Below are 576716 nucleotides of genomic sequence, written 5' to 3'. Positions count from 1 at the left end.
GCGGTGCATGCACTTCTCAGTAAATATTGCAGGTAAGGAGTATCGACCCCATCATGTGTGCAGCGTGTACAGCCAGCAGGTGATCGAGCCCCGGGCCTCCCTGTCTCACCTGTTCTCCTCCTTCTGCTTTGGGTAAAAGACCCACTCTTACCATTTTTCCCACATACTCAGGTGCTCTGTCTCTGTGTGTGTGTGTCTGTGTTTGGGAGCCGGATGATGATGCTCCCTTTCCTAGCTGATGGAGAGCGCAGAGCAGTTCCATCTACTGACCTTCACGCATTTATTTGCTCTGTTCTCGCGCATCATCCATCTGCCCCTTAATATCTCAAACCGCAGCATCCAAAACTAGGAGGGAAGCGAAAAAGTATCCGCAGTAACTTTTTATTAACAAATATACTGCGGACACTTCTTGACCTGCCCTCTTAAGGTACCCGCTTCTTCACTACAGTTCGGAGGGGCGGCGGATGTAATAAAACAGTAATAACTGGAGTTGATGATGTTGCTGCTATATTAGGTGTAAAATGCCACTAATAGCAGAAACATCATATTAAAATAAAGTAATGGCAAAATAAAGTGTAAAACAAAGGCAGTTTTTAAAGATATTGTTTTGGACTAAGGATAAAACATTTAGGAATCTCATTCGACTAAAATGCAAATAATTGAAAAGAAAAGAGAAAATCCTTCTTTCCGTCCACATAACGCACAAAATTGTGTGCACTTGTGTTTACGCTGTTTTGTGGTAAATCATACACCTTTAACTACTACTAGTCGTGTATTATGAAAAATATAAATCAGTTTTATTATATTTTCTACGTGCCCATCGGTGTTCGCGCTTCAAAACTGCACGCAAAAAGTCGGGAATTTTTCATTAAATCGATAACTTGATAATAAAATTGTCGTGGAATGGGAAAAAACTGCATTGTCGGAACACGAGTTTTATTTGCAACAACGCAAATACCAGATGAATAAATATTTAAAAAAAACTGGGTGAAAGGGTTGTATGGTAATAAACTATAGTAATATGCTGAGGCTGATCATTTCGAGTCGAGTGTTTTGCATTTAGTTTAAAAAACATAAAATCAACAACAAAAAAGAAACTTGTGCAAGTACTGCAATGATTGCGATTTTAAAAATAATAGAATAAGAAGGGCTAATCTTATTTCAGAGGTATGTGGGGAAATTGGACAGACCCGCTCATTCAGCCAAGCGCTTGTCAATTAACAATAAAAATTCATCTCAGAGCAGTAAGCATAAAAAAAATATTTCCTGCCTGTGGAAATGTTCCGATGGACCTGTCCTGACGTGTTTATTCAAGAGTAGCTTGTTGAAATTGTACCTGTAGATGAGGAAAGGCCAAAACGCGGATCTATCTCCCTCTACTCCCGAATCGATCTGAACACCACGTGGACACCTGGCTGTGCGTAAAAACGGAGCGAAAGCAACGCTGTTGAGCTACTTAGAAACATCGCTGCCTTCTCAGAAGGCTTCTGCGGTCGTTGCCCTAACAGAGATCCTGGATGGAAGGAGAAAGAGAGAAAGAGACGCGCTTGTTTGAGAGTTTAAAAAGGAAACCTTTTAAGGTGTAGCGCTGTTCCTCTCACCGTCCCCCCCGAGGACCTGTTCCGTTTGACAGCGGCGCGGAGGTTTTCCATGATTCAGATAAATAACCATAATAATAACTCTAACAACCTCCCTCAAGTGACAGAGTGAACTAGGTCTCGAGGTTACAGTATTTCATCCATCCATCCATCCATCTTCCTCCGCTTTATCCGGGGCCGGGTCGCGGTACAGTATTTCATTTTAGTATTTATCGTCATCATTAGCGAGGTAGGACGTTCTAAGCAGTTACTGTTGTAGAAGGAATTAGAGCCCCGCTGTGCGAGAGCACTGTACGCAGTAGGACAAAGTGGACAAGGGACAGTTAGCACACAAGAACTGGGGTGTCACTGGTGTGTCTACCAAGGGGACATGATGAGTGTACATATACACCATACACATCAAGAGGACATGATAAGTGTAGATATACACCATACACACCAAGTGGACATTATGAGTGTACATGTACAGTAAACTTTGAGTGGACAGGATGAGTGTACGTGAACAGTAAACATCAAGAGGACATGAAATGCGTTCGTATACGGGACAAAACTAATCCACACGAATTTTAGTTAGTCACTTCGCCCTCGTACACTAAGGACTGTGGAGCAAAGACGAAGGAAAGCACATATTTAAAGCTAAGGGTGTGCAGGAAAAGGAGAGAGGGAGAGGGAGGAAGTAAAGAAAGTGTGTGAGGCCCACCCTCTGCATACCTATGCCACAGTTGATTAAGCGCTGCAGCCCACAGACGCTTACAGACATGAGATAATGAGGTCCTCCTCCAGGTCCGGGTCCGATCCGTCTGTCGCCAGCGCACAAAACCACACTGTACACGGGCACCACGCTACTCACATCCAATCTGTCCCCCACAAAAGGTGACAGAATCCAAAGACCGACTAATAAACCGAGAGAGAACCCAGGGAGAAGTCCAACAACGTCCAGTTTCATTCATCCCTCGACTAATTAACTGGAACCCCCCCTTCCCCTCAACACAATGACCCATTAATAGTCAATGTGTGTCACAGGTCACAGGGCGCAGTGGGCTCGGGGGCACTGCTGAAGGTCCATGGGTCGCTGTGGCTTCTTTAATTAGGAGATCATCCTGAAGCTGAGAGTCACTAAGGCTGCAAACCCCAGATCTCCTAGGTGATTTCTGATTGGTGGGTTTCATTCACTTTCGTGGGTTCGAGTATGCGTCAGAATGGGTGGCAATGGGTCTCATGTTATTCCACGCTAGGAAGGTTAACTCCAAGTGGGAAGTCACTGCTACGGTGGGGGCAACAGAGCCAGGTGCAGTGCACATGAAAGGTGGAATCAGGTTTCAAACTGAAGATAATAATGACAATAAAAATTATCCATCCATTGTCAACAACCGTCTATTCTGAGTGGGGTTGTGGCGAGCCTAAGCCTACCTGACAACATTATTATTATTATTATTATTATTATTATTATTATTATTATTATACACCTGGTACATAGCTCATAAAATATCAGTAATCTTTACATATCAGTTTCTTTTTCATCCAGCAAGACCAGCCTATATGTTATAAGGACTATTTCAATAACTTGATATATATTTAACAACCTCTCGTCTGTTAAAAAATCATTATCATCTCTTGAAATGCATAATTTCTATATTGGTATATTTAAAGCAAACTGTAAGCTTCAAAGTAAATTATCCATTATGCGGTTTTATAGTTTCACTTGTTACAAGTTATGAAAATCAAATGCTTTTTTTATATACATGTTTTGCATGTTTTGGTCCTTCATCTGTCTATTAAATAATCCTATAGAACTGGAAATGTTTTTTTTTTTTTTTTTAACCTTACAGCTTAAAATGTGTACTAATGTATATATTGTCAGTAGAGCAGCTGCTTACTGAGTCATGGTTATAAAGGTGAAATATTATATTAAAGGCTATTTTAGTTTTGGCAAAAAGAGTAAGGAAAGAGAAATGAATACATCTCCTACATCATATGACACATTTTACACACAAAATTTCCTGTCTCTGAACCGGCCACTGTAGATCTGCAGATACTGAAATACGAACACTTTTTCTATATGTTTTCCTTCTAATATTTAATTAAAATGACAAGCACCATACTGCAGGAGAAAACACAGGATTCTTTCCATGACATTCACAATTTCCTCAGTCACAATACTGTAAACGTCGCAGTTCTCGTGGATTTCACATTAACCGCGCTGTCCAGATTATTTTGGAAAATCTTTTTCAGAAAAAGTTTTTAAATGTGTCCATTCTTGGAAAGCCAAGTAATACGAATAACCACAATGAATGATGAACAGTAATGAACAAAAATGAAATATCTTTCTGTGAAGCTGTGTTAAAGTGAGTAAGAGTCAAGAAAATTGTTTCACTTTCACTGCGATCGCTCTAAGTAAAAAAAGTACATTATTGTTGCTATTTAATGTACTGCATTATAAATGTGTTATATTTTAACAGTTCCACGCATGACACTCATATGTTAATATTGTGTTTACACGTGGCTGGCATTTGTCTACTTACTGTATATGATAAATATCCTTATCATTTGACTGGACATTTTAATGCTGTTGCTAAAACCTTGCAGAATCACAGCGAAAAAGTACAGTATACTTAGGTTAATTAGTCGATTACTTGGTTTATGGTTAAACTGCATAAAACTGCATAAAATCCTTCTGCCCGTTTGTAATAACTGACTGTCCTATGCGGTTCTGTGGTGGTCCGGAACCTATTCCAGAAGCATAGTTATGTGAGGCAGAGTACACTCTGGACAGTGTAATCACACACTCATTTACTCACACATACACACACTGCAGGTAATTCGGAGTGAACGCCACATCACCTGAAACACGTCTTTGTCCTTGCAGGAGGAAATCGAAGCACTTAGAGAAAACCCACACAAATACAAGTAGAACTGCACGACTCCACAGCCCAGAAGATGAGGCACCAGTGCTACCCGCTGTGCCACCGTCCCACCGCCCTTCAAACTGTACAGGCCTCTTCAACGGGAAAACTTTTCCGACCAATCAGCACCATTAGTGTTATTATACAGGTTAGTTAATTAGTTAGTTAGAAAGGTAATTAGGATGCCTGATAACAAGAGACACGACTGGAATGGGACATGATGGAATCGCTCTTATCGCACTTTCCGCATGCCATTCCCCAAACCAAGTCCGTCTAACGTCCAAACACCCCGACACTCATCGTCACGAATGCAAAAAATGGCTTTATGTAAAACACGATGTGTAAGGAAGCCTAAATAAAGGACAACACTCCCTCTTCACCCTTCCCCCTCCCACCACCCCTGTTACTTCCATGCGGCTTCGCTGAGTCCTGTTTCCCTGTCAGATCTGATGGCCTTGTGTGGCTATGGGCTCCGACATGCGCATGTGTGCGCGTGTGTGTGCATGTTTGAGAGCGTGCATGCGTGTACGTGTGTTGGGCACATACACCGAGTGTCCCGCAATCCCCCAATAGCCACCGTTGTCCTAAGTTAAGAGAGCAACGCAAATTATATATATATATATATATATATATATACTGTATGTTTTTTTAACAGCTGGCCTACTTACCACATAATATACTATGGAATCATTCACTGCCTTAGAATAAAGCCAGTCTCTGCCTTCATTTTAATAAACAACATGCGTTATAATTTTTGATGGGTCTGTCATTCATCCAAGTGATTTGAACAAACTAGTCTGTGTCCATCGCGTCTAGGTCTTTGTCCTCTTCCTCGTCACGGGAGGTCTCGCTTCCCGTGAAATGTCCCCGCGAGCGACCGAGCGCGTGCACTACATGGGGTCACGGGCACGCCTCGAGACGGGGCCGCTCGGCGCGCGCCACCGGACACTCGCGCACAGCAGCGCTGAGAGAGCAAATTGCGGCCAAAGTAACACGAGATTTTATTTCTCTCGATTTCTTATTGGTTTATTGTGCGTGCAGAATGTTTGCGGAACTCAGAACAGAATCCTTTAGCCTAGGCGACAACATTACACTCAGAAAGCCACGCCGCTGTCCTTTTAAAAAAAGGCTTTTTAGCGGAATTAAAATGACACTAAAATTATGTAATGATAACAAAGAACACAAATAGTTAAGTACTAACAGAGAGAAATGTAAAAGAGAGCTCAGGAGCCATGATTTAATTCGGTGCTCCGTATTCAGCTATAACTACAGACGGATATTGTTCTTTAGCTGATACTAGTGTTAATAAAATAAATAGTGTTACGTTCGCTTTAAAAAACAACCTAGAACAAGTATAAACACATCGTGGCTAATCCGAAAAACACCAAAGGTTAAAAAAAGATCATTTATCGTGTGGGGGACAAGAACTGAAAATGCGCAAACCCAGTCAGTCTTTCTATGAGTAAAATTAGTCTTTCGCAGACAAAACTTAAAAAAAAAAAGCAAAATGTATGTTTAAGACAGCACCGGCGGATACTTCGCTGTCTCCTTCAGACGGGAAGGGGAATATTGACTTTATATAATGCACAAAAGGGGGATTAAGGATGAGTGACAACGGAATTAGCAGGATCACCTCCCACTCAGCTTCTGAACAAACAGAGGCACCATAATTTCAGCTCAGCATTAAACCTTAAAATCACCATATTGTTAATAATTGCATTCTTGATTGCAGTTTGTCTTTTATTCAGGTGAGTTGTATTTGATAATTATCTCATTAGTGTGAAAAAAAAAAAAAAACAGTTTGTTCCCTATGACAATACAAGCACTGATACTAATTTGAAGCGGAAAAAGTAGGCTGAGAGGCAAGAGCGAAGCCCCTGGTGAATGATAACCTGCTAACCAACAAAGTGTTTGTTGCTGTCGTTAGGACTCGACTGCAGAACAGCTTTTGCTTCATCCAGTTAATATGGCTCTGGTTTGTTCATTTTTAATTTTTTTTTTTTTTTTTACTTTTAAATATTTGCCTCTGCTGTTATTGTAAAAAAAAAAACTATTTGGATTCTGGATTATTCTAGATTAATAAAGCGAACAACAACTGTAAAGAAGCATTTGGGTATGTGTAAACTGGGTAATGGTTTTTCACAGGTTGATATGGATGAATTGGAAGCAACTAAACTATGGGGTTATGCAAGTTTAAATTGATGCCTTTTGGGTTTTGCATTGCCCCCGTAAGTATTCGACAACTCGCTACAAAGGTTTTGTGACGATTATGTAACCATACCAGGATTACATGCAATGTATTTGTTGCCTTAAAGAGTCAATTCACTTATGTGTTTCATGGTCAGTAATGCATTAACTGTACTTAAGCAATACCAATTTCTGAAAATTTAATGTATGCTTCTAAAATGTATTTGTGACATACATATAAATGATTATAATGCAGTCAGGTCAAGACATTAACAAGTGAAATTCATTTATCAATCAAAACCATTTATATGTGAGAACAGAGCTGCAATTCCTTTTGTCTCATTTCTTCTCGTCTGCAAATAGGCCTACTCCTATAATTCTCCATAGGCTCTCATAAAGAGGGGCTTCTAAAATCAGTTATATTCTGGGATCCAGCAATACCTAGATATAATTCATGCAAAGCATATGGAAAAGCATACAATTTCTGCTGTATGATTTTCCTATAGGGGTGCGGTGGCGCAGTGGGTTGGACCACAGTCCTGCTCTCTGGTGGGTCTGAGGTTCAAGTCCCGCTTGGGGTGCCTTGCGACGGACTGGCGTCCCGTCCTGGGTGTGTCCCCTCCCCCTCTGGCCTTACGCCCTGTGTTGCCGGGTTAGGCTCCGGTTCCCCGCGACCCCGTATGGGACAAGCGGTTCTGAAAATGTGTGTGTGTGTGTGATTTTCCTATTTTATATCTCTGTTCCCTATAAACCAAAACTTGACCCTACAGGTGAAAAACACCGCCATTTCAGCCATCATTAGATATTTTTCACAGAGCTTGTTATCTGAATGGTAAACATGAATTTAAATCTGGGTATGATTACTACAACAATCTTTGAAACGTGTTTTTTTATATATATAAATAAAAATACAATATTGCATAAATATTAAATGTATTATTATCAAAACATAACCATGAAACAGGCAGAATGAATTCCATCTTAGGAAATCTGTGCATACAGTATCATGTATGCCAAATACTCCTTTTCCAACACCCCATACAGCCAAGAACAGAAAAAAATGACTCACCAATCAATATAGGGAAACCACATCTGTTACATATTTACTTGCATCCAAGTGCTTGAGTCAGGGAAGATGGGATCAGATGTTTTCTTTGTGTTTTGGTGGAAGTAAGAACACTGAAATGCAACACTGTTTGAAAGGATATCATTACGTTTTCTTCCCACTGCTGCGCAACCACTTGATTTACACCCCAGTGCACACATTTGCCAGACATCTTCATGGCATCTTGCCTGTTTTCACAAGATTGGAAAGTTACTTTGCTTAAAAAAGGAATATGGATACAAAATTACAATTTCGTATGAACCCAGTGTAGGAAACTGATATTGATATAGAAAATCCTAATTAATCTTAAGTAACCCTAAGAACAGCAAAAAAGTTTTCTATACACAATAAGTCAAATAATTCTCAGTCAAAGAAAAGAAAATACTCACCTAATCAATTATTCAGACTAATTTGTGAAATGAGAACTGAATGTATGTTACAGATAGGGGGGTGCGGTGGTGCAGTGGGTTGGGCCACACTCCTGCTCTCCGGTGGGTCTGGGACTCGAGTCCCACTTGGGGTGCCTTGTGATGGACTGGCGTCCCGTCCTGGGTGTGTCCCCTCCCCCTCCGGCCTTACGCCCTGTGTTACCGGGTAGGCTCCGGTTCCCCGCGACCCCCTATGGGACAAGCGGTTCTGAAAATGTGTGTGTGTGTGTGTGTGTGTGTGTGTGTGTGTGTGTGTGTGTGTGTGTGTATGTATGTTACAGAAAGGTCTCTGCAATTTTGCATTTCTAATGTTGCAGTCTGAAGCATAACAGGACTGTTAAGTGGACTTTTAAAAATGCAAAAATGCAATATGTATGAGACGTATCACTTTGTACTGTTTTCCAGCTTATATGAAGAAACCAGCGTGGCGCACAAACGTTTTACTTTGCAAATGGTTATTTATTGATATTTTACCATTTCCTAAATTGAAAAAAATAAAAATAAGGCTCATTTGTAAATCTGACTCTTCCAAAAATAGTGCAAAGTAAAAAGTAATAAAATTTCTAATTTATTTTTTATATGAAAAGAATTCCAAACATTCATAGTGGATACAAAGAGGCTGCAAAAAACATGTGGCCACAAAATTTATTTTGGTGACTTTAACCTCCAAAGGATCTTCCAAACAGGAGTAGATCACTGCGATGGTTACAGTAATGTGCATTAAACCAGCAGCAGTCCCACAATCAAACTTGCACTTTTCATCTTTAAGCCTGGTGAGACAAATCAGGTGTAGGATTGCAATCTGCCTTTAAACTACTTTAAACTACCACTTCTGCACTGGGCCTGAGTCAGATTAAGAGTAAAACTAAAATCTGGAATGCATGCAACCAAGCTCGTATAGCAGAACCTTGGGGCTGAGCTACACATTGCATTTCCGCCATGGCCCAGAATGCAGTATTTTAAGATGTGGCCAAAGAAAAGTACCAACGACGTCTGTTAGTTTACCTACGCCAGACCAAATTGTGACACAATGGATGCAAAGAACTTAAAGATCGCATATCGGCTTTGATGTGTCACGCAAAGGAGCAACACCTACTGGAAAGAATCTGGAATCAGCCAATGAGACTGAAATGGTGCAGCATAAGCTACAGTTGTGGAAAACAAAAGTGTATTTTCCACAGAAGTAACTCAAAGCTCAGGAAAAGCAGACAGCATTACCTGCTTTATGCAGCATGCATCTTATGCAACAAGAAGTTGCGCAAACTACTGACGAGCCAACAAGGCAACACTTCAGTCCAAATCCTTCTGCTTCCTTCATTTGTTAAAACTGCATACCAATATTTTTATTTGTCAGCGACTTTCACATTTTCAGCAATTTACTGCAGTACTAAAATGCAGGCTCAGAGACTGAAAAATAATTTTAAAAACCCATTTATGGCTATATATTTAGCAGATTTCTTGTAAGAGCAACAGTCATACTTCGGGATCTTATCATTACAGAGCAGGTTGCTATATAGGTAAAAGCAATATTAACTGAAATCTAATTTAGTTTTTAAGTGATGAAGTCTTGTGAGTTAGAATGTTTTTGAAAGTAATTACCTTCAACCGAGCGTTCAGACAAAACTATTTTGGAGTGCTCTTAGCAATCTAAACATTGTTTAGGCTTCCATTTTTACCCGACAATATAAAAAAAAATGTTTAAACTAGTTCAAAAACCATTGACCTAAAGCACAAAATAATTTGATCCCCATTAGCACGGCTTTAATTCTAAAAACATATACTTGAAGTGTTTTTCGCCAGATGTCTGAAAAGCTCCCTTGCATTTGTCTCAATGGCTAGCCACCAGCTTTTCGTCAATATCACTTAAGTGAACACAATGCTGATCGTGTTCACATGGTCATGACATTCCTTACCGCTGCCAATGATGTTGAAACTCTATCAGGTAGCTGACGAAAGGGAGTCACAATTGAGACGGGAATCGCTCGTACATCACTATAGATTACCACTGATACGTCACTGCCTTATTGAAAAAAGTGCCAAATCACAGCCCATCTGTCACGCTCAATCTGTTCGTATTCATACAGAATGCCAGAGGGGTCATAAACAAGAGGGTGAGCTTTCATGGCCTAAAAGACTCCCACCTGATCCATGGCATGCCCAGCAAAACAATCACATGCCGCCCGCTAAACTAAAGCCCCTTGGACTGCAGTTCATCTTCTCTCTAGCATACACAATAATCACTTCCATAAACTCAAGTGCGTGCAGCTCTGCAAGTATGTGGGCTCTCAGGAAGCCCTGCACAACCATCCTCATAAGATGGTGCTGATATGCTGCATAAAGTCCTTGAGGGGGGTCTGAATATAGGAAACAAAACAGGGCTACTCTATTATTTGTGCGCAATCTTGGCCCCCAGACAGCGCTGCTTCTAATAATGTCCATCTGAACTCATTAATTTCATAAACTACTGCAGATGAATGGAGCCTGTAAGCAAAAAAAAAAAAAAAAAAACTCTACACAAAGAATAATACGGAACTTTCCAAAAAGCAAGGTAGCCGTGTAAAAATATTTTGCGTGTTTTGAAGTAGTCCTTTAATAAAGCACGTGTACTCATTCCCCTTATTCAATTCCCTCTCCTGAGATCTGATTTTTTTGTTTGTTTGTTTTTTTCCACGTGTTCAGTACGAGATTAGTAATCGTGCTTATTGTGAAACGGTGCACATTTCACTCATCCCGCGTGCAACGCTCAGTGAGGGGCCGCGAACTTTTTTATTTGAAAGCTGCGCCAAGCGCGCGTGCGACGGAGACGCGACTGTGCGCGTCTGCGCGCCGCGCTTGTGGTCTGGCTGCAGTAGCTGCTCGCGTGTTTGGCTGCGCGTCCACTGTTTTGCACCCCTGCTCTTTAATTTCCTAATTATTCACTTGATTAAACGACAAATCGCCTTCATCTTACTCCAGTCGCCCTATCACAGCAAGTTTGCTTTCTGAAGTCATTATTTTCTTTTTACTTTATTTTAGACACTACACTCACTAAGAGCATCAGGAATGGAACGTGTGTAAATTATAGCTCGTCGTTATTCTTAGACCCAGCAAATCTTAAAAGGAGCAAGTGTAACAAATCGTTCATTTCTACGTTTAAAATGAAAGGGAAAAAGTTATAGGGAGCATATAATGAAATAAAAAGAAAAAAATAATTGCTCTTTGTAACCTTCGGACACAGAATGGATAGGAAGTTTTCCATATAATACAGGCCCGTGTTTGCTACCACAACCATGCGACTGATTGAGAAAAAGGCATATAATTTAAAAACGCTTGGCGTTGGTGATGGAATAAAAAATAATTTGATTTCTTTTTAGGGGAAAAGGGAAGGAGGAAGCAACACTGCTAAAAACCTGAACGTTTCACACTACTTCTTATTATGTCAGGCATCCTTTAGGGTGAATTTGGGATGAAATTGCAATGGTCTTGGAATGAATTGGAATTTTTCACCATTAAAATAAAAGATAAGAAATTTAATTACCTGTTTTTTTTCGAAATTTGATCCGTTTTCGGGAAGTAGGACCGAATAAGTGTGACTCACCTGTGAATTCGAATCTTTTTGTATATCAAAAAATTAATATTTACAATGCCAAATTTTCAGAAAATTAAAAAAAAAAAGATTTTTGTCAGTTGGAACAGTGCAAAAGTTCGCAAGAATCAAATTTAAAAGATACTCAAGTTAAACATTTAAATGAAAATTTTACTATCTTGTTAAGCACATTCTCTCGAATGATTGGTGATTTTTTTTTAAAAAAAGCTGTCTTTATTTAAGTTATATTTGTGCTTTCGGGCTCCATTCAGACTTCTTTATATTTAATGAAAATACCTGAGCGAAGCCAGTTATTCCGATTAAAAAAAACAAATCATCGGACAAAAAAAAGAAACGACTTAATTAGATAGTCGAAAAAACGGAAAGTCTTACTGTAAGCTATGCATAATACACACTCTATTTTCAATATATTTAATAAAGTGCCTAGAAATAAATCAGTGCGGTTTGTTTCATGGTCGGTCAGATCTGTCTCTAAAACACAGAATTGACGCATTTGCTGAAGAAGACGTTGCAGACACTGCCGTTCATCAGCCCCCCAGTCGCGTGTTTTATTGCCACTTTATGTACCTGAGAGTAGCAGCTTCGTAAGGAATAGAAATACTGACAGTTTTATTAGCTGCTTCCTTAATTAAGGCCAGTGTAACTATCCGGTGAAAACGTGTCTCTGTGTGCACAGATTGTTCTTCTGTTTGATCGCACCTTCTGTCAAATTGAATCACGCTCCCGACAGGGCCCGAGCTTGAAGGTGCGCGCCCAGCTCCCAGCGCCGCGGTGTGTGCGCCATTGAACTCACTGCGTGCCGAGCCCCTGCTCGCGAGCGCGCGCGCTCGCGACGTCACTGCTCCGCACGCGAGACACCGGCGATGAGGGGGCTCAGCAGCAGAGCCTACAGAGGGAGCCGACTCTCTCTCTCTCTCTCTCTCTCTCTCTCACACACACACACACACACACACACAGAGCGAAGGAAAACAGAGAGGAAAAAACCCATAAACACTGACACGCGAAAACACAGAAAACGCACACCCAGAACACATAGATTAAACATACCCAAACGCAAAAATTAACAAAAAAAAAAAAGTATATAATTACCGTTTTTACAAAATCCCATTTTTTGGTGCAATAATAATGCACTAATGATGATACATGGTACAAATTGAAACAGAAGACATCATTTTCATTTACACTGAAATAAAAAACAAGGTAAAGGATTTCAAATGGCACACGCGCACAGTGTTTGGAAACGCGCTGAAACTGCAACAAAAAATGCTTGTTTTAACCCACTTGGAAAATGTCTTTTGGCATTTTAAACCAAAGCATGTGGGGATCACATTTTAAAAATCAATTAAAATAATTTAAAACTAGGTCCTTCATTCAGATCTTGTCACTAATAAATAGTTAAATTCTGAAGATTAATTTTGACAATACGTAGAATGACTATTGAGCCCATTTTTATGCACATGGAATGAATCTAACGGAAAGCCACAGAGAAAAGCACATTTTTTTCGAAATATTACAGAGATATCCTTTCAAGGCCTCGGAAAGGTTCGACAGGTTGGTGTGTGAGTGGCTCTTTGGTAAATATTTAACTTGGAGCACCAATGATTCACTGTTGTGTACCTGCAAATTAACTGTCCACGGAGTGTCCGACGCCAGTGTGTGTGTGTGTGTGTGTGCGTGCGTGCGTGTCACCGCCGTGGGAGAGCTGCGCATCCTCAATTCATCATCACTACTGAGCTTTTCTCATCTCCACAGAACACCACGCTTCTAACAGGACATCAAACAGAAATCACATATTCACAGCTGCCCCCAGCAACTACATCTCCAAAAGCTTAAATGATCAGCAATGCCATACATCATGTCTAACTCTGCGACTGAAATAAAAACGAAATGCATCGCCCTTCTTTGAACGCAGTAAAAGGAATGCAGTAAAGCAAAAGTTTTAATGAGGTTTCGCAGATCGAAGACCAATTGTGGGAGGGAAAAAAAAAAAGAAGGCAGCAGATCTAGTTAATATGTGAGCATCAGTTTTATGATGGTTGCGCATCCTAGTGAGACATGAGTCGTTGATATGGGGTGGAAAACAAACTTCCACACAAGAACGATCCCCCACACGACATGAACCACCCAGAGAGCATGCACAGACAGAGATGGACACACAGGGTCCTGGTCACTCACCGTGGCGCATGATCTGTCCGAACAGGAAACACATTTAAGTACCCTTAAAATAGTGCAGGACCACGCAGAACCCTGCGATGTCGTCCAGCTTGACGGACCTGACCTCTGCTCCCCCCGCCTTGATTCGAAAGTGAGTAAAAGGCAACTGCCATACATCACCAAACGGTTAATATAACAAGTGTGGGAGACTGTTGTTTAAGAAAAAAGGCCCTGAACTGCTCGGCCGGAGCCAAGGCGAAATTTCTCCAGTACCACTCAGGTGCGCACCACATGCCCCCCTGTCAAAACCAGGGACAGCACTTGACTGTAGTTTGCATTCCACTCTGCGCAAATTTGGATTTCACCCGCTCGTGTCGCAGTCAAGAGGATCTTTTAATTGACCATGCGTTTCATTTTTTTCCGTGACAGTTTCCGTGTTATTGTTCGACTGTTTGATTTTGACATGCCACACACTAACTGAAGGTTGGTGGACCGGCCATATGTCCCGCCAATAAAACCTGTAGATATAAACTCTGTTAAACCCTGAACATGAATTAGGCGATGAACGGGGGAAACCTGCATAAGTTTCCATACTGAGAACCTATTGTCTGTTAAAGCCCGCAAGTTGTATGTGGCACCACCGCCGCGTAATGAATCACATCGTTGGTATGGATGGACTTGTGAGCAATTTAGGAAGGCGACTCTCTAAAATTCACGTTCAGTTGGGGGTGATCGTGCACACTCAGAGCTCTCCATGACAGACTGTACCATGGTACGGATGAATCGGTTCGCACAGCAAAAGCATGCAGAGAAAACCATCACCGTCAAACAGTGCTTAGGTTGAAAGGCTTAAATCGACCAAAAATGACAGAAATGGGTCAAGCTTTCTTAAAGTATCCCTACCTTAAGATAAAACATGAACTGCATATTTACACATAAATGACAGTAATACGTGAACGTCCGCTGAAACAGCAGCTTATTTAAATTAAGTACAGCTATACATAAGGAAAATACATTGGCAACAGAGCTATAAAAAGATTAAAAAGGGCCATCCGCAGCCTTATGCAATTTTTACACAGATTGCAAAAACTGATTCACCCTAGCTGAGAGCAATAGCAGTGAAAATGAAATGTTTTTCGTATCTTTGTCGTACCGCACACCCCCGCATTCTTCAAAGACCGGAGTAACAGCAAAAGTGCAAAGAATGAGGGTGTCTCTGCCACGGGGCGGAGGGGTGGACCCTCGTATCTGTCCACGTGAGACAGTCGTTTCCAGTGGACCAGGTCACGGAAGCTCTGGTGAGCTCCCTTGGGCCGCTCCCACTTCTCTCTTTTTATGATTCTTTATGATATTGACACAGTGTCGCCGGACGGTCCGACTCACGCAGTGCTGGCGTCCGACACTCCGCTCTATCGCCCCCCCTCCCCTTCGCCGGCGGACCTGTCAAAACCACGCCCACAACGCCACACAATTGGTCCGAAAAAGCGTCAAAGAGCCAATCAAGTGGGTCCCGCGTCGCGCGGCACGCAGCACATCCGCGCGGCGCCGAAGCGCACGGGGCGCAGAGGGCGCGAGGAGTCTCGTAGGTGCGGAGATCAGAGACCGCGCTGGGTTCGTCTCTGAGACGCGTGTGCGCGCTTCTGTGTGGAAAAGAGAGAGAGAGAAAAGAGCAAAGTGCGTGTGTGTGCGTGAGGGAGAAGGTGCAGAAGAGAAATGTTTTCAAAACTTCATTTTTACGGATAGAACGGAGCAAGAATATACATACACTTTTGTTTCAAAAAGATGAACTGAGAGAATAACGCGAGAAACAAACGTGACAACAGTTTTTTTTCTTTTTTCTTTTTTTTTTTCCCACGGAGCTCGATCAGCCGGACTGGATCGTATTGATCAGTCAAGACTCACCCGTGCCGTGGAGAAGCTCCCGTCTTGACACCCATCGGCTTTGGATCCTGCTTTCACTGATCTCTGCGAAGGCGTGGAATTACACAAGTTACTTCTCGTCGTGCCAGACCGAACACTTTCGCTGTTGCGTGAATGTTCTTTCGAATAAAGGACTGAGGAAAATGCTCCTTTGAAGCGAAGAAACCTGCGCGTCCAGCCTCAGTCTCCGCACATCTCTGGGATCCTTTTCTGCGAGGTGGATGAGCTTCCTGATGAGAGATCCAGTCGTCCCCAGAGCAAGCATGGCATACCACCCGTTCTTACCTCACCGGAGCCCAGATTTGGCCATGAGCGCGATGCTGGGCCACCAGCCCCCGTTCTTCCCGGCCCTGGCGCTGCCGCCGGCCGCCTCCCTGTCCCTCCCCGGCGCGCTCGGAAAGCCTATCATGGACCAGCTGATGGGCGCTGCTGAAACCGGCCTCCACTTCTCCTCTCTGGGACACCACGGCGCCGCCTCTCATCTCAGGCCCCTCAAAACGTTGGAGCCCGAGGAGGAGGTCGAGGACGACCCCAAAGTCCACCTGGAGGCCAAGGAGCTCTGGGAACAGTTCCACAAGTGCGGGACAGAGATGGTGATCACCAAATCAGGAAGGTAAACACTACTTGTGAAAGACGAAACTAGTCGCTCTTTTTTTTTTTTCCACCCTGAGCGAGTGCACGCATTTGTGGGATTGTCTAAAGTAATATTTTCGTTACATACACGAACCGATCTCATCTTTGCACATGATCATTTCCCTTTACTTTCTCTCTGAGCTCACAAGACGAAACTCCTACTCGGAAACTTGAATTATATGGCCTACACGCACGCGAGTAATCTTTACAGCAGATTAAATCTATCCCACCTCAAACTATAAATCCATATAACAACACTTTCCAGAGTGACTATTTAACTCACTTTATGACACAATTGGTGATTACAAGAACATAAACGAGGGGTGCCGGGAGGGCGGGGGGGCAACAAGGAGAAAAACATCCTGTATTTTCTCCGCACTGTTCTTTGGCCTGACATTTTTTCAGTCTAAACGCCTTTTTGAACGTACCCTGTTTACGCTGTTCCACACTAAAATTGATATTCAGCACGCATTATCACGTACGATTATTTTAAATCGCATTTAATCAAGTCTATTCGCACTGCTGGAGATGTTAGAAATGTCTCCTCGTGTGTGTGTGCCGCGTGTGTGAGATCCCAACACCACAATTTGCGGTGCAGAGAGCAGGCCAGAAAACACTGGTTCACTTGTAGGAACAACAGAACACTGAATAATATACTCTATAATAAATATAATCCTAGGCAACATATATCGCATATTATTACAGACTGCATGTTCATATTTATATATTTAATATATATTATACACACACGTACATATTTTCGTGGTCTGTTGTTTTGCATTACCCTGCGATTCCACCTCACTCCTGTTGCATGACCCCCCCAGGAGGATGTTTCCCCCGTTCAAAGTGAGGTGTACGGGCTTGGACAAGAAGGCCAAGTACATCCTGCTCATGGACATCGTGGCCGCGGACGACTGCAGGTACAAGTTCCACAACTCGCGCTGGATGGTGGCGGGGAAGGCCGACCCCGAGATGCCCAAGAGGATGTACATCCACCCGGACAGCCCGGCCACGGGCGAGCAGTGGATGTCCAAGGTGGTCAACTTCCACAAACTCAAGCTGACCAACAACATCTCCGACAAGCACGGATTTGTAAGTAGCCCGATCGTGCCGCGCGTATTTCGTGTAATTCATATATAATACTGTGTACGGTTTTATTCTCATCAGCAGTGTTGTTATGTGTTTGCTGGTGTGTAAAACCCCTCCAAATGACTACACGGTTCAGAAATGCTCGGTCATGTTCAGTCATGTTCGGGTTCGTTATTTTGTTTGCCTAACTGGGTCACTAATTCTGTTAAGTCGCTTAGTTACTTCGCTCTCTGCTGGTACCTTCTTGGTTTTAGTCATGCAACAATGTGAGTTAGGAACACGCGGCGCACACAGTACTGACAGATCACAGATATGATGAATATGAAGGCCAAAGTGCTACGACATTAAACATGGTCTGAGAAAAAAATCTCAGAGACCTTCGACGCGCTGGACATTCATTGCCGTCGAAAAGTGTCATTTGCGGAATTAAATGCCAGAACTTAGCGCTGGTGCGGTGATGCGGGACTGTTTCTTATGTTTGCAGACGATTCTGAACTCCATGCACAAATACCAGCCGAGGTTCCACATCGTGAGGGCCAACGACATCCTCAAACTGCCGTACAGCACGTTTAGGACCTACGTGTTCCCGGAGACCGACTTCATCGCGGTCACTGCTTACCAGAACGACAAGGTGCGCCCGGCATTCTCTACTCATTCATTCATTCATTCATTCACTCACTCACTCACTCATTCATTCATTCGCAGTCTAGTAGAATCTGTTCCTCACATTTCGGATACAACTCACCTAATTATTACTGATTTTTTTATACCCGGTTTTTCCCATCATAACAGCCGGATCCGTGTTTTCCGTGACTACGCTGCTCTCTCACCAGAAATTCATTAGGGGCAAAAATATTCGAGGAGCAGTTTTATTGCAGATTTGTGTTCGCTCTTTGTTAGTCCCGTGTTTCCTGGGAAGCGTTCGCTTCGTCACTTTTTTTTTTTCTTTTTTGTATTTACGGAGGCCTCAGAACCGAAATAAATAAGTGAATAACTCGAAGTGAAAGACGGTTAAATACAGAATCTGCCGGCAGCACACACAACCCTAATAATCTCCATGTGATCGCTGCAGGAGTGTGTGTCTGAGCAACGGTAATGATTACATGTAGTATTATAAGGGATCGGGCTTTTCATTAATCACGTCAGTGTTTGTACAGTGACCCGACTCGTCTCGTGCACTCACTTTCTCGCGCGCGCACCCACACACACACACACACACACACACACACACACACGCAGCGAGAGACTTTGATACAAGTTTTAACTCCTCGCCAAATAACAGTAATAGCAATAATAATAATAGGAATAATAATAATAATAAAAATAATAATAATAATATCTAATTAAGGTGTTGTATTAGTAAAAGAAGTGGATGTATAATATTCGCTTATCGTTTTACGAAAGTGCCGCGTTTCATTTTTAAATTTGGAATACACGTATATTTAATGTTATTTTGGATACACATGCTATCTTTTAAATTTTTATACAATTATTTATATCCACACAGCAATGAAATCGTGCACCAAATGCTAGGTTACACGTAAAATAACACGACAAACGATTCATATTTGATTCATGTCGCATGTTCTCTGTTCGCGTAAAAGCAGTTTAAAAGAGACAACAGCATTTCGAAAAACCGAAGCACGAAAATAAAAATCGCTTTAAATGCATGAAATGACAAATGTTTGCCCTTCTGGAAATGGACACATAGTAACAGTCTCATTCGTTACATACTTCGTTAGTGAAAACTTGGACTGAGCCGCACCGTTTCGTTCCGCTGTATCAACCTGTATAAAATAAGTATCTAAGAAAATAAAACGCAGGAAAAATGATTTTCTCAGCAATTACAAAAAATACCATTAATCACAGTTTAAGGTTATATAATTATGTATAGATAAAAGAACTTTTTCAGGTTTTTCCGGAGCGCTTATAAATAATTATAAATACTTTTTAATTCCTTGTGACATAAGGAACTTGGGTATTATTTAGCATATTAGTAATACATTAACAATGTGCTGTAATGCCCAGTAACGTGTGAAAGGAGGAATTTGTTTTAAATAGTGAAGTTCGGGCCTCGTGGTGGTTGGACAGACCAGACTGTTGTCCACCTTGCGCACATAATAATAATAATAATAATAATAATGTGCAGTCTTTAACAACGTCTCCCCTTCCTGTTGCAGATCACACAGCTCAAGATCGACAACAACCCCTTCGCCAAGGGATTCCGGGACACGGGCAACGGGAGGAGGGAGAAGAGGTAACTTCAGCTAATTATGAATTTAAATATACTCTGGATCGTTATTGTTCGTGTCAGCGGTGGGGTGATCGGCCTGTGTCCTTGTGTAAAGAAGAGGAATTGTTTATTCCCATGAGCCCCGTGCGAAGTACCTGAGCTGTGCTACAGCGCAGGCCCGTCCTGGGTTTGGGTGCGAAAAGCCCCCCCCGCCGAGGTTTCTCAGCGTGTTCCCTTGAAGCAGTCAAAGGTCCAAATGTGGACAGTAGGACCAGGTGGAGACGTTTTGAAAAAAAAAAAAATAAGTGAACCAGCGCACTGAGGTCAATTTTAATTATTATTGTTTTTAATTATTTTTCCGTATTGAAATACAATAAGGAAAAATGAAATGTGTCCGTACGCTCACGGATGAAGTGCTAGCGGCTCAGTCAGTAACTGAGTAAGGGCTTTTTTAGATGAACGGTACCGGCTGTATTTTTTGTGCTTTTTAAATTTAACGTTGAAACTTTTTTGTTCAATCAAAAAAATCGTGCAGCCCGTGCTGGGTTACTTCGGTCGGTACCCAGATCGCCCCACACACACACAGCCCGAGTATAAACGCGCTCTCGTTAACCCTTCAGCCGCCGTGTGTTGCGCGCTGTACGCGGTGACGTCAAAACCGAGCACGAGGACGCGAGCGCGGGCATCGGTAACGCAAAGCGTCGCTGTCATTATCGTGTCATCTCCACGCTTGCTTCACGTGCTCTCCCGCGCTCGGACTCGCACGTTTGTCGGTCGAGGTGTGAGGTGGGAAGTTACGGACGTGCGCCGTCAGTAGAATCATGCGGTCGAGCCTGCAGGAGAAGACCAAGCAAACAGGGCTACTTGTAAGATCATATCTGACCAAGATGTTCCGTGGAGAATTATTTCTGCTGTCACAGCTAATATTTGCAATACTGATATTACTGTATCTAAATTTAACTTCTTAATGATGGCTTCCCGTGGCTGTATAAGCAGTAGGAGCTGATGTATGGTAATCCTGGCCATTCTTGGGTATAAATGCATAATCATTATCATATGTGAGATGATGGTATTGCAAATGAATGCTTTTGTTCCCTCTAAAATGTCTCGAGTATTCTGTGTGGAGAAGCAATAGGCAACTTTCCGTCACAGTGTACTTGGAGTTCCTTCGGGAGGAAACGGTCCAAAGATGCCTGAAGATGCCTGAAAGTGACAGGAATGGTGTGTCATTCTGTGTCCAGGAAACAGTTGGCGCTGCAGTCCATCCGATCCTACGAGGAACATCAGAAGAAAGACCTCGGGACCTCGGACGAGTCCTTGGGCGAACAGGTCCCTGCGGTTTCTACTATAGGACCACCTAACCATAAAGGTAATTTCACAAATTGTACAAATATTATTGCGTCAATCAGAAGGATAGTTGTGGGAATTATGAAATATTTTTAAAGACAAACACAATGTGCGGCTATAAGAAATATATTTGCAAGTTTGGTTGAGACCGTGAAGATATTTTTAACATCTCACAAGGCCAATTTTTTTATATTAATTTAAAATCTATGTTACATTTTATTATGACACTACTGAATTTAGGTCACTGTACCATTTTCAGATAACTCTTACTTTTATTATGTGCAATGTTAAAGAAAAGTGTTGAAATTGTGTGTTGAAATTCATTGATATCTTACAACTTCGAGATAAGATTCAACTGCTTTCAAAACCAATACAGAAAACTCCCAGTATATCTGTTGCTATTATTATTTTTATTATTACTCTAAATAATGGAGTCACACTTTGGACATTTTCTCGCTGTTAATTTTTCAACACAGTCACGACTGTGTAATTTAAAAAGAAAACCCTCCAGTAATCAATTGCCTTTACACCTTTTCCCTTCAGACTTCTGCGAAAGTGACGAAGACAGCGATGATGGAAGTAAGGACGGAAACGTCCAGGACGGACATGACTCCGGCAAAATTTCGACGACCACCGAGCACTCGAAGGAGCACACGTCGAGCTCGAGCGCCACCAAAGACCGCCTGTGTGCAAGCGGCAACTCCACGAACGCGGGACGAGGGGAGGCCACGGGCATCGTGAAAAGCCCGGCGGATTCGAGACAGAGCCCTGTCACCATCATCTCGAGCACGACGCGGGCTGGGGATGACACGAAGGGCTCGGCGCGTGACCCGCCCAAAACGGACGAGTGCAGGCCCCTGAGTAAGGAAAAGTACACTCCGCTGACCGTTCAGACGGACTGCAGCCCTCACTTCAACCAGGGACACCTGCACAACTTTGGATTTCCACCGAGCTTGGCAGGCCAGCAGTTTTTTAACCATCTGAGTAGTAGCCATCCTTTCCTCCTACACCCCAGTCAGTTCAACATGGGAAGCGCATTTTCCAATATGGCTGCGGCGGGCATGGTCCCCTTGCTAGCGGCGGTGTCCTCTGGCGGGGTTAGCACCATGGACACAACCAGTATCTCGTCCTCCCCCCAAGGCCTGACGGGATCTCCAGGACTGCCTTTTCATCTACAGCAACAAGTCTTGGCATCACAGGTAAAGCCTGTTTGATTCAAGTGTTTACAGCGCTCAGGATATTCCATGCTTTCTTTTTTTTTTTTTTTTTTGGTGTTTTATCGAATTTGGATGCTACACCTCAACAGTAATGCAAAGTGTATGTGTACGGCACATTTAGCAGTGCAATAATACTACATCATGAAGCACGGGTCTTGTTGATATTATACTAAATTGAGCACAGCTTAAAATTAAATTAAATAAGAAATGTAAAAGTTTTTTTAAATAACACATTCAATTATTTTATGTATAAGCTATCACTAACTGCATTCGCAGAGCAACAAAACCTCTTAAAAATATGTGTCTAACAGGTACTTGCTGAATACCCCAAATACACAATGTTACCGTATAAACGGTACAGCAATGCGAAAATGACACATTTCAGCTGGCTGATGCAGAACAGTATTTCCTGCAGCATATTTCATTAATGTTAATAGTTTTTACTCACGCTTATCTGTCACCCTATTATGTGTGTATTGCTTTTATGACTCTATCTAAGAGGTTTGAATTCAGCTTAGTGTCTCGCCTTGGCTATTAAGATATGTTTGTGTTGTGCATACATGACATGCTTATCACTGATTAATGTGAACAAGGAAGAACCTTGTGTAATTTAGGAACTGAAATCAGTCTTTTTCAATTCTTCCCATTCAACTAATATGTCCAAACGTGGTTACTATACTTGTTTCTTACAACTGCAGTGTAAACATTTACGATGTTAATGCTGCGCAGCAGGTAAGGGCACACAATTGTAACCTGAAGGCTACTGGTTTACGTCCCACTCTCTGTTACCGCTGTGGTATTCTTGACTAAGGTACTTACTCTGAATTGCTTTAGTTACAATACCCACCTGTACAAATGGGTGAAATACTGTAAGTTACTTTGCATAAAAGCGTCACCTCACCATTGCTAGTGTTTTAGTGATGTGTTGTCTCAAATTATGAGTTCACCATACATTTGTAATTGAGTTTTTCATCAATGTATGTTCAGTTGTCCCCTGCACATGTAATATACACCTTACAGGCAGAGAACAAGTAGGGTCAATATGTGTCCCTTGCCAAAAAGCTCTGGATGCCCCACAGATATTTCACAGATTTTCTATTAAATCCAATAATGTCTCTCTTCTGCTTGTCAAATCACGAGAGTCCAGGACGTGTAGTGATTTTAGCCAAGGCTGGACATTATTGCTGGTTTAATCATGTTTGTGCTGGATTATGTGTGGACAGTGCTGCGGTTGTAGCTCATTGGCCCACTCTGCTTGCAGGGCTTTGCCATGTCTCCGTTCGGAAGCCTCTTCCCGTACCCCTACACCTACATGGCGGCAGCGGCAGCCGCATCATCTGCGGCATCGTCCTCTGTGCACCGGCACCCGTTTCTGAGCACCGCACGCCCCCGTCTCAGGTACAGCCCCTACCCCCTCCCGCTCGGCGTGCCGGACAGCACCTTGCACGCTGCAGGCCAACCGTCGGCCGATGGCGGCGGCCTGGCGACCAGTCCGGCGCTGGCCACGCTGGACTCCACGTCGGACCTCAACGGCAGGTCCTCGGCCCTGTCCTCGGGTTCGGTCTCCCTTTCTCCAAAGGCTTGTTCCACAAAGGACTCTGCCACTGAGCTCCAAAGCATCCAGCGCCTGGTGAGTGATCTAGACACGAAACAGACCAGGCCCCGGAGTCTGTCTCCTTAGGCCACGGAGCAAGGGGGTGAAACCAAACTGCCAACCAACAATAACTCTTCAGATAAGAGTTTTTGCCCAGGACGACGCCGACAACGCGGCCATGATAATTATGACGATGATTACCATATCTTTCTTGCAAATGCGGGTGTGGATAACAGACCTATGGACCTGTTTAGATTTTTAAAATGCACTTTGTTTATAAAGAGACTGATAACTATAATTCTCTTGTGTTAAACGGAAGAACTTTGAACTTTTCTTTTATTTGACTACCACACGAGTATTGAAACTGAAAGGTTACTACGGATAACAACCATAAACCTATTAAATTGCTGCTATGTCCTATCTATATTTTATATGTCAAGTTGCTGGGCTTTTGGAACAGGAATTAATTTCATGTTTACCCTGAAGTGGTTAGAACTGTTTGTAAGCATAATACCCATATAATATAAAGTCTGCTGTGTTTGATTTCTTAAAAGACTATAGCTCTCCTTTGCCTGTGGTGGGAAGAGATTTTTGCATGCTCCACATTCATTTACAACAGCCGGTTTAATGACGGTTTAGTTCTTTTCAATAACCAAAAAAAAGTGTGCATTTGACAATGTTACAAAACAAATCAACAAAAATATTTTGTTTTTTCCCATATCCTGTGCTTACAGTTTAAGTCATTTTGCTTAGACTAAAGCAAAAGGGAACCTGAAAAAAGAACATGGAAACGTGGACTATAAATGTAAATATATATAACAAAATATTTATGTAATTATTTGGTATTAAGTGTAAATATGACGGGTTAGTCTGAGGTTCTTAATTCCCTTAATTTATTGTTGATATACTTGTTTAAAGTTATGTGAGCTGTTTGGAATTGTAGTCTTCATTTCACCTGTTTCTCCACACGATTCCCGTGTCTCATGCTCATCCCGAAGTTCTCAGCAGACATCAGCTTGTGCCATCGTCCTTCGTTGTGTCTGTGTACAAGTGCTACTGTCAAACACGTTGACAACACAGTGCACCAATTACTTGAAAAAAAAAATTTCTTTCTTTAAACATTTCGTGTGTGTCAAAAATGAACAGACTTTCTTAAAACATACTACAGCTGGAAAGTCAAATTGCTGAATATTTTTAAACTATAAAAGGTTTAATTTGTGTTAAAGTTGTCTTTGGGTTTTGTAGTACTCTATTTTGGTTTGTTTAGTTGACAACATTGAAAATGTTTCTTGAAGGTTTCAATAAAATATTGATTATTGCGCTCTGCTTCTCTGCCGTCCGGTAGTATACAGTGTCGGCATACATCGTCAAGTGTCTACGGTCACCTATAGTCTTTCAACGCATCAAGAAACCGAAGCTAATGGTCCAGTTATTGTCAGCCTCTATTTTTTTGACAATACTGTGATTGGAGGAATGGCCAGTTAGCGTCGTTCCACCTCACGTCATTTGATTTCTGCAAACGATGTACTGGAGGTCACAATTTAGGTCTAGAGCAACAAGGATGCGCTCCTAAGGTGGACTATTAATGGAACATGCAGCCTGGGATACGTGTGACACGTGGACTCCGAAAAGAGTGCGTCGCTTTGGGGGCTGATTGTAGCTCCAAGGCGAGCGCTGCACTCAACTGGTGACGGAAAGTAAAAAGAAAACCGGCGAACACCGGAGCCGCGACTGAGCGTGAGGCCCGGAGTCACGTGTTTATCACCCACGGATCTTTATTTGTGTGTCCCGTGTTAATGAGTAACGAGTGTGGCGCTGTCTGCGGTGTGCTGTAAACAGGACGCACGTCCACGGGCTGCTCTGCGCCTCACCTGGCGCCTCCGCCGTATCACCTCCGACACACCGCCCCGCATTTTATTACACGGAAGGAGACTGCGGGTCTGCGGCCCCGTGCGCGGCTCACGAAACGCGCACTGCAAACATAGCAACACCTAGAAACACCGCATCGCGTACAAACAGAACAACGCACGCTCATGTGACATTTACGACAAATGAAGTCATACACGCCGGAAAGACTCTCCCTCATATTACACTCTTTGAGTAGGACACGGGCCTCAGGTCATTCTCAGCAGTTGATGCGGTTCTGAAGTTCAACATGTCAGTCGGTACATACGTAGCATTCCGATCAGCCGGTCAGTTACGATTTACCGCGCAGCTTCAAGTCACATGCTGTACGTAAATATGTATATCGTTATTCTTTATAATTACACACACAACGGCCCAAACAGACTAAACCCATGTGAATGGTTTGTGGAGATGTTTGGAAAAATGCAGCATGTCTTTTACGTATTCCCCAAACACATCATTAGGAATGTTCTGCCTTTAAAACATTTCAAAACGACCCTTTTCACGGCTAACTTTATATTTCTACTTCAGCTCTGTTTTATTGCTTTGATACATCTGTAAGCAAATGGTGACACGGTAAAAAAAAAAAATGTGTTTTTTATTATATCCGAATTTCATGGGACCGATCATTTGAACGCGTGAATATATATGAGTATTAATCAAAAAATAGAAAGAAAAAAATACAGGAAATGTCTTCTGTTAATGCTGAATGGAGGGTTTGCAATATTGCTGCGTAAGAAATCTTACAAGGATCAAACAATGGCTAAATCGCCACTGAAAAGCACTAAACTGCAAACACGACGACGACACAAACCACACTTTTAAAATTACTACTACAAATTTAGACTTTTAGACCCTGACTTCATTGGTTTTTCATAAAAAGGACAGTGTGCGCACACATGCCAGTCATCTCTGGACAGTGTAGAAAAAAAACTCAAGAACTACAGCCAGGTTAAACCCCCGCTCAAAAAAGAGCAATGTGCCCTAATAAAGGACACCCCACCAAACACCAGAAATGACTTTACACCTTTACTCAACGCACAGCATATACTTAGACCTATACGCAATTTATAGAGAAACGTGTTCAAAATAAAAACCTTGCAGAGACCCCATTATAAACATGGAAAAAAAAAGCTCAGAAAATGTTGGAACTCTGTTTCTGAAAAGGGAAAACATTTTACACGTATAAAAAAAAAAAAAAACAAGTAACAGCTGAGTGATGTTGAATTCAGTTGCGCGACACGAAACGGAGCTGCGAGCCTAATGAACACATGGACGTCTCTGCATGGAAACCATCGCCAGGAGTGTGTTTTAGAACATGAGCCGTGCGCCGGACGCGAACACAACCTCGGATGACCGGGGGACCACGGCTGCTGGCATAGTGCTCCGGCCTAAACGGCGTCTCCCTTCAGCTGTGGCCCGAGGACAACCGCAAGGTCAGCTCGGTGTCCGAAGCACACCGATGTACGTGATGACAGCGTGTCAGATGAGCTTCCTCACCCTCATAGTGACCTTATTAATGACTGCTTGAAATGACCAAATGGCATAATTGTCCCTTTGGAAAACCTGCTCACGTTATTATTATTATTATTACTATTATTATAAAGAATAATTTTAGACTGGACTACATCACTGTAAAAACTCTCTCATCCAATTTTCTCACCGCACCAACAAAATAAGCATTAAATTTAAATAGAAAATGCCATTATCAGTAAATAACACACACATTTTCAGAACCGCCTGTCCCATACGGGGTCGCGGGGAGTCAGAGCCTAGCCCGGTAACACAGGGCGTAAGGCCGGAGGGGGAGGGGACACACCCAGGAGGGGACGCCAGTCCGCTGCAAGGCACCCCAAGCGGGACTCGAACCCCAGACCCACTGGAAAGCAGGACCTGGTCCAACCCACTGCGCCACCGCATCCCCTTCAGTAAATAACACTCTTTACCTTTCCGAATGACAGCTGTTGCGCCATGCCAAAGAGCAGCTAAAGCAGGATTATAGCGCCACCTCGTGGATCCAATGAAGAACATTTCAATTCCACTAACGAAGCGAATCACTCCAGCGGACAATCGTAGGGTTTGAAAGGTACAGACGAATCTGTGACGACTGCAGTGACAGTTAACACAGTTTGGGATAAGGGGCAGCAGAAGACAAAATAAATAAAATTTCTATTTCATAGGGAGAGAGTACATTCTTTTTTACCCATTGCTGCATCTCTCCAGTGAGCAAATAAACACAAGAATTGCAGTTTGCAGTACAGATGTATTCGGCAATAACACTGCTAATGATTATACATACCCAGCACCCAGCACCCATTTTCCAAAGCCATCACAGTGTTGTCAACACTTTAAAATCAAGGACTTTCACTTACACCGCATTCACGGTAAAACTTCACTGCTCTGGGGAAAGAGAGCCCTGGTCCAGGACAGCCTTCAGGTTCATTCTCTTTGCGGTATAACCAAGACCGACTTAAGCTAATGTAAAGTACCACTGGCGCAGACCGCTCCAACGGCGATATTTTTCTAAAGCCTTCGTCCTGCTCCCATTTTCCTTACGGACTTCCAACAAAAGCCACATGTTTCGCCGCTGGGCCCATACGGCAACTTCAGGAAACACTATCTGTTGCCAGAGGATCAACTGTAACAATGCAGATATTTTGTTTCCACTCAAAGAAAGCAGGAAGGGTTTACGGGACCATTGTTGGGCTACATGATTATAATAAATATACCACTGCGGGTTAATACGTAAATCACAGAAAAGGCTGTAGAAATAGTCAGGACACATAGGGTGATGTATTGGGAAATGAAACATGCCTGGCATCCAAGTGCCTACTAGGGATTATCAGATGTGCTGGGGGGGGGCTGGGAATGACACTTCTACCTCCAGAGATTCCACTGAACACACCAGGTCCTGGGCAAAGTTGATTTAAGGGGCTACATTCCATCAAAATGGATAACAGCTCTTCAAGTCATAAATGCATCCATGGTTCAAGCCCATTATCAGTACTGAAATGTAACTTCCCTCTAAGCGTCTTATCACTTCTCTAAAAGGGACGAAGGAGGTCAACTATGGACATGAAAAATCAGTGTTAGAAACACAGCAAACGCAGAGGGTACGAGTTTGAGGTGACACAGCTTATAACATCTCCTTCATGCAACTAGGAGACGCAAAGGTACACATATCACAAGCAGAATTAAGGTACTGGACACTAAAGGACGGTTCTTCAGACACAGATCAAGTGTGTTCTTAGGGCAAAAAACCTGCGCGGTCAATAAGGATACAAATTTACTTTTGTTCAGGACCAAACGAAATGTGCCTGAAAAAATGAGCAGTACTTGATTCGTACACCAGGGGGCACCCTATGCAAAGACACAAAAATGTGCAGGTAAAAACGAATCAGACTTGCAGTCATCACTATCTCGACATGTCACTATTTAACATAGTCTGGTTTACCGAAAATAATAAGAGAATAAAAAGTTTTCTCCGAATTTTCCTCACTAATGAACAAAAGTTAATTTTACTTTAAGATCTGGTTACCTAGGGCCTAGGCTACCCCCACTCTCTCACGTGTGCAGGAGCTAAGAGGTAAACGCACCTCCTCACATCAAACTGTGGATGACTTTTCCTTAATGCTTTATTCCCACAGAGCAGAGAAAGACTGCACATAAGCCACTCATCCTTCGACGAGTCAAGCTCTCAGATACACAGAGGGTTCCTGCCGTTCTGCGTGATGACATCGGCGTCCCGCAGTCGCGCGCGTACGTTCTGGTGACAACGAGCGAACCCCGAGTGCAGCGCAGTCTACACACGTGACATCTCCGAGTGACATTCCTGCTGGAAGCACGCGGTGTCGCTGTAGAACAGCGCGACAACGCGACGGCGCTCCCGCGTGTCGGCTGGGATCTTTCATGAAACCATGAAAAACGCATTTGTGGGCAACGCGTCTGAGCGCACTGTACGCCGCATGAGTTAGTGCCTCAGTGCTCTACTCTGACTGTTACGTACAAGCTGTACGTGTTACTCATGTACTTTGATTTGTGGGTAATGACAACGCGGTAGGCTTGGCCGGGTCCCGCTCTCTGGCGGGTCTGGGGTTCGAGTCCTGCTTGGGTTGCCTTGCGATGGACTGGCGTCCCGTCCTGGGTGTGTCCCCTCCCCCTCCGGCCTTGCCCCCTGTGTTGCTGGGTTAGGCTCCGGTTCGCCTCAACCCCGCTTTGGACAAGCGGTTTTAGACTCTGTGTGTGTGTGACAATTTACATGCGCCATTCCTTCTGTTTAAGCGCACATTTAAAGGATGGGATCCCATGAGGATAACATGGTTACCGGCTTCTACTGTGTGGCTGTCTGGGCCTTGATGTTCTTTTCAGTGCATTGCTGGAGACCAGCAGAGCCCTGGTCAGGAGCACAGCTTTTCAGTCCATCTACTATATGAGCATTTTGAAAGACTACAGTACATCTGAACCTGTTACAGCTTTAATCATAACACAAACCAATGATACTGTTCTAAAGTTACCATCATCACAGCTAGAATTGTTTTCAACACAACATTTTTACTATTATAATTTTCAGTTATATCTGCTTTTACAGCTGCTTCATTTAGAACCTTGTGGTTCTTTGTTGTATTCCAGTCAAATTTCAGCAAATGTATTCTTTCTCTTAGGGGAAATAAATGACAGTGTATTAAATGTGTAGTTTAATTCCTCTGATGTTTGGAGTCGGGAAAAGATGCTCTCGCGTCTGTGATGTTGCTGTCTGGTTGTCATTGATACGGAACGTCGGTATCAAAGATGTTAGTTGGATGGATTCTTAGACCTGGACACTGTGTATGTGTGTGTGTGTGTGTGTGGGCATGTGCGTAACATAAGAGTGTACAATTGTGAGTACCGAAGAGCACAGGGTAAGAGGAAAGCAATACAGGTGCAGAGCAGCTCCCAGCCCAGGCCAGGAAACAGTGCAGAGGTGCAGACTGAAAGGCACCCTGTAAACCTGTCCGGGACCCATGCTCTCATACCTCATCGGCTATCCACCTTCCTTTCTTCTTTTATCTGAACCTTCACTTGCTCCGGCTTCAAAATGTGGCTGAGGTGTCCGCAGTCAAAGAAGAGCCGTCAGAGCCTCAGAAACGATCTGTGGAGACCTAGACCCCATCACCTGGAATGCGTCATTTACCCTCAGTCTGCCAGAAGGTCATTATGGGAATAACTTCCAGGCCACTGTATTCATGAGCTCCAGGAAATAAATAAATACAGAGAAATCTTCATCCATCAGAAAGGCTAATGAGGTCTATCATTACCATAACCTCATAAGGACCAGCTGTGAGAGTTTTACAAAATATATGCTGCTACTTAGGGGATACACTAAATACATGGAATGCAAAAGGACTAAAATACAATAAGATTTAGAGTGTACTGAGCAGAGATAAACTGACATGGATTGGGCCCGATACTTGCAGTGAGGGGTCTCGGATGCCCGAAAATATCTGTGCTGTATATCAGTGCCTCCCTTAGTTTTGCCTTTAATATCCTACCCTGCTTAGCGAATAAACATTTTTTATGGTTTCTGTGGTGTTTTTCATTAACTATTTCAGGATGTTGACAAAACTTCCAAATTATTTTGATTTCCTACATTCATTTAATTGCAGACCGCCTACAGCAGGCTTTGCTTGCATCTGTGCTATTTTTGCATTGAGAATAAGATCCATCTTCCGCAGTGATTTTAAAAGCAGTGGTTCAATTTGAAGGTTTCAACATTAGCAAGTTTACAAGGTGCAATTAAAAGCATAATCACACAGCAAACCCAAAAACCTGACAAGTCTTTGGATGGGATCCTAACCCACCCTACAATTAACCGATGCATGGAGAAACAATGTATTTGGATGTCAGCAGAGCAAAAGGACTGATGGTTTTTGACAGCTTGGTCATTTTGATACCTGTAAAGGGGGTCTTCATTTTCTCCATGTAAAGGAGGAGGTATTGTGACGGCACGTTTGTTGTGATGCTGTGACATCTTCCGGTCAACCTTCTGTTTAAGATTGCAAAAACTGTTCTTGAATCGACGAGAATAAGACAAGATTTGTGTAAATGGTAGTGAGGAATGGTAGTTTTCATCGTTATCAAAAATGTCCTGTGGATTGTGCAGCACAGCTGGCAAAGGTCCACCGAAGCAGTTGCTTTTAATGATAACGAAAGGAATCATTCCACATTTTAGAATCCCAGGTGGATTGCTCAGGCTTCTCTAATAAAAAGGCAGAAACCAACAGTCACCTTATAAACAAAATGCAATAATTAAAGGCAATTATTTTTCCCTTGCCTCAGTCTGAACGCTCCACTCCAAATAATGACTACCCTGAAGACTCCTAGTTTAGAACAGCTCTCCTTTGATTCTATAGTGTTAACTCTACACATATGCCTTGAACGAGTCCCTTAATGTATGACCTTGAATTAGGATATAAAAGGCCGCCAGCACATGGAAAATATGGTGCTGACTCATATTAACAGGAAAAATAAATCACTGTCATAATCTGAGAACATGGCATTTTCAGGGAACTGCATCTAATTGAATGGGCTTGTATTCTGCCAAAGTTGTAATGGGCCAATAGAGGGCAGCCATCTCATCAGAAAGACCTAATATGCACACAGTTTGAAAGTCAGAAGTACTTTGTTTTTAAGAACAGAAAAAATAAATCACTGACTGAATTTCAACTTGAATAACAGCAGAAAAATGCAATGAATATATTTGTCATGTGCTCACCTATAATTATTGTTGTTAGAATAACTGAGATGAAAAACATCAAGTGAGAAAGAAAAGCTTTGGTTCCACATATCAGGCTCATTACTGGTAGTTCTACTATCAACAATGTTTTTTTTTTTTTAAACTGTTTTACTGTTTGCTCTGACATGGCTCGCTCTATTCACACAAAAGACCGGAAAGGGGGAAGGCAGGGACTCACCACAATGTCCAGGCAAATGGAGTGAGCGGGTGGGGGCGGTGATACTGGAATGCAAGGTCCACGTGTGATGTGATTGTTGGCAGAAACACGTCAACCCCTCCTGCCTCACCCTTGCCACATCTGTGGGCCTCAGTCGGGCTGCAGAACTGTGGCTAAGGGGTGTGGGGACAGAGCTGGGCCACATGGGGTATCAGTTCAGTCTGCATTGGGACAAGCCAACTACAGTGGTTACAGGTCAGGGCTGAGCACCCCATGCAACTACGGAAACCATCCCACCCCCCCGTTCCTCAAAATGCAGGCTTTAAGATCACAAATGCAATTACTGAAGGAAGACACAAGAATTAAAGCTTTAATGTGGATGTCATGACATTTTACAAAAACAATAAGATGTTTCACCTTGCAGCACACGCAGCCGGCACAGAGCGTCACTGTCAGATAATTCTGCTCAGAGGTCCTCCCGCCTGGTCAACCCAAAGACATTTCTAAGGTCACGCATCGATTTGCAATCATTACAAGAAGTACATTGAATATGTGCTCTTATACACTTGTATACGCTGATTTTGAAATGCATAAAAATATATGGGCCATTTACTTTTTAGTCATTTTAAAAGTCCTCCACAACATGAACTAGAGAGCACTGTAATGGATATCCCTATGCACATAATATAAACTGTGAAACTGCATTGCTACAGAATGAGTAAGGTTTTCCAGCCCATTTTAAGTGACTAATCTTTTGTACTTGAAACTGCAAATTTGGTTTATAAACAAAAAGGATGACCTTCCCCTCCATAGCTTAGGGTCTGCCTTAACAGATAATAAATTGTGATTTGATCTGGTTTAAAAAAAGACAATTGGTAGGTTTGTGGTCACTGAACGTATCCTGAAAAGTTTAAGCATCTTATTAAACATTTCAGATACTCAAACAGTATTCATATAATATTCATATAATATAATACATCGTTGTGGTTTAATTTTACTTTTCTTAATGTGATGGAACTCCTTTCCACAACTGAACCTAGAAGTACTACATCTTCAGGTTCTGGTCAGCTGACTACATCCAAGTTTCACCGTGACAGTAACTTCACGGTAAACATCTTTAAATCACACCAGAAGAACCCAGACCTAAGTGGTTTATTCACACCATGTCAGAGATTAACATTATTGCTCCATCTGGCATTAGAACAACACAATTAAGTATTTCTTCACAAAACCAAAGCTATTCAAATAATTAGATATCAGGCCTTATTAAATCTTTAGTTTGTTTATTTTTCTTATTTTTATTTGTTTATTACTGCCTTAAAATCTAAATAATTATGGCATGAAAAACACATTTATTATAGGATTGCACAGACAGAACCTACCTGACCACCTTTGGGAGAACTCACCATATTATTATTTTTTATTAGTATTAAAAAAATAAATTAATTAATAATAATAATAATAATAATACAATTATATCGTGAAAAACCTAAAATGCTCATATAATCTAACTACAGTCACTAAAAATATTATACTATCTTATTCAAAAGCCATCGTGTGCAACACTTCACATGATTTAATTAAATAAATGCTCATTTACATCATATTCCACCAAAAGTTTGTATTAAAAAATATTCTTCAGGACACAGAAAACTCAAACTCGCAATAAAATCCGCGTGACATGGGCAAGATACAATGATAATTAGTATACTAAAATAAAATAAAAAATAGTAAAGAATTACAGAAACAAAGTATTTATAAAACAGGATTTAACAGTGTTCTTTTTTTGCCTAATTTACATTTTTACAGCTTTCACCGTCTAATGTAATATCCGAGAGAAATATACATAGTATTATACTTGATCAATTATTACGCGGTTCTTAAGAAATAATCTCATATTTGAAACTGGGATCAGACTGCAAAAAAATGTTTGTATTTAGTTCTTTTCTGGGTCCTGATCCAGAAGATCCAGTATATTTACAAGGGTTTAAATCGGATGATAATGTTTTGTCAATACTGACAACAAATGAATTTCAATGTTTATTTTTGACTATGAAAATATAAGAAAATGAAAGAAACTATGTGTAGCACAATACAACAAAAGCGGGTTAATGCAAAGAATGCATCATACTTTTTGGCTCATTATTTTGTGCACTGAACTGATGAAATAGATGCAACGCAACAGGTAAATGGTCTAGTCCATCAATACCTGTATGAAAATGCCAAACCTTTGTCCACACATTATTTTGTAAGTGTCAAAGTGAGAAATGCTTTCAGTTTAGTAACTGAATCGACACGACGGGAAATTATTTGTCATAAACGTGCTGCGCAAAGTAAGAGAAACAGTATCTGTGAGAACAAACTCACTTCATTGCAACTGACTGCTGTTACTCAGAAAGCCTTCAAACCTTGGCAATTTTCTCACTTTTCCGTCACGTACGCAGAATATTCCCGCATCTAAGAAATTAAAGATACTAACAAAAGCAGCTAAAGTAATTTGGGAAACCTGTCAAAATCTTGTCAACGCAACGGAGTGGTAAAGCAAACTGTTCCGCGTTGACGTTTTCGAAAATGTTACCGTTATACAATAAATAGTTGAGTGTTTCTGACACTCATGTCTGATGTACGTCGTTGTCATTGTCCGATCCGGTCACATCTCACAGCATCGTGCCGATCATCGCGCTCATCATAACGGGACTTCCTCACTTTCCAGGCATTCCTGCATTTACCATAAGCCAAGACAGACCCATTGATTGAACGTACTTTAGCCCCTTGTCCAATAAACAGTCAGAAAGGGGTTAAAAATTAAGAGTCAGTCAGTCAGCGAGTCTCCTTAAGCGCTTTTGTCCCGATCAGGGTCGCGGCAGAATAACTAAGCGCTGGGACGATGTGGGACAGATCATCATGTGTAGAGTCTTTCCAGACTGTCTTCGCACAAATATCACAGCTGAGTTACACACAAAACTACAGTATTTTTCTGACCCACCCCCGCCCCTATATTTTTGTCTCCCTCTTGTTTTCTGTGATGTTTTTCATTCCTTCAGTTTTTGGCATCACCTGTATGTCAGGAATTAAAAGAAATTTGGTTGGGTTACAATGATTGACTGCGCAAAGGCGGTAACACTAGTAAAATAAATGTATCTACTTATCCTAAAGGCAATTTACCACGAAAAGTAATACCATATCAGTAGTACCGAGAAACATCTACATCGCAGCTTTTTTACACATTATACTGTATGAATCTGTCTTCATTTTGTGGAAAGGCTAAAAGTGTCTACCTTGGTGCTTTAAGACATCTGAAGCAGCACGTCTCTTTTAATTTTAAAAGCATAATCAACAATCATCCTTTCGGGGATTTATGAGGCAAAAAACGATTTTCAGTTAATTATCGAAAGAGTTCAAACACAATAACAACACTTACGCAACGGACATCAAATACAATTTGACTTACAGTGAATAAGCTTAATTTACAAAACAAAGCTATAAAATTGGGGGGCGCGGTGGCGCAGCGGGTTTGACCGGGTCCTGCTCTCTGGCGGGTCTGGGGTTCGAGTCCTGCTTGGGGTGCCTTGCGATGGACTGGCGTCCCGTCCTGGGTGTGACCCCTGTACCCTGCGTTGCCAGGTAGGCTCGGTTCCCCGCGACCCCGTATGGGACAAGCGGCTCAGAAAATGTGTGTGTGTGTGTGTGTGTGTGTGTGTGAGAGAGAGAGAGAGTTTAAAACATGGTTGATAGACAACAGTTACTGTGTAAATTTTTTGTACAAAAATATATTTAAAGCAGAGGTTGTATTTGGTGAGAACAGTTCTAACTTTTGTAGATAGCAGCGTAAAATCAGTAAGACTTGTCAGAAACGTTATTTTTTTCAGACTAGCTGAACTCTGGATGGTCCCTTGTTTCTCAAGCGGCTCCCGCACCACTAGTTGCTGCTCGTGCTCATGTGGTGCAGTACCACGCTCTCGTCTCCATTTACCTGCGCCGTACCGCTACTCCGCACCGCGCTCTGGCAGACAGCAGGGAGCTGAAGGCCGAGGGCCGAGGAGCACTGGCTCATGGGAGATATAGGGGGTTGGATGATGATGGGCCGGGGGTGTGGTCCGAGTGCGCTCAGTCTCGGCGCTTTCCTTACGACTGTCACGCGCGCACTTTCGCCCTCCCTTTAGCGCGCGACCAGCACGTTCCGGGCCAGCTGACGGAAATCGAACGTGGAACGGAGCGGGTGAGCTAACTCGCGTGGACTGAGGCGGGCCACGTGGGTGGGGCGGGAAAGAAGGGGGCGAGAAGGCGAGCTGGACGCGCGCTCGTTCTTCTCAGGAGATGCGAGGACCAATTGTGATGGGGAAACGCAAGATCTGCCTTGTATCAGGGAGATAACGAAGATCATCAGCAGGAATCCGTCGTCCACGTCCACAGCTCGGGTGCGGATTAAGTGCCTCCTCCTTGCCTTGGTTTAAGGGAAAGACCGGCCGACGGACAGATGGAATGATGGACATGGTGGACATGCTGGAGATGCTGGGCAGATCTGTGGTGCCGTGTCTTTGGAATATGCGGTTTAAGAGAAAATCGACTAAACATTATTTTGGATAAAAAGAAAGCCGCACATCTGTTCTGCTGTCAGGGCCTCGAAGTGCAGAACTGCTCTCACATTCAGAGGTAAAAACACACAGAGAAACATCACTTCGCACTTTACTGCAATTCCATGATCACGGATCCGCAGGAAATGATGAGCTAAAGCAAAGTAAAGCGGGACAGTGTGAGGAGAGCAAGAGAACGCGCGGTGTGTGTGTGTGTGTGTGTGTGTGTGTGTGTCTGTCCTGTGTTGTTCTGCGTCTTCACATCCGAACAGGCCTCTGCAGCCGTCACACACCAGGCTCCCTCTCACGGGCAATCATATCTGACTCCATTAAAATGTACACATAATCGAATCTCTTACTTAGCGTTTTACCACAAGTTTCTTAATTAGATTTTCTTAAAAAATGTTCACATTCAGAACAACTTGCGCATCGAAAAACATTCGGAAAAACTGAATCAAAGAATTATACACTCACACACACTATTGCGCAGAAGCCTGGAAAATAGTGGTTAAGAGTCGGTTTATCCAGCAGGACACTATTAAACAAAAATCACGTTCCTAACAAAAGAGTAGCAGAAGCTGTTTAGGTGCCGCGTTATTTCACCATGATTCTGTGGTAAGACAGTTCTCATTCTGCGGTGTGTTCTTTAAATCGTGTTGTAAATATCGTAATGATCAATAATGATGAGCAGCTCAGTAATCAAGAAAGGAAATAATTCTGACGAACAGTAGCATCTGATTTTTTTTTAATTAAAAAAAATGACTACAAGTCGAGAAAACTCGCTGAGATTTATGATGATGACAAATTAAAAATTTGAATAAAATAGTTTAATTTTGACTTCTTGCAAATTTAGAATATTAAAAAAAATGTAAATTCAGAGGAATAAGATAGTAAAGCTTTTGGTGTTACAGGCTGTCGTATAGCTAGGTTTTTATCTCAGTTTGGTTAAAATATAACACTAGTGTAAGAAGGTACTACAAATATTAATTCAAGCATATAGGATCTCAACTTTACTCATCACTGACTTTCATAAAGGTAATACTTCAAAAGCCCATGCAGTTGAGTGTGCTCAGTGGACAAACTTAAGCCACTTGTATTTGTTTTTAATCCTTTTTTGCACTTATATCCCTCAGCGGGACCCTTGGCTGTGTATATACATATATTGCTGACATGGCGGACACACAACATGCTTTTGGTCTCCTAAACACCCCCACAGATTTGGATTCAAAGAAATTAAATGATGAAAGGAGACAGGAGAGTCAGAGACAAACTTTATACAAATCTCCTTCTGAGCAGGCCTCCTGCATCCAACAGGTGGGAACTCTGTTTGTGCTTATTATTGTAAAAAAGTGTGTGTTTACGTGTGTGTGCGCTCACACGTCTCTTCACATGTTGATAGACATACAGGTTGAGCAAAGAAAAATTAACTCCGAAGTGTCTAGTCCCAGACTAATTCTGCATCTGTTTGTTCAAATATTTAAATGTTTGCATCAATTTAAAATACAGCATAACACTGAAACGGTCTGTGGTCAAATAATGTAACTGTGTTTTGTATCACTGAAGCAGGCCGAAGCATGAATATAGAGTCGGTATGACATTAAGGAAATAAGCATAAATAAATAGTTTGTTTTATGTCTTATCACACATACTAAACAATATAATGAAGTAAATTTTAGAGACTAAGTGTGTGGTGATGGTAAGAACGAGTTCAAGAGACTCAGTCTTAGAGAGTGTAGAGTGAAGGATTGTGACAATGTGAAAGAGTGTGAAACTGCTCTTTGCATCCGCCTCACAAGTCATCCATGAGCTGTCAATGCAAAGTACAATTATTTCCCAATAAAGAATATTAAGCTAACCTCTAAAAATCGCATATGAAACACAAATAAAACTAGAGCAAATCTGTCATTTAATATGCACATGGGGCACTCTGACACTTCAGTACATCACATGGACCGCAGAGTTTAATTGCCAATTTTTTGTCTTGCATGATAGCGACTATGTTTTTTTTACATTTACACTTAACGGTCATCCATTTAGCAGACGCTTTCCTCCAAAGCGACGTACATCTCCGAGAAAAACACAAGGCGTGCATCGCATCTACAGAAGCAGAGATTTGGGTGCAGACACGGGACAGGCAGAGTTATTTAATACGAGGGTCTGCGTCACAGGAACGAGCAGAAAGAGTGCCTGCTTCTGGATGACATTCTTTCTGCGCAATCAGTGTTAATAACTCTTGATTTTAGCAGGGGATGGAGGGTATAAAGATCGTTTTACACGAAAGAGACCTATGGATGAAGTTTCACGAAGTTGGGACTGAAATGATCATCACCAAAGCTGGCAGGTAACGTGATTTTTCATTGAGGCGCATAAATCGGTCTCACTGTCACTGAGTCGGATTTGAAGAGAAGAAAAAGTGTTTTGCCGAACACAGTGATGCACGACAGTTTTATTTGAAGGCCTTTACACTACAGCGCTCTGCGCGAACCCTGCGCGGGACACGGCCGTCCGAGCGATCGAGCGAGTGCCGAGCGCGCGATCTTAGCGACGGGGCCCTTAGATGTGTGTTTCCTGTGATAACAGCAGTTTGGCACGAGAGGACATGATTTTTGCGATTATGAAAACACTCTGATTCAGAACCCAAGATATCATTTGAAAAAGGCGAGTGTTACATGGTGGTGAAGTCACCATTTAGAGTGTGACATACGTTGTATTCATTTTATTTATGTTTCACTAACCTTTAGACCGACAATTGAAACAAAGTTAAATGATGGGTCAAGCTTCCCAATTTCTCATGTTAGCTTTCCATAATGGGAAATTCCATGCATAAACAAAACTAAAACTTATTGTGAGAGTATAGATTCATTAATGGCAGCACGAAAATATTATTATTAACGCTGTTAATAATAACAACAACAATAATAATAATAATAATAATAATAATAATAATAATAATAATATCATGTTATTTTGTCCTGCGTCCTGGCACGGATTCCTCCGTTTTGACTGTTTTCAGAGACATCTTTTATCATAAACACCGTGGATTTACCTTTTCACTTCCAGTCTCCAGAGAAATACTGTATTTTTACTACCTATTATGGAATAAAATGTGTTGGCGTGTGATGGTGAAGTGTGATGATGAGGGTGAGCTTCCCCATGTCAGTCAGTGTGCGTTCTGTGTCCACAGGAGGATGTTTCCGAGCTACAAGGTGAAGGTTTCTGGACTGAACCCCAAAACACGGTACATTCTTCTGATGGACGCCGTACCCGCGGACGACCACCGCTACAAGTTCGCTGACAATAAATGGTGGGTTACGAACCTACAGCCATTATTATGTACATATACCTGAGCGGAGTATAACTGCAACTAACTTTATAATTTAAATCCCAGCACTGACAGCGCATGGCACCCTAAAAGGAACAGGAAAGCATTTAACAACTCCAGCATCGCTCCGCGTATCGCCTGCCCGGGAAAAAAATCAGAATTCAAAATTTTAAGTACGGTTTCTACTGAATGTCTATTGCCAGCTCACCATCGTAAAGTGGAAGAAATCGCAAGTCGAACCATCGTAAATCGGGGACCACCTCCATATGTATGTGTGTGTTTGTGTATTGCCAGGTAAGGCTCGGGACAAGCGGTCTGGTTGTTGACAATGGATATACACAAGAAATAGGATTAACCGAAGTACGTTTTCCATTTGATACCTGATTTTATAATTAAATGAAAAAATTCAAGTATTGAACGTCGTACAACAGAGGTCTTATTTTTCCTGCCTGTAATATTACATATGCAGGGGACGATTTTTTTCTTTTCAGTAAAACAACATTCATTATTTGTTTTCAGCAAAACGTCAAACGATATTCCTCATTTTTTATTTCTCGACTAAACGAAGACAATTTTCATAAATAATCATGTTTTTAAACAAAGAAAGACTACTATTTATTAAAATTTATTAAGAAAAAAACAGGATTCTGGGTCGTGACCCACAAAGACCACGATCTTCAGTCCACTGGACTGGAATGGAAACTTAAGCCTCCTCAGAAGTTCCGTGATTTTGGGAGAAAAAATGCTTTATGCATAACAATATTTCTTTCTGCATATCTGGAAAGCCTACAATCCCTTCATAGCATTTAGTAGGAGTTCAGTATTATTTGGAATCTGACGTTGTACAGTTGTGCACATAACCGCTTTATGAAATTCCTCAGCTGTAAGGACATATATTTGTGTACTATGCTGAAAAGCTTTTCCCCTAAAGGAGCTTTAAATGTAATAAATCTATAAACATTTTTATTTGTTCTGCATTTTCTAAAAAATAAAGTGATCACAATTATTACCAGGCATTTTGACCAGCAGTGAACATCTGCAAAGAATGAAAATGAGAAAGTAGGCCTCTTATCTCATTTACCTTTCCGAGAAGATACATGAAAACAGCAAATGTAACATAATAGCACATCTACAATAATAAGCATCCTAATAATACTAAAAATAAAGTACTACAGAATTTTCTTTAGAAACCTTCGTGTCAGGTATTAGATAATGGCCCATATTAAAAGAAGGCAATGCGAGACACGAGCAGAACAGGCGAGTCATAGCTCTCATTCTTGAACTGATTGTATTGTAAGACTGAACCACAAGACACTTCACAGACTGACTCGATTACCAGTTCTTTAAATAGAAATCTGAAGGATCACTGAAATTTTTGCTTAAAAGATAAAAATAATATGAATTGTCCTAATAGGCACATTCACGACATTCAAACTTGTGGACTGTGCTGTCCTGATGGGGCCCATTTCATTACAAGTCAGCAGGAACATGGTGAAGTGGAAGGCAGCAGAACAAACTGGCCATGTGGCTGGGGAGCGTGTGACCACGTCACACCTGTTCAGTCCGGTGTGCTCAGAGAGTCTTCCCATGTGCTTTGCTCAGGTCTGTGACGGGAAAAGCAGAGCCTGCCATGCCTGGCAGACTGTATGTCCACCCAGACTCACCGGCAACTGGAACCCATTGGATGAGGCAGCTTGTCTCCTTCCAGAAGCTCAAACTGACCAACAACCACCTGGATCCTTTTGGACACGTAAGTTTGAAATGACATCCCTTACACCTTTCATCTTTGTTTCCTGTGTTCAGCATTCCCTGGTTGCTTCGAGGTGATGTTCGTACAGACACATTCCTATACAGCTTTTTGGTTCAGAGTAGAGCAGAGAACTAAGCAATGACCACGGTCATTTTAATGTACCTACAAACTTCTATCTACATTTCAGCTACATCTCAGTTGGTCTTCCTATCCAGTGGTATGTACACTTCTCTTGAGGGATAATATTAACCTGTATCCATCCATTAGTAGAGTTCTTGAAATTATCAACAAAGTTATGTGAACAATTGGTCTTACTTTTAGTCTGGAAGCACCACTTGGCTTCATTTGGGGCCTATCAACACCCTGTACTGGCTAAAGCCAACATATCACAGTGGTTGGTCAAGGTACTTTAAGTGACAGGTCCTGACTCATTCAGTACCACTTCTTGGCTCAACCAACTGCTACATGTGAAGGCAAGTAATCTTTGCCGTATTGCCTAGCCTCAGCTGGCAGGAGGACACTGGCACATAGAGGGAATGAGACTTACGTTTTAGATTTAGTTTTTCATTCAAGAATGTAGCATTAACAGGGTGAAATAATCTGTAGCATGTCCATGTTTAATGAAGTGAAAAAGCTTTTTTAACTTACAACTTGACCTTGTTTCTAAGCAAGGTGATAACAGAAAGGATACAGCATATATGAATGTACAGAAATATGAAAAATGAAGGAAAACACAGCTAATTACTTTCAGAATTAAGCCTTAAGTTTTGCTCAAGTAATGGGATCCAATTCAGTAGTTTTGCCTCTTTCAGTAATAACCAGGTACAGGTGTTTTAGTCACACGGAACACAAGACCTGCATTAAATTGCAGACAAGATTAACAGGTTAATAGCTAAGCAAGAGGAGAAATACTTAAAATTAATTTTAAACTGTTTAAAACTCTAGACACTAGAGTCAGAAATTTAAATTGATAGATACAGAAGAAAGTCACGTGTGATCGATTGGTGGTTTTTTCACTATAACTTACAGACTACAGTTAGATTAGTCCTACAACACAGAAAAAAATATTTAATATAAAAGGGAGCAGCACCCTCAAGCTTTTCGGAGCAACAAATGTAATTTGCAGAGAACAAGGATGCATTGCCTGGCATGCCACAGCAACTTTTCCAAGACCTCTGCAGAAAGATGGCCTGGCCCTCTAGTCATCAAAACACTCAGCAGATGGCAAAAACAGGCTAATGTGGAACAAGGAAGAAATGTACAGAAGGCAGGTTGAAATGATGTTTTTTACTGTGTAAAGGAAGAAATGGATGAGATTAAAAATGAAAAAAAAAACTCCCCCTTTAAGTTTTTTCATTAAGTTTTTTTTTTTTTTTTTGCTAGAACATAATCCTTTTTTGATAGCATACAACAGAATTAAACAGACCCTGTAGTGCAAGTCCCTATAGCAAAGTCACATGTCCTTTTTATATATACATGGTTTGAGAAATACAAAGGGTCATATTAATGCTGAAATATTATTTCTGGATGATGAAACATTTTCACTGCTGCCTGTAGTAACTGTAGCAGCAGAACATGTAGGCTAAGTACTGTGAGGACTACATGAAGGAATACTGCTCTGACCCACCCTTTTACCTTAGCTGAATTTTCCATCTGTTTGATAGCTGGTGTTTGATATGTCACGTATTATACCGCTAAATCCTGTGTCTTCTCAGAATCCACCTCTAGACACCTCTAAGAATGGTACCTACTTCTCTTTCAGATTATATTGAACTCCATGCACAAGTACCAACCGAGAATCCACATCGTGAAAGCAGATGAAAACAATGGATTTGGGTCCAAAAACACAGCCTTCTGTACGCATGTGTTTCCAGAAACAGCTTTCATTGCCGTCACATCATATCAAAACCACAAGGTAAGACCAAGTATATGACTTTCTTGCCATTTTAAAGTCATGAGGTTTTAATAATAACAAAATAGAAGATTAAATAAGATCATCTTTATCTTAGTTCCTAAAGTCAAACTGCTCTGTCACTGAAAACAAATGTGTTATCCTTGAGGTAACAGCTACTGTCATTAAAATCACAACATTAATTAATTAATGCTCCAGTTTTATTAATGTTGCTTTTAAACCAAAGTATTATTCTGGGATATCATTAGCTTTAAAAAATGTGACAGCACGAAACTTGGTCCCTCTGAGTTTATCAGGTTAAAAATCATCAATGACAGAGGCTAAAATGCTGGGCTTCAAACGGGCACGTGTAAGATACTAGTGTATATTCCACTGCTTGTATACTCCATATCTACCCATTAATGAGATGATGCTCAGAAAGCTTTCAAACACTTCAGCTTTATCTCTGTAAGTAATTTTACTACTGTTTGCAACAGCTGACAGACACGCAGTGAACAAAGTTTCACCCATCACTCAAACTTGCACTCATCCATTGATGCTGTGAGTGGCCAGCACAGCCAGTTGGAGGAATGGTTCGCGCTGATACGAACTCACACTAACCCATCTATTGCCGTGAGTGTCAGTGGAGAGCTGAAGGATGCTGACTGAAACTGCATCCCCAAAGAGCTGATATCACATGAAATGCACAGGCTGAGAGCAGCCCGCAAAACTTTGAAACAGCATCTTTCAGACTTTAGAAGGTTGCTTGACCTGATTTGTCAACGTGTGACATGAACTGATAACAACCAATAACAAAAATCATTTCACTACCAAGTAAAACTAGTGAGTAAAATAAAAAGACAAAATGTTTGCAACCTAATTAAATTTTATTACATCTACCTGTAATTATTTTCCAGGCGCTAAGCGACTTCTAATATTAAGCTGCTTACAATACACACTTATTTTACAGGGCTTATAAGTTTAACTAGTGAGGTCACAGTTTGTAAATAAATCGTAATAAGATGAGTTCACCTACTTTTCTTACATTAAAACATTACATTATTACAGCTTCGCCATGGAAAACCCCGTGTGGTGCACTGTAAACATCCTGTAATACCTTTTAAATGTCAAAAAGATTTCAACCAAGTAAAGTAGCTTTGAACAGGTGAAACTCCGGCGTTACAGTGTAAAAAACATTATTAACAATATTGACGCATGAGGAACCCCGATATGTAGTCTTCTTTACATTAATTCATTATCTACAAATCCATGTCATTAAACATTTGCAACAACAGAAATTAATATTCTTTGCGGTTTCCTCTACGTTTTTATTAAGACATTTTAATTACAGAAGCCTGCGTTAAATTAAATTAAAAAAAAATCAATTTGATATTTTTAAACGGGACTACATCCTTCATATAAATTATTTTTCAGTGCCACATACAGTCAATCCGTTTAGACTGCTTTTTTTAATCATTAATGTTAAAAAAAAGGAAGATTTTGTGTTTGAAATCCTTTGAGTTTTTCTCGGGATTTTACAGCAGTACTGGTGGAATAAACCTCGAAGATTTCGTGAAAAACCTAAAAATGGAAAGAACCAACGGCTCTTTGGCGAATCATGTCGTTTTACTTTACAGAAATGCAAGCACTCTACGATTAATATTCCTAATAATATCAGTCACCCTCGGTAATAACGATAAAACTGTAACTGTTGCCCAAGTCCATAGTAAATTAGTACAAAATAGCCTTTTTCAGTAAGTCTCTGCCTGCAGGTTACAGTACTTGACATTCAATCATTTCGCATAGATTCAGACGGTAGTCCTGCTGAATGTGTTTAAATTATTACTGAGGAAAATTGTTTTCAGTTAATTACTGTGTTGTGTATTCAAGTCGTGTCTGTAATGGAGCTGATATGTTTCTCTGCCCGTGTACGGGTGGCTTTCCTCAAAGTCCAAAGATGTGTGTTCCACGTGAATTATTCACTCTAAATTGGCCGCGCGTGTAACTCGGGAATGAGGGATTGATTGTGACACAATTTCTGTGTATTCGCCTCACACTCATTATATGCTTCCCGCTGTAGGTTTCGGACAGTACACTTTCGGAAGAGCTTGTGGATAATCATGGCTATATATAGGTTTATATAACCCTTATTTATTGAGTGGGTATGAAATACCCATTTTATGCTGCTGACTAATTTTTACTGAAGGAATTCAGGGCAAATACCGTTCTTATCCAGTAAAAGCCGGGATTCGAACCTCAGCCCTTCGAGCGCAAAGGGGAAGTTGTAACAAATGTGCTAGAGGCGCCCCCGTTATTCCTCCTAATCGGAATGGTTAGAAAATGTATAATAACCCTACTGAATTACTCAGTAAAAAGTAATGTAACAGGGACAACACCAGTTCCGACCTCAAGAAAACAGATGTCAGATCATGCGCTGCAGTTTCCAGAAAAATTCGTGGTGCTCCATATTTATATTGTTTCGTTTTATTTTATTAAATTTAGCAGCACCCGACCCGTACCGTACGTTATGATTCTTATTAATAATATTCTTCCACTGTATGGTGAGATACAAAACCAGGGTGGAAAGGACCGACCGGTCCCCGATATTAAATATAACGTAACAGTGGAGAGAGCTTCGGCTGAGGTGACACTTCTCTTCTCATCGGGGGAGAGAAATTAAAGATCGAGAAAGGTTCTGTACGTCTGACAGCGGACAGTGAAGCTCTAATAAAATCTCAGCACCGCTTTCTTCTCGCCGTGGAACAGAGCGCATAGCCGCCGTGCTGCGAGTGAACCTACATCGCCTACGGAGCCATATATACTGCAGCTCTTTCACTCATTGGTTCTTATTTATTTTCATGAGAAGGTACAAAGCATAATACTTGCATATACGCACACAAGCTATTTTCATATGTATTATTATTTTTTATTCACGCATCAGAGAAGCGGTTTTACAGGATTTGACACTTACGCCCTCTTCCGCTCCACTGGACTTGAGCCGTTTAAAACCCAGAACAGAAGAGTCTGTCTTCAAAATAACTGAACTCTTTGTTTGCTTTGAAATTATGGCATTTCCATAAGGATCTACACATAATATATTTTATGACAAATTGACAACTAATACATATTGAGAAAAAAAAATTACATAGAGTTCTTTAAATACAACAGCACTGTACACTTAATAATAGTTGCAAATTTATTTTACAGCAGAGGCCAGTATTATAAAGACGTGAGATATTCAGTCTTCACCATCATTGTGACTGCTGCATTCAGCAAAATGAGAATTCCTTTTTAAAGACTTAATTCTAATGCTTTCTGAGATTACATTACAGGGCCACCTGAAAGGTGAGGAAATATATGGGGAATGGCTCTAATTTGGAAGTGTTTAACAATCAGTGGCAGAAACCAGAGTAAATGTGCAAGTATTACAGGAACACATGTGTGCATGGACACAGGCCACATTTTGAGCTGCGCTCATCTGTGCTTGTGTAACACCTCCAAGAGCCCACCTACTTAGCCTTTTGAAAGAGGGTGATGTTTACACTGGCCTTTGGTGAGGAATCACCGCTACGTGGGACAAGGGCAGGAGGCACCAGTTCAATGCAGTAACTGAGGGGTTCAATGTGTGAGGCACATCTCCCATCACAGAGACCTGCCAGTGCTCTCGTTCAGCATTAATCATTCTCACGGCTGCATTCTTTCAAGCATCAACACAAAGACACACTGGTACTGTGAGGAATCATGGGATATGAAGCCTTAAAAAGTTTTCCCATTTGCCTTTGCCAGAGCCACAAGTAGTGTTTCTAAAATACGGACACAGCAAATTTAGGTATTATAAAATTCTAGTTAAGTACAAAAATGCATAGCCCCCCGCCCCCTGTGCGAGCTGCTTTCCAATTATCCCAAAACCACAAAATTCCCATTTAGAACAGAAAGTGGTTAATTGACTACAACAAGAAGGTACAAGCAGTTTTGGGGATGTGAAAATAAATGTGATTTTTTTTGTGTGTGTTTTCATAGATCACCCAGCTGAAGATTGAAAACAATCCCTTTGCCAAAGGCTTTCGAGGAAGCGATGACATGGAGCTGCACCGGATATCCAAAATGCAAAGGTGGAAATGTTCCAAACAAGTCCCTACTGTTTTCCCAAAAGACCAGCAACCAACACTGTCAGGCCAATGTAAAATTTAATAAAACAAAAAAAAATCTGTTTCAATAACACCATTCTTGCATAATGGGCCTAAAGACATCATGAACACATGAATAATGTAACATCTTTAAATGTGGCTCATATTTACAGTCTTAATGTTAAAATTAACCTTGGGAGGATCATCCAATGGAAGGCTAAACATACTTCGATGTATGCTCAGCTGATCAACAAACTACTACCCAACTTGCACTAAAAGTACAATTTCCAACTTAACTGCTATCTCACCTCAACTTGCCGAAAGCATGTACAGCTGATTTGAGTGTACTAAAAGTAACTATTTTGGAACAATTTGTGTGATTACAGCACAGCTAGAATGGAAAGTGAGGAGAAATCATCCAGCAGAGGTTAAGTCACATAGCTGAAAATGAATCAAGACTCAGGATTCTACCTCTCGTGCACTATGCTCTCTAATGTTTATGAATGAATTCATTTTTTTTTCTATTTTGACAATTTGCGCCTTAGTCTGGCTCAAGTTCTTTCTTGGAAGCCAAGGTTTATAGATTATGTGGTGATAATGACTCACAGCTCCAGCTGAATTTAGCAATGGAGAGAGAGGCTGTGGAACAAGAGAAGTTGAAGTCTATTTTTAGACCCCTGCTCCATCTCACTAGCTACACACACACACAGTTTCAGAACTGCTTGTCCCATACGGGGTCACCGGAGCCTACCCGGCAACACAGGGCATAAGGCCAGAGGGGGAGGGGACACACCCAGGACGGGACGCCAGTCCGTCACAAGGCACCCCAAGTGGGACTCGAACCCCAGACCCACCGGAGAGCAGGACAGTGGTCCAACCCACTGCGCCACTGCGCCACCGCGCCACCCTCTCACTAGCCATTGTTTAATAATTGTTTACCTCAAGAGGACAGAGCAGAGTGTGGTTTTATACCAAAAATACAGCAATGCTTTGTTTATTTAATACACAACACCTATTACTTTGCATTCACACATTCAAAGCGGCAGGTGATTTTTCCTCCATTTAAGATTCAGCTTTCTATGAAAATAGAAATAATTTCATAAAATAGATTTGTAAGTAATCCTACCACTGTCTAGGAGCAATACTGGACACCTGTGAAGCTAGTAAATTTGACTGAAGGCCTGAACCCCCCCCAACCCCCAACATGTGTCACAGCAGTAAGGAGTACCCACTGGTGCCACGCAGCACTCTGAGCCAGAGGCCACTTCCTGGTCCGAACCCCTTCAGGGTGGCGGTGCGGGGTGCAGTCTCTGTCAGCAGCCTTGATTCACAGTACCCATGCCAGAACAGGGTTAAGAACACACCGCCAAGGCTACTGACCCATTCGTACCCTGTCACCCATGAGCGCCAGCATGAGTTCCTCCAAGACTACCAATGTACAAGGAGAAAAGGTTAGTGGCCTTTCTGATAAGTTTAAGCTATGATCATTTTTTAAGGTAAATGAAATTAAATTTTTACACTTTTTTTTACAAAAGGTCTTAGAAAGAGCCAAGTGTTTTACCAGCCAGTTGTGGAAAAATGGTCTAAAATATTAATGAAATCACATTTTCTGCTTTCATAGTGTAGTGTAGAATTTTTGAGTCAAATGGCGACTAGTGAGGAATTCCAGTTAGTGGTTCTACGCTATTCTACACAAAAACATGTGAAAGAGACGGGCATACAGTTTACAGAGTGGCTATAAAGAGATAGTTTGAAACTAATTTGTCCAATAAGACATTATCGAAATGACTCACTGTAGATCTGACAAAATGCTTCATTTTATGCCTTTTGAAAATCATTGCAGTAATTGTTTCCTCAACTTTATACTACAGAGATCAGCTCAATAAACAATCTTTAATGTTAAAGCTTTCTATGAGATGTACGTCACTTTGGAGAAACGCATCTGCTAGATGAATAAATGTATGTAACGTCTTCTATCTCTCCAAAGCGGATGCAAACTGTCACGCAGGAGACCACCTGTACAAGAAGTCCTACATGGAGGCTTCCCCAACAGATGATGACCAGTACTTTCGGCCAGCTGGATACTCCCTTGGCTTCAGTGGGATCCCTTACCAGACAGAGACAACCCAACAGCAGGCGTGCAGGTACGCCGGCACCCCCCAGGTGGTTGAACATACTCACATGCAGGAGGACATCAACTGTGGAACCTGGGGGGGAGTATCACCTTATGCCAGCTGCCCACCACCACTGGGGGGTCTACCTTGCCAGCATCTTTCCACTCACTTTGGCCCAGGCTCCCCTCTGAGCACACACATCCCGCCCCATTTTTCTGGAGACACTCACACCTCATTCCCGAGCCCAACACCCCAACAGCCCCTAATTCAGCACTGTGGCCCCAGTGAATACACCCGATCACCCATAGCCAGTCACCAGGGCTCTGAGTACATGTATTCCCAGGGCATGGCCCATACCCCCTCTCCCCACCAATACCGCCACACGGTGTCCAGTGTGGGCATCACATTCGACTGGAGCGAGAATAGCTAGTAAATCGAGGGAGAGTGGAGTAAAAATATTATACATTTTTCTAATACATAATTATTGTATTATATACATTACAATACAATAATTATAATACACCGATGACAAAATCTTCCACAGTGCTGAATGATGGCATCTAAGTGATATGTCTTTTCTAGCAGCACTTCAACAGATGCGCAGTTGGAGTTATTTGAGTTTGCAACACTATCTGTTTTTCGATGACCCACTTAATTTATTGAAAGGCCATTTTCATCTTTTTTCAACAATTATTCCACTGTCATTTGGAAATGTGGACAACCATCCTTCAGCATGAAAGCAGCAGACATGTTCTTCAAAAAAGGTCACTAAACAGTCCCATTATTTGTACAAGTGAAAAGGGGCGTCATGGGGACCTTATATAGACCCTTGGGGAAATGGAGGACAAATAATTTTCCTGTATTGTCATTATATCATATACAGTACAGATTAGACTGTGAGATTGCGCTCCCATTTATGGATTTGCAGTTTCAGTTCATGTTCTTAAATTTGAAAGTCTATTGAAATGTGTATTGTAGTGCATTCTCATGATCTTATGTTGCTGTCCTGATAAATCATGCAAAACATATATTAATCAAAAGGATTTAAAGAATCTTAACAAGAGAAAAGGAATCTAGAGTTACAATCCATGCTGGTTACCTAAATGTGGCCATTGATGTCGATTATATCTCAGTATAACTCATTATGTCATATCTTATTGCATTTCAACACACAAACCTGTTTGCAATCTTCCTGTTAGTGGTACTATTGCAGCTCAAATAAATTAAAAGGTACATACTGTGTAGATGTTTTATACCAGCACAATACAATTTTTCTAAATGTAAAATTAACTGGTGTAAGTTTCCCTTAGAACTATTACAAGAAAATAAGGCGCCATGATACAGGAATTGACCATAGTAAAACTTTTGGGCCAAAAAACAGTAAATGATGTGTTTAACTTCCAATCTAATTTTTTATACTTCTGGTCTAAAACATTTTGGCAGCAACATAATATTACATGTCTTCCCTAATACTATGTTTCTTTATAAACATATTTTACAACTAAGGAATGCAGCATGAACAAGAGAGCTACAGGTTTAATTGATGAAAATGCTAATTTGAACAATGTAAATACCACTGTGACCTCTGCATTCATATTTATTTTTACAGTGTAAATCAATATACAACTACTATATATTGTACATACTATATGCTTATACATGAGATAAACCAATATTTCGTGGTTTATCAAAATTTTTTAAATGTATTTGTTTTACTTTTTTAAAGAAGTGGTACAAAGCTGAAAAATTGTGTACCTTATAAAAAAAAATTTGTAGGAAGGTTATCAGGATTCATCTATCCTGTGTTTTATGCACCTACTCGAGCGATGAACATCAGTGCATCATGTGGAAAGTGACAAACTAGGTTTACTTAAGAATCACATGTCTGCACCTATGTTTCCTTTTCTTAATATAATGCACAAATTGTATTTTCGCTGAGATGTACATCGCTTTGGAGAAAAGCATCTGCTAAATCAATAAATGTAAATGTATTTGTAAGTCCAACTAAAAGAAAAAAGATTACTTTTGATTGTACAAACACATGTACATAATAAATGAAAATAAATGTGAAGAAACATTAGGTCATTTTTGAATGTGGATTATTAATAAATATTGGATTAATAATGATTAAAGTACCCATTAAGTGGGGATGGGGACATCATATTTTCTGGGTTTAAAATGAAAATTTTATGAGAAATGGCTGATCCTGTAGGAAGTCAGAATGACTGATGATTCATACTTTTATAGTTTCATAAAAATGCAACCACTTACTCACTGTAGTTGCAGCATATAACCAGAAACACTCTGGTCAAATATCTAGACATATAGACCAGTAAGAGCATCTGTTCCACATCTAAATGATAGTAATGATAAATGCTGCACACAAAGTGGCCCTTTAATCTAATCTTGCTGCTCCAAGATAAGCGCCCCACTGACCTTCGTCGAGTGTCCAGTGCCTTCTGCTAGAGCATCCTGTCAGACTGCAGGCAGATGGATATGAGAAGTAGCCATGGCATCACACGATGCACTCAGACAAGGGGAGCTGAGTAGACACCTAGTGAGGACCACATCAGATGTAGAGGACCTCAAGTTCAACTGTGTGAAGCCACAGCCAAACAGCCAAAACACATCTATTTACAGCTACTAACAACAAAAGCCTCTGCAGACTTTTCAAGGCTACTAATTAGCTTGTCAATATTCCATAATGTTCCATTTTTATCAAGCAAAGCACCTCTGGTTTTAGACAGCTATGCAGCTTCACATATTTTCTGAAGAAGCTTCCCTTAAGGGTACAACTTCTCCATCTAGGATTCAGTTCTGCAACACTTTATGTGAGAAATAAACATTTTCCTCAACATTCTACATTACCATCATTATCATGTTCCAAAGGCTAAGAAAATGTATTAAAATACAGGCAGTCCCCGGGTCACAAATGTCCAACTTAGGTAAAAGCCATAGTTACGATCCACCCCCCCGTGAAGCCTACGATATAAAAAATTTGAGTCACACACAATGACTCATAATAACAAACGGGTGCTACTTTGCGACGCGCATCAAAACGTTGTGCGTCTACAGTGGTCCATCGGCTCGTGGGCACGTGAGTCCAAGGTAGGGCAAAGACTTGGTTCTTTTCAGTCACACCACGTTACTGTGAACAGTGTCTCGTGTGTTACTGTATTTGGCTTTAACTTCTTTTTAATTTGTTTTTACCCTCCTAACCATGGAACCAAAGTGTAAATGTGATGCAAGTAATGGTGATGCATCCAAGAAAAGGAAAACGATCACGACTGAAACTAAAGTGGAAATAATAAAGGGAAAGGTGAAACGCCAATTAACATTGGAAAAGCAAAGGTTTTTTTTAATGTTTTGCACAAGCACTCATACACACTCTCTCTCACTCTCTATTACAAATACTATAGTTGTCACAACCACGCACGCACCTCAACCAGAAGCTTCAGTTGGAGCACTCGGCTATAAAACACATTTTTTCCCAGTTGCAGAATCTCACCCGACACAACCATCCCCTCTGCATTCTCAAACCTACCTAGCTTTGCTCTTCCAAGTCCTGTCCCTGATCATTCCTCAGTCCTGTTCCACATCTCTTTGATAACGTCAGCCTCCCTTGTCCCTCGACCACAATTTCGGATCCTCGCCTTTGTTCAGTTCGCCGATTGACCGACTGACCATTTGCCCGTCCCTGACCACAAGAACACGTCTAATCTTTTGATTCCGAATAAACTATCTCGCACTTGGGTCCAGCCTCCTCCGTGTCCTCCGTTCATCATGACAGTAGTAATATTCATTATTATCTCTTTCCATGTCTCTCTTTCTTAAAAATACTGAGTTACATTTATTATTATTATTATTATTATTATTATTATTATTGTTAATATTATCATTATTATCATTACATCATTCATCATCATTGCCTTCCACCCCTCCTGGGGCATAGGCCACCAACAAGGGTTCTCCAGGCATCTCTACATCATAAAATTGTATTATTAGTAGTATTATTATTATTGTTGTTGTATTGTTATATTAAGGATGTTTTAGTGTATCTGGAAGTGTTTCTTTAATGTTTTTTATGCATAGAAAGGTACATGATACACTATATACTAAGACAAACATCTGACAAACTGACAATTGATACCCACCATACCTATCCGTTCCGACTTACGTCAACATCCGACTCAAAGACGGACTGAGGAACAGAATTCATTCATAATCCGGGGACTGCCTGTAAAGCAAAATCTCACAGTATTCAAAATATGACCTGCTTAAATTATAAAAGTTATTCCAGCAGTGCCTAGAAGTCTAAAACATAATACAGAGTTCAGAAGACACGAAGCTTCTGCACTCTCTTGTTCTCCATCCAGACACAGGGACATGGCAAATGGGCCTTTCATTTGTTTGACTGGAGGCCAACCGCCCTATACAAAACCCATCTTATCACCCACAAACCCTTCCCAGCATCTTTCAGAAAGAGAAAGTCATTAACCCCTCAGACCCCATGGGGCCGGTTCTGCCGTTTAACAAATGATTCAGTGGAAAGTCATCCCCCACTATTGCTGCTCAGACAAGCGCACACTGCATGGACGGGGATTGATGAGACAATGTACTGTTTAAACTCATCCTCCATCTCATGTTGGAGGGACAAAAAAATTATCTTGACCTTTGCCAGTCATCAGATTGAAACCTTCAGAGGCAGACGAAAGTATGGTAACAGATAACACACGGTTATGGTCTTTCTCCAACTGGCTTAGGGTCAGTGGTCAGGAACTTTGTACACATAAACGTACCCTCTGAAAAAGTTTCAGCTGAGATCCAAGGAGTGTAATGATAAACGTGCAGCATAAAACAGCTGTGTAATTCTCTTTATATGTATTTTAATTAAAATACTCAACCCACTGAGTTAATCAGCTATGGTGCCACTTCCAAAGACTGAGGGACACTGCCCAAATTAAAGGCAAAAGCCTGCAAAACCCACTGTGAGGTGTTCTTGATGTCATAATGCTAGCCAAAGGTTGTGCCACCGAGCGGCTTTGATGTGACTGGCTGAGAAAAGCAGTTAATGTTACCACGACTGAAAACTGACAGAATTCCATTGGGGTTCCAAGAGTTGACAAAGTTGAAGGCACCTAAAAAAAAAAAACATTAGCCCATCATAACGTGTTTAATTTCTGTGTATTTTAACAGAGAAATTCCCTACTAATGTAAACAATGGAAAGAGAAAAATGGAGAAGAGCCTGAGCTGGAATTTATGGTGCAGAACTAATCACCATGTGTTCATCTGAAGATATTCCGTAGCATAAAGACACCTTTTTGCTGAGGGCAGCACAGGACCACCAACAGATTCCAAATGTGCCTCCTCTCCCTGGTTCTCTGTTCTCAATCTGGGTGTGAGCTCTGGGATTAAAGACTCTGCCCCCCCCCCCCCAAAGTGAGAGGTCTAAGATGTTTCAAGAGGAAAACAGGCTGTCAGAGATAAGACAAGAGTTTTGCATCAATGCTTGTAAGGTATAACCCTATCTTGTTGTTTTTTTTTCCAGATTGTACAGACAATTTGTGACATTTGGCTTTCCTAAGGACACAAAGGATTTCATGCTTTTTTACCACTTTGTGGTAAAGTATGGCTTTTGACTATAACTCTTGGTTGTAGCAAGACAAAAGCTCTGAAGGGGATTGGAGCTTTACTCACCTAATGTTGTAGTACCCTTGAGCAAGGTACTTACCCTAAATTGCTCCAGTAAAAATTACCCAGCTATAACAGTTGCCAGTAACTTAAAATTGTCATTGTAACAAGTTGCTTTGGAAAATAATGTTAGTTAAATGAATAAATGGAAATGTAAGGCACTTAACCCATTCCCACTTGTATCTCAACTTGCAAATGCAATTGGGACCAGCACTCAGCTCATAACACAAAATTGTACACAAGTCCACCCATTATGTCATGAACAACAAAAGCTTAATATAACATTTTATCTTGGTTTATTCATGAGTTAGGATGTGTTAAAAACAAAGATTTAATGAGTTGAAAATTCACTGTAAGACTTTAATTTTCATTAACAGTTCATGCAATGCACCATCTCCATGTTCTTCTATACTGAGAAATAGGCAAACAACATGGATCAGACTCAAGTTTATGTTTACCTTTTTTAATATGAAGTAACATTAAAAATAAGAAGTTGAAAATGACTGAAAATAATAAGTACTTTGTCATCAAAACAACTTAAAGTGCTGTGTTCTGGTTTATACATGCATGCAAGACAGTGCTTTGTAATAGAAATGTACTACTACTTCTTTAGTGTGTAGTTTCTGTAGAACTCTAGGATATCACTATAAAAAATGAAAAAATAAAAAATGAGCTGAAATCAGTCTTCCCATTCGCCCAGCCCTTCTAGTGCTGAGTGTTAAGTTTCTACTCTGAGTGCATTTTCCAACCATCCAGTAGTGGCAAGACATTTTTCACTCTGCAACAGAGAAATTTCAGAAAATCAACCACTACAGAAAATTGCATTAAAATTAAATAAATAAACTGGGAAATGTCCATATCTCGAAAATTTCATAATTGGTATGTTTGTAACACAAGGTAGAAGTGTACTTATGTTGTGCAGACATTCAAAGCAATGCCTTTCACTGATATGTCCTCCCAGTGCGCGTAAGGATGGGTTTTCCAGCGTGTTCCATTTGGTAGAGGTGATGCAGGTGGAAGGTCCCAGTAGATTTCCCATGGACAGAGAGACAAGCAGATTTCATTGTCTGCCACAGCGAGGCACCTGGAAGTGATTTACTTTGAACTGCATCTCCTTGGTCTTCTCTGATTAGATGGAGCCACTCTGATGTCAACTTTTTTAAAAGTGTCCCTCCACTGATATTATTTCTCCTTTGCTGTTATCTCATCTTGGGGAGGGAAAAAACCATCACACTGCTTTCTTTTATCTGGGATTTTGCACACAGTCATTTGTCACATGAAAGTCTTTTTTATTGTTTGATTAATGTTTTTAATTTTGAACCGTGGCTTTAGACTTCTGGTAACTTCGAAGAGAACAATTATTTCATACAATTAATAATTCTGGATTTGGTACCTGATTTACAATCAGTAATTTTAAGTAGGTTTACAGCTGAAAATATTTTTGCTAAAATCACATTTCAGGTACACAAGAGTGTATTTTTGTCAGGTAGCTGTTTTTAGGCCCTCATCGGCTCTTACATTCATTGTTGCCGAATTAAAAAAGCAGTTACTGAGTCAGCAGCTACAGAATATCCAGTTCTCGTTATACTCTGTTGCCATTATAAACTTATCCTCCACTGGCTTGTTTTGTAAATTATTTTTTGTTGTGTTGGACTCTGCTCTTTACTGCACTTTCCAATGGCTCCTGCGGTATGAAGGGTCTACATTTTTGCCATGAAAGATCTGTTTGACTACAGTGTCCAAAGAAATTGCAAAGAAATTACACCCTTCCTAAGAAGGCATCACCCTCCTTGGCATGTAGTCCAGGGATGCCTTACTGCTGTTATTGAATTGTGCTGTGATGGTGAGACTAGCTAGGCAAAGAGCCCACTGTGATACAGTATCATTATGGTTACAGCTGGTTACAGCTCTTGTTTCGCATAAGCCAGAATCCAATGATGCAGTGCCCCCTACTAGTCCATCTGTGGCATGCCTCAGTGTTGAGAGCAGCCATTCTGCCCCTTGTTATATACAGCAACCTTAGTTGCAGACCGTGCAAAATTTCTACTTGCCCTCAGGTTTGGACCTCAGCAATATGCACAACGTCCACCCTGTTCTCCATGAAGACAGACCTTGGATGGCTTTTTTTGCATCTCCAGTCTGACTGCTGCTGTAGATAAGTTTGGTCCAGACCACTTCATCCTGTTATTCATCACTGGAAAATCTTGATTTGATAAATCTTAACAAAGTAGATCTTGTCATTTTTCTTCATACAGGAATACTTTTGTTTCTTCCCCCCCAGTCCTTTCACTCATAATACGGGCTGCTTTGTACTCAGTTTGCTGTAATTTACATTTATTCATTCAGCAGATGCTTTTCTCAGAAGTAACATACATCTCATAGAAATGGTGGTCCTGTGCTGCCTTTAGCAAAAAGGTGTCTCTATGCTGCGGAATATCTTCAGATGAACACATGGTGATTAGTTTTGCACCATAAATTCCAGCTCAGGCTCTTCTCCATTTTTCTCTTTCCATTGTTTACATTAGTAGGGAATTTCTCTGTTACACAGAGAAATACACAAATACACAGAAATTAAACACGTTATCATGGCCTAATGTTGTTTTTAAGTGCCTTCAAGTTTATGTCAACTCTTGGAACCCCGATACAATTCTTAAAGTATGTTCTGTCCTCCACTTGTATCTTTAATTCAAATCCATACTTCCATAATTACAACATGTATTAAGAAGTACTTTGGAACCCTACACTTTTGTAATGTAAATTCTCAAAGACAAAATCACATTAATTTCAATGGCAAAAGTGACACCAATTTATGTTGAAATATTTCCAAATTCCATTAAAATGGACAAAACTAAAACAGTTAGCATTAGTTATCATAACACAACATAAGGCAGTTTCCCTATCTGAATTACTCTACAATACTGTATGGCTGTCTTCCTGCACTCGTCCGGCTCTTTCATAACTGTTACGCACCACACACTAAAAGGCTCAAAACTTTTCTCGAAAGCAACTTCCAATGAACTCCATGTAGTGTTATCAGCCCACACACCTTATTGACCAAGGTGACTTACACTGCTAAATACACTACTTACAATGGGTCACTCATCCATACATGAGTGGAACACACTCTCTCTGTCACTCACACACCATGGGGGAACCTGCACAGCATGTCTTTGGACTGTGGGAGGAAACCGGAGCACCCGGAAGAAACCCACGCAGACACAGGGAGAACATGCAAACTCCACACAGACTGAGCGGGGATCGACCCACGTCCTACCGCACCACCCAAGTGCTCTGACACAGCAGTGCTACTCGCTGTGCCACCCACACATATATTAATTATACATACAATACACACATATAATAGCCTCTTTATGTGAAATTAATGAAAACAATGCAAATGAATTCGGACTCACAAAAAAGGCTGACATGGAACTGGACAAGTTTACAGCACCTGGGCTTTGAAATTCAAAGTCTTTTCAATCCCGGAAATCTCTGAAGAAACACTTCATAAGCAGAAGTAGGGGTATTAAATGACATTTCTCATGAAGTGGAATTCCAGTAACTCCCATGGGCATATCTCCGAGTATGACTGTATGTAATCTTTACATGTCCTTGTCAATTAAAATAATATGAAAACTGTACAGAAGCCTGTATTATTCACCCTCACACTAGGCTGTAATCAATGTGATCACAAAAGGACAAGCTGCGATGAGATCGAAATAGACCTGTAGGACAGGTTTATTGCAGGTGACTCTGTATACATTAAATTACTTGTGTTTAAAATTGTACTGACATAGAAAGGTCTCCCAGTTTATAGCGCTCAGAGTTCAAATTAATTCATAGGTGCTGATCGACAGGCTCATGCCCCAGTGTAAGCAGACACCAGCTTTGGGTGCGAGTTGTCTGCTAATACACAAACACCAAGACATTGACAGGGGCTTGTTTCGGAGGTGATGTAAACAACTCATGACACAGAGACACACAGGCAGAGTGGGGTGAGAAAGAAAAAAGAGAAAGGGGTTACAACGCCGTGGGCCATCAACCATGGCAGCTCTGAGCTGCCGGTATAAATGAAGCTTACCCCTCCATAGGACAAGAGAGAAGGGTCCAGTCACATTTCCTAAGCAGCATTCTTGAAGACGGACATCTCCAGACAACAAGTGCGAGAATTGCACATTCACCCGTTCACAACAAAAATAGGGCTAAATCCATTCTCCACCGGTGTCGCAACATCGATAACAGTTACAGTACTGGTGCGACAATGTCTGGTAAATATTTTTCATCATGTCAGATTTATTTGCTGATCATTAGGGATACCATCTCAAATATGTCGCACTGCTTAGTTCTATGACATTATATTGTGCTGTAGTTAATCTTTAGTTTATTAGCTTAAAATCATCAAATGACATTCCACATAAGTATTCTGTACCTTATTTTATCTCTTAGCGTTAGATTTCTGGACTCGTGGCAATTTTAACTGAAAAAGATAATTTTTTTTTAGTAGCTTTTATACAAGACAAGAGAGGCTTTATTGTCTTCCATATACAGCTGGTACAGTACACGGCGAAACAAAAGGACGTTCCTCTAGGACCATAGCGCTACAAAAACAAAATAAAAATAGCACCATTTTGGGTCCGGAGCGGCCGCTGCGTGCAAGTGTCATGCCACCATCTTGGAAGCTACAGGAGCTACAGAGTTTGTGAAGTGACTATGGCAGAAGCATGCTGGCTTTTGGCAGGTGGAACCAGAAACATAAGAGCGAGAACTTCCCTTCCCAGAGTTTCCTGCAAATGCACTGGCAGATCGCTGTGCACACAGAGTGGGAAAGCTGAGGTAAGGAGAAGATAAAGACACACTCCAGAATATAAACACTGAACAAAAGGATCCAGCTGCCCTTTCTCTCTCTCTCTCTCACACACACACACACACACACACACACACACACACACACACACACACACACACACACACACACACAATGTGGGAAGCTCCATCCTGCATCAAGGGTGTGTTACACCCTTAACAGTCACTTTCACTCATAAACACTCCGCATGAGTGACTCAGTTAGGATAGACAACACTAGCTTGAGAACCACCAGTTTTTTCTCGGGATATAAAATGCACAATGAAAGTGACACCTTTTAAATGCAGAAAAATAAAACATGTAGGACTCAGCATTAAAGATTTACATTCATTAATTTAGCTGATGCTTTTCTCCAAAGCGACTTACAGTGTTAAAGTATTACAGTTATTTACCCATTTATACAGCTGGGTAATTTTACTTGAGCAATTTAGAGTACTTTGCTCAAGGGTACTACAGCCAAAAGTAAGAATCAAACCTGTGACCTTTGGGTCCAAAGGCAGTATCTCTTACCGCTAGCCAGGTTGTCCGACTAGCTGGGACACGTAATTTGCGTTTCATATTTTGACAGGTAGAATTATTCACATACCTGTTCGACAGACAGATGAACAATAAATTAAGGAAAAGCATTAAGAAATCTGATGTAAAACACAGTCCGCATTTTCATCTCAAAATTGTCTTCTCACTACAGAGTGCCTAAATTTGCCCAAAAAAGCAAAATCTTGCAATTTTCAGTTATCTCTTTATGTTGGAGTTTTTTTATATGCTTCCTTTCATGTGATAGACTGATTGCTTTGCTTTCAATTTCAAAAATATTTGTTCTCCCAAAAAACTAACCAAATTTGCCAAAAAAATGAACATTCAAGATATGCAGGACATCATGTTACACTCCATGAATATATTATGACTCCACACAAGAACAGAGTCCAACCAACATCAACATGAAGCGACAGACAACAACATTCAGCCTTGCCAACAAATATATCTCCATAACTCAAGACCAAGAAGCTTAACTTCATTCCCTACCCAACACAACCACAGGCTACCAACATGGGTACTTCAATGAGGCTGTCAAGTGGGCACCTTCCTTTGTCAGCGTTTTGTTGAATTAGGCCCACGACACCTCTGGAAGGCTCAAGAGTGCAGCCTGGCATCCCAGAACCCCCCCTCCCCACACACATTAGATGCCCTTCACCCTCACCAAATACCGCAACTTCACAAACTCAATTACCCAAGCAAAACAGCAAAATAGCACAAATCTTGTTTTTTCAACAATTTCTTTTAGGGAAACACGATGCGTAGTCTATTTTAGTGCTTCAATTAAATTTATATTAAGTCAATTAAATTTTTTCTCAGTGAAATTTATTTTTGAATTAAAACTGTATTGCAAGCAAAAATGTAACTAGTTAACTTATGAACAAGAAATGTCTGTGTTGAGAATTTAAAACCTTGACATTTACTTGTCTTTCCAATATGTTCCAAAACTGGACAGGTGCTAAATTTGATGGGACAGGTTACTCATAAAATGTACACATCCTGTCGGCAGCCAAACGCAAAAAAATTAATGTTGAGCTTTGTTATGATAAAAGTGAATGACAAAGTGAAATATTACACTCAACACACTTCCTGGGAATAAATCTGTTGCTTTATCCCTCAATGCTCCGTTATAAATTATAATTTCTCTCTTATTGTTTACCCCCTTATCACATTACAAAAAATTGCAACACCAATAAATGACCCATCAGAGGTACGTGCTTACATAAGGCCATGTACTTCAGATCCACAGCCTGTCCAAATCCACTTTTCAGATCAAAGCCCCCACAGATCCACAAAGAGCGAAGGGGCTTAAGTCCCAGCAAGCAGCAGATAAACAGAAATCACCATTAGTCACAGCTCGTTAGCACAACCTGATCTTCATCTCAGTAAGCAGTTGGCTGACTTCTGTTGCTCCCCTCACCCCCCACCGTACCCCACCTCACCCTTCACCGTATTTCAGCCTAAGCCGGAAGCTCATTCGGCAGGTCGGGAGGTGACAAACAGAAGAGAGAGCCTGCGGTCAGAGGTCAAACTAGCATGGAAACAGGCCACCATGCTGTATGCGAGCAGCTGGTCCAGCCATTCAATCCATTTCAAGCAGTCACTACACGTAATGCACAGATCACCGAAGGCTCAGACTGCATAGTGATGATGAAAACACCAGGGACTCATGGGGAAGATTATATACTGTAACAACCTGCGTCACTGGGGAGTGCCATGTTCGAGGAGAAACAGATGTTTATTGTAAATAGTTGGGAATTGTGGGAAAGATAATTAAAATAGGTGTTCAACTGCTGTGGGGGGTGAAAGATTATAAATGGGTGAGTGTCTGTTGGACAGTGTGGGAAAGCAAAGAAAAGCTGAAAAAGGTTAAGGAGGTTGGGAAGGCTGGCTTCAGGTGCAGGTCCTTGAGCGAAAAGGGGTCCTCGGACCGAGAGCATTATTTCCATTAGTTCGCGCCGAAACCTCTCGCTATGTGCCAGTGTTCCAATAAACATTCATAATGAACGCTGCCCATGTGTCCTTCTTTTCCCCATCTGAACCCAGACTGCCTACAATACAGCATCTGACTGCCAGAGAACTGTGATGGATTATGGGCAAACTCACTATTTGCTGTCATTTGGGAGTATACTCTCGTAGCAAAATGCTGAAATGATCATCGAACTGCAATACCAAACAGCATAGTAAAATGCAAAATACAAACTCCAGTCTGATACTAAGGCTAGAAATTACTGTAGTGGATACCACACACACACACACACACACACACACACACACACACACACACACACACACACATTTTCTGAACCGCTTGTCCCATACGGGGTCACGGGGAACCGGAGCCAACCCGGCAACACAGGGCGCAAGGCCGGAGGGGGGAGGGGACACACCCAGGACGGGACGCCAGTCCGCCACAAGGCACCCCAAGCGGGACCCGAACCCCAGACCCACCAGAGAGCAGGACCCGGCCCTAGTGGATACCAGTTAATGTCAATTAATACCACTTACAGAACTTAATATTATATTTAACAAAACAGAAGTAGGACCATATGACCAGAGTCCACATTTACATTTATTAATTTAACAGACACTTTTCTCCAAAGTGACGTACAACTCAGAGAAATACAATTTGTACACTACATTAGGAGAAAGAGAGACACAGTTGCAGACGTGTGATTCTTAAGTAAACCTAATTTGTTTCTTTCCACTTTATGCACCAATGTTCATTGCATGAGTAGGTGCACAAAACTCAGGACAGACTAATCCTGATCACCTTCCTACAATTTCTTTTTTTAATTTTTTTTTTTTTTTAAAAATACAGAAACATTTGCATATAATACAGGGGTCATTCCACCACAACGAAGTCAGAACTGAGAACCTCCGCGCTTTACCTTTCGTGTGCAGGACCACCAATTGAATAGAAGTGGACAAGAAAAGCAGTCTGGTTGGGATGTAGCGGTTGATAAAGTCTTGTAAATAGCTAGGAGCAATTCTATTGATGCATTTGTAGGAAATAGCCAGGGTCTTAAATATGATCCGGGCAGCTATAGGAAGCCAGTGCAGAGAAAGGAGAAGAGGAGATACGTGAGAATGCTTTGGCAAATCAAGCACAACTCGTGCAGCAGCGTTCTGTATCAGCTGCAGAGGCCTGGTGGCAGTAGAAGGAAGACCACACAGGAGAGAGCTGCAGTAGTCCAGATGGGATGTCAGCATGGCCTGGACAAGTAGTGGGGCAGAGACAGTAGTGAAGGAAGGATGGATACTGCAGATATTATGCAGGATGTATCTGCAGGAGCGGGTTGTGGCTTCGATGTGCGATGTGAGAGAAAGACAGACTTGAGTCAATCATCACTCCTAGACTCTTAGCCGAGGAGGTAGGCAAAATGAGTGAGTTATCCAGTTTGATTGATAGATCATGACAAGAGGACAAGCCAGCTGGGAGGTGAAGAATCTCTGTTTTTGAGAGGTTGTTCTGAAGGTGATCAGACATCCAAGAAGAGATGTCTGACAGGCAGGCAGCAATGCGTGCAGAGATGTCTGACGCACCAGGTGGAAAGGAGAGAAAGAGCTGGGTATCATCAGCATAGCAGTGGTATTTGAATCCATGGAAGGCTATGACCAGGCCGAGGGAGGAGGTGCACACAGACATAATGTAAGCAATCAGGCATTCCCTACAAACACAAACAAGAGATACACTGGGGGTTCCTGTTAGACAAAATACATTATACAAGTTCATTACTTCACAAGAGAAGACTTGCCAGTTAGTCTGTGCAGCACCATTCTGCAAGAGTAACAAGCAGAAGCACAGTACTCAGCAGGACAGAGAAAAAAATCCTACACTAATGGAGACATGAAATGTTCACTGAAGTGAAAACTCAGATAAACGATGACTCAACCCCAGACCCTTCAACACGGTTGATCTTGATGCCAACTCTGATCCATCTGTTCCGAATGGAGCTTACTGGCAATGTCGAAACACAAGCAGAAACAAAAACGCATCTCCTCTCCCCAAAAGACAAGTCATTATCATAACGATCAGGGAACACAGCATCAACTGGCAAGTCGCAGGGGAATAAGGGAATTGCAGTATTACAGTTAAATGAGCTGGGAAACATATGTATAAGAGACAGGGAAAAGCAGTTGTGCGGAAATGAAGTTCAACATGGAAACTAATGCTGAGTAAATTAGCAAAATTGACAGAGAATCATGATTTAGGTTTTCGAAAGCTCGGCACTTGAAAGTGACATTGCAGAAGCTGTCCTTGTATGCAATAACGTGTTCTTGTTTAGAAAATTGAGACACTGGGACAGTATCATCTGAGTCAAGTACTACACTGGACATGGCCAACATTAACATTTTTTCAGCATTTTGTTGATTATAAGCAGGAATTACTGAATCCTTGTCCCTTCTGTGCAAAACCTCAAGACCTCTGACATGAACAAGATAGCTCTAAACTTTATGTTCATTCATCGACACACTCAAAGTACACATTGTGAATGGTAGCCATCATCTTTATACATTTTGAGCACCAGGTTGAGGACCTTTGATCTAATGCAACGACTGGAAAAGCAGAAGGAGGTGGATGCTGGAGGGGGTACCGGTTTGTGGCTGGCCGACATGGAGCCAGTGTCGCATCTTGTTACAGCTGCAGTCTCTGTGGCTCCTAATCCCCCTAGTAGAGCCCCAGGCCCTGGGCCCCTGCTGACATGTTGGAGGACATCATGTTATCAAACCAACAGTGGCGTGCTGGGAAGAAATCCCTAAGCGGACTGCAAAAGTGTGCTGCAGACCATCACATACCCAAGATATACTAATTTTTACACAAATCTTCAAGGAAACACTTCATAAATTTAGCAGGAAAGTCAACCATATACCATCTGAAGTGATCATTTGTGCTAAATCAGTTTGAATGTCTGAAAGTGCATTTCATGAATTTTCAGATAAATTTTGTGAACTTCATATCTGCAGGTGCAACTGAAGGATTACACAGGAATGGTGTGCTTTAAAAGAAATTTTTAAGTACCACACATTGAATATTCATTTGAATATTCATCTGTACATCCATAGCCAGATGCAAAACTGTTACAGAAGCACCACACTTTTCCTTACAAGTGCATTTGAAAGAAAAACATCTACTTCACAGATGCATGGTTTTCGATTCTGGCTCCGATGCACTGGAATGACCTCCCACTCTCACTCAGAACTGCTGAATTTCTCCCTAGATTTAACAAAAGTTTTAAAACTCACCTCTTCCAGACTTACTCCTCCCATGATCTCTTAAGTTGATGGAATGTGTAAATATTCATTCTCCATGGCTTTGAGGTCATAACTGTTGAATGATGGATAAACTTCCACACAGCTACTCATGTAATGTAAATATTTAATTTAAAAAAAAAAAAAATTAATTAGGAATGTGATTAGGTATTGTCAATTATTTGGATAAACTTTTATGCAGCTACTTGTGTGATGTACATTGGTTCATAAGGTGGAAAGTAACTAACTGTGCTTTAGAATCACATGTCTGCATCTAAGTCTCCTTCGGCTATGTAATACATACACAGTATTTTCTGTGAGATGTACGCCGCTTTGGAGAAAAGCATCTGCTAAATGAATAAATGTAAATGTAATGTAATGTAAATGTACTGATCCCCAGAAGGAATTTGTACCAGGTTGGAGCAGCATACAAAATACAACATAGATACTGTGACAAAATTATTAAAAAGAATATAAAGTAAAAATGAAAAACATATTTAGGTAGGAGTGGGTGGGGGGTGAAATAGGGTAGGACAGAGCAAGTGCAGAACCACTCAGTCATTAAGAGATCTTTACTTCGACAGTTGAAGGACTCTGAGATGATTACCATCAGCAGCCCTGGTTTAGACCACAGCAAACAGACTAGCCTATTTCTAGTTTAGCTTGGGTGCAGAGGGAGAGAGTAACTGTCCAGTACAAACAAGAGCTTTTTTGGGTCTGTTTCTATGGGATGTCCTCCAGATAGTCCAACCTCACTCCCAGAACTAAGCCAGGCTCCCTTATGAACTTATCCAGTCAGTTTGGCTCGCCTGCAGAAATGCAATTGTACAGACTGCACCAGCAACAGCAGACTGGTAGAACATCTGCAATAGTCTCCTACATACTCCAAAGGAGCTGAACCTCATCAGAAAGTTAGGGCATATGTCCTTTCTTTTCGAGTGTCAGTATAGCACATCCCCTCCTGTCTGTTGTCCAACTGCATCCCGATATACTTTAGGATTTACATACATCCCCACCAACTGTTATTCCACAATGAATCCTAGGTCCTCCACAAGTCCACCACCACCTCCTTAATCTGTGCAATGTTGAGCTGCAGATGACTCACCACTGAACACAGACCTTCACCAGGTTCCTGTACTCATTGTCCTGCCCTTCCCTGACACACCTAACAATATATTTGTCATGAGGCTTTCTGTAGGCGGCATGACTTGGTGTTGTACCTGAAGTGTGCATTATATTTTGTGTTGGTGGTCCGTCGCTGCCCTTCGTTGTGTTTCAGTTAAGTGTAGTTGTTTTGCTACCGCTTTTTCCCGATGTGCATTCGTGTTGTGTAGCTGTGCGGATTGACAGACACGATCGGTTGTGTATCTGTGTAGTGGTGCATGGCACTGTAATTAACTTGTTTGTTAAAAAGTCTTTAGTGGTTTGTTAGGGAGCACGTTCTCCAGATCATTTCCATGTCCCGTAGCGGGGAGTGGGCGTGACTCCGTGGTTTGATTAATAGCGTCTGTTTGGTTGTTTGTTTTGGTCGGCACCGGTGGGTCTGGGGTTCGAGTCCCTCTTGGGGTGCCTTGCGACGGACTGGTGTCCCGCCCTGGGTGTGTCCCCTCCCCCCCGGCCTTACGCCCTGTGTTGCCGGGTAGGCTCCGGTTCCCCGCGACCCGTATGGGACAAGCGGTTCAGAAAGTGTGTGTGTGTGTGTGTGTGTGTGTTGGAGTAGTTTCGATTGGGAATCTCAGCTGATAGGCATTAGCCTAGTTTAAAATGCGGCTGGTGATCCGTAGCAGCAGCAATTGCGGCAGCCTCCTGGTGCGAAGACTCGGGGTGCAAAGACAAGGGAGTCTACCTGTGGGAGTCCCCTGAGGAAGGCCACCGGTACAGCTGTCCGCAAGGGATCATGCGTCCAACATGTCGACCATTAAAGTCCTCTACGGTAAGCGAGCCGTGCGACTTTGCCACCGCCGGAGACCTGGGCGCTCTCGCTGATACAGTAACCTGGTCTATCCTCACCTGTCAAACCCTCCATCTTGCTTTACTTTCTCCATGGGACTCTGGAACTGAGTCTGCTGTGAGAAAGGCCGACTTCATACCAGGCTACGCCTCCCATCTCTCACTGGACCTCCTTGCCCTAACTGAAACCTGGATCACCCCAGACAACTCAGCCACTCCTGCAGCACTCTCCAGTAACTACTCCTTTTCTCACACCTCTCGTTCCTCCGGCAGAGGTGGAGGCACAGGCCTGATCATCTCTCCCCGGTGGGAATATTCTATTCTTCCTCTTCACCTGCATGATCTGTCCTCCTTTGAACGGCATGCTGTCTCTAGCACTGTCCCAATAACTCTTGTTGTGGTTGTTCTTTAATCGCTCTACTGGCCCTCTCGGCTGCTTCTTGGATGACCTTGACACCTTGCTGAGCTCTCTGCCAGGTGACAACACTTCATTGAGTCTCCTGGGTGACTTCAACCTGCATGTCGATGACATTCATACAAGCAGCCTTCTGTTGCTCCTACAGTCCTTCGATCTCTCCCTGTCCCAATCCTCACAAAGCGGGCAATTGTCTTGACCTTGTATTTTCCCGCAACTGTGGCTGTCCTGTCCTCTCTGTCACTCCGTTGCATGTTTCTGACCACTTCTTCATTTCCTTTAAACCCTGCCACACCACTAACTCCTCGCCTCCTTCTGCGCCCGTTGTCACCTTTCGCCGCAACTTAAAATCTCTCTCATCTTCCTGCTTTGCCTCTGCTACTCTGTCCGCTCTTCTTTCTGCTGCACAATTCTCGGATCTACCTACAGATGATGCCACTAACACTTTCCTCTCTGCCGTATCTTCCTCCCTTGACTTTCTCTGTCCTCTGTCTTCTAGACCAGCACGCCCCATTGCTACCACATGGCTGTCTGATACATTACGTGCTAACAGGACCAAACTGCGGGCTGCAGAGTGAAGATGGCATAAATCCAAAACTCCATCGGACCTGGATGCCTACCAGTCACTCTTAGCTGCTTTTCAATCTGCTGTCTCTTCAGCTAAAACCTCCTTCTTCCACAACAAAATACAGTCTGCATCTAAAAAACCACACAGACTCTTTGCCACCTTCTCATCCTGTCTGTGTCCCCTGCCACCTCCTCCTCTCTCTGCTTTGTTTTTCAGAGACAAAGTCAAAGCAATCATTGACAAGTTCTCAGCATCAACCTGCTCGGTTTGCGCTGGACCTCGCTGCGAATCTATCCTCTCCAAATTCAAGCTGCTTTCCAAATCTGAAATATCTGACCTCCTGATATTACACAGAGCCACCACCTGCTCGCTTGATCCGATCCCATTGTCACTCCTACAGAGCATTTCCCCGCAACTCTCCACCTTCTTCTCTAAGATCAACAACTCCTCGCTCTCCTCTGGCTGTTTCCTAACTGCCTTCAAAACCGCTCTAATTTCATCTCTGTTAAAAAAAAAAACCTCCCTGGATCCCAATCTGGTTGAAAATTACAGACCGGTCTCTCTCTTCTCCTTCCTGTCTAAAACTCTAGAGCGTTCGGCCTGTGATCAATTGTCTGATTTCCTCACCCGGAACTATCTCCTCGATGATTATCAGTCTGGTTTCAAAGTTGGTCACTCCACTGAGACAGCCCTTCTGGCGGTGTCTGATGCTCTCCAAGCCGCTAGAGCTGCCTCCCTCTTCTTGATCCTCATCCTCCTCGATCTGTCTGCAGCATTCGACACAGTCAACCACCGGATTCTACTCTCCTCTCTTAATCAGCGTGGGATCAAAGGTGCGACACTAAGATGGTTTGAATCCTACCTATCTGTCAGATCCTATCAAGTGGTCTGGAAGAGCTCTCGTTCTTTTCCTCTGCCTCTCTCAACCGGTGTCCCGCAGGGCTCGGTTTTGGGTCCTCTTCTCTTTCAATCTACACCTCCTCTCTCGGTCCAGTCATAGCCTCCCATAGATTCAAATACCACTGCTATGCTGATGATACCCAGCTCTTTCTCTCCTTTCCACCTGGTGCGTCAGACATCTCCACACGCATTGCTGCCTGCCTGTTGGACATCTCTTCATGGATGTCTGATCACCACCTCCAACTCAACCTCTCCAAAACAGAGATTCTTTACCTCCCAGCTGGCTTGTCCTCCTGTCACGATCTATCGATCAAACTGGACAACTCACTCATTTCGCCTACCTCCTTGGCTAAGAGTCTGGGAGTAACGACTGACACGAATCTGTCTTTCTCTCGGTACATTGAAGCCACAACCTGGTCCTGCAGATACATCCTGCATAATATTCGTAGGATCCATCCCTACCTCACAATTGACTCTGTCCATCTGCTTGTGAAGGCCATGGTGATCTCCCGTCTGGACTACTGCAACTCTCTCCTTTGTGGCCTTCCTGCTACTGCCATCAAACCTCTGCAGCTGATACAGAATGCTGCTGCACAAGTTGTGTTTGATTTGTCAAAGCGTTCCCACGTAACTTCTCATTTCTCTACACTGGCTTCCTATAGCTGCCCAAATCAAATTCAAGACCCTGGTTATTGTCTACAAATGCATCAATATAACTGCTCCCAGCTATTTACGGGACTTGATCGAGCGCTACACCCCAGGCAGACCCCTTCACTTGTCTACTTCTGCTCGCTTGGTGGTCCCACGCACGAAAGGTAAACACGGAGGTTCTCGGTTCTGGCTCCGGTGTGGTGGAATGACCTTCCCCTGTCACTCAGAACTGTGGAAACTCTGTCTACATTCAAGAAGGGTCTGAAAACTCACCTTTTCCCGACCCATTTCACCCAAGATCTCTCCAGCTCATGTACGGTGTAAATGTTCATGCACTGTAACTTTGTGTATCTTATAATATATAAAAAGAAAAATTGGTAGGAGGTTATCAGGATTTGTCTGTCCTGTGTTTTATGCACCTACCTGAATGATGAACCTCGGTGCAGCAAGTGGTAGGTAACAATTTAGGTTTACTTGAGACTCACATGTCTGTAGCTATGTCTCTTTCTCTTACTGTAATGCATAAATTGTACTTTTGCTGAGATCTACGTCGCTTTGGACACAAGTGTTTGCTAAATGAATAAATGTAAGTATAAGGTGTACAGGGTGAACAGGAAGGGAGTCAGGACTGTCCTTTGAGAATGGCCACTTCTTACAAACAGCCCTTTGGCTGCACCAACTGTGGCCTACCAGTCCAAAACACAATGTATGAATCCACCCACACTGAATGTAGCTTCTTCTCCAACGGCCCAGGCTGTATGGCGTTGACCACACTGGAAAAATCAACAAAGATGATCTTCAGAAATGCCTGCCTTGCTCAAGTGGTAGTACGCTTTGTTCAGCAAGTAGATGACAGCATCTTCCACTCCAGTGTGGTCCTGGAGAGGACCTAGTGCCATTCTCTCCAGGGATTTAAAGTGACTGACCGCATATATACGACGGTTGTCCCATAAGATATAATGGAGCCGAAAAATTCTTATCCACTAGCGACGTTGTAGCCATTGTAACGTCATAGCTAGGGCTGTGCTCAGAGTATCAATAGAGCGATACATCGTCATGAACTCCTGACGATGCGCGTATCGATACAGCTGCTGCCATATAGATTCTGTCGTGCTTTCTGAATTATCATGTGACATCGAGTGGCTGCCATTCTAGCAACGTGAGCATTAATGCGCTTCATATGTCAGGATTTACGGCCATACAGCGTTGTCGAGAGTAACGGCTTCAGACAACTGCTTCAACGAGTGTGAACCGCGCTACACAATACCGACATGTCAGATTTTACCAGAATCGGCAATTCCCCGGTTGTATGATGAAGTTAAACGAGACGTCCTGCTGTCACTCTCTTCTGCAGAGAGAGTTTCCATTTCCTGTGATACTTGGACTTCGAGAGCAACCCAGTCGTATGTTACAATAACCTGCCACTATGTTAAATAGGTGTTTAAAAATGTGAAGTGTTTGAGAAAACTAAGTTAAGTGTGTTACAGTTTTTGCTTTTATGGAATATGTTTTAAGTTTTGTTTAGTCCTTGAGCCTTGTTGACATGCTTCAGCATTTGACACTATACTTGTCATTTAAGTTATTGAGGCAGAGAATTTAAAAGCAGAAGGAAGAGCTATTCTAAGTTTTTTTTTTTTGTAACAATTTTTTATTTCATTTAACTCATCTTATTGTTTTTTAATGACAAAAAATTGTTTTTCAGTTATCAAAGCTGTTATTACACTGGTTATTCAATGTACAATAAACAGATATGTTACTAAATTCTGCTCAAAAAGAATTTAAATTCCAAATTGACTCATATCATGATACGTATCGTATCGTGGCTTTAGTATCATGATGCGTATCGTATCGTGACATTGTTGGTGATACACAGCCCTAGTCATAGCGCAACGTGTCACTCACGTGTTCATGGTGGTGCTGATGTAAACAAATCTACTGCGCTGCCAGTTGTATAAAAGTATAGCACATACAGTTATGTACAGTACATAATACTTGATAATGATAACAAACACCTATGTTACTGGTTTATGTATTTACTGTACTCACATCATCTGAAACCGCTTGTCCCATGCGGGGTCGCAGGGAGCCGGAGCCTACCCGGCAGCACAGGGCGTAAGGCTGGAGGGGGAGGGGACACATCCAGGACGGGACACCAGTCCGTCACAAGGCACCCCAAACAGGACTCGAACCCCAGACCCACCAGAGAGCAGGATCCAGTCAAACCCACTGCGCCACCCCCCTTTACTGTTTTTATCGTTATTTTAGAGTGTACTCTTTCTACTTATAAAAAAAATTTTTACTGTAAAACAGTATGCTGTGTTACACTGGCAGCAGTGTCATAAATCTTGTGTTTACCGCATCTCTTGACTGCATCCAGGCTATACCATCTAGTTTTGTATAAGTACAACTGTTCGCAGAACGACAAAATCGCCTAACGACGCATTTCTCAGAACGTATCCCCATTGTTAAGTGACGCTTGTCTGTACAATCTAGAGTGGCTAGAGGTTAGGGGAAGTGGTGGTGGGAACTTGATCAAACTGACCTCCACTTGGCCTCCTGGCATGTCACCCGAAAGAGACAGCTGCTCAAGCCACATTGTGCCCTAAAATATTAATTAAACTAGAAAAAAAAAAAAGATTTTTCTGCTGACCTCTCAGCTGTCTGCTTCCTGGAGTTCAGTTTCTCCACCCCGCACAACCCATTCATCAACTGTTCCTCGTTAATTTTGGAAACAGAACCACGCACACCCCAAGTCCTTTCCTGCTGTGAGAGGCTTCATTTTACCACTCCACCACTATTACCATTTTTGCAAATGCAAACCTTACAGTGCCCTGCTTTAAATGAGCTGAGAAAATTAAAGGAATGCTCACAAAATATAAAAAGGACGTTCCACAAAGTCCAAGAAAGCATCAGGAGAAAAAAAAAAATCTTTTTAAACTCGAAATTGAGACTATAAAAAGGATTTTACACTGACCATGTGTGAGGTCCTATTGATTTGACCTTGTTTCTTTCCCCAGAATGCAACCTCAATAATCAAAACCTCAACCTTAATAAAAACTATGAATGACTCAAAAAACCAAGCAGTTGACTGTGCACGTCTGCAAATGTGTGCGTGCACATGCACACATGCGCACTCACACACACTGTGACATGTTCAGAACCTCAGAAGGAGCCTTCCTGGCCAGTGACAGTGGACCGAGCCATGCTGGTCATTGGCAATTAGACCAGTACAGGTCACAATACAGGTTCAACTACCTCAAGAGGCCAGACCATTACCCACGTGAGGGGAGAGTTGGATATGTCTGTTCTGGCTAATCAGTTACTTTTGCCAGCCTCTGTGAAACAAAGATAATTAGTCACATGCTCACAAAACCCTTTTTATGACTTCAAACACATAATAAATCCTCAACAGGTAAGCCAGTGATTAGAGTGCCATCCTATGGTAGCAGGCAGTATTGCTCTTTCCACTTATTTCAAAAATGGCAGTGACAAGAGCCACTGGAAAAGTCAGAAATATTACAAAAAAATATCAGTAATGTTACAATTTTTGACAAAAATATGACAGATTACAGCAGTGGCAAATTAGTCCATTATGAAATTGCACACATTCCACTGTAATTCAAGACTGCAAAATGATCTTAACCAGTGTGCTGAAAGATAGTTATAGGGATGAAAGTACATTAGTACTTAACATTAATGAGAGGTGCTGATATGAGCCAATACCCCATTCACCATCTAGCACAGGTCCATGTGGAGCAAGGCCAAAAAAAGAGCTTCACAAAAGCAATTAAATCTATATTTAAAAATCAATTCTTTTCACAGTGTGTGTCACCGACATTGTGGGAAGGCCAAAGAGTATGGTTCATTTAATAAATGAAACAAATCTAATTCCATTTAGCATAACCTTACAAATACACAATCACAAACACTTTACTGTGAATTTCCAGTGGGAAGTGACATTCGAAAGTAGTCCAAATCAGAAAATTTACATTTAAAATAAGTGATCAACAATTTCCTGGAAAAAAAAATGTCTCGCCCCACATGAGGCTGAATCTCTTAGTTTCACAGATCGGCTCTGACTGGACTGAACCCAGATCTATTAGACTCATTCTCAGAAAAATTTATCTGATGCTTTTTTACTAGAGCAATTCAGGGTAAGTACCTTGCTTGGGTATACTACAGCGGGGATGAAATTTGAATATGGGCCCTTTCAGTGCAACGCAGAACCTCTCATCACTACACCACCTGCTGTTGACCATTAGAAAAACAAAATGACAGTAATGATTTGGCAATGTTTTCACCAAACACAAACATAAGAATCACAGCTACAAAGCCTCTGACTGACTCTGAAGGTCACTCATCAACTCTGGGACACAACACAAAGTCCAGGCTACAGTGCAGCTACAAGGGTCACAGGTCAAAGGTCACCATTTAAGGTGGGGCCTGTTTATGGAGGTCTGTCAGAGTATAATTGCCAAAAAACCCTATACGGTTTCCAGCTAAACAAAGCGGTGCATTGAGATATTTTGACCCTGACAGAGTACCAATACAAATTAAACAGAAACAACCTACAGCAACTTTTGTCATTGTCCTTTGGACTAGCTACAAACAATTCAAAATAAGGATTACTCTCAGCAGGATTTAAATAAAGCCTACATTTACCAAACTTTTAAACAGACATCTTCACACGAGTAGTGGGAGTAAGGTTTTTTTGGCGCAGTAAGGGTTTTTTTCACAATGATGAAAACAAAGTGCAAGCTATCATATTTCCAGTATATTCCACCTATTTCCAACAGTTCTGAGGTACTTATTTATATTTTGCTTTCTCCTTTTTGCATCCCAAAGTACTGAAATATCCACCACTGCAGCATTTCCAAACAGTTCTCTTAAATGTAAACAATGAGCTTGCAAACAACTAACTTGTGTTAAACTACTTCATCGTCAGCAAGACACACAGAATGCATTGCACTGATTCTCAAATGCTTTCTTGAAATGACACAGCCACAAAACACTTCAGGGTTTGAATAAGTAAATGTACAAAAATCTCTACAGGTAAAAGCTCCCGGGTAAAATCTTGAAAACACCGAATGATGTCATTACAGAAACACTCTATGGTGAGCATACACATGAATTCTTGAATTGTTTCCTCCGCACAATCCAACCCCAAATCAGCACGTTTTCAGATTCTCATACCTGGTCCATCACTGGAGTTCAGGTCTGGATCATCTTCAGAAACCTTTAGTGTCCAAAGCCCCCTGCTGGTGGACTAAATCAGTCTTTCTGTGGTGAGAGGGTAAACACTGTATTGACCTGTTTGACAAATAATTATTTCAGTGGAATTCTGCTCTCTTAAAATGAATAAGGTCAGATCAGTGCATCTGATATGTAGTCCAACTCCCACACTTGCTAATATTGAAATGTCATTTATTCTTTTTATTCATTTAACTGATGCCTTCTTCCAATTACAGCATTAAGTTTATACACTACACTGTACACTTAAAATGATTCACCCATTTAAACAGAAGGGTATTTCCTTATTCTATCAGTTTAGGGTGGGTGCTTTTGAAGGCTACTACAGTAAGAGCAGGATTTTCATTCAGGCGGCTGACTGGGCAAACCACCATGCCACCTGCTGTCAACTTTAATATGAAAAGACACGAGGGAATTCTAAACTGTTAGTTTAGGAATGAGTAAATTGTTCTACATTTAAAAGTAATGCAGTGATGACCACAAGATGAGACCAGTTTGATCCTTTTCCACTTTTTTCCAGTCAGGGTCTAGAAACATACATTCATTAGGCACCAGCAGATGGCACAGTGGTTAAGAGGTCACCATCCAAATGTAAGTCACCTTGGACAAAGGCATTAGCAAATTGACTGAGTATTATAATAATAATAATAATAATAATAATAATAAGAAGAAGAAGAAGAAAACCACCAACAACAACTTGTACACGAAAGATTATTAATTACTGCGTTGGGTTACAATACTCGATGGAAATTAAACATTAAATACTTTCTTTTATTAAGTGTAAGCAGTTAAAACACAAAAAGTTACATATGCTGATGTACAGTGTGCATTTTATTTTATTAAACCACGATTTCATTCCAGATACAGTAAGTATATTCTCTTACCCAGTTACTCCAGTGAGTGACTGAATCAGAAGTGATCATCTGGCCGGTTTTCGAGGTTCAACTCGAAACAGCGGGTGCTTTGAAATACAGTGAGTGATGCCTGATGGTGACTGACATTGAGTCGTGAAAATAAAACTGCAGCTGTATCTTGTATTCAACCAAAAAATGTCTCATTTCAGTTCCATCCCCACGAGTTACCCAGGCAGTAATTTAGCAGTTAAATATAATTAATTTTCTTTAACACATTTAAATATTAATGAACCGGCAATTCGTATCTTCACCACCTTCCTTGCTTTCCAAATGGCAGTTTTTGTAAAATCTCAGGTAAGTACCAATACCTGTTGGTTGAACTTCCACTTCACGTTCAGATTTTTACCTCTAAAAGTGTTCTTTCTTATTCTTTTTAATTTTTTACCTCAGACTACACCTAGTTAAACGAGACGTCATGTATGTTTGAAATAAAAATGAAAAGAATGTGTAAGTTTTCGGCTGAGGCAACTTTTCTCCGTCTTTTTTTTGCCGACTAAGAAAATAACCTCCGACAGATCGAAAAATTCACAATATTTGGAAAGATATACGTTATAAAAGTATATGCTGAGAGACCATTATCAAAATTCAAAGTGGAAACTTCTATCACATCAGGCGCGAAAGAAACGAACGCAAACCGGAAATGACATCGGTTGCATGATCGCATAGTGATTGGCTGTGATGGATCACCGAACGAAAATCCCTCACTCACGCTACCAGCTTGTTCCCATTTCTGCTACTAGAGTGTCCTCCACTAATATTGGCACCCTTGGTAAATATGAGCAAACAATGCTGTGAAAAATTGTCTTTATTGTTTAACTTTTTGACCTTTTGTTAAAAAAATTCACAAAAATACTCTGCTCATGGATATCAAACAATTGCAAACACAACACAGGGTTATCCAACAAAAAAAAATCTTTGTTAAATATATGTGTGGCACAATTATTGGCACCCTTTTAGTCAATACTTTGTGCCACCTCCCTTTGCCAAGATAACAGCTCTGAGTCTTCTCCTGTAATGTCTGATGAGGTTGGAGAATACATGGCCATTCCTCCATACAGCATCTTTCCAGATCCTTCAAATTTTGAGGTTGACGCTGGTGGACTCTCCTCTTCAGTTCAGCCCATGGGTTTTCTATGGGGTTCAGGTCAGGAGACTGGGATGGCTATGGCAGGACCTTGATTATGTGGTCAGTAAACCATTTTTTGTTGATTTTGGTGTACGTTTTGGATCATTGCCCTGCTGGAAGATTCAACCACAGCCCATTTTAAGCTTTCTGGCAGAGGCTGTCAGGTTTTCATTTATCTGTTGATATTTGATAGACTCCATGATGCCATGTATCCTAACAAAATGTCCAGGTCCTCTGGCAGAAAAACAGCTCCAAAACATTCAAGAGCCACCACCATATTTAACCGTGGGCATGAGGTACTTTTCCATATGGCTACCTCTCTGTGTGCTCCAAATATTTATTGCCAAAAAGCTCTATTTTGGTTTCATCTGACCATAGAACCTGATCCCATTTGAAGTTCCAGTAGTCTGGCAAACTGAAGATGCTCGAGTTTGTTTTTAGATGAGAGTAGAGGCTTTTTTCTTGAAACCTTCCAAACAACTTGTGGTGACACAACTAACTTCTGCAATTCTCAAGCTGTGATCCTTGGAGATTTTTTGGCCACTCGAACAATCCTCTTCAGAGTGCGTTTAGACAACATAGACACACATCCTCTTCCAGATTGATTCATAACATTTCCAGTTGACTGGAACTTCTTAATTATTGCTCTGATGGTGGAAGGGGGCATTTTCAATGCTTTTGCATTTTCTTATAGCCTCTTCCCATTTTCTGAAGCTCAACAGCCTTTTACCGCACATCACAGCTATATTCCTTGGTCTTAACCATTGTGATGAATGACTAAGGGAATATACTTCAAATATATTTTTCTTATATGAATTCACAGTGGTGCCCATAGTTGTGCAACCCATGTATTTAAAGATTTTTTTGGTTGGATAAACCCGTGTTGTGTTTGCAATTGTTTGATATCCATGAGAGCAGAGTATTTTTGTGAATTTTTTTTAACAAAAGATCAAAGTGTTAAAGACAATTTTTCATAGCCTTCTTTGCTCATATTTACCAAGGGTGCCAATATTAGTAGAGGGCACTGTACTGAGATACAATAATGAATGTTACATATTAATACAGTGAAACAAATTGTGTGGCAGGTAAGTGACCTACAGCATCATACAAACAGGAAGATAGTAAGACACATGAGGGTGTGTGGTCAGGGTTTTCTAAGGTTGCATTTCTGAAGCAAGGTGGCACCGTGGTACAGCAAGTAGCGCCTCCATCTCTAGCGCCTGGGTGGTGTGAGAGGATGCGGGTTCGATCCCTGTGGCTGTGTGGAGTTTGCATGTTGCTGTGTGGGTTTCCTTCGGGTGCTCTGGTTTCCTCCCATAGTGCAAAGACATGCTGTTCAGGTTCACCCATAGTGTGTGAGTGACAGAGAGTGTGTGTTTCACTGATGTGTGGATGAGTGACCCATTGTAAGTAAGTAGTGTATCTACCAGTCTAAGTTACCTTGGTGAATAAGGTGTGGGCTGAAAACACTAGTGTTAACTGGAAGTGGCTTTGGAGAAAAGCATCCATCCATCCATCCATCTTCCTCCGCTTTTATCCGGGGCCGGGTCGCGGGGGCAGCAGTCCGAGCAGAGTACTCCAGACCTCCCTCTCCCCGCACACCTCCTCCAGTTCCTCTGGGGGAACCCCAAGGCGTTCCCAGGCCAGCCGGGAGACATAGTCTCTCCAACGTGTCCTGGGTCTGCCCCGAGGCCTCCTCCCAGTGGGACAAGCCCGGAGCACCTCCCCAGGGAGGCGTCCAGGAGGCATCCGGAACAGATGCCCGAGCCACCTCAACTGGCTCCTCTCGATGCGGAGGAGCAGCGGCTCTACTCCGAGCTCCTCCCGGGTGACTGAGCTCCTCACCCTATCCCTAAGGGTGCGCCCAGCCACTCTGCGGAGGAAACTCATTTCTGCCGCTTGTATCCGCGATCTCATTCTTTCGGTCATGATCCAGAGTTCATGACCATAGGTGAGGGTAGGAACGTAGATCGACCGGTAAATTGAGAGCTTCGCCTTACGACTCAGCTCCCTCTTCACCACAACAGACCGGTACAATGACCGCATTACTGCAGACGCCGCACCGATCCGTCTGTCGACCTGCCGCTCCATTTTTCCCTCACTCGTGAACAAGACCCCAAGATACTTAAACTCCTCCACTTGAGGGAGCAACTCCCCCCTAACCCGGAGGGAGCAATCCACCTTTTTCCGACTGAGAACCATGGCCTCGGATTTGGAGGTGCTGATTCTCATCCCCGCCGCTTCGCACACGGCTGCAAACCTCCCCAGTGCACGCTGCAAGTCTTGACTTGATGAAGCCAACAGGACCACATCGTCCGCAAAAAGCAGAGACGAGATCTCGCGGCCACCAAAACAGACACCCTCCGTTCCCTGACTGCGCCTAGAAATTCTGTCCATAAAAATAATGAACAGAATCGGTGACAAAGGGCAGCCCTGGCGGAGTCCAACATGCACCGGGAACAGGTCTGACTTACTGCCGGCAATGCGAACCAAGCTCCTGCTCCGGTCATACAGGGAACGAACAGCCCGTAGCAACGAGCCCCGAACCCCATAATCCCGAAGCACCCCCCACAGGATGCCACAAGGGACATGGTCGAATGCCTTCTCCAGGTCCACAAAACACATATGGACTGGTTGGGCAAACTCCCACGAACCCTCCAACACCCTAGTGAGGGTATAGAGCTGGTCCAGTGTTCCACGGCCAGGGCGAAAACCGCATTGCTCCTCCTGAATCCGAGGTTCGACTATCGGTCGGATTCTCCTTTCCAGTACCCTGGCATAGACTTTCCCAGGGAGGCTAAGGAGTGTGATCCCCCTGTAGTTGGAACACAATCTCCGGTCCCCCTTCTTAAAAAGAGGGACCACCACCCCGGTCTGCCAGTCCAGAGGCACCGTTCCCGAACTCCACGCGATGCTGCAGAGGCGTGTCAGCCAAGACAGCCCCACAACATCCAGAGACTTGAGAAACTCGGGGCGGATCTCATCCACCCCCGGAGCCTTGCCACCGAGGAGTTTTTTGACTACCTCAGCAACTTCAGCCAGGGTAATGGACGAGTCCCCCTCCAAGTCCCCAGCCTCAGCTTCCTCTACGGAAGGCGTGTCGGAGGGATTGAGGAGATCCTCAAAGTACTCCTTCCACCGCCCGAGAACATCCTCAGCTGAGGTCAGCAGCGCACCACTTCCACTGTAAACAGTGTTCGTGGAACACCGCTTCCCCCCTCTGAGTCGCCGGACGGTTTGCCAGAATCTCTTTGAGGCCGACCGAAAGTCTTCCTCCATGGCCTCACCGAACTCCTCCCAAGCCCGAGTTTTTGCCGCGGCGACTGCCAGAGCCGCGCTCCGTTTGGCCCGTCGGTACCTGTCAGCTGCTTCAGGAGTCCCATGAGCCAGCCAGGCCCGATAGAACTCCTTCTTCAGCTTGACGGCATCCCTTACTTCCGGTGTCCACCACCGTGTTCGGGGATTGCCGCCGCGACAGGCACCGGAGACCTTATGGCCGCAGCTCCGAACCGCCGCACCGACAATGGAGGAGCGGAACATAGTCCATTCGGACTCAATGTCCCCCACCTCCCTCGGGACCTGGTTGAAACTCTGTCGGAGGTGGGAGTTGAAGACCTCTCTGACAGGGGCCTCCGCCAAACGTTCCCAACAGACCCTCACTATGCGTTTGGGCCTGCCAGGTCTGTCCAGCTTTTTTCCCCCGCCATCGAATCCAACTCACCACCAGGTGGTGATCAGTTGACAGCTCAGCCCCTCTCTTCACCCGAGTGTCCAAAACATATGGCCGAAGGTCAGAAGAAACGACTACAAAGTCGATCATCGACCTCCGACCTAGGGTGTCCTGGTGCCAAGTGCACTGGTGGACACCCTTATGCATGAACATGGTGTTCGTTATGGATAAACCGCGACTAGCACAGAAATCCAATAACAACTCACCGCTCGGGTTCAGATCAGGGAGGCCGTTCCTCCCAATCACGCCCCTCCAGGTATCACCGTCGCTGCCCACGTGGGCATTAAAGTCCCCCAGTAGAACGACAGAGTCCCCAGTGGGAGCGCTTTCCAGCACGCCCCCCAGGGACTCTAAAAAGGCCGGGTACTCTACACTGCCGCTAGGCGCATAAGCACAAACGACAGTGAGAGACCGTTCCCTGACCCGAAGGCGTAGGGAGATGACCCTCTCATTCACCGGGGTAGACTCCAACACATGGCGGCTGAACTGGGGGGCTATTAATAAGCCCACACCAGCCCGCCGCCTCTCACCTTGGGCAACGCCAGAATAGTGGAGAGTCCACCCTCGATCGAGTAGAGTGGTTCCAGAACCCAAGCTGTGAGTGGAAGTGAGCCCGACTATATCTAGACGGTATCTCTCAACTTCCCGCACCAGCTCAGGCTCCTTCCCCGCCAGTGAGGTGACATTCCAAGTCCCAAAAACCAGAGTTGGCGCCCGAGGTTTGGGTCGGCCGGGCACTCGGCCCCGACCACCGCCCAAATCACAATGCACCGGCGGAGAAAAGCATCTGCTAAGTAAATATGGGGGGGGGGATTCAGTAAGTGCAGCAGTCAAGATGTTGATCGTTACAGATATTACAGCACACATTCCAATTTCACGCACAATTTATACACACTAGTTCCATACATGTCCACCTGGATAGTAAGGTAACAACAAGAAACCCAAACCGGTGTTTGTGGTTCTGGAGCTGAGCTCCAGAACAAAATGAGTTCTGTGGTCTCTGCTCAACACACCCACATGAAGGACAGCCAGAGGCACAGTTCTTCCACACGTACAGCTCACTTGAAAGAGTATTAACCTGTGGAAACTGTTCTGGCATGCAGCATTTGGAGCAAAGCAACTCTTTTGAAAAACTTAAAAGCCCAACCATCTCCAAGAACCAGCTAATGAGAAAATCATGCAGGTCAAATAATCATACAGCATTTAACACTTGTCAATGACTGTACTCTTTGGCTGATCCAGGGATAAGCATGATACACAACTGTCTTTTGTCCCTGAAGACTGCAGGCTTCAAAAGCACCGTCAAAGTCAACAATGTCTCCAGGTCTCACAGCTTCTTCCTCAGCTTGCCCTTCTTGGTGGTGCCCCGACCAAATCCTGACCTCTTGATCTCGTTGAGGCGATTCTTATTCTTGGCTCGGAACCTCTTGAAGCCACCACTCTGCAGAAACTGCTGCTTTGACTTTATCTTGCGTCCCTTCATAATCTGCTCCCGACTCTTTAGCTCCGAGCGAACCCGTAGGCCACCCTTGGTCTGCTGGGCCACTCTCCTGCCCCGGTGACCTGTAGACAAAGACATGGGTGATGACATGGTGTTACCAATGAGGGCACACACAAAATAGTCATGACCCCACAAAGCTACGATGCCTTGCTCCATCCATTATCAATAACCTCTTGTACAGTGCAGGGTTGCAGCGGTGCATAGCCTATCGCATAAGTATGGATCATCATCAGTAGGGTATACCATGAGTGGGACAACAGTCCACTGCATGGAAATTAAACATATTCACTACACATACACCCTAAGGGTAATCTAGACACCAATTCACCTGAAGCACATGCCTTTGGATGGACAGCTGTGTCTTTTGACCCTGTTAAACTAAATTTCCTGCACCAAAACTTTAAATACACACAGCACACCAAATAAACTATGCCATGACAGTAGATGAATAAAATTAAAACCGAAGTCAAAAGCTGTAAACTTGTTCCATGACCACAAACCCCAGGTGTCCCTAGAGAATCATACACAGACACATTTCATAAAGCATCCTTACCTCCCACACCAGATTTCCGTCCCCTGGGGCCTCCAGTTTCTCCATCAGAATCAGAAGCACCGTCGTCAATTTTGTACTTTTTCTTCCATTCCTCATAACTTTTGGATTCACGGTAAAGGAAACAAATCCTCCAGCAATCAGTGCTCTACCTTCACATAAACTCTGATGACCATTTACAAAGAACCTCAGGAAATATTTCCATAGAATCTCTTATTACAACCACAGTTAACAATAAACACCCTAATTAACACCACAAAACTACCAACTAGACCACAAAGATACAAGTTTTTCTTCTTCTTGGAGGGGTTGACCACCTGTCCACTTTCTGTTTTCACTTTCTTCTTGTTCTCCTTCCCTGTCTCATGCACAAATCTCTTCCGCTTCCGATCCCTGTAGTGATAGAGATCCAGTAAAAGTCTGCGCTGTACCAAAAAAAGAATAAGTTTACCAGCATTACGATCAGTTTTCTTACCACTTCATCATGTTTTTATGATGGTTCAGATGGTCGCCTTCATCCCCCATCAGATCGAGGACTGCAGAAGATGCCTGTTTCTCAAATGTGCTCCCTTCTCCTCCAAGGCTGAGCCTTTCAAGAACAAGAGGGTGTCCAACAGTAGGTATATAAAGACACAGGTAGAACCAAACAAGAGCGCAATGAAAATCAGAGTCCTGGCCTACCCTCTCTCTGAGTCAAAGTCTTTTGGTCTGTATGGAATGTAAAACTCTGGGTCACAGGAAGACTGTCGGTTTTTCTTGCTCTTTGGCCTTGTGACATCATCATCTTCTGGCTGTTTCTTCCTCTTTCCACCAACAACTTCAGAGAAGACTCCCTAGGGATAAACCAGTTTTTTAGCAGAGAAATTTCCCAAGGCATTGTTCAGCATTTACACCTTTTCACATCCTATTAAAACAGTACTATGGTCATGGGTTCAACTTCAGAGCATCCCCTAGAACCTGAACCAACAGCACATGTCAGAATTTTTAATCACAGCTCTGCCTGCAGAGCAGGACAAAGACAATAATACTGTCTTCATCCCATGCTATCATGTGCCTGGCAATGTACTGCCAATGAGCTTTGCTCACAGACCATCAGTAATCATTGTCCTACACTGTATTTGAATACCACAAGTTGAGCTTGGATTAAGAGGCCAGGATAGAGACCTGCATGTCTTCCTCTTCACTGTGCTCCTGGTCAGCAGGCAGGACACTGGGAATGGCAGACTGGCTGAGCCGCATCTCAGCTGCCCGTTCCTCCCGGGCCTGTGCAAACTTGTCCACCAGGCTGTTGTCCCGGCTTCTCTTAGCACGCATCACCCCACTGGCTGTTGTCTTGTTGCTGGAGTTGATCTCAAAAATAGTCTAAGCAAGAAACAGCAATATATCAAATAAAGTGGGACACATTGGACAAATTTACTCTATTACAGATCCTGCAGACAGTGAAAAATTAAAAGACAACAAAAACAATATTAGGAAATGATCCAACTTTTAAAAAGTGGTCTAATAGTACTGTACCATTTATTCTGTAATTTTTTCTTTTTTTCCCCGAATTGTTTAGCAGCACTATATACAGAAGATCATTTATTTGTATTGTCAATTTTGTTATACTTGTAAAAGAACAATGAAGGTGAATCAGCTGAATTGAACTCAAGATTAGGACACAACAGTGGCCTGGACGGCATTACAGGTATCTGAACTTACAGTTTTTGACTTGTAGTTCTTGATACTGTCGACCATTTGCAGCCGACTCAGCTCCATCTTCTCCAGCCCTGAGCCTGAATTACACACAAAGGTTGTTACACCCCGTACACGCAGACAGGATGCTCTCAGGGAAGAACAGAGTCAACCAGCAAATTTACCCAGAAGCGGGTGGACAGCCATTCCAGAGAAGTCTGTGTTCTTGACCCGCTTGATGGACTCGGCGGATGGATTGGGCCTCGACTTGATGTACTGCTTGTAGGAATTTTCAGCCACTCGCCGCAGGTTTTGGAGGTCCAGTGAGTTCTCGTGGGCTGTGATCAGCAAGGACTCCTCATCATCCAGGATGCTCTGAGGGACGCGACCGAACAACCCATCCGCATCTGGAAGCGGACCAGAAACATGAGAACAGATGGCGATGGAGAATGTAAGGGAAGCAGGAACAGGGTGGTGACAGTTTATTAATAATTCAAACTTATTTAAGCACTGCAAAGTCATATCTGATGAAAACTAAACCAAATAAGTAATATTATATAGCACTAATCTGTCACTTTTACCCAAAGAAAAACAATTAAAATTAACACCCCCCCCCCCCCCCTTTTTTTTGAAAGCCGGAATGTTTTTTTTTTTTTAGTGTAGCAATTAATGTACATATCCCTCACAGGAGTATAAGAATGGGACTATGTAGAAATCTTTCATGAAAAGTTCAGCTGTGCAACCACTGGTAAGCATTGTTCCCTGATCTAGATCATGCTGATACAGTTTAAGCCCAAACCTTTGGGGTGGTCAGCAAGAGCAAACTGGACCGGGCGCCCCAGAAAGAGGTGAAGATCGTAAACAAAGGGCAGTTCATCTGGACACACGAGGCTGTACGCCGTCCCGCTCCTACCAGCCCGGGCAACTCGACCTGTCATATGGAGACAGAAGATGCAGAGAGGCACTCATGGTGGCCCCAGCCCATCCCTCGCCTGCCCGCTCTGGCATACTGAGCTACCCACCAACTCTGTGCAAGAACAGCTTTGGTTTGGATGGGAAGTTGTAGTTGATGACGTTGTCCAGAAGGGGGATGTCAATACCGCGTGCTGCCACATCGGTGACCAGGAGCACCATGACCTTGCGGTGCACAAAGCGTCCAATGTTGATCTTTCTGGCAGTCTGGTCCAAGGAGCTGTAGATGTAGGCACACTCCACACCTTCTGAGGTCAAGAGCTAATAGAAAAACAAGGCAAAGTTTGCAAACACTTCTATCTTGGTCCATCATTTACATTTATCCCTTTGGCAGATGCTTTCCTCCAGAGCAATTTATAATGGTTATTACCTAGTACTTAGCTGACACCTTTATCTAATGCAGCATACATTTACATTACATTTATCAGACACTTTTCTCCAAAGCGACTTCCAATGAACTCTATGTAGTGTTGCCAGCCCCCCACCTTATTCACCAAGATGACTTACACTGCAGTAATGTACACTACTTACAATGGGTCACTCATTCATACATCAGTGGAACACACTCACTTTGTCACTTGCACACAATGGGTGAACCTGAACAGCATGCCTTTAGACTGTGGGAGGAAACCAGAGCACCCAGAGGAAACCCACGCAGACATGAAGGCAACATGCAAACTCCATACAGACTAAGCAGGCCACCAGGCGCTGAAAGACAGCAGTACTACTTGCTATGCCACCGTGCCTCCCCTACAATGGGCATACAATGCTATGTACGCTGCAGTAAACTCCCTACAATCATTCATCTACTTATATTCCTCAACAATCTAACACACACATACATAGGGCAATTTAGAGTTACCAATTTACTTGAAACATGTCTTTGATCTGCTGGAGGAAACCAGAGCACCTGGCAGAAAACTAATACAAACATGAGAACATGTGAACTCCAAGCATACTGAGCTGGGATCGAACCAACGTCCATTTGCACTGTCCAGGCACTAGGAGACAGAAGCGCACACGGCTTCTTTTGTTCATCACAGTTGTATCTCTGCTCTGTGCCCACCGACAAGTTTCTTCCTCTCTGCTTACCATGAATTGATACAGTAAACATGACCAAACTGTTTAAATGGGTACATCATTGGAAGTCCTTTCAGAGAGAAATGTCAGCTAAACAAACAAATGTAAATGAGCCATACTTATCTGTTTAAAACTGAAGTAATTTTAAAGTCAGATATTGTTTATTCATCTAAAAAGATACATTACAGACAGATGAGCAGAAAGAGCTTAAAAGCATTATGACTGATTACAGTAATCACATATCTGAATTACTGTGTTAGTGTTCCTGATATTCTATTGACTGCCTTTGTTTTCAATCAGATTTTTCTCATTATTTACAAGATTTTGCACATTTGACCAAAAAAAAATTAGCAAACTGTGGCCCAGGAGCAAATTATTTTTCTCTACTGAAATTAATTCTCATTAAGAGTTTTACAAGAATTCACCTTGTGAAACAAATTACACATACACAGAATACACGAAAGATTTTCAGAAATGAAATGTACCACTTGTGTAAAAGTAAGTCTGTGGTAGAAATCAGGATAAAAAGCAACAATTACACTATTACTATATGGCAGACAGCATACTATAGGTGTCAAAGAAAATATAAAGTTAGAGGCCTGAAATGCTTTCATGCACTTCTCAACATATAAAAGCAGGCCACAAAGACTCAAATGCAATCCAGTGTTTCCTTCAAGGAAACAGTCTGTCCACAAGACAGGAAGAGAGTCCACGGAGACTAGAAACGACACTACTGACCTCCTTTAGGTATTCCACGTGATGCTTGGTGGCTGCAAAGACCACGGTCTGCTCCTGGGGCTTCACCACGTTCCGGAGAAGGTGCAGCAGTAAGGCAGGCTTGTCATCCACGCGCAGATGGAAGAAGGAAAGCTGTGGACGGGATGGCAGCAGGTCAAAGGTTGTACAGACAGGGTTTAAGGCATCTCTGCATCTCCTCAAGCAATGACAGAGAGGAAACGCACCTTGAGCTGGTCGCTCAGCTTGGTTTCCACATCCAGCCGAATGAGCACTGGCTCAGTCAACCCTGGAGCATATAAAAATAGCAACAGGCCAATCCTCTCTCAGAGTGCACAACATCAAGAATCTCGTGACATCAAAAGCTTCCTTAGCAAATCCAAACAAGAATCAGGCTGAAGATGTAGCTCAACATGCAACCAATGGTCCTTAAAAAAATAGGTGGGAAAAAAATTAGTAACCGATCAAGAGATAATAAAATGTGAACTGAAGATGCTTTATTCTATTTACTTTACTCTGACCACATTCTTGCAGTTGTTCTAGACTGTTCTAAGGGATTCACCAGCTCTGGCGAATTCCACCAATAGTTTTGGCAGAGTAGCGGAGAAGAGCAGGGTCTGCCGCATGTCCGGGAGCCGTCTGATGATCTCCTGGAGTTGCTCTGCAAAACCCATCTCAAAGAGCCTGCAATGGAAGACAAGAAAACACACTTTTACAAGATTATCTTGATATTTTACGCAGGAACTGTAGGAAGGAAGGTGGGGAGCATGTGCTCACCTGTCAGCCTCATCAAAAACCACATACTCCACGTTCTGCAGCTTCAAGTTCATCTCCATAACGACGTGCATGAGACGACCAGGGGTGCCAATAATTCTTCAGGTGCAGAGAGCATGGTCACGTTACTTATGCATACAAAATTCTTAAAAAAAAATTACACAATTATTGAAAGAAAGGATGGCAATTATCCCTGTTAACTTGTATTAACTTGATAATACGGTATAGGGCAGCATTAAGAAACATCAAAAAAAAAAAAAAAAAAAAGGCATGCATGGAAAATACGGAACCTGAATTTTGGTTCTTACATGTCTGGGTTTTCGTGCAGAGCTGCAAACTGATCGTCCATCCTGAAAAGAACAAGATGGATGGATGGATCATGTGTCAGACCTCTCCACCCATCCCAGTGAACACTAAATAATTGTACAATAAAGCTGTCAACACTTAAAGCTTACCTGTCTCCACCAAGAATCAGTGCAGTCTTGAGACCGGTGAACTTGCCAAGCTAGAAAACATTGAAACACAAAGGGTTGTGTCCCTTTCAGACATACATACTGTCAAAGGAACGCTGTCACTCAAACATCTGCATCAAAAAAGTTGACGCTTTTCTCCAAAACAACTCACAGCATTAATCGGTAACTAACTGTAAAGGTGGGTCATTTCTACTGTATCGATCCAAAGTAAATACCTCGATCAAGAGTACTGCAGCGAGAGGTAGGGATTCAAACCTGGGTCTGTACAGTGCAAGACTGCAGCCTAATCACTAGGCCACCTGCTGCCCCATGTTACAAAGTGCCAGCCGTTGACATTAAAATATCCAGCTACCTCAAGGTCCCCATGTGCAAATTTCTCCCAGGTGTAAAATATCCAGACCGTAGTTAATGTAGTGACAAAAAGCTTGGACTTAAGAGAACTCAAGATCTTAAAGATTCATACAACTCGATATCTACTGACAAACTGTGGTCAAGTAGATAGGCAAGTAAAACACATTAAGTGGTCCCTGGGGGGGGGGGGGGGGGAGGATAATGTCTGTTTAATAGCACTGAGTGTAGCAGACAGTATATGGGTCAAAGCTGCCACCTTGCGTTAAAAGGACTCGGGTTCAAATCCCACCTCCTGCTGTAGTCCCCTTGAACAAGGTACTTAGCTTTAACCGATACGGTAAAAATTACACTGCTGTATTTAGAATTATATAAGATGCCTAGTGTTCAAACCTAAAATTGTAAGTTGCCCTGGAGAAAAGATTCAGCTGAATGAATTAAACAAAGAAAGAAAGAGTGGCAGCTGTATGACTTCTATAAGCCCCAACGTTTGTGAACCTTGTCGTGGATCATTCTATCAACCAAGGGTGACGTCTACAGGCATCGGCAAAGACTTGACAAAGAGATTTTGGTTACAGTGGCAAACATGCTGAGCTTGCTCTCACCTCCTTGGTGAACTTCATGGTCTGCAAAGCAAGCTCGCGGGTTGGTGTGAGGATGAGGGCCCGAGCACCCGTCTGGGCTTGAGGAGCCTTCAGCCGTTCGAACATGGGAACCAAGAATGCGGCCGTTTTCCCGCTCCCTGTCCTCGCCATGGCCACCACATCTTTGCCATCCAGGATCACAGGGATTGTCTGAAGGTTGTAAGTAAGTGTATTCAAATGAGCCGGTTCTCCTCACTCAACATCTACCTAGGGCGGTACTTCACCAGCGCCAGATAACCTGCTTAGCATAACTACCATAAACACATTGACCCAAGACTAACATACAGCACTAGGCAGCAGTTTGAGTCCACTTGCTGGAAACTATATTTTTACCACAGGATTCCTGGTTAACAAGTTCCATGAGCCAATGAGACGCCACGTATCCCCAGCTCTTCTGCAGGAGCTCCCAGAGGTGTCGGACGTTTGTGGGTTACATTGCTTTTACTCTTCTGCCCAGCTTCCCCCAATACGAGTGTTATCCAAGTTGACTGAAAATTTCATTGGTACTGTATGTTTACTGGACTACAGGATAAGTCAGCTGGGCTGACCAACTGACCTGCCAGCTGGCCAATGAACATATCTGGTTTGGTGAAATACCCCCCTACCTCGACTGCAACATAAAGAAACCGATACCTTGATTCATCCTAGGCAAAAGAGCACAGGACTGCAACAACACACATGCAACATATAAGATTACCTTTCTCTGAATCGGAGTGGGAACCTTGTAGCCCTTCTTCATGACTCCTTTATAGACAGGGTAACTGAGCCCTGAAATAAACACAACACATCGGTATATTCCATGAGGGACTCAGTGTGGCCAGTTCAGCAGCAGCTATCTGCAGAGTCACATTCAATAATATCCCAGAAGGCTGGTTCCCACCCATAGACTGAAAGCCTCCGGACTTCTTCTTCTTCTTGTTCTGGGCTCGGACCAGCTCCTTGGTGTCAGGCTCCACATCCGAAAGGCATTCTGAAGCAGCGGGGAAGCGCGGCAGCTTTCTGTTAGGCTGCGGAGACAACGTGATGAATACTACCAACTGATGCAAGAGGAAGAACAGGTAAAAAAAGGAACCATAAATGAAAAAACATACTTTAATTATTTAAAAAAGTGTGATAAGCAAGTCCCTTCAGCTAAGCTGAGTGGGGAAAATTACCAGTTGTGTCACACTGTTACCCTGCAGGACATTTACATGTACTCATTTAGCTGATACTTTTCTCCCAGGTGACTTGCAATAGAGTACATACAATTATTTACCCATTTAGACAGCTGGGTAATTTTAGGACAGGTACCTTCCTCAAGGGTACTACAGCCAGGGGTGGGAATCAAACCTGCGACCTTTTGGTCCAAAGCAAAGGCAGTAGCTCTAACCACTATGCTACCAGCTGCCCTTGACATAACCACTTCTGCTCTTTCACAGACGCAAGTGTCAGGACAGCAGGTGCTGTAGGAGTCGAGGACACATGTAAGCTGAAGGTTGCTGGTTCGAGGCCCATTCCTGCAGCAGTAGCCATGAGAGAAGTACTTACAGTTAAGTGTCCCAGGGAAGATACACTGGCTGGGGCAATACTCCTAGTCTCTCTGGATAGAAGGGTGAGTGAAACAGTACACCAACTGATAATACTTATTAATGAATACACTGAGGTGGCCTGAAGGGTCGAAGCCCACAGTGTTACTAAAGTAAACTCTACTAGGATCATCATCATGACATTATGTATTAGCATACAAGTAATATATATAATACGGCACAGCGTGGAAACAGCAGGAATAATAAACATAATATTACTACTATAATTTAATAATTATTCCAGTAAGAGCAGAGCTGTTAACTTATTGGGCAGTGTCTTAGCTGCTCGCGCGGCACTCACGCCATCCTCCGCGTCCACGTGAGCCGTGAGCTCGAGCTGCACTCCGTCCAGCTCCCCGGCGTCGAGCTCCGCGCTCCCCGAGCGCCTCTTCTTCCTCATTGGCCTCCTCTTTCTTTGCGCCATGACACCGCGGACCGCAAACGGAAACCCTCTTTTTCCACACAGAGCGTCGTACAAAAATAATACAATTACGGTCAGTTAAAAAGGTATGTCTCCCTTACCGAAGCCACCTCATGGCAGCCATCTTGGAGCACGTGTGTCCGCCCGGCACGGGCCGGCCCATCAGCGGATGACGCACTTCGTTCCCTGTGACGCAATACGTTACGCCTTGGCTCCGCCCCCGCCCCAGGTACACACGGTTACATACAGTGAACTGTTCACGTTATTGTACTTTATTCTTAAGTGTAAAGGGTTAATCACAAGAGAAAATGTCATTATACATCCAGAATTTACTTAACAGAGCAACAGCACCAGTAATACTATTGGTATAGTCTGCACACAAATTCTTTGTATTTGCAATGTTATTTACTCAGACATTCAGTTCAATAAAGACGAGGCATATAGTTAAAGGAAGACCTGCAGAACAGCACAAAACAATTATTGAAAAAAAAGACGAAAGCTATCGACAGGTTGCTGTGTGTCTTACAGTAAATTTGCAATTCCCTGAGATTTTTACAAATGCGACATTTAGAACATCCAAACAAAGCAATATTTATAAATGGCCTCTCCCTGTTTACTAGTCACCACTTTTGCACTTAAGTGAGTCTCCTGCAGGTTTAACTGACTGTGCTTAAGAAACAGTCACTGCAGTCCATCCATCCTGTTTCAGGAACTGCGTCTTTGACAGGGGCTGCAGCAATAAGCAGTCCAACAACAGTGATCCTGTAACAGGCACCAAAAGGCGATGCGTATCCAGGTGAGGTTTGGAAACATATTTGCCTACCTTTTGTCAAACGAACACATTTTTATTTTAGTAAAACTGTTCTTTCACAAGAAAAACTTGTATGGTTTTCAAAACAAGTGTTTTGTTACCACATCTTAACCTGAGGAGTAAAAACATGTATTACACTGTGTTTAATAATTCTTATATATATTAACAAGCAACCACATTACACACATAAGTTAAAAAAAGGCCCTTTGCCTTTGTACAGGTACAACGAAACAGTTAATGGGATCGCAGTTATTGTGATGCTCCGATTAACTCTGGTCAAAGAGAGACAGCTTTAAGGAAACAAAGAGCTGAAAGCATACAAGGCAGTTCCATTCCATTTGTGAAAGGCCAGAACAATCGCTGACCTGTGTGTTGCTTCTTGGCGTTGACATGACATCAAAATCAGAAGTAGCAGCAAACAGACTACACTGGAATCATAAGACTCCTAGTCATCCATTCCTGTGGGCTTAAAGACAGACCTTATCTTCAGTTCAGAAACTACTGCTGTTTCAGGGGTGTGGTGGGGGTTTATTATTTTTCCCCCGTGTGGTGAGCCCACATAATGACTGCTGCCATAATACATCCAAGAGGAAGTACAGTAGGAAGGACAAACAGAACGGTTCCATTACCCATAAAGGCAATTCTGTACTAACGTATGCTGGTAGGGTAAGTATTCCAAGCAATATAATGGCTATATTGAGAAATGAGTTCTGTAACATTACAAAGATTTAAAGAATAACTTATGCAACTATTAATACACATTTATTTACAATAGTAATGCCAAATACTTTCAGGTTTGAAAATATCCTGGGGCTAAGAACACAGAAGTACTGCAATTTTGCACCTGCTCAGAAGATAAGTCTTTTCTTCAATGGTTACATGAGGGGGCTGGTAAACACGCACCGAAATAGCCTTTGTAATTGGTGGACTTCAGGGCTGCATCCCTCTTTCCATCGCTCCAGGATGGCAGCATTAGGGACAGAACAGCTACTCTCTAGTCTAAAAACTTGATTCCAATAGGATTTAAAGCAGCTTTCCAAGTGCAGCCATAGAATCTAAGAATTTTACTCAATCTGTTTAATCACATATTCCTGGGGCAGAGGCACTTAATGACATCTGTACATCCAGTTCATGATGGGAACATGGCAGCAGTTGAGAAGGTGGAATCATTTTATCATACACACTAGCTTCAAGAACTGAATGCCCCGAAGGACAGTAGGACCAAGAGAACCAGCCACCGCTCAGTGAGAAGATCTGTACAGAATGGATCAGCATCCATAATGCTGCTGCAGCCTGTGAAGATGACCCAGACATCCATCCACTCTCTGTGCCTTTGGTGAGTTTGGAGTAGGACCCTGGGAGTGAGTAGACTGAGGAATGGAGAAAGTGGGAGTGTGTGGATAGCAGCTGACACACCCTGCTGGGGTTCACGGTCGCTAGTTAATGGGCTGGAGGGGCTGGGAAGTGTTGTGGCCAGGAGGCTGGGGCACAGGACCTTCCAAGCTGTCAAGCTGCTGGTGTGGGTGCAGGGGACTCGTGCGAGAGTACTCCTCGTACCACTCCTAAAACAAAGCCAAGGGATCACATGACCTTAGACACTGGAATAGGGCGCAACAGGGACATAAGTTCTGCTCTGAGGGAACATAACCCTCCTCCCAGCCAATCTCACCTGGATCTCTTCCTCATACATCTTCATGCTGAGGTCACTCTTTGTACGGGAGCGTCGGCCAAGGAAGACAAGCGATGGATGCTGAGACAAAGAGTGCAGTAAAGGTGTATAGAAGTACCAACACATTTCCTGTTTACTGATTTAACTCCATTTCAGCAGGTCATATCAACTGATAACTAGTTCTTGTTACCCACGGTTGCTCAGACAGCGGAGTAACACCCTAAGCATGTTTTGGGAGCATGAGAATAAATAATAGAACCCAGAGGAAACGTATGTAATCGAGGCATTCAAACCCATTACCCAGAGCTGTGAGATAGCAGTACTTCTGTAATCATTGTGCAGCTTGAAAGTAAAAGCAAAGAAAGCTCTCCAAATGAGTGTCCCTACGAGCGAGTGCATGGCCTGGGACAATAACCCACCCCGCTGCGATCCATGCTCATGAGCACCCCCTGAAGGGAACTGAGGTTGGAGCCTCCAATGTAGGTCTGCCTGTATAGCTCCAGTGTGGACAGCGCCTCCTCTCGGGACACCTCCGCTTCAAACACAATGCCGTTCTCATCTGCACCAAAGGAGGGAGAGGTGAGGGGTCAAAGGTCAGAGATCCTGAACAAGGAGCAACCGTGCACCAAGAACTTTTAATCTGCAAGTATAAATGAAGTACACTTCAATACAATGTCCATTTGCATATTAAGCACACACACACTTACATTTATTCATTTAGCTGACACCTTTTCTCCAAAGTGACTTACAATGTACAATTATTTACCCATTTATATAGCTGGGTAATTGTTACTGGAGAAATTCAGGGTAAGTACCTTGCTCAAGGGTACTACAGCTGGATGTGAGGTTCGAACCCGCAACCTTTGGGTCCAAAGGCAGTCGCTCTAACCACTACGCTACCAGCTGTCCCAGATAAAGCTGTCACTAACCTTCTGGGTCTCCCACTAAGTCTCTGTTCTTCCGGCTGTAATTCATTCTGAAGACAAAGGCATCCAGGATGAAAGCCACTATGATGGTCATGACAACCTGTGCAGTACACAAAAAAATTGCAAACACATATCCATATGTTAAACTCCAAGTTCAACGATAAACGATTCCTTCTGTAAAAAAAACAATTAAAACACTGCGACTGTAGCAATTTCTGTGATACATCTTTTCGGATATCTTAACATCACAATACGTTTTTCAGCTAGCACCTGATTAAGGTCAACTAATGGGAGAAATCAGTGTCAAAAAAAGGCAGCTTCAGTCTAAAACTCTGAGTCTAACTGCACACACAAGAAGACTAGCACTGAATTGGTCATACCCAATCAGGAGTACAACTGGAAGCATAAAAATAATAAGGTCTTTAAAACCATGCCTCACCATGGTAACAATGTAAAAGGTCATGAAATAAAGGCGACTCCAGTGGGTGGTCTCTGACGTGACTCCTTCCTAACAAGGAGGAAATGGAAGAGTCATTAATTCGGCACTATCAATAGCATTGGTGGGTCCTCCCACTGCAATCTTAATCAATGTGTTACACGTTAGTGGGGGGATCTAGAACAGGAATAAGAGTAGCTGGACCAATTACTTAAATATACCTCAAACTGACAGAGTAAACAAAATGTATAATCTATAAGTAACCTCACCAGGGACACATGTATACATGTTTATCAGCAAAAAGTCAGTTTCTTCTCACCATTGTGATGTACCAGTTGTTGACTACAGTGAGCTCAAACAGCGTCACTGAAACAAGGACAGAAATTCTTCAGAACCATTTTCTTGTATTCATTTAGAAGACATAATGCAAGTTACATCTCAGAATAAACAATGGTGCATTTTGCAGCAGATAAGGAGCTTTAGATGCAGATGCAAAGAACAGAGGAGTTGGTCTGATGCCACCATTTTTCCAAGCACATATTACAGAAGCAGCTGCCTGTAGAACTCGGAGTCTGATAATAGATGAAAAGATGATCCTAACAGATGATATCATGCATATTCATGTAGCTGTTAGGGGATCAGGAGAGAAGGAGAGAACTGGGTCTGAAAGAGATGTTTTGGGACCCTTCTTGAACACTGGAAGGAATTCAGCAGTTCTGACGGACAGAGGAAGCTCATTCCATCACATCAGACAGAAAAGTGATAAGTAGAACCACCAAGCAGTGCGATATACTTTTCAATCCATTCATGTGAAAAATCACAACAAATAAAAGTATAAATTGACTTTCATGCTATAATTTTTAATGGTATTACCGAAGCTGCTGAGGATGTTATTGAAGTTGTTTAGATAGTAGTAGCCCTCAAAGAGGACAGTCTGTTCCCCTTTGGTGACATTTTCCTTCCTGTACGAGTCGGCTACCGTACTGTTCCTGGAGGAGAAAGAATCCACTGAAGTCAGTGAGGTCAACAAACTGGACAATGTAAGTCCAAGCTTGAAAGGAGTCTATAGCTGTCACATTACACTCATTCAAATACAATTTTCAAGTCATCAGAGCCTGAAAAAGCTGTTAAGATTTTCACAGCATGAAACTCATACTTTTTCATATTTTCCCTTTGACACAGTTTACTGATGTGAATGTTAAAGGGAAAACAATGAATTTAGCTTTCAAGGAATCCCCGTTTAAGAAAACTGCTTGAACTACATCAACAGTACAGTACACATTACCTATTTTATTATTAGTAGTAGTATTACAGGAGAGCTCATTCCAGTATGTTAACCACAAACCCTCAGAATCGAAGTCCATAAACATACTGATACCTACTACCTGATAATACAATATGCTTCTGTTTTGAATCTTTAATACAAGATGGAGATAAATGACATGACTATTTAATATTTTTTCGTATAACTTTATTTCAGCACGAATAGTACAAAAGGCAGCTTACTTGCAGCAGTTGGGATACACAACATCAGCAAAGAACTCCATCCCCACAATGGCGAAGGAATAGTAGAAGATGATGAGTGTGAGTCCTAGGCTGCAGGGAAGGACAGACTGTGACTGGCAACCAGCACTGGCACACTTTGATCTTTACGTTTGTTCATTTAGCTGAACTGTTTTCCAAAGCATAAGGGGGGTATGGTGGTGCAGTGGGCTTGACCTGTGCCTGCTCTCTGGCAGGTCTGGGGTTCGAGTCCCATTTGGAGTGCCCTGCGACGGACTGGCGTCCCGTCCTGCGTGTGTCCCCTCCCCCTCCGGCCTTGCACCCTGTGTTGCCGGGTTAAGCTCCAGCTCGGCACGACCCCACTCGGGACAAGCAGCTTAAATCAACGTGTGTGTGTTTTCCAAAGCGAGCTACAATGTTATCTACAATTATTTACCATTTATACAACAGGCTATTTTTTTTTACTGGAGCAATTTAGGATAAGTACTTTGCTCAACTGTACCACAGCAGCAGGCAGGATTCGAACCTGCAACCTTCTAAGCCAAAGGCAGCAGCTCCATCCACTACACTATCAACTGCCCTAATGACAAAGTACAAAGTACACAAGAATTGAATAAACCCCTATTCAAAGAGACTCGGGCACAAACCACAGCTCAAAAAGATAAAGTGATACATCAGCTCTTCACAGTGACTTCCATCATAAACGAAACAAAAAGTAAATAAAGCACATAAGTAGTCTAGGCACACACACCAAGAAACCACAACGGTTCTAGCATACAAATTGACACAACATTGTGCAGAGAGAAGCAATTCAACCTGAACCAACGCTAACAGACAAGTCCCGTGGGCAACCAAGGTGACGAGGTGATGTACCTGGCCATTCTAGGGAAGAGCTCAAACATGGTGTCCAGCACATTGCGGTACCTCTGCTTTATCTTGAAGAGCCTGTGAGAGATGGGCATAGAGACACTCACGCAGCCAGTGACACTTATCTCGCTCACTCTGATTTAATCCGATGCAGATTCAGAATCCTGGTGACAGTCTTATGGTGATTGATTACACCTGATGTACCCTTTAGAACTTTTCTTTTATTTTTAAATTTAAAAAAAAAAAAAAAAACAAACATTCTCAAGATGGAACCATCACTTGGGGTTGGTGGGGTAACTCACCGTAGCAGCTGGAGGGGTCGCAGCACAACAATGAAATAAAAGGGCTCCATGTTGAAGGCCTGCGCCATGAGGCCCAGGAAGGCGAAGAGTGTCACAGAGAAGTCAAACCTATAGGGCACAGGGTAGGCAGGAGTTGTAATGTCAGCAGCATTCCACAAATCACGGAAGTGCAGAGTATAGGTTGTCTTTGGAGTCAGTCCCCTCACCCCAGAAGGCAAAGAGCTGTCGCCAAAGACTTTCCAGCTCCAGAGCTTTGTATCTAACGTAAATAAGTCAGCAATGTGTTCTATGGCTGCTGCATGAAACAAACTTGTTGGTAAAGAATTGCTTACAATGAATCTGCTCGTCTGTCCCTAAATCAAAAAGATTTCAGTAAAAATATCCAGCTTTAAAGACAAGTAAAATTGCTTTGAATAAGGGTTAAGGTTAAACAACATCAGCGGCAGCTTATTCTTAGACATTCATTTAGCCAGGGGCGTACCCAGAATTTTTTAAGGGTGGCCAGGTAAAACCCAGTTATTTCATTGGGGTGGCAAAAAAAAAAAAAAAAAAAAAAAAAAGTCTGTGACATGCTGTACCAAAAGCAAATTCTACAGAATTTATTACAAATGTACACAAGAAATTTAAAGTATATAGCTTTTGTAACAAGGAAAAGAAGCAATTAGCTTCTGGGATGGCTTTTACTGTGTCAGCAAGCACAAGGTTGAGGCAGTGAGCATTACAGTGCACATAAAAGGCCTGCTTTGCCACCTGCTTTACACGTGTCTGTACACCATGATGCTTGCCACTCATGACTGCAGCCCCATCATAAGACTGACCTACCAGATTACTTTTGTATTCCAGACCATATTTTTCCAGAGTGTCAGTCCTTCTGCATCTAAGCGTTCAGCCTGTTCAAATTGTAAAAAAATGTTCATTTATTGCATCACTGTAATAGTGCCTTACTACAAAAGAAATCTGCTCTTTTTTGCCAAGGTCTTTAGTTTCATCTGCTAGTATGCTGAACACCTCACTTCTCTCGACCTCTTAATATTGAGGTGCGCATCATCTCTGGCAAGCAAGACAGAATCTCATTCTGGATATCGGCACTTGTATATTTTGCATTGCCAACTGCATTCATTTTCTTTATAATGTTAGGATTATGTTTTGCAGTCAGCTCTAATATACCTAAAAAGTTCCCTTTCCTGTCTGATTCTGTTGTTTCATTGTGCCCTCTTTGGCCAATGTTTTGTGTTGCAGTATAAGGCAAAACCTCAGCTAACGTTTTAATATAATCCCAGTTCTCTTTAACCTTTTTATTGTACTCTCTGTTTAAAATTTCCAGTTAAGAGATTCTTGCTTTTTTCCAGATATCTCAGATTCATTCCATGCCATCATGGCATCCCTATGATGTTCAGTTCTACTGCGTGCAGCTAATCCTCCATCTTTGAATGTCACCTTCTTCCAGTTTTTAAATCCTTAGCTGGATCCACCTCTGGACTTAGAAATGTCTGTAAAAACATTATATCATCATTTAATACGATCCTTATTATACATTATTTGTATAATTAGATACTAATGATGCAAACTTGGTATTAATTTTTTTTTAATGTTTGCAGATACAACTGATGTAACCTACATAGCTGGTGGGCAATGACTGACTACATGAGTGTTTTTGCTAGTCTCTGATTCTGGTCTGATGTGTGATGTATCTGTAGAGCTTCTCCACAAGCTCCCTCTCGGACTGTATCTCTGCTTCCTCCTTGTCTCTCTTAGCACCACACATTTCCCCTGCTTATTCCCTCTGTAACATTAATTTCCCCCACCTCTTTGTCATTTTCAGTTTTACTGCTACTAGTCCTCGGTTTGTAAAAAAGGAAAGCATCTTCCTATCTTCTCCTGCTTTTCTTTTCATGCTCTCTAAAGTTTACACAAACACACCTATCAAGAAACACTTTTACTATTATTAAATTGAATAGCTACTTGCAAAAAACAGTGACAGACTCATAATGTAAGCATATGATGTGGTAACGTTTATGTGGTAACATTATTTTAAAAAATGAGCTAACTAACAGTTGCATTCACTTTGCTAACATTAGCTAAGTTATGCGATATTAAGCTAACATTTGTTTCTCATGATGAAACATCGCAGTACCTCAACCTTAACAAACTTTCACAAAATGGTAGTGAAATGTAGGTGAACAACACTGATTTTACTTTCCTGATCACCGAATCCTCTTGTGTTGCTCACTTGAGCTGGACTTGGCTAGAGTAATGGTACCAAAATTAAATTTTATCGCTCCTACTTCTCTTTCCTACACACAGAGGTTTGTGCCATGCGGGCAGTTCGCAGCTCTTCAGCCTAATAGCACCGCACACCATATGCATCATACAAGTTTGAGCGGCGAAAAAAGTCACCTGTCAGTGTGGTCGGAGCGCTTTGTACAACAGGGGTAGCCAGAGAGGTGGCCAAGCTTCAGTCAGGGATGGCACTGGCCACCCACAGCCACCACGTAGCTACTCCCCTGCATTTAGCTAACACTTTTCTACAAAGCAATTTAAAATATCACAAGCTGCTTACAATGATTTACCCATTAGGTTTTACTGTACCAGTTCAAGGTAAGTACCTTCATCCAAAGTACTAGAGCAGGAGGTGGGATTCGAACCTGGGTCCTACCCATTGCGCCAGCACCTCCACTGTGAAACACTAATGGGAAACTCACAGGTTCCATCCAGAGCTGAAGTACTCCACAGGACCCAGGCCGGTGATTTTCAGCAGCATTTCAACCCCGTAAACTGTATTCAAGAAAAAACAAAACAATACATGTAAATGTCAAACAAAACATGCCGGGTAAGTTTTTAACCTATAAGCCTACACGTATTAATATTGACATGCATATTTGGCATATTAGAATTAACACAGTTAAATCAGTATCCATTTACACAAATTCCAGACCAATATACTCAAAAACCCTGAACATCAGAGCAGCATCATGTTCCCACACTTCTAGCAAAGAACACTGGTCTTTTTAGAGGATGACAAACTATGGCAAAAAAAAAAGAAACAACAGTGCTGCGTGGTGAGTTCAGCCGGTGCCCGCTCTGTGGCGGGGCTGGGGTTCGAGCCCTATTTGGGGTGCCTTGCAACAGACTGGCTTCCCATCCTGGGTGTGTCCCCTCCCTCTCCAGCCTTGCGCCCTGTGTTGCCAGGTAAGGCTCTGGCTCACCGTGACCCTGCTTGGGACAAGCAGTTATTGACAATGGATGGATGGATGGACGGACGGACGGATGGACGGACAACAGTGCTGCAACTAAAGGTCAACTTACTTGTAAGGAAGACAATATAACTCCAGGGTACAGTCTGAGACCAGGAGAAGACACCTGAACAGAGAGAACACAACCATAGCAAAAAATTTACCAGTGAGGACATGCACAACTAAGGAGTTAAAATTAGAGAGGAACAGACTCCCCATCTTACCGTCGGACATGTATGTCTCCACCAGGATCCACACGCCGTTCACAGCAACGACAACATCTGTGGAAGAGAAATCTTATGGTGGTAAATGTTGCACTGAGATCGAAAATTAAGTACCTGAACAAGCACGCACATTTTTAACACTGCACTCGTTTCTGCCTTTGAGAAAGATTTCCAGCTTTTTTTCCAGTGAGAATAAGAAGGTATCTGGCCTCTTACTCACCCCTCACCCTTTATCACAACAAAGCAGCAATGCAAGCATGAAACTGACGTTTCTGCCGAATTTTGAACAGGTGTCAGTGAAAAGACATGGTTTTTAATGCAAATCAGAAGCCCTATCCCATAAACAACTTTATTCATAAAACAAGTTAATATTAATACTAAAAATACTCACACATTGCATACTGGAAAGGTTTGGACTTCACAAGAATATTAATGCCTGCAAAAGAATTTCAGTGTTGAGAAGGGGACGTGTGCCGTGTTTCTGCAAACTGCAAATGCCTTTACTAAGAATGTATATTCATTCCACAGAAACACAAGTTGAGCATATAAGAATATACATTATTTACAATTATTTTATTAATATTTTAAAAAATTAAGGGCAGCAGGTGGAATGGCAGTTACAGCTATTGCCTTGCAATCCAACAACCTCTGTATGAATCTGTGTTCTAATGCTTCAGTACCCTTAATTGGGGTGCTTACCCTGAACTGATACAGTAAAAATTACCCAGCTGTATAAACAAGTAAATAATTGTAGGTAGCTATAGCTTACAAACCTGAAATTGTAGGTCACCTTGGGGAAAGAAGTTAGATAAATAAGAGTGGCTGATTCGACTCCAAATCAGAAAAATAACACTGCAGCTAATGTTTGTTTTGAGTTCCAGAAGTGGTTGGTGAGGATAAGCATATTCCTCACAGGATATACATTTGCAGCAGAGAAACCCTTACCTTTGAAGATGAGGAAGGTAGTGTGTGGGAGGTCGTCAAACCAGTGCTCCCCACTCCGCCGCGCCTGTGAGCAACAAAAACAGACAGAAACAAGCTTGTTGGCATCCCTGGAATTCAAGAAACATTGACCCTCTTTAACATGCTCTTTTAAAATATAACTAAAAAATCTCCCTACCTTCCACTTCAACCCATTTACTTCATAGAAGTTATAAAAGTCCTCTAGGCTATAATAAAAGACAAGTGGACAGTTATGACGGTAGATGATTTCTTTAAAGATGGAAGGCAAGTAGATGTCCATTACAAGCATCTGTGGCTTCAAGAGGAGATAAGTCTGAGAACAACAGGAGCAACTTTGGACCAATATTAAAGCAAGAGTACCTCAGCATGGGCGAGTTGGAGTGGTTGAGGGCTTTGAATGTGAGAAAACGGTCGCGGGCACTCATCCTTGGTCGGTAGAAGCGCATCAGCCCATCAAACTGCTTGAGGGACACCCCATTGGGCCTCTGAAACAGGGCCATTTCAGTCCAAACTGCATTACCTCTGGAAGCATTTGCTTAATCGTTTGCTTTCTTATACAAGACCAATTTAGTCTGTGAATTAATGATATCATTTGTCACTTTACATGGCAGCAAATTATTATTAAAAGTGCTACTGCCTAGCAGATGTATTGCCTTAAATGTAGGCACACACCATAGACCCAATACAATGTGGCTCGATACGACACAGGATCGCGTATAATGCGGTCAGAGCTTGGACCCCAAATTTTTTCCAATCAATTTCTTTCCACGTGTTTGAAATCTGAGTGGTTTTCAAACATATTTCGAAAAGTTGAAAGGTACATTTATGCAATGTAGCAATCAGTATATAGACTTACAGTGGAAAAAAATAAAAATGTTGACATTTTGTGAAAAACCTGTTTAATGATTACCTATGCTGTTTTTGTCACATGTTGCAAAACCTTTTATTTTTGCAATCTTTTGGTATAACTTTGCTTCCTTGCTCCAAAGTAGTATGGCTTTAAACTGCTCAGATGGTGGGATACTAGTTTGCAAAGACCGTATAGACGCTGAAGAATGGATTCATATTGATGACGAGTGTCCGACATATGAACGTTAGAGGATGAGACCACTACAGCAAACGCATTAAGTCTTCAAGTCCCAGCTGAACTTCATGACAGCAGTGATGCTCTACTTCCTCCACTACCAAAAGTGACTGAGGCTCAAGTAGCCATTTATACTGTGATATCTTAAGTCCATCATTGAAATCGCCAATACATAAAAAATGCGAGAAAACAGTCCACCCTAGACTTTTTTTTTTTTTCTCTAAAACTACAACGAAATCTGTAAGTTTATCTACTCATATAAAACACAAACAACCTTGTAAAATCCTATTTAGTTATTTCAATGGTCTCAACGTCAGTCTGTTTTTGAAGTAAATTTCTATAATTAAGTAATTTGTGAGGAAGTAGATTTAATGTTACAGAATTTATCACATGTGGAAACTGGTTCATTACATTGTGGTTCATCAATAAAAACAAGAATTGCACTTTATTCAGTGTTATTAGGAATTACAAAGTATTTACGTTGCGACGTATCGCTTATTTTCGCCCTCAAACGTGTGCAGACAGTTGCTTTTACTTACGTTAACCTCCTCTTTGGAGTAAACTGGAGCTAAACTTTCTTCAACATTTGTCAAAACTGGAAACTTATTATAACGCAGACTCCCTTGGAACGCAACATGAAAGTTTGGACCCCACCATCCGCATTATATCAGGTCTACAGTGCATTAGATAAGCTCAAATTTTAATCCAATGTGAAATACAACAAGGAAAGACAACTATATTTAAGTGCTAAACTGAAGTGACCCCAAAATTGGAAAGAATATCTTGCAGGTGAAACCTGACGATAGCATCTTCCAGCAAGGCGGTAGTCAGGTCCAGCGGATAGGTCCCCCTCACCTGTCTACTAACCAGAAGCTGGAAGGCATGGTCTATTGCTGACCTCTTGTGCAGCAGCAACGACTTGAACTTCATCTTTTCCACATCATTAAAGGTGTCGAACACTACGGCCAAGAGCTGGAAGAGACATATATTAGGGGAGGCAGCAGAGGAGGCCTTTAGAAAACGAACTGTCAGCTTACAGGTTACAAGTTCCAGGACGAGTCCAACTGAATGAATCCTTTAGCACATTACTTAAAATGAACTGCTTCACATAAAATATAAAGATGTACATATGGGTAAGAAAATGAAACTGTATAAAAGCACTGGCTAAACTAAATGATAATCACAAATTCTACAATGTTACTAATAGACACAGATTCCAAACACATACTGTGAAGCAATTCAAATTCATTTACGACATAAAAGGACTTCTTCCTCGTTTCAGACACTGACCAGGTTCATGATGAAGTAAAGCTCGATGGACAGGTAAACAATGAAGAACACGCAGGACCATCGGTTTTTGGAGTATGCTGGCATCATCACATCTGGAAAACTAAAGAGACACTGGAAGAAATTAGCCAAATGGCACAGCCAAGAGCAACACAACACAGGGCACAGAGTACAGCAACCTAGACAGTGCGATATACCAGGTAGACAGAGGAAAGGGATTGCTCACAGAAACACCAATAGAGCATGCCTTATGTTTCTTAAGAATACTGTGCTGCTAATGGATATTGTCTGCAAAAAAAAAAAATCATGTTAATAAACAAAAGCATTTTAGAAGGCAGTACACACTTACTTGGCTGTTGTCAGGAGTACGAACAGGTTGACAATACTGTTCTCCAGCGTATTGAAATACTAAGAATAGAATTGGAAATATTAAGGATTCCAGTGACATCTTCAACAGAAAGTCCTGAGTAAGAGAAACTACGTTACTTACGGGATCTGCTTTGTTTGGGGAAAATAAATAAAAGCCTGTTAGGAACAAAACAAACAAAAAAAGACTAAGTACAAGTTGCTTGGATCCAAAAAAAAAAAAAAAAAAAAAAATCACATAGACATTTTAATGAGTGTAAGAATAAGGTAAGCTATGCTAAAAGCTCACCCAGGATGGAGAAGATGACCATGAAGAAGAGCAGCAGCAGCAGGATGTCAATGAATGGCGGCAGAGATTGGAATATCTGCCGCAAGTTCCTGCATGGGAATAGAGCAGTTTTGTGTTCTGGGGCCGAGTGGCACGAACAGACCCTGGCAGCAAGCCATACCTGCGCACGGCTCCACAGTAGCGGCAGTCCACCAGGAAGATGGGACGGAGGGCCCTTGTGACTCGCAGGTGGGAGGTCTGTCGGACCAGAACCACAATGGCCTCCACAAACTGGAGAAAGAGTACACAGGTCTGGAAAAGGCAAATGGGGAAAGTCAGCCGGGTGTGCCTTGCCAGTTGTCTACATGCTCACTGTAAGGTCATGATATAGCTGATATTTCAGCATAAAATCATTAAAATTTCCTTCAAGAACAAACTGCATATCCAAAACAACAATTGTGTGGTTTGGAGCCACACACCTAATTCCGAATTCACACTGCTTTCCACAGCAGCACTACCAAGCTAAGAGAAATTCAACATGGAGTATCTCAGCTCTGAACACAAAGAGGAGGGCATATTCCGAGCACACTGTGAGGCAGTGAGGAGTGAGATGCATTATGTGAGCCATGACTACCTTGACCATGGTCCTCTTGTGGCGGATGAAGGTATGGAAGCCAAGCCAGCGAAGCTTCATGCAAAGCTCGAAGGCAACCATCGCCAAGGCCAGAAGCTCAAGAGTGGCATGGACCTGTGGGTGAAAGGTGTCAGATACCCCTCAGGAAACCCTTGGATTACACTTGCTGGTGGTGTGTGCAGTGATCTGTTGCAGCACAGTCCTGCTGTGCTCAGTCACATTTCTCAGAACTCTCCATTATCATGATTCTTACTATTAGGAAGGTGAAGAAACAGCAAGGAAAAACCTTGAGTCACTCTAGAGAGGGTACGCACATAGACATCCAGCCGCAAGGAGGGCACTGCAGGGGCCTCGCACAGCGACAGCACCATGAGGAGCAGTGCTGTGAGCAGCTCCATCATGTAGAACAGGTGGTTGTGGGCAAAGAGGTAAGCAGTCAGTGCCTTGGGGTTCCGGGGGTGCGTGAAGAACTTGTCATTGTTCTCTCCCTCCTGCCAAGGGGGGAGGATTATAGAAACAAGTTAATAAGAGGAGCCAGATAAACAATCGTCAGCACCCTTCATCGCATTATCAGGCAGGCCAAGGGGTTCTTCCTCACCTGTAGGTAGATGGCAGCCTCCTGGTAGTTCATTTCCCAGCTCTGCCTCAGGGAGCCAAACTGGGACCTATGGTCCTGAGGCCCTGGGGTGGTGATCACCGAATTGTTAACAATGTCATAACTGCCACCGCCGCCATCTGGAGAAAAGCAGGTTTCAAGCAGGGTTCTCGTTAGCAGCCAGCAGAACTCTGAATTAAAACATCCGCATTTACTTAATATTTCTTCGTAAGAATAAGTCCCCCCCCCCATCGTTCTAACAGAAGTCAGCAAAGATGGCAGTGAAACACCCCATGCTAAGTTTTCACCCTGGAACAAAAAGAATATACTACTACTTTTCAAAGTAGTAAGTCTGCAAAAGCAGATATTTAAAACACAAAGAGAAAATAATGCTTCAAAAACACTTAAAGGACAAAAACAGAGCAGGTTTTTGAGATCATTCATTAGCAATAACTGCTGGTACACAGAGGTCTGAGAAAGTGTGTGAGGCAAGGGACACCTGTCTACTAAAGGCCAGCCATACCAACACGCCCACTCAGACACACACTGTGGGCTATTTATATTCACCAGTTCCACTGAAATACATGCCTTAGGACTGTAGAGGGAACCCATGCGAACACTCAGAAAACATGCAAACTCCAACTAGTCTGAGTTTGTATCCAAGTCACACCGGAACACACAGCCCAGGAGCTATGAGGCACCAGTGCTATCTGCTGAGCCATCACGCCACCGCAGTTTTTGAGATACTGAAAAACTCATAACCCAACACAACTTACAACCCCCAACCCTGGCTGGCTATTTATAATTTCCTGTAAAGTTATTGATTAAGCGCAGAACAGTCGCCAGCATTCAGTTCAAACAGGCAGGAATCCCCAGACAGCATTTGAGAAGCTTCACTGCAAAAAGGAGGAACTAAAACAAGAGGGTTGAATACCGGGGGATTCAAGTGGCATGCAGTAGGAGGATGTCTGCGAGGGGGTCTCCTGTTCTGCCTGGCTCACGCACACAATGCCAGCATGACCCGCCTGCATGGTGAATGAGCTTGCGGTCACCATCAAGCAGCTTTTATGATGATGGGAACATGAGGCAGTGTGAACAAGTAGTCTGACAATGGTCCTGCGCTCCTCCAAGCACGCGTGACAGGTCCACAAAACAATACCCAAAAAACTGGAGATTTAAAAGCAAAACATTCCTTAACAAAAGAAAAACTATACAAAAATCTTCCCGTCTTACTCCTTCTCTGTGGATAAACCAACAAAAATCTTACATTTCCAGTGATCGAGGTGGAATCATTCAGACTTGCATTACACCTTTTTCCCGAAACAAATTCAGAAAAAGGAAAACAACACTACTTCTATAACTACAGCACCATGCATGTCTTCTCATGCCATGATAACAAAGATGCTGAATAATTCCTCAATAAGAAAAGTGATCTTCAACTTTGGAGATTATTGTCTCTTCATCCTCCTTCAGGGTCCGCCTTTATACTCCATATCATATCCGAAGTACCTGTAACACAGATGCAGCACTTGATCTCCAGCTCAAAAACTCACGTCAGTCCGAGAATGGAAGGGCAAGTCCATCTCCTCAACAGGTTTGGTCTGATATACAAAAATTTAAATAGCATCTGTTTCAGGACCTTCACAAAACTTACAGCACTACATGCCAGGGCAACTTATGTTCTTCCTCGCAGCACCAGGTGCTCCACTTGACTGCGGGAGAAGCCATCCCTCTGAGATGGTTAACATTTAACCAAAGGCCTGCTGTAGCTGCAGTCTACCACGTTCACATAAGACCAAAGTTTGTTGCAGGTGGCAATCACACAATGAAATACTTTCCCCTCAAAGTAAATGTACAGAAAATGAAACCTGGAGGAAACATAAAAATATCCAGCCATGTGGGTTTCTGTTCCCTTCACTACAGGACACAAAACTTGAGATTGTCAAAACAAAGCGTCTTCAGCGTACTCTTGTAATGTCATCCTTTTGTTGTTTCGAATTTAAATTTGTCTGATTTCAGCTAAACAAAAAAAAGTCTGCAGAACACACTGAAGTCAGAAGTTCAAATACATCAATAATAAAATCAAAAACTTTCCCAGGCAAATGCTCAGCAATGTATGTCTCAAGTCCATTATTTTTGAAGAGCAAAAAACAAAAAAAAAAAAAAACACATCAAAAATATAAATTACAAAGTTTGTTCTGAATAGTAGAGTCTGATTTTTCAAGACACCCACAGACAAATGTGAAATGTCCATAAATAAAACAGAGACCAAAATGCCCAGAGCAGCTGCTTCTTTCCCTTTCTGTCCCACCTCAAACTTCCTCCTGCAATATCAGGCACATCTGTGCTGCCAAATGAAAGAAAATACCCCTTCTGGAATCATTATGCATTTAAAAAAAACCCACCCGGCAGGGACAGAGGAAGACCCCAAAAGCCCTTGAGGACACGCTTCTCTCTTCTGTGGTGTAAGCAGAAAACCATGTGACGTGATGGGGCCCAATGCTCTTTCACAGAACAGCACAGCAATGAGAAAAGCCCCATGCTACTCAAAGCACAGGACTATCTGACGGTGCAACCCAACTGTAGAGGTTCACGGTCCACCACTCTACTCCTTCTATGAGAGAACCTGTACTTGGACCAAAAAAGTCAAATAGGTGACAGAGTTTGCTGTCCAGAGAATAACAATGTTTTTCAGTCCCTCCAGTCAATAGTACAGAGTAGCAGCCGTCCATTCGTATACCGTGGGTAAACTATCAAATCCACCAACGGATACCCCCAGAGCAGTTCCTCGAGCAGCGTCTTCCTTGTCAGCTGTGACCAGCTCAGTCCAGCGTCCCATAAAGTCCTCTCCCTTCTGCCACACACCTTATCTTCCTCAGTGTATGGCCTTCTGGGGGCCAGAAAGAGTGCCAGTCAGCTGAAACTTCCATTTCCTGCCCCTCCCATTTGAGACTGGGAACACTCAGGGAAAGGGGTAAGTCCCACAACAGCAGAGACAGGAGGCCACAGCAGACACTCCCACTGCCCCAGAGCCAGATGGACCACACACAAGCCTGGGAGGGACTGGAAGGGGGCAGCTGAGGTATTACATCAGTGGCACTGCTGAGAGGGCAGTTTCTACAGAGTGGGGAGGGTACAAAAGCATTGGGATTAATGGAGTGGATACACAAATGTGACCTTTAGTTTGGATTGCTTTTTCTGTCCCCCTTTTAAAACCACAGCCTTGTGCTGTGGACATCCCAGTAGGCTTTGCCATGTCACACAACAAGACAACACCACATTATTCGGGGGGCGGGGTCATACACAACAGTGAAAAACAACAAAACTTCTCCATTCTTTTTTTTTTTTTTTAATGTTATTACTGCTTTACCTAATGTATGTTTTTAAAATAAGTACATTTAAAACAAGTGCATCTCTAAGTATCCAAACAACTTTTCAACCACCTCAAAAAGTCAACCTCCTTTAAATTGTTTCAACGAAACTGTAACGAAAACCAAACAAATTTCAATTATAAATGATATGCCAACAAATGGCTGATTCCAGTAGATGTGACGATAACAGGAGCAGATAATCAAACAGAATTGAAATAGTAAGTAAATAAGCTAATTTCATTCATTGGATGACTTCAAAATCAAGTACAGGGAACACTTTTGTGAGCTGGGTGTATAAAATCCCAACATGCAAAAATAATGAAAGTATGTTCTTTAACAAAAACGTGTTGCCATAAGCAATCTCTATTAAATGCTGACAGGATGAAATCAAAACAAAACAGACTGCATCCTTTACTTCCCTTTTTATGATCCTTTTGAAATTTGTCTGGTTCTGCAGAATTATTTCAGCCACGAAAGCGATCAGTCACCCACGATATTTAATCAGCTATATTAGCAGGATATTTACTGTGTCAAAACTAAATCTAGTCTGAACACACATTAGCTGGACTTAAAGTGGTTTATATTTCAAGAGGGAGGCAGCAGTAGATCACCCATCCCCAAGAACTATACAAAGCACACTTTTAGGAGGTTTACTGGGTATGGGGTACAAAACAGCATAAAGCCACTAAAGACTTCAAAGTACATCTGGAAGTACAGCTAAGAAAAGATTCATATATTAGTGAATCAGCTCTGGCCCTCTGCTCACCTCCCTCATGAGGGGCCCAAAAGTGAAATCCTGCTGGACCTCAGCATTGTCCCCAAAGTGTTGGAACAAATTCCATCTGCATGTCTTTGGTCTGTCGGGCGAAACCAGAGTACCCAGAAGAAAACACACACAGACACGGGGAAAGCATGCAACTCCACACAGACTGAGTGGTGACCGAACCCACATCTGTGTCACACCAGCCAGGCACCGTGAGACAGCAGCAATACTCACTGCGCCACCCTGCCGTCCATTTCAGTTGCCAGCTAAAGGAAAATAATCAGCTGGCAATCTGTATGCCAGCTACTGGGAAAATCCGAGAGGATTGTGCCAGAGTCAATCTGATTTAACATGCAAAGATCCATATTAATCTGCCAGCCCCCCGGAGTTCCACATATTCTTGCTGTGCCCTTTTTTGGCACAAGTCATGCAGCGGAACTTGAGTCAGCCATACGGTATGTAAACAAGTATCCATATTCCTATACAGTCAGCATGCAGTGCCAAATTCGGGTAAGATACACCAACTACTACAGGAGCATGTCCACCCTACACTATGCTGTCGATAAAAGAACTAAGTAACATGAATACATTTATTCTAATAAAAAGGCCTAAGGTAGTGGATCTCAAGTTTTACTGACAGTAATCTTTTTATAAATTACTTGAGAGAAGAAAAAAAAAATCAGTCTACAATGTAGGAGAAGAAGCAAGCTGTGACTAATACATGTGTGCAAAATATGGAGCCAGATATTAGAGCAGCAACAATTTGTGGACCTACTTCAGACCCTGGAGACCAAATCCCAACAAAAAGTTCCATGTTATGTTAGAGTGTACTCAGTTTCAGGAAAAAAAGGTATAAGGAGAGCTATTACACCTGGCATCTGCCACTGACCCCCTCTGATAAGGGGTACAAGAATGATTACAATCTAAGGACAAGATACAGTCTCACCTCCCTAGCAAGGCTCAGTGGAAGCTTTTAAATCTTGGGTTGTCCAATCTTCACCTGCTGTACGGAGCCTACCTGCCCCCCCCCCAGGTAACAGCCAGTGTGTTATAACCGTGTGTTCATCAGGTTGCAGTGCATTCAGAATTAATTCTACCCGATTCCACCTGCTAGTGTTGGAACAAAAATTGATTTCAGCATGGAGGTGTTTATGCTAATGTAAATCAGTAACTTAGTCAGGCTGATTAAAAAAGTAACGAGCAATGAAAATGCAAAACATTAGCAAGGCAAAAAAACCTGCTGCAACCAAAAATTAACTGTAGGTTTCACAGAGGAAGAACATTCCACTGAAAAGACCAAGAACCCATTTCTGCAAGTTCAACATCACAACACGGTCATTTATTTCCTTACCTACTTACGTGACACCTTTGTCCAGCATGACTTAACATGATGGGTTTTTATACAGAGCTACTTAAAGTTACTACCCACTTACACTGGCAGGCAATTTTAGTTAATGTAATTCAGAACGCTGATCCCGAAGGTAAGCTCGAAATACCCTGCTTAAACAGATAATCGCTGTGAAGTTTTTCCACCTACATTTATTTATTTAGCCAACACTTTTCTCCAAAGCAACTTACAATGTCAAGGTACAATTATTACAAGCTTACAATTATTTACCCATTTACATAGCTGGGTAATTTTACTGGAGCAATTTAGCGTGAGTACCTCGCTCAAGGATACTAGAGGCAGAGGTAGGGATCGAACCTTCGGATGCAAAGTAGCTCTAACCACTATGCTACCATAAAGGATAAAAATAATAACTAAGTGGAGGGAGAATGCTGCCTAGCTATTGATTAAACGCAGTGTGTGTAGTGTACACTGCAGTGCAGTGATTGGTCACACAGCTGAATGATGAACTCTAACCCCTAACAAGGAGCATCGTGCGTGTGTGTGTTGTTTCATGCACGACAGAGTGTGTGCAACTCACTCTCAGTGGCGGCGGTGGCCCCCCTGTCGGGCTCGTCCCCTGGCAGCAGGTCGCTGTTGGCCTCGTCCCACGTGAGGATCAGCGGCACGTCGTCGTCCGCGCGCCCGTCCTCCGCCATCCTCGCGCCGTCGCCCGCGCACTCCTGTCTCTCTGGCGGGAGAGAGAGCGGAGCGATTGAGGGGCATCGCAGCGTCACACTCAGTCCCCGAAACGAAAGTCGGCCCCAAACCTTCATAACTATTAAGTTTCTCCAATAAGAGCTTATTAAAGATTAATTTGTGTACTGACAGGTCGAAAAATAACGAAACACACCAGCTCAGGGGGTGAGGGAGCTTTTCGCTGTGTCTGTGTCTCGTCTCAAACGTCAAAAATTACTGAATAAACTTTATCCACGCTAAATGAACACAATAATGACATGTAAAGCCGTGATTATTTTCAAATCTACCGTTTTTTTTAAATCACTTTCCTCGTCAACTGAAACAAAATTTCAAAACAGTGAGTCAGAGTCAGACTTACTTAGCAGCTACCAACCCAGTTATCGTAACTTGACAACCTACGCTTATTATTTCACCAACTGTTTAGAAGCATAAGACATTTTCGCGTGAGCATTAACGTTTTAAATTAGATAAATGTTTTTCTCTAGTTATGAAAGCTGACGACGATACTAGCCAGTCCTGTCACACACACTAAGTAGTGGTGTTAGCCAGACTACATACACATAACATTAAAAAAGGCCAATTAAGTCAACAGGGAAACTGCGGGGATAAATGCAAGTCGCAGTTACGACAAACTCAGTAACTTATTTGCACGAAGAAATAATTTGAAATAGTTTAATTTTGAGGATGCACTTGCGCAAACGTAGCCGGGAAGCTACATCTTAGCTTAGCATCCGTAGTGTAACGGCAAAAAAAACAGCAAGCCGCAAAAAAAAAAAAAAAAAAAAAAAACGTGTGCAGAGGGCGAACTAACCACAGATTGTCCTAGTTTCTTTCTTTTTTTAAACTGCCAGCTCAATGCATGACAAACCCGTAAGTATTTTGTCAATAATTCACATTCCACTATAGCAGCCAAGTTTTAAGGCTCCTCTCTTCTTCTACACTATGTCTCGGGCGACTTTGGCGGTAGATTTATCCCAGTCAAGCGCAGCAGCGCCCCCTGCAGCACTGGAGCGCATGCGCGCAAATCACGGTCCCGCAGTACAAGAGGTCCCCGCGGAGGTGGACGGTGGCTGAAAACCGCGACGAAACCACTTTCGGTATCAGTAATACCCGAACTGGGAAGCACTCATGTTGTTTCATAACGGCGCAGACCGGCAAAATGTTTAAGGAACCGAAAGTGGCTTTGACAAGTAGGCTTCTTAAACCTCTTTACTAGTAGGCATCGCAGTCCTACGTGTGAAAAGTGAAAGGGTGCTGCATCTGTCCTCAAAGCTGAATATAGAATTAATTAAATATTCTTTACACACAATATTTCACAGGCATAACAAATGGGAGGACGCCCCCCCCTCCCGCAATATTTATACAAATTTAAGGTGCCGCCCAACATTTGTGCATAATTACTGAACACTCTACTAGGTAAAACCTTCAGGTTCCCAGTAAGTGACAAATTGTCACACCACTGCCTCACTGCATAACAAACACTACATAATGAAATAATTCTACTAATATTAATAAATAATACCACAATTTTGTACCTGCTCTAAAGTCATTGACTGGGACCTAAGACAGTGTTTGTGGTAAGATGAGAAAAATATCCATGCTTGTATATCAAATTAAATGGCTTGTATATCCAAGCTGCTGCTTCCCAATGGTGAATCTTATCCCTTATTTTGTTTCTTCTATAAGGTTTTACAAAGGATCTGATTCAAAACAAATCACCACCTTAGAATTATGGAATTAATTGTTACCCCACAAAGGGAAGACAATGTGCAATATGAAAAGATATTACCCTAACTTGGCAAATACTTTCCCTAAAAACAAAAAGTCAGGTTTTTCTCTGAGATAAATAACTGAAATAAACACTCACCTTACATTTACTGATTTAGCTGATATTTTTCCTTGCATCAGCATACAATGATTTACCCATTTACACAGCTGTAGAATTTTTACCAGAGCAATTCAGGGTAAGTACCTTGATTAAGAATACCAGGGTAGGAGGTGGGGTTTAAACTTGGACTGTTCAGCTCTAAAGGCAGTAGATCTAACTCTAATTTTGAGCTAAAAATGAATATTTAATACTAAATACTTGAAGCTATACAGTCCTAAAGCTATAACTTTGTTTTAACTAGCTACCACTGGTTCAGCAAAAAAAGGATGTAACTTTAGTCAGCCAATGGCCTGTATTTACATAAAATGAGTTTTTAAACATATAAATATACCCTTCTGTTTATTTTTTTTTTTTCAGTTTTCTAACAAATGCATGTCTCGTGTCAAACAGCTCTTTCATGTGCCTTCCAGATTGCATTCATCTTTCATTTCAGGACATTTGAATTTGGATTTCATTGAAAATGCTCATATCAAGGGGTATCGTGTGATATGCAGTTAAAGACACAGACTTATAAGCTTAAGATTGCTGGTTTGAGTCCCCCTCCTGTTGACTAAGGTTTGTACTATGAGCCTCGAAAGAGAAGAGAACAAATTTTATAAAGGTGCCAAACGGTGTAAATTGCTTTGGATAAAAACGGCAGATAAGTAGGCCGTTAATAATATACTGTAGTGTCATTAGAATGATGAATGTTAATGTTGAGTGTGACTTGTTACCGTTAATGTTGAGTGTGACTTGTTACCCTTCAACAGGGATCTCCTGGAAGACGCTCTAACAGATGAATTAGATACATATTTAATATACACAAATAAAATTTTAATTACATTATTAAAACTGGGCTAATCTCAAGTCAAACATAGTGCCAGAGCAAGTTATTATAGGGCATGTTCTCATGTTTGTGACTCTTTCTGATATTAATGCTATTTCTACCATGATATGGAGCTACAGTGCAATGCAATGCCTACAACCACTTGTTTTGAGCGGGGTTGCGGCGAACTGGAGCCTAACCCGGCAACACAGGGCGCAAGGCTGATAGGGGAGGAGACACACCCAGGACGGGATGCCAGTCTGTCGCAAGGCACCCCAAGCAGGGCTCAAACCCCAGGCCTGCCACACAGTACACACAGGCCAAATCCACCACACCACCACAACCCCTTACAGGTAGCTACTATTTTTTTAAATATACGTTTCAGAGGTTATGACATGTAAAATATGATGATGGAGTTATGCACTATTTGAAAAAAAAAAAACACATGTGTTTTTGATGATTGTGAAGATTCCAGATGTCATCTTGTTCTGAGTTGTATTTTTAGGAATATCTGCTTAGAGGTATAATACAGATTTTATTTTTAAGCTTGGCAGAGAGTAGGGAAAGATTTAAATTAAAAGATTATTTGGCTGATGTTAATGCTAAGCTGGACAAATGTGAGTCCGTGTAAAACATCTTTCTGTCATTTTCATGTTGTCTCAAAGCCTGCCTCTGAGATCACTGCACTTGAGGATCACCCATCCGGGTGAATCATACATGTAGGTGGCAGCTTCTGGCTCGGCCTTGTTTCAGGCCTGTAAAAGGGGATTGATTTATGATTCTGCCCTTGATTTCAGTGTGGCCTTAAATTTATGTTATATACCTGAGTTTTTCTGTGGCTGATGAATTCACCAGTGAAAGTGAACGGTTTATACACATGGATGTTGTTCACCTGTTTTGCGTAGCTGCATAGCTGAGGTGTATTATAACAGGGCCCCTCCTGGGACTTGAACCAACAACCTGCCAATTACATGCTCTTGACTATTGTAATGGCTACGAAGCCAACTAACACTGTACCATCTTCATTGCACTGGTGGAGTTTGGGCTTATATGTATATTGCTAAGATAAATCTCTTAGAGAGCACCGGAAAATTGTAGCCTAAAATAAAATCATACCCCGTGATGGACTGGTGTGTCAACCAGGGTGCACCCTGCCTCACTCTCTATGCTCCAAGATAGGCTCTGGGCCACCACATCCCTGAGACTCACATATGTTTAAAAGATCAACAGTTTCTTCTGCTGGGAAACTGGACTCCAGCTCTAGCTTCAGTTCCTTGTAAGAGGATCATAGCAGAACCTGCCTTGGATAGGACCCAGCAACATACTGGTTACACTAGTGCCTTTAGCCATAGCGCTACCTCTGTCCATACTGCTGATTGGGCTATTATACCTATATTTGATTAATAAACAGATCTGAGACTTGAAAATATTTCCAAAAATACTGCTGCACCAAGTAATTTCCTAATCCCCGCGAGTCAATTGGATGTGTTTTGCCACTGCAGTTTTGTTCATTACTTACACCCAGAAGTTCCAGCGACTTCCTCGGATTGCCACGTTGCGTCGGACCGAAATCGGCTTAGTCTCCCCAGGCCCTAATGTACAGATTTCAGTCACAGCGATTTTTATGGTTCAGCTCAGAGGGATGGTATGAAGGCAGCTGCCTGAATTTATCAGAGACAGGAGAGGCGGCTGAGGAGCAGAGCGCTTTGCTTTCTCTTCCCAGGCATTCGCTCACATCTGCATCACACCTGCATTGCCTGTCTTATTGCACCAACACAAGCACTTATCTGTAACAAGAGGGAAACTGCTGCTACAAGAAGTTATAATTAGCTAAGGTTATATAGGATTTTCCAATGTTTACAATCACTTTTTATTTATTTGCTTTTGTTCCTATTACTTTAGTTATAACTATTATTTTAAGATGTGACATCCTACAAAGATTTCTTGACTGTATGCTGCACGTGATGACTTGACTTTTGCTTTATGTGTAACACCGTGAACACACTTTGAGGCTGTAACTGCAAGAAATCAATGTGACAGAAGCTGTCAGTAGCTGAATAATAGCAATAATAATTTAATCATTTAATTAATTAATTTAAAAAAATATATTATTATCATCATAATCATCATCATCATAAGCGTCACAGTGTGTGGTTAATTAACAACAGATTTGCTTTATATGTTCTAAGAAAGGTCAAACCCTTTATGCTGAAAGTGACTGGGCTGAGACATATGATGTGACAGTGCTGTACAGGTCTGCATTGTGCAGGCATTGTGGGGGTCCTATGACTCACTTGGAGGTCTTCAAAAGAAGCAAAGCATTCCTTTCATGGCTAGTCTCAGTTTTCATTGAGACTGAATCGCAAATCCAAATGGCACCAAACACATTGGTGCTGTGCAGAAACATAACTTTAGTGTAAATGTGCACGAACATAATTTCCCCATTTCTGGAGCTCACACGTGTGGCATAGAAAGAAGAATCGGAGCGTGACGTCTCTGCGCTAAAGTAGCGCTCAGGTCAGGCTTTCAATTACGTTAGGCACATGAGCGGCAAAAAGGCAGCCTCTCATCTCAGTCAGCTGCTAATCTCGCGCCAAGTGCCAGTATTAATGCGATAATCTCTGGGCATGTCACAAAAGTGCAAAATCTATCTGCGGAGGACGCCCGAGAGGCCGGATGGGATTTCATCCGCAAGTAAAACAGGAGGGTGCTGCAGGGAAAAGCACATTTAAATCCACTTGTGAGTTTACTTGCATGTTGACATTCACTTCATATACTCACAGATGCTTTTCACCAAATCAGTTTACTGTTTTACCCATGTGTACAGCTGGATATTTTACTATAACAATATTATATTATCTTCAACTGCAATTTTTCTCACATATACAGCTGCACTGGAGACCCCCCATCCTTGTGCCCACCGATTCCAGAATAGGCTCCTGACCTCGCGTGACCCTGATCAGGAGAAGCGGTTAGTACAAATGGATGGATGGATATACAGCTGGATATTTTACTATAATATTGAAACATCCTTGACAGTCATTTCTACCCATGTATACATCTAGATTATTATTTTACAATAATAACGTTATAATATTTTTCACAGCAGTTCAGGTTAATGACCTTACTCAAGGGTACTACAGCATGCCTCTTGAGACTTAAACTAGCAATGTTCTGGTTACAAGTCTGTCTTCAACTGCTTGAACTCCTGATGCTTTATGGGCAGCAGATGAATGGAGACATTCAGTACCGCACTGAATTCCACACACAATTAATAAACATTTAAAATGAAACTTATGCAACCTTTTCAGTGACATAAGTGATGCCGGAGCGCCTGATTAACTTTTCATGCATCCTCTCGTCCCTTCTGTTGTTTCTGGGAAGGTTCCAGGATTTTGGCCTTCCTTGTGTCTTCGCGCCCATAAATCAGAACCTTGCTCTGCGTCATCCTTCCCATACAGCACCCTTACCGATACAAAATCCAGAACTTCCCAGAAATGCACAACACAAACTATCTAAACATGCGCTGCACACATTAATATGGCCATGAATACAATATTTAGTATCTGTGTATATGTAGAAATCAATGTACAAAGCCCTGGCATTAGATCACAGCCTAGATCAATATCTAATGGTCTAATAGCATGTCAGGGTTTGTTGGGGAGGGAAAGCAACTGAATTTGTGGCGGAGCAAAGCTTTAAAGGAAATATTTCCATCGCTGCCACTTACTGAAGATGTTGTGTTGATAGGTACATTATAAGTAGTGTAATACATTTAGCTGTAGACAATGGTATCAGTTACATAGAAATTAATAATTAAAAGAGTAATAATAATAATAACAATGAATGACAATGTCCAGGTAAATGCAGATGTCGAAATCACCATCGATGTCCGGGTGATCGTCAGCAACAGCTCAGGAAGCATGCAGAGACGTCGCCAAAGACTGTGGCAACCAAAAAAAGAGAAATAAACCTTTTCTTTATCATTTCATAACATCTAATGAGTTTCACTGAAACAAAACTTTTCATCTGTGAAAGTGTGCAATAAATATATCCATACTGTAAATACATGTAGATGTGGGTGACAAAATCACCAGGAGGGTTCTAGCAAGAGAGACCATATGCTGCCCAGAGCGGGGAGGGAATGGCTGGGGGCTTACTGCCAAGCCGGCCTTATCCCCAGCATTACAGACTCAAAGAAAGGATTTACTCCTTAAATCTTGATTAGATTGAATTCCCTTCCAGAACCAAAGCAGAGAGCCATTACCAAAGGGGTAGGAAAGCCGCCAGTAGGGGCACGAGGTGAAGAAATAAGCCCAGTGTTCTCTGTGTTCTACACCATTAGCGTGAGCACAGCAGCTGGGCACCAATACAATGTGATGCTGGTGTTCCGGGAAGCCATGGATTATCAGTCGGGCTGCGATCCGCTTTTTCGACACCTGCCGTACCCGCTACGAAACCAAACCTCACAGTAGGCCACAGAACAACAGCAGGATTTCTTTTTTTCTTTTGCTTCTCACCTTTAGGGAGGCGAGAGAGGCAGGAGGAGGCAGAGCAGATCCTCCTCTGCCCCCACCCCCACCCCACCCCACCCCATCATCTCCCACCTCCATTGATCCTCTCCGGTGGAAGCGCGCGTTGGAGCGCTCTACAACAGGCTGCTTGGCGTGCCTCTCTTCGCGCAGCCGGCCGGCTGGAGGAGGTGATCGGGTACAGAAGCCGTCTCTACAGAGCCTGACGCTCAGCCCCTAGTGCTGCATCAATGACTTTACGGACCTGGCTGGTGTATTGGTTTGGATTTGCGCTGACATCGGAACTGCTCCTCTGCCAGGGTGAGTGCAAGACCCCCTGCGGTGAGCCGGCGTTCGGGACCGCTTTGCAAGCCTTCGTGTGTGCATGTGTGATTTTTGCATGGCGGGGTACTCCGGCACGCATGTGTCCCTCCAAGTGCTGTAGCTCTGAGCGCTGACATTAAACGCCTGTCAATCAGAGAAAGCAGTAAACTATAAGAGTCAGCAGTTTCAAATTGGTACAAGAGCTCGGGTCCAGAACTGCCACAAAATAAAATCGTGCAGCTTAACAAGAGCTCTTTGACTGCACACACTTCCAGGCTGTCTTTGAGAAAGAGCATAACAAATGACCTTCGAGCTCCTCTTTTCACGGCGCATGGCTAAGAAAAACGTACAATGGCAGAAAGGAAGACAGCTTTTTGTCTCCTTTGTGTCTCTTCAATTCAACATTCATGTCACCTTTTTCTTCTTATTGCAGCTTAATGAAAGCTATTTAGACTTAATGGACTGGAGCTGAGAGAGGCGAATAAATAGATTTTCTTTCAACGACTGAATGTCTATTGAATCCCTTGACAGATCCAGGCTGGGCTGTGCTTCTGCAGTTCTGTATTACATTCCTTCGACCCTTGGGGTCATTTATCTGGTTTTTTCTTAATATGTCCAATTTTTAATGTTTTAGTAATAAGCAGCGCACGAGTTGTAGTACTCAAGGGAGCCATTACCATTCAGATGGGTTTAGCCTCAATACACATACAAGCCATACTCCACATAAAAGTTAGGTTCCTCGCTTCTTCAAAGTCTTAATTACATCTAAATCCAAATACTCTTGTGGAATAAATTTCAAATAAATTCACAGATTCACACTGTGAACTGAAATGGCGGTTGAGAACCTGTCTTGGAAGTGAGTAGATATCACAACTGGGACCAAAACTGTGGGTTTCACAAATCAGTAATCCCTGGAGAGCATCAGATAGCCTGGATTATTGCAGCGGAACCCATGCTCAATACCTCGCAGGCAACGCTATAGAAAAAGCATGTTATCCCAGTGAAAAAGAAGGCAAACGGTGCGCCGGAGCTTCTCTGTACTGCAGAGTTAATGGAACCAATGCTGTCGGAAGTTTTAGTGAAGCACTTAATCTCCCATTCACCTCTCACTCAAAACAGGGAATGGGTTTTCAAATCAAGATCAGCCAAGACATTGTCCTCTGCATCTACCCTCGGTTCTGAGCGCAAGATCCATCAACTGCCCATTAGCCCTTGCTTTTGAGGATAGCTCTAAATGGAAAAAGCCAATCCCTGGCGTAGCTGTAGAGTCAGAGAACTACACAGGCAGGAAAAGTATCTTCTCAAAACCTGCACATTGGTTATAAAATGGAGAAAGCTGAAGACGTGAGAAATATGATTCATTGAACGGCATTGCGTTTCCTGAAAACTCAAGGTGCTTTAAGCATTCCACCAGTAAAAGCTTCATCACACTGTGATACACAAATAGTAGTCACGACAACCTGTACGTGCAGAGGACATGGATCTTGAAGAAATGAAAATGTCAGTCATCAGTTGCACAGCGACAGTTGTTCTCCTTGGAACCCGACTTTATTAACCTAATAAAGTGGGAGAATGTGGGGTCTGGGATGAAATCTCAGTCTGTGTGGAGTTGGCATGTTCTCCAGGCTCTCATGGGTCTCCTCCCATGTGTGTGGGAAGGAGGGAAAAGTAAACCACTTCCATACAATCACATTTACATTTATTCATTTAGCAGACGCTTTTGTCCAAAGTGACGTAAAACTCAGTAAAAGTACAACTTATGCATTACATTAAGAGAATACCCCTCCCTACCCTAGAAACCATGCAAGTGGTTGCTAAGAGTCAAATTCAACCGTAACCCTAACCTTAAGATGGGAAAGCAGGTAGTGTAGTGCTGTGAGACACAGGCGAGTAGCATAGATTCTTGTGGCTCAAGTTGGAGAAGGAGTACGACCGGAGTACCTCTGCACAAAGCACTTACCTGAAAGCTCTTTGATACAATAATACTGTCACTTTGAATGAATGGCACAAAGGAGGACAGAAATGCAGTTTGCACTCTAAACCATCAATCCCTTGTTATGACCGAAAGCACCAAATGGCAAATTACTGCTGAAGACGTCATTGGCATATTTTTGTGACCTGCTGGCACCAAACTCTGAGATGTAAAAGTGGATATCAAAAGAATATGTCGTAGTGAGTGTTGCGAGCTTTAAATAAACTCATCACTCCGTATTGTGTATTATCACAGCACAATTTATTCGAGAGCTCTTTTCATCTCCTCACATTTTGAGTACTTTCTTCTCAACTGTGTCTCCAGAGCTTAATGTCTTAGACTTTACATTGATTTCAGCAGATTTTTAAGTGATTTTTTGAGAGCATTTTCAGGGATTAATTTGCCTCTGCTTCTGGAACGGAGCTCGTAGCTGTTTAAGTGGATGACAGGCTGGCACTTTGTCCTCCTTCTCCTCGAGAGAGACAGCAGGAGCGGGAAGCTCTGGGAATATCAGCCACCTGGGGTCTATGTAGGTGCGCCGCAGCATTTTTCGCACCGCCGCCGTCACCGGTAATCCCAGTGTGTCGGGCACAGGTGTGTGGCTAAAAGGCTTGACTCATATACAATCCCTGCAGCCGTAATGGGATTATGTCATTAATCTGAAGGACACTGGAGTCACCCTGGATGGATCAGTTTACTGCTCAGCGGCAGGTGGAAACAGCCCACCCAAGAGCCTCCACCATGGCACTTCTTAAAATGTAAATTACTGCAGTTTCTCAGGTGGCTGACATATAAAGCAAGGGAGACAACCTCTGCAAACATTAAATTAATATTTTTCTTACTTTTATTTTACTCTTCATCTTACTTTTCAACCCAAAACTATTTTTTAAAAATCTATGTAGTATTATGTAATATCATCACAACTTTATACTGTACTTTTCCATGAATATATTTACATTTAAAAATTGCATGGGGGCTGGAGCACAATGTAAAGCTGTAATGATGTAACTGTAACAGTATAACACTGTAACAATGTAATCCCATTCCCCTCCCCTACCTGTTCCCCTCCCTCAGCCCACGGACTGCAGTGCTATGCCTGTAATATTGGCCCAGGGCGGAAGACCATAGACGTGGGCTGCTTCAGCCCCGAGGTGGTCACCTGCACACACTCCCACAAGGGCTTCAAGCATCGCTTCTGCATCAAGACGGAGAGCAGTAAGTCACTAGCCAGTCTTGACCCGTCCAAGTCTTATCCAGCCAATTCTAGCCTGCGCCAGGTGTTCTGGATCGCTGGGGTTGAATCAAAATCATTGCAATTTGGCATGTGATAGGTTTTGAAAAAATTCAAAAATGGAATTTTAGTTTTTTTAACTTTCTCTTGTTTTTTTAAGATGTGCATATATTTATATAAATATATACGCATGTAGGGGGTGCGGTGGCAGAGCGGATTTGGCCTGGGCGTGCTCCCTGGTAGGTCTGGGGTTCGAGTCCCACTTGAGGTGCCTCGTGATGGACTGGCATCCCCTCCTGGGTGTGTCCCCTCCCCATCCGGCCCTGCGCCCTGTGTTGCCGGGTTAGGCTCCGGCTCGCCGCGACACTGCTTGGGATAAGCGGTTTCAGACTGTGTGTGTATAAGCATGTATATAAATCTAGAAAGGTAGATCAAAAAGTATCCCCAATGATGTTTCTGAAAAAGCACTCTTGCGGGCTCTCAGAAATATTCGAGATAACCCTAAAATCTTTGTTTCCATTTTACGCTAGCGTTTTATTCATCTTTTTGAGTCACTCAGAAATGCAAAGATGCTTCAGTAACTAACCTTAAAAATATTTGAAGTATATCGTGTGGAAGCAGAATTCTCTCGCATGTTATTTGAAAATGCAGCTGGTAAATGGAACGCGAGCGGCCTACACAAAGCTGATTTTGAAAACGCCTTCACGTCCGAATGCAAACCCGGCACCCGTTGACATGTTCCGGATTCAAAGCCGTGATCTGGGGAGTGCACCGCGCTAATCGCTCCTTTCACCCCTTTCATGCAAGGCTAAGATGGAGAGGCCCAGCTGTTTCCCGGGTGACGGCGGACCAATCACATCCCTCGCTCCTTTCAATAATTAAACTCTCTCATTTAATCTCGGCATCTTTCGTTTATGTCTGTTTTTGCGGGGAGAAAGGAGTAAAACTGACTCAGGCTCAGCAACGTGACAGCTATTTGGAATCCGAGCGCCATCGGCATTGTGAAAAATTTCTGTTCCTCTTTCTGTTGATAATTTCAGTTGCCCAGACACGTTCGTGCACCGGTGACTGACAAAGATCAAGGGTGGAGGGGAAAGACTGAATTCTGTATGTCATCAGTCGCATTCAAGTGCATATTCGTTTTTACCACAGGTTTATACTCGTCTGCCGAAAATCAGCGGTCAACTGATCAAAAACGAAACCTGCCTTCGTAACATAAAAGTCCTGTTCTGACTGGATAAAAATCCTTGTTTTATCTAGTGAGTTAGTTGATTAATTGATTATTAATAACCGATTGTCCAGCGGAGGGTCACGGTGGTCTAATGGCGTTAAATTATTGTTAACCAGTCCCAATTCAGCCCCACAGTCACAATAATAGCATGTCGCAAGTTGTGTGTGGAATGTGAACTAGATCAGAGCCCTGCAGTAATCCCCCCTGAGTCTATGTAAGCAGCTGCTGTTTTATCATTTGTTTAGCCCTCAGATTGTCTTATCTTCTACCTTTAGATTAGCCTGTGTTCCCAATACCAACCTCTGCGTACTTCTGCTCAGCTTTCTTTAACCTGTCACTCATCCTCCTGACCCCGCCCCCTGTTGCTTCAGCATCCTCGGACGTCGTGCTGACCAGCGGCTGTGCCACATCAAGACACTGCCAACAGCAGGAGCTCCCCGGCGTGCGCATCCACTGCTGCGACTCAGACCTCTGCAACGGCGCCCCCTACAGCCGTGCGAGCGCATGGAGCTGCCTGTGCGCGCTGGCTGGCCTGTTATCGCGGTGGCTGTATGCATGAGAAAACATCGCCCACTGGTCAAGGAAAGGACACCTTTGGAGTTCGGGGAGGAGGCGCGTGAGCTGATTTTCAGAAAACAAATTGCTGTGACACCCACCTGTAGAGTTGTGACACTGCCACTGTGCTGCTGCAAACCATTTTTTTTTTAAAAACAAATCCTCTCTGAAATTGTACTGCAGTGGACAATTCACATGCATTTTTGTTTGTTCCGTGTCTGTTTTCCGCAACTGTATTATCTCTGGATCTCAGGCTTAGAAACAATGAACATATGGAGAAATATGTAAATCAGTTCATGTACAGGTTTTTCAACGTTAAGTCCCCCGATTTTCGATTCAAGCCATATGCCTAATGTTGAGGACATGCAGTTTTAAAGTTTGTATTTCATTCATTACAAGGAACAAAAGATGCAGCCTCTAATTAAAAACAATGCTTCTTTTGTTTACAGAAAACATGATGAATAATGAAATCCACTTTCGCTCCTGCATGCTCTGTCGCTGCTCTGGACCTATTAAAGTCTCAAAAGCATCAGCGAAGGCTGTGAAAGAGCTTTTCTTGCCTTCAGATTTTCTTTCTCGTCATGTTTTGCTAGCAGGCAGCGCTCTAAAAAACATTATGTATACACTTCATGTACTGCGTTTCTGGGAACAGGAGTCTGTATTATCTTGAGTTTTATTTTCAATGTGTCGACTTGGTTTTTTTGTACATCTGTCAGCGATGTTGTATAACAGCATGCTGTTTCGGGAGGGAGGGTATTAAAAACAACGAATGGCTTTGCGGTACAGCCTGGTTCTCAATGTACCGTTTCAGTGAGAAAGTTTCAATACAAGCAGTCCTCAGGCTACGAATGTCCGACTTACGTACAACCTGTAGTTATTAACCAACCCCGTTAGAAAAAAAAATTATTACTAGGAAGGTGATCATGAATTGTGGATATTCTGATAAAGTTTTATGCGGCTACTCGTGTAATGAACATTGTTCACACGGGGGAAAGTCACAAACTACTTTAGAACCACACGTCTGTGTACTTGTGTACTAACAATAAAGATCTTGCGATTGGGTCCACACACACACACCTCAGTCTCCTGCCCACTCAGTATGACACAGACCACGTCCACGTGAGAGTGGTTAACAGTGTCTCGTGTGTTACTGTATTTGTAACAAATACAGTACAACACCCGAAAACGATCATGATTGAAACTAAGGTGGAAATAAAGCAATCGAAAAAAGGTGAAACACCAGCAAACACTGGAAAAATGAGCATTAAAGTTCCTTTAATGTTTTTTTATACCCACAAACACACACACACTCCTCTCTCTCTATTATAAATTCTGTACTTACATTTATTATTATTATTATTATTATTATTATTATTATTATCATCATTACACTGTATTATTATGTTAAAGATATTTTGGTGTATCCGGAAGTGTTTCTTTAATGTTTTTTATACATAGAAAGGTACACAATATACTATATACTAAGACAAACATTTGACAAACTGATGTTAGATACCCATCAGACCCAGCTGTTCCAGTTTACGTAGAAATCCAACTTAGACAGACTGAGGAATGGAACTCGTTTGTAATCCAGGGACTGCCTGTAACAATTAACACATATAGCAGAGCATCCAAAGTAACCCTGACTAATGCTTAAAGGTTATTGATTTACAGAGCAGAAAAAGTAGGGAAGTCATTATCATGGGATGTGGAGGGAAAACAGTTATTTAGGGTATTATGCATTGAATAGAGCATTTTGTTAGTGGCCAGAATTTCTGATCAGTAGCACTGCTCTTCTGGACAGACATGGGTGTATGGTATCAAGGCACACCAGGATCTTCATTTCCCACACATGAGCTCATATATACAAGACATAATTCTGTATACAATTTAAAAGAATTATTAATTCTGCAAGGCCTCATAATAGCTGTGGCAGGAAGGATTGACTGAACTCCAAGTGCTGTCCTGGTTTTCCAGATCAGAGAGAGGTAATGCAAAAGAGATCAGCTTACACTTCTGCTACGATTCCCTGGTTACTGGATAAATGAGCAGGTATTAAGACAGATTTGGCAACAGCTTGCTTACAAGTCTACTTCAATAGATCAGATTGAAATAAAAAACCTGGCATGGGAAAGAAAGTGCGGTCTCCATCAAAATTAACATATCCACACGTGTATGTTACTTGATCAAAATGTGACTTGAGTAAATGCCAAACAGCCCTTTTGGAATTGGTAACGTAAGTATGTAGAGATAGTGTACTGTTTACAAGTGCACTGGTTAAGGATAAAGATTTATAAAGGCTGTCAGTACAAGTCCTAGGAAGTCACCCTTGAGCAAGGTACCTACTCTATTTTCTCCAGTAAAACATTTACTGCTAGGGCGGCACTAATCTCTTTGGATGAAATCATCTAGACATCACAGTAACTGTCCATGCTATATGATGCCCCACTATATGTTGTTCTGCAGATGTGCATCTTCTTGTAAATGTGATTCAGTATAAGACACTTTCATCTTGCAAAAAGGTTGCTAGACCTGAACATGGATGCATTTTAGCTAGCATTTGAAAGTTACAAAAGAACCTAGTTTTGTCATTTTAATTTTAAAGTTGTCTATTTTTTTAAAAGGTGTAGATAATGAAAATACTTCAACAACATATAAACTTAACACTTTATTAGGCACACCTTGCTAATATTTGACAGACCCTTCTGTGCCCTCAAAAACAGCCATGGATTCAACAAGGAGCTAGAAACATTCCTGAAGGATTTTGGTCCCTACTAACTCAATTATTTCATGTAGTTTCTGCAAAAGTACTGGGCTGAGTTGAGATCTGGGACTGTGCAGGCTTTTGGAGTAAACTTGAACTCACATTTATGTTTCTGGAACCATCTTGAAAGATGCGAGGCGAGGATCAGAAATCAAGGTGAGTGGTCGTTATCAAAGAGACGTGGAGAGGGACAGGGGAATGATAAGCAAGGCGAGGTAAGTTGGAGAACTCAGACGAGACAGTTGTCTCAAATTTCTGCATTGAGATTCCGAAACTGGGAAGAAGCTGCAGAGTCTCTTATAGCTGAGTGATCTGATTGAACCCAAGTGCTGCTGGTTGAGGTGCGGGCGTGGTCATGACAGTACTCCCCCCGGCACATCACCACAAGCAGGGAGAGAGTCCGTTGACTCCCAGGGTGGCCGGTTGCTGGGGCATTGTGTACCCAGTGGAGCAGCTGTGATCTCATCCTCGCTGGGATGTGCTGTGACACAAAACACCAGAGACTTCAGGTTTGTGTTCTTGTGTCTGTTTATTGGTCCTCTGAGACAGACCGACAGGATCCTGGATCACAGGAAAGAAGGGGGGGGGGGACTGGGAACTGGTATGACAGAAAATCTTCGAGTTTGTTCGGGGCTGGGCAAGGTGGTTGCTGTCTCGTGCTCTGTGCGCATGCTGTACATCTCCTTCTCGTCTCGCTCCCTCACTGTCGAGCACAGGAGTAGAAATAGGGTTTGTTATTAGCCCCAGGTGTGGCGACTCCTCCCCTCTCTTCTCTCCCCTCCCCGTCCGCCTCGGTGTGCTACATACTCCTTAACCTCGGGGGTGTCCACTGGACCCGAACCTCCGCTTGGGCCCTCTGGAGATCCTGCATGAACTGCCACCACACAGGTGCCATAAACCACGAGCTCTGCAAGATGGTTTCCAGCAAGGCAGGGGGGCCGGTCATTGTTGTAAAGCCTGGAAAGGGCATAGGCCTTGGAGTTCTTCGAGCCTGGGCGATACAAGATGTTGAACTGGAACCTGGTTTTAAAAAAAAGCTCAACAAGCTTCTCAGGGGTTTAGTTGAGAAGCTGTTCTGAGGTTTTCCAGGTGCGAGTGGTCTGTAAGGACAAAGAACGGTAAGTGGCCCCCTCCAACCAGTGCCATTTTAATGGCCAGTAACTCCCCATTCCCGATATTATAATTGCACTCTGTGGGTGACAGCTTATGGGAGAAGTTGGCACATGGATGGAGCTTTGCAGGAGTCCCCTGTCTCTGTGACAGAACTGTCCCTACACCCACAGTCGAAGCATCCACCTTACAACGAAAGGCATCAAAAGATCAGGGTGCCTAAATACTGGGGCAGTTGTGAACCGCTGCGTCAGTTCCTGGAATGCCTCCAGTGCCTCTGGCTGCCCAGTGAGCCAGGACCCCTTTCCCTTGAGGAGAGAGGTGAGGGGAGCACTGATGCTACTGAAGCCGTAAATGAATTGGTAGTAGAAGTTTGCAAACACTAAGAACCTCTAGAGCCTTTACGGAGGTTGGACAAGGCCAATCAAGCACAGCCTGAACCTTACCCAAGTTCATTGTTACCTTGTCCAGGCTAAGAATGAAGACCAGGAAGGCCACACGCTCCTGGTGACAGAGGTATTTTTTACCCTTTACAAAGAGCTGATTCTTTAATAGTTGGCCAAGAACCTGTTATATATGTTCCACATGTTTGGCTATGGAGCGTGAGAACACTAGTATATTGTCTAGGTACACAAGGACACATTTGTTCACTAAATCCTCCAACACTTGGTTCACAAAGGCCTGAAAAAAGGAGGGAGCATTAGCTAGACCAAATGGTATCACCACATATTCATTGTGACCTAGGGTGGTGTTAAATGCCATATTCCACTCATCTTCCTCCTGGATACGGATCAGGTTATACGCACTACATAGGTCCAATTTGGTGAAAACCCACGCCCCATGGACCTGTTCCAGCACTGCCATGATCAAAGGCAAGGGATTGGGGGTATTTTAGTGTTATGTTGTTAAGACTGCAGTAATCTATACAAGGACGCAGCCCACCATCCTTCTTTCTCACAAAAAAGAAGCTTTCAGAGGGTGACGAGGTAAAAGTTCAAATAACGATAGATATTGATTGAAACGATTGATAGAGGTGGCTCTACAGGGTAGGGACAAACAAGAAAAGGTACACTGCTCTCCCCAAGAAACCAGTTCTCCTGTACTCCAAGAGAAGACAGAATCATGTAGGACCAGCCAGGTGTATCTCAGGAAAACCAGGTTGTCAGGGGGCGTAATGAGGAAAAAGGAGGAAGTCTCCCTGTGGCAAGCCCCTACCCAAAGACCTAGTGCTTCGGTGTGGGATTTCACTTCATCCTTCCCCAGCGCTTGTCTATCGAGTGCACTTATTTGTAACGTTATGTCACAGTCCCGCGTGGAGCTCCTGTGAAGAGCTGCTCAGGGCAGGTCACATGGAAGTGGCCAGATCAGCAGCGTTAGAGGCACAGACCCTCTCAGAGGCACCACTGTCTCTCAGTGGGGGTGGGTCAGGAGCCTTTTACCAACCCACATGGATTCCGGGGTGTCAGAGAGAAGATCAGGGTTCTTTGTGGCCGGCCAGGGGTGTCGCAGGTGCGCATGGGCCAGGTTATCCAGGGGGATTGTGTTCTTAATGTACTGGTCCAGGATCCAGCCTTCACCCCGGTAAACAAGCTCAGGTTGGACCTGGGGATTCAGACACTGCTAGAAGCACGCTAGCTGCGCTGCCGTGTTCCACTGCATTGCTGCGGCAAGGGTGCGGAACTACAGGGCCCAATCCGACATGGACCAGTCACCCTGTTGCAGTTTCAACAGACGTCTTACCAGAAGTGGGGTGGTTGAAGATGGTCTCAAATTGTTCCCTAAATAGGTCATACGAGGTGAGTGCACAATGCCTCCAAATTGCTGTAGCCTAATCAGTCAAGGGTGGCACCTGTCAGCAAGGACACTATGTAGGTCTTCTGGGCTGGAATCGGTGTGGTAGACATGCGGCCAACTCGAGGAAACCAGCTTGCATTGCAATAGGAAACCTTTGCATTTCTCCAGATTGCCATTGTAGGGCTTAGGTATGGCAAGCCAGGGTTCGGTTACTGGGACGATGCCTGACAATGATGCAGGTTTCGGCACACAAGCAGGCATCGTCTAGGTCTCCGTATCCTTCCTCTGTTGGAGCAGATGCAAAATGCACTCCTGCAGGGAGTCTGACAGTTGTTGCAGCCTCTGCTCGTGGGACTCAAGGACTGCTCCGTGAGTAACAACCTGCCGCAGTGGTTTTATCATCTGCTGGATCCATGTTGGAGGCAGAACTCCTGTCATGGAGAACAGAGAACACAGAGGAGACTGGACCCAAGAGCAAGACCATTTATTCAGAACCAAGGGATCAGACTTGTTCTTGTGATCAGGGAGGGGCAAAAGGTCAGTTCGTCAGCAAACTTGCTAGAGGCAAGCATCAAAAGTCGTGGTCCAGGGACAGGGTGGGTGGTCGTTACCAAAGAGACGTGGAGCAGGACATGGGAAACACAAGGCGAGGTAGGTTGGAGTGTGCAGACAAGACAGTTATCTCAAATGAGAGGCCACAAGTAGGAAGAGGCTGAGAAGTGTCTTTTATAGCTGAGTGCTCCGAATGAACCCAGGTGCTTAATTGGAGCCAGGTGCTGCTGGTTGAGGCGTGGGCATGGTTGTAACAGTCTCTCACCATTTTCAGCAGTTAGTGACAGACATTGTGAATTGAAGACCTCTTTTGAATTTCTCCAAAAATAAAACCCATCCAGATAATTTTGTAATGTTTGTGTAACTTTTTTCCTTTTTGCAACTTTGCAGCTGCGATTATTACTGTGATTTAGTTACTTCAAAATTAAACTTTTCACGGGGTTTTGTTATTTTGACCACCCCATGTAGTCTTTGTTTTGCAAACTCGGTGACGCATATAGTTAATTTTAAAAATTATTACTGCTGAGAATTAGGAACCCTCAATTTAATATAAGTAATCAGTAGTTTAGTGGACTTCATGTTTTAGGTTTTGAATTGGTGGCTCATACTCAAGACCTTGATCTTACATCCAAAACCTGCATTTGGAGCCACTGAGGTCAGTTCAGTGACAAAGATATCCTTACATAAACTCTAGGCACAGAGGAAAAAAGATATACACATACACACAGGCACTCACACATTCAGAAGTTTGGAATCACACAGAAACTTTCATGTTTTTGATAGAAACTGATACTTTTTGTCACACCCGCCACCACACCTGCAAGCACTCAAAGCATGCGAGTATAAAGGCGAAACCAGACCAGGGCCGATTGTGGAACCTCATTCGAGCCACTGCTCCTACTGCCTTACACTTGGTACTTACTTTGCTGTGCTCCCCCCCCCCAACTTCCTTATCCTGGTTCCCCGTTGATGTCTCCCTTGGCTCCCTGACTGTGTTTCTGTCCTCAACCTCCCTTCTTGAACGCTCCTCCTGTACGATGATTGCGGATCGAACGAACCCCGACTGTCCCCGACTATTCTTGTGGCTCTCCCTACAAATAAAGCACCTGCAACTGAGTCCACTACGTCCATCTTCTGTGTCTGCCATGGCACTTTTATTCATCAAGGTAGCATTAAATTTATTAGAAATAATAATTAATGCATTGACAATATAACACTACTTTTATTTCATGTAACTATTCTATGAATGAGTCTTTACATTCATCAAAGAATCCTCCATCCTTCCAGCCAGTCCATCAAACGCAGTACTCCAGCTTCCTGTTTCTTCACCAGATAGGTTTTGCATAGCTTGGAAGTATGCTTTGGATCCTTTATCCTGCTGCATGATGAAATTTGCACAAGTCAAGCACTGATCATAGGGCATGGAAAGACATTATATATCATGGTAACCTTTCTGGTTCATTATTCGTTGCACTCTGTGCAAATCTCCCACCAGTTATGCAGAACAGAGGATGCAGGGGAGACTGGATGCAAGTGCAGGATTGTTCATTTAGAACTGAGGGATCAGATGTGTTCTTGTTGTTGGGGACGGGCAAAGAGTCGGTCGATCGGCGGTCAGGATAAGAGTGAAGATCCCTAGTCGAAGCAGGAAGGCGAGGCGAAAGGTCAGAAGCCAGGCAATGAAGGACAGGATATGAGGATGAAGGGGAACAGGACACAGAATGCAGTGAGTATTGTTGGCGCAGAAGGGCTGGTTGTCTCAATGAGATTCCACAACTGAGAAGAGGCTGAGAGGCATCTTCATAGCCGAGCGCTCCAATCCACGCCGGGTGCTTAATCAGAACTGGGTGCTGCTGGTTCAGGTGCGGGCGTGGACGTGAAACTACCTTACCAGCACCAACAAAACCCCATATCATTACTTTTCCTCCACCGTGCTTGACAGAGCACATCAAGCCCTGCTCCAGTATCCTTTCATTTGCTCTACATCTCACATATGTTCTCCTCCTTGATCCTTGATCCTGAACACCTCTAACTTAGACTCATTCATCCATAACACTCTTTTCCAGTTATCCGCCATCAAAAGTCTGTGTTCTTTTGCCCATTTTAACATTTTCTTTTTATTTTCCAGTTCATATATGGCTTTTTCTACGAAACTCTGACTCTAAGGCCAACATCCCGGAGTTGTCTTTTCACTGGTGCAGATGACACCGGTATTTGGCATGTACTATTTAAAGAAGGGAGGGGCGCGGTGGCGCAGTGGGTTGGGCCGCAGTCCTGCTCTCCGGTGAGTCTGGGGTTCGAGTCCCGCTTGGGGTGCCTTGCGACGGACTGGCGTCCCGTCCTGGGTGTGTCCCCTCCCTCTCTCCAGCCTTACGCCCTGTGTTGCCGGGTAGGCTCCAGTTCCCCGTGACCCCGTATGGGACAAGCGGTTCTGAAAATGTGTGTGTGTGTGTGTGTGTGTGTGTGTGTGTATTTAAAGAAGGGAGGGGCGCGGTGGCGCAGTGGGTTGGGCCGCAGTCCTGCTCTCCGGTGAGTCTGGGGTTCGAGTCCCGCTTGGGGTGCCTTGCGACGGACTGGCGTCCCGTCCTGGGTGTGTCCCCTCCCCCTCCGGCCTTACGCTCTGTGTTGCCGGGTAGGCTCCGGTTCCCCGTGACCCCGTATGGGACAAGCGGTTCTGAAAATGTGTGTGTGTGTGTGTATTTAAAGAAGCAGCCATCTGAAGACTTGTAAGGTACCCGTTTCTGAAACTAGTCTCTGATGTAGTTTTATCCTCTTGTGCAGCATCCAGGCCTTTCGCTTCTTTTTCTGTTCTGCTGAGATCCAGTTTGCCCTCTTCTCTCAAGACAGCAGCTCAGTTGCTCAGACTGGTTATTAAAAATCAGCGTCAGCTGATTTGAATACAAAACAATACCGTCAGCGTTAAGTGTTCTGGGAGAAATAAGGATATGCCTTTTTGACTGCGCTACTTTTGACAGTCACGGCTGACTTCCGATGGAGTGTCCTTTTTTATTTATCATTTTTCAAAATGAAAATTAGGACGCAAGAATGTTTAAAGTCTTACTCTTCTAAAAGATATTAATGGTTCTAGAAACAAAGGCCAAAGAGCAGGCAGTCTGGAAAAAAATACGTGTAAGATGGATTTCAAACTGAATCAGTGAATCTGGGATAAATCTTAGGGAACAGACTAATTTACCCTTTCCAGGAGAACTCTGTTCAGCATTTCTTTAGACTAGACTTGTGACACACTGATGCTGTCCCTGTTCTGCTCTGCCCTCTGGTGCAGCAGGTCCAACAGCTCTTTTCAAAGTGCACTTTCAGGAGGTGTGCAGCAGGGGGCGACATTCACCACCAGGTGGAGATACCCACTGGATGTGCTCTAAAACAAGGAATCAGGGACACTACTGAAAGAAAAATTGAAGCCTATGACCTTTGACCTCTGACTCACATCCTATCTCATGAATGGCTTTTCATCATTTCACCTCAAGGAGGGAGGAGTGGAGGGGGTCACTGGATGGCTAAATGGCATTTAGCAGTGATGCGGAAGGCTGAATCAGCCATGGAGGTGGTTGATTCGGGAGACAATGGGGTCAAGAGAGGTAAGACAGCTTGTGTACCTCAGCAGAGCAGCAAACGCGTGGAGGGAGCGTTTCTTCATCCTGTAGCCGCGGGGGCTCCCGGCCAGCACACACTATACGTAACGTTTCCGAAAAGTCTGTTTCTCCTTCTTGTGCTCTTCAGAGAGGAGAAAGAGAAAATCAATACATAGGCATTAGATTGAGTGCCAACGTGTATGACTAGCGTCCAAGGATGTTTCTGTCATTTATTAGCTGTGTTTTTCATATCCACTGTCAGATCCAAAGCAATTTGTGCTTTTTATATGACTGAACTGAAAATAGGGTCCGTTCCCCTCTACAGGGTACAGAAAGGGCAGGGACCTTGTTCCATTTGCATCCCTGGGGCAGCAGGTGATGCAGTGGTTACAATGTACTCAAAGCACCAAGTTTGCATCCTCCTCCTCCAAGTACCTTTATTTAAGCTACTTATCCTCAATTGACAGTTAAAATTATTCAGCTGTATAAATGGGTAAATAATTGTGACTATAAGATGCTTTGGAGAATCCAGTCGCATCAGATAAATGAGTAAATAGTAATTATCTGCTCTGTCTCCTTCGCAGAGCCTCCGGTTGAGAGATTCTGCTTTCCAAGCTGAAACATCTTTCATTACTTTGTATTTAGGGTTATTCATTGAGCGGCTGCTTTTCTCCAAAGCAGCTCACAGTATTCAACTATTTACAATAATTTATTTTTTGTAATTAAAATGCCCATGATAGATTTATACAGCTGGGTCATTTTACTGGAGCAATTTAGGGTAAGTGCCTTGCTCAAGGGTACTACAGCTGGAGGTGAGATTCAAACCAGCAACCTTTCTATTGAAAGGCAGCAGCTGTAAGCACTCCATTGCCACTCTAACCGCTACACTGTCAGCTGCCCCTTTAATGTCAGCACCCCTTTGTTATAGCCATGTTTCAGCAAAAACTGTCATTGTTGCTCATGAATGTGAGAAAATGACCCCCCACCCCACCAGTCACATCACTCAGCTGAAATCCTCAGAAAAACCCCCATTTCACCTTTTCTGTCCTTCATTCTGCGTGCACAAGCAAAATTCAAAAACAATCGTCATCATTATCATCATCACTGTTCACATGGGTTTCCTCCAGGTTGCTGCTGAATGTCTGTGTGTGTGATTGTACTGTGTTGGTCTAGCGTCCTGTTACCTTACCTCACGCGCCTGTGCTTCCAGGATCTGCTCTGGACCCCCGTAGCTCTGCACCGAACAAATGGTTGATGAAAATAAAAAAGCAAAATCATCATCATGATCATGGTATATGATGAGGTGCTGGGCGAGGAGAAAATAGAAAACGCACAGGGAACTAATAAAGGACACAAGAATTTCTATAACTGGGATTTGGGACTGGTGGAGTAACAGCGGAAAATGAGATCAAGTTTCAAGCAATAAGGAGTATAGTCAGATTATGCTGTCTCGGTGGGATTAAGATGGTTTTGCGCTGGGCGCAGCTGCTGGGCAAGGCACGGTCGCTTCCGGGAGAGGCTTCGGAGTCAGGGTAAACCGGGGTGACTGCTGGGAGGAGAGGAGAGGTGAGGAGAGCTCTCAGGGGTAGAAAATAAACTCTCAGAACATACAGTGGAAAAAGGCGCCCTGGGAGGACTGGAAATGTGGGGGAAGGTGCAGGAGCGGGTGATGGCTTCAAGGGACTCGATCCCATCGTTTTGACAAGCGTCATTTTGGGGTCACGCCGTGGGTAGCGACATCCCTGGAGCAAGAGGGAAAAAGGGGTGGTGCTACAAGAGCATCAGTATGAGATGCGCCAAAGCACAGTGTTACGTGCTGTTCTACAGCAACCCTCGAGTCTTAGAACATCTTGTGGAAGCACAGTGGAGATCAACAGAGGTCAGATCCCTTGCCAAACTGTGGCCATTATGAACAGCAGAGGCAGCAGGCGGCATAACAGTTCAACCCATTGCCTTGCGATCGGAGGACCTTAGTTTGGGTCCGACCTTTCTTCAAAGTACCTCATTTACATTAAGTTTTCATTTTTATTTATCTCACACTTTCCTCCAAAGCAACTTGCACTGCTAAGTTACTTACAATGATTTACCCATTTACACAGCTGGGTAATTTTTACTGAAGAAATTCAGCATAAGTACCTTGATCAAGGGTACTACAGCAGGAGATGGGATTCCAACCTTAGTAGGAGGTGGAGAAACTGAAATCACGGTGCCACTTGGATTCAGAGCTTGCTCCTGAACTGATACGGCAAAAATTACCCAGCTGTATAAAAGAGTAAATCGCAGTAAGTAGCGTAGTCTACACACCTGACATAGAAAGTCTTTTGGGGGTGGCTGCTGCTCCTCACGAAGCTCAGGAGGAGGCGTGAGAGAAAACACGGGACTGAGGGACAGGGAATGGAGTGGGACATGGAAGGAGAAAGAGGGGATGGGGGGGAGAGAGAAAGAGAGCTCTATTAATGTTTTATTTATTTACGCAAGAGCCACAGAAGAGTCTGCGTGGAGCAGTGACTCCCCAGCTCCTAGCGAGCGAGGGTCCTCGGAGACCAACATAAGTCACGTCGCCATGTGGGGAACGCATCGGCAGAGACGGCCATAAAAATTATGAGCGCGCACTATGGTAAACTCTTCAAGTGCCCCTTCTCTAGGACACTTAATACACTGTATGCTATAGCTGTGCCTCGGCCGTTTCGCTCTCTAATTCCTTTAATGCACACACCATAATTGTTTTTTCCTCCCCCTCCATTCTTTTTGGAGCCGCACTTTTAATCCGGTGGTGCCTTTCACATCGCTTAATACAGTATCAAGTTTTTGGTTTATGTGGGTCAGGCATGAAAAGGGGATTGAAAGTGAAAGCATTCATCCAAGGCCAAGAAACTGCAGCCTTACGCTGGTGTCGCCCACGTCAACCGGGCAATTAATTTGTCCCGAATCCATTAGTAGTATGGAAAGGGTATCATTTGGAGTAATGTGGCGACTCATGAAACAGCCAATTTCTTGCAGTTCTGGAAGGAAGATTCTGTGTGCTTCTCATTTTCCCAGAGCTTCCAAAGAGGCCATTAAAATAATTGATGTGTTCTATAATAAAGGCACGCTGATGTAGTTTAGAAACGAGTAACCATCTCTTTCTAAATGTGGAAAATCTGTCATGGTGTGCCCTCTTTCTAAGTGCTGTGTGACACTTCCAGCTTTCGAAATTCAAATTTCGCAACGTGATTGGCTAATATGGTCAATTGGCTAACGCATTTTTTTCCTTCTTTTTTTTTTTTTTGCAATGGTGTTTACAGTTACTTTGGTTCTGGGTACTTATCTGTATTTTAACCAAATTCAGCACAAATGCATACAGTTTTATATTTTTGTATGGATCTGGGTTCAAATCAACGATCCCCTTGTAGTACCAATGATCAAGGGACTTCTCTTGAATCACATTTATTTTTTTTAAAAAACAAACTCATTCACTTATTTATCCATTCTTGCAGCAGAGTCTTTTTTTTTTACCTAGACCAACTGAGGGTAAGTACCTTGCTCAAGGGTATTCAAGCAGTAGGCAGCATCTTGAACTGCAACATTTAGAAGCAAAAAGAAAGCAGCTCCAAGCGCCATGCCCTCGGATGCTCCAACACAGTGAAAACTCCCCACATTATAAATACGTAAATCACTGTAAATAGCTTGGTGTATAGACCTCACATCACAAGTTGTCTTAGACAAAGGTGTCAGTTACAAGTCAGATAATTATTTATATGTATTTGAGGTTTATCCAGGTGCTCCAAGTGGAATGCAAAGATGCAAAGCAGTATTCCTGAAAGGGACTCTGTTGACAGTGCCGTGCTTACGTGCAGTACTGGGTAATCAGAGTAAATCTCTGCCATTTCCTTTAAAGGAAAGCATGAAGTAGCTGTCAGGGATAATCTATTGACCCCTGTGAACTGATTCTTGGCACTGACAGCCCTGATGGATGTCTGCAATTCATTTAGGCAGAAAAAGTGACCAGAAACACTGACTCATCAACACCAAAAGTATGGGGGGGGGTTGGCAAATCATGCAACATGTGACAGCCAATAGCACTGGAGGACATTTTGAACACGGGAGCTTCCGCTTTTCGTCTTGCGTGGTGGGTGACATGGTGGCACAGCGAGTAGCATTGCTGTCTCACAGCATCTGGGTTGTGCGAGAGGACGTGGATTCGATTCCCGCTCAGTCTGTGTGGAGTTTGCATGTTCTCCTCATGTCTGCGTGGGTTTCCTTGGGGTGCTCTGGTTTCCTCCTACAGTCCAAAGACATGCTGTTCAGGTTCCCCTGTGGTGTGTGAGTGCCACAGAGAGAGTGTGTTTCACTGATGTATGGATGAGTGAGCCAGTGTAAGTAGTGTATCTTAGCAGTGTAAGTCACCACGGTGAATAAGGTGTGTAGGCTGATAACATTACATAGAGTTCATTGGAATTTGCTTTGGAGAAAAGCATCTGATAAATAAATAAATGTAATGTGTGGGTCCACTAGGTCTGAGAGAGTGGGTTGAGGGACTCCCTACCCAACACTTTGTCACACATGCAGATCTGCTGCTTCCTCCTTGTCCGGTTGCACATGCTGGATCACAGTTAAAGGATCTTAATTACACCTTGTCACACATTAAAATGTTCATGGTCAAGTGAATAAAATACCTGCAAAGGGTAAAATTCAAACGACCAATCTGTCAGCTGCTGTACAAGAGCATCTTCCGTCCGTCCGTTATGAATAACCACTTGTCCAGTGTAGGGTTGCATGGGTCCAGAGCCTATCCTGGAAACACAGAGCACAAGGACCAGTTGCTACACCCTGGATGGGATGCTAGTCCATCATCTCAAGGCAATCTCACACACGCAACGGGCTATTTACAATCACCAGTTCACTTGAATCATATCTTCGGACTGTGGGATGAGAGCCATGTGAACGCAGAGAGAACATGCAAACGTCACAGACTGATGTGAACCCATTTATTCAAACCCACATCTAAACCCACGGCCATTAATAGAACATCAGGCCTGGAGTTGAATTCAAAAAGTAACTCTGAATAATTTCTGCCTCCATAGGTGAACTCCCCTGACCTCTCTTTCTATTTTGGACTGAAACTCCTATCTGACATATTTTGACAAATATGAGGAAACCTACAGTCTGTGAAGCTCCAGGCTGAAGAAATTGTTGTCTGAAAACACAAAGCAATAAGGAAGGTTTCTGAAAATATTCATTTGTTTTGGTGCGGAATAATTCCTGCTCTATAAATTCCTGTTCAGTAACTCCGGCTCAGTGCCCGAGAAGGCAACGCTTCCGTGTTTCCTTGCTTTGGTAATCTTTTTTTGTATTTGATAAAATAACAATCATTTCAACACGTGTACATTGCGCAAGGAAGTCAAGCAATGATTTGAAAGCACACGGGATGTGGATCCCTCAGATGAGTCTTGAAGGATTATATATGTCGGAGCGCTCCGGGCATTCGGCTTGACCTAATATAGCAGAAGCCTTCGTTGTGAGCAGCTACGACATTAGCGAGGCAGACGAGGATCAGCGAAAGGAGGAATCTTCTGAGCCGGCTGTATTATCTCAACAAAACTAGGACAGAGAAAAACACGGAGCGCTGGGATTGTTTCAAAGTGAAATGTAAGAAAAGAAGGTGAAGCTTGTTAGTGGGCAGTGTCCACAGCGGAAACTTGTCGAGGTGAGATAAGTCAGCACTGCTTCCAGTGAATGGCTCCGTCATGTCTAATAATCAATAAGTAATAATCACAGGTAGAACCACTTTTAATCATGTGTATTGCTGATCCTGATGCTCCAACTGTACGCGTTTCAACAGTCACTGTATGTGAAAACGAAGACATGCAGGTTTGATATGTCCTGCCCTATAAAATTATAAATAATCCGTATATTATAGGATTGTTTGGATGGCGTTGGTAGGCATCTACAGGGTATGAGAAAGAGAAGTGAGGTGGAAGGCAGGTGGGTTTTCCTTTAAAGCTACTGTTCTCGGGCAAGAAAAATATTTAGTTTTCTGCAGATGTAGGGGGAGACATCCCCAACACACACAGTCTGTAACCGTTTGTCCCGAGCAGGGTTGCGGCGAGCCGGAGCCAAGCCTGGCAACGCAGGGCACAAGGGTGAGGGGGAGGAGACACACCCTGGACAGGACGCCAGTCCAACGCAAGGCACTCCAAGCAGGACTCGAACCCCAGACTTGCCCCACAGCAGGATCTGGCCAAACCTACTGAGACACCACACCCCCTGGAAAAGACACCATGAGACAAAACTTCACTCTCATTTTCCATTTATAGATTGCATCACAGTGAATTAAGGCACTTCAGCAACTAATCAGATGGTGCGCTTAAAATTTGCTCATTGCAACCTTATTTAAAACTGAATAGATTCTGCCTTTGTCATGTTCACACAGTGCAAAGTTTGTATTAGGTAATGCAGAGCCTTGGCCTTATACTCAGCAGACCCATTGGAAGTCCCAGGTTCGAATCTTGCCACCTACTCTAGTACACTTGATCAAGAACTTACTCTGAACTGACACTCTGTATAAATGTTTGAATAATTGCAAGAAGCTCAGTGTACAAACCAAACAATGTGAGCTGCTTTGGAGAAACGTGTGCAAACTGTATAAATGTAAAGAACACTTCTTCAAGTGTGTGGTTGACTTTAAAGAACGCTGGACAGCTGGCCAAGTGCACAATTTACTAAGAACACAATAGGGACACTTGGAGTTTACCGACTGTACAAATCATACCCTGCGCTTTCTGCCAAGTTTACACTTGACTAAGATCACAACTAGGGCTCTTTTCTTTGCCAACAGTGTCTCAGACCAAGATCACTGATAGCGCACTTCTCCAAGCGTGTTATTGGTTGAAAACAAGGCTGGCGCACTTGTCTTCACTAACAAACAGTGTACTTTTGCTTTTGCCAAATTTGCCGCTGGCTAATAACCCAGTTGGAACAGCTCGCATTTCCCAGGTGTTCAATGGTACTCTTCACGTTTGCCAAGTGTGCAATTGTCTAAGGTACATTTAGGACTCTTGTACTTTATCAAGGGCGCAATTAGCACACAACACAAGTGGGGCTCTCTAGCTCCTCGCTTGCAGTTAACGTCAAGTTTAAAATTGGTGCTGCTGTAATTATGGAGAAGGACACCCAAGGGAAGCCAGTCTCATCATCAGCTCAGTGCACATTTCTAGCTCTCTCTGTTAAGGATGGGGAAAACAAAGGCGAAATGGAATGGGTGTTTCCATTCGACATCTGAGAAATCCCATGCGGCAGGTATTGGAGCCGTCACCACCATTCGAGGAATCGGCACCAATTCCGGTTACATTCATCAGATCTCAAAGAGCACCAAGTCTAGCATCTTCGACATGTCACACTCTTGGAGAATCACTCACGGAAATCATTCAGTGTGGCAGCGCTGTGCTCAGCTGTAACTTCCCTCTATTTCACATCAGGGAAAGAATCGAGTTGACTGGAACTCTGGAAATCCTCTTTGTTGAAGTAAACTCGTTTCAAGTCGGTTTTTAAAAGCTTCTACAGAACAACATGGATTTGACCTCAAGTAAAGTGAAGATCATCTTCTCTTTGAGGTCAAATGAAAATATTTGTTTCTCTTTTCGGGCATGCACAACATTGATCCTAAGATTATTATTGCAGTACTACCTTTTCCTTTGGGGGTGTGGTGGCGTGGCCGGCTTGGCCAGTGCCCGTGGTGTGGCAGGCCTGAGGTTCGAGCTGTGCTCGGGGTGCCCAGCACCAGCCTGGTGTCCCATCCTGGGTGTGTCCCCTGTGCCCTCCGCTGCCGGGCAACCCCCCTTAGAATAAGCGGTTGTTGAAGCTGGCCAGCCTTTTCTTTTGCAGATAGTTATTTCACAGCAGTTGACCAGTATCACCTATTTATCTAGCTCCGTGAGTAATTTTTGGACAGATACAAGGTAGAGGAGGCAGGATGTAGCGTAGCGGTTTGAGCCGTTTCGCTTCGTTGGTTCAAATCCCTGTTCCGACTGTAGAACCCTTGAGGAAGGGGGCAAAAACTATCCACTGTATTAGTGGGTAATTAATAATACCTGTAACTAGCTTACTGTGCAAAAAACATTGTAAGTCACCATAGGGAAAGACATGTATAATAAAAATATGGAACTCGCTCCAGGGCTCTGCAAAAGGGAGAGTTTTGTGAGCTGGCAACTGTCAACCAACACGTTTGAATCAAGCACAGTCTGCTAAAACTATTAATGACGTGAAGACCCTAGTGCGGATCCGTGCTGCTTTAGCGGGCTAAACGTTGTCCACATTCCAGTATGAAGTCATGCAGCCAGAGTAACCCCGAAATGTCCCGTATCTCCCGTAGAAGCTCTTGCTTTTCAGTCTCATTACTTTATTATTTATATTATTTCTTATTATACAGTTTTATGTAAAAGTTTGGGCACCCCTGGCCAAATTACATATTTAGTTAATTTTGTCAGTGAAAAGCAGTAAACAACTGCTGCAGGAAACAGTGTGTTAAAAAACAAGAAATTGGCAAATGTTATTGCACAGTTACTTTTTATTTCATGAATTTTAAAACATAGGAGCGAAGAAAACAGCAACTGCGACATGTGCATAAGTTTGGACTCCCTAGTAAGTCAACATTTAATAAGACCCCCTTCGGCAGATATCGCAGCTACTTTTCATTTACAAAATTAACTAAATATGTAATTTGGCCAGGGGTCCCCAAAATTTTGCATAAAATTGAATATTATTTCATTGTAAAAATTTTTTATGTTTTTATCGTTTACGCGGTAAATCTACAGACACTGGCGTGGACTTTGGTTTGCTGTTGTCGTTTGTGCTGAGCTTCTCAGAGCCATACCGACTCCCTAAGTGCCCACAGATATGAATACCAGTCAAGTGAATAAATGGAAATATACAGACCGAAATAACAATAATTCACACAAGAAGACAGCGAAGTGGAGCTGGCGAAGACATAACTTTGCAGAGCATCTTAATGGAACTGCAAGCCTGTATGTTTACCTCTTTTTAATATTGTCTTCTTTAAGCTGCACAAATATTTATCTCAAATGCCAGCGTACAGTACTGTGCAAAAGTATCAGACACTTGGGGAAAAAAGCTGTAAAGTGAGAATGCTTCCAAAAAGAATGCTCTTAATAAATTTCCTACAAAGCTCAGTAACCATCCATCATCAACAACTGCTTGTCCCGGGGATGACAACTTTGTGTCTTGCTGCTATACTCACCCTTGCCATGGTGTAAGATCTGAGAGTTAAACTGCCACATGTGAAAAAACCTCACATTTTCAGTGTGGTTGTCCCTCACCCAGTTTTATTGTGACTATATAGCCGTTTCTGCTTAACTTAATCGGTATGCCGCACAACGACCTCAAGTTCTCTATTTGGAAAGTGGTTTATTACTATTTTACTGTCTTTAACAGGGGGGTGCGGTGGCGCAGTGGCGCAGTGGGTTGGACCACAGTCCTGCTCTCCGGTGGGTCTGGGGTTCAAGTCCTGCTTGGGGTGCCTTGCGATGGACTGGCGTCCCGTCCTGGTTGGGTCCCCTCCCCTTCCGGCCTTATGCCCTGTGTTACCGGGTAGGCTCTGGTTCCCCGCGACCCCGTATGGGACGAGCGGTTCAGACAATGTGTGTGTGTCTTTAACGACATAGAAAACCCTTACTGTAATATTGCAACTTTTTGCAAAAGAAATGCTCCGACATCTAAAATATGCTCTTTCCCATTGACACTAACGCAGAAGACATTAAATAACCATCTGCAACAAATATTTTTCTGAAACATCTAAGCGCCTAAGACTTCTGCACAGTGCTGTATATTTGAGTAATCAGACACATTCTTTCATACACTTGGTTTATCCTCCACACATTCTGTCTTTTGCCCTTTAAAGAAATAAGTGTGGAGCATTAAAAGCAGTGGGGGGGCACAGTGGGTTGGTCCAGGTCTTGCTCTCTGGTGGGTCTGGGGTTCAAGTCCTGCTTGGGGTGCCTTGCAACAGACTGGTGTCCCATCCTGGGTGTGTGGCTGCTTCAAGTCCCAGAAAGCTGAATGCGATACCCTTCGGGAAGTTTTTAAAACAGAAATTTCCCTGCAGCTGTCCGGCTATAGAAATGAGGAAACACGCAGGAAATCGAGCTCTTCAGTTATTTGTTTACTTAGCGGATCCTTTAAGGAAAACCAACATAAATACCCTACATTTTTTTTTTTTACAGTTTTCAACCATATGTGTAGCTGCATTTTGAAATAAATAAAGAAACGAATTTAAATAAACATTGCGGCTGCGGTACGCGCCCCTCCGTGTGCTTGTCGCGCAAACACGTAGGACACGTCCGCTGAGTGACATCTTTTATTCGCACATGCGGTGTGTCAGTGAAGGGAAACGGTGCAGGGGGAGGGTGTTCTCTTCCACGGTCTGTGCCCGGGTTCTGGGGTTGGCGCCGGGCGCCGGGCGTCGAGACTTCCACCTTCGCGCCTCTACCTTCTTCTCTCTTGCCGGCCCGTCTTCCCTCTTGGACTCCACGGTCTGTTGGGGCCTTGCTGTCTAGGGAGATGGGGTAACGGGGTAAAATAGGGGCAATTATTAGGGGCAATTACAGTCCCTCCTCCTCCTCCTCCTCCTCCTTCTCCACACCCCCCCATCCTACAACCTGGGCGCGCCACAGCGCCGGATACAGTCGTCTCAATTTAATTGCCTTCTGGTACCGTTTCGGTGGAAGGTCCCTGTCGTCGCTTTTTCATTGTTGCTGTCTGAGGAATGAGCCGCGGCAGGTTTTTAAACGCTCCCATTCGCCAGCTTCTGTTAGCCAGCCTTGTGTTAACAAGCTCCCGTTGAACACGCAACAAAGAGAAACAGCTCGAAGCGCTGACGAAGATGTGCTCTTTATTATTTTGAAGCGTGCCGAAACCTTCGGAAAAAAAACGCAAGCGAGAGTTCCGGAAGACGGCGCGGTCGCGCGATCCGTAACGTTGTCGCTTTTTTAAGTGACTGTTGGAAATGTAAAAACGGGTGTTCTTCGACCGATTTTTACTTCATCGGGCAGATCCACACCGAGGTTGTAACGCGATGAACTGCTAGGCACCTTTGCTTTAACTCGTTGAGTCCTGAGAACCTCCTTCAAGCAAGGTCCCCTCAGGAAATGCGGTTTCTGAGCATTCCAGGGCAGGGTTCTCACCGTAGCAATGCTCTGTTGATTAATGTTCTGCTGACTGCCCGTCGAGTGACTCGGATTCCTCTTATCTCCCTGGACAGATCAGTCAGTCGTTCATCATCGCCATTCCAGAATTCCGCTCGCTGCCAAAGCCCTCAAGTGCGCAGGAAGCTCAGCACCACATCACAGTGAAGTCAAACCTGCTGGCGCCAAACAGAAGACGATGTTTTACACCGAAAGATGTCTCGATATCATTGCGGTGCGTTCCCTTGACGGACGTGTGGTTAGGCATAGTGGCGTGTTGTGGGGCTTACGCCAGAGGTTGGCATCTCCTGCCCTCGAGGGCTTGTGGCGCGCTGGTATTCACCGTACGTCGGCTCTCGGTTGCGCTATTGAAGCTGTTATATGGACAATAAGTTAGTTCTTTGGTCAGGTGAGACATGAGATGAACAGCAGGTAGCACAGCTGCCTCGCTATGCCTGGGTTGTTTGGGTATTGGTTCGAATCCAGCTCGGTCTGCGTGGAGCTCGTATGCTCTTCCTGTGCTCATGTGGGCTTCTTCCAGCTCCTCTGGTTTCCTCCCAAAGCCCAAGGACACATTTTTCAGGTGAACCAGTCACTCTAAATTACCCCTGATGAATGTGCACGTGTGTGTTTTACATTGATTTGTAGAGTGCACTGGCATATAACTGTAGTTAAATATATCTAACAGTGTAAGTTGCCTTGGAGAAAGGTGTCAGTTAAATACCAATTAATAATATCAAAAACAATGTACGTAAACAAAATCTTGTTAGCAGACTGCCGTCATGTTTAGGAGGATTTCTTTGTGCCTTGAAGTATCAAATCACATGTGTCTTATGAATTTTTTTTTTCCCTTTGCTGTTGAGTGAGGCGAGGGGGGGTGTGGTGGCACAGTGGCGCAGTGGGTTTGTCCGGGTCCTGCTTTTCAGTGGGTCTGGGGTTCGAGTCCCCGCTTGGGGTGCCTTGCGATGGACTGGCGTCCCATCCTGGGTGTGTCCCCTCCCCCTCCAGCCTTGCGCCCTGTGTTGCCGGGTTAGGCTCCGGTTCGCCGTGACCCCGCTTGGAACAAACAGCTTCAGACAACGTGTGCGAGTATCGATTTCCAAACTTTACTGTCAAAATCGGACTTTTTCCTTAGGAAAGAGAATGTTGCAGTGCAGGAAGATGAGTAATAATTTTCATGTTTATGTTCCCAAAGCATTGTCTTGACAGGCCAGTACACAGCGATGTGGCAGTCGATGTAGCTCCGAAGGAGGATTTCGGAATATGGCCCGTATCTGCTCGGGGCCGGGGCAGCCCGAGTTCAGCCCGAGCGACGACGGAAACCAGGCCCCAAAGAGCTGAAGTAAATTACATTACGTGGGGGTGGGGGTGCACCACAGAAACGTCTTTTTGTGTTCGCTGGCGGAGTCTCGGAGTCCTCGATCCTGTCTGAGTGTTTCAAAGACAATGAGGTCCTTTGAAACCTGTCCTCTGCGATCCTCGCAGCGCGGTCCATCGATTTTCGGCAGCTCGGACACACCGCCGCCAAGCAAAACCAGCAGCGCGCGGTTCCTCCTCCCTCGGCCTTCCTGCAGCCAGCTGGGGGGTGTCGGTATGTTTCTGTTTGGCGAGCGTTTCCCCGTGCGTTCAGCGTGTGCCACATGCAGACACTTCATAACTCAGTCCCCGAAGCGCCGGTATTAGGTTCTAAAACATATGATCATTAAGCAATGCGGGACCGTTTCCCCAACGTAGATGTACTTAGTGTTTATCTGACTCCCAATATTGCCCAGTTGTTGCTCAATCCGGCAACAAATTTGATTAATGAAGGGATATTTTCTTTTCTTGGATCCAACTGGAGCTGCCAGATGTTCTCATTTCACAATGTTTCATTTATGAAAATTCAATTTATGGTTTCATAAATCAGAGCAACTCTGGCTGCATGACTTCATCTTGCAACATAAAGGAAGGCTTATGTAAAGCAAAAAAAAAAAATCACCAGGGGCAAAACACTCCTGCGAACAAAGATTGTTCCTGTCGCTAAGTGAGATTTCGGTAAAAGGCTCGGGTAGCTCTTCTTGTTTCGTGGCGGTCGGATTTCCGCCAATGTCTTTTCTCCCCCTCTGGTGGTACTCAGCGCAATGGTCAAAAATATTTTTGTGTTTGTATAATTCTTTATTTCCAGTTGCTGTTGCTTCTTCTGGAACGTTACCATGGCATCAGTGGAAAAATAATTATTCTCCCCGACAACCAGTGCCTTAAATTGCCACTGTATTATGGTTTCCGCTGGATTCCAAAGCGGCTACGGATGTATTAACGGGTTCGGAACAATATGCAACAAACTCTCGCATGGGGTTAAGGTCTCTCTCAGGTGACACGATGGAGGCAGCGAGCGGTGGGCTGGAGAGAGAGAGAGAGAGAGAGAGAGGTTTTAGCCCCCCGATCACAATGGAGAGGTGTGTATTTGAAAAAGTAAAGCGTCAGGAAAGTTTCTTTCTCAAGGATATGCCTTCGCGGGCGCTGGAGAGACCAGCAGCGTTAAAGGAGTTACAGAAACACTTTCATTGGCGTCTCACCAGGCCCAGATCGCTTCCCTGCAGCTCTGTGGCTGACTTGCCAAGTGCTAATGACAGGTACTGTCACACCCTCTACTTGCTAAAGATGGGAAAAAAAAAAAAACGTGTATTTCCTGCTCTCAGAGGGAATGCAGAAGCCTCCTTGCTTAAGCCAGAAAATAAATGAAGATAAGACCCTTCTCCCAGAGGGGAGCAGCAGGTGGCGTAGTGGTTAGAGCCACTGTCTTTGAACCCCTTGGACCCACCTGCTGCTGTAGTACCCTTGAAAAAGGGACTTTCTCATAATTGCTCCAGTAGAAATCACCCAGCTGAATAAGTTGTTGTACATTTGCATTTACATGTAGTCATTTAGGGGGTGCGGTGGCGCAGCGGGTGGGACCGGGTCCTGCTCTCCGGTGGGTCTGGGGTTCGAGTCCCGCTTGGGGTGCCTTGCAATGGACTGGCGTCCCGTCCTGGGTGTGTCCCCTTCTCCTCTGGCCTTACGCCCTGTGTTGCCGGGTAGGCTCCGGCTCCCCGCGACCCCGTATGGGACAAGTGGTTCAGAAATGTAGTCATTTAAGCAGGGGGCACAGTGGCACAATGGTGCAGTGGGCTTGGTCGGGTCCTGTTCTCTGGTGGGTCTGGGGTTCTAGACCCGCTTGGGGTGCCTTGCAATGGACTGGCATCCCGTCCTGGGTGTGTCCCCTCCCCCTCCGGCCTTGTGCCCTGTGTTGCCGGGTTAGGCTCCGGTTTTTTTTGGAGATGCAGATAAAAATTTGCATTGCATTACAGGAGCAGCTTTGTAAAGCATTGATCCGGGAATGACCTTAAAGTCATAGCGCATGAGCGTTTACACCTTACATGAACGTAAGAGATCATGGGCAAAGTGAGTCTGGAAAAGGTGAGTTGTCAATAGCTTAATGCTGTAAGTCGCTAAGAAGAGAACCGTAAAGTAAACGAACATGTACGTGTAAGAGGGTACCGCTGTGACTCTCTCCTGAAACAGAAGCGCAAGAGTTACCCTCGACTTCACGGGGACACCAGGTCTGAGCGCTCTCTCCTTCACGGTCCCCCATCGTTGGACAGCTGCAACTGGTTTGGCTTCGCTGTGCCACGAGGTTCTTAGGAGCGACGTGGGGTTAAACTGGGGTGGCAGCCAGCCAGACATTCGGGGGGTCGTCACCAGGGTCAGCGGTAGGAGGAAGGGGCGGAAGGAATCGGGGGCGGGGCTTCGGGTTCAGGCTCTGTAGCCTGAAAAATGCTAAAGAGGAGGAAAGGGGGTCAGGCAGAAGTCAGGAAGACATTGTTTGCAGAAATTCTGATTATTTGGTTATTTAAGCCGACGCAGGGGCCCCACCAGGCCCTGATTTCGGTAAGAGAAGGCCAGCGCGCAAGCACCCGATTTTATGAGCGCACTTCGGGCAGCCGGAGACAAGACGGCACAGCAAACACAGCTGATTTGCGCTCACGCGGAAACCAGGAGGGGCGATCGAAGGGACGGGAGCTGGGAGGACGGGAGAGGACGGCAGAGGACTGCAGTTTCCGACACGAAGCGTAAGGTGCTTTGTCCGGCAAAAGCCATTAACTCAATGAGCCAAAGTGCGAATTGGTAAAAGAAGAAAAGAACTGATCGAGGTTCTCGCACTTGCCGTTAGGTGCCCGACGGTATGGATCTGGATGTCTTCAAAGACTCTCCTTCTTCCCTTGAGCTAAAGCAAGTTCACGCTACGTGGGCCTCAGTACGCAGCTCCGCATTCCTCATTAACCTCTCTGCTTCAGGACTTTCCTCCGGGAGGCCTGCACCAAAAGTCACTCCAGGACCATATTGGTGTAACGCCGAGTCCTCGAGGGCTGTTGCATTTGGAGGACGCCGCAGCGCTCCGGAGTTCCTCACATATTTGACAGTTCGGCTCACGAGTTTGTTCCTGTAATCGCTGCAGTGCAGCCACCAGTCCGCCCACCCGGTAGCGCCGACCCGTGCCGTCGTTCCACCTGTAGATCCGCTGCTGTATTGCTGAGCTCTGAACTACAAAGATACTTCACCAACATGAAGCCTCAATAAACCAAATACCGCAGTTAGTCAAAAAGGATGTGCAATAATTTCAATTCCAAATAACAGAAGTTACTGCAGATACCTTTTGATTTCTCCTTGAAAAATCAAACGTTAAGCTCCGTTTCGGCGACAGGCGAGACGTTTAAGTTTTCGCATGTACGTCACACGGAAAATCAAAACATCTCACTTGCAGGGAAAAGCAACTTGATGGAGCTTTTAAATTGTGCAAATTACAGAGGTTACAAGGAAATGAGCACAGAAGAGGGGAAAACAGAAAGTACGTGAATATTTTGTGAAGATACATATTGAGGACAATAGAATGTCCTTCCGTCAGTGGACTGACAGATAATTCAGCCCTGAAGCATTGTGGCGAAACAACACGCTGACAGGAAGGAGTTACACAGGAAAACTGTATGAATAAATCTCAAGTAATTGAGGCACAAACGTACGTTTGCTTGAAGAACCAAAATATGTGTGTATGTGTGTTGGGGGGGTAGGGCACGTGGGGGGTTATTTTTTACACTCTGGAAAAAGTTAGCAAAGCAGCATCAGCTTTCTTGACGTGGTGGACCAAAACACGATGGCATTAAAGACAACAACGGAATTTGTCGTCCTGGGGGAATTTATTAAACTTTCCTGTTTATATTTTGATGCCAGAGACAAGGGAAGGATTATGTACAGCACTATATACAGTATATCCACTTTTACTCTACTCTCGCAGGAGGAATCTGGCCTCAAGCACGAGAGCTGGAAAATCAGGGAAAACAGTACATAAGAAGAACCACGCTCTACTGCATAACCTTTACAAACGCTCCACGAATGTCGAAAATTTTATTGATTCATGACAAAAAATGATCCGAACTGGGAATAAACGGAATAGCGAAAACAATTAAAATAAGACCCAATCCCAGAGATGTCTTGAAAATTTTTCTGGTTTCTGTACCCTCTTTTCCTCCAACCAGCAAACATCACTGTCACTGCAGCATCTCTGACATCTTCATTTGAACTCTTACCAGATACCTGCAGTATTAGATTAGTCACTACAAATCATCAAGGGGCCTCTGCGCCTCCTCCTCCACGTATGTGATACTCTCACTCACTAGGGGATCCAAATTCAAAAGTCCATTGGTTCTCAGTCTTGGCCCTAATGTATTGGAACGAGCTCCCTCTGTCCCTCAGAGCTGCTGAATCCCTCCGAGCAGTCAGGAGGAATCTAAGGAAGGGTCTGCTTCCGACCCATTTCACTCCTCATCTACTGATGTCTCCGCAATTAGACCAATATCATTTGCTGTGATTGCCTATTCATTTACTATTTCAATATCGATTTCATCATCGCTTTGGAGTGTCTGCCAGCTGTACAAATATCAGGAGGTCCTTCATGTACACAGTTAGAGTTGCTGTCTAGGCTGTCAGGCCTCTTTAGCTACTGACTTCTGGCACTGTCCTTCATCTCACCCAGGAAGAAGATTATGGGGAATCAGGCAGCTTCTGAAGTTCCAAAGTATTTTGATGATAATGTGACCTGACCTGAGATCAGGAGAAACCCAAGACTATGTAGTTGCTGTCGTGTAAGACCCTGCGTCTTCCAGATCCATTCCTAGCAAACTTTTTCTTTTTCAATTTTTCCAGTGAAGTTGTCTTTAGGGTTCTTCCAGAATGTCCGAGGAGGATGGCGTAGGCTGTAGCCGGGTCGGAGTGAGCCTGGATGAAGCAGGTCACCACAGGATGCTGTTATAACCACAGGTATGTTTCAGAGCACCTCCAGTGTCAGGAAACCTGTGCTGAAGATGAGGGAAGAAGAGTATCTTCCTTCGGTGCGAGAGCAGTCAACTCTGCAGTCAGGACCAACAAACCTCTCTTATGACACGAAACACTGCAGTTCTTGTTCTTTTTTTTTTTCAACAACAAAAACGAAAAAAAAAAAAAAAAAACAAGCCTTTCATCAAATATTTGTTTTTTTTTTTTATGCCTAGCAGTACAATGGATAACTGTTCCTGCACTATTATTTGAAATTTTAGACACGCATCTGCATTCCGAGGAGTCACCGTACACAATCGAAACAGCACTATTTAAAAAGTGTAGTTTGTGCAACGGAATTAATTTTGTTTCACAAATGCAAATTCTTAATTCAATACAAACCCTGGATGTGGAGCTTGTATACTAAGTGGCAGCAGCCCATAAATCACTGTAACTGACAATAAATACATATAACTCAGAAGTGACTGGAAAGAATGAATAACACTTCCTAGAGCAATTTCTGGAAAACCCACAAAAGACTGTTTGATGCTGCTTTTTATGCACTGAAAACACATAATCTATATTGCTTTCAGGGTTTTTTAGCTACAATAATGCAAACTTTTTTTTCTGTTAAGCAATAATGTCATTCGTGGTGTAATTTATGTTTGAAATGATTTACTTCGTCTTCTGTCCCAGAGTGTCAATGTGATCTATTATGTGCCCCGTAATCCAATATTTAGTCAAGATTAATGCGCAAATAATCCAGGATCATACATCACTTTAATTTGAATCGATACTCGGTACGAAATTGTGAGGTTTCTCAGCCTTTCACTGCAGCCTGACCGAGAAGGTGACGTGCTGTAGTTCTGCTGCTGGAGCCAAGTCCAAAAAGAGACATGGAATTAAAAGGAGTCAGGGACAAAGGCAGTCTTCCAGAGCGTGTGAAACGTCTGCGCTCACCTTAGAACGTCTTCTCTTTTCAGGCTTTTGGAGACTTTGCTGTAGTGCGGCTGGAAGGTGATGATGTCTTCATTCTCTGCAATTTAACAGTGTGGCGATTTTGTTTTCCTCTCTTCTGTCACCAGCTGGCCACACCGCTCTCTCTTCATCATCACGGTGTACGTTGTCAATGATTCCGTTGTATCTCAAAATATTTATTAACTTGCTTGCTTTAGTTAGTATCCTTTTTAGTTGCAGTTATATCTTATGATGTCTTCCATACATACTCGCTATGCATGATGTTTGCTATTTACTATATCTTTAATCTTGCGAATTTGCTCTGCTTTCAGGAATAAGGATGAATATTATTGTATTTTGCTGTGGACTGGCGTCCCATGCAGGGTTTACCCCAACTAGACTAATGCCATGTGCTTTCAGGATAGGCTCCGGACCACCATCACCGTAACTTGGACAAGCAGTTAATGATAGCGAGCAGGTGAGTAAGTGATCGTACTCCCCTGCGCTGTGTGTCCACTGTAAAATAACGACTTTCTATGTATAGTCACTGGCCTCCCTGCATACTCAGTGCTCTGGGTGTTCTCCTCGGTGACGATCGCTCCGTAATTCATCTTTTTGTAACAAGAATGTCGGAATATTCTATTAAATGTATCAGGCTGGTTAGCGAGGTGTTGGTGGTAAGGCCACGCTGTCCTGCAAGAGTGTGAAGGAAGCTTTCCTTCAACAAAGCAGAGGATAGCAGGACCTGTCAGAAGCTGCTGAATCTGCACAATGTCTGAAAATAGTTGCTGATGCATTGGAAACTAGTGCTTTTCACTCTGCAAATTATGGCAGGGTTATGCTGCATATCTGCTTCTGAGAGGGTAAGTGCAGATTTTTTTTAAACTTGGCAATAACTGACAGCTGATTTGTATTTTTCCAACCCATGGCACCTTCCCCACAATTAATGAATCCTTTAATTCATGCATTGCGAGCCTTAAGCCCCACCATCAAGAGCGTACGTCTTGAGAAATGGTACTATTTAGTCTGTTGCACTGACGTTTGCATCCGGGCTTCACTTTCATAAGAAAGTTATTTGACTTCTTAAAAATGGAATATCACCACCTTTTTTTAATGTTAGAGCCATTCTCGTGTTTCATTTTTGTGCTTTTCGTTATGCTCTACGAGACTGCATGTCAGTGCACATAAGGGTAAACGCTGTAACTTGCCCTTGGACAAAGACGTCAACTAAAGAAAATTATTGTTGTGCATTTATATTTAAGAGGTGACACCTTCATGATATTGAGATATGTGTCAAAAAGAGCGTGGCAGCTTCAGGAAATACAGATTTGTGAGCTTCATGAAAAGGGCACTTTGTATTTTTTTTACCATTACTGGCCTCCAAAGGTCAGCATGCAGGTCCAAGAAGAAGTTAGCAGCGGAAGTGAAGAGCCACTGAGTATCTCCCGTCCTGGAAAGAGAAACCAAAAGCAGTGGACAGGACAGGACTATATGAATCAGCAAGGGGTTCCTCTAAAACATCACGACTGAAGAAGAAAGAGCAGGGATAGCTAGTAGAGTGGTGGTTAGAGCTGCTGCCTTTGGACCCACAGGTTGAAATCCAACTTTCAACTGTAGTACCCTTGAGCAAGGTACTTACCCTACAATTGCTCCAGTAAAATTACCCAGCTGTGTAAATAACCCTAGGCATCTTAACGCTGCAAGCTGCTAAATGATTAAATGTGAAGCGGCAAAGTCCTTCAACACAAGGCTACAGATCCATCTCAACGTAGGGGCTGCAGCAGAACTTTTGACGCAGGCCTGCAGGGTGTTTTATCATACTAATTGAGCCCTATTAATGTCAAAAGAACATCTCACTGAGGAGGTGCCCCCCTCCTGAGCTCTTTGGATTTCCTTTTGTGTCCAATTCTTTATAAGTTAATAAGCGCGTGATGAGCAGAATTTAGAGTTCAAAGAAGAAAGGGAAAAGCTCCTCAACGGCTCGTCTCCTTATCGCCACAGACACTGCGGCGAGTACAACTGTAAAATTCACTGTTCCTTTTCTAATTACAGCAAGTCCTTTGGACGCACCGCACCCTCTGCCTGGAATGTGTTTGAAAGTTGAATCGCTCGAGTTGAGTAACGGACAGCCACTTTCACAATTTTCCGTTTCAGAGCCTCTCATCCTCCTCGCCCTCCGGCGTTGAGGTACATTTACATTTATTCGTTCTGAGGACATTTTTCTCACTGCTGAAAAAAGTATATTCAACAACCGATGCAGAAGTTTAGAAAACAAGGCACGTGGTGACCAAAGCGTCATTTATTTATTTTATTGAGTGACACTTTTCTCCGAAGCTTCTTATAACCTGGATATACCGCTCCGTAATTGTATGTATTCATTACTATGATTTTAGTGGAGTGAATCAGTGAAAGTACCTTGCTCAAAGATATAAAGTGGAGGTGGAATTCGAACCTGGCTCCTTCAAGTGCGAAGTGGCAGCTGTAACCACTACGCGACCCGGCGCGTCCCAGCGTGTCAGTCATCACGAGTTCCCGGCCGGGTGGTGTAGAACGACACTCGTCACATTAGCAAAGTTTAAAAGAGTGAAAACATATTTACTCTGCTCTGCCAAACGTTTTCTGCTTCTTGCCCCATTTTACAGTTACACTCTGTAAATCTGTCACTGGATGTAAATCTGCAAAAAAAAAAGGAAAAATCATCATCCTCAAAAAAAAAAAAAAAAAATCTCCGTCCATATTTATTTTTCCTTTTTCTATATTACGCACAGAAAAATGTAAATATTTAGACTCCAAGGAAGGATACCTTCAAATTACATGTCAATGTGGTTGCACACAATTTCTGGGCTGTTATTTATCATGGCAGAAACAAGAGACTCCACTGCCAGGGAATGTCAGAGCATCATGGTTTAAGAAGATTAGGACCGCCCCTGTGGACTCCGGCTGAATTGTAATTTTCTGGTTTTATACGAATCCAGGCTCACACCCTGCGTTGAGCTTCTCCCTCCCAGAAAAACACAAAAAAAAATAAAAAATAAAAAAAAAACACAAAAAGGGCAAATGCTCTTTGAGTTCAACGCTAAAACTGGCACAGAAAGAGTTTGCTATCCGTGTCAGGAAAAAGCAACGGCGCGTTAATTGCGATACATCTTCATCGAGGCCTTTTTGGGCGTCGGGCTGAAGGGTGGAGGATGTTTCGAGTGGAACGCCACGGAGCTCGGGGGAAGCTTCCCGTCTCCCGTTTTTGCTGACATCTCTCTTCCACCGTCAACGGGTGTTTGAAGCGTGGCGCGGGTACGTGGCTCCTCGCGCCAGCCGTCTCGTGCTTTCGGACAGGAAAAAAAAAAATCCCTGCGCGCGCAAGAATTACACAATAAAGGCAGGAGATCCAAGAATCCTCACGAAGAAAGGTTCCTCTGTACTTTATGAAATAGTTATTAATCTATTTCGAGGGCAAGGGGGATGCAGACTGCACCGAAGGACAATATGAAGGAGAATAGACCTGGTTTGTTAGTGGCTGTTCCCCATAAGTGGAAAGAGATGACAGATGCTTCACTGATTTGTTTCAGATTATGTTATTAAGAAAGAGAAAAGCGCTCCCTCCCTCTTTCTGTTATGATTGTGCACACTTGCTTAATTGTGGTGATTGTCCTTAAAACACAGGACGACGTTCGTCGCTTGCACCGAACTTACGTGCCAGACGTTTTTAATTGCATCCTAGCCGATTTTTTTTTCTTCCTCTTTCGTTTCTGCCGTCATGCGTTTCAGTCATGTCCCACATCATCAAAGCAACTGAATCAAAGCAAGCCGACTGAAAGGGAACCCGGAAAAAATCTGAGTATGGCACTTCATTGTTGTTAGAATGTTCATATTCAGTTCTCAGGAACAATGAAAGACGGGGAAACCATTTGATTCGATGCTGGATATTTCTGTACCAAATATTTCATCAGGTGTTTTTTTTTATTTATTAAAATTTGGTCTTAAATCATGGCTCACTCCTTTGGGACTTAGCATTAGGATTAGGGTTAGGATTACGGTTGAGTTTAGGGTTAGGGTTTTAGACTTTGTACCTGGGGAAAAAAACTGCTGCGCCCAGGCCGTAGAGTACACAGTGCTTTTGGGTGGCCGTGTCTACTGTACAGGAGTAGTGCCTGATCATTCGCCCGAGTGTTTCGCAGAGGCCGGTCAGCGTGCGTTTTCTTGTGAAACGCTGCTTGGTGGGCGGCAGCGCTGGCGCCTTCCCGATTGGCTTCGTCTTGCGGTGTCCTAGCAGGCAGCCAATCGGACTCGGAGCCGGGACGGTTTTTCTTGGCAGGCCTCGCATTTTCTTCAGCAAAACAGCTGCAGCCCAGCAAGAGCCGCCTGGCGCCTATTCGACATCAGAACGCTGTGGGGTCGGTCGTGTGGGGGGGGGCTGTTGCAGAAATCTACGGTGGGTCGAATGATGAGGATCGATGCCGCAACGTACACGGTGCAAACGCCGTCGAGTAAAATTCAACCCAGAAAACACACCGACTCCACACGGACTGAGCCGGACTCCAACCCACTTCCGAATCCACAGTCCGGGGGGGGCTGTGAAACACCAGTGTTACCGGCTGCACCGTTTGTGGTACGATTAATAATTGCAAACCTGTTCATTTAGCAGAGACTTTTCTCCAGAGTAACTTGCAATATTACGCTACGTACAGTTATTTACCTGTGTGTAACGCAGGCTAATTTTCCTAGGGAACGTACCTCGACCTTGGCACCGCCGACCGGCGCGCCGGCCCTTGCCCCTAAACTTCTTAGCACTGCTCTCTCCACCCAAGTGCACTCGGGCTCAGAGCTGCTCCGCAGCCCCGGTAACAGCCTTTCGGCTCTAAGCGACGGAGGATCCCCTTTCCTGGCCGCTCAGCCAAAGCTCTGACATCATCGTTAACCCGGCCTGAGCTCCGAGAGCCACGAGGACCGGTTGCAGACCCTTGTTGGGAATGACTGGGCTCTGAACCATATTTTTAGCCTTTTTGGTTTTGGAGCTCATTTAATGGCACTGTTTACATTGTGACCTTAGACATAATTACTCTCTCAAATATTTACGTTCTAATTATATGCAGCTATTCGGGGGGGAGACGGAGAGGCAAACAGCGCGGGGCCAAAATGTACCTGTCCTAAAGGGTAATATGTGCAAAGACAATCCGAGATATTCTGACACAATGAAGAGTCTGCTGTGCGCTCCCCCAGTTGCGTACGCTATGTGTAGGAACGTAGCAATAGCGGAAGAGATATAATAATAGCACAAGAGCGGCATGTGACGCTCGCGTCCCATACGTGATGTGACTCTGATGTCCTTGAGCAGTGCCCTTCACCCACGCTTCTCCTGTCCTCGCCCTGCTGTTCTCTGAAAACAGCCATTAAAGGGGTGTTTATTCATTCCAAATCAAATAAACAAAAGCAAATGTAAATATAAACTGTAAACTCTTGAACATGCATTTGAAACTGAATATTTCACGTTAAACTGACAAACCCAGACACTATAGTCACCCTGCTCTCGTGCAGATGTAAAATCCAGATTCACTCAGGCACTTTATATTTTTCCCAGATTTCCACTTCATATCGGTCCGACGATTTTAGCTGAAGTGGACGCGGAGTCGATCGAACCAAACCGGTATTTCGCAGCTGTCTTCAGTTATTGTTTCATTTCCTCCTTACATTAACATGACGAATATTTTTTTCTGCAATTATTTGAGGAGCTTAATGAAAGCGGAAGTTAGATTAGAACTCTTCACTTATGGATTAGCAACTGTCCAATTTATGATGTACCAATATTCATCCCATAGGTCTGATTTTAGTAACAAATGGGGACCAGCAGGTGGCGTGGTGGTTGAAAGACCCACCTTGCGCCGAGAGGAGCCGTGTTCCCTTTGTAAGAAACAGATCAGAGTGAAAAATTCTGATCTGTATGATAGCCGATGAAAATTCTCGGTGCCTTTTTGGAACAACCGACTTCTCGGACAGTATTGCCCGGTCATAATGTTGAAATATTGCAACGTTTTGTCCTTGCTTTATACACGTGGATGTATTGATAATCTCCCCGTGTTGGTGTTTTTGCTTCTGTGTTGCTGTGGCCCAGTTTTATGGCTCTTTGCAATAAAAGAAGAAATCGAAGAAGGGTCCAAATCCCACCTCCTGCCGTAGTACCCTTGATTGAGGTACGTACCCTGATCTGGTACAGTAAAAACGACCCGGATGAATAAATGGGTAAGTAACTGATAGTAGCTCAGTGCTGTAAGCTGTTTGGAGAGAAGTGTAAATGAAGTAGGGACAGGCGGTTCAGCCAATGTGTGTGTGTGTGTGTGTGTGTGTGTGTGTGTGTAAATGAAGTAGTGTGTGCACCGTGTACCTCTCTGGGTCTTCGTGACATTCGGGCATCTGTATGAGTGATACTGGGAATGTCTGAAAGCTCTGGCTATTTGCATTGTTTTGTTTGTCAGACACTGACGGGAAGATTTACACTGATTTGTGGCAGCGACCATGGTGAATTACATTATCGTTAACAGTTTCGTCCAGTGCAACATCTACAGCTAACCGTACACACTGCTCCGTGTTGCATATATAACGAAGCTCTTTAAGTGCTTCTCTGCTAAAAAAGAATAGGGCTCCTGCTGGGTCTTGATCTAGCAGCGGGTGGTTATAGGTCTGAATCCCAAAAAGACACGCTACTGAGTCACTGATCTGTATTCTCTGGAGCGAGAGGCTGAGGACAGCTGTCTGTCATCCTCCTTCAAGTGATGAATGTTCTGTGCGGTGTAATGAACTTCAAAACACGCAATAAGACTGGAGGAGGAGGAGAGGTTCCCCGTTGCGTCTTTGTAAAGGACTCAGGGGCCATTATTGCCTACCCACCTTCCGTCCTTTAGAAAGAGATGCTCATTTCTTGGTGAATGAGAGCAGGGACAATTGAAGGACACGCAAGGTAAAGCAGCACCGGGGGGACGGTGTGTGTGTGTGTGTGTGTGTGTGTGTGTGTGTGTGTGTGTGTGTGTGGGGGGCGTTAATGATGAGAGGAGGTAAGTGTGTCTGCCTCTGCTGATGTCCCTTGCTGTGGCATCATTCCCACCACCCATGTTACCCACAAATCCTTTTGCTCCCCCAGGGTCCGTAGGTCACAACCGCACAGCACAGCCACTCACTGGTGTTGGTCACTTATTACACTTATAACTCGGACTCCACTAGATTAATATTGGGGCGCGTAGCACTCCGGGTTCAGATGGGGCGAAGAAGGGTGAACAGGCAGCGTTCGTTATGAATATTTATTGGAACACCGGTGCACAGGGAAATAATGCTCTCGGTCCAAGGACCCCTTTTTCTCAAGGACCTTCACCTCAAGAAGGCCTTCCCAACCCGCTTAGCGCCCCCAGGTTTTTCCTTGTTTTTCCACTCCCACCCCATTATATTCTCCATAAGTCCTCCATAAGCTGAACACTTACTTCTGATTTACCCATAATTCAATGGGTAAATGTGCAATGAACACATTTTCCCGCTCAAACTCACGGTAACGCGGGTCGTTGCAGCATAATTAATGATGTTGTCTTTTGTACATGTGCTGGAATGATAAAAACTGAAAAGTAATTAAAAAGAAAAATATGCAGAAAATAATAAGCAGTTTGTTATTTATTGAACAATATACTAGGGACACTGGGACAGCTGGTAGCCTAGTGGTTAGAGCTACTGCCTTTGGACAGCCTCACCGCCGGCTGTAATACCCTTGAACAAGGTACTTACCCTAAATTGCTCCAGTACAATTACCCAGCTGTATAAGTGGGTAAATAACTGTAACCTCAACACTGTAAGTTGCTTTGGAGAAAAATGTCAGCTAAATGAATAAATGTAATGGACAACTCATTCAGTCCTGGTCACAAGCATGGCAGACTCCTTTGGAGTCAAAAAGATATTGAATGAACTGTGATGTTGTGGCTTTGACGCTTTCACGTCGATCTAGGGACGAAGGTAAACGACTCCTGTTTTACTAGGCTGCTTCGAAGGCACTGCTCTCAGTTTCTCTTTTCAGCCACTTGTTTTCACTCTCTTACCCTCTTTGGCAGAGCGGCCCTGGCCAAGGTAAACCGGTGGTGAGACGAGGCGACGCGAGAACCGCTCTGGATCCGTCATCGCTCCGTTCGGCCGATCCGGGCGCAGGGAGACGACTGCGGGGACTCGGGGATGGAGGCAGAGCGATTCTTTTTTCCACCAAGTGAAAAAGCATCTTTATTTTGTTCTTGTGATGCCGCAGGAACAAGATCCCGGTGGACTCTCTTCCTTCTGAATTGACATGGACGTGGAAGAGGGACATTATAGGGGGTCACATTAGTTTTGATAGCTTGACTACCTTAGAATGGCCTCCCATCATCTCCACAACATCAAATTTCATGGGCCCGATCCAGTTTCACCACTTGTGTGTACGCACAGTTGAACCGCACCTGTTTTCCCACCCGCTTTCACACAGATTCCTTAAATTATTGCCAGTTCCACCTATATATTTAACTGCTTCTTTTTTTATTGTTGTTATAAAAAATGTTACATTCACAAACTTTATGACTTCTGTGCTTCTGGATTTTTCTGGCAAATATGGGTTGGGATGTGAGGTTACAGCTTCGTAAAAAAACATACCTGGAACAAGCGCTTTGCCGGTATGAAAAGGAACATTTTCACAGCAGTATATTCTCCTGCTGTATTCTGAAGGTTGCGATGCTCAGCAGACAAAGAAGTGATGTATTTACTAGGAAGTGACAAGCTGATCTTTTCAGCAGCTGCTGAAAGGAAGAGCGGCGATGGCATGCCACCGAATTCACCGCATCACTATTCTACAGCACAGGCCATACCTGAAGAGCGGTGTCAAAGGGCCGCCGACCGCTATATAAAATATCCACCAGTAAATTTTCCGTGCAGGTCGGAATTGCAGATTCCTCGAATAATGCAAAGTAGACCCAATTTGTTTGCTGCCGAAGCAGTGAACTCACCCTTGTTTGAAGTTCTTTGACTGCAATTCTAAGTAGCGGCAACTCTGCGGTCGCTTTGCGGTACAGTCGATAGCACGCAGCTCCTGGATTGTTTGGGCGTGGGTTCGACTCTGGATGAGCCCGTGTGGCGTTGGCTTCTCTCTCCGTGTGCGTGTGGATTCCCTGTAAGTGCCCTGGTGTCCTCCCTCAGTCCAAAGGTGCGGACTCTAAATTGCCTTGTGTGTGTGTGACAGCTCTGCAAGGGACTGGTGCCCTGTCCAGGGAGCAGCCTCCCTCATGCCATATGCTTCTAGGATAGGGTCAGAACCACTGTGACCCTGCACTGGACAAGTGGTTATTGACTATGGATGAGTGTGTAATAACCTTATTATATAAAGTGTGCGTAGGATTGTTCTTTACATGTGGAAATCACCTGTACCGGTGCAAAGCATGTTCTTGACTCGTTACCTGCGTTAAGCGGAGCGACCAGGGACGAGCTGACTTTATCGTTTTAAAGTGAGAACTATCGTGCGAACAGCAAAGGGATAAAGGCCCTGCGAGGAACATTTGCGATTCTGTTTTCTCTGCTGAGAGCTCCTTGAAGCCTGGATCCCCCTCTGAGTATTTTATGCAGTGCTTATGAACTTGAGACGATTCAAGTACGCTTACCCAGGAATTCAAAGGGAACCGTGAAAACCTCGAATCGGAGACGGAGCCAACGTCCGCAACTTCTAACTGGCGCACCCAAAGTCTGCTTAGTTCATTATTTGCACAAAGTGTTTCTCTGATATCGCTCTCCGCAATATCAGTAAAAAAAAAACAATGCTGCTTTATTTGTTGCTGTGGTTTACTCTGTTTTCTGCTGGGCCCTTTGGCTCTTCGCTAAATGGCAGCATCTGAAAATGAGTGCTGAGCATCTGTCTGATGGGTGCGTGCAGCGCCGTCGTGTCAGGACAACGAGGGCGCTGTTCTGGGGAGAATCAGCCCGACGGGTGATTTAATTGGCGGTGGCAGAGTAGAGATGGGAGGTACCTCATCGGCAGCGGCCACGGGCCGACTTGCTCTCCTAATGGATCGCCGGAAAAGGCCTGGATCCTCATCAAACCAAGTGAATTATTCAGCTTTGCAGAGATGCTGGACACTTTTTACTCAGATTATTTAAAAAGACTGAAGGCAGCCGCCGGAATCATGGCTCTCTGAGTAAACTATGGTTGTATCATCCAAGTCCAGATCACTGAAGTCTCTCTGAAGAAGGCAAATGCAGGCAGTCCCCGTATTGTGAACGAGTGCCGTTCCAAAGTCTGTCTTGAAGTCGGATTTCTACGTACGTCAGAACAGTTGGGTCTGGTGGGTATCTAACGTCAGTTAGTCAAATGTTTGTCTTAGTATATGGTATATCATGTGGCTTCTATAAATAAAAAACATTAAAGAAACACTTCTGGATACACTAAAACATCTTTAATATAACAATACAATAATAAAAATAATAAAACAATGTAACTATGTAATAATAATAATAATAATAATAATAATAAAAATAATAGGAAGAAGAAATGTTAATACAGTATTTAAAATAGAGAGAAAGAGGAAGAGAGAGAATGTGTGTGTGTGTGTGTGGGAGGGAGGGGGCATAAAAAACATTAAAGAAACTTCGCTTTTCCAATGTTCGTTGGCATTTCGCCTTTTTCCGATCGCTTTATTATTTCCACTTTAGTTTCGGTCATGATCGTTCTCCTTTTCTTGGATGCATCACCATCACTTGCATCACATTTACGCTTTGGTTCCATGGTTAGGAGGGTAAAAACAAAGAAATTAAAGCCAAATACAGTAACACACGAGGCACTGTTCACGGTAACGTGGTCTGACTGAAAAGAACCAAGTCTTTGCCCTACCTTGGACTCACGTGCCCACGAGCCGACGGACAGCTGTAGACGCACAGTGTTTGGATGCACCCGTTTGTTATTACGAATCATTGTGTGTAACTCAAATTATTTATATTGTAGGCTTCACCGGGGGGTGGTTTGTAACTACGGGTTGTACGTAAGTCGGACATTCGTAACCCAGGGACTGCCTGTCGTACAGATCTGCAGATCCAATGAAAAGTCTGAGTCCACATTTTTTAAACCAGCTTTTGTTCAGAAGGCATTTGGATGCCAGATTCGATCAGGTAATGAGACTTTCTGCCCTCCGAGCTCTTCTGTAGCCGCGCCCAGAGATGTAAGACACACACTTGTGTGTCTTCCTTTACTTTCACTCTTCAGTCACACATAAGCGTTGGCCAGATGTACTCAAACTTTTGACTGGTACTCCAGCTCTGTCTTTTTCAATATGCCCTGTCACATTCATAGAAATGACATATTTTCAGATTTTTATTTTCATTTTTTTTCAGATTTTCATCTCTTGTAAAAAAAAAAGAGAGGTTCATAAAGAGCAAACCTTTAAATTTAGAGAAGTTTCCTACGTATGCAGCGTAACTATGAAAAGGAACATCCTGTGAAGCACACTAAAGTTTAAATAAGAAGCACAGATGATACCCCTGGTTTACTTTTAGCACCCAATTTTTCTGTGCAGTCTAATGATGTGAGTAAAAGGCCGCATTGATAACATCGTTCCTGGAAATTGTTTATCACACAGTTGTGCACAGGACCAATTTAACCGTTTTTAGATTCAGCAATTTGGTCAAGATGACTCATTAAAATTCCTCGCCTGTATACATCTTACTGAATATGCGAGCACTCAGCAAAGAATGTATAAATCTCCCCCGTTTCGGCCATTCCGCTGCCACGCAGAACCTTTAACAACTGCCTGTAGCGGCCTGTAAAGCTCGGACTGATGTGCGTGATTGAAAACAGATGTGGTTTCCTCACAGCGCCGAGCCTGCTCGCTCGGCTTTCTGACACAACACTTTGGGCCTGAAGATCGTCTTACTCAAACATCCGGCCCAGCGCCGGGACCGCTGCTGACCTGCGTCCTCCTGCAGAATTGGGAAACGAAGAGATAAAACTGCCCCCCAGGAACGCCGGGGTAGTTTATGAGCAGAAGCCCGAGTGCCACAGATCCACTTGGAAGCCTTCGCCGGTGGAATTTAAACCCATCAGTTTAGGCAGGGCGTTGGACATCCCGTGCGGATCCCCGTGCAGGTACTGCCGTTGGGACGCTTGAAGGTAAAAGAAGAGGACGACCAGCAACCGGACGAACGGACTCAAGCGCACAATTTTCTGGGAGCACCCTTCGTGTAAAGCTGACGTCGACCCGATGGCGCATGACAGCAATAACCCTTTGCCCGTGTTTGTCTAAAAGAAGCGCTCTTGAAAGAGTCGCAGCACGTCGAGGCGGAGTTCGAGCGAACGCCCTACGTTGGCTGTCAAATTAGCGTTGGACGGGTCTAGCGTCGGGAGGGATTTTCTCGGGGTTGTGTTTGAACAGTCTCACGTAACTGCTAGACAAACATGGTCCCTGTCTTACAGGAGCCCTAAGCAACGATTGGGCTCCCCGATGATTCGGGGTCTTTTCCTTCTCAAAGCAAACCCCCGCTTGCGCCCCGCTGTGGACCATGCGCTGATTGACAGGTGGCACGGAATTCGCCCCTGCTTTTGTTCCCCTCGTCGCTGCTCCTCTCCTTCACGTTTTCTGACTTTCTGACTCACTCTGGGTGCAACGAATGCTGCGGCGCTCCCCCCCACGAGTCACTGGGGAGGGTCAGACAGGACACGTTTGTGATTTTCTGCTGTGGAAACTGTACAAAAATCATTTCTGATTCTGAGAGCCACAGTCAACCCAGGTCACTAAATAGCGGCTTTTGAACATTCATGCGATGGCAGCAGTGCTAATCTAATGGTAGATATGAATATGTGATTGCATTATGTGACACAAAAATAGATAGGCATCCATAATCACTGGTTGTTCAGACTAATAATTTCCGCCATGCTTCTCCAGTTCGCCACCAGAAGCACCAGTTCTGCAGTACAGGGCAGGTACCACGGTACTGCAGTTCTTAGAAAAACCTCATGCAAATTCCATGAATTTAGTTAATCCTGCTGTTAATGGTCAAGGCCAGAGAATTGCTCATGATCCATAACTTTCCATTTTAAGGAACATGAACATGGAGCTTATATTTTTTTAACTAATGAAACCTGGAACTGCTGGAGGACTCAGGAGCTACTAATGCATTAGGCAGCATTTGTATCTTCAAATAAATGAGCAAAACTCTGAATAAAAATTCAAAGAACCCTTGTATGTCACGTTAATAGACTTCTTGGAAATATAAGACTAACAGGAACCAAAGACTAATTTTTACGTTGGCTTATGCTGTTGGGTTATGTTGTCCTCAAACGTAGTTTTTGCAGTAGTACCTGCGCGCAGAGGGGGATAGAAGACAGCAAGAAAAGCAAAAGATGTTCGAGAAACTCAAGGCATGCTGATGTTTTCAGTTGTGTGAGTCTACACCTTAACACTAAAAGCCATAAATGTTACTGCAGTGTGTGTGTGTGTGTGTGTGTGTGTGTGTGTGTGTGTGTGTGTCATGGTTGTCCACCTGCTGTCTGAGTGTGAGGATCACTAAAGCTGACAGACATATCCAGAGTCACCTTGAACTCAAAGCGACATTCCAGGCCGGTAATGAATGACCTTCCACTTTGAATAAATGTGCAATCCAACAATAAGCTCCTTTTTTCACACCTGCCTCGGATGTTTTGAAGGCATCATCAGCAGCTCTGTTGCAAACTATAGACAGAATATTGCATATAATTCCTGGGCTTTGTGTGCGTGTTAATTTTTCATCATGCTAATTTAATCGTTTGTTTAGCTAAAACTTTATTCTGTAAAATCTGAAAAATTTTGCCATTTCAAGGCATCTCCGCCGTCCATGAACGGAGTCTCAACGTGTCATTATAGTTTTGGTCATCAGCTGACTCTTTATGGGTTTTTGATAACATTTATTGGTGCTGTTGTACATTAAGTGTGCCATTCATCCTTCCTGAAGGGCTCATTTGCACAGCCTGGTCATATGTCGAACTGCTGTTAGGGGCTCTGAATGCTCTGAATTGAAGGAGGCCTCTGTCAGGGTCAGAGCCACAGCACTGGTGAAAGCATGGTTGACTTCCCATTCATCACTTTACACCACGAGGACAAAGTGATTTAGTAAATGGATTCATTTATGGATTGAAATACTAAAAAGCATATATAGTATGTAATGACCATTTTAGAGCGCTGTTCCTGAAAAATGACATTATACTGGATTGCATTGATTTTTCATCTCACCCTCATACCTTGCTGTTATGAATTGAGGATAACTGCAGAAATCATATGAGACAATATATGCAAAGAGAGGAGGGGCCCAATCACTGTGCTTTGGTGCACACCTGTGGAACCGCTCAGGTTTGTTCACGTTTCGAAATACAGGGTAAAATTAACACAAATGGATAAACACGCACATTGTCTGAAACCGCTTGTCCTGAGCAGGGTCGCGGCGAGCCAGAACCTATGCCGGCAACGCGGGGCGCAAGGCTGGAGGGGGATGGGACACACCCCGGACTGGACGCCGATCTGGGACTCAAACCCCAGATTCACTGAACCCGGCCAAAGCAGCTGTGCCACCGCACCTCCCTTTAATGGATAAAAAATTAAGAAAAACTAAATTAAACAATGGATAAACCTTCACACAGCTACTCCCGCGATGTAAAAATATTGCTAGGAAGGTGTGTAGGAATTGTCGATATTCGGATAAACCTTTATGCAGTTACTTGTGTGATGAGCATTGGTTCATATGGTGGTAAGAAACTAACTGCACTTAAGTATCACACGTCTGCATCTAAGTCTCTCTTTCTCCTAATGTAATGCACAAATATTTTCTATGAGATGTGCGTCGCTTTGGAGAAAAGCATCTGCTAAATGAACACATGTAAATGTAAAATTATGTAATTTTTTGGTTAATATTGCAAAAAATTTTCAATATCTTTTCCTTGCTGTGAAAATTATACTCAACATACAGGCAAAAACCTCTATCCACCCTCACTTTTCCATAAAATGGGGTGAATAATGAAAAGGCGGATAGTGGGAGCACATTTCCCATTATTCCTTACGTGGAAAATTATTGTTGGTTCCCAGCCCATCCCAAAAACCCCAACCAACTTTGACAAATGTTGCTGGATATGATATAAAAAACTTCAGATGGTAATATATTTAATTAATCATAATAATAAAGTACTACAGCACACTATAGAATATTTATTGAAGTTGTCCAGAAATATTGCAATAACCTGCTTGGACCGAGCTGTCGGCGGCGTTACAGAAAGACGTCTCGAGAGACCGAAGTGTCAGAACACACCTCTGCATCGTTAGGCAGCGGCACTCACAGAGCACACACACACGCACACGCATCTGGCCGAAAGCTCTGGAACAACAGGACAAAAGCGGAGTCATCAATCCCTCACAAGTCCCCACAAAGGTTTCCCAACAACTATTTACATCCACAGTGGCAATGATGGATTACGAGTGAGCTATCGCTCCCGTCACCACCGCTAAAATATGTTTTGTAGCTTTTTTCTCAGTTTCAGTAAGAGAATAAAAGAAAACATGTTCTCAGGCGCTCATTTTTATGTTTTTTTTTTTTCCAGAGAAGAAAAAGGTGTTACAATGGGAGGGATCGGAGCAGACGGCAAAGAAGGGTATTCATTTTTTGAGGGGGGTTATAGTGAAAGCATGGATACCAGCGGGGTGGTACACCTGTACATAAAAATATACGCTCACGTTGTACAAGAATGTCAATGATATGACTGTTACGTGAAAAAACTGTGCACTTCATTAACGTAATGCTTTTGGTGCTGGGTTGGTCATATGGGGTCTGCATGTATACATGTCTTTTTTTTTCTCAAATCATCAAGGATGACATTTCTTATGGATTTTTCACTTTAATTGAGGCCCCGGGTTAACACGTAAGACATCGAAACAGCTGCCTGCCATCGAATCCTCAAGCTACTCGTTTAGGAGGGAAATCCTAATTGACTGTGAAGAACAGTTAGCAAGCTGTGTAAAAAAAAGGAATATAAACCCCACAGTGAAGTCATTGTCCTTTGAGGAGCCAGAGGCTTGAGTAACTCCTTCATTTCGTCTTGCAATGCTCTCCTTATAACTTTCCAGTAGGCGAGAGCCAACATTTCTTAATACATGGAATCGGGAGTTCCTAACAGATTGATCTGCAGCAGGGGACGGCCTTTTGTTTAAAAACCCAGTGTGTGAAAGTGGTGCGGTGTGAAACCGTGCTCGGAAGCCCAGGGAAACTCTTCCTTCGTCCAGTAGCTGCGCCCGAGCAGAAGAAGTGAGCTGCTCGCCTTCCATTTTTCATGAGCCTCGAGCAGCGTGACCGTTGAATTTGGATGCCCAGGCCCCAGTATGGATCCCTTCTATCTGGATATCCACATGGGTGAGTGATCCCACTTTGCCATCTGTGAGCTTGGCATCACATGTCATGTCTCATCCGTAGCAAAGTTCTGTGCAGACTCACGTTGTTCTTAAATGATCAAGAAATTAATAATCATGTGTTTGTTGACCGTCATTTCTTCACCTTCATTGTTTATTGAACATTCATCGATGCAACATAAGCAGGCAAAGACACAGCACTGTTTATCATAATTTTAAGACGGTAGATGAACTTCACTGCGGAACTGCCAGATTGGTAATGAAGATTTCAAACATGCAGGCAAATATAAGTTTCAAAAAACATGCCTGTAAATAAAGGCTTGACGGGGGCTTGGCAGGAAGACGAGGCTTCGCTCTGTCGGGAAATGCTCTCGTGTTTGTCAAGCAGGGGTCTGGAGTATTGATTTTGCAACGAGGCTGGCAGGATCTCCTGGAATGCAGTCCTCCACTGTTGCAACAGCTGAAAAGTTTCTGGCGGTTGGAGTTGACGACCCCGCTCTCGGTCCCCGCTCATCCGACTGCACGATGGAAGCTGTGGTGTGTTCGTTTGATGCAAAGAGAGTGTACCGGTGGGACCGTTTCGGCTGAAGACATCCTGTATGGCAGCAGGTGTGCCGAAGCGTTTAAGAGAAACATTGTAAAGACCAAAGTAAAAGCAAGTGAAAGTAAAGAGAGTTAAACAGTTTTCAGTGTAAGTTGGGATCAAACCCTGTTCTTGCAGAAGTGGCCCATCAACCCTCCATCTCATCAGAATACAGCTACAAAATCCCTTATCCTAAACCTTTTGGAGCAGCTATGTTGAATTCTGAGTTTTTTATGATTTTAGAAAGGCGATAGAGGACATATGCCATATACTACATAATACCCCCAGCAAGGTCTAGGCCAGCACCCATAAGCAAACACATTAACATTTCGGCCGCAAACATACTGTATGAATATTCATACTAAATGGGATAATTAAAGACTTCGAACAGCATTATCCTTTATTTACAGCTCATTTAGATAATAAGAAAGTAGTGAATTAAGTAGTGGGACAAATATAGACCTTAAATATTATAGTACTTGTTATTTCTAAGGAAAATGTTCAGTAAAACATTAAACATATACAGGTTCAAGCTGAGCTAAATACCTGTACATGTCCATTCAGTAAAGGTTCATTTCATCTGGTTGGAGAAAAGAGTGCTTCAGTGCTCACATTGTTTGGGCGCCAAATTTCCGGTGTTCAGAGCTGTTCAGATTCTGGAATTGCGGGAAAGGGACTGCGGACCTGTAGGTGCAAAAGACCAAAGCACGTAGCTCCCTGTCTTCTGTCCAACCGAAAAAGTTTCCCTTCATCTTGTTTGTCCTCATAATCAGAACGTTGCTTGGATTTCTGCGTGGGGCACGTCAGCAGGGTGTGGTACTGACCAAAGAGCTTCCGCGGAGTCAAAGCGTGGGGTAACAGGCTCTAGCTTTAGCAGATGCCCAAAGCCCCTTTTCAAAACTCCACTCCTATTTATTGCGAGGCATGATCCCATCTCCCGTCCAGGGAAAAGGGCAGAGCAAAATTGACGGATTACGCTTCCCTTTCCTCTTTCTTCCCTCCCTCTCGTCCTCCTCACCTTGTGCTGAAGCTCCGTGCGTGGGACGGGGGCCCCGGCGCTATCGATCTGCCAAGCGCTAAGCAGTAATGAGGTTTGACAGGCTGCCGCACTGGGGATGAAGGCCGTCTTGCGTCCGCTGCGTGATGGGAGGATCAGGCGGTGCATCCGGCACTGTACCGCATGCATGAGCGCTTCGGTGCCACAGGCTGCGGAAAACGCAAGACCGCTGGCTGATTCCGCTCTCTTTCCTCCAGGGCAGGAACGCGTGAACAGGTGCAGGTATATATGCGTGTGTGTTTTTCTCTATTATTTCATTATAGCGGTATAGTGTGGGGTGTTGTCGAACCTTCCGTTTGGGGTCTCCCGTCTTCTCCCCGCCACACTGAAGCAGCAGGACTGGTATTTCCTTCTGATTGTTTTTGTTACTCGGGCAAACAATACAACAGGTAAAAGTGACCCGATTGGCTCCGTTCCTTGAATCCAAACTGATGAGCGCTTTCGGCGAGAAGCGTTTTCCAAGGACCCAGAAATCCCGAGGTGCCGTTCGATAGTCCGATTCATGACTTCCAAACGCTACCTCTCTGATTGGACTTTGAGCTTCTTTTTCAAAGGGAGTCGCCATGACTCTTCTGTTAGCCGGAAAAGCATCTGCATTCTCACTTAATCTGAATTTACTCGCTTTTTCAAGCTCGGAGAGCCTCTTAGCTTCTATGGCAGCACGTATGAAAGAGAGGAAATGTAAACAATACAAGGTTCCCGTGTCACTTCCATACTGCCCTTCCTCAGACTCTCCGAACCCCTGACCAGACCCTTGGGAAAATGAGCCCTTTCCGTCTCAAGGCCACTCGCTGCAAGTGAATGCCAGTCCGTTCATCACGTCCGAAGCGTCCAGCCGGGCGATCTTAAGGGCGCCGTCCACCCGTCCTCTTCTGGACCGTCCTGACCGGTGCCGTTTCGCACCCGGATCCGCCGCAGCTCAAAGTGGGACGAAACAGGTCTGAAAGCGTTGGATGTGGACACTTGACGCCAAAGAAGGGTTTCTGGGTTCCAGAAGAGCAGAAAATGTGGGGAGGAGCTGACAGCGCCAGTAGAATGGCCTTTTTTAAAAAATTTTTTACTCTCTAAGCAGCTGCCGTCATTATTGACAAAATACGGCAGCATTTTTCTCAAACCAAGAATAATGCTTCCCCGCTGAGCCGTCCGACATAATTTGTCTACGGCTGAAACGTTCTCCTGACCAGCCCGGCACGTTAAATCACCGGAGTTCCCCGAAGGCTGTTTTCCTTATGAATATTTATTACAGCAGACAACGCACAAGTGAGTCGGGTTCGGCCCTACGTTTCGGCTGCGAGTGAGACAAAAACCCAGGTTTCCAGAACACCGAATGCTTCTGGAGAAAAAGTATCATTTTGAGGAATAAGAAGTGAAAATTGCATCTTCTGGCTTTCTCATCTTGGCTGCCTGTGGCCCAGGGGGCAGACGACATCAGTTTTTAAAGTTTTCCCCTGGTTGTAGGGGGAAACCTCCCTGTACTGGATCATTACACCATTGTGCAGCAGAGCACTGCAACACACGCACTAAGGTCAGTTTGGAGTCACCGCTTCACCTTAAACGTGTGTCTTTGGACTGTTGGAGGAGACCCGTACAAGCACTGGGAGAACGTGCAAACTCTGTACAGGCTGAGCCGGGTTTGAACCCACGTCCAAACGCGCAGCCCAGCTACCTGCTCACCCACTGTGCTGCTCCTCTTCTTCACCATCACCTGTACTGTTGTACATCTCACCGGTTCCAAAACAAAGAACAGGTTCCACTCTTAACATATAGAGTCCAGTACATGTAGAATTTGCAGTATTAGGAATCAGTATTTACAGTTTTTGCAGCATGGGTTTCCTCCGGGTGCTCTGGTTTCCTCCCACAGTCCAACAACATGCTGTTCAGGTTCCCCCATAGCGTGTGAGTGACAGAGAGAGTGTGTTCCACTGATGTACGGATGAGTGACACATTGTAAGTAGTGTATCTAGCAGTGTAAGTCACCGCGGTGAAAAAGGTGTGTGGGCTGGTAACACTACATAGAGTTCATTGGAAGTCACTTTGGATAAAAGAATCTCTAAATAAATTAATGTAAATGTATTTCCGCCGTGTGTACAGGTATGTCACTGGTTTCCATCTGACTTTTCTTGTTTTTAATGTTGGAACCTGAAATTTAAAAGAATGGCTTTAGTGGTTAAAGTTCTGTTTTGAAAGTGGTCATTTTTATGACGTGTTTTGTTAAGGAAATTGCTTTAACACCTCAGTCCAGCTTTTGCAAGCGTGAGGCCTGCATTTTTCCATTTGCCTTTTTATAGCCCTTCTTTACTCCCGTGCTCTGTGCCAGCGTGCCCTGCAAATAGAATGGCAGTTGGACGCGCGCTGTGCATTTACTCGGAAAGGAAAGCTTATTGGAGTTTGAATTTGGGGGAAATGTCTCGGAGAGACATATAGAGCTGACATTTAGGCTGTGCTGCTACTCCACTTTACAGGAACGCTGGCATCGAGTGGCGACCGAGTGCGGAAGTAAGCGGGAAACCAAAAATCCATGATCTCCCATCGCATGGCTCCGTCTGCCTGTTGGTGGGTTCAGGGTTTTAATTTCGCATCTGCGGATATATTGCCGGCTGAGGTCTCCCCGCTGTTATTGCACCAAGATTGCCCTTTCCGCAAGCTGGCCGAGAAACCAATATGCTGTCCAGCCGATGTAGAAAGCGAAGTCCCCGCGGAGAAATTATGCAGCGCAGAAAGTGGATTCTGAAAGGGTGAAAGATCTCCTGACATGTGGGTTCTGTGTCCTATTGCTTGAGCACCTGCGCCTCCCTGAAGCTCACCTTCCGCTGCGCTGGAGAAAAGAGCAGGAATAACGTTCCTCCCATATGAACCTGCTGGCAAAGAATCGTGCGGCGCTTTTATTAAGTTTCGCTCAAAGAGTGCTCTACTTGCGCTCGTGAGTTTTTCGTTCCTTTCCGGGTCCTGGAGCCTCTGACAGGTGAAAAGTCTGAATTGGCAGGCAGAGAGTGAGTGTGTGTGTGTGTGTGTGTGTGTGTTTGCATGTTAGTGCTCCGTTTAGATGTTTTTTAAGAAATAAAACTGCTTATTCAGTATCAACTCTTGAACTTGCAAAAAAAGCTTCTATGTCTTGGCAGCCGGTCGCATAGTGGTTGGAACTTCTGCCTTTGGACCCAAAGGTTGCAGGTTAGAGGCTCATTTCTGGCTGTAGTACCCTTGAGCAAGGTGCTTACCCTAAATTGCTGCTGTAAAAAAAAAAAAAAAAAAAAACCCAGCTGTGTGAATGGGGAAATAGCTGTATGTACCTTTACCCTGTAAGTTGCTTTGGAGGAAACTGTAAGCTAAATGAGTAAGTTACCGAGGTATCATCATACCACCTGCCTAAGAATGTAAAAAAAAAAAAAAAAAAAAAAAAAAACAGGTTTAATTCAGACTTGAAACAATGCTTTATCTACTATCCCCCATTTGTGGGCGACCAGGTGGCGTAGTATTTAGAGATGTCATGTTTCAATTCATGGAGGGTGGAACCACCTGGAAGGACAGCTGGTAGCATAGTGGTTTGCGCTCCTGCCTTTGGACCCACAGGTTCAGTTTCCACCTCTGGTTGTAGAACCCTTAAATAAGGTATTTACCCAAAATTGCTCCACTAAAAAATTACCCTGCTGTATATATGGGTGAATAATTATAAGCACCTGAACACTGTAAGTCGCTTTAGAGGAACGTGTCAGCTAAATGAATTAACGTGATTGGACGCTGGGTTCGAATCCCTGCTCCTGCCGAGGGACCCCTGAGAAAGGTTTTTACCCTGAATTGCTCCGTCAAAAATGACCCTGATGCACAAGCGGCGAATCGCTGTCAGTGGCTTAGTGTACAAACGTAACGTTAGATGCTGCCTCGGACAAAGGCGTCAACTAAATAAACATATATTAAATGATTTGCTCGGTTCCTTGGTAAATCCGGTTTCTTACTGTTTAATGGGACTCTCGGAAGCAATCCGTCTGGCTGGAGTAAATCGGCACGGAGCGGAACCCCCGAGCCATGCAGATCCGAGCGTTGAAACTCACGCTCAAATTAGGAAGAGCGTCCACACGATAGCGCGCATCCGTCGGAGGGTGTTAACTGACTGACTGCGTAGATAATTTGTATAATGAAGTAGCGAGAGGAGGTAAGACAGCGAGGCGATCCGCAGCGTCTGACCCTCGGGCGAGGCGAGTGATTAGTCGCCGCTTGTTAATTAATCTCAGGACTTCCCTTGCGGCTGTCCCAGGCGCTGGTTCGGATTAAATTGTTACGTGATTTAATAGAATGTGAGCGTAATCCAATCTCCCCGGCGAGAAGCAGGTGAACGCGAGATAAGCGGAAGCGGGGAGGGGAGATTATGTAAGTGAGACCAAGTGAGCGGCGCCATCCGCGCGTGACCGCCTATATCTGCCCGGACGAAACCGAACAAAACGTTAACAGGCCATTAAGTGTAGTTAATCTTGAGCCGACGTGCCACAAGGAGGATAGGGCGCAGCATCGATATCGGTGTCTTCTTGCAATCTGCTACGCGTTTTCATTGCCGCCCCGAGGCGCCGAGTTTAATGACCCACGAAAAAACAGAAGCCTCCCTTCCGCTGGAGTCCAGAACGCCTTGTCTGCTTGCGTTTTTTTTTTTTTTTTTTTTTCCCCCCCACCCCGATGTTCCTTGAGACAAACAGCCCCCCTCACATCTTCTGAGTGATTTCGCTGAATGGCACTTTACTGCTTAGACCAGAACCTGTTATAGGCATTGCAATGCCGGAGACCCCCCGGTGAAGGGGGCCTATTGTTGCATGTGGCTGCCGGCTGGTGTGCGTAGCGGGTCATCCGGCTTCTGCGCCACATTACTATGATTGGGCCCCCGGGCCGTCGGTACGGAAAGTAATTAACGAGGAATGCGCGATAGTTCCGCGCGCTGCCATTTGACTGCAGCCGCGCCACCGTCGCTCCCAGTTCGGAGCTCCCTGGCAGACGGGCTGAGCAGACAAAGAGCTGCCATTTCCCTCCAACCGTTCCAGGAGCGCGAGTGCGACTCGGTCTCCTGGGCCAAAAATAATCATCCCCTTGAACTAACATGTCATGTCAGTAATTATGTTGTTTATCATGCTTTGTTCTTGTTTTGTTACTATTTTCCATCTTGTTTTTTTTGAACACGATGACGGGGGGGCGACACAAAGCACAAACGCACGGAAAATAAGGTCAACGTGTGGAGCGCGGAAGAAAATTCCGGCACGGGCTTATTTCCTGCCTCCTTGCTGTCGATGGAAGATGTCTTTAGCGGGGCTGCTGTTCACCGAACAGTTTACAGTCGCCTCCGGGTTGTAGGTGGGTGCGAGCGTTTGACGGCAGGCTGGGTTTCACCTCCTCCGCGCCTCGTCGCCCTCGCTGTCAGGTGCGCGCGCCGGATCTCTTCTTGCCGCAGGGTCCGCTGCGCGTCACAGATGTTTGATTGCTGCGCGGGCACGTTTTTTGTCCCTTGCCAGAGAAATTAAGGATGTTATAAACGAAGGCACTGATATTTGAATGCTCTTCGTTATTATTGATTGACGCAGTTGTGGTTGAGAGCAACAGGTTGACCTCTGGTAGGACACCGTGCTGACAAAGACGGAAAAGGATTCCAAACCTTTCTATTCACGTTAAGCAATGTTTGCAGGTCTATAGCAATAATAAAGTGCAATGTGCATATATGTTCCTACATCTCCTAGTAGCTGAACGTTCACGCCTACGTTGAGCCTCCTTGTCTCCCTCCGCTGGCTTCCTGTAGCTGTCCATGTAAAGATCAAGACTCTGGTTCTGGCCTGCAAGGCAATGAAAGGATCTGCACCCTGATATCTTCGAAGCCTGATCACTTCATACCCGGGTACAATCACGGTTCTGCTCCAACTGCGGTCACTTGGTGGTACCACTGACGAGGGGCAAAACTGAAAGTGCATAGGTTCTTGTTTTTTGTTTCAGTGTCTTGAGTTGAAGTCTCGAGCTTCCTCTTTCCCTGAGAACTGCTGAATCCCAGGATTAAAGAAGGGCCTCAAAACTCTTTGCTTTCAGACCCGTTGCTTGCTTGATCTCCCGAGAGCTACATAAAGTCGCTTCATCCGTCATGATCTCCTCTGTGTTTCCGATCAGATTCTCGGTTGTAGAGGCAGCACCAGCAAAAACAGACAAACAAACTGTTCATCAACACTTTTACCTAAAGCCCTTTGCCTGTTGTGAAATGTCGTTTCGTGAACCCTGCACGTTACTTTAGAGAAAAGCTCCAGCTAAATAAATACATTTGAATGTAAACGTTACCGTGTGTGATTGTCTTTGTCATCATTTTGATGGTTGATAAGGGTCATAATGGCTAAGACCTCTTGTGTTATACTCCTGCCGCCCAAGGGAGTCAAGGGGGCCCATCTAATGCTGCTCCCTCGTGTACCTGCATGGGACCGGACTTATGAGAATGCCGATGGGGTTCTACTCCACAGCGTTCTCAGGTGTTTACCCCCCTCCCCTCCACTCCCCCGGATCTGTTTGTCATGCGGCAGCTGGGAGAAGTGATCCACCTCTTTAAAAGTTCAGGTTGGCCTCTGGGTACGGTTACCCGGCCGGGTCTGTCCAGGGCAACCCGATGCTGCGGCAGGTTCACGGAGAGGCCCCACAGCTGTGTCCCAACAGGGACCTCAGTAGTGACTCAGCAAAGCCGGTCAATTTATCTCAGTCACCACTAAATTTTCTCGCACTCTCAGCTCACATCATGCGTCACTGATTTTCACCTGTTGTTTGTACGGAGCTGTACATTTACTCTATGCACACCGAGAAACGATAAAATTTCCTTGAAATGGTTCATCGGCCCCATTGTTGTGCCCACGCTGCTGAACCAGAAGTATATTGTACCGGGCTGCCGCGTTGTTCGAGATTTCAGAATCAATAGTATTCAGCACGTTCTTCCATTTGTTTCAGTCGTACAGCGACACAGTATCTGATGCTTGCTGGAAGCGACTTCACGGGCTGTTAAACTGTAAACAATTCCATTTGTCAGCTGCGGTCTTCTTTGCTTCGGTTCACCATAAAATTCTGTGATGGAAATTCCAGCCGGGAAACTGGATCTCACCTAGGAATTTGCAGAAGTTAGAAGAAGTGCCAGTCACTCGTTGGCAACTGATAGAGAGCCTTGAGACTGTACTTTTTCCACTCTACTGAATGGGAGCGGATGGGTCACTCTGTCCTAGGGGTATAAGCTTTAGGGTAAATAGAGAGATGTCAAAAACAGTGAACCGTTCTACGCGTTCCTGTGTTCTGCTTCAGTTAGATTGATCTCTGGGTTCCATCAATGACAGCAGTTCTTCAATGTCAAGAATGGAGGATGGAGATGAGGAGGGAGGGACATTCAAAAATGAATAAATAAGACAAGAAAACAGCAGACAACTGATACATTTTTTTAAAGAAAAGGGTTCATGGTACTTGGCTCTCCTTGCGCACGGAATGTCTCCGCATGGGCAGCTGAAAAATAATTTTTCCGTTGTTTCTTTGATGATTTGCTCCAAAGCAACACATTCACCCGCTAATAGAATTGGGTAATTTTTCCTGTATCGGTTCTACGTCAAATATCGCCCGGGTTGCGCAGTCCAGTGCTGTCATGGTGATACCGTCACAAAATCCCAGTCCTCTCGAAGTAACCGAATACAGGCGCGTGCAGCCATTATTAATGCTCTAGTAAACGTTACAGTTACAAACCAATTACTCTGTGATTAAACTTTAATGGAGTGCAGTGCAAATACAAAGATGCGTACAGCCCTTCACCCTTGTCCTTCATTTTCACGTGCACATTTGTTTGTTTAGTTGGTTGTTTGTTTCTTCATTCATTCATTCATTCATTCATTCATTCATTCACTCATTCATTCATTCCACTTTTGGTGCAATAACTGGCCATCTACCAGCCTTTCAGGTTGTAATTTCTCAGTTCAAGAGGTAAAGAAGTCAAAAGGTGAGCGTGGCAGCCCCTCGGTGACTCCGAGAAATCTGGAGACCCGGTAAAGTGATATCACACAACTGATAGGGAAAAAGAAGAAATAAATAAAGGCTGCCACCCATACCTGAGGATTAGCCGCACAAGGGAAAATGTGTCACGGGCTCAGCCGATGCTCGTAAACACAACAAAGGGTGTCACCGTGAGCCTCTTCTCTGTGGGATTTAATGTTTTTTCTCTCTGCCTGTAAGCACATCCACTCCAGACCACAGGTGACCCATGGTTTTGTTTGCATTAAATTCAGATAAAACGTGAAGATTTCTTTGTATTGTGTTCTGGGTTGCATCATATTACTTGCTGTTTGAAAGAAGTAATATGTCATGTTATTACTCAGCGTGAAAAGTGAGAACAGATACAAGGTTGAATTCTGACGCATACTCATAAGAGGGGGATGTGCTCCCCCAGCGTTCGTCATATACAGTATGTATGCTCATCTAGCCCAACACGTTTCCGCAATTATTTGTGCGTTATTCCACCGAGTACCGTTGTTAATTTTTTAACTCGCGAGCGTGACACATCGCTGTGCCCCTGTTCCTGTATCAGGATTAATTGATATGCTTTACTGGTGTGGTTAAAAAAAAAAAAGGTAAACAATAACTCTCTGTGTCAGCTTGATGTACAAACAGTCAGTGGATGAAGTTAAATCATTTACAAATTAGACTTCTTTCATTTGCAAACAAAATAAATCATCACTCTATTACTCCAAGAGAAATTAATTTGCCATCTCCCTACAAAATGAATGTTAAATGTCTCCAATCAGCTGTTCAGGAGTTTCTCTGTCCTCTCTGTGTCCACTAGCTCTACTTATTTGCCATGTACCGTTAGAGTACTGTACGATGACATACACGTGGCATTACCTGGACATGGGCGGCACAGAACAACCAAGGACCGCTGGGAGTTCAGTGGTTAGTGCTACTGCCTTTGGGTTGAAGGTTGCAGGTTTGAGTCTCACCTCTGGAAGTGGTACTCTTGAGCAAGGTGCTTACCCTAAATTGCTGCAGTAGTAATTACCCAGCTGTATGAAGATAAGTAGATTGACATTAAATCACTTTGGAGAAAAACGGTGTATGAATGTAATTTAAATAGTGATACTGTGGGTAGACCTTATACCTTGCAGCTCCTGAGTTGTGGGTTTGGACATGTGTTGTAACCCAGATCAGTCTACGTGGAGGGTACATGCTACCCCCTGTCCATGTGGGCTTCTTCCCACAATTGAAAGATGTGTTGCAGGTGAATTTGTGGCTCTAAATTGTCATCTGCATGTCTGTGTATGGTGGAGTGGTGTACTGTCCGGGATGGACCTTACCTTGTTGTCAGTGCTTCCAGGACAAGATCTGGATGAGTGCAGCCCTACAGTGGACAAGTGGTTATGGAAAATTAATGAAGGAATTGTGTGGATGCATTACTTTATGGTATAGCAGTATGTGACAGGGCTGTCCTAGGAAATACCATGTCATGTTTTAAATGGGTGAGGGGGTCCGGTGGCACAATGAGTTTGGCCAGGTTCTGCTCTTTGGTGGGTCTGGGGTTCAAGTCCTGCTTGGGGTGCATTCCAATGCTCTGGTGTCCCATCCTTGGTGTGTCCCCTCCCCCTCCAGCCTTGCGCCCTGTGTTGCTGGGTTAGGGGGACACACCCAGGACAGGGTACCAGTCCATCACGAGGCACCCCAAGCGGGACTAGAACCCCAGAGCCACCAGAGAGCAGGACCCAGCCAAACTCACTGCACCACCGCACCCCCCTGTGCTGGGGGACGCAATGTATTACTTAATTCCTTAAGAAAGTAACATATTGTTACGTGCTTTCCAACAGCTGGACTGCTGTATTGATTTGTGTTAGGACGGGATTTATGTGTCACTTTTAGTGAATAGGTCTCCAGCTGATTCCAGCCGAGACCAGGCAATCTTGTACTTTGAAAATGGACTTTTCTCCTGATTTTAAGTGGACTCTCCCTTGGGGACAGCTGCTTTTAAAACTCTTTCTGAAAGTTGAATTTCTGAGGGAACTTGATTCTGCAGTGATTTGCTCTATGTCTGAGCCAGCGTCCTTAATGTGTGTGGTGCTTAGTCAGCAGCTCAGCATCAATGTTCACGTCCTTAAGTATATGATTAAAAAAAGGAAACAGGCACTTCCTAGCAAGGAAGGATATGCCTCACATACATCCTCCCTGGTTCGTAGGAGAGAAAACGCCCCGATTCTGATGCAATAGCGCACTTACAGTTTCTCCTATGAACTGTGTAACACCACAAATTGACCTTTGCAGGGTGATGTCTCAGCGAAGGTAAACCTGCTCTCTTTTAAAAACAGCTCAAACAACATGTCTTGGAAAAGTGGAAAATGAAAAAACTGCAGAAATAACTGTGGTATGGAGTCCAAGTACTGATATTAAACGTATTCGTTTTATTCTCCTGGCCAGAGACAGAAACATTTACCGGTGCAACATTTCTTATCCTCGCGGAGGTGACCTTCGACAGTCTCTAAATCTATTGCATTGTCTCAATTCAAGACCGCATTCAAACCACCATGTGTTTAGAAATTTCACACTGTCAGATGCTCCTCCTTTCGTTTTCGTGACGCACTACCAGTTGCTAAATAACCGGAGGCAAGGGGCCATCATGCCTAGCAATATAGTTACCATGCTAGATCTTCTCTTGTCACCCTTTAAATACAGTGTGGACCAGATTTAAAACCATGTTTTGGTAACTGAAGTCAGTAGATGTTTCCTTGTTTCATTTTTCCCATCACTTTAATTTTGCATTATTTCAAATGTACAGTAATACTCAGCGCAAATGATTTAAGAGCCACATTTCTCACTTGATGTCCAGATTTGAAGCGAGATTTTTTATGGCGACACTTACTTCATGTGGGGCTCCACCAGTAATATTTTGACTTTTATTTTGACAATTTCCCAAAACCCGCCCCAAAAGTCTCCCTCTGCCATCCTTTCACTTTTGTTTTCTATTGCCCACCGTGGCCACTTTCTGCCATTCTGTGTTCCCCACATAAGCCTGTCAGTGGATGAGGAGAAGATCTCTTTGGGGCTCCCTTCCTCAAGACATGCGTGATGCAAAGCAGCAGATGAAACAGATAATTGTAGCGATGCGGGATAGTAAGTGTGGTGTCTTACAGAGATTTATGGACCTCTGTCAGGCCTAATCGGCTCCTGTAGTGCGTAGCCCCCCCACCAAGCTCTCCCTAGTAGGAAGCATAGTGGGGTTCTGGTGATAATGTTTCAAGCAAGTATCTTGTGCACTGTGGGCTTTGACATATTATGAAGACAAATGCCGCAACCACTCTTGTCATCCTGGAGAAGGGGATCAGGATACAAGGCCAAGAAGAGGATCTTCCCTACTGGGAAAGGAATGGGGATATCTAATCATGACCTACAGGAGCAGAGAACCAACACCATAGTAAAAACCTAAACGTTACAACTTGATCAAGTGTAAATTAGAACTTGCTGTGTTTTTGGAGACTGAGAACCTCATGAAACTTCATACGTTTGGTAATTCAAACTGATATAATTCTAAATTAACTGCTCTCTCTTTTTCTATTTTTTAGAAAAATTTACAAATTCCCCAGACTAGCCAGCCCATGATTAAGCTTCAGCTCCCAGGCTGATCCTTGTTCTGACTTTGGGATTACTGTAGCGTGACTCACAACGAGAATCTGAAAATATGCTGTGGAGGGGCAGGAGGGCTGTTTTTCTCATCAGTCAAAGGGCCCGACTCTAGTGTTTGTGGACACTTGGGTGTTTCATAGCACACAGTAGAAGCCGGTGGAGAGATCATTGTACTTTAAATGTTTTTTCACCAACAGATCCTCCTTACAATAAGGAGTGGAATACCCTGGAGTGGAAGTTTTACACTCGTTTCATTCCTGCGCCTCTGCTCTTTTTGGCTCCCTCTGGTCTGTCAGTGTCCGTCCGTACAAGCACCAGGACATGCGTTTTCTCAACAAATTTGACGGCTGTGCCCATAAGGCTCACCTTGCACATCTGTGTGCGCTACTTTTGTCTGGGTTAATTTGTGCAGACACATCTAACCGCGGTGGCACGCTATGGTCCAGAGATTTCCGTCTTCATTCCGGCCTGGTCATCTATCCAGAAGGTCAAATTGAAATATTAAAAGGGAAGGTCTAAAGCAGAAGGGAGGTTGGTAGCCAGGAGGTTGTGACTTCATCTTTTTTGCAGGGAACTCACCATTTCCCCCGCCAGTTGTACGGCACTCTCCGCCCTTTCTGATGAGCTGCTGCTGTCAGAGGGATGGTAAGTGCACTAATGACTAGGGGCAGCCTCCTCACTTTGGGCATGAATATTGGATATGTATATGCATGTGTTTTTCATCTTTTAACAGCCCCAGGAAGTAGGACAGGGAGCTCTTTGACCTCAGGGAGCCAGAGGAAAAGAGAGGAACACAGTAGTGGGGAAGGGTGCACAGCCTGTGAAGATATACTTTGGGCCTTGTTTTGTATTTCAGTACTGAATGTTTTTTACAACATAAAACATTTCATTATATCAGATGATGCAATGGAAACCATGAACAGACGTTGTCCTCCACTTCCAGATCTTGAGCCTAAAACCTTCTGGATGATAAAATCAAGCCTTCAGACATTAGATGGTTTGTGAGGACGGTTACTGCACAAACTGCTTTCCTTCGTTCCCCGTGATCGGCTTGAAGTGATCTCTATGTGGTCCGAGAGCTCATCCTTCATCCATTCACTAGGAGAAAAAAATCCACTTATAGCATGACTTCAGCAGCACTCAACTAAAGAACAATCTCTGCAGGTAATTGGAGTTAAGTAGGAATTTAGTTATCAGGGTGCAGAAGTAACAACAGCAGATTTAGCATTTCTGCCCTGTCTGTTATTTATGACTCTGGTGTTACTGTAAATAAAAACAAAAATGGTTTTGATTTCACAATTTCAGAATTCAGTCATGAAGCAATAGTCACATATGAGGCAAAAAAATATTTATCATCAAGTCATTATTAAGAAACAGGAACTATGAGGCAAACTGCTGGTAAATATCCCTTCCATTTTGGCTCTCAGTTTGTCTGTGTAAATAAAACAGGATTTCTTTTATATATGTATACTGTATATATATATAAATATACATATATGTATATATATGTAGAAGGCATATATAGGGAAAAAGAGAGATGTGACAAAAAGTTTGTGAACCCTTTTGGATTATCTAGATTTCTGCATAAATGGGTCATAAAATGTGATTTGAACTTCGTCTAAGTCATAATAATAAATAAAGACAGTCTTACTGTCACATGGAACCGAGAACGCCGGGGCGGCTGGACCCAAGTGCAGGATCGTTCATCAGGAACCAAGGGGTCAAGTGAGTTCTTGTCGGCAAGGATGGGCGAAGAGTCGGTCGATCAGCGGTCAGAGTGAGAGCGAGGATCCGTGGACGTGGTCAGGGAACAATGCGAAGGGTCGAACGCCGGAGAACAGATACAGGAAGCAAGCGACCAGGAAGAACAGGACATAGCACAGAAGGACGGTTGTTTCAGAGAGATTCCGCAAGTGAACGGGAGCGGGAGAAGGTCTTTGAAGGGTGCATGTACTGAGTGGTATGAGGTGCTGTCGATAGTGATGCGGGCGTGGACGTGACATTTACTTAAAAAACACATACAACATTTTACATTTCCATATCTTTAGGGAACAAATAGTGTAAATAATCAAGGTCATTGATTGGAAAAGTATGTGACTCCCAAGAACAGTAACATCTTCTGAAAAGGGTAATTCCAGTGAGGTATACCAATAAGAGAATTCAGCGTCCCAGTTACCTCAGATGTTGGTTTAAAAAACTGCCGTATGAAGAAACACACAATTTTGACAATCTGTTCTTCACAACAGAATTCCGTGATATGCAATGCAGTACAATCAAAAGAGATTTAAGAGGACCTCATAAAAAGGGTTTCTAAAACTCATGAAAGTAAAAAGGGTTACAAAGGGACTATGAATGATTTTGGCCTCCTTCAGTCTACAGTCAGTCAGCTAACTAAAACATGGAAAGAAGAAATTCAGCACCACTCCTCCTCTCCCAAGGAACGGACATCATACAAAGATCAATGGAAGAGCATCCCATACAATCCTCAAACAAGTGACAAAAACCCAAGGGTGACAGCTAAGGATCTGCAGTGAAGGGTCTACAATTTTTGGAGGTTACTTAAGACGAAACTACTGCTCTCCAAAAAGCACTGCTGCCGTCTTGAAGTTGGTAAAGACCACCTGAATGTTTCACATCACTACTCAAACAATGTGGAACTTTTTGGCCAATATACATTGGGTTTTTACTTATATGGAGAGAAAACAAAACATTGCACACCAGATCAAAAACCCTATCTCAGCTGTGAAGCTTGGTGTCAATGATGAAGGTGTGAGACCGAGGAATCGGTGTGGACCCAATTGTGGGTTCCTTTTACTGAGAAAACAACAAGGAGCAAGCAAGAGCCATTGTCAAAGATGGGCATGGGTTGATCAAGAAGCAAACATTGTTTGAGAAATGAGACTGGAGACAAAGTCAATTTAATAAAGCCGGGATCTGGAGCCGTGCATGTGGTGAACAGGGAATGAGGGATGAAAAACGAAAAGGGTCGGGAAGGCCGAGGAGGTAGATGTAGGTTCTTTCTGAAGCGCAGGAGAAGAGATGTTTCCCGATGAGGTTCCACAACCAGGTGTGCAGGAACGGCTTCTTTATACCCCGCAGATTTGATCTGGGGTGGTGTAGGCATTTGGCACAAGGAAGTGGGCGTGACACCTGGTGAAGGTAGCATAATGTTTTACTGGATGATTTGTAGTAACTAAGGACCAATAAATTACAAGTTGTATCAGTAAATTCTACAGCAGAATGTCAGGGTATGTGTTTGTAGTCTAAAACTCAAAATACTTTTGGTCATACAACATGACAATTATCCAAAACACAGGAATCAATCAATAACAGAGTGGATCGGACAAAAGAACTTCTGTATTTTGGAATGGCCAAGTCAGAGTCCTAACCTCAATCCCACTGAAATGGTGCAGCATGATCTGAAACATGCCGTTCAACCAAGACATTGCAAAAACATAGAGTAGAGGAATGGGAAAAAAATACATTCTGTTCCACAGGTTTCATCAGCAGCTATAGAAAGTGTTTGGTTAAGTTTATTGCCAGGAAAGGAGGTTCCACTTGTTTCTAAATATGAGAATTCACCTATTTTTCCCATCACTGATCTCAATCGTTTAAATAATTTTTTTCAATAAAAATATAGCACCGTTGTTTGATGAGCAATACTATATTTATTATAATAACTTAGACGACTCAGATCACATTTTAGGAGCCATTTGTGTTGAAATGCAGATAATTCCAAAGGCTTCACGGATGTTTTCTATGAACTTTATATCTAAATATAATATATACTGTATGCACGTACCATGTTTCATTACCATTTGTACTGAAGAACTTTTGACGTACTTGAAGTAAAACATATTCTTTGGCCTAAATTCCTAATCCAGTGAAGTGTAAAAACTGAAGTTTCATTCACGAGAGCAAAGCCCAGAAGTGACACATGTAAACTTAGTATGTAGCAAGTTTTGCTGATATCCCCATAACATTTCGTCTGCTGCCTTCAAACTCTCTAGACAGAAACCAGCTGCTGTAGATTGCTACTGTGGTTCCAGGATGGAGACATTCGATCTACTATGGGTTAAGTCTCCCAGATGAAAAGTGGTAAGGAGAAAGGGAGAGTGAGAGAGAAAGGAAATGAATAACGCAGAGGGGGACAGAGGATATACTGTCCCCATACTGGGATCAACTCAATCTAATCAATTAGAGTGTCTGAAACAGGCAGGCAAGCCACTCTTCAGCGCCATTTCTGCATCTCAAGTGACACTGTGGGCCTGTCGTAGCATCCAGCCAATGGAAAGGCCTGTTACTGTGACTCAGGTAACAATGTAAGGTTACTCCGTTATCCATAAATGGAAAAGACGATTACTGTGACTCTGTAGGAGACAGACCAAGGTTGAGCCAGCGTCCTGCCAATTGAAATGCCGATAACCGTGACTCTAGTGACAAAATGTGATAACCTCGGGTCCAGTTTCAGAGCATTTTTAAAACTCAGAGAGAATGGGTACATGAGTTGTGCTTGGGTGGCTCCTGCTGTCCAGCACAGAGGGAGCAGTGTCATGGTCTGGGGTTTCTTTCCTGTGCACACATCTAGTGAACTTTACCAAGTCCCTGGAGTTCTCATCCAGTACGGCTGGCATAGCATACTTCAGAGGCAAGGCATTCCATCAGGATTGTGGCTGGTTGGGTGGTCTGTCATTCTTTATCGAAAAAAATCCCAAAATATGTGAATAAGGAAAGTGAAGGACAACTTAAACTAATGAGCTGGAAATGAAGTGTTGTCGATAGTGAAAAAAACTAGCTTTCAAGTGTGTTCAAACTTTTGACACTTTGATACTTGAGATACTTTTTGTTGCTTTTGCCAAGGAAGATTTACAACATCATTCATACATAGCAATAGTATAGTATGGTGCCCCCAAGCTTTCATTTATTTAGCAAAAGCAAAAGCTGGTTTGTACAATAAGCTACAAATGATTTACTACTTTACACACACACTGGCTGAAGCCGCTTGTCCCAAGCAGGGTCACGGCAAGCTGGGCCCAACCCAGCAATGCAGGGCATGGAGCTGAAGGGAGAGGGGACACACTCAGGAAGGGTACAGCAGTCCATCACAAGGCACCCCAGGCAGAGCTCGAACCCCAGACCCGCCAGAGAGCAGGACCCGGTCAAGCCTGCTGCGCCACCGCGCACCACCCTCCGCTTTATACAGTTGGGTAATTTTTATGTACCACTTCAGCATAAGCATCTTACTCATGGATACCACAACAGAAGTAGAAGTTTCAACTCAGGACATTCCAGTTGTCACATGATGGCTCTAAACATTCTGCCACCTACTCCCCCATATGTGTCTATAGGCTGATCTCCCATTCCAAAGTCAGCTGTGTTGTTAAGTAAGGTGTTGTAGAATAGGAGTTGCGAACCAATGTTTTCTCTCAAAATTCCAAGTAAAGGTTCTGTTGTTGCACCTTTGACAAAGGTAGTTTAAATTCCAATTGCTTTTGTGAGAATTTGCCTCAGATATGTGTGAAAAGCAAGGTGACAAAAGATAGAAAACCAAACTCATAGACCTGGTAGAGAAGAAAAAAACATCATGAGGCTGAAATCCAACAGCCTGTCCACTCCTGCAGGGCATATGAATACTACATAAAATTACTCAACCAGAATTGTCTCGGTGACCTGAACAGCTGCATAAATGGATAAAAACTGGACAAAGATGTTCAATAGGCAATGAACTGACAATTATAGTAAAAAAAAACGGAGAATTATCTCGTTCGGAGTCTACGACACAAGGCAAACGCATCGCATTTAAATGAGAGACACGACGCCGTGGCGTAACCATTAAGTTAATGACTCCTTTTTTCCGCCTGAAACCATAGACCTGTTTTTGAAGGCAGTGCGGCTGGCGGGACAAATTGAATATTGTAAGAGGTTCGCCCTGAAGCACCATCTGTCCCGGCTGCGATCTACTGTGGGATTTGAGCTGGATAAACCGGAGACAGAAGGCTCTGATGTCAGGTTGGAACACAAGGGTCCCAATGAATACACATATTTCCAGACAGCAAACGCAACGCTGTGGTTGTATTTTATGGGTTGACGGTCTGTGAAGTACTTTGAGGTGAAGCATCAGTGGATCAGCCCAATTTAAGCGCGCAATGTAATATTACGTTCCATACACTCTAAGGCCCAGTTTAACGTAATGAGCAGAAAACAGTGTTGAAATCCACTCGAAAAGAATCAGTGGTCTTTCTTTTAAGATTTTCAATTGCCATCATTGTATATATTACATCGCAAATATATACTTTATTGTAGATAGCCCTGAACGGGGGGCGCGGTGGCACAGTGGGTTGGATCGGGTCCTGCTCTCTGGTAGGTCTGGGGTTCAAGTCCCGCTTGGGGTGCCTTGCAATGAACTGGCGTCCTGTCCTGGGTGTGTCCCCTCCCTCTCTGGCCTTACGCCCTGAGTTGCTGGGTAGGCTCCGGTTTCCCGCGACCCTGTATGGGAGAAGCGGTTCAGAAAATGTGTGTGTGTAGTTAGACCCCTTCAGCAATATCTTAGAACATTTTGCGTTCTTCATAGTGTTTAAGCAAATTCAATAGTTAGAAGCGTGAGGACTGTGTCATGCCTATTACCGAGCCAGGCTCTGAGCCCCAACTGGTACACAAAAGACGGAGGAGAGAGGGTGCCAGTGGGCTCCAGAAAACGGTGCATCCAAGAGTGTGAAGATAGTGGATGTTTATACACCTTTTTTTGTGATTAACAGCTGGAGTATGCAGGGGTTTGGTCTAATACTTCAACTCTCAAAAATACATTTTTACCATGTTTGCGCACATGGTGTTAATTTAATGTAGGGCCTCGACATTGAACATGGCAAATCTTCATGTGTGAGATGGTGGTTTTCATCCACTCTTGCAGGCCAAAGTCTTTCAAAGATTCAATATAACTGAATATTATTCATTTGAAATACATAACTTTCTGAATATGATCCATCATGTTGCAGTTCAGCACAGGGTCTCAGAATTGAATACGGCAGATGATGAGGTTGATGGGCTCTTCGTGAGGTTGTCTGCAGGATCACCGTGTGTGAGACAAAGCTTGCAGCGTAGCTTGTATTTGACCTCCAACGGATTACAGCAATGCCCGCAACCAAACTCTGAACTTTCCACTTTATCCAAAAGATTGGTGAAAACTGTTTATTGCCTCTTCCTTTTCATTCACTGTAACAGTGTTTGGAAAACTGCTGCTGCTCTGGCAGCAATCTCAGAAGCTGCGCTGTAAAAAGACATTGAGAAAGATTTTGGGACCATTGGCCTTGTCATATCGTGTGTTTCCAAACGCGACTTCGGAATCAGCTTCCCTGATCGTGCTGCGGTGCCTTTGGCTTAATGACTGCAGCATAAGAAGCTGATGTGGAACAGCTCTTGTTGAAAAAAGGAAACTGAGTGATATGGTAAAGACTGTAGCCAATTGCTTCTATGCAGCCCCATGACTTCAGATTCTTTTTTTCTCCCAGAGGTACGTAAATCTGTCCTTTTCCATGACCAAGAAGCAAGAGAAATCCACATTATGGCTTTCATCCCGACAATAATCAACAAACATTTATGAACCAACTGCATTTTTCCACTGACGCCAGAGAATGTCAGTGTATCACTGGAAGGGCGCAGCTTGGATTTATGGGCTTTTTCTGGTCCGTTCTGCATTGTAACTCATAGAGAGTAACCAAGCTGAATATTTTCCTTCATCCCTCAACATTTCAAGCTTTTAAAACCTTATGTAAACGAAGGCACTCATATGAGCCTGTATGCTTGAGTTGTTCTTCCTCAGCTAAATATTTGCTCAGTTGCTAAGTTCAAGCATTTGAAGCTTGAAAATTAAATGTGCTGGAGAAGAAACAGAAGAAGAATCCTGTGCTTTATAGTGGATTTTCACAGCTCACCAGTGCCGCTTGGGCAAATTTCAGATTAGGTCAAACGCTTATTGTGTAGATAGATCGCCTTTATGTTGTCAGAAATGCACGAAAGAGCGCTTATTGTCCATCTGTGAATGTTTGCATGTGTGCGTAGATGGGGGTGAGTGACACAGATTAGAGTGATAATTTAATGTATTTAGATAATTGACAGGGCCCATTAATTTCAGCAGCGGTATAGAGAGGGAGAGGGCTGTCATAACTGGGACACTTTCTGTGTGGGGTAAATTTGTTCATTTGCTTTCCACTGTGCTCTCCATGCTATCATATAAGGACACATATTGACTTTTTGTGATGAATTTTTTAATGCACGTTAAATTATTCAGGAGGACGAACGTTTTCAAGTATGGCTGGATATATTTGTTTGGAAAACTATGGCTGGGCAGTAATTTTGCTTCTGTCTTTGAACAGCAAACGAAATGCTTTAGGGCCAACTCGCCCTACTGTGTTTGCTGCAAGTCCAGAAATTTCTCTAATTAGCTTTTTTTTTTTTCGTTCCCATACATTTGTCCAGTTAGCACATTTTTACCCCGATTAGCAAAATTATTATTTGCATATTGTTCCTTCTTTTGCATTGCCTCACTTACAAAAAAAAGTGAGTCTCAGTGTGGGTGCACAGCATTAACATTTCCACATTTCCTCTCAGCGTAATGAGTGTGCGTGGGAGACTTAGCTTCCTGTCCATCCTCCCACCTCAAGGTACAGACATGACACATTTCCCTTTTGAAAGGAACTACATCAGAACCCAGATCCTTTGCGGTCCCTTGGTGCCGGAGGAGGGCGTCAGGGACTTCCTGCACGGCAGGATATGCCTACCAGGATCCTAGCTGGAGCGCAAAAGACAAAGTCTACAGAGACATGAAAAACTGTTCATGTGCATTTACATACAAAATATGTATTAGAGGTGTGAAATGTGTGTTACATGTTGCAAGTGGAGGTAATACTGCCTAAATATTGCTTTTATGCGAACTGTGCAACAGTGGAAGATTCATTACTAGGACTATTCCTTCAAAGGGATGAAGTAAAGGGATTCCATGAAGGCGGGATGTATAACTGTGTCAGAAGCGTAGGCAGGTGTTTTAAAAATAGACAGAAATACAGACAAACGTCTTTAAAAATAGAAAGAGAAGAACAAAGGAAACCTATACTTCTAGCTGACCTTTATTTAATTGATATTCAGTATATATTACAAGATATATGCAGTGTATACTGGTTACAGAATTCTTGATTCCAATAACTTTCATGTCTTTAAAATTCACTTCTTTTGTAATCTGTGCAGAAGAAATGGGGAAAACTGCAGATAAATGGCAAGATAGGAGAGAAAAAGTAATGTATTATTTTAAAAGTTTTCTTGAATAATTTTGCATACAGTGTTAACTTTAAATGCATCCATGTTATAGATTATTCTGTGATCCACCTATGATATATTAATGTTTGAACGTAATTAAAGTCGTCGCTTTAGAGAAAAGCATCCGCTGTAAGAAATACATGCAAATGTAAATCAGATCTGCTGCTCTACTTTTCACGCTGCTATAAATAGTAAACTTGACCACACCTAACGGAAAGTTGGCCAGCTGGGTGCTTTGTAAATACGATGTAAATAGTTGTGTCAAAGGCCAGGATCAAGGTGCAGCCAAACTGCATTCAAAGATTGAAACTGCAGAACTGATACATTCATATACATGCTTATGTAATCATACTCATACGTATTCGTGATTAATATTTAAATAATAAGCAAATAATACATGGACATTAATAAAATAGGCTGTTAACATTATTTTCTATGATTCCACAATGCATTCATGCAAACTATTCATTTAAGTAGCTGGCAGTCCCTCTTGACCTAAAGGGCTTTTGTGCAATAAAACAAAATTTGTTGCCCCGTCTGCTCTGCCCAGCAGTCCTTTCCCTGCTGCGTGACATCAACTTCTGGGCTGCTGATGATCGTCGCCTCGAGTCGGGTTCCTTAACTACACGGGCACATGATGCCATACAGCAAGGTCACGAGTCTCCTGTGTCATGTGACGTGGTTGGATGTCACGGACAAAGGCTCGAGCACATGCTTAAGGTAAATTTGTCTGCTGGGAGTCCAGCTGCCTACTTGGCGAGTGTGAAGATTGACTTTCCTCTGCTGGTCTGGAGTTGTGCAAGATGTGCAACACGTCATGATACGATTCACCCACACACACAGGGAGCTTACTCTACTGACAGGCTCGCACGGCTTTTATTTTAGGAAGGCTTTGCTCAGAGAGGAATAAATAGAGGAAGCAAAATTGTACAGCGCACAGGAAAAATAGAATGTTCTGCTGCCCCAAGCAGTACTTAATATGGGAATCGAGTTGACAAATCTGTTATGAAATGTTTAGACTCAACTTCTTATTCAGTCAAAGTGGAAGGAGAAGAGCGAACTGCAAACAGTAGGATAAGCCAGAAAGACTGTCGTTTAAAGGAAAGGAAAAGGTCAGTCGTCAGTGAAGGTTGCCCACATGAACCATTAACACACACAGAATTCAATATTCCGCTCATTGATTTCACTGTAGCTAAACGCACTGGCAGAACAAGTTCGTTTTGACGTTGACGGATATTTTTGTCTGCAAATAATAATCTTTCGGAATGTTATTGTTCGTATTCAATTCCATCCATTCATTTCAATTACTGATAATACATGCCTTGCTTCGCTTTGAAGCCTATGTCCTCATGAGAGTTTGCCCTGATTTTTTCCCTCCCTCAACCTCTGTGATTTTTCCACACTTTTCCAAATGGATGTGATTGCTGTCCAATGGCATCAGAGAGGGCGGAGCATAGTATTTTTTCGTTTAAGAACGAGCCCATAAGAGCCACTGCGATAAGCATTAGCAAAGCAGAACGTTTTCTGTTTATGACTTCCCTGGCTCTGGTTCCTCCTGCGGAGGGAACCTTGGGAGGTGACTGGGAGGTCAGAGGTCAGGCAGAAGTCAGGTACGAGCAGTCTCTGCCAAAAGACTCTCCAGTTTAGTGTTACGAACGGCTAAGCATCGGAATGTGATCCCCTGTGCCGGTGCTCTGACTGGGTTCCTAGACCATATGCTGGAATGCACTTTTCCCTGTTCTCTCATTGGCTGGCTGTGGTCCCGCCCTCTCTGGCCTGGCTTCACATGCACCAAGTGGCAAGATGTTTGCGGTGAGAGCTCCTTTACAACAGCGAAGGAGCGTATGTGTGTGTGTGTGTGTGTGTGTGTGTGTGTGCATGTGTGCGTGTGCGCGTATGCGTGTGTGCGCGCTCTGGGATTTCTGCAGACCCCCCAACCCCCACCTGAGTGTTGCAGCACAGATCGCATCTGTTTAAACCATCTCTCTTGTGCAGAAAGATGAGCTACAGAACAAAGCATTTTTCTCGCCACATGTCAGCTTAATTGTTGGAGACGGCGACTGGAATCCGCTCCGCTACCAAACTGTATACATTACATAAACCCCGTTAAGAAGGCAAAATAATCTATGAAATCCTGAAAATATATTGCTAAGGAGGTCTGGCTCAAAAACAGGGTCAAGGAGTTTGCCTTGAAAAAAGAAAGCTTGGAATGCGATGAGGAAAGGGAAGCGACCCGGCTTGTGTTCCCAAGCAGACTGTCGTTAAGCCGTTAAACTTTTTTCGGCCGTGGATCAAAACAATGAATGATAATAGCGTGGAGAATGCGTGCGGTTAAAGAGAGGAGAGCGAGCGAGCGAGCGAGAGCACTGTGTCGGGGATGTCACTTGGCCTGCCTCCATCACTGAAGTCACTATCCGTTGTTCTTGGTTCGCTGCTGGGGGGTCAGAGAAGGGTCGCAATAGCTTGGGCTTCCTCTCCCGCAAAAGCGTTTAAAAACACCAGCGTTTGCTCAACACTCTCCAAATTCACACTTTCCCCATTTATACTGGTGCAAAGAAGCAACCCAAGGGGAGGAATTGTTGATTTATGTTTCTTTGCTATGATTCTACCGATAGCACCTTATAAGAGAGAGCTTTACCCAACTCAGTTATTATTACTGGTGTATTTAAAGTACTTTTCTCACAGGTACAACAGCAAATTCCAAATCTGTTGTGTGACCTGCTGATAGTGACATTGGTGCTGTCGTGTATTATTCTTGTCTTCATAATTCGTATTGTATTGCCATGATAATTTACAAAGAAACATTTGAAAATTCCAGTATTTATTCAGCTGACACTTTCTCCAAAGCAACATATAACAATTTACCCATTTACACAGCTGAGCAATTTTTACCGCATCAGGTACCTTGATCAAGGGTACTATACCAGGAGCTGGAACCTGAACCTGGACCTTTTGCAAGCAAAACAGCAGCTATATCCACTACACCACCTGCTGAGGGACATGTGTTGGTTTTAGTAATATGTTCTTGGCTTCTTCTGTTGTCGGTGAGTTGGTCAACAAAAAAGTTTTTTTTTGTGTCTTAATCAAAAAAATCCTCATTTTCAGTTTAAGTCCAGCGCACTCCTTTCGGCAGAAATCAAGACAAGGATTGATTGACCAAGAGGGTGAAACCTTGACATGGGATTTTTATTATTTCCATCTTCCTTCTAATTTTGAAGGATTGATTAAAGTGAAAATTGGCAAACATTAACCTAGAAGCAGAACGAGTACTGAAGAGTACTGTAGTACTGTCATAAGCACTGTGTTGATTTAAAAGGACAAAGCGGCTCTTACAGAGCTGAAGTCATACGTCGGAGTCCGGATGTCTCCTTAGTGCTAGAAAGTGAACAAAACTATGAACTTACAAGTAATAATTAATACGACGCACAGCAAAGTCTCTTGGCTTGGGGACGGCCCCAGCAGAGTATCCACTCCATTTCGTGCTTGTCTCCCATGTCCTCTGGGAAGCTCTGTACATCACGATACTCACTCTGAGACTCGAGCTCTGAGAAAGCCATTACGAAGGAGTGCAGCGTCTCCGCCACGTTCTGCTGCTCCGCTTTTTCCTGGGTGGTACGCACCAGTCGGATGTGGAACCCCTGGCAGATGATTCAAAAACTGATTTATGGACACTTTCTTTCCCTACAGTAAGGACTTACAGGTCCCCGAAGTTTTATGCTGCAGCAGCCTAGATACTGCTCAATCTAACAGACAATAGCAGAGACTAATCCTTCTTTCCTCATATCATTCAAACAAGCTGTTAAGAAATTAGTCTGAATAATTAGATCTTTTCATAATGAATAATAATCCTAGTAGTGCTGTTTAACAGAAAATATCTTCAAAGGCAGCAAATATTTAATTACAACTTTTCAAAGCATGACATAATCTTCCCTTGTTTTTTTTCCCCCCCTTTTTTTAGTGATTTTTATAGCTGTGTTTTGATTCTGTGTGGCCGTACAAAATTTACCGATAAAAGTTTGACCTGGTATGATAGTTTTGTAAGCCTGCACGTTATGAATAAAATGCTAGCAGCCCGATCGTCCGCCGCAGTGCAAATTCTCTGAACTCCGCACGACGGAAAGGGTCAAGATTACTCCTCCCATAAGATAAGGTCAAACCGAGAGTGAGTTTATCTGCTAAGGAGCAGCAATCAGCCGAATAAGGTTAAATGTACTCCGAGCAGAGTGCAGCGGTGCCTCTTGGCTAGACCGACTGTGCACCAATAATAATCATCGTAACAGTGGCTTCTGACGCAGCCAGGGTGGCCGAGCCTTTCTCCTTCCTTATGCCTCCCAGTGGTACACTGTGCACTGTCAGCTTCACCTGTAGTCAACACTTCTATCTTAATGCACTTGTACTGACACCTCTGTCCAAGGAGACTTGCGATCCCTTAATATACTAGATAAAATCTGTTAAAGTCCACTATAGAGCGCAGGATTCTCTTTCCAATCATCTACCCATCCACCTCAAAGACATTTAACACGCATTCAGTCACACATACAGCGCACACACTAAGGACGCTTCGGAATCATCAGTCCACCTGAAACACGTGTTGTGCTGTACAAGGAAACACACGCGAACACAAAAATTCAACGTGGCGTGAAAGTCGACCCATGGTCGAACGAACCCACGGTCCAGGAGCTCTGAAGCCCCAATGCCGCCAGTGCGCCACCATGCCATGCGTCCCTGAACCAGCATTTGCCACTTTTGCTTCCATTTCTACCCTTGTCATTGTAAAAGTTAGACCTTTGGTCGGTTTGGCAGCAGTCACCCACCTAGGGTTTACAAGTTGGGATCACCAACTTGAAACTATGTGGGAGCACCTGGTAGCATAGTGGATAGACCTGCTGCCCTTGGACCCAAGAGTTGCAGGTTTGAATCCTAACTCCAGCTGCAAATCCCTCTTGTAGAACCCTTAAGCAAGGTGCTTACCCTGAATTACTTCAGTAAAATTGCCCAGCTGTATAAAATGTGTGAAAACCATAAATTGGTTAACACTGTAAGTTGTCTTGGTGCATAGTGTCAGCTAAATGAATATGTGTTGTAAACCACCAGTTGCTGGTCATAGGAAAGGGCTGGATCTTGCTTAATCTGAAGCTCTAAAACAGATATCCTGCCCTATGTATTTGCTCTGGCCCAGCTGCAGGAGATCTGCTTTAAACTCATGCTGCTCAGCTCTGCTCCAGTCCTTTATGTAATGACAGACTAACTTTTTGGAGGAATCCCATTGCCAGGAGTCCTAAACTGCTCACTGTGCCTAGTCTCTAACAGTCCAATGGCATTTACGGGCTCTCCCGCTTGAGCCGGACACAGAGAGAGTCTCCGTTCGAAATGGCGGATTCGGTGGGAGATGGCGAATTCACAAGGTTTGTCACACGTGGACAAAATACGCCACACACATGTCGTGTGACTTTGTGCCATGTAAGGACCACGCTGATGTTAGCTTAATAAATGCTGAGCGTCTGTCTTTCGATATTTTGAAACCGTTCTTTAAAATTCTTTTGAGAAAAGTCACACTTCTCCATGCACTAAAAGTGATACTACAGGTCGCCAGGCCATACAGTAGTGGTCAAAACGGAGGGACATGGAGGTACACTTCGGTGGGATGAGGTCCAGGGCAAACAGGCAGCCCTGGATGCTTACTGGAGCTCGATCCCACTCCATGCGTAGCGTGCCAGATGTCTCTCAACGAAGTCCAGCCTGTAGAATAAAAAGAAGCAGATGGCTCACAGCATGAACCCATGTTCAGCTGGTGTGTGTTTCTTGCTCCGATGGAGGGAACATAAGAACTGGATTACTGGTCAAGACTAAGCACTTTTTAAAAAAGACACAGAAGAACACCCAAACTGAAGAATTTAAATTGGCCAGTTTTATATGTTCTGTCCTCCAGTAACCTCCAAATTTACTAAGGTTTCGAAAATGGATGGGTGGGGTTGGACAGCAGAGCTGCTTAAAACTTCTTTGTTGTGTTTCTCATCTCGCTGCGGAAAATGTGATTACTTTTGTCCTAAAATCCTTCTGCATCCATTATTGTTCCCAGAACATAACTTAAGCCTTTCGCATTAGCGGCCTTTATTTTCCCGAGATATCAGAGCAGAAGCAAATAGGCTGTATGGAGTGAAGCTATTAATTTACTACATTATATTCCATTCACTCGCTGGCAGAGGGAGGTGTTCTTTAGAAACACGAGACTTATTCCCATTTTGGAGGCTGTTTCGCCTCCGACTTTAAAGTACGTGATAAAAGGACAGACACAGCTTGTCTTTGCCGGGGTTACAAGGAAAACTAATATTCAAACAGATCCACTCTCGTGTGGACAAGGAGTTTAAAGTCATATTGAGACGGGCTTATACCTGTCATTAATATTTATTTAAATGGTGAAAGAACGTCTCAGATGGGTTTTTTTAAAGTCAAATGAAGCTCTGAGAAGCTTGAGGGCTTTTAGAGAAACACAGTGGCAAAGTTGCAAGCTCGGTTTACCTACAAATTCGTGTCCTTCCCTTTTTTGAAATGGGCGAGATTTCAATTATGTAAAAAAAAAATGCCAGCCAGCAAAATATTCATCGCTTTGCGACTCATCAGTCCTAAAAGGCACGTGCATAACAGCACAAGATGCAGCATTTGAGGAACTGAAAAATGAACGATTTTGTGGATGGAGCGAAAGCGGAGGGTATATCGATGGGAGTAGCAGGCCCGGCGTTGGACTTTGTGGTCATCTTTTAGACCTTGGCACTCGAGGAACGGGAAGCTACGTGCTGCACCCTCTCAGCAGGTGCGCGGCAGACGAGAGAATTGCGTACACCGAGCGGTACGCGGCAAGGACGCCGGGGTTTAGCAGAGCATGAGCACATGAGACTGGAACATCCCGGGCACATGGGATTGGCACATGATGGACAGAGGAGGCCTGGCACAGCACGGGGAAAGGGAGCCAGACTTGGCAGAATGACAGGGCTGTTTCCAAAGAGTTTCAGAAGTTGAGGGTCAGGTTAGCGTAAATATTTCAAGGTAAATAATTCAGGATATTTTTAGAAAGCGACGTAGCGCTCTTGAATTCTGATTCCCCTCCCCGGTATCATAAATCACCCCGAGTGCAAGAACAGCACCGAAAGGTATCGGGCACACAGAAGGGAGGAGAGCTGAGCCGAACATGTTGAAGTGTTTAACGCGGAGCACCTTTCCAGATGGTTCATTTCTGTCTGACTCTCGGTGCACTTTGAAGCACAACGAATAGTTGGCTGTGTGTGTATTATCCTCCAATGGCCGCAATAAAAAACCATAATGGCTGTATAATACTGTCTTTTCTGTTCACTGTTCTTAGCATTAAATCATCAGTGACACAGCAAGACAGGGGACACAAAGTATACAAATATATAACAATTCACTGGAAACAAGGTCAAGCTCGTATTTATATGGACTTGCTGTCGTGAAACCTTTAAGACTTCTTACGTTCTCTCGTCGAATATTCATTTTCAATAATGCCAAAAATGTAATGATTTTCTTTTTTACTATGTATACCGTGATTTTATGGCAAGCTTTACAATTAAATGATGGGTTCTGTTTGTCTGTGCCGTTTGCGGGGAGAGATAGCCGAGATAAATTTGTGTTATCGTCCCCACCACATATGGAATCATTAAGAAATGGAAACGGTAGCCTAGATCTACTAACAATGTGGGCCAGAAGGGGCTTTCAAATTGAAATAATTGCGTCTTTTTGGTGGCAAAAGGCATACTTCTGGAAGTGCACCGATGTTACAGCATAAAGAGCGAAGAGATCATTTTGCTTTAAAGTGCAGTTGTTACTCCGCTTCTGAGAAACAGAGGGGAATGCGTGATCCGTATATTTGGCAGCTGACCGTCTCCATTCTGCACCATTCCAAAGTGACAGTTTTTTGGTCACATCTCCTTTGCATTAAGTTGGAATCTCATTGGTCGCTGTTGACTCGCAATGCTGCAGTACGACACCAAAAAATGTGAACCGCAGGTCTTTTGGATGGCAATACCCATGTAGCATCACTGCAGGTGAAGTTGGACATCACTGAAGTCACCGAGCTGGCGTCCATAGGCGCGCACCCCCAGGACGAGAGCATGAGACCTCCTCTCCTGTAGGTCCTTCTGGCCACAGCCTTCTATTCATTTCGGTGGAGTCACGTACCCTTCAAAACCCTCGTTTTTCGGTCTGATTCTTTTTCAGAACGTTTGTGCCGGTAGTAATTAAATAATAAATGTTTCAGCTCCAGCTGGCGACATTGCAGGGTGAAAATGGTTACCAGTTGGGCTGTGCCCATCCTGTCCCTTGATTATCTCCAACGGCAATAAGCTCGCTTAACAGGCTTGGACTAGAAAAATAAATCTATTTTTAAGAAAAACAAAAAAAAAGCAAGGTTTTGAATGCAAAGGTGCTACATGAAACAATGGCTACAGCTACCGCTTTTAGACCTTGGGGTGATTCCCAGCTCCTACAGTAGTACCATAGATCAAGGTGCTAACCCTCAATATTTCTCTGTTATAAACTCCCAAGCTCTATAAATGGGCTGATCGTTGGAAGTAGCTTAACACTGCAAGTCACTTCGGAGAATAGCATCACCTAAATAAATAAATCCAAATGGAGTAAGTGAAGTAACTGAGTGTTAAATGGCGACAAACCTGCTGTCGGTGTAAGATGCGTAAATATCGAAACTGTGCCGTCTCCACACGAGGGGTACCTGTCTAGCTTACCGAGAAGTCATCGGTATGAAGGGTACCTTCTTAATGTTTCATTATGTGGGTTTTTGCCTTCAAGTGCTTGTCCCCGGCTGTGGTAAAGCCCCAGGAATCCTTAGAGGTGAACAAAGCGGGATGCACAGAAAGAAGTCACAAACCGTTCCAGCACGAGTCCCTGCCTCGGAGTACAGATAAGAGGGAGACTGATCGCGATGCCGGGGGTCCTGACACTCTGATCCGCTCATGAAATGACAGTGCAGAGCCAAGGGGGGCCCGCGGGTGGGTGGAGAGCTTGAGAGTAGTAGCGTTATTAAATCTGGTGGCCTGTGTATTGGATCCCTGCCTCACGGCAGCTCATCTGTACTTGTCAATGAAGTTCGCCTATTAGTCACCGAGCAGTTGACAAGGCCCCTTGTAAGGGATAGCAGACCCCCCGCAGAGTGCCAAGTGTCTCAACCCCCCCGCATCCCTCCCATCAACCCCCAGCAGATAAATGACCCAATGACTTCCTCCAGGTCTTCATGTGGGAGGGGGGCAACGGGCAAAGGACAAGGGGCTACTGCTCCCGCGACAGCGGGGTTCTTGGGGGGTGACCTGCTACTGACCCTCCGTGCTATAAAGTTAGCTTCACAGTCATTTCTCTACGGTCTTACTTTTAAGGGGCCGATCAACGGAAATTCGAATTGGACTCAGCCGTCCGATGATCTCTCACCAAGATGGAATATATTTACTTGTATTCGCTTCACTGACAATGTTAAGCTACCTACGGTTATTTACCCCATTGAAAGAGCGGGAAAATTTTTACTGTCTCAATTCAGGGTAAGTACCTTGCTCAAGGGTACAACCGAAGGACGTGGGATTTGCGCCCGCAACCTCCGGCGGAACATTCAGCTTCGCTCAATTTCAGCGTAGCACATCCACAACCTAACTGGTTCCACACAGTTGGTTGTTTTACCGTTAACTACGTGACCTCGCGCATTTTTTCGGCCGTCTCTTCTTTGTCATCGAGAGGATTACATCACCTGGCAACGTACTCCGTGCACCTGCGTCCCCCAACTCCGCCGCAATCCGTCCTTGACCGAAAACAACCGTTCCATCCACAGTACATTTTCTGAATAAAACATAACCAAACATGCTGTAGTTACACGTGAAAGAGTACTTTTGAGAAATGCTCTCAAATATGTTTTCTCTCCGGAGATTAAGAGCGTGTTGATTCATATTTCAATGCCTGCACGTATCTCAGCATGGGGGAAAACTGTAGCGGTTCACATTGGCGCTGACTGAAACAGCAGCGCCGGAACTTTTCCGCACCGATTTCCCCGTAAACTGGGCGTCGTGTTTATATGACTGCGGCGCGGATGCAGATGAGACGCTTTCCTCGCTGACGGCTTTCTGGGAAAATTCATACATTTTGGGAAACGCGACCCTTTCGCTTCGTAAACCCTCAGGCATTTTTCAGTTTTTTTCCCCCCTCACGGATGTCAGGAGACTGTTCTGCCTCTCAAGGGCTCCGTGACAGGTGAGTAAAGCTGTCCTGAGCAAGAACAGATGTGGAATGTGAAGATGATGGGGGTGACATTTGTAAAGGATTGTCGTTGGGGGGGGGGGAGTTGATGATTGAGTGTTTTTTGGCAATTTGAACAAGAAATTTTTTATTACAATGCATCACATTGCGTTGCTTTATTATACTGTAACTGATTGCCATGCATAGTTGGTGTTTTCCATACCTTTGCTCATGTACGTAGGCTGAAGCAATTCAGGTTGGATGCCTTCTCCTGGGCACAACGGACTATAGTATTTTCCCTTGCGGGTTTAAGAAAAAAACCTCTTGGGTTATGTTATAGACTGGTGTCCCATCCACAGTGTACCCTGCTACAGGCACAACGCCTCCAGGATAGGCTCTGGACCACCTTGACCCTGCATTGATTAAGCAGTTACTGAAAAAAGATGGACAGTTGGATGAATCACCATCGAACAGACTCAAGCAGACCTCCGAGCATAGCTGTACGGTACACTTACATCACTGGAGACCTTGTCAGGAATAACTTTCCTAAACGCATTGTCACACATGGTGTCACACTAGACTAGCTCATTCACCCGGGCCCCGATTGCGCTTCATTCAAATGACGTCGCGCGTCTTCTTCTGTTTTCATCGCTGAGGGAATTAGTCGAATTAAGCGAGGGCGGAGTCGTTCAAAGCTTGTCTCTTTCCTGCCGAGTCGGTGCGTCGCGCCACAAAAATATGCGTTCAAGCAGATTCGCATCAGGACCGATAATTTCTCCTTTCGTTGTTGCCATTCTTCCTTTTCGATCCGTCTCGCGGTACGTTTCTCCGCTCCAGCACGGCCTTCCAAAGCGCTCGTTTCCACCCGCTGCTACCGACTCGCAGCTATTGTGACATTAATGACAGTTTGATTTCAAAGTAATGTATCTAACCTGAAGTAAGAGGGACGGGGGAGCACTTACTGAAGCAGTCTGCTTGTGCCCCTCCTATATATCTTTCGGGCTGGACGTCGGCACTGTTTTCTTCCCTGGTGAGAAATTTCGGCGAGAGGCGCTTGCCACTAGCGATTTGCCCATCGCACGAGCAAACACCTGCCGCGGCTGTTTTCGGAGAAACTGTACACATTCAAATGATTAACAGGTCTCTGCAAGCGTGCGTGTGTGCGTGTGTGTGTGTGTGTGTGTGTGTGTGTGTGTGTGTGTGTGTGCCCCACAGTATCTGTTACCTTTTAAAATTACACTGCCACCAGGCAAGCCTCGCACCATTGCCCTTGATGGATTGTGCCCCGGTGGTTGACTTTTGCTTTTAACGCCTGTCATTTCCACTGCCGGGCACTGCCGGCTGGCTGCATAGACATGGTTTTGAGATGATGCTCTTTATAGCATTAAGATGTCTTTCTCAATTCTCTTCAGTTCAATCCGGTCTATCTCGGCCTCTCTGTCTCCCTCTCCTGCTCCGTCCTTCTTACGGTAGAAGAGATTTCACTGGGTGAGTCACGGTTTCTCTGCCAGTTATATTTGGATGTAGGAATCCTCTCTACTGAGTCTGTCTGGGAGGGCCGGACTGGAGCGGCGGTGGAATTAGGGGGTGTGAAAGGTGGGCGCCGCTGTGCGAGTTATACGTGCAAATCCTCAGCATCTTCTCTTGGCTCTCAAGCTCGCGCTTGTCACGTGTTGCTCTTTTTACCTCCGGTCTTGCAGGTGCACGTAGACGTTTTGTTGAAGATCCGTCTTCAGTCCTTCCCCATAAAGGGAGGGGACGTATAAATTCCCCTTTGCTGGAAATGAACGCTGTGGGATGTGGTTTCTCCTCTCATCCTGGGAGAGGGACAGCTTATGGGACAGCTGGTAATATAGCGGTTAGAGCTATTGAGTGTGGATCTAAAGGTCGCAGGTTTGATCCCCACCTCTGGCTGTAGTACCCTTGAGCAAGGTACTTACCCTAAATTTCTCCAGTTAAATTACCCAGCTGTATAACTGGGAGAATTACTATAAGCTTATAACTGTAACCTTAACATTCTAAGATGCTTTGGAGAAAAGCATCAGCTAAATGCATAAATGTAAATGTCATCCGGGCAGTTTCTTCAAAGTTTGAAGAGCTCTTTGAGAAAACAATTTCTCAAAACTGCAAAAAAAAAAAGGACTCCTTTCAGAGTAACTTTGATAAACTCTCATTAACTTCAGGGACTGTTTTGGTCTTGTTTATTAAACTGCATCTTATGAAATGTGTCCTTCAAACAGATTCGGATTTAATTAGAATGCCTTTGGGATAAACTATTCAAGGGCTTCTATGCACCGGTTGTAATTATTTATGTACCAGTCCTTTCTTATGCAAAATTAATTTTATGTCTGAATTATTTGCTGGTGTGTTGGAATTTAATGCGAGAAATAAACTGGGTCTGTTCTGTCTCTCTGCATCTGGGTTGGGGGAATAGGGGCCTAGTGAGGGGGAGTTACCCTACTGAGCGTCTGCGCTCTAATTTGGGAGGGAGCAGGGCTTTCGGGGAGGTCGGGAAAGGCAACAGGGTCAATGATGTTTGCAACAGAGGAGATTTCCCTAGAAGTGGAAGACAGTGGAAGGAAGTGTCCAGATTTATGGCTGAGAAACATGGCGAGGCTGTGGCCAATGCAGACTGAGAGAGAGCAAGCGCTAGACACACACACACACACACACACACACACACACACACACACACACACACACACACACACGCACAGACAGAGTGCAAGTGGTATCGTAAATCACCTTAAAAGCGTGGCTGCAGCCACACGCAGCCGGCGCTTGGCGTTCGCAGGGAGATCATCGGGGCGGAAAGGCTTGTTCTGCTGCTGGCCGAACGAGTGACTGCGGCCTTCTACGGGAAGCGAGAGCTTTTCGACCCCAGATCCGGCGGACCCCTGCGTGCGGCTCTGCTCCAGCTGAGCTCTTCATTTATGTCCCCTGATTGAGCTGTTGATTGAACAAGCCATGCAGCCCAAGCCACGCTGAGTCAAATATGTTTCCTGTTGTGAAACTGCACTTTTGCAAGCAAAATATGTTTAATTAATGTGATCATTCTTGGAACTTAATAATTTAGTATTGAACTACATTTGGATTATTCAGTCCCTTTATTGCAAAGTGCTGAAAAACACGCAAGCGCGATATTGTCCTCACGTCAATTTAATATAAATTATGACTTTTCATTTTTAAAGGCAGCAGAAAGTTTGGTAGATTTTTTTCACTATTGGAACCGGTCCCTGAACAGCACAAATTTAATTTCACATACTGACGCGTAACAGCTGGCACATTTGTTTTAATGTTCCTTAAATCTTAAGATTAGTCAGTAACAGCCGAGCTGAAACAAATATTCGGCATGCGTTGGGGTCCACGAGCACCAGTATTCATTCCGTTTCGATAAAAACCTTATTGATTTATGTTGGTTTGGTAATTGCAGTTATTTACCCATGCTATTCTCGGTATTCATCTATAATTAAAACAATGATACAGGCAAAAAAAGTATAATCGGAATCTGACCATTCGTTTACACTGAGCTTGTGCACATGAGCCTGGACTGCCTTATTTTCAAATGAATGGTGCCTTTTAAAATCTGTATAAACGTGACTGTGTCGGTGTCAGTGTTGAAAAAGCGCAGTATTTATTAAGGCCAAATAAGCATGTACCGTACATTTCCATTTACATATTTAGCAGACACTTTTGTCCAAAGTAACTTCCAATGAACCCTATGTAGTGTTATCAGCCCACACACCTTATTGACCAAGGTGACTTACACTGCTAGATACACTTCTTACAAAGGGTCACTCATCCATAAATCAGTGCAACACACTCTCTCTGTCACTCACACACTATGGGGCAACCTGAACAGCATGTCTTTGGACTGTATATTAGCTTATTGTACATTAACCAGTCCGTATCTTTGAGCGGAATGTGCTCTTTGTGTGTCTTTCCACGCTGTTGTCGTGACTCACATCCTGACATTCGGGAGAGCGTGAGGAATTTGTGCACTGTGGACAGACGCAAGTCCTCACTGGTACAAACCGAGACCTTGATTTACAGCATCACCTGATGTGCTCTTAGACCTTCTGCCGCTTTCCGCCAGCTCCATTGGGACGACTTCCTCACATGAAGGCGAAGTGGAATGGTATCATGCGGTACGCAATGTTTTTCTGGGCATCCCTTGCAAGAAGAAAAGCGAGGGGAGCTCATCTATTATTACTGCGCCTGCTGCACGGGATTAATAAACCGCCGAGGACGACTACGCAGCACAACGCGCTAGACGGGGTTAAAAATTGTTCGGCGGCATTGACTCCGAGACAGACCAAATTATGCTAATTTACAGAATGTTTTCCGCTCGATTCTCGCACACTCGTCGACCTGCAGGACATTTCTCCGCTTTATCTAACAAGAGCAGACGGAGCTGCTTGTGTGTGTATTTTGCTAATAAGCAAGAATAAGAAGGGCACTCGGTACTGGCAGAGCTAACATGTTTCGTGTCGATTTAAGATTTTGAACAAAGTCGCGAAACGCAGTCGCTCCCTTATGTCTCTGTTAACCAGAGAGTCGCGTCCCCTTTCTCTTAACCAGCGAGGACACGCTCCCCGAACTGGCTAAACAACTCCACTGTCCTTCTTTCAACCTACAAAAGCACCCCAGTTCCTCGGGTCCCATTCTGTCACCCATCGCGGTCTTTTCCAATCTCTTTCGTAAAGCCCTGCGCATTGGATTCCATCTATCACCCTGCAATAACACTCCGCACACCACAGGCAACCAGATTACACCTGACAGAGAGGAAGACTTCTAACGCTTTTATCTGAGCAATAAAAAAAATCACATCCCAGACAGTAGAGATTTATCTTTGCGCCTGTATGTTGCCAATTTCCGTCAAATACAGTATTAAAGAATGATGTATCTCCTGATGTTCAAATAGGGCCCGGACTCTGCGCTCTCCAGCTTCGGCTACTGCAGCCTCCTGTATCAGAATTTAAATGCTATATGTGTCCCAGTAGAGTGTAATGTTTAATATTGATAACGGCCATGAACGCAACGGGCTCTAATCGTTTATGAGAATGCTTTGCAGCAGGGCATTGTGGGAGCAGCGCCTCGCTGCGTCGCCTCCGGTTTTCTCCCCTCGCCTTGGTTTCATGCCTCTTCCAATCCATCACCTCGTCTAAACGGCGCGAGCCGTGGATAAATCCTCTCGGAAACGGACGAAAAATGGCGCGGCGTGGAAAAGCTGTCAGCGAGCGACGTTCCCTCGTTACACGCGTGAGCGACGCTCCCTTGAATTTCCGCAGGGGGTCCTTGGAAGGAGTCGTTTAATGCCAGTCTCTCCGAGTGAAGGTGCCCCGCTGCTGTCCCCCCCGCACCTCCCTCGGGGTATTTGTCTCTGTCTCACCAGACCTCGGAGTTAGCGCGTCTCAGCCACCGCTGCCCTGCGTATCACATCGCCCAGATTGATACACTCTCCGTGCTTTCTCCTACTGTCATAGCCTGCTCGAAACCCGCTTGACACACACTTCCATTCACTTACTTCTGTCAAATATATATGGACGGCAGGTGCATAAATGGTTAGATCTGGGATGCTAGTCCACTGCTGGGTAGCCAGACACACACACGGGCGCTCGCCCATCCACACGACACTGCTACTGCGGAGTCACCGATGGACTGTGAGAGAAAACCCACAGAGACGGAGGGAGATCGTGCAAACTCCACTCAGACTGAGTGGGGATCGAACCCATGTCCTGTATATGCACACACACACACTTGCTGAAGCCGCTTGTCCCAAGCAGGGTTGCGGCGAGCTGGAGCAAGGCCGGAGGGGAAGGGGACACACCCAGGATGGGACGCCAGTCCATCACAAGGCACCCCAAGCCGGACTCAAACCCCAGACCCACCGGAGAGCAGGACCTGGCCAAGCCCGCTGCGCCACCGTGCCCCCCCCCCCCGTTCTGTTTATATATATATATATATATATACTTTTTTTGACATATTCTGGGTCACGGTGGTCCAGAGCCTACCCCAGAAGCGTAGGTAGGCAGACCAGTCAATATTAAAATATTAAAATATCCTATTTAATAAATTGTCCTTTTTAATAACCGAGGAACAACAGGTTAAGACTTCAGGAAAATCTACAACTCTAAATCTGTCAAAGATTTATATGCAATAACTCAAACCAGGGCAGTAACAGTTGGTCTTATTGCAAGATGACCGTGTGGCTGAAAATGGAAGAGACAGAGATCAATAAAGTATATTATAATAAATATATACGTGTTTAAGCTGGAGTGCCGGGACAGAGAGGGACAGGTCGCATGCATTCAAAGGGCATATGAGATTTATGCAGAAAAAGGCAAAAGGTCAGGCAGGAACAGGATCAAATTGCTTGGTCTAGAGGTGGACGAGGGACTTGGTGACGAAGGTGTTTAAGGAACGTGTTGTGTCTGTCTCAGATTACAGTGTCCAAGCCTAGGGAAGCTTCCGAGCGCACGCGGAGCAGAGCACAAAGTGTTTTTGTTTGCCTCCCCCCCACCTCTTTTAACTGATAGCTCTCCGAGATTTTTGTTTGGGTTCCTTTTCATCGCGCACCTACGGGATCCCTGCCGCTCAGCTCCGCGCCTTGTGTCTTTCGCTGCCGGAGACAAATGGAACAATAACAGTTTTCTGGGAGCGCAGACACTTCCTGACAGAAGGCTCTATGTCAGCAACGGGCCTCGGATCGCAGCGCCCCCCGCCCGCCCACCCTTCCGTGCGTGTTGTCTTAACCTGCCGCTCTCCTGCGTTTCTGCTGATTGGCCAGAGCTGCCCAGGAAGTATGGCATAACGGGAAAGGGTTCAGAAATGTGCCGAAGTCCGCGGGTCTTTTCCTGAGCCTCAAAATGCACCCCCTCCCAGTCAGGTTCAAACATGGGTGAACCCCACCCTCCTCTCCCCATCTACGTATTTACACGGTGGGCTCTGAGATATTACATTTCAAGATGTAAAAACACACACGCACCAAAAATTATTTCCCCTAAATCTGCCGTGTGGAACTTGGACCTAGTGCTCCATATGCGCGGGACTTTTCTCCCTCCCTAAGTGCACATAAATACTACACCGACCGGCCTTCTGAGGGCTGGGCAGACTGCATGTACCGTGAAACAAATCACTGGCACCTCCAACAGAGAGCCAGCGTCGTAGCCCAACGTGGTGACAAATGCCACGCGAGTCAGTTCGGATGATGCGACGCGTGCGACCTCCATTCTGACTGACACTCCATACATGACACGCACTCGTGTCCGCTCCGCCCGTCCACGGGGTGGATGAGGGGACATGATCGGCCGGAGATCGGGATTGTCCCACTGTCAAAAAAATCTCCAGTGTCACGCTCATGTGAGCTCCAAAAAGCAGGCTGCTTTTCTCAATCTGACCAGAAGTAACCATTTATAAGGTGCATTTACCCACAACTTGTGCTTATGGTGGATATTAGAACCAGCCGTCACCCTTCCTGTGTTTTATGCCCCTTTGGACATGAACTGAGGTTGTGAGAACTACAGACCACAAAGTATGGTCTGTCTATCTATCTATCTGTCTATCTATCTATCTATCTATCTATCTATCTGTACTAGTCTGTCTGTCCGTCTATTGCTGCTGCTTACACTTAGCTGACTCAGCCGTTTTGTGGATTCAATCTGATCAAGCTCTGGTTAGTCATTACATTTGCACTGTTTCAAGGGTAAATCATTAGCCTGTTACCCTACAAGACAACGGTCATAAAACACGAGGACTAGAAATTCTACAGAAAGTACCACAAATTTCTCCCGCTCATGAATTTCATGGGGAAATCCGGTCCATATATAGGTAGTAAAGTAAATACTCTTACACTCTCAGGCTGCCAACCCCTGGACCAGACACACCATGCGCATCCCTCACAGGGCTCCTCTATCTAATTTTGCAGCCCCACCCCCAAATAAAACCACAGTCACGCTGCTTTAGAGTTTATTTCATGGTTTGCATGGTGACGATGCGGAGTGTTGATCTGTCCTTCGACTGTGAGCTCTCCCTCGGCGGTCTCAGCAAACATCTTCAGACCCTCAATGAGACGAACAGACGGTCTTTTACAGGCCTCTGGAGTGACTTCATCACTACATGTAGGCCAGGATGTATTTTAGAGAAGACTTACGAATATAGAGCTGTTACTCTGAGTTCCCGAAATACTCGCTGACATCCCAGCCGCATAATGTCCACTGACAGCCACATGTGTGTATTTACTTAGTGTCTTCGTAAAAATCAGCGCTCAGCAGTGGCAGAGCAAGTCGGGGTTCTGGGATGAACTGTAGCACAATGACAAGGGGATGATAATAAAAGATGACCTAGTTCTTCATATCATGCAAATGTAAATTATATACAGTAAATTAAGCCGTCCAGTCCAGAGTACACAGTACATGCTTAGCTCTGTTAAACAGTATCTCTACGTGGAATACATAGATATAAAATGGATCATTATTAATACTGCTTGGAACAGTGCGGAGAACATCTAAAAACACATTCTCTGACTGACAGCAGTAATCAGTCCCGTGTTGTTGAGCAATTTTATTTTTTTTTAAATTCAGTAGGATCCTTTAGTAACTAAAACTTATGGTAATAATAATATATTATTCTTATTATTATTGTTATTGTTATTATTATATTGCTATTGTTATTATTGTTATATTATTATTGTCATATGTGCACATATAAATATATAATAACAATAACAACAACAAGAATTATTATTATATACTGTATGTGGATAAGAGGGGGTGTGGTGGTGCAGTGGTGCAGTGGGTGGGACCAGGTCCTGCTCTCCGGTGGATCTGGGGTTCGAGTCCCGCTTGGGGTGCCTTGCGACGGACTGGCGTCCCGTCCTGGGTGTGTCCCTTCCCCCTCTGGCCTTACGCCCTGTGTTGCTGGGTGAGGCTCTGGCTTCCTGCGACCCTGTATGGGATAAGTGGTACAGACTGTATGTGGATATATAATATAAATATATATGATATCACATTTAATAATAAAGGCATTATTTGTCTGGACTTATGAGGGGGTGTGGTGGCGCAGTGGGTTTGACCAGGTCCTGCTCTCTGGTGGGTCTGGGGTTCGAGTCCTGCTTGGGGTGCCTTGCGATGGACTGGCGTCCTGTCCTGGGTGTGTCCCCTCTGGCCTTACGCCCTGTGCTGCTGGGTTTGGCTCCGGTTTGCCAAATCAAGAAGTTATAAACATAAATAGTGGGTGTAGAAAGTATTCATCAATCCCCCAACAGTTACCTCTGTTACAACACAGAATTGGAGTTTTTTGTACGGTTAACATTAGCTTAGCATTGATTCTGACTAGGGGTGCGGTGGCGCAGTGGGTTGGACCACAGTCCTGCTCTCCTGTGGGTCTGGGGTTCAAGTCCTGCTTGGGGTGCCTTGCGACAGACTGGTGTCCTGTCCTGGGTGTGTCCCCTCCCCCTCCGGCCTTACGCCCTGTGTTACCGGGTTAGGCTCTGGTTCCCCGTGACCCTGTATGGGATAAGCGGTTCTGAAAATGCGTGTGTGTGATTCTGACTAAATCGCAAGTGCATGGAGAGAAAAGAGAATTTCAACAATCTGTTGATGGGAATGGACGCGTGTGTGCAACGACCCATTTAAATTCACCGAATTTACCAATCTTAGAGTTAAATACAGCGATGTGTACGACACCACCCTGTCGGTCTTTGCGAGAAAAGCCAATACGGAGACAGACAGCGAGAAAAATTACACACGTACGCACGTGTCAGAAGAAATTGCCTCAATTTTTTTGTACCACAGAGGAGGAAGCAAACGTTATGAGAGAGACACTGCGCTCACCGCGTGGGAAAATCGCAAGGACGTCGAATCGCAAAGTCACGGACGGTACGCGTTTGTAGTCCTAAATGTGCGTTTCTGAAAGTCGCCCGGTCACCGACAGGCCGAGCTGACCGGGCGTCCACCGATCATCTGTAGAGCTGCGTCTCCTGGGCCGAGCGGGGCGCCATCAAATCTTAAACCGAATGGGGAGACAAAGACATGGACGACGAGCGAGACGGACAGACTGACGGAGACGTGCAGACGGTCGCTGAGAGAGACAGACGGACAAAGACAGACGCACTGACAGAGAGACAAGCAGACGGTCGATGACTGAGACGGACCGAGAGACAAAAAGACAGACCGTGACAGAGAGAGACCAACAGTCACTGACAGAGAGACAAAGACAGAGACAGATGGACAGTCGCTGAGAGAGACAGACTGACAAGGAGGGAATGACTTGTAGGGGTTTGTGGGACAAGGGGACACTGAGTCAAGGTGCATTCACATGTCTTTATTGTGGGACTCTGAGGCTGGGCGAGGTGTTGGGGACAGAGAAGGGAATCAGCACTGGGTCTCCTCTGTCTCTCAGTCCAGAGCAAGACAAGTCCTTCCTCACTCTTTCTGTCAGGCACTGGCGTAAATACGGGAGTCATGGCAACTAGAACGAGTGAGAATGAGGGACAAAACGGTAAGAGAGTGACAGTAGAAGAAAGTGTGTGAGAGAGGGAGAGAGAGAGTGTGTGTGTGTGTGTGAGTGTGAGAGAGAGAGAGAGCGAGAGAGAGAGAGAGAGAGAGAGAGAGAGAGAGAGAGAGAGAGTGGAGGGGGGGGCGGAGGAGGATCGCGAACAGAAACTAGTTACATTCGCCGAATTCTGACAGTGACGAACGCGGCTTCTCGCGCCTCCTCGAGACTGTCACTTTTCGCGCCGGATTCTCCTCGCGCGCCGCCGCCGCCGCCGTCGCCGCCAACAGCAGCGCCTCGCGGTCTCCGTCGAAACTCACAAAAACACACAGACACAGGCAAACACACACACACACACACACACACGTACATATACACACACAGGCGCACATACAAACGGAGTGAGAGAGAAACACTGGCGTTGTTGGCTGGCATGAGCTAACTCGCAAGAAGAAGACATGGAAACCAAACCTTTCCTGTCACTCGGTAAGTCCACTTTGTTCCTCCTCGTCAGCTGCCGGCGTGTGTGTTGTTTTTTTTTTTCATTTTCATCATGTTTTCGTCACTAGTCTATTTTGTCACGCGACAATTGTCGCTATCATGCCGTGGTACGAAGCGGGACTGTTGAAAAACCGTTCTGGACACACAAACACACAGATTGTTACCGCGGCGCGAGCACGAGCACTGCAGGGGGTGCCTGTCGAAATACACACACACACACACACACACACACGGCCGTGTTGACATTCGGTTCATCTGTGCTCCTGTCACACACACAGTGCGTGTTGTATAACCCCGGTCGGCGCTGTCCGCGAGTCCGAAGTGACAAATTTGAGTCAGTGTGTAAAAACAGTGACATTTCCATTAAAGAAAATAAAAAAATAAAAGTGACATGATTTCGGCTGTGTGTTCACGCTTTTCACACCCTCGTTCTCTGTCCCCGCTCGTTGCCCATAAACTTACCAATTAAAACTTTTGCAGACCGACGCGCCGCGTCTCAACTAGTAGTAGTAATAATATAATAATGATTATAGCAGCTGTCCGCTCGCACAGCTCTTGAACACGATTTCTCACGCATATTTAATTTGACAAAATATTATGAGTATGAATCAAGACGACGCTGCGCCGTTTGAGTCGGAAAGTGTTGAGCCGGCGACATGGCTCGCGCGCACACACACACACACACACACACACACACACACACACACACAGTCCTTACATAAACACAGCCTGGGACATAATAATAAATAATGATCGATAAATGGCCCGTTCGGGGTGGACGCGACCGCAGGAATGACTCATGCAAGTGTGCAGGAAGTTCACACAGAGGCATACTGCAAAAATGAAAAAATTAATCGTTTTGATTCCCTCTGTCAGCTGTGGAAATGTTTTGGTCTGGTCACCCCACAGTACAGAATAAGTCTCCCTTCCTGTCACCATGCGGTAACTTGTGTTTGCTTGTGTGTAAGTAGTGTCCAGATTAGGGTCATTGCCTTGCATGCTGAGGGTCTTGGGTTTGAATCCCACGCCTGCTGTCGTACCGTTGATCAGACCGTTACCCTGAATTGCTACAGTACCCACTGTGTGAATCGGCCAGTTATTTCGAAGCTCACAGTTCTCCTTGGACAAAGGTGTCAGGTAAAGGAAAGATTGACGCTAACTCTGCTTACCTTATTTTCGAACTTCGCCGCACAACTTGGGCTGGAAAGCGAGGCTAAAGTGTCCACGCGTGGAGAGACGGTCGAGTTTCCCCATCCCGGCTGAAGGTGTCGAGGAGCAGCAAGGCCCCGCAGCCTCAGGGTTCATGGGTTTTCTTCCTTCCACCGAGCTGACATCTGAAAGCCGCTCAGGTTCTTTTAAAGTTCCAGATTATTAGGAGAAAGTGCAGTTTGTCATCATAAGTGGTGAGGGAAATCAGGGTAAAGGTGTTTGATCGCAATGCTGACAATAGCGTTGAAATGTGCAGTTTCACGGGGGAAACGGGGAGTGGTAGTGTAGACCTGGGGACAGATTGAACTCCGATGTTTACTTTAACTACTGGACTGCCCTGATTTTCATTAGAATGCCAGATATGGAAAAACATGACATTTCACGTGGAATACAGATATGAGATCAGTATAAATTACATGACTTCAAAAATAATATAACAGTCATTACTTTTACGTAACAGTGAATGCACTGAAATTATGATTTTTAAAATGGTCTTTCAAGTGAAAAATAGTAAATGTTCAAGTTTATATTATGTGATTGAGTGTGAACTTTAAAATTGATGTTTCAATGGCAAAGAGTACCTTGATTAAGAACATAACCTATCATGCAGGATCACCTCTATAACCTGCTAAATTGGGTTAGGGTTGTAGCCCAGAGTGTTCTGTCCCAGCATGGGTTATTTTTAACCCCACATTTCTTTTACAGTGCTGTCTCTTTGGGGTCATGGCATCGTGATCTGTCTGCATACACTAAGCTGGAATTTTGTCACACACACACACACACACACACACACACACACATTGGCAGAAGGGCAAACATCAATCAGCGTGCACACATTCATTCTGCCATGCACACATTCATGTCATTTACTTTCGGACACTGTTTCGGGGTTGAAGTCATGGCTTGGCACATTGCGATGAGTTCATATGTAGAGGTGTGAGCATGAATAAAACAGTGCGGTGCCCTCATATTTCTGTATATAAATCTTGTTTTATTGGCATAATGTAAACACACAGCTAAATGTTGAGTACTGTGTAAGTAAGCATGCTAATACACAGCAGCATCCATAGAACCTGAGCTTTACCAGACTCTTTTTAGAGAATGACTTACTAGATACCGTATGCTTTTTTTTGCTGCTGTGGCTGTCCATGCCCAACCTTCGAGATGACACTTTTAAACAGGAAGAGATATGCAAGTGAAATGTTTTAAAAAAGGTAAGATGCAATACGGATGTGGAAAACCACAGTCTCTGTCAAGCAACATTTGGCTGACTGATCTTCTTTCAAAATAAAGCCTTAAACACGCACAAGGCCTGGGTGGCAAGAACCTGTGAGTTTGAAACTGTGTATTTGCCCTCTCCTCAGGACCAGAACACAACTGTCTGCATCCTAACCCTAACCCTCACCATTGCTGCTTCATCTGCAATCAGGATGTAATTCACAAGAGGAGGAGCACGTTGGTGTTCTTTTTTCCTCTCTGGAACAGGTTTGGTGCGGAGCAAAGTCGACATTCTGCTCTGAAGTCAGACTTCAAGTCCAGGCTATCTCTCATTTCCAGGGAACTTGGATGGGAACAAGGATTGTCGAATGCTGATAGAGTGGCAATCGACACTTGTCCCAGTCTAAACCTAAATCAGTGGGAATAAATGTTACACAATGACAGTTTAAAAAAAAAAAAATCATTCATTCATGCATTATCAATGTAAGGTCATGGTGGTCCCTAACCTCTGTGAACCTAAGAGACTGCAGAGCATTGCATTTCCTAAGTGACTAGGGGTACGTGAGGCTAGTGGATCTTCTCAGAAACTAAGCTCAGGTATAAGTATAGTATATCCTACAATAACAGGCTGTAATAAAGAGTTTAGTCGAACAGATTTGGGAAGTAATTTTTGAGGAGAGTGCTCAGTTGAGAGCACTCTGCTTTTGTTGGAAGCACGCAGACCACCCGCTTATTTATCTTATTTTCGGCAGCCCGGAGAATTTCCTGAGCTTCCTGTGTTGTGGATAAACACCTCGATTCAGGGTGGATGGTGAGCAAGGACCCCCCCACTCCTCCCTTCCCCTGACGTTCATCGTCTTTAATAAGAGACTGGGAATCACATTGTAAGGAAAGGGACAGGGGAGCAGTCTTTCAGGGGGGTCTGGTTTGAAGTAAATCAAAGGTAATACTGGCTGTGTGTGTGTGTTTGGGTGTGTTGTGGTGGGGGGTGGGGAAGCATTGGAACTTGGATTTGTGCCTTTAAATGTGAATTTTAGTTTACAGCGCAGTGGTTTTGTGTTTCTACAGCGATGCTCCCCCACCCCCACCCCATTGTCAATGGCTGCAGCTGTCATTTTTATTGGAGAAAGTTTATATACAAAGTTAATGGCTTAAAACGACAGCTCTGACTTTTCTCCAGACAACTCCCAGCCCCGTGACCCCTCCTCAACCTCCCCAACCCCTATCAAAGGCAAAGTGATCCCTTTCAGCCTTGACCTCGCAAAGCCGCCCATGGAGGGCTGTTTGTAGGGAATAAGTGGTATGGGCGCGACCAAAGGTGCAGCCCAGAGAAGTTGGGGACCACTGGGGACTGGTAGAGTGCTTCCGCATGGACACGTAACAGAACATGTCTGCTTGCATGTACCGTGATGCAATGCTGTGTTGATAAGGTGTTAGAGCAAACAAGGTTGTGCAAGTTCAATGAAATGCTCTAGCGTTGTGCATTTCTAAAAAAAAAACCTGGCGGGTTCATGATGAGACCAAATGAAACAGAAGGCTGGGTACTGTAAATCTGCTGACAGGTATTTATGGATGCTTTGGCTGAAACTGTGACTTCATTTTTGCCTTGCGTTATTGATACAGCTTTACTCACAAAGGACAGACTGCACTTTATCCCTTAAAACCTTGACCTCTGCCCCCAGTGTGTGTGTTTTTTTTCTCAGAAAGATGTTTGCCTCTGACTTCAAAGCTGCATTGCAACACCTGAACTGCACTGATCGGTACACATGTATTTTTTCCCCATCATGTGAGTTCAGCTGTTTGGGCTTTAGGGTGTTCTTCAAAGCAATTATTATGTAATAATAAATGTAATTCCATGTCAATTTCTGAACTCGAGTTTACTTTGTAGTTTGCACCGGAGGCGAGTTCCTGTGCACACCTCTGTAAGGTACCTTTAATCTCCATTTGTGGGATTGAATATATTCCACATGCATGGATTGGTGCTTTTGAAGTGAGGGAAACTCTCTGATGGGATTTGACCCGATCTTACATTTAATTCGCAGTGAGTGGAAGGTCATACTGCCCTCTGAGCCAGTCTGAATGACTGTGTGCAGGAGAAGCATGGTTCCGCACCACAAATTTTGTTCCTCTTGTGGCTGATTTGTGGATTCTTGTATATGTTGCATTTGCATTATGGATTATTGCATTACATTTTATGTTTTTCTTGTTGCTTAGCTCATGCTTTTTTTCAGGGAGATTCACATTACTACCCATGTCAGTAGGTCTTAAGATTTTTGATTGAGTTTTTTTGGGGAAGCAGGTACATGTATTTACTGAGCACTTGTTTTGAACTAGGAATGCACTGGGGAATCACACCCTCGCCGCATTAGGTCTTTATGTGTTATGGGCATGAGAAAAGGTGTGATAGAGTGGAAGTGGGATGCTGCTCACACAGTGATGTTATGTTTATTTTTACCTATTTATTTATACCTTGTATAGTGCAGGAAGGTCAAAACACTTCCTCCTATTAGTGTGTCTTTTTTTAAAACTCCAACAGCAGGGTCCCTTCCTGGCGTTTGAATCAGCAACCTTCAAATTACAAATCCTCATCCTTGCAACCTGCTGGCCTGAAAGTCAAGATAATGACTTACATCCGATTGTAGCTTGAATCAGAATGACAGCATTTCTATTTTTTTTTCTCCGTGTGTTTCATAAATTTAGCAATCTGCTTGTGCATTACATCTGGTACTCACAGGTCGAGTCGCTCCGAGTCTTTGTACAGTTAATCTAACAACAATACCTGTCTGGGTCAAGCACTGCTTTAAGCAAATGGGCACGTTTTTTCATCAGTTGAAACACCACCTGTCAAGGAAAGAAAGCTTCCAATGTCTTCAAGAAAGGTACTTCATTGTGCTTCTGTAACTGAAATACATAACGCTATCTTCGCACAGCAGACATTCATAGAGAATATTTGTTTTCTTTTAAGCCATGTGAAGGTATTAGCATTTCCTGGGTCATGATTTTTCAGACAGTCTCAAAGACTTTTACTCCGCAGTTAAAAGTAAGACACTTGCCAGTGTGGCGTAAGGCTTGTCCGCATTTGCCTGCTTCACCGTCTGTCTCATGGTTTGTGGCTAGTCGGTGGGGCTTGCTGGGACTCAAAGCCTGGGATGTAGGGTTAGCGCTGCTGGATAGTGCTACTACGTCTGTCACCTTGTGAGGTGCCAGGCCAGTCTGACAGGAAGACCACTGAGTTGCACGGCAGAGAAACAGCTTGTCTGGCTCCGTCCGCACCCCCTCCCTTCAGTACACCCCCAGCTTAGAAACACTTCTGCAGTTCCTGGAAAAAGCTTGTGTTCAAGTAGCTGTGGGCAGGAAGTGCAGTAGTAAAAAGGTTGAGGACAGGAGGGGGGATGGGTGGAGTGGTAGTCTGGGGCATTAGTTCCAAAAACAGAGTGCTGCGCAGAGCAGTCGCAGGAGATTAACTTGCCCCTTTGTCCACTACAGTGTGGGCTGTTAAGCTGTAGGCATCGTTTCTCAGATTCTGTCTGGTCCATTCTCCCTGTTCCACTGAACTTGAGATTGTCTTCATTTTTTGAATGACATAGAAGTGACTTGCAGGAAACAGTCAGTTAGCAGTCAATAACAGCATTGCAGTTTGGCATGGACTGGGACCATGTGAATGATGCTGTGGGTCTGAGCTCCCTGCGAGCTGCATGCTCTGGTGCCATACAGGTAGCCCATCCTGTTAGCTGGGCTTTGGTGCCTCCGTTCATGCTCAAAATAGCCACCTGCCTGAACTGCTGAATCGCAGTGTGTGCACTGTTAGAACTGTGAGACGGAAAAACTCATACAGGTGTCACAATATTACTGAAACTGGACAAACCTGCATCAGTGTACAGACAGAGGTCTGACTGCTCTGCACACCACTTTGTTGATCAGTGCCTAACTGTTACAAAAAGTTTTTTTTATCAGCTTTGTTCCCCCAAAGCAATTTACAGTTTTTGACCTATTTATACAGTAAGTACTTTGATTAAGGGTACTACAATAGTAGAAAGGCTTGACGAAGTCTAATTTATAGAAATTGGTAATGTACTAGTTCTAGCTGTTGCATTGCAATCTGAAGGTCTCAGGTTTGACTCTTACACCTGCTATCACGCCCTTGATCAAGGTATAGTAACCCTAACGTGCTCCAATAAGAAATCCTACACGCGTGTGCGCGCGCGCGCACACACACACACACACACACACACACAGAGTCTATAACCGCTTGTTCCGAGCAGGGTCGCGGCAAGCTGGAGCCCATCCGGCAACGCAGGGCGCAAGGCAGAAGGGGGAGGGGACACACTCAGGATGGGACGCCAGTCCGTTGCAAGGCACCCCAAGCAGGGCTCAAGCCCCAGACCCACCACACAGCGGGCACCAGTCAAACCCATCGCACCACCATACCCCGCTGATAAGAAAGCCTTACTGTATAAATAGGTGAACCGCTGTATATACCGTGTAGACCTAACATTGTAAGCTGCCTTGGACAAAGATTCTGGATTAAAAAAATATATAATTTCCCATACTTTATCACAGTACTTTCTGCTGTCTTGGTAACTTCACAGTTCTTGTGTTCTAGTTGGTGTTGTAGTAAATAGCTGTTTTAGGAACAGGTTTTCAACAGTTTTCTGACTGTTATAGTTAGTAGTTTACGTGTTACTCGTCCAGTTCTCTCCTGATAGATCTATACAGGAGTTTATTAATCTGTGCTTGTTCTACATGCTGATTTATTTGTACTGTGACTATCTGGTCTACTCAGTATTTTAAGGAGCTTTTCTGAATAGCACTTCAGAAAACTCTTGTCTAAGGATGGCTGTCTAATAATGTCTTTTTTTAACTATAGCTCGTAAGTACATCTGTCATATTACATTTCTCAGGTGTGATCAGATATTACACACATATTAGATCGGTGTTACCCTGCCAGATTTAGTGAGACGAACATCAGAGTTGATTCCTTGGCTAATAAAACCTCCTCCTTTTCCTCAAAAATCCAAATGAGGATTAAAGTGTGAGGTGTTTTTTAGTAGGAGACACGTTTTGTTTTTGCTCTCACTGAGCTGACAGCAGGAATGATTCACCGTGTGTTTGTAACACTCCTGTCCGAACGTGTCTCCCTGCCTTCTGTTCCACCAGCACATTGCTCCCACCAAAGCTCCAGCACTACCTCCACACAAGGGGTTCTTTCCTGCTCCAAAAAAAACCATTGGTTTTCCCAAACTGGCAGAGAGAAACTTCACCTGGTAAAGGAACATGTATCCTAGAGTGACTGCAACACAGTATAGGTTGGGATCTTCTGTTTGGTCTGAGAGCACTTGTGTGTGGGCTTTGTTTGCAAACTGACTTTCTCTTTTTTATCCATGACCTCTTGGTGGAAGCAGAACTGGTGAGCCTGATCTTGGCCATATTGCCCGTAGCCCACTGTTCATTAAGGTTGACAGGGTGAAGGACTCTGTTCCATGTGTCCCAAATGTCACATCTTCGGACAAAATTAAGACCCATAAATTCCAATCAATAAAAGACAGCTGAGATCACAGACTTGAATGGCGACGATTCTATCATATTAAGACTTAAAAGTGCTATTGACCATTTCCAAGAACGAAGTCTGAGAGAAGAGTCTGTCTGTATGTCTGGCGTATTCCGCAGTCAGTGAAAGTAGGTGATTCATGCAGAACTTTCAAATGTACCTGACTAACAAAACAGTTATTGTATTTGTCCTTGCTGTCATAATAAAATGCAACTAGCAAAGAGATGTTGCTGATGTTGTCACATGATTTGATTGCCCTGTATGTCTGAGGATTTTAGTATGGGCACCTTACCATTGCACAGGGGAGCAAAGCCCTGAAAAGAAACGAGCAACAGTATTCCTAGTGACTCAGTCGGTAGCTACATATGTCTCCCCAGTCCTTTACATTCCACGCCCCGTGCATTCCACAACCCGCAGAAACGGCACCGACAAGTTCAAGTGTCGTACCAGGGTGGGGTGTGCGTGTGTCGGGGGGGCTTGGGGGAATTTCTTCTGTTTCTGTTAAAAGCCGGTAACATAAGACAAGATCAGACCCAAGATAACATCAAAGTCAGAAGAGTTGGAAAAAAAGTGCAGTTCCCAAGTTTGGAGGGTAAACGCCAACAGCTTGAGTATTTTGCTGAGACAAGAGGATGACGTTTAGCTCTCCAAGAGAGCAGGAAAGGCCAAAAGGTCGCCATGAGGTCTACTCTGAGGTAGAAAAATGTGATGAAGTTGGAGGATAATTCAGAGTGATTTTAGCTTAATGGCAACCTGCCTTACTGGTAGTAGAGATTTGGTCTACTTACACCCAAGTCCTTGAAGTCCTTGATTTTTAACAAGGGCATCCCACTCTCTATTTCAGTCTCTCCCAGTTTCAGTGTTTGCTTTCAACAATCCTAACATCGATACAAGTTTAGTGTTACAGAGCTAAAGTATTTAAAGTAAAACAAATTTTCAATCAATTTATTTAACTAAATGATTCATTTGTTTCAAATTCACCTGTCCTGTGGTCACACTGGTGAGTTAATTTTGCTAATACAGTACACAAGAAACGCATTACTTTTAATAGTCAGTTACTTTGAAAAATTCATATGTTTACACAGAAAAAGTTAGTGTTACTCTAAAGTCAAAGCTACCCTCCCCCATTTCTTGCTGTGCCCCTTCTCCGCCCTTTCTCTCGTTTTCTCAATGAAAGAATGCCTGGAGTGTTTATGGTGGGATCCTGAAAGATGTCTGGAGACCACAGGGGCCATAAAACTTGCACATTGGTGTTATGTGGGAATTGGGTGGAGCCACATAAAGGCAGGAAGATTGCAGAGGTCCGGAGAACAGACCATGGAACAGGCTATGGAGAAACGACCATGGCTTTGGGAGGCAGGGGAGGGGTGTCTGTAGGGGCATTTTAAGTATAGGTGAAGGGGTATGAAAAGAGGAAAGTCCTGAAGCAACGGGAGCACATCTGCAGCACCTCAGCAAACATTTTAGAACCATCTGGTGAAAGTTGCTGGAATTTATGGGGTCCCTCCTGTGATTGAACTTGTTTTCTTTTTGCCCCGTGGTATGGTTTTCTTGCACCTTCAAAGCTGCTAGTAGTGATGCTGACAGCATTCTTAGTTAGATGAAGGAGACACCATTTACGGTGTAGGTGGAATAACTGCACAATTCTCTGGGAACAGAGTTACCGTAAACCTCCATGTATGATTTCCTTCAGTGAAACCCTGCTTATTAAACAGTAATTTGGGGAGACCTGTCTACCACCGTGCATCAAAACACAATCTCACCAATTAACTTTCCTTGAGTAGGGTACAGGAGCAACTAAGGACAGATTTGTGACCTGAAGGTTGTCAGGTCATGTCTCAATAGGAGCCTTTATGTAGTCCCCTCCATCTTAACATACTGGATTTGAATTGTTCTAGTAGACTTTTGTAAACAAATAAAAGTGTAAACCACTTATCATAATTCAGTTTGCTAACCAGCAATAAAATAATACTCAAATGTTCTCACCCTAGAAAAAGGCAACCAACATCTACAACTGCTTGTCCCAAGCGGGGTCATGGTCAGCTGGAGTCTATCCGGCAACACAGGGTACAAGGCTGAAGGGACACACCCAGGACAGGACATCAGTCCATTACAAAGGGCCCCAAGCAAGGCTCAAGCCCCAGACCCACCACACAACAGGCACTGGCCAAGCGTGCTGCGCCACCATGTCCCCTCTTAAAAAAGAAGCCTATTTCAAATATTGCTTTCCACAATAAGTACCATTACTTAATACAGACTTTTATCTAAAGCGAGTTAGAACTTTTGTACAGTGAGCTACTTACCATTAATTATTTGTTCATACCTCTGTGTAATTTTAGTTGTATATACTCTGTAATGCGGATTAAGTATCTTCATTGAGGGTACTAAAGCAGGAGCAGAAATTTGAACCCAGACCTTTTGATTGTAAGGCAACAGCTTAAATCACCATACCACCTGCTACACCCATGTCTGTGTATGAACTCTTTTGTGTGTGAATTAATTTGAGGGAACCATTAGTGGTCATTACCGTTGGATCTCTAACAAGATGCAACTGTTTAAACTGCTGAAAAAAAGCAAATGTTTAATCTCTAATGATGCAGCCGATCCCCAGATTGTTGCGAGTGTTTTTGTGTAACCAGAAGCTGCTATAATGAAACTTTTAATTTAGTCTGACTTGAATATCCTTTTTTCACACCCATTGTTTCTACTCCACTGTAAGCAGCTTTGCATTTCAGATGCTGAGGCATGCAAACATTTCGCCGCACGACCCAGGCCGAGTCTAAAATCAGAAATGCGTGGGTGTGTTTTTTGTTTTTTTTCTCTGCACAATTTGTGAAAAATGTGTTTCAAAGTGGACTTAACAGCAAGTATTGGGAATTCACAGCGCAGTTTTAATTAGCATCTCTGAGGACCTTGAAACAAGATTCTCTGTTTGTTTGGCTACATGTCCGTGGGATCTCTCGCCTTGGCTGTTGCCCACGCGCTGTGTTGTTCTGTATGTCCGTGCTAGAGGCAGCAGCTCCCTGAGAGCTGCAGATTGAGCCCTGCAAAATGAGGCCTTCTTTGGGTCTCGACAGAATGCTAGAAGAAGGGTTCTTTTCTCAAGGTGGCATCTGCATCCCCTTTCTGAGTGCTGCCAGTAGAGGCTAGCTCTGCTTTGCTTAGAGCTGCCAGGCAAGTTCTGTGCATAGGTGCAGATAGCGCTCCAGCCAAGCCTACCCTGTCATCTTCCCCTCTGATGCCACCCTTACCCTCTCTGAAGATCAGAATGCCATGCAGGGCTCACAACCAACAATCTGGGCTTTGCACATTCACCAAGGTCACGCAGTGGTTTGCACAGAAGACGTACAGAGGATGTTGTTCAGGAGACCTGGGGCCGATTGGTGCTCATTAAGGGAATTGACTGTCTTGGAGTGAGCGAGTAGGCAGCTGATGAAGCTCTCTGAATCCTTAACACTGCTTCTGTCATAATTTTTGTCTTGCTGAAACCCTGTTGGCTTTATGCATGTGGCTAAAGTAAAGCGAGACAATGTAACCGGACAGATTCAAGGGCACCCAGTCAAGACCATGAGATATTTTCCGCTACAGAAGCGAGGGGAGCAGTGCAGACCACCATCCTTTGTATGCCTTTGGACTACATTAAGCTCATCCTCTGCAGCGGGATCTCATCCTCATAGATATTTTAAGACTTTTATTTTAAAAAGCTGTTGGACTCTTTTGCGATATGTCTGCCTTGAAAGGGGGTAGGGGGAAAAAAAAACACAGTTGGTTCATCATCATCTCTTGCTCTGTCTGGGCACAGGGCTATTTTCTCTGTGTTGTGCAGATGGCCTATATGTTTCTGCCTGGCTGGTCAGGGAAGCGACAGGTTGGGGAGGGGGACCATCATCCCCGCTCTCTGGATGCCTTGCTGCCCGCTTCTGCTGAATCAGTCCTGCTCCGCTGTCTACCTCTCTTTGCCTCCTCAGACACACAGACAAAAGTCTTAACTACTTTGACTAGCTTTCCTGGAAAGGAGCAGCATCACAGAAAAACACAATTTGCATAAACATTTGCAGGGGCAAGATAAGGACATGGTAGCTGATGGCCAGGGGTGTAAAGAGAGCTTCCCGGGTTGTCTTCAGGTGTGTGACGGTTGAGTGGTTGAGGCTCAGAGGCCGGGCACATCGCCCATGTCACTCGACAAGGTGTCGGAGTTGTGGCCAGAGAACTCCCAGCGTGTTCTTATACAGCTTTCCATCTGTGTCAAAAGCTACCATTTTATTATAATTTTTTTAGCTGTCCATAAAACTAAATTTGTCATTCTGTCTCTATAACTCGGTGTCTTATACTTCAGAAGAGAGACGTCTCTTCCACTGGTCTAACTTCACGTGCTTTTAAATAAGTCCTTTGTTTTTTACAGAGACCTTTTTTGGGAGTGTCTTTCAAGAAATAATATTACTCTGTGAAATATTCATCTTTACTGAGTGGCAAGATTTCATTAATAATGATGCTTGTTATTTAAAAAAGACCGCTGTTTAGCTGTCAAGATAAAGTCTAACCTTTTTCACATTCTCAGTTGTTTTTTCCCCTCTTTGCCTTACAGTTTTGATGGTTTTATCCTTATCACTGACCTGTCATGTAATTTTACCTTCATCTTTGGCACTAATAATCAGTAGCCTGTGCCTTCACCGTTTGCAGCTTGAGTCAAATCTCCAGAATGTTCCAGCCATTTTCTGAAAGATAGGATTCTTGATAGCATTTCAGTTTCTTTTCTTACTACACTAACATTTGTGAATGTGATTTTCATTTTGGTAAGACTAATAAGATCAACTTTAAATGTAGATTCTGGTGGTTTGGGAGTTTTCAAATAAATCCTTTATATTTTGTATTCTTTAAAAAAAAACCTTTGACATTGGGGATAATATACAAACATGTATAGAGCTTACATCCAAGTTCATATTTGTAGGACTGTTCATGAACTTTTCACCAGATTTTTTTAAATTTAACATATTGAAAATATACTACATATTTTTACAAAATAGTGTTTTGTGTTTTTTTCCTCTGGTTTTCTTTTCGTTAACCTGAATTCGTTTTTTGTTTTACCTTCTTTTTTTTTTAACGTGTAACTCTTTCCTTGGACTTGTACCCATAGTATTGTTTGTTTATATTGTCCTGAATTTCTGCCGCTCCAGCACACAGAAATGCACTGGAGGCATGACAACAAACCACTGTTGGAAATCATAGGTTTTGCTTTCAAAAGGTGCTCCAAACTCTTCTATTGTGAGGTAAAGTGATACATCACCATTTGGACAAAGCGTTCTGTTTGTGTTCCTGCCTTTGACTGGAGTGCTTCAAAGTGTGTTGTTGAGGTGAGAAGATACTTGTATGGAGAGGTCTTAAAGGACTTCCATCCTTACCCGCTATGAGGTTTTTCTTGCGTCCATCAACATTTAGTTTGAACAGCTCAATGTTTTCAGTGTAGGACTTTTCTGCTAGAGCAGTCCAGGAACCCCTTCATGGCCCCACTGAAGTCTTCTGAGCTGTACTCTGGTTGTTGGCAACCCAGCCTGAATGTCACCCAGCTTCCAGATTTTGCAGAGCAACCGTCTCTTGTTCAGTCTCCCAGTTCTCCCTTTTGCACATTGGGGTTTCTATTTGCATCATATGTGTCTCGCTATGGTAAATCTATGGTAAAGCTTTCTAAAGAGACAGGATCCTAGTCATTTGTGAGCATGTCTTCCGTGTGTGCCATTTCCAGGCTTAAAAGCCAACAGGTCCAAAGTGAGCTTCTGTTGTCACATCCTTACCCACTGAAAACCCAATATTTGTTTTATAAATGGCCGTATGCTGTAGGAAGCGAATCCTGCACAGTCGATCCCTGTTATACAAGTTGACCTAATTTTTTCTTTATCACCTCACTCTCCCAGTTGCTCACTTCCTGTATGTGTTCCAGAGGTATAGTTGTTCGTGAGCCTTACATTGTGGTCCCTTAAAAAAAAAAAAAGAAGCTTTTTTAAATCCATGGGCGATTTGTAATTCTGAACAACTGTTCTGTCCTCTCCTGTGAAGTGAAGGGTATTTGTTTGGATGAGAACGCAGAGATGTGGCTGGCTGGATTTGCAGGCTCATGGGACAGAGCTGCAGCAGTGTGTTACCCGTGCAGTTTTTTGATGTTATTAGAGGCCATCTGGACCGATAACATCTCCGCTCTTGGGTTCTATCGCAACAGAGTCCATCAGTGAACAATTTACATTTTGTTTATGTTTAAGTGCCTTGGGCACTTCTCTATTGTCATGACTTTTAAGGGTGTTCTTTATTGTTATCTGTTTTAGATGTTGAATTCCTGAGTTTGTTCTTCACATCTTTCAGAGTAGTGGAGGGGGCTGGAGAAAAAAGAAAAACTTGTGCAGAGCTATTTCACATGCTCCTGTGAGCAGAGGCTGCCACTGTAGTAAATAAGTCTCAAATTGATTCCTCTCAGCGCCGTGCTCTTTGTTGTGAGCTTTGTTGTAGACATAACGAGCAGTTTCTATGGGCACCGGGGAGGCCTTAGTCGCAGGGGCAGTGTTTACACTGTGGTGTACGCGTCTTTCACACGATCTCGTCGACTAGGAAGTCATTGGAGAACAATGCAGAGCCAGGGAACAGGATGCCATCGTGGCTGTTGTCCGAACGCTGCAAGCATGAGTACTACATGTTGACCGTAACGGCAGGCCATGGTGAGATGTGCAGCTTGCCGAATCTGTCCGCGTACATCGGATGCTGAGGTTTGAGGTTCGGTTGGCTGTTGGTCTACTCAGTGACTTTGTCCACAGACCACTTCAGAAAGGAAGGTTTCATTACTGCTTCTGTACTGAAATCTTGATGTTGCGGTGCAGGAAAGGCTTGAAGCTCGTGAGCAGTTGGCTGGAAGGCTGGGACAAGTGTGCCTTTTTCTTCTCACGTACCTTCAAAAACCAAAATAGTGCCATTAAAAATTTAAACAAGGGTCTGCCAGTGCTTTATATTTTACCCAGGTCCGCATGCCAATCTAGGTGCCATCTGTCTTCCTTTGTGAGCACAGTAATATTGAGATGGCAAAGTAATATTGTAGTCAAACTCAATTTGGTGACTTTACTGCAGTGCATGTGGTGTGCTCAGCCACCCCATACCAGTGCTTAGTTGGTGACCACCTCCTTGCCACACCCTTTTTGGGATGGCAGCACAGGGAAAACCAGCTAGTAATATGTGGTATGCAGCCATTGTAGATGAGCGATAACAAACTGCATGGAGTTGGTAGATGAGCTCTTCCCTTCTCTGCACCCTTCTTCCCCCACACCTGATTTCTGAGAGTAGGAGACAAAGAAAAGAGAAGAAGCAAAACTTGCAGTACAGATACATTTCAGATGAGCTTCTGGGCAGCGGCACTCCCACATCAACAAGGCGCCTTCAGAGTGCTGGTTCATCCACATAGTCAGTCAGCACTTGGAGAGGGCTCTGTGGAGCCAGAGAGCTGTTCACAGCTTCCACAGCAGTCCAACCTGCAATGATTTAGAGAAGTCAGCTGTAAAGATATTTTAAAGAATGCTGGAGAAGCAACTGTGTAATTCCAGCTGTGAGGTCAGGTGGGTTGAAGGCTGTTGATATGTGGTTTATACCTGTTTATTAAAGGTTTGACAGTCTGTTGGTGAGTCTCCAAAACCATGCTGTTACTTGGTTCTTTCTTTCAGTTCAAATATTGCATCAATTGAATTCTTTCAATTTTTTCTTTGAAAGAAATACCCAAGAAGAGTTATCAGCTATACCAACAATTCTGACAATATAAATGCATGGAAGTGCAATGAATGCAACACTAGCTTCCATAACTAATAAAAGCCTTTATCACCAGATCCATATTTTTGTTTTCCTTCATTTTTAGAATGCAAATCTAAGTTCCAATTTATTCGATTGGCACTATAAGCATCAGCGGTACTCTTTTCCTGTAGAACTAGCACATGTTCCATAAACAGGAGGTAGGTAGTGAGGACGAAAACCGAAGATGAGTGTTGCACATTGTACAATGGGGCAAAATGTGTAGCGAACGAGCACTGGTGGGTAGCCTTAGAGGCTTGGCTCTGATGGGGGGTAGGGGCATTTAATGAGTTTCTTCCATGTTCACCAGGTGAGGGGGTGGCCGGATGGGCTGGTGGTCCTTTACCAGGTGTACGAGAGTGAACTGGGAAATGAAAAGTGTGTCAGGTGGATCGTCCTCCAATATTATCAGCTGATCAAAGCAGTACAGAGAGCTGAGAGTGATTATCAGTCCGTTTACCTGGCAGCACCCCTGTGTGTACCGTCTCGTCAGTTGCAGGCCTATTTTAACTGTTATAAATTATGATTTTTTTTATGGTAGTTTGTTCCAATCGGTTATATGCTTCAAAAGTGTTCCATACTCAAAAGTATTTAATTTTCACATGCAGGATAAATCATATTTTTATTTTCAGAGGCGAAAAATCTTTTTGTTCCTGGTAGTGCACTATGAAACTGTAATGATTACAATAATAGACAACACTGTAATGAAGAAGAGATTGTTTTGGCTGACTAAGTGGAATGAACTTGTTTTGTACGTGATTCCGTTGTATTACATGATAAGCTCTTCATTTACATTTATTCATTTAGCTGATGCTTTTCTCCAAAGCAAACTTACAGCGTTAAACTATTTACAATTATTCACCCATTTATCAAGCTAAGTAATTTTACTGCAGCAAGGTACATACTCTAAAAATTTGGGTGGCATGGTGGCACAGCGAGTAGCGCTGCTGTCTCACAGCACCTGGCTGGTGTGAGAGAATGTGGGTTTGATCCCTGCTCAGTCTTTGTGGAATTTGCCTGTTCTCCCCATGTCTGTGGGGGTTTCTTCTGGGTGCTCTGGTTTCCCCCCATAGTCCAAAGACATGCTGTTCAGGTTCCCCCATAGTGTGTGTGATTGTCATGGAATGAGTGTGTTTCACTGATGCATGGATGAGTAACCCCTTGTAAGTACTGTATCTAGCAGTGTAAGTCACCTTGGTGAATAAAGTGTGTGGGCTAGTAACACTACATAGTCTCTGTTGTAAGTTGCTTTGGACAAAAAGTGTCTGCTAAGTGAATAAATGTAAAATTACAGCTGGCGGTAGGCATCAAACCTCCAACCTTTGGTATCCAAAGGTAGTAACTCGAACCGCTGCGCTACCAGCCGCTCATGTTTATTACAGCATGAAAATTCAGACTTTGCTATTTTATAATGGCCAATGAACAGGGCAGCAGCTGGATCGTATGGTTCATGATCAGCGACAGACCCGTGGCCGGCTACAGACTTTTCTGTTTCAGACCTTGGCAAAGGAGTTCATCTCTCTGAGCCCTTTCTTCTGAGCCCAATCACACAAATTGGATCACGCTGTCTGCTAAAGGAGTTCTTGACGAGTGAGCAGCAAGTCGCTATGGGACGCCATTTCCATCGCCACGGGAATCTTCTGCCACGCGCACAAACATACTCTCTCGTCTTCTGTGTAACCTTGTTACTCTGTGTCCCATCATATCGCTTCTCTCTCGCCGGCTGCACTCTCCCAAAGGGTGTACTCCTCCTTTTCTTCATCAAGAGGCCAGGAACCCGACAAAAATTACCACTGTTCAGAAATCCGTGAAACCTGGCACTTACAATGACTTTGTCCGCAGAGCAAATGACTTTTGATGAGTTTTCAGCTCGGAGGGAGATGAGGATGGGTGCACCTCATTGGTACATACAACAGCCTCCCGCTGCCCTTGCTGTCGAGATGCATTAGCCATCTTTGTGCAGACAACACCCTTAACCATATTTGTACGCAGATCTCTTTGGTATCACTTTAATGTCTCGACTTGTGTTATGCAGCATTCTCTAAAATGTGCATATAACTGTATATTTATTTGTCCTATGGCTTTGCCTTAGTTATTAGGTGACAGAGTTTTTCTTGTGGTGCTTTAAAAGTACAGGAAACTATTTCCTCTGGCAACAGCAAGGTGGAGTTCCACATGTGTCAAGGTGAAACCTTTAAAGATTATTCAGAAAAAAACTCGGATTTCCCCCACAGGCAAATAGTGTGTCTGTTAGCTGAAATCCCATGGCTTTCTTGACCACAAATGCTGGTCTGCAGGATATATTTCTGGGAGAGTGTGCGCCCTGCGTGTGTGAGGATTTTGTGTTTCTTTGCTGTATGTAAAAAAAAAAAAAAACAAAGAATGTCACCAGCAATGGTTAGAAAAACATGAAATTTATTGTGGCAAAATCCCAATAAAAATTTGAATCATGCCAAATATTTAAAGAATTTGAGGTCTAAAGAGTCCCGCCGCCCCCCCCTCCCCATGTCCTTTATAAATATGCTTGCTGCAATCTGTGTGCACTCACGCATTTATAAAATGAGAAAATGAGGTTGGCCGTACATGTGAATAAACAGCATTATGAGAAAGGCTAACCCAGTTACAGGTGGCATACTTTGATTTTCGAGATTGATGGACCCACATGTAGAGAAGACTTCACGCCCATGCAACTGCTGGTTTCTCAACTGGCTGGAACTGAAAGTAGATGCTGCATTTTAGAGCAAGAATAACAGTATGGCACTGATTCTGCAGGGTGCTGTAACTTGCAGCGCTCGTCTTCACTGCACCATCAGTCTTGGCGGTTTACTGTTAGGGAGGAGAACATGCGGTGCGCACAGCTGTCTACTGATTGAGAGGAAACGATGGAGATGTAGTGTTACATGACCAGAGTGAGAAAAAACTGAACCTTGCGTTCTCATGTTTGGACCCGAATTCTTACTGTTACCCCGGCTCCCGCGAAGCTCCTCATCTTTGTGTCGCCATCTCTCGTTCTGGACCGGTGACCCGTGTGCTTATCTTGTAAAAACAAGCCGAATTTCGCCGTCGTTTTAAGATGCTCTGACAAACTTCTCCTAATTGCCCACTTTCAGCTCTGTCCTGCCCTGACCAGCTGCTACAGATATTATTTCATAGTGAAGCCGCGGTATGACCCACCGCCTCAGGAATGTGTAGCCAACAAAGGCGTTTGCTGGTCATGCTTAGACTCTCATTTTCCAGTCAGGACTGTGAAAAAATAGTGTAAACATCCAAAGGCCTTCATAACAAAGGTACCTTTTTGTTCAGTTGGAAAGAGCACAGCACGGTTTTCCCATATGATACTTCTTTCTTGCAGTTAGCAGTTTATGGAGTTGTGTTTTGGTTTTGTTTGTGTGTTTTTATCTCACAGCACAGATTGTGTCAGATTTGACACAAAAACCTGCTACAATTCTGGGTTTGAAACAGAAAGTGCAGCACGTATTATTGGCTTGAAATTTTGGCTGTTATTTGGTTGGTTGTGAGTCGGTTTGCCGTAGTTGGAGGCTGTCAGGAATCAGGTGAACCAGGCATGTGACCCAAGATTTGGGGCAGAAGAAGAAGACCTGCTGATATAACTAACTAACTAACTAACTAACTAACGCACACACCACTTGTCCCAAGTGGGGTTGCAGTGAGCTGGAGCATAGCCTGGCAACATGGGGCATAAGGCTGGAGGGGGAGGGGACCCACGGAGGGGACCCACCCAGGACAGGACGCCAGTCCGCCACAAGGCACCCCAAACAGGACTCAAACCCAAGACCCACCAGCGAGCATGCGCAGGCCAAACCCGCTGCACCACCATGTCCCCCACTGGCGTAGCTTCTCTGAAATATTCCGAACTGGAAGTCAGCTGACAGCGACTGCATAATTTGCAAAGTATGTTGCGCTCAACTAACTAAGTAAAATTAATAACAGTGTTATTATTAAGAGACTAAAACTGTATGTAAACCATTCCTGGTTTGGGAGATGGTCTACATTAAATATGATTTAGCAAAGATTATTTATGTTATCAGCCTATTATTTTTGACGAACCAAGTATGTTAAGGTCATTGCTCTGTTTAGGGTTACTGTCAGTTTTTTTCACGTCTCTATATGTAACCCAACCGTCTCAGGGTCAGTGCAGTACACAGAACATTTAATTTACACGTCGTTCTGTGTATGATGCCATTGAACGTGTGACACATTAGAACATTGTTATGAGGAGTGGCATCCTACTGTGACTTAAAACCTTTGCTTTTTGAAATAGACCAAAGTCTGCTTCTCATTCTATGCCTGAACCAGCGGTATTTGAGGCTACACTGGAGAGCTGCCCAAGGTCTTGGATGCTGCGTTTCTTGTTTTGGCCTTTCAGGGCACTTAGGTCACGTGTCTCCTGTTGAAATTCAGGTGGCAGTAGCGTCAGCATTATTCCAGTTTTGTTTTGAACGAGTTTTACTTTTTGACACATACTACTGCGTGTTCTTAACACTCTCAGGGTGTAATTAATACTAGTTCAGTGGTATCTAACTGCAGAAAATCATCTATAAATATTCATAGGAGTATTTATCTAATTAAATCCAGCTGATGCTCATTTGCAACGTCTGTCTGGAGAGGGTTAATAAACAGATGGGCCAGATTCTAGGCTGAGATGGAATAGAAAGCTTCATGAGGACTTCTCAAGTCGTCTGTATAGTCTGAGCAATTAGGACGCGGAAGATCACTGGGAGACCCGAGCCGGAGAGCTAACAGATCATCAAAATCTGAACTTAGTCGGAGAAAGATGTGGAGCAGTTCATATCCAGGGATCTCAGAGGCCTTCTTGACACTGAGACCTTCGCTGCTGTCTCTCCACTGTTCAATAAACACATTTGAAATCTCTCATTCACGCAGTGTTTGCTAGAGCATCATAGCTGTTTCAGTGATACTGCACTACGGTTATTTAGACACAGAACGCACTCTTCTTAGATACTTAATAAAGGCAATGGCAGCATGGATACAACACAGCAGTGATAGAAGATGCATGAATAACACATAGTTAAGTGCTTGTCATATATGTATTTATATGTAGACTGGTATTAAAAAATGCAGAAATAGGTTCTAGGAGGAGATGCTCTGAATACCTTTGTGTTGCAGTTGGGCTTAGCCTCCGTCATTTGGAGATAGATACTTCTTGGTCTACCGTTGGGACACACAAGCAATCTAGAGACCAACTTTGCTCTCATTCTGACTCGTAGCTGTTCAGAGTGTGCCACCGGTTCAGAAGTTACTCAGCACAACCCCCCTGTCCCCACCCGCCCCAAACCAGTAAGGCGGCACCAACTTCCCCGAACAATGAAAATCTGCAAGAAACAACCTCGTGAAGAAAATGTTTATGTGGTCTTTTTTTTTCTTTTTTTTTAAAACATGCACAGTCACTTCCTGAAATGTTTCCTTTTCGTATTTACAGGAGAAAGATGTTTTCTGGCTTGCTGCATTGTGTTTTTAACTGGGAATGGTTCAGAGTGAGAGTAGTCACTGTGGAACAAGAAGATGCCAGTTGCTCACAGGGTCTCGCAGGATATCTTCGTGCTGATCATTCTCTCAAAAGGAACTTGTAAGAGATTTTATTCCAAGGCAGGAGCACTGGAAGCGATTGGTTGTCTTGATTCAAGCGCTGTAAGGAGAGGCTGAACCAGTGTAAAGAAAAGTCTAGTATAGTAAGTGAATTTAGAGAGAAGTGGTAGCAACAAAAGAACAAGAAAACAAAGAAGTCAAGGGCTGTTAACTGTTGTCAGGTTTAACTTGTTCCTCGGAACACTGAAAACAGAAAAATGTAAATTGGCAGGAAAACTAAAATCAGGGACAGTTAGTTATATGTAAAATTTACTTGTGCCCTTTGACTCATTCGATGTCATTTCACTGTGGCATTCTGACCATAGTTTGTTGACTCACAGGCGCTTCAAGTTGTCTGAACACAGAATGGGGAGCAACGATGTTTTGTAAGAATCTGCCGTCTTCTTTATTTTGAAGCGCGGAGACCCCTGGAACCCAACCAAGGATGCCTGAAGGTGATCAGCTGAGGGTTATCGATGGTTCTTGGCAAGGCCAACTTTTACAATGCTTCTGATTTACAGCGCTGTCCTGCTGAACTTTGGCCTTGGTCTTGGTTGCCACAGTAACTGACCTTGGGCAGGACCCGATGGTTTCACGAGACTGGCTGTGCCACTGTATCCAAACCTCCTCCCACAATCTCAGCGCTGCGAGGAGTCTCGTAAAAACTGCTTTTCAAAGGCAGAGAAGCTACCATGACCAGTGAAAATGAGCTGGGTGGATCTTTTAGGCTCCGAGAGCATCTGAAATGCGCCATTTCATTAGTGCGATGTCTTTAATTAAAAAGAAATCCGGAGAGCTTGTATCGCAAGCATTATGGAAGTGCACACGCACTAGCTGTAATTCTGCTCCATCTACTCTTCCTCCTCCTGTTTTCCCTAACTAGTTCTATTAGGACGTTAAATACCCTTACCTTGTTTCTGGTTTGGCCACTATTTTTAAAAAGATCTGATCTGATTTCAGTTTCTCCAAAGAAAGAGAAATCACTCGTCCCTCTAGACAAGGATCTGCGGTAAGCCAAACGCTAAGCACAAGAGCAAACGGAGACGTCTTCAGCGAAGGCGACATTTACAGGTGCGAGTCCTCTGATTCCTGATTTCGACTGAATCAGGAGGACTTGTATGTACACGTTCTGCCAGGACCGCATTTTCTCCACTTTATTATATAGAGAAGGAAGCAAAAACTGGTTCCTGTCTCATGGAGATAAAGATCAGGGTTTTTTCTGTTTTTCTTTTGTGCCGAGGCCGGCTAACAAGTTTGTGCAGAATTGCGCTATATTTAAAGCTACTACTCTCTCTAAACTGAGGGGGCCTGCAGAGATCTTAACTCTTTTTGTCTGGGGTGACACCAGCTGTTAGCCACATCTCCAAAGAGAAACAGCAGCCTGAGTGCACGAAGCGGCGAGACAGAGGTGAGTGAGGTGAAAAACAGAACCGCGCAACTGGAGCTGTGTGAGGAGTTAAGAGCCACAGTAGCGTCACCACGTTTGCATCTGCTGAGGACTCGCATGACTTGGTACTTTCTTAAAAGTGATAAGGCTGAGATGGTGATGCTGTTCGTCTACCTGCTGGACGCAGTGATTTATTGGCACGTTTCCTTTTGATCGTAACGTTTTTGCTGCCAATTCAGTTTTACTTTATTAGCAACCTGGATCAAACGCATCCTTTTTTTTGTTTGCTTTTGACACCTCAGAATGGGATCTCGTAAATAAATATCAGACTCCAAAACCCAAAAACCAAATGTTTTCGGTTGGTAGATGTCACGCCCCCGACCATGTGCCCAACGATCGCACCTATGACTAATCAGGAAGGCAGGGTATAACGAGACTGCCCGGACGCTCCACGCTGCGAAACCTCATCTAAAGAAAACGAAACTGGCGCCGCTCGCGAGAGAGCCTCTTTCCCCGTTTCCCGTCTCGTTCCCCGCTCTTCACCCATCCTGTGTTCCCTCGGTTCGGTTTTCTGGTTCCTCGTCTCTGCTCCGTGACATCGGCTCTGGTTTTGTCTGCTCTTCAGAACAACGTACAACAATCGATCGACCCTCTCCCTGTCCCTGACTATTCTATTCCCTGCCCCGCTACACGAACGGACACCGGCATTTGGGTCCGTCGGCAGAATCCCTGTGTGCATCATGACAGTAGATTTTTTTTTAAAATGAAAAAACGCATTACGGTAAAGCCAAAACAAGTATTTGTTTAAAGGTAGGAATTGTTTATTTTTTAAGAGTTTGTGTTTTAGTGAAAGTTGAATTCGTTATTTCCTCTCGGTTTTTTTTATTACTTGCGCTCTAAGTGGTGATTCAGTGTCCCCGGAGTCACTGTCACATGTTCGTCATGATGCCTCTCTATCTGGACGTCAACACCCGTGCCTTAAGGAAGGGACCCTTCTCTCTCACAAACTTCTTTAAAAGAAAAAAGTCATACTATCCAGGCATCTGAACAGTTTCATCATACAATGAGTTTCTATCTTCTCTTCTACCCACAAAGCTATGCTGGCAAAGAGCACTGTGTTACCAGGCTTGCATAGAGTTGTGGCCCTTTTTTTTTTTTTTCCCAAACATGCTTTCGTCTTTGCAAGACACAGTTACAGTCAGACATCACGCACACTGGCTGAAACTGCCTGTCCCGAGCGGGGTTGCGACAAACCGGAGCCTAACCCAGGAACACAGGGCGCAAGGGACACACCCAGGATGGGACACCAGTCCATTACAAGGCACCCCAAGCAGGGCTCGAACCCCCACGCCGGCCAGAGAGCAGGACCAAGCCAAACCCGCTGCGCCGCCGTGCCCCCACAGTCAGCCATCCGGGCTGAAAATCTTTTGGTCCCAGATTTCTTTACAGCGCGGCGTTCCTTTATTTCTTCCCTCTCTCTCTCTCTTCCGGTTGAGACTTTGGAAGGAGAGAAAGCTGCCTCGCAGCGTTAGCTCGCGTGTTGGCATCCTAATGTTCAGCGGCAGCGCTCGCAGCGGCCCGTCCGGTGTCATTGCGCGCCCTTCACAAACCAGGCGGGCGGCGCAGAACTGTGCGGCGCCTGCGATGGGGCTCACGGCCGCTTCAGTGTTGTGTCGGCAAAAGCAGGATTCGCGCCAACTCCCTTGCAAGGTTTATACACCGTGCACCTCTGTGATCTCTACACACGCATGCATCGCAGTTATTTCCCCCTGAGAGGAGTTCGCGGTGATCAGCGCTGCGATTATTAATGTCGGTGTAGAACATTGTTGTTTTTCCTCGCATGTTTCGTCGCCCCGTTTGCGTATCGCGATTTACGGCAAAATCGCGAACGTGATTTATATACGCTTTTGTTTTGTGTTTCCTGGAAAGGGAAAGCAGTGGGAAAAAAAAAAAAAAAAACTCACTCCGAGGGAGTGCTGACATCCTGTGGTGCCGGCGAGTTTTGAGTCAACGCGCCGATAGCGGAAAAGTACGCTCTAGTATTAATTATACCTCTATGATAAGGTTAATGCCATTTGACTGCTGATCTTGATTCTGATCTCACGCACCAAGGCGAACGCAACCTGTTAGAACCAAAAACGCCAGGCAAGGGAACGGTGCGGGGATTTAGGCGTAAAGCCGCTCGTGTGCCCGTTCTAGTTAGGGGCTGTGAGCGTTGACAAAGACACATCTCTGTTAGCACGCGCTGTTTTCTTCCCTTTCCGCATCAGTAGGTGAAATTACGTTTTAAAACAAAAATCAATCTCTGCAGATTGTACCGTTAGATAAGTCCCTACTGTGTAATGTAAAGGGTCAAACTTTTTAAGCGCCACATACAGCGTAAACAACTGCAAACACGGCAGTGAACCTCTTTCCTCGTAGTCGTGTTGTTTTATTTCTTGTTGATCGCACGCTTCTTGTTTGCCTCTTTTTGTGTCTTAATTAAAGTGGGGGAGAATGTTCTTAACAGGCACCACCCCCCTCCCGACTCCCCACAACACTATGACCAGAGCAACGGCAGCTTGTCACGGGCAGTAATTCAATATCCCTGCTCCTGCTTTAAATGTCACCCGCCAAGCTCATCTGGAGTGAAATGTTTTTCGTGGTCGAAATAATGGAGCTTTATTGAGCAGGGGGATGTTTCTGCCCTTATGCTGGATGTGGGCTTGTAGCATAAAGGTCTTCCCAGGGAAGAAATTGGAGAGAAAAAAGTTGAGATATTTGAGGTCACATGGCGCGCGGATAGATCCACTCAGTTTCCCGCCGAAGCCTATGAATCTCTCCGTTGTCCAACCGGGAGGACATCGCAATCTCTGCTGGCGACGTATTAATCACACATCGCTGTACTTGGGTGGCATTGTCTTCACCGTTGCCCTTTGGTTGTACGGCCTGCTGCATGACCTTCGACCATCTGCATTAGATGCCAAAACATATATTTCTATTCAGGTCTGTTGCAAGGTAACGGGGGGCAGCCGGTAGCGTAGTTGTTCGAGCTGCTGTCTTTGGACCCAAAGGTTGCAGGTTTAAATCCCAGCTGTAGTACCCTTGAGCAAGGTACTTACCCTAAATTGCTCCACTAAACTTACCCAGCTGTGTAAATGGGTAAATAGCTGTAGGTAGCATAACACGGTAAGCAGCTCTGGAGAAGAGCATTTGATGAACGCAATCCCTTGCTCTGCAAGTTGGAGGTGCAGGGTGGAGTAGGAGCGGCGAAGACTCGGGTCACGAGATTTCGTTCCGCATGGTAAACACGCGAATGATCTCGTGCTGTGCCGGCTTTGTGTCTCTTGCTTTGTGGAAATGCTCTGTTGGTGATGGTGCTGGGGGGGGTCACGGCACTTCAGCCACTTTCGGGCGTGAGACGGTTCTCGATTGGATTCGCGTCTCAGTGAATGTAATCGCTTTATCTCCTGCCTCGGTGCGGTTTGTCTGTGTCGAGGGTGGGGTTGGTGTCGGGGTTCGGGGACTGTGCATGCCATAGCCCTCAGATGACCCACTCTGTCAGATAATGCCTTCCTTGTTGAGCATGACCCTCTTGGCCCTCGAAGCAGACAGCAGGACGGTCTCCTTTCCCCCGCAGGCCTGCCTGCTTGCTTGACTTGGCATTTTGCCCATGTTGAAACAAGTCCCTCCCACTCCCACTCCATCCCATCATCCTCCTCCTGTCTTCTCCAGAGCAGTTGCCCTATCCTCCTCTCATGGTATGGGCCATATGTTAGTGAAGCAAACAGGGGCTCTCAGAGGATGGGGACCAGGGAGAGAAGAGGTCAGTCAGAGCTGATCATGTGGGATCCAGAAATAAATTTCAGTCATCACCGAGGTGTCTGTTTTGGCGGTTGTGCTCTTGAGGGAAATGTTTGATGAACGTCCTTCTCCTGCGGTCCAGACGTTCATCCCGTGGTGCCATTCCATATACTCGCTGTTTCAGTTCATCTCACCTTCCGTTTCTGTTTCAGGTCTCATTCCCAACTAGTGTTTTTTTTTCCTTTTCCGTTTACCCCCCTGTGACATTAATACCTGTTAACATCTGTGTCCTTTCCGGTCCTGCCCCACAGGGTTCCTGAAACCCCAGTGCTCGCTAGCGACGCCCTCCCAGCGCGAGCGGCCGGGAGAGACTTGTTCCTGCTTCAGCGGCATGTGCCCACTTCACCAGCATCGGATATCCACAGGTACTGCGCCCTGCGCAAACGCAAAAATCCCTGACCTTTTCGCCAAGCCCCTGGTGCCTCACCACGTCGCTCATTCCAGAAAAAAAAAAAAACCAAAAAAAAACAAAAACTAAGTGACTTTGCGGCGCCGCGCCGAAATGGTAGCCGTGCTCGGCGGTGACATTTGGAGAAGGTGCCGCATACTTATGAAGCGGACAGCTGAAGAACCACAAGTTCTAGTGCTTTGGAGATCAGTGTGTTGCGTCTCTTCCGCACGCAGAACCGTAGAGAGTTAAACCCGCCTTCGACGGGTACCGCAAAGCATTAGCAGTGCTGCTCTCGGAGCTCTTCACTTGGTTCGCTGTTGAGGTATCGAGTACCGCGGTACTATTGCGCTACGGCTTTGAAAGCCGTGCGATCTTGTTGACTTTTAAGAAGCCGCCAAGTTTGTGTTAAAAGTTTAATTATTTGCAGTAGGGGTGCGAGCAGTAACAATGCACCGTAGCCATTTTTTACGTTGTTTTAAATGGTAGAAACAACGAAAGCAAAACCGTACTGCGCGTTCCTGTGTTTTTTTCGTATTTCCTGCTCGTGCTGCCTCGGGGCCCTACAAATAAGCACGTTCGCTTTGTAGGCCAAGCGTTCGTCGGCTTGATCTGTAGGCGTTGCGTAATTCGGAGCGCGTAAGCCGGCGGTTGCGTGTAAAAGTGCCTTAATCCTATCGGTGGCCCCGAATCGTTTATTCTTGTGAAGACATTTGCCCTGAAGATACATTTACAGGGTCCTTGCAAATGCAGAGCCAAGACCCGCTATTGTTTTTCACTAGCAGAATCGTTCTAGCAGCGTAGCAGGTGGCATCGTGACTAGAGCTGCTTCCTTGCGCTCGAAGGACACGGGTTCGAGTCCTCTCTCCTACTCTCGCGCCCCTGAGAAAGGTATCTACCCTAACGCGTCAGTAAAATGGGTAGGTTGCTTTTGAGAAAAGCATCAGCTAATGAATGGAGGTAAAGAAGAAGCACCTAACTAGACTGGACTGAAAAAAAAAGCTGATCGCAAAACTATAATCTCTTGATAATGTAAGATTTCTTCTCTGTGCAAGTTTTATATATTCCGGTTATAAGGCCGGCTTAATGTTTTTGAGTGGAATTCCCCTTCAAAAGTAATCAGTCATGACTTATGAGTGATTCGTGATTTTTCTTTTTCGTGATTCATGACTTATGAGTGAGATTCTTCTGTGTTGTTTCACTCTTTCTCAGAGCGTGACTGTTTGCCGTGTGAGTAACGGCCGCGGCGGTGCTCCCCCGAGTCCGGTTATCCCAGAACTGCAGCCGCAGCAAGCGACGGGGCTGCTTCATGTGACAGAGGACATGTGCCGATAAAGATGTGTTACATATGGAATTTATGCACCGCTTTAATTCGCCTTCTGTTTTCCATCATGTGGTCTGTTGGGTAGAGATTGGAGCTGCAGTTGTTGGTTCATATCTCTTTATGTGAGCTTTTTAATCCATATTGCATGTGTACAAAGGGATAAATGCGCAAATGCCAAAAGCTCCACGCGCTCAGTTTTTTTCAGTGCTTGGTATGTGGAGAGGAGCCCCAGATAAGTAAATAATATACAATGACAACACGGTGCATCCCTCCGTTGCTCTGTGGCGTGTCGTATCAGGACCGCTGCCGCCCGCTCTGGGCTTCCGAAGCTCTCCCCGTTGAGTCATCTCGGTCTCCAAGTGCTCCCGTCTTATTAGGACACCAGGTACGGTGATACCCACCAGTAATTTAAAGGGTGGAGGGTTAGGGTCTGGGATGGCACTGCAGGTGGTGTTGTTTCGTCACAGCACCTGGGTGGTGCGAGACGGCACGGGTTCGATCCCTGCTTAGCCTGTACAGAGGCTCCATGTTCTCCCTGCGTCTGTGTGGGTTTCCCCTGGGTGCTCTGGTTTCCTCCCACAGTCGAAAGACATGCTGTTCAGGTTCCCTATAGCATGTGAGTGACACGGAGAGTGTGTTCCACTGATGTATGGATGAATGACCCATCGTAAGTAGTGTATCTAGCAGCGTAAGTCACCGCGGCGAATAAAGTGTGGGCTGATAACACTGCATAGAGTTCATTGGAAACGAAGAAAAAACATCTGCGAAATGAAGTAACGCAAACGTAAGGTGAGACCTGGCTGTAGAACCGTAAGCAAGGTTGTCTGGGACAAAACAAAATCATAACTGTGGTAATAATTGTTGGTGGGGAGACTATTTAATGAGCAGGCAGCCCCTGCGAAGAGTTTTGGGGTGAGACCAGGAGAAGGGGAGGCAGTGATGTCCAGTACCGGCGTGAAATTAAACTCATCCTTGCCGCACTAAACGTTTTGCGTTTAACTGCAGGGCCCGTAGCGTGAGTTTCCTTCAGCTCATTGCAGCCGTCGTGTTCCTTGTTAGAAAACACCAAAGTACCGTAACAGGCGAGCTCATCTAGGGGTTCACCTGACGCTCGGTTCCGGGATCCGCGAGAGCCGTGCGGTCAGGGTTCACAGCTACACCTTCTATCTCTTTTTGTCTGTCGCTCCCGTACTTTGATCTTTTTCTCTGCCTCGGGTTCCGTTTTTTTTTTTTTTTTTTTTGAATTTGCTTTTTCTGACAGCACCGCAATGTCGCGGTAGTCACAATTTCTCTTTCAGAACCTATAAAAAAGACCGTATCCTTTGCATGTTCAGATGCATTTGATTTATTGTTGATGCGATAGGTAAGTTCAAAGCAGGATCCCACGTGTGAAGCGTACTTTACGTACAGCGCGAGTGCTTTCCTCCGCTAGGATCGCGTAAAGCAGCTCGCTGACACCCGTGCTTCTCGCCCGACACGTGGGTGATGACTTACGAGCAAACGTCCTTTTTTCCAGCCGATGAGTCGTCTTCTCACTCCGCTCCCGTTAGCGATCTGCCTTGGCCTCGTGTCTTCGTGGGCCCGCCTCCGGTTGCTCTCGAGCGGGACCGAACGAAGCGGCTGCCGTCGTCTTTTACGGGCTGTAACGCATCACGTGAGGGGTCTTGAAATCGCGGTTCGGGGTGGAGTTAGATGCCTCACGTTATTAGCGGAATGGCAACTGTGGCGGCGTGGCGGTTTCTGCCAACGGGAGATGCGGAAGACGGGAACGCTGGAGTCCTTGGGTGTTTGTAGACGAAGTAATGGCCACGTCTCTCTTTACCGGTCGGGTAGTTGTAAATCTTCCCTCCTGGTTCACGCAAGATAAAGTCTTTCGATCTTCGTTTTCCTCGGCGGCCACAATGATATATTGCATTTCGGCAGCAGAGAGCCCGACAGTGGATTGTGGGAAGCCAGGCCGGTTCCTCTAGGTTAGACTCGGCGTTGTACCTCTGAACTCAAGACCTTTCACTGTTGTGGTGAGGCTTTGGTTTGGTGGTTTTTTTTTTTTTTTCTTGTTTTTATTTTTAACAAAGTAAGCCCTTCGTGGAAAGAGCTGTGAGAAACACCATATGTAGGTTTTTTTTTCTTTTTTTTTTTTTTTTAAGGATCATCTCTGTGGCAATTATTTGTGTTTTTTTAAGGATTTTTTTTTTTTTTTTTTTTTTTTGCTGTCTGTTTTTTATCCTAAAAAGAACCGGTTTTGGAAAAGCCCCATACGAGGGAGTGAAAAACAGACTTTTTGAAGAGGTGGGGGGGGGGGGGGGGATGCACAAAGCGAGTGTTGTGCTGTGACTCGACTCCTCTGGGCGGAGCGCGGCGAAGGGATGGAAAAGATTATCCGCTGGAATGTCTGGGGTACCCTCAAACGGAGCGGGTCCTCGTGACCAGCCAATGGGAGCGCGCCTCCGAGGGCTGGGCTAATTTTTTCCTGATGAACGCAGTCGCCTGTTCCATAATCGGGTCCGATTGCCAGCGCTGAACTCACATATGGTACGGGTTTTTAGGCCCAAAATGACAGACGCCTCTTTAAAGAAACAGCCGCCGTAAAGAGTAATTGTTGGCTGTCCCCTCTTTTCATTTTATTATTTAAGGGAGTATAAGCAAAAATGTAGGTTGCAAAGCAGCCTGTGGGCCTCGCCCTCAATATGGGTCGATTCTGGTACCTGGGCTTTTTCAGAATTAATCACTGTGCCTTGCATTGCCCTACTGTTTGTGTGTGTGTGTGTGTGTGTGTGTGTGTGAGCGCCTGCGCTCACGCGTGTTGTTTTCCATCCTCTGATTAGCCGAAGTTTTACTTAAAGCCAAGTTGCGTTGCAGCGCACGGTTCACAACTTAACTGCAACAATTGCTTCCAAAGCCTTAAAATGATCACATCTCTCGCTGAAAAATCGATTTACTGTCAACAGCTGTTTAGAAGGAACAACGGGAATAACGGCGGCTTGCCCGACGGGAGCCGAATTGAAGCACTGCCGCACCGTTACCACCTGGTTGTAGCAGAAGGGCATGTAATTGTGGGTGTGTGTGTGTGTGTGTGTTTTCTCGCGGTCAAATGCAAGGGGGTGTCCCGGGGAAGGTTCAGCAGAGGTCAAGGAGGTTGAGAAAGGTGCGCCGCTTGACGCGCTCTCCGTTTTCGGTTGGATCCTGCGACTGGGCCTAGAACCCCGAGGCTCAATTAGACCTTCAGTTTTCACAAGCTCAGGCTTTGACGTTGGGTGTGTGAAAATGATTTCGAGTTCAACACGCTAGAAGAAGGTGAAGGATGAAAAAAAAAAACCGAAGTTCGCTTATCACTTGTGTTCTTTGCGTTAAACTTGTGGATCGATAATCTGCTCTATTTGTTGGGAAGCCTTCGGCCGCCAAGGAGTTAACTCCTGGGTCACGAAGCCTCTCTCTTTATTTTTATTAGCTATTCGATAATTCATGGGAAATGGTCTTAAGAACTAAGAAGAAAGATTCTTTCTTCTGCCATGATTTGCAAATTCCATGTCTAAAAAATAACAAATGAGGGTTTCGGGGGGGGGGGGAGAGAAGGGGGCCAGCGAAGATTCAGAATGATCTCAAAATAGAATGATCTCATCCCATACTTAAGTGTTGTCTTGAGCAAAAAGAAAGATGTTTTAAGCTCCCTGCTGTTGCACCATAAACCCTACACCGTGTCTTTGCCACTTGGAACCCATCTAATCCCAGGTCTGTATATTTCATCTGCTTTGTTTTTGGAAATTCATTGGAAGTCAAGCACAGGTCGGCTTCTCCCAGCAAGCCTTATTTTCCCGTCCACCGTCAACACGATTAAATCATTCCCCAAACGAAGGAACTTTGCCGTCTGCCGAAGTTTCGTTCTCCTGTTCAGCAATGCTCCACTTGTGAGAATTCAACTTGGGCCTTGTGTGTCAGTGTAGCTTCCATGTAGAGGGTCAACCCGCTGCAAGGAGGGCTCTTTTCGTACCTGGTAAACAGAGGGGCGGCCGGAATGTGGGCAGATAAAGCGCATCACAATGGTGCAACTTGACCACTGCCTGCCAAATGATGAGCACCACGGTAACGGGAGCGCGTTATGTTGGCGTAATGGGATAGAACCGCGACCTTCGCCAAAGTGTTTAGTTTGTCATAAGTTTGCATGTGTGCGTTCGCATGTACGTGTGAGTCTCTACGTATGGGAGATTTCTGAGCCTCCCTCCTCGCGTTGGCACGCTGGCTCTGTGGATGACCTTCGTCTGCCACGGGATGGAGATGTAGATTCGGATAGAGTAAATAAGGGTTGTCAGTCTCGGCGGCTCCCGCCGCCCCCCGACTGGCACTGTGCCCGCGGGCCCCCCTGAGCGGGGGTTGGAGGGGGATATGGGGGTATGCCAGGCACGCATGGGAACATCAGGCGTCTAGCAGAAGCCGTCAGTCCAAGATCAGTCGGAACTGCAGCGACTAAGCCTTTGATAGCTCTATGAGCCTTTAATCCCACTGCAGCGCAATCAGTGTGAAATGTCATCTCATTGTTGCCATCCCAGCATCATCAGTGTGCTCCACCGCCACCTGCCACCCACCCTAGCGTGTAGTGGACACCCTGCTTAGATCCCCTCACTCTGTTTCGGGCCAAAATTCTGCGCGCAGTGCTTTTACCAGCATGGGGTTTGCTGGCTCGGAAGGTCCGCATGCGGTACATTTTCAAATTCTGCTTTTTACTGGGTTGGAAGTCCTGTATACAGTGCTTTCACTAAAGTGCTTGTTGGGTTTTTTTATTGGCTGACAGGTCTATGTATAGCTTTTATGCGAATTGGCTCTCTGGGGTTTTGTAATATGAATTAAACATAACCAAACAAGCTGCCTCTGGTCAAATTTTCCTCATCAGCCGAAGCTGCGAAAGCCTTGTGGCTTTTCTCTCCTACGCCGCTCGGTGCAGTGCTTCTTAATTGCAGGTTCTGGGTTGCTGCAGAAGTGCAGGATCTGAGATGCGAAGCAGGACGCCCCCCTCTCCCCTTCTGTTCCCTTCCGCTCCCTCCAGAAACGACTTCTTTCGCCGACCCTGCGGACGAGACCCTCCTGTCTGCGTGTCCTTTGCTTTTCTCATCCTGCGTGGGCTCTCATCGTCATCGTTGCGTGCTGGTGGTTTCCTCGATGGCCCACCGTGAGACCGTTTCTTGCCTTTCTTTTGGTTTTTGCGACACCGCCAACCCCGCCGAACTCTGGCCCCCGACGATCATGTCTCGAAAACCTTGGCGGGGCATTCCCGCATTCCACCAAAGAGGGAGAGAGCGAGGGAAGGAGTTTACTCCCGTTACACCAGCGAAGCGTGCAGGCTGTAAAACTGTAAGCATGTGCATTTCAAAGTCACCGCGGAATAAATAAATAATGCACTAACATCAAGGGCTGTGCCCGTGTTCTTAGTGCAGGTGTCCGGTGTGCGTCTAACAAAAAAAGTGTGCTTGGGAAAAAAATTATCAGCTGCGTATTTCAAAAGTCGGGCTGCGGAAAAAAGCGGAGAAGCGCAGCCTTTTTTTTTTTTTTTTTTTTTTTTTTTTTTTTGCTTGCAGTGGATAATCTGATGAGCGAATTTGCTGCGCTCAGCAGTGGCCCGTCTGAAATCGTTAAAAGCATGTTAATTAGAAGAAAGCGTGCTATTAAGCATCTCGGTAATCAAACGTGTAATTAATTAGGCAAACTGAAATGAAAGGAGGAAACAGAACCTCAGCTTTATGCGGTTGCCATAATGAGTAATTAATATTGCGTTACCTCTGCTGTCTATAGGGTACCATATTACGAGCATCGCCCGTTACTCGGACCGTCTGCGGCTGTCTCGGACGGAAATACCGCAGCTCTTTCTGCACCTTTCAAGTGGTCCGCGCTTTGCCTGGTTGCCCATCACCCATGGGTATTCTCTGCTTATTACACAGTTACCGTGCTGCATGTTTGCTGGTTTTTCTCTGGGATTCTTTTGTCGTCGCAAACCTTTTTTTCTGGGTAGCCGTAACACCCCAGATGCAACCGATGAATCCTATAGATGTTTCTTGGCTGAGTACGGCACAGAAATAACGGAGTAGAGAAGGCCATTCCGAAGGGGGGGACTTAAGAAAAAAGAAGACAAAAAAAGACTCGTGGATTTATCTCCCTCCGGACCTGCGCAAACTCTGTTAGAAAGTTGAATTTACGGCAGTTGAGCTCTGGAGCCATTTGTTTATTGGTTACCAGGTTTTTTTTTTTCTTGGTGCTGTTTAGTTGTATGGTACAGCTGGAAGTCAGTTGGGTTTTGCTTGTACGGCACGAGGACCGCTCTGCCAAGGACAACAGAATGTTCTGGATCAGAATTCTCCCCTTTCTCTACAAATGAGGCATTGCACCGATCGCTTCTCAGCATGCGCCTCCTCCCTCTCCAGTCCCATCCTCCCCTCCCGCTCCCGACTTTCCGGGCAGGGGTGCGTACACGCCAGAGCGCGCGCGTCTCTTGCACGTCCTCCAGGCCGAGCTCACGAAACACAGGTGCGCGGCACCGTCGTCTCGCCTGGCGTCACTTGTGGCTAAGTCTTCTCGCAGATTTCATGCGGCTATTGAGGTTCGGAAGAACATATCAAGGGCTTTAGATGAGCTTTCCGCACGGAACGGTGCGGTACCGCTCCGCAGCGAAGATATCCGTAAGAACGGTGCTCGGGGCTTGCTCTAGCGGCTAAGGGTGTTTCGGTGTTTGAATCGGAAAAATTCGCTCTGCGCCGAAAACAAAAACAAACTCAATAATATTTGCTGTCTGGCAGCCTGTCGGTTTCCCGCCATCTGCGGATCGGCCCCTTTCTCCATCTGTCTCTTCTATATGCATGTAGGGCTGAGCGTATCTGTAGGTCTTAGATTCACAGTCTGATCAAAGTGTCCGGAGAGCCGACTTGTCACTTATAATGAGCAGGCGATGTTGTTTCGGCCCCACTGCGGTCCGCCCCGGTGCCGGAGATGTGAAGGGCGAAAGGAGCTGTGGATCGGACGATTCCCTGCGCTCCCCCCCAGGGGCGGAGGGGGGGGGCGGGGGCTGGGGACTGTCGGCATTTTGACGCTAAAGCGATCGGACACGCCTGGCATTATAGTGAGGGAGCAGCGGGGGGAGGGTAAAGACCGCAAGCCACAGCAGGCGCTTGATCCGAATGTCACCGAAGCCGATCTCATGAAGTGGAAGGTCGGATCCGGAGCGCCCGCTGCACGGGCCCATCCACTTCAAAGAACGCAACCTTTTCCAGTCCCGCTTCTGGGCTGAGGAGGCGCAAGGGGAGATGGTCACTGGGATGTGGGGGGTTGTGGATGTAATGGGGCGAGCGAGGTGAGCGAGGGACGTGTACCAAGGATGAAACGGTGACCTTGCGATGTCACAAATGGCTGGCGTCTCCCATCAGGCCCACTGAGGCATGCTGGGAGATATGGCAGGAGCTGGAGTTGGGAGGGGGGGGATACTTGTTCGCTCCGCATGTGCATCTCTGTGGAGAATTCTCGAGCAAGGGCACAGAGACTAATGGAAATATCTTGTTGGCTGGAGCTGTTGAGGGAAATGCGGTGGCGCAAATGGCCCGAGTCTGCAAAACAAGAGGAGCGGAGCCGAGAAAAGGATAGCGCGAGGTCCATCCGTTGGCGGAGCTCACGAAGCGCGTCCGAAACATTAAGAGCGCCGGGTCTCTCGTTGCTCCCGCTGCCGCCCGCTCGTCTTTCCCCGGGGAGCGCCACGAGATGAGGGAAGCCGGGCGCTCCCAAGGGAACCTCTGCAGAAAGCTAACCTTTAGTTTCGCGTGCGCTCGGTCGATACCGCCCCGGTTCGCAGCCGAACTCGGATCCGCTCGACGGCGGGGACAAGTGTCCGGCGCGGTCAAAGAGCAACGCTAATTAACCGATGAAGAGACGTATGGAACCGCGGTACGCAACTGGAAGGATATCGATAAAAGAGAGACGGAGGCAGAAGCGAGGACTTCCCGCGGTCTCGTCCGACCAAGAGAGGCAGCCCAGAGGAGCGGAGACATTCTGCCGGGGACGGCGTTTCGCCGAAGGCGTCGGCACGACGAACTGTAGGGGATGAAAGCAAACGGAGAAAACTCTTTCCTGCCGTTGCGCTTACCGTTGCGAGAACATGCGACGGGAGCAAGATCTCCCACGTATCAATTTCGGAGCGTGCAAGCGAAGGACGGGTGCGTCGGAGATCCTTTTCAAGCTCTCCGTGCGGATCGGTCCCGAGCGCGGCCGCGCCGCGGTAAACCCCGACGCAAAGGCCTCTTCTTCACGTGCTCCTCAAGCGCCAGCACCTCCCTGACTGCATTATCGCCCAGTTGTTTCCGGCATCTCCCTTCCTCCCTCCCTTTTCTCCTCATCGGTCGATGTTCAGAAGCAGCGCAACACCCAGGAAAAGGTTAATTCGCTCAGCGTGCCCGTGTGGGATCACGCAGTGCCATTATAGAACCAGCCAGTGTTTGGAACAGTTTGTCCCGATCTGTTAACACTTGTCAAGCAAAGATGTCCTGCGAGGCGGTAAACAATGGGATTTGAAAGGAGGGCTTAGCAGCTTAAAGAATACATAAATGCTCTCCCTTTTATCATCCCAGGCATCGGCTCTGTTTGGCTGGGCGCTGGATGCGTGCGTGAGAGCTTGCGAGTACTTGTGTGTGTTCTTCTTAGCGGATAACTGTCAGCGTGTGTGCGTGCGCGCGTGCGCCGAGGACGGGATTTTCTAATTACACCTTTACGCTGCCGCTTCGGGGACTGCCGCCCGCAGAGTTTCCTGCAGCAAATGTCAGAGTAAATACGCTGCGCACGTGAAGAATCGCTCGCTGAACGGGATTGTTCACTTGTGTCACCGATGATCCACTTCCGCTCGCATCTGATTTTGTGACGCTCACCTCCCGGCGTCGTTTCTATTTCAGCTCCGCGGAGAGCTGTAACCCAATCCGGATGTATTTGGCATTGTTCCGCAGCCATCTGTTTCATGGAATCTGGAGTTCGCATGGGTGCGCGGTTCTCGCGGTCGTACGACGCGGGGGGAAGAAGGAGGCGTCTCGTCGGAAGGTGGCACGCGGCGGAGATGCTTCGCGGCCGCATCTGGAACTCTGCAAGGGCACGGTGAATGTATAACACGGAGCTTATTCGAGCCGTCCCGCCTGGCGCGGTTACTGAGTGGCGCACATCCGGCGTCTGAGCCAAGGCGATAATTCTAGGTGAAATGCCACCGGACGTAACCTAAACGCCCCGTATCGCCGTTTTGCCGGCGAATGGATGCAGCGCATGCGTCAGTCACCAAACTTCTCCTTGCCTTCACCAGCCCTGCTCAGGCTGCCAAGTAAAATGTAAATCTTACACACGCACACTTTCTGAACCGCTTGTCCCGTACAGGGTCGCGGGGAACCGGAGCCTACCCGGCAACACGGGGCGTAAGGCCGGAGGGGGAGGGGACGCACCCGGGACGGGATGCCAGTCCGTCGCAAGGCACCCCTTGCGGGACTCGAACCCCAGACCCACCGGAGAGAAGGACCCGGTCCAACCCACTGCACCCCCGTTGTAAATCTTACAATATTATAAAATTTCTTCTGTACTTTTGACAGCTATAAGACTTCTCAAATGAAAGAGCCATACCTGGATGATTTGTGCCACGTCAGCTGGCGGTTCACGACACACCCCCTTGCATTTCGAGACGTCGGAAATGTGTCCCAGCGCGACAGCGTTTCTAAGGCATGGTGATGCTAGGTTATTAGTGTTAATTGTTTTCATGTGACCGGGGGTGCGGTGGCGCAGTGGGTTGGACCACAGTGCTGCTCTCCAGTGGGTCTGGGGTTCGAATCCCGCTTGGGGTGCCTTGCGGCGGACTGGCGTCCCGTCCTGGGTGTGTCCCCTCCCCCTCCGGCCTTACGCCCTGTGTTGCGGGGTAGGCTCCGGTTCCCCGTGACCCCGTAAGGGACAAGCGGTTCTGAAAATGTGTGTGTGTGTGTGTGTTTTCATGTGACCGGGGGTGCGGTGGCGCAGTGGGTTGGACCACAGTGCTGCTCTCCAGTGGGTCTGGGGTTCGAATCCCGCTTGGGGTGCCTTGCGGCGGACTGGCGTCCCGTCCTGGGTGTGTCCCCTTCCCCCTCCGGCCTTACGCCCTGTGTTGCCGGGTAGGCTCCGTGACCCCGTATGGGACAAGCGGTTCTGAAAGTGTGTGTGTGTGTGTGTTTTCATGTGGTTGTGTCATTGTCTGGAAGAACAATTTGATATTTTAATTCTGGCTTCGCCACCAGGGTTGCAACCAATTAACGCTGAAATGTGAAAATGAGAAGCATCGAAAATACGACGACGACACGAGCCATCTTGTCAATAGCTAAAGTCGCTGGCGAAGTAGAACGAGACAATAATTAAGGAACAAAATTAAAATATCTTGCTGCACTTCTCTTGCCTCTAAAAAATTTTCAGGTAATAAGAGAAACGCTGCATAATGATGAGAATGTCTATTAATAATTTATGTCTTATTCTCCGAACCCTATTTTGTCGAAAGAATGAAAAATGGAATGTTATTCTATTTTTATTGTGTTATTCTTATTTGTTTTGCATTCATCCTGCATTTGAACCCTCCGTCTGTCTGTTTCGGTTTGCTCGTAGGGAGACTGACATTGGCAGTGTCGCCGGTGGCGCCGGAAACTCGCCCCTCTACAACGTAGCTGCTGCATTTGCAGGATTTATCGTGCTGTCGTGCTGCGCTTCGGATTTTGGTTGGCACAGCACAAGGTTGCCAGGGGATGTTGACAAGGGCATAGCATGGGGGGAGGGGGCGGGGCTGCTGCAAAATAAACAGAAATAAGCTTATTACTTCTTCGATGAGCTGAAAATGAGTCTGCGACCCTCGACGAGAGACGGTCGAGGGAATTTCCTGGAAAGCCAGCAAAAGAGACACGAATTAAGCAAGTTGTCATTCCACCAAAGAAGTTACTATGACAGACCATCCAGTTTTACTGACCCTGCAGATTGCACTGTTCTGACGGGTATGGATGATGCCCGAAATTGAGATTTGTCCATGTTTAAGTGGAGGAAGGTGAATAAGGGGAGCGGCAGCTGCGGCTTCGGTCACTTGGCGTTGCGCGCGTCCCGCTGTGCGTCGGGAGAACGAGCTCCACGGGAAAAGGCCTTCAATGCGGACCGCTAAACGTTATAGAGCCTTCAGCCGTGGGTTGCGGGAGAGGTTTCGAAGGTTGTTTCTTCCATTGAAGGCCGTTGCTATATATATTGCGAGATCTAAATCCTGTAACCGACAAGAGTAATAAAACATGCATTTCCCCAGTTCATTCTTTATGTGAGACGTCGGTTATATAAGCGACAGCGACCGAAAGCCAGCCGAAAAATTAAAAATAGAGCTGAGTTTGGGGACGTATCTGTCGACGGAAAGGGTTGAAACCCGCTTGCGGACGCTGAACAATTCATGTGCTTGTCCTTGTTCCTGTCTCCAACATTCCTACGTAAGTCACATTTTGAAGGAAGTGATTTAAATTAGTTAGGCCGTCTTCAATGAATGATACTTTCCCCATATTTACATTTACATTTATTTATTTAGCAGGTGCTTTTCTCCAAAGCGACTTCCAGTGAACACTATGTAGTGTTATGAGCCCACACACCTTATTCACTGTGGTGACTTACACTGCTAGATACACTACTTTCAGTGGGTCACTCATCCATACATCAGTGGAACACACTCTCTCTCTCTCTGTCACACACACTCACACTATGGGGGAACCTGAGCAGCATGTCTTTGGAGTGTGGGAGGAAACCAGAGCACCCGAAGACTTACACTGCTAGATACACTACTTACAATGGGTCACTCATCCATACATCAGTGGAACACACTCTCTCTCTCTGTCACTCACACACTACGGAGGAACCTGAACAGCATGTCTTTGGACTGTGGGAGGAAACCAGAGCACCCGAAGACTTACACTGCTAGATACACTACTTACAATGGGTCCCTGATCCATACATCAGTGGAACACACTCGCTCTGTCACTCACACACTATGGGGAACCTGAACAGCATGTCTTTGGACTGTGGGAGGAAACCAGAGCACCCGAAGACGTGCACTGCTAGATACACTACTTACAATGGGTCACTCATCCATACATCAGTGGAACACACTCTCTCTCTCTGTCACTCACACACTACGGAGGAACCTGAACAGCATGTCTTTGGACTGTGGGAGGAAACCAGAGCACCCGAAGACTTACACTGCTAGATACACTACTTACAATGGGTCACTCATCCACACATCAGTGAAACACACTCTCTCTGTCACTCACACACTATGGGGGAACCTGAACAGCATGTCTTTGGACTGAATAGCATGTCCATATACTGTGCTGCTTCGAGGGACGTGTCTCTAAAGGGTTAGTTACCCCCCCCCGCAAACTTGGTCTTCGTGTCTCATAGCGTGTCCTTTATACTGTTCAGCGCAAGTGTTTGACTCTGACTCCAGCTGGTTTAAAAAAAAAAAAAAAAAAATTCAGATTTTAAATTCAACATTTTTTTGCAGTGAAACACCTGGTGTTTCGAGGTAAGCGAAGTGATGAATTCCCATAGGGCTGAATTTGACGGGCCCCGGACACCGGAATCCGACTCTGCGCCGGTCCCCCGCAGTATGACAGGAGGATGAGGAGGATAGGAGCGCGGCGTTTTCTCCGAAACCCGCACTGCGGCGTTTATCTCATGCGCCCGGAGCTCGGTGGGCCGACTGCTGCTCGTCAGGAAGCGAGAGACCGCAGCCTTCCTGTTTGTGCTGTGCAACGTGGGGAAGTGTACGCTGGAGAAGAGGAACTCGAACGCCAAACATAAACGCACCGAGACAATAAATAACACACACTTCTCGGCAAAGTCACACCGATTTCTCTTCCAGTGTACAAAAGCTGAGTGTTCAAGAGCCACCTGCTAGTGGGTTTTTTTTCCCTCCCATTTCCTACAGGGGATCTGCTCTCATTTGTCAGCCTTGTTGTAATTGGTCTTTTCCTCTATGGGCCTTTTCTTCTTATCAGATGTCACGCTCCTCTTGTACACAGTTCGGTCGCGACAGCGGGAAAAAAATGGACAAAATCTTTTGTGCCGCTCGCCGCGTTTTGACTCCGTCAAACGACCGCGGCCGCGTTCGCAGCGGTGGCTTGTGGCTCATACAGATTTATTCTTCCGAGGAGTAACTCAGCATTGGGAAAGAAAAAAAAAAAAACTGGGCTTTTGATCTTGTCTCTCAGAAATAAAAATTACTGCACACCAGTTTGAAACACATTAACCTTTGCCCCTGGGCAATTTGTCTTTAACTGGCACAGAGGGTTACCAAAGTGTTGAATAGGCAAGTATTTTTTTTTTTTTTATAATAGGAAGAGTACAAGAGAAATGCAGTTTGAGATGCCTTATCGGAGCAAAGAGGGGCGGTGTGTTGCCCTGTGATGTTCCAGAGCCAGAGTAATTTAATTTCACCAGCCAGACATGTTATTTGTCAAGGGAGGCGTTGGAAGGAGACTGGGATGGCATTGTGCAGCCGCCAGCCATGAATCAAACCATCTGCCTGCAGGATGTCCTCCGTTCCTTGACCTCCTGCTCCCTGCTGACCCCGGTGATGCATCACGCATCTAGGAGACCCGTCAGGCCACTATTGTGATCGGGCCCTAATTGCCCCCGTGCGGCTTGCTGGGGCGATGGGGGTTGAACGGGTCGGGCCAAGGGGTCCTGTTTATTTTTGCAAGCCCGCGTACGGGGACATGTTCGCGCATGTTTCGCTCGGGGGTAGTATGGCTCCGTAGTCTCGGGACGACGGAGAAGAGCTCGTCGTATTCCCTGTTTGAGGCGTGACCTGCCGGCGGGGAGACGTGCCCATAGGAGGCCGCATCTGCTGCCCTTCGCAGACGACGCAGCGAAGAACTGACGGGATTCCCTTATCCTTATTTTGCAGGTGGCAAATTACACTAATTGCTTATTTAGAGATATTCCTCGCTAAGCGAAGCTTCTCGAATATTTCGCGTCTTTTTTGGAAAACAAAATCTCGTGCCGACGTCATTGAAATCTGTGCAAATCGCGTCGGGCTTGAAATCGCTGCATCACGTCAGCTCTAGCATCACCTCCCCAGCACTCGGAAAGTCTCATTTAGAAGTGAGCGGTTGCCTCCCTGACCCACTCAAATTGACAGGGACATTGGCTTGTTTGCTCGCCAACTTTTCCTCTTTCCCAACAGGAGGGCACCCCCATCATCGCTGGTGCTATAATTTGCTTTTTCAGGCAAGAGGTCAGCCTTCTGCTCTAATCCTGTCCGCTGTCAAACACAGGCCAGGGCTGTGATTAAACTCGTGACCTCCTTTAACGATCGCGCCACCCGAGGCCCGATAAGTCCCTAATCCATGCGAAAGTGTGTGTGTATGTTTCTCTCTTCAGCTCTCAAGGCTGTCTTGCCAGTCCCCTCGTTGGTCGCGGAGTAGATGTACGAACATTTGGCACGGCTGTGAGAACCTGCTAATACAGGCTAGGATCTAATCCTCCTAAGGGCCGCCGCGGAACTGGATCGTTACGGCCGTGAGATGTGTGGGCGCTGACGCCGGCACCGCGGGTGCGTGACGGGCGGGGAGGTTGATTGCATCGAAAGTGGCACTGGCTGAGATCGTCAGCCGTACGCCGGCACCAGGGGTGGGTCGTCGCGCGGAGGGGTGAGAGTACATCGAAAGTGGCGCTGCTGAGAATGTCAGCCCCTGGCATACGCTGGCAGCAGCGGAGCCGTTTCGAAAGTGCGAAGCTTGCGTGGGCTCTGGGAGGGGCATCGTGTGGACGTGTTTAAGAAAAATTTTTGACGAGTTCACTGCGGGAAGGATGAGACGTCCATCCTCACCTTCTAGCCCTCTCACCCCCCCCCCCCCCCCGCTCCAGGAATAATGCCTATGATTGGCATCAGCTGTTCTCACTTGCTTGTTTGCCCACCTATTGGCAGCTGATGCACTGCCCCCAGAACTCCGGGCCGGGTAGCTTGGTTCCCTGCAGAAGTGCCTCAGCGAGGGCAGAGACCCCCACGAGCGCTTCGGAGGAATTTGGACAAGCGGTTCGTTCTAGTTTTTGTGCTCTCTGCACTGGACTTCCATGCCTCAAATTGTGGTTATGGGTAATTAAACTCTGGATGGCCCAACAGAACTCCCCAGCAGTTAATTACTCAGTGTCAGGCCTTGTCCTCCACGTTCTTACTGTAATTGATTCCTCCGTGCTCTTCCTTGACATAAATCTGAAACACAGCGGGGTGTTTAGCTTGGTGTCGGTTCAAAATGGAGCGGACAACAACCTTGGAAAGTTCTGGAATTGACAAACTGGGTTTTTTTTGGGGGGGGGGGGGGGGGGGTCCTGTTTGCCTTTAATTGTGTGGGAAATGGGAAGCAGCAAGAGTAGGGGTTTGGGGTGTAGGGGGTGATAAAGGCGCCCTTTACGCTAATTGTCACATTAATCACATCCAGCGCGGCCGGGAGTCTGGTAGACTCCTGTATCTTATCTCTGGGGGGTCCTGTGACTGACCGAGGGGGAACTACGAATCCCACAACCCTCACCCCTGGGTCGGCAGGAGTGGAGTTCAGGCAGGGGACATGACGCATAGCAATTCTGCCAATCAATGGCTGATATGCGTTATTGATATTGCCGCTGTATTCCTTTATCTGTGCTTGTACAAATAATTAATATGTTTAATTTTGCTTCGTTTTCGTGGTGACTCGGATCGAGAACCAAATGGGACCGTGAGGACCTCCTATAAAGTGACCCAGCAAACATCAGGTTGCGGGGTGGTGTCTTTTACCACCAGGCTAACTACAGACGGCGTGCCGAATCAGAGGACGTTTTTCCTCACCCTGTTTACCGTGTCCTCCGCGCGACGAACGTTGTCACGACGACATTAATGTTTTCATCGACGATGTTTTTAAACTGTGACGTTTGCAGTAGCTTGAGCAGAAGTTTTTTACCGTGCTTTTTTAAAGGACGGCGGAACCCCAGGGAGTCAGGTTCATCTACCCCCACCTCTCGCTGTGGGATTCCCTACATGGGTCACTCTCTTTCAGCTCAGGAAATGAAGTGTTCGTGAGCCACCCCACGACGCAGCGCGCATTCCTCGCAGCGGGGCTGCCATATGGCAAAGTCACACTGACATTGGTCGGAGGGCATCCGCAGCAGTCGTTTTCGCAAAAATCAAGTTAACGCTCTTCGTGTGATCCAGTCACTGCTTTGTTATGTCACTTTTCAAAGGAAATGGCAATTAATTAACGCTTCCCAGTCACGAAATTGCTTTAAATGACAGACCCGGGTTGCATTCGGACACGCTTTCATTTTTTTACGCGCGCGCTTTTTTTCTCGGAAAATTTTGTTTGCTGTATCTTACAGCTTCCCAAGTTATAATCGCAGAGTTGCTTTGTGTTTTATGCTCCGAGCATTTTAAACAGGTCGTTTTTATGCATTGGCGGAATTGTTTTGCGGCAAGATGTGGGTGGGAGTGTTCCGCGTGCGCACGTTGTGTCAACGTTGCGAGCTGACAGTGATGAGCTGAAGGTCAAGTGACTCCAGTAGAAAAGTACCATGACACCAGTTTTGAGCAACGCTCACAGCGGTTTGCTTGTTTACAAGTTTACATGTACTTTCTGTGTCCTGGCAAAGGGAATCCGGTCAAGTCAGCGGCCAGGGGTCTGGCTGCGTGTTCTGGATTGTGGAGATCGGTGTCTGATGTCTGAGACCTTGGCGGTGTCATGTGCTCATTTGGAGGCGTTGGGTAAAAAGGGGAACTTCGGTACCCATGGCCGTGCGGGAGCATCAGCAGATCCTCATGGACAAAGTTTTGAAACTCACCGTGTGGAATGATGTCATGTGTAACCAATCATAATTTTTGATTTATGGGCCTATCCCTCCCAGCAGGTCAAAACACTGTGTGCTGGCATTAGTCTTCATAACCACCTAGTCACTGGATTTAAGGGCTTAAAAAAAGGTTTCACGATTCAGAAATGTATGTCGAAGTAGAAGTATGTCTTGCCGTAAACGTCAGATTTACCCCGTGAGTTCCTAAGAGATTTTTCAAGTGTGAAAATAGGGCCGCATGGTGCATCGGTGAATAGCCTTGTCATCTTGTGGTAGCTTTGTCCTGGGATGTTTGGATCTTCTCCCTGTGTTTCTTCGTGTGAGTTTTCTCGGTATAATCTGTTTTTCTTCCATAACCCAAAACCGTAGAGACGAACCAGTGAAATCGACTAGTCAAATAGCCTTGTGTCTGCACATGTGCTGGAAAGGCTTTGTATGTGTTTTGGCCTTTAAGCACTCAAAGCCTCTCCCAGGGAAAAATGACCATTGTGGTTTGGAGCAGAGTTGACCGAGCAGAAGTCCAGGACTGATGTACAAATGTTTTCTGCAGCGTGGTGCCATTTGCATTAATAGAGGACACGTGGAGCTCTAAAACCAATGTGCCTTTTCCCAAAACCAAATCACACCTTATTTATTGAATCAGGTGTCAGGTAATGGATATTGACCACAGTTCTCTACTTGATTAAATGAGAAAGGGTTGATAGGACGAAAAGGCAGGATTACACTTGTACTTCTGTACTAGCTTGGTCCATAGTCTGGCACGTGCAGTAATAAGATCCAGTACAAACCGAACTGCCCTTTCACATTAATTACGCCACACATGCCTTCGATGCCACTTGGCCTGCTTTTGCAAAGGGAAAATGTGACAGAGCGCCGGGCAAACCAGAACCGCTCCCTCACATTCCGACACAGACTCACTGTTTGGCGGTTACCTCCTTCGGCAGTCTCCATGACGATGAATGCATAGGTCAGTCAACTTCCCTTGGGCATGAAACATTGACATTCAGGACTGTTGAAGTGATCTCTCGATGATTCAGCACTGAGTGTGATGGTCGATTTACTCGTGGGCGGTCATTTGCCATGACTTTCAAACCTGCTGTACCAAAAATGATAGATGCACAATCAAAACGATGACTTACCCAATGGCATGTCCTCTCCAAGAAAGTCCCTTCCTTTCTCTCTCTCCTTCAGGGAGTGGCATGACCCTGTGCCCGTTGCCCTGATGAACCATTTAACCCCCATGGGGTGCTTCAGGCAGATGTTCCTGATTCATCCCAAGTCTCTGACCACATGTGATCTTGTTCCGTTCCAAACTCCCGCCCCAGCATTTGTGCTGTGCATCATGTGTTCAGCCCCTCCTCTGACATGGATCGTAAACAGAGTTTTGCAATAGCTGCAGAATTTAGCTTGTCGAAGGCTTACATTACTTTTTTTACTTGCCCTTTGGTTGATGTTCACAAGTCTGGCCTCTTTTTTTTCTTAGGTTATGGCTCTTGCTTTTGGCTCTTCCCCTTTATTAGACGTCGGAAAATGATGGCGTAACCTAGGGAGAAAAATATCTCAGAACCTATGCAATAGAGATGTGTGATACTGGTACATGAGGTTCAGAGCAAGCTGCCCACCCTGCAGACCAGGCTTCTGCAACAGGTTGTTTGACTTCTTTCCAAACCATTAGGCCTGGGCTCAATGAGCTGGAAGGTATGGACTGCTTAACTGGAGGTTACAGATTGGCTAGACCAGTTCCATTTCATCCTATTACTGCAGCTTGCAGGATAATGAGTCACAGTACCGATATGGGGAGGTCAGACCAGGTTCCAGGACTTTCTTCATGTTGGACACTTGGAGTGACATTTTGGCTGCGATGTCAGTGTCATGGGGTCCCGGTGCCGTAGTGATAGCAACACGGAGTCCCAGGTCAGTGGTGATGCCTCCTCCGATGCCCTAAGAGATGCTGATGCCTTTTCTTCTAGGCGGTCAAGTGATTGTGAAAATCGTTCTTAATGAAGGACATGCTCACTGCTTTCAATATTAACAGATCAAGCTCATTATTATTGGTTTTGACAGTACACAAGCAAGCCTCGTTGTCATTTGTTTATTATTAACGTGAGGAACGGACAAAATCAAGAATTCTTTCCCCAGCCTATGGGGCTTTTCCTTACTCACATGGACGCATACTTTCCCAGAGTTACATTCCCCAGTCCTCTCCCAACATCCTCAGACTTCTCCCAGGGTGTAGAAGCCTTGCTGAGCTGAGCCCATTACTGCAGGGATTTACATCTGGGCCAAATCGGTGATGGTCTCACATTTGTGTTTCATTAGAGGGACGTTTTAGCATGCGGCACGGTGAACGAAACAATAATAGTCATATAATAGAAAAGGATTTCAAAGGCTTGTAATGTATTCTCTAAATTCAAACATTTCGCTTAGATCTTCGCCGTCTTATTCTTGCCCTTGAAATTGCCCCAGATGCTCTGGAAACGGGTTTTTTGTTTTCCCCAGACACACATTAAAAAACCTTATCCCACACAATACATAAACAGATTTCGCTTTGTATAAGAAAGACGGTCGAGGTTTTGCTTTAATTGCAGCCCTCCCCAAACTTGTGCACGGGGCAGGAAGGGGAGTTATTGCGGAAGACATCTGCTATGGTCAAGGCCCAGCGACCACTTCCCCTCTCAAGGCAAGTTACACACATGGTCACGTTGTGTTAATGTAGGTCATTCACCATGTTTGGTACCACATTGCACGGGCAGGCAAGCTGCACTTCAGCGCCATCGTTTATTAATGTTAACATACGTGCGCTGTGCATCTTCCCTGCATTAGGCAAGTTGTGGAGTTGCACTGCCTCTTCAGTCCCAAAATAGTCCATAGCCTGTGGGGGAATGAATGCGCAGTGAACTGGAGTGACAATTTTGTCGACCGGGTGCAATCGGTGGAATGGCAGCGCGTGTTTTGTACCTAATAATGGTCATAATTAATCACCACGGCTAACGGCTCTCGTTTTTTTTTTTTTTTTTTTTCCGCTCTCCAACACGAGCGGTTTGGTCGTCTCTGAAAACCCGCAGTCCAGTTTGCCTCATTTGTCTCCGGTTTATGGCTGGTTTAGATCGAATGCTGTTTTTTTTATGTGAAACTCCTGCAGCAAAATAAACTGGAGCAGGCCTTTGCTCTGGCTTATTTCAACGGGAAGCCTTCTGTGGGAGTGTAAACTCCAGACACCGGACGGACTCGCCGCCTCTCGTCCCGCTCAAATTCGCTCTCTGCTTATCTGATTGGGAGGCAAGCAATCCGAACCCCGTTGGATCAAGGCGCAACCTTTGTTCTTTCCTGTTGTCCCCTTTACATTACTTCACGAAACATGGAATTCAAATAGTTTTGCATGAAAACTGATTCTGGCACGCAATCTCCTGCCAGATATTTAAAGGAACCTATTAGAAACAATGTTTGTTTTCGCTGCAGCCCCATGTGAATTTTCTGAAATAGGTGTGTTGTGTACATTAGATCATTGGACCATGTCGTAGTACGTTAGACCGTTTTTTTGAGTGTGTCTTAACATGATGTAATTCTTTTCATTTGAATAGTGCTTAAAAAGCAAGAAGGATGAATCGCTTCTGTTGCATTGTGTTGTCCTAAAGCTGCCGTGGAGAGTTTGGGATTGTTTTATAAGCTACGTGCAGCACAAATACAAAACTTTGCGTATCCGCCTGCTGTCAAGGGACTGCAGGAAGGGATCCGTCTCAGCTCTCATCATCTCCAGTGGCCCAGATAAAGTAGCCGTACCGTTTTTGCTGTGTAACGTTGCCACATGTGGTGATAGCACATCTGCGATGGCCTTACGATCCGCGGCTCTTTCGAATCGGGTGGATACGCGGCGTCTTTTCCCCTTCGATTGGCGGGGGGTATCGTGGCTGTGCCCTTGATCCACACAACAGAAGATGACCTTTTACACCTGAAGAGACACTTTGCCCTGGGTTGTACCATGATATACTAGCGTTGCATTTTGAGCATCGTCTTGTAGCTATTCTGTAAAATATTAATGCAAATAGTGAACAAGAATATTTTGAGAATATCACACTCTGTGTAACTGATAAAGAGGATGACCCGCGAGGAGGTAAATTTGGTCTCGTTGGCCATAAAAACAATGTACCTTTTAAAAGCCTTTTAGATAATTAGTGAAAATTGTACCTACCAATATGCATTTTCCAGTGAGCTAAAAATATCTTTCCTGCCCCCTCGAAAACAAATTTTCCATTTCTGACGCACTTCGGATAGGAGCTTTCAAAAACAGCCTACACCTGAAAGCGGTGCTTTTTTATACCTCCACCTGATGTCTGCCTGTGGTTCTTGGATTAGGGTCATCAGAGTGGATGTCGTGGGAGACGCAATTATCTTCTCTTCACGAAGTACGGAAACAACAGGATGTCCTCGCCGAACCACAAGATGTCCTACTCACCAGTTCTGCCTGTGTCTATTGTTGCAGGTTGGAAAAATTTCTATAAGTGCTCAGCGGTCATGTCTTCAGTCCTGGAAGCAGGCGGTCTGGTACTTACGGAACGAGACCGTTGACTGAAATGCATCAGAATCGCATCCCAAGAGCGGTGCTGCTGTGGAGTCCTATTTGTTCTTAAGACAAATTGTTACATCAAAAAATACATTCAGGTGCCCAAATGACTGAAAATGTCCTTCTGAGAATATAGGTCTGTACTTTTTCCAGAAGCACACTGATAAACTGGCTGTATGCTAAGAGAAACCTAATTTAAAAAAAAAAATACAGAAATAAAATAAAACCGCTGTCACATGAGTTGGGGTGCGGTGGCGCAGCGGGTTTGGCCGGGTCCTGCTTTTCGGTGGGTCTGGGGGTCGAGTCCCGCTTGGGGTGCCTTGCGGCGGACTGGCATCCTGTCCTGGCTGTGTCCCTTTCCCTCCAGCCTTGTGCCCTATGTTGCCGGGTTAGGCTCTGGTTCGCTGCAACCCTTCTTGGGACAAATGGCTTCAGATAGTGTGTGTGTGTGTGTGTGTGTGTGTGTGTGTGTGTGTGTGCGCACTGTCACGTTACACCTTCTGCATGTGTTTGCCACGTCAATGCCTGCACCACAATCGACAGCACCTGACGCAGATCGAGCACCGGATGATAATCAAAGCACTCTCCTTTCAAAGACCCTCCTCAGCCCCTTCACTCTCGCGGAATCTCACTGAGACAACCGTCCCCTTTGCACTTATGTCCCGATCTCCTTCAGTCTTCATCCCTGTTCTTCGTTTCCCAGCTTCTGACCATTCGCATCGTCTCCTGACTACGTCCACGGATCTTCGCCGATCTGCCGACTCTTCGCCCGACCCCTCGGTTCCTCACAAACGATCCTGCGCTTGGGTTCGGCCGTCCCCGCGTCCTCGGTTCCGCGTGTCGGTGATGAGCACAAGCTCAAATGAGAGCCGTGCAGTCATTTTTTTCTAACGAGTTTTCTCGTCTCCTTCCGTTGCTACTGTTGCACGTCAGTCGGTTGCTTTGCACAATTAAAACATCAGCAATATCAAAGAAGTGTTTAGTCGGCGCTCGAGGGAAAGAGCTCTTTACTTAGCAGTGACGAGGCCTGCAGGTCTCCTGAAAGGTAGTAGGTGTCCCCGACGCACAGCGTCGATACAAGAGAAGTATGGAGGCCACCTACGAAGATGTGGCGGGTGGCCAGTTTTTATTTTTTCCCTGCATTTATCCAGCATAAATTCACCGCGCAGCTCGAGTCAACACGCAGCCTCGATGCGGGCCTGCCCCGGCGCTCCGAGCCGAGCGGGGAGAATGAATCCCTTTATTTAGACTGCCAGGGGATTCGGTTACAGTTGCGATTCCGCTGTCAGCTCTGATCTTGTCTCATCCTGACTGCCTGTGAAAACAATTAGGCACCTTTCCATGTTTTGCCTGCGCGGCGAAGGACGGCGGGAGTGCTGGGAAGGAGGCCGAAGGGGCGCGATCCGGAAGCCGTGACGAACGGGAAGGCTCCGCGCTCCTCGAGCAACGCGTTTACTCTCTTCTCAGACTCCGTGGACATCTGCACACGCACGCAAGCAGCCCTGGAAACCGATATCAACAGATTTGCGCTCAGTCACGGCGCTCCTCGTGCTGCGTGCTGACTGGTGACTTCAGCTCGCTGGACGAGTTGCTCGGTGCTGTGCCTCGATCTCTGAAACCCTGCCTCTGTCTTCCTTTGCTGGTCCTTTTTCCTCCGACCAGGCCAGTCTCCCCGGGTGCTTTAGATTGCGGCTTCTTTGCAAACACCTCAGACGACAGTATTTACACAGGCCGGTTAAAAGTGTACCGACGGGACAGGCTGTTTATGCAACGGGGAATAACATTTCCCCAGATTAATACACCCAGGTGTACCATGCGTCTGGTACATATAACAATAAACAGAGCAGCAGTTTTAATGCGAGCGGTAAGTGCAATGATGATAAGTTATGGAAAATAAATATTTTGACCCAACACACTTGTCAGTCTTCCTGCCAGATGTGTCACGTTTGATTTCTGGCGGAAGTGGTAAGTCGAACCGGGTGTCCACGCATCAGCCTCCCACTGATTTGAGCTCGGGAAGTTAATCGCTCGGCAAGCAGCGGAATATTTTTTACGACTTATATTTCCTCTCTTGAATTTATTCAGACACTTGAAAGTGCTTTGGGTATTTTTCTCCTGCCTATAAATAAACCGAAGACATGGTAATTATTTCTGTTTCAGCCCCGCAAGAGCCGAAGTTCTGCAGGCTTCAAAACAAGGCAAAACAACCACCTTTAATGGATATATATATACGCACGCATAGACACAGACACACACACAGACAGACATAAAGCTTCATGCGTGTCACAGTTGCCTAAATCCAACAAGTAACAAGTGGAGAAGTCATCTTCTTCAACTCATTAGTTCAATCATCAGAGACTCGGTGTGTTGCGGGCCTGTGAATAATTGATGTAGTTCCCCAGCTTTTCTGCCAGAGTCAATCTGTGAAATGATCTCTTTCTTTCCTGGACCAGTCTCTAATGATGGCATCGCTACCAGAGCATGAGGTACGTTAGGGTGGAGATGCCAACCAGGGAAACGGGTGGTGTCGGCCTTCACGAGTGGCCGTCGGCACCACGCGATGTCCCGCTCCTCACCTTTCTATAACTCATTGACACATTATTAAGGTAGAAATGGGATATCCTTAGGAGGGCACGGTGGCGCAGTGGCACGGACTAGGCCCTGCTCTCTAGTGGGTCTGGGGTTCGAGTCCCGCTTGGGGTGCCTTGCGATGGACTGGTGTCCCGTCCTGGGTGTGTCCCTTCCCCCTCCAGCCCTTTGCCCTGTGTTGTCAGGTTAGGCTCAGCTCCCCGCGACTCCGTACGGAACAAGTGGTTTCAGATGGTGTGTGTGGGACATCCTTAGCTGTTGACTGTTGGAGCCTGCTGAGTCTTTCTGTCGCTTACACTGTGTAAGCAAAGTAAAAAAGAACCTTGACTCCCTTGACATGTGTAATTTCAACTGTGTTTACACATTAACTCAGCGTAACAGATTCCGGGGCCTCCAGGGTCCTCGGCACAGCGATGCCTGATCTAAGGATACAGGGCTTCAGCCAGGGAAATGTTGGGGCACTTGGGGTTTGGGTTCCCATACGGTTCTGTGTGGTCTGTTGAAAGTTCTGGCTGTCTCAGGCTGGCATACAAGATACTGGGAAAATTGAGTTGTCTCTTTGCGTGCCGTGGCAGCTGCATCCGGGCCTTTGGAGGGAAGGGATTCTCAAATGTTTAGGTGAGGACTCGAGATGTTCTTTTCAACTTAGATCTCTCCTTCATTTGCCCCAAATATCTTCTGCGATGTTCATATCGATGAATAATAGAGTGTGATGTGGAGAAGAGAAGAGAACTGCGGTTGCGTGTGTGCATCAGCGCATGCATGAATGAGTTCTGAGGAGCGTTGGGGCTTGAAGCTTGGAGCGCTCCACCTCCCAAGGCACCCAGGAGGGTCTCTTTATTATTGGAGGGTCTCTGGAGTACCTAGCTGGTGTGGGATTGAAGGATCCTGCAGTTAACCAGATATTTATGTGGTGGCCCTAGACGCCGGTCTGGGAGGACCGTAAGTGATCGGCAAACTCCAATTTGTTGTTGTTAAGTGCTGTTGAGCTGCTAGCAGCTCTTGGCAAACATATAAACTGAGTATCTCCAAAAACTGCTCTGCAGTCATATCTCATAATATGTCCAAAGTATGATGACCCTCAGTCTAAAAGTTGTGCATGTAATGAGAACTCTGACCTGATTTGATCTTATTGTCCAACACCGGTTTAGCTTCCCGCAATGTAGGCATTTACATCTATTCCCTTTATATCTATTCTTTCACGGTGAGTGACTTAAGGCTGGAATCTGTTGTGGAAATGAATACATTAATCACGTAGAGCGAAAGTCACCAAAACTACAGCGGTGCTATTTGCGAGGTGAAAAGGTGCCTTGTGAAACAGGAAAGATGCGCATCAGTGAGTTACTTCCCGTTGAAAGGCGCCAACAGGAGGGAAGAGTACAGATAGCCTTTGAAATGGTCTTTGGAGCCTGGAACATAGCTGTAGATTCGAGTCACCGGCACACTCTTCCGCTGCTGACCTGTCTCTCCTCATTCGTCTCATTTGCTTTTAACAGCAGACGGGGAGGCGGCTGGACGGCGAGCTCGGCTAACCGTTCGCAGGGTCGAAGCAGTTTGCACACGTGTGTTGCTGGGGATTCGGCGACCGGCAGGCAGTTCCTTTTGTGCCAGGACGCAGAGGTTGCAGGCAACAAAAAAACACAAAGAGCAAGAGCAAACAGTTCCAGCGGAATTTTGACTGCTGCTCCGATGTCGCGCTGTCGGGGAGGTGCGTTATTTGCGGGCGGTTAGCCATCCTGCGGTGCGTTCAGGTATGTGCTCAGCAGCGTTCCCCACGTGAGTGCATTTTAAAAAATTATCGGCGCCGGGCAGCAGGCGCGGTGACCGATGTGGTGTTTCCTTGAGCTTTTGCCGGCCCGCCCACGTGCGTCGCCTCGGCTCACAAGCTCAGCGGACGCTAGGAGGGCTGCCAAAGCGCTGCACATGGCCCTCCCACGGTGCCAGAACTGTGCCAGCATCCATCGGCTCCGTTTCTTCAATTCCCTGATTCAACAGACATCGCTGCCAGGAGGGGCAGAGTGGAAAGTGGGACCAATTCAGCGGCAGCCCGGTGCGTACGGGGGGGGGAGGAGGGGTGTCTGCTGAGGTTTGAAGGTGGAGCAGCAACAAACACACCACCTGCTTGGCAAGACACATGTGCTAGGTGACACAGAAAGCAGGGAGTGAGGAGCAGGACGGTGCGGATCTGGAGCTGCGGAGTGGACTACGCAGTCTCTGCATGGCACACGGAGGCAGGACGTAAGTGCAGAGTCACACCGGAGTGGACACGGCTGTCTGTCTACATGTAACGCCACATGAGCGGCATGGAGACGTAACCCCGCGGTAACCCCCGGGCCTCATCTTCCCTCTCGCCTTCCCCTCCGAGGGGTCTCGTCCGTTGAGCGAGCTCTTGGCAAGCAGCGGGGGAAATCCGACATGGCTGGGCCTTAACTCGAATTACCTGGGAGTTTGCTTTGCTCGCCGCTCATTGGCGGAGAGGAGTTCAAAGCCCGCTTGCTTAAAAGGACCCAGAGAGTAAGACGTGCGATGACAGACTCTTTCATGCTGTATCGGCCTCTGCTGTCTGCCTCGCTCTTTATGAGTCATTTTATTTTACTCGAATTTAATAAAAAGCCACAATGCAGAAAAGATTACAAACACGGTGAAGTTTATTATTATTATTATTATTGCTTTAAAGACTTTAGGAATTAATGAAAAACGTTGCATCGCGGCTGAAGTGCGGGTTAAAAAAATACTGCGTGGGAGCCCTACCTCCGTGAAGTAAAAGCTTGCTTCAGTCCGGTACCTTTGTCTAAACACGTCCCTGCATTTTAAGTTTAAGCCTCTCCTAGAAGTAGAACGCGCAGCTTTTGCTCAACGGAGCCAAACTCTCGCTTAGGTTCGTAGTTTTGATGTGCATTTGCAGTCCATACAGTTCGGGAGGTATAACCTGGTGGAAGAAACATCTCAACACAGCGTTTCTTCCCCGAATTTGAACTTCCTTTGACTCAGCATCCCCGGCCCTTAACCGCTGCGCCACGACGTCCTTTGAAGGTACGGGAACGGAGGACATCCAACGGGCCGGATTTTAAGCAGCGGCTCCAGTTTAGCGACCAGGCAGATGGTTCTCACGCATTTACGAGCCTTTGAGGCGCATGTCTGAGGGAGGGAGACCGGGGCGGTAAACCAGCTTGGTGCACGAGAAGAGTAATCCCTGATCATATACTAATTGCAGCTTGATGAGCCCTAAATGACATTCAGCAGAGTTTAACAGCCTCCACACTTTGGGTGAAGGCACCTTCCTGTTCCCATCAAATTCCTGCGGGCAGCAGGCACGGCGACCGAGTGCGTTCCACCTCGCACGGTCCTCTCAGCTTCTGCATGCAGATTGGAGCCGCGTGTGTTTCTGGACCCAGCTCACCCTATTAGTCATTGGAAGACAGGTCCAGGTTTGTCCCTGTTGCCATCAACTAGAGTAAGAGATACGGATGCAGGCTTCGGGTAAGTACCCTGCCGTAGCACCCTTGAGCGAATTACTTAACCGGAATGGGTCCGGTTTAAGAACTAGCTAAATAAGTGGAAAAACTGCATGTTCCTCAGGCCTTGAAATAATAATAATAATAATAATAACAACTGCAATGAAAACGGTCTCTTTTATCTTCACAGGCAGTAGGAAACAAACATCAAAGCAAATACGCTGTCTAATTAGTTCTGTGTTTTCGACGCCGACTTCTTTTTCCGTGGAAGGTGCTCGGAGCCGAGAAAGGCCATCCGCAGAGAGGCTGGACGTGTGTTTTTATTGTTTGTTCTCCTGCGGAGGAACGCGGGGCTAGCTTTGTTTGCTCTGGACGACGTCGAGGCTCCGGGTCAGTAAACAAGCGGCGAAACCCGGCGGAGCCCGTCATTTCGAGATGGGAGAGCGCCGGCTCCTCCGATGGGCGAGATAGAGAGAGAGATGGGAAGGGCTTTTTAATAAATGAACACCATTGCTCTTCAAGCATGGACATTAGTCACGCACTCTGCTGGCAGGCTCCAACGGCTGTGTGTGGTCCCCTGGCTGTAGCGACGGGGGAGAAGCGATGGTGGCTGAGGGTGCGAACAGGGGCTGCCCAAGCACCCGAGCCCAGTCACGTAGCCTGTGGGCTGGACGTTTGGGGGGGAGACAGTCTGTGGAAAACTTTCACCCATGTAATTAATAGGGACGAGAAGTCGGTTTACTCAGGAGTTCTTTGGTAGTTGCATTGTTGCCTTAGTGAGATCCCAGTCTCAGCGTCGTCGTTGTCTGCCCTCCTTCCAGAAGCAAGCTAACCTCGGGCAAGGCTCGAGGACTGCAATCGCTTCAATCGTCATGGAACTGGAGCTTTTCAAAAGTATTTTCTGTAACAGCCATTTCAGGACGGCACCTTCCTTTGCTGGGCCTGATGAAGAGCCTGGGTCTCCTGGCTGCTTCTCCTCGGACCAAGCAGAGCAGTCAGTAACTGGATGTGCGGAGGGCGCTGCGTGTCTCCGGTGTCATATGGGCGGGGGGTAGCAGTCGCTTGTGATCTGCTCTACAGAAGGCCAAGAGGAGCCCTTTTTGGGATGGCCGACTCTCTGGCTCCCGTTCCACTTACCGCCGCAGCCTCCGTGTCCTTATCTTATCTCGTATGTGTATTTATTTAATGCTCCGCTGCAGGTAGAACAGATGGCTTTGAAAGCGTGCCGTGTTTACAGGGACAATTGCAAAACTTTTGATTTTTGGAAACCAACGGGTCATGACATTACAGTGGAGGGTAGCGGAGTCTTAGAACAGAAGTCTGACTAACCTAGAGATGCCAGAATACAGGATTGTCATTGGAAGGCTGGTGGTTTGAGCCTCAAACTCTGCTGCTGCTATAGTCTTGAGCGAGGAGCTTACCCTCTGTTACTACCTTAAAAATAACTAACATGCATACATTTTCTGAACCGCTTATCCCATACGGGGTCACGGGGAGCCGGAGCCTAACCCGGCAACACAAGGCGTAAGGCTGGAGGGGGAGGGGACACACCCAGGACGGGATGCCAGTCCATCGCAAGGCACCCCAAAGCGGGACTCAAACCCCAGACCCACCAGAGAGCAGGACCCGGTCCAACCCACTGCGCCACCGCACCCCCTTAAAAATAATATGATGGGTAAAATGTTTAATATTTTTTGGAGAAAGTCATATTCTAAAACAACAAAAGAAAAAAAATGTTTCTGCAATGAATTGAATTCGGCTGTGTTCTGGTGTGATACACGAGTTCGGTGACGGATTGCTCCCTCGTCTCAGTATGCGTGCGGCATGTGGCCGTTGCCCTGCTATTTCCTGTCCCCCATCTCTCTCTCTCTCATCCTGCTTTTCCACCAGCTGTGCCCATCTGTGTGAGGGCGACGGATGGGGGATTAAACGAGGAGTCTCTTTCATCCCTCCATAATCCCGCTCTGTCCTCCCGGCTTCAACGAGGGGAGCACATGTAGACCCGGGGTTCAGTGTCTGGGAGACTAACCCTGCTTCTCCCGCCCTCCAAGCACTGCACCTGAACTCTGCATCCTGTTGCCATAGCTATTCCAGGGATCCTCGTGGACAGGGTCTTGATCTTGACCTTAAAATGGTTTTGAACCAGGTCTGGAAAGTCTAGCTCCTGGTCTCCCGGAAGTCCTCCGTACGTTGACGTGAAACTGAATTTTAACCTGGCCTGAAAGCTTTGCTCGAACCTAGGCTCGTGGTCTGAAACTTGTGCTTGAACTTCAGTTTGGGCTTGAACCTGATCTGGAACCTGGGTTTCAACTTTAGCTTGAGCCTAGCCTAGAACCTGCTCAGGATCACACACCAGCTCACATTAGTCAGGATGATGCCCCTGATGAGTTGGCTACTGGCCACAGTTTAGTGTTACTGTCCTGTAATGAGCGTTATCGGCCCCACCCCATTACGCAGCTGACCTTAATACCTAGGCTTTGATGAATTTGGCATTTTGGGACAGGAACCGAGTATTGGGTGGGAGGTGAGCAGCTTTAAGCGTGATGGAGAGGAGAAGCAGGACCGAGCGTTTGTGGCGCCCGTTAAACTGCTCACTGAAAACGGCTGAAGACGAAGATGGATGCCAGTTACTGCATTTTTCTTCTTCTGACCTCGGCAAAGCGGTGACGACGGCATCGAATGCAACGGAAATGTTTGGCTGAGCCATTATGCAATTTTGGCGGGCTTTATCATCTCTCCTTCTGAGACCTCCCACCCTCCCGCGTTGCCTCTCTTCGGGACTCGCTGCAAAGCTCTCGGCCGACACTGCCGGCCTTACAGGAACCCGCCACTTCAGGAAACATTGCATGCAGGGGCGTATTGTTATTCTCTGCCTAATTGAGGAATAAATCAGTTCTGCTGTTGTGCGGGGCTGGAAGCACGGGGGATTAAGATGATATGAGCTGTATTATCTGGCGCGCCACGGCTCCTTCGCAGAGGGCCCGCGGCATGCGCTTTGTTAAATCTCGCTGGAATCCTGAGCTAGAGACTGATTTGAAATGCTCTGAAGGTGTACCTGGCTTGTAAATAGGGGAAAGCAGGTGGGATGACAAATTTGAGGCCCCCCCCAACACTGTTTGGTATCCAGCTGTGACTGGATTTCAATGCAAGCAAGTGGTGCGGTAGTGAAGAAGGTGGGGGACTGGGGTTCAGAGAGAGGGCTCTGCGATCGCTACAGCTGGGTCCGCGGCCGTATGAGCAAAGCGACAATGATGCATCCGCTCAATCTGCGGCCCCCACCGCCCTTCCCGACCGTGACGACGACAGCTGTCGTGATGATGGGCGGCCATTTCAAGGGGACGAGTACGAAAGGGCAGAGAAGAGGCCTCCGCCGAATCAGCCATCTTCAGTGCGGTGGCCCCGGCACACGTCCTTTGCGGGGGTGGCGGTGGGGAACCCATCCCGCCCCGCTCAGTGTCGCGCCCCCTGCGCGATTGCTCCGTAACGCCGTGTCCATTTCTCTCTGCGACAGCAGCTGCAGATTTACTGAGCTGTCTGTCAGGTTAAAGATCGAGGCGGGATCAGAGTCACCCACATTGTATCCCAGCGGTCTTCTGTCCTTCGTGACAAGCAAGCCCTCGTGCGGTACCGCTCAGAAGTGGGAGTTCACTTGCTGGAAACTAGTGTTTTTCCCAAAAGACATTCGGTTAAAAAGTGAGATCAGGAAATGATCTTTCCAGCTCTTCGGCAACAGGTCCCAGAGATGCAGGGCGCTCGTAAGTTACGCTACTGCTTTAACTCCTCTGTCCGGTTGGTCTCATTCAGGTGCTGCTCAGGTGCGCTCACACTCTTCACTGGGTCTGTATGTGCAGGCTCTCCTTATGCCCGGCACTTAGCAACCTCAGTTTATCCTGGGTGGCTTAGGAATCCTGAGTCTGCGACTGATTTCAAACACTCGGGGGGGAAAGCAGGAGGGGTGACAAACGTGAGCCCCCCTCCAGTACTGTTTGGGGTCACGCCGTGACTGGAATCGAATGCACACAAGTGACGGGGTAACGGTGGTACTCTCCTCCTTCTTTGTCACACAGACTCCTCGGCCCAGCTGTCCTCGTCTCCGCTCGGTTCGCCCATGTCCCACAGGGGGATGCACCCGTCCCTGCTGAGCCCACCCCCCATGGGTGCCCCGGGGCATCTGCACTCACCCATCAGCACGCTGAGCTCTCCCATCAATGGCCTGGGATCGCCTTTCTCCGTCATCAGCTCGCCCATGGGACCCCACTCAATGTCCGTGCCCTCGCCGGGGATGGGTTACGGCCCCAGCGTGAGCCCACAGGTAACGCCGAGCCCCTCCCGAACCTAAGCTCCCCCTCGCGTCTCGGTCCTCTTACTATCTTGCCTTCACTCTTGTCGCCTTCAGTCACATTCACCGTGTTTCTCACAGAGGCTTTTCCTTAAATGCGCCAGGGTGACCCTCTTTTTTTCCCCTCCCAGCTCCCGAAATAAAGAAGCGAGATTTACCGTGCGGATTCGTGTGGAGCGTAAACACCACTGCTATTTTCTGAGCGCTGTGTTGTTATTGTAGACTGCTACGGTTACACAGTTCGGCGCTGGGCCCTCTGCGCGCTTGGATGGGCACGAATGAGAACGTCATGTTAGTAATGGAGTTAAAAGTCTGGATTAACCCCCCCTTTCTGTCTCTGGGTAAAATGCTGTCATTGCTAGAAAGTGGATTTTCCTTCTTCACTTTAATTCCAATTCTTTCATCTGCGCAATGACCTAAATCCTGATACTGTGACTAAATGGAGGGGGGAACTAAAAGGGTTGAAACGTTTGTTTCTGCCGATTTATTTTCCAGACTCCGTGCCGGTTTCATAATACGTTCAAGAAGTAAAGTATAATTGAAATTTTCAAATGTTGTTGCGTACGCGACCTCACCTTTACGAGACTTAATGCAGTCACTGGGGGATTTTGAACAACAAATTATTTTATGGAGCATCCAGGTGGACCAACTTAGATTTAGTAGTTTTAGTTTGCGCACCTGGGTAACCTCACATTTAAATGTTTCCACACATGCATTTGCACTTTTTGCATATAAATGCAGTAAATGCATTAGCAAAATAATATATGCTATAGACAAAAATATTACAGGGACACCTGACATCTGTAATCAAGAGGATCCAGGTTCCAGTCCCAGCTCCCACTGCACTACATTCCAGTACCGTTCCATTTACAGTAAAAATTACTCCGCTGTGTAAATATGCAAATCATTGTGAGTAGCCTAGTGTACAAATCTAACACTTGCAATTCATTTTGGAGAAAAGCAGGGGTTAAGCATTAATACTGTTTTCAGGAAGCATTTCTTTAGCCAGGACGGATGAAACTGTTCTGAAGAACGTAGGTCCTTCTGCGGTTCTAGCTGAATTGATACGTCTTTTTTTTTTTTTGCGAAACCCGCTCTCTGACCAGGCGTCTGAGCGGTTGAGTTGCTGGTTTTGAGCGAATGTCCTGAGAGAACAGGAAGGAGAGCGACAGCCTGATGTATGCTGTCCGTGCCGCGCCGGACGGCTCCACCTTCACGGGGTTTCGCTCCCTTCGGACGAATCCGGAAACTAGGCCCCTACCGAGCGGGGAGCCTTGCGCCGACCGCTTGGCTCCTCCTACTCCTTGTAGTGTTTCCCCCAGCAGGAGGTCTCCCCAGCTCGCAGCAGGCATCTCTGGGGTGCCAGGAAGTTGACGGGGGTTAACGGAGTGCTCTGCCCCCTGGTCACGAGACATGCGGGGGCTCTGATGGAAGGTGATTTGAGTCAGATGGCAGATGCCACTTGTGTTTAGCGCTCGCTTCGCTGGCAGTACAAGGTCACACCTCAGAGCCTTCATATTTAACTGCAACCCCAGCTCACACCCACACACGCACAGGAGAATGCAGACTTTTGGCACACCCCGCGCACGCACAGACGGCGTCAACGCATCCTTCGGAAAGAAAAACGCTCGCTAACGCACGCGCGAATGCAAAAGTCACACATCGGTATTGTTTGCTGCAACACGCCATCACCCCTAGGAGTGTTTGCTGTTCTCTTCCACTCCCGCAACTTGAAGCAAATCACAATTGTCAATTAGCCGCACTCCAGACCCTGACTCTAATGCGTTTGTGTGCCTGTAGTGCTGAAAAGAGGTACTCCAGGTTCCCCCGTGTGGAGCAGAGTGGATGCGGAGGAGGGTGGCCGCGGTCCGTCATGGCTGGTTCTCCATTAGCGGCGCATCTTTTCGCAAGTCGATGTGTTCGTGTGACCCCATCCGCTCCGATTGGCCTGCGGTCCCTCTTCTGAGCCAAACGCAGCCTTTATTACGTTTTTGGCCTTTTGATGGGTTGCATCTTTGCCTCTGTGCAGAGGGTGGTACATCGTAGCTGGGAGCTGGCAGTGTAGTGGCTAGAGCTGCTGCGTTTGGGGCCAAAGGTTGCTCGTTCACATTCTCGCTACAGCACCCTTGAACAAGGAACTCGCCCTAAATCGCTCCGGTAAGATTACCTAGCGTTACAAATGGATAAACAGTTGTAGGTAGCTTACGATTGCGAGGTGTTTCGAGGAGGGGGAAAAAAGCGTCAGCTAAATGAATGAATGTTAAGCGTCGGGAGCTGCTCAGCTTCGTAGCGGACCGGCCGCAGCCTCTGTACGAGGGATCATCGTGTTCGGGAGTGATGCTGCGACGTCATCTCCCCCGGTGCCCTTGGCAGTTACCTTTCCACTCCCGCTTTTCAGATCTGGCCAGAAACCAGGGCACTGTGAGTTACTGAGAAATTTTATACGCAGCTATGGTTTGCAGGGGCGTGCAACAGCTCGTCTTAGACGCCTTTTTCAAACAAGGCCCTGCAAATGCACCCGCTTTATGTTTAGGCTGAAATTCATGCACTAATGCATGTTGTTACTGTATATCGTTTCAGAGTAAAAAAAAGCCTCTGTGTCTTTAAAAGACCACACATGATGCTAGCAAATATTTCCTGAGATTTTTTTTTCCCCCCTAAGTGTGAGATTTTTTTTTTTCCCTCCCTAAAAGCGGTTTGTTGTATTATTGTCCGTTTTTTTCTTTTCCTCTGGAATGCTCAACGGAATTTGGTGGGAGGGAGCGCCAAGCCACGGCAATCCAGCTCGGGATTAATGCGACCCATTCATAGCCTGCAAACAGCTCGTGAGTCGCACTCATCATCGCCGCTGAAACCTGAGAATGGCATCAAGAGATCTCCCGGGGCTGGAACGACGATTGGGGAAAACCGCCCGGTTCCGTCCCATTAAAGGGAGTCTTTGATCGCCGATCTTGCGGCAGGAACCTCTTATCGCCAACTTGGGGCCTTTTCCAGCTTCTTGTCATCTGCCACTTCACACTTCGAGAGCAGTTCTTCCACACAGGCAGACATGCTGAAGCCAGTCCCATATTAAAGACACCCAGGTGTTGTATATGTAACTCTTGAAGACATTATCTGTGTTTCGTAGCTTCGTGGACACTTATCTAAAGTTATTTACCGTTTCCCACCGTTATCCACCTAGTCCTAAGGCGTTTGTTCGCACAGGCCTACAACAGCAGGGTAGCTTTCCTGGGGCTCGGATCGGACACCTTAAGGTTCTGAATCCGAGTTCTTAACGTTACGTTACTCAGTGCTGAAGCCAGGCAGGATGCGAACACACAGACGCAAGGTACGGAGCGGAAAGTCATCCTGCGTGCCTGCGTGTGTCTGTGTCTGCATGTGTTTGTGTTGAGAAAATATCCCCACAAGGACAGTGAATTATATATTTTTTTTCTAAGCTCAGCACACTTTAATACACCTTCGTATGTTTTCGAGTTCCACTGGGGTGGAGCCAAAAATTGTTTATTGCACTACCCCAACGGGAGGTGGTGCGGTGATTAGAGCCTCCACCTTCCGCTCAAAGGAGCCGAATTTGACCCCCACCTCCTGTATCGCTTGATGTCGCTGCTTTCGCTGAGCTGATACAGTAAAAATTACCCTGCACCATAAATGGGTAAGTTGCTTAGTTTACATTTACATTTATTCACTTAGCAGACGCTTTTGTCCAAAGCGACGTACATCTCAGCAAAAGTACAAGTACAAACCTAACTCTGAAAGTTGCTGTTGCGGAAAACACAATCTCATTGTATTTAGTGTATTGTAGGGGCAGTTGGTAGTGTAGCGGTTAGAACAACTCCCTTCGGATCCAAAGGTCATGGTTTCAAGCCTCCCCTCCTGCTGTAGTACTCTTGAGCAAGGTGCTTACCCTAAATTGCTCCACTTAAATTACCTGGCTGTATAAATGGGTAAGTGAGTGTAACCTTAACATTGTAAGTCCTTTTGGAGAAAAGTGTCAGATAAATGTGAATTATTATTATTACAAGATAGGGATGGAGTGTATGAAATCTGAACAAAGTTGGAAAGACAAACACGTTTATGTGTGTCGCCGGGCATGACTGCCGTATGGCTGACAGGAGAATCCGATAAGATACTTCATCATAATTTTGTGTGTGGAGCTTTGAGATCTGTGTGTGGCACAGTGAGTAGTGCTGCTGTCTCACAGTGCTTGGGTGGTGTGAGAGGCTGTGGGTTTGATCCCTGTTCAGTCTGTTTAGAGTTTGCATGTTCTCCCCATCTCTGCATGGATTTCCTCCAGGTGCTCTGGTTTCCTCCCACAGTTCAAAGACCTGCTGTTCAGGTTCCCCTCTAGTGTGTGAGTGACAGAGAGATTGTGTGTTCCACTGATGTATGGATGAGTGACCCGGTGTAAGTAGTGTCTTTAGCAGTGTAAGTCACCACGGTGAATAAGATGTGTGGGCTCATAACACCACATAGCGTTCATTGGAAATCGCTTTGGAGAAAAGTGTCTGACAAATAAGTAAATTTAAGTCCTTAGCAGCTGTGGGGGAGTAATAGAGGCAGCTGCTACTTTCTGTAATCAGTTCTCCGGTTGGGCAGGGAAGGTGTGATGGAGGCCATCGCTCTGGGAAAGAAGCTCTTCCTCAGTCCATTGGTGCCGGATCTTATTGTCCTGAATCATTTACTGGATGGTAAAGGTATGAAACGGTTTGCGTGACAGGAGCTGTTGTGTTTCTCGGGTTTCCGAGCACTTGTGGCGTCAGGAAGGACACATTTTCACGGCTTATATATACAAGTACAATTCTGGTTCCTTTCTTTAAATAGTTTTGTTTTTCACTCGGGTTTGGGGTTCGAGTCCCGCTTGGGGTGCCTTGCGATGGACCGGCGCCCCGTCCTGGGTGTGTCCCCTCCCCCTCAAGCCTTGCGCCCTGCATTGCCAGGTTAGGCTCCGGCTCGCCGCTACCCCACTTGAGACAAGCGGTTTCAGTCAATGTGTGTGTGTGTGTGTTTTTCCTTCTTTTCTTCTGTAAAGGTGTATAATACTGTATTGTGTAACACAGTCAAAAACCAGAAATAATACATGAATATAGAATAATTGTACCCAGCTCACCAGTCTTTTTAACAGGACTTTTTACACCTGTTGCCTGGTTTAACATGCTTTTGAAAACCTCAACGGAAAGTAATTTAAGATTTAAGGGGGGAAATCCCTCATAGTGATGGCTTAATATGACACTTTGATGAGTAATGAAGCTCCGCTGTTTGAGAAGAAGCAGGATAAATCAAATAACACCAGCGAGCATGTAAATTGCAACAGAGTAGGCGGTCGATGTGGAACGTGTTTGGATCTGGAAGCGGAACTTGGGACACTACGGTGTAGTGCTTTGTTCAACCGCCTTTCCGCTCCTGCTTAAAGGGGACTGTTCATGGGGCACATGAGCGTCTTAAACTGAGGGCAGTGTTTTCTGCTCAGCAGGTCTGCCCCGTCCTATATTGCACCATCGCCAGCAGAGATGATGACCCCGTGACCCCAGGCCAGCCCCTCCCATATGGCTGGTGAACTGTCTGCTCGCGAAGGCCTGGTGGACAGTGAGACGGGCATCTCTAATAACCCACCCCGACTATGTGGCGTATGTCAAAAAACAGACCACGAAACCTCACCTAATGCATTCCTGCGCCAATGCCGCATTTGCTCCAGAAAGCTCCCTTGAGCAGGAAAAGCTGCTCGCCGCAAAAAAGTCCAGAACATTCTTGGTCCAAACAGGCAAATTCCAGAAATGTGGTCTTGGTTTTCAAGGGCCTTTTTTTTCTTTTATAGTGAAACAGAAGTCATAATTATATTTTATGCTGGGAAACGCACGGAGAAAAGCACACGTTGGAAGTTTTTTGAGAATATTCTTCCGAAACGACTCGCTCGGAATCCAGACGTCTGATTTTCTCAGCCGTCTGCTTGAGTTGCGGGAACTCGAGGGGACACAGGCAGCAGAACAGCATCTGACCGCCCCAACTGTAACATGTTCTAAGAAGCATAATTAGGAAAATGTGCCTGTTTTGTTATTTGACAGTGAGATGCAGTGTGGGATTTGCAGGAGGAATGAATCCAAAAGTGATGAGCGGGTAAAGGCAGGTCCGCTGTGTTGCACAAAGCAACTTTTTTTTTTTTTTTGCTCTCCACTTCTGGCTGTCATTTTTGTCTTTTGCGCTGCCGAGTGAGTCTGCTTCACAGAGCATGACGATCGTCCGTCTTCTACCTGAAGAAACAGCTTGACGTCTTCGCAAACACATTCCCCAAATGTTCATCATTCATGTATGATGTTGAATGAACTTAATATTGTTCCTGTAATAGCAAGTTATTCCATGAGTGCATTTTTTTTTTTTGGCTCCAGCTTTTAAGAAACGAACACACTGCAGATGTACGTATCGTATTGATGTGCTTGTTGTTTATTGGTCTAGAAGTGGGTTACCTATATTTTGTCTTCATTGTCAGTGCATGTCAAACTAAACATTCACAGCCCACATAAAGCTTTTGGGAGCAGGGATCCATAGCCATAATGCCACACTCTAATAGTATTCTGATATTTGGCGGGGGTAGAATTGTTCCATGATCTTATGAAGTTCCAGCTTAATTATTAAATTGTCACGTTGTCTGAAACCACTTGTCCCATGCGGGATCACAGGGAGCTGGAGCCTAACCCAGCAACAGAGGGCGTAAGGCTGGAGGGGGAGAGGACACACCTAGGATGGGATGCCAGTTCATCATAGGGTACCCCAAGCAGGACTTGAACCCCAGGCCCACTGGAGAGCAGGACCCAGTGAAACCCACTGTGCCACTGCGCCACCACGCCCTCCTATTAAATTTAAAAATGTAAATGAATTTCGCTTATAAAATAGGACCATTTGAATTGATGGGAGTTCCTGTAAATGCAGAAATATTATTCAGTTGGTATTCCATAAGCAATGATAAACTTGGCTTCCTGAGAGTTATTTCTGGCTGTGAAAAATTAGTAAAAAGAAGTACAGTTAACCCTTGAACAACGCAGGGGTGAGGGGCGCCGACCCCCTGCGCAGTCAAAAATCCACGTATAACTTTTGACTCCCCAAAAACTTAACTACTAATAGCCTCCTGTTGACCGGAAGCCTTACCGATAACATAAACAGTCGATTAATACATATTTCGTTCCGAAAATGTGTGTGTGTGTGTGTGTGTATATGAATTATATACTGTATTCTTACAATAAAGTAAGCTAGAGAAAAGAAAATGTTATTAAGAAAATTATAAGGAAGAGAAAATACATTTACAGTACTGTACTGTATTTATCGATACTGTAAGTTTCCGTCGTCTCTTTACAAGATGAATCGTCTGTCTGTCAGTACCTACATCAATATTGTCTTATATGATGCAAAACGCTGTAGATGTTGTACGTATTACGTATATATTTTATGGTAGTAAATGATAAAATAGACTAGCATCTACATATATTTTATGCATTCATGACGTACCTAACTTTTTCTTTTTTTTTCGATATTTCTAGGCTACGCGGTTCGTCTGCGATTTTTTTCAAATTGTCACAGATTTCCAAACATTTTTCCAATATATTTATTGAAAAAAATCCAGCTATAAATGGAGCTGCGCAGTTGAAACCCGTGTTGTTCAAGGGTCAACTGTATTATTATTTAGGAGGGTGTGGTGGCTCAGGGGTTTGACCAGTGCCTCCCTGTATACCGGGTCTGGGGTTCGAGCCCCGCTTGGGGTGCACAGCTGCCCTGCGTCTCCCCGGTATTGGCCTCCCGCAACATGCTGAGGAAGGACCTGGCAATCCACCTCTTGACCTGCCTTGAAAATCATGCGAGTGGTTGCTATGGGTCGGGTTTGAGTCGGCACCTCGCATCCATTATTATTTAACTGGCACTTTGTTCAAAAGTGGCTTGCAGTGTTAGTTTGTGTGGGCTGCACTGGCCAGGAGAAAGAGAGGAGAGGCTGATCCAATGACCTATAAGTTTTAATGAACGATATGTAGTATGGCTCTGCGCGATGTCATCTGTCTGTTTCCCGATCTGTTACTTGAGGTTATTTTATTTGCCTAGCTGACGTTACGCAAAGCGGATCGCCCGGGGTGAATGCTGAAGAACCTCATCATATCCACATCTGTTCTATACTGACACAAGATAATGTTAACGTAATGTTTAAACGGATTTTCTAACATAAATACCCTTACATTGTTTTTAAGTGTTTATCCTGTGGCCGGTTTAATTTGGAGCACCTGAAACGTGCAGTTTCTTTTTTTAAGAGTGCTAGCACTTTGCCATTCTACAGTAAAGCTCTGTTAATTTGAAGCTGCAAAAAGCCATTAAAATGGACTTTTTTGGGAGTTTAAATAGAGCCCATTCCACACATTCCTTCGGCTGCCTCATTGAGACCGCATCATTGTTCATTGAGTCAAAGTCGACTTGTTGACCACATATAGACTTCCACTTGCGTCCTTAGGGTTGAAATGGGTCTGTCGATTGTTGCTATGATTTAGTCCACCCTTCTGGTTGCTCTTCTTTTTACCTCGAAATGGTTAAAGCCTTCTCCTGACTTATCCCAAGTATGATAACCACAGTCTCATCATTAGTGTTCAAAAACATATAGTATACAGCAAACCACACACACACAGTCTGAAAGTGCTTGTCATGAGCGGTGTTGCAGCAAACCAGAGCCTAACCCTGGAACATAGCGCACAAGGGACACATCCAGGACAGACTGCCAGTCTATTGCAAGGCACCCAAAGCAGGACTCAAACCCCAGACCCACTAGAGAGCGGGACCCAGCCAAGCCCACCACACCACCGCACCCCCTGAAGCTAACCCACACACACATTGACTGAAACCACTTGTCCCAAGCAGGGTCGCGGCAAGCCGGAGCCTAACCCGGCAACACATGGCACAAGGCTGGAAGGGGAGGGGACACACCCAGGACGGGACGCCAGTCCATCGCAAGGCACCCCAAGCGGGACTTGAACCCCAGACCCACCTGAGAGTGGGACCCAGCCATTCCTGCTGCACCACCGCACCCCCTGAAGCAAGCCAGTAAAAAAAATATAGTTTTTTTTTTTTTTTTTTTTTTTCTCCCAGGGTCAACATCTTGTTTAGCTGTTTCATTTCGGCAGCAAGTTTTACTGCAGATCATGAGCACTGTGAAGTTTGCCAGGAAATAGCGTTGAATTCTGGGTACTGTGCTGACAGTTCAGACTTCGGGCTAATTTTTCTCCTCTGCATGATCCACCGCAGCGCAATTACGCGCTCCCAGAACCAACCTCTCCGGCTGCTGCGTCGCGTTAGCAACAAACACTTTTGCAATCGGCATCGCTTCTTGGTCTGAGGTCCTGACAGTGGGACACCACCACACGACGGAGGTGACAATTTGCACTTCTGTGATTGTATGCTTTAGATCAGTCCCCCCCCATTCGGCCACACAGTGGCGCGTGTCTGTTTTTAACCACGAACGTGGGTGAGGTTCTGTTTGTTTAATCGTGTGTCTTGGATCGCTGCATGCTGATGAACGGCGCTGAATTTAAGTGCCGTGTTTGTTTTTAAAGAACAAAAAGTATCGGGAGGGTAAAATATGCCTCCCCTCTGGACATTTAACCCTTTCTGCACAACGCGAAGCGGGTCAGAGAAGGGCTGCTCGACAACGGTCTGAGATGCTCGGAGTGGAAAACAAAGATAACGCTGCACTTAGGAGGAAGTCGGTTGTCTTAGGGCTGTTTGGGGGTCAAAGGTCAATGGTGTTATGGGTGGGGAGATCACCTTTCTTCACCCTTCAGACCCTCGGGGAGCAGTTTAATTGATTGAACCCTTACTTAGATAGACTGCCTTGTGCCAATATCCGTGGAGCTAGAAGGGCAAATGCAAATGTTGCTTTGCGATACTTTGTGGACATCAGGCCTTCAGATGTGGGTGATGAAATAACCTGCAAACTGATGGCGATATCAAAGAAAAAAAAGCCTTTTTTACTGTCAAAAGTGGAGGTGAGCCGCGGAAGGATCTGGCAAACCCCTTTGAAGATTCGTCCCGGACCAATTGTGAACGGGCAACGCGGCGGCGGGTCGAGCCTTTCGCAATAGCCATCGTGCCAACTCCACTCAAATGTTTAGAAGGACCTTGTGCCGTGTCCACTTCAGGCAGTTGAATTACGGGTCATTTACGTTAACGTTTCAGTCACATGAAAGTCATTCCACCCTTCTGAGTTCTGTGCTGATGTTTTTGAGGAAAGTGTCATACTCCTTTGTTTCACCCAGATGAGAGAGCCTTTAGATGTTTGGATGAGTCCCTGTGGAGCTCTAATGCATGGGTAATGACAGTGGGAAGCCTACTGGATTTGGTCTGGCCTGGTCGGGTGAGCGTGCGAGATGTCGCCTGTCGGAGGTGTCTACGTAGGAACATAGTCGAGGTGAATGCGAAGCAGTCAAGGTGTTGTTTGTGGTTCATTTCTAAGTGAGAACTTCATTGTCCCGAATGAATTGGTGCTTCTCATATAAATCTTGACTCTGTTTTTCAAAAAAATAAATACACTCTCTCTCTCTATATATATATTTTATATATATTTAATATATATACATATATATATATCTGGTTCATGATAAGGAATTTTCCATCTGCTCTTTGCTCGCAATTTGAAGTTTGGCATGTCTCCCGTGGATGGGGGTGGGTGGTGAATTTGGAAGCCCGGTGGAATTGTTGATGTTCACAAAAGTAGTTTTATTGTATGTCTCTTTCCCAGGAAAAAGAAATATGTCTATTTAGATGTCATCTCTGGGATTTTCCCCTGACTGGGACACTGGAGTCACTAATACCATCAGTGCACCCCCCCCCGACTTTAATCAGACCACCCTCCCCCTCCCCAGGAGAAAACAGTTTTTCCATGGGTCCAGATGGAAGCTGGTGGAGGCATTTCTCCAAGGCTCACAGCTGGTCCAGTCAGCCTCTTCAAATAAAAGCTGATAAGCGTGTCAAGGCTTGCCAAATTCTGGACAGAGAGTCGCAGGGGACAGAACATGCGTAATTCCAAAATTGTGCCGAGGGGTGTATTGAACATTGCGCACTTTGCTAAATGTTCCTCTTCAAAGCCGGATGTGGGATTTGACATCCGACCGAGAATTCCTCCCGTCGGAAGCCTGGCCGGCATCCTGAGTACAGGTGTGCACTCTTGATCACCCCACAAGAAAAGCGGAGGACCCGGTCCGTGCCAGCGCGCAGCAACAAGCATTCTCTGCATTGTGACACCGTAGCTGTCGGCAACAGCTGCTCTGCCGTCCTCATTCGGAGGCCGTCTCCCCTCTTTCGCCTTTTGAAGAGAGAGCAGATGTCTCTGGAGCTTTTGGTCTCATGGTGGACTACATATGTTCCTGCTTAGGGCAAGGAATGTCTCCCAAACAGTGCAGCCTCCACCCCTAAAAGCCCCTCAGCCGTCAAGCCTTCCTGCTTTACCCGGCACTGATTTATGGGAACGCGCAAAGCTCCTTTCTCCCCGGCTTGCCTTCTCGACACCCAGCTGGAGGAACGTGCGGATCGGCCGGGGAGGACCGTTCCGTCTCTTGGATCTGAGCTGAGCCCCTTTCCTTTACCCCATGAGCTGGCAGACCACACCGTGAGGGTGCGCACACACCCTGCCGCAGAAAGTGTCCTGGGGCAGATTGAGTTGCAATCTACTGAAAATAGATTTAGCGAGGAAAGGCCCGATCTGCTGGGGTAGGGAGCCAATTTGATTTGACAGGGACACCAGCGCCAGCGAGGCAGAGCCTTTTTCAGGCGTCTTTTATGTATAAAACTTCAGCACATTGGTAAGGGTAACGGTGGCACTCAAGCGAGGTGAGTCTTAAGCGTGTCAGCGTGCGCGTGTGTTCATGCGAGCTTTTCTGGATGTGAATCTGTGTGTGTTTCATCTCAAGAAAGGAGCCCTTAGAGTAGCCAAAACTGTCCTTGTACACACTTATATCAAAGATTACATAGGAGTCATGCTGAAATGCTGTGCATTTTTGTTGAATAACACAACAATTATTATTATTATTATTATTATTATGTATCTTTCCATATCATTTACTTCAACTTTGTTTCTTCGGTGTCATTACTTTGACAAAGAAGGTCTCGAATCAAATGGACATCTCCGATAAAAAAAGGCTTGTAACATTATGATCATTTTGTCATTATATAATTGTATATGCTCAGCTTAAGAAGTTTTATCAAAGGATTTTCCAGCAATTAATTTTCCCCAAATACATTTACAAGTTTCTGCCTCTGCGTATGCGTGCGCGCGCTCACATTTGTTTATCCACTTCAGCGTTGCCAAGGGGGCATGTGTTTGTGTGCGAGAAGCAAGAGGCAAAGTTGAAATAGTCAAATGGTGGTACGATGTATAATGTTTCGACCTGAAGCGCAGCTTGGCCGTGTCACACTCGCTGCTATGTACCCATCCCGCTTCTAGCTGTGTGTCTCGGTGAATTCATTTGCTTTTTGGCTTTGCGGGCCGTTGAAACTAAACTTCTGAGACGCGAGACAAATTATGTTGTTAGAATTAAGGTTTTGTTTCAGAAATGCTCAGTCAATTCGCTAAGCGCTCCCTCTTTTTTTTTTTTACAAGAAGGGAAAAATAAACACATTACAGATGTGAAATGACCCAGCCTTTCCATCCATTAAGTTTCTGCCACGGTCTACCTTCCAGTTGTAGTTATCTTCGAAAACAAGCGGAAATGGGAAGACATGAAGATTAAATGTTGTCTCTCTCAATACGAGCTCATAATCAGATGTTTGTTTCCTTGCGTCGGATGTGGACATGTTCTTGTATGAGGTTGTAATGCGATGTTGGCTAGGTTTGTCTGCTTTTTTTCAATATTACGGAATTAAGAAAAAAAAAAACGGTACAGAGTGATTTTTAGAATGCAATGTTTTTTTTTTTTGCAATTTCTGCAAATTTCTGCAAAACCTCAATCTTTCTAATACCCTCCATACATCTTACATAAAGTGGCTAAGAAACTGCACAGTGCCATAACTGCAGGTATAGATGGATGTCTCGACGGATACGTGGAAAGGAACTTTATTATTTCAAAGGAGCTGGCAGCAGCATACCAACAGTGGCACAGGGAGAAGTGCAGCACCCGAGCTGCGTTGGCATGGGTTTGGATCCTGGTCACCGTGTGTGAAGTTTGCATGTTCTCCCCGTGTCTCCGTGGGTTTCTTTCCGCACTCTTAAGACATGCAGTTCAGGTGGACCGGAGATGCTAAGTTGTCCACTGTGTGCGTGTGAGACGACCCTATGATGGACTGGTGTCCTGCCCAGGGTAAAACCCCCTCAGCCTTGTGCTCAGTGATCCTGGAATAGGCTATGGACCCTTGTGGCCCTGACCAGGACAAGCAGTTCATGAAAGTGCATGAATGGATGCAAACAGCAGCATACATACAAGTAGTGGCAGAATCACTAAACATCTCTTTGTTAGAGTTGTGTTTGTAAATCTGTTTTCTCACTTTTCTTTAAATAATTTGGCTGTGATAGGGGTGCAGTGGTGCAGTGGGTTGGATCACAGTCCTGCTCTCCTGTGGGTCTGGGGTTCAAGTCCCGCTTGGGGTGCCTTGCGACGGACTGGCGTCCCGTCCTGGGTGTGTCCCCTCCCCCTCCGGCCTTACGCCCTGTGTTGCCGGGTAGGCTCCGGTTCCCCGCGACCCCGTATGGGACAAGCAGTTCTGAAAGTGTGTGTGTGTGTGTGTAATTTGGCTGTGTCGCGTACACGTGTCTGCCTCCTTTGGTGTATTGTTTATCTAACATTCGAAACGTCGCTATCTGGGGCGTCTGTGTTATGGAGAAGAATTTATCCTTTTCTTCTATATGGTAACTGAAGTCTACCAGAAGAGTTTAGAGGTTCGAATAGGATGAGGCTGTAGGCGCCTTTTTTGAGGTGCTCTAGGGCCATCAGTGGAAGCTCGGATCTGGAACTGGCGTTGTCCGCAGGCAAACCTTCAAAGGACGGTCATCCTACGGTGTCACTCCCATCCTTCAGCTCCTTCAGAAACACTCCCGCCCGCCGTGAAAAGAATTCCTGCCTTCGTCGGGTTTGAAGCCTCTTATGGTGTCCCTCAAGCTCTGTAAATAGATACCTTGTTAAGGTTGCCATGGGGCAGTGTTTTTTTTGCAAACACTATTTGATGACTGCATGAGGTGCTTCGATGTTATCGAAAAAAGGAAATATGTCATTAAAAAAACGAAGAACAAAACTAAAGTGTGCTGAAGAGCAATATCTGTGTGAGGCAACACAAATCAAACTATGCATTTTGAAGTGTGAGGCAAATGTCCTTACAAACTGAAGTAGTCTTTAATTTCATCATCCTGTTCAGTGCTTGGCAGAGTCAGCACTGAGAACCAAATTTGAGACTCACTCTTTGTTGGGACAAGGGTGGGTTGGGGATGGGGGGTACACCGTTTTAAAACATTTTTAAAGGCTTGGGGTGCCTTGCGAAGGACCGGCGTCCCATCTTGAGCGCGTCCCCTCGGCCTTGTGCCAATTTTGTAGTGTGTTGCTTATTATACTAACATAACACTATGCTTTAGAGAAAGGGCTCAGATGAAATGAATGAATTTAAATAAATATAATTGACACGGGGATCCAGGTGAGGATGTTTCCACAGCTTTGGTTCTGCCATCATTACACTGTGCCATTTCTAATGTCATATCTTGTCGCGTTTAATTTCCGGTGCCCTTTTCTCATATTTCCGGCTGTAGGAAGATGGGCGTTTGGACGTTAAAATGTTCTATTCCTATATTCATGGTTTCTCTGAGAGTTTTTTTTTATTTCAGGCACATATTTGCATCCACTGCTTTTGAGTGCTGTGTGTTTCAGGCAAACTTCTCTGTTTGTCTCTCCATGTGTGTTACAGCTGAACTCCCCCATGAACCCAGTCAGCAGCTCAGAGGACATCAAGCCTCCGCTGGGTCTGAACGGGATGATGAAGATTCCCGCTCAGCCATCCAGCAACCCGCTGTCGCTCACCAAACACATCTGCGCCATCTGCGGGGACCGCTCCTCGGGTCAGTCCCTGCCGCAACTTGGCGGCCCTAACCCTCGCCCTGCCCCACGGCACCGGTGCCGTCTTACCTCCACTTTCACGGCTACATTACATTTCCTTGAGCAGATGATTTTCTCGCAAGCAACATACAGTGACTAGTCTTTAGCTGGCATCTTCGCCCAAGGTGATTTACGCTGCTGAACACGCTACATTAACTACAATCGCTCACCTCTCGTCGACTCACACACACCACTAATCGTATTGCGTTGCGTTGAAGGTATGAAGTAGCTACTCATTCTTTCTTGGATGTGGGAAGAATCCACAGAGTCAATGTCAACCTGTTGCTGCCGCAGGGAAACACTATGGCGTGTACAGCTGCGAAGGCTGTAAGGGCTTCTTCAAGCGGACCGTGAGGAAGGACCTGAGCTACACATGCCGCGACAACAAGGACTGTGTGATCGACAAGCGCCAGCGCAACCGCTGCCAGTACTGCCGCTACCAGAAGTGTCTGGCCATGGGCATGAAGAGAGAAGGTACAGGTGCTGCAGAGAGCAGAGCACATTCACCTGGGCACAACGTCCCCACGCTCCACGAGGGGGCAGCCCAGCACAAAAGTTAGTCCTTATATACTAAAGCTACAGTTTGATGCAAGTTTGGTCCATTTCAGATAGTGCTTTGATTTGTAGAATCTGCGTATTGTCATCAGATAAACATATTCTTTTCTGAATGCTTCGAGCAATGTGCACAATTTCCATAGCTTTAGCGTGCTTTCGTCAAAGTTCTAAAAATGGCAAGAGCTACTTCACGCAGACACCCTGTGCATTTCAAATCAGGCCCAAACTTTTTGACAGAAACAATCATTATTGACAGCCCTTGCTATCGGTACCGTAGGACAGGTTGGGCCTGTTTCAGGACAAAGCGCTTTCGTTCAGCCTTCACCTTCATCCTCATCCGGTGTGCTGCCTTTCCTTGGAGGGGTTGCGTTATAGAATGAGCTTCACTGCTTATAAAGCTTAACCCCCTGCCCCAGTGAAGGAGAACATGGATTAAAAGGATTAAAAGCCCTAGAGCTCTTACTTTTGTTGTAAGAAAATGTCTTAAATTATCACAGGTACACCTTCTTCGAGTTACTTGATTTTCTACTTTACACATTTACATTTATTTAGCGGACACTTTTCTCCAAAGTGACTTAAAATGCTAAGCTGCTCAGTCAGTTATACAGCTGGGATTTTTTTTGGAGTAGCTCAGGGTAAGTACCTTGCTCAAGGGTACTACAGCAGGAGGTGACATTCAAACATGGGGCTGAGTTCTGAGCCAGCTGCTCGAACCAGTACGCCACCGGCTTCACGTACATCCGTGTGTATTTATTTAATATTTGTGTATTTACAGCAGTGGCTGCCAACCTTAGTCCCCGAGGGTCACGGTTGAAGAGGGTTTCGAGAAAACGCTTTATTAGCACCGGCTTTACACCTGAATCGCAAGGCCACGTGCAGTTGTTCAACGGTGCATCCAAATCCCAGTAAAGGGAAGTAGTTAATAGCCCAGCTGGAACAAAACCCAACAAAGCCTGTGGCCTTTGAGAAGACTGCCCACTCCTGATGGAGGAAATTACTTCAGTGGAGCATTTGCAACCTGAAGTAAGCCAAACATTTGCATTTACCGCAGCCCTCGAGAGCCAAGACTGGTCATCCCGACTTCAGTCTCGCACCTTCTAAAACTTATATGACGCTCAGGCTCCTTTCAGAGTGTAAAGCAGGCCTTCAGGAAGCTGAAACCTGACCGTATGTACAGAAAAATAAGATGGGGAGAACAGAAATTCTTTTGTCGATGACGTCCCTGTTCACCTTTCCGTGACTTGCTTCAAGTATTTTACCCTTCCTTTAACCTCCAAGCCAGACAGCAGTTTCTCTCCAAAGGGGCCCCTGTCCCCCCCTTCCCCTAATCCCTCCCCTAGCCCTTGTGATTCAGCAATCCGCACGAGACGCGAGAGACGCCGCCAGAAGAAAAAAGTGGGAGGGAGGTGAAGTGTGTGCGGAGAGAGCGAGCGAGAAAGAACGAGTGGGAGGCGGCAGGGAAACGGGAAAAGCAGGGGCAACCCCCCCCTCCCTTCCCCCATACCCCCACCCAAACCACGGAGGGCGGAAGTGTGGTTACTGTTGCCTCGGCCACAACGAGCGCCGGCGGCCGGTTCGCACTCCCCGCGCCCTGCGCAAAACCACTTCCTGTGTCTTGACACCAAGAGGATGTAAGGTTAGCTCATCAAGTGTGCATCACAGAGGGTTGGCTTTTACTGCACAAGCAGTGTATTAATTACTGGAGCACAAGACATTATTTGTTATCTTTTGAAATGGCGTTCGACGCGCTGGGCTGACGTCCCGTAAATAAAATTAAGTAGGACAAGTTTTAGATTACTCCCCGGCTCCTTTCATTCAGTTGACGCTTGGCTCAGCTTCCATTTGAGTTTGACCTCAGTCAGACCGACGCGTTACCCTGCGGTTCTCTGGGTCGACCTGAAGTGGTGTTTGCGATCAGATCGTCACATGTGCTGTTCAACGCAGCTGTCCAGGAGGAGCGCCAGCGAGCGAGGGACAAGAACGAGAACGAAGTGGAGTCCACCAGCAGCGCCTACGAGGACATGCCTGTGGAGAAGATCCTGGAGGCAGAGCTGGCGGTGGAGCCCAAGACCGAGACCTACATCGAGACCAGCTTGGGCGTGCCGTCTAACTCGGTGAGCACTTCCTGTCACTCCCTATAACTTCCTTTCCTGTCCCCTGTCCATATTTCTCTGAAACTCCTTGAAAACGTTCTGCACTGTTTCAACCGATAGGGTTATTCGAAGCCTCCAAACCCGTGTTTTTCTTTTTGGTTTTTTTTTTTTTCGCCGTGGCAACGAATGATTTCACGCGAGGAGTCAACTTGCGAATCCACCGTACGGAACCGGTGAAAAATGTGAGTCCGTCTGGACAATCAGGGCAATATTTGTATGGAACAACCTGGACGGAAGAGGGAAAGGAAAGCGACCCACAACTGTCTGACACCTCTGGAACCTGCTGCAGAAGAGCTGGGAGGACATAGCGGCTCATTTGCTGATCAAACCTAAAGCTGGTTTCCCGTGGACTCGGACTTTTCCTTGGTTCCGTACCTCCGCAGTTAAAGTAAGACCGGAAGAGGCAGCTTTTCAAAAGAGATATCTTCCGCCGTGTGGGTGCGCTTTCCTCTTTTCTGTTGCGTTTCGAGTGGCGCTGACACCGACTGGTCGTAGCGGGAAGTGCAGTTTCCACAGGTCATCGATTTTCGTTCCGCGCTGTCGTAGCAGGTACCCGTCAAACTGGATGCTTCCGGTCGCCCTCATTCACGATAAATAATAAACATTTTTGAATATTCATGTCATGCTGGCGTTGTCCTTGGTCCTGAGAGAGGATGAATCACGGCGCACCGGCTCGGAGAAACCCCCAGAGCGCTCCGAAGCAGGTTTCACAGCGACGCTGCCAGGGAACGGGGATGACAAGCTGTTTGGATGCCCACCAGAGTACGGCTGGCAGCGCAGGAGCCAGGGTGGTGAACGGGAGGGGGTGTTTGTTTGGGAGCCCAAGACTCTTTTGAAAACGAAGATAGAGACTCGGTAGCTTTTCAGGTGACCAAAGGAGCGCTATTTTAAGGAGCCCATGACAGTGGTGGTGGGGTGGGGGGGGTGCTCTCCCGGCTTGCTGCTGGGCAGCCTTTAACTGGACGGGCACTCTTTAACGAGTCGCTATCGGCGGATACCGCGCACCTGCGGGCAGCCTGCCTGCTGAGACCGCCCGCATTCTTGAAATTACCGCGGTAATATTTTGTGACTATTGTAACTCCCAGGAACCCTTATCTGAGTGCGTTCCCGGCAAACGATGCCTTCCGCAGAGTTCGCTTTGTCCAATTACAGGCTACACGCTAAAAAAGCAAAAACAATCATACAGCCTAACTCCCCAAAACAAGCCGCACAATACGCTTGTAGGGTGGAACCGAATTTTACGCAAAAGATATCTGCAGAAATGCGTGGTTACATTTATTCTTTTGTATTGTGTTAAATATAAAGGTTTCCCTTAATCATTCTTCCAAAGTGTAGTGCATAAAAGTCCTTGTCCTATTATGGAACTTTATATCAACTTTAAAAAAGCTTGAAGCAAAGGCTGACATTACCAAATACAAGTTTAGTGACACAGTAATGTAAGATTACCATGTTAATTATATAGCATTCATGTAGTTGGTGTTTTTCTTCAAAGCCACCTGTTGTTACTTATAGCTTTACATTTACATACATTTACATGTATTCATTTAGCAGATGCTTTTCTCCAAAGCGACGTACATCTCATAGAAAATACAACGTGTGCATTGCATTAGGAGAAAGAAACATGGTTGCAGACGTGTGATACATAAGTACAGTTAGTTAGTTTCTTTCCACCACATGAATCAATGTTCATCACACGAGCAGCTGCATAAAACTCAGAATATTAACGATTCCTGGTCACCTTCCTACTAATTTTTTTTTTGTGAGATACACAAACACACACATTTTCAGAACCGCTTGTCCCTTACGGGGTCACAGGGAACCGGAGCCTACCCGGCAACACAGGGCGTAAGGCCGGAGGGGGAAGGGGACACACCCAGGACGGGACGCCAGTCCGCCGCAAGGCACCCCAAGCGGGACTTGAACCCCAGACCCACCGGAGAGCAGGACTGCGGTCCAACCCACTGCGCCACCGCACCCCCCTAGATACACAAACCTTTACGTACATTACAGGAGTGCTGCGTAAAGGCTTTTCTGGGCATGAACTTGAGGTTGTAGTGCATGAACATTTACACCTTACATGAGCTTAAGAGATGATGGACGAAGTAAGTCTGGAAGAGATGAGTTTTAAGACCCTTTTTAAATGTGGACAGAGATTCAGCAGTTCTGAGTGAGAGGGGGAGGTCATGCCACCACAGCGGAGCCAGAACCGAGAACCCCCGTGCTTTTCACCCATATATATATATATATTATATGGTTTGTGTGTATTGCACTCTTATATAGGGTGCTATATATATTTAAATCTCCCTCTCACCCCCACATGGTGTGGTGTGTGTGTCTTCCTCAAGCTCAGGTCCTCTACCAGAGGCCTTGGAGCTTGAGGGTTCTGCGCAGTATCTTAGCTCTTCCTAGGAGTGCACTCTTCTGGACAGAGACTTCAGATGTTGTTCCTAGAATCTGCTCAAACCACTCTCCCAGTTTTGGGGTCTCAGACCCGAGTGCATCTATTACCACTGGGACCACTGTGGACGTTACCTTCAACATCCGTTCCAATTCTTCCTTCAGCTTTTGATACTTCTCAGTCTTCTCATGCTCCTTCTTTATGATATTGCTGCATCTATCACAACTGCCCTCTTCTCCTTCTTGTTGACCACTACCATGTCTGGTTAGTTGGCCAGCAGCTGCTTGTCAGTCTGGAACTTGGTATTCACTTAGTTTGTCCTGGGGGCCATCTTCCTGATGTACTCTTGGATGCTCCTTGTTTCATCCTGGATAGTTGCTCTTTCGCTCACTATCCCTCGGCCCCACTATTTTCGCTTATTGTACAGTCTCAGGGTGCTGGACTTTGGGTGGAACCCTCCGTGCATTGTGAGGAGTTTTTGTATCTTGACATTTGTGGCATCTATCTCTTCCTGTGGCTAAGTTATTATTCTAGCTGGGTATCTGATGACTGGTAGGGCGTACATGTTGATGGCTTGGATCTTATTCCCACCATTGAGCTGACTTCTCAGGACCTGCCTTACTCTCTGGAGGTATTTGGTTGTGGCTGACCTCCTCACTGCCTCGTCGTGGTTCCCGTTGACCTGTGGGATACCCAGGTACTTGTAGCTGTTCTGTATGTCTGTAATTCTGCCTTCTGGTAATTCCACTCCTTAAATCCTGATCACCTTCCCTCTTCTTGCAACATTTCAACCACACTTATCCACTCCCTACGACATCCCAATGTCATCGCTGTATATCCTGGTGGGGTGAATCAGTGAATCGATGTCTCCTTCACTCCAGCATATAGCTTGATGTCAGCCATGTAGAAGAGGTGCCTTATGGTTACTTCTGAACTTTATCCATATCCACTCTTTGCAATGATCTGACTGAGGGGATTCAGGCCTGTGCAGAACAGCAGTGGGGACAGTGCATCACCTTGGTATATGCCGCACTTGATGGTCACTTGTGCGATGGCTTTGGCGTTGGCTTCTGGTGTTGCTTTCCAGAGCCGCACTGAGTTCTTGAGGAAGGCTGTCAGCCTTATATATCGGTGTATATGTAGATGTGGATGGCACAGTGGCACAGTGAGTAGCGTTGCTGTTTCACAGCACCTGGGTGGTGTGAGAGAATGTGGGTTCAATCCCTGCTCAGTCTGTGCTGAGTTTGCATGTTCTCCCTGTGTCTGTGTGGGTTTCCTCTGTGTGCTCTGGTTTCCTCCCACAGTCCAAAGACATGCTGTTTAGCTTCACCCACAGTGTGTGAGTGACAGAGGAAGAGTGTGTTCCACTGATGTATGGATGAGTGACCCATGGTAAGTAGTGTATCTAGCAGTGTAAGTCACCTTGGTGAATAAGGTGTGGGGGGCTGATAAGACCATATAGAGTTCATTTGAAGTCGCTTTGGAGAAAAGTGTCTGCTAAATAAATAAATGTTATTTATATATAGGAGGTGGTGCTGCGGGTTTGGTTAGGTCCCACTCTCTAGCAGGTCTGAGGTTCGAGTCCTGCTTGGGGTACCTTGCGACGGACTGGCGTCCCGTCCTGGGTGTGTGCACCCTGTGTTGCCAGGATAGGCTCCAGCTTGCTGCGACCCAGCTCTAGACAAACAGTATACACACATATATATATATATATATGGTATATGTATGTGGCTGCAATATACATACTTGTGTATTGCATCCTATATATGAGTGCAATACACAAACACACACATCTATATATATATATATATATATATATATATATATATATATAGACACAGGCCAGCCACTTTCGATTCTCCCCTGACACCACACAAGTACGTATATTGCAGCCATATATATATATATATATATATAAACATGTGTATATGATGTACAGTATATATCAAGTCAAATGTGCTTTCATTGTCATTCCTTTATATAGCTTTTATACAGTGGAACAAAATGTGTTTCCAAAGTGACCACTGCATGTTACTGCACCACTATCTTGCTTGCTATATATATATACATACAGTATGTGTGTGGTGTTCAAGACAGAGGAGAAATGGAAGTGGTTGGCCACTGCCTTCTTATGTGGATGTCTGAGGACTGCGAACACGTGGAGAATTGTGCGAACTCCACGCACTCCCAGCTGGACTTGAACTGAATCAAACAACTTGAGAGACATGAGATAGCAACTTAATCCGCTGCGCCACCATGCCTCCTTACCTAGTCATACAGCTGAGTAATTCTTACTGGAGCAACTCAAGCTATGTACCTTTCTCAAGGGTACCGAAGAGGAGCGGGATTCGGATGTGGATCCTTTGAGCGCAAGGCAGCAGGTCTAACCAGCGATGTGGTGTAAGTGCAGCCGTCAAGACGGTGCTCTTAACCGTAGTTATTTCTGTGCAGTGTCCTTTCAAAGCAATGTGAATAAAGAGGCGGATTACTTTAAGGTTCGTGTATGGTGCAGCGCTCTAGGGGGTTTGGTCACCCCTTTTTGTAGTTAGGATGCGCTTGCAGATCTTTAGCATGATTTCTTTGAGTTGCCCGGTGTTGCGTCGGAGACACGTTCGCAGCAGAAACTGGAGTCAACAAGTAAAAAAAGCATTCCCGGAGGAGATCATTTCAGAGAATTTTTTTTTTTCTCCATATTCTTTGATCTGGATTAGTTGCATGGATGTCAGGAAATTAATTAAGGGAAAAAAATGATATAATTTGGTGGTTTCTCGCTGGTTGCAAGAGGGTGTGTCAGAGACTAATTGGTATCAGGTACCATGCGCCTCATCTATAACTCCAGTAATCAGTGTTATTGTCAACAGTGTGAGTATATTTAATTTTTAAGGCATTTCATTTAATTATTTTCATTTGCTGATGGTGGTGTTCACAAGAATTTATGTGTTTAAACTTTCTGTCACTTTCTTTGTGTAGCAAAGTTGGATCTTCAACTGTGAACCTTGTTGACATGCTAAAGTACTGCTGTCACACTTTGATTTATTTCGATCGTGTCCCCTTCATTATGGCATTTTTCTGATCCAGGCAGTGTTGTTCCTTATTATTGCTACGCTTTCCTCGGTCACTTTGTCGTGTGTGTGTGTGGCCGTAGCCTTTGTGCAATTACCTTTTGATTGGTAACATTTCTGTCTATCTTAAAATTGAAACCTGATCAGCCAGCTGGTCTTTAAAGTTTATATGTGCTGAAAATGCTGTTATTGGGGGGGATTCATTGATGACTTGGCTCAGTACTGAAATGCTGTTTGTCAAACAGGTGATTTCAGCAGTGGAAGCAGTAAAGTATGAATGCTCTTGTCCAACTGATTGACGTGGCTGGTGAGTGAGAAACTACAATGGCTGCTAATTACCACACAAGCAGTAAATAAAAAAGTGCCATCGGCGGTATCGCGTAACAAGCATCGTCGCGATAAGAATGCATCGGTACAAAGGTGACGGCACCACGAAAGGCAAGCGGAAGACAGACAACACACACATAGTTTGACATGTATGAAACATCAACGGGGGGAAAAAAAAAACCTTATTTGAGAATGTAAGCAGTTAATTCCATGGCAGAGGAAAGAAATCATGATGAGACCCGCAGCCTTTGAGCACCGACACAGCCGGGGGAGTCGGGTCCGGAGACCAGCACCACCAACACCGCCTTCATCCTGGAAGGATGGGAGATAAACCTATGGACTAGAACTGAGCCAAACTCCTTAGTTCGTGGAGTCAGCTGAGGAAGGTTGGCTGGAGATCTCCCTAGGAGCTCAGGGTCTAAGATGTTGGGCTGCTCTTACTGAGCAGAGGTTTCCAGTACAATCCATGGGGCTGCTGCCTTGTACCCCTTAGCAAGGTGCTTGCTCTAAATGGATACAGTAAAAATTACTCAGCTGTATAAATGGCAGGTAGCTGGAGAAAAGTGTCAACTAACTGAATGAATAATTAACAAGCCAACACAGGCCAGGAAGCAAGGTGGATCAGCCAAGGAGACATGGGTTGGGCTTTGGGGAAGGAGACATTTCCAGCGTGTGCCAGGGTTTGGAGGTGGAACATCTCGATGAAGGGATGAACAGATGATGAAAGGATCGAGCGAAGCTTTGCCACAGGCTGCAAGTTCTCCAGACCTGTATGTCCAAGCACAGTTTTGAAGGTTTATGCCTCAAAGAACGGGTTTCGACTAGGGCGATAGAGGTGGGCTGCGGCGGTGGGGGAACGGGGTGTATGCGTTGGGCGGGAGTACAGCCTGCCCCCTCCATCCCTCGCCGCACCGCACCACCACCTTCAGGGCTCATCGCCTCATGCAGTCATTCATTCCAGTGCTTCTCGTTGCCGAACCGTTGCTAAATAAAGTGTGTTTGTCTCCCGATGACCTATTAAGAGCGCTTACGCACGCATGAGTAGGCATGCTTTGAGTGAAACAATGGAAGGCCTTTGGAAGAAAAACACACTTTTTTTTTTTTTAACAATATTTGTTTTGTCTGTGCACTAGAATGAGACTTCAATACAAGAAGCGCACATACTTTTCAGAGCGTCCCCTTGCACGTACCCCCTCCGTTACATTAAAACTGCGCCCCCGTGCCATTCCCTGCAATCACAGCGTGGACTAACGAAAACTTCATTCCGTTTCTCGTACTCCGTAAATGATGAAAATTTCATGGGACGGTACGCGAGCTGGGCCTGCGTGTGAACAGGTGGTCCAGGTGTCCGTTCTGAATAATGCAGGCCGCTGCTTCGGACTCGAGGAACAAAACAGCTGCTGTGTGCGAGAGTCGTCCGCGAGCAGCGTTTGAAAGCCCCCCACCCCCCGCGTCCCCCCCCCGCGGCGGCAGTCTCCGAGCTAATGAACTCATCGCAAGTGGCACCGCCGCCAGCCTTTTCCCCAACTTTTCTTTCTGCGGCAAACAATGCCATCCACAGTGACGGGATGCGATATTGGCACCGACGACGACGGCTCGACAGCTCGGCGCGAGCGGAGGAACTCGCGGGGAGAAACAAGGTCAGGGTAAACATTTTAAAAGGACGCTCATGCATCATTCATGGGCTCCGCGGCAGCGGCGAGAACACTGGGACTCGTATTCCGTTCGGAGGATCACGGGGTGCCCGTGTTTTACTCGCGTTCTCCGTTTTCCGACGGTTCCCAGAACAAATTGGCCGGTTTCGCTAAGCGCCTCCCTTAGCGTTTCTCCGGGGAGCGACGATTTCTCGCTTGGGAGATTAATTATTGCGTTTCGTGGCTCACGTTCCCCGTCCCGGAGCAACTCGCCGTTTCGCACGTTTACATCCTGCGGGCGCACGCAGCCTGACAGCGGTCGGGCCTTAATCACGGATGCCGCGGCGTCTTCGTCTCCCGTGCGAGCAAGTTTCGCCGACGGGCGTACCTGCGTACCGAGATGTGTAGCGGCGTGGTTCCTAAAGAGGGGGACGCGGCGAGATGCGGAGAAGCCGTGCTTGCTCCCACGCGGACTTTTCCGCAAAGGAATCGCTCTTTAGAAGGAGCCTCTGTCTGTGGACGCACGCACACTGAATACCAATGAGCTGGGCAGCACTGTTGCTCCGTGGGCGGTTTGTTACACCAGCCATATGTTGTCACCGTTCGCTCGGTACTCTTTGCGTAATTTGTTGAGTAATTGCAGATTTGTCGCTGCACCGTAACATTTTTCTATAATAATGCAAGTTTGGTATGGCGGTGCAGCGGGTCGCGCTGGTGACTCGCGGCTTCTCGGCCGAGGGTACGAACCCACCTCAGTCCGTGCGGGGTTCGCGCGTTCCCCCTGCGTTTGCGTACGTTTCCTCCGTGTGCTCTGGTTTCCTCCCGCAGTCCAAAGACACGATTACGTGGTGAGCTCATTGCTTGCTATTCCCCTAGATGCGTGTGCGCGTGAGTGAATGTGCGTGCGCGTGCATGCAATTGTCCTGCAACGGACTGCCCTCCCATCCACAGCATACCCTGCTTCACGCCCTACGCTTGCGGGATAGGCTCTGGAGCATCATGCATCATGACCCTGTATTGGACAAAGTAGTCATGTGCAACAGATGACTGCATGTTGTTTAGAAATGCCAAACCTGTGAGTTGAGCTCAGCTACTTTCCATTTTTGCAGCACAGCCGTTCGCATCCATTTGCGTTTCACTCGAAGCTGTTCTGACACAATACCCTACGAAATGAGGCTCTGTCTGAGGCGGTGAACCGGTGGCCATTTGTTGAGCGATGCAGCCTTTGTTGCCTCTTAATTGTTCAAAATAATAGCGCCGTGTTGTCAACAGGCCGGAGTGTATCGCTTGAAATCCATTAGCCGCAGCCCGTTCGAAACGTGCTTCCGGGGGCTCCGGGCATCTCCGCACCTTTTTCTCGTTCACGTTTCCTTTTATCCGCGTGGAAAAAAACAATGTCAGGAGTTCACTTAGTTCCCACGGCGAGGCCGCTCCCACACCAGCGCTCGCCGGTCTCTGCAAATGTTTCATTCGGTCGCTTTGCGGAGCCGTCAACGTGCTCGCCGGGCCGACCCGGCCCGCGTTTTAACTCGGGCGTGAGCGGCCGATGCCTTCCTCACCGTCACCTTGGAAACGCGACTATGTGGGACCCGCGTTTTTACAAAGTCCTCTTTGGCGGGCGTTTTTCACCACCCGCATTCTGCACGGTGTGGTAAATCCCTTGCCGAGAGACATCTCCGCGTGAGTCCCCCGGCCGGTTTCAAGCCCAGAGGATGAATAAAACCCCGTCCGCCCTTGCGGCCCTCAGACTCATTCTTTTTTCTCCTTCCCTGCAGGTATTTCCTGCTGCACTTTCGCTGTTTGTTTTGTCTTCCTGCTGTTTGGCTTTTTGAGGCGGGTTTTGATTCCGTATCCCGGCACGTTTGAGCCTTGCTGTTAGGCCATCGGGAGGGAGGACTGAGGCTCCGAGCAGAGTTCTGCAGCTCCTCCAACCTCGGTCAGATGTTTCTTGTCCTCTCCTCCTTCATCTTCAGTTCTTCATCTCAGAGCACACCCCAACTTACATCGCCAACCGCTGTTTTTTCAACAGGTGTCCAGTGTTTTTGACTTGACAAGAGAAGCACTGATGGTGATTGATAATGCCTGTTGTCATGGCTGTAACAACTTTGATCTGGGGTTCGAGTCCCGCTTGGGGTGCCTTGCGATGGACTGGCATCCCGTCCTGGGTGTGCCCCCTACCCCTCCAGCCTTACGCCCTCTATTGCCGGGTTAGGCTCCAGCTCGCCGCAACACCGCTTGGAACAATGGGTTTCAGTCAATGTGTGTGTGTGTGTGTGTGTGTGTGTGTGTGTGTGTGTGTGTGTACTCAGTGGAGTTATGTACAGATGCTGGACGGCACACGTGAAGGCTGGCCTGACGTCTGTTAGGTGTGTGCCCATCGTTACTGGAACAGGAACCCCCGTGAATCTGTGCTCTTCCTGGTCATCCAGATCCATCTGTGCTACTAAGACTCTCACTGCCCGCTCTGTGCTGTCTACCCCACCGCAGCCCAACGACCCCGTGACCAACATCTGCCAGGCAGCCGACAAGCAGCTCTTCACGCTGGTCGAGTGGGCCAAGAGGATCCCGCACTTCTCCGAGCTGCCGCTGGACGACCAGGTCATCCTCCTTCGAGCAGGTACGCCAGTCGGAGCGCTCGTCTCCATCTCGGCGTCCGTTATTATTCTTCTTGGTAAATATATTCCGCAGGACCGAATGAATTGTTGTTCACTTTATAAATGACCGTGTAATCTTTGTGTTTATTTAGTTCAGAAATTGTTTATGCATCACGTTTACTGTAACAAGGCGCTCAGTTCTTCCTCTTTAGCTAAAGATCATTTTTGACTTTTTAGTATTTATACTGGGGGTGTGCTGGGATGGCGGGTTTGACCGGGTCCTGCTCTCCGGTGGGTCTGGGGTTCGAGTCCCGCTTGGGGTGCCTTGCGATGGACTGGCGTCCCATCCTGGGTGCGTCCCCTCCCCCTCCGGCCTTGCGCCCTCTGTTGCCGGGTTAGGCTCCGGTTCGTCGCGACCCCACTTGGGGCAAGCGGCTTCAGACGGTGTGTGTGTGTGAGAGTGAGTATTTGTATCCTTGTTATTTTAGAAAAGAACACAATGTGACTGAATATAACGCTCTCACTTTTTGAGTTAAAAGCCCAGCATCGGCGCAAATTCGTGGGCCCCGCTTCATCGTTTCTCCATCCGCCACAGTTATGTCGTAGTCTTGGCTGTGTGGTCAGGGCATTTTGTGCAAGCGACACGGCCAGGTTTGTACAGCGCAGGGAGTCCAAACGCACTTGCAACTAATCAATCACAGCGAGACGCAACGTGCGGTTTTCTGGACGTTTGTGCAGCGGGTGGCGGTTAGAGCCGTCACCTCGGAACTGCAGGACCCACGATTGAATCCCTCTCCTGCCGTAGCACCCTCGATCAAGGTGCTTACCCTGATTTACGAATGGATAAATAATTGTAAGGTTAATTATCAAAAATCGTAAGTTGCTTTGGACGAACACATCGGCTAAATGAGTTTCTTCTTTCGCGCATGAGGCTTGGCAGGGAGGGTGAGAGTTGCAAACAAAGAGGGACAGAGGTAGAGGGGGAGAGGGAACGATGGCGTGTTTTCCCAGAACTCTCCTTAAGTACCAAGAGTTCTGCGCTTGAGATTTTAAATGTCAGCCCTACCTGCTGAAATGTCTTAATTCCAAGACCAGCGGAGCACTCAAAATTAAGTTTCCATGGTAACGCAAGCTTTCCTGTCATTTCTTATTAGTCACTCACCAGCCTGTTCTTTGGCTCTATTTACAGAAAATGAAGGCCTTACTGGGTACATACCTGAAACACATTTTCCCATGACAAACGCTCCTGGCGATGGAAGAGCGGTCTTATATTTGGAAAGGCTTTGCCAACAAGCACTTATGTATCTTGCCTTATATCATCTGTCACAGTGAAGAACATCTGGGACATTTCCTATAATGTTTCGCGTGGCGATTCTCGATAGGATCGTTTTGTGGTGCCGTTTTTGCCGTTCCGGTTTCGCTCACCGAACTGTAAGAGTGTGTTTGTGTGTGGGTTTGTAGTTTCTGTGACCAAAGATGCGAAGGTCTGGAGTTGTGAGGCACCGAAGAGAAAAGAGGGGACTTGGTGACAGAATAGTTTCCACTGCCTTATAAACTAAATTTATTTCTTCGCGTGATGGTGAAGAAGAAGCATCAGCATGAACGTTCCCAGTTAAAGCGGGAGCGCCGTGTTCAAGTGCCACTGCGCGCCAGGTCCGGTGTAGATACGCAGATTTGTTGCACAGAGTTGCGTGTGGCTTTTACACGGCACATCTAACTGCTCTCCCCAAGCAGATCTGGCAGAACGCGGCCGTCTTTGACGAGGCAACGTTCGAGGAGGGTCTGCAAAGTGGCAGCCGGCGAGCGTGGCCCTACTTGTTGACATAGGGTTAGGCTGACCCGATCGTTCATATTGACACAAAGCACATGGTGGACGCCGGCCGATGGAAGAGGGCCGTCGGCTTCTCCAGATGCCACCTCCCGGACACCGCGGGACCCTTTCTAGGGGCGGTGACCTTACCGAGCGCCTTCATCCGAGAGCACTCTCCGCGGAGTGACTCTATTAATAGCCGGAGCGAGTTCCTCCGCCTCACGGACGAAAGCATCCCGGGCGTTTTGTGCTTTGGGGAAAAGGTGGAGCGTTGCCAGGCAGATGAAGAAGCTGAAGAAGCCCCTTCCGTCACTCCTCATCTCAGTTCAGGTTTCCTCCTCCTTTTCTTCCTCTCTGTACCGGACTACAGCGAGGATTGTGGGTGTTTGAGTGGGCCGGACCGAACCGACGACGATGTCGCGACATCGGAAATGTAGAACGCAAAAAAAAGGTTCTCGGAACCTCGAGAAGCACCTCGCGGTGTTTGTTCCCTCACGGCGGTTCGGTGTTAATTCAGCAAACATTTGCCGCTCTGCAACAAGATGCCCCCCTTTCCATCCTATCTTACCGTTGTGTTTCCCCTGCAGGGTGGAATGAACTGCTCATCGCTTCCTTCTCCCACCGCTCGATAGCCGTGAAGGACGGTATCCTCCTGGCAACGGGTCTCCACGTGCACCGCAACAGCGCCCACAGCGCAGGCGTCGGGGCCATATTCGACAGGTTAGTGCCCCTTTGCCCTGGACTCTGAGAGAAGCGGACCTTTGTCTACATTGGTCATTGGTTTACATTGGCTTTATAGACATGTAATTTAATACAGACTTCAATCTGCCCCCTGAGGGGGGGAGAGTTGCTTCGGTGTCCTTTCGATGCAGTGCTTAACCCTTGTTCACCCGCTCGGACCGAAAGTCCTTTCTGTCCTCCTGCAGGAAGCTGGGCGTCGTGATTAAATTACTTCCCGACCGTTTCGGCGGATGGATTACATCTTTGCGTTAATCTGGGAAAGTTTATGGGGCAGGGATTGACAGCGTCTTCTTGGAACAGCAGCATTAAGGAGCTTCTTCCAAACTAAAGACGTAGTTAACTCAAGCTCTCCTATCTTCCTGCCCTTATTGTTCCGCCGGGCAAATTGAATTCATGAGAGCGCCACGATGACCGTTGTCCTCTGACTGCGCGAAAGACAGATGTCGGCTGGCGCAGGGCGGTCGTGTCACCGTAGGAGTAAACATTCCGTCAAGCCGAGGACGACCGGTTCGAATACGTACCCGCGCTGCTCCGCCGGTGCTCCTTCCGGTCACGGACAGGACGTGCCGAGCCCGGGAACAGTAACGTCGTCGGTCTCGGTGTCTCTAGTGTTTTACATTGTTAAAGGCATGAAACGGCTTCGCGGGGAAGCGGTCGCGCCGCGTTCGGAACGAGTCACACGCTGCATGACCCATGTTTGCCCTTGTGCGTGCGCAGAGTGCTCACAGAGCTCGTGTCCAAGATGCGGGACATGCAGATGGACAAGACGGAGTTGGGCTGTCTTCGGGCCATCGTCCTCTTCAACCCAGGTACACAACCACATACCTACAGAGTCACTGTTCGTACCATCGCACAACAACCCTAACATAGGAACAACGAGGTGGAGATGTGTCCCTCCGGTGTCCAGGCAAGCCCGAGCCGCTCCCCCCCCCCCTGTTTGCTGATGTTTTTGGTCCTCCTGCCTGATAAGTTGAGATGATTACACTGAATCCAAAGCCCTGATCTTCTGCCCAGAAGTCAGGGGTACTAGGCTCCTGTACGTAGCCAAGCTGTTCAAGCCTTCAGCCGACAGGCCGCTGTGTGCGGAGAAGTGCTGCGGTCCTGGACGTGTTTGTCACACGTGTGTTAAGAATTAGTGTCGGCGCGTTAGGCGTGTTACATACAGGTCCAGTTTAGTAAGATGTCTGCATATTTAGCTGGTATGGTTACACTTCCTCAGTGCCCCGCTGTACAGTATGACAGTGTACATGGCACAGTGAATAAATTCGAACGCTGCCATCTGTGCCTGCGGAAAGGCAGCGTCGCACGGTGGCCAGTCATACAACTTACTGACTGCACCACGTGCAGTATATCCGCGTAGCAAAACCCTATAAAGATAATTAATAACTTTGTGCAAAATTCTACACTTTAGCTTTTTAGGGTTAAAAAAGTAAGATTAAAAAAAAATGGGCAAAAATCGGCGAACGACCAACCGGAACTAACTGAAATGCCGTCACGGTGAACCTCCTGCAGACTCCAAAGGCCTGTCAAACCCGAGCGAGGTAGAAGCTCTGAGGGAGAAGGTGTACGCCTCGTTGGAGACCTACTGCAAGCAGAAGTACCCGGATCAACCAGGGCGGTATGTCAAGTGGCTCCTTCTCTTCTTCCTCCTCGCCCTCCTTCCTTTCCCTGCTCATCAGATCTTGTGTTGTACGCAAATGGCATCCAGACACGCAGCGAAGCTTCGGTCTCACGGATTATCAGTAATTGCGACTCTAAAGGCCATCCGTATCTAATCGGCCTTTGCATATTTACGTAGCCGGCAGGGCCTCGATGTCTCGTGTCTCGCATCTTCTTCGGAAAAGGCATTTGAAGCTAAGAATAGTTGAGAAGCGCTGCAAACGTAAGCAGAGCGCCTGTGTAACGGGAGTCACAATGGTACAGAAATGCAAAGGCCACGACGCCATAGGAGCGTAACTGTATGACACTGTGTAGACGCAGAGCACCGGGTTAAAAGTCACCTCAGGGCAGATTATTGGAGCGGACGGAGGAGTAACGGTAAGAAGTGCTACGTAGACGCCGAAGAACGTGGAGGTCCTCGAGTCTGATCAGCTCTTCCCCCTGGAGCTCCAGGGTCCTCAAGTCTGACTGGCTGTCCTTTGGGAAGTTCGCAGGTCCTGTATTGTGACTGGCTGTCCACCTGGTTTCCCCTCACCACAGGTTTGCCAAGCTGTTACTACGACTGCCTGCTCTGCGTTCCATAGGCCTCAAGTGTCTGGAGCACCTATTCTTCTTCAAGCTCATAGGAGACACGCCCATCGACACCTTCCTCATGGAGATGCTGGAAGCCCCGCACCAAATGACATAGTGGGGCGCCGCGGGGGCGTGGCCTGGTGGCGCCTCCTTATTGTGAAGGAGGGTCCTCTAACCCTCTCTATGGACTGATGACATCGGATTGACAAGTGACGTAAGCGAGCGCGCGGAACCTCCCTCTTCGCTTCTTCATACGTTTCCAATGCGTCGAGTTCATCGCGTCTCAGTGGGTCTGTTTTCTACCTTGTGCAAACATGCGAGCGCAGAGGACCGTGGGCTCGAGTCCCACCGATGGGGGGAATGCGACGCGTCCGTTCATCAGCTTTCGAGCGTGAAGGTCTGCGGGAGAGATCGCATGTTCTGCGCCGATGCGTGTGTTTACAGGTAATGTCACGTGCCGCGGTTTTGTCATAGGATGCCGAGCGTTTGTCGGAACAGTTGCGCGACAGCGCTGCGGGCGCGGGTCGCGAGTCTCGCCTTCGGTTAGAAGCTGGGGCGGGAGAGCGCTTGGGGTGGCTGGAAGCCGGGGCCACTTCGCCGTTTGCGAAGGAAACTCAAGAGGCAGCAGTGGAGCACGATTCTACCCTACTGTCGCTGGGCGGGGCCCCTTTCTCAGGGACCTTGTGCCGAAGTGGACGGCAGAGGGCTTCGTGGCCGTCTAGCGCGCCACGCCCATGAGCAAGCACGTCGGACTTCCTTCACCAATGAGCTAGGATGCCAGAAAGATTGTAACCCCGCCCACAGAAGCTCCGTTTGACCCCGTTGCCACCGCAGAGCCTGGCAGCGTCGCATGGGAACACATCGCTTTGACGCCAGGTGTCCCAGTACGTGTTGACGAAGCTACGCCAACCTTCCCCGTTTCATCCCCGAATCCATGGGGCAGAAGTTCAACACTGTCCACCAGGGGGCGCTACTCCGAAGAAGCGGCGCCTGTGCGGCAGAACCTTTGCGATTTCCCTCATCCATCCATTCCGTAGTAGCGTCGCCACCTTGCGCAGTCTACCTCGGTGGGGCAGCGGGACGGCGCTCGAGGGGGAAGTTGAGGTGTCATCCCCCGCCCCCCCACCCGACCCTGGTTCAAGCAGAATTCATTGTGAGCATCTAGACACGCACACCTGCTGGGTGTCACTTTCACGGCAACTCAAACACCTTCACGAACACCCACTTGCACCTCCACCTTAGCACACAGCCCAGACTCTACTTCATATTCACAATTATGTTTTTGCGCACGTATGTATGCGACATGTCCAAAGATGATCTGTTCTGTTTTGTCCAGTAATATCAGGCGAGGGAGGATGTGCGTGTGAGCAGCGGCATGGAAGCAGGAAGGAGCGGGAATGAAAGGCAATGGGAAAGGCAGTAGGAAAGGCAATGGGAGAGCTTTTACTGCCCACTAGTGGAGGAACGAGACACTTGCTTGAATTTTGTACAAGTACAGAACTAGAGAAATCATTTTCCAGGACTTTGTTCGGTGAAGTTCTTTCTAGCAGCTGAATTGGTTTTGCAAGCAAAAATGGTGAGAATTCAGCAATAAATTAAAGAAAAGCGATTCACGGTGTAGAGTCGGTCGCCAAAATTAACAGTTTTGCTGGTGTGACAGGATGATGTTTACTTACCTGGTTTGTAATGCTCACCCGTTTAAAAGATAATTAGTGGGTTGTTACTGGAACGGCTTCATTTCACGGTTTGTTTTAAAGAAAACAGCTTAGGGTATTTCTGTCCTCTTTTTTCCTTTTATGGGGATGCTTGTTTGGTGGCTGTGACACCAAGCAAGGGTTTTTTTTCCAGTCCTTAGATCGACAAAAGGGCTCCTTACCCGTTAATTTGAATATCTGTGGCCCTTTTGTAAAAACAACGAAATATAATTTGTGTGCCACTATGAAATGGCTAGAAGGAAATGCAAACGAAAAAGTTACTGGTGTAGAATACATATTCGGCACTCATTTAAAGAGCAAATTATACATTACGACTTCACAGATTTGTAAACAATAAACCTGATTCGATTGACTACTAAATTTATTTTTGTTAAAAATGGCATAAATGGAAAATGAGGACCGCTGCTGTCACACAGGGCCACCGTTTGCCTGCTTTGGCTGTTAAGGCATCAAAAGTGTGGTTGTTCAAAGAAAACAATCTCGTTATGACTTTGACAATTTTCAGTGATGTTGCCAGTTTGGACTTCAGTTTTTTTTTTTTTTTACATCATCTGAGTAGAGTTTGAAAAAAGTGACACCTTGTTTTAAAAAAAAAAAAATAGAGGTATTTTTATAGAGGTGTAACCGGCTCATTTAAAATGTATTTTAAATGTATTTTAAGCATCCGGTTTCTTTCCGGACTTAAAAAACATGTTTCGGATGAATCGGTGACTAAATTGCCTTAAAGTTGTGCCCTGAATTATGTGTGAATGTAAGAGCGAATAAGTGTATGTAATTTCCCTGCGATGGACCTGCATCCCCTCCGCAATGTACCCTAAGTTTCTGGGACAGGCTCTGGACCCCCATGACCCTGCATTGGATGGACAAGCAGTTATTAATAACTAACGGCTGAACGGCTACATGTTTTCAGCACCCTAAACACAGTTACACATTGGGTGTCCCCAACTACATTAAAGCCATATACAGTACTAGCATGTAAGAGCGCAGTGAAGGATCTCTCTCAAGACAGACTTGAAAAAACTGAGAGAGAGCAGTCCTCTCAATCGATAATTACTGAACACATGAATGCTTTATTCGTACCATAAAGCTATATTTTGTCTATATGTATATGTATGTATATTTATATGTAAATCTGTTCAATGTCACTGGTAACCCTAAGGAAGAGGGAGAAAACCATGAGTTCAACTAGGCTAAACCAGGCTAGAACAGTAAACTGTAGTGTATCATTGTAGTGTTTTTAGGGCCTTTTTTTCCCGTTCTTTTTAGGCCTTAGCGCGAGGCTTTGAGTCCCTGCTCCTAAACCCAGCGCCGAGCACTCTACCAGCACCTCCGAGTTCTACAAAAAAGATGACATACCAGCATCCGAGGGTTTCGCGAAAACCCTCGCAATCACATCACCGCATCCTGGCGGATGTGTTTCAAAGGAGAACCTTGTTGTATATTTGTTGCTTGGCCACACGTTCTGTCTAACCTGATGAGGAACGGCTGAGAGACCCCCCCCCCATGTCCGTTTGCTTTAGTTCAGTGATAGTAAAACATCAACAGAAAAAAAATATATATTTTTGTACAAATGTAAATTGTTTCCCTCCCGGCTTATAAATACATTTCTTAATTTGCAGTCTGTGGGCTGTTGCACACACAGTTTCTGTAAATGGCGGTCATACACAACACTTCGTACTGAAAGTGAATTTAAAGGGTAAAAGTTCGCGATCAGCAGTTACCATTGTTAATCTTTCGTGTTTCATTTTTTTTCTGTCTCCTTTTAAATCTGTCCTTTTCTATTTTCAAGACAATGTGTCAGCTGTTCTTTGTGGGAACCTCTATAACATTCTTTCATTGAAAAAGGAGAAAAGTTATTAAAAATTTAAATACAGCAGCGTTTGTGTCGTCTGTGCAGCCGAACACACTAAAACCTTCAGCGGTTGTGTCTCATGTAGGGCAGCACAGGAACACATCTTCAGTCATCACCCTTTTGCCATTATCACTCCCCATCCTGGAGCACTTGAAAGAAAATAAATAAAAAATAAAAATTCAGTTTTATTGAGTTACAGGTTAGAACTGCCAAAATACATGTTCACAAAATCCAGACTGCTTCATGTCAATACAGGTACAGAGTTCATGCCGCCATTGCTGTCAACACTAGTGTCTTGGACGTCCTTCAGCACCAGAAAGGCATTCCAGCAAGAGGTTTGACCACTTGAGGGTTTCCCCCAACGCTAACTGTACCCAAACCAAGCACAATGTGTTGCATTTTGTGTAGCTAGAGCTAAAAGATACATAAAAGTAAACAATGATGTTCACTGCTACATGAGGAAGGTAGGGTGTATATACAATATATATTTTGAAACAATGTACTTGAACAGAAAGTCTACATTGAGCTTGGTGGATGGATGCAGTGAACTTCTGTGCTGTACGGGAATAAAGTGACAAGGGGTCACAGCAAGGTAGTGCACCGCTTGTCACACGTTCTGTATTCAATGAGTCTTGAATTTGAATGAGCACCAATGCAAATGAGGACCCTCCAGTGCAGTAAACCAGGATGATTGTAGGAAACAAACGACAGAGTTGACACGAATAACAATGATATGTGACATACTTTGCCCATTCAGTGAAATGATAAAATATTTAACCCAGCTGCCACAGGTCAGAAACCATATAATCAGCCCGGTTGGGAAACTGACATATCGGCTACATCTGCAATGTTCAGAAGCAAGTTTAAAGCACCACATTTGTAAAAGTAGCTTTTTTATATCAGAGCTCTCTTGCAATTATTAAACGAGAATTAGAAAGCGTAAGAAAAACAAAACGTGGTAAATAGTCACAAGTTGGATGCAGACATATCCAAAGTAACCGGATGGTCTTGTTTTCTAGGCATAAGGGCAAGTTCCTTGTACTCCAAGAGACATCGAGGAGAACCTTTACAGAATGTGAAACTGTCATTTGCCGTAAAGTCCCCAGGTCCCAAGCTGGACCTCCAGCGTGTTTCCAACAACGGACACAGACGGCAGGATTAAGAGGTTACAGCAGTAGAAAGTAGCTAAACAAGAACATAAGCTTCTTGCAATCACCTTCTTCAAATGTATATATACACACACACACACACACACACACACACACACACACACACACACACACACACACACATCTTACAGTATAGCAAGTTCCCACATTGTGTAACTCGTTTGTGAAAACACTGCTTTTGAAACACCTTCGTATAAGTGTGTCACTTGGTTTCGCCTGCAGTGTGAAGGCCTTCAAAGGTCCGTGCAGCTTCTAGACAAGGCTGATGTGCTTTTTCGGACACTTCGCTTACAGGTAGGTTCAGAGCTGCTGTGAAGAACATAAACACACCAAGTGTGCTCCTGCTTTCACTTTTAATCGCTGTTCTTTCTTCGTTTTCTCTCCTTGATAGCTTTATGGTGAGGGAGATCTTCTCTAGCATGTCTTCATTTGGTAAGAAATTCCCCAGGCAAAGTTTAGTATCAGCTCAGAGCAGTTCAAGAAAAAAAATATTTACTCATACAGTTGAAGCCTTTCTCTGAAGTGACTTACAGCGATGTACCCATTTACACAGCTGGGTAATTTTTAACTGCATCAATTCAGAGTAAGTACCTTCCTTAGGGGTACTACAGTAGAAGGTGGGATTTAAACCTTTCAGCGCAACATGGCAGCTCATTCATTTTATTCAGAGTATGAAACTACTACGGTGAATCCTGGTGTAGTACAACCAAAAGCGGTGAACGACTGTGACATACTGTCCATTCTTGCTTGCCAGCACATGCAGCCAAAAAAAAAAAAAATCTTGTCACAATGCACTGAAGGAGCACATTGTCCCCCAATACCTCCGTACAGTGGTAAACGCCTCCAATACACATTAGGTTAGTTGCAAGTTTAGACCTAGACTTCTAGTTAAAGCAGAGTCAAGTGCGACAACCAACCATCTCCATCTCCCTTCACGTGACACTCATATCCGTATGGCACTAACCTGTCATTTCTGGACTCGAAGACATTTCTTTCTCCCATTGCACCTGTCGCAACCACACGCGAGTTTGATGCGTACTCAGCAGAGGTACACTCACCGCGTGGCTTGCGTTCTTTGAAATGCCTTTGGAAATATTTAATAAGATGTATATTAACAGATAAATTCTTCTTTACTTTCATGGTTAGATATGGGCATGAAGAACTTCAATCTTGATGGAATTAAATCCATTTTTGCTCACATAGGTTAGAGTCACAGCACACAAAAAGCACCCCACCACCCAAAAAAAGAAGAAGGGGGGAAAAAAAAAAAAAAAAAAAAAAAAAAACACACAACAATGGAAACATTTTGGGGATCTGGGCTTTGCTTAAGGCGGCTGCAGCCGTAAGTCCCACATCCTGTGCGCAATTTCACCACAGCATTTTGATTTTCGGCACTAGTGCAGGTCCATGGAGCAAAAGAACACCCCACAGGGAAAAGAGAGGCTTTCAGCGATAATGTAGTATGGTATATAATGTCAAAACTGCTAAATAATTTTGCCCATGCAAATAACTGCTACTTTCAGACAACTGCTCTCAGAGAACCAAGAGCTGGGCTGTGCTTCTCTAAATACAGCCGAGTACTTGAATGAATTCAAATCAGAGAAGGGGAATAATGTACCAACATGTCTGAGAAATTAGAAGTTAAGACCTTTGTCAGTGACATGTCCCGTTACGAATAAGGCTGAGACGATTAGAGGTTCTCAGTGCGGGAGGTTTGGCAGCTGTGTTCTGGACTCGAGTTTTGCTTTTTTCCCCTCCCGCTGCCCGACCAGTCCTCTCTCACAGGGCTTATGGGTCACGTGTGATCTGTCTGGCATGAAGTCCACTTTTTTCCAAGAAAATAAAAATTAAAGGAAAAAATGAAATAAAAGAGCTTGCACGTCACAAGCTTAGCAATCGCTCTTCCACAGTTTGATGGTTTTGTCGTTTTCCAGCGCTGCCGATGCTATGATGTTCTCTGTGGGGTGGCAGGCAGTGGAGATCACCACATCTATCACAAGTAGAAAAACAGAGGAGAGATGGAGATGGTGAGCAGACAAAGGATTCCTCTTGGCTTCACTCGAAATGGGAAGGTGGCACCTTCAGGGAAAAACCTCTCATTCCATCTAAGCATCCATAACTTAAAATCTTTCTAGGCTACTTCTAGACTGCAAGCTGTCAAATATTAATCAAAAGCTCTTTTGTTTACTCCCAAGTTGCACGATGCTTTGGAGAGAAGCATCTGCTAAACGAGTAAATGTAAATGCTCAAAGGGCATTAGTGAACCTAAGACACATGTCAGCATGTACACTCCTGCACCTCACCTGTGTGACCCTGTAATTTCTGTACAATCTCCTTGGTCTGAAGGTTCCAGATGTATACCATGGTGTCTTCTGATCCTGACACGATCCACTGGGAGAGGCGTAGGAGAAGCAGGAGTTTGCAGTCAGTACAACACCTTAGAGCTCAGGTCTCTGCTCACAGTGCTGAAAGACTGTAGACCAACTGGCTCAAAGCAGCTACATGAGTGAAAGTTGTGAAGAGCCCCACTTACCTTGCCACCAGTGACTGAAAAGTTGGCGAACACACAGTACTTCTCGTTTTTGTGTCCGGTGTATGTTTTTAAACACTAGGGGGGGAAAAAAAAAAAAAACCACAAGGAAAGCTTACCGTACTGCATCCACTGATGACTAAGACCTTTTTAACTGACAACCCTAACACTTTTTACACTGTTAGTACTTTGTGGAACACTCAGGTCTCAGTGTTACTGTTTTACTGCAGGCAGTTATATTAAAGTAAAACAGTTACCTTTCCTTTGCTGTAGTCCCACAGTTTGAGGGTGCTGTAGACAGGAAGAGAGCAGTTTTAACAAGCTGAACCACTTGAGTCTAATGTAGAGAATTCAAGGAGTGTATAGTATCAGACAGCAGTGCCACAATCCTGTATTGAAGGCTCCTACCCAAGTGGGGAAGCACTCCTATAATCGTACTATTAAACCAGGACACATGTCAAAGGGCAATTGTCGACTTTTACAGAAAGCTACACAATGCTGTGTCTTGATCTGACATTTATAAAACTACAATTTACTTTTCCAGCATCCTGCCCATAAATAAAATTAAAAAAAAATCTGACATATTTACATCTCTGAAAAGCAGTCAAAAGATCTTGAGCACAGCCAAAAGTGTACAACAATATTCAAGGGGCAGCGCAAGCACCAACAACAGCACCTCTGTTCTCTCCACAAACATGGACATCTGGACTTTTTCCATCCCTTATTACTACTAGCAATTGCATTGTGTAGCTCATGAGCTCTGTATAATGCATTTCTTTGGAAGAACAGTTGGCAGTGAGGCTGTTTATGGTACTGTATGACTAATACAGTTATAGTACAGTAACTGCACTTTTCAGTAACGTACACAATTATTGACCACATGGAACATGGTGTCAATAGAACTCCACAGGCAGCTGGACACGTTACCCAGTCTGGTTTCAAAAATGAGTGGTGGTCACATGAAGAGGACCTCCTGTACATACACACATTTTAACCTTGTGGACAGTTGACCATTCCACTAAAAGTTTTCCCTAAGCAGTCACTCACTTGTCAAGGGTGGCAGCCAAAATGTATTTGCCGTTGGGAGAGAACTTCACGAATGACACTGGAGGGTTATCATCATCTGTCAAGGACACAGTTGTCACAGTTCCACTTACAAGCTCAATGAACACATTTAATTAAAGTGAAAAACTGCCTACAGGTGTGATTAAAAAATTCCAACGGCTGTCACCTTGTGGCGGTTAAAGACATTCCAGTTGTATTAAATAACATATATAACACAAAAGGGAAAGTGCTCTCACCTATCAGTGTTTTCAGACACTGTCCAGATGCTGTGTCCCAGATTCGACTGAACGCACAAAGGAGAGAAGGAGAAGCAGCTTTTGAGACGGTTTCTCCTTACAGACAGGTGTAGCGTTGCGCCTGCTCTGGTGAGCAGCTCCGAATTAATTTAAGGACACGCACTCACCAAAGACCATCGTAACTGCTGGACACGATGAGGGAACCATCTCTGTTGAAATGAACCTAGGCCACATTGAGACCAGCAGGTGATCAGGTCAATGCCATCAATGGTGAGCATTTTCCTGTTTGACACATGAACAACCCTTACCGCGGAAACAGGGTCCGAGTGGGCCGGCAAGGTCTTCAAGCACTTGCCCGTTTTGACATCCCATATCCGTACGCTTTCATCGAACTGTCGAGACAAACACGCATCAACACCCTACCTTGCTCATCTGTGAGCACCGTGGAATGTGAATGCCCAGATGGTTGCTAATTCAAGCCTCACTTCCCAAAGCTGTTACAGGACTCTAACCCAAGAGCATCACCCAAAAATGGTTTCAGTATAGATACCCAGCTGTAGAAGTGTAGTTTTTTCTTTGTTTGGCTGGAAACTTACTGATCCGGACACAATCAGGTTGGACTGAGGGTTGAAGTTGCAGCAGAAGACATAATTGCTGTGGCCCTTTAAGGTCTTCAAACATTTCCCCTGCAAAAGGAAACAGAACCGAACATGCACATCAAGACCTACAGGTGTCACTGTCGGACAATTCCTCTCAGTATGTGGCACACAGAGCACTTACTGCTGATTTTCAGCAGTTACCATGGTAATCATGCATTTATATTTTTAACAACCATCACCATAGTGATAAGCAATGTGAATTTGAAAGGGTCCGTTTTCATATTTTTTAAGGTACGGAGAATTAACCAGCAGGTTCCCTTACAATTTGCACATCCACATAATGCGGATTTTAGGATTAAAGCATTTGCAGAAATACACAGAAAATTTTAAATTCAAACTAAAAAAAAAAATCTGTACAGGGGTTCTACACAAACACCGCTGATTAGGGTTTGATTTTTTTTTTTTTTTAAACTGAAACCATGTTTTCCTGGCCCCTCAGTACAACAGTGTTCCCCTGGACCCCTCACCGAGTTCACATCCCAGATCTTCAGAGTTTTGTCATCAGATGCAGAGACCAGGAGGTTGGAGTCAGAGGACCAGGCCACGTCCGAGATGCCCTAGGTGAACAGCAGTCACATGGAGACCATGGCCATCATCTCAATAATAATGTTAGCACTAATTACTATTAATTATTAACATGGAACCCCCATGATTATCGATAGTGTAACAGAAATGTTTACTTACGAGTTTGTGACCAGATATTGTTTTCTCAAATTTTCCATCATAGGCTCCCCAGATTTTGATCAGTTTATCAGCAGCTGTGTGTTGAAAAAAAGATGCTCAGTCATAGTGCATGCAGTAGCCTCATGCCTTTCACACTGTTTTCAAGCTCATGTTCGGATCCTACAGGGTGGACTCTATGTACCTCTACCCATTTGCCTTGGCGCATGTATACCATAGTCACACACAATCACCATCCTGTAATGCACTTTCTCAGCATCTTTGAAGCGCAAGATGCTGACACTTGTCACAGGGACACATGTTCAACAGGTACAAAACCAAAGCCATTAAGAATCACAAACTGAGTGGAAGAGAAAGACTGAAAAGGACTCCTGAATCTATTAAAAGTCTGTTGATGGCATCTCACACAAACCTGGGATACTGAGTTACTGAAAGGCATGACAAGTAGGGAACAGAGGCAGACACAGGGACAGACTCACAGGAGCTAGCCAGCCACTCGCCATTAGGGCTGAACTTGACTGAGGAGACGGCCTTCGTGTGTCCAGCTAAAGTGAACTTCAGACTGTAGTTGGGCTTCACCGGAGTCGACTGCGTGGGAAGAAGAAAAAAAAATACATCCCTTCACTGAGTTAAATAGCATTTTCACAAAGAAAAAACCTTCAAGAAACCATTTTCAAAGTGCAGAACTTTGAATTTGTTTCATGAGAGACATTAAGAATTAGATGTATACCCATTTTAGACAAATTATCAACTTGAAGAATTAAATACATCTATATATTTTCAGGTCCCAATCCCCCTCCTGGATCTATAGAAAACATTTACAACAAGATCAGCTTGAAACTTTTCTGTCATCTGACTTTTCAGTGCCAACAGTGACCAACACGATGACTGTGATTAAAGAAACTTTATTAAAAAAAAAAAAAAATAGCACACAGCTCTGGGCACACAACTTGGACATTAACAGAGAAAATAACAGAAAAATAAACCTCTTTCACACAAGAGCACTATTACAGAAAGTCTACTGATTTTATTCCCCTTTACACTAGCAAATACTAGTTAAGGTATTAAGGGACTTGGCTGCAGGTTGTACATTCAGTTTAAAGAAAAGGACCTTCCATTTGTACCCTTGAGAACGCTGCTTAATTGAATTTTTTTTTTAAAATTTCCAATTAATTTGAATTACTTCATTAAACACTTAATGGTACGGATGGGTAAAGTACAATTTTGTGTGCTATAGAAGTCATTCATTAAAACTCCAGTACAAATATGACTCAAAACATAAGTTGTATGGTATGACTGGTTCTCACTGGCCATATGCGTTACAGAAGGGGGAGAGCCAGTACACTGGCCGGACCACAGGTAACCCTGCTCCTACCTTGCTCTGGCTTGCTGAGGCAGACGATGCTGACTGTGCCTTAATCGCTTCGGTTTCTGGTTTCTTCTCCTCAGTTGCCATGGTTACAGGGCCAGGGACTCAGATGGAAAAATTAGGTGCCAGAAGAGCACAACTAGAAGCCAGACAAATGAGAGGATGGAGAAACTGCTCACGTTTTCCTGTGAGCTGGAATAACAGCAGAGCACCACCTACAAGGTAGATACTGGTGAAATAAGACTGTTTTTGACCCATTTAAATCAACACACTTAGGTTGATTCATATTATGCAACTGTTGAACAGTCAATTCCAAAACTGTAATATTTATCGAATACATTTTGTAATGTTACTTTATCGTGTTGCTAAACCGCATTTAATTTATACATGACATTAAAAGAAAAAAGCAGCAGCTTGACTGTGGTGACTACAAAATGAGCATTAGACAACTAATTACCCTGTAAATTAGAATAAAACATGCAGCAGAAAAGCACATTTGTCACTATCCTTGGAGTGATGGCCAAGGCCACTGGAAGATGGAAGTGCCTCCATCCAGTTATTCTCTGGGTCTAAGTGACACTGTCCCTGTATCTCTGACCGTGGCTATGTGATAATACAGCACTTGCAACAAGCAGTGAAAACAACAACGTTATTACACCAAGCTTTCGGAAGATGATGCAATGTGTTCTAACTGCTGCTTCGCAGTCCAGTTGGTCACCAGCAGCGCACACAGCACCAGGCGACCCCTGAAGTGCACAAGCATGCTTATACTGTCTAACAACTCAAGAGAATGAGCTTGCAGATGACAGAAGCAAGAATACAGAACAATGTATAACACTGTCTCTTTAAAAAGATGAAGTCTGTGACAAAAGCCATTCTTGTTACATGAGTTCATAATTAGGTTCAGTAAATAAATGCTGAACCAAAAAGTGCAGTGATTCATTTTTTTTTAAAGAACTAGTCTAATTCAACTAGGGCAGAGTTTTTAAACACATTTACATCCAAATTTATTAATTCAGCCAACTCTTTTCTCCAAAGTGACTTGGTGTTAAGCTACTTCCAATTATTTACCCCTGTATACAGCTGGATAATTTTACTGGAGCAATTCAGCGTAAGTACCTTGCCCAAGGATACTACAGCGGGAGGTGGGAATCGAACCTGTGACCCTTGGGTCTAAAGGCAACAGCTCTAACCAGTACACTACCAGCTGTCTATTCACAGATACTAACCAATAACCATTGATTTATCTACATTACAATGATTGATCCATTCATACAGCAGGGTATTTTCTACTGTATCAGTTGAGGGTAAATACCTTGATCAAGGGTCCTACACCAGCAGGTGGAATTTGAAATGAGACAGCCCTAATCACTCCTCCACCTGATGGTCCATAACAGGCATTACTGCGCAGACAGTGTACCGGTGAGGGCTGCAGTCATGCAATCTGAAGGTTGCTGGCTTGAATCCCACTTCCTGCTGTAGTACCCTTGATCAAGGTACCCACCCTGAATTGACACAGCAAAAATTACACAGCAGTATGAATGGGTAAATCACTGTAAAGTTGATAACATCATTAGACTCCTTGGAGAAAGGTATCAGATAAGCAAGGGATAATAAAATAATGTCTGTTAAAATCAGCAAGTGTGTCCTAGCAGGAAGGGATAGAGGTGCATGCAATGTCCTTCGTCTGACTTCTTCCACACGACTCACTGAGCTGCACAGAATGTATCTTGTAAATGTTTCTTCTTGTCCATTGAACAGTGTTTCAGAACAAGGATGGGTATCTTGGATATTCCAATTATCACAACGTAGGTTGTTCCAGTGATGAGTGAAACACTCACGGATTACAATGATTTTTTGGCATATTCGCTGCACCACTGTTCTGAACGAACCTCCTCCCCTCGGGCTGTACACACGTACACGTACACGTACACGTACTACACGTACACGTACTACACACACACACACACACACACACACACACACACACACACACACACACACACACACACACACACAGTCTCTTCGCACATCAATACACCCACTTGCTAAACCATGGAGAAAGAAGCGCTTTGCTGCTTCTCCCCCCTCCTCTGCCTCACACAGTCAGTACAACACAGTGACGCTAAGTAGCGCGCGCCCAACGTCAACGATTAAAAAAAAAAAAAAAACCGAATATCATGTACAGAAACAGAGAGTACTTACACACCGCCGCCGGTCTTTAAAGCTGGATATATGTATCCACACGAAAAATGCCGAAGTGATTGTGTGATTTCTGGTTTTGTTCCGCATAAAAAAAAGACTGTATAATTTCTTAATTGTTTTTCCGAGGGTAGCCAACTAAACCTAGACGAGTTTTTCGGCTTTGAGGCTCAGGCGGGGAATGTGGCGTCAAGCATCCAATGCGCATGTGCTATACAGCGACGGCAACCGAAAGGGGTCATACCAATATTAAGCGCATGCGCCGCAGAGCTACCGCTGCCGAAAAGGAGGGTGGGGAAGTTTTATTATCGTGCGCGCGAGCGATCACATCATTTCGAAAGCGGGTTTTTCAGCATTACTTTTTTTTCTAAAAATATATTACTGAAGTGTTAAATGACATGTATTTACTTCAGTCAGAAATTATTTATGTAAATGCTTGTGACTTGCGCGAAAAAATACAAATTGTTACTAAAATAACTAAAAAGAACCTAAATTTTCATTGGATTATACAACGAACTGAACCGCCAAAGCTGTAGGCTTAATAAATCGGAAACTTGAAAAAACAAAATTAGAATCATGACGTGCATTGTATTTACAAAGATTTATGCCGTGTGTGACCTAAACAACAAAATAGGTTGACATAAAAATATCTCCTTCACTTCAAGGGGTACACTTGAGAACATGAAGTAAAATTATGCAGAAATGTAAGCAAAGTAGAACTGCACGTTGTAAAAACAAAATGAATTATTTGTTTAAATTCGTAAGACATGGCGTAAGTAGTCCGAGAAGATTCTGTTTTCAACACTTTTAAGTAACACACTAATAAATAACATTTTCGGAAATTTGCTTGTACTGGAAAGCATATCTGCACAACAAACATAATTATCGTTCCAATCAGTCCTCGTTGTGTATTGCCGCGGGTTTGGAGCTCACTGGTAAGCGTTCTCCTTCCCTGCCCTGGTCAACATAATGTTAACGTGTTGCTTTTATAATTGTTCAGCCCTGCTTGCATGAACAAGAAGAAAACTATAAGAGCTCTTCAGCACGGCCTACTGTTCAGGAGCGCGCAGAGTTATTAGCGGGAAAAATGGCCACCACAGCAGCACCGACACCCGGAGGCAAAGAGAATGCTGGGAAACGTAGTCTTCCCTGGGGAACACCACGCCGTTGGTCCCTGAGGTTGCTAATTAGTGTATGGCTACGGGCCGTGAACTCGGGCGCTATCGCGCATGGGCGCTTGCCTACTAGCTCTGCACATGCGCATTTTGACATTGGCTCCGCGCATGGGTAGTACACACAGGACTTCTCGTGCTTCGTCTTTGCACCGCTCCGGCGTCACCCTGGTAGAAAAAAGAGAAAAGCCGCCTGGACGAGCGCGAGAGGACCGCTGCGGGAGCCGCGGAGGAAGTAAAACGTTTGAATATTAATTCCGCCCCCCTCCTCATTAGTGTTCATTTAGTAAGATGCACGTTGCACCCCGTTTTAAAATTCCTGTAAATATCGGGAAAGAAGTGGCTGAGCGATGCGAGCTCACGGACTCACGGTGTGTGTGTATGTCTCTGTCTGTGTATAATGTGCATGCTTCTTGCGTGGTATGTGTGTTTTTTGGTGCTGTGTGTGGGCTGCGCGGTGCAACAAATCATGTAACAAAAAAAGCCCCCCCGGGTTCGCGAGGGTGACACGTCGCGCGGGGAAGCGAAGCGAAACGGCGATCGCGGTGGTGTGTGTGACTCAAATTGTGCAGCACGGAGGTGTGCGAAGAAATGTGTATGTGGCTGCAGATTTACATTTCACACCATTCTGATTCTGCCCGCCATCTTTTGGAGAAAATGTGCACGGGAGTCGGTTTTTAAGTAACGCGCGTAGCAGCGCTCTTCACTGTTCCTCGGCCCCCTCGCTGTTTTTTCTTTAATTATTACCGAAATGCGGTGACGAAAATCGTGGCGAGAGGAGGAGAAACCAAACCGCAACCCCCAGCGGTTGTGTGTGTGTGTGGTGTGTCGGTGACTGGGCTTCGACAGAGTACTACACCGTACACCTTCCCCCGTAGGACTGCTCTTAAGTGCACACATCACGAAACCCTTATTTTACGAACGCACCGCCACCGTGTAAAAGTGTACCGCACATGTAATATGTGAAAGTCGCGGTGGGTTCGGTGCAGCAGCAGCAGCTGCGGCGTGAACGCGCCCGCCTGCGAGTCGAGCGCGCGCGCGCACGGCGTCGCCGCGGTGGGACACACGCTCGTCATACACACTTTCGCGGACCGTTGTCGCGGTGTGTCGCATGTGAAATGGCCCTGTGACAGCCTGTGTGTGTGTGTGTGTGTGTGTGAGAGAGAGAGAGAGAGAGAGAGGCGCGCACACACATACGGAGCCACTCCTGCGACTCGTCCTACACACACACTAGACTAGTCTAGTGCAGTGCCAGTGGTGTACCGGACTGCGCACTTTGATGCCTGAGTGTGTGAAACAACAGTGTTAGTTTAAAGAAGCCGGGACACACACACACCGCTCTTACATCATTTCTCTCTCCTTTCGCCACTCGACTCCTCCTTGTTTCCTCAGTTTTTTTTTTTGTTTGTTTCTAATATAATGTTGTGCCCCCAACACCCCCCCCCCCCCTAAAGTTTTGAGGCGGCCTGTTTCCCTTTAGAAGTTTAGTGTAAGATGAGTGACTTTACTGTACTATACTGTAGCGTAATGTACAACCGTGGCCGGCGTTCCGCGGTCCCTCTGGCCTTTCTCCTCAGTTCCCACTTGTGACGATGAGACGTGATGCGGTGGAAATCTCTTCATAATCAAATGTCCTCGCTATGAACTGCGGTCATTTCTTCGCCTCTATAATCATAATTGAGCATGGTTAATGTGCGGGTGCCTCGTCCCGGTGTTCGCAGCAGCGGGACCTCGACGATAAATCGTGTATTTGAGTCTCCGGGATGAGGTGTGTACTACGCCGGTTATACGCGGTACACGAAACTGCTCTTGAGCTCTTTCTCTACATGTAAGACTTTCCATATGTGTGGTGTTCTCTGCTCTGTGTTTGTCTGGGAGTTTCTTTATGGAAAAAGGTTTAATGGGAGCAGTAAGAAAAGTTAACATGAATGAGGTGTCGTAGGCATCGTTGTTAATGTCAGTGAGTTGATGTTGACTCTTGCCAAGCACCAGGTAGGTTAGCTTCCAGAATGTTCTGTCCTGCACTTGTGTTCTTAGTATTGAAAGGGGTGTGTCTGTTATCACTGTGATTGAGTCCATCACTCCGGTTGCTGGTTGTCCTCTTTTTTTTTATCCCCGCCCCTCCAGCTTTCCAAAGCCTTGCCGTCTTCTCCGGAGAATCGCCTTGATCTTCTCGAGGTGCGTCCGAAGTGCTGTGATGTCAGTCTCGTCATTTGTGCTTCTAATCAGAGTTTCCAGCCTGATCTGATCCGAGACCCACCTATGTGCGTACGGACTGGCCAAGGTGTGCCTGAAGGTTGATAGGATGGCTTGCTTTCCCTCTCCTGCTTATGCAGGGTTCAGCTTTCACATCTGTTCTCACACACACACACTTTCTGAGCCACTTGTCGCGTATGGGGTCGCTGGGAACCGGAGCCTAACCCAGCAGCACAGGGTGCAAGGCTGGAGGGGGAGGGGACACACCCAGGACAGGGTGCCAGTCCATCGCAAGGCACCCCAAGCAGGACTCGAACCCCAGACCCACCGGAGAGCAGGACCTGGTCCAACCCGCTCCGCCACCGCGCCCCCCTCTACATCTGTTCAGCGTTACTAAAAAGCCGTTAATTGACCAGCTGGCCTTGGCTCTGGCCGTATGACATGTGCAGTGTAACCTCTGATCAGGCAGCAGCAAGTGCAAGATCACAACAGGACCGGACAGCTGTTCTCGCAACTTTGGCAGCCCAGACGATCCGCTGGTGTTTATTCTGCCTCTGAAATGAGATTTTCCTTGTCTACTTCTGCCACTACTTACCGCTCCAGTGATGGGATGGCTGGATGTGGTGCTCCCCTCCCTCAGTCTGGGCGCAGCTTGGATTCCAGGTTTTCACATTTTTGAAGTTGAATTAAGAAGTTCTAGCAGGTGTCAGAATACCCAATAAATATTGTACTGTGTTGTGCAGCAATAGAGTAATTTTTTAAAAAAAAAAAAATCTCTTGTGACTTACGTAGGTATGGTGCAGTTGCTGGTGTAGTGGTTGGTTCAAATCCCACCTACTGTTGTAGTGTACTTGATCAAAGTGTTTACCTTGAATTGCTCCAGTAAAAATACCCTGCTGAACAAATGGGCAGACAGTTGTAAAGTTAATGATCACACATTGTAAGTGTCCTTGGGGAAAAATGTCAGCAAAAGCAAAATTATAGCAATAATGAAGTATTAAATGTACAGCGATATTTACCATCAATTTGATGTAAACAATATGATGATCAGAAGATACAAGATCCCTTTCTGTCATAAGGTTTGCTGTTCAGGTGCCTCTATCGTGTGACTTCCCCTGGAGGGAGAGAAACGGAGCCTGCAGGGCGGGAGACCCGTCGCACGGGTTTGTTATTGTTATTGTCCTTGCTGCCGTGATCATCCTCCTGGCGGTTGTTTTGCCGCTGAAGACTAGTAGGGCTTTTGTGTGTGTGTATGTGTGCGGAGGGGCTTTTTTGCTCACGGTAGTAGGTTTGTGGCGTCCGGGCTTTTGTTTTCGTGAAGCCGTGTTTAGTTGAGGGTTGTGGGCTGTGCGGTGTCACCGCAGCAAAGGGAAGAAGTCTTTCCGTTATATTTCTTTACATGTTCCACATAGGGATGCTTGTCTCCGTAAAAATGTCGTGGAAAAAGCTGTAATTCTGAAGGCCCGGAACGGCAGCAGGTTATGTTACAGCGAAGAGAATTAGCTATTGAGCACGCTGCCCTTTTTTGTGTTTAACCTCATTTTCACATTTATTCATGAGTAATATCTTAGCAGCTGCTGGGAGGGGGGGGGGAGTCCTTGAGTAGTAATCTTGGCACTTGAGGCACACCATTGCAGTTGTCCTCACACTTGTGGTCTCGCACTTTGAGAGTTTACAACACTGTTGCTGAAGAACATGAAGAGTTGACCAACAGCCCGGGATGGAAATACGTTCAGAAGAGAAGTCGTGTTTCCTTCTCATTGGAAGAAGAGCCTCTGAGATGGTTCATGGGGCGATGTGGGGAGCTGTAATCCACCCCTTGTTCGGGGGTTCGCCCACCGTCGTGTGCAGACATTGTGAACGGTGCCGCGTTCGGAGGACAGCCGAGCTCAAGCCAGGCACCCGGAAGTTTCCATTCCCCTAATTTGTGGCTTGCTCCGTTCGGGCTTTCAGAACACTTCCCGGAAGTAGTAAGAGGTGCGTACTTGCATCCCAGGGCATCTGTGCAGTCCTTGAGACCCAGTAACCCAGCCTGGCACTGTTCTCCCACTGGCCATGTCTGAATGCCTTTTTATTTCTGGTGCAGGCTCTGCAGGAGAATCCTTGTACCTTTATTGGATGTCAATGGAGCATTCTGGGTATTTTCGTTGGTAGGAGAAGCCCAGTCTCAGTAAATGTGCAGCCCGTCGTAGGACAGTGGTATGTCTTGTGTGAGTCCCCCCCTTTTCAAATCCCGACTGAAGGGAGAAGATGAGAGCAACTCGCTATTGCGCCTGTATTTGGCTCGGTCCGGTGGAAATAATTGTATGTGAAACACAGATAAAGGCTCTGCTGTTCCATCTTCGACATGTGAATGAGATGCGCTGTGCACTCCAGCACAGTTCCTGTCCTTATTTTATGCTGCTGGATCCATAGAGGAGGACTGGTGCACAGATGTACAGTGATGATCTCCACGAGTTATTCAAGTACGCTGTAGGTCATTAGGTAGCACAGTAGTTGAGGACATGGACTTTAATTTTCCTGAAGGAACCCCACTATTGTACCCTTGAGAAAGACACTTAGGTTAAGTAACGATAACCAACTGTATAAAGTCGCTTTGGGCCAAAAGTCACTTAAGCAGCTGAACGTACTTGCTCCTTAGCTTGACAATACAATTAGGACCAGAATTCTGTTCTTAACTCTTAAAATTTAATATTTTTTTATTATCTTCAGTCTACAGTGAAATGAAAACTAATTTGAAATGATTGCAGATGAAATTGCATTGTCTCCTCAAATTCCTGTTCGGTGCCGGTTGTTGACCGATTCACCCTATGAACATGGGCAGTGTTTCTAATTGTTTTTGTCGGTGTTCAACACTCAGGAACAGCAGGCCCGAGCTGTAAGAACTGTGGGAGCGAGTTGAATCGAGATGGTTTTGGCAGTGCTGTTTGCAAGCGTTGTATTGATGCCTATTGGCCGACGGGGTAAACGCAGGTCACAACTGCTCTGTTGAAGATAGAAAATTTTGGAAAGAGAAGTGTGGAAAACTCGGGTTAAATGAACTGGAAAATGTATCTCCAAAAATTCCACAGCTTGACTGTTAGTAACCCAAGGAGCCCCTATGATAATAGTGAATAGACTATTACTTGTGTATTTCACATTTTCTTTTCCCAAGGAAGCTGTTGATTAGGAGTTGGATATGGGTGTAGGTGTGTGTCTGTACTCCAAGGAGTTTGTCACAAACTTCCGTTGAGACATTCTGATCTCTGACTTCAAGCTGGTCTTGCTGATTTGTCTTCTAGGGGCCATAAGGTCAGGTTCTGAGATGGGATACATATCCCATTGGGGAAAGAAGGCGCAGAAGGAAGAACCAATAGCTGGCTGAAGGCAACTCCTTGTGACAAGGGAGAGAGCCCAACCTCCCGACAGTCCCCGTCCCCTTCCCCCACACCAACCATGTCGGCAGTAAGCTCAGCCGCCGAGTCCCTGCCCCCAGGGGTTAACCCGCCACCTCCCGAGGTCTCAAACCCCAACAAGCCTGGTAGGAAGACGAACCAGCTACAGTACATGCAGAACGTGGTGGTGAAGACCCTGTGGAGACACCAGTTCGCTTGGCCCTTCTACCAGCCTGTCGATGCAGTCAAGTTGTGCCTTCCTGTAAGTACAGATAGGATCCAGTGCCAAACTTGGCAGCGGTTCAATTGATCAAAGGTTAATTTAGAGTTATTTAAAAAGAAACTGCTGCCCAGTCATGCAGGAAAATTACGACAAAACAATTCAGTGGGGATGTTTGTTAGCGTGACCTTAGAAGGTCTGATAAGGACTGAGTGCTAGTAAATTTCAGGTCTATGTTTCCTAGTTTGTCTACATTATTCCTCTTGGCTTTTTCCACACACATCTTGTGATGCAGGTTGTCATAAAATAGGCCACAAAAGGCTCTTTCCTTCACTGCTGCAAGTTTTACTTTCTAAAAAAAAAAAAACAAAAAAACAAAGGGATTATACAGATTTTCTCGACCTCAGATTTGTATTTCTGCCTGTGACAAATGGCAACATGTTGTTCTGTCTGCCAAAGCCTTCTATTTTTTTTTTTTAATCTGGCTGCTTCATTGACTCTCTTCAGTTGTCTGAATTTGCTTGATTCCCTACACTTTTCACTGGTGTGCTCTCTTCTCTCTACTTCATTTAGGATTACCATAAAATAATTAAGAACCCAATGGATATGGGAACTATCAAAAAGCGACTGGAGAACAACTACTACTGGAGTGCCAGTGAGTGCATGCAGGATTTCAACACCATGTTCACCAACTGCTACATCTATAACAAGGTACTTTCCCTGACGAGCTCAGTAAATTTTGGGCTATTTTTTTTTTTTTTTTTTTTTTTTTTTTTAATATTTACCTTCTATTAGTCATTTATCAGATACTTTCCTCCAGAGTGATGTACATATCAGAGAAAGAGTGCATTACACCAGCAGAAGGAGTTTTTGATGCAGATGCATGATTATAGAGTAATTTGTCCTGTTCTAGCATATGAACCAGTATACATTACATGAGTAGCTGCATAAAACAAATTATTAATTATTAAACACGTTTATCATGCGCATATGAGATTGGGGGGAAGTGAGTCTGAAAGAGGTGTTCTTTGAGACCCTTAAATGGAGAGATTCAGCAGTTCTGAGTGAGGCAGGGGAGGTCGTTGCTCCACTTCCGAGTATCAGCCAAATGAATAAATGATGAGCTCTGCAACAAAAAAGTTTGACAGTGCTAAAAGTCAAAAAGGCAAAGGAAATCTTTACCAGTCAGTTTAAAACAAGAAAAGTTTACACACACGGAATTCTATTCAGAGGCAATGTCATTATATGAATGACTTGTGTGATTGGATTTTTACATTACATTTATTTATTTAGCAGACGCTTCTCTATGTAGTGTTACCAGCCCACACACCTTATTCACCAAGGTGATTACACTGCTAGATACACTACTTACACTGGGTCACTCATCCATGCAACAAGAACAACAGAAAAAAACAAAATAGAGAAAATAAGATAAACGATGAGGTGCGGAAGAGCATCAAACAAGGAGTATGCAAATGTGTTAAGTATGAGCAATTTTTAAACATGTGGGTGTTAAGCTTGGATTTAAAGGTAAGGACACTAGGTACTAATACCTAATAGCATCTACCAAAGGTTCAGTCATACATAGGTGTGAATAGTAACAGAATTGGGACAGCCTTGGTGGCAACAGCTCCCAAAGATATTTCTATTAACACATGCCAAAAGGATTGAATACGAGATCTTAATTATGGTAAGGATGTCACTACCCATCATGAACTTCTCCAAAACGCTGAATAAGAAACCACTAGAATTTTGTTCTGAATTACATTTCCTCACTCTTTAAAAATAAGGCTACAATTTTGCGTTGAATTTTCCGTTGCTCAGGGTGCATTTATTTTTTCCCCGTTTAATATAATGGCAATTAAGAGTTTTACAAGAATTCACTTTGCAAGCAGATTTTCAGGAATGGATTACACTCATGTGAATGAAGGCGGTGTATTCATTGTATTATAAATGTGGGTCAGCTGGGTTTCCAATTGGTCCAGTGCTCGATAGAAAAATCTGTGTTAAGCATATTTTAAAAACTAGTTTTGCTACAGTTTTAAAGTAAATGGCTCAATAGAAATTGCCAAGGTGAGCAGCTGTGGTGTTCTTGATGCTGCTGTCCAGCTGCTGTTGGAGCAGCCTGAATATAGGAAGCATGATTCCACCACTCAGTTTACTACTGGCAAAGAAACGACTGAAGGTTATCTCAATGGCTGACCTTCGATTAAAATAAAAACGAGACTGTTTTGCTTCTGTTGGCTCCAATAAGCACCACTCTGTCCTGATCCTCGTCTCTTTGCTTCTTCCCTTCAAAGCAAACGGATGACATTGTCCTCATGGCTCAAGCTCTGGAGAAGATCCTCTTGCAGAAAGTGGCCCAGATGCCGCAGGAGGAGGTGGAGCTCCTGCCACCTGCCTCTAAAAGCAAGGGGCGCAAATCAGGGGCTCCCCCAAGCTCAGGTAGCATCCCACAGGGGGTCCAGGGCAGAGGTCTCACTACCTCCCTGTTCCCATCTAATCAAACTGCTTCGCTGGCTAGTTGTTGCCTCTGTGGTACACACTGTTCCTCATAAGCACCAAGTGTCGCAGTGGCTAAAACTGCTGCCTTAGTTTGAAGGTCCCTGGTTCTGATTTCCACCTCTTGCAGTTTTACCCTTGAGAAAAGTACTTACCCTGAATTGACACTGAAAAAAAACCCCAGCTGTATGAATGGGTAAACAACTGTAAGTGGCTTAGTATACAGATATGACCTTGTAAATTGGATAAAGACCTCAGCTGAATATAGAAAGAAAAAGGGTGGTGATAAGAACGAGGAACTCTTTTCTACCCTCGGCATGAATCATGTAGAAAGGATTAGTTTCAACAATATTTGTATAAAATGATGCACTATTTTAGTCTTGCATGGAGCAGGCTGGTTTCAGACTGTTGCTGTCGTGTCAATCTGTACCCCAAAGCTGTGTCTGTTCTGTCCGTTTCCATGTGACTCGTAGGGTAGGATTCCCTCCTGCATGGCGTAGGCTCTGGAGTGGTTTGAGGCGTCCAAATGATGGTCCACCTCCTCTGGTCTTTCCCTGCAGGTGGTGAGCAGTCCCCCGCCATGTCTGCAGCCTCCCCTCCATCGACACTCCCCAGCACGCAGCCGCCGGTGTCCTCCCAAACCCCTGTGATCGCCAGCACTCCCGTGCCCACAATCACCCCTGCAGCCCCAACAGTGCAGGCACCAGCACCCCCCGCAATGACCATGTTGCCCACTGTTCCACCAGCACCGCCCGTTGTAAAGGTATGAAGCAGGTCTTCAAGGCTGGAGGTGCTGCAGAGATTTGCTATATTATAAGGAACAAGGACAATTTATGTAATTAAAGATAGTGTTATTTTGGAAGGGGAAGTATTAAAATATCCAGTGCGACAGAACCACAAGAGCTTGTGTGGTCAAATAGAAAAAAACCAAGAACAGCCTGTCAGATACCCATCTAAAACACGTTAGTAATACACATCTGAACTACGATGTCAACAAAACTGAAGTTGCTTTGTCATGTGACTGTTGTGTCTGGCCTTGTCTCTGTGGGTTTGCGATTACAAACGTCGTCTCCATGCAGAAGAAGGGGGTAAAGCGGAAAGCAGACACGACGACTCCCACCACCACCGCCATCACGGCGAGCCGCGGCGAGTCCCCAACCCCGCCGGAGACCAAGGAGGGCAAAGTGCAGTCACGGCGGGAGAGCACCGGCCGCCCTATTAAACCCCCCAGGAAAGACCTGGAGGATGGGGACCTGGCGCAGCACGGGGGGAAGAGAGGCAGGCTCAGCGAGCATCTCAAATACTGCGACAGCATCCTAAAAGAGATGCTCTCCAAGAAGCACGCAGCCTATGCTTGGCCCTTCTACAAGCCCGTGGATGCAGAGGCTTTGGAGCTTCATGACTACCATGAAATCATCAAGCACCCTATGGATCTCAGTACGGTCAAAGTATGTCTCCCATGCTCACAGAGCAGTAACACTGTCCCCCACCTTTACCCCCCCACCTTTACTCCCCCACCTTCCTGTGTCTTATAAAGGTTTGTTGATCTCCTCAGTCTCCTCCTTTGAAGTTCTTAGATGTTCCTTCCCACCCTCCAGGGATCTCTTGGCCAATTCTCAGATTTTTTTTCCCTCCTTGTATCAGATACTTAAAGCAGAGTAATTGTGGGAAGCAGTGGAAAAGAGGGGGAGAAATATGCAACTCCGCTCTTTTGAATTTGGACCAAGTTTTCCAGATGGCCTTTTTTAATAGTCTTGCGAAGGAGGCAGCCAACAGCCTGCCACAAGCGGTTTTGCTAACCTCAGCTTTTTTTGTTTGCAGAAAAAGATGGATGGCCGCGAGTACCCGGACGCGCAGAGCTTCGCAGCGGACGTCCGGTTGATGTTCTCCAACTGCTACAAGTACAACCCTCCCGATCATGAGGTTGTGGCGATGGCTAGAAAACTGCAGGTACAAGTTGCTCTTTGGAAATGGACAGACTAGAATTTTATTTCTAAAAATATATCTTTAAAAAGATGAGAAAATTCAAAAATACATACCTATTTCTCCGGTCTCACAGGACGTGTTCGAGATGCGATTTGCCAAGATGCCCGATGAGCCAGCTGAGCTGAGCCCGTCGTCGGCGGCACCCGCGGGCGGAGTGGTGAGCAAGAGCACAGAGAGCGGCGAGAGCAGCGGCGGCAGCTCCAGCTCGGACAGCTCTGACTCAGAGGAGGAACGGGCCACGCGGCTCGCCGAGCTGCAGGAGCAGGTGGGTTCCCAGCAGGTGGGTTGCCGAGAAGGGGGAAATTGGCCTCAGTCTGTTGGGCACCGCCCTCTCTCACATTAGCCACACCTCCCTCCTGCTACTGCTTTTTCGATGGACAAGAGATAGTATCCAGAGGTTGTGATCCATAAACATCAATTTCCTACCTGGAGGCATCCCCCTTCCTCTGGGCACTCGATGAATCAGCACCTTGGGGGCTGGTCCTTCCAATACAGCAGAGTAAGGACCCCCAGGCACCTCTGTCCCTTGATGCTGTGCATGCATTAGCCGCATTAACAGAACCTCATTCATTGTAGTGGGTCAGTGACGTAGCTCTTGTTTTGCAGTAGCTTGTCTTCTGTCACCTGTGGAGCATCCTGTCGTGGTTGCTGATGTCACTCTGACTTTTTCTTGCCAGCGTGTCTCTGCGGAGCGCCCCGCTTGTAACGGTCCTCAGGTGATTCACTTCATACTTGCCCATCCTGCTGAGTGTCCTCTAACTCCTTGCTGACCTGAGCAGTTTTTTGCAAGCGGTGGGCTGGGGAACGGGAAGGGGCTGAAGGTGGAGCTGGTGAGCAAGGGTGGGTTGGCAGGCTGACTGCGCTTCGAGGGAAGGAGAAACGGGATGCTGGGTACTGGCATGGGTCCCCCCGCCTGGTAGGGCTTCCTGGTCAATCCGCTAGACATCAGGCACCTGTCTGTCTGCTGCCAGCTGTAGCTTTGGAAAATGTCATCACCGGGGTTGTAGGGATTCAGGAGTGTGTTCTTTCCTCTTAGCCAAGAACCTCTCCATCTGCTGCATTTTTACTAATCATGTACAATTGCCAGGATGCTTAAAGACCTCTGGTTTACCGAGCCCGGGGGTTTGGGTTCTCTGCTTTCAGGGCTGAGGTGATATGTTTGTTTTTTTTTTTTTTTTTCCCCCTTCCCCCCCTTCCCCCTCCTCCTGCAAACCTCGATCCCAAAACTGTGATTGTCACCTTTTATTCCTGCTTCTGCAGAAGAAATATGGGTATTAAATCTGTTTTTAATTCTTTCAAAAACACTGATTGACTGATAATTTTTCAAACGGGAATGTCTTAAAAGTTAAGTTCAATTTCAGAATGTGCTAAATAAATCCAAATCAAAAATGTTAAAAATGGAAGCAAGTGGACATCAATCTGTAAAATACAGGAATGTATGTAGCACTTTCTAACAAAGTAAAGCACTTTTTAAAGAACAAAGTCCAGACCTTGCTGACTTGTGTGTCGTGTCAGTAGCCCTACCTTTCCAGACGTAGCTTTCTGAGCCTTAGACCTGCCCCTGTTGACTCGACCCCCTTCCCATCCACATTCTCTTCTTAGCTCAAGGCTGTTCACGAACAGCTGGCCGCTTTGTCTCAGGCCCCGGTGAGCAAACCGAAGAAGAAGAAGGAGAAGGACAAGAAAAAGAAAGACAAGGAGAAGGAGAAGCACAGCAAGGCAAAGCCTGAGGACGATAAGAAGGCCAAATCTGCACAGCCGTCCAAACCGAGTCAGCAAAGGAAGGCCCCGACCCGCAAAGCCAACAGCACGGTTCCGGGCACCAGGTACGGCCTCTCCGGTCCCCCAGGTCCACTTTGACCTTTCCGATTCTTGGAGTCGTTTCACGTCTCTTGCAATCCAGTGCAAACATGTACGTTTGTTTTTTCATTTATTTATCTGTATTTCTATTTATATTGTATTCATCCATTTGTATTTTCTATGTGATGTATGTCGCTTTGGAGACAAGCGGCTGCAAAATGCATAAATATAAATGTAAATTTAGCACTTTTCACCGAAGCATCATACCACTCAGGTTGTACAGAAGTGGATTTCAGAACAGACAGAGCTTTAGATACAGACACACTTTGGTCGAAGTGCAGTCACTTAACCCCAGTTTTTTTTTTTTTTTTGGACTCGCATCACATGAAGTCACTGACTACAGAGTTGAGTCAGACAGGAAATGCAAAGCCGATTGTGACAGATGTGAGGTGAGGCGCAAATTCATGTAGCTGTTAGGTGATCAGGAGAGAAGTGGGTCTGAAAGAGATGTTTTGATGCCATCGTTGAATGCTGGGTGGAATTATGCAGTTCTGAGGGAATGAGGGAACTCAATGCATCACGTTGCAGCGAAGACGAGGAATTGCACACTTTCGGTTTCGAGTCTCTCACGACTGGGGACCGGCAGGTAAACAGAGGTGGTGAAGCAGAGGGCTCTTGATGGGGTTAGGGAGCGATCGGGTCCTCTAGGTGTTGTGCGTATCAGAAGCTGTCTCTCTCGCACGGACGTGCAGGCAGGCAAAGAAGGGTAGCAAGGGAGCGCTCGGCGAGTCGGATCGCGAGGAGGACGCGCTGCCCATGACGTATGACGAGAAGCGGCAGCTGAGCCTGGACATCAACCGGCTGCCCGGCGAGAAGCTGGGCCGCGTCGTGCACATCATCCAGTCGCGGGAGCCCTCGCTGCGCGACTCCAACCCGGACGAGATCGAGATCGACTTTGAGACGCTCAAGCCGTCCACGCTGCGCGAGCTCGAGCGCTATGTTAAGTCCTGTCTGCAGAAGAAGCAGCGAAAACCTTCACGTGAGTCGAGAGATCGTTTGCCTGCCATTTTTGCCCCTGGTCCTTGTTTCTCTTGCTGTGCCTTTTTTTTTTCTTTTTGCTTAATGTTGTAGAGGTGGTTTTCAACTTAGGACGAGGTTCCGTTCTGGCAATCTCTTCGTCAGTTTGCTTCCTCGCAAGTGAATTATGTGAACCCTTAGGATAGTATGTAAACAACTTGCGTAAATGCTACATTGCATTATAAGCTGGGTGCATAGCGGATAGAGTTGCTGCCTTTGAATCCAAAGGTCGCAGGTTCGATCCCCACCTCTGGCTGTAGTACCTTTGAGCAGGGTACTTACCCTAAATTACTCCAGTAAAATTACTGTACTCCAGCTGTTTAAATGGGTAAATAATTGTAACCTCAACACTAAGTTGCTTTGGAGAAAAGCATCAGCTAAATGAGTAAATGTAAATGTCAAAGTCATACTGTAGAATTCTAATGATACAAATACGGTGGAACACGGAACACTCACTTTTTCGCTTGCTTTAAAAAGTAATGTGAAGGAAATCACAGATGAAACGCTCTGTAAATAAACACATTCACTGATAGACACATGGACCGAGTCCCTTAGATATGCGGTGCCCTGTGATGGCACAGCCAGCCGATTTTTGCCGTGCACAGGTGGAGCGGTCAGCGTTGGATGTTGCGACCAAACGCCGGAACTCGAAAATCGAAATTATACAGTTGGGTTGATGGGACGACCGTCATGGGAATGAGTCATCATAAGTCGAGGACTGCCTGTACTTAGAGCTGAAGTGTGTCGCCTTCCTTCTCTTGTTGACTTATTCTCTGGTGTTCTTCTCTTGGACTCCACTTCTTTTGTGCAGAATTGCTTAGTGCTTTGCTTGGCACACGAACGAGCGTGAGGAGGAACTCCGCCTCGGGCCCAGGGGCCGCAGAGGCTGTGATTAAAGCTGCTGTCTCCTCGAACGTGCTGCCAAGTGGCACGGTGACAAATTCCTCCTCTGAAATTAATCGGGGTGTTAGAAGGAGTGCAACAAAAGGAGGACAGGGCCCCCCTTCGGCGCTGCTGTTGCAGCCAGCCCGAGGGCTGAGGGCTCTGCACCGGGCTCACTCCCAGCATCCCCGGGGAGGATGGCGTTGGCTCTAAACCTCAATGACTTTTCCAAGCGTCGCTCGAAGTGCGCGTAAAGGAAAGCGTCCGAGACGGCCTGCGCAGCTTCTGGTAGCAAGCCAAACATCTCATGCATCCAACACATCATTGTCCAAGGGAAAGCAGAAAGGACTTAGCATTAGTTGTGTGGACCAATCTGCGTCCCGGAGGTTAGGTAACGGAGCATCGTTTAAAAATGGTTTGCACGGTATGTCTGTGTCTAAATCTTCCGCCCGTTTTCAGCCATCTCTTATCCAGTTCAGGGTCGTGGTGGTCCGGAGCCTATTCCGAGAAGCTAAATCATCATTGAATTTACATGGGGATTTAAACGTACTGGGTTCACGACAGGCTGCCGATTCTTAGCATTAATTCTTATAAAAATGAATAATTAACACAATTATAATTTGTATGTTTACTTAGTTAACTTTGTCTTTAATTCAGGTTACGAGGATCAAGTCAAGGTGTAGTTCAGCACTCTGGTGTGCTCGCCTTTATTGCTTTGTTTTGACTTTCTTGCCACTGGCGCTATGACCGTGACTGTATCCGTCTCCTCCTCCCGCCCTGCAGAGAAGAGTGGCTCCGGAGCGGCAGGGGGCACCTCACGGCTCAGCGGTAGCAGCAGCAGCTCCTCAGATTCGGGCAGCAGCAGTTCCAGTGGCTCCAGCTCGGACAGCAGCGACTCTGACTGAGGGCCGCCAGTTGTTACCGTGGTCCACCCCCTACCCCTCCCTTCAGTTACTTTCCTCTTTAGTCCTTTATTTTTTTAAGAAAACACAAACTACGCTGCTGTGGTTATTGACTTTTCAAAGACCTTTAAATAACTACAGTGAACAAAGAACAAAAGAACTGCCCCCCCCGGCAGATAAAAATAGCTCCTCGGAGATCAAGATTTTTCATTTTTTTAAAGGGACGTGTGCGAACGTGGAGCAAAGCATCTTAAAGGCCTCGTGCCCTCACGTGTCGGTCAGAAGCGGTCTCGAACCCAGCATCGCCTTCTGTTCGACTCCGAGAAGCTCGGAAGATGGCTTCGACGAGGGGGCGGAGCCACGGCTGCAGCAGCCGCCTTGTCCTCGGCCGAGGAGCAGACTGGCCTCTCAGACGTGGGAGCTGTATAAAAGAGGCCCCTTTGAACAGTTCGCTGCCTGTAACATGAGCTCTGCACCCACGCCATGTTCCATAAACATCTGCCTGTGTCTGTGTGTAATTATGTATGATTATATAATACATATTTCAGTTACTTGGAGTCCCCCCCCCCCTTTCTGCATGTGTGTGTGTATATACGTGTGTGTGTGCGCGCGTGCTCTGAAGATGCATTACGCTGAATGGAAAACCGGCACGTCCTCATTATGGAAGTCCCTCCATACATGCAGGAGGTGTTTTGTTTTGATGGCACCAGGCTGTGTAGTGGAGGGCTTCAGCGAATCCCCCCGCTGCTCGGCAAGTTGCAGGGCCTGAACTGTCGATGGTTAACGCTTTGCATCCTTCTATGTCATAAGGAACCATGGGACTCCATCAACCGCTTCCTCCTCTTGTTACTTTGAACTTTTGACCTGAGATTTATATATATATATATATTTTTTTTTTTTCTCTACAGGCTGGAAAGGGAATACCTGATATAACTGGGTCTTGAATATTTAGTTTGTGTTCCTCACAGATGTCCAAGTGAATCTGTATGTCATACTGTTTATATCTGCATTAGTGCGTATGTGAAAATAGGGGTATGCAAAGGATCGGGACACTTTGGTGGTTTTTCTGTTCTCATCAGATATTTCATTTGTAAAATTTAAATTCTGAAATTCCTAAAATTGAATTTGACACACATCCACACTGTAATGTACAGTGGAGGAGCGGGTGGGGTTGACACTGTTCATAGAGCCAAAAGTTGTGTAACTGCTTCATCATGTAAACATTGAGATATGATAATTACACAGAATAATAATAGCGCTTATAGTAATAACCATGTTTATGATTACATTTTACACTGGCTCCTGTTACAAACTGTCAAGTTTTAAAATATACAAACATTGCCCAGTTTTATTTTTATCGCATTTCTAACACTTAATTGCTTAATTTTCTGTTTATATCAGCATAGGCATGACGTGTTTTTCTCCACCAAGCCAAGATGTGGCACTAAAACACCCAAAGAGATGAGAAGGGTGGGGCCAACTTAATTCAACTTATTTTCAGTGTTTCCAGCTCACATCTGCTGTTTGTGTGTGTGTTGCTCATCAGTAAGAGGATGAACATTTTGCAGCATACAGTTCAGTCATTTTGACTTTTAATGTAGCTTCAAGTTAATAAATCTAAATGTTGGAGTATTTTAACTTTACTGTAGGTATATGTGAGGTTTCTTACAAAATCTGACCTCTAAAGGAATTGAAGGAATTCTCTATCAAGCTTTTATCGATGGTAACAGTAGTAAAAGTGTCTGGAGACACTGGACAAAATGAATTATGAGTAGACTGAACTCCCGCTTGTTTGTAAAGTGAGGAGCCAGTGCAATTACTCAAGAATAAACAAATGGTGGCAAAAAAAAAAAAGGTAGGGAGAGGGGGAGCAGTGGAAGTTTACTATGTGATGTTAATGAGGGAGACGGAGAACGTGTGTGAAGTGCGAAGGAGCGAGAGGCTGAGAAGGTACCTTTGGGTGTCATGAGTTTCACGAAAGGGTTGATGTCGCTCACCAGATAGATTAGGCGGTGTGCTGTTCTCGTGGAAATATTTTATGAACATGCTTTTATTTTTTGCAGCTCTTCACGGGTCTCCGACGTAACGCTGCGATCGTGTTTGATGCGACGGCGCCGAACGGTGTCGGAGCTGATGTCGAACCCATCCGTGTGTCTCTACGTTAAAAAGTGGACCTAAAATCATAGCCCAGCGCTTACATTACAGTACACATTTTTAAAATTGTCAGTGGCATAAAAAAGTTCTGTACTCTGTTGGGTTTAATTTAAATTAGCTGTTTTATCAGTTTTATTGGCCATTTATTAGAATACCTGGGGTTGTTCAGTCTTTGATTTAAGCAGTGCTGTATTCAGTTGCCCTAATTTTGATCTTGATTTTCGCATTTATTATAACTCCACATTTCCCTGCCGTGTGTAATAATACAAGTGGTGACAAGGGTGAACAAGTCAAACTTTTTTCTTTGTGTCTATATATTTTCTGTTTGCCTGTTTGTTTAAAAAAAAAAAAAAACCTTTATGTGAATTTAAAGCCAATCAGAATACCTTTTTTTTTTTTTTTTTTTTTTTTTTTTTTTTTTTTTTAAGCCTTTTTCGTTCCTGTTTGTTAAATTGTGATCATGTGTCAGGTTTTATATTGCAGGCCAAAAAAAAAAACTGAAACTTTAAGTAGCCTTGTATTGTGTATGACTGAGTGTCTTGGCTGCGTTTCACACTTGAGTGGTTTATTGACACTCATCCCGTGTGTATTCCGCCACGTTACTTTGACAGGGAACGACGCTGCGGTACCTCCAGTTTTATCCTGCTACAGTTATTTTGTCATTATGAAAGTGAGCCGGTTTCACAGCATTTTTAACAAGGCTGTAAATGCTTTTTTTTCCCCCTCCTGAATGTATTTGATCTCGGATCAAAATGTCAGAATCATTAGCTGGGTGTCAAACCTCGTTATGACTAACATGTTGTTGTTTTCATTTCATGCCTGGGTTCATCCTGTTTGACCCATGCAATTAAACGGCACCGAGTTTTAAATACGGAAAAGGGCAAAAAAAAAAAAAGACGCATGGTAAACGTTGCAGTGGTAAACACATTACCTGACGGCACTGAATTCTACGATCCCGCGGAGGAAATATCCCAGCGTTTCTGGACTTTCGGCGATTTTCTCGGATGCAAATAACAAAAGCCCTGTCCAGATGATGTCATTACAGTCGAAAGACTGAAAAATAGATATGGATATATATATATATATATATAGATAGATAGATAAATACGTGCACATATATCGACACCTTCTGGTTCATTTTTAGGCCCGGTTCGGAATTCTATAATAGTTGCTTTTCATCCATCCATCCATCCATCTTCCTCCGCTTTTATCCGGGGCCGGGTCGCGGGGGCAGCAGTCCGAGCAGAGTACTCCAGACCTCCCTCTCCCCGCACACCTCCTCCAGTTCCTCTGGGGGAACCCCAAGGCGTTCCCAGGCCAGCCGGGAGACATAGTCTCTCCAACGTGTCCTGGGTCTGCCCCGAGGCCTCCTCCCAGTGGGACAAGCCCGGAGCACCTCCCCAGGGAGGCGTCCAGGAGGCATCCGGAACAGATGCCCGAGCCACCTCAACTGGCTCCTCTCGATGCGGAGGAGCAGCGGCTCTACTCCGAGCTCCTCCCGGGTGACTGAGCTCCTCACCCTATCCATAAGGGTGCGCCCAGCCACTCTGCGGAGGAAACTCATTTCTGCCGCTTGTATCCGCGATCTCATTCTTTCGGTCATGATCCAGAGTTCGTGACCATAGGTGAGGGTAGGAACGTAGATCGACCGGTAAATTGAGAGCTTCGCCTTACGACTCAGCTCCCTCTTCACCACAACAGACCGGTACAATGACCGCATTACTGCGGACGCCGCACCGATCCGTCTGTCGACCTGCCGCTCCATTTTTCCCTCACTCGTGAACAAGACCCCAAGATACTTAAACTCCTCCACTTGAGGGAGCAACTCCCCCCTAACCCGGAGGGAGCAATCCACCTTTTTCCGACTGAGAACCATGGCCTCGGATTTGGAGGTGCTGATTCTCATCCCCGTCGCTTCGCACTCGGCTGCAAACCTCCCCAGTGCACGCTGCAAGTCTTGACTTGATGAAGCCAACAGGACCACATCGTCCGCAAAAAGCAGAGACGAGATCTCGCGGCCACCAAAACAGACACCCTCCGTTCCCTGACTGCGCCTAGAAATTCTGTCCATAAAAATAATGAACAGAATCGGTGACAAAGGGCAGCCCTGGCGGAGTCCAACATGCACCGGGAACAGGTCTGACTTACTGCCGGCAATGCGAACCAAGCTCCTGCTCCTGTCATACAGGGAACGAACAGCCCGTAGCAACGAGCCCCGAACCCCATAATCCCGAAGCACCCCCCACAGGATGCCACGAGGGACACGGTCGAATGCCTTCTCCAGGTCCACAAAACACATATGGACTGGTTGGGCAAACTCCCATGAACCCTCCAACACCCTAGTGAGGGTATAGAGCTGGTCCAGTGTTCCACGGCCAGGGCGAAAACCGCATTGCTCCTCCTGAATCCGAGGTTCGACTATCGGTCGGATTCTCCTCTCCAGTACCCTGGCATAGACTTTCCCAGGGAGGCTAAGGAGTGTGATCCCCCTGTAGTTGGAACACAATCTCCGGTCCCCCTTCTTAAAAAGAGGGACCACCACCCCGGTCTGCCAGTCCAGAGGCACCGTTCCCGAACTCCACGCGATGCTGCAGAGGCGTGTCAGCCAAGACAGCCCCACAACATCCAGAGACTTGAGAAACTCGGGGCGGATCTCATCCACCCCCGGAGCCTTGCCACCGAGGAGTTTTTTGACTACCTCAGCAACTTCAGCCAGGGTAATGGACGAGTCCCCCCTCCGAGTCCCCAGCCTCAGCTTCCTCTACGGAAGGCGTGTCGGAGGGATTGAGGAGATCCTCAAAGTACTCCTTCCACCGCCCGAGAACATCCTCAGCTGAGGTCAGCAGCGCACCACTTCCACTGTAAACAGTGTTCGTGGAACACCGCTTCCCCCCTCTGAGTCGCCGGACGGTTTGCCAGAATCTCTTTGAGGCCGACCGAAAGTCTTCCTCCATGGCCTCACCGAACTCCTCCCAAGCCCGAGTTTTTGCCGCGGCGACTGCCAGAGCCGCGCTCCGTTTGGCCCGTCGGTACCTGTCAGCTGCTTCAGGAGTCCCATGAGCCAGCCAGGCCCGATAGAACTCCTTCTTCAGCTTGACGGCATCCCTTACTTCCGGTGTCCACCACCGTGTTCGGGGATTGCCGCCGCGACAGGCACCGGAGACCTTATGGCCGCAGCTCCGAACCGCCGCACCGACAATGGAGGAGCGGAACATAGTCCATTCGGACTCAATGTCCCCCACCTCCCTCGGGACCTGGTTGAAGCTCTGTCGGAGGTGGGAGTTGAAGACCTCTCTGACAGGGGCCTCCGCCAAACGTTCCCAACAGACCCTCACTATGCGTTTGGGCCTGCCAGGTCTGTCCAGCTTTTTCCCCCGCCATCGAATCCAACTCACCACCAGGTGGTGATCAGTTGACAGCTCAGCCCCTCTCTTCACCCGAGTGTCCAAGACATATGGCCGAAGGTCAGAAGAAACGACTACAAAGTCGATCATCGACCTCCGACCTAGGGTGTCCTGGTGCCAAGTGCACTGGTGGACACCCTTATGCATGAACATGGTGTTCGTTATGGATAAACCGCGACTAGCACAGAAATCCAATAACAACTCACCGCTCGGGTTCAGATCAGGGAGGCCGTTCCTCCCAATCACGCCCCTCCAGGTATCACTGTCGCCGCCCACGTGGGCGTTAAAGTCCCCAGTAGAACGACAGAGTCCCCAGTGGGAGCGCTTTCCAGCACGCCCCCCAGGGACTCTAAAAAGGCCGGGTACTCTACACTGCCGCTAGGCGCATAAGCACAAACGACAGTGAGAGACCGTTCCCTGACCCGAAGGCGTAGGGAGATGACCCTCTCATTCACCGGGGTAGACTCCAACACATGGCGGCTGAACTGGGGGGCTATTAATAAGCCCACACCAGCCCGCCGCCTCTCACCTTGGGCAACGCCAGAATAGTGGAGAGTCCACCCTCGATCGAGTAGAGTGGTTCCAGAACCCAAGCTGTGAGTGGAAGTGAGCCCGACTATATCTAGACGGTATCTCTCAACTTCCCGCACCAGCTCAGGCTCCTTCCCCGCCAGTGAGGTGACATTCCAAGTCCCAAAAACCAGAGTTGGCGCCCGAGGTTTGGGTCGGCCGGGCACTCGGCCCCGACCACCGCCCAAATCACAACGCACCGGCCCCTTATGGTTTCTCCGGCAGGTGGTGAGCCCACCGAAGAGCGGCTCCACGTTGTGGCTTCGGGCTGAGCCCGGCCAGGCCCCGTGGGCATAGACCTGGCCACCAGGCGCTCGCATGCGAGCCCCCCCCCCAGGCCTGGCTCCAGGGTGGGGCCCCGGTGACCCCATACCGGGCGGGGTAAACGGACGCCTTGATTTTTTTGTCATAAGGGGTTTTTTGAACCGCGCTTTGTCTCGTCTGTCATCCAGGACCTGTCTGCCATGGGAGACCCTACCAGGGGCATGTAGCCCCAGACAACATAGCTCCTGGACTCATTCAGGCACTCAAACCCCTCCACCACGATAAGGTGGCGGTTCACGGAGGAGGTTGCTTTTATATTGGGGAAAAGAACAGGTTTACTTTTTATGTATGATGTGCATGCAGCTTTATTGTAACTTTCTTACACCTTTTCTGAGCTCTTTATAGCATCTTTTTCCTGTACATGTCTGTCACTGGATCAATCAAAGGTGTCAGTGTAAGTAGTTTTAGGCTTGTATTTTGCAGTATGGATATAACGGAAATGAATAGCTTGGGGGCAGAGTTAATATTCAATGTAACCTCTGACCCTGGGGGCTCTGGCTCGACACACTTGTTTTGTTTATGTAAATAAATAACAGACATTGTGTGTATCTTTCACGTTGGCCTGAGGGGCTTGTTCTTTTCGAATGTTTCGCTCGTGTCCCGTTTCTTCCTCTTAGTCCTCTGATAGATGCAGCTTTGCCTGCGAAAACACTTCCCGAGAAATGCCTGTCCGTTATCGAGAGCTTCTCATCCCGTGAAGGAAACTATTGGGAATCGGTACCAAGTACCAAGATGAGTAAATGCAGTGGCACTGTAATATACACACACACGACTGACCCAGCTCTCCAAAACAGTCCTAATGATAGATGAGCTGATTGATAGGTGGCACGGCGGCACAGCGAGTAGCGCTGCTGTCTCAGAGCACCTGGGTGGTGCGAGAGGATATGGGTTTAACCCCCGCTCCGTCTGCGTGGAGGTTGCATGTTCTCCCCGTGTCTGTGTGGGTTTCCTCCGGGTGCTCCGGTTTCCTCCCACAGTCCAAAGACATGCTGTTCAGGTTCTCCCATAGTGTGTGAGTGACACAGAGAGAGTGTGTTCTACTGATGTATGGATGAGTGACCCCTTGTAGGTAGTGTATCTAGCAGCGTAAGTTACCTTGGTGAATACGGTGTGTGGGCTCATAACACTGCATAGAGTTCACTGGAAGTTGCTTTGGAGAAAAGTATCTGATAAATATACACATTCTCTGAAACTACTTGTCCCAAGGGGGGTTGCAGTGAAGCGGAGTCTAACCCGGCAACACAGGGCGCAAGACTGGAGGGGGAGGGGACACACCCAGGAAGGGACACCAGTCCATCATAAGGCACCCCAAGCGGCACTCGAACCCCAGACCCACTGGAGAGCGGGACCCGGCCAAACCTGCTACTCCACTGTACCTCCCCCCCATCTGATAAATAACTATAAATGACAGTAAGGATTCAGTGACCCTCCCCCCGTTAAGTGAAAGACTGTTTACGCAGGTGCCTGAGATGACCAGCACCAGCTTGGAAGCCCCAGAACATGTTTCCGTGCTTTCGGGGCAGTGTGAAATCACAACATGGTGTGAAAGCTGCATTACGTGTGAGTGGAATTGTGTTTCAGTCACACAACACTAGGTGGCAGGATAGCCTGGGTTATAATATAGGCCTGAACACCGGCCTGTACAAAGAATAATGTGCGCAGGTATGTCCTGTGTTCCGCATTGTTTTACTACCGCTGGTTATCGAGGGGTGTATTAATGGTACAGGAGGTATGAGGAGAACCTCGAAGAGGCCCTGGAGAAGATGGCTAATGGGGTCAGTCTGAAAAATACTACTACTGCAGAGGAATGAAGTCACATGGCAGCTGTTTAAACTGTCATGCATTCATAAGATATGGGGGGGGACTTATTCTCAACTTAATTTGCATTGAGGATTCAGAGGAGCGGTGAAGAGGTTCAGGCAGTTTTGTACTGGTGCTTGCTGTGGCCGAGAAGCTCGCGTGAAGACACAAAGGGTCGAAGCGTAGAGGTTTAAATCATAATGCCATCGCAACTGCGCCTTGGCACGTTGGCCCCGGCACGGAAGCCTGAAATAGTCTTATTTCTAAATTTCATCCATCGCGCTTCCTGGTCAGCGCATGTTCTGAGGAGCAGCGCTGAATGACAGTGCCTTCATTCCCGGCACTGCCCCTTGTTTTGGAAAATGGGGTTTTGCTGGGCACCAAATGACCGGGTTTTGCGTTTCAGCCCGTCGTGTTCTCAAGCCAGGTTCCTGGGTGCGGCCCTGGGCCGCTCTGTATGAGCCGATTCTCTCCCTGCGGCTCAGTTTGAACCCTCGGCACGGACGGAGCTTCTCGGGGTGGGGGATGATGGATGGTCCGAGCCATCAAAATAATAACGTGTCATAGCGGCCTCCAAAGATCATCCTTCTGCTGGAGCGTCCTGCCGTGTCAGGGTGAGCAGCCGCACCAGCTCCACTAGTGGACTGCTGTGATTTGTGGGCTGGACATGGATTCTTTCACTTGTGCTTCTCTGGAATCCTACTCAAAGTACTTCTGTGGTCAAGGCAACCTTTGGATCCGACTATATTAATAAATCCACTCAGTGTTACACTGGTATTTTAATTAACGCCACCAAAACAATCCTTTGCATTTCATTCCCGAAACACAAACAGTACCCACAGTTCAGTAAAAAAAAAAAAAAAAAGAAAAAAAAAGAACTTAATACTTGCAAATATAGTTCCGTTTTTATGATTACTACGGCCCGGGGTGGAATCCTGGTATTGTCATTAATTGATTGATTCATTCATTCATTCATTCATTCATTTACTGTTTGTTTATTCCGAAACGGTGTGTATAAAGTTAAACCTCTTTAAGATTAAAGTCCTCCTTTTCAAATGAATTATTTCTTTCCTACACTCTGTCGATGCCACACCGATCTGTAACACACCGCTCTGCTCGTAAAACGTGTCCCCGGCTCCGCTCAACTTTCTTCTCGGGCGTGAACTCGCCCCGCCCCGCTCTCCAGGCCACGCCCCCGCACCGCACCGCCCATCCGGGCCCCGCCCCCAGGCCCCGCCCCCGGCGCCGCTGCGAACGCGCGCCAGAGCGGCCGCTCGGCTTTCCCCCAAGCCAGCGGAGGAGGTTGCGAGTGGAGTTCGGAGAACGTGCAAAATAATAATTTACTGTAATAAATCTCCAGTTCCGGCGAGCAAAGCAGAAGGAGAGAGAGAAGGAGAGCGAGAGAGCGCCCGCGCGCGACTGATATTGGAGAAACCCGGAGGAGGAGGAGCTCAGTGAGATGTTCCGAAGTGGAGAAGACAACGTGGGACGAGAACATTGACCCGAGAGGCGCGTCTCCATCCAGGACCGTGTCTAGTGTAGGACGAGATGTTCGTGAAGAAGCGGCTCGACTTCACCAGTAGGTCCAGGAGCGGCTCTCCATCAGTGGGGCAGCGCACGTTAGAGCTGTGATCATCTGTGTGACACCGAGGAGAAGCAGTCAGTCGATACCAGAACAGGAACTTCTCGAGGAAACGGAGCGCTTGAGTTGTGCTGAGCGCTCCAGGGCCGGTCGGGAAGCACCAGCAGCAGCGCGTTTCTTCTACTTCTTCTTCTGCGTCTAAGGAGAGCGCCTTCGGAAGCCCTAAATCTCTGCGTGGATGCCGAAGTTCTCTCGCTCTGCACAAAGGAAGGGAAGGGAAGGGAAGGGAAGGGATCTTCGGTAAGAAAACGCTGCTTTAATAGAGAAAATATATCTGTGCCTTCCCTCCCGAGAGTTTAAACCGCTTTTGTGGTTCAAAAAAAGGCATGAGCATGTAATTTTGGTTGAACATCTCGCCAAAGGATGAAGAAAAGAAAGTCCTCCGTTTTTGTGGAAATCAGTGAATGAACTGACATCCATAATAAGAGAGAAAATTGTTTTTGAGGCTTTTATTTAAAAAAAATAAATAAAAAATTGTCAGAAAGCTGTTGTGGTTTTGCAAAGTCAAAGAAAGCCTACCAAACCTAGGCAGGCAGGCAGAAGGAGGGTGAAGTGGAAGAAGACTGGACAGTGGTGTGATCTGGTCCATCAGAAGAAGGAGTGATCTGCCGGGTGCATTTTGAGAAGCGTCGCAGGTTCTGCCTCTTGGCCCAAGAGGACAGGAGCGGGCACCACCCCGGCCCATCGCCGCCTCCGCCATGGAGGAGTGGAGACAGTGTGGACGATGGCTCATAGACTGCAAGGTGCTTCCTCCCAACCACCGGGTCGTGTGGCCGTCCGCAGCCGTGTTCGACCTGGCCCAGGCTCTCCGGGATGGAGTGCTCCTCTGTCAGATGCTGCACAACCTCTCACCGGGGTCTGTGGACCTCAAGGAGATCAACTTCAGACCACAGATGTCACAGGTAAATTATTTTATTTTTCCCCCCAGGGGAATCTTATTTTGAGGTTATTCCGACTCTTTTCTCGGTCAGACCGCAAGAGTTCAAATGCAACTTCGGGGGAGGCTTAATATTAAGTGGCTCCTCGTTGAGTTCCTGCCCCAGCCAGCAGGGGCGCTGTAGAGCATTTGAATGACGGTGCTCAGCCTTTCGACATAACTTAAGGGCAGTAGGAGCTACACCGCGTCTGCTCATCAGCCCTCCCCTTTCAGACTGACAAACGCATCCTCTTTATTCAACAAACGGGTTCTTGCACGCCAGGGACGTACGCGCTTTCTTCAGCTTCGGGGAAACGGCGCGTGGGCTCCGCCGCTGCGTGCTCGCGTGTGGCCTGCAGTTTCTCGGGCCGGTTCGCTCGTTCTTCCCCGGAGGCCGAGTGTCAAAGTCCAAAGCATCCCGAGTGACCCGAGATTTATTGCTTCCCGACAGTTGTACGTTAATGTATGCAAATGAGGCGCTGAAATCTGCATTTCCTCATATGGACGCGGCAGAGAGAGGGATGTGCGCTTCGACAAGTGTGTATCCTGGGGGTGTGGCTCCCAAAGGCCACGTGGGGTACATGATATTAATATGAATGAGAATTTTCCAGTGTTGCTGGAGTGATTGTTCTCCCTCGTATGAGTTGGAGTCGTCAAAAAGACATCGAGCAGATGATGATGATGATGATGATCTTATCGCTCCAGCTGGAGGAGTCGACGCCAGGGGCTCCTGCTTGTGCAACAGTTGGCCGACGTGGAGTTTGATACTTGCAGCCAGGCGTGATTCACAGAAGAAGCACGAGGCATGAGCTCTTCTGGGTGGGGGTCAGGTCAGGTCGGTGGGTCATCGTTGTTCCAGCGAGCCTTTGGCTTCGGTGTGTCCCTCCCGGCCTGATGAGCCTCAACCCGTTTTCCAGAAACATCAAACATGCAAGTCATGTTTGCTAGAGTGGGGTTGGGGTTTGGGGGGGGGGGGTTGTGCGATTCGGACCGCATGGCTTTGTGTCAACACACACACACAGGGAGGATGATCCAGCAGAGAGCTCGCTGGAATGTGGTGCGTCGCCAGAGCGTTTGCTACAGAATCCGAGAGCCACGAGGAATTCGGCCAGCGATGCAACTTAATCGAGAAATTGGGTCTGCGGAGTGCGTGTGCGTGCGTGCGTGCGTGCGTGCGTGCGCGCATGTGAGCGAGCGAGCGAGAGAGAGAGAGACCCCGTCACTGTTAGGATGGCTCCGATTTCCCCGTTTAAGACGGACGTGTTGGCGCCTGCCTTCGCTTGCCTGCTGCGCACAGCTGGAGGGCTTTGCGCCGCAAACGCTGCCCCTCGCAGGTTAGCGTGGGGGCGAATCCCAGCGCTCTGCGAGCGCGTCGCTGTTGTCTTTCGGCTAAAGCCGAGAGGTTAAAGGTCACCACGTGAGCGGTAATGCGACCTCCCGCTTCCATGGTCTTGCTTCCGTGTGTATGGGTCCTTGCTCTGCCGGGGGGGGGGCCGTGGAGCCACTTGATGGGGGAGGGGACAAAATTCCGGCCTACGCTGGACACCTTGGTACAAGGACAGGGATAGGTGACGCCTTGGACCTGCTCACCACCCGCAGGCGCCGCGTCTGGTGCGAGGGCCGTCCGTCTTGGAGGCGTAGAACCCTGAACCACGAGCAGACGAAGGATCGGACACCGCTGGCATTTAAAGGGGGAGTCCATCGTTCAGAAGCGGTCGTTGACCCCGTGCCGCGTTTCCCGGCTCCGCTCGAGCAGCTTTCGATCCGAGTTGCGGCTCTGTCAATGGGCCGCTCGTCGCTCAGGGGAGAGCCGGAAGGTTCCGTCCGACGGCGGCGTGCGTTTCGGCGCCGTGCCCTCAGGCTCCGAGAGCCCAGCTGATATATTTAATATAAACGCAAGTGCGAGGGAGGAAGCGATACCGACCGGCCCCAGCACAGCTTGTTGGTTCAAGTCCCAGGAGGGGCCCTGCTGTTGTGCCCATGGGTGGGCTCTAACTGTACATGTAGGTGAGGTGTGTGTGTGTGTGTGTGTGTGTGTTTGTGTGTGGCACTGTGAGCTGCTGACGTCCTTCTGGCAGGAAAGCGACGTGTGGCGACGCTTCAATAATGAGGAGTGCGGGGACGAGACGCCGTGGGCCAAGGACAGCTGTCAGGAGGCGCTGTGCTCAGAGCGCTGGTGTGATGCTCCACTCTGCCGCGATGAAACCGCAACATGGACAGCGGAAGAGATGCCCTCTGTTTCTGCAAGTGGGGGTGGGGTGGGGTGAGGGGTCTCTGCAGCCTTTTAAAAATGCGAACCACAGCTTATTGTTCTCCTCTGCAGAACCGGACCGCTTGTACTAGTCCTCCCCTCACAGCTGGACGCCCTTCCGCTCGACCGCAACTCGACCGCAAACGCTGGGCTTGACAATCCTGGGATGTGAGTGAAAAGTCTGACTCCGCCTGGGCGGCACCTGTACGGAAAAGCTGGGCAGAAGAGTGAAAACGGAGTAATTCACCAGCGTCCGTGGCGGCGGCTGGTAGTCAGGTGGTCAGAGCCGAAGCTCTGAGGTTCAGAGGTTGTGGGTTCAAATCCCACCTCCCGCTGTAGTACCCTGGAGTAAAGTACTTAGCGTGAATTACTCCGGTGACGATTACAATGTACAATCATTGTAAGTAGCTTAACGTAGTAATCTGCTTGGGAAGAGTAAATGGTAAGTAGGTAGATGTGTCCTATTAGTGAGAGCTGCTCCAGAAGAGCTCATCACACCAGTTAACCCAGCGCTGAGAGCGAATGACCTAACATCTGGCACGGGGGTCTAAGAGAAACGAAATTCCGTTCCCCTGTATGTGTAGCTCGCCTGTAGTTGGCAGGAGGCGTACTCAAATTTTTGACCGGTACCATGTTCCGGTGGCTTTGTTCGCAATTGGCTTCTCTCCACCTGGTCTCCTCACCTCTGGCTGGGGGGGGGTTGCATTCCTGTGTGATTCCAGGTGTGCATGTTTCTAATACCTGTGTGTGTGTGTGTGTGTGTCTGAGAGACCATACCACTGTCTACCCCCGAGGCGCCCCTTTCTTCCTTTCCCTCTCCTCCTCCTGTGCTCTTCCCCCTCGTCCTGGGGACCGACACCGGCGGCGCCGTTTCGCGTTGCTGCCGGCACTTCCTTCCTACAGTTCCGAAAAGCGCTTCTGAGCGGAACAAAGTACAAATTCGGTGTTTTCAAAATTGTTCCTCTTGTCGGGGTTCCTGAAGCGGTCCGTGTGTCGAGGGGCCGTGCGTTGTCGTGGGCGGGGCCGTGCGCTGTCGTGGGCGGGGCCTTTCTTGAACCCAGTGTGCGCCTTTCTTTTCAGAAGGTGGCTGTTGTGTGGTGTACATTTGATAAGTTTCCGTGTCACAGGAGCAAAGGGCAGAATGCGGAGGAACGAAAATCCCAGCGGCCGAATGCAAACGGACCCCTTCACGGGGGGCCCAAGGTCAGCCGAGCGGGAGGAAGCGACTTGAAATTCAGATGCGCTCCTCTTCCGGGGAGAGTGCGTGTGCGCGCGCCGTATGGTCGAGGGGAACGTTCCGCGAAGCCGGGCGAAGGACGCCTGTTCCGAGGAGATGCAGGAGCTGCGCCTGTCTGGTTCGGCGAGAAACGAGCCTTTGTGCCGAGGGCGAGGCAAAAAGGGGAAGCCGGGCGCGAGAGCGGCTCCGCCCACGGGCCGGGTTCTCCGACGGTTCCTCCCGGGTCTCTGCGGTCCTGGTGCGATGGGCGTCTCTTGGCACCTTCCTCCGACCGGCTGGTTCTGGAAGCCGTGGGGCCGCAGCGGGACCGGTCCTCCCGCGCTTTTCAGCTTTTGTTCGGGCTGTGAGTGAGAGAGCGGCGCCGTTTCACAGCTCGTTCACACATCACGCTCCTTAGCTGCTCACACACTTTGCTGCGCGCCGCTTCCACATGGTCCGCTGTCTTTTTTTTCTTTTTTCTTTTTTTAACTGCTAACGTCATCGCGGGATCCCGGCCCTGGTTTTCTTTTTCCTCGGATGTGAGATTGGAGGAGATCTTCGTTCCGGCTCAGTATCCGTGGAGTTTCCACTCGTTTCCTCTAGGTGCTCTGGTTTCCTCCCGCAGTCCAAATACATGAATCCCAGGTGAAGTGGGGATTCTAAATTACCCTCAGTGTGTGTGCGTGTGTGTGTGTCACAGAATGTGTGAGACTGCCTAGCGATGGACTGGTATTTTGTGTTCTCTGCTTCACACCCTATGCCTCCGCAATAGGGTCTGGACCACCACAAATCGCCATTGGCAGGCTATTGATGACGGATGGATGGATGGATGGATCAGTGAACCCTGAAAGGCTCCTCCTGCACAAAGGCAATATTATAAAGCAGTCGTACGCACTAAAGGAATATTGACCGGCTTTGGCGAAATCACTGGGGTAGGATATAAAAGATCTGCGTTCTCGGTTTTAATAAAGAAAAGGATGTTCTGTGCGCCATGAGATTCCGAGTGAATTTTTAGATGAATTTCATTTGGGATAAAATGGGGAAAAGGACAAGGAAAGCGTGACCCGTCCTGCAGGTCGGTAAGCGATGCTGATATGAGACGATTGAGTTTGGGTTATCGGGGGGGGGGGTGTTAAACGGTACCTCCTGGTGAGAAATTTAATCTGGGTGTTTAGACTGTGTGTGGCTGGCTGACCCCCTGGGGTCAGATGACGGCAACGGGTTTGACTAAGCCCATTACTAACACTCCCCGAGTCGCACGGCTCAGCTGCCGAGATGAGAAACAAAGCGAACCCCATTAAAGCGAACGGGGGGGAATAAACGCGTTTTATGTCCCGCATAATTTAGCTGTACGAAATAATTATGTGCAATTTATTTTCACGTCATATAATTCTGTCTCATAAACTGGAACGACGCGCTTTCTCCGCGTTCTAGCGAGAGCGCGCGTTCCCATCAGGCGACGCGAACTCTGGCCCCGAAATCGTCACGCGAGGAGACGCGTTCGGCAGCGGAACAAACGCGAGCCGTTTCCAGAAAGATATCGTCGGATTGGGCGCTTTGGCGGCGAGCGGATCCGGGTCACGCCCGCCCAACGATGCGAGTAGTCGGTACGCGCCGAGTGGGTTTCGGATCATCGCTGCAGATAAACTAGAATGTTGGCTCTCTACCTCTTTATCTACCTTTTAAAGTGACAGCCTTTCCAGTGTAACTTGCAGTGATTTACCTAGCTATGCAGCTGCGGTATTTTGCTCTAGGCTACTACAGCAGGAGGTGTGATTCTTACACACACGTTGACTGAAACCGCTTGTCCCAAGAGGGGTCACGGCGAACCGGAGCCGAACCCGGCAGCACAGGGCGCGAGGCCGGAGGGGGAGGGGACGCACCCAGGACGGGACGCCAGTCCATCGCAAGGCACCCCAAGCGGGACTCGAACCCCGGACCCACCGGAGAGCAGGACAGGCCAAACCTGCTGTGCCACCGCACCCCTGGAGGTGTGATTCAAGCCCGTTAATTGCAAGGCAGTCACTCTAACCACCGCGCCCCCTGCTGGACGAAAGACCCGTGCAGCAGTGTTCGGCCACAGATGGTGGGACTCCTTCAGGCGTTTAGCTCCCATTTGTGAGGATTTTACCCTTGCAGCTGTCTGTCATTGTCTGACTCGGCACTGAATAAATGGCGTGTGTGTGTGAGCGCACTGCAGAAGCAGCCCGATAAGAATTTTTTTCATGTTCTGCAACGTCAGCAGTCCGTGTGCATTCGGAGCAGGTGACTCAGCAGCCCCTGTGTGTGTGTGTGTGTGTGTGTGTGTGTGTGTGTGTGTGTGTGTGTGTGTGTGTGTCCTGTGCACAGAGAGCCCATGTGACGGAGTTGACAGGACAACCCCCTAGCTGCTCAGGCGGACACGCACGTCGATGAGTCTACGCGCTCGTTCCTCTCCTCCCCCCTCTCCGCACGGGTGCGAGCTTCTTTCCTCCCTCTCGCCATCCTCACCCTCTCGTGGCCCAACCAGGCTTGGCCGCATCCCGCGGCGCCACGGGATTCGTGACTCCGCGCTCTCGGGAGGTGTCATCGCTTCAACCGTAAGCGCCTGCCGTTCGAGCGCTAATTAATAAAACCGGAGCCACGCGTGTGGTGAACGTGCGGCTTCTAAAGAGCGCCCATCTGCGGTCCCTCGTCCGGCGCTTTCTAACGGTTCGCCGAGCGCCAGCGGAAGTGGAGCGCGGCGGAACGAGCAGATGGTCGGCGCTCCCCGTCGGTCCCGTGCCCCCCCTCCGCTTCTCCATATCTCGTAACCCTGTTTTGGAAACGTGCTGGAAATCGATACCCGGCTCCCTTGCCGACATCCAGCTGACCAAACACACACACACACACACACACACTTGTGGTGCAGTGTATCGCTGTCGTTCAGACCGTGGCTCTTCTGGAAGACCGATTGCGTGAGCTTCCTGCAGCTGAAGCGCCGATAAAGATCTCGAGAGCTCGGTGAGGAGCTCCGCCGGCACACTGCTGCCTAAATGCCCCGCTAGGCGCCGAGCTCAAGTGCGCCGCATCCCTCCTGGAGAGATAAGCTATTTCTGGTATCTCCGCAACCTTGGGAGGGAAATGGTCCGCGACACGAGGAGTTTTCTAATGAATACCGGAGCGAACCGGTGGCGACGCGCGCGTCATCTTCGGTGTCGCCGAACACCTCTGTATTTGCACATTCTCCGAAAAATAACTATCCACGAGACTTCCCTCCTAGAACGCGATCTTCCGCTAGTCAGTGATTCGGTAAATATGTATTTTACTCCGTTTTCTTTGACCACTGACCTCTGTTCCCCGTCGTCTCTGCTACATTTACGTTAAATGATAAAGACTGGAAATGGAGAAGCGCGGCATAGTGGCGCAGCGGGTGCCTCGCGCCTCGTAGGCTGCGGGTTCAATTTGATCCGGTCTCTGTGGAGTTTGCATATCATCCCTGTGTTGCGAAGGGTTTCAGCTGGGTACTCTGGTTTCCTCCCACATTACGAACACGTTACAGATGGCCCGGTGGCTATAAACTGCCCGCAGCGTGTGGGGATTGCTCTCTGACGGACTGTCCTCCCGTCCAGGGTGTACCCTGCGTCACACCCTGTACTTCTGGGATGGGCTCCTGACCACCTCAACCCAGGATTGAACAAATGATCGCCGATAACGATGAACGAATGACTTCGTTAACGGAAATAGTGGGCTGCGGTGGCGGAGCACGGAGGGACGCGTACGGCCGTAACGATCCCAGCCCACGGGCGACCCCAGGCCGGGTGGAGATGCCACAGGTGAGAGCGCGGAGCGGGTGGGTCTTTCAGAGCCCGGCCCAGGGCAGTACGTTTGTTACTTGCACTCCCTCCAGGAGGTTCTGTTTCATTTTGGTCCGATCAGACCAGGCTCTCCAACAGCAGCCCGTGGCGTTTAAAGAACTCTCCGTGTCGGTGTCCTCATCCATTGTTGGGTGCAAACGTTGCTGGATGCAAGTCGTCATGCCTGGATCAGTACTACGGTATGGAAACTGTGCCGTTACGGAGGGTCACCCTCCTTCCGCAAAAGTCGGGGAAGGCCGGCAGAGCGGATCTGGCTGCGCTGGTTACTGCGAGGCCTGCGCGCGCTGGAGAAGAAAACGGCAGGACAAGAAAAGAGGGATGGGCGGCGACGCTGCTGACCTTCGTGGCTCTAACTCGGCGTCTCATCGGCTGCAAACTCTCGTCTCGCGCTTTACCAGGCAACGTTGCGGACGATCTTCTCCTCTTACGCTTTATCATCACCGGTCACCATGACTTCTTTTAATCTCGGGCAGAGCGCAGAATGAGCAATTACACCCTTTACTGTGGTAATTAAAGATGTGCCATCAGTCATCCCTGCAATAAATGGGTCCCCCGGAAGCCAAGGTTTGGGATTAATCGATGGAGCGCCGCTCTTTGTTGGAGAGCTTTTGGACAAAGACTCGGCCGCGCGGCGGCCCGGCCCATTTCTTACCGTGACAGAACGCATCCGGGCGGCTCTGTCGCACGTTCCATCACCTGAAGAAACCATTTGCCGCAAAGCGCAACGGACGAGAAGCCGCAAAACGAGTCAGATCGAAAGTGATTTGTTGCGGTTTTTCGCTTTTTCTCGTTCCCCCTGCAATTTATTTTATTTATTTATTTAATGTTGTGTAAATGACACATTTTAGGCTGAGTCGCTGGTGCGTGATGGGAGCGTTTGGGGAGGGAGAACCGGAGCTGAAATACTTGATGGGATGGCACGTCGACGCCCGCAAAGCAGAGAAGCGCGTGCGGCTGATGGACGGCAGCTTCCGGAAAGTTCCCGTGTGAAATCTGGCGCTGCTCTCGGCGATCCGAGGCAGCGACCTGCCCTCTCTCTGGCTGCTCACCTGCTCGGGAGGACAGCGATTACCCGTGCAGCGGAGCCTCCTCCAACACTCGTATCGCAGCTACGCTGCAGGAGAACCCAGCGATTTAGGAGCTTGATTTACGACCGCAGGGGGAGAGCGCTGTGCTCGGAGGTGAATCGGTAATGTGGCACAATGGACCGGCTGTGCCGCGGATGGGTTCCGCTGCCGCCCTCTTTTTTTCCTCTCTGCGTGAGCTAACTTGTGCGGAGCGCCTCCAAGTCGCCAGTTGCCGTCGCTTCCATCCCCGCTTTTCTTGTCTGTGATTCTCCTTCCCGCCGGAGAGCCGCGGCGCCGCGTGCTGAACCACATCCTTCTTGCTCCAAGACCTGGAGAGAGAGGGAGCGAAAGACCGAGTTGTGTAATGGGACCACTCCCCAACACACACACACACACACACACACACAAAGAGGAGTGCACCCCAGTTCCAGTCCTCCTCCAGACAACCAGAAAACATCTGGAAGCAGAACAGAGAGTTCCAGCTTGTCCCGCGGAGAAGAACAGCGGCACGTAAAAAATGAGCTCGGGTCTGACCGCAGGCCCGTTTCTGACCAAAAACGGGGGGCTGGGGGGCTGCAGGTTGGGGGAAGGGGGTCCCGGCGAACTCCTCTCCGTTCCTCCAAACATGGATCCCCGTGAGGGGGGGTGGGCGGAGTGTCACGGAGTCCCCCCCCGAGGGAATTTCAGCGTGCTCCTCCGGGATCCCTGCCTCTCCGGTCCGTTCGGCTGCCGCGTCCAATGTCAGAATCGAACGGCGCCTCGTGATTCGGAGCCGCCCTCCGCTCCGGGAAGCGTCCAAAGAGATTCGATCAAATCGGGCCACCGGCGCTTAAAGGACGTAGGGACATGAGGTCCGGATCACTAGAAGGGGCGGAACGGGTACAGGCGGTGGGTGTCGGGACGCCCACGCATCGGTGCTGCGTGAGATCAGGCCTGTCGTGCGACTTACGCAATATCCGTCACGGTTCGGTCAGCGCGGCCGACCAGGTGCAGGAGCAAAAAATAGTTCACCAGCGAGACCACGTCTTTAGAAATTAGTAATTTTTTTTTTTTTTTTTTTTCCTTTCTCTCTGTCTGACTTCATGTCCCGACAGCATGCATAAAAATGAGTGACAAAACGCGTTTGGCTGCAGAACCGCAGATCAGCTCTGGCTTCCCCTGTCATGTTTAATCGTGTTAAACGTTTCTGCGCCGTGAGAAATTTCTGTTATACGTGGAAGTTGTTTACGTGTTTGTAGAGCACGTAATGGAGAAACCCGTTTTATTTCTCCCGCTTAATGTTTTTGTTTTGGCGGAGCGCTCCGGGACTTGCCGGAGAGAAGTGTAGCCGCCGTTCTTTTATTCTCAATGTTTCCGCTTGCGGTTTGCCGCATGGTTACCGGCTGTCAGGTCCAGAATGTATGTGCGCAGGTCGCCGTTAAGTGACGGAAACGAGCATCGCGGCGACTCCTTGTCGGAAAGTTCCGGAAGCAACAGGCCGGTTGTGCCGCGCTTTTAACGTAACGATCCGTCCGCAGCCCGTAGTTCGTCATCGAGACGCAAACCCACCCGTTCGTGTTTGACTGCCAAATTAATGCGCGGCGTGCTGGTCTCTCTGGCTTTACCCATCAGCTTTGCCCTTGCGCTAATTAGCCTCCGCTTTAATTAGCAATTATTGAAATATCATGAAATGCCTTTATGAAACATGAAGCCTGTGGACGGCTAAAGTAAATATAGATCTTTTGAGCTTAATGTGCCGGAACCAGCTTTCCATCAGCAGTTTCGGAAGGGCAGGTGGGCAGATGGGGGGGGTGGGGGTGTCTTATACGCAGAATTCTGGTGCTTATTAAGAACGAAAACAGGCTTAGGGGCAAGTGGCGGGGCGTGGGGGGTGGGGTTGCCATCAGAGACGAGGGATCGGGAGAAGTACAATAAACCGTGGTGGAGGTCCGGCTCTCCGGGGCACGACAACAGATATGAAAAAACAACAGAGCGTTAACCACCACCCCCCCCGTTGAACGCCGGCCTTGCAGAAACACCATCCAGCTGTAGGTGTGGCGGTGGCTCATGGCAACAGCTGGCAGACACCCTCATCTCTTAACGTGTGTGTGCGCGCGCAGTCTTGTGTTCGTAGCCCATGGCCCAAGGGGTTAACATAGCCTTCCCAGCAATAGTGCAGAGATGGACACACCATAGAGTGGTTCAAGGTGTGTCTGTCTCTCTGTGTGTGTGTGTGTGTGTGTGTGTGTGTGTGTGTGTGTGTGTGTGTGTGTGTGTGTGTGTGTGGGAGACAAGCAAAATAAGAATTTCTCCTTGTACTGGCCTCCATCACCACCCCCGTCCTATATGACTCGGCCCAAAATGAGTCCTCCTCCATTGGAGGGTGACTTTGAGCCTCCGGTGTTGTTCACACACTCCAAAGTATTTTCTCCTGGCCCGGCACTTGAGACAAGCTTCGGCGATGATGAACTGTGCGGCGCGGAGACATTAATCTTCCTTGTCGGCACCTACGCCTTTGACTGACCAGCTCTCAGAAGCTCCTGTTCTCCTCCTTGTTTCCTTGAGCCGAAGCCTTTATTCGAAGAACGATGGAAAGCTTAGCGTTTAACCCGCTTTTGTTCCGTTAATTGCCGCTTTTCCACGGCCCGGTCGAGCACCAGAGTCAAGGTGAAGGCGCTTGACACAAGGGTGAACTTGCGGTTGCCTTCCTGGAATCCAGAGCTGCGCCGCTGTGTGCCGTCAAGTTTCTCCAGGAGACGGACGTGTCCGGGGACGGCAGCGGGCCGACTTTGGCAAAAGGCATCGCTCCACACCCAACCGGAGGGGTTAGCGTCAACCGTGTTGCGATGGACCAATGACGACCGTTTCGAGTACCTGCTCAGACTGGGTAGGCGCCCACCGACCGCGCTCCAAACGTGGGAGCCCCACCCACGGATAAATAGCGTCCAACAACAAATTTAACGTCAAAGTCGTCTAAACGCTTCGCAGTTGACGTTTCTCATATTTCGCGAGCGCTGTCGTGTTCCGCTTGGATGACGCACCGTTTAGTTCTGGTTTCGTCTCCCGGGCCTCTCCGTGGAAAGCGGAGGAGAAGAAAAACAGTGCATGCGAATGGTTTGTTTGTGTTTTTGAGTCCCTGAGCTGGTATTTAGGACTTTGGTGGAATGGTAGCAACTTCTATGGGCCTGTAACTGTAAGACTGCAGTAGTTTACAGCATTCCTGTACCGCATCCTGTACCGTCTTCTACTCCTTCTGCTTACTAAATACTGACAACATTGAATCCGTCCTAATCGGTACATTTATTGCTTTTGGAACAGTTTGGGCTTCGGAGATGTGGACTGGGCTATGGGTTCTCATAATAGTGAGGAGGATACATCTGCTGGAGACCAGTAATGAATTTATTCAACGTGACATTGGCTTGAACCAGGATGTGGGATGAAGAAATCTGTCACTTTAGAGGAAGTTTGAAAGTTTCCAAGTTTCTTCGTATGTACCAAGGACAAGTTCTCTGAAGGTCATTTCATTCATTCAGTAGTTAGAAATGTTGGATCGTGACTGCGGGCTTGAATGAACGCTCGCTGTGCTTTCCTTCTTGACTTAGATTTGGCTGGAGGGGCTGAGCGAGGCTTCTGAGCCCCTCTTGGTTGGAACGCTTTTGGAAAGAGTCTCAGTGAGGTGGAGGTTCAGTCGAGGTGGGGTGATGAGAACAGCGTTTGTGGGATCGTGAAGTTTAGTGCTCCTTTATACACCTTGCATGTGATTGTGGTGGGTGTGGGCAGGGATTTGGTCTCATACTTCTCTCTACAAATGTCGTCTTAAAAAAAACTTCAATAATGACTGAGGCCAAGATTGGTGACAAGATGACCGAATGGCGTTAATGCAAATCTCGCAACATATTTGGAAATGCCGCAAAATTATTGCATACGTAGGTACTGTTGGTAGGCAAGTGTTGGATTTTCAGGGTTATCGGCGTAGGTGCCAAAGGCTGAAGCTCAAATTATTACTTTTTTCAGTGTAAAAGAAGAGCTCAGTGCAGTATTTTTTTGCTGCGAGCATGGCTTTATGATGCTGCTGGGAAAGCTGTGTGACTCTTCGAAGGAGCTGGTGCAGACCAGTGGATGACTGAAGACTCGGTAGCGTTAGGCGGTAGAGCCGTGGCCTGTAGAACAGGAGGACACATCATCTCATGAGCACCCCTGGGCTCTCAGAAACCGAAGCGCCCAACCGAGAACTGGGTGAACTGCGTCACTGGCAAAGGGCCTCGCTTTGAGGTCATCGTCAAGCACCAGTGTGGAGAAATGCAGAGAACCTTGGGGAGGGTGAGAGTGTGTGTGTGTGTGAGAGAGAGAAAGAGTGTGTAAGCAAGTTACTTCCAGCTCTCTCCAGGAATCCATGCATTCCAGCTCAAACACATTGTGTACAAGTCCATTAACCATTAAACGTGTCTTTCACGCATTAGCATTCCCGCCGTGGCGCTTATGTAAATGAGGAGCGCCGAAATTTCCGGCTCTTGATGTCACATGTCCTCCTGTCGGGCCGGGATGTACTGTGGATGTGATATTTGAGGTTCTCGTTTTAATGCCAGCGGTAAGACGGCAAATGCCATCGCGAGGAGCTCTGCGTGAACCCGTCTGCAGTGAAACAAGATTGCTGCTGGCAGGACGGTGTGTGATTAGCGGTGACCTGATAGCCTGGGTTCAAGAGGGCCCTTATAACTGACAGCCACAATCCATCCTCACGCTGGAATTTGTGCTTTTTCTCCACTCGGACCAGCTGTGGAGATGAAGTGATGGTTAAGCCAGCTGTGCGTAATGTCAGCTTTTTAACCCCGTGTTTCTGTCTCTCCCCGTCGTCCCCCAAGCTCTTCACCGAAACGAACTTTAAATGGTCACGTCGTGACCCTGGGGTAGAAATCTTTTCAGTCAGCGGCCTGTCGCACACGCTCTCCCTTTCATACGGCTTTATTGGTCAGACACAATTTTTTCCATTTGCTTCCGAAGCTGTGCGTTGATTGCATATGGGTAAATTATATATATATAAACATAAAACTAACAATAGTGATAATACCAACATTATTATTTATTTGAGAAATTTCTCTGAAGCAGCTCACAAAGCTGGGTTTTTATAATAGGCCACTTAAAATGATTTATCCACGCATACAGCTGGGTAGTTTTTATTGGAGCAATTCCGGGTAAGTGCCTTAATCAATGCTACTACAGCGGGAGGGGGATTCAAACCCATGTCGTCTCCTGTTGCGAGGCGAGGCTCCGATACCGTGCCACCTGCCAACAGCAGAAATGACTCTGTGAAGACAGTGAATGTAAGAACAAGGGCAAGTCTGTTGTTAATGTGGTCTTGAGGGTCAATGAGTGTCTCTGTGCAGGCGATAGGTTTCCACGCTCTGTGCTCATGGTCTCCCTGCGTCCTCCTCTCCGGCCTGGTCTCCTGCTGGTCTCTCCCTCCTCTCTGCCTGCTATCTGCCTTCCATTTCTGCTCGCTTGCGTTGTCTGCCTGCCCGCCTGTCTTTCTTTCTTTCTTTCTCATTTTCCTATCTCGGTCCGTCCCCCGCCGTCTCCTTCCCTTCTTCCTGTCTCTCGCCGTTCCTCTGTCGGTAGCGTAGCGCTTAGAGTCGCCGCCTTTGGACCCAAAGGTCGCATTTTCGATTCCTACCAGCTCTAGTACCTTTGAATAAGGTCCTTACACTAAAATTGCTCCAATAAAATTACCCCCCTGTATAAATGAGCCAATAATTGTATCCTTAACATTATAAGTCGCTTTGGAGGAAAGCATCAGTAATAAATGTAAATGTCTCTCATGGTCTCCTCCTCCTTTTCTTTCCCCCATCTCTATCTCTACCCTTGTTTCCTCGCTTCCCTTCCCATCCGGCACCTCCCTCCGTTACTGTCCCTCTCACGCCTCACCACGTGGCACCTGGGGCCTCTGTCTTCTCACCCTGTCTCCCTAAGAGGGTTCCTCAGGGTGCTGAATGTGAAGGTGGTGGTGGGGCGGGGGGTAGGGTTGCTCGCTCTAGTCTGTCCCACCTTAAGGAGGGGGCTGGCTCCACAAAGCCTTTCGCCTTGGGGCCTCGCACCCTTGCCAATATCCCTGTCCTCCCTGTTTCCGCAGCGCTTAATTACAGGACTGCTGGCTTTTTATCATCTGGACTCAAGCGTGACGGACGCTGTCCGCGACGCCTTGGAGGCAGATGTGCTCCCTTTGCAAAAGTGATATTTTTCTCCTCAAGGTTTTTAGGAAATTGTTGCACCTTCCTTGCAAAAGTCCCTACAGCAGTGTTAATTAGGTGTGGAGTTGGGAGTTCAGACTCTAATGGGGTGACCCATTGTCAGCGGCTCATTGTATATAGGGGCAGTAGGTGGCGTCGTGATTAAAGCTGCTTTCTTCCACCCAAAGCACCCAGGTACAAACCCAGCCTCCAGCTGCAGTACCCTTGAGCAAGGTGCTTACCCTCAGTTGCTCCAGTAAAAGTACCCTGCTGCATAAATGGGTAAATAACTAAGTAGCATAACGTTGTAAATTGCTTTGCCGAAAAGTGTCTGGCGAGTGAATGAATATGCAAATATATTTGCATAACGAAGAAGCGCCGAGCTTGTAATGTTAAGAGAACATTGAACTGTGAACCTGTGCGGTTGTGAACGCAAGTGGCCTTTGACTCGGGAGGCTTTCGTCCGGGTTTGCGTGACCCTTCCCGTCGCCCTTCGGCTTAACGTTGCGAGCGGAATCGGTTCAAGGATGATTGACGAGGGTTGCGCCAGTGTTCGCTCTCAGTCCTTCCCCGACGAAGGACGAGCGCATGCCTTCGTACCGGGTTCTTTTCGGGGTCGCTTGACACGGGTGACCTCTGTTCCTTTGCACCTTGTCGGCTCCGCAGTCTTACTCCAGCTGCTCTTCCCCTTCGAGACTTGCTCAGACACGCAAGTCCTGGTCTCAAACGCTGAACGGGCCTCGAAAAGGGTCCGAGGTGAGTGAGCGCAACAAAAAAATAAAAGATCTACTTGAGGAGTGACTTTTAGAAGCAGAATTTTACGTTTTTATGCATTGTTTTTCCCTCTACCACTAATGACTTACTCAATGCAGGCTCGTAGTGATCCACGCTTTATTCTGGAAGCAAAGGCCGAGGGGTAGGGTACACCCTGGGCGGGACAGTCACACACACTCATTCACTCACGCACTTACAGGCTACGGGTGTTTAAAAGTCACCAGATCATGAACGCAAGGGGAATGTACTCTATGTTAAACACATTTTGCTTTCTCACGTAATTTCTTTACCACAGAAGCTCTACTCTCAGTCTGGCTATTGACTTGTTGACCTAAGTAAGCGGACTAGGTGCTCGCATCTGGCTACAGTCCGAGCATCTTGTTCCCGCGCAGTTTTACCTGCCGCTTCGTGAGTGTTTTTCTTGAATCGTAGCACACCCGACGAACCTTCGGCAGACCCACGCTACCGGCTGGCCGAATGGAGGTCTGCAGCCGTTCGGAAAGAGTCGGAAGAAAAGCGCTCCTGGGCACCTTGAGAAATCGGCGGCCGTGGCTCTCGGTTTACAAACAGAGCAGCGGAAAAAATGCCTTCCTTCTCGATGACATCCCGTTCCTATGCCCCCCACCCCCGGATTCATTCACTCATTTCAGCGATTTCACATTTTCTTATCTGGCTCTGGCTGAGATGGGATTCTGTTTCCAGCTTATGCTGCTCGACCATCTTTTAATCGGCCTCTCTCAGCCGCCGCTTTATCTGAGGCGGGCGCCGTCACCGTCGAGGCTCAGGCACCAGTGACTTTTGGCCCTTCTTTCGGGAACAGATATCTGGCTTACATTCAAGAGCGGCTCCCTGAGCAGGTGTTGCAGCGGTGGGGCGGGGGGTGGGAAAGCGTAGGGGCCGCGCTGCGCTAACCTTGAGAAGTGCTTCCCGATTAAAGCAAAGTCCAGCCCGACTCGCCGGAGAGACGAACCTTCGTGAAAGCACACACGGCCCAACCTGAGAAATGATCAGCGGAGCCTGTTCTCACGTAGTTAGCAATACCTTTGCCTCGGGGCATTTTCGAACGGAGGAAATTAAGAGAATAATTCAAGAGCGCGATTCATCCGCTTTCTTTTTTTTGTTGTTGTTGAAAACACGATCTGATAATGCTGCCTTCCTGTACATTTGCCTCTCGGAACTTGTCAAGAATGTTTCTCCTCCTTTTGATTAGCTGCTCAAAAACTTGTGCCAAATAATTTGAAGCCTGAGCTCTAGTTGCCAACACTTAGAAGTCCTGGTAATTTTCTCCAGAATGCTGTAAGTAGTCCAAGATCCAAAAATCAAAAGTGTGTATGTTTCGGGTTTTGGCTCCGATGTGGTGGAATGAGTTCGTTCCCCCTCTCCCTCAGAACTGCTGAAACCCTTTTAACATTCAAAAAGGGTCTCGGAACACCTCTCGTGGACCCGCTTCTGTATTGATCTGACGGCTTCAAATCTTGCATCGCGCCATCTGTTAGGATCCCCTTTGCATATCCCATCAATTCTATGGGCAGCTTCTCGAGTAGCATGCGCCACATAAAAATTATGGTACTGGACAGACTAACTGTGCTTTCACAGTCACGTGTCTGCATGTAAAGCTTTTCATCAGTTGTGAAGTTCTCTTTCGTTTGGTTTGGAAAGAAATGTCTGCTAAATGAATAAATATACATGCAAATGTAAGTGTAACTGCGCCGGACACATCTTTGGCGGAGTGCACAGCTGAGATTGCTAACGGTTTGTGCTCGCCAGAAGCTTCCTGCCCTGACCAAAACCTCCTCTCTCGGAAGTCCTGTGTGGTGCGCGAGGTGAAAGGACCTCGTTTTAGCACCTTGACTGCAGAGACCGTTCTTTCCCAACGCGGACACGTATACCACATGACACGGTGCCTCTCGTTGCCTCATAAACAATGAAATAATGTCATAATTGGTTTGTGTTCATTGTCCGGCAGAACAGCCTCTCGCTCTTTCCTCTTTCCAGTCAATGCTGGTGTTGTTTTTTGTATGTCTGCGATGTTGACAGAATGTGTTTTGCTGTGGTATGAAGGGATCCTTGTTAGGGAGGCTCCTGAGGGAACACAGAGCCGTTTGCTGGATTACCGCGCCGCCTCAATAAGACCTGACTGTAGAGCCTGTGGGTATGAGCTCTGTACTGGAAGAATGTGTCTTACAGTCAATGACACACACAGCCCAGCTAACTTAATGGGCCATAGACCCCTTACACACACACAGCCTTTTAGTTTGGATCTCACACACCTCATGAAGCATTCCTGTAGGCCTCACGCAGCCCTCACGCTCTTCTTGCCGCCTTCCTTTCGAAGCTCCTTTCAGAGGAGGCGTGGCGGAGAGGGCCAAGGCACTAATACAGCCCAGCCCTTTCTGCCCTTTGTGGAGACACATCCTCGTGTTTGGCTGGCGAGTAACCGGGAGTGCCACGATGCAAGGCCACATGACTCGATGGTGACATGACCTCGGGTTTTTTTGCCACTGTTCCCCTCCGTTTTGACAATTTCACTGTTCCGCTCATCTTGCTCGGATGAAGCAGAGCGGAGTAAATCCAAAAAGAGTACCTGGACCACGAACTAAACCAGACAGTATTTTACTGCACGTTATACTCAGGGGTTGAAGCATCAGGTGTTGAGATGATCGCCTGGGTCAAAGTATCCAATGCAGAAGTTAGGATCTCACTTCCCTCTTTGAGCTTTGACGAGAAGAGCGGGGAAACAAGGTTACGCAACCGGTACTCGGACGCAGTAATTTCGTGTAACAAATACAATTCTGCGGGGGGTCCTAGCTGAATTCTCCGTTTATGAGCACGTGGGTGTCCGGCTGGGCCGAAGGAATGCCTACGCACCGAGCCGGGGGGGTAATGCGGTCGTAACAAATCGCGGACGCGCTTAATACCGGGCCTCCTCCACGCAAATCTGAAACGCGTTTGCCGTGCGGTTCGCTGCAGAGTCTTGCGCATTAATTTTTGGATTTGTCACTAAATCCTGGACTCTCAAGCACTGTCATTTCATCTGATTCAGAATGCGTGCGTGAAGGATTATATCCCCCCTTCCCTTCCGCTCTGGAGTATTAAACCCATCTGTTTGTACATGTGCCCCTCAGGATGCAGCGCTGCTTTGTTTTCTAATTGTGCCTTATGTTTTCCACTCATTAAAAACACTGTATGTGGTGAGGAGCTTTATTACATGTAGACCGGAGGGGGACAGAAAGTCACATTAAAGCGTCGCTTTTTCTCATTTGTGCTGACGGAGGGGGACGGTCCGGTTCGCCGTGCGCGCCCATCTCCTCGCGCCCCCCGTGAAGCTTCACGTTGGCACGTTTCAGGGAATTTGACTGGTGAAGTTGGCCAGACGGTAACCGCATCTGGAACCGATCGTCTTAATAAACTCCGCAAAACAGGACTGAATAATCGGCAGGGAGACGATGCCTTGCTGAGTCAGCTATGATAAAATGGTGAGTGACCTCGAGACATGACCTATTTCTCTTTTATCTGTTAAACAGCAAAGGCTTAGAATTTCCACTATACCCTTGACCGTGTTCGTGGAAACCTTTCGTGGCGCACGTCTATAAGGTACTTGCAATTTATAACTTCCCCAGACACAATTTTATCACGTTCGGCTTTTATTTTATTTATGAGGAGGTATTTAGAAGTGCTTCAGCTCCGTTTGATACACATTTTACAGTAAGCGTGCACCGTCTGTCTGTTTTGAATGTGATTAAAAACAAAAGTTGGGGATTATTAACGGAATCCTGCCAGGTTGGCATACCTATAGTGCCATCTTTCCCAGATGGAACAAAGTACCAGAAGGTTGTTGAAAAGGTGAGGACTGATTTGAGTTCCTTGTAGTGCTTCTTCGTTCCAAGGAATTCTGGGGCCCCGATTCCCCCCGTTCCACTAAATGAGGGTGTTGACACGCGCTTTCCCAGAAACCAGAACAACTTCCGTGAAGCTGTCCCTGCTTCGATGGCTCGGTAATTAGAGAGGGGGAAGGAGAGGGGAGAGGGGTGACGTGGAAAATACCCCCATGTCGCTAATCGAGCTGCACCGCGCTGCCCTAATGAGCTGAAGCCTCTCGGGCAGCTTGGCACGGCCCGTTGTTTACCATCAGCCTTTCTGTTCTCCTCCGCGTGATGAATTATGAACCTTTCTCGACGCAGAGCTCTCACTGAGCGCCTGCTGCCGCCTTGTTGATGGCCCCGCTGTTTACGGTTTTAAAAAAGACTGCGGATGCGCGTTTGGTAGAGGGGGACTGCAACCGGCACCGCGAGGTCATTGAAACAAGGCCGAGTGGGGCTGGGGGCGGAGGGAGGGGATTCTGATGCCGATGCTGTGATGGTGTCCAGGTGTCTTCTGACCAGGTCCCTGAGGAACCCCGACCCGGACAGGGTGGCTGAGAGCGGGGAGGTACGATACACTCTTGAGCGACAGGAGCGGGAGCCGCATATCCTCAAGAATGCAGTAATGCCTAATAACAGCATCGAGTTTAGAAGCGGGAGAAGCGGTTTGATGTGTATCGCTCCAGCCCTTGGGTTGCCGTTACGATTTCTTTGCGGAAAAAAATTCTCCAATGGGAGACTCGCTAGAGTCGAAGGAGATCGTTGGCGGAGCGGCCCACTCTCTGGCCGTCTTTCCAGGAGGAGGGATGCAGCGGAGACTGTGGTTTTGTCCGCCGTGCTCTGAGCTTATTCAGTAATAGTAGCTGTGGCTGCTAACGCCGTAGCGCGGGTCAGGAGGTTACGAGAAAAGGAAGCCGCTCCATTTCAACGTGCTGGAGTCATTGTGCCCTCCAGACTTTGTGCAAGGCAACGGAAGTCCCGTAACTCCTGTAGCGGATGTGCAAACTGTGGACGTCGGAGGCGGGATCCACCAAACCCGCTGATTCGTGGAAACAAGCGCAGCAAGCGGCTGCAATATTCATCTCTGTCTTCATCATTTCCCTCAATTTTAGCTTCTTCCTCTCAGTTTCTAACTGGCCTATTTTCTCCTTAAGCCTGTTTATACAAAAAGATCAGCTTTTAAAGTTAATGCTGACCAGATGTTAGTAATGACTTAAAACTTTGCTGCTTGCAGCATAATTTAGAAAATGTATCGTCGTTGAGTGGACTACCAAGGGCGGAACTGTCATTTCTAATTCATGCATTCGCAACGTCTAAAGTGCAAGTGGATTGCTGGTCGGGAAGAGCAGAACGAAAAGATCGATATCGCTTTTGCTTCGGCGTGTGGCGGGTCAGGAGCGAGGCATCAGCGCCGCTGTTGCACGTTCTTGCCCGAGTTTTTTTAAATTGCAAATCTAATTAAGGGGAACCGTGGCGAGCAGAGGCACTTGAGTAAGCAGGAAGTAAAGATTGCCGCCCTGCCCTAAACACTGTATCCGTATTCCTGCTTCCGCGAGCCACCCTGACAAGGCGGGTTGTGCGTGTGTGGAAGCGCTGGGATTGATTTGGGAACTACTGTGTTCCAGGCCATTCTAATCCCTCTTGTTAAAGTTGAGGTTCCTCCTCAGCCATGACCCAAAGGGTCAAAGAAAGGGAGGAGGCCCTAGAGGATGAAGCCTGTTACGCACAAAAGTAGCATTAGCATTAGCTTTAGCAGTTAGCGATGGGCAACCTTTGTACAATGCCCTCTAATGCTGCTTTGCCCCATCCTGTGACCTCTCTGAGACCATGACAGCCCAGTGCTCAGGTTACCTCATGACAAATATCAGTTTACACCATTTGCTCAGAACGTGGGCTGTTTTGTGAAAGCCGTGAGGCATGGCACGGACCGCTGCATATTTACTGTGTAGCCTTGGTAGTCTTTACCCCATGGGTCTTTTGGAGGTGTTGGGGAGTTTTCTTTTTAATTTTACACTTTCAGTGAGCAATCGAGGGAGGGTACAATGTCGCTTATATCACCGATTTAGCTGTTGTTGGAGCTGGTATTGGAGTCGGAAATGCCATTGGGCATGGGAAGGGGTCAAGAAGACCCTGGGGTTTCTAAAATGTTCTCACCTCGGTGCTGTCGGGCCAACGGGTGTGGGAAGAATCATTTCTGTTTAGCAGAAATGATAATAAGTGATGAGTAGGCGGGCGTTTCAATGTCTCCCGCAGGAGTGGGGAGGTAGGCGTTGGCGGAGAGGCATGTGTGATGCTACCGGTTGGAGAATGTTGGTGCCAGAGGGCAAACATGTTTGGCTTGATGAGGATGAGATGGAGTGTATGCTCTAACGGGATCCTGCAGTAGAGCCACCGGTATGTTGGTTCCGTGCCAAGGATTGGGGGCCTACTTTTCCCGTAGAGTGCGAGATGTGACTCCGCGTGACATGCAACACGTGCCATCAGCGTCTACGTGGCTTGAAAATGTGGCATTTCTATGACTGCAACATGAGACATAAGCAAATGGCATGGGTTCCACCAAACGAAAGGTCAATAAAGGTAGGAAAACATTGTTTGATCGGAGCTCTTTGCTCACGCACTGCTAAACAAACACAGAGGGGATGTAAATGTTGGCCGGGCATAGAATCGGCGTTCGATTACGCACTCCGACTCGGAATTTCAAAACACGCGTGGACAGAAGGCGAAATAAAAGACGAGCAGCTTTTGGCATGCAGGAGGTGGTTGAAACGGTGGTTAAAATGCACATTTGGGGGGTAACAGCTGCAGACTGATGGGCATTGTCTGCATTTTAAACAGACACGTTCGCAGAGGGATGGAGGCTCTTTAGCGCCTCCCCGCTGCATGACGTGCGAACGCTTGAATGCGTTTCCGCTGAACAGGAGAGAAGATGCCGCATCGCCCCGGCTGAGGTTCTCGTATCCATGCCATGCCAGCAGTCTAACTTCTCTGCTGCACAGGTGCAGAGGGTCGAGAGGCAGGCCACATCACCCGGCTCCAGTCGCAGGCCCGCAAGGACCTGAAAGCCCAGTGCACTATAAACTCAGTGAGCTTGTCATCTATTAACCATGGGGTGACGGGCCCTCAGTCAGTACAGCAGATATTTGTTCATTTTATGTTTAGTTCAGCCAGTATCAATGATCTGTTTCTCATGTGACACTGACAGACAGACCTGGGGTGCACTGAATCACCATAAGAACTGAACGATGGACGTAGGCATTTGTGCTGGTGTGCGTTTTTTCATTGTTATTTACACCGACCTTGTCCATTCTCAAGAATCCCTCCCATTTTCAGCCCTAAGTCTACTTCCCCTCATAGCTTTTGTGCTGATAGCATTGCAGGATGACTTATTTTCACTTTATGGCACAAGATTCAGTCAGTCATTCAGTGATCAATCAGTTGATTGACTTCTTGGCTCTGCTTTGTCCCCCCCCCCCGTCGTGGACTGTATGGTCCTTCACCATCCTATTGATGGTACCACAGCATACGGTCCAGCATCCCAAGGCCCAGAAGCACTTTCTTTCCTCAAACCGTCAGAATAAGGAAAACTACGTGATCACTTTTCCGCTTGGAGCAATCACCGTTACTTTCTCAAACAGTATTACTTTACTACAGTGTTACTCACATTACATTTCTACTTTACACTACATATCGGTTAGCCACTACATCTACACCTTATTCTAAGAATGTCACGCTATATGTTTTGACCAGGTTAATTTAAGTTACTGCAACCCCAGAGGTCAGTGGCTGCTGTTCCCTTGTCTTTGTGTTCCTTATCCTTAATAATGTATGTATTTGTATTGTGTGTTTCTAATACTTGTCCATATATGTGTGTTAACTGTGCAGAGTGGCATTAAGCAGATAGGTGACATAGTGGTTAGAGTCGCTGCCTTTGGACTTGGGGGTTGCATGTTCAAATCCCACCTCTTCTCGTAAAGTACTTCTGAGCACGGTACGTACCCTCGACCTGCCTAGCTGCATAAATGAGTAACTGAGTGTAGAGAGCTTAACGGTGTAATCTGCTTTGCAGGAAAGCGTTGGAAACAGGGTGTTGGGTTTGTTGCATGACGACGGCCCGCACTAATGCCTATGAACACGTTACGTGCATGAAGCGAAACATGTCATTTCTTACTATGTCCTGCTTGAGAATTCTGTCAGAAAAAAATCACAATAAAGACACATTTTGTCGCATCTTGAGAGAGGCTGTTTTCGGAAGATGGAGAGAGAATGGGAGGTGGGGTTAGCCGCATGGTTGGGGGTGGGGAGACGTGACGACTCGGTTAACCTCCGATCCGAGATTCTTATTCCGTTACGTTTATCGCAGAGTGCACTCCCCTCAACCCAAGGCCAGAAATCAAACCGTGGCTCCGGCAACAGTCGCACCAATGGGCATGAGCAGGAATGTAAATTTTCATCGCCAAGATTTATCTCTGCTATGCAAAGTGACAGGTAGCCTTAGATCTGCGTTTGGTGAAAGCCTGCAGCATTTGATGTGCAACAAGCTGAAGAAGTAAAAGATTATTTGTGGTTTTTTTTATATATAAAAATATTGCATATATAGACTCCTCCTTGCAAACATTTGTTTCCTGATCATCTTGCGAATGGCGGCTTCAGCACAGTCCGGTCCATTCTGAATCGGACCTCTCTGTTTCGACCGAGATCTCGCTGTGGGGTTTATTTCTCTGTTATTGCCAAGTTAAAGTTTCATTAACAGAATTTTCCCCTGCCGGCGAAAATAACTAACGATAGGATTATTCTATAGGCTGTAGACTCTGTTGAAGTACAGCGTTTGGTTTTCCCCCATAAAGCTCTTATTTCAAAGCCCAGCATAAGTGCAACTTGTATAAATGTCAAGCTTTTTTTTTTTTTTTTAAATTCATGCTTCTGTGTGTTTCCTTAATTTAATCCTATTTACAGAAGATTAAAGGCTGAATGTGACACCGTTCACAAGGGGATGAGGAAAAGTGTGAAAGGTGTGCGATGCTGCTTCCACCTGGGAATCCTTACGTTCACCTCTGAACGCAAAACATTATTTTTCACTTTTTTATTACTTCGCTTTACCCGGCTGTGCAGAGTGGAGTAGGGATGGCCCTGAGAAAGGAGACGGGGCGCAGGGGTGATGGTAACTGGGAGATGGTCCTGTAAGTGCTGTCAGAAGCTGTTAAGCCCTCGGAGGGAGACGAGTGAATCAATCTCATACATACACTTACATAACGGTTCTGAAGGAGAGCTCAACTTTTCTAGGGAACTCGTGGCAAACTGCAGAATCTCATTTGGACCCCGATGGAGACATCTGGAAATTAAACTTTAAAATCCTCAAGTTTTAAGCATTCCAAATGCAGGCACCCTCGGAGCACTTCCTTCGGCGCGAGGCTACCGAGCTAATAATTTAGTAATCTCGTGCGTCTCTCGCAGCCTCGAGTTTCCGAAGGAGGGCCGTTAGGCCATCGGCCTCGTAATTACCGCCGATGAGGATTAGACGCAATGCGCCTTATCCAATATGTCACCCAACACAAACTTCCCCATTAACTCCTTCATGGTATTTTACGTTCGCATTCAGCGCGACAGCGTAATGTTCCGCTGCTCGTTTGTTTTAGACTTATTGGGTTTGGGGTTAGTGCAGCGCAAAGATGCGTTCGCTGCCAATCCCCTTTCGTTCATTAGCTGCTGGTGGCTTCTCTCAAACGGCGTCGGGTCTTCCGTATGGCACCGTAGGCATGGTGTGGAAACCACAAAGTTTTTAGGACCTCCAAAAAAAAAAAAAAAGGGAAAAAAATCAGGAGAAAGGACTGTGAAACAAAAATATAATGCAACCGAAACTGCAAGATGACATTCCGAAAAACATAATTCTAGATTTTCTAGGCGAAGAGTTTCTTTCTTCGGCTTTGCCGCCATTAGAATAGTTTAAAGTGCATCGCTCCGCTCCATGTAATTTAACCGGTGTTTACCCCTCTTTTTATACGTTTCCGAGCAAAAGCCCCCGGGCCTTGCGAACACCGAAATCCGGCTGCTCTCGCAGCCATCTGTGGAGCTGGATGGGCAGTATTGTCAGGTCTGGATTCAAGCAAAAGGGAGAACCCCCCTCCCCCCCCCCTCCCAGATTTAACAACCCCAATTAAAAATGCTAATTGAATTTCTGCTCAGCTTTCTTGAAGCAGGAGTCGACGCTTTGCATGGGGCGTGCGGCCCTGCCGTGCCGTTATTCCTCCCCAGGCTTTCATGTGTAAATGACATAAATCCATCGCTCCAAGACGGCGACGGTTATATTTGGGAACAGTGCCATCTCCCTAGCTTCCCCCTACTAACCCCCCCCCCCCGCTTTTGAAATTTAATAAGAAAAATAATTTAACGGTACAAACGTGGTTAATTAACTATTATAACAAACACTTAATTACGTGTTATTGTAACGGTAATGAGCCATGGCAGGGTTCCAAACCCCATCACAAAACATGCTAATGCATCAATTAATTCCACCTCGTGCTTGTGGGAGCAGGAATGGGCAAGATGACGGCAACGCTTTTTAATGGTAGCGCAGGAGCCGCGCAGGAGCCGCACAGCACTCCCTGTAGGAGGTCTCGCCCTGCGTTGCTCACGAGGAAGTGTTTCAACGCCATTTGGTTATGCCGCTGACATGATTTAGCGGGTCGTGCGCATTAGTCTTCTCGCGTGGGGCTCATTCGGTCCCTATGGATGCAGCGCGGCCGTTTGTTTGCCGAGGTGGCGCTCGGACAGCGAGAGGGTACGATAATTTACGTTTGCCGCAGCGAGAGCGCAGCTACATTCTTCGGCGTTTCCTATCGTGCGCTCTTTGAGGAGCCGTTTCTAGGTCGCATCAGGGACTGCTTTCCTCTACCGGGAGCTCGTTGTGAGCAAACGCAGCTTTATCCTGAGCGATGTGAGCTAGAAGCATGTAACGCAGCAGGTGGTCTAGTGGTTAGCCATGGCTGTGCAATCCACAGACCAAGGTTCAAACCTCAGCACCTGCTCTAGTACCCTTGACTAAGGTACTTACTCGGAATTGCTCCGGCCCTGTAGGCGCGACATGTTGCTTGGGCTAAAGGGGTAAGATAAATATTAAGTGTGTTTTCATACGATCGGCACGTAACAACTCGTCACAGATCGGACGAATGAAAAATTATTCCCGGTAGTACTCGGAGGGATTATACACATATTACGGGGGAAAAATGGGCTTGTTTGAACAGTGGGGGAGCATCCTCCAATGTTATGCTTATGCGTTATACTAATTAAAGTGTGAAAATGCTGCGATGCGTTTGAGAAGCTCGTGTTCGTTTCACTTTAGATGAAGCGTGTAGCTTCCCAGGACACTCCATGTTCTTTTAATTGGTCATCAGATCCAATACGTTACGGGAACTCGTGAAGAGGAGTGCAAATTGGAGCGTAATTTACCGTGTACCTTACGCTGCCTCACGCTTGACCTCGGTGTTGAGGGATCCTTTTCGCCACGTGATTGAGAAATGCAGCCCAAGCGCTGCCTCCGAGTCCTGGCCGCAAACCTGTGACGGAAGATGGTACCGACTTCCTGCCTTTGGGTTTACTTCCAAGCGGTGTTCTCGAAATTGGGTTGGAGTTGTTTTTCCGTTAGCGCTTTCAGTTTGCTCGTTTCCTTTTTAGATTGTTCTAGAATTGGCGCACTGTTTTCGGCCTAACATTTTTCACTGTCATGCGGGCCAGCGGGGTGGTGCGGGCCATCCTTTGGACTTTCTCGAAGAGTGTTTTACAACACGGCCAGCTGAACGTTTACGGCTCAAATTGTATTCGAATTAACGACGTACAGTCGATTATAGAAATAGACGAGGGGAATTCTTCGCCCTTCCCACCATTCTTTGCGTTATTCTTTGGAGGGAAGCTTTATAACGCTCCTCCACACAAAGCAAAACACTGAAACCGGTGCCAGTAAAGCAATAAAGCAATAAACCAATTATCCGCCAATAGGACTAACAGTGCATTCTTGTGCAGCATTAAAACGGCTCTGTTTATTATATCCCGTCATCCGTTCACTGGTACAAATAGGGCGACAGTGATATGTGTGAATAACCGTGAATGGTGGGCTCCATAAATGGGTGGCATTATCATAGCTGAAAATGCAACTTTGTTTTTATTTTTTATTTTCTTTTATGAGTACACAAAACTGGGCTGTCGGAGCCGGCGTAAAACGACATTCCTCGGATGAGTCCGCCTGGCGTGAGCACGTAACACGGGCCCCTTTAATCCGAATAAATGGCCTGTTTGTTTTTCATGCACAATCTATTCACGCAAGAGCGGCCAAGAGCGAGCGGAAAAATATGGAAATTTTACTGTGGTTGTTCTCAGAAGGAAGCAAAGGGTTTCCCCCCACACCCAAAAACTGGTGAGAGAAGAATGCATGTTGACAGCAGTTCCTCTCGTCCTGCGAGGAGATAACAGCAGGTGTCAGACACCATGGGCGGTGACATCACCAGGGTTGCATGTCGATGTATGATGAAACGCATGTTTCTGGAGTTATTTAGTTTCATGCTGAATTTTACCTGTCGGCGCCTTTGCCGGCTTTCCTGGTTTGATACAGATCCGTCAAAGAATTAAGCCAAATGTGCGTATGAGACTTTCCCATCTGGAAATGCCACGTTCCGGTCCGGCCTCGTTGAAGACCAGGGGAGTGCGCAGCTGCATTTGCATGTGCTGGCATTTTTATAGTGTCTCCTGGGAGAAACCCCTCCGCCAGCACGTGCACGCCACTAAAACAGGTCGATTATGAAATGACTTAGTCCAAGGCCCTCTGCGGTGCCGGTGGTCTCAGGTTTGCTCTCCTGCTTTTGACACTGTGTGCTGGTTTGCGTGCGTGCGTGCGTGTGTGCGTATTCCTCTTTGCAGGGTGGTGGTGTTTTTCATTGTCTAACAAGGACTCTCACCGTCTTTACACTAACCCTGTCATCTGAATATTCATAACCCTCTCCACAAATATGCACAAAACACAGTCATTAGGGATAATTATGCAATCCCCCCCTCCAGCCCATTGCTGGGTGAACAAAGAAATAAATACATGATTACAAAATGCCCTCTAATTGTGACAGGCAAATATTGCTTCAGTTTGTTGGCTGGTCCCTGCCCAAATTGGCCGAAAAGTCACGCTTTCCATTATGTTTATGTTATAGTCCGTAACAACCACAAGAGGTACGTTGTACATGGCGTGCACCCGTACAGCCCACCCCTTTGTTGCATTATATTAATTTAACAAGGCTGGGAGAAGGAATAATTTTTGTGGCATTGATTATAGGTGTTGGGTACGTCAGAAAGCTGAATGAAGAGTAAAATTACCATATATCCATTTCAGTGATGCTGTAGTACACCTTGGCATGGGTCCAGATGTGTGGCTCAACTCATTAGGAGTCTAAACTGGAGGGTCGTCTTAGATGTTATGCACCTTGCAGCCCACATCATGTGGAGACTCATGAACGAGCACCAGATTGTTGAGAATTCTGATATTGAACGAAAAATGGGACTAAAATGTTCAGAAGTGCAACTGAGGGCATTTTGAGATGATGATCTGCGTTCATGTTGCACACCTTCCTTTTTGGAAGGAAGCTTGGTTTTCCTCATACCTCCTTGGCAGGGGTGGTCCTGTGTGTTTAACTGTGTGCTTGGTGTTGATTATCTTTCCACCGTACATTTTCCACATTAGCTGCTGAGTGCAGGTCATGTGATTTCTGAAAGACAAAGTTTCTTTTAAGGAAATACTTGCTCTCTAACGTCCTTTCAGGTCTCCGGCAGTCTCTTTGCTTTTTTCTTTTTTTTTTTTCTTTTTTTTTTTTTTTGCCATCCAACAAGCCTTGGTTGTTCACTGGCCCATGAAAAAGACAGGGCATCTCAAGAAAGGGTTATTTCAGAGAATACAAATTTCTCATTGTATCTATTTATTTCTAATTTAAAAAAAATTCTATTTACTTCTTTAAATTTTTGTTTGTCTGTCTAAACATTTTTTAAGTAGCAACAGGACACCTATGGGTCACCGCAATACAGAGGCAGAATCTGTAAAGTGTTAAAATCCAAATGGATAGGGATGCAAGTAGATTCAGCAAAAGGGCACAAAGTTACAGTATATAGCAGGAGTGGCCGTGTACCTCGGTAAATAAAACTCAAGTGTCTGTCTTCCGAAATTGAGTGAAATCGTGATGCAAGTCCAGACAGACACTTGAGTCGAGCGTATGTATTTGCATAGACTTTCTGGTGAGGACCGCAGCAGTAAAGCATATTTTCTTCCCAGATGTTTAAGAATAATCAGCATATGGTCCATACATTCATCAGGAGCAACATTTGGGTTTTGGTTTAAGCACGTTTGAGTCGACTGTGACCGCTCAAGGCAGGCTGACAATGTTTTGCTAACGGTGACCTGCAACGCTGCGGCTGTCCCTGAGGATCGCGTGTCCTTTATCAAAAACGTTCCATACGGCACTGGAATGCACGGTAAACTTGCAATTGGCGCTCAGTTTTATGGACTCGCACTGCCCACCTGTTCAGCGCCAACTGAAAGCGAGCATGTGGGGACTGAAAATGCTTCTGAATATCAGGAGGTCAGTCAATGTGAAATTGGATTTTCTGCAAAGCTGGCGAACGAGTGGCTACGATCGGTCGCTGGGTGATGTTCTAATCGTCCTCGCAAAAAAAAAAAAAAAGAAAATGCATTTACTTCAAGGTGTCATTCTGCTGGAGCCCGCGAAAAAACAACGTCCCTCCAGCGCTATAGAGTGGTGTTCGCTTGCATGTTTGTCTAAAAGTTAAGTGAATAAACTCCTGAGAACTGGCCAATAACGTTTGAGCGTGTAAAGGACACAATTTCTAACTATATCTCCAAAATTGTACGTGCTACAATACTAAGTGCAAACGCACCTCCCGGAGGACATTCTATACTTCTAAATGATACCACATGTTTAGGGGCGGGGCTTGTAAAACCTCCTATAAATCCTAGATTCGTGTAAAAACCCGGGTCTTGGGTGAACCCTAGAAGGGCATCCTAAGGGAATGTGCCGGAAAGTCTTAAGTCTGTCTTTTGGGGCGCTTCTATAAAGAATGAGGCTACCCAAACGCGTGCTCATAAACAAACATTCACAACTGTACAACATTCCACACGTGACCTTGGACACGCCACTGTGCGACACCTCGTTTGTTCCCTGTGATATTGAGTCTCTTTTGAGTCACGAGTACCTTTCGCCAGAAGTGTGAAAGACCCCAAAACACTTCCTTTGTACTGAGAAGAGTCCCCCCACCCTTCACAGCTGTCGCTGGACCTGATGGTAGACTGCTTGTAGGCATGGCAACAACGAAAGCCGTCCGCGTTCTGATGCGCAAAAAAAAAAAAAAAAGAGAAAGTCTGAATATTTGTCTTTTGGCGATATTTTCTGTGATTATTCTTATTCCAGCTCATGGTTTCTGCTGCATGTCAGGGCCGTCCTTGTGTGACATGTTTTCATCCGACGACCAAAACGGCACAATTACTCTGGGATTAATGTGTTAAATGCTCGTTCTGAATAAAGTGGAGTCTGGAGGTGGGCATAGCTGGTTCAGTCTATGTTTAACCTCTCCCCTGACAATGGGCTTTCTTTTAGAATAACCCCCGACACACACCCCGCACAGCCTCTGTCAGAGGATATCTTTTATGTGCCAGTCACCGCTGCTAAATCCCCTCCACTCCTAGCCGGTGGAGAGGGAGAAAATCCAGGTGGATATGTGGAATTGAAATCAATTTTCTACCCCGTAATCCGGGGATCCGCTACCAATTCCTTCATTTCTCTGAGTCATAGAGCGATGTGCCGTAAGTCGCATTAACCCAACTAATAGTCCTCTTGGCTTAAGGTGGCTTTTTATATTTTTCCTCCATTCCTGCCTGTCGTAGTAAGATAGAACAGTTCCGAGTTTTTCTGACTGACTTAGCTGAGGCAGTCTTCCCCCCTCATCTGCTTTGAAATTAATAGGCACGTTGGAAACTAGGCTAAGTCCGGAGTGACATCTTATTTAAGGCGGGCAAGGGAGCTGCAGGCTGCATCACACGCAGACATGAGTAAAATAGAGTAAAATAGAGCCTAATTATTGTCTGTGTGTCGCAAGAAGGGACGCTTATGAATGGGGATGTGATCTGAGCTGCGCGCTATTGAGCGTTGTGCTTCCTCGACCCTTTCATTTGTTGGCAAGTGCTCTGGTTTGCCGAGTGTCATCTGTGGTGTTGCAAACATCAAACATGACGAAGAAAAACCTATAACAAGCAATGAGGTTGAAAATTAAGTAGGGGAGATGACCAGCTCTCTTTGTGTCCAGCCTCACCGGTGGAGAAGGATGAAGCACTCATTATCATGACTGAGTACTCATATGTTTCACATGAGTACTCTTGTGTCATGACTGAGTACTTCAGCTGTCCGTGGAAGAATAGGAGAGCACAGGGAACGCTCACGTGGGGCTGATGAAGGTCATGTGTTTTGCCCCTACAGGAAGGTTGTGTGTATGTGTATTGTTGGAGTAGCTCTGTGGTGTACTGGCCTTTTCCGTTGGGACCTCTTAATGACTCCTGTCTTTACGTGACCTCACCGATGTCATCTTCCTCTTTTTCCACATGTAGCTCAGCCTCAGCCCTTCAACTCCAGTGAGATTGGGGATGTAGGTCACTAATTTGCATTACCTGGCCGGATGGGCTCAGTGGTATAGCGGTTGAGCAGGAAGTGTTCTCCAAGTCTGAATATGGCTCTCTGTGTGTGTGTGTGTGTGTGTGTGTGTGTGTGTGTGTGTGTGTGTGTGTGTGTGTGTGTGTGAGAGAGAATGTGCCCTGCAATAGACTGCCTACCATTCAACATGTACCACACCCTACAGCCTTTGCATCATGGGGCTGACCTTGGATCTCCACAGCCCAGGCTGGGAGGACGCGTACAGACAGCGATGATTTAGGACCAGTTTAAGGAATGACGTAAGGAAGAGGAGAACACGGAGAGAATGAGAACTAGAACCTCAGATGCCTAAAATTAAAGTGCTCTGGTTCTAAAGAGGCTTTTGGATACAGACAAAACAAATGATTGGTAGTCATGCAAAGCAGGTCCTGCCCATGTTATTCCTCAGCATACATCAAGTGGAAAAGACTTGATTAATTTACATGAATAGTTAAAGACATTGATCATACCTTAGGGGGTCGTGATAATTGCAGGTTAAGGGTCATTTTAGCTTCTTTGCGGAAGAGGATCAATATTTCATGATCTCCTTTCTGTTGACCGAAACATTTTTTATTGGTCTATCAATACAGAAGACCAAGGAAAATTCACCAATAAGACATTGCTGGTAATTATTGAATCGGTACCACAAGGCATTTAAAGAAAGTACTCTGAGCATCGCTCCAGTAGTTATATCAGTTACAATATCATTATAATTGCAAATTAAATATTTAATGTTTAGCACTACCAAGATATTTGACTTAATTTAATAATACTTCTTGTAGCTACTGACAAAATTAAGATTGAAGAAATTCTTGTAGAGAATTTAAATTAGACAAGCAATTAAAAGCCTGCTCTGGATTTTAATTACATTAGCAGGCTCAGGTAATCAGCGAGAGTTGTTAGAAGCGATGGTGCCTTCATATATTATGAATCCGTGTTGATCTCTGAGCTTCTTCTCCCCGCAATAACATTTACATTTGCTGTAAGCTGAGATCCTTATTTGCAGTACGTCTGTTGCTTGCCCCCCTCCCCCAACTCCTTTGAAACATCAAGTTTATACTAATAAACATATTATGACATAATATTAGATATTACGTTTACATTTATTCATTTAGCAGATGCTTTTCTCCAAAGCGACATACAATTTGTGCATTACATTAACTGAAAAAACAATTAGATGTATACATTATCTAGGATAATAGGTAATAGGAATATTAGATATATGTATAATAGAGATAAGCCATATATAACACACCATATCATGCAACTTTTCTTACTTTTTCAGATTTTCGAGTTTTCAATTTTCTGCCTGCTATGCTCCTGTTTCTTGGCTCATTGATCTAGATTTCTCTAATCTACCTTCTCCGCAAAGTGCGATAAATTTTCCCAAAGGAAACCTCCTCCTACTGTTCTCAGGACCATGTCGACCTTCACCTCATTTCACAAATTTTGCTCAAATCACTGGGCTTGGCAAAGTCATTCATATATTTTGTAGTGCGGTTTTTTTTTTTTTACATTAAAGGTATTGATTTTGGAGCTGTCACAGAAGTCTGTGTCAGAGCCAGTTGAGAACAATGTGTGCGGTTCTCTTGGCCCTGACCCTAAATTACATGCCCATTGATCTGGTTGGCCTCCAGAATCTCAACTATGTGGGCTTCTGCATGAGTACTCGCAACGAATCCGTCACAGGCCAGGTGCACCAAAGATGTTGGCATAGGTAACACAGTATGCCTCCGAAGACAAATGGATTAACTTCTGTTTTTTATGCTCTTGAATAATTTATTAATTTCACTGGTTTTGAAACCAAAAGACTGATCTCTTTGAAAAATGAGTGGCTCTCTGTAGGTTTGTCAAGTTTGGTCTGAAACTGGTGTATTGCAACAACAAAATTATTGCCTTTGGTGATTTTTTTTTTTAAATTTTTTTTTAAATTTTTTAATTAATTTTTTTTAACCATTTGTAAGCCCAGAAAAAAGCTTATGAATTGTCCCTGTGACGATGAAAAGAGCATTTAAGGTCAGTGGATATAGGATTCGCTCAGATACTCTGAGCAGGGAATTGAAGGTTAAATGATGTCGAACATCACCTTGCTTTGTTGAATTATGTCACCAGCTGTGCCTCATGTTTAGTGTGAGTGAGTGCCTGTGATGGTTTATGATGATCTATGCGAAGGAGTAACACTCTCTGGGACAACCTCGTACTCCTTTCAGGCGGCCTCTGTGGCGAGATTGTTGATGACCTCAGTCCGGTGTCTAAGCTCCTCAACCAGAAGTAACACGGATTCGGTTTTCTTCTCCCGTCAACAAAATACCCCTGTGCTTCATCTGGCCGAGTAGTGTAGATATATCCGCTTCTTTTGTGGCATCCCCGATTTACCTTTCCACAGGACTCCATGTACATTTGTTATCTATGAATTGGAAAAAAAAACACTTTGGCAGGGCTATAGATCAGTTAATAATGTTTTGTAGCATCTATTTACAATCATTCGATGTATGACCTGTTTTACATTCTTTTTGCATCTGTATTGAACACAATGTTTGGACAGAGTCCATCACTGACGGCCCCAGTGGAAAGTACATACCAGTATTGATTGGTAAACAGGAGTGAGATAGCTGTGGTCGAGTAGCTACTATGTCTCCGGTACTAAGAGTTCACCTGGAAACAAATCCGATGAAACAAAAGGACACCGCGGCTTTATAGATCAGACGGTCTAGACTGTAGTTGGAAAAATGCTCTTCGTTGTACGCAACATGAAACTGCTTTCTCTTTTTAAATTTGATTGTCCTTTAAAAAGTCTGCCATAAGCTTTTTTCTTATTAAACTTGGACTCTATTGTCATGAACTGTTGTCATGCAGTGTTCACCCTCATATTGTTCCAGGCACTCCTTTTGATGAGATCCACCATCTGCGGGATTCAGAAAATTAAACATAGCCTGAGCTAATGAGAGGAGTTGTGTTCGGAGGCACTTAAGGCCTTAGGTTTTTGGGTTCGAAGGGTGGTCAGACCTTCAGGAAGGGGGAGGTGGCTGGTTTGGTGAGCGGGGACACTTGTGGGGTGGTGCGGATGGGTAGTGCACTGGGCATGAAGAACAGGGGGACCCACTGATAAAGCTGGTGCCAATGGGCTCAATGGTTCTTGTCTTTGCTCCCCCTCCAGGACTAGTGCTCAGCGGAGGCTTTGCTAGACATTTCTCTACTTGTTCTAAACTTGAGCACAGCCTGGCTCCACGTTGCTGCCAAACGCCCTTCCCCCAACCCCTCCTCCCATACATAGACTACACACACGCCCTGATATCTCAGTCTGCCCCTGGTACCTATTCATCCATCTGTCAGATGTGGGGCGACCTCCCCACGGTTGGCTGTGAGCTGGAGCACCCTGTACCACCTGCAGGGTACTCTTCTTCTGGATCTCAGTGCGTGCAGTGAGCGGCAGCTCAAGCGTGGCTCGCCGCTGCGAAAAGAGACCGGCTGTCTGACCGACCAACTCGTTCACCTGCTGAGAGCGTGTTCGTAGGCGCATGCTGCTTCGGGATTTTTCCGCCAGTGAGGGTGTGACTAATGGACGACCACGACTGACCAATCGGCCAGCTGATCGCGTGATTTATTCTCTCTGCGCCTACTCTCATATTGTTTTTCTGCATGTTTCCAGAAGGACACCCCTTAGCCCCCATCCCAAGACTTGTCATTTTCATCATTCTCCTCAGACAGCCCCCAAAGGCCTGACTCCTCGTGCTCTTCCGTCATCCTCCTCCCTTTCATTTCCGCTCACCGTCTGACAGACACCAAAGGGCAGAGGCAGAGAAATTAGGTGTGTTGAGGTGTAGGTGGGGAGCACTTTCTCCCCCGTTCTCGTATTTTGGCAGCTAATCATGAGAATTCCTGCACTAGTTTAATTTGTAGGCCCTTACATGGAAATCAGCAGGATGCTAGACTATGAAGCTGGTGAGCTTACCTCCGGAGTGGAAGGTAATGCATTATTCTGTGTGTGACAGGTCTGCAAGCGGAGCAGCCGTTGCTGACAGCTCCTTGTTACCTGTCTTCCTCCGTTATTTATTCATGTCTCCTTTTTCTCCCTCTTAGCGCGCTCTTAGATTATTTACATACGGCGTTGTCGGAGCCCCACGCCCAGGTGACGCTGGTGGAGTGGGAGGTGGTCCAATTAGAGGAATTTTTTACGCTGCTGATTATTTCTGCCTTTCTTGTCCTAGAGACGCAGAAGAGAAATGCAACTGAACTTTTTTTTTTTTATTTTGGAGAACACCGTGCTTTGTTTAGGTCTTCAAAGAATTTAATTCCTCAGACAAAATTGCAAATAAAACCTGATCAGAGGATTATAGAGAAAAGCCCCTATTGTGCTGAAGGTGAAAATATGATGATATGATGCTTGTATGCAGGAATGATTCTGGAACTTTTTTTTTAATTATTTTTTTGTAGATGTGGATGAACTTTTACCACTTTTTTTTTTTGTTTGTTTTTTTGAGAGACACATAGGAATGTACAGCAGGGGGGTGTTTAAAGTCCGGTCCACAACAACCCTGACTTGGACTTGTGAAGCAGTTAATGTAAACAAATATTCCAGAGAAAAAAGCTAAATGGAAAGAAAAACAGCTTTTTTTTTTTTTTTGTTAGATTTTTATCTCTTGGTTTATTGTAAGGACAAATATGTCTTTGGATGTTTGCCATTGTTAATTATGTTTATGAAGATGTCAATCACAAGCTTGCTAAGGATCAGCCTCCGTGACTAACGAATCGTTTGAGACGCACGTTAAAGATGGCTCGATACGTCTTTGAAAATTTGCTTTTGTACGAAGTCTTATTAACGTCTTATTTAATCTCATACTCCAAAATCTTTGCCGAACTCGATCTCTTATCAGCAGGCCTTCACAAAATCTGCCACCCCTCCAAGTAATTATAAGAGTCCCAGAAGTAACAAACCCCAAAAATTCGAGTCCCGAAAGAGGGACGGTCCACCCTCTTTACCACCGTGATGGGAAGATAAGAGCGAGGTTCTCCGCGTGACTCGGACCACATATGGTAATCCCACAGTGCTCACCCCACTAACCTCTTGGGAGCGACTGCACTTGTTTCATTCATCAGGAGATTTCAATTTTAACTGAAGCCGTGCCTGCTATTCATGTTGGGTTTTTCGCTTTCTGATAAGTGGTGGAAACCAGGTTCAGATTTAATCGGAACCGTCCCCCCCCCCCCCCCCCCCCCCCACACACTCACCGAGTCTTGTATGAAGGCTAGAAGTCAGAGGACCGGAACAAGGGCCCAGTGTTCTTCAGTATTCTCAGTTAAGCTCTTCTGTCATGGCAAAGGCATGATGGGAAACTGTGAAAGCACTGAAGCATTAAGGTCCCCAGCAGAGCCAAACGGGAAATGACTGAAAATGAAATAAGAGACCCAGGCGCGTACATCCAGTGCGATGAAAGATAAAAATACGCTGATTCCAGCCCCTATTTTATTTTGATATTATTGTGCCTCTGAGACAAATTTGAGTGGGTCTCTGCTCTCTGTTTCTGATAAATGCATGTAAAACATGCTTGTCTATAAATAACTGGACTCTAAAGACTTACCGCATTAAAACGAGCAAAATCAATACTTTTTTTGTGCTCGTACGAGGCTCTCCTGTGCCTCCGAACGGTGATTTATTTCTCAGCCGAAGCATGATAATGACCGATAACGCAATAGTGAGGTATCTGCTGCCTAGCTAATGTAATCTTCACTGGGCGAAGTTACACTGGGTCTGATAGCGGTTTCGCCGGCGGATCCCCTCTGGGACTGCTGCTGTTTTTGCTTTGCTTCCTGAAGCAGGCAGATAGCGAGCTTTGTATTCTTCGGAGGTGTGGGTACGGAGAATTTCGCTCGCGGCCGATAAGGCCGGTAGGGCTGCTTTCGCGCCGCGAATACTTATCAGAACCGCAGCGGCACTTCATCCAGCCGAGTTTAGAAATCACGTTATTGTGCGCTCTTTCGCGTTTAATCATTCGTACAATGAAGCGGAAATGAATTTGGTGTCAGTCAACTCCAGGAAATGAAAAATTTGCATCGCATTAGGATCGATGACGTCGAGCCGAGACCGGCAGCCACTTTGTAACAAGTGACGTCGGAAGGAGCTGCCAGCCGTTGCGTCCGTTCGTGCGTTAGCCTTGCGTTTCGCTTAAATCGCCGACGGTTAATCGAATGCTCTTTCTGAAACCGTAACGTTGTTATTCGGCGTTCTTATTGCCGCATCCATGTCGGAGTTCGTTCTTCGTAAATGTGTCATGTTAAGTAAGGTGTAACCGGGCCTTTATGAATGTTTATTGGGACTTAGTTTGATGTAAAAAGGGGCCATCACGGGGTCACCCTTACACTGTTTATTACCGCTCTCTTCTGCTTGAGTCTGAACAACTAGGACACAACTGCAGTCCTGTGTCAAGCTGTAAAAAAATACTCTATAGGACAGAACCTGCTTCCAAAAACCCGAAGTGTGTTCTTGCTCATCTTCAAGAACCATACTGATGAATGTTTACTCCACATACCATGAGCATGGTTTTTCCTACTGCCCTGCCCTGACTCTGACTCAAGTCTCTCTTTCTTGTTTGCGTTTCAGTTTCTGTGTTTGAAAAACATCCGGACGTTCCTCAAGGTCTGCCATGACAAGTTTGGAATGCGCAACAGCGAGCTTTTCGACCCCTTCGACCTGTTCGATGTCCGGGACTTTGGGAAGGTGAGTAATAAAGGTTTTAATCTTGTCTTGGTAGGAATCCTGAAATTCTGCAATTATGAGCTGCTGCACTGATGAGCCTCTACAGATGCCAAAAACATTGTTTTTTGTACATGGACAAAAAATAAGCGTGCATGCAGAAGTCCGTGGTATCATTCTCTGTTATACGGTTTAGCACTGTGCTCTGTTTCTTAAGTGGGCTTCGTCTCTGTAAATCAGATTGCGTAATAAAGGTGTCAGGTACAGGTGGGTAATCCACGTATTCCCTTTGTATATCACTTGCCAGCAATCTGCCATAACCCCTCCTGATGTTCACCATATAAACTCTCAAACCATTCTGCTTCCTTTTGGCTGTTGTGGCCCATTGGATGTGACTTTGTGGGGATTCGTTGCTTAAACAATGTATTGTTTAGATATCAGCTCTGCAATGGGATAAAACAGGCTTCGAATCTGTATTTTAAGACTGTGGTTTTGTTGGGTCGTCAAGAGCTGTGAAACGGAATTGGAGGGATGAGGTCATGAAATTGGTTGGACGTACATGAACACCATTCCCAAACATTGGCGCAAAGTAAATGAATTAGACATGCGACTTCATGCATTTATTCAAATGACAGCAAGAGCAGGACGGAGAGGTGGTTTGAACGATGGACTGCAGAATGGCTTCTGAGGGTCTGCAGGCCTTTTCCAAGTAATGCTGAAATCTAAACCAGTTTGGATTAATCACACGTTAGGCTCCATCTGCCAATTGATGAACCACCCTCCGTCGTGTCATTGATTTTCCATTAAGGACAAGCGTGCCATTACAATACAGCAAAGCGGCACTCCTAATGCGACTCTGCATGGTGCAATGCATTGTGAGCAGTTTGCATTTAATGTGGCACTAATTTAATTTCCTTACCTTTCGTGACGTTAAAGAAAAACGGCTGGCTGCTTTCGTTAGACCGCGCTGTTCCAAAGCACCACGTGCTGCTTGGATTGGCGGATTGGTGCTTCCCAATAGTTTGTTCATCCAGAACAATAAAGGCTGCCGGTAAATAGCTGACAGATACAAATCCTCCCGTTTGGCCTTTTCTGCATTTCACATTCGGTCTGCCCGGTGTCTGTCTGCTTTGCGGCGCTGTTTGGGGATCCTCTCTTGCTTGGCGCGAAGAGTGACATTCGTCTCACCTTCGTAAACAGGATACACAGGCAGCGTTAAGGGAACACGGCTCTAGTGCCTATAGCGCCAAGCCCCTTGAGACCTACAGAGGGGGAATTTGACAAACCCTCCCTCAAAGTGCCAAACGTTCGGGGCCTCTGGTCCATTAATTCTAATCTGTTTGACCCTTGAACCCATCCGCCTTTCAAAGCCTCTGCGTTGGCTGTCATCGATGTAGGAGCCTGGGGTATAAATCCCATTCCTCCCAGTTGCCCCATCCTTAATTATCCTCTGCCTGTCCAATGGAGTGGGGGTGGGGTTGAGGACAGGGGTTAACTGTCCCCCCGCAGATTACTTTAGCAGGTCGTCACCTTGGCGAAGATCCCCCCCGCCCCGTGTCCTTGCTCGGGCCGAATTCCAGATGGATGGCTACATCCCCCAGCACGCTTTCTCCTGCCCTCATACCCTGTTGCTCTTATCGCCGCACCCCTTTCTTACCGTTCCGCGTCAAGCCACTCCTCTTTGAGCCACAGAACGAGAGGCGTCGCTTCACTCCCCATTACAGATGCTCAGCAGTTCATCAGCTGTCTGAAGCCAAAGCGGAAGCGGACATCGCTCCCCAGACACATATTTGTCCCGTAGCATAATTGATACCAAAAATGAGAAGTACGCTTGGGGGTGCCTGTTAAAATGCCACTAATTTTCAAAAACTACTGCTGGCTTATGTGCCTATTAATTAGGACAGTTAGGATGATTTATATTAATATGGTAATCTTTACTTTTTTTTGCATGAGCGTCATAATTAAAATGACATTGCTGCATCTGTTCATCATCTGTTACCAGAATTTGTGATTGTTTATGTTGCACTAATAAGCAGTTTGAAAAGGAAATATTATGACAAATATCATCAGCCATGTAACACTGCTTATATTTTGCATTTTTTATCTTTCCAGGCAGTTTAAACGCTTTGCTCTGCCTGCTATAGTGTTGTACCTCGTGTGTCATGCTTTTCCAGGAGCTCTGACTGCTGTAAAGTGACGCCGTCGCAGTTCAGATTTGTTTGTTTAGTGTGGGTGGCGATAAGCATTTCCAAGCAGCGGCTGAACTCGCGTGAACTGCGGGCACGTACAAAAAAAATTATCAAGTGTACAGTAAACAGTGAAAACAAAGGCGCAGTGAAAGTTGCATCTGGGGGGAACAAATTGCCGCGACTCTGTTCACGGAGAGAAGAGGCCAAGGAAGACGGAAGAATTATGCCTGGAACTATAGTGCTTTGGGGCATTTCAGTAATATAATATTCAATAAGATATTCCCCCAGTTTCACGAAGATGTCATCTGGCCACTTTTCTCCAATCAGCTGCTTAGCGCTCTGTGACACACCTCCCCAGTTTGGGAGTTTTACTCTTTTCCGAGACTCATTGAGGTCAGTGGCCGGGGGTCAACCTCACAACCTTCATCAGTAACTGTTGCTCTCGCGACATTCAGCGCTACCATATGCCGTCCGGATAGGACTGCCAAGGTCTTCCGTTGACGAATGCTTTTGGCAAGTGTATCATGCCGCCGTGGCCCTGGCGGGCGAGCTGAATGTTCAAACCCCGTCCGTCATTTGAAGAATAGATGAGAGGCGGGAAGCAATTATTGCAGCGCCGCGCCGGTCGTGCCGAGCGAGGGACCGAGCCCGTCGGACCGTACGCGGCCTTCAGAGAGAACTCGTAGGGTCTGCTCCGAGTTTAATTGCGGAAGGTCTAATGAACCTGTAAGTAATATACTTTCAGGAGGCCCCAGCATCATTTTGCTTTATTCCAGCATAAGCTGCCGCTAATCACCAAGGTTTACCGTGCCCTTAGCTTCCATTCCGCCCTGGGGATAGCGCCACCTGTGGAATGGGTGCGGGGCCACAGCCAGACTCCTTGGATGCCCTTTCTCTCCTCCTCGAATCCCTTTCACACTAGAATCCCCCATTGATTCCTATCTGTCAAAACCCTGCATGTTTTAACATTAGCCTGGCAAGACAGAATCAATTATTCATTCAAAGCGGCTCACTCCTGATGATAATTTCGCCGGCGATGAATATTTAATGCGGCGTTCCTCCTTACTTTAGCCCCCCGCCCCTTCTCTTCTCCCCCCCGCAATGCTCTCGTTAGACCTCCTCTCGTTAGTGGGGTACCTCCGGAAACAGGTGGGTTTCAAGGGGTTTCCGTTGTCTGGGATGCACGTCTGATTGGCGTCTGTCGACTCGCGATGCACGGAAGCTGCGCTAACCCCTGGCGATAGACTCTGGCTAGCACGCAAACAAACATGCTTCATAAAGACTTCCGAATGGCCGGTGACTCCAGGTGAGCCGAGCCTTAGCGGCCGTGTGGTGTCGAGACGCATTCTCAATAATCTGCGGAATTCTTGTCGGCAAAGCGGAACTCGACGCGCGGAAATGCGGCATCGGCTTTTTCTGGAAGCGCTTCGGCTTTCCGTTGACGTCGTCTTCGTTTTGACGGAGGTCAACAAGCAGATATTACATTTGTGATTACGTTTTCGGCAGAAGTGATGAGTTGCGAAAGCTTTTGTTGCGTGAAAATCCTTCGCAGGACCCTTTCCTACAGCTGGTGTAATTTGCCTCCGTGGACCTTGGCGCCGGCTGAGTACAGCACCCAGCGACCAGGCTTGCTCCTTCCAAATTCCCATCACGTGGGGAGCTCTGGCCAAGAATGCTGGCCGATGCTTCCGCAATTCAGATTGTCCGCAAGAGGTCATTTCACACTCGCCCCCTTCCTGAGTTGGTGCCCGTATAGCTCCTACGCCGCTCGATACATGCAACAGGACACGGGGGTCATTCCAAAGACCGGTTCTGACCAGAAGTCCATTCTGAATTCAGTAGCGGTCACACGTAGTGGTCCCCTCCAACACGGTGATGGATGATGGATGACTCCAACCTTTGTGGAGGGAGCAGAACAATATCAATTTTTCTCCACATCATGTTTCCATTCAATGAAATCTCTCTCACACACACACAGGCTGAAACCACTTGTCCAGAGTGAGGTCGCAGCAAGCCAGAGCCTAAACCAGCAACACAGGGTGCAGGGCCGGAGGGGGAGGGGACACACCCAGGACGGGACGCCGGTCCATCGCAAGGCACCCCAAGCGGGACTCGAACCCCCAGACCCACCAGAGAGCAGGCACAGGCCAAACCCGCTGCGCCACCACATCCCCCTTAATGAAACCACAAATTTTGCTTTTATTCATTCTCCCCTTTTCTTGTAGCGCAGTCAAATTAGGAGCCGGGTCTCCGGCACTTGATGTAGCGCAACTGGTTCACGCAGCAGCACCGACAAGGAGCGCAGATCATTTGAAGCAGCTCTCAGACGCATCAGCTGAGGAGATGAATGTCACACGAGGGGCGCTATCTTTGCTCTGCTTTACGACTCCCTGCTCGGCCACATCACTTCGGAGACCGACTGAAATGTTTGCCTCGCCGCTCGTCGTTACGCTACGAATGCTCGTTTCCTCAGCGGACGCCTCATTTCACGTTGACACGCATAGCTTACGTCTCTCTCGCGAGTTCCTATTTATACAGCTGGATGTTTTTGCCGACAAGGGTTCAGCGGAGCAGCGGTTTGCCCTCTTGGGATTTTCAAGTGCGGCGGAATATCCGTCACGTAGCTCGCTGCCCCGCTGGATGTCGTCGCAGTCGCGGTTTGCCTGTCGCGTGTGTAAAATGTGGAACGTGCTGCTTTTGCCTCTTTTCAAAATTGCCGATTATTTCATTGAAACCCATGGTGTGCGTGGAGAGCGGATGCCCCGGTGGAACTCTCCCGCTGTCCCCACGTGACTGTTCGCCGCGTTCTTCCTTCTGCTCATCGTGTCTCTTGCTGCCTGGAGCACTTAAAGATGATAAAATATTGGCGATGCTGCAAGCCAAGCGGTGAAAATCGGATGGCGCCGGTATTGTTACTGTCCATGAAACCCTAAGGCTCGGAGCCTCTGATCAGGCCTCAGAAAGAGTGCTGCGTCCCTCCACCGCCGGCCGCTTGGTGGTGCGAATTTGAAAGACCGCCGGTTCTCAGTCTTGACTCTCATGTTGCGGAGTGAGCTTCCTCCGTCCCTCAGAACTGCTGAATCCCTTCCGGTAATCAGGAGGGGTTTTGTCTTGCAAACCCGTTTCCCTCCCGATCTTATGACTGCATCATAAATTATTCTATCTAATCTGTCGCAATCTCTTTTTACGTACCTCTTTTTCTATCTTCGTAACTCCTGTGAGGTTATCTAGGCTTCTTGAACGTCACTTCTAGATAGTCTTCTGACAAGCGTGCACCAGCAAAACGGTGTTGTCCGACACGGAAGCACCCATAATTGCGTGTCTGTCTCTAAAGCTCATCATCTGTCGTTGTTTACTTTGAGTATTACGCTGCTTCGGCGAACAGCATTCGCCAGATGCATAACGTAACTGTGAACGAGACCCATCAAACTCCCACAAATGCATTCTGAGCCCCGCGTTTCCACTGGTGTGCAGCAGAGTGTAATAACAGGTGTTGCGGTCCCATTTTCTCGCTCACGTTCCGCCCATCTGTACTGGGGAGACTGCGTGAGTTCGGTTTCTTTTTTTTTCCCCCTCTGCGAAATTAACAATTTGCCTTTCGAACGCTCAATATGCCGCCCCTCTCGTGCTGATCTCCATGGCCTCGGGCTATAGTTTGAATTCGCAGCCAAGTGTCATGTTTTACAACCCGTGCTTCAGTTCGAGCAGCAGCTGCACACGCAGCATAACATCCCCTCGCCGGTTGTGCTTTGAGGCCGCGCACTTGACGCCGGAGCCCCGACACACCCTCTATTTGATGGGGGCGCTAAAGTGACCCGCCTCCTCGCCGCTCTCGCCGATTTTGCTCCCGGCAGGTTTTTCCTTACGCGTCGTGCTTGCTCGTTGGCGTGGCCTTCCTCGCGATCGCCGCCTCTACTCCGAGATTAGCCGTGCTTGTTTTCCGCAACTTCCTCACGAGGCCGAGCTGTTCTTCGGGCCGGTTGCAGGGATGCCGCGGATCGCTGTGGAATCGCACGGTCAACACCGCTGCGCACGCCTGGTTGGCCGCATGGTAACCTCTCTCGGGCCGTTGGCTTTACTGCGTTTTTTTTTTTTTTTATGAGTAGTGTTTTGTTGCTTACTGTAAGCGTCATCTGTTTATAGACCTGAGTAATTTATAGCAACAGTTCAGGTGAAGTACCCAGCTGAAGGTCACAGCCACCCTCGCGTCACGCAAGCGTGTCTGAAAGCCGTACGCTTCTTCTGACTGGAGGCCGCTTAGTCGAGAGGAGCCTGGGGGAGCTTCATGGAAGTTCATTATCCTGCGAACACAAAGATTAGCCTTAAACTATTATTTAAATGCAATAAAATAGCAAAGTCAGGAAACCTTTTCTAGAAGATAATTTTTTGGCAGTGTCTTAATATTAGTTAAGGGTTTTCATTTTTCTTCTACATAAAGACATTGAACGAATCCATTTTTTTTACTTTTAGGTTTTTCGGCGCTCGTACCGAAACGCGAACATTTATTAAATCGCGTTATTTTGGTTAACAAAATTCATATCAAAAGTCGGTTGATTTTTTTTCCCGTTTCAAACTTGCCGGCTGCTGGATTTTTCTACAAAGCGCTGAACGCGTGGAGGGCAGTGAGGTGGAAAGGCTGCATCCGACACTCCGGCAGGGGTGGCGCTCTCGGCGGTGGCCGTCCCCCCGACCAAGAAGCGGCGCCAGTCCCGTCCGAGTTCCTCTCACGTTCCCCTCTGAGGTCGCCTCCCTTGGAAGGACGAGGACAAGCCTCTCCTTTTGGGCCCAATTATTGCAGCGATCCTGTAATGGATCATGGAAAATGGTCCAGTGCTCCAGCTCCTCCTGCACACCTCTGCATCTTAATTTAGTGACCTGGAGCCATGGGCTGGACAGCAATCATTCATGCAGTGGTCATGAAGCCAGTGCGCGCACGCCCATGTGTGTGAGAGATACCGGCATGCGAAACATGGGGAAGGAACTGGTCTCCTTTAATCTCTCTCCTCCTTGCGTGTCTCATTCCTGGAAAGATGGTGTCTTTACTGGGGGAATCACCTGCCGACGTGCTCGGCAGCCTCCGAACCTTGGGAGGGGGTCTAATGTGAAGAAGCACGTCTGTTTCTCTCTAAAGAATTCATTACCGCCCCGCTTGTCCATGAGCTGGGTGGAGGTTGGGGTGCTGGGGGTTGAGGGTCGGGTTCAGGGTGACCTACGGCACTTTGTCGCCACCGGTCTACGGGGATGAGGGCAGGCGCAGTCGCGCTCGTAGGACGCGCTGAATAGTTTGCGAAGAGCAATGCGAAACAAACAAAAAAAGCCATTCCAAAGCGAGAAAGAGGAACAAAAAACAGAGTTACACAGCACAGCTCAGCACGCCTTTGTCTGGCGGGTGGGGGGTGTAAGATGATTCACGCGCCTATAATGGGACCCTGTTTTATTCATTGCCATTTTTGTATAGTGCAAAGTAGCAGTTGCGGGGGGGGGGTTGAGATGTTTCCTGGAACCTTTTGCCAGCTCTGTAACGAGAGCAGCGTAATCCAGCGAGAGCGAAGAACGTTCCGGGGCTCGCTCGCACACGCAGCCCACATACGCAGCGACTTCCTCTGCTTGTTCTGCCCATTGATTTCTCTCCTCCGCTCTCCAAGGCCGTGGACCTCACACGTTGCCGCTGGAGGGCTGACCCTTGGCCACGCACGGAATGCCGCCTCTGGCAAAGTTTACTTGGAAGCCCCCAAGTATTTGGCTGCTCCTAGCAGATCCTCTTTTAGCGGAAGGGCTACGCTTACTGGAAGGGAGACCTGCGTAGTTGTGCAACTGCGGACTTTCTCGTCCGAAACGGCGCGTGTGCGTCCCGCCTGCCTATGGATGTCACGGTGGCACGGCAGGTAGCACTGGTGCCTCCTCACATCTCCTGTGCTTCGGGGTTGGATTTAGGTTCCATTCTGGCTCGGTCTGCGTGGAGCTTCTCCTCATGATGCGTTCCCCATGTTCACGTGGATTTCTTCCGGGTGCTCCGGTTTCCTCCCGCCGTCCGAACACGTGTTTCGCGTGAACTGCTGACTCAATTGCCCGCAGTGTGTCTGTTTGTCAGTGAATGTGTTACATTGGTCCGCTTTATAAATAGGTGAAGGACAGGTACTTCAGCGTGGTAAATCTAACGCAGTAAGTCACCTTGAACGAAGGTGTCGGCTAAATACTAGTCAGCAATAACAGTGTTGCCTTAGAGAGAAGCGTCTGCTAAATGAAGGAGTACAAATGTAGATCACGGACACGGACTGTTAATTTACTGGCATGGCTGTAACCCTTCTGGAAGGTAGAGTAGCCGTCATCCTCTGAGCTTGGAAACGGCAACGTTTTTACTCACCCGGTATTACCCCAAAAACATTAAACGAGAGAGAAGAACGACAGCGTCTGCAGGGCTTTTATCGTTCCGAAGAGGCCGTATCTATCACACTTCAAACCAGACCAACAGGAGATGGATTTGAGCCGTAAACCACACCACCAGCGCAGGTCTTACAATAACATATTAAAAGTGTCGGTGCTCAGCCAGGCATCTTCTCATACACGCAGCGCAGGCTTGTCTCCCTGAATCAGCGCTTTGAAATATTAAGAATAATTTTTTTAAGAAAGCCTTTTATTTTCATTTGGACTCGAGCGGCATAAATGCGGAGTAAGTAACGAAACGGCTCTCGCCACAGGCAGGAGGTCATTTTCAGGTAAAAGGAAGCTTGGATTCCTTGCGCCTCGGCATTTCCTCGAGAAACGTCCCGTGGGAGGGCTTGCTCGTGACGGATTTTAGGTTTACGTTCAAAAGCGGGGAAGCCGATGAGCAGCAGAGGCCTATTAACCGAAAAGACGTTTCCTCTCTTCCTAGCGGAGCTCGGTGTTAAATTGAGATTTAGCCGCAGATGCCGGACAGACGGTTCTTCTGAAGGAGTACGTTGGGTTTCCGCGATGGAGTTGGTGTTCGTTCCGTGCTGCGTGTAATTAATGCTGCCTTCAGTTCACAAAGATTCATTATGCAGTTTGACGGCCGTGCCAGCTTTAAGCGGCCAACGCTACGTAATCTCCAGACTCCGCCCACAGGGAAGGAGCTGGGGGAGCTTCGAGATCGAGCCCGACCGTCAAGAGTCGGGTCCGAACGGGACGAACGGCTTTCCGTTGCCCATCCCGGACAAACGGAACAGCGGGCTGGGTTCGCAAGCCTCTTCGATCCCTCCCCTCCCCGAACCCTGCATCGCTCCACTCCAGCCCTTTCACCCCTCTTAGGGCTGCCATCCCACAGGAACGCGTGCGACCGACGCAAAATGCTTCGAGAGAGACTGCAAGAGAGTGGAGAGCAACGGGACTTCGGTCCAGGAAGTGATGCGAGCAAGCCCACCCCCATCGCCATCTGCCTGCCGCATCCGGCGTCTGCGAACAGATGCCGCTTGGTCGACCATCGCGGAGGATGCGGAGAGGACATATGGTAACCGGGAGGCCGCGGACCAGCAAGAACGGGCCTAGTTTGAGCGCCGGTAGGACGCTGTGAGGGCGATCTTAGCGAGTGGTGTTGACCAAACATGAGCACCGCGGGGGGATTTCTGTAAATAAGCCATGGATGGACAGATTCATTTTGACGTGTGGTACATGTCGCAGAGAAGAGTGTTCCCTTGGAAAGGCCTCAGAGCAGCAGGTTCTTATAACCTGTTTGTCATAACATCTGTAACGCTGTATTTTTACACCTTGCGCCCAAATGTAGGAATGGCCAGCTACCCAGCTCTGATGCTGCCCCCTCAGAGTTTCATACCGCGGTGAAAATAAGCGCAAAACATGCGCGCGCCTTCCCGGACGTGCGCTCTTCGAACTGCTCGCGCCGCCGGACGTCACACAGTCACGCGCTTCACCCAAGTCCACCTTCAGGCCTTGGACACCCGGCTGATCGCAAGAGTTGCAGTAAGAGCAGGGTATGTTATCTGGGTCCCCTCAACCCAGTGGAAGAGACCATTAATGCATTCTGGTTGAAAACTGTCTTCGGGACCGTTTTAAAACGGTCGGTCGGTCCATCCGGACCCGAATGTGTCCGTGAAGGGGAGGGAAGAAGGGCTTGAGACGCAGCAAGTCTGATGCACGGAGGAACGTGGACCAGCGAGGATATGTTAACGGGGCACTGCTGCTTACCAGTGGCTAACTGCCCTTCTTTTCCTGCAACCCCCCCCTACCCCGGGGACCACACTCAGTAGAGCGCATGCACGTTCACGCCACACCAGGAACCTAGCAGGCCAGTTCCTACGCTGCAGAGTATGGAAGGTATGATGTGGAAGGTCATCAGGAGATATGAGTACCAAGCTGCAGCAAGACATTGTCAGTGGATCTGCTAGGTTCCTGGACGTCACACAGGAGTGAGGGAGCGAGATGAGACAAGCTAACAAGATGACACCCCAGCCCACCACCGCTTCCCACCCCACCGCACCCTGGTACTGCTGTGGCTTCCTTGAGTTTAAGCCTGGTTGGGCTATCGTCACATTTTCACTCCTATTTCGACACTTCCTCCCAGAGGCCCTGACCTTTAATAAAGTCCGCCGAGATGCCTGCGGCAGGGATGCGCCGTGCGGCATCGCATTCAGGATGAGGCGGGCTCATACAGCTACGGGCCGACGGGGTGACGGTGGCGTCAAGCGCACACACCCGTCACACATACCGTCTCGCACACCAAAGCTGAGGAACAAGATGAAAGAGAAACGGAGACACACACGAGATAAGGCATTTTAGCTACGGGCTGTGCGATGAACGTGTAACGCTTCGCACGCAGGTCTCCTTCGATGAGCGCATTGCCTAATTAAATAAAGTGGGAATAAATCGAAGGCTGATGTAATTAATGGGAAAGGGATGGTCCTGAATACCGGATCTTGAAACGTTAAATAATGGCTCAGACCCGAAAGAAAGGAGGTTTCCTTGGCTCATCTCAAAGGAAACCTGGCTAATCTGTTTTACGTACAAATACTTCCCCGTCGGAGTTGTATCGCATCGCCAGAGCCGTGTCTCTTTGCTTCTCTTTGTCCCTCTCCGCCGTACCACCAGCGCTCTCGACCACTGGGGCAACGCCCCACCGACGCTTATTCCCTCCCGTTATCGCCGCCCATGTGGCTGGGAGTGAATTAATGTCTAATCTTCCCCACTGTCACTCACCACCGGGTAATACCATTTGAATAGAAATGCAACCCCGCAGTGAGGAGCCACCATTTAGGAAATAATTTTTCGACCTTATCGTCTTCCGTCCTCCCTCCGGTTCGTCCCTAACCCTCTGAAGTGCCCTCCTTACCGAGGATCCCTGCTGCCCCCCTTCCTTGTTCGGAAATGCAAACGTTAAAGCACAGGGAACATCTCCTTAACGTGAATCGGTGCAAAGGACGGGGAACCGAGAGCTCCCGCAGGCGCAACGAAGGCAGCGGTCGTCTCCAGCTCGGTTGGTTTGAGCGCAGCTGCTGTAGAACGTTACGTCGCGGTTGTGTTTTTGAGGTTTGCTCCACGCCACGCTCAATCAGTGCACAGCTGACTTTCGTTGCTCACCCCACCCAGCCCCTCAAATACGCGCACCAGTTACGTTAGGTCAGCACACAGCGACGTTCGGCAGTGCATTTCCCACAATGCACGAGCACTCGATCTGTGGCATTTCCCACGAGCTGTGAGATGAACATGTTGAAACGTCAGCGATCGGAGAGCCCGACCGGAGCTGTCCTTCCTCGTGTTTGGGTCCCTCCCTTTCAACCGCCCGTGTTTCCGCAGAACCGAAACCATTTGCTTTGAAACGCGGCGGCGCACGGCGAGACCGCCGCACCGCTCGATTATCGATCGCAGGGACCGCTCTGTTTTCCACAAGGGATACTAATCCCTATGAATGGGCCGGTCCCCTTTGGAATTGATTATTCTAGTCCCCGAGCCGGCCCGTGAATTGCTGCGCTTATCACTGCGCCGAACTTGTCTTTGCCCGGATAAGAGAGATTTAATGGAGATATTTAGCATGTGATCATTTATCAGGTGCTGACAGGCACTGACTGCCCTGTTCTGCAGGGTGTGGATGCCCCCATTATTCACGGCGAGGAGGGGCCCACGCTCGTGTATCTCGTTGGAACAGATGAACCCAATTTCTGGAAATGTGTCATTAAAGCCGGGGTTTATGCAAGACCGCGGGGGATTGGGTCTGAGCTCTCACTAAAGGAAGGGAATGAGTTTGTGTTTCAACTCCCTGGGGGTGCTTATTTTCCGTTCTTCCCGGGTCAGTGGTGTTTACCTCTCTTTTTGGCCTCTCGGCCCCGATTGCTCACTGCGAGGAGTCTGTTATCATTATTATTTTTTATTATTTTGTCACACGTAAAGAATATTTGTCCCTAGTGCGTTACAGATATCCCCATCATCATCCTGTTCCAAGTGAATTCCTTTTCGCAGATGGATATTACTGGCCTATTTTGCCATGTTTGGCTCACGCGGTGGGGGCAGATCTTTCAGCGTGGTTTGTCAGATGGGAGGAGCCGTCATCGGGGGCTTGTTTCATCAGCAGATCCGCTAAAGAGACCCTCCGCTTCATCCCGAAAACATACATACCATATATATGTATGTATGCGTATGTGTGTATGTATATACAGTACTATGCACATGGCTTAGGCACTTAGATGTTTCACAAAAATATTAGTTTTAGACGGTTATTTAATGTCTTCTGCATTAGTGTCAATGGGAAAGAGCATGTTTTAGATTTCCGAGCATTTCTTTTGCAAAAAGTTACCCTATGATAGTAAGGGTTTTGTATGTTGTCAAACGCACACACTGTCTGAGACCGTTTGTCCTGAGTGGGGTCGCGGCGAACCGGAGCCTAACCCAGCAACACAGGGCGCAAGGCTGGAGGGGGGAGGGGACACACCCAGGACGGGACGCCAGTCCGTCGCAAGGCACCCCAAGCGGGACTCGGATCTCAGACCCGGCCAAACCCGCTGCACCACCGCTCGTGACAAGCGGTTGTTGACAATTGGTTACTAAGCTTTGCAAGAAGTTTATTAATTAAGAGCATTATTTTTGGAAGCATTCTCACTTTACAGCCCCCCCCCCCAAGTGTCTAAAACTTTTGCACAGTACTGTGTATATATACAGTATAATTTTTTTTTTTTTTTTTTTTTTTTTTGGTCTGAGGAAGTGAGCACAGTCGGAGGAAAAGTACTCATCTGTCGGGTACCATGGCTTATTTGGTTTCAAAGGGGCAGTTCCTGCTTTAGTCTCGCTGCAGCCTTCCGTTTGACTCGTGCACTCATCCTGTCTTGATAGTCCTGCAACATCCTCATTACATTTGTGAGCAGCAGTGATTTGTGTTAGGAAGAAGTGCAGAAGAAGCAGGTTCACCTCCGGAGCAAGCGGAGCAAAGTGGCTCATTACCCCGTGGCCCTCCCTCCTTTTGTGTCCTCTGTAGGACGTGCTTCGTGCCAGTCGTCATTAACATGTGACTTAACCCGATTGCTTTTATCTCTCCCAGTTGGGATTCAGGTCACCTCACCAGGTGTACCACAATGATCTCTCGTCATAGTCTCAAACCAGCACCCTTTCAGCAGCATTGGAAGATTTCCGTGCAGCAGGTAAATTCACTTAGGTGACACAGTGGACTGGTTGGGTTTTCAGTTCCTTACAGGTGCTCCCGTTTCCTCCACTGCTGCACAGCATCCTTTTCTCCTAGAAGCAGCGGCCAACTCGTACAAGGAACTGGAACCTGGGACGAGCGGTCATAACTCATCATATCATCCATGACAGGTCCCCGAAAGCCACCCTTCTCGCATCAGGCTCTCTTCATTTGTCATGCCAGGCTGGGAGTGACCCAGAACGACCCCTTCACACCCCACAGCGCAACCCCTGGTGCCACTGTGTGCTTCACACACGCCCTTTTATAGAGCAGCTGTGTGAAAGTTGTATGGTCGGAGGTTGATAGGCAGAAGACGGTCATGTTTCTTTACCAACAAAGCTGTGACATATAGGGAGGGGGGGGGACATCTGAAATAAGCAGTCTGCGCTGCCTGTGTCCAGTGATCTCCACCTGGTTTCTTGTCAAGGTCACCTGCAAAGACAACTACTCTGCCTGCTGCCCTTTACAGTTATGCAATAAGTATGTATGTAAATGATCTATATAGTGTTTGAGAGCAGGGCGACTCCAATCCCGCATTAGGAAAGCGGATATTTGAGAAACACGGTCTTTAAGAGTGTGTCGCTCTTAAAGACTCCTGCTGGCGAGCCATTTCTCGCATGGAGCTTATCGAGGAGAGGGAAGCCTCCTTGTGCCTTTTTTTTCTTTTTTCTTTTAAAAAAAAAAAAAAAAAAAAAAAAAAAAAACTGGCTTTGGTCCTCGGTTACCACAGATGTATACTGTATATTAAACCGATAACTCAGCTGAGCGAGAAGCAGAACGGGGAGGAGGACTGGATGGATGGAAATGTCCTCTGCTGCCGGAGGGTCCGGCTCCACACTATTTGTTTTGCTGGGGAAGAGCGGCAACGGTGAAGCGGCGCTATCAAGTGGAAATCGATCCAAAGCTCTAATTCAATGTGAAGGGTAAAGATGTATGCCAATTGATCGGTTAGTGAAAGTGGAACCACGGCTGCGTGTGTGTGTGTGTGTGTGTGTGTGTGTGTGTGTGGGGTGCCTCTTGAGTACTGGAACAACTCCGAAAGGCCCAAACTCACGGTCAGTTTGACCAAAGGAAGCATAGGGGTTAAGGGACTGGAGTAAAAGAAATCTGCAGATTTATGTTTCACTTTTAAACTTTTCTTATAAAGTGCTTATATTTCTCAAGAGGAAAATATCCCAGATAAAAATTTAGCTATGTAATTGGGGGGGGGTGCGATGGCACAGCTGGTTTGGCTGGGGCCCGCCTTGTGATGGCTCTGGGGGTTCGAATCCTGCTTGGGGTGCCTTGCGGCGGAGTGGCATCCCGTCCTGGGTATGACCCCCTCCTCCCTCAGCCTTGCACGCTGCATTGCCGGGTTAGGCTCCGGCTCGCTGCAATCCCTCTCGGGACAAGCAGTTGTAGACGTGTGTGTGTGTGTGTGTGTGTGTGTGTGTGTAATTGGATAAAATTTCTATGACGGTAGTATGTACACTGTCTTGTATTCTGTTGTCTGCTAATGTGCAATTCGACGGTCACCATTAATGATCAATAAATGCTGAGATGCCAGCTCATGATGAAACCCTTCAGGTGCACGCACTGTCTCGCAGTGAGCGGCGCACCGCTGTCCTGGGAGGTGGTTTCTCACACCAGTGCATTCAGTCAAACGAGAGCTTTTGGATCCCCCAGACATCTGCAGCTCTACCGTGGTGGGCGGTCCCCGGTTGTCCTCTGGCTACGGTTGGCAGCAGTCACGGGGAGCAGGTGGCCCCCATCAGAGAGCAGGTGTGTGAAGGAGAGGTTCCTCTCTCCTGAGTCTTCCGCCAACAAACACGGTGAGGATCAGACTAATCGTCGTTTCCAGCGCCATTAGTCAGACCACGTTGGGGGTATGATATCGTAGGGAGCCAGCCCTGGGTGGGCTTCCACGACGCATTTCTACCGCAACCACTGAATCATCTCATGGAGGTGCCATCAGTAGCGAGTGGCTTCAGATGATTTCTACGAGTTATTAATCAAGCCTGTCCTGTGTTTTTTTTTTTTTTTGGAAAAAAATAATTAATACTTTGTGCACAGCATCCCTGAGCGTCAGGGCCATAATGATGACAGAGTGATCAGTGCTTTTCCATCTGAGTTGTAAACAGTCGTGTGTGTGTGTGTGTGTGTGTGTGTGTGTGTGTGTGTGTGTCAGATACTGTCCCCACCAGTGCTTTTAAAACTCACTCCACTACAGCTAATTACCTGCCCTTGCATCATTGATGCTGGACCTCTCCTTCATGATAAAAGCAGGGGTGCACCAATAAGACTAACTGAGGTTTGTTTGCAGAACAATTTATTTGGCTTCTATACCAGGCAGCTACCATTACTAGTGGAGGTTCTGTTCCGTTGCAATGGAGTCCCTTTTAAACCGAGAGGTGATCTGGGAAGACGTTTGCCTCCATGAGCGAATGAGCATGCATAGAGAAAATACGAATACAGTTATTCAAGGCTTTTCCTCCATAATGTTGTTCTTTTTTTTTCCTTGCCCTAGATAATCACAGAGATTAATTTAATAACTTGATCCCATAATAAGGTAAACCTCTTATGCAGTATAGTAATTTGGGTTCTGACCGTGTGTCCGACAGCATGTTCTGACCAAGTGGTTCCGTCGAATAGTGACCACACCCAACCTTAATGTGTTGTTCTCGTGGAGGCTCCTCCATAGGGTGGGTAGAGTGCTACTTTCGGCCCTTGGGCTTCAAGGACCAAAGTTCTACTTCCAGCTCCTGCTGTAGTTCCCATTGAGCAAGGTTCTAACCCTGAACTGATACATTATAATTTACCCGGCTGTATTTACGTGCATTTAGCTTTGTGAACAAAGTTATTGTAAATGATCCAGTATTACAGTGTGAGATAAGGAAGAGTTATAGTTCACTATAGAGTAAACAGGCTGGTGACTGAGGAGAGGAAAACAAAATCTCCCTATTGTAAAGAAATGGAGAAAAGAAACTTCTTGGGGTCCACCGCTCCTAAACCTTTTAATGTAGTGACATGGGACTTGTGTGGACATGTTTAAAATAAATAACACAGATATGGGCTGTCAAGACTGTGCTATAGTCTGTGGAAGCTAAGTTTGTTTTCCGGGCATATGGCGATTTGTACAGCTTGGTCATTTTTACTTTGATCAGTTTAGGGTGACCTCAAGGTTACTAAATGAATTAGTCACGGGAAATAGCTTAATAGGGTACGAATTGGAATTGGTATGGATGTGAGGGAAAGACCATCCAAGTGAACATGCTGAACATCTCGGTGTATTAATCGTGGTCATTTCCCAGCATACTCGTGTCCCAACCGATGCGATCAGCAGATGGATGGGCGGAGAGCAACCCCCCCGCTTCTCTGTTGCCCCTGAGCCACCGCAAGGGATTTGCTGACTGTCCTCACAGGCTGACCGTGGTGGGAACTTCTTCAGCGAGCAAACGCTGAAAAGGATCAGCTGAATCCTCGCACCTCCCATAAAAAAATGGAAGTGTTTCATTGGAGGAATTGTTTCTGCTGCAGGGTGGTATGGGGTGCAGTTGAAGGCCACGCTCCAAAGCCCCCCTCACACCTTGTCAGTGTGAATCCTGCCCCACGCCAGAGGATAGCTCATCATTGGAGGGGGCTCAATCCATCTGTCTCTTGCCTTTGGAGGAGGCACGAGACTCGGTAACCCCATGCTTCTATATGTTTTCAGCATGAAGTGGAGGGTCCTCATGTGTCCCCCATGCCTCAGGTAGTGGAGAGAGGGAGGAAGAGGGAGGAGGAGAGGGGGATGCAGGCAGGCAGGCAGGCAGGCATGCAGCAGAGCGGATGGGATGTGGCACTGCGAGGACAGGGCGCCCTCCAACCCCTAGTGCCTCTGGCCCATTAATGCTGTTCATCGGAGCTCCCCGCTGAGCCACGCTGCCTGACTACGAGTGTTTCTGACGTTGAGTGGACATTTACTTATTTATATTATTTATATATGTACTGTATATATTTATATAGCTAGTTTTGAAGAGATGCCTGCCGTCCAAAAAAAAAAAAGAAGGGAGAAGATAACCGAGAGCTTTCCCCGGCTAGTGCGTGTCAGGAGGCAGGATGGTTAGTGGTGTGACGGGGGGAGGGGGGGTGGAGGACTGTCCTCACCGACAGGCCGCATCCCTCATTACGGAGATGAGTTATTCTCGTGGCTGCTGTCCTGTGAGGTTAATTCAGACGCCGTGCCTGAGAAAGCCCCAGCGTGCTCCGCTTTCCTTGGCCTGTGCTTGGCGCACATTAACATGCCTGCCTACGGAGAAGACAGCTTTAAGAGCCACCGGGGGCCTCTTGTTCCGTCACTGTTTAACCATCCGTTTTTTTTTCTGCCTCTTCTACATTTTTTTTTTTTTGCTCTTAAAGTCTCGAGCCTTGGAATGCCTGATCATCATATCTCTGTAGCTGTATCGATCGGGTGGAAATGCGCGACAGCGGTCTTCATCTTTCTGGAGTTTTGTAAGTTTTTAAAGATGGGAGCAGATCAATATTTTCCTTTATTCGGGGACACGTTGAAATGAGAGATTTCATCCAGCCCCATTGCGTCCAATGGCATTTGTGCAGATTCCACACCGTAGATGCTTCATTTTTTTTTTTTTTTTTTTTAAAAGTCAAGGACCAATCGTGTTCATGTTGTGGTTTCTGGCCGACATCAACTTCTTCATTTTGCTTTTGGCTCTGGACCCTCCTGAACTCAAGCTGAGGTCAGAAGATAAACGAACATTCGTTATTTGCAGGAGCTGTTAAACACGGCAGCAATATCTTTGTTCCTTTCACATTATGTGGGGCAGGATGCCTTTTTAATTGGTCGCCTTTGTCGTGTTGACACCACAATCAGAGATTTTGCCCAGATTGACAGTTATTATTACTACATATTTTGCATTCAGTCACTCTCGGCATTAGGTTTGTTCACCGATTTCACCACTTTTACAGCAGGATAATTGTTAGTGGAGCAATCCAGGGTAAGTACCTTCATCACAGGTACTATAGCAGGAGCAGGGATTCGAACCCAGGTCCTTTTATTGCAAGGGGTTGACTCTAACCTGTTGATTTTGTGCACCCTGACAAGATTGTGAATATTTAGTGAAAAGTTCAGTAGAGTCTTGCATGTCATCTTCAATAATTTGTGCCTGTTTTTATAGAAGTGTTTCTTCTCTGTGCAAAACTCTAATTGAACAGAACGGATAATATGCACCCTGTAACGTCTCAAAATGCGGTTATAATTGTTCTGACGGGAGTTTACCAAGGCTGCGTAACACGTTCTCACCATTCGCTGAATTGAACTCAGATGTTTTGCATTTGATCCGACCTTATTGTAATGCAGCTGCGTCATCGAGTAAGTTAAGTTCGAGTCCTCTCTGATTTAAAACTTTGTGTCGTCGCTCCGATGAATTATTTACTTTAGCCGAGCAGCTCGTCGGACGTGATGCGAAAGCCATTCCTGCGGACCACTGAACTTCGGCCTCGCCTGGTTATTATTCAAATCATACAGCATTTGCTGTACAACAGCATTAAGAGATTAGTTCTGGACTGGAGCGGGAAGATTTGGGGAGCTTTACGTCAGTGAGAACGGAGTTGACTTCCCCCACGTTCCTGTCGGCCGGCTGCACCCACACCGTGGGGGGAAATCAAAGGGGTCAAAGTCTCAAGGCCGGTTGGAACAGGTATCGGGGAGGTAATCTCCGGCGCACGATTATACGCGCTGGCCTCCCCCGTCGTCGGAAGAACACCCTGTAATCTGGCACCATGGGCAGCAGACTTACCGGACCTCGCTCGGGTTAACGGGTTGGGATGAGACTAATCAGATTATTCAACCAGCCTTAGTGACATTATTACTACAAGAACTTCTTTGTTTCTCTGAGATGCGGTGGTAGTTCAGGAAGAGTTGCCAGGTCAGATAGACTGGTCGAGGGATGCTGTGCCCATTGGGATAGAATGGTACGTTGGGTGCTATCGTCGAGATTCTGGTGAAGTTTTATGCAGCTACTTGTGTGATGAACGTCGGCGCATACGGTGAAGGAAGGAAACGAACTGTACTTAAGAATCGCACATCTACGGCTAAGTCTCGTTCTCCTAATGCAATGCACACGTTGTATTTTCTATGAGATGTACGTCGCTTTGGAGAAAATGAATACGTGTAAATGTTTATACCCGTTGGGATAGAGTGGTACATTGGGTGTGTGCGTGTGCCGTACCCAATGCAGGTGAACGATATGCTGACAAATAGGATGTCGTACCCATTAGGGTGAAATCAGGAGAACGTCAGTCAGATTCAAATGCACTACTTTCAAAACAAATACATGAGCAACGTAGCATTTTCTTCTGACAAATAGAATTCAGAATGATTGGATCCCCTATGATGTTGTTCTTATTTATTCTGCCAGAAAGCGTAAGAAAAGGAAATAGACAGCGGAATTCGGATTGTGCAACTAACTCCTACGGGACCCTTTTTTTTTTTGGACTTCCTGTTTTTGCCGCGTGTCTAAAATTGACATTCGGCATGCAGCTTAGGCAACAGCAGCATCCCATTCATCTGGATTAAGCAGGAGGCCGGTTTGCATGCTTTGTGTGTCCCGCTGCACGCCGAAACTCGCGCACGCACACCTGGGAGAGGCTTCGCTGTGACCTTGGCCCTGATCTTCTGGAACAGGACCGCGTTGAGGCGGAGGTGGAGTCTCACCGATCCGCGTGATCCTAAGCATAAATCAGATCGTTTCGTCTGAGGGGTATCCATGGGCCTGGGATTCCCCCGCCCCCGCACCACATCAGCATAAGTACAATACAAGCAATGCCTCAAGGTGGAACAACATTCATGGTTGGATTAAGTCAATAAATCCACGAGTCCTCTCTTTAAGCGGTCATTTTTAATGTAGCCCGTGTGTTTTAATTACGTCTCGTAATGATTGGATTTGTTCTTACGTTTGTTCTGGTCTCATTCCACCCCTCTTCTACACGAACCCTCTGTCAAAGATATTGTGCAAAGCAAATCATCTTGTAAATTAAGTAAAAAATAAGACGTCATCCCATCGCGTTAAAAATGAACGGCTGGCGGCGGTGGAAACTCGAGGGGGGAAAGAAAAAACAAGTTCTGCAGGAACTAATTATCAGCTTCCCTCATTCAAGAGCAGGAGCACAAAGACCGACCGAGTTCACGTCTCCCACATTTTATGGACTCCGCGATAGATTAATGTTAGATTAATGCTTCTTCGGGGAAACTATCGCGGCTAATGTTCTGCTAAGCTATATTAATGACCTGGCTCTGCTAAACTATAAAATTTTCTAATTACTCTCTCTAATCACTTCTTCTGAGTGTTAATATTTCCACTGTAATTTAAAAATAAAAGACATTAAAGTGTTGGCACAGAGTTTTGTCTCAAGGAAATACACGTCCCACTAGAGACTGGGGTGATTGATCATCAGTGCTGGAGATATCAGATGTGTTTATTTTACTGTTTTCCTGAATAATATCAAAGTCACTCGTGCTAAGTGCTTTGGCAGTGTAATCCTGCATATATTTATATGTATTTGTGTTTGTAGGCTTGAGCAATGTATTCGGGGATATTGAGTAAGAACGGTGACTTTCTGGGAATAAAAAATATGACACTTGGGATTTGACCAGAAGACTGTTGACGTATTAAATAAACAGGATGTGGAAATTTTGGTCCATTCTCAAGCTAGAATGATGACAGCGGGAGAGGGATGGTGAGGCTGAGGAAAGGCCGACGAAGGCAATCCGGGAGTTGTCCGGTCTTGGCGTGTCTTCGTTCCTTTCGCTAAGATATTGTCCGGTTTTCCATTTGTGTTGAATCCCGTAACTCATGGATCAGGGGTCTGGAGGGTTTCGAAGCCCACGGCCTCATCGTGCGACCCTCGCAACGTGATATTATGTTCCGCTCGGTCTCATGGGCCTCTGCTCTGCATACATACCAGTTCCATTGACTTGGTGAAATGAGCAGCTGTGAAATTATAAACTATTTCTTAGATGGCACCTTTCATCAAGGAAACCTGTTAGTTTTGTGTACAAATCCAATTGCAATGCTTAATCCTTTTGAAAAGATGTATAATTTATACTGTGACGATTCAGGGTAAGTACCTTGCTCTTGGGTGCTGGAGCAGAAGGAGCAGGATTTGAACCCGTGTCGTTCGATCGCGGGACAATAGATCTAAACGCTGCTTGCCGCCTTCATTAATAGAAACAAGATTCCAAACTCACGTCTCAGAACGATTTTGTCTGTGTCGTGAGGGGTCTACCTGATTTGTCTGCATCACGTTCTGTTGCGGCGTCTTGCTTGATGGCGGATATGAAAATAGCCTCCTGCCGATTGGCCGCAGCTCAAGCACGCCCCGCCCCAATCCCCAAAACCCTAATGCTGGCTCTCGTCCAACTGCCTGGATATGTTAAATATGTTGCGTGGCAACCTTCTGTTTCCGAATCCCATCAATCGGCATGTACACAGAGCACCCCCCCCCCAATCGTGGCATGAAGAGGGAGGACCGGCTGTTATCAGCAGGAGCGCAGGCCTTGTGGATCAATGGCCACCAGCTACACACACACACACACACACACACACACACACAGACCTCCATCCCTGCGAGGCCTCGCCATCGATCGGGACGCTCTGGCTTCCGAGTTTTGTGTGGAAACCTGCCAACCGCGTCTGGTTTCGGCGGCCGCTTGTCGCAGCCATCCTCTATCTGCTGTTTCTCCCCTAATGAGGAGGCTCATTAACTCCCCGCAAGACCCCTCTGCTTTGTGTCAGCGCTGAGATGTTAGCTTACCTCCGTGTGCCTGCGCATTTTTTGATCCCCTGTACGTAATCGTTCCGTTCGTTTAAACGGGGTAAATATTTGGATGGACGCGCTGGGGTTCGCGTCGGTCCTGGCGAAAACACGTCGGCTGCTTTGTCTCCGTCTTTTGTTTCTCGAAATTAGATCGAGCACCTTGAGAAAGGGCCCCGTGGCCGTGGTAACGGCAGCGATGGCACGCGGCTGGCTGCGGAGATGCGGCCGGACAACCGCGATCATTCAGGCGGGGTGCAGGAGGGGTCTTCGGTGGTTGATCACCACTTCAGCAGACCTTCACCGGTGACTTCTCCCAGTCCCCCAAAGATGAAACCACGCTGTCGGCAACTGGACGTCCGAGCTCCGAGTTGCCCCACGACTATTGCTCTGGCATGATGGGGCCACTGCTCTACATGGTCATTAGTGTACAGTGCGCCCTCAAACCGCCCGCTCCACCCGCACTGGCTCAGCCCCACAATCGAAACACATTAATTACATTTATTTAGTCGACACCACAGTCCTAAGCGACATGCAATGCGAGGTTTGTATATTAGGTTACTTCCCACGACTTGCGGCGTCCTTTTATACGGGTGGGCCATTTTTACTGTATCAATTCAGGGTAAATACTTTGCTTAATGACACTCCAGTAGAAGCAGGGATTTAAACCTAGAACCTAGCGATTGCAAGGTGCCAGCTGTTATCTCTTTCCATACCCACAAGTCAATCAAATGGTGAAAACAGTCCACCTCTTAAAATGGGTTGTTTTTATTCTAGCAAACCCGGTGTGACGTCAAAAGGTTCGTTCAAGGGGATGGAGCCGGTATCTACATTGTCGCCGTGTCCCACGGGTTCGGCAGGGATATAAACCCACGGTGCGGAAGGCACCGGTATCTGACTCTTATCCGCAGTACGCCGTAGTTTCAGCGAAGTGCTGCTTTGCCAAAGGGAGAGCGAACCTTGCCATCGCTCTGCATGCCTCAGGCCCCTCCGCTGTTGAAATAAGTCCCATATCAGCCGTGAAACCAAGAATAATGGTTTTGAGCTGTTGCAGAGTTTCCTCTGGTTTCTCTTAACGTTTGTGTGAAGAATTAAAATTTACATAAAGACTTATTTCATGCTTTTCTTCGAGGCAATAAATGTGTCAGTGATCACTTAATGTCCAGCTTGGAAGACGACTGTGTGCGTGTGCGTGTGCGTGTGCGTGTGCGTGTGTGTGTGCGTGGCAGAGGCACCGATGCATATTACACCCCTTCCTCACCTCCCACACAGACACCAACAATTGATGCTAAAGCCACGGGCTTGTTAATGAAGTTAGCCTCTGAAATCAAATTAAAGCCATTATCTGACCAGCCCAAGCTCCACCTAATTAAAATATAGCATCTAAGCCATTAGTGACGAGGACATTGATTATCCTCATATTGTACCGTAGGTGTCTGAGCAACACAAAGCCCACGTCTTGCAGAATAATAGGCCGTCGAGGCAGGATTCGCATTGGGAAGTTTGGATGTGCGATAAGCGGCCTTCGTGGAGATTGGTAGGTCGTTACACGTTGAAGCACCCCACTCCATTAGGTGCTATTGTCTGTGAGGCTGCGGGGGGGGGAGGAGGCTGGTGGATGACCCTACTGCCGTGCTTCCCCATCTCAGCCGATCCATGCGTTTCTTCCGTTTCATCGCAAGGACGACTCTTTCAGCCCATTAAGGGTGTGACAGTCGGTTGGTTAGCGGAATGTCTGAACACGTCCCGTTGATGGTGACGTTGAATAAACGTATTGAATGGACGGTGATTTCCAGGGAGGGGTTGGGGAATTACTGCTCTGTACTGTAGTGGATGTTCATCTGGTGAAAATTTGACATTGAAAGTGAAAGATCTTGCCCCGTACTTTTTTCCACGAGAAATCTGGAATAGTATTTGTTTGCACTCTATCAGGGAACTGTAGCACAATGCGGCGTGCTGGGTCCGAGAGGTGACCAGGCTTTTGGGGTTTTAATTAGAACATAGAACCATTGGTGTCTACAAAATGCAAACGGACCCAAAAAGGAGCTTTTATCTGCAGCCACATCCACACTCAGCCTGGTCATAGTTCCACAGTGTGACTCGTTGGCTCCGTCCGTCCATTTAAGTACTGGGGCCACATCTAGCCCTCATCTCTTAATCCAGGGGGCAGGTGGTGCCCACACCCCTGTATGCCTCAGGGGCCAAAATCTAAAGCCCATCAGTTCTCAATTTTGGCCCTGTTGTGGTGGAATGAATTCCTCCTGTCCCTCAAAACAGCTGAATCCCTTCCAGGATTCAAGAGGAGTCTCAAAACTCATCTCTTTTGCACTCATTTCCCTGACGAGATCCCCAAATTTATGCAGGTTAGTTCTTCGGCACCTGTTACTTTTTGTCTACCTATTTTTCTACTTGTATGTCGCCTTCACCTTCCCGGTAGCTGCTGTGATATGTGAGCGATGACAATGGCTGTGCTGAAAAAACAAACTGCGCTTCAGTAGTTGAATGTAACTAAGCCCTCAATTGAGGTGTGGACTTCTGTTTACTTTGAGCACCACATTGCTTTGGAGGAAAGCGTCTGCCCAATCCATAAATGTAAAGGCGTTCAATAAATGGAGCAAGAAAATGCGATGACTGAGTAACGCAGCACAATTACCATTTTTGCAAAATCAGCACGAAGTTGCACGGAACGAGGCATTTATCATTTTCAAAAGAGGGTAAGAAATGGATGTATCGCGGGCTGTGCAGATGCCCATTTTCAATGTATCTGTCAGATCGCTGAAGACCAGTACTTTGCAAGGTGTCGCCTGTAACTTTAGGGAGGACTATTTCAAGACACATGTACACCAGCTGTATTGTGATTTCTTCTTGTGTTGCACCCATCTAAAAACCTGCATTGTGAAATTCACTTCTCACGTGAGTCATAGCTGGTGCTCAGTGCTCAGTCTCTTATTTATGTGCAAGGCGAAAAACTGGGGGGGTGGGCGGACAAATATTTTAAGGTTTTATTTGTTTTATGCACTTTTCACTCCTCTGGGCTTAACAACTCATTCAAGCTGATGGCAAAGAGACAGAGCAGTCGGTGAGTCACACCGGCGAGGGTCTTATGGGAAGAGCAGTTTTGGGGACGGAAAACGTGCGACCTGTTTGCTTTCTTTATTTTCGACTCAGTGTTCGATCTAGCATGCTCTTGCGGTGGATGGAGAAGTTGTTTAAAGCCAAGGTCGCATTCCAAATGGCATGAGCTCAACGCTTTGGTACACCCAGCGTAGGGAGGCGTCCGAGATGCACGAGTTCTCCAAAAGGCTTCGCCCAGAACTCGTGCTCTCCAGACCACCTCGAGGGAGGTGTCCAAGCACAACCGCAGTCCTAGGCAAGGTCACGCCACACTTACTTTGTCTCTCTCTCTTTTTTGAACCATAGTCTGTTAGTAGAGGGGGTGCGGTGGTGCAGCGGGTCGGACTGGGTCCCGCTCTCCGGTTGCGAGTGATTCCGTAATGTATCTGATCTCCGTTTCATCACTGGAGTCGTGCTTTCCTCTTGGGGTCCGTAGGGATCAGACCTCAAGTTCTTGGAACCTATAGGTGTTAGTTTTTACTTCAGAGATCTTTACATTTATTCACTTTGCAGAAACTTTTCTCCAAAGCAACTTCCAATGAACTCTGTAGTGTTACCAGCCCACACACCTTATTCACCGCAGTGACTTACACTGCTAGATACACTACTTTGAATGGGTCACTCGTAAACATCAGTGAAACACACACTCTGTCAATCAGACTACGGGTGAACCTGAACAGCATGTCTTTGGACTGTGGGAGGAAACCAGAGCACCCGGAGGAAACCCAAACAGACACGGGGAGAACATGCAACCTCCACGCAGACTGAGCAGCGGTCAAACCCATATCCTCTTGCACCACCCAGGCGCTGTGAGACAGCAGCGCCGCTTGCTGTGCCACCGTGCCGCTCACTGCTGAGATGCACCTGGCCTGCATTATTACGGTGCCCGATGTTAATGAGCGAGATGAGTGCATAATGGATTTAACATTCGATGACTCGACCACAGATTAAACACCCTGAGCACCGCTAGGCACTCTGTTCGCATGTCAGTAGAAAAAAATTTATTAAATTAATCTGAATGGTTTTCCCCCTGACACCCCCTCACCCCACTTATGCCTTGTGTTCCTTTTTATGGACCTAATACCTTGCAGTGATTTATGGTGCCTGTGTTGGAGAAATAAATTCGGGCATCGGTGGTCCCCCTCCTTCCAAGTCTGTGTTTGTTGCGTGGGGACTCTGCGTCTCCTTCCGAGGGAGGCAGAGTAGATGAGACGTATGGCCAGGTACGACAGACCCCAGCACCCCCGTGGTTGCAGGTGCCACTGTGGTGATGTGGAGATGGGAGACCACTGCCAAGACCCTCCATCTGTCATGCGTCTGCCTCTCTTTCCGTCCACCTGAGCCAGCTTGGCGGGCGATCGGACCCTCTGCCCCTCGGCTGCTGCCGTTCAAACGAACCCATCTCCCTAGGCTGCTTTGGATGTTTATGCAAATCGATCGAGCCCCCGGGCACGGGAAGCCTTCCAAGCACTCGAGGAGGAGTTAGACGTGACCCATGTCACTCTGCGGCAGCGCTCCCCATGCCAGGCTTTACCCATTGATCCCGAATATACAAGCTGTAAGTGGAAGGGACAGAGTAAACAAGTCCATCAAGGACCCGTCTAAATGGGAGAACGTTGAATGGAATCCTGACGGTACCCAGAGGCCATTTTGGAGATTACAAATTGCTAATTGCCTTTTTTTTTTTTTTACTCTTAAGTACTAGTGCATTTGTAGGAATTATGCATTTTCTGGCATTGTGTTTCTCATCGCCAGCCTCGTGAAGGTATTATAGAGCCGCAGATCAATGATTCGGAAGGCAGTCGTTTGAGGCGACACCGCAGATAAGTGCGGGGCCCATCTTTGCTGATAGTGTTCAAGATGCATCGAGAGTTCTCTTCGTTGTGCGATTTTACTACCGCCCAACCCATCATCAGGGGGATGTGGGGCAGATGGGGATTCACACACGCTGAAAGGAGGTGTGCCTATTTCCACCCCACTGGCAGCTGCTTGTAACCAGGTGGAAAGATAACTTCCCTGTCGAATGCCACGGACATGAGCGCGAGGAGTTGCAGGGTAATGGTTTGGATGCTTTCGCGATCCTCGCTCCCTGGGGCAAGGTCCAGAAATGTCAGACCCACTGCGGGCCCGGTAGGTGGAGGACCCCTCATACCATCTTCCTTGTGTTGCCGATTCCGAAAGAAGAGCCACTCATCAAACGGGCCTGGCGATTGTGGCCCTGGGTCCCGCCTCCCTCCACTGCCGCTAATCCCCTTGGCTTCCTGGGCCACCTACTGGGACCGTCTCCAACCGCTCTGATGGTTTGATCTTCTGGTGGAGAAAAAAAAAAAACAAAAACAGACACACTGGCACCAAAAGTGGGACAGCACATTTTTACTGGTTCCCGCTCAGAAAGGAAGACCGGAGCTTGGAGAGGGGGGGGGGAAATCTCCAAATCTAATTTAATTCTAATGGAATCTAATAGAATTTCAATTGTGTCTGTGTTTGCCTAGTCTTATTATAATTATTTTGTTAGCTGACACTTATCGGAAGCAACCTACGTGTTTTCGAGCATTCGTGCGGCTGAGCGTTCCAGCGGCTCAATTCAGGTTAAGTGCCTTCACTCAAAGGTTCAACAGAACACTCCCCTCCTGAGACTTTTACCTGCATCCTTAACCGCTCTGCCTCCTTGGCATGCTGGGTGCGGGACGAAATAAAGAGCAGGCCCTGGGTGTAGCTGCAGTCCTGGACCCGAGAGCTTGTGCCATTAATAGCGGCACCACGTTTGCAGTCGCTGCGCACGTCAGCGGGTCGGAGTCATTAGCTAGAGCCAATTTACCCAACGGTCCGCCGGGGGATGTTTGATCCCCCATTTGTCCAGACGGAGTGCGGCTTTGTGTGGCGGCAGTTGGTTTTCTCCCTGCCGGTGGGCCCCTTCGTGTGCTTTTCATCCATGTTTAATGAGCCTGCCCGAGTCCCGGCCACCGGCCATGTCCTCGTCGTGTTTGCCCAAGCGCCAGTGCACGACAGAAGAGTCGACAATGTCTAAGCGGAGGTCAACCTCAAGGCCGCCTCTCAGGATGGACGGTGTACGTGGATGGGTGGAACCAAGGCTGAGAAAATGGTCGAAATGAGCAGTGATCTCCGCCCTGCGTGGGCGATCCGACATGGTCTGCCTGCACGAGGAGACGGAACGGTCTCGATGCCGTCTCCGGAACATGTGGACTTACGGAGTTATGTGCCTTTAAAGCCCCTCACGCTCCCACTCCCTTGGAGGTCGTGACTGGAGATGCATGCTGGTTCAGGTTTAATAAAACAGGGCGGGGAGTGCCGTGCTGCCATTGCTTTCAAAGGCAGGACTATAGAAGGGCTCCCTTCAGGAAGCGTGTGTCGACTTCGGTGCGCATACCACGTTATCGTGTTGTGCATATGTGTATGCAGATTAACGTTGGGAGAAACGCAATATTCCGAGATGAATATAGATTTGAGCACACTGTTTCCTTTTAAAAAAGGTCCCCGAGCAACAGGTTTTGCAGTTATCGGAACCAGCGCCATCAGCTGAAGAAAACAATAATGTCCTGTGGGCTTAATAAAATAACCGAAGCATTTAAAAAAATGTATCGGGCGCAAATGGGCTCATGAATACATTAACTGCCCGAAACAGATTTATGCTGTAATAAAGTATATTGTGTGTTCATCCCTCACAGCTAAGTACTTGTATTACGTTACAGACACATGAGTTTATTTCCTTTGTGTCCTTTAGTTGTGTCCCTTTCTGATCCTCTTCTGGGCAGAGTTGGGGGGTTTGGGGGGGGGGGGGGTCTTCTCGGGTGTGTCGTTTTGTGCGCGCCGTGGTGTAAACCAGAAGAGGGGCCGTGTTCTTGGCTTCAGTTTCGCTGAAGTTAAGGAAAGGTAGCGCTCGTCTCCCCATTGCCATGACGACAAAACACTCAGGATCCGTAGAGTTAAGCTCAGGGTTTAAATTCGGAGATGCCCCTCTGATAACATCCCATAAATCCGGATCCAGTCCTTTTCTCACTCCACCCTGGATGATGATGATGATGATGTAGGTGATGTTGGTGGTTGTGTGTATCTGTGAGTGTGCTTGTCTTTATGTAAGAGATGCCGGTATTTGTTGAAGCTGCTGGTTTGTCCGTCACTCAGTGCACAAGGATACATGAACACCATGCCCTTTGAAGCGAATGGACTGCTGTCTGATGCATATTTATGACACTTTGCAAAGACTCAGCATTCAGACAGAATTAATAATGATATTTTTTTTTCTTTTTTTCTTTTTTTTTTTTTTTGTTGCCATGGTATTTTGAACGTGTGACCGTAACGTGCAGAAGGATGTGCGATAGGGCCGTATTATGATGACATGCGGGGGAAGCAGAGAAGATGGGACTTGCTGGTTTGGAAGACGGAGAGAAGCAGCATCTAGAAAAGACAAACGTGCATCCACTGTCCCGCTATCAGCAGCTGTAACGGCACATCTGATAAATCCTTTTTTGTGCCGTGGAGTCGGTGCTGAACAGGATATAAGAGTTCTGTTCCCAAGGAAATATGAAACAGACATGTCTTCTCAGACTTATTTTTCCCCGTGCAAACAAGATGAAGAAAAAAGCAATTTGGGCAGCATGTGCATCAGTGATCTGGAAACTTTGTAACATGGTTTTTATGTTCATGCCCCACTGCTATTCTTTCAGTAGTGGTGCCCCGCCCCCTTTTTGCTGTTTCAGGTACAAACCATTTGATGTGGTAAGATCAGGGACAGTTGGTTGCGTAGTGGTTACGGCTGCTGCCTTTGGACCTTAAGGTGGCAGGTTTGAATCTCACCTCCGGCTGTAGTACCATTGAGCAAGTTACTTACCCTAAATTGCTTCAGTAAAATTATCCAGCTGTATAAGTGGGTAAATAAATGTAAGTAGCTTAACGTTGTAAGTTACTTTGGAGAAAAGTGTCAGCTAAATGAATAAATGTAAAGATGGGAGGGTTTGGGATGCAACCCCTGCAGGTGCTTGGTCCTGATTGGCTCCTCCTCTATCACGTGACCTTTGGAAACGGAGGTGGTGTGTACGGGCGGGACCCGTACGTTATCCCCCTTACCGTGTCCCGGCGTCCTCCGCCTCATCAGTGGAATTAGTTGTCATTCAAAATGCCTTTGTTGCAGGAGCACCTGCCGGCCACATGACCTGCCACCCCAATTCTTAAACAGCCTGGGGACAGGGAAGGTCGACCGCTCTTGTGTGGTGCAGGACGGTGCCCGGTCGAGGTAGACCTGCTCTGGGACAATCGCTGTGAGAGTGCATTAGGCTAATGGCACTCTCAGGCAGAAGGAGAGAGGGCCACTGAAAGGGGCATTAGAGAAATTACCTTAGCATCTGCTAATGCAGAGCCCTTAACCAACAGGTACGCTTTGTTCCCAGGGCAGATCATTTCTCTGGCTGCTGCCAGCGATTTCTGTTGAGTCGTTTTTATGTTTGGAAGAAGGATGAAGTGAATTTTTGACCGGCGCCTGGTTGAGTTGTGGAATCACAGTATAAGACGGAAGGTAGCGCAGCAGTGAAGGACCTGGTCCTGAAGGTTGCTGGTTCAAGCTCCACCCTCCGCTCCTGCTGCAGTTCCCTTGATCCAGGAGTTTAGCCTGAATTTTTCCAGTGAAACATGCTGTACATGTACATCAGTGAAATACTGCTGGAAGTATCAGCCAAGCACTTAACTGGCTGGAGCAGCAGTTGCTGTTGTGGTTCGAGCCATAAGGACCTGGACTGAAATGCCTCTCTTCTTGTAGTACTTGACTAAGGTACCTTCCCTGAGCTGTTGCTATAAAACTGACCCATCTGTATAAATGGGTAAATAACTGTACATTGTACACAAACCTGACACCTGTAAGTCACTTTGGAGAAAAGCATCAGCTAAATGAATCGGCGGTAATTAGCAATATCTATTACCGTCAGGGCGCTTGAACACCCGATAATTTTTAGCTCGGCCGAAATCGTTCTCGATATTGTGACCGCAGGGCGTTCGCTTGTTCTGAAACTATTTCCGACCCGCATACGTTTTTGTGCGACGTGTGTCTTTTCTCTCTCTCTGCCTGCGTTCAGCTGCACATGTTTTATCCCCATCCATTTTCTCTGACTGTTTTCCTTTGTAGTGTCTGTATGGCCGTTTGAGGTCAATTTGCGTCGTGTTCTGCATTTATTGGGGTTCTGCGTCTATGAGGGACTTTGCGACTGGAGTTGTGCTGAGAACGCTGGGCGTTGCTAGTGTGTTTTTGTCCAAATGAATAGGGGAGGCTCTGCTGCAACAAAGGCAGGACCACCGGCGGCACGAGATCAGAGCGCTTCTGTAGCCGGGAAGAGTCTCCGCTAGATCACAGAGCGGAGCCGACATCACAGCCGTCCCTCCGTAGCCCAGGGCATGTGTGAAATCAAATGGGTCCTGTAACAGGGCTTCTTGAGATACCATTAGTACAGAAGCGTCACTCACTCTGCACACACAAAGTACACACAGCGCACAAAAAGATCTGCTCTCTTAGTGTGGAAGAGTCCTCTGTTGTCCTTCGGGAATCCGTCTGAAAGGGAGAAGCAAGGCGGGAGCGGGACCGAGGGCCGAATGGGTAGCTGGTGGCAGCGGCCAGTCGTTGGACACCCCTTGGCATTACAACCGAGGCATTAAACAAAGTGGGAAGAGTCCTGGAAGACGGGACTGGTCAGGGACCAGTCGACAAGAAATGAATGACATTTTTGAGAAGATTGACTGACGAGATGAAAAGAGGCAAGGCATCGGTGTGTGGAGGTGCTGTTGGGAAATCCGTGTGGAATGTGATGTTCTGTTGACTCTGCAGAGCTCTGGCTGCCTTCACTTTCACCCCCGATTTATTCATTTACTTATTTATTTATTTGCGGACGTTCACCTTCGGGCATCTTTGTCCCGATGCGTGCGCAAGGCTTTTTGTGCCACGGACCCCCTGTGAACGCTTCGCCGGAATGTGACGGGATCTGAAGTGCTCTGCAGAACCCTTCGCTAGCCTCTGGATGCAACAAGCAAGCAAGCAAGCAAAGTTTAACAGTTAGCAGTGGTCTAACCAGGAAAATGGGTAAATTTGCTTGGTGAATTTGCTTCTGCCTGCTGTACGTTGATTCCATCCTCTCCTTCTGACGAAAAGAATCTGAGATGTATTTCTGCCTAAAGTTTGACTATGTAGAAGTGGAATCCAAAGAGGAACTGGAAGTTCTTGTCGACCACACATATTGGCAGGTCGCAATAGTAGCATCCCATAATGCAGCTACATGACCAGCGTTCTTTTTGCTGCTTTAGTCTTGGTTCTCTGCTGCTTCACTGTCATGCTCCTTTATTTGGGAACCCTGGTACCCATGCATGAACTTCCAGGACAAATGGTTTGGGCCAAGTCCAGATTTCATAGTGCCAACACCTCTGGAATGCTCTTTCTGGAGAGTTCAATGCATGACTCTGAGTCTTTAGTGTGTACTGCAAGCCTGCCTTTTTGGAGGAACGTGTATCTCACGCATCACAGACGGCCAATTAAGCAAGAACTTGCTGGAATATTCGAGGGAGCTGAACAGAGTGAATCAGCCATGTTGGACAGAAAAAAAACATACTGATCTGACAACGTAAACTGGAGCTGGCAGCCATGAATGATCACGGTTTGCATTGCGAAATGAACTCGTACTGTGACTCCGACAGCGTAATCAATTCATCTTAGTGATCTTTGGAATCATAACTCGCCATACCGTCATCTTAGTTAAAACAGGACACTGTCCTGTGTGCTACTGGGTAGAGAAGGATTTCGCTCCGAAGCAGCGAAAAGAAAGACCCACCACTGCTCCGGCCTCAGCGGTGCATGGAAAAATCCTCGCACTCCTCCGTGGATGAAAAATGAGCCTGACAGCTGGGTTGCATGTCACCACTGCAGGTTCACAGCTCTCCAGAGGGACACTTTACCAGGGGACAATGTCAGCCCTGGGTGTCCCTTGAATTCCACAGGTCACAGGCAAATCAGGGCATTTGTATTTAAATCTCAACTCACTTCTGAATTTAGTTTGAAATACTTCATAATAGCTTGCAGTATAGTACGATATAGTCTTTCCTCACCTTGCAAATGTGATTCGTTCTTCAAAAGCCTTTCATGACGCGAATTCTCATTCACATGAGAACTGAACGCAGCGCAAGCCAAACAAGGACCGCGAAGGGGACCACGTGGTGGATCTGGACATGCACTGCTCAGCTGTCAGAGGGTGCAAGAAATCCAAATTTCTGCCTTGTAAATATGAAGAAATTGCTTGTTAGTAGAGGAGTTGAGTGAAATCCCTTGAAAATTCGAATTCTCGAAACCTGAATGGGCATGTCTCGGGGTGTACTTTTACTCGTCTCTAGATCAAGTTCTTTTGGAAGTCTCAAAGGAAATGTTTTTATGCTGTCTATAAAGGAAAGTGTGATTTGATCAAGTCCTCAACAATTAATGAAATGAGAGGTGATTTGGACTGATACCAGTCACCAAGGGTCGCCCTGAGATGTCGAGATTTTCCTTGTCACTTGCGTTCACATCTGAACATCACGGTGGTATTTTTGGGTGCTCTGTTGGGACAGGGAGGTCAGCACGGACCTTCGAGGAAGAAAAACATCACATGGATGAGGGACGGATCCATCACAGGACGCAGCCTTGGGAAAGAGACAAGCCTGGTGTATGGCGGAGGGTGGTGTCTCCGACATGACTGAAAAGCCAACACTCGACCTTTTGGCCTTCTGTTGTTCAGGGGCTTTTCCCCGACCGCTTTTGAGGAAATGCTGCCATGATGAACATGAGGCTTCTGGGCCAATGCTCTCGCAGACACAGTCAGCTTTTTACGTGCTGTCCCAGGACGTCCAGATGAAAAATGCAGTTTCGAAGAATGTCCTTTGCTTTCCTCTGCGTATACGTTTTGCATGGCACCGAAACACACAGCTTTTGTTTTACTATTGGGTCTGTGTGTTACTCTTTAATTATTGATACCCAAAGCTTTTTGTTTTCTCCGGAATCCACGTGAAACAATAATGACGGGCTCCAAAGTGTTCCGAATTAAGAAGATGCTTTTGGCCCGGGGACTGGAGACAAGTGAATCTGTCCTCTCTGAGTGCTTTTAATGTGATGTTTACTCTGCAAAGAGATAAAATCCAGCACTGCGGCACATGGTCAAGGTGAAATGTGTCCTTTCTCTACCCTGCCAAAACAACCGATAACTTAATGGACTTTTTTATAGGCAAAAAAACCTTCAGACTGTGTCTACTTCCTGTAAAACAGAATAGGAAGACTCTGAGGTGCCGAGTGACCTGGAAGGTGTCCACGAGCCATTACTTGCACAGCTACGGTGACCGCACTTTGGGATCTGCGTTGTGTTACATAGAGTGCCTACAAAGAAAAATTATATATTTCCCTTCCACAAACACACCCTAGATTAGGACCAAAATGCATTTGGACTGAACGTCATGTAGGCATTGCATATGCTCTACAGCTGTTTGGTGTTTCTTGCTTACGGTAACTTCCGGTGCTTGCAAAGACTGAGATTGCATGCACACTAATCAGGGAAGTACAGTACCAGCGGGAACGTTTTCTTAGACCTTGGTCAGCTTTTAGCTGAAATTAGATTGTATCCTTAGATTAAAGGGATGCTCCTTTCATTTCATTGTCCAAGTTCACGATGAAGGTTTGGGGTCTCTGTATTTCACGTAATGGTCCATGACCATAATAGCACAGTAGCATACACTATTAAGTTAAAGCACAGTTTTGTCCTGGTGTAATAGGTGATTCTTACTAAAATAAAGGTTTTTCCATGTGTCCCATTTCATTCTCAGTGGATTTCTGTTCCTTTTGCACTGTGATGCTGGCTTTGAGAGGCTCCCAGCAGGGCGGGGGTTGGTGGTCTTTGATCAGACGACTCTGAGTGGCGTTTGGGTCTCAACAGCAAAGAAGAGCAGACTGTTTCATCGCGACAGCGAAGTTAAGAACTGCTCATTAGCCAGTCAGGGAATGGGAGTGGCATGCGAGAGGTGTTAAGTAGATGGCGCTCAATGAACCGCCCCAACTGGTAGCTGATCAGACGAGCTGTCAGTCCATCTTTTCTGGGCAGACTGCAGTCATTAATCAAGTGGGCTGGCGTTCACCAGCCTCGTCGCCTAAAACTGGGGGGTGTGTGGAATCACCAAAGGCTGTCTTTGACGTTTCCTGTTTTTTTTTTTTTTTTTGGGTAACGACATAAAGGGGACCCATCCTCTGCACCCTTTCCCCTTGAAGCCAACCGCCTGCAGAGTCTGCGGTAACAAGGAGCACTCGCATCAAGAGGTTTCGCATGATCACTGGTGCACCGAGGATCACAGCCCCATTACAAGTGAGCGATGAAGGGACCAGACACCCAGGGTTATGGAGGTAGTAGGGGAGGGGATGCGTCCTCCTTATATCCTTTGAACGCCGCTACTCAAGAGTAAAAGGATTATACCCAGATTAACACTGAGCCCCTTTGGCTGTCTTACTTTTGCTGTTGTGGGTCAAGTGAGTTCTGGTAGTCACTGAACAAGTCAGAAGTCGTGCGTTGAACAATGCACTTAACAAAGAAGGGTGAGTTGAAGCTTCGAATATGTTTATCCAGGCCCAGAGTAGAAGATTGGATTTAGTGACTGTTAAACCATACTGCCAAAGCTAGTTTTGATATAATTAGCAAAGAATAGGGCGGAGAGCCCACATTGCACAGAAGACACAGACATTGCCCTGTACATGTGGCTGTTTTTTCATATGGTGGTCTACACAACACGGCTTTCCCCCCCGCAGCTTCTTTGGTTAACACATGCTCAGAAAGATGACCTAATCTAAACTTTCTTGGAACTTGGGTGAAATGACATTTGTGTCTCATTAGGGTAACTGGACTTGACTTCAAAAGCCACGTGGGTTTTATCAAGCGCATTTGAACAGGGTCTTGCTCAACGCACAGCCAGTGAAATGGTGTTCCACGGCTTCAGCTGGTTCGGGCCGTGTGGAAAACGGGTGATGTTGCCGCGCGTGAGGATAGAGACGTGAAGTGGCCCGACGAAATAGTGGCAGCAATCTCGAATTTTGCCTCCTAAAACCAATTTAAAACACCTTTCTTTTTGTTTTCTGTCAGTCTGGCTTTGGGAACATCCCGGTGAGTGGATGTCTATCGGTAGACCGTTAACCAAGGCTGCCGGACAGCCAAGTTTCCACCCACGTGGACATAGCGGGGAACGCCACGTGGGTTGATGTTCCGGACTTGTGCAGTTGTTTTGCTGGTGGAAGACTATGTGGATCGTAGAGGCAGGTTTGTGTTGAGGGCTTAGTCATGGAGTTCCACGTGGAATTGTACCACTGTACAACATGTGGGATAGGGTTGTTGCCTCACTTGACCCCCTGCACACCGCAACCCCTTCCTGAGCACGTTCGCCCGACAGGAGATTTCGCAAGGAAGATTGAAAGGTCTCTGACAGGTCTGGGCTAACTTTACGGCGCTGATGAGAGCGAGGGGTGCGGTGTTCGGTAAGGCCTCCTCTCGCTGGATGGTCCGTTAGTCAGTCACAGCAATGTCAGATGTCTGCGAGGGGTGGGGCGGATTTACGGCAGCTGTTCGTGGTGGATGAAGAAAGTGGGATCCAGCTTTGTGGGATAAACGTCTGACTGCGATAATTTTTTTGGCTGCCTCATGCACGCTCAGCGTTTCTGCAGAGGAACACGAAGCAGCTTATCAGGCCCCTTAATTACACTGTGATTTTTCTAGTTTGTTTTGTTTTTTCCTGCTGTTTTTTTTTTTTCCCCCCAGAAAGGAGGGGGGGAAAAAAAAAAAAACTATTTCAGTCCTCCGAATGTCAGCATGTATTCCTTTGGACCCAGCACGCTGGAGATATTTCCTGTCCTTTCAGATCTTCGCCAGCAAAGGCAACCCTGTGAGATATCGTCGAAAATGCCAGCATGGACGTCGTCCCGGTGTAGCGGGGGAAGAGTGACAGGTTCGGGCTGAGTGACAGCCGTTTCCGTGAGCCTCCTCGGAGAGGAATTATTAGCCGCCAAAGCCGCGGCCAGCAAACTTTGATGCCTGCTACATGACAGACCGTGCCCTAGCTCATTAGCACGCCGATGAGCATTCGCTGTAGCGTCGCCCCTGGCGTCCGTGCGCAGAGTTTAATGTAGTGGAAAAAACAATTCTGGCAGCGTTATGTTGCGTCGTTCTCAAGGGCTTCGGTCCGCATAATGGGCTTGCTCCCCTCCTAAAGGCTGTAAACCTGGCTTAAAATGACGCGCTCCTCATCTCAACGCATTCCCGCATAAGTGTGTGCTGCTCGGACTTTTTAATTGTTCACGTTTCCTCCGTTTCTCCACAGGATTAGCGAATGGTGGTTTAATGCTGTATTTTCTTCCCACCTAACGATTAAGGACATTGTAACTTGAAGGGTTCAAGTCTCGTAATTCGCTGTGCTGTAAAGCCATTAAGGAAAGGGTTGGAATCACTTAGGGGAAATATTCCGGTGGTGTAAACTGAGTAAATTGTGGTGTTTGGAAGTATTAGCCATATATCCAAATAATAAAACATCCTTCACTCTCAGTGGTCGACATTAATCAGACCTCAGACACTCCTTGCTGGGGAATTTGGGTCTGGCCTGGCAAAAGTGGAAAATCTGGCCCATTGTCTGGGCTCCGAACCTGCTATCTCTCGGGTGAAGGCCTCGGAAAGCATAGACGCGTCTATCTCTGTGGTTCCGCACCTCAAGTGAGGTGGCTGCGGCGAAGCTCCTCCTAGGAGGCAGAGCTTCGCTGAAAGGCCACACAAGCAACAGGGGGTCCTGTGGTGCCGGTCCGTGTGGAGCTTCTCCCCCGGGCTCGGGAACAGAAGCTGAACAACGGGAAAAGACGAGAAATCGGTGTGATATTTATGCTGAAAATGGGGTGTGTCTGTGTGTATGTCCCCATGTGCCCGTCGGTTTTTAGATCTCTGGGAGTCTTAGGTTTCTCTGTCATCTTCGCCAAAGGACCAAACGATCTTGCCCAGTTCACTCCAGTCGAGACACCCCTACGTGCTGTGGACCTACCTTTGTTCCTAGGAGCAGGCTGCGCCATGTAGGAGGCCGCTAATTTGAACGTCCTCCTTGTGATCTTGGCTCCGGCGGTTCCACCTGTCATGCTCCATCCAGCCCGCCGTCGTTTTAGCAAACGTCTTAAGAAGGTGTGACATCTCAATAGAGGGGGACCTGGCAAACCGCTCCACTTGCCCCCCTAGGGGTGTTATTCCTTCGTCTGGTTTGTATACCCCCAACTGCGTGATTATAATGCAGCTCAGCGCCGCTGCCCCTTCTACCAAGCTTTTCCTAATAAGTCCATGATGTCACATCTTGCAGATGTGCTTCTAGCTTAAACTGAAGAAAAAAATAAAAGTGTAGATGATCAGGACCAGAAGGGATCTGGCTGGTCTTAAAAGTGACCTTTCACCATGCTCTTTTTCTAGCCTTGGTTTGCTTTGGTTCATGTTATAGCACATGAACAGGTGATGCGACCGCTGGTTCAACCAAACTCTATAGGTGGCCTGTCCAGTCTGGGTCAGTGCAGATGATAGCTCAGGTAAGATCCATGGCTGTACCTCCCGGTGAATTTACTCCCTGGCCCTCCCACTCTATACGCCGCCGACGACACCGTTCACCTCTGCTCAGTATTCCTGTATCTGCATGGAGATGTCTTCTCGTATTGATCCAAGGAAACCTGGAAGTGCAAAAAAACATGGCTGTGAAACCCCTGAGGGAAGATGAATCGTAAGAATAGCGAAAACTGGAAATCGTTCTCCCGATCGCAAATCAAAGCACGTGTTATCCGCTGGTCCGTGCACGTCCTCTGCTTTGTGGGCTGAGGAGCTGAAAGTGGCTGGATTCCCACTCCGTCGGCGGCAACAACACACTGTGTTTGTCACAACAGACTGTGCGATTGGGTTCCTCGTGTCACAAGATGTCTGGTCCACATGTCCGTCCTGTTACGTGTCGCAAAGATGAGGCCTTCCATCACCACCGCCCGCTTGATGTGCCTTCAGCATCCCATATGTCTTTGTGTTTTTTTTTTTTTTCTTTTTTTTTTCTTGTTTATCTCCTCTTTCTACCCATTGATTTATTGTGTGTGACCTTTCCGTTTCACCCCAGGCTTTCGTTTCACACCTACAATCCCTGCTCCATCCTTTCTCTCTCACTCCATTTCTCTCCTCCCCATACTTACGAAGAGAAGTAGAACACTGCCAGGGTCTTCTGTCATCTGTCCAACTGGGCACGCTGGTCTTTCTCAGTGTCCATCTGAAATGCATTTTTCCTAATAATAACACATTCTGTGTGTGTATGTACACATTCAGCCTGTGATGCAATGCTGTTACACTGAAACAACCACTGACTTGTTCTTGTCACTGTTTATGTGCGGTATTTGTACCAACATGCTCAACCAGCACTACGGCTGAACCGTGGTATGACCATGTTGAATTCCGCCTTCATGCGGTCATGCTTGTGCCTGTCATTGTTTGCCATACACACGTTTCCATTTATATTCAGGTTATTTCTGAACTGTGTCGCAATATTAGGGTATGGTAAATTCCACGGGGTCAAAGTCGCACTTCTCGTACAGTATGGAAGGGTACGGAAGTGATTTACCGTTGCCTATTTCCGCGTGGATCTTTGGATCCGCACGCAAAGATGGAAGGAACATGCCAACTTGACACATACAGAGCCAGAATTGAAACCCAGATCTGAAACCACAGTCCAAGAGCCGTTTTACCCCCCTGCGCCACAGTCCTCCTTATCACAGCACTCCCGAAACAAATCTGAGATGAACGAATGAGATGGGGAGGCAGCGGACTGTGTTGAGGGCCCTGTTGAGTGTGTGGCAAAACGTAGCGACGTTATCGGAGAACGTTGCGCTCCGATTTTACTCCAGTACCCTCGCGCTGACTTGTTTGCACCCCTAATTGGCGCCGCCCCTGTCTCTGAATGCGGATAGTGCCATCGGGTAAATGTCAGTCCCCCCACTCAGGCGTGCTTTGGCACCCATCAAGAATATTATTTCCTGAGTTTGTGTTTGTGTTTTTTTGTGGTCCTGGGGGCAAGGGTGGGAATGGGAGCGGGAGCGGTGGGGCGGGCAGCGGTGATTTATTGTAGTATGTGAAGTTTCTCTAACCCAAGCCTGGCAAACTGTGAAAGAAAGCAAAAGTGACATTTCAAAGTTTTTTTTTTTTTTTTTTTGAAGGCTCCGCAAACGGTTTCCCAACTCTTGTTCAGAACACGAAATTGAATTATTCATGGTTGATAATCCTTTTCTTTAAAGATTTTCGAGAATAAATCTAATCTGCCTTTGTAGTTGACCTTTAATCTTGTTCCTGCGATACACTGTTTACAGAGCGCTGTGGCAAATTCGATTTGAATCTACTGAATTTTCCATGCATGTGCCTCCTGTCACTTTGTAGGAGCATGAGGCTGTCATCTCATATTGCCGTGTTTTATTGAGTCGTACAATAAGAAGTCCTTAATCTTGTCACCGAGCGCCTGCAAATGGCATCAATTACTGTGGGGCGTCGAGAGCTGCTGGGCCCGCCTACCGAGCGTGTCGCCGTCCTCATTGGTTGCTACGTTCCGTGGGTCCGCCCCCCACAGCTGTCCGTCAGCAGCTCTCTGCCACTCACGGGGAGCCGTGTGCCACGGGGGCGGTGCTTGCACCGCCGGAGGAAATGTTCCATTAAATGGTGGATGATGTGCCACCGCCCTGTCGGTTTCGCCAACCGAGACGTCGGTAAGATGGATCTCCGCACCTCGCTAATGAAGCAACGATACCACGCCATGACCTTGGGAAGTGTGGGGTTAGATGGGGCTGAGCCTTTACAGTGCTCTTGAAACCATCTGCGTAGGATGTTTTATCCATTTCCTCTTTGTTGAAGTGTTCTGTAAGAACAAATGCATACCCCCTAGCTACCTGGGTAATTCCGGCACAGGAAAAGGTTAAGTGCCCCCCCCCCCCCCCCAGCTTGGTCTGAACTTCATGTCCCAGTCAGCAGGAAAATGCATCATAATTCTGATAGACAGAACACTCAGTATTGCTGAGTCGCGTCTGCTATTCAAGGTGACACTTGGTGCCATAGACTGTCGAGGTGCTGAATCGATTTAGTGGAATTTATTGTGATTAACCATCGGGACACAAGTTCTCCCTTGAGTTATTGACTGTAGTTAAGGTTAGAGTTAGGGTTAAGATTTGGTCAAGTGTGTCACGGTAGCGGTGGCTTTCCAGTGGCTCTTACAGGGCCAAAGGTCATTGAAATGTGCCTGGACATCCCTCCTAACCCAAAAAACTGCTCCAACACCCTACTTGTTTGTGTCCATTTCCTCCTAGTTAAAATACTGTAGATTCTCTCTCAACTTGTTGACTTCGATTAGGGCCGCTGTACTCAATGCATTTATGGAACATTATTCGTGGTGCACAACCGGAAAACACCTTCCCTATCGAATTAGTGCCTTCGGAGATGCGCCAGTGAAGAGGGACTTGGAGATCAGGGGTTTTTCTCCAGCCGCCCCTGCCCCCCACAACCTTTACGACACAGAGATTACAGGAGCGCAGAATCTTGTTCGCTCCGTGTTGCAGAAGCCCTTGTCCTGTCCCAGAGGAGACGGCGCTCTTCATTTGGGTCTCAGACGTGATTTCCCCGCCCACCCCCAACCCCCCGGTTGTGTCTGCAGGCTCAGACAAAGACGTCAGGTGCCCCCTTCAGATAAGGGGCACAAGAGCAGCTTTGGGGAATTAGTGCCGCGCTCGCTGCCGGGACGAGGAAATCCTCACCTGGCATCGGCCCCTTATCGCCAGGCGCCGCTACTGAGCACGCAGCCATCTAATAAACCCTGCGGTTTTTGTGTAAGCCCTTATCAAAGCAGTGTGTGTGGGGGGGGGGTGTATCACAGGAGAGTCAGACGGCACAACAAAGAAAGAGAGCGAGGGTGCGAGCGCTCCGTGCCTTTCCTCGTGTTCCCATTCAGGAGAAAGTGTAAACAGGGAACGGTTCCCTTTGTGTGGAAGCTGCAGTAACACCTCCCCGAGGCCAGGCCTGCGGGAGATCCGGAGCGTCATCCTGTCATGTGCACAGGAGCTAACGCCTCTACCTGACAGCGAGTCTTTTTAAGCTGGGGCAACAGCTCCTATGAAGGTGTTGAAGGGCTCTCTGTGCACCACTGAGGGAGAGGGAGGCCATGGAATGTGTGTGTGTGTGTGTGTGTGCGTGCGCACATGCGCATGTCCAAACCAGAAGGCAGCATGTGGCACTTCCCATTGTACATGGGGTCAAGAGTGAGTGGCCCGGTTGTCTCCGCCAATTGTCCAAGCTCCTAGCTTCAGAAAAGCAAGCAAGTTGTTCTAAATATTTTTTTACTGTAATGAATTACTTTGAATTTAGCCGGAACCTTTGTTCAAGGTCGCTTAGAATGTTACAGTACACCAAGCTACTTACACGTGTCTGCTCAACACACGCATTCATTCACACGCAATAAGTGCAGCGTAGAGGCACCTGAGACGCGTCTTTGGGCTGTGGGAGGAAACCAGAGCACCTGGAGGAAGCCCCCCCCCCCCGTGAACACGGGGAGAAATCGCAGCTGCGTCGGATTGGTGATTGCTTTCCGCCATCATGAGCGTGTCCTAGTTTGGACTCTGCGTTCCTCCCAAAGGTCGGCCCTCTAAATTTAAACACGTAGAACAGCTGGTCGTTTGGTAGATACCGGCCAATAAACAGAAAGCGACTCGGTAATCAGAGGCCGTGGATTAATGACCCACGTTACTCTGGAACGGCGCTAAAGCCACACACGCCGTGTCTGTTGGCCTTTTTTTTTTTTAAATTATTATTATTTTCCCGTTTTTTGAATTCGCTTGCGGCTCATTTCTCCGAGAGCAACGCGGAGCGAGGTGTTCGTTCCCTTTTAGGGCTGGAGGAGGCAGACCAGGAGCTCCATAAACAGGATGTTCTGCGAGACCTTCCTGTCTGAAAGGCGCGAGCCGGCCAGGAGCGGCTTCGGAGGAACTTTACCGCAGTAACAATGCGCACGTTTACACGGAGATGGATCAACAGGGCATTCCTGCAGGCGTTCGGCGATAAGGCTCGCATATTGTTTTTTGTTTTATCTGCGGGGAGAATTTATCCTTCATTTCCCCAGCTAGCAGAAGAAATAAACCATGGAATCCCAGCGGGCGGAGGCCTTATATTTCTCTTATTTTACCCTTTCCTTTTTCTTTTCCATGTCGTGAGTCATGGCTGCTGAGGGCTCCTCTGCATCTCCCCGCGTTTGCTCTGCTGCCGCGTAACGGAAGAGCGGCGAGCAGTCGCCGAGACGCGGTGTTTGTTCTGAGCCGTTGAGCGTCGACAAAGGTCACAGCTACGGGACGAGTCAAAAGTTTGAGTTCACCTTCTGGGAAACTGGTCTTTGTTCGCAAAGCATTTGGTTGAGAAGATTCATGAGGAAGCGAGGTGCCGCGTCTCCCCGGCAGCAGGTCCCAGAGACGTTGGACACTTGTGGGTTACTTTGCTTTCGCTATTCTGTCCGGTTCCTCCCGCAGAGATGTTTCTCAGGTTGCCTGTTCGCTGGTACCGTAGGGTCCACAGATGGAGCGAGGTGAAAACCAGCAGAAACTGACGAGGTAGCACATATCCACCTTGAGAAGTTGAAAGGGATATTTGCATTTATTCGCTTAGCGGATGCTTTTCTCCAAAGCGACTTTCAGTGAACTCAATGTAGTGTTATCAGCCCACACACCTTATTGACCAAGGTGACTTACACTGCTAGATACCCTAGTTACACTGGGTCACTCATCCATACATCAGTGGAACACACACACTCTGGAGGAACCTGAACAGCATATCTTTGGACTGTGGGAGGAAACCAGAGCACCCGGAGGAAACCCATGCGGACACAGGGTGAACATGCAAACTCCATACAGACCGAGCGGGGATCGAACCCACGTCCTCTCGTATCACCCAGGCACTGAGAGACAGCAGCGCTGCTCGCTGTGCCACAGTGCCGCCATATTATTATATACTATATTTATATTATGCAATATATTTTTCAGTTCCATTTTAATGGGACACTTATGCTGTTATAGAAAAAAAACGTGTTTCGTGTTAATGTGGATGTGCAGGTATGTGTAGGAAGTGCATTTGTAGGGCGGCGGTGTGGGCCAGCCGGAGGTGTAGTGGTTTACATTACGTTACATTTATTCATTTGGCAGACGCTTTTGTCCAAAGCGACGCACATCTCAGCGAAAGTACAATTTATGCATTACGTTGAGAGAAGGAGACATGGTTGCAGACATGAAAGTCAAGCAAACCTAGTTTGTTACCTACCGCTTGCTGCACCGAGGTTCATCGATCGAGTAGGTGCATAAAACACAGGATAGACAAATCCCGATACCCTCCCACCAATTTTTAAATTTTTTTTTTAAAATATTATAAGATACACAAATGAGCAAGTACAACGCCGAGGTGTCACCTTGCGCTCAGAGGATGTAGGTTCAAAGCCCCGCTTCTGCTACGGTGCGCTCGATCGCGGTAGCCGTACTGCAAAAATGACCCTGCTGTACTGTTGCTTTATTAACTGGTTAGCTTAGTGTACAAACTAGTGTTTTCGGGAGGCTTCTCGCCGTTGTTCCGTGTCCGTCGGTGAAATGGCAGCCGGTACCGACCGCGAACAGCTGAAGATGAACGCGATAAGAACCGCATTGAATTTTTCCACGGCACTTTTGTGAAAAGGATGAAAATGTTACCGACCCCCCGCTCAGTTTGCTTTTGTAACGGAAGCCCTTTTCTTTAGGTGCCTTTTCGGCCTCTCGTTTCCAATTTAGTTTTCGTTTTCCTGTCCAGTTTTGCTGTTTTGTTTCGAGCGTAGAGTTCAGATTTAACCTTTCTCAAAAAAAAAAAAAAAAACTAAAAAATTAAATGAAACAAAAGACACACAGCATGAGAGCTCAGAGGAGCACTAAGAAGTTTCTCGGTGGAAGGATTCAGTCGTTCTTCCTTGTATGATATGACAACACCCAGTTTGACTGGTGCATGATGCGCTTTCTCTGCTTTTAGTTTGGCGGCTCGAGATTTTAAGGCGTCAGGAAGTGGGTCTTTCTGAGAGGTGTCCGTCGCCCCAGGTGAAGACCCCATCCCTGCGCGTCGAGCAGCCGCGTGGCGCCACCGTTATTCGGCAACCCGTCCTTTTCCCTCCATTTTCCCAGAGGACTCGGACCTGCGATCTGACACTGGTTTAGTGCCCCTGAGTCCGTGGGAAGCTTGCATGTTCTCCCAGTGTCTGCATTGACACTTATTTATACAGCTGGCACTTTTCTCTAGAGCAGCTTACAGTGATTTATGCATTTGTACAGCTGGGTAATTTGCACTGGAGCAGTTTAAGATAAGTACCTTGCTCAAAGGCACCGCAGCAGTAGGTGGGATTTGAACCTGTGACCTTCAGACCCAAAGACACCAGCTGTACCCACTACACTACCTGCTGTTTGTGTGCGTTTGCTTCCGCAACCCAAAGTGTAATACGGCTTAAGTGGTGACTGTAAATTCCCCATAGTGTGTACACGTGTGTGTCTGCATCTGTGTGTGTGTGCACGCCTTACATTGCTCTGCCGTGTAAAGGGGTGAAGGTAGGCAGTTCAGTGCAGTGCATCTAACATTTAGTGACTTCTGATAAAGGTGCTACCAGAAGAATACTACGTAGGTGTCATTGTGCGTGGCTGTGGAGAAAAGTGTCTGCTAGATGAATAATGTAAATGCTGATGACCTAGTGACTGAGGTTGTCTACAGCCAGGGCGGAATTGTGTTATACAACACGTGGTCACGGCCTAGACTTACAGCCAGGGTGGCACACTGTGTTTCACCGAGGGTATGTCCGCGGGGAATAAGCTGCCTGTTGAGGGCATGCAATGAATATGCCGTGAGGTCATTTGCATCGCGCTGGAGACGAACGGGGTATCACCCCAGCAACGGTGCCGACCTCACTTTGTCATCCCGTTACCACGGCGGACCACCCATTCGCCGAAAAGGCCTCGCTAATCGACACCATTCTGTTTGAGTTTAATCCAGCCGTGCAAAGCGGCGCTGTGTAAATGTGCTGCTATAAATATAAGGCCGCGTTAGTCGCAAGTTCCGCGGCATCCCTCCGACTGTTTGACAGCGCACTTTGCATGGCTGACGTTCGGCGGTGCGCGCATCCTGCGCTCCATTAACTGCACAGCTTGGTGTCTTTTGTACCGTTCCGAGTCCTCGCGGCGGGTGTCCGCATTAAGACTGAGCCGTGTAATAGAACGGTAACCTTCTCCGGGGTGGTCTCCCTGGCCGGAAATAGGGGAGGCCTCTCCGGCTGGCTCGGAGAGGTCCCCCGTGCGTCCGCTCGCACCCGGGTGCAGCCCGTTCCCACGGCGAGGCACGCAACGGTTGGGATTCGCCACAGGGTCGGCGCGGTTCGTGTGCCGCTCGGCGGCTACACTGCAGTGAGCAATTAGCTTACGCAACGTAATGAGCTGCCAAGCCCACGAGAAAAGCCAAATCTGATAAGCGCTGTGTCGAGAACTCATTTTCGCACAGGAAACACCGAATTCCGTGCCCTTTCCCCCGGCGATTCGGCATGCGAAAAGGGCACTTTTATGCCGCTTTTGTTCCCGTTGCTTTTTGTTCTCGTTTGCAGGCGTGCTGGCAGGTGACGTGTCCTGCGCCCCTTTCTTCTGGAGCTCAGGGGTATTATCAGTTCGCTGGCCCCCTTCTCCAAACACACACACACACACACACACACACACACACACAAAACACACTATTGATCGGCATCTGCGTGAGCAGGACTGTAACGTGCAGACTTTACAAATCATAGGCCGTGTCTGTGGGATTAGATGAAATCTCGAGGTTCATGCCCCCCCCTTTTAATTATTGCTGTTTTCGCCCTTTCTTGTCCACTATAAGCTTAGCAGAATCGCTTGACCGCGGTACGCTTCGAGTCCTCTGTCGCATTCGTTGCAGAACACAGGGCAGTTGGAAGGGAACCAACCCCGCCCCTCCCCGCCACTGAAAAGGATATTGGATTTGCCCACATGACGCCCCACTCCCACACTCACGATCTGAATTCCGCACCTTCCCGACGCTTTTCATATAGGAACTACGGCCCCGATCGGATTCGTGTCTCTTCATCCTGCGCTATGGCGTCCTGTCCAAACTTTGAATGAAAGCCAACACGTATCGGGAAGGATATGAAGGCATTGATGAGATGCTCTAATACCTACGCGGTCATCAAAGAGAACTTTGCTTCTCTCCGAGTTGTTTTCCTTGGCGTAGATGAATGGCCTGGGTAATTATTCCGGCTTAATCACCAACTCGTTCGCTCCCTGCTAATAAAAGCTCGTCATTAGACCGTTTTGATACGAGACCGCAGCCAGACGGACATCCTGCGGTGAGATGAGAGTTGTTTCCGCCTCGTCGCAGCCTGCCGTAGATGCGCGGGTCACCGTGAGCGCGGAGCGCCCCCTAGCGAGAGCGCCGACAGCAATCCGGGGGCAAAGGTGGACCTCCGCGAGTGGAAGTCGGCAGTGTCAGCGGAAAGCGCGGCAGTGCTGCCCGGCGAAGCCTGCCGTAGCATGCGTAGCATAAAGTAAGGCGGGCTGTTGGACGTGCGGTGCTTCGCCCGTGGGAAATAAGCGTCAAGTAGCTGACCTCACACCTTTTAGAGACTTGGAGGCGATACAGCTTGCCTGTTTCTGAAATAGAGTAATCCTCGAGAAGCACGGTGAACATTTCCTTGCTGTAAGCCCTAGATGTATAACTCAGGATCTGTATTATTCACACTGCAGCTCTCCATCCCGTTCAAATTACGAGCGGTCTCGTGATGTTGTCATAGCCACAAGTTTTAGATAGTCAGCGAGAGTGAGTCTCATGCATCGCAGTATAGAGAAACATTTTTTGGTTATGTTCGAATCCCGAGTTTTGTATTCCGAGATCTTCGGATAACTGCTGTCGGACAGTGTTAAAATCCTGAGCCGGGCATCCTGGAACGTCGCGTGATGTTTCGTTTCTCCCGCCGTGGGTTCGCATTCCTTCGCTTGCCCGTGGATCTTGTCTAAGACCATCTCTTGTACGTCGGCATCATGGGAATTTGCTTGGTGGGACATGAGGCCTGTCAGTTTAAGTTATTCCTTAGAGTGTGGGAGTATGTTACCTTATTAGTTAGCAATGGTCCAATCACACACACACACACACACACACACACACTGTAAGGGCAATTTGGAGTCACAATTTTACCCGAAAACTGAAGCACCTAGAGGGAACCCACATGAACATGGGGAGAACACGCAAACTACACAGACGGGATTCAAACCCGCACTCAAACCCACAGGAGCTGTGAGGCACCAGTGCTACCCGCTGCACCACTGTGTCATCCTCATCGTCATTGTGTTGGATACAAAAGAGGGTTTTTTTTTGTGCTTTCAGTATAACATCTATGGTTGTATAAGGCATTTCTAAGTGACATTTTTTGGTGTTTTTGTTAACTTCTAATTTCTGTTCATTTTTTGGATTAACTGAATATCCGCAGGTGAGTTTAGGCGTGAGAGACGCCGCTGTTTATTTCCTGAGTATGGAAGGAATGGCTAAATGATCTTTACATTTTTTTGGATTCTAGTCAAATTATTATTATTATTGATGATGATGATGATGATAATTCAGATGAAACCTTTGTTGGAGGCAGGTTACAATGTTAAAAATATGTGCACTAACCGATATGCAGTTATTTTTCCCATTTGCACAGCAGTTTATTCTTACTGTGGCGGTTTGTGCCAAGTGCCTTAATCAAGGGCACTCCTGCAGTTGTAGCGTTCCTTCTGGAGACCTTCAGATTGTAAGGCGACAGTCTTCAGCACTGTACTAGTCGCTACCTGCTTTATAGCTTTATTTTTTAATTTGCTTGACTGGTCATGCATGCGTCATTCACTGCAATAAATGATTCGAATAATGTTGAACTGTTATATAATGTTTGCTTGAGCACTCACCAATGTATTTCAGTTTGTCATTTAGTCAATGCCTTTAATAATGAGGAAATCAGCAAACATGCTTCTTAATTTCCTCCTTAAAAGAAATAATACAGCAATAATTTTTTTTCCCAACGACATGCTCATTGTAAGGACCGTTTAATCATTTTTAGCTTTTTGGCTGAATAACCAAGGAATTTTTTAATCCAAATCACATTCAGTGCTAATTTATCTAGTTAGATCAGCACGTCGTTACGCTAACGCATTTTGTTCAGTAAGGTTTGACTCTTGTTATTTGTTTAATCAACAGCGAAATCGCGGACAGTTAATCGAGAGCTCAGGTATAACCGAAGGGAATGCGCACAGGTGTCTGCCAGCGCAGGGTTTGAAGGCCAACACTTGAAGTAACGCTAGACAGAAAATGAAGATGGGGAACCACCCTGAGCTGCACATATATAACTCCTTTCTTGAGATATGCTCCAATTCTTACCAAGAGCAACCCGACACACCAGCCTTTTCAACATTTCCATTTTTTTTTTTCTTTTTTCCCCTCTTCTGTTGCAGTTAACAGGGGATGGGTTGTTCATGTCTTCTTCTCGATCTCAAATTCCTTTGCCCGTCGTAATGTTCCTGAGTCACTGAACAGGAGAAGAATGCCCCTCTTGGACAGAGTCCCACCGCTGCAACATGGGAAGCAGGTGCTCCACCGGGAGGAGCGCTAATCAGATTTTATCCTCTAATGAGGAAAATGTGTTCTCCATTAGCATGGCGGAGAGGCGGCAAGCTCCAGCCAGCAGTGTGGAGCCACAGCTTGAATACTAGGGTTTGCCCTAGAGCGCAGCAGGTCCAGAGTGCTGGAGTGCGTGATTGTGTGTTGCCGGAAAATGTACGGTTGATCGACAGAAGTAGGGTAGGGCAGGGGGACTCTCCGGGAACTTCCCTGTCAAGGTCAGCATTCCAAGAGGGGCCCCCACAAATCCGAGCACACCCAAAATGGGCCAGCAGGCTCCTTCCTAGGTCACATGGGGGGATGATGGGGTAGAGAACTTGAGAGGAGCAGCTCTGAAAACCCCCGGAATAATTCACCTTTCCCGAAGAGGAATGAGATGTTAACCCTGAACCGCAGCAAATTCCTGGCTGGCTGCGGCAGAGGAAGGATGTGGGCTTCTGTACCGATCGTGGGAAATTGAAACCAGAACCATGACCCTCCACAGTTAGGCTCTGCTCTCCAGTAGCCATCTGCAGCTCTCTGTATGGGACCGGCTACCCATTATTGATGACTTCCGGTTCTCTGGGTCTCTTGACCATCCACTCCACCCTCCTGCCACTGGTGCCCAAGTCATTGATTGAATGGGTTCTGGGCACGTCAACGTTGTGGCTTGGCTTGCGATCAGTGTTATCCCACCTCTGTGTGGGAGCCTCTTAAACACAGTTCTATCCTTAAATCACTGCTGTTTGGAATCTGACTGTAGGCGTGTGTTTCTAGAAGCCGTGCTGAATTTGGGGGTTGTTGCAGTATCCTTCCCAGATGTTGGCTTGAAGAGACCGGTGTACAGCCTTTTGTTGCCACATTTACATCTCAGAGCATACAGTATATCTCAAGTTGAAAACGGTTCGTTTTTTCTTCACACATCATCTGACATACTTACGCAAGTAAGGCAATCACGTTGCCAACAACATTGATAAATGTGAAATGAATCCTGCACGGATGCCTTGTGTCGGGCTGAGGTGTGTAGCTTGCACCCTCTGAAATGTCTACCGTACCAGTATTCGGTCATTTCCACATCGCCATTGCGAATCTCCAGTGGCAAAAACAACGGAGCCGTGTTTTTGGCCCCATCGTTTTCGACTAGTTCTGTTCCCCAGGGAGGATCATTCCCGAATCTAATGGGAGGAGAAGCCAGGCAGGAGCAATCAGTGGCTTGTGGATGCAGATGGAGCTGGTCTGATGGGCCGTTCGGGAGAGAGAGAGACTCCCTCGAGCCTCTGCACGGTCCCGGCAATGACACGCGCTCACGTACATTGATGTTCCATTAATATTCATAAGCGCTGCCCAGCCGGGCATGAAGAGCACCGACAGTAAACAGACAGGCGTGCGGCGAGGTGAGGCGGGACAAAGTGTTGCGCAAGTATTGATTTGTACATCATCATTTCGCCGCACATTTGGGAGACTGAATCTGGCTAAGCTGCTGCAGTTGGTCGATGTGTGGAGCAGGTGTGCAGCGTCTGCGTTCGCCCCCGCCCCGCCAACTCCCCTGGTGGTCTGAACACCCCCGCTCTCACAGTGCGAGGTGATACGAGTGCAAGAGATCGCCGCAGGCCTCGTTGGCAGGTGGAGGCAGCCGTAGGGTATCCGAAACTGAGAAAAGTAAGGCACGGCTGCTCCCGGCCCCGGCACATGTAACGATGCCCTCGTCCCCTCCTGCAGGTGTGCAATCAGAGACGGTGGCAAAAAAGAATTGCGGAAGAGCTGCATGCAGGGCCTCCCTATGCAAAGTTTCAGAAATTCCCGAGCGTGGCGTGCCAATAGTGGCCCTCGAGCGAAGTATGCACTTGAGCGAGGCTGCACCCAATTCAGAGCTGTTGATGAACTGGAGAGGAAAGATGAACGGGGGGTTAATTGCATGTAAGAAATCAATTTTTATCAGCGGTGAGCTAATATTAGGCAGATACGGTCCCTACGCTCGCTCGCTCGCCAAAGCTGTGAGCTCGTGCTCTTTTAAGCGTTTGCGCGCTCACGAGTGTGCAAGAGAGCGAGAGACCCTGCTCCTAATTAGCAGCAATTAGTCGAACATCGTCAACGCTTTCCGGGGTTGGATTGCCACTGGCTCTACGGTTGAACGTCGTTGGTTTTAATCCCAAAGATGTTGCTGGTGCAAGAATCAACGGTGGCTTCTTTTTGTCTTTTTGATCTGGAAAAGGCCACTTGCCCTTGGCAGTAGCCGGCTGCTCGTAGTAACGCCACACAAAATGAAGAGTCTCGTTTTGCTTCCATACTCATCACACCCCAACAGTGCCCCTTCCCCATTCAGGAGAGGCCTCCAAATCTGCTCTGTGAGCCCCGCTCGCATGTGACTTGGAGCCTGATTGCGTCTGTTTAAATACTGTTCGCGTTCAGACTTGTAATTTCGATGTAATAAGACTGGGCAGTTCTGTGGGAGAAGGGAATTTAAGCGACAGCGCTGGGCTGTTTAACGCAGAGCATCTCTTCTCTGAATATCTTCATTAAGTTGGCAGCCTTCAGTGATTTTTGCCTGTAAACGTTTTTTTTTTTTTTTTTTTTCTTTCTGCGTACAAGACGGAATTTTTTGGCTTGTCATCGTACGCTAATAATGAGCTCTGTCTAGAAATTGTACCTCTGTGTCGGCCTACAGCGCTAACCGAAGATTTTATCTCTTCCCGTTCCAGGTTATTTCTGCCCTGTCCAGGATCTCTCATCACAGCATTGCACAGACAAAAGGGATCAGGTATGTCTCATAACGCTCTTTCGCCAGTCTTACCGTGAGTGTGTTGGCGGATTAGATGTTCAGGGGTCAGAGTGGTCTCCTTAATAGTTCAGTCTTTTCTCGGAGAGGCTCACCCAGCGCCTAAACAAATAGTCCCTTCATCACTGGGAATGAGTCTGTTGCAGGGACCTATTAGGCCAAATGCCAGTTGGGAGCTGTGTTGGAAAGGCAGACCTGTGCCATAAATAACGCTCCGAAATGGGGAGACGAGTGCTGGATCCAGGGCTTGTTAGCGCATGAGTTCTGCTGGGTTTTCTTTACAGGCCAAGGGGCATTAGAATTTAGTTCAGCTGTATTGGATTGGTTTTCGTGTAATGTTCACATGATTGCCACACAAGGACGTTGCATTATGCCATCAGACGTAACGCAGGCAAAGCAGACGAAGATGTTACCATGGTAACGCCTATGACAAATGAAGGGTGTTTCGGGTGTTTCTTTAACCTCCTGAGATCCAGCCATTTCTGACCACCCTAGAGGACATAAATAATATACTATACAGTATACTATGTATAATATATGTCCTCTAGGATACATTATAAGCATACCTCCCAATGAGTCTTAATGCAAATTATACAGGACGGTCTACATGGTACGCTCAATAGGTTCGAAGCCTGGTTGTCTATCAGTAAAGGGGAAAGCGTAAGACGGAACACGTTACACTACGCGAACAGACTGAGCGTTTTAAACATTGTGTGAAAAGAAAATGGAAACTGGCCTCCTGTGATCGGGTCGTTTTAGTTTCTTCCCCTCCATTAATGTGTCACACATAGTCCCCGCTAAAGCTGAATCTGCGACCTGTCATTTGTGTTTGCGGTCAGTCGACACCTTCAAAGTGGTGATTCAAACCAAAGGGGAATTTCTGCCTCTCCCAGTTTGCCTCCTGGGGCAGATGTCTGTCCTCCCACTCAAGAGTAAAAGATTTCGCGGGTCGCTTTGTCGTTAACATCCTAACATTTAGGCTTGCTATTAAGACAGCTGTGTGGAACACGTCAAGGGAAATGTCACGCTTCCCATGTGTTTGTGGTTCCCTCCCTTGGGGAGCGTCTTGTCGGTGCCGCGACCTCCCGGTGCACCGCATCTCTGCCCGAGTACAAGTGGAAGCCCCAGCTAGTTGCCGTTCGTAAAGTATTCCCGCAACATCTTGCGAGCGTGAGCTCGATTAGCGCTTGATGTGCACCTGCACGCACCGCAACACGGAAACACGCTAGCCCCCTCGGCACCTTCAAGTGCTGTCTCCCTCAGCTAAGTGTGTTCATCACGCTGCTTGTAAGACCTGCAGCACAGTGTGCGTGACCACCTAAGGCAACGCCACACGGGGAAGGGGGTGGTCGTCGGCTCGAAACGGCGCCGGTAGCGTTAGCTTTGTTAGCATTATTACTTCCTGCGACAGAGGTATTCTTCCTGTGTGCGGCCAGCGGGTTATTCCAAGCTGTCGGCTCAGCGTGTGTGGCTCTGCAAGTCATGTAGTTGGTGTGTGCGACCCCTCCCCCCAAGCTGTCGGGTCAGCGTAGGCCGGCTGGTTTGTGGCACACCCAACTATCAAGTCGTTTCGTAGAGCCCCTCAGCTACCATGCTACACTTCTGAGATCCAGAGCAAAACTACCTCCAGGAGGAGATGCCCTGACTTGTTGCAGGGAGGTCTTCCGCCTCTGCGAACGGATTCTTGTTTCCTGTGCGGGTCCGGGCTGTACTTTGCGACGGAGACTCTGTTATCGTCGCTAGTTAAAGAACCAAATTGAAAGAAAGTTGTTTTATTAGCGTTTCCAGGCAAGTGGGATGCAGACTGTGTGGGCAGAGCAGCAGAGAGCCAGTGCACCCGGGGAGGTCTGATTGATGAAAGCGTAGCGTACCGATTCCGGGAGGGAGCCGCTTTTGCTTTCTCGATCATCCAGGCGGCCGCTACGAACAACCACGTCTTGATTGCGGACCCCTGGTAGCGATCGCTCGGTTCGGCGCGGATTCGCGAGGCTACCTCTGCGACTGGTATCGCTTGCTTATTAGGCAAACGCAAACGCTCGTAAACAAGGGAGTTGGTATCCGAGCAATAAAAGCAGTTTGTATCCAAGTAGCGGGTCAGACACACGCTGCGGTTCTCCGTCACGGGTTTGCTGATTTGTTCTTTCCCTCCGAGCTCTTAATTATTCTCAGTTGAGTCGCTGATTAAGTAAATTGTCTCATTCAAATCACTTTACACCAAACACGTCGTTTGAGGACTTGATGTAATTTTTCACTTTTGAGTCTGTGTGAAATTTGCCAACTCCAATCAAGCGGTGATTGTGGAGAAGGCCTAAGCTTCTCTGACCTGTGGTGGTAACAGCGATGCTAATACCCCGGACTTCTTCTCGCCCCGGGTGTGCCGTGCTCGTAACGCTCACCGCTCGGAACACCTGAGACCAGCTATGAACAGGGAAGTGCATAAGCAGGCAGAAAACTAATTAATTAAAAAACCTAAATTAAGGCTATAGTCTATAGAGGCTTAAGCACATTATTTAGTTGCTTAGCGCGCACTTTTATCCGATGTGATTTATTTAGTAAATCGCATAAGAAGTTGTAGCATTTACTCAAGCATTTTAAATGAATTAACTTGCTCAAGGGTCCAACAACAACTCAGTTTCAAGGACTTAAAGGTGCACCATTTTGATTGCCCTTTCGTAACCTTTACTTTGCATTCCACATGCCATGTCAGACTGAAATTGTGAAATTTACCTTACTGAGTAGCTCTGTTATATCAAGTCATCTACGTTTAGGGGCCTGTCTTGCTTTAACTTTATCAAATATTTTATTTTGCGTCAGAAAAAAGGGACTATGCCCTCCCTCCCCCAGTCTGTAGTCCCTGGAACCTGGTTGTTAGTCCATATTGACCAAAACAAGCTGAAATGTTAATCGCATTGCATTATTCATTGCCTTACAGTTTTATGTCCTTTTAAAGTTTATAGTGGCATTTGAGGACATGCACCATGTTTAAGGGTACAACTGCACTCTTCCCGCATCTTGGTCACATAATGGCGCTGCTTTTATTTCAAAAGGCATTCTCATTAGCCTGACTCATAAATAGACCTTAGAAACAAGGGAATAAGATGCCTTAAAAATCGGAACAGGAAATATTAGGTTTACAAAGCTATAAGTCCTTTCAAGCACTCTTATTAGGGGGTCTTACCATTATTGTTCTAGGATCTAAGCGCTCAGTATGCTAGTTTACTGCTGATGCCAAAGCGAGTGTCCAGGCAATTAGGGAGAGCTGGTTAAGGGAAATTTCTCATGACCAAAATCAGTTTTAAAAAAACCAACTCTATTGACCAACAATTGGCATACATGGAGGCATCTCAGTTGTTGCTGGGGAATCAACGGCCAGCCCTGTGTGTTTAAAAGATAGATGTTGATTACTTATAGATGATCTGGTGCTCTGTCATAAGATAAACACCCAGAGTTTCAGTCACTTGGTTCCTTGGCTTTTTTCAAGGGAAGCTGAACTCTTTCACTATAGCTCGCTATCAAATCCAATTTAATCTGCTAGACTTACTTCAGTTTTATAGAGCAGTTGAGTACGTTGCTCAGAAACTCAATGCAATATTCACAGTGTGTGCAGAAGTCTTTGAATTTAGATTTTTTTTTTTTTTTTTTTTTTAAATAAAAAAGTCTGGTTTTGTGCGTTGTTTGAAATGTTATTTGGTGGATTTTGTGTGTTGTTTCAGTCAAAAACCGCACTTTGGCCTTGAGGCGTTGCCCCTGGTGTGGGGACTCAGGTGTGTATGATGAGCGCAGCCACTGCTTCTTCTCGCTCTCCTTTACCTTCATGCCAGTTCTGTTTATTCCACTCAGTTTGCCAAGTGGAATGGTGAGAGAGAGAGAGAGCCTGCATTCCAAGACTTCATATCATGTCTTCATGGGTCTCTGCACGTGTGCCCCATCTTTCGGTGCCAATGCAGGCCTGTGAAGGCAGTTTATTCCTTTTTGGTCATAGCCCAGGCGCTCATGGGCATCATGGACATTGTGCGTCCTTCGCTGAAAGCGCATAAAGGACGAGAGCGGCTCTTGTCAATATGATTTGCGCTGAGTTGGGTCATAATGGATTCCGAGGTCAGTCCTGCGTAAGACTGCTGTCCCAGTTTAGCATGCACGATACTGCCAAATTGTAAGTGTAAATGATATCTGAAGTGTGTCCATGAACAGAAGATCTTAATGGTTTATGACTGTCCCTTAAGTATAATAATTTACATCAAGAGCAAAGTATTTTTTATTGAAGCATTTTGAGTTACGCAAGTGCTTCAACAGTAGCACAACAGGGGTCTTCAAGGTATTAAATCCAGTATTCTTTCACTGTTAAACCACGTCTAACTCCGCTAACAGGTGTCTTACCTTGCACTACCATGCTGTGTCTCTAACCACTTCAATAACGCGTTGCCAGGTTCCTGCGATGATAGCTACAGAGTGCACAGATGTGCCCGTTTCCTAGATTTGAGTGCTATTCACACTTCTTTCTAAGTTGCAGGTGTAACACATGAGCTTTCCAGCCAGCTGTGTTAGATATTGCGTTAGAAGATGTAGGAGATCTCAAAGGAATCTTTAACTGTCCCTGGACTTGAGCGGATGCATCTGGTGAAAGGCATAAAAATACAGAATAAGACATGAAGCACATGCCAGTTGCTAAGATGTCTACTGCATGTGGACTGTTTTCCTCTATTGCTGGCTGGCCATTATATTGTGAGTTCATATTCGTGAAGTGTATAGTTTATAACTCTGTTGCATCTCGTTTTTATTTTACAAGTATTTTCCACACATCTGTTTGCGTTTGTCCCTGATGCACTTCTTACTTTTATCATGTAATATCTTCTGCAGATATGTTATACGCGATGGTCTGTACTTTTGTGAATGTCCTCTGAGCCTTTCTTCAGGATAGAGCGTTAAATAAGAAAAATCACAGTATTGTGTTCTTTATTCTTTGTGTAAAATAAATTTGTTCCTGAACAAATATTTTTTCTACTGGGCCCTGGACGGTGTGCTTCATGGAAATTTACACAGCTCCACAAGTTCAGGAAGAGGTATTTAGTATTTCCCCCTAATAGTATACAAGTAATTGTTGCAACCTTAATGTGTCTGTACTGTCAGTTGCTCAAATGTACATTTGCTTGTGAAACTTTTCAGGAGGGGGCTTATGCACTACTTCTGTCTTCTATAATGTCTGTCTATAGCTATACTCATTGCCACCATGTCAGTGGAAGGATGTGAGGTCTGAACTTCTCTGCTCTGTGTTCTAAGGCCCTTCCCATCGGAGGACACTGCAGTGAATGAGGATGATGTTTACCGGAGCCTGGAGGAGTTGGCCGAGTAAGTGACCCCCCCCCACCACCACCACGACACACGCACACACTGTGCTCCCTCCCCATCTCCCAGCACACAGCACAGCAAGGTGCTCGGCTGCAGGAGCACGCATTACCGTCACCCAGTTTACACACCAATCAGAGGAATCGCTCTTTACGTTTCCATGGTAACGAGTGCACAGCAAGCACTTGGTCTAGAATGTGCTCACAGACAGAGAGGTCGAGAGCACGTGGCTGAGGCACGCGCTGTTTTGTTTGATTAATGTTAAATAATTAGGCGTTCTGTCCAGAGAGCTGTCATTTATCAGAGAGATTGAAAAAACCATCCAGATGATCGGCATTTCCCGGCTGCCTTGTGAATAAATTGTTTGTGCGGCATCTGCAAACATCCTCCAATGGATGAAATGGCTGGTGTTTGCGGGGCTTTTTTAAAAGCAAAAGCTGCTCTCTCCAAGGAGCAAAGTCCACGCTAAAAACTTCTGTGAATTATACATAGTAATATAGACCGTGTTTGATGCTTACCCAACCGCTGCCCCAGCTCAACTTTTCCTACACAGTTTATTTCTACAGGTCACAGAAAAGATGGCATCATTTTGATCACGCAAAGGATATTTCTTTACGCGCAATTTTGAAGTTTGATTTTTGCAGAAACAAAATATTTTTCGTATCTTTGCTTTTTGCATAGCTGCTTGTGGCATTCCATGGCAATTGGTCGGCATGGCCTTTAACAGACATCATTTTGATCAGCATATATCTTGGATTAATTTCCGGGAAGGGCCATGCGGCTCTATGCAGGAACTCTTTCGGTAAATGTCTGGCGGTTTAATTAAATTACACAATGAAAACTTAATTTGTACATTAATTTGGGTCATGTCTGAGAAGAAATTTCAATTCATGTTATAGGAAAAAATAGACATCAATATATATTTGTATCCATTACACAGCGTACATATGTGTACTCATTGTACACAGTATGTACATTTTGATCAAAAATTGTTCAATATGATCTATTAAAGTGCTCTCATTACATTCTGTTGCAGTTCTTCTTGGGTGCAGTAATACCCTTGATAGGGAATTGAATAGATGTTAATGTATGTGCTCTGTTGAGATATTTATTCTAGGACATTGATTATTCTCCTGTTTTAATTGTGTGTCACTGTCTGTGGTCTTCAGAAGTTTGGACACAAAATCTATAGCTCGGTTGTACGACCTTCAGTCATTAATGTACATTAGCCCACTTTATTTGCTGAACTGTATAAAATGGAAAAGTTTATTTAAATTGACATCTCTGTTTACATCTGTACTGATAACCTGCAAAGACAGATCACGTGGTGCACCGTTTTAATCTCATTAAAGTTAAACATTTTGGCTTTAGAAATGTAGTTGATAATTAACTGTGAAAGCTATTAGGAATTTTTTAGATCGTTCATGTCAGGGTTATAAATATTATAATCTGAAACAGAAAACACAATGCTGACGTGTGTTTATGAACACTAATGTGTAGCAGTGTGTGTGACCAGCAGTGATGCGTTTTTTAAATGACTAACAATGATGAGTTGTGTATGACCCAAAGTGTTGAGTAGTGCTTATGGACCACATCGTTGATTAGTGTGTTTGACCCTCACTGCTAAGTAGTGTTTATCACCTATAGTGTTGTCTAATGTGTATGACAGTACTGAGTTGTGTGACCCATAATGTTGAGAATGTTGACTCGTAGCAATGAGTAGTGTGTATGACCCATAGTGTTGATTAGTCTATATGAACCAGTGTGTTGAGTAGTGTGTTTCGCCCGTATGTTGAGTAGTCTATAGGCTTCAAATTGTTTACTGTGTTTGACTTACAGCATTGAGTTGTGTGTATCACTAGCTATGCTGAGTAGTGTTTACAGCCACACGTGGTGCCTAGTGTGTTTAACCAACAGCGTTGAGTTGTGTGTTTGACCCACATGGTTGGGCAGTGTTTACTTGCACTGATGAGTCATGCATGTAGAGTGGTAGACTCTGGTAAATGACCTTATGCCAAGTATGTCAAATATCCCCAATGCAAATAGTCATAAGTGAAATTCTAACCTTGCAATAAATCATAAAATGAGTTTCTTTCCTTTTATTCTTCTACACGCGTTAAATGTACAAATGTGTATCGTGTCAAGCTTAAGTGCGGCCAAATCAAAAGATACGTTCCCAGATGCTTCAGGTAAGTAACACTTTGGTCATGCTGAACGCATTGATCTAAGCGTAATCTTTTCTGACTAATCTCTGCACTCATCCGGTCCCCAGAGATACATTATGTAGATTCCTTGTGACATTCCATCTTTGCCGTATTTAATTCCTCTACCCAGAAACTGGCAATGCATGAAATAGAGCAATTGGGCACACTTGCCAGGGGATCGATTTAAATAGCAGTCAGGCATTGAGTCACAAATTTCCTCAGAAGTGAGAGTGTGTGTCTTTTTCCCCTTTCTTCCTTTTCATGCTTTATTAATTTATTTGTTTGTCTAAAACCCTGTGCTGCATTCTCTACAGTTAGTTAGAGCGCAAGACACTCACCCACTGTTTTTCTTCTGTGTTCCTCTCATTGTGAGTGAGTCACAAATGTTTTGTCGTCACCATTTCCCAAAATCGGGCCATCATAGAAGGTTTTACCTTTTATTTGCATTTTTATGTCTGGCTAAAATGAAGCTATTTCCACACATTACAGTGTCTTTATGTGTAGAGCAATATTGGTTGTAAATGAGCCCTTGTGTTGAAGGATCTTTTATGATATCAGTCTCTCTAGCAGTAAATCATCTGTAACAAATATATTTCATTCTGGCTTAAACAGAGCCATCAAATGCCATGCTCATATCTTTTAGTCTTTGCTTTCAAAGCTCTGTATTAATCTCAGTGAATCCTTGTCCTCATGTATCTGTAGAGAGAGACCCTATAGGCAGAATGAGTTTCTTCTTTATAATGAGTTAGGTTTTAAACAGTAGGAGTCCGGGGGAGACGTTTACTTGGCTTCTTCTCAAGGCAGGAACTCGGCGAACCACCGAGAGAAGCTGAACTTAACCGGTCACTGGATCGTAGGGCATTGACTATGTTTTCTGCAAGTAATTCTGCAAACGCGTCCACCCTTTCCTGTACTTATTTGTTACAGGATTGTGAAAAACGCAGACTACGACTTCCAGTCGATTTTTATTGTTGTTCAATTTGCTGTTGCTTTTCTCCAATTAACATGTTAGGTGTGTACTCTAAGATACATTCAATTATTCGCACATTTATACAGCAGGGTCTTTTTTACTGGAGCAATTTGATTAAGAGTGCAAGAGTTGGAGGTGGGATTCACACCTAGGCCCTATGACAACAACACTAATTACTATGTCTCCTGCCAACCAGTTAAATTATTTGAACCTGAGTCACAGCTGATTTCAGATATATCAGTCCAACATTGTACCCCTTGCTGTTCTGCAGGCCTGTAATTATTTTCCATTAATGTCTGTGCCACCTGGATATGCTCTTCAGACACATTGCAGTCATTCTTCACTAATGCAGTGTTTTCTCTATATATGTAGTTGTAAAAATGAGCTAACATAGAGGGTTTTTTTATGAAAAATATCAGGCCTGACAAGTACACTTTTTGACATGTGAGACGTCTGTTATTCACGCCGTGTGCAGCTGGAAATGTCTCCATTAAAAGTAACCCTTTTATTGTCGTCCTTTGTCGCTGTCTCCTTCTCTCTCCCTTACTGATCGTGTTCTTGAGTCATTTTAATATCAGGTCAGTTTAATTGACCAACACCAATTATGCCACTGTTGCTATGGTTTTATGGTCACCAAAAGAGCAGAGAAGCTATAAACCACGCATCGCCTGAATTCATCTGATGCGACTTCAGGGAGAAGTTAAAGGTAGGAATATGCATTAAAATGCATCATTTAGGAAGTCCACGCGTGCTGGTTGGAACCAGTGATCCAGGAGGTCCGGCGAGGCTGTGTGAAACTATAGGCTTCGCTCTGTCTTAGTACTTTCCCAGCTGCGCCTTGGAGGGCGTTGAAGCCCCATGCAGAAACCAGATGAATGGGGAGGCTGACTATCCAACCTCTCCTTTTCAATCACTCCTGCAAGCAGTCAAACAAAAAAACTCCCTGGTGACTTCCCACTGAGTCAGGAAAGATAGACAATCTCATCGAAATCACATGCTCTCGAAAGAAGCGTGGCTCGGCTTATCGAGCCACCTGTCCCCAAAATATACCGTGAATGCAAAGGAAAAAAGAGAGAATTAAAGGCCTGTGTTTTTGGACTGCTGTTCGGAGTGCTGTGTGAACTGTCAGGCTGCCACACATTCTGCATGAACTGAATATCGTCGGGGTTAATGAAAAGTGCTGGAATTTCTATTGAAGGCCGGAGCGCGAAAACCTCAATTAAAACTTCTGATGATTTTCTACGCAGCATGACGGCATACGCTGCACGTTCAGTCAAGGTCACAGCTTATTTTTTGTTCAGCCTTTTCCATCAGTATTCTCTCCGGTCCATTTAAATAGATAACAATGTCACATTTCGCCGAGGTTACATCGAGCCCTTTCGTATGCTCTTCCTTGCTGTTGGAAATAAATGGATGTGCATTCGTGTCATTTGGGGGGACTACAGGGTGCAAGCTGCTCAGACCCCCGGAAAACGTGATGAACGTCACAAGCGCATCCTTTAAGGACACCAGAGTTCTCCCTCAACCCTAGAAACAAGAGGCTTTGGGAGAGCTGTGTTGGGATTGGAAAGCATGCCAGCCTACAGGGGACCCCCCGATAACATAAATGTGTCACGTTTTGCATCACTGATGGCTTCAGATGTGCGTTTACCTGCTGTCAGAGTTCAGCAATGAATTTGCTTTCACTGATAAATTGTCTTTAAGTCCCAGTTTGGGATTTAAATACAGTACAAGAGGCGCTAAAATTCTGCCATCTACTGTGTACTATGAAGTGCCCTTGTAGAAGTGCTTTTGTGTGAAACAAAAGAGGGGAAAAACTTAATGAACTGAGAAGAAAAGGCCATTTTATCAAAAAGAGCTTGTAGCGGTAATTTGTTTCTGTGGTAGCTAGACAAGACCTGACAAAAGAGAGTCAAAAATGAAAGAATGAAATGATTGCATTGAATGAAGAGAATAAAAATCATTTTCTTTGCATAAATTTTGGTTTTAAACACTTTTTTCCCCCCATAAAATGAATGGGGTCCCCCCCCTCACTCATAGTATGTCTAAATTTTTGCCTTAGACAGATGTGCAATTTGAATTGATTTGCACTAATTTGATTACAGCGAGTAGTGACAAGTTTTCATATGGAGACATTATTAGGGAAGAAGGTAGCTGAATACGCAAAGTTGTACTTTAAAGGTTGTTGGTTCCAGTCCCATGGTACACCGTTGTTGTACCCATAGTAATAAGAACCTTGTATCATAACAATGTTGTACTTTCTCTCTGTCTGACTTCCAGCGAGCACGATCTCGGGGAGGATGACATCTACGACTGTGTGCCGTGCGAAGACGATGGCGATGACATCTACGAGGACATCATCAAGGTGGAAGTCCGGCAGCCCATGGTCAGAGCCCTCCTCGGTTTTCTTCCAGTTATTTCCTGCCCACCAGTGATGGGAAAGGAGTACTTCTGCACTCCACAACCGTCCCACAAAATGTTATGCGCATGTGATATTTAGAATGACCTTTTCTTGGAAATGCAGGATTATTTTTTCTTTCCCAAAGGCAGTCTGATGAAAAGATACACATATCTGGCGTGCACACGCTGAAACACAACACTTGAGAGTCATGGACTTTTTGGCATCGTTAAACCCATTGGAGCCAAAGTGAACATTTGCGATTCTCGCATTGTGTGTTTTCTGTGGCCCCTCACTTGTTTTTATGTTTTTTTGTCATTCCTATACGCTGCAGATCAGGTACATGCAGGTAAGCAACAGACTGTGCTGTTTGTTAGAATTAATTTGCTGTGCAACACTGGTATCGAGTTTCCGCATCAAACGAGCGGCCGTAAGCACGCAAAACGCTTCCTCTTTATTTGTTTACAGACAGGAACATTTGTAGAGTGACAAGTATGATTTATCGTTGTTCTCTCATTCTTGCGACGGTTATTTCATAGCAGCAGCGACTTTGGTTTCTTGGCAACGTGATTTAGCTTGATGAAGTCTGCCAAATCGCGTGCTGAAGTGGCTTGCGACCTTTGTCGTTTCAGAGTCTCGATCATTATGATCATCACAACCATGGCTGCGTGCATTGATCTTCTTCATTCAAAACAACCTTATGTTCCCCTATGGGGTGTAGGGCTGTACTGTATATATAAAGACACACTCAGACAGACACACACACACATACACGATCAAACGCTGCCATTCCGAGTTTTGGCTCGGCTGTTGACCCTGTTGCTAGGAGACGGTAACAATGCTGTCGTGATGTCACGGTAACCACACACTTGATGAACTCCCCCACTAGATCCATGGACTGTCATCACAGTCTCATTCCGGAGCCTGACACTTTGAAATTAGCCACAATTAGATTGTGGTCACCATTTAGTAGCTTTATTCAATCATCTCCCTCCCACTTTTTTAATCAGAGTAGAACTATGTTATTGGACATGGTATAAAACTTTTCCAGATGGCCGCATGTTTTTAGAAAGCCAGACACACAGACAGTGGATATGTACGAAAGCACTAGACCAAATGACTCCAGTGTTTCCAAGGGGTCTTTGATCTTCGTAACAATGGATGTTTTATTTGTTTGAATTGCTTTCTTAAAATTCCAAAGCAGTCATCCGAGATTGTAGGAGTGAAAACAGCTGGTCCTGATAATAATCCACCATGTGCCCTGTTGGTTTTTGGTGTCCTGCTCTAATGAAAAATTTGCTTTTACTGGTATTTTTGCAAAGATGAGGGTGTGTTTCTTTTGCAGGGATTTACTCTGAACCTGATTTATTCACGTAGCCCTTGAGCGCTTGTTATTGCATTTACCTGTCATAAAAGCACAGGCAAACACCTGTTAACCTTAATTTGCAATTACATTACATTATGCATTTATTTTAATTTTCTAGTCAGTTAACTAATTATTGTTGAAAGCGATTCCGTTTGTGTGCAGTTGTCTTGCATTATCCGTACACGTATACCTTTTAAATTTCAGACTATTGCCTTTGAGATGGTAATTAGCGGTTTTTGTCATTCCACGTAGATTGTTACCCTGCCAGTTACCGATAAAATTATTTAATCTCAGTGAAAATATTGGAAGCTGAGAATGTGTTTCTTATGTTTATTTATTATGTATGACGATCCAAAAATTCTTATGGTGTTTCCTATTGGAATTTCCCTCTGAAACTTCAGTGACCTTCTGATTTCGATGAATTTCTTAAGGTCTTTCGATCTAACATGCCTTTTGAAGTAATGACCAATGTGTGATCCTAACGGAGTGAAATATCTATAAACGCTTTCATTTTTTATTGCTGGTGTTAAATGAAACAGAAAATGGGCATGACAGAAGAAGACAAACGGAACTGCTGTTTAGTAGAAATCCATGAGACGGAGGCAAAGTACTACAAGACACTGGAAGACATTGAGAAGGTGAGTGTCAGCTGCTGTCCAAGCCTTGCAAATCTTCAGAAGGTAGAGAATTAAAGTAAGTAATTTAATTGATTGATGTTTTGTACTGCATTGATGTACAGAACAGCAGCAGATGCCTCTCAGACATCTCTTGTAGCTACCTTATCCATCCATCCATTATTGTTAATGTGAGAATAGGCAGGAAATGCAAACTACACAGACTGGGCAGAGTTTGAACCCAAGTCCAGACCCACAGCCCAGTAAATGTGGGACACTGTGGTATCCGCTAAGCTATCTTATGATGGTTACAGTTACAAGTATGGGTCCTGCTTTTTGTAAGGAACTTAACTATGAAAAAGAATATAAAAGCAATGAATTTCATAAAACCGGTGGTGATGATAATGGTAATGATAGCAGCCATACTACCCCCGCATGAGTGGTTTTTGATCATGAATCTGATAAACAGAACTGATCTCATCAGTTGGGTTTAGATAAGTGAGACTTTGGATATTAAGTGAAGGGCATCTAGCGTGAGAGTGCATGGAATCAAAAACTCGTAGATTAAAACTGGTGGCGGCTCTTTTGGAATGAGCGCATTTCCAGGTGACCAGACTTCAGTGTGTCCTTAATTTACCCTTAATTCCCCCAACAATCTGTAATTCTAGAGCTGGTCACAGCAGGTTTATAGTGGCCTTAATATGGTCAGGTGTAATGAGCTTCTTGGCCTTTTAGAAAACGGTATTAAAGTACCCCCAGTGCATCTGCATGTTCACCTTTTGACAAAGGAAGTTTCCTGAAAATATCCTTTACCCATAACTACTATTGCTCTCCTTCTTCAGAACTATATGATTCCTCTGAACCAAGTTTTAACTCCTCAAGAAATGGAAGCCATTTTTGTCAATCTGGAGGTGAGTTCTTGGTTTCTTTGATTTGTGAGGTTGTCGACCGCTTTGTTGGGTTCTTTTGGGTTTGAGCTTTGCGTTGGTTTCTCCCGTACAGGATATCATCAAAGTTCATTTCTCTTTACTGAGAGCCATCGATATGAACATGGTGACGGGTGGCAGTGGTCTGGGCAAGATCTTCTTGGACTTCAAGGAGAGGTCAGTATCAAAGCTAATGGGCTGTGACCTATAAAGACCTGAGAAGTCAAGAGATTAGGACTTTTTCAGCACGGGTTTGACCCTCCTAAGGAAACAGTGCAGGGAGAAAGGATATTGCTGGTGAGAAGAGGAGGGTATCATTTTTATTGCTCTGCTCTATTGCACACACACCATGCCATCACAGTATTATTGTCTGATGCCCTGTGAATAATACCCAAGCAGCGTGCGTGAAATTGTTAATTCATGGCCCTCAAGGCATCATTTAAGACTGGTGTAACTGCACCCAGGCTAACAGACTGGAAAGAGGAAGCGGTATACTGGACAATTTGAATTACCCCCAGGAGGTGCGCTGAGACAAAGGGTAAGGTAGGACCACACTGAAACTGATGACTTCGGAAGCACTGGCCCCACCATGGCCCACCTTACCTTCAGTCTGTCAGATCACAGGAAGATCAGTCAGATCACTTTGGTAGTTCTTCAGAGAAGATGTAAACTCAGCCAACAGGGTCAGTCAAGTTGTGCTGGGATAGGCTCTGGATAAGCATGACCCTGAAATGGACAAACAGTTATTGTTAGTGCGTGAATGAATGAATGTGCATGATGAACATTAGATGAGCAACAATTCAAACAGTTCTGCTCAGAAAAGTAGTGGACCTAATGTGTACAACTGAATGGCCTGACTGAAGGGGCATTTCTAACACTGGCTGGTACGTTATTCCTCTGTTTAAATCTCCTGCAAGTGAAAATTTTATCAACTGTGAATGTATCTGTTCTAGAGATTACAACATCCTGTGATCGAGGAGTGCATTCTAGCGTGTACGTACTAATGAGTTCTGACAAAAAGTAGGTGTCAAACACTTCAGAGCCTTATAACTAAAACATAAGACTTTACATTTCCCCTAAACTTTACTGGGAGCCAATGCAGAGATCTGAGAAGTGGAATAATAAGGTCGTACTTTCTAGTTCTTGTTATAATCCTTGCCAGGACATTCTGAATTTGTTGTAAAACAGCAAGAATGGCATTGTAATAGTCTCGTCTTCTCTGTCTAAACCCTTGTGTTACATTTTCCTGTGTCTCAGACAAAGAAATCTATTTAACATTGAAATATTCCTAAACTCCAAAGGAAATGTCCTAGACTTTGAGTTCACTTATGTATTGAAGGATAGATCCTTGTCAAAACAATGTGCAAAAGTAAATGTTAAAACCCTTAAAGGAAATAATACAGGTGATTCTGTTGTTTTGCAATCCAGGGACCAGATTTTTATTCCTACAGTTTTTAATCTGAAGAAAACTGTTTGCTGTGGCAGATACAGGCACATAATCACTTGGTCATAGAAAAATATACTTGTGTGTCACAATCATAGGAAAGAAAACTAACTTAATGCTTCTGTAGGTGTCTCCTTACTGAGAGCATTTAAAGTTCAGGTCGGGCCACGTATCAGAAGTCTTTGCAAACTTGAAACAATTATCCACATGAAGCAAAACGCTTCCGCAGTGGTCCGGAGAGGTCAGCAGAAGACTCCAGGCTGTATAGGCGAAGGGTGTGATCTATAGTGTGAAAGGCACGCCTTGGGTCTACAAACTATAGTAGGCCTATAGTGCAGCTATTTGGATCAGAGGATACTGGAATGTCCTTAACCGCTCTGGTTCGTACAGTTTCTGTGCTGAAACCAGAGCAAAAACTGCTTAAATTTTTACCACTGTACTATGAGTATCTTAAAATAGTTAAATATGTGTATCGACTGCTACTCTGTGTAGAAGTTCTTCATGCATGTCTGTCATTTTGTTATTGTTTAGCTGACACCTTCATCCTGGGTGACTTAGATTTATATTGTTATTTACAATGATTTAACCATTTATACAGCTGCGTAATTTTTACAGTATCAGTTCAAGGTAGGTACCTTGATCAAGGGTACTGCAGCAGGAGCGGGACTTAAAACTCAAGTCCATGGCTTTCAAGGCAGTATCCCTAACCACGAAGCCACCTGCTGCCTCAGGTAGCGATGCTAGAAGAGGTTTGAGACTAGTCAATAGTTGTTAAATATATTATTATTAAACAGTTTTTAAGGGGGTGCGGTGGCGAAGTGCGTTTGGCCGGGTCCTGCTCTCTGGTGGGTCTGGGGTTCGAGTTCCGCTTGGGGTGCCTTGTGATGGACTGGCGTCCCGTCCTGGGTGTGTCCCTTCTCCCTCCAGCCATGCGCCCTGTATTGACGGGTTAGACTCCGGTTTGCCGCGACCCCACTTGGGTCAAGCGGTTTCACTCAATGTGTATGTGAGTCTTTAACAAAGATACAGCTACCCAGAAGAAGACCCAGTGATAAATATTGTAAATTATGTTCACAACTGGCAAGGTAATTGCTGCCAATGAATCTTAATGCAGTTTAGAAAGGATGGAATGTAGCGTACAGGCACTGTACATTGTTTCGGAATTAAATTCTTCTGCTTCATGTTGACTAACGATCCAGAAATGGCTAAGGAATAGCTTTTATTGGGAGTGGAGATTGAAAACCTCTCTACTGTTAGTAGAATTTGCCTAGACTGGAGCTCTAGTACTGTCTGTTTTATTGTTGAAGGAATCCGCAAAATCACTGCTGCTAATAAATAGGTAGAATATTAACCATGAAATTTTAATCTCTTGCCAGTGTTTTTTGACTGTTTGTTTTTATTATTTTCAGACAGCTCGGAGTAATGACAGCAGCGAGCCATGCTGAGAGCTTCTGCTTCTGTAGATTATAATAGTCAGTCCATGGCGAGTTGTAACCTAGTTTCAAAGGTGCTAAACTAATCAGATTACTTATACAGGGGACCCCAGTGCAGTGTTAAAATTTAGTCTAGCTCTAATTATTACCGCTGTACTTTGGGAATTTTCATTACTCTCAGCAATTGGGATGCTAGGTAAATCAAGGAATCCTTTCCTGAGGATTGAGTTAGTAATGTGATGGTGGGAAGATAGCCTGCAATGGAAGGTATGAAGGCTGCGGCTTGGATTTTGCACATATTCGTTTGTTTGCCTTTGGATGGAGACTGTCCCTCTTACAGAAACCAGGGCATTCCCAAAAATTGCCCCATTTCTTTCCACATGCTGTAGCCGTGATTTTGAGCAGTGAAATTTGCTATGAAACACAAGTACGCTATATTAGTAAAGCACCAGAAATAAAGTTCCCGCACTTTCTTAAGGCTCTGTTGCACAATGAAGTGAAGGTTTTTCATACCTCAGATTGCTTAATATGACTTAATATGTTTCGCAGCGGTACGTGGATGCCCGAGGCAGATGCATGATCTCTGCACTTTTGCAACCCTGGGCTGCCGCTTGGAGAAATGAATGCCTGGACGGGCCCAGAAATTGGGTTCTTGAGCCCGTCAAGAATCAATTGTGTCATTCAAATAGGCTGAGAGCAAACATATTCGGTACAGTGGAGAAGAATGGTAGTCAGTCAGTTCAAGCCACAAATCAAGAGGAAAACTTGGAAAGATTGCAAAGATGTGTACCTGGAAAAAGGACACTACAGTGTAAAACTCTGTTGTGGTGGCCTGAAGTGATGGTGTTCTTAAATGCATCCACAGCATGGTATCGGCACACTAGGACTGCAAATTCTTTTTGGGAAGAAGACTAAGTGTTATTATCATGTTGAATACAGCTGGATACTGCAGTGTCCTCACTAGGAAGCATATGAAAACATACATAGATGATCCCTGCTCCTAAAGAATATTAGCTATTGTCTCCAACTAATTTATAGTAATGAATAGTGGAGATTTTAGAATCGCTTTGAAGACAGAGCTTTTCGCTTTGGTTTTCCTTCCCTTTGCACTTTCTGTCACTCTGTGCGCTGCTCTGTCTCGTAGTAGGGGTGCCATGTGTGCCACACCCCATAATAACAGCCTAACAGATGGCAGCATGGCCATCACCACCCACCCCTCAGGCAACAGCCGGTTCAATTTGAGAAGATTGTTCTTGCATCTCAGCATTGATATTTGCGGACTAAACGCTGAGACCATGACCATGCAGACCATGAGCCAGTTATGTGGAAGTCTCTTGCTCTCTGGGGAACATACAGCATCTATGGCTTTACCCACATCCACCCACAGCCATGCTCAATCGCCAATCACACGAGGCTTGGCCTTCACCTATGGCCTTCCATCACGAACCTGCTCGGACTTAGCGTTGACCATGTTCACATGAGCTCACTTGAGACCTAAAACTGAAAAGGCTTGGGGGTTGTCTGATTTTTTTGGAATCAGCTACAGATTTCTTATTTAGGCCACTTTGATGCTTTTAAAATAGCTGCATTTTCTGTTCTTTGCCAGTGAAATCATAGATTTGTCTCATTTGTATTATGAAGGATCTTTGAGTTTAGCCTCTGGGAGATGGCATTTATATTTGCTGTAGTGGTGGGGGCAGAGATATGTATTCCTTCTCGCTGTGCAGACATGAAGTCGCATCCAAAGGCAGGATTCTGGCGGATTAGATGGGAGATGTATTGAATGCATTTGAAATGAATCGATCAATTACATAAAGTGGTGATTACAAAAGTGTGCTTCTGGCATTAAAGTTTCTCTACAAAGAGCTGCCAATGGTTGGAAGTTTTCTTAATGGGACAAAACAGGACCTCCTTTCAAAATGTAGCCTATTAAACACTTTTATATGAGGGTTTACCAAATCGATCAATATCTCCATTATTGGTGAATATTGGTGAATGGATAAAGCCACATTTAAGTGTTAGTTTGAGTTTTTCTCCAATTATTTTGCCATTGCATTAATATAAGGGTGCAACCAGTAGGATCTGGCAAGGATCTGATTTCTTTTGACCCAAGAGCATTCAGACCCCCTACACACTCCACACGCGGTCCTGGCCCAGTTTAATTACATTTGTTATCTGCACTCCGAAGTTCCAGTGCCCTTTGCAACAGTGGGAGTTTTGGAAAATGAAAGAAAAGCTTTCAGGAGCGAACGTGTCGAAATGCCATGAAAGAAATGTCAATGTTTGATCATTCCCGTGGAGCCCTTGAAGGAGAACCGAAGAAAAGGAGCGCTAAACGCTTCGCCTGGGAGGTTTTTGCGGCCGGCGTTTCCATTTACATCCGAGCCGATAACCCGGGTTCGAGAAACCCCTTAAATCGGGGTTATAAGAACAGCTGTGTTATTAACCATTTGACCTCGACCCCCATTTTCTTGATGCAGGGGGTTCGAAAACAGGGGTGAGGGGTCCCCTATGGTGTATGTCACAGAAGATTACCACGCGGCACAACTTGTCATCTCCGTTTTACTCTAAGACCAGCGCGTCACCAAAGGCGCCTCGGAGGGCAGATGTGGAAGGTGGAGGGTGGCATTAGTTTTAGATTGTGTTTTTCTTCGAATGACACGCTTGATGGAACTTCCGTGGCAGAACCGTTGACACTCTGTCAGTTTTACTGAAATAGAACTGAATTTCTTTTCTTTTTTTTCTTTTTTTTAAGTGTTTACACTCAAAACCTTGTTCCCGAGCGAGGATTTTTCACACGTTCCCTGGGAAATGCACCCTAGGAACTAGAGCGGACTCGACTCCAGGAAACCGTGAATGACTGCCTCCCAGGCCCACGTAACACACTGCGCTGTTCCACCCATTAAAGTTGTCAGAATGCAGAATGTCTTTATATCTGTGTTTCCTCGGGGTGGAGGGGGGGGGGGGGGGGGCGTACAAGGCTGCGGCACGAACTGGAACATTTCCTTTCAGTCCGTCACCTTTCGCCACGATGCCCTGGGGGAAAAATGCTTTCCAGTACGGCGCTTCCACGATGGCGCTCTGATATCGTTGTACCATCTTTAGCAGGACTTCATTGCTGAATTATTCTGCTTCTCCCTGAACTGAAGGCCTCTTGTAAGACGGAGCGCTCCGTGAATGATACCGGCATGGCCCCCGTTAGCTCTGTTCAAGGTAGAACAAAAGTTTTAATTAACTCTCTTCTTTCACGCACAATCCATTTCGAGCAGCGCAGCCGACGATGGAGAGCTCAGAGATTCGTGAAATTAACTCTGTGATCTGTCATGCAGCTGAATTTTCTCTTTGCTTTTCCGCGAGATGGAAACCGTAGCTAAAAATCGTGATCAGCGTCTTCAGCTCTGTTGCTTCTTCTAGTCTCAGCTGGCGCCTTCCCCATCCAAACGCGCGTTCGAGTTCCTCTGAAAACCTGTACGCCGTCACATTTCCTTCCTCTCGACTTCCCGACCGTAATGGGCTTTACGGTCACACCTCGCACGCCTTCTCCGGCGCAGGAGCCCGAGGAGGTGGGCTCTTTGTCAGCCCCTCTTCGTGTAACCACGACCGACTTGGCGTGACACGTGTAATTATCTGTTTTGTTGCCAGGCTGTGGCGTGGAGGAGAACAAAGGGGACTGTTTTCCTGCAGCAGAAGGAGCCTTATTACAGCATCAGAGTCTCTGCTCTTGCCGGCGACGTCTACAGGGTTCCGTCTGCGCGCCCCTGTTGGGCACCAGGGCCGCTCTTTGAAGACGGCAGCGCTTTCTGCCCCTCCCTCTGCGGCCAGCGGGCAGCTTTGTGTGTTACTATTTTTTAGCCAAATGTCTTATTTCTCTTTCCAGTGCAGGCCATGTGTGTATAATATATCTGGAAGTGGAAAGAGATGCCTTTGGGTCGGGATGATTCAAGTAGACATGCAAATGGGCTTCCTGTCTAAGAGGAGTGCCTGCATTGCTCCTGTGTTCTCTGGTGTGGAAGAGATGGGCTGTACCTTTCTCTGGGACATTGTCACCCATACGCTGCCTCTCGAGTCCAGAGGGCTCTGTCCAAGTGAGGATTCGCGGCCCATCCGCCAGCCCTCGGTCAACGGCGACTCTTTGAAAACCCAACACCATCACTCCCCTACCCTTACTCTCCCAGTTAACCCTACTGGCGTTCCATCAAACTGCTGCCGCAAGTGGCAGCTTTTGTCATCTCCTGGGATTTGGCCGCTTTCTGGAAAACCTGACGCTGGGTTTGCGGTGCTGGAGGGCCGTGTTTTCCCGCCGTCGTACACGAGACGCAGCATGTTTTCCTGCTGAGGCAGCATGCTCAAAAGTGGTAGCAATGCACAAAGTGTTGGTAGCGCTTATAACAGCCAAAGGACTACATCACATTGTTTGGACCACATCATCAAGGGCAATACTTGTAGTTTTAGTTAGTAGTTTAATAGTTTGAGTTATGCTTCGTGAAAGAGGAGGTTAAGTAGCCGCACCACGCAGAACATTCACCCCAATTCTAACCATTTTTCTAATAGTTTTTTCATTGCGAGCAGGCTGGTAAGTTTGGGGAAGAAAGCTTTTTTCTTATTACTACATAAGGGCATATTATAGATAAGCACGTGCTGGAGAAGGACATTACTATATACGTTACCATTACTGTCTTCGGCAGGCACTTTTCTCCAAAGCAACGTACAACAATAAAAGTGCAGTTCTCCAACAGACGAAGAGCTTTAGACACAGACACGTGACTGTTAAAGTAGAGCTTTATCAGCTGGAGAGACTTCATGGTTGAGGTGGAAGACCAGACAGCACTCCTTTGTTTTGAAGAAAAAGCATGCTGTGGGTTGTGTTGCCATGTCGAGCAAATTCAGGCGTATTCTAACGCCCGATTTTGAATCATACTTTGTTTTGTTGTTATGTCTTGCGAATCACCCGACTGCACCCCTGACCGACACTCAACTTTCAGGTTTGTTTAGCCTTACGTGACATGTGACAGAGATGCCCACAGCAGGGCTGCAGTGTTTACAAAATAGCGCAGTCCAATGAGAAGCGGCATGAAGTGAATTAAACTGCAAGTAAGCATGAGCATATGTTCCCTCATATGGTGAATTCCACATTAAATATACATAATGCACCCAAGTTAATATTGCATGTACTGTAAATGTCATCTGCTTGGTTTGAATGAAGAATCATAATTGTGTATGGTAAAACACACTATAGACACCACTGCATTATACTTTTATAAATCTGAACTGGTGCTGTGTAGAGGGGGTAGGTAGTGTAGCGATTAGAGGCTCCACCTTGGGCTCCACGGACTCAGGTTTCATTCCCATCTGGCAATAGTACCCTTAAACAAGGTACTTAGGAAAATTGTTTCAGTAAATTTACCCTGCTGTACAAATGGGCAAATCGTTGTAAGTGGCGTAACACTGCAAGTCTCTTTGGAAAAAAGTAACAGCTAAATGAACAAACGTAATGTTATAGTTTGTCGACCAACTTTCAGATATAACTTTAAAACGACAGTTGTTCTTCACCTCGCTTCTATTTCACAGTTAAGACTGGATGTACTTTTGCAGTTTGAAAAGACCTTCATGTTCAATTACATCTTGGGCATCTGTTATTATAGCTGATCCCCGACATCTATGACACTGTTGAAGTCACACGTCTGTGGAAAATGGAGCTGTGGCAAGTCTGACATAACTGAAACAAGTTCTCGTTAATCTTCGTCAGTCGTCTCATTTTGAGATCGTGACTCGCGAGTTATTAATGCAAATCAGCTTTTGATGAAGGCGTTGTTAGTCGGATGGCAGCGGGAAGGTCGAGCACAGATTATGGTTTGCTTTGAAACTGCTGAGCGCCGGGACATCGCTGCTTGATTTCTGGGGTTAAGGATGTGGTCCGGTACCACCACCGCGATGGCTGGCTCTTGGTAAATGTAGGATTCAGTTTCGTGGTTTTTACGGTGTGCCTCAAGACTCCAGCCACGGTTCAGCTCCTGTCACAATGCTCACTGCTTGTTCATTATCAGGAGATCAGGATTTGGAATATATTCTCATATCACGACTTGGGGTTTTTTTTTTATTTTTTTTTTTTTTTTTTTTTTTTTTTAAATCCTACCCCACTGATGGAAAAGAAAGTAATAGAACTGTGTAACAATCACTAAGTATTTGCCATGATACACCTCGAATGACTTTCCTCTTACACAATCTTACCTGTTTATTTATTCATGAAGGAGTTCAGCTCATGTACATCTCTCAAGAGTACAATAACAGTAATCCGGTATGAAATCTCATAAATATACCCCCTCTTTAAATAATAAAAATTTCATAAAGATTTAAAGGGAGAGAAAGCCATAAAATATTGATGCATTTTGTCTCCCTGTGTAAAAATTTTGCCTCTCTTATAATTGCTCTTTGGGGTTTTATTTTTTTTTTTTTTTTTTTTTTTTTTACTTTTAAATGAAAGTCTTCATCTGGTGCCCACATTCATCTCTGTAGTCCAGTGTTTCACTCCCTGTTTTTTTAACATGCGACTTAATTACCACAATGGTGTCCTTGGCTCAGCATATTATGTGATTTCTAACTGTGTTCCCCACACTGAACCCCCTTTGGTTCTCTGACAATACGGACATGCTCGTCTCCTTCCATCGGTCTCAAAAGCTCAAATTTGTGAACTGTGCATCCTAGAAACTCTAAATCCTTCTCTCACCCTGCAGGTTGCTGATCTACGGCCAGTATTGCAGCCACATGGAGAATGCCCAGAAGAAGCTGGATGAGCTCATTGCCACACGAGAAGATGTCAGGATGAAGGTGGAGGTAAGATGAGCAAATAAATCTCTAAATAATTTAAATTCCTGCCCACAGAGATGCCTATAACTCCCTGCCGTAGCGTCGTTTTTGCGTGGACAAGCGTTTCGGTCCTAGCAGCACGTGGTAGCCCATGCATGCGAGACCCCTGCCTTCCCCAGCTCTCACTGGGAGGTGCACCCATCTGCCAGGTCAGACGCAGCCGCCTCCTCGCCTCGGACCGGAGCCAAAACTTTCGGTGCATCAGCCAATTACCTAGAGAAGCCCTCTGGCCGGGCTGTAGGGGCAATTTTGTCTTAAAGAAAGATCGCAGGAGTCACACCGTAAGAATGTGGATCCCGCTTCCCGGCTTCAAGTTACACACCAGACGCAGCTCTGACTTGGTGATACAAGATGCTTACACTTGTCACGATTTAGGTGAGATTATGAAGCACATATCGCAGTTGCCGATCTTGCCTTTGGGCATCTGCTCTAAAATTAAGATGATTATCGGTTTTATCAGAGACAGAGAAGCAGGCTTTTCTCTCTACACAATGCAGGCATTTAATTTTGTTTTTCCTCCTCCTCTGACAATTGTGGAGTGCACATAAGGCCTCTAAACTGGATTAAAACCGGAATTATTCCTTCAGCAGGGACTGATTATCATGCTGAAGATAATCAGCTTCCGACTTTGAGCACAGTAGCTGTAAATTTGAACGCTTTTATTTGAGGAACGCTGAGGCTATTACTGCCGGAATGTGCCGCAGAGGTTAACAAATAGCGCGGATACCCAGTTGGTTTTTGACGGAACGCACCGGGAGGGCGAAGGAAGAGGACGAATAAATGGTTTGTCTTGTGAGAATACACTTTGAAGGTTAGAGAATGAGCGTGAATGAAGTAGGAACGTGCCGCGGTGGTTCGGCTGCGGTCTCGGCCAGCTGTTGTTCTGGCAGGGAGGCGCCTCGAAGGTCAGGGAATGACGCAAACGGCTCTTGGTGTTGCAGGAGTGCACTATGAAGGTTCAGGAAGGGAAATTCAAGCTGCAAGATCTTCTGGTGGTGCCCATGCAGAGGGTCCTGAAGTACCACCTCCTGCTGAAGGTAATGCTGATGATGAGGAAAAGATCAAGACTGTACCTCGTAACTGTATATCATAAGATGTGGATTGAAGCTAGGGATGTCTTCCCGTAGAACAAAGATGTTTCCTTAAAGCTATTTCATAAGCATTTGAAAAACGGCACATTTATCACTATGGCTATCAGTATGTGGATTGATGTCATTAATCAATTGTTTTTTTTTTTTTTTCCTTTTCCCCCCCAGTGTGACATTGACCTTAGTTGAACCACACTCATTCCCTAGTGCCCTTAGCATCCGCTTAACCCTGCTCTCGTTTGCAGAAATAAAGTCGCAAATTAAGTATTCGGGCAATTTTGCCACATTAACAAACTGCACCTCGAAGAGCCCTGTTTGTTTCAGCTCCTCCTAGTAGCACTCATGTATAAAACAAGCATCCCTCATGATACAGGGCATGATTAATTTATCAGGCATCTCAATTATTAAAGGACAGTTGCCAGCTGCCAATGATGGATGGTGGGGGGGTCTGGGGGTCTGGGGGGGTTGAAGTTGAGGTGCAGATGAAAAAGCTGAGTCAGTCCGTGTCCAGCACGGCACAGCCTGCACTGCAGCACCGCGTAAGTCAGCCGTCGTCTAATTGTGTTACATGCTCCACGTTTTGTTTGTCCCGACCATACAGCCTCCCAGCCCGTTCCCCCTCCCGTCGCTACTGATGATCTTGAATTACGCCTCACTTTGGGACCAGATGTTTCTGGTCCACTGAGCGCCGCACACCATGGGTGTGGTTACGGTATCAGACGGACAGCGCTGCAAACACAGAGTGCGTTCACACCAAGAGGATGCAGACTAAACACCGCGCGCATTTTGTCATCGTCAAGAAGATGCAGACTAAACAACATGGACTCGCTACTTTCATGCAGACTAAACAAGTTTTTAACAGTCATCTTTAATGCACAGTGAACAGATGAAACACTTGTTACACTGCAGTACAGAGAACAGGATTCTTTTGTTAATATGCCATATTTGCAACAAAGGCAGGCAGTGCTTCATTTTCTTTGGGGGTGACTTTCGAGACGCTGCCTGTGTTAGAGTAAATGAGGTAGATTTATGTTTATGTGTTCGTGCAATATGGTTTGCATTAGAAGAATTATATTTGAGTTTCCATCCTGGGCATAGATTTGATGTAGGTGCGCTGTTGGTTTACTCCGCAAGTCTGCGGATGCTGTGTGTCGGGTCACCATGTCACCATCACAAAGCGTTCCCTCGGTTTGCAGGAGCTGGTGAGTCACTCCACAGACCGACCCGAGCGACAGCAGCTGAAAGAGGCGCTCGAGGCCATGCAGGTGGGGAAAAGGGAAAGGGCAGCGTGGTGGTATGGGGGTTAGGGTTGTGGGCGTGGAGCCGGGGGGATGGGGAGGGCTGTGGGCGTGGAGCGGGTGGGATGGGGAGGACTGTAGGCGTGGCGTGGGGTGGGATGGGATGGGATGGGGTGGGGTGGGGTGCGGTCTAGGAAGGTGCTTAGGAACAACACTGTACAGAACATCAGGGATTTTGAACACATCCCTGTATGTTTCCTGCCATTAATACCTAAGGTCCTGCCATTAGTTGAACTGAAGAACCTTGACTTGAGGTGGCTCTCACTCCTTCTGCTTCTCCATCTGCAGGACCTGGCCATGTACATAAATGAGGTGAAGAGGGACAACGAGACCCTGAAAAAAATTAGCGAATTTCAGAAATCCATCGAAAACTTGGTGAGTACGGCAGTACTGGCCTGGAAAATGTTACCGTGTTGCGCAGAGGAAGCTGTTTCGCTGGTGGATGCCGCAAGTAGGCTGTACAACATATGCAAAGTGTCAGGCTTCTTCAGGCGTGTAAAATATGCAAATCACTTCACAGTGGTCTTTTTCTGCCGGCTCCAGGTGCAAGCCCAATTCTCCACTAAAACAACCTTTTATTGGCACTTTCACTTTTTGTATATCACCCATTACGTTATTCTCACGGGCAAAATTCATTAACCTGCCCGGGATTTGTGCTCTTGCACCGTGTCAAAATAATTACGAGAGAAGTGAAATGCACTTATTAAACACACCAGTTGTGTCATCTTCTAATTAACGCTGGACTTTTCGGAATAATAAGACGACCGTCTGCATGTATGGTTTTAGATAACAATCATAAGATTAAATATTAACAAGTATCCTACCTCATGCCCTATGCCTCTGGGCCACCATGACACTGTATTAGACAAGCGATTATGGATGGATGGATGGGTGGAATATTACATTGTAACTTGTAACTATATTTGTATTTTAAAAAAAAAAGAAAAAAACCCAAGAACTGAATTCTGAGAATTTCATAGCTTCGGAGCTATGTTATTTTATTCCATTTGAGTCCTAGTTCTGTTGCATTCTCCTCAACACTGATGAGGGAGAGGCGTGTTAGTGTTGAATAAATGTTGTTTCTCCGCACCCTAACAGCAGGTGAAACTGGAAGAGTACGGCAGGCCAAAGATTGACGGAGAGCTCAAGGTGTCCTCTATAGTGAACCGGACAAAGCAGGACAGGTCAGCTGGTGATTCTCATCCGGTGGCAAAAGAAATTCTAGAATATTCAGCAGACGATCTTAGAATTCACTATGACAAGGACCGTAAGAAAAAGGTGTGATGCAGTTTGGAGTCTTTGCCGCCCCTTTGTTTGACAACGCCGAACAATATGTAGATTTTCTCACCCGAAACTGAGCCATTATCAAAGGAAAAGAGTCTCTGCTGTGCTTCTCTACCGATTATGCTGAGTGTCGCTGCTGCCTTCCTCCTTCAAGGTACATCTTCCTGTTCGACAAAGTGGTCATTGTCTGTAAGCGGAAAGGCTACAACTACGAGCTAAAGGAAATCATTGAGCTGCAGTCCTACAAAATGTCAGATGACCCCACCAACAACAGGGACATGAAGAAGGTTAAATGTTGCTCACGATTTAAAAAAGAAGACGCCGTGATTTCGAGCTTTATATTGTTTTTTTTTTTTTATTTTCTTTTCTTTTTTTTAAATTCACAAACAAAATGCATGGCAAATATGTACTTTTTAAATCAGCTTTTTTGGTAATTTGTTCAAAAGAAATTGTGAAAAATGGCATTTTTAAATAATTGCTTTGAAGCTAACATTTTCTCTTCTGCGATGTGCATGTGTAACGGGGTCTCTCTCTCTTTCTGGTGTTTGTTTGCATGCCTAACAGTCGAGTGGAAAAATGGTAAGCTGATGCAAACCTTTGGTTCGTGGATAATTTCTAACATTATTGTGCCATCTGTTGATTTCCTTGTTGTCATGTCTAGAGTTAGTCTAAATTCGTCTTTCTCTTCCCACCCCCCTCTCCTGCTCCACACCCTCCCCTTTCACTTTTCTCCCTTTCTCCTCATCAGTGGTCCTATGGCTTCTACTTGATCCACCTCCAGGGGAAGCAGGGCTTCCAGTTCTTCTGTAAGACGGAGGAAACCAAGAGGAAGTGGATGGAGCAGTTTGAAATGGCCATGTGAGTTGGAGGGGCTGGCAAGATTTTGAGCGTTCCCAGAGGAACGGTATAGAGGAGTGAAGTTCATCTCCCCTTGATCTCAAAACATTTTCTTATGTGTCCTCCACTCTCCCAGGTCCAATATAAAGCCAGAGAGAGCCACGGCCAACCAGCACAACTTCCAGATGCACACGTTTGAGAAAAACACCAACTGCAGAGCCTGCAAAATGCTCCTAAGGTGAAGATGCACTGAAGAGCACATGCTTTCCTTCTTTTATACTCCATTAAATCAGACTCAGTGTTTTGTCATGGACCTCCACAAATGTCATTACCATCTCTGGTCAACAGCAGTCTCTGCCGACTTGGAATCGGTGTAGGAGCACGTTGTATAATAGCTAAAGCGGCCACCTTAAGACTGCTGGGTCCTGGGTTCAACTCTCCATTTTAACTGCAGTAGCCTTCATCGAGACTCTTACCCTGAATTGCTCCAGTAAAAATGACTGAGCTCTATAAATATGTAAATCATTATAAGTAGTGTACAAACCTAAAGTGGTAAGATGTCAGCTAAAGGAAGACGCGAAAATGAAATCAAATGATCTGTGGGTCATTTCCCGAAGGCATTTGTACAATTGCTACAACCGTACTAAAGGTTACTAACATTTCCCAGACCTCATGCAACATATACGCAACGCTAAAGGCGTGCATACTAAGACTAAGGTTTTGGGAAGCTGGAATGCCTGACACCTATACAGCACAAAGCCCCAATCACTCAGGTACAAACCCATTGTGAAAATGGGGTGTATGCTGAGCACAAACTTGGAGCAGACAGCCAACCTTTTCCTAATTAATAAGCCGCCGTGGTTAGCAGAACGGCTTTTCGTTCTTGGCTGGATTGAAGTTTGCGCTGGATGGAAGCCAGAGTGTCACTCTTCCTGTCCTTTTCTCAGGGGGATCTTCTACCAGGGCTACTACTGCTCCAGGTGTGGAACTGGTGCCCACAAAGAGTGTCTGGAGGTCATCACCATCTGCAGAATAAGTAAGTCGCACAGAGACTTTAAGGCAAATATTGTTCTGGTGGAATAAATATTGGGAGGAACTTTCTCTTACAGTCTCTTCATCCCCCCTCTTTTCAGATCCTCACGACTCGGTGAGTCTGACATTTCCATTTCGCCCACCAATTAACTCGCTTCCTAATTTTATTTTGGACCTAGAATGACTAACTTCCTCAGACTGGGAGCAGATTCTTTAAACAAAGTCGGTGCTTGCTTTTCCTCACTAGTTATTACAGAACATGTGTTGCTGCTGGTTTATCAAATAATGGTTTTAATGTGAGGTTTTTAAAAAAGGGTGTTTCTTACAGGAACCGGGACCATTAGCATCAGGTAAGAAATCGGACTTTGGCACCGTATAGATTTATGCAATACTTCTCAAACATCACTTTTAATGATTTCTTTTCGTTCGTTTCTAAAATTATGATGTGTGTTTGCTAAATCCAGTCACCAAATGATGACAGGTCATACAGCATACAGGCAAGTAGAAAGATGGCTCTGTACTGCCCCCTACTGGAGGACTCCTGGTCTTTTCCTGTGCATTAATATGTAGGCACACATTACAACTGATGACTTAACTGTGAAACAAATCTACCCAAATACAAAACGAGCAGTGCGGCTCCATCTACATAATTACCGTCATTTTCTGAGATGCATTCATTTCACACGGTTTCTCTCACCCCTTTGTTAAGGTCCCAAGATGGTGGCCATTCGGAATTACCACGGTACGCCCGCTCCCCCAGGGAAGTCGGCGTTGTCTTTCCAGGTGGGAGACATCATTGAACTGTTAAAGGGAGACCCTGACACCTCATGGTGGGAGGTAAATTTTGCAGCTTCACATGCACAAAGTGTCGTAATGCAGGAATGAACTGTGCTCCGGATAGAAACGTAGTATTTTAGCGTCTTAACGTGCGAAAACTGAACGATGTCGGATGTTGTAAGAGAAACTCTTCATGCCCCCCAGGGAAGACTGATTCAGAATCAGAAGAGTGGCTATTTCCCCAGCTCCTGCGTTAAACCCTGCATAGACCCAAAGGTAAGGTGTCTCCTGGTAAAGATCACCTCCCTTCAGAGGGCACGTAGGGTCGTGCAGGCTGAGCTCTGACTCATGAGCGCCCCCCAGCCTGGCGCAGTCTCCACGCCCCGCGCTGCTGCTGTCACCACTCGGAGCACAAGGCGTCCATTTATCCCGTTGTATTTCCGCAGCACAGACCTCTGTTTGTGTTCACAGCCATTCCAGCCAGTTCCCAGCCGGCAGTCTTCCAGGGACGCAGACTACTACAGTTACCCATGGTAAGAGCTCGGAAAACAATGTGCAATTGTACGTGCACACAAGGGTTTTAAACCCAGCCTTTTCTCCACCCTAACCCCGATCCTTTCCAGTAACGCTCCATTAAAAATCCATTCGTCCGTTATCAACAACCCCTGTTCCAATTCAGGGTCGTGGTCATTCAGAGCCTAACCTGGAAACATAGGTCAAGAAGCAGGGTGCACTCTCTGAGACGGGATGGCCATGTAAGAGGGAAGGGCCAGCAAGCGTGCCAGTCCACGGCAGGGCAAGCACACGCCCATTCATTCACTGACGCACACTCCGAGGGCAATTTAGAGTCACCGGTCCATCTGGAACCGGGAGGAAACTCGCATGAACCCAGGGAGACCGTACAAACTTCACGCAGGCAGAGCTGCATTTGAACCCAGAGCCCAGGAGTTGTGGAGCACCAGCGCTACCTGCCGTGCTGCCCTTTAATTAACGATATTCCCAAATAAATAAGCAAGCGGCAGCAAAGAAAGAGCCAAACACTCCCCTGTGGTGCGGAGAGACCCATGCTGAGTGTGTTCCTCACTGTGGACCCCTCAGGTTTGCTGGAAATATGGAGCGGCAGCAAGCCGACAACCTGCTGAAATCCCACAGCAGCGGCACGTACCTGATTCGCGAGAGGACGGCTGAGGCGGAGAGGTTCGCCATCAGCATCAAGTGAGCCCCCCCAACCCCAGTCCCAGTCTTTGCTTTTAACCTGGTTCCTCCGCACACCCTTCTCCTGATGAGTCGAGCTCCCTGTGACCGCACGTCTCTTCTGTGTCAGGTTCAACGACGAGGTGAAGCATATTAAAGTTGTGGAGAAAGACAGCTGGATCCACATCACTGAAGCCAAGAAGTTCGAAAGTCTCCTGGTACGACCCTCCGCCCAAACCCATCAACAGAACCATCGAGCTGTACTTTTTTATTCATTTAGCTCACGCTTTCTCCAAAGTGCTTTTACCTCCGCTCATTGCCTGGGGAGGACATTCCCGATCCAAAGTATTGAAGAGGGTAGTAATGTTTTATTTCTTTAAGGACCCTTTTGCTGTATTTATCATTTTACACTTGCAGTATTACCTTTGTGCACTATGCCACCATATAATCTAAAAATAATATTTTTTCTACTCTTTGGGCCGATTGGGTTATTAACCCGACATCTGGTTAAAGTTGGCTAGATAATTATAGAATGATTTACGTCCAAGTGCTTCAAGTGCAGAAGTTGGTAGTGAGAGAGTGTGTGTGTGTGTGTGTCCGTCCCAACAGGAACTGGTCGAGTACTACCAGACACACTCCCTGAAAGAGAGCTTCAAGCTGCTGGACACGACACTGCGCTACCCCTACAAGTCCCGAGACCGCTCCACCTCTCGAACCAGCACGCGCTCCCCAGGTATGCAGGCTGCTTAAGTTACTTCCTGGCACCATCCCTAGTTTACCTCGCCCTCTCCTGTATTGCCCCACCCACTGGCCACTCCCCGGTTCCTGGCCACATCCCCATCCCTGACTGCTATTATCTGTTATTTTGAGCTGTTCTCCTATGAAGAACAGGAGAATCCAAATTGTGGCCCCAAACAAGATGACATGAGTGCAACTTAAATCAATACACTATTTTAACTGACCTGACAGCACAGTTTCATTCTTCATTTCATATTGGGATACATTGAAAGAGCAAAATACAACATAGTGGTGAATGTACGTACAGTATATGTACAGGTGGTCCTCGACTTTCGACAGATTCCGTTCCGATGACCCCCGATGTAAGTTGACTTCTGCATTAGTTGAAAATCCCCTTACACATTATTATATGAACCGTAATGATATACTGGCATCCGTCGGTTTACAAACTTTCTTTATCCAGAATTTCACAACGGAATGGCTCTTGGCTTTTGGTACCCCATTTTCAACTAACAGAACAAAGAATATATCAGTATAATGAAATTTATTCAAAGCTTGTCAAAAAAGAAAAAAGGAGCACGTTGCGCGAGTGAAGCGGAAGTGCAGTAATGTACTATAGTCGGAGCGTCTGCATCCGGATGTGTTGGTGTGTTAGGAATGTGAGATTTTTGTGTGATTGGAAGTGTATAAAATTCCACAGGAGTGTCTGTTGGCCATATTGGGTGCGTTATTTAACTGAATAAATAAGGAATTAATTGAATAATTAAGGAGACAGCATAGTGTAGTTTTAGAAAGTTGTTCACAACGCCACATGCTCGTTTAATACTCATCCTGCAGAGAACTGAGCTGTTAAAAAGAAAAGTGGGAATGACCGACAGCAATAAGCGTGTAAACGTAAGCGGTTTGTATTGTGCTGAAATCATGGGTTGATAGTTACATAGGTGTTTTAGTGTTCTAGTGACATTTGGAAAAATGTTTGATGTTTTTGGGTGGACTGTGACTGGGTTAATATTTTTCCCCGTTTAAAATAATAGGAAATGGGCTGTTTGTATCCACAGTTTTGATACGTGCACTGTTTTCAGGAATGGATTAACTTTATAAATCGATGGATGCCTGTACAAACTTAACATGAGTGAATGATACATTGTATAATGGATTTTTTTCCACTAATTTCACACATTTTTGTGCTATATAAAATAATAGGAATACAAATACTAAAATACAGTATAGTTTATTGATTTCATGCTGTGCTATTATTTTGACTTTCATTTTTAACTCTACTTTTAACTTTTTCTTTTCAGCACCACCACAACACTCACTTTTTTGCATGCTTGTGCCAAATTTAAAAAAAAAAAAAAAAAAAACACAACTCAAAGGGAATCACAAATGGAAGTTTGTGTAAGCAAAATGCAGTCGCTGTTGGATGCCAGAACAAAACGTGTTTGGCCAATGTTATTGTACAGCAGATGGAGTGGTCATCATTAGGTGTTATGACCAAATGTTAACACTCAAATAGTATTAGGTTAATGGGATAACTGTTGTTAAGTCCAGGCCGTTGTAACTCGCATGCGTTGTAAGTTGAGGGCTGCCTCTGTGTTTGTGCATCTATGTATATGTGTGTATATATACATATATATTATATATATATATATGTGTGTGTGTGTGTGTGTGTGTGTGTGTGTGTATATACACAGCCTAAACATAATATGTGCTGGTTGCTACTTGAGTCTGGCTTATTATTGTTAATTTTCCTGTGCTTTGTTCTTAGATATGCAAATACACACAAACACAAAATCACATGCTGTATGAAAGCACCACCATGCTGGAGCTGAGCCTGTGTGAGCCCTCTGCTGCGTAATGGATGTATTCCCATCTCTCCAATCTTGCTCTCTTCCTCTCTGCATGCCTCTCTGCGGAAGCAGCTCCCACCGCTTCCTACAACTTCTCTTTCCTCAGTCCTCAGGGCCTCAACTTCTCCTCCTCTCAGAACGCGGCCCCCTTCTGGTCAGGTACTCTCTCCCTCCTTTCCTTTCGCTCCTCATTTGTCTTGTGTGCCGCTTTCGTTTTGTCACCGTTTTTCTTTGTCGTTGCTTCAAATCAGTTCAAGGATGAGAAAAATTCATCATATTTACATTTATTTATTTAACAGAGACTTTTTTGCAAAGCGACTTCCAACGAACTGTATGTAGTGTTATCAGCCCACACACCTTATTCACCGCAGTGATTTACACTGCTAGATACACTAATTATACTGGGTCACTCATCCATACATCAGTGGAACACACTCTCTCTCTCTGTCACTCACACACTATGGGAGAACCTGAACAGCATGTCTTTGGACTGCGGGAGGAAACCCTTGCAGACATGGGGAGAACATGCAAACTGACTGAATGGGGATCGAACCCACCTAGGCGCTGTGAGACAGCAGCAGTACTCGCTGTGTCACCGTTCCGCCCCAGTATTTGTGCGACTAAACTCGCTGTGCTCAAAAATCCATGTGATGTTCTCATTCTTATGTTGCAATGCCAGTTTTTTACGATCCAAAGTGACTTGCACTTTTACCTGTTTATACACATGGATATTTGGAAGAGCTGTCGTTAAAAACGTTGCTCAGTGGTACTACAGTAGCACCTCTTCTGGGACTTGAGCCACTTAAGAGTGATTTGCAAGCTGTACTGGGGTGTGAAGGAGATGTGCTGTATGGTCCCTGCAGTGTTCACGCCCAGAGTGGTCAGCACGGCGGTGGCCCGGTACAACTTTGCGGCGCGCGACATGAGGGAGCTTTCCCTGCGGGAGGGAGACATTGTCAAGATCTACAGCAAGATTGGAGGCGACCAGGGCTGGTGGAAGGGAGAGGCCAATGGGCGGGTGAGCGACCGTCAAAGTCGGCGCCCTTCATTCCGTGAACAGGACACTGTGCCTCTGTCACTTTTTCACAGGAGTTTATCAAAGTTTGACGTTCTCGCCCCAAACTGACTGATCACAGTTAACGCTTCAGCTTATACTCTGCGCTTCGTCATTCGTGCATTATTCCGCAAATTAATGAAGCAGCTACAGGAACTTTAGCAAATAGGTAAAATGCAACAAAGTACAGCTGAAAAATTAATATCGATTGATTTACAATAGAGGCCAGCTAATCCTGACAAAAAAATTGAAAAGACACCAGTCAGAGAAGCTAAATTTCCTAATATGTTGCTCAGTTACCACAATTTTTAATACTTCAGTTAGACCTAAAGGGAAGTGTAGACTGTTGTATCAGAGGAGACATTGCAAATTTTCCTTTTGTCTACAGTCCATCTTGATGATTATCCATAAATAAGATGCAGAGACGCATGACTTTTCATACCAAAATCATTGCAATTTTTCAGTTAACCTGAAATGACTACCGCAAGTGTCTGGTTCCTAAAACAACCTAACAGCATTTATTTCCTTCTAGGTCGGCTGGTTTCCATCGACATACGTTGATGAAGAAGGAGTGCAGTGATTGGAGGAGAAGCTCCGACATTAATCTCCAGCCAGAGACGCCTTCTGTAGCCCTCTGCGAGGACTCCTAAGTTTCCATGGAAACTGCCTGTTGAATATTTTTCTGGAACCTTGCCTCAGCTGATTTTACAGTGATATTTTTTGTTCTGTGTATGGATTTGCTCTGCTTTTCAAAATGTTTGTTTTATTTCCATGAACTAGTGGCTTTATTGCCCAGAGCAGTAAGAACAGTCACATTTCAGGCAAAAAAAAAAAAAAAGCCTGGCATGATGTCAGGGGCAAATCATGTTCCTTTGCTGTACAGTTTCAGAGCCTGCTGAATAAATGCAGGTCTATGGGGGAGGGGTAATATAAAGTACAAATAATTTATTTTACCAATGGACCAAAATGAATGGTTGTCAGAGTTGGTCCTTATTAATGAGAAACAGTACGAGAGCAAGGGAATGAAATGAGGATGGTACGTGTCAGTGCTGAGAGAATTTGCCTTAGTTGCCATGGCAACGACTTGGCAGGCTGACGGGAAGAGACGGATGTTCTGCGAGGGTGTCTCTGTGCTGATAGGCAAGCTACCCTCTTTTAATACCCGGTGCCTTGGAAAAGTGTGGCAGACGAGCCCAAGAAGTCCACATCCGTTTTCCTCTTAGCGGCAGAATTTCAAAAATCTACATCCACCGAACGGGCAGGTCTGCAACCCCCTCTCTTCCCAACCTGCTGAGACCAGAACAAGTGCAGAAAAGAGGCGAGAGGACCATGGATGACACAAGGAAGGGTTTACTAGACCTTCAGTCTGGTTAGCTAAACTCAGAGCTGATGGTCAATGAGTGACAGAGTTCTAGTTGAACATCATTCTTGGAGCTGAAGGCCTTTCGGCTCTAATCCTTTCATTGAACTAATTCAAAGAGCTCAAAAGCTCTTGTGCCCATTGACCTTCCCCTCATTCGGTCATCAGTGTTGTGTTCTGCAGTTCAGTAAAACGGAAAACTTTGGCAGCTGACTAACCCAACAGTTAACGCTTCTGGGGTTAACACCCAAAGACTAGGGTAACTGCTGAAGCAGCGAAGACAACACATTCTAAAATTTAGCTGTGTCTCTGCACTTTAAAAATGATCTGTATGTAAAAATAATTCATAAGGGAAATCCACATGGATCTTGTTCAGTTACCAAGGTACAGGATGACAAAAATGCATTTTTTTGCACATAATTTTAAAAGGAATTTTGCTCACTGGGCAAAAAAGGCCTTTTTAGGTCATGAGTTTGCTCTTTTTGGCCGTAAGAACATTTTCATTCCTACCTTTATCACCTTATCAGTGACCATAGGGCGATGGCTGCTGCGGTGTTAAAGGCGGATGTCTTGTCTCTGTCTGATGAGTGCCAGTGTGCAGACAAGCACTCAGACTCACAAACACACTGTGCCAAAGTTCATGCTGGTCCACGGTAAGGGGCGGGGGAAAAAAAAGAATGAGAACGGCACCAGGTCGTCTTCCTCACATCATGACTTAAAGTACAAGTCTCTGGATAGTGTCTCGTACTGCAGACAATACTGCCAAATCTTTGCTAATCCTGTAAGACTTTGAGGGTTCTCCACCCTCACTGACAAGTGCACAGCCTACATACAGCACGAAGAGACCTTGAAACCAGAAACCAAGGTTCGTTCAAAATGCCGAAAGTTCCACTCTTGTTCTGTGACGTGGCGTTCTCTGTACGCTCCAAAGCAAACTCCACCGGCTCAGGGGCCCTCTTAGGCCAGTAACTAATAACCGATACAATTTGAAATCAATCAGCAGTGATTTCGGCCGTGTGAGAGGAGACCTTCGCTTAGCAAAGGGGGCCAAGTCGCTGTTCGTGTCAAGGAGAAACCCACTGCATGTGGTCATTGACATTTCAGATCCTGTCAGTTAATCCTCTGCAAAAAAAAAAAAAAAAAAAACCTTATCTGTGTACTTTTTTGAATGGTTGAGTACTTCAAAATGAGGTCTACTATGAAATAAACATCTCTCTTTAGACTGGTTTGATTGCTTTAATTGCTGAATTCCAGTGCCATGACAACGTCAACTGCAAGCCACATCTTCTGCATAACTGAATAATTTAGGATAGCTTACAAATGACAAACCGTCACTTCCGTTATCTGACGTTTTCTCCTTTTTTAACGTATAAAGCCGCTTAGCGTTACCCGTCATCGGTATTTACAAGTGCACTCACTTACATCGGCTTCATCCAACACATCCATGAGTACAGCTTGGCAGAGTCTTCCTACTGCAAAGAGAAATGCCATTACAAAAACAAAACTGTTACAGAACTGCATTATTTTGCTATTTCTTCCTTTTTGCGTGTGTGAAATTAAGTTCGTCACTCAGATTCGCATTAAAGAAAAACACCTGATGTTGAAGGAGACACCAGGTCAGATCAGCCCGGGCAAGGAGTGGGGTTAGTGGGTAAATGGAGGTAAGTACGGAGATGTTTCCTGTGCAGGGATGAAGGCAGGGGGGCTGATTTCGAGGCTTTGTCCTCATTTTTTCTTGGGTTTTGCTTCGAGGGGTTGTCCTATATCCTTTCCACGCAGCTTCAATCCTAAGAACAACAGGCAACAAAACAATCAACATGCATATCTTCAAAAAGAAAATGCAAACCTTGAATAAGCTGCTAATGCAGTAATACGGTCAATATTAACAGGAATGTGATATTGCAGGAATTTCTGTAAAACAGGATTCCGGAGGTGGGAGGATACCAATGCTTTAAAATAATTTATTGGGAATTCTCACAATAAACAAGGCTGTTAATAAGCTAGGCCTGGGGTTTGGAAAGGCTTTTTAGTAAAATTGTTACATTTACCTATGAACTCAAACAACAGACGAGAGCTTGAATAATAATGCTGGACTACAGGCTATATTAAAAACATCTCACCAAGTGAACCAGGTGGTGCAATGTGAAAGTGATCAAAACAGCTGCTGGATGAAAAGGGAATTTCAGCTAGAGAAATAACTTTTAAACCTCCACTGCTGCAGTGATACAGCTTATACAGAATTGCACTACAGACATGCGTCGCTTAACAACGGGGATACATTCTGAGAAATGCGTTGTTAGGCGGTTTCGTCGTTGTGCAAACATCATAGAGTGTACTTGTACATACGTAAATGGTATAGCCTCGATGCAGTCAAAAGACGCAGTAAACACGAGATTTATGACGCTACTGCCAGTGTAACACAGCATACTATTTTACAGTAAACTTTTTTTTAATAAGTAGAAAGAGTACACTCTGAAATAACAAAAAGTACAGTACATACATAAACCAGTAACATAGGTGTTTATCATTATCAACTATTATGTACTGTACATAACTGTATGTGCTATACTTTTATACAACTGGCAGCGCAGTAGCTTTGTTTACACCAGCACCACCACGAACGCGTAACACGTGCTACGTTGTCGCTAGTCGATAAGTTTTCATTCCATTATAATCTTATGGGACGACAGTCGTACATGCGGTCGGTCGTTAACCGAAACGCGTTAAGCAGCGCATGACTGTATTGACTTCTGATAAATCAAAGCTGTAGTTTAAAGCATGAATTTACCGAAATACAAACACAAATCTGAAATCTAAGCAGGCAGAGGAAAAACTGAAATCATCAGCTAAAATTCTTAATTGTTACTATTATGAAACGGTGAGATGAGCACTACATTGTAACCAACATGACAGGGTAACAGATGTATGACACAGAGTGCCAGAGCTCACCGATGGCCCTCTCAATCTTGCCCATGACCTGGTTGTTGGGAATGGCCTTCCCGCTTTCATAGTCGGCAATAACTTGGGGCTTCTCGTTGATTTTCTACAATAATGTAAATAATCAATCGTTACCTCAGTGACAAACTGAGCTTTTATTGTCATGACATCCCTAAGAACTAAAGGCTGATGATAAGAGACCATCATCTTGGGGATCTGCTTGACGGCAGAGACGAGGACCAAGGTGAACTCACAGTGGCCAGGTCCTTCTGCGTCATTCCCTTGTTCTGGCGGCCCTGCTGGATGACCTTGCCCACCTCTAGTGAGACTCTTTCGTGGTGCAGCTCCTCTGTCTCGCGGTCCAGCTTGGCCGTGTTCTTTGTCACCAGGTGCTGCTTGTTCTGTCCTGCCGACCCTGATGGATATAGCAGAAGACAAATCGCGTCATGCACTGATCAATCCTCGCAGAATGCTGCCTTCAACAGCCTGCAAGCTTTCAAAGTCTGAAGAAGAAGCACGTTGCTGAAGATCCATCACATCACAACTGACATAATACCCTACACTGGACTCGAAAGCAGCAAAGGTGAACTAAAAGGTTAAGGATAAAGTCCTAGCAGGAGTCCTACTCCCCCCCCCCCCAAAAAAATTACCAAAACTGTTTTACATCATTTTAGTAAAAACAGCATCAACAAACACTAAAAACACAACTGAACAGTTTCTCTTAGTCTGTAAAAAATGTCATTTTTAGAAGTAATTTTGGGAGAGCTTAGAGGATATTTCAGTGGTGGCAAAATGGGGATTCCACCATGCATGCAAGACATTAATTTTACATGCAGCATGTCTGAGTATATTATCGTCATTATCGTATGTGCAGCATAGACAGACAGCCACATTTCACACAAAGTTCAAACTGTCCAAGGGATTCTTACATTTCTTTGTGGTTTCAATACTTTCTCCCCGCCTCTGTGCTGCTATGATAGCCTAGTAAAATAGAACATTTTTAAGAAAACATTATTTTATCCTGAAACAAAACAGAGTGAAGCAACAAATGAAAAGAGTGAATTGTGTGGCTCAGCACTAATAACACAAGTGTTTCAATACGGACCGAACAACTGAGAAGATTTTGTTTTGAGTTTGTAAAATTTGCACCAAAGAAACTATTTAATAAGACTTTATTCACAATACTGCACTTAACTAATCAAAGGTTTGCAGTGACACACCACTTCGTACATTACTTAGTACCAGGTTTTCTTGTTCATATATAACAAGGCACTGCTTTACCTGAAAATAAATTCTAGCTACAATAAGCAAAAATAACCTGCATTTATTTTCAGTCATCGCTAGTGCAAAGAGCAGTGTTTCCATCTCTGCTCCCTCCCCCCACATACACATACCTCAAAACTACCTACCACCCACACAAAGAGCTGTTAAGAGTCGCTAAGTTATCTGAAGCCACTTTGTACCGGATCGATTCGAACCCATCGTGAACTCTAAACTACAAGGTGAAACCACTGAGCTGCCCAGTTACATGAAAGGCAGTCCCCAGGTTACAAACATCCGACTTACGTACACCCCGTAGTTATGAACCACCCCCAGTAAAGTCTACTATATTAAAAATTCGACTTACATACGATTCGTAATAATAAACGGGCGCTACTTTGCAACCGCATCAAAACGTTCTGTGTCTACAGCGGTCCGTCGGCTCAAGACTTTGTTTTTTGCAGTCAGTCCACATTGCTGTGAACAGTGTCTTGTGTGTTACTGTATTTGGCTTTCATTTTTTTGTTTTACTCTACTAACCATGGCACCAAAGGGTGAATGTTATGCAGGTGATGGTAATGCATCAAAGAAAAGGAAAATGATCACAATTCAAACTAAGGTGTAAATAATGAAGCGAAAGGCAAAACATCAACGAACACTGGAAAAGTGTTAGGCTACAGTCAGTCAAAGATCAAGACAATTTTATAGGACAAAGCGAAAGATAATGGAGCATGTAAAAGGCTCTGTCCCAATGTCTCTCTCTATTATAAATACTGTGGTAACATTTATTATCTCTTTCTATTGCTCTCAATTATAAATACTGTAGTTCCTTTTATTATTATTGTTGTTATACTGATTATAATTACTATTATGTTCAAGATGTTTCAGTGTATCCAGGAGTGTTTAATGTTTTTATGCACAAGGTACACTGTACACTAAGACAAACATTTGACTAACTCATATCAGACACGAACCGTACCCAAATGTTCTGAATTGCGTATAGATTCGACTTAAAGAGAGACTTAAGAATGGAACTCATTCGTAATCCGGGGACTGCCTGTATAAAGTTGCACCTGTCACTGCAAATGTGTGTAATACTTCCATATGTTGCACAATATAAGTGACAGGATCAGACATGAATGTGTTATATTCTCAGTCAACCAACTTTTGATTCCAAAAGTTGCCAGGAATTACACTGGTCTACTACTACTTTCATTTTTCCATACCAACAAATATATTTTGGTACAGAACCAGAACACACAAAAAAATATACCTTGTAAAATATTGTAATATTTAACCCAAGTAGGGGTATTAAACTAAAATCCTTGTAAACTCAAATTCCTGCAACTTGAAAGGGCATATCTAGGGGGGGTTACCGTAATGTAATTTTTGTGAAACATCACACAGGGTGTAAAAGATTACCTGTGAAGTTTATGGAACTCATGAAAATTACCCATTTTTAAAAGACAGTTAACAGAAGTGTGGGCTTCAAACTAAAAACATTCTTACTTGGTTCTCTATAGTTACATTTAGTTTGTAGGTCAGCAGGTGGTGTAGCGGTTACCAGTACTCTGGAGAAAGGTACTTACCCCAAATTGATACAGTGAAAGTTACCCAGCTACATAAGTGGGTAAAATTAATGTAGCATGTGAAGTGTCTTAATGCACAATCTTACCAATGTAAGCTGCTCCGGAGAAAATCTTCAGCTAAATAATAATAACAATAATGTTAGGGGCCCCTGTTTTACAATTGGCTGATAATATGGATGAAAAAGTGTATCTTATAGCAAACAGCATATAGCTGGGCTATTTTTCCCATAAGAAATAATGGAAACCTTTATTAATGCAACCAAAGCGTCATCATTTAGTCTGGGTGAAAAAGTATGAACGTGACCTTGCCCGTATTTATTCTTTGGGACCCAAAAGCGTAAAAACAAAATATTAGACATTTTAGATATTTTTAGAGAAAAATACCAGGGATCCTGTATGTACGTTATGGTAGCAGAGTGAGTAAAAATGCAGGAGTAGCGGGAGACCACAACATAGAGTACCATGCTACATAGTAAGGGATGAGCTGCAGGGTCTTCTCAAAAAAAAAAAAAAACATCAGAAAATCATAAAAATCCATCAGTTTCTGGGCTATTGGCTATAGCTGCTGCCTTTGGACCCAAAGGTTGCATGTTTGGATCCCACCTCCGGATGTAGTACCCTTGAGCGAGGTATTTACCCTAAAATGCAGTTTTAAAAAATATATATATCCAGCTGTATAAATGGGTAAGTAATCATAAGTTGATCCAAGCATCTGCTAAACGCATAAATCTAAAGGAAAGCCTTCAGAGAAGTGAGTGTGGTAGCCTCGCACTCGAGCTCAAGCGGGTCCCGCGTCACTCTTTGCTCACGAGCTGCAGCACGAGCACAGAGCAACACTCACAGTGTGCGTTTGAGGCGCTACAGAGAACCGCCTCCTCGCTTCCAGCTGTCACTGGCGTCCTCTGGACCCCCACGAGAAGGGGACGCCCATTTTACCAACTACTTTACCTTATTATAATAATTATTTTAAACGCATCATTCCACTTCCCTCCAGCGACACCTGTACGGTGTAAACACCATGTAAAACGCCGATGTAAAACATTGCATTCGCGGCGTTAGGCTTAGCAAATAATACAACATCAGAATAACGATGAAATTTAAATGATGAAAAAAAAAAATGTAACAGCACAGCAATGTAAAACGCAGTGTAGGAATGTATTGTAATTCATTCCGCCGCGTTGCGACGATGACACGCAGTAAAAAGAGTAAAACAGCAATATACTAGGAATGGAAGAGAGTGGAAAACGATCATTTAAAACTGTACTGTAAAGCAGTGTATCCACGGACTCTTGACTAGCCCACGCTCACTGGCGGGCTTCCACAGTCCCCGACGCCGATAAGAGCACCACCGGCGTAGTAGGTTGGGAGGCTCGCAGGCCGCTGAGTCCCCGTCTCCTCTCTCCGTAGCTAGCCGGCTAAGCTAATATATGCTATGCTATGCTAGGCTAGGCTAGGCTAGGCTAGGCTAATGTAAGCTAAAATAGGCTACACTAGGCTAGGCTAGGCTACCTGTTTGGACTTGGCCTGCGCGGCCGTCGGACCCTTCTTCCTCAGCACGGTGACCGTGTCCCAGTCGCTCTCCGCCATACTCTTCGGACGAAGAGCAGAATAAACCCCAGCGGCAGCGCGCTAACCGGCTAAATAGTCCCAGTAGTGAAATGCGGCCTTAACGTGTCTGCAGCCAACAGTCCGCCGTGTCCCACAGCTTTCCAGGACTGCGCGCAGCGGTGGTTCGCGGGAACTGGGCGGGTGTGGCCGCCGTGGAAAATGCCAGAAACCCCATGTGAAAATGCTTAATGGCACGGTAATAACCCTGCTGTACCCTAGTAATTGAATAAGCATTCCTACCGAACGCTGAATTCATTTTGAAAACATTCTTTTTTTTGCTCCTCATCGTTATCGATACTGAACAATATAACAAGTTATGATAAAACCTATTTGTGTTGCAAAAATGAAATTTAAAAAACGCTCTGTAATCTCTAAAATGCAACATCTGAGCTGGTACGTGTACACTTGTTTTTTCAAACAATCTTTTATGTTCATATACGACACAAATGAGAGTAAGACAGTAACTGAATTTATTTTTGGTCATAACAGGACTGCGTTGCGGAGGCCGGTGTAAAACAGCCAAATTTCAATAGAACAAAAAGCAGGCAAAAATGTAAATCAGTATCCAATTATTGGCCCTTTTATATCATTTGCACTGAGTGGAAGATGAATGAAATGAGTAGTTGAAGGCATGAAGAAGTAATTTGTCCCTTTACACTCAATAACTTAGTACTACCTTTAGCTGCAATGACTGCAACTAAACGCTTCCTGTAGCTATTGACCACAATCTCACATCGCTGCGGTGGAATTCTGCCACACTCCTCCAGTTCGGCAACATTTCCAGGTTTTCCACCATAAAGAGCTCTTTTCAGGCCACAACATCTTAATCAGTTTCAGGTCGGGACTCTCTCTAGGCCGTTCTGATGTTGACTTTCTTTTGCGTTTGTTTTCATTGTATTGCCGCATGATCCAGCTGTACTTCAGCTTCAACTTAGCACCATTGGCCTTATATTCTCCTTTACAATTTTCTGATACAAAGAGGACTTCATGGCTCCTTCAATGACAGCAAGACACCCAGGTCCGGTGGCAGCTGAACATCCCCAGACCATCACACTTGTGCCACCATGCTTGACTGGCAGCAGATGCACTCTAAAATACCATTTTTGTTTTTTGCCAGACATAATGGGGTCCATGTCATGAAAAAGTTGTGCTTTTGATTTGTTAGTCCACAGAAAATTGTTCCAGAAGGCTTAAGAACATCCAGGTGCTTTTTGGTGAACTGAGGATGAGCTTTTGTGTTCTCTTTCCCGAGCAGGGGTTTCTGCCTTGCCACTTTCGAACGTATCTCATTTTGGCGTAGTGTCTTTCTTATTTGCGGACTCACGAACAGTGGTCCTTTTTGAGCTTCTTTTTTATGACTTTAGCCTTGCTTGTTGAGAGCTTTTGGCAGGACAGCCAGTCCTATGTAGATTCACCACTGTTCCAATCTTTCTTCATTTGAGGAGTATGGTTCTGACCGTGGTTCGATGGAGGTTTAAAGCCTTGGAAATGGCTGTGTAACACTGTCTGGACCGTTAGGGTTTTACGGCTTTTCTCCAGAGGTCTTCAGAAATTTCCTCTGAGTGTCGTGTGAGATGCATCTATAAATCCATGTTTTGTTAACTTGATTTTTGTCAGGTTTATGTTGTTGGAAGATTATACTGGACAGAACCAGGCCAAATCAAAGCAGACTGCTCAGACACCTAGTACTATTTCCCCATTAATTTGGTTGATTAAAGCAAGGTAGAAATTACTTTTTCACACCTGCAATTGCACATTTCTTTATCTACCCCACCACAGAAATTGCACATACAGCCAGTCCCCGAGTTACGAACGCCCAACTTGTGTACAACCTGTACTTACGAACCACCCCCTTACTGACTGGAAGTTTATTTTTGTCACCCTTAAGTAACAGTCAAATGAAAACTTCATAATTAACCCTATTATATAAAAAATTCAAGTTACTGTATATACAATGGTTCGTAATAATAAATGGGCGCTACTTTGCAAAGCTCGGCTACAAAAGACACTTCTTCCCAGTTGCGGAATCTCCCTCCAGACCAACAACGCCTTCTCAAACCTCCCTCGCTCTGCTCTTGAAGTCCTGTCCCTGATTGATCTCTAGTCCTGTTCCACGTCTCTTTGATAACGACCACCCGACTTGTCCCCTGACCAAGATTTTGAATCCTCGCCTCTGTTCAGTTCACCGATTGCCTGACCGACCATTCGCCCGTCCCCGACCAGAACACTGTCCTTTGATTCTGAATAAACGATCCTGCACTTGGATCCAGCCTCATCCGTGTCCTCTGTTCATCATCACAGTAGTAACATTTATTATCTCTCTATACTACAAATACTGTAGTTACATTTATTATTACATTTACCTTTATTAATTTAGCAGATGCTTTTCTCCAAACCAACATACATCTCATTATATTATTATCATTACATTGTATTATTATTACTGTATTGTTATATTAAAGATGTTTTAGTGTATCCAAAGTGTTTCTTTAATGTTTCTTATGCATAGAAAAGTACACAATATACGATATACTTAGTCAAACATTTGACAAAATGACATTAGATACCCACCATACCCAACTGCTCTGACTTACGTTAAAATCCGACAAAGACGGACTGAGGACACGGAACTTATTAGTAATTCGGGGACTGCCTGTACACAATACTGGAGTATTTTTCCCTCTGAAGCCCTTTTCATAGACTACTTGAACTGAAAAAAATATCTGATCCAATGTAATGACAAAAACCTGCAAAAAAACTGGAAAGGGGCAAATACTCTTTCACAATACTGTAACTGTACTTTATTTTTACACTCTTGGGCAGCCCTGCTCCAGTGTGTGACCTGTTTTTTCAAATGCTCAGTCACACACTTGGTTACCAGGCACAGGACATCTCAGACGCCGCATCGCTGCTGCGTCTCGTACGCACAGGCGACCACCCAAACTCAGACTGAGCATCATCACCAGGGGCTGGTTGAAGGGGCCCCACGTGAGCAGAGCGCCGGGACCCTTGCTTGCTGCCCCAGGTTCGAGGCTTGGTGTTCATCTGGAAATGTACACAGCGGTTGCAAGAATCAAAAGAACTAAATGAAATGTTACTTATTGTGTGTACTGGATGCGCAGCACACAGTTATGATATTTAATAGTCCCACAATTCTTGGGAGATTCACCAATCTCACCTGCACAAAGACAGCAGTGTTCATCTGAAGCGTTTCCACACGTTCACCGAGTTGACTCAGCCAGTCAAGGTGGTCAGAAATGGACTGCTTGAGGTCAGCATGGTTCTGACATGGTCAAAAAAGAGACACTTGGAACAGAAGTGTAAAGCCATCAAAAAGGCTGTCAAAATTACTTCCACTATTTCAAAATAATCAGTACCCATGATAAAGATTAATTAAAAAGCAGTATAAAATAAACACTGCAAATGAACAGCTACATTTTATCACCCAAAAAACTGGTTAAAAATTTAGGTTAAATTCAGATTCACTTCTTTCAAAAGAAATATTGATACAAGAGTCATAGAATGTTTTCACAGGAAATACTGGTTTCAATATTATTGAATCCCTGTTTCTGTTATCCGTTTCTGTCATGATGAACTGCACAAAGCCTTCACCTGTAATTTTTAAGAAGGCTAGAGAACAGTTTGTACTTCTGTGCTTATAAATGTACACAATTACCCACCTGAACAGTAAAACAAGCAGTGTTAAATCAGCTCCAAGGAGTGTTTTATTGCAGGAACAAAACAATACAATTGCCGATTTCACCTTTTCATTTTTATCGTGTGTAACATTTCCAGGTGTTTTGCATCATTTGTTATCTTCATAACATTTTCAGTCATTCCAGATACAAACATCCTTTTGTGTAACTCAGAATGTTCATTATGATTGTTTCTTATATAACTCAACACTACATACTAATTAAAGGTTCCCAAGGTTGTACATCTAGATCTTTCCGCATACCTTGCGTACGCAAATACACCCCCCCCCAACCATGAATAGACCCAATCTACCTCTGCAGGACTTTGCACATGTACGACTCCCATGTTTACATTGCGCACTGTATACTTTATATACTTATATCACCTCGTTTCTTGGATTTTTGCACTAATAGGAATTTTAGTAATTTTTGCAATTTGTGACCTTGCACTAATAGTAATTTTTGTAAATTTGTCATCTACACCCTCTGTTCTCCTTGTGTTTTTCTTTCCTTATGTCCTTATAATTTATGTCATAGGCTGCTGAGAGGATTCACAGAGTAAAAATCTCATTGTACGGTGTAACAAACTGTTTACTGTACACATGACAATAAACTCTTGAATCTTGAATTCATTATTATTGAGACTAAAGTGGGGGGAAAACAGCAGCAGGGGTGGAATCCCATCATACCCTCGGCTGGTATAACCCAGATTTTGGAGTAAAGTCAAGGCAAGCTCACCCCAGACAAATTATCCTTGAGCTCGGTGGCACTCAGGCGGATGTGCTCCAGTTTGTCAATGTGTTCGTTCAGCCTGTCCTCCAGCTCCTGCATCACCATGAGCCCCTCATTGGGCTTTGCCCCGCCTTTCTCCGACATCACAGCTACAGCACACCTGTTCGCAAACATAAACGTTACACTGTACCGCTGTTATATCCACCCAGGTCCAGCCTTTCTAGCTTCTAAAATACAGTAGATGCGGCAGCAGTGAAGGACCCGCGTTACATTTATAAGACACTTTTCTCTAAAGCAATATACAATTATTTACCCATTTATACAGCTGAGTAATTTTACTGGAGCAACTTTAGGATAAGTACCTTGTACAGCTGAAGATGGGAATCAAACCTGCAACCTTGGGGGTAAAGGCAGCAGCTCTGACCACTACACTACTGGCTGTTGGGAGCCAAGGGGTTGTTGGTTCAAATCCCACTCGGTGCTAGCTGCAGTAGCCCTCACCAAGGTTCTTACACTGAAGTGACAAAGTAAAACACCCTCCTGTAAATGGGTTAAATGATGTAGGGAACTTCGAACTAAAGCGCCAACTGGGGAACTTAAAAAAAAGAAAAAAAAAAAAAGAAAACACACACAAGCGCTCCTGTTCTGTCTGAGGCGAATGAACTTTTTTTGCCGTGTGTTGTTACGTGCTGCAAGGAAAGGAAAAGGGCGCACTTTTGACACATAGTCTTTGTGCACAGCCGCGGAGGAAAGCGCAAAAAAAAAAAAAAAAAAAAGAGTTCGTGCAATTTGCGAAGCTTTTCGTCTTCGACCGCCCTGCCCAGTTTTGTGCGCGAACTAAAACGGTAAGTAACACGAGCAAAATCAAAACTGGCGCGACACAAGGCAAGCTGGAAGTGACTGTTTCTCTTCATTTTCGATCACCTTTGTTGTATTTTTCCACGTTAGAGAGGCTGACTCTGTTATTTAAAAGTGTACATTTGTAAACAAAAGCAATCCTGGCCCCACAACAGAACAGTCTCAGTCTGGGTGATGCGCGTCACGTCGCGAAAAAATGGCAAAACGCGCGGATTTATTGGAGCAAATTGCGTAAAAATCCCGACTTGCAGAGCCTCTCAGAGCTGCACCGTGTTTTTTAATCATTATATCTCGGAGCTTCGGACGGTCAAATTTCAGTATGTCGCGGACTTCTGGAGTTCGGGTGACAAATTCTACCGCTGTGCCGCACGAAAATGCGGAGGAGGAGCGATACTCACCGAAGGACAACCGCCTTCTCCGTGTCTCTAGAGGCTCCTCGCGCCCAGAAAAAGAGCCACTTGTGGAATGTTACCTTCCCGTGACGTCACGGGCCCACGTCCGCGTGCCGCCCCGCCGCGAGCCCGGAGATCGTCGTTCAACGCGGCGCCGCTCAGACGCCGCCGGGGCCTCGTAACCTGTGGGCCGCGGGTTCGGACGTGGGCTCGGTCTGCGCGTTCTCCCTGTGGGTTTCCTCCCACACTCGAAATACAGTACTCTGTGCGAAAGTCTGAGGCGCTTAGATGTTTCACAAAAATATCTGTTTTATACGGTTATTTAATGTCTTCTGCATTTGTGTCAATGGGAAAAAGCATATTTTAGATTTCCAAGCATTCCTTTTGCAATAAGTTACAGTATTACAGTAAGGGTTTTGTATGTCCTTGAAGAAAGTACGCACACAGTCTGAGACTGTTGGGACACACCCAGGATGGGACACCAGTCCATCGCAAGGCACCCCAAGCAGGACTCGAACCCCAGACCCGCCAGAGAGCGGGACCCAGCCAAGCCCACGGCCCCAAGCGATTGTTGACGATGGATGGTTACTAAGCTTTGTAGGAAATTAAGAGCATTATTTTTGGAAGCATTCTCACTTTACGGCTTTCCACCCTCCCCGCCAAGTGCCTAAAACTTTTGCACAGTACCGTACGTATGTTTCAGGTGAACTAGTGACTAATTCTTTGTAGTGTGAGATAGCCCTGTGACTGACACACACACACACACACACACACACACACACACACACACACACACACCATCTTTCCAGGACAGGCTCTGGACCAGTGCAGTCCTGCACTGGACAAGCAGTTACTGGTACCCAATGGATGGACATCAAAAACAGAACACTAAAAGCTCCTGTGTCACTTGGTCACATATGTACTGTGCATCTCAAAATCCACCTTGATGAACTAACTGTGTAAATGTGCAGCAGGGAGGGTCTAATTTGTGCTGGTGTCAGAGAAAGGAGCCAAGCCCACGCTGAAGTGTACATTTCTTCAAGTCTATCACTAGATGCTGCAGCAGGAGACTAGACACTGAGCAGCATCTGCGGTTCGAGCATTTCAAACATGCATTTTGGATACAACCCTTCCAAATTGCACATGGAGCTCACATCACTCAAAGCTTAGCTTATGAATTCAGGCTAAATTTAAAATGACACCACATATGCAAAACCACAATATACTTTATTTGGAATCGCCCAATGATTTCATATGGAATTTAAAAAATAAAAAATAAAAAAAAAAAAAAATATCAGGCTATAAAACCTTAGAGGTTATTTTACAAAAGTACTTGACAAATATCCATTGCCTGCACTTTTGAGGTGTCAGTTCTGTGTTTCATCAGTACCAGACCTGCGCGCGCACACACGCACGCATGCACGCAGAGCGACAAAGCAGTGAAATAACCCTTAAGCTCATTTTACCTTTTATTAAATACAATATAAATCAAGTATATGCCTTCTGCGCCATCTCCAGCACAGCATCTTAACATATATGCATGTATATCAGTGAAACACTGACATTAAAAATAGAATCGGTCTAAACATGTCTAGTGTTTAGTAATGTGTTCATAAGCAGTAACATTTTAAAAGCAGTACAGAAAAGACAGAGGGAATATTTCCATATATTCAAAAGCAAGACAGCCACACCATATTTCATTATAAACTCAGTTGGTCAAATCCATTTTTTCTAACTGAGCACCTTTCCCTGCCCAAGAACTGATAGCATTTAATCTTCCCAGTATCATAGAGGGGTGAGGGGAGAAAAAAAAAAAAAATTCACCCAATTACCATACAATTGGCTGCATTTATTGCTACCATTAACAAGGGAATCGTTAACCGATGCAGATGTTTACATGTTGCAATGGTAAACAATTTTGCTGAGTATTTAAGTTGAAGAACCAAAAACAAAAATTAAATAAGTAGGGGGCATCAATGAGCCCTTCAGTCACAAGGCTCAAATATAACTGCTTCATGTAACATTTAATATGCTGCATTTCAGTTAGTAACTGCAACCAAAAACAGGAGAAAGTCCATCTTCGTCATGAGTCCTCCCCCATGCAATTTGGTCGCAAAGCACTCTCCACCCAAACATCACCTTTACACATAACACTCTCAGAACAGTGAAATGCACCGGAACAGGCCTTTGCCTCATAAAATGTGGGATTACTACATCACATGCAAACACTGCATCCACCCGCGTGAAGCCTCAAAACAAAACCACAGTATTTCATAATGCTTCGTGTTTACGGAACACAAACAAGGCATCTCAAAGGAAACACTACCCCCCCACCCAACCCGCTTGCTGCTATCCGGCGACAGTTCAGTACAGCTTGGAACACAAACCACAAAATGGGGGTTTTCTGTGAAATGCTGCATTTTTGCTTTTCTGCATTGTTTTTACAGAACAGATATCCCCAAAATTTAAGGTTTGAAGGCTTTTATTGAATAAAATGAGTCCTTTAATGTAAATCATGGACCAGAATAAAAAAGGTTAAAACTCCACAAGTATCAGCTGTAACACCAAAGGAGAATGACAAGGTGGGGAGAAACACACTGGTGCAGAGTTCATTAGCAGGCATTGAGACGAGCTTGTTGCGAATTTCTTCGTTCAGACAGCCAAGTCCAGACCATCAGGATAGTTTGGCAAGGAGGGAAAAGGACAGGAAAAAAGCAGCCAGCTTCACCATCAAGGACCTCATCATCTGTTTCTTTACCCCTTGATGGAAAACATCACTGGACATCTAAATTCTTTACTGTTATTAGTTTCTTGAAACAGACATAAAACGTCAATAAATAAAGAAAAACCGAAAATTCAGCTTAAAGTGTGTCCCCGAACTACCGTGTTTCTACTCAGGATATTTCAATGCCATGTTCAGTAACAGTGTCTGGTTTTGAACTGTGGAAAAGGTGTGCCACTCCTTCCCTTTCCAGCAACTGGCTGGGCGAACACCATGCAGGTGGCGGGGGGGGGGGGGGGGAGGAGGAGGGGGGGGGGGGGGGTTCGTGGTGAGTCTCAGCATGACAACTGCAGCATCGGGCCTGTAACTGCCTCTGGTGGACATTACACTTCTCCCTCCACCTTGACAGACTGTGGCTTGATGGCTCCGGTGCGGACAGGTTTCATTTCCCCCGAGGGCAGGGGTTCCTGCAGCTTGCTTGACAGCCCCCCTGATGAGGTCTTTCCATCACCCACAGCTGCGCGAACGTCCCGCGGGGCCTTGGTCTGCAACAGTCAAGGGAGAAGACTTGTAGCTCTCATTTTAAAAATGTTATTACATTAAGGCAAAGTTTTGGCATCCAGAAAAATGGCCTCTGCACAATCAAGGAGTTTTAAAACAACTTGCAGTTGAGTAAACCAGTTTAAAACCACTGCAGAATTAGTCACCTAAATAACATGAGAAACGAACACAAGTAGAAAGACAAACCCAGACAAAGAAATATTACGTTAAACATCTGATCACTAAAACCAAGCAGGCATACACTTGAATTTTATAGACAGTACCATTAGCTTATATTGACAGAGTTTTTAAAACTAAGTTCAGCACCTGCAGAACTCAACACCAGGCCATATTAGTGAGAGATTCTCTCAGACAGAAAAATGTTTAATTACTCATAAGGACCTAACTGAATAAATCACACACAAACTAGAAGAGACCTGGGTGGAAAATAAAAGTAATAAGTCAAATTACCTATATTTACAGCGGGTGGCTCACCTTCATGCCATCCTCTTGTCCTTTGGAGGATGAGTCTGAGCTGGCTGGGGAGGTGGCAGGGGGTGGCTCATGCCCAGGACTAGGGTACACTGGAGAGCGGATGATTACAGTCTTGTTGACTTGCATGACGGGCCGTTGGATTGGGTTGGGAAAGGGACCTGCAGCCTGGGGACGCATATGCATCACCATGCTGCCTTGTGGTGGAGGTACCTAAAGGGGCAAGTAGCAAAGTTATACACACAGTCAATCACACCATCTGATTCTTTCCACATGCAGATACACAAGCAATCATACTACTAGCTGCCTTTTCTCATTCAAAACAACTCTGTTCATGTCCAACATTTAAACTGCGTTAGATAGCTGCACATATTTTCTAAAAACATTCCAGTGGTTCCAGTGGTATCCACTTTATAAAGAATCCTAGCAAGATGCTTCACTGTTCCAACAGAATGTGTTAGAATTTCCAGGAGAGGGCACTGTTGAACTATAAAGCTTCACACTCAGACCACAGCTGCTTCTGTACCTTGAAAGAAATTCAATACATTTCAAATGTGAAATACATCTACTGAAATCAGATGACCAGGTGACTGCAGGACAAGGAACAAGTTTTAGTACCCTTGAGCAAGGTACTTGCCCTAAATTGTGCCAGTAACACTGCCTAGCTGTATACACTGATAATTTTAGACCACTTAATGTAAGTCCTGTGTGGAGAAGCATGAGCTACACATAAATGTAAACAAATTATTGTACCTGTTGAGTGTAGTGTGCAGGGAGAGGGGCCACAGCACTTGGGCCAGCTGGACCTGAGGGCTTCCCGCTGGGGCTAGCCGATCCAGGCCTGAGATGGAGGTGAACAAAAGGCAACCGTTTAGTTTCCAGAGAAGAATCAGAATCTAATTTGGCCAAGTATGCACACACATACAAGGAATGCATATGTATGGACACACACACACACACACACACACACACACACACACACACACACACACACAAAGTGCAGCGATTGAAGTGAAGGAATAAATAATGAGGGATCGAATAAAGAGGGAGGGAATAAAAGGGAGAAAGTGTTGCACAGATTAACAGATAATCAACTGTTCATGAACATAATAGCATGGGGAAACTTTCTGTATCTGGTTGTTTTGGCACACAGTGATCTGTAGCGCCTGCCGGATGGGAGAGGTTTAAAAAAGCTGTGACCCGGGTGAGAGGGGTCTGTCATGATTTTCGCTGCCCGTCTCCCGATTCTGGAGAAATACAGGTTCTGGAGGCAGGGCAGTCTGGAACCAGTGACCTTTTCTGCAGACCTGACTACACAGTGCAGCCTTTGCTGATCCAAACCAGACTGTGATGGTTGAGCTGAGTACAGACTCAGTGGCTGCTGTGTAGAACTGAATCAGCAGCTCCTGTGGCAGGTTGAGCTTCCTCAGCTGGTACAGGAAGTGCATCCTCTCCTGGGCCTTTTTTGTGATGGACGCCATGTTGGTTTTCCTCTTTAGGTCCCGAGAAATTGTAGATCGTAGGAACTTAAAAGGATCCCACCACGGACACAGCACCATTAAAAATTAAGAGGAGGGCAATGCTGCAATGGTAGCAGCAGCCTCTTGGTGCGAAGACAAGGGAGTCCACCGAGGGAGGCCTCCGCCACTACGTGAATTCTGCCGTCACCATCCTGTTCTGTGTGGGATCGTGCATCAAACATGTCGAACAAAGTTGTCTACGTCAACCAAACTGTGCAACACCACCACCACGGCCAGAGACTCAGACGCTCCCGCTGCTACAGTAACCTGGTTTATCCTTGTCTGTCAAACCCCCATCCTGTGTCAACCTCTCCATGGGACTTGAACTGCCAGTCTGCAGTGATAAAAGCTGACTTCATACCACCCCACACCTCCCATCTCTCACTGGACTTCCTGGCCCTAACTGAAACCTGGATCACCCAGGCAACACAGCTACATCCACAGCCCTCTCCACTAACTACTGTTTCTCCCACACCCCTTGTCCCTCTGGCAGAGGTGGAGGCACAGGCCTGCTCATCTCTCCCCAGTGGGAATATTCTGTTCTCCCTCTCCACCTGCATGACCTGTCCTCCTTTGAATTGCATGTCGTCTCTGTCACTGCCTCCCTGACTCTTTCAGTCACTTCCTAGACCTCGACATCTTCAGCTCTCTCCCAGAAGGACAGCACTCCGTTGATTCTCCTGGGTAACTTCAATGTGCATGTCGAGGACATTCATGCAAGTGGCCTTTTGCCGCTCCTATAGTCCTTTGATCTCTCCGTCCCAGTCCCGTTACTCACAAAGCTGGCAATTGCCTTGCCCTCGTCTTCTCCCCTAACTGTAGCTGTCCTGTCCTCTGTTACTCTGCTGCATGTCTCAAATCATTTCTTCATCTCCTTCCAACCAAGCCTCACCACTAATCCCTCTCCTTTTGCACCCATTGTCACCTTCCGCTGTAACTTAAAAACTCTTGCCTTCCCGCCTTGCCTTTGCCACACTGTCCGCTCTCCCTTCTGCTGCACAATTCTCAGACCTATCAACAGACAATGCCACCAACATTTTCCTCTCTGCCCTATCTTCCTTTCTTGACTCTCTTTGTCCCCTAACCTCCAGACTAGCACACCCTAGTACCACCTCATGGCTGACTGACACATTACGTACTAACAGAATCAAAAATCAAAGACTCGCATGAACCTGGATGTGTACAAACAACTTATATTTTTTTCACTCTGCTGTGTACTCAGTGAAAACAACCTTCTTCCACAACAAAATACAGTCTGCCACAAAAAAAAAAAAAAAAAAAAAAAAAAAAAACCAACCCCACAGACTCTTTGCCACTTTCTCATCCCTACTGTGTCCTCCACTGCCTCCTCCACTTTCTTCTCTCACCGTCTTAAAAACAAAGTTGTCAGTAAAGTCAATGCGATCACGGGCAAGTTCTTAACATCACCCTGCCCTGTTCATACTGGACCTCCCTGTGAAGTCACGCTCTCCGAATTCAAGCCACTCTCAGAATCTGAAATCTCCGACTTTGATATTACAGAGCCACCACCTGCTCGCTAGATCCGATCTCATCACCACTCCTACAGACCATCTCCTTGCAACTCTCCACCTTCATCTTTAAGACAATCAACTCCTCATTCTCCTTTGGCTCTTCCTACCTGCCTTCAAAACTGCTATCATTTCACCTCTGGTAAAGAAACCCTCTCTGGATCCCAACTAAGTCCAAAACTATAGGCCAGTCTCCCTCCTCTGTTTCCTGTCTACAAGTCTGGAACAGGCGGCCTACGATCAACCATCTGAATCCCTCACCAGGAACAATCGCCTCGATAGATACCAGTTAAGATTCAAAGTTGGTCACTCCACAGAGACAGCGCTCCTGGCAGTGTCTGATACACTCCAGTGAGGTAGAGCAGCCTCCCTCTCCTTGTTCCTCATCCTCCTTGACCTGTTTACAGCATCTGACACTGTGAACCACCAGATTCTACTTTCTTCTCTTAGTAAGCTTGGAATCAAAGGAACAGCACTCCATTGTGGTGGAACAACCTCCCCCACTAACTCAGAACTGCTAAATCTCTGTCCACATTTAGAAGGTATCTTAAAACTCACCTCACCCATAATCTCTTAAAATTCATGTAAGGTGTAAATGTTCAAGCACTATAGCTTTTAGATCATCCCTGGATAAACCTTTACGCAGCTATTTCTGTAATGTAACAAATGTTTATATGTCTCTTAAAAATACTAGGAAGGTGATCAGGAATCATCAATATTTCGAGTCTTATGCAGCTACTCGTGTGATGAACATTGGTGCATATGTTGGAAAGAAACTGACTAAAGAATCATGCATCTGGAACTATGTGTCTTTCGCCTAATGTAATGCACACATTGTATTTTCTATGAGCTGTATGTAACTTTGGAGAAAAGTACCTAAATGAATAAATGTAAATTCATGGGGGAGGTTCCTCCCAAAATCTGTCATCTCCACCATACTCAGTGTATTTAGCTCAAGATTGTTCTGACTGCACCAGAGGACCAACAGAGGTCCACCTGTTCCACCTCCCGTCTATATGGAGACTCATCACCATTTCTGATGAGTCCTACTACAGTTGTGTTGTCTGCATATGTAAGGAGCTTGACGGGGGGATCCCTTGAAGTGCAATCGGTGTAGAGGGAGAAGAGCAGTGGGGAGCACCAATGCTGATTATGCAGGAGTTGGACATGAACTTCCCCAGACTCACCTGCTGCCTCCTGTTTGTCAGGAAGCTAGTGATCCACTGACAGGTGGAGGCAGGCACAGTGAGCTGGGCAAGTTTAATATGGAAGAGTCCTGAGATGGTGTTAAATGCAGAGCTGAACTCTACATACAGGATCTTTGCCTATGAAAATGAACAAGACCTCAACAGCCAAATGAAATTCTGATTCCAGAGGATGAATGTGCAAAAGTAGCTGGGGTGGAATTTAAAAAGAGACGAAAAGCACTCTGACCTCGCAAAATGTCTTCCCTACAAGCCCACCGGTGTTTTAAATACACACACAAAACCTGGCTACCAAGCAGAACATTGCCCAAATCAGTCAATAATGGCAGACAAATATTTTCTAATCAAACAGTGACTATTTTAATTTCCTGCTGCACTGCAACACACAAAAAAAATCTGCAGATGCCATGGTCATGCTTTTGTCCATTTACCTGTAGGAGCCTCCCGACATGTTCGCCGAGTGGTTTGGCTTCTCAGTAAACTGAAAGCCTTTCAACTCCATCTGGGATGTCTGAGAGTAAACAGAAGGGGGGGGGGGGGGGGGGGGGGTTTACACAAAGATGAAAAATTAATCAGTGATTGACAGGTGCATTCCCATCACTCCTCTCCATTGGTTTCTTGTAGCTGCTCCTATCAACACCGATGACAGCATAAGGGAGCTTAAAAGATTTAGCACCAACACCTACAGCACCTGATCACTCCCTTCGCTACAAGCAGGTGTTTCTCCTAAATTGAAAGTCCACAGATCTTCAGTTTTGCCTCCAGTGTGGTGAAATTAACTCCCTACATCCCCCCAGTCCTGCTGAACCCCCTCCAACATTCAAGAAGGGTCTCAAAGCATGTCATTTGAATACATTTTCCTCTCAATCTCCAAAGAGCTCCAAAAAGTTGCATCACATTGTGACAATCTTATGTGTCTCCTGGCTCAATTCTATAGCTACCTAACATGTACCAGCAAAACAGAGGTATCACACTAAGTCACTGGGGAGAGCAGCATTTGTTAAATTAATGTAAAAGTAAGTAACTCACCTCCCTACTTCCTGCTATAACAGGTGGCTGTGAGCCTGGGGTGATAATCCTGCGAGGGCCACCTACAGGCAGGTTCTGCCCTTGCTGGAGCTGAATGGACTGGGGGAGGATGAGGTGCTGCTGTGCTGAGCCATATCGCAGTTGGGAGCCCGGCAACGGCATGGTCACCTGGGTGTGGCATCAGTCGGGTGAGATGGAGGGGACGGCAAGACAAAACAGTACGTAACAAAGTTTTCCCCTCAGGTACATCAAGCAAAAAGTTTCATCATTCTGCTAACAAAATGTTACATGGGGGGGGAAGAGGCCAGTGAAATGTTTGATTATGCTTTTACTGAAGCCTGTTGTGCAATATCTGCAAATGATCAAATGCAAGAAGGACTCCATTTAAAACAAATGAGAAAGCATACTGGTAAGTCCTTCAGAGTTTATCAATACAAAGGTGAAAGTTGAGAAGCAAGCAAGGACAGGCAACCTGGATGAGCTGGGAATCCAAGAGCTGGGAGGTGCCCATGCCTGGTGCTTGATTCATCTGCCCATCATAGACCAAGGGTTGGCTGCCGTTCATTGGCTGGTAGTGAGAACCTGACTGAGGCTTGACCATGTCTGAGGGCTGCATGCCCGGAAAGGCAGAGTATGGTCCCTTGAGGGGGGCTCCGCCTGAGAGCACCATGGGACTGGGCTGAGACAAGTTGGGATGCATGTAGACTTGCGACCTGTAAGGTTTACAATGAGCACTGAGGTGAGTTGAAAAAAGGTGAACACATAGCACAGCCTGGAGCTGAGCTTCCTACACTACTGCAAAAGGTTTGACTGATGTTATCAAAAGGCTGCTTAACTGGGCCAAAATATCACAGGTACGAATTACTGATGTGAACGCTACTCCCAAGTGCTTGAGGCACTTTTGGCTCACAGAGGATGTTCTTCCCTCCAATTTCATCTGTGCTGTGCACTGGTGTCTTAGACATCCTCACCTGAATGGCTGGATGGAGCTGAACATCTCCTGAGACTGGGAGACAGGCAAGCCCCCCCGGAGTCCCAGCTGGGCCTGGGCCTGGAGAGAGGTGTGGAGAGAGATTGGGATCTGCTGGGCAGCAGCCGCCTGTGCCAGGAGTCCACGAGCAAGGATTGAGGATGAAGAGGAGCGGGAGGAAAAAACCCATGTCTGTTAGTCAAGCAGGACAACCCTGCTACATCTCAAAGATGAGTATCAAAAAAATGGACAGGCAAACCTAAATTGCACCATTTCATTTAAATGTCCAAGCTGAAAGTAAGGGCCCTGAACATGACCAGCTGAAAATGTAAAGGAGATTCCTCAATCACCCGAGAAAAATTGAGAAAATCAAATCAGGTGCCATGGCCTACGTGCCCTACCTGCTGGTAGCTCTGCTGCTGCGTCATTGTTGGGGGCACCAGGCGGGGCTGGCTGGGGAAGACATGCCCATCCAAGTACAGAGGGGGAATATGGCTTCCTATAACCAGGAGCAGAAGAAGAAAACCAAAAATTATGGAGGTGATTTTCTGCACTGTACCAGCCAATATGCAACTGTAGTATTCTAACCCTCTATAAGACTGACAAAAAAAAAAAAAAAAAAAAAAAAAAAAAAAATTATATATATATATATATATATATATATATATATATAATATTTTTAAGAAAAACTATTTTTTCAAGCTATTGGCAGTATACCTTGCATGGAGACGGAGGGGGCCACCGACGCCACAGGCATAGGGGGCATGGAGACCCCACCAAAGGAACTGTAGCTGACACCACTGGATGAACCTACACTACAGGCAGGTTGACCCCCACAGCCACCCCCCACAGGGGACCCCTGCTCTGGCAGGGACTGGGAGTTTTCCCATGCCTTGCGTGCAGACTCCATCTAGGGTAAGAGGGATGTGAAACTGTCAGCCAAGCAAACAAATAAAAATTCTTACTAATACTAAACGTAAAGTAACAGCAGTAATACCTTAAGAGTAAGATCAGCACTGGGGAAGGAGATTGGGTTCAGACTTATACCCGGCTGAAGGTGCTCTCTGCGGAGCATGGGAACGCCCTGAGTAAGGGCCGCCTGCAAAAAGAAAAAGGGGGAAGGGGTTTTAAAAAGTTAATCTGTTGGAGAACAACTCAGGACCCCTGTCAATAACATTTTCATTGCGACAAGTAATTAAAAACTAAGATTTAAGGTAAATGGAACTTTACATCCTTGTTTAATCAGACTGTGAATACAGTTCTTATATCTGAAAGTACAATGTCTTTGCTCTCAGTCCTTTGAGAAAAATTAACAATAGATAGAGTGTGGATTTTTACACATAGCGGTTTAACAGATCTTCACCGCAATGTAGACCTGTATGTGTACGTTTCTCCAACCTGTTTTAACCAAAAAACCCCCTGAAGAGGTGAAATGACACTAACGTTTCCGGCCAGCGAGTCTTGCAGTTTGGCAGTCTGCCCGGACGGGGGCCCTGCAGCAGGACCAGAAGGCAGACTGAAGTCTGAATCCTTGGGGCTCACGCCGAATTCAATGGGTGGCACTGGGAGGACGCTGTCCACGTGGAGGTCCACACCATTGACAGGGGCCACAGGGCCCTCTAGGCGATCCAGGGCTTCAGAGCCCTTGCGGTGTTTGAGTGAGCGTTCATTGCCGATTGGTCCTGGCTTATGCTCCTTGTTCTGCTCTGGGCCAGCATCGGAATCCTGAGTCAAACAGAGAAAGGTCAAGATGATGAAACCAGGTAACATTCAGCAGAAAAAATAAATTGGAAGCAACCAGAAACTAGGACGACAAGTAATATTTATGAAAAAGTGACCGGGAACACTTTAGGCAAACCACCCTTCCAAAAAGAGGCAAAGCTGGACCCCACCCTGCTCCGGAGCAGAAATCTGCAACCTGGCTTGTGGAAAGCCAGCTGAAGCTATTGCAGCATTCATCTACATTACCATGGTCAGCAAGCTTTTTTGCCACCCATTCACAAGGAAACCCTTAGGGCTGGCATGCAAAGTGAAATAAAAACATGATCACGGGACTCCATGGATATTCACAGCACCTTCTGCTGGGATGGCAGGTGAATAGGTTCTGGTGTGGGGGACCCGGTCACTTCGTCTGGCTTGAGGGTGCTGTAAGGGGAACTTCTTTGGGAAGAGTTGGCAGAGGAACCCCGAGACTCAGCGCTGAGGTCAATGCCACTGTCGGCCTGACTCCCCTTAAACACCTGGGAATACAGACACACAACACAAAGGACTCCAATTGAAATTAGCAGAATTGTCTAATTTGATCTGATCGCTAGCTTCTTTTCCCAGAAGGAATTGAATGCCATTAATCTCCATTCCTTCAATCCCACACTTTTCATGGTGGTTTTAGATTCTTAATTTTTGTTTAGAGGTAGGGGCTTTAACTAGTACGCTGAGTCTCAGGCATCATCCTCTATAAACAGCACCCTCCAGCCAGAGTCAACCAGTTCCCAGGGATAGTACGCAGTGGGGCAGAGTGTCAACAGGCAATGGGCTAGTGCTCAGGCAGATTTCGGAAGTCATCCCGAGAATCACTTGAGAACGGTTCATGAAGGCAGTCTCGCAGATTCATCCAGATGTGGTGTCAGGTGTCCGAGGCTCAACAAGCCAATGAATTCAACAGCGGCACCGAAAAAAAACCCCACCGCCAACCAATGCGAATACATTGAAAAGAGTCTCAAAAAGACATGCTGCTGTAGAAGCAGATCAAGAAACAGCAAGAATACCTCAGAGTTTGTTTCACCAGCAGGGTAGGAAACAGGCTTGGTCCAGGAATCTCCAGCTGAAGACTGTACAGTGAGAGCTGTGGGAAGAAGTCATATGGCAAAATAAACCAACACCCAAAAGAATTGGCCATGCAAGAATGTCTGTTCATTTAGTTTTAAAAAGTCTACCCAATACTTATTGATTACACAAACACATCTATAAACAAAATTTGCTCAACACTAGCAGTATGCAACAGTACAGAAAAATAATCTTCAAAAAGCTGTACTAAATGACAGAAAACTAAAGGGAATAACACTCTCTGGACCTGCGCTGCTGGCTTCCCAGATCTCAGTGCCCAGGTTGCTGGCAGAGAGCATCTCCTCCGACTGTTCCATAGAGAGGCTGCTCTGCTTCTTAGCAAAGCGAGGAGGCATCTTTGACGCCACCGTTCTGTTCTTCACAGGCACCTAGAGAGCACGTACATATGACAAATGTTTAGCAAAAAGGACTTAAAGGGTGAACCTGTAAATTTACAGGTTGCTTTTACTGCATATTCATCAGGCCGCAATTGTTACGTCCCTCCAACTTCTCACCGGTGAGCCCTGATCCTTCTTCCTGCGTTCATCCTCCAAAGGCCGGCGCTGCTTTTTTGACAGTGCGTCCGGGAAAGCCTCCTGACCAGGCACTGATGCTGATGCATCACCCTCCACTGACAAAGCAGAGCAACAATTCAGTACAAACCAAACGGGTACACAAAAGCCAGTGTAAACCAAGGGACTAAATGTTAATCATACCACAGTTCATCTGTACAGCAAAGCTTAGTATTACTACATCACCACCAAAATGTGTCAATTAAATCAAGGTAATGTTCCACTGGGAAACTGGATTCTCGCTAGATAGGTTAAAAGTGTACTCATTACAGCATGTCATACATCTGCTGCCTTGGCAACTTTTCCTTCCTCACTTACGTGGGTAGCCGTTTAGCTCATACTGAGATGTTGGATCTACTTTCTCGCCTTTCAGAACACCAGTTTTTAGGTCCTTCTCTCCTTTCTTCCCAGCAGAGTCACTCAGCATTCCCTGGGGGCTATCCTCACATTGCTCCACACCATAGAGGGAACCAGCAGCCTCCTCAGAACTCCTTATTCAAAAAAATTTTTTAAAAAGAAAGCCATTAATAATCCCACTTTTAATGCCAAAATAATTACATTTCAGGAAGGCACTATCCTTTATCAAAGTCCCAAAATTAACAGTTCATTTTAAATTTAACAGCTCTTACTGCCAATGCTGATGAACTGTGAGAACCCTTTGGCCAACTTAAACATTCACCTTTTGCTGTTTGGAGACATTCCGTTCTGCCACGCATCACCCCTGTTGGATGAGGCTACTGCTACAGTGTCAGCAGTCCGGGACATTTTGTTGTTATCCATTACAACAGGATCCCCCTTGCGATTCTGCCGATCCACTAGCGGGCGCTGGCTGGAGAAGCTTCGCTTAGAGAGCTCCCTCTTCTCTCCAGAGCCCAGCTCACCGGGTCCAGAGTCTGAAGGAACATCACCCTGGAAAGACACGCTGCCTTTTTCCCGTCGGTCAACAAAGTCACTGTTCTCGGAGCCAGTCTCCCAGTCCTCTGGCTGGTCCTGGTAGCCCCGTCCACTCGAGTTGTGACCAGACCCACTGTCCTCTCCAACTCTGCAACGGCTGGGCCAGGAACTGCCAAAGTCACCATTGACATGTTCCTCACTGTTCCACTGGCTCCCAAGTTCCTTTTCCTGCCGCAGGCGACGGAAACGAGGGGGCTTGTCTTGCCGTGGAGGGCGCCGCCGCCTCAGGGGACGGTTATCGGGGTTGTCATTCTCCAGATAGTACTCTCCCTCACCTCCCCTGTCCTCACCTCTATTCTCCATGAAGAGACCAGCATACTTTTGGCCATATTTTGGAGGCTCGCGATCTAGCGCCCTTCTGGTGTACATGTCAAATGCATACCCATTTTCCTGCAGCAGACCACCTCCAAATTGGGCTCCTCTTCCTCTCCAAGAAGGTGCCTCTCGGGAGCCAAACCCTCGGCCATAGCCAGCATTAGAGAGTCGCGGCGGAAGAGAGCGTCCAAAACCACGGGAGGGTTTGGCCTTGTCACGGAACTCACTGCCACTAACCTGGTCGTCTGTATATACCTTGTTGGACCTCCAGGAGTCCTTATCGACAAATTTTCTCACACCTCCAGACTCACAGTATGGTGCCTCTCCATTCTCTGTGCCTTTCTGGCGCCGGCGTTTTGGCAGTTCCTCATACTCGGAAGCCTCGCTCAGTGTCTCGCTCATGTTCCGGCGTCGTGGCTTCCCCCTCTGCATGTCATCAGGTTTGTCAAATTCCCGTGGTCCGCCACCACGACCCATTCTCTGACTACTGCTGCTGACACCATAACCTCCTCTAGGGATGTGCCCACCTCGTCCTCCGCGAACAGCACCCCGGGAGCTGAACTCGCGAAAACCTCGGCCCCTTCCCCGGCCCACTCTCCCCCCACCAAAAGCCTGCTCCTCGTCAATGAAAATCCAGTTGTTACGGCGCGGGGCCATCAAGTCCCTAACATCCTGGGTGTCGTTGGACTGACCCTTGCCAGTATCCCAATTACTCTCTTCTTCAGCAGAGTTGCTCACCTTCTCTACTTTGCAGGAAGTAAGAGGCTTCTCTTCAGGTGTGGCCACAGGAGGAGCAGCAGAGTACCTGTTACCCACTGACTGGCTGGAGTCTTTCTTTAGGTCATAAACATTGGTGACAACCTCCTTCTCTAGCCTATAAGGAACAGGCTTCTCCTCCAGCTCCACTTTAGGCTTTTCATTCTCCTTGTCTTCTACTTTAAGAGCCTTCAGCACTGGCTTCTTGATGGGCCCACTGCGCCTGGTTAGAACCCTCCCGGCGGAATCAGAAGACTGGTTAATACTGCTGGTACTGGCGTCAGACCACTGTGACTGGATACTGCCCTCCTTTTTTGGGCTCTCACTCCTCCAGACATCATGCTCAAAGCCCTTATCTTTGCCAGAGGTAAAGTCTTCTTCCCGGGAATCCTTGGGGTGTCTGTTGTAGACTACCTCCTTAGCTTCCGGTTTTTCTGGCTCTCCAGACTGGGGCCACTTGTGACCAGCGGGAGGCAGGGCTTCCTCATGTGACACTTTCCTTGGTGAGGACCCAAGAGATGCATCTGTCCATCTACTGTGACGGTACCCAAGGTGAGCAGGCTGTTCAGCTGAGACGTCACAATATTCTTTTTCTCCATCACCACAGGTATCCTGCTTGGAGTCTTCTCTCTCACATCTACAACCCCCACCCCCCCAAAAAAAAGGTGATGTTACTACAAATTATGGCTGAAGATGAAGTTACTTTGCAACATTATTTCAGGTTCTGACAAAGAGCTTTGCTTTCTTATGCATTTCAGCAAAATAAACAATGCAACTAACCTATCTTCAGGATAGATCATATCTTTGCCTTCATGCAATCGTTGATAAGGTGGGGTAAAGCTGCGGGGAGGTGCAGGAGAATAGCTGTCCTGGCGCCAGACAGGGTAGGGCTCAGCGGATGGGGCTCGTCTTTCCTGGAGCATGCCGGGATGGCAACCCTCATCTGAGGTAGATCCTGGGCTGTTCAGATGGTCCTGCTGGATCGTTGGCTTCATCATTCCTTGACAAAACCCAGTGTCAAAAAAATGTGTCAAAAGCATTCCGGTGATGCTACACTGTGAGTGAGAGAATATACACCCAAAAACAAGATTCTGTCTTTAGCTGGCCAATCCAACATTGTTCAGGTAGAAGACACAATCCACAGATACCTGATGTGTGAATGGCAGTGGGGTAGAAATCCACTGGGGAGCTTCCTTGCACCATTCGAGGGTCCATGTATGGTGGCATCATCATCCATCGGGGGTCAAATCCCAACATATGAGGAGGGTAGAATCCACGCTGGGGGAGATTGGCGCTGCCAGGCTGGCCTAACTGCTGCTGCCAGTGCTGGACCTTGTACACCTGCTCCTGGGGACCAAGATAAAAAAAGAACTTGCTTGTTAATAACTCTGACCTAACCAGAGTGACTAAAAATGGCAGGATGTTTTATAGCTAAAGGCTAACAATTTTATTGTTATCAAGATTGACATGAACACCATTAAAGGACCAAAGGCTTAGGAAGTGGCTTTAGAGGTCATTACTTTTGCTCACCTGTTGCTTTTGGAAGCGAGGAGGAAGAGCCTTCTGGAACTTTCCATAGTCCAAGATGGGTGATGTAGGATTAGCCCCATCATTTTCATCATGGTAGCTGGAGCCAGGTGTTTCATCCTCTCTGGAGTCTTGGGCAGAATATGTTGCTGGGGGTGCTTCTGTCACCTCTGGCAAGCGAAAAAAAATTATTAATCCAGGAACCTGAACTGACAGCTCCATTCATTTTTAAAATTCAAAACAGAGATGGCTCTGCTAAACCCTAATTTATCAAACACTCAGACCAAAGACTAGCATCATGTGCCAAAGTGCAAATTTAGATCCAAGACTGCCATTATGATGCAATTCCAAATACCAGGACAATTCAGGAATCTCACAATAGCATCTAAAGATGTGAACTGGGCATCTTCCAGGTTGTTCCAGCATTTAAAAGTTTCACAAATGCAAACAAATCCAGGTTAATATTCACTACAGCTTCCAAACTGTCAGATAAACTGTATACAATTATTTCACTGTTCCATTTCTGGCAGAACAAACCGTAAAACCGAAGAATTGCATAATAAAAAAGAATTCAGACAAAATGTATGTTTGCCCCCACAAGAATCTTCCAAAGCATTCACTGAAAGACAGAGGTAAGAGTAAGAAGCTCTTTAAAAGTGCTCCAGGACCAAGAAAAAGCCTTGTTTACCTTTAGTATTGCTCTGCCAGTTTTCCTGGATGCCTTTAGCAGCGTCCTTAGCTGGAGAGGGTGGATGCTCCCTGTCCTCAGGGTCCTTCAGGACTCCATCAGGCCTTGATGGTTTCTCTGTCTTGCCAAACTTCTCATCCAGCCTCTTGAGCTTTTCAGCACAGGCAGCCAGGCGTTCCTGGCGGGCACGCCGCTCCTCTTCCTCACGACGGCGCCGGGCACGCTCCACAGCTTCCGACAGCTCTGTAGAGGCAAACTTCCCACGGGGGGATGGTCGCATTGCCTCTTCCTTGTCTTCAACAGGCTCCACCCGGTGAGAGGTACCCACAGTGGTGGCCTTCTGAAGATGGTCAACAAGGACAAATGTACTTTGTCTTCCTAGTGTGGACTAGAACAGCAAACCACACACACACACACACACACACATTTTCAGAGCCGCTTGTCCCTTACGGGGTCACGGGGAACCGGAGCCCACCCGGCAACACAGGGCGTAAGGCCGGAGGGGGAAGGGGACGCACCCAGGACGGGACGCCAGTCCGTCACAAGGCACCCCAAGCGGGACTCGAACCCCAGACCCACCGGAGAGTAGGACTGCGGTCCAACCCACTGCGCCACCGCACCCCCCGAACAGCAAACCAATGCAATCTTAGTCATCTACAGCAAGAGACACTGGCTGCACACTACCTGCATGTCTGCAGAGGGAAATCTGCTGCTGGCCTTCATGGAAGGAAGTAGGTCCAGACAGTGGTGGTGTACCTCTTCCTCAGGCCCATCTAGGGAATAGCCTCCCTCTGCTGAGCTGTGAGAAGACTGGCGTTCCCGAGGGTGATCCCATTCTACCCTGTGTGCACAAATGACATTCAGTCAAAGTTTCAAAACTTGTCACATTGACAGCAATGACCGCTGACACTTTTTTCTCCTACAACACAAAGACGGCATCATTTAAAGATCATTTAAGCTACTGATCACAAATGACAACACTTACAGAAAGGGCCTTAAGAGGTTCTCAAAATTCAAAAGATCATTCAAAACTCACCACTTATTTTTCTCACTAGGAGAATGATCCTCTTCATCATCACTGAACTTGAGTTTTTCACTGTAATCCACTTCCTCATGAAGACCTACATTCAGGTGGGTGAAAACAGTATTAGAAAACCATACAGAAAACTATTTTAAAACTAAGCTGAAAACGTAATGCTCTGACCTGCCCAGCCATCCTCGCAGTCATTATCCAGGTCATCCAGGTCCTTCAGATCCTCTGGGTTGATGATGGCGGGGCGTAGGGCTCGGTCTCCAGGACGTCGCACAGGACGAGGCAAAGGTCGGACAGGCTGGCGGCCATACCGATACTCTCGCCTGGCATCTCCGCTATGAAGGGGGAAAGAAAGCCAGTTGACAATTAGAAGTAACACAACCATAAATCTGCTTTTAAAACTAATAACCTATAAATATTTAGAACAAGTAAGGCAATACCAGCTCATGACATGCCTGTGAACGGATGGCTGTGTGCCGAGTGATTGTGGGATTCAATCCTGGACAGAAGCTCAACTCCTCTATGGCTTTAGCCAAGAACTTCATCATTACTCCAGTAAGAATGAGACCAAAACCCAAGTGAGAATGCCAGCAGGTTAATTTCTGCTTCTCTCCCAATTATTCCTAAACAAGCGGTGCCGTTTACCTGACAGGGTCGGGAACAGGGCAAGTCTGCCTGAAGGAGGGCCGGACCTCAAAGCGGGCTGGGGCCACTGTGGTACCAGAGCCATGCTCTGAGGTGATAGGGGAATCACGGGACTCTTTGGGGCACATCTAAAAACAACCAAGTTACAGCAAATGTATCACAATGCTGCATCATAGGGGCTTCTTTACTAAGATACTCATCATCTTTAAGTCTACCAAGGGCACAAAAGACATCAAGGAGTTACAGAAAATAATGTGAAGGCAAATGGAAGAAGCAAATTTGTCTGGTGATGGAGGGAGTCTGGCTGCGGTGGGTGAGTGTGACACTTACAAATGCAGGCAGCATATCGTGATAGGTGGTGGTTGAGTGGTGCTGATACTGCAGGGCTGAGGGCACATTGCGGCGAAGTGGCTGGGCAGGACGGAGGGAAAGCTCCTTGGTATCTGCCACTGGGGTTGAAGCTGCTGCAGAAGAACAGGAGGGGGCGGAGGGGGCAGCAGGAGTGGGTGCCGATGGTGCTGCCGGCGCCTCAGCTGGTCCGCTGCCCTTGGCCTCTGGCTCGGCAGAAACGGCGGACGGCAAGGTTGTAGGGTGCAGGTTCCTTCCCCCACCCTCCCTCCAGCTTGTCACATCTGCAAGGGAAGAAAAGGACTAACAAAACCAACCATAGCATGGCCTCCCTTAAGGCGCACATGGTAGAAACACAGTAAGTGTTGCATGGCACATTTAATTTAGAAGCCATTTTCAAAATTATTGTAAGATTCAGTTGGCTAATTTTACCCCCCCCATTGTGCAATGAGTTTAACATAGTGCATTTTTTTATGGTGCTATCTCCCCAAATCAAAAATGTAGAAAGGAAAGCCAGTTCTCCAGCTACTGTGGTGCTACAAGAAAACAGATAATATCCCATTCTTTCAGATGTGCCATGTCTTAGTAAATCAGGCCAATAACTACATTTACCTCTTATCACTAGGCCTTACTATAGGCACCTCAAAAGTAGGAAGGACACAGGGTTGAATGAAGGCCCTGGTCATCCCATTTAACAAGAAATGGGCTTACTTTGGGGGCGGAGGCTTGGTCCGGGCCCATACGACAGATCGAAGGCGCTTTTTTCCTTGCTGGCCTTGTCCTGTTCCCCAGCTGCCTTCAGCGTTGGAAATTCCTCGTGAGAGAAGGGCTGCAGTCGGTTTAAGGCCCTTGAACCTGCATCAACAAAAAAGGTACAAAAAAAATTAACTAAGTAAAAATAAAAATACCAACATAAGGAGACAGGACACTTCAGCGAAACAAATCGACCAATTATAATTTGTTTTAAATGCATGGATATTGATCTGTATGCAAAAAATAAATGATTTCATATGAAAAGGAATATGCAGTTAATGTGCTTAACCTATTCTGCATTAAATACGTTAAAAATGCTAAATTGTAAAAATTTTTATAAAGCATACCACTTCTAAGAACATGATTTGTAGAAAACTGGATCACTGACATACAGTGAAAATCTATGTAAATATAATAATAATTTTTATTAGCACCAAAAACTTGCAGTGTGTGTGTCGGGGGACTCAGGACTGATTACTACTCACCATCTTGTTCTACTGCCTTTCCATTCAGCTGAGCCCATTGTTTTGGTCCAGCTGTACTTGTGCTCTTTGTAGAATTCAGAACATTAGAATCCATAATTTATAGTGCTTTACATCAGAACTACAAAGACACCAACAATGTATTGCCTGTCTCAATGCATTCTATTCTCAAATCCACATATTAACCAAGCATAAAACCCAGTATACCACAGCCTTAAGATTCACTCAATACTAGCTTAAACTTACCAATAAAATATGCTCGTACAAAATAGATAAAACAATGTGTCCCATTTAGGAACATCGCTAAGGGCACAAGTGGTATATTCCAAGCAGGTGACATTGAGCTTTTCTGAGCAACTTTAACAAATGCATCTGTAGGCGTCGTGAAGAGAACTCAGTCACGGCCATTCACGTGACCTGTACGTGACCTGACGACATGTGGCTGGAAGGGGAGCGAGCACAGAGGTCACAACAGATCTCCAATGTGGGTTACCCACCTCCGGGCTGACCACCAGCGGCACCTTCTGGAGACTGGAGACAGACTTCTGCAAAGCCAGCTGCGGCAGCGACTCCGGCAGCTGTACTGTTGACGCAGCGGAACTGTGGGAAACAGGACGAAAGAGATACAGCAAAAGCAAGTGTGTCAACGGGCTGTTGCAACACAGTCCGCCGAAAGAGCAAAAGCACTGGATGAAATGCAAGTGTCACAGAAATTCTGCACTGGAAGTGAGAGACATGCCAACGTTAATACAACCAGCTGACTTGAGAAGAAGCCAGTTCTTAAAGCGTATGTTGCATGGCATTTGAAACATATCACCCTGTTTTGGTGAGCAAGAATTTTAGAAGGAAGCCAGAGGAGACTCAAACATTTAATGTAAAATGGCATACAGAACAGCTACGGAGGAGAGAAAATCACTTTGAAAATACCTATAAATTAATAAACATTAATACGCTATAACTTGAAAAACAAAGAAAATCTACTTTGCCCATTAACAGGATGTTTAACAAAGTCTGTCTTCTGAGACATGCACACACAGCTCCCCTTAAGAGATGTCTGCCCGCCTGACAACAAAGAATTAAAGCAACATTAGAACCGAATGGTTTGGGTGGAATACTGTTCAGGTGAAATGACTGCATATTTACTGCACTCTCAAATCCTTCACTCCCACTGCCACCCACAAGAATCCAGAGCACGCTCTCACGTCCTGCAGCTTAACTCCTACACAGACTGCTCTGATTGTTGTTAGTGCCGCAACACACACAAAGACATGTGTACACACACACAGAAGCAAATACACTGCTGTAATCACAGCCACTGCTGCAACACAGGGGCAGGAACTTGACTCTACTAAGCAGAGTATGTTCTTGGATATTACACAAAATTTTGTATTTTCCAATTTTAGGAATTACTGTTACAAAGAGTTTCCGGCTAAAGAATTTATGATTCTGAACTAACGTGTTTTGTGCTGAAAAGGATGACAAACCCAAAGAATTTTTATGGTCAGCCCAGCAGGCTACAAAACTGGTGGAGCTCAGTGGCGGGAGAAATTTGTCTCTAGCTCTCGTAAAAAGCCAGGCGTACGGGCAAGGCACTCATCTCACCTCTTTTGATCGGGTTGCTCCTGCTTGTTTGCCCATCCTGTTCCGTCCTTGGGCACAATAATGACGTTGGGGTCGTTTCCTTTGTTCTCAGACTTCAGGCTCGGCAGGTGAGCCGGAGGGGGCATTCGCCGGGCGGGAACCACTTTGCCAAGACTCTGCAGGCCATGTCGAGCGACAACTGGAGATGGGAGACAGATGCCTTTGACAATACATAAGCCCAAACAACTCTTGCAAGATTACAAAAAGGACATTAAATATGCAATTAAAGTCATCCCTGAGAGATGCCAGTTCAAGATATAGGAATTTAACTTTGAAGAGTTTCATTTAATACCCCTAGTTTGACTTAATGAGCATTTCTTCAGGTTCAGGAGGACTGAAATTTAGATTTTATGTGCCCCTCAACAGCAAAGCACCGCCTGACATTTATATTTATTCTTTCAGAACACAGAATTCTCCAAAGCAACTTATAATTCTTACTAACCAGTATTAAGCTGAGACCATTAACAAAGGTGACTAACAATGTTAGATATACTATTTTATCACCATTCTCCCATCTATAGCATCTACACAGCACAGCAACGCACACAGGGACATTTCAAGTCAAGTCACCTGAAACATGTTTTGGACTGTGGGAGTAAATCGGAGCAACAGAGGAATCCCACAGTCTGTTAAGTGTACGGTGCGTCCTAGCTATGAAAGAGCTGAACAAGCACATGTACAGACATACAGTACTACAAAGTAATTAATGAAAGGATACTGCCTTACATTTTCCGAAACTAATGTTAACTACCTAAGTAACTGTGCCCATTTTTATGCAATTTGCTGATGATTTTTATTCTTTCCTGAATCTCAAAACTGGCACCCTTTTGTTAAATTATCTTTGGTAAAGGTAATTACTTCAAATTATGAGTGTTCACTTTTTTCAAGAATGCACTGCCATCATCTTTTGGGGGAACACTGCATAACCCATCAACAGTGGCAAATCAGGGACACATGCTGGACATTAAACAAAGAAACATGCCATTCTTCCCTCTAGGTATAACTATAAACTCTGCAAACCATTTTCAAGAGCAGTATGCGAGCTCTTACCTGTAGATTTCTGAACTTCTATTGACTTTCCCTTGTACTTATCAAACAGGCTGAGTGAGGAGTACTTGTTTTTCCCATCCTTGGACTTCGTTATTTGCCCCAAGCGATCGGACATTGCGATGTAATGTCATCGAGTATGGAAGTTTCTTCTTGCACCTCTTCCTATGTGCCTTTTTTTCCTACAGAAAAAGAGGGAACATTTATTTTATACCTGTTTTATTATAAATCAACAAAAAACACACAAGTAAAAGCTCAGATGACATAAGCATGGAATGTTTACAGAAAGCCCTTAAAAAAAAATAGATCACTTGGCTTTCGAGTTTCTAAAAGTTCCACAACATACCCTTAAAATATTCAGTTTTAAAAAAGGTTTGATTCTAACTGCACACAGTTTACCTCTGCCAAGCTAAAACATAATCCTGAACAGCCTGTCCATAATGCAGCGTGAGGCTTGGAAGACTTAAAAAAAATACTAGGATTACCACTTGGTGTTTTCTGACATATAAAGCATCCTAAAAATCACAATTAAGTGCTTAAATACCAACTATGAACAAAAATAAAGAAAAAACAGTTAAGACCGGACAGTTATTACCAACAAAATACTAAGCAAAAACACATCAGAAGCATCAGCAGAATTTTAAAATGTATTCTGAACTGGAAACAGCGTGATACACTTGTGATACAGTGTTGCAGTTTCAGCCATTTCAAAGTATTTGTTTACACAAGCTTGACTAGACTGCGCATCAAATTGAGAGGCAAACCCAAAGATGTTCAAAAACAGTCGGTATGAACTGACGTGTCAGACTAAGTGTTCTTGTTTTAGTGCAATTCTGAAAAGCACCCTTCCCCACAGGTCACCTTATTACATTGTGGACACATTTTGTAAAAAGACCAAAAGTGGCAGATCTGTAGCCAGCGGGCAAGACCGTGCCTGTCTCATCCACAATGCAGCACTTGTATGGCATAGGGGCGGATATCCCCAAGGACTCGGGGAGATGGCACCCATCTAAGATCAAAGGAGTACGGCAAGTGGCAACTTTAGACATCAGGCAACACAACGGGCCACATGAAACAGCCATCCTTCTTCAGTCATAACATCAGACATCAGGGGAAAAGCCCTAGCTACAGGACGCACCCATCTAGACGCGAGGGAACAGCTTGCCGAAAACACCTGTAAACTGCTCTTCAAGTCCAAGCCTGGAACTGGGCATCCCCTGCTTTGAGCGACAGATCTAAAGGCAGCTGGACCACAGAAAAATAGTAAACTGTCACCTAAGGGATGTATTTTCCAGCACCTTGGCTGTTCATTAATTAACAGCTCAATATAAGCAATACGGTAAGACAGAGAGGTCACTACGCACAGCTGAGAACACATGCTTTGTTACCAAGCAAAGCACATGGGGGAAATGCTTGCTACACCGCTTCATTAAAACAAGGAAAGCTTTGAGATTTTGCCCTGCTGTAGCTGGAAACAACAGTGCAGTGGGTAGGACTGCTCCTGGGGCTGTGCGTTCAGATGTGGGTTTGAATCGAGTTTAGTCTGTGCAGAGCTTGCACGTTCTTGTGTTCACAAGTGTTTGCTCTGCTTTCCTCATACCGTCCGAAGACATGCTACAGGAGAAATGGTGATCTTCAAACCCACACCTCCGAAAGCGATACCATTAATTTTAGGTGCGAAATCGAATCAAAATTCTTTAACTCGCCTCGCTGCGTTTGATTCACATTGCTTGCATACACCCGGACATACTGGATATAAACCATGCTGACCATAAAGGCAGAAATACTACACTAGAGTGCTTAGAGTTTTCGAATTACTCCAAATGTCAACATAAATTCCTCTGGAGAATAGCAGTGAAAATATGAAAATTTCAGACTAATTTGAGTGCCCCCTTCTGGAAAGGGAGCACTCAAATTAGTCAGATGAAAGCAACAGAGGTAGATTCTCTTTAGCAAGAAGCAGATGTTTTGTCAACTAAATCAAATGCAATTCAACAATGGGGTTATCCACAGCAAAACTCAATAAATGCAATCTCCCACAGTGGCTGAAACATCAATAGAACTGTGACAAGGACTTGGCCATAAATCTACCAAAAGCAAAGATGATTTCAGACATTAAAAAACCAACAGTGGTGTTTATAAAGAGGATCATTTAAGAAATACACATTACTTCCAACTGAAGACAAACTGCCTGCAGCGATGGCACAGATGACATCTCTTCGGTCTGAACGCACTAATTGGGAAGTGACACGCAGTCACTGTTGTCATAACAGAACAAAATCCATCCAGATCTTCAGATCAGCTCAGCTCACCAGGTTCTACTACAGTACAGCCCGTACCGTACTACTTGAAGTAACACTATTTTCACTTGGTCGGCTCACTTTTTTCCGGAGTGACTGACGACGTTAAGCTACTTACAATGATTCACTCATTTTTACGAGCGGTTCATTTTTACTGCATCAACTCGAGGCTTAGCGGAGAAGTACTACATCAGGAAGTCGGATTCGAACCTCTGTCGTTCCGAGTAGAAGATGACCGTTTTAACCGCCGCACCACCCGTTGCTCCAGTTTACCGACCTCACACCTTTGTCTAAGGTGACGTGCAACGATTAACTTCACAATCATGTCCCCATCTATACAAGCGGGTAACATTTACTGTATTACTCGCTGTATGCACCTTGATCAGTTCAATCCCAGCCCTTGATCGAACAGTCCCGACTGCTTCAGCACCTGCCGCTCAGTGAGCGCGAAAAGCAGGTAGGAAGTGGTTAAACAATCAATGTCTTGTACAACAGAAATTGTTTTGGGGGGGAATGTTTAGGGAGAAGGATGGTGAAGAAGCTGTACTCCATCATAAGGTCATGAAGGGGTCTGGAAGAGGGAGGATTCACACACAGGAACAGAAACACAGTAAATCTAAACACACTGCATCTCAAATAACCCCCCCTCCTCCTCCTTTTCACCAGCTGGGGGGGGCCTAAAACTTTACCTAAGAAGAACGTGATAGTGACATTAAAAAAAACGAACTGAAGGAAAAGTAAAGAAGCAGCAAAACAGCGCAGAGAAATGACACCGTTAGTTAGGGCCGGAACAGCAGCCGAGCGACACACACACACAGGTGAGGGAAAGAGGAGCGCAAAACGACGAGCCTCACAAGGAGGTTTTTTTTTTTTTTTTTTAGGAATTCGTTTTGTGTCGTCGGCTTCGCGCTGTGGACTAAGTCAGCGTATAACATTTATTAATAATTATTATAATTATTATTACTCAGTAATTTACTGTTGTTATTAAGTGAGACGCAGAGAGCAGCAACATCATCATGATCATCATGAGCTGCGCGAAGAGACGGACGGGACGGAGTCGGCGAAATGACGAAGCGAAGAACACAACAATGGATGAACACGCTGAGTCGGGGCAGAAACAGCTCCATCATGTCCTGAGACTGAAGCCCCGGACGGGCCGAACCGAGCCGAGCCGAGCCGGGCCGCACGGCGCCGAACGCGCGCAGCGAAAAGGTCGAGGAGGAGGATAAAAATGGCGGCTTCCCCAGAACAAAGCGGTAGCGGGGAGAGGGGGTTCCGTGAAACCCGGGCCAGCGCCTCGGGGACGCGGCGGCCGCCGCCCAGAACTCACCGCCCGGGCGCGCGAATGCTAGTTCCACTCGAATGCGGCGCTGCTTTTCCCGATTACGAGGCGTACGCGAAAGGATGGATGGCGATCGTTCGTCCCCCCGTTGCTGCGCTCCTGCGCTAACCGTCGCGCTCAGCCGTGTGTCTGTTGTTGTGCAAGGAGCCGCTCGGCCTGGGAAGGGGGGGGGGGAAGGAGGGGGGGGGAGGAAAAAAAAAAAAAAAAGGAAATCTGAGCGTGAGCTCCGAGCGCAGATGTGTTTTATAAATATGACAGCGACCCCTAGCGAAACCGCCCGAATAAAACGCGCCTCTTCTCCTGCCGTAATCACTTACATTGAAAACGAACGCAGTCCGGAGCTGTGCTTCTTCTTGTGACTGACAGTCGGTGGCCCTGAAACGGTTCAACTTTTGTGTCGCTTGTGTGCCATAGTTTTTTTTTTTTTTTTTTAAAAAACCTTTTGGACTGAACTGTAAATTAAATTGAAAGAAAGTGATGTCATGATAAAATTTCACCCAACAGTTAAAATCGTTTGTAATTGACTTATATAGTACCGGCACCATAGACTAGACGTTGTTGACGTAAAACGGACGGAGCAGTTTCACACTGAAGTAAAGACCTACCTGAGAGCTAATAAATTACAAAATGTAAAAACATGAAGCGATGCGCGAACATTTTACTTTTTGTTCTGTCGCCTGTGTATTGTAATACGTACCTCAATGATGTTTTTATATACTTCTGGAAATGTTATATGCACTCCTGTCTGTATTGTTTTCTGTGTTGTGGATTTTTTGTTGTTGTTTTTTTTATTTTTCAAGGAAATCCTCCCAGCTGACCATCGAATGTGCTTTACAAATCTGACAGCGACACCTAGCGAACCCGCCCGAATACAACGGCTATTCACTGCCCACGTGCTGTATGACGTCACGTAAAGCCTCATAACTTGGCCATCTGATGCGTTGTTATCTAAACAATCAAAAAAAGCTTAATAAAATAACTCACGTCCCTATTCTTTACAGATGAACTCATCTTAAAATCTTATATATAGTTGTAATAGGATATTTTTATAATAAATAAAAATACATAGTGAAACTTTGCATTTTAACACGCATTGAGCTACATTAAAATTAAAACTAATTTAAAATGTCCCAAAACAGAAACACTCTCTCCAAACCCCAATTCAACGTCATTTGTTGAGTGGTTCATCCTGTAAATGTGGTCGAAATTCTTCATGTTGTCACTAATCTGACACTCGGGAGGAGCACACAGGAGCTGTAAACACTGTGGAAGTGAGTTGAATAACGGTGGTCCCAAAGTGCTCTTCTGTTCCATTTATGTCTGAATGTGTTTCATTACAAGACTTCATGATAATACCAAGATAACCATTTACACGGCCACTACTGCTGTATGCTGCTGCAGTGGGTTGGACCGGGTCCTGCTCTCCGATAGGTCTGGGATTCGAGTCCTGCTTGGGGTGCTTTGCGATGGACTGGCGTCCCGTCCTGGGTGTGTCCCCTCCCCCTCCGGCCTTATGCCCTGTGTTGCTGGGTTATGCTCCAGCTCCCCGTGACCCCACAGGGACGAGCAGTTTCAGAGAACATATGTGTACCTTATTTTTTAAAAAAAAAACTGTAGTAAGGTCATCAAGGATTCATCTATCTCTCGTTTTGTGCACCTGCTCGAGCGATGAACATCGGTGCATCAAGTGGAAAATAAACTAGGTTTACTTAAGAATGACATGTCTGCAACTATGTCTCTTTCTCTTAATGTAATGCACAAATTATATTTTCTCTGAGATGTACGTCGCTTTTGAGAAAAGCATCTGCTAAATGAATAAATGTAAATATAAATGTAACAGAAATGTATGTATCTTTGAAAATTAATAACTCGAACCTTCATAACACAAGGATCCAGGTTAATGAGCATAATTAATGCATTGTATGATTTGTACGTACACACACACTTTCAGAACCGCTTGTCCCATACGGGGTCGCGGGGAACCAGAGCCTACCGGGATGCCGGTCCGTCACAAGGCACCCCAAGCAGGATTCGAACCCCAGACCCACCAGAGAGCAGGACCCGGTCCAACCCACTGCGCCACTGCGCCACCGCACGCCCTGATTTGTACATATCTTAATTTTAATGAAAGGAAAAGCACTAATATAAAATCAAAAAAGTTCTGTTAATCAGTGCCCAGTGGGTTTCCTCTGGGTACTCTAGTTTCCTCCCACAGTCCAAAGACATGCTATGCTGTGCAGGTTCACCCATAGTGTGTGAGTGACAGAGAGTGTGTTCCACTGGTGTATGGATGAGTGACCCAGTGTAAGTAGTGTATCTAGCAGCGTAAGTCACTTTGGTCAGTAAGGTGTGTGGGCTCAAAACACTACATTGGAAGTCGCTTTGGAGAAAAGCGTCTAATAAATAAATAATTATAACCCTACAATCCGATTATATATAGCACACTATTTACAACTGCTTGTCCCGAAGCCTAACCGGGCAACACAGAGCACAAGGCTGGAGAGGACACACTCTGGACGGGACACCAGTCTACCACAAGGCACCCCAAGCAAGACTCGAACCCCAGACCCACCACGGAGCAGGCCCCCGCTAAACCCGCTGCGCCCCCCACACTCCCTACACTATATTACATTAAACCCAATTAGTTTTGCATCCGTACCTATTTGGATGCCTTTCCAATAAAAGCCCCTAGAAATCAAGATGCAAGAGCAAAGCATAGCACGTAAATTAATTAATGTGAGAAATGAAGTTCAAAACTCCGAGCAGAGGACACCATACATGTATAGATGAAAACTTCCATAGAAAAGTAACTGTATATATCTCTCTGGGCAGCTCCAGTCTAGCTGCACTAAATGTGTGCTGCTGAATACAGCAAACTGCACATTGCCCAAAGCACCCCAACTAAGTGGAGAGTTAGTAGAGACTACTGCAAGAACTGAAAAATTGAAAAACGGAAAAAAAAATCGAAAATTAGAAATTGCAAAAAGTAATCTTGGAAAAATAATTAAAAAAACAGTTTTTCATAAGAAACGTTTTCAATGGGAAACTGAAGATTTGCTGCCCTATATTTTCTATAATCACGACAAGACGCGGCGCCACCCGTGTCTTTGTAGGTGACATTTTCTGCGAAACAAACTGTCAGTCTACGCACTAAACTGCGTTTATCTCTTCGCTCATTTAACAGACTTCAGCCTTGAAAAACAATTTTCAGTACATTTTCAGTTGTTAAAGTATACATTTGGGTTCTGTGAATGGATAACATTCACATATGCGTGATCATAAATAATGACATACACCCACCACTTGACCCCAGCAGGGTCCTGGTGAGCTGGAGCCTATCCCAGAAACACAGGGCGCAAGGCTGAAGGAGGAGGGGAAACACCCTGGACGGGACGCCAGTCCATTGCAAGGCGCCCCAGCGGCACTCGAACCCCAGACCCGTCGCACAGCAGGCGTTGGCCATGCCATTAATTTACAGATACCAGTCAAAAGACCACAGCCATGGTGCTGTGTGGGGCCTATCAAAAACAGGGTAAGGTAATACAGTAAAAGCCGTAACCCATCTTCACGGCCTAAGGGCTTGTGAGGTGCGGAGATGTGGATCAGCGGCTCGTGTTAGGCCTGCTTTGAACCCAGGGCCGGGCTCACTCAACAATGACAGCATCAATACCCCCCCCCACACACACACAATTTCCTGTGCACACAGAGGGCTCCGCAGCCCAGAGGCCCTCGCATTTCCCAGCATACCTATAGATATGATAAAGCAAGGAAAAAACTAATTTTGAACCCTGAGATTAAAGCACAGCTTTCAGGCCTTTTGAAATTGGTGTGTTTCGAATCTTAGCCACTCAAATGTCATGTTTCTCTGAACAGTTAGTTTTTACCTTCATTAATGACCTTATGAGCAGGACGGTGGCACAGCGGGTAGTGCTGGTGCCTCCCCGCTCTTGGGCTCTGGGTTTGAATGTGGCTTACAATCTGGCTCCATAGGTGTGTGGTTTGTATGTTCTCCCCACCTTCATGTCAGTTTCCTCTGGGTGCTCTGGTTTCCTCCCACAGTCCAGAGACATGTATTTCAGGTGAAATGGTGACTCTAAATTGCCCCAGTGAGTGACTATGTGCGATTACCCTGTGATGGAAAAGCCTCCCATCCATTGTGTACCCCAGTTTACACCTTATGCTACCGGGATGGGCTCCAGACCACCAGGACCCTGCACTGGACAAGCAGCTTTTTAGAATGACGGGATGGATAATGGCCATATTTGTTAGATCATTAACCCAGCACATATTTACTGTACACCCATATAAATATAACACACACTTTACACTTTGCAGCTGAGTATGTGGACTGAGCACCGGTGCTGTAATGAGGTAAAAGCGGAAAGGCTTGTATGAAACGTGCAGTGTGCAGAGTCCTTGGGAAGGGTTACCCAGGACACGCGCACGATCGGGACACGAGAAAGCAAAGGGACATGGGTATTGACAAGTGGAGAGTTCCACTGAGGGTTTGCACCCCTGCAGCGCCAATCATTTGGGAACAAACATCGCACCCACTGCTCTGAAATCACACATATATTTAACTGCTTTCATCACATGACGGTAAGACTGTACCTCAGAAGAACACGTGTGAAATATTTATACCATCAACAGACAAAGAAAGTGCTCATTTTCTAAGTACTTTTTCACACACACAGTCTGAAACTGCTTCTCCCAAGCAGGGTTGTGGTGAACCGGAGCCCAACCGGGCAACACGGGGCACAAGACCGGAGGGGGAGGGTACGCACCCAGGACGGGATGCCAGTCCCTGGCAAGGCACCTGCAGCGGGACTCGAACCCCAGACCCACCAGAGAACAGACAGAGGTCAAATCCACCGTGCCCCCACATCCCCTCTTTTTCACGACTTAAAATTCAACCTCATGCAGTGTGTTAGTTTCCTACCTAGGGGGCGCACTTGCACTTCATCCTGCGTTACAGGAAGAAGCACCCTGCTCAACACGGCAACCGTCTCCGGATACATGTGGCGAGCGCTGGTGTGGAATACACTCACTTACTGCTCCTTACATCATTCGGGAAAAGTGTTCTATTTAGTGTAGCAGCTAGGGATGCTGCCTTGCAACATAAGGGTGTTGGGTTCAAATCCCACTCCTGCTGCAGCACCCTTGATTAGGGTACCTACCATGAACTGAAACTGTAAAAACGGCCTGCTGCATAAGTAGGGAAATCAGTGTAAATGTGATTATGTCACTGTGTAAGGCACCTTGGAGATGGGTGAAAGAAGCACAGGTGAGAATTACTTGATTGAACTGACCCCCCCCCAGGCTTTATATGTGTAACCACTTACATGGTCACCAGTGCTGTTCTGTAGACACCAGCACACCATTCCTTCTACAGTTTTTAATGACCATTTTTAAAATATAACCCAAAAAACAGGGCTGCTGGCAGTGTAGTGGTTAGAGCTGGTGCCTTTGGATCCCAAGGTTGTAGGTTCAACTCTTCTATTTGTAGTACCTTTGAACAAGGTACTTACCAAAAACATTCCACTAAAAAATTGCTTGGCTGTACGAATGAATGAAAACACACATTCAGAGCAGACGAATAGCCTTCCGAGAACAAGATGCCTGAGCAAATATCCGTGTAGATACGTTTGTGCAGTTTGAGATGAAAATAAAGGCTTTGTGATGAAACACCATCGTTAACAGAGGTCAAAATCTCGCCACGTCTCCGAGGAAGTCTTGTATTTCTTTGGTGTGTGAAAAGAGCTTCTTTGGATCCTCTTTCCAGCCTATAATTATATTTAATGCGCTCAATTGAAATGATAATGAAAAAAGATATTTGACATTCAGATCAATTTAATTCATTTCTTCATAATCACACTTCGCTGTTCTGCTGCTCTCGGCACAGGAGAAAGTGTGTCATAATTATAAGTGTGAAGATGACTTAGAATACGGCTGCAATCTTAGAAACCTTTGGTCAAAGACCTGAACTTAGCCGGACTTGGGTATCTTTCGTTTTCATTTTATGAAAGACAAGTAATTTATGGTGGACAAAAATCATTTGTTATTACATTTACACTTATTCACTTAGCAGACACTTTTCTCCAAAGCAAATTACAATGGATACTATGTAGTGTTACTAGGCCACACACCTTATTCACCATGGTGACTTACACTGCTAGATACACTAGGTCACTCATCCATACACCAGTGGAACACACTGACACTCACACACTATGGGTGAACCTGAAGAACATGTTTTTGGACAGTGGGAGGAAACCAGAGCACCCAGAGGAAACCCACACAGACATGGGGAGAACATACAAACTCCACACAGAGTGAGTGGGGATCAAACCCCTGTTCTCTCACACCACCCAGGTGCTGTAAGACAGCAGAGCTACTCGCTGTGCCACTATGCCACCCAAACACACTTTAGTTTATTAACTAAATGCTGTTTGATGCCATATAATTTTATATTTGTACAAAAGCACTTATAATGGTGTTTTTTAAGATATATATATATATATATATACAGGCAGTCCACAGATTACGGATGAGTTCTGTTCCTCAGTCTGTGTTTAAGCCGGATTTTGACATAAGTCAGAACAGAAAGGTATGGTGGGTATCTATTGTCAGTTTGTCAAATGTTTGTCTTAGTATATAGTATATCATGTACCTTTCTATGCATAAAAAACATTAAAGAAACACTTCCAGATACACTGAAACATCTTTTATGTAACAACAACGATGACAATGATGATGACGACGACAACAGTAATAATAATAATAATGTTAAGTACAGTATTTATAAGAGAGAGAAAGAGGAGGAGAAGTGTGTGCGTGCGTGTAGGTATATAAAATATTAAAGAAACTTTAATGTTTGCTTTTCCAATGTTCGTCGGCGTTTCACCTATTTCCGATGGTTTCAGTATTTCCACTTTAGTTTTAATTGCGATCGTCTTCCTTTTCTTGGATGCATTACCAGCACTTGCATCACATTTACGCTTTGGTGCCATGGTTAGGAGGGTAAAAACAAAGAAATTAAAGCCAAATACAGGAACACACGAGACACTGTCAGAAGCAACGTGGTCCGAGCGAAAAGAAAAAGTCTTCGTCCTACGTCAGGTTCGTGAGCCGACGGACCGCTGTAGACACAGAACGTTTTGATGTGGTCGCAAAGTAGCGCCCGCTTGTTATTACGAATCATCGTATGTAACTCGAATTTTTAATATAGTAGGCTTTACAGGGGGTGGTTCGTAACTACGGGTTGTATGTAAGTCAGGCGTTCGTAATCCAGGGACTGCCTGTATATTCTATATCATATATCAAGAAAAATTTATGGATGATTCATTATTGAAAAAGAGCGGATGTTAAGAGTGAGCCCGGTAGGCAGCTGCCCAGGTCACAACCCCATTTCAGTGACTGCTTGTCCAATGCAGGGTCATGGCAGTTCGGAGTCTATCCTGGAAACCTAGGGTACGAAGCAGGGTACAAATGGCATTGTCACGCGGAACACAGGGAGCCGAGACGGATGAACCCAAGTGCAAGGGTTGTTCGTTAGACGTTGAGGGAACAGGCAAGATCTCAAAACCAGGGACAGGCGAAGGGTCGGTCAATCGGCGAACGGAACAGGAACGAGGATCCGTGGACGTGGTCGGAAAACGAAGCGACGAGTCAAAAACCGGAGATCGTGGACAGAGCAAGAGTGTAGTAACGCGAGGAAGGGCGGTTGTCTCAAACGAGATTCCGCAACGGTACGGGAGCTGAAGAGGGTCTTTATAGGGTGACCGATTACTCGTGAGCTAGTGCAGAGTCACGTGTTGTTGCTTGTGTTGTGGCCGTGGACGTGACAGGCATAGGAGGATTTTTGTCAATATTTGATGGCTGCGTTTTATTTTCGATCATCTGTTTCGTGGGTTTTTTGCAGTTTTAGAGGGTATGCTTGATATGTACTGATTTCCGATGTTGTCGTCACCTTTTTGGTTTTGTCCCACTCCGAGAGCACTTTTGTAAAGTGTTGTAAAGTTTTGCCCCGCCTTACGAAAGTAACGCGCTCCTGAAAAACCCTTCGTAAGATGAATTCGAACACGTGCCGTTAGCTTCAAACATTTTCCTGTGCTCCTGAGATCCAAAATGGACCCATTTACGGTAAAACTCCACCAAATCCCAGTAAAGCGGATACGACTACTTCGGCGGTCAACATCAGCGATCACAACACGACACAACAGGGCAGTTTCCCTCCACTAATTCCTCTACAACAGCGCACAATAGACTCTTGGCTCGCGCTCGTTCAGCTCTTTCGTAGCTACTGGTACCGAACGGCGAGGACGAAAGAATGACGGATGAAAACGATGCAGATGAATTCACGCTCAGCGGACAAGATGACGTTGCCCGGACGCTCCAAAGCGGGAGCGCGGTTCCTGAGATTACTGCAGGTGAGAGGAATGAGAAGGCCTGACGGAGGGGGAGAAAGCAATGCAGAGCAAGTAGAAAGTAGAGTTGCGAAGAAGGCCGCGTGGAGGCTGCGGTGTCGCGCCGCTCGGTTGTCGGGACGATGGCGAAACGCACGTTCGGCCCTTGCGAATGGGAAGAAATGTCTCCTGAGCTCAAGGAGGGCTATTGAGTTAAACTCCATGTGAAGCCACATGGCTGGACCTCGAATGGGCAGATCTCACGTACGACCGTACTTGGTTTGAGGCTCAAGGATGTCTCAATATTAATTGAACTCGATTTTTTAGAGAACACATTCATCTCCTTACAGCCCCAGAGTCGCCAGGTCATTGCTATCTCAGGTGTGCGTGGTCGGGGTGGCGCAAGCTTACTCTCTCCCCAGTTGATCTACCGTCCATGGAAAGAGCGTCAGCACCTCACTCTCGCAACCCTCCTCCCCACGTCCTCAGCCGAGGTCACGGTCGACACAGAGCGTCAGTGGCAGGAAGATCCATGGTCCCCCTCCCCCGCCCCGCGTCCGACCTCCTCGGCGGCGGCGCTGCGGCGAAATCATCTCTCCAGGTGGCGCGTTGCGGACGGTGTGCTGAGACCGCGCTCGGGCAGCGAAATCAAAAGCACTCCGTCAGCCTTTAACCCGAGTCCCTCCATAAAAAATATATCCCTCTGTCTGCCGCCCACCGGTTTGTGTAAATCTGCAAGGTAGATGCTGAGTCTGAACAACGAGAATGGAGGAGAGGTGTGAGTCGGAGTTCAGGGGGCTGAGGTAAGCTTCTCCTCTCTTCAGCCCGCTGTCGGTCCCAGGTCCAGCTTTCCAGAAGCCCAGTACCACTGTTTTGTTCGCATTATTAATGTTATTACCTTTATCCCTCCAGTATCAGCAGCTGTTTGTCCAGTGCAGGGCCATGGTGGTCCAGAGCCTATCCTGGAAGCATAGAGCATGAGGCAGGGTAAAGTCTGGATGGGGACACCAGCTCAACACAGGGCAACCACACACACTTAAGGGATATTTAGAGTCACCAATACACCTGAAACAGATAACTGTTGGAGGAAACCAGAGCACCCAGAGGGAATCCACGCAACCCCAGGAAGGACATGCAAACTCCACACTGACTCAGCCAGATTCAAACCCACATCCAACCTCACAGCTCAGGTGCTGTGCTGATCAAAGGGATTATTACACACACACACACACACACACACACACACACACACACACACACACACACACACACACACACACACACAGTCTGAAACCGCTTGTCCCAAGCAGGGTCGCGGCAAACCGGAGCCCAACCTGGCAACAGAGGGTGCAAGGCTGGAGGGGGAGGTGACACACCCAGGACGGGACGCCAGTCCGTCGCTAGGCACCCCAAGCAGGACTTGAACCCAAGACCCACTAGAGAGCAGGACCTGATTAAACCCATTGCGCCACTGTACCCCCCACGGTATTCTTAATTTTCTTAAATTTAACTGACATTTTAACCAAAGACAGCTACTGATCCACTGGTACAGAAGGGTGTTGTTACAGGAGCAGTTTGGGGTTAGTGTTTTGCTCGAGGGTGCTACAGCTAGAGTGTCAAAGGTCAGAGGTCATGTTGGATACAGGATGGGTTCGGTGCACGCTGTTCCGTGCACTTTGGCCTTTCTGAGGAAGCTGCGGTGAAAAGGGCAGAGGAAGGGCGAGCGAGGGCCACGCGGAGACGGTAGGAAGAGAAAAACAGAAGCGCGGAATGCGAGTCGTGCTCATTCGTGCCTGAACCACTGTGGTTGCGGGACTGTGCAGCGAGCCGCGTGGTGGAAAACGCTCTCCTCCGCAGAGCGGCCGTGTCCTCGGAATGAGATCGCGAAAATAAGAACGCGTTCGTTCTGGTCACAGAGGTCTGCGCCTCCAGATTTTCCTTCAATGTCCTTCTCGAGTCATCTCTAAGGATAAAACCAACTCCAGTGTTTTGTTTTCTCCATGTAACTTTGACAGCAATTTCACAGACTGGTGCACTTTTAAACTGTGATCATTTGACATTGCGCCCATCCTGCCGTAGTACTTACCTTGAACAGAGAGTAAAAATTACCCAGCTGTATAAATGGGTTAGGCATTGTGAGTAGCTTAGTGTACAAACCTAACATTGCTCTGGAAAAGAGTATTACAATAATAATAATAATAATTATTATTATTATTATTATTATGAAGGTCCATTCCTTGGATCCCAGCCTGCTATCTCTTGATCATAGAACAAGGTTTATAAACCTTGCACCTGCTGACCTCTTCCACAAAGGACCGGTTTTACCGGGGATTCTGCAAGACAGCAGAAAACTGGGGCGCTGTATGGTGTCACTGTCCACACCCAGAGATCAGGGGGACAAAAAATGAAAATGTTGAGTTTGGGGACATTTTTATTGTAGAATATATGAAGTCAGAGGAGAGGAGAGGAGAGGGGAGGAGAGGAGAGGAGAGGAGAAAGGAGGGGAGAGGAGAGGAAAGGAGATGGTGGGAGAGGAGAAGGTAGAAGAGGAGAGGAGAGGAGAGCAGATGGTGGGAGAGGAGAGGAGAGGAGAGGAGAGGAGAGGAGAGGAGAAAGGAGGGGAGAGGAGTGGAGAGGAGATGGTGGGAGAGGAGAAGGTAGGAGAGGAGAGGAGAGGAGAGGAGAGGAGAAAGGAGGGGAGAGGAGTGGAGAGGAGAGGAGAGGAGAGGAGAAAGAGGGGAGAGGAGATGGTGGGAGAGGAGAAGGTAGGAGAGGAGAGGAGAGGAGAGGAGAGGAGAGGAGAAGAGAAGAGGATATACTGTCACCTTAGGCCCAGGTTCGAATAGTCCCTCCTGCTGTACAGTCCCAGAACAAGGTCTTTACCCTGAAATACTCCAGTAAAAATAACTCAGCTGTATAACAGGGAAATCACTGTGATGGACTAACTGCTGTAAGTCCCACTGGAGAGAAGTGTCGGATAAGTGGATGGAAGTAAATTAAACAGCTCCGGTTTCACCCACAGAATGGCCAATGGTGGTCACTTCGGTGAGCTTTGCTTGTTACCCCTCAGAGCCCCCACCAGGGAGGAAACACACCCTTCGCGGATGTCCGCCGGCCCTTCTCGGAGCACCGCGACTGCGATGCATGCTGTTGTACTGAGCTGCGTGAACAAACGGTGCTCGGAAACTGGGCCAGATGCTGGGAAGAGACCCGCTCTCCATCCTCCGTGGACCACATTAAATGGCAGCCCAGAGGATGACAGATGCTTCACGAATTCAGCTGATGTTTGTGTCTGAAATTTTGGGTTAACGCCATGTAAATAAACTGATACCCTTCGTACCCATTCTGGTTGTACAAACTGGGATCATGTCCAGGGATAAGCAGACCGTGTCAATGTGTTTGGGGAGCCGGGACTCCTTCTGTGAGCCTTCGCCACCTTGAGGAAGCTAAAGGGCATTGTGAAACACATCCCGGGTGTTCATCTTGCAGAGCAGACACCCAAAGCTGAATGCCTGCACTGTGTCTCCGTTTCCCCTCCGCAAGACCACTTGAGATCACACATGAGTCCAGGACACATATGGTGAACAGTGATAGATTAATCTAGCAGTGCCACTTGAGCCCTTATCTACTCTACCACACCTCTGGCATGACCCACCAAAGACCTGCTCTGGAAGGAACAGCTTACCCTTCAAACCATATGGTCCATAAATAGCCTTAAGTATGCATTATGGAGTGGCTTTGAACGGGCAGCAGGAAAAGAGCAGTGCTGGAACCCTGCTGAGAAGCAGGAGGCCCAGTCTCCAGCTGGAACTGAGGGCATTTCTCAGAGGACATTCATTCCCTAAATGCCACCGAGAGTGGAGCAGACAGATATATTGCTTCTTAAAAGCGAAGAGGCGGTAGAACGCCGGAAAGCAGTGGAGGCAGACCGCATCAAGGAGAGTTATTCCACATATGGAGGGACACAACAAGCAACCGGAATGAGACGTTTCAATGCACTGCATATCTAATACGTTCAGTATAGATGCAAAGCTAACATTTTCCTCCGAAACGAAGGAGAGAATAATTTAGGCACGTACGGTAAATTCATGGGTGGGTAAAGGCACAAAGGTCTGATCGAATGTGACAAAAATTCCCACCAATTTAATACGATTTTTTTTTAGCGCATCGTGAACGCTTTTGCCATTTCTGCACTCACCGATTATGATCATCTACCATTCTGAAGATGTGCTAAAATTCTGGCAAATTCAGCTGTGCAACTTAGCAAGTAGCCAGGTGGCGTATGGGGCTTGTTTTCTCATACTGTGCTCTGCCGCAGGGCAGTTCCATGTAGGAGTCGCCCGATCCGACTGAGTAATGGACCGTAGATCGATGCAGTCGCATGTTGTATTGATGCTGAGTTTGGTGCTGAAATGGAGGGTCCGTTTGGTTCATCTGTGACAGCTTCCCATACAACTTGTAAAAAGCACATGTTTTTTTGTTGATTTAGCAACTCCTACAAATTTACAAAAAGCAACAATAAGCATAAATGACAGGGTATATAGAAGAAAGTCTTCCTGTGGTATAACAGTGTAAAAAATCAGGTCTTCTTTGCCTTCTGAGACCAGGATTGTAGGTCCTAAAAACTTACAGTATGTTGGTGCTCACTTGGGGGGGGTGCATGGTGGCCCAGCAGGTTTGGTCGGGTCCTGCTCTCCGCTGGGTCTAGGGTTCGAGCCCTACTTGGGGTGCCTTGTGATGGACTGGCATCCCGTCCTGGGTGTCCCCCCCCCCCCCTCCAGCCCTACGCTCTGTGTTGCTGGGTTAGCCTCTGGTTTGCCACGACCCCCACTTGGGACAAATGGTTTCAGTCAGTGTGTGCGTGTGCTCACTCGCCACACGAAACAGGATGTGAAGCTTCTTCAAACCGAACAAGAATCTGTTGCACCACACAAGAACACAAAACCAAAGGTGATCCTTGAGTTTAGAGTGAAAAATGAAATACAAAATCCCACGCAAAGTGGAAGAGAAAACCTGTCTGCAAGTTGGGTGTTGCAACTGCGCAAAAACAAGGGGTGACAGAAGCAGTTTACAGTAAATGATCCATGATTTCAGGTAACAACTGAAAAGACACTGTACCCTGCTCACCAGCTTACATCTCCTATATATTCTCACCAGTCGCACTGTCATAAATGTTCCTTCCACTGTGTAATCAATCATCTCTACTAGTGGAGGGACACAGAAAAAGCAGGTAGAGAAGAAGGTCACAGAATCTGCCCTTATGGATAGGTTGAAGATTTTTTTTAGTTTGGAAAATTGCTTCTGGTTGGGGGCGCGGTGGCGCAGTGGGTTGGACCGGCTCCTCCTCTCTGGTGGGTCTGGGGTTCAAGTCCCACTCGGGGTGCCTTGCGGCGGACTGGCGTCCCATCCTGGGTGTGTCCCCTCCCCCTCCGGCCTTACGCCTTGAGTTGCCGGGTAGGCTCCGGTTCCCCGCGACCCCATATGGGACAAGCGGTTCTGAAAATGTGTGTGAGTGTGTGTGTGTGAATTACTTCTGCTATGTGCGTTCCTTCAAACACTACCGGGAGCCACCGAGAGGGTCCGCAACATCAGCAGCATACGCAGGCCATAGCCAGTACCAGGTGTGGCAGCGGGAACCAGGCCACCATGGATGCCTGGCCAGCATGGGCCGCTTGGAACGAGTACACATCCAACACCGCGTGGTCCAGGGAGGAGGAGTTCACCTCACCAGAACTCTTGCATCTGACCACCCGCTGTCATCGCATCCACAGTCGGGGCTGAGAACAGAAATGAAGTCAGAAATCAGCCAAAAATGTGCAAATGGCACAAAATATAGACACCAGCAACACAAAGGGAGGCATGGAACCAGTTTTTCTAAAACGTAAAGGCTGGCGATGAGCCGTCCACTCATTCGTTCGTCATAAAGAGACAGCAAGAGCTACCAGACCTGAGCGATTTTCAGAATTGCCAATAAACCCCCTGGGAGAACCTCGATTTGTGCTGCATCACTGCAGGAACCTGTCAATGGGCATTGTGAGGGGTGCTGTGCTATCGATTAAAGTCCAGTATCATTTCCCAGTGTTCGTGTATCTCCCAGACATGAGGGCACCTCAAATCCCAGGGAGATTAATTAAACGTGCTTTGTTTAATCTATCGAACCCGCGATTGGTGGGAGAGGACGAGGGAGAGGCTGCAGGATTCAGACCCGCAGCGGCCCCACGCTATCGGGACGCTGTCCAGGCATGGTTGAGTCTGGAGCACGGTCACAATTTATCAGCGTCCACCCTATCCCGGAGGACTGGTCTGGCAGCTGATGGTCCCAAAATAGATTTCAAACCTTATGCTCTGGAATGTGAGCTGGGGCATGTCTTAAATTTAGACCGGTTCGAGATTCCAGTTCTGCTCATACAACGGGGGCTACTTGTCTGCCGCACTTTTGCTAGAAGACAACGGCTCACACTGGGGAGGGAGGATGGACAGGGAACCGTAGTCATGAATCACATCCAGTGACCCAAAAACTGCTATTGGTCTAAATCCAAATCCCTAGGGACCCTGCTGTTTAACCTTTAACAGGACAACGTGATCAGCTTAAAATGTTCACCTATACACACAGGAGGCCACTGAATGAAGCAGTAGGTAGTGCTAGGGCCGCACAGTTCTTGGCCTGTGGGTTTGGAGTTGGTCGAAACACAGCTCAGAGTTCATGGAGTTTGCACTTTCTCCGTGTTTGTGAGAGTTTCCTCCAGCTCCTCTGGTTTCCTCCCACAGTCCAAAGACATGTGTTTCAGGTGAAATAGCAACTCTAAATTGCCCGTAGCGTGAGTGCGTGTGCATCTATGTGTGTGATTCCCATTGAGGGTGTTCACACTCTATGTTTCCAGGATAGGCTCTGGACCATGACAACATGTATTGGACAAGTGGTTACTATTAATGGATGGATGGATGGATGGATGGATGGATGGATTGATGGATGGATGAATGGATGGATGGATGGATTGATGGATGGATGGATGGATGGATTGATGGATGGATGAATGGATGGATGGATGGATTGATGGATGGATGGATGGATAGGTCTGTTCTGTGATGACCAGCTAATGTATCTGGTGTTGGATACTGGTTCCTGTGTTGTAATGCATTGATGCAAGAAACAAAACGATATATGTCAAAACTGTACTGAAGTCTCATTTAAGAAAATTCTATCTGAAACCGTGTCCTTTTCCACCAGAAATCCATTATTTTGTGGGATTCTCATTTTGCTCCACTGATATTTCTTTCAAACTGGCACCTGGCTCTCCGTCTCGACACTATATCTAGGATGTCATAAGCAGAGTCAACATAAATGCAAAAAGTCCAAACAAAAAAATGGAAACACACCAGGAGATGTAATAAACGGCAAGCACTTCTGGACCGGACCCTTAGATCATCCGACCACTAGGACCCCCTCTATCGCCTCACAGCCCTTCTGGCTCGCTTCTGCCCATCATTTCCTCGCTCGTCTCTAGAAAGTTAGATCACACATTGTGTGAGGTGAGGGTTATCAGCCTTGCAACCTCCTCTTTCACTCCAACACATGCCAGAAGATTCTCTTTGTTAACAAGAGTGCTGAAGTCACCAATGAACACTGGCCTTCTTCCAAAAGATGCCAAATTCTACATCGATCGGGCAAGTGCTGTCGCCTCACAGCTGCCCCGTTGTGAATTCAAATTGAGGATGAGCTCTCTCTGGTTTTGGATCTTCTCTGTGGCTCTAAATTGGTGTCCAAAGACATGCAGTTAGACTGAGTCCATCCCTCCATCCATCCATCCATCCATCATCAAAAACTGCTTGTCCAGCGCAGGGTTGAGGTGGTATAGCACAAACTCTGTAGGGCATAGGGCATGAGGCAAGGTGTCACAACACCAGCGACAACACCTGACTCTGCGCTAGCTCGTGATTAATCGCTCACCCTATTAATACCCTCTTCAGCTCCCGTACCGTTGCGGAATCTCGTTTGGGACAACTGCCCTTCCTCACGTTACTACACACACACACTTACTCTATTCTCTGCTCACGATCTCCGGTTTTTGACTCCTTGCTTCGTTTTCCGACCACGTCCACGGATCCTCGTTCCTGTCCCGTTCGCCGACCGACCGACCCTTCGCCTGTCCCTGGTTTTGAAAACTTGCCTCTTCCCTCAACTTCAGACGAACAGCGCTGCATTTGGGTTCAGCCGTCCCGGCTCCCTGTGTTCCGCGTGACACAGGGTACACCCCAAAAAAGACACTAGCCCATTACCGGGCAATCACACACACTCATTCACCGAGACATATACACGCTAAGGGCAATTTAGAGTCAGCAATCCACCCGAAACACATGCCTTCGGACTGTTGGTGGAAACCAGAGCATCCGAAGAACTCCTACGCCAACTCTGAGAGAACAAGCAAGCTCCGCAGAGTTAGGTGACCTAATCACTCTGAATTGTCTTCAGTGTGTGAATGTGCAGGTGTGTGTCCCCCCTGCAACGGGCAAGCACCCATCCTAAACTGTACTTCAATTTACACTCTTGTTTCCCAGGACTGACTCCACATGACGGTGGCCCAGTACGGAAGAATTGCTTCATGCAGATGAATGAACACGTTCTTTATTATTTCATCACGCAGATAGTGCTTTCGTTCAGAGCGCCTTAAATTTAACGCATTTGTACAATGCATGCAATGGGATTCGAACCAGTAACCTTCACAGAACACCGTATCGCACGCTAATTTAGTGCAGTAGCACTGTGTTGCGTAAGGACACAACAAATGAGAACGAAACACAGCAAACAACACTAAGCATCATCATATTAAAATGTTGGCCACCAAGCCCTGAACCAGCAAAGTAACTATGGCAGCAACAGTCACCGTAGGCGTAAATTGCAGGGAGCGAGCCGGTCGATGACGAGCAAACAGCAGGAAATTGTGTTTTAGCACCAGAAATCAAACAAAGGAGCTGCAGAAACAATGCCATTAGCATCTTCCAGTACAAGAAAAATAATATGTCCTGGTGTGTTGCTCATCCCACTGATCCATTTAATCTTAAACGGCAAAATCTCACCCCCGTCACGAAGGAGGCACGAAACGAAAGAGGCGCGCCGATCTAACACTGCTCCGGTAAGCGCTACAGCTGGGACAACTGCTCCAGTGAAGTGTAGTTCAGCAAACTGAGCGACAAGGTGAAATGTGTATTCCTTGTTTATGGAGAATACGCCGGGAAGCCTGCCAGTGCGGTGTGAAGGCTTGACTACTAGCACTGCCTTCTGGGTGAGATTAGACATCTTGCTTCCTGCCTCGCTGAGTCGCACAACAGCCGGTACAAAACCGAACAAGGATCGAGACGAGGGCGGCACAGTGGTGCAGCAGTTGAATCCCAGCTGCTGGGCTGGGGGGGTGTAGATGTGGGTTTGAATCCAGCTCCATCTGTGCGGAGCTTGCATGTTCTCTCCACGATCATGTGAGTTTTTTCCAGGTACTCTGGTTTCCTAACACAGTCTAAAGACATGTGTTTCAGATGGAGTGGTGACTTAAAATTGCCCGTAGTGTGAATGAGTGTGTGTGTTTGCCCTGTGTTGTAATGTGTCCTATCCAGGATATACCCTGCCTTACTCCCTGTGTTTCCAGGACAGGCTCTGGACCACCAACGCCCTGAAGCGGAAACCAGTTATTGATGTGGTTCATTGCAGTAAAGGCTCCTCTCAGCCCACTCGAACGCCACGAGGCGCAGCCTCGCGAAATCATTCGGCCTGTCAGGATCCATAAAACCAATCGCGCTGAGAGCTCGACTCCTCTCGGGTGGGGCGGACTGGGTCTCGCTCTGGTACGAAGCCAGACATCGACTGACCGCTCTCAAAAAATGGTAAATGAAAAAGATTCGAAATGTAGTGACCGTGAACGCTGTCAGAGCTCTGACCTTGTTTCTGGTGGATAAATCCTTGGGAAAATCCAACGCCTATTGAAAAAAATTCAATAGTAATATTGGGTCCTTGCAAGCAATCGACAGCTATAAATACCCAATATCCTGTTTTATTTCTTCTTCTTCATTTTAGGCCAAATCAGTGCAGCGGTAGAAAGTACGTCAGCACATTAAAGACAATAAGAAGATCATTACGAGGACTGCTTCATCCATCAACTTCTCGTCCAGTGGTAGGGATGCAGTGGTCTGGAGCCTATTCCTGAAGAGTAGAGTGTGAAATAGGGTGCGCCCTGGCTGGGACATCAGTCCATGGCAGAGCAAACACACAAACACACTCACCCACACATACATACACTGTGGGCAACTGAGAGTCAGTAATTCACTTGAAAGACATCTCTTTGTATTGTGGAAGGAAACCAGAGCACCTGGAGGAGACCCACATGAACATGCAAACTCTACATACTGAGCCACGTTTGAATCCATGTCCAAACACACAGCCCAGACACTGGAAGGGACTAGTACTACCCCCTGTGGCTCAGTGCCACCCCTAGGACTACTTCATAGGAACATTAATTCTCTACCTATGACTGGAAATTGTAAGCAGGCCAAAATTCCAGTGACATGAGCGCAGAATGGCTGGAATCTGTCGCAGAGAAAGACAGACGCTCAGGAACTCGTAGAAACGCTTTCGAGGAAGCGAATCTCCCCGAGAAGAGTTCTGCTACCACAACTTCAGCCTTAGAAGAGACAATATTAAAGCTGTGGACTACGTAAGAAAAAAATGTTGGTGCAGGACATCTGCGCATCCCTGTGGTTACGATGAAATATGCAAAGTAAACAAAAAAAATAAAAAATAAAGGATAACGCTGCTGAATTATTCATCTGCCTGAACGGACTTGCCCACATAAAGAGCGATTTCTGGAGCGTAACTGTTCCGGCTCTCTATGTTGTCAGGGGGCCGACAACTGAGAGAGCAGCGGTGATTTGGCAGTCGGGACCAGTGCTGTGTGAAGGCTCTGGTTCCCTCTCGCCGCTGGATTTCCCCGGGGACGTGGGCCTCGCTAGAGCCACTTCATTTCACCGGGCTACAAAGCGCAATGGGGAATTCGGGAAACAGAGTGACTCTCAGAATACAGAGAAACTAGTTCTGCCAGAGCTGTGCCTTCAGCTCAGTGTTTCAGCTCCTGCTACAACCTCAAGGTTGTCTAGGGGTGTAGACGGACACAGCAAAGTTTTTCTATCAAGTCTACATTTATTCATTTAGCTGATGCTTTTCTCCAAAGCAACTTACAGTGCTGAGGTTACAATTATTTACCCATTTATACACCTGGAGCAATTTAGGGTAAGTATGTTGCTCAAGGGTACTATTGCCAAGGTGAGGCTCAAACCTGCAACCTTTGGGTCAAAAAGGTAGTAGCTCTAACCACTACACCACCAGCTCTCCTTCTCCAGATTACGCATTATGAATAGACGGATCGCGTACGCAAACAGGAGCGTGCGTTTCATGCTCTCCTGAAAGAGCAAATAAAGTGTACAAACTATAGAGCCAACAAAGAAACCTTACAAAAGTTGGCAGAATTCAAAGGGTTTTTAAAAAAGTTAAGTAAAAGCCAGACTAAACTAACCGCTATAGACAAAGCCACTTTCTAACTCCATCCCAGAAATAAAAAGGGGTCAAAACCCAAAGCAATGTCTTCCGCCACTATATCGAAATGACACTAGAACAGGTTCATTGATACGTGAGCAAGTTCCCCAGTGGCCTCTGGGAAATATGTTTTCAACCTGTGGGAAGTCTTGCCTTTCTGTTCCGGCGAATTCCGTCCATCACTCCTTGATTGACGGTGATGGACTGGTGTGATTCCAAAATCCAAGTCAGGGGGAGGGGGAAACCAAAAGAAGGAGAAAAAAAATGGAAACACCCCGTGATGTCGCAGCTCATTAAAATAAAAATCAGTGTGTTTCTTAAATAAGAATAGCTCTGTTAATATTTATTGACCAGTTCTTTGTCCTGTACTCGTTTCTTCCGACTTTTATTTACTGCCTTTTTACCGTCTGACTGGTGTGACTTATGTTAGAAGTAGGAATTTGTCTACGTCACTCTGCTGAGAAGAGAGCATTATATAAATTGAAAGTGAATTACGTTCCCTCGGCCCTGTTGGGCCTCTTTGTCAGCACATAGAAAAAACTTTTAGTCTTTACTCTTAACCACATTTTCCTATAGTGTTACCAGCCCACACACCTTATTCACCATGGTGATTTACACTGCTAGATACACTACTTACACTGGGTCACTCATCCATACATCAGTGGAACTCACTCACTCTGTGTCATTCACACACTATGGGGGAACCTAAACAGCATGTCTTTGGAGTGTGGGAGGAAACCACAGCACACAGAGAAAACCCACACAGACATGGGGAGAACATGCAAACTCCACACAGACTGAGCGAGAATCAAACCCACATCCTCTCGCACCACCCAGGTGCTGTGAGACAGCAGCGCTACTTGCTGTGCCACCCTATTTATTATTGTTAATTTCCTATTGTCATTATACTTTAACTGTATTGCTAGATAAATTTGTGAGCAGTTTTGTTTTTTCATACTTTCATACATTCCGAGTCATAAACTGAAACAACAGTTCAGAATGTGCCTGTCAAACTATTGCCCTTTATTTAGCTGATGCTCTTCTCTAAGGTGGTGTATAGTGTTAGATAGTTAACTTTACAATGATTTACCTATTTATAGAGCAGGGTATTCTTGCTGTATCAGTTCAGGGTACCTTGACACATTCACGAAGAGCATTACAGCAGTCGAGCCACGCGGGTGTAGAGGAAAAGAAGATGGAGAAAGCTGAGAGAAGAGTTAAAAGGTTTTTTATGACAAGAAGAACAGTTATTTATTTATAAAAACTGTGATTTAAAATTTCTCTCACATACACAATACAAACGTAATAGCAGAAGTTGTCTTGGACAAAGTCAGCTCGGTTTCTTAACCTTTTCAAGAATTGTTTACCTAGGATACTTTTTAAATGCAGCATGTCCAGCGTAAATAATCTTGCACAGGGAATGAAATCTTTCACAGGACATGTAGGGAGGACAGGACACGGACCACTATCAAATATCTCATGACATATTTGAATCAAGAAATGAAATACAGTTAAATATCTGCTCCGCTCCGTGGCTCTCTTGCTTTGTTCGATTTGCACGCGCTACTGAAAGTCCGAACGACGAATCAATAAAACATTTCTTTCTTTTTTAATCAGCAGATAGTAAAACTCAATAACCATCAGTCATGGTGGCTCTGGTCAGCATGTCTGTCTCTCCCATGAACCTTCACTTTGCTGTGTACCCACCTGCCTGCGCTTGAACTGAATTTCACTTTCATTCTGTACAGGTTTACATTTACATTTACATTTATTCATTTAGCAGATGCTTTTGTCCAAAGCGACGTACATCTCAGCAAAAGTACAATTTATGCATTAAAGGTTTAAAGTCATAACTTAAATAAATATTATTTACATTAATCCAGTTTAAAAGAAAATGCATCCACTACCTTACAGCACTACTTCTTCCTGTGATAGAGTATGGACTGGAATTGAGGGTGCTCTGGTTGCCTCCCACAGTCCAAAGACATGCATTTCAGGTGGTTTGGTGACTCTAAACTGCCTGTAGTGTGTGTGTGAGATTGTCCTTTGATGTACTGGTGTCCCACCCAGGGAGTACTCAGTTTCTCACCATGTGTTTTTGGGGTAAACTCTGGACCTCTGTAACCCTCCACTGGACAAGCAGTTACTAACAATGGAACAACGCCGCATAATACAACATGACACAGACATGGTAAAAATCATTGTGAAAAGCGTAACAAACTCTACTGTTAACAGTAAGCTTAATAAAAAGAAAAATTTTTCTCTGCCTGATTCTTTCTTGTAAAAAAAAAAATCCCCTTTTTTATTATGCAAAGACTTCCCCATTTTTGTGGATTCGTAACATAATTAATCTTGAATTATACCCGCAAAGTTTTATTATTTCCCGTCATAGCCCTGCAGTGGTCATTTAAAACAACTTAAAATTAACTGCACTGTATCAACCAATCAGAAATGAGTATTTAATGACCCAAGGAATAAATATATAATAACTAGACCTTGTTTTAAAATGACTCTATAGTATGAATTGAGAGCCAGTTTTCTGGGATGAATAATGACTTTTTTATTCATATTCACATTCTGAGTCATGCATTCTCTCCAGGCTTAAAAGAAAACTATAATAACAACATGCAGCAGCGGAACATTTCCAAAGATTTCAGGACCTAGACTCAATGAGTTGCAGTAATGTGACTTTGGAATCTACATAAAATACTGGCATTATTAACATGTCTTATTGCTGTAATTATGAATGTGCGTGAGCATGAACCCAAGCGCATCCTACACGATGTGATTCGCTGCGAGATCGGGCGGTCTGGAAAGGGATCCGACAACGGGACACATGAACCACCTACTCTAGTGTCAGCTGTTCCTGGCAACCAAAAACAGTGTAAAAATAAACCACAGAACATCGGTGATGTCATCATGGGGCCAGATCTAACACCCCACTGGTACTTAACAGCACAGGGCAGCTAGTACATGGAAACCACACCATGACATTGTACAGGGGAGAGATACAGTAAAGCAGAGCACAGTACAGTAGAGTAGAGTACTGTACGGTAGGATGTTACATGTGTACCAACTTGTCAGGTATTTGGAGACCAAAACACATCCTACGCAGCAGGTGGCGTAGTGGTTATGGGTTTGAATCGCACATCCTACTGTAGTACCCTTGAGAAAGGTATCTACCCTGAATTGCAGTGGTAAAAATTACCCAGCTATGTCAATAACTGTAAGTAATAGCTAAAAGCGGGAAGTTGCCTTCATGAAAAGCATCGGACAGCTTCTTCTTGCAGGCCATCACACTGTTGAACTCTAACTAATAACGCCACTACACACACACACACATCCCACTCTACCTCCCATGTGCATTGCATCTGTACATCTAGTCCTACATGTATATTTGAGTCCTGAAGGTTTATTGTGTATATTGCATTATGTGAATACTGCCCACATTATACAGGTGTTTTTTGTGTATACTCTGTATATTTTTGTGGTCCGTACATTTGTAACTTATGCCGAAGAGCTGCGGAGAATGCACCAAAGATTTTCACCACCTGTACACTTGTGGTATGGTGAAGTGGCAAAGTGATTTGATTTGATTTGAAAGTGCAGCGCTGAAAAGCTCCAGTGTAAAACTGTATCAAATACGTCTGCGTTTTTCTTTTTCAGCACCTGTCTACTGAACTGCTGTTAAAGTGGGAGCAAACCGACTTGCTGTGGCTCCGACTAACATAACTTTCATGCATAACTTCATCAAGATGGGCTTTCCATTGCCAGGGGTATCACATCAGGCTCCTGTGTTGGATGTTGTCTGGAGCTGTAACAAATGAAACAAGTGGGGGGATTCACCATTATTACTATTAACTGTATTTGTTTGTTATTTATTAATTAATGCAATTAAATCATCCATCGTATTTAACTATGACATTTGATCACACATGCCGAGAAATGTTTCCCCAGCTCTTGCTGCCCCTGGCTGCTGCTCCTTCGGAGACGCACGTGCGCACGTGCACGCGCAGCGCGCGCGGACAAGGCGCCGCCGAGCATGTCCGACTGCGTGGACATCACGTGTATCGGGGCTGCTCGCGACATCCATCCGGGACTTGCGCTCGCGATGCGTTTACATTGTGGCGCATGCGAGAGAGAGAGAGGGAAAAGAAAAAAAACGCTGCAGGAATTTTTGTTGCTGTTTTGATAACGGAAATTCTCCTCGGAGTGCTAATCAGTGGCGTCACTACGGTTGGTGTCGTCACCCCCCGCAGTGATGAACCTCATTCCGTACCAGAGCATACAGAATCCTTATGTTTTTATACTATTATGTTACTCGTAAATCATAATTTCAGAATATCACTGAATGCAAACATTGTAATGGCAATACTAGTGACACAAACAACTATCATCATCATCATTTTCCTCCGCTTATCCGGGACCGGGTCGCGGGGGCAGTAGTCCGAGCAGAGCCCCCCAGACTTCCCTCCCCCCGCACACCTCCTCCAGCTCCTCTGGGGGAACCACAAGACATTCCCAGGCCAGCCGGGAGACAGTCTCTCCAACGTGTCTTGGGTCTGCCCCGAGGCCTCCTCCCAGTGAGACAAGCCCGGAACATCTCCCCAGGGAGACATCCAGGAGGCATCTGGAACAGATGCCCGAGCCACCTCAACTGGCTCCTCTCGATGCGGAGGAGCAGCGGCTCTACTCCGAGCTCCTCCCGGGTGACTGAGCTCCTCACCCTATCCCTGAGGGTGCGCCCAGCTACTATGTGGAGGAAACTCATTTCTGCCGCTTGTATCCGCGATCTCATTCTTTCGGTCATGATCCAGAGTTCATGGCCATAGGTGAGCGTAGGAACGTAGATCGACCGGTAAATTGAGAGCTTCCCCTTACGACTCAGCTCCTTCTTCACCACAACAGACCGGTACAATGACCACATCACTGCGGACGCCGCATCGATCCATCTGTCAACCTGACGCTCCATTTTTCCCTCACTCGTGAACAAGACCCCGAGATACTTAAACTCCTCCACTTGAGGGAGCAACTCCCCCCTAACCCGGAGGGGGCAATCCACCTTTTTCCGACTGAGAACCATGGCCTCGGATTTGGAGGTGCTGATTCTCATCCCCGCCGCTTCGCACTCGGCTGCAAACCTCTCCAGTGCACGCTGTAAGTCTTGATTCGATGAAGCCAACAGGACCACATCGTCCGCAAAAAGCAGAGACGAGATCCTGCGGCCACCAAAACAGACACCTTCCGTTCCCTGGCTGCGCCTAGAAATTCTGTCCATGAAGATAATGAACAGAATCGGTGACAAAGGGCAGCCTTGTCGGAGTCCAACATGCACCGGGAACAGGTCTGACTTACTGCCGACAATGCGAACCAAGCTCCTGCTCCGGTCATACAGGGAACGAACAGCCCGTAGCAGTGAGCCCTGAATCCCATAATCCCGAAGTACCCCTCACAGGATGTCACAAGGGACACAGTCGAATGCTTTCTCCAAGTTCACAAAACACATATGGACTGGTTGGGCAAACTCCCATGAACCCTCTAGCACCCTAGTGAGGGTATAGAGCTGGTCCAGTGTTCCACGGCCAGGGCGAAAACCGCATTGCTCCTCCTGAATCCGAGGTTTGACTATTGGTCAGATTCTCCTCTCCAGTACCCCAGCATAGACTTTCCCAGGGAGGCTAAGGAGTGTGATCCCCCTATAGTTGGAACACAATCTCCGGTCCCCCTTCTTAAAAAGAGGGACCACCACCCCGGTCTGCCAGTCCAGAGGCACCGTTCCCGAACTCCACGCGATGCTGCAGAGGCGTGTCAGCCAAGACAGCCCCACAACATCCAGAGACTTGAGAAACTCGGGGCGGATCTCATCCACCCCCGGAGCCTTGCCACCGAGGAGTTTTTTGACTACCTCAGCAACTTCAGCCAGGGTAATGGACGAGTCCCCCTCCGAGTCCCCAGCCTCAGCTTCCTCTACGGAAGGCGTGTCGGAGGGATTGAGGAGATCCTCAAAGTACTCCTTCCACCGCACGAGGACATCCTCAGCTGAGGTCAGCAGCGCACCACTTCCACTGTAAACAGTGTTGGCAGAACACCGCTTCCCCCTTCTGAGTCGCCGGACAGTTTGCCAGAATCTCTTTGAGGCCGACCGAAAGTCTTCCTCCATGGCCTCACCGAACTCCTCCCAGGCCCGAGTTTTTGCCGCGGCGACTGCCAGAGCCGCGTTCCGTCTGGCCCGCCGGTACCCGTCAGCTGCTTCAGGAGTCCCATGAGTCAGCCAGGCCCGATAGAACTCCTTCTTCAGCTTGACGGCATCCCTTACCTCCAGTGTCCACCACCGTGTTCGGGGATTGCTGCCGCGACAGGCGCCAGAGACTTTATGGCCGCAGCTCCGAACCGCCGCCCCGACAAGGGAGGTGTGGAACATAGTCCATTCGGACTCGATGTCCCCAGTCTCCCTCGGGACCTGGCTGAAGCTCTGTCGGAGGTGGGAGTTGAAGATCTCTCTGACAGGGGCCTCCACCAAATGTTCCCAACAGACCCTCACTATGTGTCTGGGCCTGCAAGGTCTGTCCAGCTTTTTCCCCCGCCATCGAATCCAACTCACCACCAGGTGGTGATCAGTTGACAGCTCAGCCCCTCTCTTCACCCGAGTGTCCAAGACATATGGCCGAAGGTCAGAAGAAACGACTACAAAGTCGATCACCGACCTCCGACCTAGGCTGTCCTGGTGCCAAGTGCACTGATGGACACCCTTATGCATGAACATGGTGTTCGTTATGGACAAACCGTGACTAGCACAGAAATCCAATAACAACTCACCGCTCGGGATCAGATCAGGGAGGCCGTTCCTCCCAATCACGCCCCTCCAGGTGTCACTGTCGCTGCCCACGTGGGCGTTAAAGTCCCCCAGTAGAACGACAGAGTCCCCAGTGGGAGCGCTTTCCAGCACACCCCCCAGGGACTCTAAAAAGGCCGGGTACTCTGCACTGCCGCTAGGCGCATAAGCACAAACGACAGTGAGAGACTGTTCCCTGACCCGAAGGCGCAGGGAGACGACCCTCTCGTTCACCGGGGTAGACTCCAACACATGGCGGCTGAACTGGGGGCTATTAATAAGCCCACACCCGCTCGCCGCCTCTCACCCTGGGCAACGCCAGAATAGTAGAGAGTCCACCCCTGGTCGGGAAGAGTGGTTCCAGAACCTAAGCTGAGAGTGGAAGTGAGCCCAACTATATCTAGACGGTATCTCTCAACCTCCTGCACTAGCTCAGGCTCCTTCCCGCCAGTGAGGTGACATTCCAAGTCCCAAAAGCCAGAGTTGGCGCCCGAGGTTTGGGTCGGCCGGGCACTCGGCCCCGATCACCGCCCAAATCACAACGCACCGGCCCCTTACGGCCTCTCCAGCAGGTGGTGAGCCCACCGAAGACACAAACAACTAGCAAAATTATAATTACACCGTTAAATTACAATATTCTACCCAGTCGCATTTACATATTGATGGTTAAAATTAAAATTCGGTAAGAAAACAAGAGAATTCGAAGTAAAAACGTTTAAGAACTACATCAAAATTATGTTTCTTTAACGCTGTTGATACAGGTTCACAAATAGTAATTACCACAATATTGTAGTTAAAACACTAGAAAATTGGACAAGATCAGCGACTAAAACACCCACAGCAACGAAAACAACAGCGCGTCCTTGTAGCGCGTAGAGACGAAACCACGTGATTCGAAGCGTCGTTGTCATTGGGTAATAATGAGAGCGCTGAGTGGAGCGCATTGGTTCGAAAAGTAAATGAGCGCAGAGATTTAGCCTTGTAGGTATATTGATACATGTAAGCTGGGCTTATGAAATGTTTTGTTGTTGTTATTTATTGAAATTCTAATGTTTTTTTTGTAATTTTATGAAATAATACATTTCTGCTGAAACACTGCACAAAAATTTTACGGACAGTCATTTTGGTGTCACCCCCTCTGATGATGTCATCCGATGCGGTCCACACCCGTCTGCACCCCCCCCCCCAGTGACGCCACTGAAGTGCTTCATGGTGACCCGCGCGCGTCCACGCGCGCTCCGGGCGTGCTGTGCTCCTGCCGGCCCGCTTCTCCGCACGAGTTCCCTCTCCATGGTGCTTAAACGGAGACAGTGCGCGAGTGTGAGTACGTGTGCGCGCCTCAAACTATAGGACGGCGTTGAACGAATACTCATTCGAGTCCATAGTTCACCGTCTCGCCCGTTAAATAAACTACAAAAATAACAATAATTTCAAAAATCAGATTTTGGAAATGGGAAAAAAGTTTTTGCAATTAAAATGTCTTTTTTAAGTTTCTTGACTTATCCAACACCAATGTTTTTTTACTATGTACGAATCGGTGGAAATACTGTTTTTGAAAATCGCATTTCACCCATGCAGATGATTTTATTACTTTTAGAAAAATATTTTAGTGTCTTTCTTATAATTCTACCACTATGTCTACTAATAGCAGGTACTGTAGTGGCTAATTTAGATGATTCAGCATTCTGATTACAATTATACTGCATTCAGCGAATCTGCTTTTAAGGGATTATTAAAATCAAGCAAAAGCACAATTAAAAAAAAAAAAAACAGCAGCAGCAAAAATAATAAACGCCGTTACAAAACCTCGACGAAGCGGGTAACATGATTGAAGGTATGGCAACAAATCCGTGTTTTTCTATTTTCCACATATTGCTTATGTGTATGTATCGAAGCCCTTTGGCTGATGCGGAGAGCACTGCTATTTTCTCTGAGCTGAAATTCGCTTTGGAGAAAGACTTCTGCCAAAAATAAAAACGTTAAACTTAAATACGTACAGGATATATTGAAGCTGAGGAACGCGGTGAAACTACATTACCCAGAATGCTTTTGGTCTCTAGAGGAAGTGTCGCTTCCATCCACTAGAATAAAAGAGCTGCAGCCTCCCAGTAGAGGAGAGACAGACCTGGAGGAAGAAGAACGTGCTATGGGAGCGATGGCTCTGGACGGGGCGATGAAGGACTCTGCGAAATTCGTACACGAAATGTCGACAGGACACGAAAGCAAATCGGACTGGAGAACAGAAATGCTTCAAGAATAACAAAAGACTCTTTTTTTTCAGTTCATTTTTCTTATGTGTTCATTTCCAGCAAGAAATAGTGAGGAGGCGGGGGAGGTGGAAAGTTGACCTGCTTGCCTTTGGATGTTGCGGTGATGACCCGTGAAAATCCGTTTCAACTTGATGATGGCATCTCCACAGCACGTTATGACAATTGGAGGCTAGGGGATGAGAGGAGCCGCTCGCCCGTGCAGACCTGGGGATGATCACATAACCGAGATCGCGCATCTGCGAGGGAACGCGCTCTGATCCTTATTATTCCGATCAGACCCTGTTCTCATTTAAGCCTCGACACTGTCACGCATTTGTCGCTCGTTTATTTGCAAAGCCGCGATTTTTACCACGCAAGTGCGCTTTTCGCAGCGTGAACCGTGGAATCCGAGCCAAACGGTGTCTGCGGATTCCCGTTTGAACCAGCAATCATGTTATTAACTCGTCACTTTAATTCATTTGTCGAATCCGGCGCAGAAAAAGTAATAATAATTTAATTCCGCTATCACGGGTCTATCAGTCTTTCATGCATCTTGTAACTGCTGACCATGTAGGAATTCTCAACTTTTTTCTTCCTACACGTTTGTTGGTTTTTTATTCTTATATATATGTGAAAATAAAATGGCTTGTCGAGGTGAAACGAACGAGAAGAAAATCTAAACGCACGTCTACGTACTTATTAATACAAAGTTTGATGTTTCCTTCTTAACAGTTATTGAAACACTTACGATCCATGAGAGGTATTTTTTTACCCACCTTCAAATGTCACCATTTTTAATTATTTCAGTCCGATTACCATGCATTTAAAGAAAACGTTATAAATGAAAAGCGAGCGCTTTATCTGCGGGCCAAAATACGGACAGGGAATTAAGTGCGAATTCTTTGATTTGTCATTAATTGAAAGAGACTCTGATGGACCAGCAGCACAACGGTTTTTCTCGTCTTTTTGCCCTATTATTTGTGGTCAGAATCAGCTTTGAAGTCACAGGGCCTGAGGTGGATGTCGCACACCGTGCGCGAGCGTGTGCGTGAGTGTGTGTGAGGCCGCCCGTCTCTAAGATGACACGCAAGAAAACGGCAAGAAACGGAAGAGAAAGTTGCATCACGGAGGCTTCGTGATGCTCGGAGTGACTGGTGGGGGGGGGGGGGCACGAAAGCGGAAAAGGAGCACGTGCTCTTCTGCCGAACCAGCCCACACGGCCACTTGCCAACTTTTCTGGATTATAGCGCAGTTCTGGTGAAGAGACACGCGTGAGCGGAGGCGCGAAGCAAATGGATGGTGAAGTTGCGCGACGAGCGGAGCGGAGCGCAGCCCGGATGCCGGGAGGAGGGTGACGTCGTCGTCTACGCCACACACACACACACACACGCAGCGGATTTTGACGGCAGGTGTGTGAGTGAGTGAGTGAGTGAGTGAGTGAGCGAGCGGGCGAGCGAGTGTGTGTGTGTGTAGGGGGGTCCGCCGCGTGAAGCTCCGGCACCCTCCCCCTTTATGTCCCCCTGCCCCGCAGGACACAGCAGCTCCCTGTGGACTCTATGCGTGTGGCTCCACGCCATGGGCTGCATCCAAAGCATCCGCTGCAAGCCCAGGAGTTTCCGCGAGAGCATCATGGTGCTGGAGGTGAACTCCTCCATCGACCAGAACCCCACCAGCATCGACGAGACGTCCAGCGTGGTGCTGCGCTACCGCACGCCGCACTTCCGCGCGTCCGCGCGCGTCCTCGTGCCGCCCGTGGCCGGCAAGGAGACGTGGACCGTGGGCTGGATCCAGGCGTGCAGCCACATGGAGTTCTACAACAAGTACGGAGCCAAGGGCATGTAAGTGGCGCCGGCGACGGTCGGGGACGGGTTCGAATCAATACGCCGCCGGCGGTGTTTCGGGCGCGGCGAGTACAAGACAAGTGAAGTATATTGCGGTGTCTTGCGTTGGTTGGTAACACCTGACCTGCAAATCGTAGCCAAGAAGTATATTTCCTTCTCTCTTCTAACATCCTCTATTTACAGCTGCTGGTGTCTCTGGATGCACAGACTCAGTCTGACTGTGACTCACGCGACACCCGCGTTTTACTTTCATTCGTTTAACTGACGCTTTTCTCCGAAGCGACTCACCATATTGACCCATTTATACCCATTTTTACTGGGTATGATACAGTAAGTACCTCGCTCAAGGGCAAGGACGCTGCACTAGCAGTAGCAGGTGGGATTCGAACCTGCAACCTTTTTTCATCCAGAAGCAGAAGCTTTAACCACTACAGTACCAGCTACACCTGCCTGTACTGTTAAGTGGTTGTAGGGAAGCCAAGTATAAGGAAAACTTTTATAATATAACATAATATATGTATTTAATATAGTGATGGGGGCAGGTTTGGCCGGGTCCTGCTCTCCGGTGGGTCTGGGGTTCGAGTCCCGCTTGGAGTGCCTTGTGATGGACTGGCATCCCGTCCTGGGTGTGTCCCCTCCCCCTCCGGCCTTACGCCCTGAGTTGCCGGGTTAGGCTCTGGCTCCCCGCGACCCCATATGGGACGAGCAGTTCAGACAATGTGTATTTACTATAGTGAGGGGGGCAGGTTTGGCCGGGTCCTGCTCTCCGGTGGGTCTGGGGTTTGAGTCCCGCTTGGGGTGCCTTGTGATGGACTGGCATCCCATCCTGGGTGTTTCCCCTCCCCTTCCAGCCCCGTGCCCTGTGTTGCCGGGTTAGGCTCTGGTTTGCCTCAACCCCGCTTGGGACAGGCGGTTTCAGCCACTGTGTGTGTGTATTTAATATAATATAATAAAATATTTAATATATACATATAATTATTATAATTATAATATAAATTCAGCTGATGTAAGAAGGCACGCAAGGGAAAAGCGCAAATTGTTTGTGAGGGTGGTGTCAGGGAACTAGAGGAATATGTTACGTGTTTGAGGACGAGTGCAGAACAGAAAGCGAGACAGGATGGACACACTGTCGATACAGCGTACAGATATGATGTCAGCAGCATTAACACAGTTGCCTACATTTATACACAGTTATGTTTGTGCTTGGCCTTTAGTTAAACATTAATAAAATAATTTGTACAGTGCACACTTCCTTTGTGTCCCTTTAATTCAAAATTCCTACGTTCTTTGGCGCGGCCGGTTCGTGATCGATAGAATGATGGTAAGAACCGGCTGCGATAATCACTTATCGTTGCCTATGGCTTCTAAATTGGATGTATATAAAACTGCACTGCTGGTAGTTTTCAAAAGGCCCTTTTTCACTTCACATGAAACATAACGTTACAATACCAACATGGTGCATTCGTAAGTTTCGGAGCCCGTGCTGCTGGTGAGACAGATAAGGGGCAGCAGCTATTCTTGGTTTCGCTGGAGAGGTGTTAACTCCAGCTCGCGGGTCACGTTCCCAAAAAGTGTAGATAAAAATAAGGAGGGGAGACATTCCCTAAATGACATTTCCAAGTCTCGTTAGCCCACATCGAATGAATGTAAGCCTAGTCTGTTTTGCATATTGTAAAAATAACAACAAAGTGGATTATGTCGCGTTCTCTGTTAATGTGTGCTAAAGGTAATGAGGGCAATTATGAAACAGTTTTTTTTTTTTTTTTTTTTAAGGCTTAACATAAGCAGTCACGTCCAAACTCGTGAAAGAGAAGCCATGCTCCGAAAGAGTTTTAAGTGCCTGCTGAATTTAATAGGCAAGAAGCCTGAGTTTATTTGGTCTGAGACAAGTAGCTGGTGATCTTCATGGCATATGGTGTCAACAGACATATGACTCACCATCATAAAAACTGCATCCATGTTTTCTGAGTGAGTTTTCCCAGTCGAAGACCAGCCGCACGGTTAAGATGATATCCTGGAAGAATTTCCCCAAAACTGGTCGCTATTCGGACAGGGGACATTGTGACCAAATGATACAGGTTGTCTCCCGGGGACAGTAATGCGTTCATGATCCCACAAAGTTGTTACACGTGTGTATTTCTGGAAATTATCGCACAACATGCATTCACAACAGTAAATTTTACCCCCTTTCCAGGAAAAAACAGCCAAAGTAGTAGGCGGAAATCCCAAAATACCGATCCACGCGGCTGTTACAAGAGCGAAATGGTACCTGATTCGTATATTGTTCAATCACATCTTCATTATGTGGGACCATCTCCTATTAGGCACGTGTGTTTATGAGTGTACTTAATATTTTCATTCTGTAACTGCCCCGATGCTGATTATAACTTGACTGACGCTCGTGATCGACTCCTCAGTCCCTAAATTAATTAATATTTAAACATAAATTTGTCAGATGTAAAGAAAGGCACGGGGATAAGCAAGCAATACATTTTTTATTAAAGAACGTAAGGAATAATGTGCCGACGTTTCGTGAAATTAAATGGCCCCTTCTAATATAAATGTTCTCTGTCGCAAGTAAACAACACGCACAAGCCTCCGTAAATAGTTGTCGGTGCAAAGCCTTAAAACTGGAAGTGTTAATCAGCTGCGAGAGAATTCAGACATTTGTAGGGGAGCTGGCAAGGCCCACACATTTGTGCTGACAGTTATGTGTATGGCAGATGCTTTTCTCCAAAGCGAAGTACAGCTCAGAGTAAACAAAAGTGCATTTCGGAACACCCGGGGGGCTTAGTTACGTACACACGATTAACGGAGCGCAGCTTGTTTGTTTCATACAGCCGTTTCGAGAAAGGAAATGGGTGCGAAAGAGATGAGTTTTGAGACCCTTATTGAAAGGTGGAAGGGATTCAGCAGTTGTGAGGGATGAGGAGAGTTCATTCTGGCTTTTTAGGGCCAAAACAGAATTGACGGCCTTTACGTTACTTCATTTAGTTGATGCTTTTTTCCAAAGTGACTTACAGCGTTAAGATACTTACAATTACTTCCCCATTTATGCAGCTGTGTAGTTTTTAGAGTAAGTACCTTGCTCATGGGTATTACAGATGGAGAAGAGATTTGGACCTGCAACCTTTGGGTCGAAAGGCAGCAGCTCTAATCACTGCTCTACCAGCTTTCCCTGGATCCACACACCTCTTCAAGTGTTTGTTTTACACTGACAGTTTAATTGCAAAAGTGGTATTGATTTTGGATTTTGGGCCATTATGGAAAAAAGCCAACGAAAAAGTTAAATCCGCACTGAGAATTATTCACTGTGGTGATTATGAGGTCGATCCCAAATTCTGCTCTTATGTCTGCGAGGGATGTCTACACTTCAGCAGACACAGCTGTGTGGAGTAGACACCTCTAGACAATAAATGAATGAAATCTGTTCCATGAAAATGAAATCGTGCTTATAATGTTGTTTATCATAAAGCCACTTTTTTTTATTGAAGTATCACTGTGCTTCAAATGCATGTTTTGTCCCAGCAGTAGACGTGTCAAAGAAGTACAGTTGGACCAACATGAATATTCCTGTGAATGAATGAATGAATGAATGAATGAATGTTGGACTTATGGGCTGAGGTCTTCAGGACATAAAGTATTGCTTCATATCTCAATTGGATCTAGAGCCTTTGTTGAAAAGAAAAAAAAGTTGGGAAATGTTTTAGTTGGTTAGGCACGTGGGTTTTATCTTAACTTTCTGCAGCACTGTGATCTGCAAGTAAGAGATTACAAAGACCGTGTCAAACGAGATAGTAGCCTCTCGGGCTTGGGACAGCCTGTTTTGGCCCAGATGTATGTGCGCGCTCCTCTTTCACTTTGCACGCCGGGCTAAGGGGAGAATGACTGGGAACAATTTTATTACCAGCTGTAGATTTAGAAACGCTTATTTTTCCGCCTATGAATCCGCTGATAGTTTTCCTTCGTGGGGCCGCAATATTCAGAGCCTCTATGCAAATTCTCCTCTTGCCGCACCTTCAAAGCAGCGCAGTACTGCTGACGTGGTATTAATAATCACATCATATAGATGGGTACCTTCTGGTGAGTCCCTTCCTGGGTATTTCTCATGCTTACAAAAAGTTGTCCATATATGTATAGATATATATTTTTTTTTGTAAAGTGGCAGTAACTTCCCAACAAAATATGTTGGATATCTAATTCGTACCTATACTGAAGGAACATTAGCTTCACATTATGAGAACATACAAGGGCTGAAGTGTGAAAGTACCTGTGCCCAAAGGCAGTCTTGCTCCAGTACATGCTTCTTCAGGTGTTTGAGGTTTTCAAGTTGGTCATAACATTAAGCTCACAATTTATGTGCCGTTAATTGCTAAAATTTTCCGCTGCTTAGCCTTATGGAATAATGTAGGGAAAGTGAGAAGAACTGATTAATTCCTACACTTAAGCAAGAGCTCTGTGCTGTCGAACCTCTGACCGCTTTTGGTAGTCCCACTCGCTAGAGGTCAACAGTGAAAAGTGTCTTTTTTTGGTTTTGGCTCCGATGCTGTGAAATTAGCTCCCTCCGCCCCTCAGAACCGCTGAATCCCTATCAACTTTCCGGAAGGATCCGAAAACCATTCTCTTTCAGATTCATTCCTTACCCAATCTCCTGCCAGCTTTGTAAATTAGAACAGCTGTAAATCAGACTGTAAGCTATGAATATATTTGCTGTTTGAATGTCACCCCTATAGGCATCCTCGTAAGTGACGTGAACCAGAAGAAAAGATGGTGTCAAAAAAAGCCTTGCTTTCACCGTCTGTATGTGAAGCTCTCTGCCCCTTGTGCAGCGTACTCTCCTCCGCTCGGAGTTGTCCGTCACGTCAGAAAAAAGCCTCTGCTAAGTGCAGGACCGCAAGTGTAAGTTCTGGTTAACTTCTGCTCAGAGGAGGAGACAACAGAACACAGCAGGATTCAGTGGAAGCAGTTCATGGAGATAAATCGCATTCAGAGTAGTTGAGGAATCTGACATCAGTCTCAAGGGGGTTGTCGTTGGTAGCCTTGGAGGAACTATTGCTGCAGATGAGAAGTGATGGACTTTGCACTGCATCTCTAACAGCCCAGCCTTCTGTTTCTCACACGGCGAGGCTTCTGAAACGGCTGAACAAGTTTCAACTTCGGCCTGATCAGCAGCGTTGGGGGAACAGCAAATCCTTGCTGATTTTACTAGGATTTTCCCTGGCACTTAGAGCCAGCCTTCTGTTCTCTGCAAGAACTCGCGCCAAGACCTTGAGCCGCTCTTCCGCATCCTCGTACTCCGTCGCCCCGAAGAACGAGGCGTCAGTGGGACTAACTCACGGGTGCGTAGAACCAGCCCCCGGGGGGTCTTAGCCCCCCACCTAGAGAGCAGCAAACACGCATTTTTCTCGCAAACCCGGCCGATTGTATGCAAACGTGACACAACATTAAACAAATGCGTCGCATTCCTTCAGCCGGTGCTAAACCAGTCACGCTGTACGCGGACTTTCGGCGTTGCCATGGCTATGACCCAAAAAGATGCTACCTTACACTAATGCATGAGAACAGAGGCTCATACAGTAACACAGTGAAAGACATTCTGCTGTCCTCTCATCCTGCAGTCCGTTTCATCTGCAGTATTTGCTGAAACAAGGTAGGGGGCGCAGTGGGTTGGACCGAGTCCTGCTCTCCGGTGGGTCTGGGGTTCGAGTCCCGCTTGGGGTGCCTTGTGACGGACTGGCGTCCCGTCCTGGGTGTGTCCCCTCCCCCTCCGGCCTTACGCCCTGTGTTGCCGGGTTAGGCTCCGGCTTCCCGTGAGAAGACCTGGAATCCCGTATGCCGACTGAGCACCTGAATCGAGCAAATGCTTTGGACCTTTACTTGCGCGGGGCACTGCTAGGCAAAGGAACCACAGCCACACCTCACTCAGCGTTACGCGTGTGTGCCATCAGTGAGCTCCCGGCACACCCGTTTGTACTGGGATTTAAAACACGAGTGACTGAATTTGATTTTTTTCCATGAAATATGCAGTCATGACTCATCACTTATAGTTCCAGTTATTGGTATCACCGTGGCCCTTGCGAAGCGCTGGAAAATGTATTCACTGCTACCTGACTTTTATTTCTAATAGAAAAAAAACACGGCAGATAAAGAGAACCTGGAGGTGTGCTTCGTATGATTACCTTATTTAGGGTGTACCTTTATTGTGCAGCGACAGTACGGCTGCATGGTCTGTAAATATATGTCGTAAAAGTGTAACATCACATTTACGTGCTGACGACGACTGTTCGGGGCCCGACCGGGAATTACGTCAGCCGGTCGCTGGAGCTGCGATCGATCATTTACCGTGTGCCGGTGCTGAGGCTGAACAAGACATCCTTCACCCCGGTGTCTGACACAGCAATTGTAGGCCGGAGGGGGAGGGGACACACCCAGGACGGGAAGCCAGTCTGCCGCAAGGCACCCCAAGCGGGACTCGAACCCCAGACCCACCGGAGAGCAGGACCTGGTCCAACCCACTGCGGGGTGGCTTGTAATTAACCTTTATTTGTTCTACTGAATTCTTACTTGCTTTGGAGAAAAGCATCTGCTACATGAATAAACTACAAAAGGAACAATTTAGTTCAAAAACTTACAATCTTAGGTTTGTACAACAAAAGCTACTCTGAGTTATTTACTCATTTATTCAAAAGAGAATTCTCACTAGAGTAATTCACGGTAAGTACCTTGCTCAGGGGTATTACACCGGAAGCTGGATGTGAGCCAGGGCTCCTCAAATCACAAGGCGATGGCTCCAACCGCTACGTTACCTCCTGGCCCGTGATTTGCTTATTGTTAGTTTTTCTCGGTCTTCCTCGTAGGTGATACCCGTGATGCTCCGTGAGAAAGAAGGCTGCGCTCATTTGACTGTATTTACCGTGTCATTTGAGTCCATTACGTGTATTTATTACACTGCGTTTATGGCGTCAGTATTTTCTTAACCTCTAATTTGCTTAGAGCCCAAGTGTCTTCCAGATAAATACATGTCCATGTAAAGAAGCTTTTCCTTCGAATCCAGTCCATTTGTTGCGTATCACCAGATCGCTACTGGACGTCCCTTCGTGCTCTTTAGAATATCTCTAGGGATTAAGAACTAAATGAAATTGTATCCCGCTGCGGTGATTCCCTACCGGTTACTGTGGCGGAGAGCTGGCGATCCCGTTGCTTATGGTGTGCCAGATGAAGCCGCCATCTGGTTTTATGACAGGAAGATCCACAGTTAACGTACAAAATTGTACAAACCGTACAGATTGTAATACACATAAAATTTAATATCTCTGCTGTGTGCCTGCTGAAGATAGGATTTTAATTTTAAATGTCACTGTGAACAGGATGAATCTTTGCATTGATTACAGTTGATGTGTTTTAACTTAGGGGGTGCGGTGGCGCAGTGGGTTGGACCACAGTCCTGCTCTCTGTTGGGTCTGGGGTTCGAGTCCCGCTTGGGGTGCCTTGCGATGGACTGGCGTCCTGTCCTGGGTGTCTCCCCTACCCCTCCAGCCTTATGCCCTGTGTTGCTGGGTTAGGCTCCGGTTCCCCGCCACCCCATATGGGACAAGCGGTTTCGGACGATGTGTGCGTTTTAACTTAAACTGTCAACAGTGCAGTTTTTCAGCCTTTAGAACTGTGTGTGTGTGTGAGTGAGTACGTGAACCCACAAACTGGACAATCGCAGTGAGAGCGTATTCCTTTTCTGACACAAGCATTACAACGATCAGAATCTGTGACCACAGCTAAACCACATGACCGAAGCGGTCTCAGTCAGCAGGCCTCGGTGTGATTCATATCTCCGTGTAAAGTGCGTGATGTGTGTTCTGCCTGTAAAACGCAACGAGCTACGTTTCGTCCGTAAAAAGTTGCACAAAATGCACTCTGTGGTCTTTGGCTTTCAGTTAAACTTTCCTAAAACAATATAAAAAAAATATTATTATTATTTAGGCTTAGACACATTTACCCAAGAGTAAAGTATAAGTGTAGCTGTGTGTACAGTTTGTTATTTTTAGTAGATCATTTAGGTCATTTCAAGTACTTGCTCCAGGGTACGACAGCAGGACCGCTCCTAGGACTCCAAGCGGTGACCTTTTGGTTACAAGTCCTTGTCTTTCACCCACATGCGACATGCTGCGCCTTTTTTGGGATTTTCAGGTAAAGACGTGTTTGCGCTGCAAACACTACAGCAGTCCGTGTGCGAACCAGCGCGCCGCACAGGGCACCAAAATATACCCGGTTCCACGAGAAGCTTCTTATTTCTCCCCAGATTGTAATCTACACCTTGTTCAATGGATGCATATCTTGTGGCTCCTATGGAGATTCTTTGCAGAAGCTCTTATCTGCTGCTTTCTGCTGATCTTCAGGTTCTGGGAGAAAGGTCACCCTGCCGAGAATGAATCGATAGGCTGCTGGAGAAGGGGGGGATTCGGAACTGCTGCCATCCTGGCAGAGGCGGTACTCGAAACAGGCTTGTCAGCAACTGCTGCTGTGCAGCAGTGAGCCACGTGGCACTGGGTTTCTGGAGATGGGCTGGAGTAGGGGAGGTCATCCCAACTTTGCTTGATTGTTGTCCTACTGGCACATATCAGATCTCGGTCGCACTAGATAAAGTCCTGACCGAAGCAGATTAATGTTCACCTTTTCCAAGATGAGTTAAAGAAAGGCTAGAGTCTACCAGGGCCACCAGTGAGCTGTTCCGATTTTTCCGCTATTTTTTCTGTCTGAAAGCCTGTTATGGTCCTTCGCAAGTCAGACGACTTCCACCTTCTTGACTTTCCTCTCAGGTCCAGTTGGGAACTCCCAGACCTGAGGGACGGCAAGATCGAAGCGATAAGTGACTCGGATGGCGTGAACTACCCATGGTACGGCAACACCACAGAGACTTGCACGATTGTTGGTCCCACCAGGAAGGACACCAAGTTCAACGTGAGCATGAACGATAACTTCTACCCCAGCGTGACGTGGGGCGTGCCGGTGAGCGACAGCAACCTACCGCAGCTCAGCAGCATCTGGCGGGACCAGAGCTTCACCACCTGGTTGGTGGCCATCAACCAGGCCACGGCCGAGACTCTGGTGCTGCAGACGATCCGCTGGAGGATGCGGCTGCACGTAGCCATCGATCCAGACAAACCCCTGGGCCAGCGGGCCCGACTGCTAGAACCTGTAGCCCAGGAGCAGCCACAGATCCTGGGCAAGAACGAGCCCATCCCGCCCAACGCCATGGTTAAGCCTAACGCCAACGACGCCCAGGTCCTCATGTGGCGTCCGAAGATCGGAGACCCCATCGTGGTCATCCCGCCCAAGTACTGACCTCTTCCTTGCTCGAGAGGGCGCGAGCAACAAAATACAACAACGGGGGGAAACATGTTTACGATCAAGCTGAAGCAAGAACTGGAATTACCAATGCAACCATTCTACCTTAGGGTCGGGTATCACTGTGCTAATCGAAGTCATTGCAAAAACGAGAGAACTTTTTTGGCTTGCGTTTTTTTTTTGGCTCGCTTTCCTCGCATTTTACTTGTGCATTGGTTAACATGCGTGTTTGTTACGAACCTGCGGTGTGCAAATTCCTTTTCAGATGTGGGCAGTGCGAAAAGTACACAAAACGACACAAATGCGCATCGAGGGAAATGCTGTTTGTTGCTTAGGTTCATTTGACGCGCGAGACGTCGATCCGTGCTGCCTTAAGTTTACGTTGCTTTTCGCCGTAACATTTTTGCCTTAACCGATGTGTTTTTTTCGGCCGCTGCTGTAGTCTGACGGCGACTCCGTGAACCGGAGAGGAGTACGCGGGCGTAAATGTCGACCCACGGGACTGCCCATTATCCTTAGTAATGCATCAGCTCGAGCACCAGGTCAAGTGCGCCGAACCCGATGAACACATCCGCGCTACGGATACCGTCGAGGCATTAGAATGTGGCCAGAGCAGGCGAAGCAGGGACAAGTTGCGTTTCAGGGACAGTGTTGATGCGGAAGACCCCAGAGCTCGGGGGGGGGGCGAACCAGCGATCGCTGCTGGTTAGAGACCGAACCGTCAGGGGCAGCTTGCAGGGCTTCCCCCCCAAGTCTTCCGATTCTCCGGTGTAAGTTTCCAGCCCTGGATGCAGAGAGGCCTGCCTCCTCCACTACGCTGCCTTCCCTCGCCTCAGCAGCTTTCAACTGGAAAGACGCCATAGCCAGCCGGCACCCAATCGATACCGTTATTAATAAGCAATCATAGAACTGTGCCAGCGGTCCGGGGGGATGTTTAATAAAAAACCTTTAATAACGGCAGCGGGAGAGAACGCTCTCGACAAAACGTCAGCGGTGTAAATCATTCCTGCTTCATGCCCGCTGCCTGCTGAGGGCTGGGGAAGGGGGAGCGGGCTTCTCCGCTGACTAGATCGCCCGGGTACGAGGGCAGGTCGGCAGGCTTCGCGACTGGGCTGCGCGCTGGCACATTGGGTCATTCCACAGCTGCTCTTAAGACGCGAACATTTACCATTTATTTATTTATCTATTTATTTATTGGTTTGTGCAGCTCTGACTGGAAGCAGAAGGATTAAGCCCAAGCTGCGTACTCCCATATGGGAGGGTGGGTGTGGGCGAAGCTTTTTATCTTCATACAGCAGCAGTGATGACAGAGAGAAAACATGAATTATTCCTCGAATTACGAGTTCATGTGAACTGCGAGGCTGCAACCCTTGATGGCTTCACGGAATTTTTTTTTTTTCTAAATAATAGATTATATTGTTTTATTATGCAAGTGACAAGTTGCATAACCTGTGAACATTACATATTGTGCCCAAGTTATTTTTTTGTCTTCTTATGAGCTGCGTGTGAGGTCTGTTTCCAGGGGTGGGGAGAGAGCCATGAATGGGACTGTAAGGCTGTTGCCTATTTTTTGCATTTGTTGTACAGTATTTATAGGCCTTCAGAACAGCACTGAGCATGGCAGACATAATGCAGCTGCACTAGGTGAACTGAGTGATGACTCAAGTGTCATAAACACAAACACAAACACACACATTGACTGAAACCGCTTGTCCCAAGTGGGGTCGCGGGGAGCCGGAGCCTAACCCGGCAACACAGGGCACAGGGCTGGAGTGGGGAGGTGACACACCCAGGGCGGTACGCCAGTCCATTGCAGGGCACCCCAAGCAGGACTCGAACCCTGGACCCCCCCCCCCCACACAGCAGGTCCCGGCCAAGTCCGCTAGACTATCGTGTTTTTTTTTTTTTTTTTTTTGAAACTAAGGCCGGAGACTGCTGCTGTTCATATTTTGTGACTGATCCACCGATTCTCACCATTCCTGGGACAAAAGTATGGCTTTCCCCTTCTGCTTTCTGGCCTCTTGCTACTGTGCTCAGCTCAGATGTACAAGTCATGAGAGGTCCAGTTGAAACAATGTTTAGAAGAAACCCATATAAAATAAATACGAAAAAATGTGCTCATCTGCATTCAGATTCAAAAAGTCGACAAGTAGCTATTTGACCGTAAAACTCCTCAACACATAGGCAGTTTCTGCCGACACTAGCTCTAAAGATCAAACGTCGTTTACACTTTTTCTTGGCAAATGACAGTGGACACATTTTGATTTTTTTTGTATATCTAATTTCAGAGGTGGTCAGGAAACAGAGGACACATCATGTGGACAACTGGCCTGCTTAAAATAAATCAGAAGCTATAAGCTGCTGCGGCACAAAAAAAGATTTAAAAAAAAAAAAAAAAAATCTCAGCGGCATACATTATACCCTTAGTGTTATGTGCTTTAAGTTTATGATCTGTGTGAAATATTGAGATCCAAAGACTGCTGATATAAAACTGAAAAGGGCTGAACCCCCAAAGGAAGAACAAATCTCTGCGTCTGAGGGAAAACCTTTTCTTTTTTTTTTTTTTTGCTTTACGGCTTATGCGAACAAACGTAACGAAACGTCACTGTTCCTGGAAATTGTCTCCATCGCCGTAGCTTCTTCCGAGGTGACGATCATCGTGACGATATCGTGACCGCTTGTTGCTCTTCAATAAAACTGGCAGCTCAGAGCGGCGGGTGGGAGTCACGGCAGAACAGCGCTGCAAGACGGGGTGGATAACTGGTGTTTTTATTAAAATTGCAGCAAAACACAAAGTCCAAACTGATTTTGGCTTCTTGCTCCCCTAGGCAAACGTCTGACATTTGGTTTTATTAAGGCATCCTACATGTGTCACTGAGGGTTAGGTGTGTGTGTACATATATATATATATATTTCTTTGCACAGCCTCAGTGATCAGTCACAATTTTTCTAATACTTTTTGACTAATATGGCAGCAAAGTGCTGCTCTTTCTCAGACGGAGTGTGGGGAGCATACTTAGCTGTACAGGCCGCAATTTGGACACGAGGGTCCAGGGAATAGCTGCAGAGCACCTGGCACTTGCAAACGCTCGATACGGCAGAGCTGTATCGTCACCGTGCCGAACGGACTGCGTTCCTCACCTGTTTTCACCACGTCCCGTGACCAGGTGAAGGCAGCGACACGCCCTTCTTGTATTACCACACGATGTTGTATTATAAAGGATGAACCTAACTTGACATCAAGTGCTTCCCTGAACGTACCTCTGTGCCAGCTCTCCGTTTCATTTACTTTTGTGTGTTTTTAGTTTTCGGTGTTCTTGTAATTTGTTACCTCTCCTACTGCAAAGAGCCACGCCTCATTTCATAACGGACAACTGCTGTTCAAAGCTCTGCCCACTTGCATGGGGGTCATCTGAGCCCCTCAGAGGCCACTTCCAGCAGAACCCAAAACCCTCTCTAATGCATTACGGAGCTACTAGGAGTGTATCTGTCCTTTTTTTTTTTTTTTCTTTTTTTAATGGATTTCTCCATCTTTTGAGAGGAACCCACCTGGAAGACAGCAGCTCTACAGATTGATAATCGGCAGAGTGACTCGAAATCAATACCAGCCAAGTCATCCCCAAGCTTTCCAGGCTGTGAGAAACACACCCGCCTCCAACAAGTACCTCCATATAGATCAAAAATGCTGAAAAGAAACCAGAAAGGACATTATTGCTACAACGGGCTGGATATCGCGGTAGTTTCCATATTGACAGCCTCACCCTACCTCTCCGGAATGCAGCTAACAGGCATCTACCTGTCTGGGAAGCCCAGCTATGATAGTTCAGTTCTTCTGCTCTCATTTTTGTTTTTCTACTCCTGGATTTATGTGAAGCACATGATTTTTGACAGGATTCACATTATTTGTAGAGGGTTCAAGTTTGCAAAATGGTAGTAACAGGACAAAACCATTGGGACTAACACATTGAGATTTAATGTGTTTAATTCCCCCCCCCCCACACAGAACTGCTATATTGCATTGCTGAAGAATAAAGTTTCTCTTTTAATTTTGTCTTTGGCATTGATGCTTGCAAACAGGAATGTTTTGGTACATAAAAGGGTGAAAATGCACAAGAAAGTTTGATAACGGAAACGCGGGTATTGCATTTCTTTAGCGGTACGACTTCCTGTTAGTCCATCCATTGAGGCAGGCAGCTATCCCCAACATGAAAATGTCCCTCTTGCACCCTCTCAGCTGAAATGAAAAACCCAGTTGGCAGTTTGAATTCAGCTTCGGTACGAGTCGATATGACTTAAGCAGTATAAGGTTCATAATTTGGTAGGAACAAAACTTCAGTGGAATATTCTGGATCTGTGTACAGTACTTATAAAATGTATTTACCTCCCATGGACTTCTTCATGTTTTGCTTTATGACATTGAAGCTCAAAGAATTTAATTATTTGAAACTTATCAACAGGAGAACACTAATGTGAAAGTGAACAATTCTACAGTCAGTTGAATTCAACTGAAATTAAAAAATATTTATATTTATATAATAAATATAAAAGAAAATCCATAAGCATTCACTTCCTTCACCGGCACAGACTTAAATCAAGCATGGCACAAATTGTTTTTAAAAGTCACTAATGAATGGAGATCACCTATGCACAATTAAAGTGATTCCTGAGATTTTCAGATGAATACTTCTGTCTCTGGAAGTTTCTTACAGTTGATTAGTCAATTTCCTAACAAAAATTAAATCATGAAGCCAAAGGAACATTCTAACATTCTATTCTGTGTGCTTCACCAGTCTCACCTTTATGGGAGAGTGAAACTTACTTTTGGTTATCAAACTAAATTCTGTGTGTGGTGTAAGACAAACACCACACAACACCAGAAACACATCCATTCTGTGAAGGACGGTGGTAGCAGCATCATGCTGTGGGGCTGCTTGTCTTCAGCTGTACCTGCTTGTTTACGTTTACATTTATTTACGTTGATTTATTTAGCAGACGCTTTTCACCAGAGCAACTTCCAATGAACTGTATGTAGTGTTATCAGCCCACATACCTTATTCACCAAGGTGACTTACACTGCTAGATACAATGTTTTAACAATTTTTGCTAATATAAAATAAATACATCAAAGCACAGGCGGAATACTGGCGGAAAACCTGCTGCATGATGACTTTCCCACAGGACAATGAGCATAAACCCAAAGCCACACAGGAATGGCTTAAAAGCAAAAGTTGCCGAGTTGAAGCCCAGAGCTTCATTCAGTTGAGAAACTGTGGCAGGATTATTGCATCTCACTCACGGTCTCTATCCAATTTGACATACACTGAGCAGTTTTGCAATGAAGGAGAAGCAAAAACTGCAGTGCTAAAATATGCAAAACTGATACAGCCTTGAGTCTATTTGGATCAGTGTGTAACTGGTGTGAAAGCTGCCTCAACTAAATACGGGCTTGATGGGGTGAAGATTTAACCACCAAGTTCTTTTGTGTTTTAGTAATTAATTCAAAATTGTTTTGAGGAAATGCATATCCACTTTGACATAAAAGAGTATTTTCGGTTGATTAGTGTCAAAAAAGCCTAATTGAATCCACTGTGATTTAGTGCCGTAAATGAACAGCACACAAAAAGGTCAAAGAGGTTGAATACTTTGTATAGGTGCTCCAGTGCTGTATTAAGGAGGAAAAATGTTGTTTTTAATTAATCAGGACTTGGGGTGGAGTGGGGTGCTTTGTGTTCATTTCCACAGGCAAGAGATGCAGTTATGCTCAGCTGTCAGTTCTGTAGAGTGTTAAAATGTAAATTCTATTCCCTCTCTTGCCCAACCTTTACCAACACCACTGAATACACTATTTGAATACACAATTTGACTAGATCAATTCACTGAAGGGCAACAATACATGCTAATTTCCCTGTCAGTTGGTGACATTCAAAGCAGGAAAAGGAAGTACCAAAATGTCATATGGCATAAATACTGCTGGGTGGGCTGGTACAAGGTGTTTACCCTGAAAAGCTCCAAAACAATGTGTAACTTTATCAAGAAGCACAAGTGACTAAATATAATTTAGAAAATATAAACAAAATATAAACAAAAGTGTTCCAAATTTAAATAACATGTTTGCTTGCCCCAGAAAGTGTTTACTTAAGACTGAAACACACAGCCTCACATGGCCAGTTTCCCTCTTTTTTCAGGCCCCCTGACCACCTCAATCTCCAAGCGTGTCATTTCTCTCAGGTTCTTGATCTGAAGTAAAAAGTGAATCTCTCAGTGGGGGTAGCCCAGCAAATAGAGGGCTCACCCAAGGGACTTAGTGTGCTGCTTGATCAGCCCATGCAAGGCTTTTACAGTCATTCTTAAATTTCTTCATTTAGTTGACCCTTTTCTCCAAAGCGACTTACAGTTTTAAGCTACTTACAATTATTTACCCATTTATACAGCTGGGTAACATCTATGGGAGCAATTTTTTTTTACCTTGCTCAAGAGTATTACAGCTAGAAGTGAGAATTGAACCTGCAACCTTTGTGTCCAAAGGCAGCACCTCTAACCGCCATGCTACCAGCTGCTTTTAATGGACTTCTCCAGGGGGAGCATGTTGACTAGCCCCATTACCCTTGAGCCAATGGATGCTGGGGCAAGACTGCTCTTTGGGCATCTTCTAGGCCATGACCACCACCCTTCTTAACTGCTGTTTCAAATCAGGGCATCTTCTTTACTCATTCTGTAGCTGTCAGTGTCCTTAATGCAACTCCCCAGAGTGGAGTACATGTGATGAGATGTGGAGTTGTGACACTGTGAACGTGACAAAACTTTGGAGCAGGAGACCAGCTGGTCCTGTCATCCACGTAGCAGCATCTTGAGGGTGTCAAGGGCTGAGTGTTCATCAGCCATAACCTCACCAGAACATATCGAAGAATGATATGAATGACAATGACTACAGTGAGAGCTTTGATTCAAGACACAGTATGTTGTACTGGTGATGCTGACCCACTAAAAATGGATCAAAGGACAGATCATTACATGTAGTTTGAGCATAACATGGGGGTAAATGGGTCTGACAAATCTGATACAGCAACCAGAATCCAGTAAATCAACTGCACAAAATTCATATGCAATGCAGTCCTGCAAAAATATTGTATAGGTATAAAATTTTTTTTAATATAATATCATAAAGGACTGCATAAGAACAAAAAAAAAAAAAATAACAATTTCAAAGATCAATCCAAAACGGATTAATATCGTAGTTCTCAGGATTCAATCACAGCATGAAAGAATTTACAGATTTCAGCAGAAGAAAAAGCAAGATAGTACAAAAAGCCTGGTGTTACAGATTTTCACAGGATGCCTCTGGCATCATTTATTAGAGGAGGAACGAACAGCAATCAATCACGCAAAAAATGTCATATAAGACAGGCCAATCTGTAGGGATTAAATGAATGAGAGGCATCTTTAATCTTGACTGTAACATTTATGCAAGCCATTCAACACCACATACCAGACCTACAGGTATTCAGGCATCCCAATACCTTCTAAATGTTTTATAGTTTTTACACTGATGTGATGAACATATGAAATCTTGTACTGCTTTGACTATGAGTGATGTTTGGGGTGACTGTCCTCTACAGCCACAGAGCCTATACTCAATTTTTAAGCTGGTTTGTGGGGAAACAAAGTAAGGTGACTGATTCACTTTGCATTGGGTTAAATAGCTCAAAGTTGAGAGAGTACCCCTTAGACTACATATAAGAAACACGGTGTGGAATCCCATGGTTTTTTTTTTTTTGGGACTAAACCTTCTCTCCCCACTGGTTTTGTGAGGTTTGAAAGTGTTTTTGTTGCTTCAGGAAAAAAAGCAGAGAAGAACTTGATTAGTTTTCCCAGCATTTTGAGTTAGTGAAAGGAACACACTGGGGTCAAACTGGACATACAAAAGGTCTTCCTCCTTTCAAGATATGTGACAGAAACTGAAGTTGCTCCAAATGCTTGGAATTGCATCAACACACACAGCTGCTGTCATTCCATAAGCCAAAATCCAACAGGCCACACCTTGTCACTATACAGAAAACATAAGAATCACACCATGGATGATTTAACATCGAGTGCCATGATCTTGAATCACCCTCAGAAGTGCAGAACCCAAACCCCAAGGATGTAGTGGTGCTTGAAAGTTTGTGAACCCTTTAGAATTTTCTCCATTTTGGCATAAATGACCTAAAAGGTGATCAGATTTTCACGCAGGTCCTAAAACTAGATAAAGAGAACCCAATTAAATAAATGAGAAACATTATACTTGTTCATTTACTGAGGAAAACTGTCACTTATCTATAAAGTGTGACAAAAGTATGTGAACTTCTAGGATTATCAATTCATTTGAAGGAGAAATTAGAGTTGAGTGTTTCAATCAAAGGGATGACGATCAAGTGCGAGTAGGAGAGGCACTGCCTCATTTAAAGAGCAAAAATCTGGGTCTTCACTGTCTCAGTTGTCTTCACAACAGGTTTGTCTGCCATGGCCCCAACAAAGGAAATTTCTAAGGACCTCAGGAAGAGAGTTGTTGATGCTCACCAGGAATGAAAAAGTTACAAAATCATTTTTAAAGAATATGGACTTCACTGTCAGGCAAATTGTTTACAAATATAGGCAATTCAACACCATTGTTTCCCTCCCCCAAGAGATAAAGATCACACCAAGAGCAAGACGTGTAATAGTCCGGGAGGTCACAGAGAAACCCAGAATAACGTCTCAGGAACTAAAGGCCTCTCTTGCATTGACTAATGTAAGTGTTCATGAGTCCACCATCAGGGGAGCATTGAACAACAATGGTTTGTATGGCAGGGTTGCAAGGAGAAAGCCACTACTCTCCAAAAGGAGCACTGCTGCTGCCTACAGTTTGCTAAAAACCACATGGATAAGCCAAAAAGCTACTGGAAGTATGTACTGTTTATGGATAAAACCAAAATATAAGTTTTTGGTTTGAATGAGAAGCGTTATGTTTGGTGAAAGACAAACACTGCATTCCAGCATAAGAACTCTATCCAATCTGTGAAACAAGGTGGTGGCAGGATCATGGTTTGGGCCTGGTTTGCTACCTGTAGACCATTTACAGAAGTATGAATTCTGAATTGTACCAGCAAATTCCACAAGGAAACGTTAGAGTATCTGTCCATGAACTGAAACTTAAGAGAAGATGGTCATGCAGCAAGACAATGACCCTAAACACACAAATTGTTCTACCAACGAATGGTTAATGCAGAAGAGAGAATGTTTTGGAATGGCTGAGTCAAAGCCCTGCCCTTAATACTGTAGAAATGTCGTGGAAGGACCTGATGACCTGTTCTGTACCGTATATTTATTGTCCTGCACTCGTGTATTTGCACTTTATGTAGTCCTGCGTACTGTTCTGCATTGCACCATGGTCCCAGAGGAACGACATTTCGTTCCGCTGTAGACGAGCTATATAGAGGAATGACAATAAAAAACCCACTTGAACTTGAAGAGGGCAGCTCATGTGAGGAAGCCCACCAACATCACTGAGTTGAAGTTGTTCTGTAAGGGGGAATGGGATGGAAATTTCTCCAAGCCCATGTGCAGGACTGATCAGCAGTTACCGGAAACGTTTAGCTGCAGTTACTGCTGCACGAGAGAGCCACGCCACTCATTGAAAGCAGAGGTTCACGTATTTTTGCCACACACCGAAAAACAGCGGATCATTTTCCTCAGTAAATAAATGAACAAGTATAATGTTCTCATTGGATTAATTGGGTTCTCTATCTAATTTTAGGACTTGCATGAAAATCTTATATTTTTGGGTCATATTTATGCAGAAATAAAGAAAATTCTAAAGGGTTCACAAACTTTCAAGCACCACTGCACTCGAAATGTAACAAGCTAGGGAAGCCCACTTGCAGAGCCAGTGACAATTAACCATATTTCTTTGTTATCTGCAGACGAAATGGGAAGTGCAACATGAGCGCTTGCAGAGATGGACTGAAGCTAATTTATAGAAGCACAAAATCCCAACAAACTGCTATTCTCTGAGAGAGTGTTTGTATTTCCGGAACTGAAAGCGCTGTTCTGTTTGACATGATGATATAATAAAACAAGCTACCCTCAGCTGTCCGTCACCACAAACAGTCTTACATATTGACGCGAGCAAACAAAATTGCTGGTACTTGCGTGCAGAGGAGACATCATAGAGTCCCAGTCAATTAAATCTAGGACAAAGGGCCGCGCCAGCTGGCCGCTTATTGTCTGCAATGCTGTGGAAAGAAGAAAGGGGACAGAACTAGTGCAGTTAGTGTCATGATGAACCACAGCATGCTGACACCCACCACCTTCTTCCAAAGTGACGTTTCACGGGAGTACCACCAAATCAACCTTCCTTCATCTAGCGACATGTCCGTTGCTTTTTACCTTTCTTTCCACGACACGCGCTTTCTCCAGTGAACTTCTCTTCATCCTGTCCAAATAACTCATTTTCACCCAAAATTTAAGGCAAAGTTTAAGCGAAGATCAAACTACACTGCCGCCGCATCTGTAGTCTTGTGGCTGGATTTTCTATTATTAATCTACAAAATTTCCACAGTCCTGTTGCTCCTTTTCTCCAGTTACTTTCTGTTGAGCCACCAAGTGTCCCTGCTCCCTTCACCCAAGTCGAAGATATGCAGCATATGAGCCGGAACCAGCATTCATTTGCATTCATAAATGCTGGGTGACATGTTTGCGTAAATGAATGACTCTGACAGCATCTATATAAACCTTGAGTGGTGACAAGCAATGTAGAGCAAGATGACAAATTTAATCAAGCAGGACATCAAAATATGTCCTTCTGCCCAGTTCTATAAGTCCACATCATAATTAAACTACTGCTTACAGATTCAATTTTCCATCAAATGCCCATATAAAGCCCTTCGTTACATAACAGTGCAGTGTTTGTAGTGCTTCCTTCCATCATTTCAAAGGCAAGTCCAAGATTTTTTTAATTTTTTTATTTTTTTTAAATCTAATCAAGACTAGGTCCAGTAATTATCAAGCAACCCACTATAGAATGTGATTTTCATACGGTTTTGAATAATCCAATGAGCAGAGGACTTTCTCGGTGCCCTTCAAGCATGCTTTGGCCATGTACCCAAAACCAAATTTTCAGTGTGTGTGAGCATGTCTAGGGGATCACTGGAAGCCACACCTATTCCCATCTGCCCTGCTCTGTAATGCAAAGAACTTATTTTCAGTGCTAGGCATTGGGACCAAAGCAGGCTCATGAGAATTCAACTCCCACACAGCCCATGGATGGATGGCCAGCAAAGCCCCTTTGAAAGCGGTTCTTATGTTCCGACTCCTGTGATTTGCAGGACTTGTAGGAGGAGTGATGCAACGCAACAGAAAAACTGATTCCAGCCCTTTATAGTAGGATAGTAACATCTTCACGGCAGGAAAGCACCATGTGGATGGCCAGAGAAAGGGGCACTCCTTGAAAAATTTTGACTGTACAATAAGACAGCCTGGGCACCTCAATGTGAAATTCAGGCAGTAGGTAGCACAATGACTCGAGAAATCGTTTTCCACTCTGAAGACCCAGGTTCAACTGCAGCTCTTGCTGTAGTATCCTTGGGCAAAGTACTTACACTGAACTGGATCAGTAGCAACTAACTCTGCTGTCTAAATATGTCAATCACAGTAAGTAGCTCAGTATGCAAACATAATATTGAAAGTTGCATTGTAGAAAAGCAAAAGCTAAATAAATAAATCAGCCAAAATATCACTGATAAATTTAAATGGTAGGTAGAAGAAGCGTAATGTGTTGCACGTTGACTTTTCCTGAGCTGTGCAGGCAGGCTCTTGTATACAGGAAGTACCGCTTGTCCTTCTTCCATTAATTAATTTCATTAATATGAAGCCTCACTATACATGCAATCTGAAATTCAGTCAGTCTCACCTGCTAATTAGTGGCTTCTCCATGCTAATTGGCATAAGGCAATTATTTCATAGGCTGACAACCATTCTTGAAAAGCCCCCAAGCTGTTGGGTTGTCAAGTCACACATGAAAAAATATATACGCTGCAACATAACCCTTTAACATGACAAGATAGCATGCAGGAAACAGATCTCTGGCTCTACAAGCGAGAGGCTATTTAAGTCGCAAGTCTCTTAAATTAGATCAAGAGCGACGCGTACCAAAATAAGCACCGTTGCCCAAATGAATGCATAAAACAAATGTTTCACCCCTTCCTTCCAGGAGCCTTCTTACCTGTCATGGTTTTACAAAAAAAAAATCACATGTAAATTACCAAATCCCATTTCTAGGAATTATTATGTCAGCATTTTCAGTGGTCTCCAAAGGTTTTGAGGTTTTCAGTGTTACAGCATAGAGTCCCAATGCTTTCCGCGGCACCGAAATGACACAAGATCATATCACCTTCCAAGCTCCACAGCTAGTAGGTGTAATAACACTTCCATAACTGCTATTGCAAGGGCTCAAAATTCATAGGGCAAATTCATGAGCAAACTGATGACTCAAAGATACAATAGTCTCTACCGACTAGTAGCCAACGAAAGCAGACTAAATTCAAATATGCCTTCAAAAAAAGGAAAAAGATCTACCGTGTTCCTCCTGGTTCGTCAGCTCTCAGTGTAACAGTGAATCCATTTTACATCAAAGTACACTTTGTACATACATTTTACTGCCCTCTCCCTTTAAAGGTGCCACTGCCAGCTATAGGGCTTTGAGTTGGCTTTCACAGCACCTTTGAAACGGTGTTTCCTGCCACACGACACCTTAAATGAGGTACGTTTTTGTCCGTGGTCCGTTTTCGTGCCAAGATGGTGAAACATGTCTATTACGAGCACAAGGCAGCAGACTCATGTGATGCCCCCTTTGCATTTTGCAGCTTGACAACAACGGGTGACTTTTTTTGGAGTACATCATTAAGTGAAAGTGATCGTTTTGTGCAGATTTCTATAATTACAATATTGGTTTAGCTAGCGCCTTTATCCGAGGCACCTTCATATGACGTTTAACCTTCTCAGGTATTTAGCCATTTATACAGCTAGATAGTTTCTACTGTATTTATTCAGGGTAAGTATCTTAACTAAGGGTACTACAGCAGCGGGTGGGATTCAAAACTAGGTCTCCGTTACAAAGGAGCAGCTCTAACACTACCTGTTGCCCATATTAAAAGCAACATATGGTCAGCTGTTGACCTACTGAGGTGAAGGCAAGATGGTGGCGCGTGCAGACGCACCGGCTCAGCTCTCCCTCAGAAAAGCAATAGCTGTCAGCGCATATTACCGTTATACCGTACCATGGACACCCCATATTACCGATCTCAGTTACTTTTCACCAGAAACACCGCTTTCATCCCCTCAGAGACCCTATGCCCCCCCAGAGCCCAACGCAACTTCCATCTCACCAGCGAGGCAGTGTGGGCGATGGCGGGAGAGGAAACGGAAGCGGGGCCGCGAGCCGGGTCATGTGTTCGGCTAAAGGCTAACCTGTAAAGACCAGCGCTTCCGAGCCTGTTACTCGCCAACTCGAGTTTCAGATTTGACACCACCTTCATCCCCTCGGAGATCCTACGACCCTCAGAAGCCATCAGAATTGCCATCCCACCAGCGAAGCAGTGGAGGGAGAGGAAACGGAAGCGGGGATGCGAGCCCGGGTGTTCGGCTAAAGCCTAACCGGTACAGACCAGAACTTCCGAGCCTGTTCCTCGCAACCCCCAGGTCGATTACCAACAAGATGGACAAGATAAGCGGATCGGACGAGGGACTCCGGGAAGAGCAGAAGAGGAGGACTGTGCGTCTGTGCGAACAACAGTTGGCGCAGCAGGCTATACATTCCCCAACAAGCCAAGGCTACGTTACCATTAGAAAAGCTACATAAAAGGACTTCAAATTATTTACCTATTTCCTTATTTACTTTTTTTTACTTGTTTCTTCCTTCTGCTGCTGTTGTTCTGAGGGATGCCACACAACATTTAAATTTATTACATTGCATACAGTGACAAAGTATCTCATCATCTCATCAATTCTCGTGATAAATATAATGACTGAGCAGCATTTATACGTAGGAAAGGAAAATATAGGAAGTGGACACAGTTTTTATGAATGACACAAACTAATGCCATAAGTACCATATAACTTGTATCTGAAATAAAAGGCAAATATGGATTATTTTTTTAAAAAAATCATCAATCTTTGTGATTTTTATACTGCAGTCTTGTATTTTTTTTTATCTTTAGTTTTGATTCCATGAAAACCGGACTGCAGCCCCATATATTTTGTGAAACCCTTCTAGTGAATTCTCTTTCAAGAAAGACCTGAACGTGGGGGAAAGCTTGTGTGGATCCCCAACAGTTCTACGATTCACCAAAAATGACAGAAAGGCAGGAACGGTACTTGCAAACCTTCAAGAAAAAAAAAAAAAAAAAAAAAACCCGCTTTGACTCCTGCCTGTTTCTCCTGTCGAGATTTCATCTCCCATGTCATAAATATAGAGCTGCTAAACCTCGTTCTCGTTGCATCTTAAAATTTCTGACAGCTTATCAGTCGAAAAGGATTTAGCATGATGTTGAGTGAGGTACAGGCTGACAGGATTAGTGACAGCGCAGCACCATCCATGAATTCATGTGCGACGGGGAATAAGAATTTAAATAGTCGTGGGCCTGTATTATATAGTGACAGAATGGTAATTTTCCTATATATCGCTAGAAAATATTGTCATTATTGCGAACTCGCTTTGTTGTTACTCTGCTGCAGCTGCTTGACTGGGTCAAGCGCCAGATGCTCAGCAACCTTGAGATGAACACTGACCTGCTAGGGTGTACTTTCTCTGCGCTCTACATCAATCTTCATAACTTCATGCAAATATTTCCTTACCAGCAAATAAAACATACTGACCTTGAATAATTTTATACTGCTTAATGGAAATATGGAGAATGGAATGTTAACCAACCAACATACCCAATTTCTTCCTCTCTGATTGAAGTACTTGTCAGTCATGAGATTGTGCTTCATCTGACAATACAATTACATCTACATTTATTCATATATGGAGTTATTTACATTATATGGAGTTACTTAGATTAACAAGACTGAGCAAGACTGACATTGTTACCAGCGGCCTTGCTCATTGTTCGTTGTTCGTTTCCCCCAGGACTCGTCTGAAAGATCAGTTTGGATTACGCCTATCCAGCATGCTTTAAAATATCATCCTTTTCTCTCGTTTGCTCTTGGAATGAAGGCGAGCAAGAACACCATGACATTTGCATCAGGACCTCATTCTATTTTCTCACCATCCTGAAGTCAACACGCTAACATTAAAAAGACCGGCTATGAAAAATTCACATTTCTTTCTCTCCAAACAGAGACTACTTGTTCGCTCCTAGCCTTGGCCGTGTGGAGGAGCACAGAAAGAGACTGCACAACGCAAGCTGGAGATACGGGTCGGGAAAGGAGAGCATTGAGATGCCCTCCACCATAACAAGTTTGTGATGAGCCTAGTGTCAAACAGCTGTTCTATACAACAGTTTGCAACACAGCTGGGGAGAAGTGGATAAGACAAGGAGAACAGAACTTCTATCAAACAAGGATTTATCCGTTTCTTTTGGAGAAAATGTGGTTGGGCTTTACACTTGTCTATTTCTCAGTGTGTTTCACAGATCCGGTGGGGTAGCGGTTAGAGACGCCGTCTTCTACTCAAAGGACCTGGGTTTGAATTTTGCTCTTAGTGTGGTAACGTTGCTCCAGTAAAACCTACCCAGCTGTATACCTGGGTAAACCATCATAAGCAGCTTAGTGTACAAAACTAAGTGTAAGTCACTTCTGGAGAAAAACATGAAAGGATAAAGAATAAATCCAAGTACACAACCTGCTGCTGGGCCACACAACTGTTGGATTTTTTTTTTCCTCTTCACCCACATCTAATTTCACTACCATCCTTCAAGGCTCATCAGTACTTGACTGATGGGGCCATTACAGGGCCTGGCTTTTAAATCACTAACCTGCTTCTTTAACAAGAACCCCTTCCAAGCTCTTCCACGACACCTGCCAAGTGGAAACACTCTGGAACAATAAATGCTTTTGATCACTTCACTCAACCCAGGGATGGGAAAAAATACTCATCAGGAAGATGCCATGTATTACTGCTAACCCTAGATATCGCTATTCAGGTCTGGAAGCAGTGGCAGCTTCATTGTACCAAGTTCTGTGCCACTTCAGTCACGTTCCACAAATTGCTCGAATGCGTTACAATATGACGGAGGCTGACAAACTTCAGCGAGAAGGCAAATAATCCTGCAATCTGCACAGGAACCAGATGAATTTGAGACGAGATGGAAATAGCACAAGACAGCAGAAGACCTGCTTTAAAACGTTTATGGAAAATTTTTCGGTGGCATTTGCTGAGCATCAGAAAAGAGAAGTTTTTGATGGTCATAGTGAAAAGGGACTCGACTGCACTGAACACAACTCCAGCCCCACCGAGGCGATCCCAACATCGCAGCTAGAAAATATTTCAACCCAGGAGAACACACGGTCTGGGCTTCACGCCATTTCGCCCTTCTTCGGACCTTCGTGTGATGCGTACGCAAAGATACGTGGCCGTTTATAACCGTCAAACAACATTTTGTGAACGGCTGGTGACGTTGTCACGCTTGTGACACCATGTTGAAGTAACACTAATTGTAAGGGGGACCTCAATGGCACAATAAATAGGGGCAGGAGGGAAGGGGTTTGTGCTGATGGCTTGCACTCAAAACGGATTCAAAATCCCCCCCTCGTACTGTAGTACCCTTGATCGGGCTACTGGCATTTATCCATTTTACTGATGTTCCCCCCCCCAAAGAGACTTACAGTACTAAAGCTGCTTACAATGATTTACCCATTTATACTGACGCGTATTTTTTACTGTAGTAATTCAGGGTAAGTACCCTGACCAAGGGTACTACAGCAATAGACGGGACTTGAACCTACAACCTTAAAATCCAAACATTGGCACTTACTGCTATGCTACCTGCAATCCCAATTACCAAAACGATTAAAGCCACCACCCTGAATTGACGAGGACAACAACAACAACAACTCCCCGAGTTAGCTTTGTTGATCTGCATCATTACCATCATCATCAGTTTGCTTATGTAGACTCAAAGAGCACGAAAACAAGCACCATCAGAGGTGCTGTTTGGTACAGTAACAACGATGGGAAGATCTTGAGTTCTTACCGGTAACGTGACAGAAACGTGCAAATCAACTGCTAGAGAAGATGAAAGACAAGAGTTGGATTCACTAAACCCCAACACACACACACACACACACACACACACCTACCCTGATCGTGTCTTCATTCTCACATGAAAACGTTTTGCATATAATTATAGTAAAAGCTCCAGAGGGCACCCAGCCGGCTGTTACAGAACATAGCCAGCAGTCCGCCCGAACCCGGAGACTAATCATGGCACTGTGCGGTGCTGGGCGCTCGGCCAGTACACAGGCTCGCACACACAACCACCTCCCGCCCCCAAATGCACGAATGCTACTGGATCGACATTCTCAAACCCTTGGCATGGAGGCCGTGTACAGATACAGCGCTCCCAGTTTTGCGTTCCAATCAAGGGGGGAACTGCCAGAGTCCGCAAGGTCACAAGATCAAGGGCTCACGTGCATGGTCTACTCACCCACGCTGCTGTCCATAGCAAGGCACGGAGAACTTCAAAAATCAACCATCTTTGAAGGGTCACTAAAGGTGCAGCTCACCGTGTCTCACATACACACACACTTACAGCACCATTAAGAACGAACAAACTGTTGTAGAAGGCCTACTATCAAGGAAAAACGTGAGGGTCCTCTGGTCTCATGCGGAGGCACACAGAGTGATATGACGCTACCGGCCACAGAACAACCATTCACCCGCAGTTTTGCAGTGTCTGATTGGGAGTATTGCAGCCCACCTCCAGCACATAAGAGGAAGAACCCCGACTACGCAAAGCAAACAAACCACTATTCGCTCAGCAGGGAGAAAGATTTGTTGGGAGTTTGCACATTCCCTGCGTTTGTGTGGGTTTCCCCTCCCACAGTCCATCGATGTGTGTTTCGGATGAATTGGTGACACTAAATTCCCTGCAGTCAGTATGCATCTGTGAGACTGACCTGTGGACTTGGATTGATGGACTGGCATCCCACCCACTGTACCCTGCCTCACACCCTATATCTTCAGGACAGATTGTGGACCAGCAAGACCCTACATTTAATAAACGGTTACTGAAAAAGCAAGAAATTTAGCACTGAATTTCAGTTGTTACACGAACTTACCATCATAAACTTATCTGTGCCTACAATCTTACCTGTGTATCTGGAACTTCACATCAAATGACCAGTAAATTAAAAGGAATGGAATGAAATGGCCAATCAAACTTGGTAAAAGGGTAAGGATTAGATGAAGGAAGCCTCAAGGATGAGGAATAAGACAAACAGGTTTGTCCTGTTAGGACAGACAAAAAGGATTCAAAGTTCTCTTGCATCCCCAACCTTCATAAAGCCTACCTCATATCAGTCTGTCCCCTCGCAATCACAGAAGTTATCATTTGTTACCTATGTATGGGCGGTAGGGAGGAGTTGAAGACATGACAAGACTCTTAACAATGGCAACAATTCGGTCAGAGAGGCAGCCAAGCAGAAGCTATTTTGAACCCGATCCCACCAAAACAGCTGTTGTCCATACGGATCCTGGAAGTGTGTCAAGATTCCTTGAGCCTTTGTGACAATGACTGGGAAGTAAGGTGACAGGCGGAACGGGGCGAAGGAAGAGCATGAGTACAACGAATCAAAAGTGCAAAAATGCCAAGAGCACTAAACTGAAAAGAAACTGCTCTGGGAGGGTAAAACTAAAGTAGCAGTAGAAGTACCAGTGGTAATGGTGGTGGTCGTAGTAGGAACAGCAACAGTGGCTACCAGATGAATCGCACTTGTCAAGCATCAGTTTCTGAGGCTACATTATTAAAATACTTCATTCATTGGAATGTACTGTACATGAACACCCGTCACACAAGGTTCCCTAGCTTAACGATTCAAAATGATCCATTTACATTTACTCATTTAGCAGACACTTTTCTCCAAAGCAACACACATCTCTCAGAATCCAGACCACAGTCCATCTGAGAGTAGATCCACATTAAAACTTTGAAAAAGCACAGTACGGAAGGTGTAATCACTGTCCTTCAATAACCCTTCCCCCACTGTATCCCTGCTTCACATTTATCTTGGAAGTGGACATACTACCATTGCAAGGTTAGGACATCTTTCATTAATATTCATACAGGTTAATTGGGATTTAGAGTTCTATTTCTTTAAAGATAACAGCCTCTGAATTTGATTTACATCATATTCTATATATTTTGGAAAACTGCGTATACTATAACTGACGTAAGGACTCATTTTTATTTTTTGAAGTGTTAATCACAGCTTTACAGTTTCTCTGATACAAATTTGCAATATTTTTTAAACATTAAAAGTTCATACACAAAATTTTCAGTAATTTTAAACTAGTTTAAATTGTAAAGTGGCTTAAAGACAATAGATTT

At 45.8% G+C, this 576716-nt stretch overlaps 11 protein-coding genes and 1 long non-coding RNA gene across 47 annotated transcripts; 7 read left to right on the top strand and 5 right to left on the bottom strand.

The window, feature by feature from the left end:
* Positions 1-15493: 15493 nt before the first annotated feature.
* Positions 15494-24611, top strand: tbx3a (T-box transcription factor 3a). Its single transcript, XM_029252962.1, has 7 exons — positions 15494-16494; positions 17339-17606; positions 18088-18234; positions 19784-19860; positions 21078-21205; positions 21727-22382; positions 23662-24611. The coding sequence occupies exons 1-7, from the start codon at positions 16103-16105 to the stop codon at positions 24079-24081; spliced, it is 2088 nt and encodes a 695-aa protein (XP_029108795.1). The 5' UTR covers positions 15494-16102; the 3' UTR covers positions 24082-24611.
* A 15037-nt stretch (positions 24612-39648) lies between these two features.
* Positions 39649-51036, top strand: LOC108927185 (T-box transcription factor TBX5-like). The gene is made up of 7 exons (XM_029253055.1): positions 39649-39743; positions 40587-40706; positions 42327-42474; positions 44237-44389; positions 48386-48477; positions 49708-49943; positions 50480-51036. The coding sequence occupies exons 1-7, from the start codon at positions 39652-39654 to the stop codon at positions 51034-51036; spliced, it is 1398 nt and encodes a 465-aa protein (XP_029108888.1). The 5' UTR covers positions 39649-39651.
* Positions 51037-83247: 32211 nt separating this feature from the next.
* Positions 83248-93192, bottom strand: ddx54 (DEAD (Asp-Glu-Ala-Asp) box polypeptide 54). The gene is made up of 20 exons (XM_018740290.2): positions 93070-93192; positions 92084-92210; positions 91901-91971; positions 91165-91353; positions 90194-90243; positions 90047-90088; positions 89742-89837; positions 89527-89648; positions 89192-89253; positions 88968-89099; positions 87200-87410; positions 86977-87108; positions 86363-86584; positions 86205-86278; positions 85668-85865; positions 85185-85336; positions 84979-85092; positions 84789-84896; positions 84507-84604; positions 83248-84015 (listed from the first exon to the last, which is right to left on the bottom strand). The coding sequence occupies exons 1-20, from the start codon at positions 93190-93192 to the stop codon at positions 83780-83782; spliced, it is 2559 nt and encodes an 852-aa protein (XP_018595806.1). The 3' UTR covers positions 83248-83779.
* An 876-nt stretch (positions 93193-94068) lies between these two features.
* On the bottom strand, positions 94069-115510 carry tpcn1 (two pore segment channel 1). Of its 3 annotated transcripts, none has more exons than XM_029252931.1 (28): positions 115389-115510; positions 114420-114571; positions 108361-108497; positions 108077-108253; positions 107763-107876; positions 107310-107440; positions 107150-107238; positions 106985-107019; positions 106844-106902; positions 106498-106597; positions 106063-106179; positions 104484-104608; positions 104281-104329; positions 104106-104169; positions 103552-103596; positions 103161-103217; positions 103010-103063; positions 102406-102478; positions 99704-99811; positions 99408-99479; positions 98538-98627; positions 97905-98020; positions 97351-97397; positions 97035-97103; positions 96599-96695; positions 96089-96228; positions 95670-95750; positions 94069-95562 (listed from the first exon to the last, which is right to left on the bottom strand). In XM_029252931.1, exons 2-28 carry the CDS (start codon positions 114535-114537, stop codon positions 95437-95439), a joined length of 2490 nt encoding a protein of 829 aa, XP_029108764.1. In that variant the 5' UTR covers positions 114538-114571; positions 115389-115510; the 3' UTR covers positions 94069-95436. The 3 variants fall into 3 exon arrangements, with proteins under 3 accessions (XP_029108764.1, XP_018595869.1, XP_018595867.1); XM_018740353.2 differs by having other exon boundaries at positions 108361-108443; positions 114420-114569; XM_018740351.2 differs by lacking the exons at positions 114420-114571; positions 115389-115510 and adding an exon at positions 109292-109502.
* Positions 115511-171588: 56078 nt separating this feature from the next.
* LOC108927205 (retinoic acid receptor RXR-alpha-A-like) lies at positions 171589-311537 on the top strand. 7 transcript variants are annotated; one of them, XR_001965574.1, is made up of 12 exons: positions 171589-171754; positions 242434-242547; positions 275415-275659; positions 290585-290735; positions 291067-291246; positions 293272-293441; positions 303389-303518; positions 305893-306025; positions 306764-306855; positions 307559-307664; positions 308246-308492; positions 311260-311537. XR_001965574.1 is itself a non-coding variant. In XM_018740329.2 (11 exons), exons 1-11 carry the CDS (start codon positions 171724-171726, stop codon positions 308391-308393), a joined length of 1500 nt encoding a protein of 499 aa, XP_018595845.1. In that variant the 5' UTR covers positions 171589-171723; the 3' UTR covers positions 308394-311537. The 7 variants fall into 7 exon arrangements, 4 of the variants coding, with proteins under 4 accessions (XP_018595845.1, XP_018595842.1, XP_018595846.1 ...); XR_001965572.2 differs by having other exon boundaries at positions 308605-311537; XR_001965573.1 differs by having other exon boundaries at positions 308246-308722.
* A 2048-nt stretch (positions 311538-313585) lies between these two features.
* On the bottom strand, positions 313586-322200 carry LOC108927192 (WD repeat-containing protein 5). Of its 5 annotated transcripts, none has more exons than XM_018740306.2 (15): positions 321760-322200; positions 320870-321059; positions 319561-319769; positions 318665-318773; positions 318189-318262; positions 317972-318061; positions 317442-317531; positions 317154-317237; positions 317013-317068; positions 316846-316892; positions 316592-316667; positions 315802-315835; positions 315548-315622; positions 315318-315405; positions 313586-315004 (listed from the first exon to the last, which is right to left on the bottom strand). In XM_018740306.2, the coding sequence occupies exons 3-15, from the start codon at positions 319639-319641 to the stop codon at positions 314904-314906; spliced, it is 1005 nt and encodes a 334-aa protein (XP_018595822.1). In that variant the 5' UTR covers positions 319642-319769; positions 320870-321059; positions 321760-322200; the 3' UTR covers positions 313586-314903. The 5 variants fall into 5 exon arrangements, with proteins under 5 accessions (XP_018595822.1, XP_018595823.1, XP_018595821.1 ...); XM_018740307.2 differs by having other exon boundaries at positions 319561-319693; XM_018740305.2 differs by lacking the exon at positions 320870-321059.
* Positions 322201-322988: 788 nt separating this feature from the next.
* LOC108927220 (bromodomain-containing protein 3-like) lies at positions 322989-338412 on the top strand. 3 transcript variants are annotated; one of them, XM_029253033.1, is made up of 12 exons: positions 322989-323163; positions 328406-328760; positions 329292-329429; positions 331019-331163; positions 331781-331983; positions 332300-332668; positions 333042-333170; positions 333280-333471; positions 333884-333922; positions 334809-335032; positions 335759-336045; positions 337749-338412. In XM_029253033.1, exons 2-12 carry the CDS (start codon positions 328560-328562, stop codon positions 337868-337870), a joined length of 2049 nt encoding a protein of 682 aa, XP_029108866.1. In that variant the 5' UTR covers positions 322989-323163; positions 328406-328559; the 3' UTR covers positions 337871-338412. The 3 variants fall into 3 exon arrangements, with proteins under 3 accessions (XP_029108866.1, XP_029108868.1, XP_029108867.1); XM_029253034.1 differs by lacking the exon at positions 322989-323163 and adding an exon at positions 323170-323299; XM_029253035.1 differs by lacking the exon at positions 333884-333922.
* Positions 338413-340437: 2025 nt separating this feature from the next.
* On the top strand, positions 340438-344814 carry LOC114910755 (uncharacterized). Its single transcript, XR_003797772.1, has 2 exons — positions 340438-341188; positions 344565-344814. It is a non-coding gene; the product is annotated as an uncharacterized LOC114910755 (long non-coding RNA).
* A 3169-nt stretch (positions 344815-347983) lies between these two features.
* Positions 347984-475855, top strand: vav2 (vav 2 guanine nucleotide exchange factor). Of its 6 annotated transcripts, XM_029253194.1 has the most exons (30): positions 348460-348663; positions 387202-387318; positions 440456-440514; positions 445810-445878; positions 451330-451435; positions 451782-451796; positions 453353-453451; positions 454270-454338; positions 454430-454530; positions 463962-464061; positions 465036-465131; positions 466379-466447; positions 466769-466855; positions 467579-467664; positions 467919-468051; positions 468329-468343; positions 468513-468622; positions 468738-468839; positions 469549-469637; positions 469735-469748; positions 469962-469983; positions 470343-470470; positions 470615-470686; positions 470882-470943; positions 471509-471625; positions 471735-471822; positions 472214-472337; positions 474265-474351; positions 475056-475210; positions 475779-475855. In XM_029253194.1, the coding sequence occupies exons 1-30, from the start codon at positions 348460-348462 to the stop codon at positions 475824-475826; spliced, it is 2643 nt and encodes an 880-aa protein (XP_029109027.1). In that variant the 3' UTR covers positions 475827-475855. The 6 variants fall into 6 exon arrangements, with proteins under 6 accessions (XP_029109023.1, XP_029109025.1, XP_029109027.1 ...); XM_029253190.1 differs by lacking the exon at positions 475779-475855 and having other exon boundaries at positions 347984-348663; positions 475056-475767; XM_029253196.1 differs by lacking the exon at positions 474265-474351.
* Positions 469565-484172, bottom strand: LOC108927201 (endothelial differentiation-related factor 1 homolog). Of its 10 annotated transcripts, XR_003797777.1 has the most exons (8): positions 483902-484166; positions 480473-480524; positions 479798-479958; positions 479556-479649; positions 478201-478393; positions 478029-478078; positions 474905-475129; positions 474357-474432 (listed from the first exon to the last, which is right to left on the bottom strand). XR_003797777.1 is itself a non-coding variant. In XM_018740324.2 (5 exons), exons 1-5 carry the CDS (start codon positions 483977-483979, stop codon positions 478332-478334), a joined length of 447 nt encoding a protein of 148 aa, XP_018595840.1. In that variant the 5' UTR covers positions 483980-484166; the 3' UTR covers positions 478088-478331. The 10 variants fall into 10 exon arrangements, 1 of the variants encoding a protein (XP_018595840.1); XR_001965567.2 differs by lacking the exons at positions 474357-474432; positions 474905-475129 and adding an exon at positions 469565-469626; XR_001965565.2 differs by lacking the exon at positions 474357-474432 and having other exon boundaries at positions 474738-475129.
* A 6961-nt stretch (positions 484173-491133) lies between these two features.
* On the bottom strand, positions 491134-517742 carry prrc2b (proline-rich coiled-coil 2B). Of its 7 annotated transcripts, none has more exons than XM_029252682.1 (34): positions 517608-517742; positions 517228-517362; positions 516899-517066; positions 513272-513450; positions 512183-512360; positions 511078-511180; positions 510584-510647; positions 510057-510200; positions 509328-509629; positions 508998-509125; positions 508524-508687; positions 508356-508440; positions 508004-508160; positions 507320-507659; positions 506635-506801; positions 506253-506451; positions 505885-506104; positions 503759-505741; positions 503398-503570; positions 503023-503138; positions 502755-502896; positions 502450-502526; positions 501760-501924; positions 501128-501409; positions 500682-500783; positions 500402-500594; positions 500086-500183; positions 499686-499813; positions 499187-499427; positions 498715-498882; positions 498117-498196; positions 494185-494272; positions 493435-493644; positions 491134-492944 (listed from the first exon to the last, which is right to left on the bottom strand). In XM_029252682.1, the coding sequence occupies exons 4-34, from the start codon at positions 513384-513386 to the stop codon at positions 492783-492785; spliced, it is 6774 nt and encodes a 2257-aa protein (XP_029108515.1). In that variant the 5' UTR covers positions 513387-513450; positions 516899-517066; positions 517228-517362; positions 517608-517742; the 3' UTR covers positions 491134-492782. The 7 variants fall into 7 exon arrangements, with proteins under 7 accessions (XP_029108515.1, XP_029108516.1, XP_029108521.1 ...); XM_029252683.1 differs by having other exon boundaries at positions 517228-517285; XM_029252687.1 differs by having other exon boundaries at positions 492868-492944; positions 493411-493644.
* A 29532-nt stretch (positions 517743-547274) lies between these two features.
* fam78ab (family with sequence similarity 78 member Ab) lies at positions 547275-558757 on the top strand. Of its 2 annotated transcripts, XM_018740287.2 has the most exons (3): positions 547275-547380; positions 547503-547809; positions 556623-558757. In XM_018740287.2, exons 2-3 carry the CDS (start codon positions 547547-547549, stop codon positions 557146-557148), a joined length of 789 nt encoding a protein of 262 aa, XP_018595803.2. In that variant the 5' UTR covers positions 547275-547380; positions 547503-547546; the 3' UTR covers positions 557149-558757. The 2 variants fall into 2 exon arrangements, with proteins under 2 accessions (XP_018595803.2, XP_018595802.2); XM_018740286.2 differs by lacking the exon at positions 547275-547380 and having other exon boundaries at positions 547389-547809.
* Positions 558758-576716: the final 17959 nt, after the last annotated feature.

This window comes from Scleropages formosus, chromosome 6, assembly GCF_900964775.1.
Source record: "Scleropages formosus chromosome 6, fSclFor1.1, whole genome shotgun sequence".
NCBI lineage: Eukaryota > Metazoa > Chordata > Actinopteri > Osteoglossiformes > Osteoglossidae > Scleropages > Scleropages formosus.
Note: the sequence above shows the minus strand (reverse complement) of the source record. Positions and strands in the feature narration are given on the sequence as shown.

Coding starts and splice junctions, on each gene's coding strand:
- tbx3a (XM_029252962.1), top strand. CDS start 16,103: ATGAGCTTCCTGATGAGAGATCCAGTCGTCCCCAGAGCAAGCATGGCA. Junction 16,495..17,338: donor GTGATCACCAAATCAGGAAG/GTAAACACTACT, acceptor TGACCCCCCCAG/GAGGATGTTTCCCCCGTTCA. Junction 18,235..19,783: donor CTGCTTACCAGAACGACAAG/GTGCGCCCGGCA, acceptor TTCCTGTTGCAG/ATCACACAGCTCAAGATCGA.
- LOC108927185 (XM_029253055.1), top strand. CDS start 39,652: ATGGAGGGTATAAAGATCGTTTTACACGAAAGAGACCTATGGATGAAG. Junction 40,707..42,326: donor AAGTTCGCTGACAATAAATG/GTGGGTTACGAA, acceptor TGCTTTGCTCAG/GTCTGTGACGGGAAAAGCAG. Junction 49,944..50,479: donor CCAATGTACAAGGAGAAAAG/GTTAGTGGCCTT, acceptor ATCTCTCCAAAG/CGGATGCAAACTGTCACGCA.
- ddx54 (XM_018740290.2), bottom strand. CDS start 93,192: ATGGCGCAAAGAAAGAGGAGGCCAATGAGGAAGAAGAGGCGCTCGGGG. Junction 89,649..89,741: donor GTTTTTGATGAGGCTGACAG/GTGAGCACATGC, acceptor CTTCCATTGCAG/GCTCTTTGAGATGGGTTTTG. Junction 86,585..86,976: donor TCTTGCTGACCACCCCAAAG/GTTTGGGCTTAA, acceptor GTCCGCTTCCAG/ATGCGGATGGGTTGTTCGGT.
- tpcn1 (XM_018740351.2), bottom strand. CDS start 109,412: ATGGTGACCGCAAGCTCATTCACCATGCAGGCGGGTCATGCTGGCATT. Junction 103,064..103,160: donor GGAGACATACATGTCCGACG/GTAAGATGGGGA, acceptor CTCTCTGTTCAG/GTGTCTTCTCCTGGTCTCAG. Junction 97,104..97,350: donor ACAACTGGTACATCACAATG/GTGAGAAGAAAC, acceptor CCTCCTTGTTAG/GAAGGAGTCACGTCAGAGAC.
- LOC108927205 (XM_018740326.1), top strand. CDS start 171,724: ATGGATCCCTTCTATCTGGATATCCACATGG. Junction 293,442..303,388: donor TGGGCGTGCCGTCTAACTCG/GTGAGCACTTCC, acceptor ACCCCACCGCAG/CCCAACGACCCCGTGACCAA. Junction 306,856..307,558: donor CATCGTCCTCTTCAACCCAG/GTACACAACCAC, acceptor AACCTCCTGCAG/ACTCCAAAGGCCTGTCAAAC.
- LOC108927192 (XM_018740306.2), bottom strand. CDS start 319,641: ATGGCAACTGAGGAGAAGAAACCAGAAACCGAAGCGATTAAGGCACAG. Junction 316,668..316,845: donor GTGTCTGAAAACACTGATAG/GTGAGAGCACTT, acceptor TGTCCTTGACAG/ATGATGATAACCCTCCAGTG. Junction 315,005..315,317: donor GAAATTACAGGGTCACACAG/GTGAGGTGCAGG, acceptor TACTTGTGATAG/ATGTGGTGATCTCCACTGCC.
- LOC108927220 (XM_029253033.1), top strand. CDS start 328,560: ATGTCGGCAGTAAGCTCAGCCGCCGAGTCCCTGCCCCCAGGGGTTAAC. Junction 328,761..329,291: donor CAGTCAAGTTGTGCCTTCCT/GTAAGTACAGAT, acceptor TACTTCATTTAG/GATTACCATAAAATAATTAA. Junction 331,984..332,299: donor CAGCACCGCCCGTTGTAAAG/GTATGAAGCAGG, acceptor GTCTCCATGCAG/AAGAAGGGGGTAAAGCGGAA.
- vav2 (XM_029253190.1), top strand. CDS start 348,460: ATGGAGGAGTGGAGACAGTGTGGACGATGGCTCATAGACTGCAAGGTG. Junction 387,319..440,455: donor ATGTCCGGGACTTTGGGAAG/GTGAGTAATAAA, acceptor TTCCCGTTCCAG/GTTATTTCTGCCCTGTCCAG. Junction 469,984..470,342: donor ACCGGGACCATTAGCATCAG/GTAAGAAATCGG, acceptor CCCTTTGTTAAG/GTCCCAAGATGGTGGCCATT.
- LOC108927201 (XM_018740324.2), bottom strand. CDS start 483,979: ATGGCGGAGAGCGACTGGGACACGGTCACCGTGCTGAGGAAGAAGGGT. Junction 480,525..483,901: donor CGCAGGCCAAGTCCAAACAG/GTAGCCTAGCCT, acceptor CTATTTTACTAG/GCTATCATAGCAGCACAGAG. Junction 478,394..479,555: donor CAAGATTGAGAGGGCCATCG/GTGAGCTCTGGC, acceptor TGTTGTTCTTAG/GATTGAAGCTGCGTGGAAAG.
- prrc2b (XM_029252682.1), bottom strand. CDS start 513,386: ATGTCCGATCGCTTGGGGCAAATAACGAAGTCCAAGGATGGGAAAAAC. Junction 512,361..513,271: donor AGAAGTTCAGAAATCTACAG/GTAAGAGCTCGC, acceptor TCCCATCTCCAG/TTGTCGCTCGACATGGCCTG. Junction 492,945..493,434: donor GACAAGAGGATGGCATGAAG/GTGAGCCACCCG, acceptor TGACTGTTGCAG/ACCAAGGCCCCGCGGGACGT.
- fam78ab (XM_018740286.2), top strand. CDS start 547,484: ATGTCCCCCTGCCCCGCAGGACACAGCAGCTCCCTGTGGACTCTATGC. Junction 547,810..556,622: donor AAGTACGGAGCCAAGGGCAT/GTAAGTGGCGCC, acceptor CTTTCCTCTCAG/GTCCAGTTGGGAACTCCCAG.